Raw genomic sequence first — 469,726 nt, forward strand, 5'->3', positions numbered from 1 at the left:
TGGCTTAATATAGTGCAAAATAATTTCCCTTGCTGGTTGTTAGTGTGCACAGAATAAGACAAGAAAAATGATGATTGCCAGAAAACTAAGTGTTATCATGGACTCAAACCTACATTTTAATAATCACATTAAGGCTATTACTAAATTAGCCTAATATAATCTTAAAACATCACTAAAATAAAGAGTTTCATGTCTAAATAGGCCAGAGGGAAACTGGTGCATGGTTTTGTTTTCAGTAGGTTGGATTGTTGTAATGGTGTCTTTTCTGGTGCCTGTAAAAAAATCAGTGAGGCAGCTGCAGTTTCTCCAAAACGCTGCTACCAGAGTCCTGACCAGCACCAGGAAAATAGATTACATTACACCAGTCCTTAAATCACTGGACTGGCTCCTTGTTTGACAGAGGACAGATTTTAGGACTTTGTTATTGGTCTATAATGTTCTTGGGCCTGTGCTCATATTTCAGAGTATGATCAGATATAAACTATGAAGATGTCTCAAGGTCTCAGAGACCAAACCTAGACAAAGAGAGGCAGCGTTTAGTTTCCGGGCTCCTAAGCTCGGGAACAAACTGCCCGAAAACCTGAGATGTGCAGAAACTATTGGCTCCCTCAAATCAGGACCAAAAACATCTGTTTACTCTTTGATTTAATTAATTTCAAGTCATTGGTAGATTTTACTGCTATTTTCTAGGGTACTGTTTGTCTTTAGTGTAATTTTCTTTATGTTTTTTTCACATCACAGTATCGCCAGATAATAATTCTTGTTCTTATCCAACAATATGAAAAAAACATAGAATTCTGGAATTCTTTTGTAATGTTTTCCACACTTCTTAACATTTTCTAGATGATAAAGGTTTGATAATCTTACTGCAAACGTTTCCTCCAAGTAGAGGGGTCTTTAAAATCAATGAGACTTTAATTGTTATTGATCACCTAAAAAGCATCTTTAACAGCAGTATTACATCTTCTCGCTCACCTTGTATTGTCCCTGTGATGCACTTCAGCAGCTTTGTGCATTGACTATAATTATCTGACAGTGGAAGTGAACTGGTCCTGATGAAGGAGGACTCAGAGGGTAGAACGTAGTTATTTAACCTCCATTATTGCTGCACTTTAGTGACTTCATGAATGCACCAGTTTGGACTATTGTTGACTAATTTTGATCATTTTATGACTGGTGCAGAGTGGATTCAGAGAGATCTGAGGACCTATTTCAGCCAAAACCAACAATAAAAATATTATTAAATACATTTTTTAATAAAACAGCATAAAGAGATTGTTGCTTACTAACAGGATTCTCAAAAATCAAAGGTTTCCACAAATGGAGTTATCTAAATCCACAGGCAGAAGCTCTGTAAGCTCTTCATTCATGTTTTTCTGCTTTTATTACACAGTTTCCTTCTTGAAGAACATGGCATGTGGACCAGCAATCTCAGCAATGTTAAAATCTGCAGACAGGTCATCTGTAGCATCCTGCTGCAGCTCTATCGATGCCCCGGTGCTGAAACTAGACAAACAACAGTTAATATAACCTGCCTTCTGATCAGCAGTTTTTAAAAATAACCTAAACTGTTTTAGGTCATTTGTTTCTTCTCCCATCCATCCATCCATCCATCCATCCATCCATCCATCCATCCATCCATCCATCCATCCATCCATCCATCCATGGATGGAAGGTGGATGGATGCCAGATATAAACCCAAATATTTACCCCCCGTAGCGACATTCTCCGGCTCATTTGCTAAGAATTGTCAGGCAAAATGGATCCACTGCTGGGGTTTCCTACCAATGGGATGTGCCTGGAAAACTTTCAAGGGGAGACATCCAGGAGGCTTTCTCCTCAACTGACTCCTTTCAATGTGAACGAGCAGCATTTCTACTCTGAGCTCCCATCAGATGATGAATGTCCTCATCTTTTCTCCAAGCGTGAGCCCAGCCACCCTAAAGGTTAAGCTTATTACATCTTCTTGTATCCAGGATCACAGGAAGTTAGGGACGGAATGTAGACATCCTTTCTGCTATCACGCATAACCAGGTCACCAAGATACCTGAAATTCTCTGTTTAACCACCTGACCTGTAAGGTACCTTTTCTGGTTGACAACCACAAGCCTTGATTTAAAGGAGGTGACAGCAGCTTCTTATTTGGTTGCAAACCACTATGGTACACGTTGAATTTCAAGAGAACCATATCATCCCCAAAAAGCAGAGATGAGGGGCATCGCATGGTCTAGGGGTAGAACAGGCGCCCCATAGAGACTGTTAGTCCTCAACACAGCTGTCTGGGTATGGATCCCAACCTTGAGACCTTTACTGCACGTCTTCCCCCTTCTCTCCCTGCCTTAACACTAGTGCCAAAAATCCTTAGAAAAAGAGGACCTGGAGGTTCTCAAACCATACGCCTTCCTTTCCATGAGCTCACCTTGAGATCCTGTCCTGTCCACAGATGGACCAGTGACAAGGTGAAACCCTAGTGGAGTTAAATTTACACTAAGAAGAAGTTCTACTTTATTCTGAAAATAAATGTGTACTGCTAGTAAATTAACTGTGAATTGCTTCAATTACAAAGACCCCAAAAGCCCAAGGAAACAATAAAAGGTGACTTGAGACTTTTGGAGTTGTTCAAGCACATTGATCTTTGCTTTTTTTTTTTTTAGAAACTTTGTAAAAGAATGGTGTAGTGGAGAAAATGTTGAAAACTCCCAGAAGAAACTGAAAAACGGAATTTCAATTAACCAGTCATACCAGGACCTGGAAATAACATCCAATCCAACTTAACTGAGCGTCATATTATGGTAGATTCTTGCAGGACAAAATAGCAAATAGGAGCGTGGGAACCGTTTGGCGAGTAGAAAACGTTTAATGACAGCTAAACTTGACAACTTACTCTGAGAAGCAGGGCACAGAGCCTGGAGCAGGCAGACAAACAGCAGAATCCAGCGAAAACAAATGAAAACAGAGACAGGAAAGCAAAATCAGCAGCTGTGGTAAGGAGAATGCAGAGCTGCTGAAGGAAGGAGGCTAATTAACACAGGTGAGCAGAAACACAGAGAAGTCCAGGGAAGTAACAGAAATTGCTAAATGAAACAAGACACAAGCATGAACCATGAACTTGATCTACAATGAATGAACTAAAATTACAGCAACTATAGAGCATAAACAGGGAAGCACAGAGAAACAGACAGTAATGAAACTCAAAACTCAACACCTAACACAGGGATGATACTGGGTTCCAAGTATTCTTTTCAAAGCAAGTGGGACTTGGTAATTGTTCTCCCCAGGAACCAGCCTAAGTACTATTAGTAAAGCAAAACAATAAAACTGTATATGTCTGCCGTTTGTACTTTCAAACACCATAGCAAGATGTTCACTAAATGAGGCTGTAAAGCAATGTGTGTGAAAAATTGTCAGAAGTTGCAGCTCTTTATGGAAAGGCAGCCATATTGAATGTTGAGGTTGGGTTGTTGGGAAACCTTGACTTTTCCTGGGAATTCAGATTTCTACGAATTTTTCTGCTCATCTTTCTGCTCATCTTTCCAAACAAGTACTTCAACTCCTTCCTTCAACTAATCGAGAAGCTCCACTAGATAAGATTTTTGTCTATTTTTTTTATGCTTCCTTGATTGAGAAAACTGAAAAAGTCCTGCGATGCTGTTTTTAAAATGCTTGTCATGATCTTGGTACTAGGAAAAATTGGCATTTATTGAGGTACTTGTTCTAAAAAGTTTGAGAACCATTGCTCCAGATGAATCCAGCATGGTTGATTGAAATAACTGTATTGTTTTCTCAGCGTGCCATCAAGTTCTGCAGAAGCCTGGTAATGACCCACTCATCAAAATCAGGTTTGTGGCGAAAGAGAAAAATCTTGAGAACCAGAGATGGAGACCACAAAAATAAAACTTCTTTCTTCATGCCTTATTTTCTGTTCTTTATGAATAAACAGATGCATAAATTTCATTTCATGTTATTGTGAAATAAGTCATCTGCAGAAAGCAATGCTTGATCAGAAGCATTTTTCTAACTCTCACCATTCCTATCATTTTTACAGTGTGCTGTCGACAACATGCTTGGGTTTGATTCTTCTCACTTTATGTTGCTTGAATGTCTCTGAAACAAGGTTACAGATCAGGGACAGGGAATTTTCTGCTTGGCATGTTGGCTGAAGGAACGTGTTTGACGAAAGGTGGAGGAACACCATAGTCTTGTTTTGTTTCCTCTGCCACTGTAGTTAAGGTTAATATTGTTAGAGGATAAAGTCAAAGAGCCAAATTTGAATTCCTTTCCATCTCAACCAGATGTTGATTGAATTGTACAATTCATAAAAGCATTTTGAAAAAATCTCCAACCTTCTATTTATTAAAAATAAAAATACAATCAATGCAACATGGTGTGTTGAGGAGGGTTTAAATCCATATGTTATGGATAAAAGAAAATTCAAGATTTTCCAAGAGTAACCACAAAGGAAACAAGAATATGTGAATAAAACAAAGAAAACTAAGAGCCTGTGAATGTTTGCCTGTGGGAGCTTGCTGGAGATGAATTTAACATCTCAAGACTCAACATCCAGCGTCCAATGTTCAACAGGCTGCATCCACCGAGATCAAACCTGTCTAGATTACAATCCTGCAGCCAAGCTTTCAACAAACAAAGGAAATGGCACATTACCCCATCACTCTCTCTGAAAAGTGGCACTGGAAGAAAAAAAAAGCCTCTCTTAAGTTATTCAACAAATGCAAGTTTATTTGAAGTATAGACAAGGAAAAATGAGGGGCTTTTTTCTGGGTTTGTACTCCATATGACAGCAATTTGGGAGTATTGTGTGTTTTGGCCCAGGCGTGTGGTCTATGATAGATGACAAGGAAGAAAATCATGAGCCGCTGGCTCAAACACAGACATGCAAATTGCTTTCAGCTGATTGCTGAATTCTGCTTGATATTTATCAAGTGGATTACAGCATGTGTCTTTATTTGCAGACAGGAAACAGCTGATTGATCCCAACATGGGAGGGTGAACTGGGAGCTGAAGGTTTTCCTCCACCAAGTAAAAATGCAATCCAGTGGACGGAAAGCATTGAGAGATTTAATGTTTCCTTTAGCTAATTTTGCTTTAGTACAACAAAAGAGACGCAATCCAGAGATCCAGGCATCTGAAGATCATACAGAAATCCCAGATAGCTCTTGTTTAATCAATGTGCCTTCATTTTTGTGGACATATTGCAAACACTTTCATAAGATCGGGTTACAGCAAATATGGAGCCATATTTGTTATTTGTCCACGTCCACCTGGGGAACTAAGCATGGTTTTGTTCTTTGCAAACAACAGGAACATATCAGCCTCCTCAGTGGCTAAATGCCACAACAGCTTATTGTGATCAGAGTGGAAAATAAATTACAGAACATTAAATTCCACTGAATAGAAACTTTCTTCTTAGATCAAAGATAGGAAATGAAAGAGAAAAAACAAATTTACAGGAAACGTGTTTTGGCATCAGTTCATATAAGTCGGTAGGATCAGCTTCAATACAGCACATGTGGCGGATTGCCATGCTAATGGCCCAATCAAATTACAGCGTTAAATCCAGCAGCAAGAACTGAATAAAATCCATCTATGTTATGTTTCTGCTGGGTAATTCGGAAGTCCTGAGAAGCAATTGAAAAACAAAAACATGAAAAAAAAAATTGCTGAACACATTTCCTTCATGTTTGTGTGTTGCCCTGCGATGGACTGGTGACCTGTCCAGGGTGTACCCCGTGTCTCGCCCGTAGACTGTTGGAGATAGGCACCAGCTTCCCTGCGACCCACTATGGAATAAGCGGTAGAAAATGACTGACTGACTGACATTTCCTTCATCCTCTGTATGACTTATCTGCAAGTGAAAGAAAAGGTTAATCTTGGAACTAAAGGTGCTGCATTGAGCCATGTTTGCATGAATTTGGCCAAGCTGTTTTTTTGGATTTCAAAGTCTCCTTCAGCACAGTGGAACCAGGATTTTGTAAGGCTTGTTTCAGACTGATCTGACAATTATTTGATACAACCTCACCTAAGGAGCAAGATGATTCTTCAAGGTTTGAACATCAAACAAGAAATCATTTATGATTAATTTCAGTTATCAAAACCTAAAAAATAATCTAACAGTAGCTCCAACATCTAAATACTTTTACACAAAGCTGATTGTGGTGTTTGTTAATTTGTTCCAGTTGAGTTTAGTTAAAGTGTGTACCACGTAAACATTAAACATAAAATAGTTAGGCAGCTGTTATATAAAACAGGAATTTCTGTAACTCCTCATACAGTGACTAAAGCTTTAATCATAAAAAACAAACCTCCACCTTCTAATCACAGACATCATTGCCTAAAAACAATGCTTAGATATACAGGGGTTGGACACTGAAACACCTGGTTTTAGACCACAATAATTTATCAGTATGGTGTAGGGCCTCCTTTTGCGGCCAATACAGCGTCAATTTGTCTTGGGAATGACATATACAAGTCCTTCACAGTGGTCAGAGGGATTTTAAGCCATTCTTCTTGCAGGATAGTGGTCAGGTCACTACGTGATACTGGTGGAGGAAAACGTTTCCTGACTCGCTCCTCCCAAACACCCCAAAGTGGCTCAATAATATTTAGATCTGGTGACTGTGCAGGCCATGGGAGATGTTCAACTTCACTTTCATGTTCATCAAATCAATCTTTCACCAGTCTTGCTGTGTGTATTGGTGCATTGTCATCCTGATACACAGCACCGCCTTCAGGATACAATGTTTGAACCATTGGATGCACATGGTCCTCAAGAATGGTTCGGTAGTCCTTGGCAGTGACGCGTCCATCTAGCACAAGTATTGGGCCAAGGGAATGCCATGATATGGCAGCCCAAACCATCACTGATCCACCCCCATGCTTCACTCTGGGCATGCAACAGTGTGGGTGGTGCGCTTCTTTGGGGCTTCTCCACACCGTAACTCTCCCGGATGTGGGGAAAACAGTAAAGGTGGACTCATCAGAGAACAATACATGTTTCACATTGTCCACAGCCCAAGATTTGCGCTCCTTGCACCATTGAAACCGACGTTTGGCATTGGCATGAGTGACCAAAGGTTTGGCTATAACAGCTCGGCCGTGTATATTGACCCTGTGGAGCTCCCGACGGACAGTTCTGGTGGAAACAGGAGAGTTGAGGTGCACATTTAATTCTGCTGTGATTTGTGCAGCGGTGGTTTTATGTTTTTTGGATACAATCCGGGTTAGCACCTGAACATCCCTTTCAGACATCTTCCTTTTGCGTCCACAGTTAATCCTGTTGGATGTGGTTCGTCCTTCTTGGTGGTATGCTGACATTACCCTGGATACTGTGGCTCTTCATACATCACAAAGACTTGCTGTCTTGGTCACAGATGCGCCCGCAAGACGTGCACCAACAATTTGTCCTCTTTTGAACTCTGGTATGTCACCCATAATGTTGTGTACATTTCAATATTTTGAGCAAAACTGTGCTCTTACCCTGCTAATTGAACCTTCACACTCTGCTCTTACTGGTGCAATGTGCAATCAATGAAGACTGGCTACCAGGCTGGTCCAGTTTAGCCATGAAACCTCCCACACTAAAATTACAGGTGTTTCAGTTTCATTGTCCAACCCCTGTAGACTACACATATAAGAAAAAGTAAAGACTTGTTTCCCTGCAGAGGGTGTATCTTATGTTTAGACTTGACAAAAACGGGTTTAAATCAGTGTTGCCAACTTGGCAGCTTTTCACACATTTGTTTGTGGAAAAAAATTTAAAATTGCTGCATTTCTATTGTCTGTTTAGGTCACTAAGGTACAATATATACATAAAACATACAAATGTGGTTAAAACCTTATTAGGGGTTACTTTTCTGTAAACCAAATCAGATTAGACTTAGGATAATAATATTTATAATAATATTGAGATGCTGTTACAAACATATTTATGATGTAATAAGAGTTGCTGTTCATTATGCCTGTGTCTTGTCAGCTTATCTACATACCTAATCCTGTCTTTCTCACTTCCCTTCTCAGTCTTCCTGGGCTTTCCAACCACTCAATCATATCAGTTTTGTTCTGAAGTCCAGCTTTGAATTCTTATTATTTTGTATTTTCTAAAGGATTTTTTTCTGAGTTTGGACTTTGACATCACCAGCTTTTAGCTGGCTCTGCCTGTAGTTCTGTAAAATATCAAAAAGTCACATGACTGTCACATACATGTAGTGACAGTCATGGTTTTCAATTGTTTAATAAATTGTTCTCAATTTAGATAGTATTTTCCTAAATGTTAGAAATATGCTTGAACTAAAATGTTATTAAAACTACAAAACTTCCAGAAAAGGTGGGACTTTTTATTAATATGAGCTACATAACAATAATATTAGACTTACGTTACAAATTCTCTTCTTAGAATTTAGAAAATGTTTAATGCTTTAATAAAATATTTAGCATCATTAGTTGATCTAGTCTTTGAAAGTGACCCAACTCTTTTCTTGAGCCCTAGATGTGTTTGGGTTCTCCGATGAGAGTCAGAGATCAGCTTCTATACCTAATCTGGTAACAAGCTCCAGAAGGGAAATTACTTCCTTCAGACTCACCTGCAGTGACCTGCAGCAATCAGGGCTAAACGGATTCCTAATCATAAAAAAAAAAAGCTCTGTAGGTCAGCAGATGCACAGCCCACCATGGCCCACCCAGCCTCCTCCAACACCTCCTCCCTTGGCAGCCCAGCTCTGAGTGCAAGTGTTCAAGCTGTCACTTTGAATAGGCTCAGCAATGGAATTTAAGCAGGACCCATCGTGTGTTTGGTTTGATGCCGGCTGCAATATCCTGTGGCTCTGCTGATCCCCACGGTTGTGTGGGACTGCAGTCGAGTAGTGTCAGAGAAAGGTGAATGGGGATGGGAATCACCCCGGCGAAAGTTGGAAGGTGGGACAGAAAATGATGCAATGGAAAGCCTTCACGACTCAGCCAAACAAATATGAGCACAGTATTATAGCAGAAGATGCAACAAGTAGCACGGGTGGTTTTGCAGAGATGAAGTTTGTTCTAGTTCATGCTCACAACTGTCAACATGTCAGATGGGGTTTAGAGCAGCTACTCTAAAATTAAGGGGCTCAAGGTTTCTTTGTCAGGTCCTTCAAGGCTGCTGGATATCCCTAAATCTGCATCCATAAGTTGTTAGCAACATCTTCAGCAGTAGGACCACCTCAGCTCTCCATGCGACAGAAGTTTTTACAGCATAAAAGTGTGTTTTTACCATCTGGCCACTTAGTAGTAGGAGATTAAGAAGCAAAACACCCGCAACAAAAATCTTTGTTGCATCTGTGTTCCAGATACAGTTCTGTACCCAACACGTGAGTCCTATGTAGGAGGGGGTTGGAGGATCCCAGGGTGTTTCCAAGACAAAGAACATACATACATACAGTATAATTGATGTACTTCATGCGGGAAAACAAATCACCCCTGCCACACTTATACGCCTGTGAATTATTAAATTGCAAGCAGAAAAGGTCCAAAACTTGCAACCATCTTGTCCATATCTGTGTTTAGAGATGGTTCGTATTTCTGAATTTTCTTGTAGGAGTTATTTAATCTGCTGTTTAGATCAGTAACATTAGTCATGCAGCTTTGCATTTTGGGTGTTTGGATCAGACCACCAGCTGACTCCAGAGGAGGTCTGTCCTCTGTCACCATCGCCTGCAGCTTTAACCAGGTTTAACAAATGATGCTGTAAGGACTCAGCACTGTGTGGCTCTGTCAGAAAGTCCGTCTGAGATAACACACAATTCCTGTGCATCTGTCCCTGCTCTGTCAGTCTGATTGGATGGCTCAACAACTGAACAGGAAGTCTACTAATCTGTAACCTGAACCAGAGGAAGGAAGAAACCAGGAACCAGCCTCCAGTGCTTTTACCCGTCGTATTAATCACCATAGTTGAGCCGAGCCTCATTTTTAGAGGGAAGCATGGCTTAACTAAACATCTTCTCCATAAAATAAATGCTTCAAGGTTACTCCCGGTGCAGGTTTCATTCAGAGGAGCATCTGATTTCAATTATCAAAGATGCTATAGGAAGCAGCAGGCCTGGGCCGGCAGCCTGCGCCAACAACACCATGGCAACGGGTAGAGGAGCCCCGTGCCAAAAGGAGTCGTGCAGGCACTCGTAAGGCAGGAAACGCTGATTTGATAATTAGTTCCTGATGCGTCTCATTCTTTTATATATCAATCATGTCTAAGAAAGACAGTAAAACACAAATACAGTTGGGTCTTTGAAGATAGAGTTGTTGGTTTCCTGAATGCCCAGGAACGAACGGTGTCAGCAAACTGCTTTAATTTAAAAAATCTAATGGGGAAGGTTCCATGGTTCTGAAAAAGAAACAAAAAAGCTTCTGAATTTGATTTTAAAAAAGTCAAAATAGTCCAACAAAGTTTATCTGTGAAGGAAAATGGTTTACTTTGGCTCTGAAACATGCCTACAGCTCTTCGAGCACCATGTTAGAGGGATGTTATCCTGGGATTAATTGGGAAGGCAATATGAGAATTAAAGAGCTGCTTTATTTTGGGTTTTCCTGAATCTAGCACTCAGAAAATTAATGTTTCATATTTCTGTCATGGATTATTTGTGAAACTTATGATTTCCTGGTAAAAAAACAACAAAAAGATTATACATTTATCAAGAAACCTGTGGTGTAAATTGTATTTTAACTGTTAAAACGTCATTTTCGCTTAAAACATTATCAGCCTGCAATCCATTTTTATCCTCCCTGAATATATTTTTTTATTTGTTTTCCCCATGTTGTTTTGTTTTGGATTCTGTGGTTGCTTCTAAGGGTAATCCACTTCCACTATACCCAAAGGTGTCCACATTCTCGGACCAAAGTTGATCTTGTTCCCAGGTCAGACTGGACCCTGCCAGGACTGTCCTTGATCACAGATCCTGTTTGTGTTGTTCATGGACACGACCTCAAGGCTAGAGTCTCATCTTTGTGTTTTGCAGATGATCTGTTGTCAGCATGTTCACGCCATGACCTTAAACATGCTCTGCAGTGGTTTGCAGCAACGTATGAAGCAGACAGGATGAGATCATGCTTCTCAACTAGAAAAAGGTGGACTGCTCTCTCCAGGTTGGGGGTCAGTCTGTCTGTTTATAGTCAGACCTTCATCTACAGTCATGGGATAAGGGACATGACTGAAAGATGTGGATATATTTTGCAGTATACCGTATCCCCTTTGGCCCAGGAACACCTTGGGATCCCCCAGGATGAGCTGGAAAGGGTCACTGGGGAGAGGGATGTCTGGGTTTTCCTTCTGTGACCCAGACTTGGATAAGTGGAGCACAACAAATGGCTGGATCAGAAGAGGCCTTTTTTTGTCCACCAAAAAGAGATATTCTTGTGGAGCTTTTTTGAGATAGTTTAAAGTTCATAATGTGTCCTTTAAGATGTAACAGTGTCAGAGATTACAAACATGCAACATCTTATTTTGATGAAATTGGGACACTATGTCTATGTTTAATTAAGCCCCAACCCCCAGTACTGGGGTAAAAGTTTTACTTTTGTGGATTTTTTTTTTTTTTGTGCTTTTATTACTATAAGTTTCCTTAGTTAAACATAGACATGTGGTTTTCAAAAAATGTTAGAATCTTGGCAAATGCTTATATAAACCATTTCTACAAACACCAAACACAGCTAAAACTACAAGCAGATGACTCAGAAAGTAAACAAACTCCACAAAATAGTGTCTCCACCAAACTCAGACTCAGACCAGAATCACTCGTATTTAATAAACATAATTATTAACATAATGATTATTTAAATACAGTTTGTAATTTCTGAGAAACGCTTGATAAGATGCATGTAACTTCGAGCACAAACGTCATGAAAACCCCTTGGGGATTAATAGAGTAACCTCATCAAAACGAATGCAAACTTTAGGGTTAGTGAATTGAGACTGAACTTCACTAAACAAGAACATTAACAGAAGCAAATCCTGAAATGTGTGCAGACAAAGCTCACACTTGTGTTTGATAGCTTCTTGTTTGGGAGCAATCATGGAACAGAAACTGGGAAACAGGGATTATCTATATATTCTGCCACAAAAATGTATTCTAAATTAATTATGAATTAATAATGGAGGATTTGCTCTTTTTAAAAAAAAAAGAAATTGTCAACTTTCGTAAACATAACATGGACTGTATTTGACTGGCAATTATTTAAATAGTAAACGTTCACGTTTAAGTTTTTATTTGTTTATCAATGCTGCATCTACTGTGCAAATAAGCATCCTGTTTAAGCAGATACTTTTTAGCCACAAAGGCTCAATTTACAACACGGACTCCTGAAAGATCCCTTCAATGAGACGTTGCATAAATTCGCCAGTAGGGGGAAACAAAGTTATTTAATCTGTCCCTCAGCTACCAGTTGACGTGTGCTTGAATTAAGAAATAAAAGGAAATTGTATTATTTACAAGCTATTCGGGTTGCATCTGATTAAATTGTTTTCCCGCAAATTTTAATTCCTAACAGGAGAACAATTTGGCTTATAATACAAGTGTAAAATACTGAATTTAAAAAAACTTGCATTAAGTTGTTAAAATCTATTAAACAGAGGAACTGTAGATGCAGTGTGACCGCCCACTGTTGGTATCTTATAAAGCCAGTTTGACACTTAACAGTCAGCTGGAGGAAAGCAGCCTTCAACCGTTTCTAAGAATAACACTGTCTGGGAAACGACGTCTTCAGACAACTCCAATTTCATTCAAACAACCATGAAAGGTGAGTCCTAAAACTACAAAGAACATCTTTTGGATAAACTGTCAAAGGTACATCAAAATAGCATTAAATTCTTATTTATTTCTCTGTAAATGTTTACAGGGTTTAGTCTCTTTTCCATCTGGGTGGGTATAGTGCTGCTGAGGAGCTCATCCTCAGATGCTGCTGACTCAAGTGCTGGTGAGCAGTTATATTACTGATGTCACATACAGTGCTGTTAAAAAGTACTACACATTTCTTCTCTTTGTGCTTTTTTGTCACACTTAAAAGTTTCAGGTCATCAAACGAATCTTAATATCAGACAAAGGTAAACTGAGTAAATACAAAATACAAATTTTAAAAGATAATTTCATTTGTTAAAGGAGAAAATTAATCCAAACCTAACTGGCCCTATTTGAAAAAAAGGAATTGTCCCCTAAATGTAACGGCTGTGTGTGCCACGCTTGGCAGCAGTAGCTGCCATCAAGCGTTTGCAGTAACCTACAGTGATTCTTTTAGAGTGTTTTGGAGGAATTTTATTTATTGCTTCTCCTCAAAATGTTTTAATTCAACCAGATTGGGCGATTTTTCAGCATGAACGGTCTGTTTAAGGTCATGCCACTCTGTCTCAAATGGACTTTAATTTGGCCATTCCAAAATCTTCTTTTCTGTTTTGGAGCCATAATGGAGCCAGAAGTGGAATTGCTGGTGTGGTTAGGATCATTAACTTACAGCGTAACGCAAGTGTGCTTTAGCTTAAGGTCATGAGCTTATAACCAGAAATTGTCCTTAAAGATTTTCTTACAAAGAGCAGAATATATGGTTTCTTGGCTCTCTGCAATCCAATATGGAGATTTTTTTAAATGGATTTGTATCTTTACTTTGACTTGGCCATTCTAACCTTTGCTGTATATGTACCACCATTATCCTGTTGGACGATGAACCTTCTCTCCAGTTCCAGGCCTTTTGCAGCATCTAACAGGTAGTCTTCTGGGCTTTACTTGTATTTAGCTTTATTCATCTTTGTGTCACTTCTGGCCAGCTTTCATGTACCTGCTGAAGAAAGCATCTCCACATGATGATGCTGCCACCACCATGTTTCACCAAGGAGAAGATGTGTTGCAGTTTTAATTTTAATTTTAATTTTCCTCCACTGTTTTGATTTGTTTTATATAAGGAGTCTTTATCAATTCTGGAGGATGACTAAAAGATAGAGGCACCAAACCAGATTTGTGACCTATGTAGTTAGGGTTGCTCTGACGTCTACATCAGATCAAACAAACAACAACTGCATAAACCCATGGCACAGTACAGGCGAGATTCAGCAGTGCACTTGCAACTCATGAGCAAAGGACAACCTTACGATGAAAACGATCTACAGATTTCAGACAGAGGACAAGTGGCTTGAAAGAGGGATGAAGGAAGCCAACTTTGTCAAAATAGAGAACACTTCGGTACACTTTGCTCTCTGGGTTTTCTTTTTTTTTTCTGCATTATAAGACCAAGTGACCAAGTAAACAACTCACACTAAACAATAGACTCTAATGACCCAGGGGTGTGATGGGCGGGCCGTCAATATGCATCTGACTTAGAATGTATCCAGGAGGAAGGGCCTGCATGTGCTTAAAAACATCAACTTCCAAACTCCAGGTTGCTCAACTGGGAGCTTTCAGAGTTGACAAAGACTCCAGGATAGGTGTTGAAATTATTTCAGAAAACTAAGTGCCTTTGATGTAAGTCTGTTGTAGTCCAAGTGTTTTGCTCCACGAGCCAAAATCACCATGTTGAAAGTACTCAGGGGTCACATTTCTTCTTTTCCAATTAAAAATACAAAAACATTTTTACTGTGAATCACCTGCTTGGTAAAACATTTAAAAGAAAAGAAGTAGAAAGCACAAATTATTGTAGGTCTGAAAAGGGTCTCAGAGCACAGAAAATGAACAGATATGGCAAGACCTGTGGAACATAATAAACAACAAGAAAAAATTTGAAAAACATGAACCCAAAATAAAAAACATATCCAACGCCTCTAGATCATGACATGTAAGCCCAATAAAAACAAAAAGGTTTGTGGTTGTAATATGACAGAAAATGAAAATGTGTGCAACTTGTTTTGAAAGGCACTGTGGCAAACTAAGAGTAGTTTCTTTTTCAAAACATGAGAGCAGTAGCATTGCTTGAGTTTAAAAATGATGCTGATATGGGAAAAAGAAGTTTAAAAGGCACAAATAATGTGGTTAAAATCAGTAGTTACACAGTCTGTATAACACAACATTGTCTTGTTTTTGCAATATAATTTTAGCATTATGACATAATACCAATGCCAGTAAAACTTACCTCAGAAATGTCCACACAACTGTAGACTGCAACAAAACGGGACATGAGACAAAGTACGACATGGAGATATTATTAAAGATACTATTAAAGGCAGGTTTGGACTGAATGTGCAACAGCAGCAAAATAAATACTGCACATGCATAAGCTATATAAATAAATTTAAAGTGTATTTTAACTTTAAAACGTCATACATTTAAATACTTTCTTCTATTAGTAACCTAAACATTATCTAAGCAGCTAACAAGGAAAATGAAACACATATGCAAAGTCACATAATCACACTTAGCATCTGTATGGAGGCAGAGCAGGAAACCCTGATACAGCATGTGTTAAAGATATGTGGAAGTGGTTGAACTGTGTGATTTAGATGTTAGTAGCTGTGTGTATCTATATCCAGTTCCTGTAAAAAATGTCTTAACAGAGAGAGTTTTGTAACCTTTATTTGTCCTGGGTAGTCTGGGTCCTCACTTCCTGAGTGCAATGTCTGGGTTCACGGAGAAGCAAGTGTCAGTATTTCTGTCTAATGCCACATCGGTTAAGAAATTACACATCCAGTGGTGATTGAGCATAACGTTACTACTGTTTAAGCTGAAAACCACAGTCATCATGGGATCTGAGAGTAAAATCATGCAAGAATAACTTGAGGCCTCTGAAAGCAGACGCAAACAGGAAATGAGTGACACGTTGGTCAAGAAGAAGAGTGAAGACCAAACACTTGGCAGCATTAGACTAAACAAGTTCAAATTAATTTGGCTTCTCACCAAAAAAAAACATAAATAAATCAATTCAATTTCAATTCAATTCAGTTTTATTTATATAGCGCCAATTCACAACACATGTTGTCTCAAGGCACTTCACAATAGTCAGGTACATACATTCCTATTAATCCTAATATTTGAACAGTGAAGTCAAAGTTGGTTATTGATTCAAATTGGATAAAAAGTTTTTCTGTCTAAGGAAACCCAGCAAATTGCATCGAGTCAGAGACTTGTAGCATTCCCTCCTCCTGGATGAGCATGTAGAGACAGTTGACAGTCACTGGCGTTGACTTTGCAGCAATCCCTCATTCTGAGCATGCATGTAGCGACAGCGGAGAGGAAAAACTCCCTTTTAACAGGAAGGAACCGCCAGCAGAACCAGGCTCAGTGTGAGCAGCCATCTGCCACGACCGACTGGGGGTTTGAGAGAACAGAGCAGAGACACAAAAAGAACACAGAAGCACTGATTCAGGAGTCCTTTCTATGGGAAGGAAAAGTAAATGTTGATGGATGTAGATCCTTTAGTCGTTTCACCTAGAAAGAAAGAACAGATAAACTCTGAGCCAGTTTTCAAGGTTAGAGTCTGAAAGAGAGCACATAGAGTTAGTCACAGTAAAAGCTCAGTCAATTTCCATGTCTAGGAGAGAGAAAGGGTTAAACACTAAAAGACAGGGCTATGTGGATCATCAGTAGAGGGTGAGCATTAAGTTGTTGCCAGCAGAAGCTCGGACGATGCCCCTCTCCAGAAAGGTGTCACAGGTAGACACAGAGCCAGGCCAGGTGTAGCTTCTAGGAAGAGAAAAGAGAGAACAAGGTTAAAAGCTGAAATAACAGCAAATAATGCAAAATTGCAACGAATAATCAGGAATGCAGAGAGAATAATCAGGGCTGACCTTCCATCCAGGACTTATACCGGTCTAGGGTCAGGAAAAGAGCTGCTAAAATCTCTGCAGACCCCACACACCCTGCACATAAACTGTTCAGAGCTTTACCTTCAGGCCGCTGCTACAGAGCACTGTTCGCTAAAACCAGCCGCCACAGACAGTTTCTTCCCCCGGGCTGTTTCTCTGTTGAACATTCAATAGAGTACAAAACAACAGCATACAGATGTTGCCAATGCACCTTTTTATTATATATGTGTATATTGTACATTGTAAATATGTATATTCTGTAATGCAAAAACAAAACCAAAGAGTAAAGTGTACCGGAGTCAAATTCCTTGTTTGTATGTAAGAACTTGGCAATAAAGCTGATTCTGATTCTGAAAATTGGAGAGTAGTGTGAGAATGTAGCAAAGAGGGTGAAAGTGGTCATTATGTCCTCCAACGGCCTAAGCCTATAGCAGCATAACTGCACAGATAGTTTCAGTTCAGATTATTTAGTTAAATGGCGCTTATTTACAACAATGTCGTCTCAAGGAACCCCACAAAGGGTCCCACTGATGGTCATTGTTATACTAAAAACCACAAGGATTGGGATATCTCTCTCTGTCAGACTGATTATAACCATTGGAAAAGAGAAGGGGTCATACAGGTAGCAGAAATGGAGGGTGTGTTTGCACCTCAACCATAACTGAGTCAGTTTAGGCTAAACCTGACTCCCCCTTACTCCAACCAACAGGGAGGGAGGAAGGCGGAGGAAGAAAATAAGGAAGATAGCTCAGGATAAACTAAGCCACTCTAACTATAAGCTTTATCAAAAAGGAAAGTTTTAAGCCTAGCCTTAAAAGTAGACAGGGTGTCTGCCTCACTGACTAAAACTGGGAGCTGGTTCCACAGGAGAGGAGCTGATAACTAAAGGATCTGCCTCCCATTCTACTTCTAGAGACTCTAGGAACCACCAGTAAACCTGCAGTCTGAGAACGAAGTGCTCTGTTAGGAACATATGGAACAATCAGATCTCTGATGTATGATGGAGCTAGATCATTAAGGGCTTTATATGTGAGAAGGAGAATTTTAAATTCTATTCTGGATTTAACAGGGAGCCAATGAAGGGAAGCTAAAATAGGGGAAATATGATCTCTCGTTTTAATTTTCCTCAATCGAGTAAGTTTTTGTGGCTCCAGATGTTGGACCCCAACATGTTCAATTTCAGTAGAAATTTAGATTTCTTAAATAGCTGTTTCATTATCTCTGATTTATACATTTTTGGTCACTATGCATACACAAAGGGCTGCACTGTGGTGCAGATTGTGTACCATGCTTCACTCAAGGGGAAACTGCTGGGCATAGGCACCAGTCCACTTGCGATTCTGCAAGGATAAGCAGGTATAGACGATGAGTGGATGGACGAAGCTGCAGCTATTATGTGACTCAAAGAGGGCCTTTCATGCATCCTAACTATCCACAAGATGTTTTGTACAAGTATTGTTTAGAAGTTATGGTTAGGTACTCTATGAGGCGTAAAAGTTAACAAGCTAAATATCCACCCAGTAACTACGTTAACATTTGAAGCAATCTGTTTGGTTTACAGGCATACCTTAGTATAATTATTCAATATCTGTGCAAACTGTTGTGTTTTCAGCAAATCCTTGTTGCTACTACCCTTGTCAGAACAGAGGGGTGTGTGTGCGATTTGGTACAGACGACTACAACTGTGACTGCACCCACACAGGCTTCTACGGAGAAAACTGCACCATTCGTAAGAACATAACAGTTTGTGCATCCATTATTTCAAGCACAATTTGATGTTCAGTACCTTCTAATGAAACAGTTCTTATGTTTCATTGTCTACACAGCACATTAAATCTATCTCTAATTGTGCTTTTCTATGTAAAGAGGCATGTTTTATTTTACTCTTCTGTACAGCGGAGTTCTGGACCCGAATTTATGTGATGCTGAAGCCCAGTCCCACAGTGGTTCATTTCCTTCTGACTAATTTCCAGTGGTTCTGGAGCATTGTCAACAACTCTTTCTTGCGAGACACTTTCATGAGAAAAGTGCTGATTGGTAAGTTAAACCATCAAAACCACAAAACTATTCAGTCTTTCAACACACTCAGACAGATGATACTGATAATGTACCTTTTTCCCTTTACTTCAGTTCAATTCTGGTATATTAACTGATGACATATTTTTTAAGACTAAGACTTTTGTTCATTTGTGTTTCAAAATGCTTTGTAAAGGTTTATTTTTTTAAACTTGTTGTGTTTTATGCTGGTATTGTCTCAAAAGCTTATTCCATTCACAAAGATTTTGGATGTTATTAGTTTGGTTTGAATGAGGGCTTTATTCAGCTCAAAATAAGCAGAACTTGTGTTTTTTCTTGAGATTTTAATATAGAGATGTACAGAAAAAACAACAATCTCAACTACTCTCAAACTTACTCAAACATTTGTTGCCTTAAAAGATTTTCTAATGCATTTAAGGGCCAAAAGCAAAACTACTAAGAGGCCTGATTGGCAACCGGTTTTAGTCTCTCATTCTGTCATATACAAACTAACCTTTTTAGGGGTGACATGCTTTAACATTTTTATTTATTTGCTGGCATGTGTTGGACTTAGTTTATTCTGTTGTGTAGTTAGGTTTCTTGAATTCTGAGTTCATATTGGATAGTTTCCTTTTTTATTTTAGTTAGTGTATTCTGTGTTCTCTTTACTTCCTGCTTTATGGTTTCCACATCTCCTGTTGGTTTTGATTCCTTCTCATGTGTAGTTGTGTTCTGTTTGTGTACTGTCTGTGTTTAGTTATCGTTCTGCCATTCATTCTGTTTCATTCTCTCTGTTCTCTGGTTTCTCAATCAGCTGTTCCAGTTGTGCGAAATAGCCTGTTTCTTCTTCCACTGATCAGTTGTTCTTGGTATACGTATATACCCCTTTGGCTCTTCAGTCAATGGTGGTTCATCTGCTCAATTATCTTCCCTCTATGCTCCTGGTTTATTTTGGGATTTATTTAGTTTCACATACTTTAGCTCATGTTTTATGAGTTTAGGACTTGGACTTTGTTTTCGAAGTTTCTGTTTGACTTATTACAAATTCTTATTCTTGCATCCACCTGTGCCTTCCTCATGTCTATATTTGGGTCCTCCACACGTTCATCTTGTGAAAGTAGCAGGATAAATCAGATTGAGTCACTGTTGTCAAGCATTTTGTAATCTGGGTCTATAAATGTGTAACTTCACTTTTTTAAATAATATAAAATCACTGAAGAGATTACCTATCCAATGAGGGAAATCAACTACAGTCAGGTGGAACAACCTAGGAGACCTCATTAAATATCAAGTTCCGTTTTAAAAATGTTCATATATTAATCTCATGTTTGTGGCTCTGGAAAAGAAAGTGATTTAATTATACTTAAACAGCAGAGATTAACCCCCTTTCACTCAACAAAAGTGCATTTCTAGCTGCTTGAGGAAAACATAAATCCATCTGTAAAAAGCTGATGCAGAGCTGGACCCTGCAAGATGACAATGATTCTAAACACTTCAGTAAATCCACGAAGGACTGGCCAAGAATCAAAAATTGCAAAGTCTTGAAATGGGTCGAAGCCCAGATCTTGGTTGCACCGATATGCTGTTTGGTGACTTCAAACTGGATTTACATGCAAGAAACCCCTCAAACATCTCATCTGGAAGTAAGGAGTTTGACAGAGAAACGTAGATGGCTGCAAGAAGCATCTGACAGAAGATATTTTAGCTGAAGTAGGTAAGACTTGCAATAAAGGGGTAAAGTTTCTTAACTTCTTCTTCACCCTCTGATACATGGTAAAATACATGGTGAATTTTAAGAATGTGAGCTGGCCAAATCCAGCAGCATGTTGTAGCAAAGCTCCAGAAAACCATGACACTACCAGCTTAATGCTTTATGCAGCTGGAGTAAGGTGTTATCCTTAAATGCTATTTGGTTTATGCCAGACATGTCTTCAGTTTTGGTGTCCAAATAATTTATAACATATAACAATATTTATATGCTCATCTATTCAAAGAACACTATTATACAAGTCCTGGTCTCTGTCTAGATTGTCTCTTGTCTAGCCTTAATGTTTTTTTCTCATAGAGCAAAGGATTCCATCTTGAAACCCTTTAAGGAATGGTAAACTTGTGCAACCATTTTCTGATTGTGGTATAAACAGTAGCAGGAGCGTGATGTAGGTCCACTGATACAGACGTAACCGATTATAATAAGCAATTACAAGATAAGGAGAGATCTTACTCATCGGGTTAAACCCATACAAACCAGTGGCAGTGTTTCTTAGAAATTTTGACTGCTCACCAAACCTTTACACTGATAAGATTTGTGTTTTACAAGAGCACTTGTGCCTAATGTCTGTGTTTTTCTCTTTCTCTCTCTCTGTTTTTTCTGTATTTTGAAAATTGATGCTAAACGTTGATGCACTCCTGGTTAAACACGCATTAATCAAATGAAGGGCTCATCATCAGGCAGAACTTGAATGCATGCTAAAAGAGTGATTAAACTGATTCTGGTGTGTTGGAGAGGGGATGCATTCAAGGACAGTGGCTCTCAAAAATTGACTCCTGGTCCAAAAACATGCATTGAAAGATTACTGGTCACTTAAATGTGAATTGCCCTTAAGTGTGAGTATGTTCATACATGGTTGCATGTGTGTATGTGTGCTGCCCTGTAGTGCACTGATGAGCTCTCCATGATGTAGCTCATGTTTTACAAACTGATCACTAAAAACAAGCACCACCAACGACGGAGGTATGGCAAATGGATGGATGAAGCACCTAAGGTGTTTAAAATATTTACCTATAAGAGTTGGACACCAGTCTGATTAACATTCAAAACTTAGAGCCTACCTCCAGCATGTAAAACAATAACAAGTGAGCTTAGACCTAGTCAGTCTAACAGGGGTGTCAAACTCCAGTCCTCGAGGGCTGGTGTCCTGCAACTTTTAGATATGTCCCAGGTCCAACACATCTAAATCAAATGGCTAAATTCCCTCCTCAGAATGCAGTCAAGTTCTCCAGAGTCCTGCTAATTACTTAATTATTTCATTCAGGTGTGTTGAAGCAGAGATGCATCTAAAAATTGCAGGACACCAGCCCTTGAGGACTGGAGTTTGACACCAGTGGTCTAACCCAAGTCTGATGTTCTTGAACACACAACCTTGCGGTCCTGAAATTGTAAGACAACTTGTTTCCTGAAATATAACACTAACAAAGTTCAACTCAGTAATCTACATAGGAACAGAGCAATGTTTAATTCTGTAAGTCATCTTCTGCCTTTTGATTTTTCAGTTTTCTTCATTTCAGATGGCACTGTTGTCAAAAAATCTAAAGCCTCAGTTCAGTTAATTTCCTCCAGCATGCTTTCTGAAATGGTAAAACATGAAAATGGTCCGAACAAGGTCTGAAACCTCATATAAACAATAAACTAATCCCTTTTTTGCTACAGCCAGAAATGAACTTATTCCCAGCCCTCCAACCTACAACACGAAGTATGGTTACATCAGCTGGGAGTCGTACTACAACCTCTCTTACTACACCCGACTCCTCCCTCCTATACCCGAAGACTGCCCTTTGCCAATGGGAACCAAAGGTGAGGCCTTAACAACATCGGACGAACTATTTTAGTAATGAGGAGATCTTAAACTGAGTATTTCTTCACAGGTAAACCTGTTCTTCCTGATGCCAAAGAGTTCAGTGAGAGATACTTTAAAAGGAGGGAATTCAGGCCGGATCCTCAGGGAACCAATCTGATGTTTGCCTTCATGGCTCAACACTTCACCCACCAGTTTTTCAAGACAAGTCACAAAGTTAACCCAGGCTTCACCCAGGGTTTAGGACATGGGGTGAGATACATGAGCTGGTTAACTTTCAAGTGTAACCAGATTTTCTGTTAAGCAATGAGAACAATATGCAATTTAAATATGGTTATGGTCAAACTTTGTTGAATTTAATGCCTGACCTATGTTTTTACATAACTAGGTAGATGCAAGCAACATATATGGAGAAGACCTTGAAAGACAGCATCAGCTTCGTCTTCATAAAGATGGAAAGTTAAAATATCAGGTAATAACATACAACGCTGGAAAAAGTATAGTCAGGTTGTTGGCAGTTTCGGATTTAAGACGTCAGTATTTGCAACCAATCAAGTAGCGTTGTACTTGGCTGGAATGAATTTAAATGAAATTATATCCATAGCCCATAGTCTCCTCAGAATCAGCTTAAACAAGTCTTTGTTGATCTTACTGACATATTACTCTTTAAATACAAAGACTGAAGCCTTCAAAATGGAAAGCTGGTACAGAGTCTCATGCTAAAAACAAGGGATTAATGATGTAAAAGCCTGATTGCATGTCTTGTACACAGAAAACAACCTAGTTGTCATGAGTGTTACACACGCAGGTGGTGGGCAGGATGATTTTAAATGTTGATTTATTAAACATTAACAGAAAATGATACAAGACACAAAGGGCAGTTGAGGCAATACACCAGAATATAGCAGACAACATAACAGGTGGATCTAGAAAATGGCTGGCTGAACTAGGAGGTATTTACAATGGGGTAGCAATTAATAACCATAAGGCAGGCGGTTGATTATTAACAGGTTACCAGTAAGGGGAAAGTAGGCAGGTGAACTGGAGAGATTTGGTGGAAATTGACACAAAATGTGTACACATGGAACAGGAAAACATACTAAACAGAGCAACAAAGGATCTAAATGTAAAACTTATGACAAAAACTACAACCAAGTACAAGGGAGACACTGGGGAAGCAATGACAGAGCATAAAGGTAATCTGAAAACAAAATATAAAACATACACTGAGATACACAAAACTGAAAATATAAGTGATACATCATGACACCGATAATGTTCTTCAGGGGAAATACCGATGTCTCCTTTCTGCATAAAATCGTTGTTAATTATAATTTAATGTCTCCACAATGAGCGAGATCCTCTTTCAGATACTGAAGTAAAAAACTGCTTTGTGAAGTTCCCGTAAAATATGAACTCTTCTAGTGAACTTACCCAACACAGCCAACAGATACTAAAGAGAGACTAGAAAATTTCGGAAGAAATTTAGACGGGGCCTGCCTCTTGGTGCGTGCTTCTGGGACCACAAAGTTTCTCTGGCCGTTATTTAAAAATCATTATGTATGCAATAATCACCTTAAAAAATTACTAGTAACTCTGGAAGACTGAGGCTTTTATTTTGAAATTTTCAGTAAGCCTTATTTTAAATGGGCAACACTGGGTGAGCTCCAACATTAGTGTGAAGCCCAGTCCTGAAATGATCTGTGGTTTAAAATGCAAAGGCTTTTATTTTGTAGAGCATGTTTTGTCTTATTTTGAAAGTCCAGCATGGTTGTACTTTCAGGTCTGGGTTAGTTCCATTAGTTAAATAGAACCCGCTTGCTATTTAAAAATCTTTTTCTATGCTCTTGTCAGCTCACAAAATCCATAGTAACTCTGGAAGACTGAGGCTTTTATTTTTAAAGTTTCAGTAAGCCTTATTTTAAAAGGGCCAACATAGTCCCATTTCCAACACTTGATGAGCTTCAAAAATAGTGTGAAGCCCAGTGCTGCAATCATCTATTGTTTAAAGTGTAAAGGCTTTTATTTTGTAGAGCATGTTTTGTCTTATTTTGAAAAATCCAGCTTGGTTGTCCTTTCAGATCTGGGTTATTTCTATTAGTTCTATAGAACCTGCTTGCTATTCCAAAATCATTGTGTATGCCATTATCAGCTTTAAAAAATCAATAATAATTATGGAAGGTTGCGGCTTTTATTTTGAAAGTTTTAGTGCTCTTCTGAAATCATTGTGTATGTTATTATGAGCTTTCAAAAATCATTAGTAAGCATGGAAGGGTGATGAAAGAAATTGCCCTTTAGAGTTAATCACAGTTGTCTGGGTGTTGAAACAGCAGTACATGCACAAAATGGCCGCCATGTAGTTGCCTCCTATGAAGATGGTCAAAGGGTTAGGGGTCGGGTCATGTTTAAGCCATAGAAATGAATGAAAATCAATGGAAGTCAATGAAAGTCCTTAAAAAGATAGATGGATGTGTGTGTGTGTGTGTGTGTGTGTGGTTGGGTGTGTGTGTGTCCCGCTGGAAAAGAGTTAGTGGTAGGGTCATGTTTAAGCCATAGACATGAAGACAATAAAGGGAATTCCTCACAAAGATAGTAATCCATGGATGTGTGTGTGGGTGGGTCTATGTATGCGTGTGTGGGTGGGTGTGTGTCTGAGTGTGAGACACAGAGAGGCAGAAAGAAAGACAGAATCACATCCAGACATATACAGTAGGAGATACACAGAGCTATAAATAGAACAGTGAGGAATGAATCAGCCAATCAGCAAAGAGCGTCAGTGTAACGTGACACCTGCTGTTTCTCACTCACGCAGCACCTCACTCTCTGTCTCCCCTGGTCTAGGCTTTATAACATGGAGGCGCATGCTCCCGAACAACTGGCCATAACTCCATAACCGTAGGGGCGATCGATGTCATTCTTGGACCGTTTTTATCAAAACGGACAGGGGAACATTAATATTCATCCTTTATTTTTGAAAATATAATAATAAAGACATAACACTGGGTGAAAAGAGAGGGAAAATGGAGAAAAAGGCAGAAATTCCTGAACATGCTCCCGAACAAAGTCTAATATCTCGGAATCCGTACATGGTATTTGACATTTTTTTAAATTGTGGGTGACAGCTATCCCTTGTCCCCAATCATGGAGATTTTCATAGCTCTATGTCATTCACAGTATAAAATAGGATTATGGAAATAAAAGGTGTCACTCATGGATTACAGGTCAAGCTCTCATTGAAAATACATGGGAGAAGGCCTACAGAAATCTACTGACTCTTGGCGATCGAGGGGTGTTTGACAGAAACATTTTTTTCCTTAAAAAATCCCCTCTTTCTACGCTGTAGTAACTGCCATCTCCACTGTTAGAGTGTGATTTTCTCGCAAACTGTGTCGCTTGGAGTCTAATTTTAGAGAAACCATAGGAGTTATCAACAAAGCATTTTCATTTCTGAAGAGCCGGCGGATTTTTCTACAAACTGAAAGTCAAACTGTGTTTCTGGGTGAAAGTATGGCGATACAGCAAAGCCTCAAAAACAGTGAATCTTGAGGATTCCTCCGCCCCTGACTCCATTCATTCCTATGGGGGATTTTGGGGGGTGGTTTTTCGTAAATTACGTCGCCATGGTAAGTCAAAACGCCAATAAAAGTAATAGCACACCTCCCGGGACCGAGCCGGACGTTTTGATGTATATATGTATATATTGTGGGGGTGCGCGCTGCGGTTCGGGCCGCATTAAAGTGGATAGGTTTTGACCAGGTGAATAGTAATAGGTGCCTCCCATGCATTGCATGGGAGGCAGTGCATTGCTCCTATGCATTGCTATGGCAGGCCCCAACAAAGAGTATTGTCCGGTTTGGGGCTGGATTACTATCAACTAAATGCTTCTATCATGAGAACGTATTTTGAGAACAAAATTGTTGAGTGATCTAAATGATCTAAATGCTAACTCAATGTTTCTGTGCTTCAGCTGATGAAACAATAACTGATGTTGCTGTGATCATTTTTGGTTTAATTTTGTTGCAGTTTAAGCTCTTTTAAGCTATTGAGGAGAACTAACAACCTGAAAGGCGGTTAAGGAGTTAGTTTTGTTTAGAGTTGGAGGAAAATGATTGAATTGTAATGGCTATTTGAGCAATGAGTAATAATGCTGGAAAACAATGCATTGCATCATACTTTGTAATAATTGCTTCTGTTTGACATAATGCTGTGACATCTCATCCTGAGAAATTAGGTTCAAGGGGGTTATAAAAATTTTCATATCTTGTTACTTGTCGACAATTAGTATTTGAAAATTTGGACTAAAGCTGAATTTTAGATTTCTTAAAAGGATTGTATTACAACTATATTATAGCATTGACAGCCAAACATTATTAGTATTTAAAAAGTTTGGACTAAAACTGTTTTATATCAGTGACCCAGCTTACTTGAATGATCGTACCACAACAGCCTCATACCAGCAACCTCAAGGATTAATATTTTCATTTTTCTTCTAGCACCGGATGAATTCCTTACCATAGAGGACTTAATGAGCTAATTACCTCTGTTAGAAAGATTGAATTAGAACCAGCTCTCACCAGTAAACTCCCAAGGATTATTAGTTTCCTTTGATTTGCTTTTCTGTGTTTGATTTTCTGTATCATTGTAACATTTTTCCTCAGCGCCTTGAGTGCCTTGTTGCTGAAAAGCACTATATGAATAAACTTGACTTGACTTCTCAGAATGATGTGGGACAAAGTCAAGATAACGGTAACAATGTGGTTAAGGACCGAAACTTTTTCACTGGGGGGAGCTGATAATACATTATCTTTACTCATAATTTTGGTTTCAGAGATTTATCTGTAAACCACTTTGCTTGCAGATGTTAACTGATGAAATGCTCAGGAAATCTAACATGGTAAAGAATTTCTTGGTTATTCCTTTGAGAGAGCTTAAAATGACAAAAGCTTCATGACTGACGTTCCACAGCTGATAAATGGGGAGATGTACCCTCCAACAATCTCTGAGGTCCCAGTGCACATGGTGTACCCTGAAGGTTTCCCTGCTGAGCAGCGTCTTGCCATCGGTCAGGAGGTGTTTGGGCTTGTGCCGGGCCTCACCATGTATGCCACCATCTGGCTGAGGGAGCACAACAGAGTGTGTGACATCCTGAAGGGTGAGCATCCGACCTGGAATGATGAGCAGCTGTTCCAAACCACCAGACTCATCATTATTGGTGAGTATGACATGTATATTTGAAAACATTGATTTAACTTTTGATTCTTGTTTATTATCTTCTATTATTGTCTTATTTTGCTTCAAATGTATAATAGAAATGTGTTGGATGATAATAACAAAAAAAAAAAAATGATCCAAAACCAGGTTCAGCAGCTGCTCCTCTAGCAACTGCATGACAACCTTATCCACTCTTGATTTAGAAACTCAACATCAAATTGTTTAATTTGAATCATATTTTGTATAATTCCCCATATTCAACCTCACCATTAATGCGGGAAGCAAAAACCTACCTTTAAATAAACAGCGATGTGAAAAAAAGGTATTGTCTCCTTTTGCGCCTGTTAGGTATTATTTAGTCAACTCAGAGGTAAGAACGATACAGTCAGAGTTACTTGCAGCAAGGGTAGCCCACTTTGCAGTGAAACTACAAAGTTTTTGACACCCTATCTCTTTATTTATATGCACAGTTCAACAGACAGTTCAGACAGGGTGTGTGTATGTGAGACAGAAAGGAGGCTGGTTCACACAGAGATAACAATGATCTCACACACACAGGGAGGAAGGCATAGTGCAGGTGCCTTGCAACACAAAGTTTTTACATGAGTGATAACAAGTTTTTTGCACCCATCCAACAGTCCCTCCTTTTATCACAAGTAAAAACATTTAATATAAAAACGAGTAAGAAAAATACTTTGTATGAGCGAAAACCCACGGACGGTAAACAGATTATATTTTGTGGGAAATACTCATACGGCCCCGCCGCCCTCGGCGACCATTAAAAGTTAAATGTTGATTAATACTTGAAATCATAAAAATAAAAGAATGATACTTGAAATCATAAAAATAAAAGAATAATACTTGAAATCATAAAAATAAAAGAATGATACTTGAAATCATAAAAATAAAAGAATAATACTTGAAATCATAAAAATAAAAGAATAATACTTGAAATCATAAAAATAAAAGAATAATACTTGAAATCATAAAAATAAAAGAATAATACTTGAAATCATAAAAATAAAAGAATAATACTTGAAATCATAAAAATAAAAGAATAATACTTAATGAAAACAGTGAAACATAATAAAGGAATTTAAAAATCTGCCCTGTTTATGTCATCATTGTACTTTTTCTCATTTCACTTAAGCAACAACTTCTTTCGATTTTCTGCTGTAAGGTCATTTTATGAAATACAATGTATGAGTACACTCAGGCTTTTGATGTGATTTATTTACAACATGTCATCATAATCGTCCCCTTCATTTTCGTGCATTTCTACCTAGTTCAGTGTTGCATATGCCACCATGAACAATACCAGAAATTCTGTAGGAATGGATGTGCGTCATGTTCTTCCGTCAGTGTTCTGAGATGGGTCCCGTCTGATGTCCATCTCTTCTGGTTCGGTATCACCTCCTGTGGATCCTGCTTTAGATAGAGAAAGAGTCCTGCTACCAGAATTAAGCTCAGGCTTATCAGTTCTGTCCACATGTTACAGAGAGCCATTTTATAATTGGGTGCAGATCAGCTGTTTTCTTCACCGGTTTGAGACGCTGGGCCATCTTTGAACCCGGACTTCCTCTGCTACCCCGTCGGTTGATCTGGCTCCTGTAACGGCAAAACTGGCTTACAGTGGCTTTTATGGATCCAGGAAGGCCTCTCTGCTATTTTCAGAGCTGTGGGCGTTGTTAGGAGTACTTGAAACGGCCCTTTCCACCGAGGAGTGCTCCAATCCTTCCTGTGGAGTGTCTTAATCAGGACCAGGTCTCCAGGCCTCAGGTCGTTCTGTGGGATAGGAGCAGAGATTATCGGCAGACCACTGGACATTTGTTCTTCTTTTGTCTGCAACATTTTATTCATCCACTCAGCTAATGAAGGTTCCTGTTGTGCTTTCTCTATTTCATTCATGTCAGAGGGCAGAGAAAACGGTCTGCCATGTACTATTTCTTTGAGAATACAAATTCACATCAGCAACTTGGTGTCACGTGATCTCAGGCTCAGAACACAGTGGGTGGAGCCATACAATGATGTACAGTAGGTGGCAAATGGAGTAAGACCAGTTTGATTTGGAGTTATTCTCATCCATAATTTAACCAGGGATAGGCATTCGGGCCATGGCCTCCCTGTTTCTTCCATTGTTTTCCTTAATCTTTAACTGAAACCCTAATGCTCTAGAACTTAGTTATATTAATTTATTTACAAAATGAGTTCAATTATCTGACCTTATAATCTGTGGGATACCATATGTGGGGAAGAAATGTGTCACTAGGTTCATCTATTACAACTAGGCAATATTTCTTCCCCCGTGTTTGCAACAAATTATGCATGATCTGCAAAAATTCTTTGCATAGTCAGAAAAATTTATAGTGTAGCATTAATGCTTTACCAGATGTGACATATTCCCCCCTTGACACGTGGGTCTTCCCAATGTGTCACTGTAGCTGCTGTGTTGTATAAATGTTTTGGGAGGATTGGTTTATCTTCTATCTGATAGATGTCATCTTTTTTCTGTGCTCCTCTCTTTAGCCAGGCCTTTATTTCTGTCTTGGGTGCTGACTGTTGGGCGTCTTTCAGCACGTCTGTGTCTATAAATAGCAGATCTGACATTTTCTCTTTAATAGGTTGAAATGAGTTAGTTCTGTCCCTGATGATGTTTTAAAACCTCTATTTTGCCAAATCTTAGCATGGTGATGTACTGATCCGAAAACGTATTGGCTGTCTGTGTATATAGTAAGTATTTGTCCCTCATGTAATTCACATGCTCTTACTACAGCATATAATTCTACTGTTTGGGCTGAGCATGTATTGAGTAGAGATTTAGCTTCTATTATTCTGTCGATGGTTGTTATTGCATAACCAACTCTATTCTTTCCATATTCATCTTTAGATGCTGAGCCATCTACAAACACAATACATGAATCTGGTAGAAGGGTTTGAGAAATGTCTCTTCTGGGTTTTGTGTCTTCTTCAACTTTTGCTTTATAAGAATGTGGTTTTCCATCTTCTGCAGTAGGTATTAGAGTACTTGGATTTAAAGGGCACATCTTTTTAGAGTTATGTTTGGCTGTGATAATAATAGCGATGTCAGTGTGATATGTCTTGCATGTAGCGTCAGGTGCTTCTCTTAATATTCCTGACTTCAACATATCTTGTATTACTGGCTTAATACCTTCTTCAGCTTCTGGCTTTAAGGGGTATTGGCGGACTGATAGCCTTTTTTCAGATATTAGTTTTAACCTTGTATGGTGGGAACCCCTTTATAAGCCCCACATCAGTTGATGATTGGGACCACAGTTCAGGTGGGACAGCAGCTAGGGCAGGATGCATGTTGCTCTCTTTGCTCTCAGCTAAGCCCTGTATTTGTCCCTCTGCCTCATCTAAATGTGTCCTTGGATGGACTTTGACTATCCACGCCAGAATGAGCTTCCAGATTCCTGTATTAGGATCCACTTTTGACAGTGTCAGTGCTGTTCCTGCAGAGGTTTAAAGCCTCTGTTTTTCCAAATTCTTATTATTCTTTTTTATCATATTTTATAAAGTAAGTCCTTATTACATTTAAAAATGAGATCAATATTTTTGGTAGTTGCTATTATTATAAATAATGCTTGGTTTAGTTCTTATTAAAAATAAAAACTCACTCACTGATGAACACAAAAAATGAAGGGCATATTATATCTTATAATCTTAGTTTGTTTTACCCAGTTTTATAGATACAACATACAGTTTCAGTCAGCTTTGTATTTAGTTCAAGTAACTAAAGTTTGTTTCAATTAACTCAAGTTTTCTCTATTTCAGTCCAGTCCAGTAATTCTGTTAAGGTTCATTTAATCTTATGTTAAGTTTGAGTCTAATTCAATCATTTTGAACCTGACTGGAAAACGTCTAAACGTCTGTTAAAATCTTTTTGTTTTACCATAGAGAACTGACCTAATATTATTATGGTAATGTTGAGGACTCTAATTTTTACATAACATGAAACAGACATTTATTTCACAAAAACAGAAAGTCAAACACAGACATTTGGCCACATGAAAGTTTAAATAACCTGTTTGTAAAAGAATTATGAAACATTGAAGACGGGTCTATGAACTTTCTTATGGTTATCAGTATTTTTAATACAGGTAGAACCTTTGCCATCTTTATATGATTTTTCGAAAAAGATTCTGGAAACCTTATTAAGATATAAGTTTGGCAATGATCATCAGAACATCAGACCTTTATTAGCGCTTTTAAGGTCCCTCAAAGATGCATTACAATGAAATCAGTCATTCCCATTCACACACATTCACACACTACCTACTTATTTCTCTGTCAGAGTCATTTTATTTGCAAAAACATAATTTGACTTCTATTATTCTTAAAATGCACATTGTTTCCTCATAACCCCTTTTGTTTCCACAAGGTCTGTTTTAAACGCTTCAATTCTTTTTTATTCACCAAGAATCAATAAGGTGGTCTTAGTGGGGTCCACCTTAAAGGTGTTGTCTGTTAGGTGTCATGTTATCATTGTCAGGTCAGTGAGGCTCATAGGTCAGTCAGAACCTTGGTCATTTGTTCTGTGCTCATAATGTTTCATAGATCCAGCCTTTGATAAGTCAGCAAAACTTCCACCTATAGGAGAAAAATTGATTGTTAATGAATGAGCTGCATTTCCTAGGAACACCATCTTCCTCCTGGATGAGCATCACCTGTTGAAAAACTTTCATCATTGTTTGTTTCACATATTCAATCAGATCTTTATATTATACCAGTAGGTGAAGTTGTTAGTATCTCATGTAGACTGACATATACTGTTGCATTTGGAGAGGATCTCAGATTAAATAAATTTAGTTAGAGCTTCAATCCAGGTTCATTTTGTGTCTGCAGACTTTAACCAATTTTTCTTTTCTTTTTTTTTTTATACATAAAGAGCAAGATTCAAAACATTTTCAAAAGGCAGATTGTGGCAGAATGTAAACAAAACTGCTTATTGATTGATAAAATAACATTCAAGCACACAATCACCATATTAAAAGGCTCTACTTCTAGAGAATCACTAAACTTCTGAGGTCCGGTTTTGGCCCGCGGACCTTGAGTTTGACACATGCAGGGTAGAGTTACAATTTTTTTTCAGATCTTTCAGCAGAGACAGGTTTCTGCTGTTTGCAGAAGTTTTATCTCTGTTCTCAGGCAGCTGCATCCCTTTGTCAAGGTCGTTTCACAGAGCTGAAATTTAACTTCTCTCAAAGAGGAAAAATCAAGAATGCACACAATCTGAGCCAAATATGGAATTATTTCCCTGTAAAATTAATCTTTTGCATTTTATCATGATATTGTTGGTAGTATAACACCATAGAATGATTTTTAAAGCACCTGTTTCTCACTAATGCTTGCCTACAAAATCTTTTACTCTCAGATTACTTCTTTAACAACATTCTGTTCTCCCTTCTCTAGTCATTGTTCACTGGGTTGTCCAGTTGGACAGTTTCCACATTGTCACCTCCTCTTTTAACTTATTTTACCACATCCTCTAAAACCACCTCTTAGTCTTTATAATTTGGGGCTACCTTGGTATTCTAAACTGGGATGGGTGGCGGTCCGCCCCCCTTTATTTGTTTTCAGTTAAGCTGAAAGTTTTTTCCTGTGCTTTTCTTAAGGCCTCAGTATTATGGCTATGTCAGTTAAAAGCTGCTCTTATTGTTGTTTTTTTAATTAAACTTTTTGTTTTAATCTGTTTATCAACTGTGAGCACTCAGGGACTGAAAAGTCCCCTTTGAAATTATAATCTGGCAAGGTTTTTTTATTGTCTCTTGAATCTTTTGAATGCATAATCTCCAGTTTAAGATCCCCGTGTAGTTTTAGGATTTCAGTGATAATTAAGTTACCTGAAAATCCGTATTTTTATGCCATCGTGTACATATTTCTGTTAAATCAGAGATTTTTCTCTGTTCTTTCCCCATTGTTCTTTGTTATTTTTCTCTTTTTAGTTTTCATTATTTCTAATTTTAGATCCCCTTGTAATTTTAAGACATCCTTTGTATCTAATTTGCCCAAAAACCCATGTTTTTTATTTTTTATTCCATCTATGACAGATCATACCTGCTCCTTTTACATAGTTCTCCATAAACTTTACCTCCCCTTCTAAGTCAATTAGTTTACTTTGTTTCTTCCCCATTATGTTTTATGTTAGTTTAATTGTAGTATAAATGTCCCAGATAAAAGGTCACTGGCATGAGACTTTAAGGAGAGGACATTAACACACCCTTCTACTGCGACTAATTCGCAGCGGTGTTAATTTTCTGGAATGAAATCCGACCTGAATTTCCAAAGTCACCAGTACGTAGTTTTAATCTGGGCAAAAGAAAACACAGGACTATTCTCAATAATCCTCAGTCGTTTTCTTTAATCCCCTTCACGGCGGGATTGTACCAAATTTGTCACTATCCCTTTCACGGTGGAATAAAACCATCCGAATGCAGCGTCCTTACCGGCGACGCACTACCAACGACTTTTAAGTACTTTTCTTCTTTTATTTATATAGCGCTTACTCTATTCCCTCGCAGGGGAATAATCCTCAGTCGTTTTCTTTAATCCCCTTCACGGCGGGATTGTACCAAATTTGTCACTATCCCTTTCACGGTGGAATAAAACCATCCGAATGCAGCGTCCTTACCAGCGACGCACTACCAACGACTGTTAAGTACTTTTCCTATGAACTGTATTTTAAAACTGTCTCACCTCGGAGTTGACTTCTTGGTGACTCTCTGGACCCTGTGAGAGTCACCCCGCGCCGAGGAAGGCAATAACCCACTGGCCAGGTGTGAATTCACACACACCGGGACTTTCAGCCACTCCGGCTAATGGAGGCTGTGCAGCGGTGCTTCACTCAACGTCAGGCTTCCCCCACGGATCCCAGAGTCACTGTTAAAGCAAAGAGAAATAAGGTTATTGAATTAATCCGGCTACGAAGGACCAATAAATGTTAGGTATTATTTAGTCAACTCAGAGGTAAGAACGATACAGTCAGAGTTACTTGCAGCAAGGGTAGCCCACTTTGCAGTGAAACTACAAAGTTTTTGACACCCTATCTCTTTATTTATATGCACAGTTCAACAGACAGTTCAGACAGGGTGTGTGTATGTGAGACAGAAAGGAGGCTGGTTCACACAGAGATAACAATGATCTCACACACACAGGGAGGAAGGCATAGTGCAGGTGCCTTGCAACACAAAGTTTTTACATGAGTGATAACAAGTTTTTTGCACCCATCCAACAGCGCCAATCAAATTATTGGGATTGGATTGTGATCCCTTCTTAAATGTACAAACAATACGGTTTTAAAATAATAATGATGTAAAGTTAACAGACCAATCAAAACTGACAAGCATCTTGACTGGATTTTTATGTTTTTCATTGGCAAATGGACTTATTAGAGATGATTGTTTTTAGCCTTATTCGGTTTGCAAACAGGTCTCTAATGCTTTTGATTGAGCCATGCTTTTTTGCTTCTTAAATGTAATTTTTAATCATTTGTGTAGTCTAACTGTGGCAGTAACTATGAAGAATGGCATGTTAAGTGACCATATGACAACCATAACCGGGAGGGGCTCGGAGTAGAGCCGCTGCTCCTCCACATCGAGAGGAGCCAGTTGAGGTGGCTCGGGCATCTATACCGGATGCCTCCTAGATGCCTTCCTCGGGAGTTGTTCCAGGCACGTCCCACCGGGAGGAGGCCTAGGGGACGACCTAGGACACGCTGGAGGGACTATGTCTCTCGGCTGGCCTGGGAACGCCTTGGGCTCCCCCTGGAGGAACTGGAGGAGGTGTCTGGGGAGAGGGACGTCTGGGCGTCTCTGCTGAGTCTGCTGCCCCCGCGACCCGGTCCCGGATAAGCGGAAGACGACGAGTACGAGTACGAGTACGAGAACTACTGTAGAAAGCACAAAAATCATGTTTAACATCTCACCATGACAGGCTTCCCATAAAAACTTTGAGCAGGTAAATGCTTTACAATTCCTTGTATTTAAATAAAACCGACTTCAGAGTGGATAGTGATCTTTCATACTCCATACTATTTAAAGTTTTGAAGACTAAGGATTTAGTGATTCACTCTGTATGTTTAATGTCTATCTTGTAGATAGGAAGTTGATCTAATGGCACTGAATGGTTTTGAGGATGTTGAATGTACTCCACCTGCTGGTCAGATGATTTTACAAAACCGTTCTTACAGGCCCAGTTTCCCATACAGGGATTAAGCCCCAGTTCTAGATTAAATCACATTTTAAACCAGGACGTATTGAAACAGCTTTCTTAGATATGAATTATAGTAGTTCCAGACTTGTCATAGTCTTGAGTTAAATAATCTTCTGTCTTGAAGGAAGACCAGAGCTGAAGGTCCAAATGAAGACTTAAATTAAACCTGGCCAGAGGCAGGTTTAACTTCAGAGTAAAGGCTGTATGCTTCACTGTGGATGGGCAAAATGAATTATCTTCACTACATCAATGATGCTGGAAGACCACCACCAAGACCAGAAAGACGATTTCTCAGAGACAAAAGTAACCCGCTGAATAAATTTGATGATACAGATTTCCGTGGAAAAAGAAAAGAAGCTGGAAGCCGATCCACAAGTGATCTGTTTGATTTTGTTTGACTACATTTGTATCATTTTGAAAATGGTAAAGATGAAGAGAAAATATGGTCCATTACTGAATCAATTTTGGTTGAATTGTGATTGTAATGGAACATTTTAATTTCATAATGGCACAAGGTCAACAGAGGCACTGTTAGGAAAAACATTGAAGTTTAGCTGCTGCTGCTTCATGTCTCTCTCCATCTCTTTGACTGACAACTCCACTTGAAGGATTTTTATCGTGAATTCATGTTCTCCTTTTAGATATTGCAATTTGTGCTCATGAAACTCTATAGCAAGTTTTTCATGGATAGTCAGCCTTTTCACTCTTGCTGTGCTGCCTGGGGTGGAGATTCTGGCTTCTGTCACAGGTGCAGAGGTCTGATTTTTTTTACTCTGTTCTGGCTCCTCCAACATCTGATTCAAGCTCAGGTCGTCTTTTTCTAGAGAGAATTAAAATACAAGACCTTTTTATTCATAGTGCAAAAGATGGTACTAATTAGCTTAGCTGAGCAGGACAATAAATACACACACACACTGTAACAAAGAGTATTGAAGATTCTCCACCTGAACTGTCCAAATGATCATTATCTAGGATGCCTTCCAAGGGTTTTTGGTTTTCAATCATCCCAGTCAACTATTCTCCCAGGTCATCGGCCTGTGGTCTAACTGGGGGTCCCCCACCTGTCTTGAAACGCTCCCTACGAGCAATGGCTTCTGTTTTCTTCAGCTTTATTTTTATGTTTTTCCACAGCATCTTTACAAGGCAATATATGGCCTCATACATTTCATCATGAGTGATCAGAACAATCAGGATACTGTAAATAATATAATTAAATCTTACCTAAATCTGTTGGAGGGTCCTGCTGGTAAATTTTTCATTGGAGTTATATTCATTTACAATTGCAGTTCATGCGTTTCATTTTTTTATTTCTATGGTTGAATCATAATGTTTGTCCTCAATTATGGGATATTTTGAAATAATTTCCTTTAAAAGCATCATTTCACTTTCACTGAAGTTTTTTGAACGCTTTCTTTTTCCGTTGTCCATGCTTGGTCAGAAGTCAAACTCCTGTTCCATACACATAGACTGATAAAATTTATAATAGGGAAATGCCACCCCAGGTTTTCAGAGCAACCTGACATTTGCACCTTGTGCACATTGTCAATCTGATTCTGCTTCCAACACATGATCTGACTGGTCCTTGATTCCCTTAGTCAGAGACTCTGTAGTCTGAAACGAGTTGATCTGAAGTTAAACATCTCAGAAAGCAATTGGATTAGTGTGGATTAAGTTAGACCAGAGTAGTTTAGTCCTTGTTTTATGTAAGCCCTGACTGTGAAACTGGCCCATAGAGTTTAATTTGTAACACATTTTAAATGCTTTACATAATGAAAAGTTGATAAAAAGTTCAGAGAGCCACAAACTCACTTTAAATAACCTAAAACCAGCTTGAAAAGAGTCTGGATAGACGTTTCATATTCTCAAAAAATGTAATGTTTTTATTAAATATTTTCAATGTGATTTCAATTAACATTTCATTTTGAATCAGTTTAGTTAACCTTCAGGAAGGTTGAACTCTATCCCAGTATTATGGTCTGCAGCTAAGTCCTAAAGTCCTAAAATATTTTATTTCCAGTTCTGAAAGATTTGTCTTTCTTTCAAACACATCTCCCCTCATTAACCTGATGATTATTTTTTACCTGCCCTTTAATTTGGTGCATGACATCAACTAAAAGTACTTTTAATTCCCAGGTGAGATCATCAACATTATAATAGAGGAGTACGTGCAGCACCTGAGCGGCTACTACCTGAAGCTAAAGTATGACCCCTCCCTGCTCTTCGGTGTGCGCTTCCAGTACACTAATCGCATTGCCCTGGAGTTCTCCCATCTCTACCACTGGCACCCACTGATGCCGGACAGCTTCCTCATTGATGGAGATGAAATCCCATATTCCAGGTTTTTGTACAACACCTCCATCCTGATGCATTACGGCGTGGAGAAGCTGGTGGATGCTTTCTCACGACAGCCTGCAGGGCAGGTAGAGATATGACAGCTTATTGCTTTGTGCAAGAATCATGCTGATCATGCATGCAGCTGTTAAGATTTAAAAGACAGTTGTGTGAAATATGTAATAGGTTAATTAGCAAACAAAAAACTGAGGAGTTCCACCTTATTTTGATAATTAATGTTTTGTCTTAAAAATACATTTAAGGTAAAACATTAGGGAAAAATGTGAACGCATTAAAATTTTGTTACACAAATGATTATCTGCTGTGGCTCCCACGAGTCTACACACACATGTTGAAATGCTAGATTTTTGTGACGTAAAGATAGTTAATTAAATCCTTCCCACATGTAATGTAGTAAAGGTTCATTTAAAATTGTAAAATTCAACTGAAAAACAAGAAATAAACAGGTGGAAAGACTCCACTAGATACATGCCGACTTAACTTATACTTTGTTGTACTTTTTGATTCAGTTTCGGGATTCAGTTTTTTGATTTTATGACTTTTACTATGCCTTGATAAATGAATGCATATCAGTCACATTGTGAGGACATGTCTTGTTCACAGCCCTCCTCAGCTGTCAGATTTAGTTCCGGACTCTAGCTAGGCTGTTCCAAAACATTATTTTCCCATCATGAAGCCATTCTTTTATTTATTTGACTGTGTACTTGGACTCTCTCTGATGCTGAAAAAATTAAAACCATTTTTATCTTAAGCTTTTATACAGACTCTTTAAAAACCCTTCTCCAAAGTCTGCACCTTCAATGTTGATTCGAATTTGCAGCTGCCCACGTGGACCAGACAATGCCTTCTAGAGAAGATGTTTTTGGGCGGACAGAGATACACTATTGGGCCACAGTGAAGAGACTTTTGTCTGGAGAAATCAAGATGAAGCTTCCAAACCTAAGAAAAATGTGCCAGCTGTCAAGCAAGGTTGATATAGCAGTGGGACTAGTGACAAATGATCACCTACAATTACATCAACTTCACCTCAAACCAAAGAGCTAGATGGTTGAAACGTGGACATAGTTAGGTTTTCCAACATGTAAATGATCTCTAACACACATTAAAACTGGTGTTGGAATTAATAAAGCAGGCTAACATTAAGCTTTATGAAGTCTTTGAAAGTCCTGTTGAATTGTTCTTTTGTCATTAAACGCTCAGTGTGTGCCACAGTGGTTTCTTTCTTAGGCAAGAGTTTGCATTTTGCTTATCTTGAGTACTTGCTGAATAAGAAAATGAGATTGAGGAACTCACACATGCAGACCACAGGAACGGTATAAACTGCAACATAAGGTGTTTTTAAAACCACCTAGCTGCAGCTTGGTGGTTTTAAAAACATAAAAGTTCAGTTCCTCTTCGAAAGCCCTTGAATTATATTCTGAAAGTATCTTTACTTTCAGTTTATTCTCTCTTTGCAGGGATGATGACTGGGTGCCACACCCCATCAAGCAACAAGGGAGCATAGTTTTCCTTCTTATTCTTAATGAAAAATTCTACATAATGATTTACTGTCTGTCTTTCAGATAGGCGGCGGTCACAACATTCACCAAGCGGTGCTCAAAGTGGCAGAAAAGGTCATCAGAGATTCCAGAGCTGCGCGCCTGCAGCCTTTCAATCAATACAGAAGAACGTTTAACCTGAAGCCCTACTCATCCTTTTATGAATTAACCGGTAAGCTGGTGAAAAATAAACTTATATAGGCCCTGTTTGCTATTTCTTGCACATATGTACAAAGCAAGTTGATGATTGCAAGTATTTTTACGACTTTTGTTGCATGCAACATACAACCCCCTCCATAATTATAGGCTTATAGACCTATTACAGACATTTTAGGCCTACAGGATTATGGGCACATAAGATGTGTAGAAAAACCAAAAATTTAAATTGCTGCTATACTTTTGGAATTTGTTTTATTAAATTAAAATGCTTTCATTGAGAATCAGTGACTCAAAGATGCTTGTCTGTGGTCCTGTCATATTTGAGCTTTGGGTATTAATTAAACATCCTCCTCACTTTGGATGGTGGCAAGATATGCTTAGATCCTTGAGTCTGCTCCAACTGTTTTAAATGTTATCGCTCTGAACATAGTTCACTTCCCTATTACTGAATGGCATGTTCACTTGTCTATCCAGTGTTGAACAGGGGTTGCAAAAAATATTCCTTTGTGTCACATCATATTTAAACCGTAGAGCAACAGAATACTACTTAAAACATATTACATGTTCCTCTACACTCTGAACATTGGTAGTAAAATATCAATTACAAACATGCTTATTTAACATTTATTTAAGAAGTTTGAGTAACATTGGCATCTGTGATTTTGTGATGTGAACTATTTTTTTTTCCATTTAAAGCAGATTTTTCTTCATTTCTTTCTATTGTGTTTAAAATATGTAAGTTGCTATCTCTTATAATCTGTGTCTGATAATTGGCGATCAATTTCTCCTATTTGGGGTTTCATGACTGTGTCAGAAGATCACCTATGAACGGCAATAGCCTAAAAAAATCCCATCAAAGGAGAGCCACTATGGCTTGCTGTGATTCACTGAGGGTGCAGTAAAACTACCCATCTTGTCTGATGTTTGCACTAGTGCCTTCCTCTGCTATTTAATCCGCTGCCCTCTGATAGAAGATATTGTATCACAGCAGTGAATCATGAATAGCTATGATTGGTGCATCACTGCTATTTCATTCTCTGCATTGTCTGCAAACAGGTGATGAAGAAATGGCTCAAGGTTTAGAGGAACTCTATGGAGACATAGAGGCCCTGGAGTTTTATCCCGGCCTCCTGCTGGAGAAAACACGGCCCAAATCCATATTTGGAGAGAGCATGGTGGAGATGGGTGCCCCATTCTCACTGAAAGGCCTGTTTGGAAATCCCATTAACTCCCCCGAGTATTGGAAGCCCAGCACCTTCGGAGGTGAGACAGGCTTCAACATCATCAAAACGTCCACTCTGAAGAAACTGGTCTGTCTGAACACCAAGTGGTGTCCGTACGTTGATTTCCATGTCCCACGAAACAAGGAGGAGGCGAAACAGAGGAACCCATCTACTGAACTTTGATCAACAACCATCTGCTGGAAAAAAAAGTTTATTTTCAATTTAAAGGCATATTCTACTTGACTGAGATGTACCTGAATGTGTTCAGCTGAAAAAAAATGGCTATTGTGATTATGTTATGCTTCTATAGTTTTAGACACAATAAATTGAAAACAACGGATTGTGGTAAACTGCGTACCTCACTTCTTATAGCTTTAAAATAGCTTTTTTTCCTATCTTCCATAAAGACCAGGAACCGTATTCACAAAGAATCCTAAGACTAAAAGTAACTCCTAGTGACGTCATTTAAAGAAAATTTGTAGAATTATCCAAATTCTTTCTAAGATTTTTCTTAGAATTTTACCTCATTAAGATAAAAGTTATTCACAAAGCACCTTAGGCCTTAAGAGAGCTCATAAGGTGAACAAATGTTAAGAGTGCTGTCAAAATAAGGTGAGATCTTTCCATGTATTCCATGCAGCATTCATTAACTGCTCACAGTTTAATCAATAAAAATTAAAATAGGTATCTTTTGTGTAATCCATGCAACAATTATTAAAATACACAGTTGAAGCAGTAAAGAGTGAAACAAGCATATTCTCACATTTTGGGACTGAGAGACTGGAGAGGCCTGTATGGAGTCACATATTAACTGTCTTATCTTTTTCAGAAGTGTAAACAACAAGTGTAATCAAGGAAATGATGTATGATGATGATCTATTTTCTACAAGTATTAAATGAAATGAGTTGATTATCAAGTTAAAACAGATATGATGAGTACTTTTAGTGAGCCTAAGAGTGTCTTAAGCAGAGAAGATGTCGGAAAGAAAGAGAGAATGAATGAACAACAGTGAATTATTAAGAAGCTACCAGCTCGATCAAGCAGGGATCCACTCTCTAAGCAGTCGTGTAAATGAGCTCACAAACATCTATACCAATCATTAATATATAGATAAGAGAAACTTTATCATCCCTTTAGGGGGAAATGAAATACAGGGGTTGGACAATGAAACTGAAACACCTGGTTTTAGACCACAATAATTTATTAGTATGGTGTAGGGCCTCCTTTTGCGGCCAATACAGCATCAATTCGTCTTGGGAATGACATATACAAGTCCTGCACAGTGGTCAGAGGTATTTTAAGCCATTCTTCTTGCAGGATAGTGGCCAGGTCACTATGTGATACTGGTGGAGGAAAACGTTTCCTGACTCGCTCCTCCAAAACACCCCAAAGTGGCTCAATAATATTTAGATCTGGTGACTGTGCAGGCCATGGGAGATGTTCAACTTCACTTTCATGTTCATCAAACCAGTCTTTCACCAGTCTTGCTGTGTGTATTGGTGCATTGTCATCCTGATACACGGTACCGCCTTCGGGATACAATGTTTGAACCATTGGATGCACATGGTCCTCAAGAATGGTCCAGTAGTCCTTGGCAGTGACGTGCCCATCTAGCACAAGTATTGAGCCAAGGGAATGCCATGATATGGCAGCCCAAACCATCACTGATCCACCCCCATGCTTCACTCTGGGCATGCAACAGTGTGGGTGGTACGCTTCTTTGGGGCTTCTCCACACCGTAACTCTCCCGGATGCGGGGAAAACAGTAAAGGTGGACTCATCAGAGAACAATACATGTTTCACATTATCCACAGCCCAAGATTTGCACTCCTTGCACCATTGAAACTGACGTTTGGCATTGGCATGAGTGACCAAAGGTTTGGCTATAGCAGCCCGGCCGTGTATATTGACCCTATGGAGCTCCCGACGGACAGTTCTGGTGGAAACAGGACAGTTGAGGTGCACATTTAATTCTGCCGTGATTTGGGCAGCCGTGGTTTTATGTTTTTTGGATACAATCCGGGTTAGCACCCGAACATCTCTTTCCGACAGCTTCCTCTTGCGTCCACAAGTAATCCTGTTGGATGTGATTCGTCCTTCTTGGTGGTATGCTGACATTACCCTGGATACCGTGGCTCTTGATACATCACAAAGACTTGCTGTCTTGGTCACAGATGCGCCAGCAAGACTTGCACCAACAATTTGTCCTCTTTTGTACTCTGGTATGTCACCCATAATGTGTGCATTTCAATATTTTGAGCAAAACTGTGCTCTTACCCTGGTAATTGAACCTTCACACTCTGCTCTTACTGGTGCAATGTGCAATCAATGAAGACTGGCTACCAGGCTGGTCCAATTTAGCCATGAAACCTCCCTCACTAAAATGACAGGTGTTTCAATTTCATTGTCCAACCCCTGTAGTTTCTGCCAGAGGGCAGGTTAAAGGTGCACCTCTAGTGAGATAATAAAATAATAAAATAAATAATAGAAATAATAATAATAGAAATAATAGTAAAAACAATAGAAAATAATGAATAACAATGACCAAAGAGTTAAAAAATTAACAAACAGCATATTACAGAATCATCTATGTATTTATAGACTATAAAATGCTTTCAACACATTTGGAAAAGATTGAAAAAAGATGAAAAATACTTATGCATAAATACACTCCCTAGACAAGATAAAGTACAATAATCTAAACTCTATATAAACACGGTTTGTTTTCACCATGATCCCGGGACCAAATCTACCTTTCAACACTCCTCTATCCTCCTCCACCAGCTGTGCCAGCAGCAGGTTCTGCTCCTCTGTCCAGTTTGGTTTTCTCCACCTTTTTTTCTCTGTTTTGTTTTGGTCATTTTACCAAATCAAACGTCTTTATATAAGAAGTTGACACAGTAAAATGATGACATGTGAGTGTCCACATTAATGTCAAATAGATGAAGAAATAAAATGGCCAGCATGGCAAGTAAAAAAATAATCGGTCAATAAGTTTAAAATAACTATGAGCATGTAAACATGAGCATGTAAATAAGGTAACACTTGATTTAATTTAGCTAAGTTTCATCATCATGATTTACACATTTCTTCCAGTCTCAATTCTATGTTTGGTTAATTTCTCTCCACTGATTAGTAGGAGTGCATTTGTTTTCTTTTTTTTTCTTTTGCCACAATGACAAAGACTCTGAGAATCTTTGAGTACATGGGCCCAGGTCTGTTGAGCAAATCCTCTCTGCCTTCATTCCTTGGCAGGTCTCTCTCCAGGGGCAGAGTGCTAGACTCTGCCTTTGCCCCAGAATAGGTCCAGGACAGACCATAACTGGTTCAACTTCTTGTTTCCTGTTGCGGTTCCTGTTGTTGCTGTTGGTTTCCTGACCCCCTTCCCAACCGGGGGACAAGAAGTATCTTCTTTCGCTCCTCATTTTCCCCTCTTAAATATTTTTCCTTGACACCACTTATTGGGTTTCCCAGCCTGAGACTCCCCATTGGTTACTCAAGTAACCAGCTGTTCCTCGTCCATGGATAAACAATAGGGCAAAGTAAAAAATGAAAGACTTGCATTTCAAATTAAAAGCATGCACATGCAAACTAGATAAAACACAGAAATATAACAACTACACAGTTTCACCCTGTGATATTTTACTTAGAGGCATCAGAGTAAAGCATATGATTAAAATCATTGAAAATGTTCTAAAGGACAGTGTGTATGAAAACAAATGGTATCTATGTAAACATCTGTGTAATGTAGTACCAGCACATGGTAGCATTGCACCATAAATAGTGTCAGTTGCTGACAGTACAGGTAAGTGATGCTGAACAACAGAGAAATCAAACATTAGGGCATCAGAAGTTATTCGGACATAATAGTTTTCTTTTAATTTACTAACATAAAAACTGTAGACTATATTTTAAATAATTAACTTTTTTAGTTGCAGCTACTTGTCTCAGTTATTTTGGGTGTTAAAATGTACAGGTCCTTCTCAAAAAATTAGCATATTGTGATAAAGTTCATTATTTTCTATAATGTAATGATGAAAATTTAATATTCATATATTTTAGTCCCCGCGACCCACTATGGAATAAGCGGTAGAAAATGACTGACTGACTGACTATATTTTAGATTCATTGCACACTAACTGAAATATTTCAGGTCTTTTATTGTCTTAATACGGATGATTTTGGCATACAGCTCATGAAAACCCAAAATTCCTATCTCACAAAATTAGCATATTTCATCCGACCAATAAAAGAAAAGTGTTTTTAATACAAAAAACTTCAACCTTCAAATAATCATGTACAGTTATGCACTCAATACTTGGTCGGGAATCCTTTGGCAGAAATGACTGCTTCAATGCAGCGTGGCAGGGAGGCAATCAGCCTGTGGCACTGCTGAGGTCTTATGGAGGCCCAGGATGCTTCGATAGCGGCCTTTAGCTCATCCAGAGTGTTGGGTCTTGAGTCTCTCAATGTTCTCTTCACAATATCCCACAGATTCTCTATGGGGTTCAGGTCAGGAGAGTTGGCAGGCCAATTGAGCACAGTGATACCATGGTCAGTAAACCATTTACCAGTGGTTTTGGCACTGTGAGCAGGTGCCAGGTCGTGCTGAAAAATGAAATCTTCATCTCCATAAAGCTTTTCAGCCGATGGAAGCATGAAGTGCTCCAAAATCTCCTGATAGCTAGCTGCATTGACCCTGCCCTTGATAAAACACAGTGGACCAACACCAGCAGCTGACACGGCACCCCAGACCATCACTGACTCTGGGTACTTGACACTGGACTTCTGGCATTTTGGCATTTCCTTCTCCCCAGTCTTCCTCCAGACTCTGGCACCTTGATTTCTGAATGACATGCAGAATTTGCTTTCATCCGAAAAAAGTACTTTGGACCACTGAGCAACAGTCCAGTGCTGCTTCTCTGTAGCCCAGGTCTGGGGAATGTGGCACCTGTAGCCCATTTCCTGCACACGCCTGTGCACGGTGGCTCTGGATGTTTCTACTCCAGACTCAGTCCACTGCTTCCGCAGGTCCCCCAAGGTCTGGAATCGGCCCTTCTCCACAATCTTCCTCAGGGTCCGGTCACCTCTTCTCGTTGTGCAGCGTTTTCTGCCACACTTTTTCCTTCCCACAGACTTCCCACTGAGGTGCCTTGATACAGCACTCTGGGAACAGCCTATTTGTTCAGAAATTTCTTTCTGTGTCTTACCCTCTTGCTTGAGGGTGTCAATAGTGGCCTTCTGGACAGCAGTCAGGTCGGCAGTCTTACCCATGATTGGGGTTTTGAGTGATGAACCAGGCTGGGAGTTTTAAAGGCCTCAGGAATCTTTTGCAGGTGTTTAGAGTTAACTCGTTGATTCAGATGATTAGGTTCATAGCTCGTTTAGAGACCCTTTTAATGATATGCTAATTTTGTGAGATAGGAATTTTGGGTTTTCATGAGCTGTATGCCAAAATCATCCGTATTAAGATAATAAAAGACCTGAAATATTTCAGTTAGTGTGCAATGAATCTAAAATATATGAATGTTAAATTTTCATCATGACATTATGAAAAATAATTAACTTTATCACAATATGCTAATTTTTTGAGAAGGACCTGTATTGCAAACCATTTTTAAGCATTTATATAAATGTTAATGATGTAAATATGAATACCTCTTGATCAAACTGGTCCACAGACTTTTATTTATGCAACATAAACTTTGTGATATAAGCAGACACCTGTTCACCTCATATCAATTTACTCTTTCGTTATATGTGGTTATACTGGCCTCTGCAGGCTGCTGACGCATGTTTGCACCAGTGGACCCTTCAGTCAGAGTGAGATTATTTCTGCTGCTAAATGGCAACAAATGCAAACCTTTTTAGCTTTGTTTATCTTCTTTCCTCTTTTCCAGCTAACACTTGCCTGCCTTCAGCCGCACCAGGAAAACACAGCCAGAATTTATTATTGTTATTTATTTACTTCACTTTTCTATGGGGGCGGCTCAGAACCATAGTAGTTAGCACTGTTACAGTAAGAAGGTCCTGGGTTCGAATCCCAGCCCTGGGACTTTCTGCATCTTCTCCCTGTGCATGCAAGGGTTCTCTCCAGCATCCTCCAGCAGTACAAAAACATCACTTTTAGCTTAATTGGTCTCTTTAAATTGCCCTTTGGAATGAGTGCATGCAAGGTTATCTTTACTGTGTGTCTCTGTAGTGCTCTGTGACGGACTGGTAACCTGTCCAGGGCGTGCACTACCTCTCGCCCGATGGCCGCTGGAGGTAGGCACCAGCCCTCCCACGGTCCTACAATGATAAGCGGGAATAGACAATGGATTGATAGACTTTTGGCAATATACTTTAAAAAAAAAAGACAAAAAGGCAGGATGTTTGGTTCTGTATAATTGTTTCCCTCACTGAGAGCCATACTGGATTTTTAATTCAAAATAATGTGAAACACTTTGTAGTTAAGAAGAAGAGTTACCTGGAACAGATATTTATATTCACAGGATAAAACGGAATATAAATATTTTTTCTTCAGTACCTAATAATAAACAGACTAAACATTGCGTATGATTATTAAAATATTTAAATCAGCTCAAATGGGAGAGAGATTTTGTTCGATTATTTTTAAACCTTCCTCAAATTCATAAACTGACAAAAAGAATGCTATTCCTTTAAACAATTTGGGAACGTCCAGATGATGATGTCAAGGCTCAGTAATCTTCTGACAGGTTCGATTAAATCAACACACCCCTGAGGAGGTGTTTTTATTTCAATACCTTAAACACACTGCTGCTTTGTGTGACTGCAGCAGAGATATTTGGAATAATTGTGGACCACCAAAAGTTTGATTCATTCTAGCATAGAATATCCGGCTGCCTGAAGGTGCCACGTTCATCTATTTAAACAATTATACTTCGGTAAAGACACCGTTGGTAGGTCAGGCTATCATACCATTCAGGAAGGAGGTGACTTCTGTAGCCTTAAGAGGAGCTTGTTTTAGTGCAAAGTGTGCATCTCAACCACAGAACAAAAGCAAAAGACTTTTTCAAGATGCAGGATGAAGCAAGTAAGGGGCATTGACAGTGCAATATTTGCTGTACTGACATGGGCTGAAAGGCAACCCAGTGAGAAAAAAGTAATTTTATTCACCAAAGAACATCTATCTGTTGTACTTTAGTATAAAAAAAAATACTTTATTTTGGTTGACATCACATCTCTGTCTCATGGCATTGCACTTTTACTGTGGTTTAAACTGAGTTCTGTTTGGGTTTATTTGTTTACTATTCATTTAGTTTGTTTTAAATTATTTTATTTTCATCTTTTAATTCTAAGTCTTTAGATTTCTTTAGCCCTTGGTTGACTTGCAGGGACCCTCATCTGCCCCTACATTTACAGTCGGACTCGTACTCCCTGCTACCTCCCATATAGTTCATCCATTGTTTCCTGGTTGTTAACCTGCATTACCACATAACGATGCCCTCATAGCATATTTGCCTAAGTCATATGAGCCAAAATATGACTTAGGCAATTATGCTATGAGGCTAACGATGAGATGCCTTTCACATAAAACATTCAGTCAACACTTTGGGTGAATGTCAGTGTTTATTGACAATGACCCTCGTTTGGTAAACAAAAATATCTTGTAACAGTCAAGTACCTTGTTATAAAGAATGAGATGTAATAACTGTAAGTTTTCTTGGCTGTTTTACTAAACATAAAACATTTCAATTATTTTACTTTATCTATATACAGATATACCATGTAAACAAACATAAAGCTAGGGTGTAACAAAACTGGTTGTATAGGTACACATATTCTAGGAAAGCAACCACAATATTTAAGCCCAACATGCAGAGATGAAAAACAGAAAACAATTTATTTACTCAAAACAACTTTTAACCTTTATATACTGAAACAATGTTTTAATTCAATGACGTGTACTCTGTTTTTATTTTACAATAAATGTTCAGATTCATTTACATCATTTGGTTTATGTTGTGTTCACCACTTGTGATTTATTGCCACACAGTCTGCTATCTAAATTACACTCGCCAACAAGATGTGGTGACAGCAGCCCAGAGATAAATTATTTTAGTATTTTGCCCTTGTACATCAATAAATATAGTTGAGTAGAGAAAATAAAGCACAACATATAAAAATGAACAGAAAACACTGAGGAAAAGTTTACCTAAAGCAAATAAAAAGCCATGTCCGTTCAAGACAAATTTAGTCTAGGTTAGATTTAGAACTAAACTAGAAGTGCAAGAAAGGTTTTACTGTTCTGTGAAAAGATATTTGCCCCCTAATTGATTTCTCAGTTGTTTTGTTTGTTTTTGTGACATTTAATTGTTACAGATCATAAAAAAAAAAAAACAATTAGAATAACATCAGGTAAGAATAATGTCAGTAAGTTTCCATGGATGATTTAATTTATTGGAGTTGAAAAACTATCCACACAAACCTGCCTCTATTTAAAAAAGTAATGACCCTTCAAACGTACTTTGACTAGGCCACTCAAATCTTCTTTTAGGTTATTCAGGAATTCAGGTCGATTTGGTGTTTTGGAACAATTTCCTGCTGCATAAACCAAGTAAACTTTAGCTTAAGACCGCAAACTCATTCCTGGACATTTTGCTGTACACTGTTCTTCTAGAGAGCAAGTTGTCCAGTGTTACAATTTTAATATAGGGGCAATTCACAACAAATAACAAATGTCTAACATGTGAGATGCTGAGGCTGTGGTGGATGGGTGCGCTGTACGAAAAAAATCCAATTTATATACAGAGATATAAAGTCTATTCAATCCAATCATACAGACAGATTCAAAGTCAATTCCAAATCGATATATTGTTCATAATGTTAACATCATCATCTGACTTTGCAACATTCTTCCCTCTTGAACGAGCCTGTGGTGACAGCTGTGATTATCTGTGATGGACCCATACACTACAGTAAAAACAATTTATCACAGTTTATTGATGACTGAACAAGAGGTGCAATTCGATTTCTTACAGGTTGGTTTTGGATACCCTATAGCTTTCAAAATATTTTTTAAGGTAACTCTTTCACAGAACTCTATGTGTTCCAAAAAGACATTCATGCAAAATCTGGAATCAAATTGGATGAAACCCATTTATAACCAACTATATGGGAACTGAAAAAGCTTACAATGACTCAAACTGTCTTGGACTTAAGTTTTTTTTATTTCAAAGTGATCTTGATCAAGAGTTTTTGGCTCATGTTTTTTGTCACATCCTTGCACATGAAGATGACACCATAATGAAAGACAAGGCAAACAAAGAATTTACAGCTGGTGAACAGTATTTATAAGATATATTGTTAAGAAATAGGAAAACTCCTTACATAGGATCTAAAAGAGGCAAAATCTTTCAGATGATCATCCTGTATGTCAAGTCTTCATCTAATAGTTCTGTGGATCATATTGTTGGTGCTGAAACTGTATTTAAATGTCTCAGGATTTGGTATCATTGTGTGTTTTTTTTACATTCTGAAAATTGTAGTTTTGGAATAAAAATGAGAGAAAAAGCAGACAAGGTCCAAAACAAAACCTTAAAAACACTTCAGAAAGCATGAACAACTTTTGATCAAAACCCCTTTAAAAGACTGCAAACAAGTTTGTGTGGTTGTGAGCAAAATAAACATATAACTTACAAGTCAATCTCATACCATCAAATCAAATAAGCAGATTTTTCCATATGAATTAATTATTTACAGTTTTTTAATGATGAAACACATTTGCCCACATTTCATCCTCTCTATGATGCAGATGGTCCTTGGCTGCTTGGTCAAACATTTGTCTCAAGCTACTTACTTTGATGCAACCTGGCAGTTGATCGATCATCGTTCTCTTGGCTGTTGAACAATGGAGGACTGAACAAGGGTGCAGTCACAGAGCCTGAGTTTGAAACAGAGTTGATGTGAGTGCTGGTGCTTAATGCTGTAGAAGCAGAGGCTGTTGGATAGACCTGGACATCAACAGCAATAGATGTGAGGCCCAAAGAGACATGATGAGAGACCAGCAGAGGAGGGCTGACATGTGAGATGCTGAGGCTGTGGTGGATGGGTGCAGCACATGGCTCTGCGCTCTGCAGTGTTAGAGAGGAGTGTAGAGCTTCTTCACGTCTGGAGGGTAGGGATGGGGAAGGGGATGGAGAATGAGAGGGTAAAGAGGATGGAGGAGGAAAGGCATCCTGGGACGGGCTGTGGTTCTGCCCCGTGGTGCTTGTCCAGTCCTCACACTGCGGCTGGATGCTGGGCAGGGACAAACTGCATCTCTTATCCTCCTCTAGGGATGAGTCAATCTGAAAAGGGAGTAAACTGGATGTTTAAATATATATTAACTTAGACAATAAAATGGAAAAAATATCCCAAATGTTTTTTTAGGATTTTGTTTATTTCCAAAGATCACCTGAAAACCAATGGTGAGTAAATTTGTAACATTCATTTCATATGTGTGATTTCAGACCTTTGTGTCAACAATGGGCTCAGGATGAGTCTCCACAGTCACTGAGTAGTGGTCCACAGTGGGGTGGGAGACCTCTTGAATCTCCTCAAAAGTTGGTTCCATCTGCACAGTGACCAGACTGGGCCCTTGAGGTCGGGCCCGTGTATCTGACGTGTTGGGGCTCTGCTCAATCACTGTGACACAGTCATCATCCTCAAAAGCTCTGTACAACACACGCAACGGCTGGTATTTACATGCAGCAAGAATCTCATCACTGCCTTTTATATGTTTTTGTGTTTAGTAGGGTTGTCTGCACCTGTTTTCATAAGTGTGTCCTTCAGCTTGACGATCAGCATGTCTTTTTGGGACACCAAGATTTCTTTGTGCTGCGAAGGATATTTTATTTAGCTTAAAGCAAAAGGTTAACATAAGGTGAAGAAACCTTTTTGCAAAGTATAACTTGCAGATCAGCAAATTAAGCCAAGTTTGCCAATTTGGTAAACTGACAAAATTTACCAACTGACAAAATACTTAATGGTTATATGGGATACTCTCATACAACAAATCTAGAGATTAAAACCTGATAATAAATGTTGAATCTATGGTCTTTGGTCCCACACTGATCTCTTGACATCAAACCACAATGATTTCAATCTGTAGTAAAAGTTAGGAGACCAATCTTGTTGTTCCACTAGTTCTGGAGAAAATTCTTATTTTTCAACCAGTTAGGATACTCAGAATTTAAGACAGTTCCTGACCCGCTCGACCTGGAGGTGTTGGTTCGTTCTTCTGGACCATCGAATAGAAGGTAACAGTTATGAAGATAAAAGCCAGGGATATGCCCACTCCAACCACAATGGGGATGTCGTGTTTCTCAAGCACTGGCAGCCATGATGGTGACTGTTGTGTCCCCCTGGGAGAGAATATAATTTAGATGTCTTACACAAACAGCAGCTTCTGCTAAATTTGCTTCTACATTCATATTTTTGTCCATTCCTTGTAGCTGACTGTGACACCTATTGACATGAAACTTTAATCAGTGATGTGTTCTTGAAAAATGAGGAATACCAAGGAAAGAGATGGTTACTGAAATAAAAGTTAAAAAGCAGCCTAGATCTAAAAAACAAAATGTAACCCCCTTTAGAAGAACTGAGGAATTACTGATCAAGATCATTTTTAAACGATTAAAGGAAAATTTAATTATTTGATAAGAAAACATAAAGAAATTATAAATATTTTCACCGTTAGTTTCACTTACATGGGATCATTGCTGGTCATCGGGGACTGGGAGGTGTTCTTCTTTTTCCAGTCTGTGATCTCTGTGCTGTTGGATGGTTGTTCTCTCTGTGTAGCATTTAGCTGATTCAACCAGTAGACATGACTGGTGTTTTTAGGGTCTGATACTGGCCGGTGCTGTTGAGATGATCCAGGGCTTAACGTTGTGTCTGGGGGTTGATCATCAAACTGGAGTGGTTGAGGCTCGGTGATTAACGGCGATGGAGGTTGCATGTGGGGGATTTCAAGATGAAACTTTGGGAGAAAACTCATTGGTGTGATGGGTTGGCCAGGAAGAATGTGTGAAGTTTGTTGGAAAGATGGTGAATACTGTAAATTAGTTGGCTTGGTTGGAGAAATTTGTGAAGATGCCTCTTTTTTGGAGAGGATGTGTCTTTGGTGGAAAGAATGAGTTTTTAAATTATATGATTCAGCTTCTGAAGTAACTGTCACTAAATCAGAGGGTCTGACTTTATTCTGGGACACAGAACTCTGGGTTGGCCCTGGTGTCTCTGAACCCATCAAATCTCTGAGCATATCGGTTACTTGATTCACTGGAGACTCATTATCTACTTTAAATGGCTCAAATTGATGTGTTGATGTTAATGTCTCACTTTCAGTGGGCTGATAATGAAGACTCAGACCAAAACCTTTATTGGTAGCGACAGTTGTTGAACTATGTGTAACAGGTGGTTGACTAGTGGAAATAAAAAGTGGATCTTTTGTCAGTGGAAGTTGGGATTTGAGATCGCCTGACATAAAGTTTGGATGCGGAGGAGGTGGTAATATGGGCGGCTGCATCTGTGTAACAAACATGTGGGTTGGATGTATCATTTCCTGCAAAATCTGATCAGGCCCTGATTTTGTCTTTTGCTCAGGTATGAATTTTCTGGAAAAAGCCGGAGTTGTGGTAGTGCTGTTGCAGCTGAAACCTAGAAAGTGTTCAGAAAAATGGTTAATGTTTCTTCTTTGTTGATGTGTGAGATATTATTCATTGAGGAAATGTGAACGCTACCTTTATTTAGTCAACAGTTCTTTTGGTTTTCACTGTGCTCAGTAAAATGAAAACTTTATTTTTGATAGAGTGGTTGCAAAAAATCAGGACCATACTGCTAAAAGGTCTTAATATGATCACAAAAAATCTAATTATTATTTAACCATGATTGTTAAAGCCATCTTTTAAGCATTGTTGGTACAATAGTCTCAAAACAGCAATTATCCATCATTGAAATGTCGTGGCTGTCAAGGATGATTGTACCTTTGTTTAATTGGATAAACTGCTCTTAGGTATAAGTGTATGTATGCATGCTTCGTTATGTCTCTGTGTTGCCATCTACAGGTGGAAGGTGTGTGTACTGAGACATACAGGGGTTGGACAATGAAACTGAAACACCTGGTTTTAGACCACAATAATTTATTAGTATGGTGTAGGGCCTCCTTTTGCTGCCAATACAGCGTCAATTCGTCTTGGGAATGACATATACAAGTCCTGCACAGTGGTCAGAGGGATTTTAAGCCATTCTTCTTGCAGGATAGTGGACAGGTCACTACGTGATACTGGTGGAGAAAAACGTTTCCTGACTCGCTCCTCCAAAACACCCCAAAGTGGCTCAATAATATTTAGATCTGGTGACTGTGCAGGCCATGGGAGATGTTCAACTTCACTTTCATGTTCATCAAACCAATCTTTCACCAGTCTTGCAGTGTGTATTGGTGCATTGTCATCCTGATACACATCACCGCCTTCAGGATACAATGTTTGAACCATTGGATGCACATGGTCCTCAAGAATGGTTCGATAGTCCTTGGCGGCGACGCACCTATCTAGCACAAGTATTGGGCCAAGGGAATGCCATGATATGGCCGCCCAAACCATCATTGATCCACCCCAATGCTTCAGTCTGGGCATGCAACAGTCTGGGTGGTACGCTTCTTTGGGGCTTCTCCACACCGTAACTCTCCTGGATGTGGGGAAAACAGTAAAGTTGGACTCATCAGAGAACAATACATGTTTCACATTATCCACAGCCCAAGATTTGCGCTCCTTGCACCATTGAAACCGACGTTTGGCATTGGCATGAGTAACCAAAGGTTTGGCTATAGCAGCCCGGCCGTGTATATTGACCCTGTGGAGCTCCCGAAGGACAGTTCTGGTGGAAACAGGAGAGTTGAGGTGCACATTTAATTCTGCCGTGATTTGGGCAGCCGTGGTTTTATGTTTTTTGGATACAATCCAGGTTAGCACCCTGGCATCCCTTTCAGACAGCTTCCTCTTGCGTCCGCAGTTAATCCTGTTGGATGTGGTTCGTCCTTCTTGGTGGTATGCTGACATTACCCTGGATACCGTGGCTCTTGATACATCACAAAGACTTGCTGTCTTGGTCACAGATGCGCCAGCATGACGTGCACCAACAAGTTGTCCTCTTTTGAACTCTGGTATGTCGCCCATAATGTTGTGTGAATTTCAATATTTTGAGCAAAACTGTGCTCTTACCCTGCTAATTGAACCTTCACACTCTGCTCTTACTGGTGCAATGTGCAATCAATGAAGACTGGCTACCAGGCTGGTCCAATTTAGCCATGAAACCTCCCACACTAAAATGACAGGTGTTTCAGTTTCATTGTCCAACCCCTGTATATTAAAGGTGTAGTTTGCAGTTTGCTTTAGGATGAGAAATTAAATCACTTCCAGAGTAACTTGCTTCCTACTGAGGCTTTTTTATGTGGCAATAGGAGGAGTAAACCATGGACAGTTTATCTCATGGCCAACACAGATGCAAAGGAGATAAACAGCAATGCACTTTTTTTTTCCTCTGGTCATTTTAGAAACACCAGTTAATCCCAAATGACAAATATTTTTGAACAGTGAAAGAAAAGCTTAGAAGCTACAATTTTTTTTTTACAATTTGTTGGGACCCAGCCATGGGTTACAACATGAAAGGCCAGTACGAACTTTTCTGGCACTTTCAAAATAAATCGCATTAACATACTTCCAGCACAGCCAGGAAAAGGGGTAACAGCAGACTTCCTGTGACATCACTGTTCAAATAAAAACCCCGCTTTTGCAACAAACTGACCTCTTCCATGCAGGTCCCCAGAGAAACTGGACGGAGGGACACAGCGCGCTAATGTCTCTTTGCTGGCAAACAGACATAACTCTTCAAACTGGATCCAAGAGTGTCATACGATCACGTGATCATTTGCACTAAGTTAAGTAGGAATGAATTGCTGTTTGTGTATCCGGTATTCATTCATGAACGGGGTAATTAAGGTACAAGGGTTGCTTGATTTTTCTCTCTGAGGTCTACAGAAGCAAACTGTGTTCCAGAGACTTCCCAGCAGAGACCCTGTCTCTACAACGCCGAGCGGAGCAGTCTTTCCTGGTCTGAAGGAAGGACAACGGGACCGCATCACCGTGGTTACAGCAGTAACGTGCAGTTTGGCCGGCCGACAGAACGAGCTGCCCCACAGCTACGGAGGTTAACCCTTTACTCACTGTTGATGCTTCCTTCAACTCCGTCGCCCGGACAACTTTTCCTCAGCATGGTTCACATAAGAGGTTGTGTTTTGGGCAGAGAGTAAGTAGTTTAGAATGAAATAATCTAAACATTTTTCGTTTTATGACGTTTGGTTTTGTTTATGTTGAAAACTCAGCCATTTTAGTGCTAGCAGATTATCTGCTCAGCACACGTGCTCAGTTTGTGTGTACTATGTTTTTTAAATTTTTTTTTTATTTAAGATAAACTTTATTTAAAGGGTGATTTTAAACACAGAAGATCGGCCATAACGCACCCTCCACGCTTATGCACTTTAGCCCTTTTATTAATGGTATTTTAAAGGTATGTGTTTGATTCTGGTGATAAGCTATAAGCTTCTTTTGTTAGCTTCAACCGCTAACAGCTAAGAACACGTGCTCACCTGCTAAAGATCATTTACCCAAAAAAGTTGTTAGTTTTCAATCTAGTAAAATAATATTTCCCTAAATATTGTTTTACTAAACTTGATAACTAAGTAACACAATTAAGCCCGTTTCTCAAAGATTTGGTTCTTATTCAAAATAATATTTAGGGAAATATTATTTTAATAAATAAAGGCAGCTAATTAAACACCGTTGAGAAATGGTCATCCAGAAGGTTGGTTTTATTCAGCAAATCATTCTTTAAAATATAATTTTATTGAAATAATATTTTATCTGATCTTGCATTGTGAATGGTTGTCTAAATGAATACCAATCATTGCCGAAGTTAGTTCCAAGACTAACTTAACTTTACTTCCAGATTCTTCAAGATAATTCTTGATTCTCAAACATAAACATTGCATGGTAATGTTGCATCACTCTTTCGGTCATGATTTTCAACCATCTTTGATCAAATTGTTTATATTTTACATAACCCCTTAGTCTTCCTTATTCTTTAATTCTGCTTAGTAGTTTAGTTGGATTGTTTTAGCAGCAAAGAGTTTGTTGATTGAAGTATTAATATTAAATAATATATTCACAATTACAACGAATTTCTTTTCTTCAATTTATTCACTGCAGATCAACAGAGTTCCTAAAATCTGTCAAAATCATTTATAGAAAACAACTAGGCCGGGGCAGATGAGGTAACAAGAGTCTGAAATGCTGTCCACCAGCTTTGCTTTCAGAAGATTTGAATAATTAAGGTAAAAAAGAAAAAAATCTATCCAAGCTGATGTCTTTAGAACCTTAGAGCAAAATATGAGCAATATTTTATCCCTTTACTGTAAACCTGTAAACGCTCACATAGACAATCAAGCAAAAATTTGTATAAAGTTACTGTTACCTACAGAGCTGATGGGCAGAGTTGTAAAGGTTCATTTGTTTTCTGTAAGTACATACACGTTGTCTTCTGCTGTGCCAGTACATGGTGAGCTGGTTTAAGGTCCTGCTCAGCTGAAGATCTCCTTGGCTGGGAAACAAGATGATCTTCGCTAACATTAGTGCTCTTAAAAATATCAAAACAAAGGATTTCATGAGAGCAAGTTCATTTAATGCTGAAATATCATTACCACAAATGTGCAAATTGAATGAAAGGCCACAGATATCATAGATTGCTGCATGTAATGACGATAAATGATTAAATGATGGACTGTCACCACTTATGAAGCTTTGTTGTTGTGCACACTACTTATCAAAGCACCTGGGCTGAAACAATGCATGGAAAGCAAATAAAAAAAGTCTGCACAATGATTTTCACACAAGCCTGAGGAAAGATTTTCACGACTTCATTACTCACACCAGACAGAACCAGCCTTGTCTGCCTCCCTCTATCAGCTGGGCGATCTTCAGAGTAGCAACAGAAACAGCATAAAAGAAAATCAGCAAACAGAAACTAGAGCAGGTTGGGTTGAAAGCCTCCTTTTGCAAACTAACATATGATGTGTCATTTTAGTTTCTTGAAGATGATTTGTTGACATTTTAGAATGAAAATAAATTCTATATTAACACAGTATACACATGCAGGAATTCTGAAGTGAGACCAAGGAGTGCGGCAAGCTTGTCTCCTATGCTCTCTCCATCTCATCAAACAGCTTTTCTGTATGATTTAGGTCTCGAGACTGAGAGGGTCATGGCAAAAGGTCATCTTTGTGTCTAGTGAAACACTCTTTGAACAACCTTCTGATTAAATGTCATGAAAAACTGAATTTTGTCCAGGTGCCGTATGTAGCACTTCTTTGCAGTCTCAATGTGATTTTTAGTCACACAATAATGAGCTGAGGAGCCTTTGTTAACACACCTGTGACATTGAGGATTGCGCGTCTCTGATGTCGTCCAGCTCTGTTCTCAGCAGTGCAGGTGTACTCTCCCGCATCCGAGTACTGCACGCTGGAAAGGTGCAGTGCTCCATCTTCTGTATAAGTTGTGAATCAAACAGAGCTGGCATGTAATCGCATCTAGGCTGAACGTGAAGATTTTCCTGTGCACATCCAAGTCTTACCATCAACATGTATGTTTTCAGTGTGGCCGACAGGTGACTGCGTCTCTGCTCTGGCCCAGCTATATGTGATGGGAAGAATCCCAACTGCTCTGCAGGGCAAAACCACTGATGCCCCAATGTCACTGTTCACCCTGCTTATATAGGTCACAATAATGGGACTCACTGGGAAAAAGAAAAACAACACAGCGGGCAAAAAACAAGAGATAACTGTATGTACAAAGGGAAGTAATTATATTTTAGCTGACAAAACAAGGCCTTGAACCCAGATGTATTATTAGATTTTAATTATTGATTTGTTATTATTTGCTGTACATGTTTAATTTATCCTATGTACACAAATTAAAAGCAGAATTTTTCAACATTTTTCTGTGAAACGTTATGTTGCTTTAATCAAAGATTAACTTGTTTTAAAGCCTTTTACACATCTTTGGGGTACCAGTAATTGCTTAGGGGGACTGCATCGTGTGTTTTAGTGGGGTTTCATTGCTCTGTTTCTTAAATTAGCCAAGAAAATAAAATTTGACAGTGTTGCATCTTGATTGGTGAATAAAAATAGTTAAATGTACTTAATACCCAGAAAAAGTAAAAAAATTCTCCAGTTTAATGTTTCACAACATCATAAATGAGGACTTGTCTTGGATTCAAGAACATTAGTACATTAGAAATAAATTCATTATATTGTAAATCCAGAAAGTAGGTGTTACCAGCAACTCTCAGCAGGGCGGTCATGTGGCTTTTTCCCAGGATGTTGGAGGCCTCACACACATAGACCGCCTCATCATAGATCCTGGCTGACTGGATGTAAAGAGTAGCATTTCTCTGTCTGAATAAGAGGGACATAGTGTATTGCCTACAAATTTCAAACCAGACTTAATTCCTTTTTTAACCAGCCAGACTTTCTTGTTTTATTTTAAAAGGGGTTATCAGGGGTTCCCCAATCTTTTTGAAGGTATGTTGCTGCTTTTTTACCGACTTTCTGTCCAGTCTTTGTATCAGAGTTTTACAACATGTGTTTTGAAAAAAATGAGGAAAGTAGACAAGCGATACAAATGTATCAAGCAGGAGGGAAAAAATAATTACTTTGATTTTACCCTGAACATTTGGGTTGGACTTTAATGGTAGAAAGGTGCCACAAGTATTTATGATAAGAAGAGTCAGAGCATTCTAATGAGTTTCTTGATATTCTGTTCTCTTACATTAAGATTACAATGACTTTACACAATTTGAGAAAGTCCAAATGATGCTGTCATGGCTTTGTACGCTTCTGGAAAGTCTAATTTGCAATTGTAGATGTATTTTAAGGCAACACCCCAAACCCAGCTTCCTTGTGGAGATGAAATTGTCCAAGATATCCAGAAGAGAATAGTGGACTTCCACAAGTCTGGTTCATCCTTAGGTGTTCTGTTCATCTGTTCAAACAATTATATACATGTATAAACAACATGGGAATGTCCAGTCAACATACTATTTAGGAAAGAGACGGGTTCTGTTTTACAGAGATAAATGTATTTTGCTTTGACGTGCATATCAACTTCAGAACAAAAGACAAAGACTCCATGAAGATGACCTGAAGCGGGTGAGAGGGTGTCATTAACCACAGTGAAATGATCCTGGTACTGACATGGGCTGAAAGGCCACTCTTTTGGACAAGTTTCAATGCTTTGGAGTGGCCCCACACAAAGCCCTGATCTCAATCCCATACAGAATGCATGGGCAGAGCTTAACGTGTGTGTGTGAGCACATGTCTATAAGCCTGAACCTGTTACACAAGTTCTGTTAGGAGGAATGGGACAAAATTCCAGGAAAATATTGAAAGAAGTCTGTGAAACAATCAAAAGGTTTGACCAAAGTCCTACAGATTAAAAGGCACCTCCTTCAAATACAGGGGAATTGTTGTCACATTTCTAAATAAAAAAAAAATATATATATATAGCAAAAGTGGCCTTATTCTGGCCTTTATCAAATATGAATTACTGACCTAAATCAGGACAAATCCTGTCTAATTTACTGTCAGGTAGGAAGAAGGAGAAATTGAGGTATTTTATACAGTTTATGTAAATATTTAGTTTCAACTGTATTTCACCTATCCCAAGTCCTCTACAGCTCATATTTTCTGTTTAACTGTAATGGGTTTTAAATGGAGTTTTGCGTTCAACCATCTGTGGAGAGACAGAAGCAGTAAATCAAGCAGTAAGTAAAACCAACCTAAACCGTCAGTAAGAAAGAAGTAAGAAAGAAATTAGGCATGTTCAGAGCTCTTCAGCTTAATTAACGGCACTTCTATTAATTTTAAGCATTTTCCAAAAATCTAGAGGGATTTTCATTTTGTTTCAGAGTGTTATTACCTCTGACACAATGTAGAGAAGTCTGTGTTTATAAAGTACATCAAAATCTGCTACTTCAACACCAAAGTTTGGAGTGATTTTATAAATAATGTAACTAGAATGAAGCCCATGTGAAAGAATCATTGGTTGACTGAGGAACAATTTTGGAGCTGTTTTAAACCTAAATGAGGTAGGAGGTAAAGATCAGTCATAAGTAGCCTAATATGTAAGAAAATGTGTTTCTAAAATAATTAAGTACCGGATACAAAGTTTGTTAAAAAGCAGCTAAAGTCTAAATAAAAACTGTAAATGAGCTTTAAAAGCCTAGAAAAACAAGAAAGTCGGGTTCTTTGTAAACATTAAATAAAAGAATGAGGCGTTCCTTAAATGAATGAATTACTGCATTTTTAAACAGTGTTACAGGCTAAAATTTTCTTGAAGTGTTTTATTCAATGTACCAACATGGTAACTTACCCCAGTGCAATCCTGCCTCCGGTTTGCTTCGAGTGGCCTCTTTTCATCCAGCTGATAGACGGCAAAGGATGACCTGACACCTCACACTCCAGTACTGCTCGGGCTCCCATAGGAACCGTCAACACCGTGGGCCACAATTTCACTACAGGAGGAGCTGTGGGAAAACCAAAGCCTTCAGAAACCAAACTATTTTTTTTCCACATCAGTATGGGGCACCATTTGCGGGTTTGTGTTAATTTCACACCCAGCACAGTTAGAGTCGCTCTTCTAGACGTGAGGAATCTGTGGAGGTGGGTGTTGGAAGCCCTGCAGAAGTAGCTGCCACCATCATCGTCCTGGATGCTAAGTGAAAAGTAAAATAAAATGAATGTTAAATACAGTAGTTTTAGCTGCACTAGAAAAAAGTCTTTTTTATTATTTCTAAGTTATCTAATTAAATTTGTTTTAAAAGAGAGACCGGTAAAAGAAGAGGTCCCCAGTGGGCAGCACTGTCATGTTTATTGTTGGAGAGAGAAGTTGGTTGTTTTTGAACCAGGACACCTCAGCTTCTGCCTGACTGTGTGGAGGTCTGCAAGTGAGCGTGACATTTTCTCCTTTCCTTACAGCCATGCTTGTAGGCTGCTGCACAAAACTCCAATGCATGTCTGAAAACACAGAATTGCATGCTCACATAAAAGACAGTATTTGTTTTTTAATCATTCTTGGAATATTTCAGGCACGTAAATCCTCAATGAGGACATAGGTCATGGTTGAGAGTTCAAAGTACCAGCTAGGAGTAGGAAGGCTGACTGTGACTTGATAGTCTCCTCCTGGTTTGATGCTTCACAGTGATACAAACCTTCATCCTTCTTTGTCACATTTCTGAAGGAAACAGAAATTAAACTTTAGAATTCAGCAAGTAAATATGTAAAATTCGAGTTCAAATCCTGCAAATTAGTACTCATCCTAATAATATTGAGTTATTTTGCTATAATCTTCACTGTGGTTTACTGTGTGGTAACTACAAGAAATCTACACTCACAAAAATTAGAATCAAAGAACTGTTTGCAAAGCTATAATAGACCAATCTTCAAAATGGGAACAATAAGAAAACCTTCCATTTAAATTAATTAAATAACTGTTGACTGTAATGGGTCATGAAAAGCTTCTAAACTAATTTTGCCCATACCTTTAGATACAGCAATAATAAAATATTTAATGACTGGAACTGCAATAAATAAGGCTGTAAGAGGAACTATGTTTATCTTGCTACTACACACGGAGATGGGGATAGAAAGATGTGTAACAACAAATATTACAAGCACTTTGATGCTTCAGAAGAGTAGCATCCTGGGCCCCCAAGTCACGATTATACCTGTTACATACAACATACATGCTAACACTGCATGCAAGAAGAAAGCCTTTTCTGGCCTACCGTCACAAACATAAATGTATAGAGTTTCCTAAAACTGTTGGGTTTTTAACTGGAGCTGCTTGCTTCAGCCAAATGTGAATAAGATTGACATTTCAGTAAAAAATCCAAAGGTCCTTGATGGAACCTTTTTAGAAATTTGGTTAATTTCTATTTCTTTATATCATTTAAATTATGTTTTTTTTGTTGCAAAATTAGCCATTTCAGTCCAACAACCGTAATCCATAAATGTGCCAAAAGGATTTGTAGCTCAAAATATGTTTTGCTCTGCAACATTAAGACTATAGCCTGTCAGGACCGCAGAAAATGAATGTCCCTGCTGTTCTGTGGAGTGTCTGACCTTAGTATGAGCAGCTGTCCATTGTTCAGGAGGCTGAATGAGGCCGAGCAGCTCGACAGGAGGCAGCCGTCTTTGAACCAGTGCACCATGGGAACAGGGAAGCCACGGACTGTGCATTGCATGGAGACCTCAGTTCCCATAGTAACTGTGATGTTGTCAGGGCCCTGGATGATCTTCAGACTTTGAGGAACCCCTACTGGATAAACTGACCTTGTTACAATTCCTCTTAATTGCACCTCACTGCTGACATAAATCAGTCATTTTGTGTGTTAACTATGAATTGTTAAAGAAGTGACAGTCTATACATTCATGTCATATATAAAAGAGGTTGTTCTCACCTTCCACAGTTAGTTTAGCTGGTTTACTCCTCTTGCTGATTTTCAGTAAAGAGTTGTGTGTGACACAAATATATATCCCATCATCCTCCAATGTTACGTTGAAAAGGTGGAGCGTGCCTGAAGTTTTCTTCTGTTGACCTCCCCCATATTCCCCCTTAACAGGAAAGCATACAAACATAAATCTTAATAAAACAATCAATGAAATAATGCTGATATTACCTTTTTAAAGATTTTTTTCCAAGCTATCAAAAACTTCCGAATTAGGGTTTCTGGATTTAAAACCACTCAAACGAAGCTATTGATATTATCAGATATTTAGGGTTGATTGAGTAAGTAACAGGTGAAGCACACACTGCCAAGCTGCTCTGTGTGATATCGACTCATCTAAATTAATGCAGCTTTTGTTAGTACAGAATGATCCAATGGAAGCACAGATTCCCTTAAACAGATACAAATATAAAGATGAATGAGCTTAAAATTCTTCAGGAAAGCTTTAAACAAAAGAAAAACATTTGGATGCAACAATAAAAAAAATCTGAACAAGGAACAAAGACCATGTTAGAAAACATAAATATTTTTGTCATTCACTTATTATATTTCTTAAGCAGAGAATGCATAAGAAGTAATATATACAAGCCTAAAATAGGAAATGACTTTGTTGTCTGAATTCACTTTGAATAATTGAGTGATGGGTCAGTTCTAGAAATCTTAAAAGTAAAGCAGTATAGATCTAAACAATCATTAGTAAAATCTGCTGGAAAAAAAGGCTTGTGAAGTAATTGGGGGGACATTAAAACTATTAAACTCTTCTATTCAGTCACTGTTTATCAGCAGTTGTTAAACAGACACATACTGAAGCAATTAATAGACATGTGTAAAGTTTATTCTTAGAAATAGAGATTTGTTTTGCAAGAAAAACATGTTTAATGTCTTTCTAAGAGATCAGTTAGGATTTTAATACAAATTTAAAGCTTCATTTCTATTCACATCTTCCTCACCTGAAACTGTCTGCCTCTTGTGACCATCTGTCCATCTTTGAGCCACGTGATGTTTGCTGTAGGTGAACTTTCTCCAGATACACACTGCAAGAAAACCACCTCTCCTTCTTTGATTGTCTGGTCCTGGGGACTAAAGAAAACATCTTCCAAACCTGGAAAGCATTACAAAATGTTAGAGATACTTTGGTTAAATCTATTTTATTCATTAATTCATGCACCATGAAAAATTCTTAACATCTTATACATTTCTTGTGTGTGTAGATAATGTGTGTGTAGATATTGCTAACAATTTTCTGTTTGGTTGAATGGGTATCATGACAATTTAATTTAAAGCTGGTGAAAATGATAAAACAATAAATTTCATCTTTGAAATTACTATGGGTCATGAACTCGACTACCTGTGGAAGAAAGCAGCAAAAACAAAACAATCCATAAAAAAGTCCATAAACTGAATTTTCTGGCAAAGTAACAAATGCTGATGGAGACTACGTATACAACAAGGAGCAAAACCACTGGGTGAATCAATGAGTAAAAGGGAAAACAGGGTATGAACTGAGCCAAAAATCAAATAAGAAACATCTTGCAGAAGATGAACCAATAGTAACAATAAACCACAAATTCATGCACAGTGACACTATGGGCAGTTTTTGTTAAAAAAGAAAACTACAGAGTTTGCTATGTCTGTTTTACAATGCATTCTCAGAGCCATGCCATTTTGGTTAAATTACTAATACAGCAAAAAATATTTCTACAAAAAATATATTTTGTTTTTTCAATAATAATATATGGTGCAAGACGCTCATGATGGTTACTAAAAATGCTTTCAATCATATGCAAAGATTAGGCTTAAAATAATATTATTGGAATATTTTAAAGAAAAGGAAGATATTTCAGTTAAATTTATTACACAAAAATTGCATTCTGTACTCCTCAAATCCAAAATCCAGATTGTTTATAAGTGTAAAAAAAAATTGTACGCATTCCTGCAGATTATTACCAAAGTCAGCTGGTAAATAATGTAAAAGATTAAACAGCAAGACTTACCTAGAGGAGATGCGACTGCCGAGCCAAACAGAATGAGCGAGCAGACCAGGGAAGTCATCTGGGGGGGGGAATAAATGGAGATACAAACCTGCATCCTACTGCAGAGCTCCGTCTGAAGGAAGAAAGCAACATGCAGCTTCATCCATTATGTCAGCCTATAGTGTGCACATAAAAGTGCTTCTCCTTACATATTTTTATGCAAACTTGTGCATATTAGGTGCTGCATAGTGTCTTGTATTTTTCAGATAACCTACACTCTAAAAAAGACTCAAAGCATGCCTGTAAAACATTGGTTTGATGCTGCAGGCAATGACTATAGAATATTTGTCAGTTTATCTCTTTAAATAAGTGAGTTGGCTCTGAACAGAGATCTAGTTTCTGACCAGTGTCCAGTAAATGTATTCAGCAGATGTGTTTAACATAATTCACTCCCCGCCTCTTGTTCTCTTGAGCCCTCCCTTGTTGCTTTGCTTCGTTCCTATTTTGGTTGTGAGTCTGTGTGGCACCATGGCGAGCTCAGCTTTGTCCTCTTTAGTCCCTTGAATGGACATAGCCACTTTATGGAGCTCACACGGTGGCCCTCCACTCAATGAAAGTGACATGAAAAGAGGCTGCACAGCTTTGTACTGTGAAGATCAGTTATTGGCCCCTGCGAGCACAGCTACCCGTCTGATCGTACGTGCTTTCATGATGCTCAGTTTGGGCATCGAAGGGTCTGATCCTTTGTTATTGTTTGAATGTGATACAAAATTCTGTTTTTACACTGGTGAAGTTGCACAGGAAAACTTGAAGAAATGAGGCTCATTTATGAATAACGAGGTAATGAGTGACATGTGGCAAATGAGTTCTATCATGTGAATTTTGCAAGGTTGATCAGATTAGGATTAAACATGGTGCTTTGCAAATATTTTTAATCCATTAACTTTTTTATTTTCTGCTCTGTTAAAACTATACATTTCAGTATATTTTAATGGGAGTTTGTGTGATTGGCCAACACAAAGCAATGCAAAATTGTAAAGTGGAAGAAAAAGATACATGGTATCAAATTATTTTCCAATGAAAATAGAAATGTGTGGTGCACATTTGTATTCAGACCCTCTTAGTCGATACCTTTCAGGACTTCCTTTCACTGCAGTTACAGCTGCAAGTTGTTTTTTTATTGGTGTATGTCTCAGCACATCAGGAGACTGAAATTAGCCCATTTATTATTGCAAAATAGTTCAAGTTCACAGAAACAGCAGTTTTTGAGTCTTCAAACTGTTTTTTTTATTGCATTTGAGTCTGGGCAGTGTGTTCAGGTTTGTTATGCAGCTCAAGTAAACCTCTGTCTCTTTGCCTCTAACTGGTTTTCTTCCAGAATTGTCCAGTGTTTAGCCCTATCCATCTTCCAGACAGTGTGAGCAGCTTCCCTGTCTCTACAAAAGCAAAGCATCCTCACAGCATGATGCTGCAACCACTATGTTTTACAGGGTGGATGGTGTGTTCAAGTTGATGTGCAGTTATTTTTTTTTCTCCAGTGTTTTCCATGTAGGTCAAAAACTTTTTTTTGTCTCATCTGACCAGAACACCTTCTTTGCTAAGTTTATAACCTAACCCTGCTTTACATTTCTCCACCATTTATCCCTGGCACAACTGCAGTATTCCTTGGTCTTTATGATGCTGTTTGTTCACCAATATTCTCTAACAAACCTTACAGAAGAGCTGAATTGATACTCAGATGAACTGGTGCACTATTTTATTATTTAGGGGAGTTCTGAAGGCAATTGGTTACACTGGATTTCATCAAAGTATTGGGGGTTAAACACAAATGTTCACCACACTTTTAACATTTGTATTTGTAAATAATTTAGAAAATCATGTACAGTTTCATTTTCCTTTCAGGTCACACATCTTTATGCTGGTCTATTATATATAAGCCCAATAAAATACACAGAGGTTTGTCATTATAATGTTACAAAATAAATCTGAAAAAGTCTAAAGGGTGTGAATATTTGTATGTTTTATGATTAAACCATTAGTGAGCAGAACAGTAGAACTAATTCCAGGGAAACTAAGTGAGATGAAAACCTGATGAAATGTATCATCCGATTTGGTCCAATTAAAATATTGTTTATGAAGACTGTGTAAGATACACGTCTTGCAGACTGTGTGTAAATTAATATAAGGGACATCGTCAGTTGATATGTAGTAAAACAAACAGGTCCATCCACACCAGAATATGAGGTTCTTCCAGCTGATTTTATCAATCCACAAAGAATCACAAAACAAATCATTTTTATTTTAGAATTGTAGTTTCAGTTTTTGTTTTTTTTATCAATGTTGTTCTCTTCTGCTTAAATACCGTTGTATGTTGTTTGTTCTTACACAGAATCAGGAAATGTTGAAATTTCTCCATAATACTCCAAATAGCATCAGTCTGATAAGCTGTTCAGCTCCATGTTTTTCAAACCATTTCCACCCTTAACCTTTGTGTTGTCTGTCGGGTCAAAAGTGACCCACTACCATGTTTAGCTGTAAAGAAAATACCTTAAACTATCTTTTTCCAACTTGAAATTTTAGGACTTTCCCTAAAGGGACCCCATCATTAGCAATAGTGATACTTTGTTTTTGTTTATGTTTCCATGTTGGCTGTACACCACTAAGGTACAAAGATTGTCTTATGGGTCATTTTTGACCTGTGAATTATAAAAGCATTTTACTGTAACATCTTTAGACAGCAACACGAGAATCCCGTGTGGACATACTTGACCCGGTAAAAGAAAACATTATTCTTGCAGAATTAATATTATGCGGGATTGCTAAGCTAAATGCATGAGTGGATTGCTCCGTGGGTTTCCTGTAGAGCCAGTGGCTGCTCCTACTGACACAATGCTAAGGGCCTGTGGGTGTTTTTATTTGTTTGACTACCAAGGCACAAAGCAGATCACTTACACTGTTTAGCATGTCATTAAAATGGTTATTAGCCTGGCATCTTCTTTCCTTGACTGTTGTATTCACCTTGCAATGGTTTTCACACCCCTGGAAAAGTTTTCACATTTTCTTGCATTCCACCAAGACATTTCAGCATATTATATTCAGACTCCATGTGACAGACCTACACAGCATATTTTACAAATAAAACTTATTTGTACTAGTCTTTTTATCTCTGATACCCCTAAATAAAATCCAGGCTACTATTTGCCTTTAGAAGTCACCCAAATAGTAAACAGAGTCTAGAAGGCATAGTTTAATCACAGTGTAAATACAGCTGTTTTGTGAAGGCCTTATTCAATTCAATTCTAAGGAAACCCAGCAGATTGCATCGAGTCAGTGACTTGCAGCATTCACTCCTCCTGGATGAGCATGTAGAGACAGTGGACAGTCACTGGCGTTGACTTTGCAGCAATCCCTCATACTGAGCATGCATGTAGCGACAGTGGAGAGGAAAAACTACCTTTTAACAGGAAGAAACCTCCAGTAGAACCAGGCTCAGTGTGAGCGGCCATCTGCCACAACCGATTGGGAGAACAGAGCAGAGACACAAAAAGAACAAAGAAGCACTGATCCAGGAGTACTTTCTATGGGAAGGGAAAGTAAATGTTAATGGATGTAGCTCCTTTAGTGGTTTCACCTAGGAAGAAAGAACAGATAAACTCAGATAAACAGATAAACCAGTTTTCAAGGTTAGAGTATGAAAGAGAGCACATGTAATTAGTTACAGTAAAAGCTCCATCAGTAGCAGTATCTAGGAGAGAGAAAGGGTTAAACACTGAAAGGCAGGACCAAGTGTATCATTTGTATAAGGTGAGCATTAAGTTGTGGGCAGCAGAATCTTGGACGATGACCCCCTCCAGAAAGGTCACAGGTAGAGCCAGGCCAGGTGTAGCTTCTAGGAAGAGAAAAGAGAGAACAAAGTTAGAAGCTGAAATAACAGCAAACAATGCAAAATTGGAGAGTAGTGTGAGAATGTACCGAAGAGAGTGACAGTGGTCATTATGTCCTCCAGCAGCCTAAGCCTATAGCAGCATAACTACAGAGATAGCTCAGGATAACCTAAGCCACTCTAATTATAAGCTTTATCAAAATGTTTTAAGCCTAACCTTAAAAGTAGACAGGGTGTCTGCCTCACGGACTAAAACTCTGAGCTGGTTCCACAGGAGAGGAGCCTGATAATAAAGGACCACCCTCCCACTGTACTTCTTGAGACTCTAGGAACCACCAGTAAACCTGCAGTCCGAGAAGGAAGTGCTCTGTTAGGAACATATGGACCAATCAGATCTCTGATGTATGATGGAGCTAGATCATTAAGGGCTTTATATGTGAAAAAGAGAATTTTAAATCTGTTCTGGATTTAACAAGGAGCCAATGAAGGGAAGCTAAAATAGGAGAAATATGATCTCTCTTTTTAATTTTCATCAGAACTCTTGCTGCAGCATTTTGAATCACCTGAAGGCTGTTAACTGCATTTTGTGGACATCCTGATGGTAAAGAATTACAATAGTCCAGCCTTGAAGTAACAAAAGCATGGACTAGTTTCCTGGCGTCACTCCTGGATAGGATATTTCTAATTTTGGCAATGTTCCGGAGGTGAAAGAAGGAAATCCTAGAAACCTGTTTAATATGGGATTTAAAGGACATGTCCTGGTCAAGAATAACACCAAGGTTTTTTACTTTATTACAGAGGTCAATTTAATGCCATCCAGGTTAAGTGATTGACTAAGCAGTTTCTGTTTCAAAGACTCTGGTCCAAAGATGACAACTTCTGTCTTGTCTGAATTTAGAAGCAGAAAATTTAATGTCATCCAAGTTTTTATGTCTTCAAGACATGCTTGTAGTCCATCTAACTGGTTGGGTTCATCAGGATTTATGGATAAGTAAAGCTGAGTGTCATCAGCATAACAGTGAAAATTAATCCTATGCTGCCTGATAATTTTACCTATTGGAAGCATATACACTGCTCAAAAAAATAAAGAGAACACTTAAATAACACAATATAACTCCAAGTAAATCAAACTTCTGTGAAAATCAAACTTTATTTAAAGGGTGATTTTAAACACAGAAGATTGGCCATAATGCGCCATCGGCGCTTATGCATTTTAACCCTTTTATTAACGTTTTTAAAGGTGTGTGTTTGATTCTGGTGCTAAGCTATCAGCCTCCTTTGTTAGCTTCAACTGCTAACATGTAAGGACATGTGCTTGCTGCCAAATAATATTTAACAGAAAGGTTGTGAGTTTCAGGCTAGTAAATAATAGTCCCTAAACATTATTTTACTAAATCTGATAACTAGGTAAACGCCATTAAGCCTCATTTCTCCAGAAAGATTTGGCTCTTTTGCAAAATATTCCCTTAATATTTCTTTAAATATTATTTTAATAAAGGCAGCTAATGAGACCCCGTTGAGAATTAGTCATCCAGAAGGTTGGTTTTATTCAGCAGATCATTCTTTAAAACATTATTTTATTAAAATATTTTATCTGATCTTGCGTTGTGAATGGTGGTCTAAGTTGGTTCCAAGACTAAATTAACTTCATTTCCAGATTCTTCAAGATAATCCTTGGTTCTCAAACAAACATTGCATGGTAATATTGCATCACTCTTTTGGTCATGATTTCCAATCATCTGTGGAAATATAAATGCCTTATCATTAGTAGCTAAAGCTAAGATATATTTGGGATTTGCTGCTTATAGATTGATTATTATTAGGAGTTTTTAGTTATGCTTTTGAGAGTTAGAAAAATCCTTAAACAGTAGCTTCTAGTGTGGTCACACAATGAGCGTTTATTATTCAAGGTTAAAGCTTGCAGGTGTTTTCTGTCTATATTGTGAGAAGCTGGCAGTGTATTGGGGAGGCATGGTACTCCTCTCCCTGAAGATTCCTGAAGATGTGTGAGAAAACTGAGATGGCGCTGCACAACAAATGTAAAATGTATATTTCCTGTAGTATATGTGTGTGTGTTCAATAAAAGAACGGTGCAGGGGAGAAAAAAAGTAGAAGTGTTCCTGACTACACAGCACTCTCCCCGGCCGGGTGAATCAACTTCAACCTCTAGTCCGAGTTTTGTTTTCTTAGACATTTAAGTTTAGTTCTTCTCGCGCAGAATTAAGATGCTTTGACCAAATAAACGAAGGCGCAGGAGTTGTGAAGGACATACTCCAACAACTTGGTGACCCCCGACGTGATTTGGGAAAAGCGAGGACTTTCGGCTAAATCAGAACTTCACCGAAAGACGTCTGACACCGGGTACCCTCCTCACTTCTAACAAGGTAAGGCAGAACCTGTTTAAACGAACTCTGCTCTTTTGGCATTGTCGATAGGCCTAAATTCTTGGTGTCAGATGTCTGAATAACTGAAATGTTCTGCTAAATTTAAAATATGTAGACCAGTGTGTTAAGATAATATAAAAGAGGTCAAGTAAAGTCAAGTGAGAAATGTGTTTCCTGAGTTTGGCAACTCCACATGTATTTTGACGAAAATTCATGATTTAGTGCTGGGTTTGAGGCCCCTAGTTGGGATACTACAAATTCTGGGGTTAGTCCCCTTGAGGGTTGGAGTCCCTCTGAATAGGGTTTGAGGCCCTAGGAAGGTTGTTCATTGTATTCTGGAGTCAGAAAGCTAAGACCGGGCAAAACACAAAGGTTTGAATGCTGTGTTTTATTCGAGTTCTGTCTCAATAAAACCAGATTACAGATGTGGTAAACCTTAAAACACATAGTCAAAGTCCCGTGAAGCTGAGTTACTGTGAACAGGTTGGATGAGCCTGTGAGATCAGTAACAGTTAGAGTGTGAATGTGAGTTATACATAATATTGGTAACAAGACCAGGCTAAGAGAAACTATGAGCTGAATAGGATAAGTCAGCAAGACTAGTCAGAAACTGGAGCGCATTTAGTGCACTCCAATAATAGATAAAAGTGCACAAACATAAAGACACATAAAATAAATGAGCTGTCCTCAGAAGAATAATCTGTGAGACAGACTTGTTAGGAGGAGTGTTTGAAAAATACGGTGTGACTGGAGAGAGGCGCAGCGGTTCGCCAGACTCTCATTGCAGGTGAATGAATGCAGCATTCCTGTATGGAAACCTAACTGGTGTCAACAATGACAGGGCGCTGATTGCTGTTTGGATTGTATGTGGGGAAACTAAGGTGTCTTGAGACGTGTTTATGTCACTCTCAAAATAGTCCAGATACCCGGGACATAGCGTGCCATATTTTCTGGACGGCCTCAGTTGACCAGTGAATGAACAGAGTGAAGTGAAAATACTTTCCTGGGTGCGAATACTTTTGAGAACCGCAGAATCTTCTAGGGTGTGAGTAACTTTGAGGGTGCCAATACTTTCAGGGTGCCAAAACTTTGAGGTTGCCAATACTTTTCAACGTGCCAAAACTTTTCAGGGTGCAAAAACTTTTCAGGGTGTGTGGATTATGGATGGCATGGACCTATGGGAGGGCCTGCGAGACGCCCACCAAGGGGACGAGGTGGTCCATCACGTGGAGGCCAACAGCAGCAACCTTCACTCCAACTGCCAGCCTGGGATGAGCCCAGTCACTAGCCAGACCACCATTGAGGGTCCCCACAGAACCCCCCGGACAGAGGGACTGAGGACCCCTTACTGTCCGTGACGGTGTATGGACAAAGTCTTCCTTTTCTAGTGGACACTGGGGCTACATGCGCAACCATCCAACAAGCCCCTCCTAACACTCTCTCCACAAGGACTACCACTGTCATGGGGTTTTCCAGGGCTAAACAGGTCCTACCTTACACCAAGCCCCTAAGAACTGAAATAGGAGGGCAAATTTTGAACCACAGATACTTAGTGTCCGCAGACACACCAGTAAATTTACTGGGCAGAGACATGTTGATCAAAATGGGCGCAACCATTCTGTGTGGGTCAGACGGACTACAGGTGCATCTTCCTAATGGCACCCAACTTTCATGTAGCAGCAACATGCACTTTTCACATGGACAGTATTTAATCCAGCCCTTGCCCGATCCCATGGCTGACATTTACTGGGTCTTGCTACACCCAGAAACCACGGCATGCAGAGGTGTTCTCTCTTCCTTCCTTCGGTGGAAATCCTGTATCTCCACTCTGGCACCCTATGTTCCTCCCCCTGACCCACCACATGTCACAATGCTTTATGACAGAAATAACTGTGAATGCTACCAGGAAAGCTTTGCTGAAGAGCTGGAGGGTACGACATGGGACATTGTCACCACTGATATTTATGTAGCTCCAGAGGGCGTTGTCGCCTCTGTACAGTTATCAAAAGAACAGGAAGAGTGGTTTAAAATGTGGTCTGATGGCGTTCCCCACGTTTCTTTAGCCCTCCATCCAGGACATGAAGCACGTGAGTTAGGGGGTGTGTTAAAACGCTCCCTCTCCCTACAGGATTGGCATCTCTCTTCCACTCCTAACCTCTCCTATTCACCTTCAGGGAACACTTATCACATTCTTAATCATTCCACAGATGTAGGCACCCTGGAACATGTACAGTTAGACAGACATCGTGGCAGAGAAAAATCAGATCACCCACTGGCAGCTGCAGTTGTACAGATCATGCCCTCCACACTTTGGGCTGAAGGTCCTACGGACGTAGGTCTCATACACTGTACTCCTATTACCTTTCAGCTTGGATTTGGCAGAAAGACCAGGAATTTGGCTGTTTGGATTCGCCTTTGTGAAGCACCAGCAAGACTCTCAAGGCTGACGGAAAATTAAGAGTCAGCCTAACCCAAATAATTATTGTTTTTCTGAATCTGGCTCCCCTGCGCGGCCTTGATGGCTGGTTATCTTCAACTTCTCCTGGAAGTTATGTAAACATGACGCTCTGCTCCCTCTGCCCCCCTCCCTTCCCTGAGGACATCTGTGGACCTGCTCAGAACTTTGTGGCCGGTTGATGAACATTCCAACGAACCATCTTGCCAGTAGAGAAAAAAGGGACAGGAAAATGGAGGATGGCATGTGATTTGAGAGCTATTAATGCAGCACTGTCCACTCCCACTGTCCCAGTTCCAAATCCTTATGTCGCTCTCACTAACCTTAATCCGGAACATGCATGGTTCACATGCATTGACTTGGCCAATGCTTTCTTTTGCCTGCCTTTAGCTGAGGAATGCAGGGACATTTTTGCTTTTACCTATAGATCACATAGGTATCGATACACTCGTTTGCCACAGGGTTTTGCTCTGTCTCCGGGAATCTTTAACCAAGTTCTTAACGACTCTCTACAGGACTGCCCCCTTCCACCACACACCACATTGATTCAATATGTGGATGACATCCTTTTGGCAACGCCAACTGTTTCAGAATGCTTGGAGGCCACGGCTGTGGTCCTCTCACATCTTGCTAAAGCCGGGTACAAGGTCAGCAAAGCCAAACTGCAAACTTGCAGAAAACAGGTTGACTTTTTAGGTAGAGTTATCTCCCAACCGGGCACTGGGATGTCCCCTACTCATCAGTCAGCTGTTCTTTCCCATCCCAAACCTGTTTTTGTGAAATACATTTTTTCCTTCTTGGGTCTCACTGGATACAGTAGATCTTTTGTTCCAGGATACACTGATCTCACTGGTCCACTTAGGGACCTGGTCAAAGAACAGGGCATGAGAAATCTCACTGCCCCACTGGAATGAACTCGAGAAGCTGTGGAAGCTTTTATAGCTTTGAAAACCAGCCTATCCCAAGCTGCACACTTGGCACACCCCGACTACACATTGCCGTTCTATTTAGATGTTTCTGTAACAGCACACACAGCCAATGGCGTGCTGTTTCAGAAAAAAGGGGGAATAAGAACAGTGCTAATGTACATAAGTGTTATGTTGGACAACATGGAACAAAGACATCATGAATGCACCAGACATGCAGCAGGGATGGCTAAAATAATCCAGAAAACAGCCCATGTAGTTATGGGATACTCCCTCCACATTCTCACATCACATGGAGTAGTGGCTTTTGTGAACTCAAAGATATTCACACTATCACCACTGAGACAACAGAGACTGAGCAAGGTGCTGGAAGCTCCCAACATCACATACACACATGAAGGCATAAACATGGCAGACAGAATGACATAAGGAGAACCGCGTGTCTGTGCAGAAAAAGTGGAGTTTAATGAAAAAATCAGACCAGATTTACAAAGCACATACTTAACAGAAGCAAGAAACCTGTATACAGATGGTTGCTGTTTCAGACATGACACAGAAGGACTGAAAGCAGCATATGCAGTTGTGGAAGACACAGGGACAGACTTTGTAACTGTGAAAGCGGAAAGGCTGACAGACACACAATCAGCACAGAAAGCAGAGGTTTTGGCAGTGATTGCGGCCCTAGAATTAGGAGAAGGACAAAAAATAAACATTTACGCAGACTCAGCATATGCCACAGGCGCAGTGCATGTTGAACTGAAGCAATGGTTGAGAACAGGGTTTAGGACAGCAGGACAGAAACCCATCAAGCATGAACAGGAAATGAGAAGGTTGACTGAAGCATTGCTATTACCACAGAAGGTGGCAGTTATCAAGTGCAAAGGACATAACAGCAGCAATACCAGAATATTGTTACATTGATTTTCGGATTGTTGTGTGAACTTCCTTTCCAGACATGCTCCAGTCATCCTGAAAACAAGGTGTCGAAACGCAGCCCCTCTCTGCGTCCAGATGCGTGTCTCAAATATTATGGGTGGTTGGAATTAAACTACACGTATGGGGATACCACCACGTTTCAATTTGACCTGTGCGACGTCATCAAATGCGGGGGCCACCAAATAGCCTGGAGAGGGTATGATGTGTATGTATGCATGGAACAACAGGTGTCTAATGATTGCAGAAAACAAAATCCTGGTAGAACTCTCTGCGGCAGTTGGAGTGATGTGACTGGCTGGTCAGGACCAGGGTGGAACCCCACTGAAGAATATGTCCCTCATGACATCCAAGGAAAGGTTGGTATCCAACGGAATGCGTTAGGATCCACGAAAGAAGGGAAGGGAGTAAATCCTCTCCTTCTCTCTCTAAAAAGTCTTAATCGCCTATACGGGACCCCAAGCAATGACTATCTGACACTAGGGGTTTGGAAATCATGGCCAGATGCACAAGAAATGATCAAAATCAATTGGAAAACGCAAACCATGCAATCCACCCCGGGCACCTCTCCCACACAGTCCTCTGCTGGAAGTAAACCCACTGTGGAACCTCCAACCGACCCGAGAGTAGTTAAAATAGATTATTCCATTTTAAAACCCATAGACATCATTCAAATGGCGACAGGATATACTGAAGATAACCTCTGGATCCAATGGATAGCTCAGACTGCCAAAGAACAAAGTAAATCAGATTGTGTGGCATGCATGGCGGCAAGACCACATTTAACTACCGACCCTGCTCCTCTGTACCCAGAGGACACTTGTGGTTATAATTGCATGCTTAAGCTGACCACCGAGGCATCTCCAGCTAACTGCACCACCTTAGCCAGCATCTTCCCTCCTATCCTTAACAATACCATGCATGGAGTTTGCATGTTCTCCCCGTGCATGCGTGGGTTCTCACCGGGTACTCCGGCTTCCTCCCGCAGTCCAAAGACATGCCTGTTAGGTTAATTGGTAACTCTAAATTGCCCTTAGGTGTATGAATGAGTGTGTGCTTGGTTGTTTGTGTGTTGCCCTGCGATGGACTGGCGACCTGTCCAGGGTCAACCCTGCCTCTCGCCCATAGACTGCTGGAGATAGGCGCCAGCTCCCCCGCGACCCACTATGGAATAAGCGGTAGAAAATGACTGACTGACTGACTAACTGAAATATTTCAGGTCTTTTATTGTCTTAATACGGATGATTTTGGCATACAGCTCATGAAAACCCAAAATCCCTATCTCACAAAATTAGCATATTTCATCCGACCAATAAAAGAAAAGTGTTTTAAATACAAAAAACGTCAACCTTTAAATAATCATGTACAGTTATGCACTCAATACTTGGTCAGGAATCCTTTTGCAGAAATGACTGCTTCAATGCGGCGTGGCATGGAGGCAATCAGCCTGTGGCACTGCTGAGGTCTTATGGAGGCCCAGGATGCATCGATAGCGGCCTTTAGCTTATCCAGAGTGTTGGGTCTTGAGTCTCTCAACGTTCTCTTCACAATATCCCACAGATTCTCTATGGGGTTCAAGTCAGGAGAGTTGGCAGGCTAATTGAGCACAGTGATACCATGGTCAGTAAACCATTTACCAGTGGTTTTGGCACTGTGAGCAGGTGCCAGGTCGTGCTGAAAAATGAAATCTTCATCTCCATAAAGCTTTTCAGCAGATGGAAGCATGAAGTGCTCCAAAATCTCCTGATAGCTAGCTGCATTGACCCTGCCCTTGATAAAACACAGTGGACCAACACCAGCAGCTGACACGGCACCCCAGACCATCACTGACTGTGGGTACTTGACACTGGACTTCTGGCATTTTGGCATTTCCTTCTCCCCAGTCTTCCTCCAGACTCTGGCACCTTGATTTCTGAATGACATGCAGAATTTGCTTTCATCCGAAAAAAGTACTTTGGACCACTGAGCAACAGTCCAGTGCTGCTTCTCTGTAGCCCAGGTCAGGCGCTTCTGCCGCTGTTTCTGGTTCAAAAGTGGCTTGACCTGGGGAATGCGGCACCTGTAGCCCATTTCCTGCACACGCCTGTGCACGGTGGCTCTGGATGTTTCTACTCCAGACTCAGTCCACTGCTTCTGCAGGTCCCCCAAGGTCTGGAATCGGCCCTTCTCCACAATCTTCCTCAGGGTCCGGTCACCTCTTCTCGTTGTGCAGCGTTTTCTGCCACACTTTTTCCTTCCCACAGACTTCCCACTGAGGTGCCTTGATACAGCACTCTGGGAACAGCCTATTCGTTCAGAAATTTCTTTCTCTGTCTTACCCTCTTGCTTGAGGGTGTCAATAGTGGCCTTCTGGACAGCAGTCAGGTCGGCAGTCTTACCCATGATTGGGGTTTTGAGTGATGAACCAGGCTGGGAGTTTTAAAGGCCTCAGGAATCTTTTGCAGGTGTTTAGAGTTAACTCGTTGATTCAGATGATTAGGTTCATAGCTCGTTTAGAGACCCTTTTAATGATATGCTAATTTTGTGAGATAGGAATTTTGGGTTTTCATGAGCTGTATGCCAAAATCATCCGTATTAAGACGATAAAAGACCTGAAATATTTCAGTTAGTGTCCAATGAATCTAAAATATATGAATGTTAAATTTTCATCATGACATTATGGAAAATAATGAACTTCATCACAATATGCTAATATTTTGAGAAGGACCTGTATATCACAATTATTTGGCTTCAATTAAACTATCTATATATATATAATTAAGAGACACGTTTGTGTTTATTTCATGCATGAGTGATTTATCTGTCAAAACAAGGTCAAAGTTCCCCCACCTTCGGTGAAGCGGTTGAATAAACAGTGACATTTTGTGGTTTGTGTTAATAGTTTATCAATTATTAATGATGAATAGCTAATTGTAATTATTAAAGAGCTTTGAGCCCATAATCACAACACCAGAGGACATCTCTGATTTCTATTCGGAAGCAATTTTTGGTTAAGAAATTTATTTGTTCAAAATCTCATTTTAAATTATAATTCTTGATAAATATTAAGTAATCAGTCATAATCCTTACAGACCCCTTGTGAGACCATATGCTGGTGCGGTTGGCCCTGGGTTCCTCCTAATGCAGGACAATGCTAGACCTCATGTGGCTGGAGTGTGTCAGCAGTTCCTGCAAGATGAAGACATTGAAGCTATGGACTGGCCCGCCTGTTCCCCAGACCTGAATCCGATTGAGCACATCTGGGACATCATGTCTCGCTCCATCCACCAACGTCACATTGCACCACAGACTGTCCAGGAGTTGGCGGATGCTTTAGTCCAGGTCTGGGAGGAGATCCCTCAGGAGACCATCCGCCGTCTCATCAGGAGCATGCCCAGGCATTGTAGGGAGGTCATACAGGCACGTGGAGGCCACACACAATACTGAGCCTCATTTTGACTTGTTTTAAGGACATTTCATCAAAGTTGGATCAGCCTGTAGTGTGTTTTTCCACTTTAATGTTGTGTGTGACTCCAAATCCAGGCCTCCATTGGTTAATAAATTTGATTTCCATTGATAATTTTTGTGTGATTTTGGTATCAGCACATTCAACTTTTTACAGAACAAAGTATTCAATGAGAATATTTAATTCATTCATATCTAGGATGTGTTATTTGAGTGTTCTCTGCATTTTCTTGAGCAGTGTATATAGTGAAGAGAATTGGCCCAAGCACTGAACCCTGTGGTACTCCACAATTAACCCTGGAGTTTAAAGATGATTTATCATTTACATGAACAAACTAGAATCTGTCAGACAGATAAGATTTAAAGCAGCCTAGCGCTGTTCCCCTCATCCCTACAGCATATAGGGGCTTATAGGTTTCTTTGAGAACATTAAGTTAAGTTTATATAGCTCTTTTCAGCAACAAGGCGCTGTACATAAGGAAAAACATTACAATGATACAGAAAGTCAAACAACAGAGGTAATAATAAAAAAAAAAGAATAGAATGATGGATAAGAAAATGAAAGGAAAATTGGACTGAAAACTTTACTAATAATGTTTAGATGATATAGTCAAAGGCCACTCTAAAATAAGTTTTTAATCTTGATTTAAAGCAACTTAGGGTTTCAGCATTTTCACAGTTTTCTGGGAGTTTATTCCAGATTAGTGGAGCATAAGAACTAAAAGCTGCTTCTCCATGTTTGGTTCTGGTTCTGGGTAGGCAGAGTAGATTTGAGCGAGATGACCTGAGAGGTCTGGGTGGTTGATACACGGAAAACAAGTCTGTACTGTATTTTGATGCTAAGCCATTCAGTGATTTATAGACTAACAGCAGTATTTTAAAGTCTATTCTCTGAGCTACAGGGAGCCAGTGTAAGGACTTTAGAACCGGGGTGATGTGCTCCACTTTCTTAGTTCTAGTGAGGACGCGGGCAGCAGCGTTCTGGATCAACTGCAGATGTCTGATTGACTTTTTAGGCAGACCTGTGAAGACACCATTGCAGTAATCAATTCTACTAAAGATGAACGCATGAATTAGTTTTTCAAGGTCCTGCTGAGACATTAGTCGTTTAATCCTGGAGGTGTTCTTTAGGTGATAGAAGGCCGACCTTGTTACTACCTTTATGTGCCTCTGAAGGTTCATTAGAGAACAAACAGCAAGATCGGCTTTTCTCCACTAGGGAAAGCTGAACAGAATTGATGGGAAGATTGAAGGATATTAAAAAATTACTGTCCTGGAAGGAAACCTAAAGAGACTTGAGACTTCACCTTCTAGTAGGACAACATCCCTAATCACGCATCATTTCCTACCATGTTTAAGCATTACATGTTGTTAGCTTGACAGATAAAATTAATAACGTGATAAAATCTGGAAAGGTTCAGGATGTATGCAGACTTTTGCAAAGCTCTGTGTAACTTATTTAACAACTTAGCCTCCTGTATTTTAAAGATGAACATAGAGATGCAAGACTTGCACAACCTGTAAGAGTGATCTTGATATGCAGCCTATCTACTGTAACATTTGACTGCTACATGACAATAACCTGGATGCACCATTTCCAAATGTTATTGCCATGTTCAGAACAGTAATTAACTTAACTACATGTCCACAATCTGATACAGTATATGTTCTGTTGTGTTTCCATGTGATTAGAGAAGAATGAGAATCAGCTTTATCGGCCAAGTTTGTGCACACAAACAAGGAACTTGACCCTCGGTTCCACTGCTTTCAATATACAGACATTTCAAATATAAACATATAGATATGGTGAGGAATATTTCTTTCTAGGGAGCTTGATGCTCCTTTAAACTTTCCTTTTTTTACACTTTCAACTATCTTTTACTTTTGTATGTTATTATGATTTTTTTCGGAACATTAATGGAGAGGTTTTAAGGGCTGATTGTAAAACAACCAGTTAATTGAATCTTCATTTTATTTCAAGCACAAATTTGACTGATTATTTACGTGCAGCCATTAGCTTGTTTTGCTTATTTTTTTTTATGTTCAGGATGAACCTTTAAATAACTAAACTGTTAACATGCAGCAGAAATCTCCTTATAAATACTGTATTGTGACATAGAGGGCTTCATTTGCATGAACTGGACAACTGAAAGGCAGCACACCCCAATAATTTTAATTATTATTTTTATCTTTCTCTCTGTTGCTTAGGTTCTGTAAAAATATCTTTACTTACTCTAAACGTGCACATCCCCCACACCTTCTCAAACATACCTTCACATAAACATGCACGTCCCAAAAGCAAACAAACAGAGTGATTCAAAAAAACAAACTGTGATTCCAATCATGAGCAGAGACTTAAGAAGAGCCAAATGTAGAAAATCTGACATGCTATTATTTACCAACAATTTGAAATTTGACCATTATAATAATGAATTTTGATGAGCATTAAAACGTAATAAGGTAAGTCTATAGATATTTTAATTCCATTCAAGCATGTGAACCTAAAACTGATCCCAGATGTTCAAGTTTAAACTTTCAAAATTTTAGCCTAACTTTCACCTATTTAACAAAAATGAGTCCAAATAAGAACAATCACCAAGACAATATTGCATAAATAAACATTACATAGGCACTAATTGTTATTGATTAGAAATAAGGAGAGTATAGAGATCTTAATTAATCCGTCAATAATTGATGGCTGGACTGTGTCCACATAAATGTAGGTTAATGGGGGTTACATTCACAGCAGCATCAGCACTCAGTCCATCCATGAAGGGAACATGGAACAACTTTTAGAAGTGAGAGCATTTAAATTTAACATAAATACAGCTTCAGGAGACAATCTTAGTGAGAGAACTGCTTTCATATTTCTGTTTAAGACTTTCATATAAATCTATTTATTTGTATAATTCTGCCTGCGTTTTTACTGCACTTTTGCCACTAAGTGATATACTAGAAATCTCATACAAGATTTGCTGACATTTAAACACGGTGTGAGAATAGGCTAAAATGTTGAAAAAGTCCAAATTCTAACATTGTACATATAAGATGTTTTAATGCTGCATTGGAGAAGACAAAATACAAACAGAGCTGTCAATTCGCTGGCCTCTGGGTTTCTCACTCACACTGGGCATGTTTGCAGACAGCATGCTACTACGGCCCGATGAAGTCCTTGCACATGTAAATTGGCGGTCTGTTCAGCATAATCAAATGGAAATGAAAGTACAATTGTGCCGATTTATAATCTATGCAGGGAGGACTATTTTGATGAAGAAGGGCCGACATGGCTGGAAAATGTTACATTAATAGTATGACTGCACACAAAGTTAAATGTTTGAAATTTATTGTAAAGATGTAAAGAAAATTAAAGAAAACAGCAACATAAATTTTCCCCAGCCTCGTTGCCTCTTTGTAGAGGGTGTGAATGATTATCTGCTAACAACTGTCAAGTCAGCAGTCTTCCTCGTGATTGTGTCGGAAATAACAGATGCATTCATTGTTTTTAAATTGGTGTTATTTAATAGTCATATTTTCTAAGAAAATGAATTTTGTTTTTTATTGGTTTTTCATTATGCTTTGAGTGTAATACATCTAAGATAGGAGTTTAAACACAGAAAACTCAAACAATGAACACAATGTGGTAATAATAAAAAACAATCTTTGTTGTGTCTGTTGCTGTTGCTTTTTATTCTTCTTCAGGATGAAAATCAGTAATTCCTCCATCAGCCTTTATCATCAAAAACACACTTAAGATGAATGCAACAATGATTTATTACTACTTGTTCTATCACATCTATATCTTTCAAATTAGGTCTTACAGACAAAGTTTTTTTTTTTTATAAGTACATCAAGTTTGCAGTTGTTTTTGCTCAGGCAGATTAAAAAAGTAATATAGGAATAATCTGTGGGATTTGTTACATTACTGTGGGTGATTCATAGCTGAATATTTGTTAATTAAAACCAAAACTGTGAAGCAAGAACAAACACAACATATGTGAAGAGGAGGAGACCTGGAGAGATGAAGATGGGACATGCAGTGTCATGAAGTTCGGTTAAACAAAGAGCCTGCTCCAACATATGATGAGTCTCAGCACTAATGCCTGGAAGATACAGTGTTTTAATGTCAGACTTATATCTGATTTGATTAAAATCGGTTTCAGTAAGACTCATTTTTAGATCTTACCATGTTGGGACCATTCCCTCCAGGCATGCATATATTCAGGATCATATTTTCCCTGAGAAGCTGTTTCAAGGAGACAAAATAAACTCCGCTGAGAAGTTTTCTTTTTGCAATGTACGCTAGCTCTGGAATAACTCCATTCTCACCTTTAGAGTGCTCTGTCAGAAGGTGCTTCAGCTCTCTGAGGGCTCGGGTGAGGTTCTCCAAGCGGTGCTGCAGGTGGAGGTTCTCTTCTTTGAGAGTATGGATGGTGTCCTGCAGCTCATACGCTGAGCTGCATTGTGAAAGCAGAAATATCCACCACACCACTGTAGTGACTTGTAAGATGAACAGCATCTTTGGATCGTTTGATAACTAAATGTCTGTTTGGGGCTACTGATATAATTCGGTTGGTGCCGTCTGCAGCTTCTTAGTACTTCAAAGTCATGTGGAAGCGCTAAAGTTATTCAAGAGCTACCCTGTTTTCTGTTTCTGAGTCAGAATCGATTCACTGCTGGCTAGATAAATAGTCCTGGCCATCCGACCTACTTTAAATGATCAATTTTGCTTCTCAAAGCCAAAAAAAGTGATACAGAGATCATAAAGTGTATTAGCGATTAAATGGGTCTCCGGTGTTACATGACATTAAAGCTTAATGAAATTATAAAAGATCATGGAGTACACAACTTAGAGATAATTAAATAAAAAAATAAATGAGTAAAGTCCAGATGCGACGGTACACCTACATTGTCATGGCCATGAGAAATGGTGGGTGAACCAATATGTAAGACAAATGGGGATGATGGTAGTCACAATGCAAATGAATGTGTCTCAGAAAAAGGATTCTCCTTTCATCCACCTCATTTCATCTGACACCATCCTCAACGCTGGCACCCCCCATGGCTGTGTTCTCAGCCCACTCCTAAACTCATTATACAAATTTCACGATAAAATCTGAGACAACACAGCCCTGGGGGATGGTAACCAACAAGGACAAGGCAGCCTACAGCGAGGACGTCGTCAGATCACAGTGTCAGTATGGCTCCTCAACATCAGCAATATAAAGGAACTTGTCATTGACACAAGGGTACAAAACATGTCAGCTGGACAGAAAAAAGATGGGATAATTGGGGAGTTTTAAGTACCTTGCGAGTAATCTCTCAAGGCATGTGAAACTCCAAGAAACTTTCCGTGGCCTTTCAGGAAAAAAAGGATACCTGCAGAAACTCCTCACTGACCTTTACCAGTGCCGCATAAAAGGTGTCCTGAGTTCTGAATGCAGAGTGAAGTTCTGCAACTGCACCTCATAGGAGAAAAAAAAAATGCTACAGATCCTCAAGAGAGATCATTTGCGCCCCTGCATCACCCCTGTAACATGTCCACTCTACCCGGTTGACTGCACACACCCTGAAAAACATCTTTTTCGCACCTATTGACAGTAAAAATATCTTTAAATTAGATTTAGATACAGAAAGCAATGTGGATCGGGTCGCAAAGATGCTTAAGTAACAAAAGTTGCAAAATAAACTAAAGCTTTGCCAAAGACAGGGCTAAAATAAAGTAAAATATCAAATATCTGAAAACTCAAAAGGAAGCTGTTTCAATGTGGCAACCTTGTTTTTGTGTTTATTACATGAATCTGTTATTAGATCTGTCTGTTGACGTCTTATTTAGTGCCATGTTTTTGATGCCTAAAGATAACTGAACAAACTTAAGAGTGAAGAGTGAGTGAAGGTTTCAAATTTGAGGGTTTATGGGTTGTCGAAACAGTAAAAAAAAACAAAAAAAAAAACAAATGTGTCCGCCCCGGAAGTGGTAGAGGTACTCTCTATTTTATCCGGGTTGAAAGACGAATAGGATGGCGACTCACATGTCGAGATGCAGAACCTGGTGTCGGCTTCAGAGGTAGCAGGTCAACACATTCGCACAGTTGACACTTTTATAGATGAGGCATTTAAACAAAGGGGTAAAAATCACAGCGCTTAACTGTCAGCTGCAGCTTTTAAACGGGTGTTTTCTCTGGTTTCCGAAGATTAGCTGTGGGTTAGCATCGAGCATTAGCCACTATTTTAACAGTTTGTTTGCGTCGGTAAGCAGTAGGGTCAATACTTTAGAGTGATTTCTAAAGCTAATAGGAGTATCTGTTTTTTGTGACTTATATCTGAATGTTTTTAGGGTTTTGTTGCCAAGTCGGTTTATTACAAGCTCCTTTGTGGTCTTTACAAAGGTTTGGATGTTACTCTCCTTATGATGATGGGAGTCCTGACTAAATTAATCCTCGTTTATTAGGTTTTTTGTATTGCTTTGCGGGGATATGCATGTTTTCCTGTTACTGAAAAGTGCAAAAACAGAGTAACATCCAGGAAGTGAATGGGACATGTAGTCTGGAAAAGCGTGGAATTTGAAAGTATGTCCCAGATCTGAATACGAATGAAGAAAGAAGGCATGATGTAAAAATACTTAAATTTCCAGACTTTATTCAACATCCCATTGTCTGAATCAGTCCCTGATTCATCTGTTCGTCTGCACATCCATTGACCTTTCTATCCATCCATGCCTCTACCTATCTATCATTCATCTGCCCCTCCATCCATATAATGGATTCAAAACTCCGGAAATGGGCTGATTTCTACAAAGCCTGTGGATAGTTCTGCATTTAAACGGACAGCCTTTACACTCCACCAAAGGGAATGTTCCTTTTTGTACCTAATTTGGTGCACATCAAGACCAGCTCTGTATATGTAAATGATTCAAATTGCAAAAAGCATCCAACGGGACAAGTGGGGGTTTGTGTCTGGGGTCTGTCAGATAAGTGAGTGGAGAGGAGGATGACAAGTAGATGCTTTAGACAGTATTTCCAGGGCTGTATAGAGATGGATACGGATCATATTTAGGGGTAAAAACAAGTGGTCATATTGTGCAGTTGTTAGGTCTGTTTGCCGTAGTCTTTATGACACTGGCAGGACGACACAACGTGTGTGAGTGCCCTCGCATTCCCACCGGCTCCATCTTTTAATTCAATCCCAACGGGAAATGAAATCATCAGACCTCCGTGACTTCTGTACATCCCATATGTACATCCAAGTCTTGAGCAACCCCTAATAAACTCTGTCTAGTTCAAGACAGGAGTGTACCTATTTCCTTAATTTTGGGAGATCGGTGATCTGCCGATACCTACATGAGAAACCAATCTTATCCACAGATCTTATGCATAGATATTATCAACTTGTCTAACCTCTTGTGCAAGTTTAGCTTTGTTTTAAAATGTGAAAAATGAAATACTAAATGCTTTAAATATTTCATTTATATTTGAGAGCACTACCTCATGCAGTTAAAACAAGTTTGTTTTGCTTCATGGGTATTGTTCAATGTTTTTTTTATAAATATAAAATTAAGATTGAAACTTTCAAGATGTATTGGGACCATATAACACTTGACACTGTCAGTTATAAAAAAAATCGGTATCGGCCACAATCGGAATCTGCAGGTTAGACTTTTTACAGATCGGTGATCGGCCAGAAAAATGCAATCGGTGGGCTCCTAATATTTATTATAGGTTCTTTCTTTTCATTGAATATTAAAAACAATAAGGTTCCAGAACAAAAGCTAACAACTGCAGTATCCTTATCCAATAGATTCTCTGCAGCCATTTTAAGAAGGACATGTGGAACACGTGTTTAGTGCAGTTCCAGGAAAAAAGCTCAACATTCGAACTGCATATGAAAGCAAGGGCAGTTACAGCTACTAAATGAATAAGGAAAGTAATGTTAAGAAAGAAAATAATCGTTCTGTTTAGGATTTCTTCAGGTGTTTTTGTATAAGATATTTTCCTGGAACTGCTAAAACTATTTTTATTTAATCTTTTGCTATATTGTTGTTAAAGGTTTGGAATTGCAGCCTACAGAAAGTACAGCAGTGGTGGAAGATATCCAAACGTCTCGCTCTCGACACCGCTGCCTGGCATCCCAAAACCCGTGTTTGCATCTGAGGATGGCCAGGAAAAATATGAGACCAAGATTACAACTCTAGAAAATGGCCTCAGAGTTGCGTCTCAAAACAAGTTTGGTCAGTTCTGCACGGTTGGAAGTAAGTTGCATTTTCTAGATCTAGAAGTCAGACATAAACACCCGTCTAAACTCATCTGATGTGAATTTGATAAAATGTTGATTTTTTTGCTTTGATTTTTAGTTTTAATAAATTCTGGATCTAGACATGAAGCAAAATATCCCAGTGGAATAGCGCACTTCTTAGAAAAACTTGCCTTTTCTGTAAGTAAACGAAAGGAAAAAGCAAAACATAAAAGTTAAAAGATTCTCAGGTTTTTTAAATGTTTCTTCTTTTTTTTTTAGTCCACAGCACAATATGGCAGTAAAGATGAAATCCTCCTCACACTGGAAAAACATGGGGGCATATGTGACTGCCAGACATCAAGGTATTTAGTCAGACTTGTACCTGATTATTACAAACTGAGCAAGGCCCTTTACTATATCTACCTCTTCCCATGCAGAGACACTACCATGTATGCAGTATCTGCTGAGGTCAAAGGTCTGGACACTGTGGTCAGTCTTCTATCTGATGCTGTTCTTCAGCCTCGCCTGCTGGGTAAGTCCCATGTGACTCCACTGAGAGGAACACGGAGGAGAGCTGTCTGGTAAACTGTTTTTGTTGACACGCAGACGAAGAGGTGGAGATGACCAGAATGGCTCTGCGCTTTGAGTTAGAAGACTTGAACATGAGGCCAGATCCCGAGCCGTTACTCACCGAGATGATCCACGCTGTGAGTGAGAACTCTGTGACCTTTATTGATCCGTTTCAGCTGTCGGGTACGGAGGGGTTTCAGCAGAACTGTTTGTCGATCTGGTTAATTATCAGGAGACAAAAGTACCCACACAAATTTGACAAACATTTTATGGATGTAGTGCTTTTTATTGAATTTTTTCATTAAATTGTATTGTTCCTTCCTTCTTTCCTTTTTTCCTTTCTTTCTTTCTTTCTTTCTTTCTTTCTTTCTTTCTTTCTTTCTTTCTTTCTTTCTTTCTTTCTTTCTTTCTTTCTTTCGAGGAAGAGATACAATACTCCCAACAAATAAGAGAAATCCTGTTTTCCTCTCTTGAAGCAAACACATTTCTCCCTATTTGGAATTAATAGATATATCTGCCACAAATTCAATAATGATAAAACAGAAAGTTCACTCTACGGTTTGCTGGCGGTTTGTAGAGAAATGGGTTGCTACTGGGAAGCAAAGCCAATAAGATGCAATTGTCTTAAAACAAAAACAAAAAAACAACGTGCATGAATACTTAAAGTTTAGCACATTGCATCTTGCATTGATTAATGGTATATTTGTTTTATTTCTTGTGATTTATCTATATCAGCATCACCCACTGTAGTTACTCTCAGACCAGCTGCTGGAGCCGATCTTAAACAAGTCAAAAAAAAAAAATCTATTCCATGTCAATAGATCGTTGTTGTCCTTCTGCACTTTTAGTAATGGCTGCTATGACTGTCTGTTGCTGTGCAGTGAGTTCTTGTTCTTCTGTGTTGGTATTTTAAACACGTCAATAAGAACTTATGCTGCTGGTTTCATTAGCATGAGCTGCGTGAGCTAAGTGGGGCTCGTTTTAAAGCTAAGCTAATTTAATTTACCTGCACTGCAGCCAGAGAGATAAGTGCCTTATAGGGGGTCAGCAAGCACGTTTCTGTCACCATTTCAGTAAATGGTAAAATAAACCATATTTGCTTTAACTGACCCTTTTAACCTGTTTTGATCTTCGAGAGGCTGGGCTGTAAGGCTTCTGTTGTCTCCACTCAAAACACAGGACAACTAATTAGATAAGTTTTGATTATTTCCAGGCAGCCTATCGCGGGAACACAGTCGGACTTCCTCGCTTCTGTCCTGCGGAGAATGTGGACAAGATAGACAAGAATGTGCTTCACAGCTATCTGCTGAACTACTACTGTCCTGAGCGCATGGTGCTGGCAGGCGTGGGCGTCGAGCACGAGCAGCTGGTTGAATGTGCCCGAAAGTATCTGGACGTGAAGCCTGTGTGGGGGACGAGTTCGGCCACTAACGTGGACCTCTCTGTAGCTCAGTACACTGGCGGCATTGTTAAGGTATTTAAACATTTGTGTAACTCAACCTTTTGTTTAGGACGGATGATAATGTTCCTTTTAAACATGCTAGATGGAGAAGGACATGTCTGATGTGAGCCTCGGCCCCACACCGATCCCAGAACTGACCCACATCATGATTGGCTTGGAGAGCTGCTCCTTCCTGGTTGGTGTTTGCAGCACCTTCATGAATCTTAGTCCAGCGTTCTGATACATGGAGACTAAAATAATTCACTCCACAGGAGGATGATTTCATCCCATTCGCTGTGCTAAACATGATGATGGGTGGAGGGGGTTCCTTCTCTGCAGGAGGACCCGGGAAAGGCATGTTCACTCGCTTGTACCTGAACGTCCTCAACAGGTGAGCACCACAAAGACTACGATTGAGGCTAAAATCATAAGCTTTGTTGTTACATTTGTCCTCCGTATCTTTTGCAGGCATCACTGGATGTACAACGCTACCGCTTACCATCACAGCTACGAGGACAGTGGGTTGCTGTGTATCCATGCGAGTGCAGATCCCAGACAGGTTGGTACAGCAGCTTTGGATAATAAAAAAACGTTGTGAGCCACTTTTAGGAGCAGTCCAGGTTTTCAGTATGATTCAGGTTGAGGCCATTCCAGGATGTTATCCTGCTTGCTTCTTTCCTAAATCAGTTTGTGAGTTTATCCTTTTCCTGTTACAACACTAGATCGAGTCACAGCTTTAACAATAGCTGAACAATATCAGGACATGGCACTGCATTTACTATTGCTAAATACTCCGATAAATTTCCTTCTCTCTCTTTTCTATTTTCATGATTATCCAATCACTCTCAATGAGCTTTAACATCTTGGTCACCAAGATCCATTTCAGTTCTAGACACAAAGGTCAGAGAAGGTCCAACCAGCTGGGAACATCTATCATTGGCTCTCAGATATTGATATATTACATCATAGCAGTCATTTGTGGTTTTAATATTGAATTGCAAAGATGATAGTGCTTTCATATATTGTTGTGGTGCAGAATTAACCATCTAGTTGTTGATTTGACCTTGTTCCACAGCTTGATGCTACCACCACCATGCTTGACAGTTGGTATGATTTTCTTAGATTTGTAAGCTTTACAAGCTTTACACCCTAAAACTGTTTTCTTGTAATTGTGGTCAAACAACTTGATCTTTGTGTCCTCTAACCATAAAACATTGATTTACAAGACTGCCAACAGGGGTGCACAATATTCCTATATGAGATATTTTACATATGAAAAATAGTGATTATGACTGCAGACTGTTAGGAGTTGTACAAAGTTTGAAGAAGAGTCTCGACGTGGATTAAAAATCGTCACCTTATGCTCCTGTGGTCCTATGTTGATCTCCAGGTGCGGGAGATGGTGGAAATTATAACCAGAGAGTTTATTCAGATGGGCGGGACTGCAGGAGAGGTAAGGATCCCGACTAAATGGCTTTCTTTTGAAGTGCGAATGAAAACCAAAACCTTTTATATTTTCCTTTCATCCATCAGATGGAGTTGGAGAGAGCCAAGACTCAGCTAAAGTCCATGTTGATGATGAATCTGGAGTCCCGGCCTGTTATTTTTGAAGATGTGGGGCGCCAGGTTCTGTCCACAGGAAAGAGAAAGCTGCCTCATGAGCTCTGTGACCTCATAAGTGAGTTTTTTTAATAAAATTTTTTTTTATAGCAATGCACATAAATACTCTGGGCTAACTTATGCAATAATAACTATTAAAATAATTTCCAGGCAGCGTAACAGCCAGCGACATTACGAGAGTGACCACCAAGATGCTCCGAAGCAAACCTGCAGTGGCAGCACTCGGAGACCTGACAGAGCTGCCTACGTACGAGCACATCCAGGCGGCGCTGTCAAGCAAAGACGGACGTCTGCCTCGCATCTACCGCCTCTTCCGATAGATCCCTTAGGTGTGGCTCAGGCACCTCTGTAAATAAACCCAACTGGAAGATTACACTAGCGTTTCCTCACAGAACTCGGCACAGCTCAGTCTGGGAGAGGACTAATACCTGGTCTCTGACAGGGGAGAGTTTCAAAGAAATTTGTTCTGCTGCACTCAGCTGAGGAATCTGTATTTATTGTCCCTGGGCAGGAAGCCATAAATTACCACGAGTTTGCTTTTAAAGGGCCGGTTTTCCCCCAAAAAACCGGCCCTTTGATAATGATGCTACTTCCCGTAAAACTTACTTGCTGTTTATGAGTGAATGCTACACTGCAGGTCCTCACAGTAAGTCTGTTTTGGTAACAGAAGGTGAATGTTTGACTTTTTATTGTACCTTCAGCTCTATTCTGTTTCAAAGTGAGCAAACTAAAACCGTAATCATGTATTTAAACTCACTTGGACACCTTCAGAGACAAAATGTTTGCATAAATAAAATTACTGTAAATTCTTTCTGTGGAATTATGGTTTTAATCATAGATTCTACATTGATTGAAAGACAGTTTCGATATTTTCTTGTTTTAGTACTGTGTTAAATCCAACAGATCAATTAAAATATTGGTGTGGCAGGAAATTAATGAAAAGACTGATGTGACTCGCTGTTGCTTTACAAATAGATTTATATCCCTTGAACTTTTTCACATTTTGTTGCTTCACAACCGCAAACTTCAATGCGAACTGTGCGACGGACTTGACACCAACTATTCTTTGCTGCGCCATGTTTTTTCAGCTCTTCTGAATGATTTTTATTTGGATTTAGGTCTGGACTTTGATTGGGCCATTGTAAAGCATGAACATGCTTTGATGCAAATCGTTTTATTGAAGTTCTGGCCATACATTTAGGTTGTTGTCCTGCTGGAAGGTGAACCTCCACCATAGTATTCCTTCTATATGACGTTTCCACCATCCATAAAGGCCAGATTTGTGCACAGCATGACTAATAGTGCTGTACACATTTGTCCACCTGAGCTGTGTTTCTCTGCGGCTCCTCCAAATTTACTATGGGCCTCTTGATTGCTTCTATTTCTCCCAGTCATTCAGTTTAGGTGGGCGGCCATGTCTGGTAGGTCTGCAGTTGTGCCATACTGGTTTCATTATTAGATAATAGGTCTGGCACCTGAGCGGGATCTGCAGAACTAGTTTGCTTTTCCAGAAACTGAAAGCAGTCGTTAAAAGCTTGTCTAGTCAATGGTTGTTCCTCCCTAATTTATTCTGTTTTTGTGAAGCATCTTTGAGCTATGAATTAAATCATAATTATCCCTGTATCCCAGATCTCCTAATATTACAGTCTTAATGTTTTAATGCTATTTTAAACCGTGCTTGTGAACGCAATCCTGATCGCTGACGTAAGGAAGATGAGACACAGCTTGTTATTCTGAAACTAATCTGATATTTTATGGTTAAAGCATAATGTTTTCACATTATTTTTCTGTTTTACATTTGAAAGATCCAAAAGGAGACGCTGGAGCTTTAAACTTGGCGCTCACGTTTTGATTGGCTGCTGTTAACCTTGTTCCTGCCTACATCTGGAAGAAAATGGTTGTTTCCTCTGATCCAGCAGCAAACAGGTGGGTGCTAAGTTGGCACCAGTTTTTCGAGGCCAGAGTTTGCTTTGTTGGAATACGTCCATGTTAACTTGTAGCTGTAAATAGTTTGACCTTTTATTCAAGAGACGAACCTTTGCAGGAAAAAAGTAGGGTTGTAGTTTTTTACTGCAGGTCGACTCTAAGCTGTGGCCGGCTAACCGTCCTGCTGTACGTCTCCAAGCACTCTGCATTCTGTGCATCCTCGCACAGTCAGCCTGGTTAACTGGCTTCCTCCACTTAAACCTACTCTTTATTGTCTTTACATTATTGAAGGTTATCCTTTCTGCCATTAAAAATCCAAAAAATCCTGGATCAAAGTGCAAGAAAAAACTTTCCTGGAGTGGGAAAGGCCACAACCGGCCAAGCACAGCCTGTACAATGACTCACTATTGGACACATTAAAGCATATTTTTCTACTTTGTCAATACCCTATGATTCAATAAATACCAACATGAAATAAGCTTTGTATTCTAAAGGTCTATCTTTACAACTGAACAAAATCACACAAAAATCTTATTTTTCATACATTTATTACAGTATGTTACAAATTGGATTACATCAAAAGTTGCAAATTAAGATGGGTCATGTTGACATGATACCACGACCCACAGGCACTTTTTTATATGAGCAGAAAGCTTCTTAAGCTCAAAATGCAAGTTCATATCTGTGCTACATTCAGTACATTGAAAGTTTACAGTATATATGGGATTAGATGAGAGGTAAGGCATTAATTTAGTGTTATGATGAGAACTGGATGGCCTAAATGATGGTAATAGAAGTAACAGGCATCCCATAATTAAAAGGTTCCAACATAGCTTTTACAGAGGTGAGTTCCCTGAAGAAAAGTTCATTAAAATTCTTCCTATAAATAAAAACATCAAATTTCCCTGAAATGGAAACAAGTCGCCCCTTCATTTCTCTTCATCATGCTCTTTAAATTTTACTGACCTCAGCTGAAATGGTACGGCCAAAAGACACCAAACACCAACATTTTCACACCAGTTAGGGTTCAGTGCACGGTTAATCGCAAGGCATTTCATTGTTTATTCAGAAAAATGCAACATTATGGTTCAGGATGCTATCGAAACAGTATTAAGATCAATGCAGAGCGTGAAAGGTTGAATCAGTCCATGTCGAAGCATACGACTGAAGAGTAAGTCACAACGGTCTCTCCACACCCCCAACCCACTCTATCTGTTCCAGTCATGTTTGAGTAAAGAAGGCTAAATAAATAAAGGCCAGACTGCTGATGTCTGCAAACTCTTATCAGTATGACCTTAAGGTCGCTGCGCTCAGTTGTAGTTCAGATCCCAACAGCAAGTTAAGACAACACTGGTTTTCATTTTGGTCCATTTCCTGTGGCACAGGTTCAGTCCCGGCTGGAGAGAGTTCATCGAAATGTTTAGGAGATGGTGCAGATGGTGCTGCTACTCTGGCTCGATATGGCCTCCTTCCTCTTCAGCTCTCTGGCGGTCATCCTCCTCTTGATGCCCTCCAAGTACAAACTTCGGTCGAAAAGTCCTCCACAAAGAGGAATACTGACCAAGACACAAGAAAATATTATAAAGGGAAAAAAACATGGCCTTGGATCTGTAATTACAAGAAAGTTGTATTTTAAAAAAGATCAAAATGTCTAAAGAATATTAGCAAAACAAAAAGAAAATGCAGTTTAATCAAGTATACAGGTCCTTCTCAAAATATTAGCATATTGTGATAAAGTTCATTATTTTCCATAATGTCATGATGAAAATTTAACATTCATATATTTTAGATTCATTGCACACTAACTGAAATATTTCAGGTCTTTTATTGTCTTAATACGGATGATTTTGGCATACAGCTCATGAAAACCCAAAATTCCTATCTCACAAAATTAGCATATTTCATCCGACCAATAAAAGAAAAGTGTTTTTAATACAAAAAACGTCAACCTTCAAATAATCATGTACAGTTATGCACTCAATACTTGGTCGGGAATCCTTTGGCAGAAATGACTGCTTCAATGCGGCGTGGCATGGAGGCAATCAGCCTGTGGCACTGCTGAGGTCTTATGGAGGCCCAGGATGCTTCAATAGCGGCCTTTAGCTCATCCAGAGTGTTGGGTCTTGAGTCTCTCAACGTTCTCTTCACAATATCCCACAGATTCTCTATGGGGTTCAGGTCAGGAGAGTTGGCAGGCCAATTGAGCACAGTGATACCATGGTCAGTAAACCATTTACCAGTGGTTTTGGCACTGTGAGCAGGTGCCAGGTTGTGCTGAAAAATGAAATCTTCATAAATCTTTTCAGCAGATGGAAGCATGAAGTGCTCCAAAATCTCCTGATAGCTAGCTGCATTGACCCTGCCCTTGATAAAACACAGTGGACCAACACCAGCAGCTGACACGGCACCCCAGACCATCACTGACTGTGGGTACTTGACACTGGACTTCTGGCATTTTGGCATTTCCTTCTCCCCAGTCTTCCTCCAGACTCTGGCACCTTGATTTCTGAATGACATGCAGAATTTGCTTTCATCTGAAAATAGTACTTTGGACCACTGAGCAACAGTCCAGTGCTGCTTCTCTGTAGCCCAGGTCAGGCGCTTCTGCCGCTGTTTCTGGTTCAAAAGTGGCTTGACCTGGGGAATGCGGCACCTGTAGCCCATTTCCTGCACACGCCTGTGCACGGTGGCTCTGGATGTTTCTACTCCAGACTCAGTCCACTGCTTCTGCAGGTCCCCCAAGGTCTGGAATCGGACCTTCTCCACAATCTTCCTCAGGGTCCGGTCACCTCTTCTCGTTGTGCAGCGTTTTCTGCCACACTTTTTCCTTCCCACAGACTTCCCACTGAGGTGCCTTGATACAGCACTCTGGGAACAGCCTATTTGTTCAGAAATGTCTTTCTGTGTCTTACCCTCTTGCTTGAGGGTGTCAATAGTGGCCTTCTGGACAGCAGTCAGGTCGGCAGTCTTACCCATGATTGGGGTTTTGAGTGATGAACCAGGCTGGGAGTTTTAAAGGCCTCAGGAATCTTTTGCAGGTGTTTAGAGTTAACTCGTTGATTCAGATGATTAGGTTCATAGCTCGTTTAGAGACCCTTTTAATGATATGCTAATTTTGTGAGATAGGAATTTTGGGTTTTCATGAGCTGTATGCCAAAATCATCCGTATTAAGACAATAAAAGACCTGAAATATTTCAATTAGTGTGCAATGAATCTAAAATATATGAATGTTAAATTTTCATCATTACATTATGGAAAATAATGAACTTTATCACAATATGCTAATATTTTGAGAAGGACCTGTAAACCGTTTGCTTTATTTCTCTTCTGTTTATTTTTGCAGGAACAAGTCTTGTGTATGAACAAACACTACAACATTTATAGCCTGAGCTAATTCACCCCACATCTTACTGTGTCTGCTGTTGAAATTTAGCTGAATTTTACGCAAAATTTTAGCTTATTTTATTTGTGACATACCTCCCAATGTTTTTAATGTTTCGGCAGAAGGAATTTTTAAAAATCGACAGTTCCAAAGTTACTCCATCAACTGACTGAAATAAAGTTTACAGGATGCAGTTCAGTCAAACATTATTCCCACTCCTGGCAGGTTTAGATGTAAAGTAATATTTTAATTTTACCAACATGTTTCTTCTGACCAGAAGTGACCTTAACATTTTGCAGTGGCCCAGCAGATTCCTAATTTGAATCTGATAGAGAATCTGTAGAGGGAGCTAAAGATTAGGGTGATGGCAAGGATGCCTTCCAACAGCAAAGATTCAGAGCTCATTACCAAAGATAAATGGTCAAACATACGAGTGGTAACATGTTAAAAGCTGTTCAGCCATTAGAAGAACTGGCTACACTAAAAGGGAATAAATAAAACATGCATTTTTTTTTTTTTTATAAAATGTGAAAAATGATCAGAAACAAACTTCTTGGTTAAATATAAAACTAATTTCAAATCTAAATCTGCCAGGTGTGTGAATAATTTTGGGCTTCACTGTGTTAAATCTGACAGATACATTCACAGAAACACACAACAATGCTTTAATGGACTCACTTGTCTCTTCCGGGCCTGAGTTTTACTTGAAAGACGCCAATGACGGGTCTGTGGTCTGAGGTCTTGATGCTGGAACAGCTGTTGTATTTCAGCACTCTTATGTCATTAGTCTGCCTGCTCCTGAACAGAACCCTGTCCTGAGAAAACAAGCACGCTAAACCACATGAAGACCTGGAACAAACAGGAGCTGAAAACAGCAAGCTGTTCTGCATCTTCTTACTGTATATGAAGGTGTTCTCTGCTTAGAGGTGCTGTCATAGTTATCACAGCCAATGTCAAATTTATACGTTGGAAAGAAGTGTACTGGTGGCTCTTGGAAACCTTTGAAGATCGAAGCTGTAAGGAATAAATTATTCATTCAGAGATGGTCAACCAGCAACCACATTCTCAGATAAAAAGCAAGCTTCAGCTTTGGTCATACATACCATCCTTCATTTGCTTAGAGAGCTGGTCGTGCTCCAACAGAGGGCTCATATCGCCACCTACTGTTCGCTTCATTATGGTTTCTACATCAGCCCGGTCTTTACTGAGCCGGAAGTTAAAATCACCAAACCAGAAGACCTGATCAAACCTTGTGGTGACGTCAGCTGCGATTAAAAATAGTTTACCACATGAAATCACACTGAGAAATGCTTGAAGAAGAGTTGCATGTGGCAGCAGGTTTGTTTGTTTACATTTTTTAAGCTGATGACTATAGCTGTCATTTTCATTTTTCCTGTACTCTTCTTGTCTCATTTTAAGTCACTTTAAAGTCTTACATGGTGACGAGCGATAAGGGTTGGTGTCTGGAAGGCCTTTGGGAAGAGCTAAAGCCTCGATGATCTTGTTGTAATCGAGTATTCTCTCGTAAACTTTGGAATCTCCAGCTGGAAGAAAAAACAAGTAAGTTAAAAACTATACTGAGATACAGAGCAATACAACAAAAATACTGTAGTTCAGGCCCAATTAAACAGGATACACATTCAAATATTAGACATAATGATTGTCAATAGGTGTTAAAGTTCTTCTTATGAATCTTATTCTACGATTGGTTGTAAAGGTGAGTATTGTGTGACTGTGTCAAACCTTGAATGGAAAGATTTCTTATATTAGAGTGTTTATGTGTTTTAATAAATAGAAGTCATCACATTGTTTTTTTTTTATCTATCTATCAATCAAGTCCTGGGTTCCATGTAAAACTTCATGACTTTTCCAGCTCAGTATTTCGTTCACCGTCATGGCAAATTTAAAACACCAAACGTCACCATGAATTTGTGACAGATTCAACGTAGTTAAGCTTTAAATCTGGATCCAGGAAACAAAGAAAAACTGAAAGAAAGGGAGAACAGAACAGAGGGGAGGGGAGGGAGAATACAAGAAAGGAAGTGAGGGAAAGCACAAGGAAGGACACAATGAAGGGATGAAGGACAAAGAAAATGAGGGAGGGAGGGAAAAAAAGGAAAAGCAGTAAGGGCACAAGGAAGATTGGACACGAGGAAATAAAGAAAGGGAGGAAGAAAGGACAACAGGAGGGAAGGACAGAAAAAAAGGAATCGAGAAACAAAGAATTTTTGCGCTCTCTGAAGCCAAAGTTTGTGTTTTACAAAAAACAGTAAGAATCCATTTTCATTGGCTGCCTAACATGACATACAGCTCATGTTACCCCAAATCTGCCAGTGATTGGCTGATCAGTCCCCCCCTGTTGTGGCAGTTCTGGTGCTGAAAAGCTAAAATGTCCAGAGACTTTGAATTCATGACCACTTTTTACTTTCCCCTCTTAGATTAAAGGTATAAGAACTCAGAACTAATCCATGAACCCCTTTGACTGACCACTCCTAAATATCTGCTCTTAATAAACCGTTTGGAACTTTCCTTCCCTTGTCATAGAAACATGTTTATATTTTACACAATAATAAGCCAATGTTTGTTGGTCAGTTTTTTGGCTTAATATTAGTAAATAAATATTACATTAATAATCAATAAATGATTTGATTTCATTAATTACTAGCTTTCATTGATTCTTTCCATAATTTTTATAAAGTATTGACTAAATTTAATGCCATTCCTAAATAACTTCAAAAAAACCTCGTGCTTCTGTTTTTATGAAGTAAAGAATTGGGACATGATGGCCTATGAGGCTACGTCTTTAATAAACCTTAATATAATTTAACAAAGCTTAATACTTTGGCACAAATATGCCTTCTTAAACCATCTTCATGATGGTGAGAAGTTACTGGCCCTGCAAGCTGTTTTTCTCACCAGCAAAGACATTTACTCACATGTAAAGTGGGATGTTATGAAGAGGAAGGACGTTCCAAAGAAGGTAAAGGTGACGCCCACAGCCCCTTTAGTCTTGATCTGAGAGATGATTCTGGTTGTGACTGTGGCATGTTCCACCTCTGTTGGGGGCAAAAAAAAACAGGAAGAAAAGCTTGCAATTAGAAAGCAACATTTACAAAACAATAACTACACATGTGTAATATCCTGAAATCTTTCACTAGGCTTCTGTAGCTTCACTAAGTTATTGAAAGAATTTCTAAGGTCATTCTGATTTAAACTGAAGATACATAAACTATTAAATATAACCTTATCGCTTACAACAAACTAGTAACTTTCCATTTAGGTTTGCATTTTTCAGCTCTGGCATGTTCCTCCAGTGCTTTTGGACCAGTGTCTTTAATTTCTTCTTACAGTATACAATAAGCTTAATAAAGACAACTAACGAAGGGTTTTAATTAAAAATGTATCATATCTTGCTACACATACAGGGGTTGGACAATTAAACTGAAACACCTGTCATTTTAGTGTGGGAGGTTTCATGGCTAAATTGGACCAGCCTGGTAGCCAGTCTTCATTGATTGCACATTGCACCAGTAAGAGCAGAGTGTGAAGGTTCAATTAGCAGGGTAAGAGCACAGTTTTGCTCAAAATATTGAAATGCACACAACATTAAGGGTGACATACCAGAGTTCAAAAGAGGACAAATTGTTGGTGCACGTCTTGCTGGCGCATCTGTGACCAAGACAGCAAGTCTTTGTGATGTATCAAGAGCCACGGTATCCAGGGTAATGTCAGCATACCACCAAGAAGGACGAACCACATCCAACAAGATTAACTGTGGACGCAAGAGGAAGCTGTCTGAAAGGGATGTTCGGGTGCTAACCCGGATTGTATCCAAAAAACATAAAACCACGGCTGCCCAAATCACGGCAGAATTAAATGTGCACCTCAACTCTCCTGTTTCCACCAGAACTGTCCATCGGGAGCTCCACAGGGTCAATAAACACGGCCGGGCTGCTATAGCCAAACCTTTGGTCACTCATGCCAATGCCAAACATCGGTTTCAATGGTGCAAGGAGCGTAAATCTTGGGCTGTGGTCAATGTGAAACATGTATTGTTCTCTGATGAGTCCACCTTTACTGTTTTCCCCACATCCGGGAGAGTTACGGTGTGGAGAAGCCCCAAAGAAGCGTACCACCCAGACTGTTGCATGCCCAGACTGAAGCATGGGGGTGGATCAGTGATGGTTTGGGCTGCCATATCATGGCATTCCCTTGGCCCAATACTTGTGCTAGATGGGCGCGTCACTGCCAAGGACTACCGAACCATTCTTGAGGACCATGTGCATCCAATGGTTCAAACATTGTATCCTGAAGGTGGTGCCGTGTATCAGGATGACAATGCACCAATACACACAGCAAGACTGGTGAAAGATTGGTTTGATGAACATGAAAGTGAAGTTGAACATCTCCTATGGCCTGCACAGTCACCAGATCTAAATATTATTGAGCCACTTTGGGGTGTTTTGGAGGAGCGAGTCAGGAAACGTTTTCCTCCACCAGTATCACGTAGCGACCTGGCCACTATGCTGCAAGAAGAATGGCTTAAAATACCTCTGACCACTGTGCAGGACTTGTATATGTTATTCCCAAGACGAATTGACGCTGTATTGGCCACAAAAAGAGGCCCTACACCATACTAATAAATTATTGTGGTCTAAAACCAGGTGTTTCAGTTTCATTGTCCAACCCCTGTATATTCTCCTCAACGACAAAGGAGTTTGTAGTTGGCATAAGGCAATGGGAATGATTTAATTTGAATTCCCTAAACAAACTACAAGAACCCAGTTTCACCAGAATTCTTAGCCAGAACTAAAACACAACAACTTAATGCAGGCAGCTGCTTTTCTCAAATATAAAAAGGGGCAGGAGAAGAAACAAAGGTTGAACAAATGTACAAATATGTGACATAATTAAAAGTAATTCAAAGGCTAAAATTAACATTATTAAAACAGTTATTCATTTAATTATCTAGGTTGTCAAATGTGAAAAACTGCTGCCTTCTCGTCTTATATTTCAGTAAATTAACGACAGATTTGTTATAAGAACCTAAACACAAACTTGAAATTAGTCATTTTCATGTATGTAAAATAATCTCTGGTGGTCTCTTGCATTTAGGACTTAAGTTGCCTACATAAACCTATATTTCATGCGTGATAATTAACTCACTTAGACCATATAAACACAAGCAATAGAGCAATATTAGAGGACAGACCTGAGCAGAACCACATGAGGTCTCTCCTAATGAAAACAGTAAGGTAGAGAACACCGTGTGCTGCGGCGTATAGCATAACATAGTGAGGTCCCAGAGTCTCCTGAAGACAAGTCTCCCACTCCCTTCTGCAAGCAAACACGTGCATCCAAATTAATATAACCGGCTTAAAAGTGTGATCAATCATAACAAACTGGACATACCTGTCAGGGCAGCCCTCCTGAACCCCAATGACATAAAAATCTTGTGCAAATTCAGAGTCCGTTGGAAGGAGAAGATCATTCAAGTTTGCTGGAAGGAACTAAGAAAGAAAGAAAGACGTTTGGTTTTAATCCGGTTAACTGACTACATTTAGGGTGTGTGATATCCTGCAGGCTTCATCCTACCTTCTCCCCCTGCATGTTCCATGTGACGACGTAGACACCCACTCTTCTGTCAGGGAAGTGGCGGTCGAGCTCCTCAGCACCAAGCAAGGCACCACTTCCCAGCATGCTGCCCTCCAGGAAACTCCTGTGAGGAAGCAACATCAGATGTTGTTTCAGGTTTCACAGGATTATCCTCCAGAAGGAGGAACAATTTAAATCAGAGACGACGTCTAATGTAAAAATAAACAATCTTCCGAGACAAAACTTCGGCTTTTCTTTAGTAGTCGCTGACAAAGGATAAACCTTGCATTAAGACTGTGGAGTGTGGCCATTTTTTGCCTTTACTCCTGTTTAAAACCAAGCTGAGCAAGCATCTTCTCTGATCCATGCTAATCCCTTTCACACTGTGACACCACTCTTCCTCCTGAAGATGTTAGCACTAATATATCTACAGCCTAAAGTTTACCCGCCAACAGCAACAGAAAACAAAGTTTTGGTATTTTCCAAATGTTCTTTTTTCACCTTGTTGAAAGGCATCAAAGCTGAAGAAAATATTTTACAAGACATTTGAACAACATTGAGTCAGTATTAATGTACTCAGTCATAACTGTTTAAATTAATTCATTTCAATTTATTTACATATATAGCCACAAATCGCAAGAAATAAAAATCTGAGTTCAAAACAATCCAACTAATTTCCATCCAATCCAATCACATAGCCAGATTCAGATCAATTTATATACACTGCAACTGTATCCAAATTATATTACCGTATGATCAAAGTCACGTTCATATAATGGCTGTTGGTACAAAGCTATCCAAGGAACCCAGCCTACTGCACAGAATCATTGGCTCTGCAGAGGTCCCTCATCCTTAGCAAGCATGTCATGACAGAAGCACTCAGTCATCATTCACTTCGGTTATTACATTCACTTTTCCACACTTCAGAGCAGAGTAGTTTTATGTGTCTAAAACCCCTTAAAATATCTCCCAAACAAGCCCCAGCTGTGTTGAAGCTCTATCCGGAAAGCAGAACTGGTTCTAAAGACAGATTGAGTAGCTATAATATATAATAACTAATGTTTATACACTAAAATCAAGTTTTGAAAAAATCTATATTCTGTTGGTTTCTAGTGATGCTAAACTAATCTATACCCTAAAAGCTATCAGCATCTAACAGCCTTCTTACAATGGGAAGAGTAAGGTACACAAATCACCCTTCATTCCCAAGCTGACAATCTGATCCTAGCACTTACATGGTGTCCTAAATCTACTTTACCTGTTTCTTACATCCTGGGGTCTGATGGGGCTTAGAACACTGTAGACGGACTTCATGGAGTTTACAGAGGCGCTGTCCGAACCTATGTTCTCCAGAAGCCGGCTGTCGCTCAGGTTCCTGTGGAGTCTCTCACCATCCTTCTCTTTGACCAGCATGCCATAATCCAAACAATCCCTGTCAATCCTATTAGCTGCCCTTAAAGTGGCTGACACAAAGTTCTTGTCCAGAGTGGGCAGGGGCCCTGTGGGCTGCACTGGAGACAGCCGCATCTTGGAAGATCTCCCCCAATGGTCTTCTGGGACACTCTGCTGGCTGTGCGGCCTCCTTTCGTGCTCCAACAGCATGCTCTTCCTGTCCTGAAAGACTGGGGATCCCGTTGTGAATGCAGAGAGAGGTCTCATGTTGGAGTCCTGCTCATTTCTTGGAGATATTCGGTCTTCTTTAAGAGAGTCTGTGGATGAACCCGTCTCTGCTCTGTCACTCAGGCTCTCCTGGCTGCTTCTCAGCCTCCTGGTCCTCACAGTCTCCTCAGTTGACACATTTGTACCAAACTTGGAAAGTTTGGGAAGTGAGGGGGGACAAGGCAGGTACACAGGAATTTCTCTGTCTGCCTGTCCAGCATCATTGTTCTTCTTAGTAGATTTCACATCAGCTATGGGGGTTTTGGGGGTCCTGCTTTCATCATTACCATAGTCTCCTTTACCAGGAGCTTCAGAGGGGCGGTTGAGCGAACATTCCTCTCCATTCTCAGTCATCCTTTCTTCATGTCTGAAACAAGTTGTGGTGAGCTGGATTAAGCTTTTTCATTGCTGTCAAAACAAATGAGCAATAGAAAATGTCTCAGTAAAAATAGTTGCCCCATGGTCATTCTAGAGGAGCTGCAAAGATTAACAGCTCAGGTAAGAGAATCTATTAGATGTGCACATTGTTGTAAGAAATCAGACATGGAAGAAGGTGATCTGGTCAAAGAAGATCTAAATTCAACTTTTTGGTCTACATGCAAAATACTATGCATGGTGGCTAACAGCATCATGCAACAGAGATGCTTTCCTTCAGCAGGCACAGGGAAGCAACTGAAAGTAGGCAAGGAATAATGCAAGGCAATCTTGTAAGAAAAAATGTTAGAGGCTGCAAAAGAGTTGAGTGTGGGCCAAAAATAAACCTCCTGCAAAATAAGAAACCCGAACATACATCCATAGCTACATTAAAAAAATTTTAATCAGGGGTTTCCTATTCGAGAGCTACTGTTCTGAACTCCTCAGCAGAATTCAAGCAGGGATTTAGTTTATTCTACATACAAATGCCAGCATCTACATTTGGTGGAGTAGTTGCTTTTTAAGGTTCTAATAAATTTAGCCTAAAATGTTATGCCATAGCTGGCACCGTTACAAATGCCACATTTAGTGGTGAAAAACTCAAATGTTAGTTAGTCAGTTAGTTAAGCACAGCCAGCAAAAACCGTTAAGTGATCTAATTTTACGAAAAATATTGTTTCAACACATTTTACATTTATATGGTCTTACTTTCTAACCAGAAAGTCACAAATGGGTAGCAATTCTGCTGTGGGTAGCAAAGCTAGATGCTAACTACTAGCAACATTATATTTTAGCTAGCTGAGCTAAATAACTTTCCAGTCAAATGTTTTTTCAGCCTTATTATTAATACATAGCTACCGTTTGGTTGTGCTGGTTTATTTAAAATAATCGAAAACATGCAAATATACTTTTACCTTCAGTGAACTGTCAACATTGGAGCAGCAATTTTAAAATTAGCTCCGTGGCTTCCCTAGCAACGTTTACAACTCGGATGGCGTTGCCAAGAAGACGGAAGACAACAGACTTGTGATGTGCCACAGCGCCCCCTTCAGCCAGAAAGATAGATTTAAACTATTCTAGCAGCTTGATTTTCTTGGTGAAGTCCTGTTATATCTTACAACCGACGATGAAATCAATGTACAGGGGTTGGACAATGAAACTGAAACACCTGGTTTTAGACCACAATAATATATTAGTATGGTGTAGAGCCTCCTTTTGCGGCCAATACAGCGTCAATTCGTCTTGGGAATGGCATATACAAGTCCTGCACAGTGGTCAGAGGGATTTTAAGCCATTCTTCTTGCAGGATAGTGGCCAGGTCACTACGTGATACTGGTGGAGGAAAACGTTTCCTGACTCGCTCCTCCAAAACACCCCAAAGTGGCTCAATAATATTTAGATCTGGTGACTGTGCAGGCCATAGGAGATGTTCAACTTCACTTTCATGTTCATCAAACCAATCTTTCACCAGTCTTGCTGTGTGTATTGGTGCACCGCCTTCAGCATACAATGTTTGAACCATTGGATGCACATGTTCCTCAAGAATGGTTCGGTAGTCCTTGGCAGTGACGTTCCCATCTAGCACAAGTATTGGGCCAAGGGAATGCCATGATATGGCAGACCAAACCATCACTGATCCACCCCCATGCTTCACTCTGGGCATGCAACAGTCTGGGTGGTACGCTTCTTTGGGGCTTCTCCACACCGTAACTCTCCCGGATGTGGGAAAACAGTAAAGGTGGACTCATCAGAGAACAATACATGTTTCACATTGTCCACAGCCCAAGATTTGCACTCCTTGCACCATTGAAACCGACGTTTGGCATTGGCATGAGTGACCAAAGGTTTGGCTATAGCAGCCCAGCCGTGTTTATTGACCCTGTGGAGCTCCCGATGGACAGTTCTGGTGGAAACAGGAGAGTTGAGGTGCACATTTAATTCTGCCGCGATTTGGGCAGCCGTGGTTTTATGTTTTTTGGATACAATCCGGGTTAGCACCCGAACATCCCTTTCAGACAGCTTCCTCTTGCGTCCACAGTTAATCCTGTTGGATGTGATTCGTCCTTCTTGGTGGTATGCTGACATTACCCTGGATACCGTGGCTCTTGATACATCTCAAAGAGTTGCTGTCTTGGTCACAGATGCGTCAGCAAGACGTGCACCAACAATTTGTCCTCTTTTGAACTCTGGTATGTCACCCATAATATTGTGTGCATTTCAATATTTTGAGCAAAACTGTGCTCTTACCCTGGTAATTGAACCTTCACACTCTGCTCTTACTGGTGCAATGTGCAATCAATGAAGACTGGCTACCAGGCTGGTCCAATTTAGCCATGAAACCTCCCACACTAAAATTACAGGGGTTTCAGTTTCATTGTCCAACCCCTGTAGCACCATCAAAATGAAAAAAGCAAAGCACCAAAACTATGGTCCTATGAACCATGACAACTTTAAATGATGTAATCTGTTTGAAAAGGCAGCAAAAAATAACCCAGTTTTTAACATCAGAACCGTGTAATTAACAAAAGTCATAAAATGTTTTCCCATCTGCCACCAGCCTTGTTAACAAAGCCCGGAAACCACCCTGACACTCTCCCTCCCCCCCCTACCCCCCCCCCCCCCCCCCCCCCCCCCCCTTTTTGTTTTTTGCTGACAGGACACTTGTAACCTGTAACTCTATGCGTTACATTAACGTTCAGCATGGACTCCTGCTTTACTTGCACTGCCATACTTGCACAATTATCACCTGCACTGTTGTATTGCTCTTGCATCTCATACTGCTCTATATTTACTCTCACTCACTTAAAACTGTGCACATATATTTATATTATATTGTAGATATGTTTATACTGTTTAATTTGTACTGTATTGCACCGACTACGCCAAAACAAATTCCTTGTATGTCCAAAAACGTACTTGGCAATAAAGCTTTTCTGATTCTGATTCTGATTCTGATATGCGGTACAGTACAAGTTATTTGAATGAAATTACTACAAATAACAATTACTTTCTGAATTCTGTCTGCTGGTATATTGATAAAGAGGTTATGAAACACTTAAATGGTAAACGTGGTTGCGGTTACTATGCTACATTAAACAATATTAATGTATGTAAACAGTCAGTTTTATAATCAGTTTACACATGTATAAAAATCTGTCTGAAGTATTATTTACTAGGAAATTCTGCCTAATTCTCGCATCAAAATCCATCTAATTAATTATACATCAACAAGGACTGGATTTCTTATTGATCACACTGAGTTAAATTTTCTAATAAATCCAATTAAGTAAAACAAAACAAAAATTAAGAAATATAAAAACAAAACTACTAATACCAATTCTACAACCTACTTCTACTGGGAAAAGGGAAGTTTTTAGAATAGAAAATTAATGCTGAAAATGTCCAAACTGTTGAGATTTATCAGAGGTTCACAGCTCTCTTGGGGGTTTAAAGGTTTAATGGTGAGTTGTTCCAGTGGGTTGCCCATAACTGGACCATTACGTCAGCAGATGCTGACAGGGTAACTCCTTCCAATGCAGCAACATCAACCAAACTCTTGGTCTCTGAATGGTAGAGACTCCCATCTCAGTATTAAAAGCTGTAATTTTCAGCAATAAATCAATGATTCTGTCATACTGATTAAATTTTTTTACACTACAAAAGTAGTGTACTCTACTTGCTACAAACTCTACAGAAAACTGTAACAAACCTTTAACTAATTTCGCCTGCCTGGATGTCCTTGTTCTGAGAGAGAGAAGAAGAAATACAGCTGCAAACTGCAGCATTTACACTGTGTAACTGTCCTATAATCACTTTAAAATCAGACGATGTTTCTAACATTCGCAGATTTCTTAATACATAAAGCCTGCAAGAGGTGTCCTAAAGGAGCATAAACTACACTCGGACGAGCAGTAGCACCTTTCTTAAAAATATTTAGTTTGTCACCATGGAGATGAATTCAGTTCTCATGGGTGTGACTGCCTTCTGTATTGCTAAAAACAATATCCTCATGAATTGGAAAAATAAAAATGTTCTTAGTATTAACCAGTACAGAGACCTTTTGTTGGATTATATTAGTCTGGAGACATCCTTTACCTTCACATGAGATCAATCTTTCTGAATTCCTTTGATTAGCTCCAGCATCTAGTAGGGGTGGGGGACCTTTGGCAATGTTGCTCAAATGGGGGAGTTTCTGGGTTTGGGGTATCTGGGGTGTCCCTGGGTTTGGGTTGCTGGGGGGGTCCGGTGGTGGGGGCTGTGGCCCCAACCAGCAACCAGGGTGGGGCTTTGGTGGCTCTTGTGGGTGACATCTGGTGGCTGCCTGCAATGCTTTTGGAGGGGCCTGTACCGGCACATTTTAGGTTACTGGCCTGGTGGACGTGCTGCTCCTGGTTATGTCTGGGTTGGGCTCGGGGTGAATGTGCCTACGTTACACTGTCTGGGGGTTTACATTTGGGTTGGCCTGCCGTTCTGGGTTGGTTGTGGCTTATTGGACACCTTGGTATTGGTGTCGGGCATGTTTTGTTGTTCTACTGGCCTGGTAGTGCCTGCGATCCGGTGATGGTAGGGGGGTGGGGGACGTCAGGGGCTGGGCACTCTGTTGGTTCTGTGCCGTGGGTCTGGGGGTGTTTAGGGATGTCGGTCAAGTGTCCTTTTTTGCGCTGTGTATTCTTGTTGCACTGGGCAGTGTGCATCAGCAATTGGGGGTAAGGCTTCGTCGGGTTAGTTTGTGCGGTCAGGGGGTCCAGTGTGGGTAAGGGGCTCGGTGGTGTCTGCTCTGTTGCGCTTGTGGATGGAGGCTGGGGTGGCATTGCGCGGGACCCTTGCCTTGCAGTCGCAGCAAGCTGTGTAGGAAGGGGGTGCAGCAGGGGTTGCTTGGAGCAGGGTTGTGTTCTGGAGCTTGCGTTGTATGGCTGTTGGGGAATTCATGTTGGGGTTCATGGGGGGTGGGAGGTTCACGGGGGCTGAGATCAGAATTCATTGGGAGGTTGGGTGTGTTTCGTCCTGGTGGGTTCGCTTGGATGGGGTGGACTCCTCTTTTGTCTGTGGCCCACTCTCTGGACAGGGACAGGGGTCGTTTGGGGCCGGGGTCGGGGCAGGGGGTTGGGTCTGGGCCGGGGTTGTTCGGGCACTGCCAGCACTAGTGTGGACTGGTGGCTCAAGCAGTCTGCCTGTCTCCCCCCTTGAATGAAAGGGATCACCTCCTAAGTCTGAGGGCTGGTAATCCCGGCGGTCCTCCCAGGGTTCCTGTGCTCTGGGGCGCCTTTGGATGTGTGTTGCTCAGATCTCCTCTGTATCTGTCACGGGTCCTAGGGGACAGGCTCCTCACACCTGCTATTGAATATTTTTAAATACACAAGCGCGCTCACACATACACCCACATGTGTTTGGATTCAGGTGTTAACAGATACACAGATATACTCTATATTGAGTTGCTGTTGCCACTAAATACCTCTTGCATTCATTAGTTTTTTATATATCAAGGGGAGCATTATAGTGTTAGCTACAATGCTCCACTTGTGAAAGTAAATCTCTTGGCCTCTTCTTGGCACTCAGCAATTGTGAGTGCTACTTAACCAGACAGAACACATTACAAAAATGACCTTGTTGAAAGAAATTAAATGTATGTCAAAGGCCTGGTGTGTCTATGAACACTACAAATTTAAGAACAGATTATAATTTATTTGCATATTTTGGATTTAGTTTATTTTAAATGTGTGGCAATAATTAGTCCATCAAAATAAATTCTTCAGTCCATTTAGGGTTTTATTTTAGAAATATCTGAGAGTTTCAAGACTCTCTGAGCCAAGTGCCTTGATTTTAGATCACATGTTGTAAAAATATATTATGCCATAATGTAACTTTGGACATGGCAGATAATTAAACATTTCTCTCAAACTTGAAACATAAAAACACATACATTTACAGAAATTTGCAGTTTAAATTATACAGCTACACTATAGAATAATTCATTATTTATTTCTAGGATTTGCATTTAATATTACAGTTTTGTTTTATTTATTTACATATTTTTGTTAATTCAGAATTGTCGGACCATTTCATGGTTTTATCAGTTAAATTTCAATGAAGGGCCCACTTGTTCAACTTACCCACATTAGCAGCAAAATCAGTTTTCTAATTACTAGACATAATATTTTTAATATCAAGCTTTCACTCTATTATTATCATCTTAGATTCTTCTGTCTTTTCTTTTTAATTGTATTACCTTTTAATGGAATCACAAAAACACAGATGCTTAACAACATCCCAAAGGGATTAACTGTGCGAAGCACACTATGCTAGGAAAAACAAATAGAGAGAAAATTGTTGTTGGTGAGTTCACGGTTAATGGACAATGTCAAGTTGTGACCACCGATTGTTAACCCTGTCACCCTTTCTGTGACCCCCCACACAAACGGTGCGTTCACGAGAAAAAGCCACTGAATGGATTTCTGAACTCAATCCAAACCTTCCATATTCTGTGTTTTTCAATGACATTTTTGCTGGCACAGGGAGTTTGGATACAAAAGGGGCTGTCAAGTATAAAAGGAAGGGGTTAAGTGAGGTATGGCACAGTTTGGTGCAAGAGCAAGAACAACAGCAGCTCCACTAGCAGCAAAGGCTAATTGACAATCAAAATGACCTCTACTGGAATGAACATGATGAGCAGGGTAAGTCTGAGTTTCCTTAATGCTTTTTAAGGATTACTGGTTACAAAAGTCTAAAGTTCAAAATTAAAAATGTAGAGGGAGCCCAAAAAGAGCTACAACAAATATTTATTTGTGGTTTAAAAAACAATTTGAGAGGACCTCTGTTTTTCTGGTTCAGATCACCTTCTACGAGGACAGGAACTTCCAGGGTCGCTCTTATGAATGCATGAGCGACTGCCCTGACATGTCCTCATACCTGAGCAGGTGCCACTCCTGCAGGGTGGAGAGAGGCTGCTTTATGGTCTACGACCGCACCAACTACATGGGCAACCAGTATTTCATGCGGAAGGGTGAGTATGCGGACTACATGAGCATGATGGACATGAGCGACTCCATCAGATCCTGCCGCATGATCCCCATGGTAAGACATCCCACACACTTTCATTACCATTACTGTCAGTGACATCTGTGGAAGATTTAGAGCTTCACCTGCTCCTTGTGCTTGCACCACAGTACAGAGGATCCTACAGGATGAGGATGTATGAGAGGGAGAACTTTGGCGGTCAGATGTACGAGCTGATGGATGACTGCGACAATATCATGGACCGTTACCGCATGGCCAACTGCATGTCCTGCAATGTGATGGACGGCCACTGGCTGATGTACGAGCATCCCCATTACAGAGGCAGGATGATGTACATGAGGCCCGGCGAGTACAGGAACTTCATGAACATGGGCTGGAGCGGCATGAGGTTCATGAGCATGAGGCGCATCACTGACTCCTTCTACTAAGCTCTCTTTGCACTGAATAAAGCTGTCATAAACTACACCTGGTGGGTTTGAGTCACTGCTTGTTTCAAAAACACCCCCAGAATGGCTTTATGTCAAAAAACAGAAATGTATTCATTGATCTTGAACTTCTTCAAACTTCATTTCATTACAGTCACAAACTTTAAAGAATTGTATTGGTGATTTGAGGACAAAGCAGAAAAAACTGTGAATTGGAAGGAAATGGAGACCTTACTGAAGTCCCTTCATTCTGATGTTACTAGATAAAATCCAGCATAAACCCACATGCCATCAGACATCACTTAATGTAGCCCAGCTGTGTGTAATGTAATCTCAATTTAAATACATCCATTCTGTCAAGGCCTCACAGGGTTCTTAGAGATCATTCTTGAATAACCGGCCTCACAAAAACCAAGGAACACAGCTGACAAGTCAGAGATAAAGTTGTGGAGCTTGATGGCAGTTGTTGCCGGCGAAGGTGGCACAGCTAGTTATGGGGTTTGTGGGGCAATTGCATAGGGCCAGGTTTGTTGGGATAGCTTTCCTCAGTAAATAACACTTGGTTTTGAAATCTACTTTTGGGATGTATAAAGATTATCTTTGTCTAACATTATAATATAATATAATATAATATAATATAATATAATATAATATAATATAATATAATATAATATAATATAATATAATATAATATAATATAATATAATAATTACTGTGCAGGATAATGAAGTCTAACAACTCAGAGCCATTTCCTTTTTACACACCATGATCCCATTTTCATTTCTATGTCCCAGCAAAACTCAGTGAAATGTCTCAAAAGCTGCTTTTTTAAGAGATGTTGTTCAACAAAATAAACAAGGAATAAATGTAATTCAGATTAGTTCACCAGATTAGTTCACTTTCAAAATATGAAGTTCACAACAAACCTCTTTTGAACCTACATTCTGCAATATTACCGCTAGGGGGAGACCCATCAAAAGTATTGTGAAAAGAATCCTGAGTGGAAAATTCTTATTTTATCACTTGATTTATTACCTCTTTGTCTTCATACCTTATCGTCTCTGAGGTTGGTTTTAAAACCTTTTCCATTGTTTATTGTTCAGTCTGTGATTTGTGGTCTCACTTGAAGTGAGACTGACAATAAAGCAGAGTAAAATCTCAGGCAGGGTTGTCTGGTGATCCATACGTTACCATCATGACACAGACATTATCAGCTTTATCAGCTGTACATTCATACTTTGTAGACAATGTCATCCCAAAAAAAAATCCTTAAGAAAAAACTTCAAATTCCACTGTATCACATGACATTATCATGCATTTAGTCTTAAGTCACTTGCATTTTATTAATAAAAATACCCAAAAACGCTCTTCTTATTGAAGGTAACAAAAACTTTGACAACTTCAAACTGACAGGTTTGTGCTTTGTATATATCGCTGTCAGTGAAAAGCTTGAGATTTGTGTGTACTGTGGCATCATACCTGTGGTTTTAATAGTCTAGAAATAAAAGAATAGGCAAAAGAAGAACTCTGAGACCTATCTGAAAGTCATGTCTTTCAGAGGTAGGGCAAATCTTGCCCTTAACACACAACATGTGAGTTTCATCATATAATATTTTAATTGTTTTGCAGCCTTCTCTTAGTATCCTGAAGTCTGTTCTGAGGTTGAACTTGCCAGATATTGTCATGTTGACAGTTTGTTTGCATGTCTTCCACTTGAAGACTGTTTCCAGTACAGTGCAGTGAAACCTTTTTTAATCCCTTGCATAATTTTGGCTGCTATATTTGTCTTTCTTAAGGCCTGAGCTATTTCTATCTATCACTATGTTGTTCACTCTCACTTCAACAGTCAGGAGGACACCTAACTAAATATCTGAGGTTTAAACAGGGCAAACCTGATGATGTTCCAATGATGTGCATCTGATAGGCCTTTGTGTGATTTTTATCATTTTAAGTGGGCATTTGAGGGTGTGCTAACTTATTCCTCACCAGGAACTGCAATTTTAATCATATTTTACAGATTGTTTTTATTTTGTAGCCTTTGTTTTGTAAGCTGAACAACAGGAAATTGGGAGGAGAGAGAGAGAAGAAGACATGCAGCAAAGATCAATGGGCCAGGATTCGAACACCTGTGACGGCCACGTCGAGGACTGTATCCTCCGTACACAGGTCGCCTGCTCCACCCATTTGTACCCCTATTTTACAGAATATAAGAGGAATTATTTTCAGTTAATATTTATCTATATTCATTACATTTTTCAGCTTTGTAAAAATTCATATTTAATAACTATTTGTCCAGATATATTAGAAAAACACAGGCTTGGTCAGAAAAGTCATTTGTTTGCTTACAGGGTACATATATGAGGAATTAGTTCTGTTAATTCAAACAAAAAACAGACATGTAAAGAATTGGACAGTCAGATCTTTCCATCTCCAGATTAAAATTTAGTTTTCAAGCCAGGGAGTGCTGCTGCTGCTTTCCTGTTATAATAAAACAGCCCGACACTGAGCTGGAGAAGGTTTAGTCTGAATCTAAAGGAAATAGAACTCTTATGTCTGTAGCGTTTGCATATAAACTTCTAGTTTACAGACAAAATAGTGTAATAGTTAATATTATCAAGTTGTCTCAGTTTCTAATTTGGATTTAGTGCCACTCGGTTGTATAAATATTAATGTTGGCCCACCTGAATTTGTTTCTGTGCGTTTGTGGTGCTCTCAGTAAGAAGAACAAAACAATATGCTGCAATCAATTAGTAAACACCCTAAACAATTGTTCAAGAGGAAATAAAAAGCATCTCTTATAAAATATTTTTGCATTTGCATCACAAAGTTAAGAAGGAAGTATGGATTTTGATGAACATACAGATTCATCCACATACAGAGCTCTCCACATTTAGTGCCACCACTAAAATTGCATAGTCTCAGACCGGAAAAGTTAGAAAAATCCTACATTTAAATTGAGTGCATTTATTCCATGGGGAAACAATCCATAATAACGCTTATTAGTGAACTTAACTATGTAAATTTTACTTTTTTTTAAATTGAGCTTTTTATTTAGCAATTCATGACTTATTGTTTCTTTGGGGTAGAACTTTACAACACAGAAGTTCATTTATTTTAGCCACTCTTCCAAATGGGAAAGAGATGTGATATGAGAAAGGCGGATGATTGTTGGCCACAGTAAGTTAGAAGAAGATTCTAAATGTCAACCGTTTGTTTGGGAGCAGGAGAAAGCCTTTTCTATCCTACCGTCACAAATGTAAAGTTTGCTAAATTTCCTAAGTTTACTGTGTGAAGTTTGCTAGATTCCTATTGGGCTTTCACTAGAGCTGTATGCTTTGCTCAGATGAGACTAAGGTTCAACAAACACTGAAAATACGTTTGGTGCAGAACAAAAGCTGAATATTTGGAAAATATCCTCATGCCCAGTTTTAAGTATAGATGAGGGTCTGTGATGCTTTGGGCCTGTTTTTCTTCCAAAGACCATTGGGACCATGTTACAGTGCATAACATCGTGAACACTTAGAAAAAGAAGCTGATTAAACAGCTTCTCAGAATTCAGTCTAGTTCTACAAAGGCCCAGTAAAGAACCATTCATTTGCTTCATGCATATTGAACCAGGAAAACATTTAAAAAACATGCCAGGAACTGGTAGAGTATTGGAATTGGACATGGTTGCTCTATGCTATTTTGAAATGTTACAGAGACAACTAATTGCTATCCTACTGGCAAAAGGAGGCTATAAAAGGAATCACAGCAGGAGTGCCAATAATTGTGGTGACCAATTACTTTCACCAACTAATTTCACTAATTATCTGACTAGCGCTAAATAGTGCTTTTGGGATCTAAATAAAAAAAGACAAGGTTGCAACAAGGTGGATTTATAATAACAATAATTTCTTAAATCTGTACTTTACGTGTTTAAAGGTCAAGGTGCTGCAATATAAAAACAACTAGAAAATAGAGCAAGAACAAAAGCATCAATATCAAAAATGCATTTAAACACTATACAACTTTTTAAAGAGTGAGGTCTTTATTCCATTCTTAAAACTCTCTGTAGTCTGTGGTATCCTGGTGGTCGGAGAGGGTGTTCCACAGGCGAGGAGCAGCAGAGAAGAAGGCCCTTTCGCCCATGTAGTAGAGCGGAGGGACCGTGTTGATTTCTGAGCAGTGAGCTCGTTTCAGTTCAGCAGTGTTCAGAACTTTGAAACCAGCTCTGATTTTTTTCAGACTTGTTTCCAGGGAACAGGACATTCTTGCAATCTTTAAAATACAGTATGTGTTGATCAAGGTTGAGGGTTTCTGGAGGTATTTTACAGTTTTTTTGTTGGATATTTGCTACTTGTTCCCTCATTTTCAGCTTAGTCCTTGCAGCTGACCATGAACGGTAGACGCAGACAAAATTTATAGATCTATAGCAGATGAACAGCATCTAAAAAGTTATTAAGGAACAGGAGTCCTTCAGTGTATTATATATTTTGTATGTCAAGTTTTCAGGTCAGCTGAACAGGATTCATGTTCCAGTGGTTAAATACTATTTTCTGTTTGTCAGCGTTGCTGCTTGTAATAAACTGACTAAAGATCCAATTAATAGTGAGTTTCTTGCTTAGTGTGTGCTAATCGTTGACCAAACATTGAGTTTAGAAGCATTTTTTGATTGGTAAATAACTTGTAGGTCAAAGAGAAGTGTCTTAAGAAACTGCTCATCATATGGACAAAAAAATAACGGTGACAAGGACGTTATTCAAAAGGTTTAGGTTTAGTGCAACTTTTAGGGATCACAGGAGTCTGTCTCCACTTGGAAAAAACACAGCCAAAGACATAAGTGACTTGAATTGTTCAGACATTAAATTATATTATATAGAATTTGAGAGCATAACCTATCTGCATCCTGGTACACATCTTGCAACACTGGGCTCAAACCCCCTTTACCAGTTCTTCAAAGAGCTGTCATAGTTCTAAGTACAATTTGTAAAATGGAAAATCCTGAAAAAGATCTAAGTATAAATCCCTTCATATCTCATATTGTTTTCATGCCTCAAAGGGGGATTTCACAAGCGCAACTTTCTAACGTTCCTTCTCAATCTTTTTCTTCTTTCCTCTTCCTCCAGAGAGCAGCCAATACAGCAGCTGAGCGGGGAATCGATGCCCTGATACAAGATTCAGCCTAATGAGGATCAGAAACATCTTAATAAAGACCCGTAATCCACCACTTAATCCCTCATTACAGAATCTTCTGCATTTTCTGGTCTTGCTCCATACCGCCGCAGTGATGGCGCATTCAGGCCCATTGTTCTGCCTCGCTTCATCTCTCACCCAGGGCTACGACTGCCTTTGTCTCCCCATGGTGTCAGTTATATTTGATCCATTCTCATTAGACTTTCAGACGAGATGAGCAGAAGGGCCTGAAAATAGTGCTTTTGTGTGCACTTCTATGCTATCTCTTGTCTGAAATGGAAAACGAGACATATGTTTAATTAGAAGCGGATGGACTGGGACCGGCCGTCCGACAGCGAGATAGGGAGCGTATTGTGGAGAAGGTGCTGTGACTGATTACTGTTAAAGGACACGCTTCCCAGGCAATGTCTGTGCTGGTAATTATGACTTATGAGAAATCACTCTGAAGTGGGACGGATAAATTAACGTTTAAAGATGGGCCGCAGAAAGATTAACACAGACTGTGTTTAGTTTTGCACGGCATCACGATAAAAGTTTTACTCAAGTTTACAAAAGTTGTTACATCATCTGAAAGTGGGTGATTCAGCCAAGGTTAAACTGTCACACAATTTCTTCATCATTTTCTCCATTTAGATCTTGCTAAAATAGAAATAGCTGCTTCCCATTTGTCTTCTGAGCTCAAAACACAGAAGCTTGATTACTACCTTGTACTCCAGGTTAACCAGTGCTGGTTTTCAATATGGGTGATACGGCTCACTCTCTTTGGCAGCACAACCCTGGGGGGCAGCCTGAGCATTCTGAGTCAATGAAGAGCCTGTGTAAACAGCAATTTTCAAGTCGGACCACAGATTCTCTGTTGGCCTTGAGGTAAACCAATCCATTGTACCTCCAGCTATAGTTTAGTGTTGTTGTCCAGCTGGATGGTACATTTCCACCCCAGTCTCAGTTCTTTTGCAGCCTCTAACAGGTTTCCCCCCAGGATCGGCCTATACTTAGCTCCATCCATCTTCCCATCAACTCTGATCAGCATCCAAACTTTGCTGAAGAAAAGCACCCTCACCGCATGAAACCAGATGCCATCACCATGTTTCATAGCTGGGACAGTGTATTCTGGGTATTAGTCCTCCACCACATAAACTGTTTGTATATATTATTTTCTCCTCAGAACAGAGTACCTTTTTCAACAAGTTTGCTGTGTCCCCCACATGATTTCTGTCTGTTTAGGTGGACAATATATATATATATATATATATATATATATATATATATATATATATATATATATATATATATATATATTCAGTATATATATATATTCTCACCAACTTTCTGTATATCAAATCTGAAAGAATAACAGAATCACAGTTGTGTACCTACAGGGGTTGGACAATGAAACTGAAACACCTGGTTTTAGACTACAATAATTTATTAGTATGGTGTAGGGCCTCCTTTTGTGGCCAATACAGCGTCAATTCGTCTTGGGAATGACATATACAAGTCCTGCACAGTGGTCAGAGGGATTTTAAGGCATTCTTCTTGCAGGATAGTGGCCAGGTCACTACGTGATACTGGTGGAGGAAAACGTTTCCTGACTCGCTCCTCCAAAACACCCCAAAGTGGCTTAATAATATTTAGATCTGGTGACTGTGCAGGCCATGGGAGATGTTCAACTTCACTTTCATGTTCATCAAATCAATCTTTCACCAGTCTTGCTGTGTGTATTGGTGCATTGTCATCCTGATACATGGCACCGTCTTCAGGATACAATGTTTGAACCATTGGATGCACATGGTCCTCAAGAATGGTTCGGTAGTCCTTGACAGTGACGCACCCATCTAGCACAAGTATTGGGCCAAGGGAATGCCATGATATGGCAGCCCAAACCATCACTGATCCACCCCCATGCTTCACTCTGGGCATGCAACAGTCTGGGTGGTACGCTTCTTTGGGGCTTCTCCACACCGTAACTCTCCCAGATGTGGGGAAAACAGTAAAGGTGGACTCATCAGAGAACAATACATGTTTCACATTGTCCACAGCCCAAGATTTGCGCTCCTTGCACCATTGAAACCGACGTTTGGCATTGGCATGATTGACCAAAGGTTTGGCTATAGCAGCCCGGCCGTGTATATTGACCCTGTGGAGCTCCCGACGGACAGTTCTGGTGGAAACAGGGGAGTTGAGGAGCACATTTAATTCTGCCGTGATTTGGGCAGCTGTGGTTTTATGTTTTTTGGATACAATCCGGGTTAGCACCCGAACATCCCTTTCAGACAGCTTCCTCTTGCGTCCACAGTTAATCCTGTTGGATGTGGTTCGTCCTTCTTGGTGGTATGCTGACATTACCCTGGATACCGTGGCTCTTGATACATCACAAAGACTTGCTGTCTTGGTCTCAGATGCACCAGCAAGACGTGCACCAACAATTTGCCCTCTTTTGAACTCTGGTATGTCACCCATAATGTGTGCATTTCAATATTTTGAGCAAAACTGTGCTCTTACCCTGCTAATTGAACCTTCACACTCTGCTCTTACTGGTGCAATGTGCAATCAATGAAGACTGGCTACCAGGCTGATCCAATTTAGTCATGAAACCTCCCACACTAAAATGACAGGTGTTTCAGTTTAATTGTCCAACCCCTGTATATGTAGGTCATAGATGATTGTTTCTTTGTACATTTCTTTTGATTGGGAATGTTATGGCAAACAGTTATGTAAATGCTCATACAGATCCAACTATAAAGCAGTCTGATGATATTAGTTTTGTGGAAGAGTTAAAAAATAAAATGCAAAGAAAATAAGTTCCATTCACAATAACCATATGGAAACAGACAACTGCTAATGAAAAGGGTTGAAACAAACTTATGCGAAGAGGGGTAGATAAATCTCTTTTTCCTTCAGGTGAAGCTGAGAGACAATCTATGATCCAGAGGGTTGGATAATTAGCCCCATGAAGGTGTGGAGTCGGCTGACTTTTATCGCGTACTGCCCCTGCTTTATCGTTACTTGGTGTGCTAAGGTGAGTGGGAGGTGGAGGGGGTTGAAACAAAACAAATAAAACTCATTAAAGGTGCACAAGTGGATACAAATCCCCCCTCTGCAGTGTGCTTAGGCACTGCAGAGGCATCATTAGCTGTGTTGAAAGGAGCCATCGTTATTCTGCCTGGATATGAACACAGATCAAAGTCTACTATAGTTCACTGTCTTTTTACCTGAGGCTGAATTCTCAAAATCAGAGTTCTCTGTTTGGCAGTTTTTCCATTTTTCCTGCCTGATTTTAGCTTGTTTCAAGAAAATTGCTCTACACAGAAAGAGCAAATCTTCAGATTAAGAAAGATTTTACCTTTTTTTTATAATAATGCACCTGTGTTATATTCTGGCACCAAAGAGTTCAGGTAACGTATGGAGTTACAAATTAGCTGGTTGTGCTATTGTGAAATGACAACTTTACCACCAGATTTATTACTCTCTGGTAGCCCTTGCCACAGGGTAATCCACCCATTTTACAGGCTGTAGATATAAATACCGTTACTGCTTCTCAAACACTGATACATTTAATTAAACATTAGAAAATACAGCTCACACCACACATCTTGGACCCCCAAGATCAGGATTTGTAAAAAAAAACTTAAAATAAATGCGCCACAGAAAAATCTAGGAAAAAATTTGTAAGATTTTAATTTGAGCTTATTTATTCAATGTGGAAAAACCACTTTAAAAAATATGTTTTTATTAAAATCACTGGAGCAACATGTTGATACTCCTACTTTCCATTAAAAGAAATGTAATTTAAGATTTCCTGTATTTGTTCATTGATATTTTAAGTTGGACAGAGTGTTTTATTAGTAATCACTTTCTAAATTTCCTCAGCTATAAACGTAATAGGACACAGAGGCACAGCTCTCACAGTAACTCTTTAAAATGTCCTAAATTTATGTTGCACACAGTGAGGAGAATCTTAAGAGATGTAAAAACAATCTCCATAGCTCACTGTTAGAGAACATCAGTAAGGAGTAATCTCTTGGGGTCTCCATAACAGCTATGAGACATCATCTACATTCTAACCAGTGGTCTCGGAGGCAGTGAGGAAAAAGCCTTATGGTGGAAGATCTGTAATGCTGTGGGCCTGTTTTTGTTCCAGAGGTCATGAAAACCTTGCTCATTAACTTTTAGAAATATCAGGAGATTTTAAATTAATACATGGTGAACTCAGAAAGATAATGGTCTTAAACATCAAGTTTTTTGTGGCTGATGAAGAACTAAATACTTTACTCAGTGGGCTGAGCTAAAGAGATGGCAGCTTAGGAGAGGACCCAGAACTCTGGACTATATGGACAGATTGTACCAAGAGGACTGATTAAAGATGCCCCTCTCTGTGTGCTCCAACCTTGTGAGAATTTACAGGACTCTTAAGTGTGTCCTGTAGGGAAAGTACCAACAGGAAGACTTTGCAAATGATTGTGCACCTGGCGATTTTGTTCATTTTGAATTTCTTCCGTCTGAACAAAGGCTGGGATTTTCTAAAGATTAGTTACTTTTATGGTTTGTGCACATCTTAACCAGGGCTATATACAATATGTATGGCCTGTCTTGGTTTCACAACACTTGTAAGTTAGTGAGCTTTTAAACGTATATTTATTCTGTTTTGTTTGGCCAACATTTGAAACATTTTTCAGATTAAACACGGCACTAACAGTTAAGATTGAAAAAAATACAAACTAAAGTGATCCTCAGACTTTTACTCATGTGCCATCATTGGATCTAAGCATACATTTTTATTAGCTAGACAGTAGCTCTTTTGTTCATTAGCATAATGTAGCTCGAGTGTGCCAATGCAGCTGCTACCTAAAAATCCAACATTATTAACATTCTGTTAAGTTTTTTTTGGAAATGGGAATGGTTTAATTCTGGATAATTAAAATACCTGAAACCCAGAAAACACTGACTCGCTGGTTGCTGTGGTATTTCCTTTTCTCTGGATAGCAGATGGGAGGGCGATCCAACAGCGATGCTCAGGCAAACAAAGAAAATAACAAAACCTTTAATCAGTAATTTTGTAAAAAACACGTTTTGTCAGCCTTGATGGGCAGAACCTTCTGGTGGCCTTAGAACATTCAGTCCCATTTTGAACAGCCCTAGCTAGAATTCAAGCCCAGAACTCGTTTTCCAAAAGGTTACATTGTTGACAACTTGCTGACTTGTTATTTTTTGTCACCAACAACCAGAAAAAAACTAAGTTCGGACACATTATAGTTTAGAGGCTGGGGAGACCAGATATGTAGAGAGACTGGTCTCCAAAATCAATTTTACATCAGGTTATAAAAGAGAAACAGCTAGTCGTCAAATGCTTCAACACATTAAGATCTGAAGACATCACTTTCTGCTTTATTTCCCTCACATTTGCATCAGTGAGTCATTGGATCTTCTCCTAATGACTCTGATGTTCTGATATGTCAGATAATAATAATGTGTTTGCTCTAGGCATGATGGTCTTAGTGCTCCCTGACAACATGATCTCTTTTGTGCAAAATCACTACTACTCAGGAAGGCTGTTTACACTATGACAGAAGCAGGTGCAGCAGTTTTCTCCTCAGGGCAACTGAATGCTGTAACTGCTATCAGACAGAGAAACTGAAGGGGAACATGTGCAAACAAATTTGCTCTTCGCTAATTGCATCTCCAGCTAACAGACAGACAGCAGACACACGTTAGAGGCCTCAGGCACTCTAACTGTGCAACAGGCTGAGTGAAGAATCACAGCCCTAAAAACAAATTATAGTATTTAGGGTAATCTTAAAAGGCAGTAAGGGTGCATTTATTTGTTAAAACCTGGTGTTTACACACTCTGTATAAAAAGACAAAACTTCCAGTTTTCTCACACATTGAATCAGACTACATTTTTTCTGTTTTAGGTGGATTAGAATGATTTCAAATTGAAAAATGTACGTACTTCTCCTTGATATTTGACAGCACTGGCTTGTTAACTGTATGACTCCTGTCGAAAGTTTAGTTCATTGGAATTCTGGCTGATTCAGAAGTAATTAAGAAATATTTGCAGACCACAAGGCATCTCTTTTGTAATTCAGGAAGCATTTGAATACATCAATCTAGTTCTTTATGCTGCTTTTGGAGTAATGGCTTCTTCCACGCTGAAGTCAGAAATGGAGTTGTTTCACTTTGGACAATTCTTACCAGCTATAGACAGCATCTTCACAATGCCGTTTGCTTTTATTTTGAGCTTCATACGCACATATTTCTTTAAAGTACGTTAATCTCTTGGATAAGGAGCCTGTTTTCTTCCAGAACGGTACGATGGGTGGACATTCCAATGGCTCTTGAGTGTACTTGCATATAATTTTTTTTTAAAGTTGAGCGTGGCACCTTGGGGTATGTCGAAATTGTAGTCAAGGATGAACCTTGTGGGCCACATTTCTCTTCCTGATATTTGGCTGATTTCTTTTGATTTTTTCATGATACCAGACAAGGAAGCAGAGTGTTTGAGGTGTTACCTTAAAATACCTCCACAGGTGTGCCTCCAATTAACTCAAATGTTGTAAGTTGCCTAGACATTCATCTGGGCCTTCACAAATAGTTTTAAGGCATAGTAATGTTCATGTATGTAAACCTCTGGCTTTGCATGTGTCCTCTCCGGGTACTCCAGCTTCCTCCCACAATCCAAAAACATGACTGTAAGGTTAATTGGTTAATCTAAATTGCTCCTAGGAATTTAGATTATGTTCGAGAATTGCGCCGCTCAAGGTGGCAGCAGGTTGGAGTAGCTCTGTTACTTTTGATTCTGATTTATTCTTTTTTGGGAACTATTCCTCTTGTGGTGGATACAGTTGATTTTTTTTGGATGACTGTCCACTCCAGTGTCGGATGCTGTGCAGCTTGGAGGATTTTTCTTAATACTTTCTATTTTTGGACCTTTGTTATGATGCATTGCCATGGCAACGGGGTTGTTTCTTACAACCGGGAGCAGCTGATTAATATCTCAAAAGCTCAAATAATACTTCAGCTACAACCCCAAATACCTGATGAGTTGAAAAGGAGACGCCGTGGATGCAGAGCAGGAGCTAAGAGAAGAGAGAGAAGGAGGAAGTTCAAACCATCTCTTCCGTCGATTTTGATGGGCAATGTGAGATCATTGGGAAACAAGTTGGATGAACTCCAAGCCCTACAAAGGACCCAGCCAGAGTACCGGACATGCAGTATCATGTGTTTTACTGAGATATGGCTGCAGGATCATATCCCCGACTCCAGCGTCTCTCTGCCGGGCTTTTTAACCATACGAGCAGACAGAGATTTAAAGAGGAGAGGCAAATGTAAAGGAGGTGGACTGGCAGTACTTGTGAACAACAGATGGTGTAATCCAGGACATGTAACTGTGAAGTGTCATCTCTGCAGTCCAGATATTGAACTGTTGGCAGTTTTCGTCCATATTATTTACCCAGAGAGTTCACCAGTGTTATTTTGGCAACAGTTTACGTTCCACCTTCCGCTGTTGCTGACACTGCATGTGATGCCATCAGCTCAGTTGTTGCTAAGCTACAGACACAAAGCTCCAATGCTTTTGTGGCAATTTCTGGTGATTTTAACCATGCTTCACTCTCTGCTACACTTCCAACGTTTCAACAGTTTGTCAGCTGTTCTTCCAGACAAAATAAAACATTGGATTTGTTTTATGCAAATGTCAAGGACTCATACATCTCTACAGCAAGACCTCCTCTAGGCAAATCAGATCACAATCTTGTTTTTCTCTGCTCGAAATATAAGCCCCTTGTTCAGAGGCAACCTGTAATAAAGAGGACTGTGAGAAAACGGTCACAGGAAGCTGAAGAAGCTCTGCAAGGTTGCTTTGAGGCTACAGACTGGGACGCACTGTGCCAGCCACATGGAGAGGACATCAATGCCATGACTGAGTGTGTAACCGACTATATAAACGTCTGTGTGGATAACATCATCCCCACCAGAACCTTGAGATGCTTCCCCAATAACAAACCTTGGATCACCAATGACCTGAAGGACCTGCTTAACAAGAAAAAAAGAGCCTTCAGAGAGGGAGACACAGAATTATTGAGGATTATACAGAAGCAACTTAAAGTCAAGATAAGAGACAGCAAGGAGGTGTACAAGAAGAAGCTGGAGAGCAAGCTCCAGCAAAACAATATCAGAGATGTGTGGACAGGGATGAAGAAGATCACAGGCTTCAAGCAGAAGGATGATCAGACCGATGGAGGTCTGGACAGAGCCAATGAACTGAACACATTCTTCAATAGGTTCAGTTCAGAAACCAGCTTCACATCCTCCTCTCCTGCTCACAGCCAAACAGACATTCCACCCTCCTTTGACCCACAGGACCCACAGCTGTCCAGTAACACCTCACATTTTTTATGTTCCACCTCAGCCCTAGACCCTTCTGCTTCTACATGTTTGCCTTCAACCATATCAGAAGATGCTGATGCTTCCTTTGCTTCCCCCTTCCACCTGTGTGTCTCAAGAAGTCAGGTGAAGATGCGACTGGAGATACTGAATCGGAATAAGGCTGCAGGTCCAGATCATGTCAGCCCTAGAGTCCTGAAGGCCTGTGCAGAGCAGCTCTGTGGGATTCTGCAGCACCTCTTCAACCTTAGCCTGGCCCAGAAGAAGGTTCTGGTGTTGTGGAAGACCTCCTGTCTTGTTCCGGTACCAAAGAAAACTCACCCATCAGTCCTCAATGACTATAGACCTGTTGCCCTGACATCTCACATCATGAAGGTCCTAGAAAGACTCCTGTTGGCCCACCTGAGTAAGCAAACAGTAAACCATCAGGACCCCCTTCAATTTGCTTATCGCTGTGGAGTTGGAGTTAAAGATGCCATCATACACCTGCTTCAACAAACCCACTGTCATGTGGACAAAACCAGCAGCATTATGAGGATCATGTTCTTTGATTTCTCCAGTGCATTTAATACAATCCAACCTGATTTGCTTTGTCAGAAACTCCAGAAGACTCAGGTGGAGGCCTCAACAATCTCCTGGATCAAAGACTACCTGACAAATGGACCACAGTTTGTGAGACTGAAGGGTTGTGAGTCTAACCAGGTAGTCAGCAGCACAGGAGCACCACAGGGGACTGTACTCTCACCATTCCTTTTCACTCTGTACACCTCAGACCTCCAGTACAAGACAGACTCCTGTCATCTGCAGAAATACTCGGATGATTCTGCAGTCGTGGGGTGGATCAGAGAAGGACAAGAAGCTGAGTACAGGAAGGTGGTGGACCGCTTTGTGGCATGGTGTGGAAACAATCATCTCATTTTGAACGTGACTAAAACAAAGGAGATGATTGTAGATTTTAAGAGAAACAGGAATAAGTCAAAAACTATTTCTATCATGGGAGAAGAAGTGGAGGTGGTGGAGGAGCATAAATACCTCGGTGTTCACCTGGACAACAGAATAGAGTGGAGATGCAACTGTGAAGCCATCTACAAGAAGGGACAGAGCAGACTGTACTTCTTGAGGAAGCTTAGGTCCTTCGGTGTTTGCAGCAAGATGCTGCATATCTTCTATAAGTCTGTTGTGGAGAGTGTGATCTCTTCTGCCATCATCTGCTGGGTTAGCAGCATCAGAGCCAGGGACTTAAAAAAGCTCAACAAGCTGATAAAGAAGGCTGGCTCTGTTCTGGGGACTCCTCTGGAACCTCTGGAGATCATTGTGGAAAGACGGATTCTTCATAAAATGAAGAACATTATGGAGAACCCTGAGCATCCTCTTCATGAGACTGTCCTACAACAACAGAGTGTCTTCAGTCAGAGGCTTCTTCAGATCTGCTGTAAGACGGAGCGCTACAGGAGATCCTTCCTGCCCACAGCCATCAGCATCTACAACGGCTCTTTGAGGAAACCTTCATAATATGAGCTATAACAACATTTAATTTCCCTTTGGGATTAATAAAGTATTTTTGAATTGAATTGAATTGAATTGAATGAATGTGTGTGTGCAGGGTTTTGTAGGAGTATAAAAACATAGTAAAATCTGTATAAATATTATGCAATATCTGTTAATTATTTGTACCCTTTGATCATACCTAATTTTGACTCTGCTTAACAGATGTTTCTGCTACAGTCTCACATTAACTCTAACTCTGCTTCCTGTGGCTTACAGCACTACCTCCTCCACTCTTCATAGCCATCGCTGATGACGTCTCAGCTCTTTAGGAGCAATGGTACCATGTGCATCTCCCTCTGTGTCTTTGTTCTCCATCCACAAGTTTGTTCCAGCTAGAGAGAAACAAACACGGCAGTTTGCTCATGTCGTAACTCAAAATGCCTAGGAGGTGGTGAAGAGAGCCAAAAACTATTGGAACGTGTACCACAATCCCTCCCCCAACACAAGCATACCATGCACTAGAGGTTGGTAGAGTCAAGTGGTGACCTCTGATGTGACCTCATAGAATCAACAGGCGAAGCAACTTTGTGAGAATTAAAACGAGGAAAATATTTTTAAAGGAGAATATTATTCCTGCAAATTGATTTGGTACTTTCTTGTTTTACACTTTAATCAGTTCAAGTTGATTTAATTATTAAAATTGCGGATCATGAAAGATGCTTTATCTATAGAAAGACCAGAGGTTAGAATAAGTCCTTCCTGTTGCTAACATGTTATTTCATGAGTATTCATTGTTTCTTTAAACTTGTTTTAAAACCTTTTAAACAGTCAAGGTCTTGTTCATCATAGTTTGACTGAAATATTTGGTATTTCCTCTGCTAAATGCTGGACAGCTAGTGTCTTTATCTTTTGAAACAAAGTTGCTCCTGATAAGGGTTCAATATGTTCTGAAAGAACATATCCTTGTTCTTTGTTTTCTTGCAAACTGACAAAAAACAAAAGGTAGCAACACATCATGCACCTGGCACTTTCCCTTACAGACACCTCACAGGGTACCTTCAGAAATTTCAGCTAACTTTCTTGAAACTTACCGGGTACTTTCCAAAACTTCAGGTTATCTATGCTGTCCTTTCCTGGTTCTTCCAAATACGTACTTTTTTCAATTAACCTACAGATTATTTTCCTAGAACTTGCAGATACCATCTTAGAACCTATATGTTTTGGAAACCTGCAGGTTACTTTCTTAGTCCTCACACTGTACTTTACAAAACTTAAAGGGGACTTATCAGAATCTATAGAGAACTTTTACAGTAATTTCCTTGATCTTAGGGGAACTTCCCTAGATCATATAGATTACTAAGGACAAAATGCTTTTTTTTGGAACATACAGGTACACTTCCAGGAACTCTCATGACTTTTTTTATACCTTGCAGATTACATCCCAAAACTTGTATACAGTACGTAGCAGTTGTATAGTTCTTTTCAATTACCTGGAAAAGAGCGTGTACTTTCTGTAAACTTACAGGACACTTTACAACACACACAGGGTTCTCTCCCTTTACTTTAATGTATTTTCTCTAAACTTAGACAGATAACTCTGAAACATACACGGTACTTCCTGGAACTAATGAGGTACTTCCCAGGACATGTATGATACTTTCCTGGTACTTAGCAAACTGCAAGATACTTTCTCAGAACATTACACAACTTTCTGGAACTTTACAGGGTACCTTCCTCAAACCTATGCGATATTTTATGGTACTCACTTGGTACCCTGTGATAATCACAAGGTACAGGATCCTGGTTTTATCATGTGTTAATGTTAACATCCAGGAGAGGTACAGGCTGTATTATGTAGTGCTGCCAAACATAAATACAGTAACACATGTTTGGTATTTGGAGACTAGATGATAGATTTTCTGTTTATTTTCAGCTTAACTATTCTTAATATATGTTGTCATTATATGTCTCATCTGATCTTGGTCTGTTTGCTGACCTAATAATCTGAGTTGGCCATGGAAAATGTAGTTTGAAACATCCTTTTCCGGGTTGCTGTGGATCAGCTGTGATCTGCAGATGACCAAATCCATGAGACAGGCAGTGAAATAAAAACCTAGAAATAATACATTTTATATGCATGATACTTTATATGCATGATAATAAATTATCTTGGATTGTTTACCTAAGAGACTTAACAGGACATAAATCCAATCAAAAAGCTAAAACAATGCTAAAATATTTCCAAAGAAATAATCAGTTTTTAATTTTAGTACTAAATTAAACTAGTTGACAACAACAAAAATTTCCAAGCTGTTTCTGGCTGTTTAATTCTTCTTCTTTCCATAAATGAGGTTTTGTTCTGGGTTTGTGTTTCCAATTGGCTTAACTCAACTGTGGAGCTAAATTACTTGTGTTGGGAGTGGATTAATCTCTGACCTTTGCCACATTGGCCACTGTTAGTTAAGAACAAACACTTCAAAGACTAGTACGTTTGTTAATTGGGTTTAAAAGTACATAACCAATTATAGCCTTAGCATTTTTTCTATTGAAAAAGAACCTTTTAAACCTGAACAAAAATTTCAACGTAAAATAAGTATTGTGTGCAATTCAGTAACTTGATATAATTACACTTAAAAGTTGCCCTCTAACCACTGACAGCAGACCTTTGACTTTAAGGAGCTTGTTTAATATATTTGTGAAGCGTTGCAGCTAAGCCAAGAAATCCACAGCAAAGCTTGTCGTCTGCAAACCTCAAGCAGTTGCAGTGTGAAGACATTCAGGGGCCTCTGCTGACCCTCAGTGACTTCTGACCTGGGTCCAGAGCCTGACCAGGCCCTTTAATATCACCAACAGATACGATCCATAAGGGGATTTAAAAAGAGAAGCCACTTAGAGGGATTTAATTACAGCTCCGCCCATGCCTGTGTGAGTGGAGAAAACCTTATGAATATCTTGATGAATAGAACAGGTTATCTGAAGCTTTGTTTTAGGAATTTTATAACTATAAATATTAACTGTACATTTTGAGAGTTTATGTGTATAATAAATTAACCTGGAACCTGGTCTCTACCCTTGGTAACACATTATAACCTTATCAGTTTCTGGTGTGAGTCTTATTGTTGACACAGCTGCCACATGGGTGTAAACTAACATGCCCAGGATGCACCTCCCTGCTCCCCAGCTCACCAAAAAAAGAATACAGCAGCTGGAAGATAACTTCTGACTTTCTCTGAGTTGTAAAGGAAAATCTCACAGCTTTTAGGATAAAACATTGGCTTACTGTAAGTACTAAAAACAACAACTGCACATTTTTACAGAGCAGTTCTTTTTACTGATTTCTTTTACACTGACTAAATTAAATTGAGTGTAAATGAATTTATATATGAAAAAGATCTATTGAGCAACATATTCCGTAAGCATATGAATAAAAATAATATCTACATTTGCGATTAACCTTTCAAGTTTGGGATTATTAAAGCAAGTCTTTTCCATTCTATTCTTTTTGACAACATAATATATGATCATCTGTACATTGCACCAGTACTGATTAAACTGTATGTTTTTAATATCTGTGCCTTTAACTGGTTTCCAGTTTTGTCTTTTGGATATAAATTCAAGCCAAAGATATTTTATCCTTTAAAGCCAAGAAGTGTATAGTAAATAAAAAAAAAAACTAAATGTTTTTTGAAAGGTTTTAACAAAAGAACACAAATTCTTTAAACAATCACCTGGATTTCTCAGCTTTTCTTTCTACCATTACATGCATTTATCGAATTCTTCCAACCAAAACAGCCTTACGAAAATATTTGGCACGTTTAAAAATTATTTTCCACTTCTAACACATTCAAAAACTCTTTCAACAACCACATTTCTTCTGATGTGACTTTAATACAGAGCGTGTAAAATCTATTTAGCCACATGCTACCTGTACACAGAGGGCCAGAATGCATGATCAGTGCTATCTTTTGTCACATCAGGCATGTTAGTGGTTTGTTATTTCATGTTATCTCGTGTTTTATAATTACTTTAGGTGGAAGACCTAACCAGAGCTTTCCCCTCTCTTTTCATGCTGTACAGGTCCTTCTCAAAAAATTAGCATATTGTGATAAAGTTAATTATTTTCTATAATGTAATGATAAAAATTTAACATTCATATATTTTAGATTCATTGCACACTAACTGAAATATTTCAGGTCTTTTATTGTCTTAATACGGATGATTGTGGCATACAGCTCATGAAAACCCAAAATTCCTATCTCACAAAATTAGCATATTTCATCCGACCAATAAAAGAAAAGTGTTTTTAATACAAAAAAACGTCAACCTTCAAATAATCATGTACAGTTATGCACTCAATACTTGGTCGGGAATCCTTTTGCAGAAATGACTGCTTCAATGCGGCGTGGCATGGAGGCAATCAGCCTGTGGCACCGAGGTCTTATGGAGGCCCAGGATGCTTCGATAGCGGCCTTTAGCTCATCCAGAGTGTTGGGTCTTGAGTCTCTCAACGTTCTCTTCACAATATCCCACAGATTCTCTATGGGGTTCAGGTCAGGGGAGTTGGCAGGCCAATTGAGCACAGTGATACCATGGTCAGTAAACCATTTACCAGTGGTTTTGGCACTGTGAGCAGGTGCCAGGTCGTGCTGAAAAATGAAATCTTCATCTCCATAAAGCTTTTCAGCAGATGGAAGCATGAAGTGCTCCAAAATCTCCTGATAGCTAGCTGCATTGACCCTGCCCTTGATAAAACACAGTGGACCAACACCAGCAGCTGACACGGCACCCCAGACCATCACTGACTGTGGGTACTTGACACTGGACTTCTGGCATTTTGGCATTTCCTTCTCCCCAGTCTTCCTCCAGACTCTGGCACCTTGATTTCCGAATGACATGCAGAATTTGCTTTCATCCGAAAAAAGTACTTTGGACCACTGAACAACAGTCCAGGGCTGCTTCTCTGTAGCCCAGGACGGGGGAATGCGGCACCTGTAGCCCATTTCCTGCACACGCCTGTGCACGGTGGCTCTGGAAGTTTCTACTCCAGACTCAGTCCACTGCTTCCGCAGGTCCCCCAAGGTCTGGAATCGGCCCTTGTCCACAATCTTCCTCAGGGTCCGGTCACCTCTTCTCATTGTGCAGCGTTTTCTGCCACACTTTTTCCTTCCCACAGACTTCCCACTGAGGTGCCTTGATACAGCACTCTGGGAACAGCCTATTCGTTCAGAAATTTCTTTCTGTGTCTTACCCTCTTGCTTGAGGGTGTCAATAGTGGCCTTCTGGACAGCAGTCAGGTCGGCAGTCTTACCCATGATTGGGGTTTTGAGTGATGAACCAGGCTGGGAGTTTTAAAGGCCTCAGGAATCTTTTGCAGGTGTTTAGAGTTAACTCGTTGATTCAGATGATTAGGTTCATAGCTCGTTTAGAGACCCTTTTAATGATATGCTAATTTTGTGAGATAGGAATTTTGGGTTTTCATGAGCTGTATGCCAAAATCATCCGTATTAAGACAATAAAAGACCTGAAATATTTCAGTTAGTGTGCAATGAATCTAAAATATACGAATGTTAAATTTTCATCATGACATTATAGAAAATAATGAACTTTATCACAATATGCTAATTTTTTGAGAAGGACCTGTATAGTAGACATGTGGGATGTTACTGCTAGGGTAGTATTTGCATTTCTTACTTTGGTAAATGATAATGCAAATCTTTTTTTCAAGAGGGACACTAGTGGCTTAACTGATGTGTGGGTCTTCTCATGTTCTACAGAAAAAGGGGACTTGCTGCACCGGATGTTGCCTTTCCTTCAGATACCGATAAATGCACCTAACCCTAACATTCACCCTGTCCTGCTACAAAACCCAAGTGTAGGTCACAAAAAAATGCCCGGACATTCTGATCCAGGATCTCCTGCCAGGGTGAAGAACAAATGGTTCTGTCAAGGACAGCCAGTTGCCCATGTGAGTTCTTAAGCAGCAAAGCAGCCCCAGACCATCACACTACCTGCAGTGTGCCAACAAATGATGCCTGCAGTGCTTTAAATGCTGTTCTGGGTTCTTTTGTGACCTCCTAGATGAGTCCTCCATGTACTTTTGGAATAATTTTGAAATGTTGGCCACTCCTGGAAAGATTCACCTCTGTTCTATGTTTTCTCCATTTGTTGATAAAGGCTCTAACTGGGCTTCACTTTAGTCAGAAAGCTTTGAAAATGGTTTTGTAACAGTTTCCAGACCGATAGATGTCCATGTGTCACATCTGTTGTTGAATATCTGCGGCTTGGGGCATGATGTGTTGCTTTGATATCATTTAGCCTACTTTGTGTTGGGGTAGTTTTTATCCCATAATGAATGAAATCTTCATTTAAAAACTGCATTTTGTATTAACTTAGGATTTCTTTGTTAGACATTACATGTTTTTGATAACCTGAAATGTGTAGGTGGCGCAGTTGGTAGCACTGCGCCACCAGTTGTTAGTACTGTTGCCTTGCAGCAAGAAGGACCTAGGTTCGGCTCCTGGCGGGGAATCTTTCTGCATACAGTTTGCATGTTCTCCCCATGCATGCGTGGGTTCTCACTGGGTACTCCGGCTTCTTCCCACAATCCAAACACATGCCTGTTAGATTAATTGGTCTCTCTAAATTGCCCTTAGGTGTGTGAATGAGTGTGTTCGTGGTTGTTTGTGTGTTGCCCTGTGATGGACTGGCGACCTGTCCAGGGTGTACCATAGACTGCTGGAGATAGGCACCAGCTTCCATGCGACCCATTATGGAAGAAGTGGTATGGCTGACAGTTTAGGTTTGACAAAAAAGAAAAATAGAAAAAATCTGTACAAGGGGAAAAACATTTTCATGTGGGTTAAAGGATGCAAAAAAGAATGCCCTACAATTGACCATTTTAGACATGGTTGGTAGATACTTATACACTTGTATATCAGCATTTATTAATAAATGATTTGGAGAACTTTATGAATATTAAACCAGTTTTTCCTCTCTGTCTTAATCTCATACTTTTAGTAAAAATCGATGACACTACTGCAGGAAAAAAGTCAGGATATACCTAGCATGATCAGAAGGAGGCAGTAGAGTCATTACTCACTATCTTTAGATTTTTTTTCCAGTTCTAAACATTTGAAACAAACCCTGAAGACTAAACCCAGCCCGACAACTGCTCTGAGACCCTGGCAGGATTTTTCTGTTTGCTCTGGTGTCACAGTTTCAGCAGCAACGGTGAAGCTCTGCTGCTCTGTAGGCAGACTGGCTGAGAGAAAGGCACCCTGGTGGGGACAACTAACCTCTATTTGACCCATTCACCTCCTGCTCAAGCTGCACTCATATATTCAGCCTGGTATGACTTTACTCAGAGACAATGGTATCAGATAGTAGCTCCACAGGGACAAGTGCTCTGAGGTCTATATTTAACACTGTGTTTGTGTTCCAGAGGAGTATAAAGTTGTCTGTATTATCATGTGAAGGTCAGAGGCTGGAGGATGAGTGAATATCCTCCATGCAAAATGTAACAGGTGCTGCAGAAATAGTGTCTCCCCACAGAGGCAAATAGGGAAGAGCTCTCTGTAGTCTGCAGTTCACACGGCTTTAAAAATGTCCATCTGATGCACTCTTTCTCTTATGTATTAATGTGTTTGGTAAATGTTGAATTCTGACATGGAAAAGTATAAATTCACAGTTCCACATGCATCTAGAGTTCATGAGGCAGGTCTGTTAGTCTTAATAACTGACTCGCTAAATCTCAGCTACCCAAAGAAAAATAATAAACAGCTCCCTCCTACAGTCCCAGGTCTTAGGCTTTCTCCTCTTTAGCTAAACCTGTAGGTTTTGTAAAGGATTTACCTGCAAAATTCCACAAATATGAATATGTTCCTTCTTGAAAAAAATCCGGCATTTCCTCAAAGGACAACAGCTGTCCTGATCCGAAATGGTCCGTTTTACAGTAACGCTATCTCAGAGGATCTCAGATTATGTCCTGTTTGTTGACCTGATGCAATCATGCTGAAAGGCTCTGGAGTCGTTTTGCAAAGATCCAGGAAACTATTTTCTAATTAGTTATGCCTCCATCACCTCTTTTTCCTTTTTTCCTCTAATTCCCAGTGACAAAATGGCAGAAAGAGAGCCCGTACTTATCAGTGTGGGACTTTAAACATGGTTATTTACAGATCAGAGACCTCAAAGAAAGACGCCTGCTGTTGTTCAGACCATGAGATGCGGTCCCTCGGCGAAGCGTCGACGGCCTTGCTACTGCGGCCATGTTTGATGGGTGTCGACAGCCACTTAACAAGACTTCAAAGAGGAATGTTGCAGATGTGTGACTGCTCAGAGGCTCCTAATCTGTTCAGAGGAGAGGGCATCCAGTCCGGATCTGTTTCATCCAGCCGCACAGAGGCAGGGCTTTTTTCCGAGAGTCCTGCTGTAATGCGGTGCATTAGTGAGATAAAGGCCTCTCCTCATAGCTGTCTCAGCTGACAGACTCTCGGAAAAACTGATCCCTTCCCTCTCTGCCGCCGTATCTGCTCTACAGGTCTCTGCCTTTGCAGCCTCACACTTTCCTGAGCTCAGTCTTCACTTTTACCCTGAAAACTCTTTAATCATCTGACTCCTTGAGGTTTTGGGTTCATAACACAGTTCACCTCGTTGCAAAGCCTTAGCAAATTTTCAGAGAGTTTCTCAGACACGAGAATTATCAAATATGTGATTCCTCTTTATCTGTTTGGCACCTGAGGACTTTTATTTAGACTTAAAATAAAAAAGAAAGAACCTTTTTGTTTTTAGATTTGAAACCAAATTTTTTTCTCAGTCATAACACAGTTCAGCAGGCAGAGCTGCCTCCCCGACAGAAGAAAAACAGAGCCATATTATGTTATAAAGTGAAACATTTATTGTTCTAATAATATAATCTCACATTTGTACAATATGTTATCACATTATGAGAATATATTGCAATTAGGCGATTATAAATATATAAGTGATAAATATGTAAATAAAATTAAATAGAAGTCCTTTATTTGTTCTACAGAGGGGAAATTTCCAGTACAGCAGTAAAAGGGCAAATAAAAGCACACAGATACATATATCAAACAAAAATGTGTAAAAACAATAATTTAAAGATCTCTATAAAAAAAACACGTTAAAAAAGCTATACATTGTGAAAAAAATAGGACATTTAAATAGGAACATGAACATCCATACTGGTCATTCTACATCATGCAAAATAAGCTATGTACAAGAGTACAAAACACTGTGGTAATATGATAATACATTGTCCAGACATGGAAAAAACCTGAATCATCTTTAGTGGTCAAGATTGTGTGCACAAACAAGGAATTTGATTTTGGTTTCAAGCGCTTACAGCATACAGACATTAAGCATAAATATATAACAGCCTCTGTGGCGGCTGCTTTCTACCAATAGCGCCAACCCAAGGTAAAATAATAAACACTTTTTGTCCAGGATGTGTGGGGTCCGCAGATATGTTAGCTGCCTTTTTCCTGACCCTAGACCTGTGCAAGTCCTGGATGGAGGGAAGGTCAGCCTCAATGATCCTCTCTGCAGATCTGATTGTTTGTTGTAGACTGGATGACCCAAACCATACAGTGATGGATATGCACAGCATCCTCAGTAGACAACGTGTTGTTGAGGATGGTGAGAGGAAGGAGTGGCTACCATCATCTCCACAGTGTTGAGCAGGTTGAGCACTCCAGGTGGTTCGGACCGTACCAGCCGATTCACCTCCTGTCTGTATGCAGACTCATCACTGTCCTGGATCAGCACAATCACCGTGGTGTCATCTGCAAACTTCAGGAGTTTTACAGACATGGCCCCTGAGGTGCAGTCATTTCTATACATGGGTGGGGAAGAACACACCCCTGGTGGTCACTGGTGCAGGTGGTTCTTGTGTAAGAGAAGATTCTCCCCAGTTTCACCTGCTGCTGCCAGTCCTTCAGGAAGCTGGTGATCCACTGACAGGTGGAGGCCGGCACTGTGGGCTGCATGAGCTTCTGGTGGAGGATGTCAGGGTTTATGGTATTGAAGGCCGAGCTGAAGTCCACAAACAGGATCCTGGCATATGTCCCTGGGTGGTTAAGGTGGTGCAGGATGAAGAGTAGTCCTATGTTGACTCTATCATCTGCTAACCTGTTTGCCCAGTAAGCAAATTGCTGTGGGTCCAGCATGGGCCTTGTGATGTCATTCAGATGCTTCAACACCAGTTGTTTGAAGGATTTTATGACCATAGACATCAGCGTGATATGTTTATAGTCATTTCATTCTGTGATGGTGCGTATCTTTGGAATCAGGGTGATGATGAGGCGCTTAAATGGGAGGAAACCTCACGTAGCTCCAGAGACTTGTTAAAGATGTAAATAAAGGTGGAGGTCAGTTGGTCAGCGCCAGCTTTCAGGCAGCAGGGGACTATCAGGTCCTGGAGCGTTCCAGGTCTTCTGACGCTAAAAAAGGATTTGTATATCTTCCTCTGTGATCTTTAGTGCAGGCATGGGTCAAGGGGGAGAGGTGAGGGGGTTGTAGAGTTGTTGGTGGGGGGTGCAGGTAATTATTTTGTGTTGAGGTGGGGCGTGAATGAATTAGAGTTTTGAATGGTTGTTTTTCAAACCTGCAAAAGAAGCTATTGAGGTTGTTAGCCAGTTGGAGGGTAATCACTGTGTGGGGGGGACCGGCTCCTGTAATTAGTGATGTTGTCCAGGCTCTTCCAAACTGCTGTTGGGTCGTTAGCTGAGAAGCTGTTTTTTAGTTTCTCGCTGTAGTTTCTCTTAGCCACCCGGATCTCCTTGGTCAGTTTGTTTCTTGCATGTTTATACAGGCCCTGGTCCCCACTGCTGTAAGCATCTGCTTTGGTCAGACACAGCTTCCTCAAACTTACACATTATGGAAAATCTGTTTCAATATTAATACACATAATATTTAAAATAAAATGCATTCCATCAACTAAAACTTGAAACTTACATTTTTCTAGCAAATGTTATTTTAAAGCACATTTAAATGTGGTTTACACTGTTCAAAGTGCTTAACATCATAACTTAAACATTGTAATAGGCAACAACAAATAAAAGAAGCAGCATGGAAAAATGTAAAATTAAAATCCCACATTAATAAGTAAAAACACTCAAAAACAAGTAAACAGTCACTCTTGGCTCATATGTGTCACTGTTGGGGACTAATTTGTGAATCTCTTCTATAGTAAAGAGCATAAAGTGAGGGATTAGAGACCATCCTGACTTCTGGACAAACTGGGACATGGAGCACAACATCCAGGCCGGAGAGGAGGGGAGGCAGAGATGAAGGGAAGGAGGTTGGGCCCCAGACTTCACATCTGCCGCCACCACTCCCCGGGGACCTTCAGGGCATGGGAACCATGCTCATCCCCACCCCCAATGCTCTTACTGGTCCCTGCACAGGACTGGGACCCCACCACTCCCACTTGTTTCCGTGAATGTGACACTTTTCTGTCTTTGTGTCTTACATTCCTGCTGTAGATCAGCAATATTCTCCATGCGTCAGCCCTTCCCTCAGTCTTATCAGCAACTTATCAAATGTTTGCAAAGTCAGGGCTTTGAATTTAAGGGTAAGCATGTTGTTTCTTTTGTAACTGACCTCATTAAACTAAAGCACTACCTTTTATTTTCAATTCAAATAATACATCTGGATTAAGTTTGACTCAATGAAATCTATGATTACACTATTTAAACCCCAGGGACTAAGAGTTAAAGGTACAGACCAGAAGATAAGAAACTGAAAACAAAGATCCTACTCAGGAAAAAAGTGTTTCCCATTATTTCCACTCCTCCCAGTGCCACTGTGGCTGTTTGTGTCATGGAAAAAAAGCAATTTTTCTCTTGGAAAGCAGTCTACTTTGACAAAACAGCAGTATTTGACTCCATGGGAATGAATACATATATTTTTACCAATTTTCCATTCCAGGAAAGAGTTACAGGCAAACAAGAATGTGAGACCCAAAAACAAAAATAAAACCAATAGATGGAGGTGATTAAAAAGCTTATTAGAAATTATATTTAATAGTTTAATGTAATTCAAGAATGTATAAATGAGTCTATGCATATTTAAATGGATTACATCAAAAATAAACCTTTGCTCATGCCTATGAAGTTCCTTCCTTTGTTCATCTGATGTTGTTAAAAAACAGTGAAACAAACAGCTAGACATGTGGTAACATCGAGCTCAGTAGATGCTGCATAGACTACATGCCTATGTCTGATTCTTATGGCCCTTTTCCAATAGTCCCTACTCAGCGTGGTCTGGTATGGCTCAACTTGCCTTTTAGGCTTTTCCAGCAAGATATCAATAGTTACGTGGAACGGTTACACACAGACTGAGGAGCATTAATACAAGTGTCTAAGGGACTCTTTCAATCTCACTGAGAATAAAATGGTGTTGGATCAGCAGCTTAATCAGAAACAAGTCCTAAGACACAAGATTCCTAAGGTGGACATGGTTTAGATAATTACACATGTCCATAGATAGCTGCTTAAAGTTGTGTGTAATTGTGGAACGATGGCAGCATTGGCACAGCTGGAGGACATCCTCAATGGAAGAAGTCAAAGGAAGTGTGTTTTTTTAGAGATTGTATTGACCTGCTGGCACATGATAATGCATGGCCAGTGCAGATTGCCCAGGGCAACGTTTTTGGACCTCTGCACAGAACTGGCCCCAGCATTAAAGAAGGACAGTAGGAGGAATTGTGTATCGCCGGTGCCAGTTAAAGTTCTCACTACACTGTGGTCCTTTCAACCGGAGCTTTTCAGAGGGAGCTGACTGGCAGGTCTGGTATTTAACAGTCATCCCTGAGCCGGGCCATGCCAGCAAAATAGGACAACGTCATCTGTACAGGTCCTTCTCAACAAATTTGCATATTGTGATAAAGTTCATTATTTTCCATAATGTCATGATGAAAATTTAACATTCATATATTTTAGATTCATTGCACACTAACTGAAATATTTCAGGTCTTTTATTGTCTTAATACGGATGATTTTGGCATACAGCTCATGAAAACCCAAAATTTCTATCTCACAAAATTAGCATATCATTAAAAGGGTCTCTAAACGAGCTATGAACCTAATCATCTGAATCAACAAGTTAACTCTAAACACCTGCAAAAGATTCCTGAGGCCTTTAAAACTCCCAGCCTGGTTCATCACTCAAAACCCCAATCATGGGTAAGACTGCCGACCTGACTGCTGTCCAGAAGGCCACTATTGACACCCTCAAGCAAGAGGGTAAGACACAGAAAGACATTTCTGAACAAATAGGCTGTTCCCAGAGTGCTGTATCAAGGCACCTCAGTGGGAAGTCTGTGGGAAGGAAAAAGTGTGGCAGAAAACGCTGCACAACGAGAAGAGGTGACCGGACCCTGAGGAAGATTGTGGAGAAGGGCCGATTCCAGATCTTGGGGGACCTGCGGAAGCAGTGGACTGAGTCTGGAGTAGAAACATCCAGAGCCACCGTGCACAGGCGTGTGCAGGAAATGGGCTACAGGTGCCGCATTCCCCAGACCTGGGCTACAGAGAAGCAGCACTGGACTGTTGCTCTGTGGTCCAAAGTACTTTTTTCGGATGAAAGCAAATTCTGCATGTCATTCGGAAATCAAAGTGCCAGAGTCTGGAGGAAGACTGGGGAGAAGGAAATGCCAAAATGCCAGAAGTCCAGTGTCAAGTACCCACAGTCAGTGATGGTCTGGGGTGCCGTGTCAGCTGCTGGTGTTGGTCCACTGTGTTTTATCAAGGGCAGGGTCAATGCAGCTAGCTATCAGGAGATTTTGGAGCACTTCATGCTTCCATCTGCTGAAAAGCTTTATGGAGATGAAGATTTCGTTTTTCAGCACGACCTGGCACCTGCTCACAGTGCCAAAACCACTGGTAAATGGTTTACTGACCATGGTATCATTGTGCTCAATTGGCCTGCCAACTCTCCTGACCTGAACCCCATAGAGAATCTGTGGGATATTGTGAAGAGAACGTTGAGAGACTCAAGACCCAACACTCTGGATGAGCTAAAGGCCGCTATCGAAGCATCCTGGGCCTCCATAAGACCTCAGCAGTGCCACAGGTTGATTGCCTCCATGCCACGCCGCATTGAAGCAGTCATTTCTGCCAAAGGATTCCCGACCAAGTATTGAGTGCATAACTGTATATGATTATTTGAAGGTTGACGTTGTTTGTATTAAAAACACTTTTGTTTTATTGGTCGGATGAAATATGCTAATTTTGTGAGATAGGAATTTTGGGTTTTCATGAGCTGTATGCCAAAATCATCAGTATTAAGACAATAAAAGACCTGAAATATTTCAGTTAGTGTGCAATGAATCTAAAATATATGAATGTTAAATTTTCATCATTACATTATAGAAAATAATGAACTTTATCACAATATGCTAATTTTTTGAGAAGGACCTGTATGTTGCTCAGACATATAAAGTTCCTTTAAACTGTGGTTCTCCTTTGCAGCGAGGAGCCGATTTCCAAATGTAATTGGAGCTATAAGGGCTCCATCTTTAAATGCATTTGGTTTTGTGAATAGAAAGCATTTTCATTAATATATGTGCAACCATTTGTGATGTGAAAATGTGTTTCTCAAATGTAGTGGCACGCTGGCCTACTCAACTCATGATTCCTTTATACTGAAATAATAATTATAATCAAGATTGTTATAGTTGTGTTGGGAACAAACTTTAAGCAGGCTTCGTGTGCAATGGCTGGCTTCTTGGTAATTCTTTTTTTAAGCAACGTCTTGAATAATTTTTAAGATTCAATGTACTTCACATTGTGTGTGGTGACAGCCTTCCTAATAGAACTATGGGAGGCATATTAAAGTCATTATAATGATGTGATAGGCGTATACATTACAATGATCAGTATTAAGCTGTGATTGACCAAGTCACTGGGATTTGATGCAGACATGTGGTGGGTGCCTTCTGGGTATCTACACTAATTTGCATATTTATTAATAAGAGGGGACCGGCAGTGCAACATCAAATTCCACACAAATTGGTATGTATAAGAGAAACGTGTGCAGTAACATGTTGCTATGAATCAGAAAAAGGCAGACCCAAGATTCAGCCAGACACAGTACTGAAAGTTTAAAAGGTTTATTCAGCCACAGGAAAACATCACACAGGTAACACTCCTCACAGCTTCCAGGAATCACTGAGGCAGAAAGAGGGATTAGTGACTTGTAGTCTCTCCAGATTTTGCAGAGATCAGAAAAGCCACTAACCTGCTTTTGTCTTGAGTGGAACTTGAAACCCAGAGGGGAAACCTCAGTGGGCGGCAGGCGGTGATCTCCACAGCACAGGTAAGAAGTGACTCCAGGCTGAATAATCCGAGGGCTGGGCTGGCTCAATAATCCAAGGACAGAAACAGGGTCAACGATCGGAACAAGAGGTATCAGGCAAGGGGCAGGCTGAGGCATAAACCAGACGCAGGAAACAAGGTCGACAACCAAAATCCAAATAGTTCAACTGAGAGCAGGCAGAGGCATAAATCCAAAAGGCAAGGCAAGGTCAAGAACAATGATCAGACAGGAAGCAACGCTGGATATCTACTCACACAATGGCTTTTAAAAATCTGGCACCGTCTGCTTGTCAGAGTCAGTATATATCAGGGAAGACACAGGTGTATGGCATGCCACAGATTGCACTGCACTGCAGCAGCCACCAGGTGCATCTAATGTGCTGATTGCAGCCAGGGAGACAGGGTAGAGCAGACGTGCCAGAATCATAACACATGTTTAGCACACTTTTATAGATATCTCCCTTCTGCCAACTTTCAGTATGAGAGCATATGCACTTTTTTATGCATGAGGCCCAGGTGAGCCCAAGAGTTTGCTCTACACTGCAGTTCTCTAACAGTAAGCGTAGATCTTTTTTCTTACCTTCATATAACTCTGTGCAGGCGGGCAAGATAAACATGGGTCTTTCTCCAGGCGTGTTGGAACCAATTCCAGTTCCTTAAAACTTCCTAATAATCTCTCTATCGGTAGATGTAAGAAAGTCTAAGTAAGTAGCCATTTATTTGTTGCCATTTTCTTAAAAAACAAATTACCTTACATTAATGGCATGTTTATTGTCTTTCACATTCTGAAGAGTGGTGAAGAGAAATGGGCCTCACATCATATTTATACCTCATGTAATCTAGAGCTAACGATGTCCCTAGAAGATCTGATCAACCTGAAAAGAAAATTGTTGGGCATCATCCTTTTTTTTAAATTGCAAAGGAAGGACCGATGACTGTATTTCCTCTCCCTACAATAAAGAGTGTATATTTTAAAATCTGTATGTATATTGGTTTTTATACGCTCCACCATTCACTCTTGTTATGAATGTGCTCGTTCTCAGTTACAGTGGGATTACAATCTTACTCATGATTTATATTCATCTGTTACAAACAAAATGAGCATTTGTGCGGCATTGTTTCATTTTCTTGACAGTTTTGACAGCCAAGGTTACCACACCACATTATCTCGTCTCACTTTGCGTGCCTGAAGTAATACAGCACTTAGATCTCTGCCAGCTGCTAACAATGGCATGCTGTTTGCATGAAGACCCCTGTTATGGCTGTGATTGTGCACACATGCATGCGCTGCAGCTGTCAGCAGCATGCACGGCCTCCAGTCAGTGGCCACAAAACAGCAGTCGACTGCTTGCGCGGCTCCCAGTAGCAAGGCTGCCTTCATATGTTCACAGCTAACTGACGTCTGCGGCGATATTAGAACGAAACTTGTTCCAGACTTCACACTTTGGAAAAAATCTGTGTGAATTAAATAGCCTTGATTTGCTTAGTGCAAGACGACAATTTCCTTTCTTACATATCAGAGTGTCCATCATGGAAAAGCAAAATAAGAGGAAGGAAAAGCAGCGAGATATCATCAGGCAGAGAGCAAAAAAGATATGATGGAGGTATTTCCAGGTTTCTTGGAGAAAAAGGAGAAAAGGATTGTTGAATATACTGAGATATTGACTCTCTCAACAGGATTGGCAACTGTTTTATAATCTTCTTCTTTGTTAACAAGGCTTTTTATGTTTTGGAAAGGGGGCAACATTTTCATAAACCATGAGATTGTGACATTTGTATGAGCTGGTTTAAATCTGTGAGTGGATCTGATATCTGAGTATCAGAAAGAGGAGGCAAGCTCTTAAAATAAATACAATTAAGCTATTAATGACACTATATTAACTCTATATACTTTACTCATTTTACAAAGTCGCAGAAAAGGCCCTAAAAAATAAAATTCTTGTCAAACTAAGAATTGACTTGACAATAAAACCCAATTTTGATTCTGGCATTTTCAAAAACCAAACTATCACAATGTTCGATAGGAATTTAAGCTATATTTTTCTCACCTATACAGGAATGTGAAAACGTTTTAAAGCCAGTTTGTTTCTCTAACATCTAATAATTTAGACATTTGAATATTTCACATAATTCATTGTATTGATATCCACTATTCAACCAACTACCAACATCCCCAGCCCTGGCCCTTCAGGCAACTTCACCCCAAGAGCAGACCACAAGATGCTAAAAGAAGTCTCCAAAAACCCTCAAATGTCATCATGGCACCTATAGCCTTTTGCTGCTGCTGATGTGCAATCAGAGAGATATTGCACAAAAAAAAAACAATATTGTTGTTTTAAACTAATTACCTGCACTAATCAAAAATAAATGAAAAGGGGTGAAGAGGAATCAAAAAACATAATTCTCATAAACAAAACAATCATAAAAATGGAATATGACTTTAGAAGTTGCAACATAATATTCATCATCTTTAAGGACTGTCCCTCGCCCTCCATGATATATTTTTCCACAGCAATACCTTTTAATCTGCTCCATATCCATTGTCCGTATGGCAAATGGACTGAATTTATTTAGTGCTTTCCCAATCGCACTGACCACTCAAAGCACTTTACACTTGAGCCACTCGCATTCACTTCATACACCAATACACAGATCGGTAGGCAGCTTGGGTTTAGTGCCTTGCCCAGAGGCACATTGACACAGGACAGGAGGAACCTGGAATTAAACCCACAACTTTCAGATTGCAAGATGACTATTCTTCCCACTGAGCCAGTGTAACCCCATGATATAGCATGATGCTTGGCTACTCTGTTGTTTAATTTTCTTTGTCTGTCCCACATAAAAGCGTCCACGTGGGAATTTAAACACTGCATCTCACCCTGAACACCTTGAACATTTGTAACATGACAAAATGTGAAACGATCTAAGGTGTATGACTACTTTTGCAAGCCACTGTATGCTCTTGCTTTACTCCAAGCTAACAGTCACATTATCCTAATTGTGTCAGCTCAGTTAAAGAAGAAACGTTCTGTGTGATGTTTTTGGACACCTCCCTAATGACTTGGACATGTCTATATGTGCATTAGTTTTGACGTTCCAAATACTATAAATCTAAGAATGAACACTGGTCAGAACAAACAATAGTGTATTATAACCTGATTACATTTTGACAGCATGTGACAGGGAACTCTGCCAAACTCAGACAAGTGCTACCCGTGAAAAAACACATTTTGGCATGCGTAGAAATTCCTGTGTATACCCCTGACAGCGTCAAAGATCTGCTTAGAGAAACTGGAGCATCTGTCAAGTATGTCTTATGTGTCTGAAGTTTAATTTGTTGTGGGTCTACCAGGAAACAGGATACTTTTATAAAATTACAGCTGTTTCTTCCAGGCACTCAGTGGAAGATGTCGGGGATTGCTGCTTTATGATGAGGGGATAATCTTAGATTGTTCACACAGTACATCTCAGTTTTAAGTCTCAGATTCTGTGATTTACTAGATTTCCATGGATAATAATAAGGCAGTCAATATGCCCTCCATGATGTTATAAATTACAATGTTAATTTGAATGAAACTGCTATAATCACCAGAGGTAGAATAATAAACGTTTTTGTTTGACCACTTTATTCTCAACTGATTAGAAACAAAGTAATTGATGTCTATCAGTTTGTAAAGGTTTACAAAAACATTTCTAATGATTTGGGACTCCAGTGAACCACAATGAGAGCCTTTTTCACAAATGGAGAAATCATAGACTACTGGTGAACCTTCTCAGGAGCAGCTACCCTACCAAAATTACTCCTGGAGAGCATAAAAAGCTCCCAAAGACTTTTCGGAAAATATTCTATGGTACATTTTGGAAGATCTCACTCTTTACATCTCGTCTAAAACTACCAGGATTTCAGTAAAAGTACATTGTGCCTACAGTCAAACACGATGGTGGCAGTGTGACGGTCTGGGCTGCTTTGGTGCTTCAGGACCTGGATAACTTGCTATAATTGATGGAACCATGATTTTAAAAAAATCCTGAAGGAGAACGTTTGACAACAGGACAATGGACCAATCATCTGATTGGCTCAAACAAGCAAACATTTAAGGTTTTGGAGTGGCTTAGTCAAAGTTTGAACCCAAGTGTGATTGAGATGCTGTGGCATGACCTTAAACAGAAAGGTGTGGGTCAAAATTCCTCCACATTATCTGAAGCCCTTATTGCCAATTATCATTAATGACTGATGGCAGTTGTAGATAAATATAGGGGGCATTACTTTTTTGCATAGGACTAGGTTAGCTTGGGTATGTTTGTTGTCCTAATATATAAAAATTAACATTTTTAAACTGAATTTTGTATTTATTTAGGTTATCTTTGTCTGAGATTCAGATTTGTTTGATGATCTGAAACCTGTAGGTGTGACAAAATAGCAGAAACAGAATAAATCTGTCAGGTGGCCAATAATTTCTTTCACAGCATCATACATCCATTGTGGCACGCTCTTAGCACATGAATAAAACTCTTGAGCAAAGTCTGGCAGTAAGATATCAGACTCTGAATCTAATAGGGGACAACCAATCCAAGGTGTCGGTTTATCGGAAGACACGTTTGGGGTTCCTTACATTCCTGTTATGGCACCCATTGATGGCATTTAGTCCAAGGCAAGCACATGACATGCTGACAGATGTTAAGCCCGATCTGAGCTCGAACATATCTGACTTGACATAAATCACTGAGGGCTCTCATTGGAGAAATTTAAGCATCCTGTCTGTACTGGAACTCTGAGCTGCCATTAAGGACTAGCCTCTCAGTTGTGTTTTTGGAGAAGATTAACATTCATAGTTTGGCGCTTTTCTTACAGTCACCCTGGTAGCATAATTTTAAAACATAGACAGCATCTTTATTTTATTGCAGAATATGAAAGTTCATTATTTAAGTATCTGGTTTGGAGATTTGAAGATCTTTATTTTTTCAAGGTTTTTGATCAATTAAAAGGAATATTCTTTGAATAAATCATGTTATGGAATTAGGCTTTTTGTTTTGTTCTTTGTTTTTAGAGCCCCCCACTTAATTTGAAGTTCAGCTTTCTTAGGATAGTTTTTCATTCTGTGCTTTCTATTTTTTCATTTTCCTATCATGGTTTCTGCAACCAAAGCTCTGCTATGTCTTTTGCTAGATAATAGTCTTTTCTTTGTGTTATTTCAGTTCACTTAGAAAAAGGAAATTCTTTAGAAATATCTGAAAATGTAAAGAAAAGTGATTTTTCTTTGCTTTTTATAGCAAAACAGATTCGTTCAATTCAATTTAGTTTATTTATATGGCGCCAATTCACAACACATGTCGCCTCAAGGCACTTCACAAAAGTCAGGTACATACATTCCAATTAATCCTAACCATTGAACAGTGCAGTCAGATTCAGTTATTTATTCAAATTGGATAAAACGTTTTTCTATCTAAGGAAACCCAGCAGATTGCATCTAGTCAGTGACTTGCAGCATTCACTCCTCCTGGATGAGCATGTAGAGACAGTGGACAGTCACTGGCGTTGACTTTGCAGCAATCCCTCATACTGAGCATGCACGTAGCGACAGTGGAGAGGAAAAACTCCCTTTTAACAGGAAGAAACCTCCTGCAGAACCAGACTCAGTGTGAGCGGCCATCTGCCACGACCGACTGGCGGTTTGAGAGAACAGAGCAGAGACACAAAGAGAACAAAGAAGCACTGATCTAGGAGTACTTTCTATGGGAAGGAAAAGTAAATATTAATGGATGTAGCTCCTTTAGTCGTTTCACCTAGAAAGAAAGAACAGATAAACTCTGAGCCAATTTTCAAGGTTAGAGTCTGAAAGAGAGCACATAGAGTATGTTACCGTTAAGCTCAGTCAGTAGCCATGTCTAGGAGAGAGAAAGGGTTAAACACTGAAAGACAAGGCCATGTGGGTCATCGTTAATAAGCTATTTAAAATAAGCTATTTAACTTTATGTGAAGGTAACATTCTACAAACATCCCCAGTAGCTTTGGCTCTCTGAATTATTGCTTTGTTGTTCACTGCTGAAATCAACTGTGGCTTCCTTCTGAAAGGCACCAGGCTGCAACCAGGGAACAAATGTTATGCTTTCTGGAGATCTTTGTTTTTACTCTTGAGCACAATCAAGCCTGAAACCTACCTTATCACTTCACAAACCATGACCTCAGTCAGGCTGCGAACACAAAAAGAGCTGAACCAGTAGTAACAGGTTGATATACACACAAACTTTCCCCCATAACTCTTTAGGCCTATTGTTTGACTTGTCTTATTGCAAACCTTGCAAATAAACTCTAAGCAGCCATTTCTGCTCAGGTAATTATTCTAACCTGATTTCAATCCCATTAATAACTTCTGGTACATGTACCTCTTGGTTTTGCCTTATTTTCTTACCAGTTCCAGCTTGTGTGTTTGAGATTTCCTTCAGTTCCTCCTCAATCTATTGTTGGTTTCTTTATTTCTGTAGTTTTGGATTTTCAATTACAAATAAAGCTTTTTTTCCTGCAAAGGTCATATTTTCCTTATGAAGCTGGTGGGTACCTTGTTTTCAGAGTGAGCACTTCACATAGAAAGTTGACCTTTGGTTCAGTGAGTTTCTAATCTATTTTAGGTTTTCATGAAGATGATTATACATAAAAATTAGACTTTTATTTAATTTTGAGATGTAGACCAAGTAGTTTTATCATAAAGGAATCCTAACCCCAAAAATATTCGTTTGTTGAAGCCTGCCTTTTGAAATTCCCTATAAGCACACTCTAAACACTTCAACACAATAATTATAAATCATAAGAAATAAGTCTAAGGAGCATTAAGCAGTACAAGCCAATCAGCCGAGCACAACTTGTAATCAGGGTCAAATCTTTTTCAGAAAATGGACGCAACACCTTGAGAAAGTTTGGTGCTTTCTCTAACTTTACAAATAATGCTTAGCAACATTTGGAAGGTATTGAATATTAAATTGTATGTTATATTGCATATCAAATTTCCCATGAATCATACAACACCTCATTACGGTTGCTTTATATAATAAAGATATGTGATAATGTTTGTTAATGACGATGCGAGATAAATGCTATTAACTATGTCTATTCTGCTTTTGGCTTATTGCCATCACACAAACCAGATAGTGGAAAAAAAACTATTTACTACTGTAAAAAATCTGCATCTAGTTACAGCTGCTGTACTGGAAATGAAAAACTTAGTGGCAGGACAGTGCAGCTTATTAATAACCAAAACATATTAATGCCTCTTAAACTATTTTCTGCTGCACAAAACAACAAGCACCCCAAATAAGGTACTGCAGCCCAACAGAGCATGAATGCATTGTGATTATATAATCCACTAACATTATCCACTTTTCCACTGTGCTGGGAGTCCCGGGATTTCAATACCTGGTATTATCTTTTTACTCGAGTAAAGGGAATTTGTGTGCTTTCTGTTTCCACTGGTCTGAAAGGCCGTGGAAAAGTTTTACCTTATCGCGTATCTGTTTTTGCTAGTGTGTGTTATGTTGAGCTCCGACAGTCTTGTGGCAATTTGGGGGTACATTATTCCGTGTCACCAACTCAAAGTCCAGCTGAATGTCTTCATCAGCAAAAACGCCCATAACAGCCCCTCATCGTCCATCCACCTATCATACACACATGGACAAAATTGTTGGTACACCTCGGTTAATGAAAGAAAAACCCACAATGGTTACAGAAATAACTTGAATCTGACAAAGGTAATAATGAATAGAAATTCTATCAAAATGAACAAATGAAAGTCAGACATTGCTTTTCAAACATGCTTCAACAGAATTATTAAAAAAAATAAACTCATGAAACAGGCCTGGACAAACATGATGGTACCCATGAAAATAATGTGACCAAAGGGACATATGAAATCAAGGTGTGTCCATTAATTAGGTGTCTACATTCTTGTAATCAGTCAGTGGGCCTATATATAGGGCTACAGGTAGTCACTGTGCTGTTTGGTGACATGGTGTATACCACACTCAACATGGACCAGGAGATTATAAATAAAATTATAGACAAGCATGTTAAAGGTAAAGGTTATAAGACCATCTCCAAGCAGCTTCATGTTCTTGTGACTACATTTGCACATATTATTCGGAAATGTATGATCCACAGGACTGTAGCCAACCTCCCTGGATGTGGCTGCAGGAGGAAAATTGATGACAAAACCAAGAGACGGATAATACGAACGGCAACAAAAGAGCCCAGAAAAACTTCTAAAGAGATTAAAGGTGAACTGAGCCAGACTGGAATTTGCCAAACTACATGTTGACAAGCCACAAAGCTTCTGGGAGAATGTCCTACGGACAGATGAGACGAAAATTTGACTTTTTGGCAAGGCACGTCAGCTCTATGTTCGCACACCGAAAAATGAAGCAAATGAAGAAAAGAACACTGTCCCTACTGTGAAACATGGAGGACGCTCTGTTATGTTCTGGGGCTGCTTTGCTGCATCTGGCACAGGGTGCCTTGAATCTGTGCAGGGTATAATGAAATCTCAAGACTATCAAGGGATTCTAGAGAGAAATGTGCTGCCCAGTGTCAGAAAGCTTGGTCTCAGTCACAGGTCATGGGTCTTTCAACAGGATAATGACCCAAAACACGCAGCTAAAAACACCCAAGAATGGCTAAGAAGAAAACATTGGACTATTCTGAAGTGGCCTTCTATGAGCCCTGACCTAAATCCTATTGAGCATCTTTGGAAGGAGCTGAAACATGCTGTCTGAAACATAACCCCGCCCCTCAACTATCCCGAGGTGATTTGGAAGTCGCAGTCCAGGACATTTTATGGAAAGTGTGGACCCAGGAACTTACTCAGGTGAAATTGTATCTAAATGCACGGGGAATTTGAAAACGGGGGCCTATTCATTGCTGGCCAAGCAGCAATGAATAGCTATATTGATATATTGATATAACGCATAGAAATATTGCAATGAAGATAAATTTGTGATATATTGTGCAGCCCTAAATCAGATGGTCATTAAATCTAAAAATGGTTTTCTTTGGTGTTTTTAGTAGTGGTTTTGTATTATAAACTTAGAAAACTCAAAATAAAAGAAAAAGCCAGAAAAGTAAACTTGATATATTCAGCTCAAATGATTCATAAATATAAATTGCAGACTGTCTTTTAACTGGGATGCACGTGTTTCATTTGTAAATCAGTAAAAAGGTGATATATGGTCATTTTAGGAAACCATAACATAAAAATGAGTCATAAAAAACATACTCAAAGATTATTTTTTATTATTAGGACAGAGTCATGATCCACACCTGTTTGTATTTCTGCTAACTGCATCCATCTGTTTTTCCTGTAGTTCCTTTCATCTCATTTGTATTTAAATTCCTGTTTTCTGTCCCTTCGTTGTCGGGTCATCTTTTGTCATCGCTGTTGTTGTCGCTGTTGCTGTCTCCCTGGTTGCTGTGTTTCCACCGTTTCAGCAATCCCTGTGCTGAGCTGAGGCAGTTGGGAGACTGGCTCAGTTCAATCACTAATGAGCATCAGTGGCTGTGACCCTGTCTCCTCTGCTAAATAAAACCCTTACAGTCCGAACCCATCCTCGCCTCACTCCGACCAGCTTTCAGCAATTAGTGAAAGGGCCGAACATAGCTGTGATGAAAGTCCGGGAGCATGTGTGGCCCTCGCTGCCGTCAGTCCGACTATGTCAGAACCAGGCGCCTAGTTGTTCTCGACCGGGGCCATCCGTGCACAGTGAGATCCTTTATACTGAGAGGAGAGCAGACACAGAAGGAGGAGATGACAAGTTCACCCAAATCAGGAGGTCTTCCGCCCTGCAGAGGCCCTCACTGTTATCTGGGCCTGTCTGGGGTTAGAGGGGAGAGCAACAAACATTATACTAAATGGGAAGTTTTCAGACATTTAAGGTGGAGAACATGTTAACAAGTTTATGTCTTGACCACTGTAAAATGCACAAATAAAATCAAATACTGACTATAAAAGGTTAAGTCTGTGAAAACCAGTTTAGTCTGTAGCTGATAAGAACAAAGCATCACCACCAATAAACCTGCAGTATCCTGGTTTCTCTGCCTAGTGTCATTTAAATTACTGTCAATGATGGAAAACCAGTGTGTGAGCGTTAATGAAAGAAGTTGTTCTAGCTTAGAATCAAAAGACTCAGACTCTGCCTCAGAGGAATTTAAGAAACATTCAAAAAATAAAACCTGTTTCTGTGTGAAATTGTTTTGCAAATAAAAATCTTAAAGGTGGAGCATGCATTTGTATCAAGACCACTTGAGTCCATACTTTATGTGACCATCTCTGCTGCAGTTACAGCTGCATGTCTTTTGTGATATATCCCAACTTTGCACATTTTGAGACTAAAAGTTTTGACAGGTTTTCTTAAAATAGCTCAATCTCAAATTAGCTTTACACAGAGACTATGAGTGGATCATGTCCAGCACAGAAACATGCTTTGATCTAAACAATTTCCTTACACCTGGCACTATGTTTAGAGCCACAGACATGTTGGAAGGTGAATCTGGATTTTATTTAGGAGGGTATCAGAAACAAAAGGCAGAAATCAAATGCAAACAGCAACTTTCAGATTTTTATTTGTAAATTTCTTTACCCCTTGGCTACATAATTATCCCCTGCTTTATGTTGACTTTTAACATAAAATCTCAATAAAATACATTGAAGGAAAAAGTCCTAGATAAATGAAATGTTTTGCAAGCTATTGCATATTTAAAAGTGTTCCACCTGCTTCAGATTCTATTACAGAGGTAGTATGATAGATTACGTCATATGAATCATGTTCAAATGCAAATTTTCCTATGCTCATACACACTGAATCTATCGCAGGGAAACTAATCAGTTAACCCAACATACACGTTTTCTGGACTTTGGGAGGAGGGATGGTGAAAACCCACGCATGCACAGGGTAAACATGATAACGTCATGCAGAATGGTTCTGGTTAAGATTCGAACTCAGGACATTCTTACTGCCAGGCATTAGTGCTAACAACAGTATGCATTAATTTTGAAAATCATAAGTGATTGGGACAATTAAATCCTTTTGAGCTTTCCTTCTTCAGTTGAGTGGCATCAAATGGGCAATAAGAACTTTGTTTGCTTGCTGCTGCTTCGAAATATTTTTCGTTTGTTGCTAAACTGACACGTAACAACCAAAACTTTACACATCTGAAGTATTTAATGAAATTCAGTTATGCAAAGTCATTAGGCGTTGGGGCAGTTGAAAGGAAAATCATGAAAATGAAACCATCTGCTAGATTTGATCATCAGCTGTCTTGTGTTGCAGCCAACAGTAGATCACGTACAAAATCCGAGCCTCTTTCAAGTACCACAAAAAGCAGTAGTATAATTTTCTTATGCAGGGTGTTTCACAAACATTACTCCACAAAATAATTCTCACAAACCATGTGTACAGAGAGAAAAAAAGTTATGTGGGTTGGTTGGTTGGTAAACAATAGTCGAAACCCTCAGGTCTTTTTCTGTTATGCTGCAGGAATCACAAAAGGGAAACAGGCTGGGAAGAAACAGGATGGCAGGTGTCACCTCTGAGTACCTGGGCGGGAAGCAAGAAACGTTAACGCCTGCCCTGATGCAGGCAGCCAGAAAAAAAAAAACTCACGCAGCGTCAGCATTTACAAAACAACTGCAAACAGAGCGGGAATGTTCTCAGCGGATGCAGTGTGGGAAACTGATGTCAGGCTTGATAGGAGTTTCTGCAACTCCTGGAGATGTGAAAATATGTGTCAACTATAATCAGTTATTGCACTGATTGACCAATAAAACATTACACTGTTGTACAGGAGTAACTACATCATAATTGTGTGGCAAAAACTGTTTGTTGACTGGACAATCTCTTTACAACAACAGAGTGTTGACTGTTGTGATTTGGTGTTCCATATATTACATCATCACTTTATGTAAAGTATGGTAGTGTAGATCCTAGTTTAAAGGTTTGCCTCCAAAGGCTTTCAGAGAGTCAGAAAAGTCCTGCCAACCACCTTTAAAAACAGCTTAAAGACCATCCATTCATTTTCTATACTTGGTTCTTCTGTACAGGGTCGCGGGGGAGCTGGTGTCTATCTCCATTAGTCTACAGGAGAGAGCTGTGGTACACCCTGGAAAGTTTGTCAGGCCATCGCAGCGTAACGCAGAGACACACAGGACAAACAACCATGCACACACCCATTCGTAAGGGTTTTTATAGATGGCAATTAACCTAACAGTAATGTTTTTGGACTGTGGTAGGAAGCCAGGGTACCCGGAGAGAACCAATGCATGCACGAGGAGAACATGAAAACTCCATGCAGAAAGACCCCTGGCTAGGAGTCAAACCCAGGACCTTCTTCCAGCAAGGCTGTGCCTCTATGCATCCTGCTTAAAGACTTGCTGATTTGTTGGTTTTCTGGGACTTAAATAGAATGAAAAAGTACCTTTTAAGATATATTGTCTCTTGGAAAGTTAACTCTGATCTCATATCATCCAGCTTCTTTACAGTGCAGTATTTTTGGTCCAAATGTACAAATCAGTGGTAGCCAAGGTTAGCTCTAAGTTAATCTAGCATTAATCTAGGTTGCTTTGTTTACACAAAACAAAAAGAAATCCAGCTAGAAGAATAATCATTTGTCTTTTTGGTTAAGCAAGGTGAAAAATAAACCAGACATGACAAACTGAACTTTGTGATTTATTTGTGCCATCCTGAAGTGAATGGCAACTGATGAATTTCATTGAAACAGGCAGTTTGTGTTTGTGTGCCTGTAAGGGTGTCAGAACATGTAAGGTATTCTGTGCAAAAATAAAAGCTGTTTGTTGAAAGAAACTAAAAGATACAAAAAGTGAGAGCAGACTGAGCTCATGGCAGCTGAATCTGAAGGATTTCATAAACAACTTGTCGGAATGTCTTTAGAAATAGGTTTACCTTGCAACAGACAGCTGTCATTTTATTATTACAAAGGTCCAAGTGAAGGTTTTGAAACACCAACTAGAGGATCTTAGATTGTGAGGTGAACTCCAGAAATCAAAATTAAATTTAAAACATGATTTTGGGCAGAAAGGTATATAACCCCTGATCTAATTTGTGCATGAACATGTAAGAAAAAAGACGCCACACTTTCTACATGTTTGTCACTCAATGCTCTTAGGTTTATTTTTATTTTTTTCTCTTCTGTGAGATCCAGTTTTGTTCTACAGAATATCACACTATGTTCTTACTCCATTTTCTTACATAGCTTATTTCTTGTCTGCTTTGAGTGGAGGATCTTACTGTCATTGGTGGTGTTGGCGTTGTCTTCTTATGTCTGCTTCTGAAGTCACTGATTTAATGTTTTTTTCTGATGTGAGATGGAGCCACATGTCACTGGGTCACTGCTGGGTTATAAACTATAATCACTGTGAGAAAGTGTTGACTGGCAGCTGGAGGGACAATAGCTAGATGGGCTGCAGGCTGCAGACTGAATAATAAGATTTATACAGAGATTATGATTATCAGCCCTTTTGTGAGATGGATGGATGGATGGATGGATGGATGGATGGATGGATGGATGGATGGATGGATGGATGGATGGATGGATGGATGGATGGATGGATAAATGGTTGGATTAACAAAGAGATCTGATCTACCTCTGCTCATCCACCTTGTCTTGTACAAAGTCTACATTAACCTTCAGTTTCAGCTTTTATTTAGTAATGACCTCTAAAGTTCATTGTTAGAGAACTACAGCAAGGAGTGCCATCTTGGGGTGACCAAGCGATTTACATGGCAACTGGTTGCTTCAGAGTCATTTTCTGTCCTACCATCACAAACAAGTGTAGAGTTTGTCCATCTCTACTGGGACTATGCCTGGAACCGTGTGCCTCAGTCAAATGGGACAAAACAGCTTTTTGGCAACAAAGACAACAAAGTATGCATCTGTTAACTGTAAGAATGATGGAGGATCTGTCATGCTGTCGGCCCATTTCTCTTCCAAAGGCCATGTGAACCTTGTCAAAGTGCATAGCATTATAAAATATTTGAAATGCAGGTGATTTATTTAACAAATTCTGTTGAGCTCTACCTGCACAACTAAAATAAACCCTCATTTTCTCTTTCAACAGGATAACGATTTAAAACATATGGCCAGAATCGAAGTTCTTCCATAGTCATCTCAGTCCCCAGACATAAATCCTAGCTGTGGGGTCGTGCCTTACATTTCAGGGAGTAAATACTGATGCGACAAAGGAGAGTTTCAAAATTAAGAAATGCAGGAGGTAAAGGATGAGAACTCTCAAACTGAGGCAATGTTGGAAAAATACTTAACACTTCACAATGATGCATTGTTCTGAGTAGTAATTACTCAGTTGAAAAGTAATCTCTGTTTCACAGCTATTAGCCATCATAAGGTGAAATAAAACTCCTCTTTTCTCCTTAATGCTCACACAGCAGATGTTTAAGGATAAACACCACCTGTTTGTATACCCTGTTAGAAAATAAATTTCCCACCATTGTGAGATTGACTTGTTCATGAGAGCCTGTAAGTGAAACTCAGACTGTTTGCAGATTATTGTTTGGTTTTTTTTACCTTTGTTTTCACCTACCTGATAACCCAGTCAGCCGTGCACTACATGGAAGCCTCAAATAGCTGTTTTCTTTTTGAGAGCAGGATTATGTATGCCAATAAACAGCTACCTAGTCTGTAATTTACTTAATAATCTGTCAAATCTCTGGGAGGTGAAAGGGGAAATTCTGAACAAAAGTCAGCCATATCTTTGATCATGTGGACCTATTTGGGAGAACGCAAAAACAAGAAGCTAAGAGCCTTAATTGCAAAAAGCAAACACTGACTTCCTGAAGAATGTGTACGTGCTACATGGGAAAAGGAGTGCAGTGGGGGATTCTGTCATCTACAAAAGGATGAGAAGGCGCTCCCTGTTTTTACACGCCGATGGTGCTTATAATCACATTATAGGTTTTACATCATGATTGAAGTGGAAGGAAGAATTTATTTGTCAAGCTAATTTCGAAAGTTTAAAAAGTAACTTGCTCTGGCTCTGACAAGAACAGCTTGAAACACCTTTGAGTTTAATATATATATATATACAGTATATATATATATATATACTGTATATATATATATATATATATATATATATATATATATATATATATACTACGGGTCAAAAGTTTTAGAACGCCTTTTTCAATTTTTCACAAACTGAAATTATAGATTCTCACCAGACATAACAAACCGGTGAAAGGCGCACATGTAAATTATGTGGTAAACAAAAAGTGTAAAATAACTCTAAACATTTTTATATTTTATATTTTTACAAAATAGACCCCCTTTGCTTTCATGACTGCTTTGGTCTCTTGGCGTTCTCTCCATGAGCTTCATGAGGTGGTCACCTGAAATAGTTTTCCAAAGAGTCTTGAAAGAACTTCCCAGAGATTCATTGAGAGGCACCTAAAGGATAATATTTCAGTCATCACAGCAAAGGGTGTTACTTTAAGGAGTCTAAAATATAACACATTAAAAGTTATTTTACAATTTTTTGTTTGCTACGTAATTGCATATGTGTTGATGCCTTCATTGAGAATCTACGTACAATTTAATTGGTCATAAACATAAAGAAAAGAAAACCATAAAATGAGAAAGGCGTTCTAAAACTTATATAATTTTTCCCCGTGGGTGGCTCAGGTCTTAGCACTGTAGCCTCACAGCAAGACGGGTCCTGGGTTTAAATCTTGCCCAGGGAGTTTTTGTGTGCAGTTCGCTTCTTTTCATTAAAAAGCTATTTTCCAAGTTTGTTTTTGTTTTTTTTATCTACATTTCTTTTTGAATTCATTGTTAAAATCTGTACCACTTCTTTTAAATATGATACTGGTTAAATGTCTAATCGGATGTTTTCCCCATGCTAATGCTTTAACTACACTTTCTGTGCCTAAAATGTGGGTATGAAAAGTTTGTTTCACATTCAGACTGCAAATGATTTATAGTTACACAAACCTCTTAATTTTGACTTCATCTCCAGACTCTTCTGCCCACTTCAGCTACCCAGCTGGCTTTCATGATTTAGCGAAAATGAACCTTGAGTTAAGCATATTTTTTTATTTTCCAAAATAATAAGCTGACTTCTCAAAATAATTCATCTTTTTCTGATCTTCCCATCTCTTTTCTTTATATTAAAACCCCCTTTATGGTGACTAGGGTCATTGTTCAAATCTGTACATGCTCTATCTCTTAGATGCCATCAAAGAAGTCCACATTTAGTTATATAATGTTTCTTTCTCCATCAAAAGCACTAAAATCTCCTTTTGATTGGCTGATCAGTCTCTCATGATGACTGCCTTCCTTCCAAACAGCTGTCTTGTGTTCAAAGAGACACAGACAGAACTCTCAGGGTACTTTTGTTTATGAATGAAGCCAGACCCGACCCATAGCTATTGTAGCTAGTTAAGCTATTGTAAGACTCTTTTTTTTGTTTATTTACATGTTATATGTGTGTTTGAACATTGAATATCTTTTTCCAACGATAAGGAGCCTCCAGACATTCGAAACCCATAGTGAGAGGAGACCAGCCTGCAGTTTTAGAGAGACCTCTGGAAAACCGAAGCCCTGTTAGAGCAGAAAAGTGAACAGGTTCTCCAGGCAAAAGGAAGAGGCTAAGCTAATGGAACCACAAGACCAGCTGTCCAAGTTGGTTCCAGCAAAATAAACATCACCATTTGACTAGTAGGGTATTCAATCAACTTTGGCGCCTGGTGGCCAAGGTTCTGAACAGATTATGCTAGCAACCACAAAACATAGGGTGTCCCTTTTTTCCTTCCTCCCTTTCCCCTTCCCTCTTGGATTAAAGTGATCTTAACACCCCAAATAAAATTCAAAATAATTTTCCATTTTTTCTTCTGACAGATCAAGAGTCGTTTGATAGCCCATTCACTGATTAACCCTTTCTCAAAAAGCTGTGTGTAAAATTAAGTTTGTTTGTAAGCTCTTTAGCCTTGTTTTGCTGATTTATAGAAGACTTGATTCTTGTTTTTTTTTTTAGTTCATGTTAGCATCGATTTTTCCTCAGCATAGACTTTTCCTTTCGATTAAAGTTACTATTTTCCATGTCGGTTTCTTCCCTTTAAAAATATTAATCCTGAGATAATACATAAATCTCCTCTTTTAAATGTCAATTGCTAACTCAAAGCAGAGTCAAGTGATTTATCTTTCAGAGGGGTATTGATAGATTATTAGACTAATGATTTATTTATCTACTTTAATATAGTTTAATACAGCTCATCAGTTCTGGGTTTCCAGTCAGTGTCGATATGGTTGTTGGTAAGATCACAGGATGATTTAAAGACTTCAGCTGTGCTTCTTACCCACTTCAGGTTGCTTGTTTGGAGCATATGAATAATAACGTCCAATATGTTTGGAAAATGGTAATGGTGGTCTAAATGCATTGAAATATATTAAGGATTGAAAAGGTGCCTATGTGCAGTGGCAACTGGTCTTATACCCTCGAACACTCGAACCTTTCATTCAACCAAGAAGAGAAATATCATTGTCTCTGTTGAGAAATGTGTACAGTTTTCTGAGACTCACAGGCGTTTTTTATTCATGTTCCTCCTGGTTTCCTTTGTCTTTGTGTGGCACCGGGTCTTGAGCTCCCACACTGTTCACAGCTACAAACAAAGGTGCTCTAATCCTCACTCTTCTTTCTCACCCATGAGCTGCAATTATGCGATTAGTGTTGCAAACAAACAATGCACACACACAGATTATTGGGGCTTGCAGTAATATAGTCCTAACCCTGAGAAGACATTGAGGCTTTGGATTAAAAAATAAAACTCTCTGAGCATCAAAATCTCATGTAACCAGTTATTTTACAGCAAATGTTTGCCTTAAAAAGCTGTACAGTGGGAAAAAGATGAACACATTTGTTTGTATTTTGCAGAAAAATGTCCCTTGGGAGAGAAAGGAAGAAAGTCTCCCTAAGCCCGGGCGTTGATCTTGAACTGGTTAAATCTATATCAGCTTGTAAGCTGCGTAGGGCCGGTTTTATTCCCATGACCATTTATATTTACCCACAATCCCACAGGGTTTCTGAGTGAGTCTGTCCCAGTTGGAGGGTGATACATAAAGTCCTCATCACCACTGCCCTTCAGTGTAAATTAGTAAATATTACATTAGATACTCTATATTGCTAAAAGTATTTACTTGCTTGCCTTCACACACAAACGTACTTGAGTGACATACAATCCTTAATCCACAGTGTTTAATATGATTTTGGCACAACATTTGCAGCTCTAACTGCATTAATTCTTCAGGGAAGACCTTCCACAAGGTTAAGGAGTGTGTTTATGGGATTTTATTATTTTTACAATTCTATCAGAAGGCCTTTCGTGAGGTCAGACATTAATCTTGGACAAGAAGGCCTGGCTTGAAGTCTCTTCTCAAATTCAAATAGGCCACCTCTCCCTACTATGTGCCATCAACATCCCTGGTCTGTGATGTTTTTTGTGACCTATCCTTTCCACTTTCTTAAAAAAATGAACTGTGAAATATTTAGCAGCGTAGAAAATTTGGCAATTGTACTTGTTGCAGGAGTGGGATGCTATTATGGTCCCTGGAACCTGCTGGAATTCACTGAGCTCGTGAGAGGAACCCCTTCATTTACAAATGTGTGTAGAAGTAGTCTGCATGCCTACTAGGTTCTGGGGTTTGTACACCTGTGTTCTTGGAAGAGACTGGAACACCAGAAATCATTGTTTTGGAGGGATTATCCAATACTTTAGACAATATATTGTATATTTCACAGAGTGGACAACAGAAACTGCTTTATAATAATACCGCAGATATTAAGCTAGAAAAAATTTAAAAAAGGTTGATTAGAAAATAGGTATAAAAACATGATTAGATTGTCTGGCATTATCACATGGTTAAAATAAAAATGATTCTATGCTCATATGTGTAATTTAGAAATTAAATAAGCCAAACCCTGCGTAATTTTAAATGTCAGTATCCAAAAACAGAACAGCTCTTTCACACATCATACATCAGTTTTTAGAAAAATGCCGTTTTTGCCTCGTTGTTGATCAGTGATGCTTAGTATTGGCTTCATGTGTTTTCATTATGTTCCTTTTGAATTGATGTATTAGCACACATGTGGGTATTTATTTCAAGAGTAGGCTCACTTTACAAAACCTCCACAGATTTATCTATTTTCACCCTCCAAAAAGCCAGAAAGTCTTGTCATTTTTTAAAATATGGTGACTTTCTGAGTGTCTTCCGAAATTTGACTTTTCACTAAGATTCCAATGTTTTTTCTTTTGAACATGACAGCAAATTTCTTAAGTATTTACTTAAAAGACATCGAGAAGGAAAAGGACAAAAGATGTATCCCATATAAAAAATTTGTAAATATGATACAGGCCTACATACAGTGGCTTGTAAAAGTATTTATACCCCTTGAACCTTTCAATGTATTGTCACAATACAACCACAAACATAAATATATTTTATTTGAATTTTATGTGAAAGACCAAAACAAAGTGATATACAATTGTGAAGTGAAACAAAAATAATACATGATTTGAAACATTCTTTACAAATAAAAAAACTGAAAGTGTGGTTTGCAAAAGCATTCAGCTCCTTTAGTCTGAGTGCAGCCAATTGCCTTCAGAAGTTGCCTGATGATTGCTAATGACTAAATAGAGTCCACCTGTGTGTAATCTAATCTCAGTACAAATACAGCTGCTCTGTGACGGTCTCAGAGGTTGGTTAAGAGAATATTGGGGAGCAAACAGCTTCATGAAGTCCAAGGGACAAACCGGGCAGGTCAGGGATAAAGTTGTGGAGAAGTTTAAAGCAGGCTTAGGCAACTCACGGAGCACTGTTCAATCCATCATCAGTGTGGTCTTTATGGAAGAGTGGCAAGAAGAAAGCCATTGTTAAAAGAAAACCATAAGAAGTCCTGTTTGCAGTTTGCCAGAAGCCATGTTGGGGACACAGCAAACATGTGGAAGATGTTGCTTTGGTCAGACGAGATCAAAATTTAACTTCTTAGCGAAAATGCAAAACGCTATGTGTGGTGGAGAACTAACATTGCACATCACTCTGGACACACCATCCCCACTGTCAAATATTATGGTTGCAGCATCGTGCTCTGGGGGTGCTTCTTTTCATCAGGGACAGGGAAGGTGGTCAGAGTTGATGGGAAGATGGATGGAGCCAAAAACAGGGCAATCTTGGTAGAAACGTGTTGGAGTCTGTAAAAGACTTGAAAATGGGGTGTAGGTTCACCTTCCAGCAGGACAACGACCTTAAACATAAAGCCAGGGCAACAATGGAATGGTTTAAACAAAACATATTAACATGTTAGAATGGCCCAGTCAAAGTCCAGACCTAAACCCAATCGAGAATCTGTAGCAAGATCTGAACACTGCTGTTCACAAATGCTCTCCATCAAATCTGACTGAACTTAAGCTGTTTTGCAAAGAAGAATAGGCAAAAATTTCAGTCACTGGATGTTCAAGCTGGTAGAGACATATCGTAAAAGACTTGTAGCGGTAATTGCAGCAAAAGGTGGTTCCACAAAGTATTGACTCATGGGAGCTGAATAATTTTGCACAATGCCCTTTTTAGTTTTTTATTAGTAAAAAAAAAAGAAATGATGTATAATTTTCTTTCCACTTCACAATTGTTTAGTACTTTGTGTTGGTCTTTCACATAAAATTCCAATAGAATATATTTATGTTTGTGGTTATAATGTGACAATATGTGGAAACGTTCAAGGGATATGAATACTTTTACAAGCCACTAATCTTCTTTAGCAAGCTTAGAGAAACCACAGACTTTTTTGTAGCAATCAAAAAGCTGTTCAAACACCCATTTGGGTTTCAGTATAAGCCACCTGACCCAAAATCTCTCCCTTTGATGAAAGAAACTCAGTTAGAACAATTAGGAACCACTTCAGGAACCAAGGCACACAGCTATGATGAACTGGAAGATGCTGAAACACCAGAGTCTATATGTACAGTAAAGCTAGTTTTAAAATGTGATGGACTTTAGGGTTGCTGACCAAGAAGCATGACCCTGCTCTAAATGGACTCCTTCAAGCTTAAAAGAATAATACAGCAGCCACTATGAACAATATGAACAACAAATTCAACCTCACTGTAAATCTCACTGTAAATGAATCTTGGAGTCAGTTGGATATTCGAACAGGTCCAGTGATCCCAAACACACATTTAAAATGGTTTTGGAATAGAGAAAGCAGGCTAACATTCAGCTGGAAAGCCCCTTGCATTTCCTAGTAAAAATATGTTGACTGTAAATAAAAGCGGGGTCTGTGTCAGGAAATCAACTAATTGAAACCAACCTTATTGATTCTGCCAAGAGAAGTGGTCGAATTATCCCAGAAAGCTGTGATGGCTGTAAACACTGCTGATGGAGCTGCAACTTGCTGAGATAAAAATGTTATTGGTATGTCTGTATTACCTGTACGCATAATTTGGACTCTGTGTGGATTAGAGACTTTTCACTATAAGTTCAAACGTTGGCACCCAATTTTTGTTTTTAAAATCATTGTTTTTAAATACGTATCACAGGCATTGTATAACAAATTTAAAAACAAAAGAATCAGGTGGAGTTATCTCATTGATATTTTGATTTCCTACAGTGGTTAACTTATCTGTCTTAATCACTCTTATAGGTTGCAAAGGACTACTTGCGAGATTCTTACTGAATCCAGATTCAAATTGAACCTAAAATGCCAGTGTGGTAAACCAAGGAATTTGTTTAATGTTGCCTATTTTTGTGTCTCTCTTCAAATTTTCTGTCTCCTCTCAACCGCAAATATTTGATCAATTCTAGCCCTGACTTGGTACAAAGATCCATACTAAGATTTCCAAAGAAGCAGGTTTCTCACGTTCTACTTTTGCCGCTTGTTTGCTCCATTTCCTCTGTCTATTTAATGCCTCAAAAGTGCATCCAGGACGAAGGCTGGGCTCCTGTAACGACATTGATAGAAAAATGGAAACTGCCATAACCAGAATGAAATGGGCTGTGACTGGGGGAAAGTGACACACCTAGCATTAAAAGTTAGGAGGTGGTTCTTGTACTGCAGGAAGTGAGTCAGTGTAGGAGAATATGATGTCGTTTGGTGACTTCATTGTGTAAATGTTGGCATCACTGAATGTGCTTTTAACTGTCCGATGTAACTCACTTCCATGCTCCCTTCTAAGCAAGGGAACTCAATGAGGCCAGCAGTAATCAAGACTGTATTTTTGCAGATATTTTCAGAAAAGGCTTATTAATGGCAAATGTTTGGCCAGACAAAGAATTGGATGTGAATTGTACTGTCAATGCATCTGCTGCCTGTTTTTCATATTTAACAAGAAGAACAGTGAGTAATAATTGTTTCAAACTTGGGAAAATGCCCTTTGGATCTCTGACACATGAAAGCTGGCTGTGTGAGTGAAATAATCCTGGGGAGAAGGAAGAAAGCAGAGAAAAGTAAAGTAGATCAAAATGGCAGAAGCAGAAACAAAGGACAAAACAGAATATTGAAGAGACGGAGTGCGAATGATGGAGGAAGCAGTGGAGGCAAAGTGGGATTATGCTCCCTTGGGAAAATCCACACAAGGGAAAGGCCACATACTTCCCAAACTCCTTCACACACTGCAATTCTGTCCTAATGTTGTCTAATGTTTTCTTTTCTTTTCTTATGTTGGGAAACCAACATTTTAAGTAACACTTAATCCCCCTGGGATGCCTTTTCATCCTAAAAACACAGCTTCTGATATTACTTTTTCCATTAATCTACAAGGTCCTCCCAAAATAGGATTTTCACATAATGCCTGATACTTCACACAATGCAAACAATAGGATGTTTTCACAGCAGACAGAGCACAGAAAGTTAACACAGGGTGGTATGCAGAAATAGTGATAGCTTTATACTGTAATTATCTAATATTTAGGGAACAACGGGATGGGGTTCCTTGCCTGTAACAGTATATTGGACTAATCAGCAATAAGATAAATGCATTATTTGTAGAAATAAATCTTTGATGTGAAGCTCTGAACTGATTCTTGTGTCAAATGTTTTTGTAGTTTCTAGAGAGGGCTCCTGGATATAAAATAAACTGATCTTCCCAGTGAGCTTTTTTTGTTTTCCATCTCTAAATCTGCAGACAAGTCCACAGAAATAAATGATCCAAATATGTTTTTTTTTTTGCATTCATATCCAACCCCTTTATTTTAACACCCTAAATCAAATCCAAGCAACCAATTGCTTTCAGAGGCCATAATTAGTAAATATAACCATATGAGTGTTACTTAATCTCAGTAAAGATACAAATGTACTGGTGAGGCCTCAGAGGTTTGATAAAGATAATTAAACAAAAACCAAAAACACAACAGACAGGTCCACAGCTCAGATGAGTGTCATGCACACCACAAATCTGATGTCCTTTGTTAATCATATAGTTATTGCACTTAACCATGTTCAGAGGGATATACTCTTGTTTGGTGCGCCATGGCACTTTGACCAATGAGTGATTCCAACATAAAAAGACTCCAGCATTCAAGAAATGAGCCAGTTTTGGATCTCTCTGGTCCTGTTAGATGTTTGGAGTATTTTACTTCTAATGCATAAAAACATGACTTTCCCAGGCTGTTCGTCTGCTTTTTAGGCCTGCCACTTCTTCTTTTGCCCACTTGTCCATTTTTTTCATTATAAATAACAATAACTGTACAACATGCTGTCATAATGGACACAAGAACTGGATAAAAAAGAAGTGACATAAAATAACCAAAATCTAAAAAAAATAAAACACTGAAAAACTTTCAGCAACACAATTTAGTGGCTTCATTAAGGAGAAAAAATATAGGTAAGCAAATAAGCTCTGAGCCAGTTTTCAAGTCTATAGAATGAAAGAAAGCACATACAGTTAGTCACAGTTAAAGCCAACACCTATGTCTAGGAGAGAGACAGGATTAAACACTGAAAGACAGGACCAAGTGTATGATCTGTAGAAGGGGAACATGAAGTTGTTGGCAGCAGCAGCTCAGTTAATGCCCCCCCCAGGAAAGTGTCACAACTAAACACAGATCCATGCCAGGTGTTGCTTCTAGGAAGTGAAACAAACAGAGAGAGAATATCAAGTTAAAAGTTGAAATAACAGAAAATAATACTAAATTGGAGCGTAGTAGGAGAATGTAGGAGAGTGAAGAAAGGTTATCATTATCCAACATCCTAAGTAGACATGGGTGTCTGCCTCACAGACTTAAACTGTGAGCTGGTTCCACAGGAGAGGAGCCTGATATCTTAATGATCTGCCTCTCATTCTACTTCCAGAGACTCTAAAAGCCACCAGTAGCCCAGCAGCCTGAGAATGCAGTACTCTGTTAAGAACATATGGAACAATCAGATCTCTGATGTATGAAAGAGTTTGATTATTAAGGGCTTTATATGTGAGATGGAGAATTCTAATTTCTATTCTGGACAATGTCCTGTTTTCATTTGCGCAGAAAAATGTAAGAATTGGGACAATAATGTACTAATTCCTATTCTAATTCTTGATTTATTAATGACAAAATATTAGTGCTCTCATATTGGAGAAAAAAAAAGAGTTACTATCACAGACAAAAGTTTGAGTTGAGGGACAAAGAGTTTCAACAGCGGGGGTAAAATGGAGCTGGGGCAACAAAACACTGGCAAAACTTTGTCTTTGGGACTCTAATTCAACCCCACTCTGTAAACAAAGGGAGGAAGTGGCGCTGTGTGACTGGTTTGCAGTGACTTCCTGTTTGTGATTATGTGTCCAAAAACAGAACCAGGGACTCTGGACCTCCCACGACTCTCCACTCGAGGCCAGGCAGCCACTGACCCACTGTGTCTGGCTGTCCGCACATTGTGCTCGGTAACCGGGGCACCACAATACTGGGAAGCAGCTGCAGCAAACAGTAACGTGGCAAATGTATGTTGTTGCATGGTATTCAGAAACCAGAGTAACTAGTTTTATGTACATTAACAAAAGAGGCCATTCTAAATGGCATTTTAACATCCTGGCTCAGTCAGTGTGGCTGTTTTATTGTGCTCTTGTTGGATAGAAGACTTTGAGTAGCGTGATTTAGTTTTGTCAGTTGACTTGGTTTCACTTGTACAGCACTTGTCATACATAATGTTAGAGAAAAACTCAAAAATGCAAGGAAAGAAAGGATTAACTCCCACCTACAAGTGAATTAATTGTTTTCAAATGAATAAATTCAACCATTAAATGAAGATATGACTAAACAATGAAAAGGGACAGACAAACTGAGGAAACAGCTGTATTTGTAGGAAGGATAGCTAGCTAACTAACTAATTAACTTACTAACTAAAAACAGAAAACAAGCAGGTATTGACAATGGATGGGTTGATAATTTGTTTTGTATACACAAACTGTGGGAAAAGCCACATAAAAACAGTCAGTAATTATTGTAAGACTGTTTGTCTTCCATACTATAGAAGGTCAGGGCTGACCTGGTGAAATCCAGCCAGTTAATTTGAGTTTTTCCAAACTTTCCCAACAAAACCCATTTGCTTCCAGACTATCTGCTTCCCATAACCTTGCGACTACAGGAAAACAGGAGCCAGGGACCCTCGCCTGTATTTCCTCACATTGGGAAGCATAATTTACAATTCAGCTTTAAAGTCGTTATCAGTCACTAATAAGAACAATACAGCAACACCAGGATACATTAATCCCCTTTTGAAACACTAAGGAAATAATACAACTGCAATACAATGGCCAATTTTCCTTTCCTCAGCTATGTTTTGGGCACCATGCTTATAGGAACTGTCTGTCCTGGATGTGAGGTGGGTTTTGTTAAAGGTATGGCCCTGAACATGACAGGTTTGTTTAGTGGGAAAGAGGAAACTGAAAAAATAAGTTGATCATGTATTTTTTTTACGTTTCTCAAGGTTTTATTTAATTTTTTTTTAGGTAATCTGGCAAAGAGGAAAAGAAAATGTATTCTGCTTTATCACTTTGCACAACATTGCTTCCAGACAAATTTCATGATTTAAAAATCTTTGTTGCACGATGAAGGTTAAAACATGTTAATAGCCTTGCATTAGAAACATTTATGAGTAAAACATTTCCTGAAAGGATTCACCCCTGAAGAGTTTTAAAGGCTTTTGGTTATTGAATCACCACCAGTAAAACACACCACACCAATAATGTCTTTTACCTCATATTTAAGTGCATTGAGCCCAACAAAACAAAAGCAGTCAGATCTAAGGAGTGAAAATCCCTCAGGGATTGGGAAGTGGTGAAGGTTACTCATTTTTTCCAGTCTTAGACTTTTTCACAGGCCAATAAAACTGTGAGTGGTACCAGGACTGTACATTAGAAAAGCTTGATTCAAGTAATTTTATGGAAAATAAACAAACCCACAACACTCCCAATTGGACTATGAACCCTTTGGGATTCTCATAGAACGCTGATGACAAGGACCTAATGATTGACTTTATGCAGTGGATTGCAGTATTCATCCTCCTTTAGATTATCTTTGTTTTGTTGTTTCAAAGGATTTTTGGGGTAGCATTTTTAAGTTTACAAAACTTACTACCACTTTAAAGGTACATATTGTCAAGATATATGATAAAAGCACACAGAAAACATGTGCCAAACTATTCAGCCCCCAAAATAATTTGTGTTTGAGTATGAATAATTTGTGGACCTGCCTTTTGCAGCAAATAATGCAGAAAGTCTGCTAAGTGCCATAAGGTTGGCAGAAGTAGTCACTGAGATGTGTGCCTTCAGTCTGCTGTCTTAGTCTCATATTTCTAGAGGATTCCAACAGGTTTCCCACAATGTTTACTTTACAATTTGAGCCCTCCACCTTTCCTTAGGTTTTGAGCAATTTCCTTTTCCCTTGCAATTATAAATGTTCCCACACCATAATGCTGCCAGCACCTTCCATAAGTTGTTCATCTAACAGCAATGAACTCAACAATGGTGTCTTGTGAGACAGTTATAATAATGTCCACTTATCTTTGTATTCCATGGATTATTAACATTTTGTCTTTGAGTTGTTTTAAAATTACCTAAAACGAACTAGCTGAGTGTTCCACCACTCTGTGGACTTACTTATCTTTCTGCAAACTCATGGAAATATGATATCTTTCTACTACAGATTTTAACTTTAAAATATCCAAACTATCCCTTTAATGGACCAAAAGTTCAATAGTAGTCTTCTCTACACAGCAACTGCCTCTTCCACATTTTGTTCCTGCACCTCCTATTTGCTTCTAGTAAATTAGAAATGGTCTGCCTTATATTTTCTTTATGTAATAACTTTCTTCTGACTATTCTTCCATTCGCCCCATCCTATAGGTGCCCTATGGACAGATAATCATGTATCTGAAGAAGCTCCATCAGCATTGTTTTTGGCCTCTAAGTTGCTTCTCTGGTGAACAGTGTGTTGCCCTTTAAATGTATCCTGCTATACAACTGTCCCTTGGGAACTTAGATGGCATAATCTTTCCATTCTCTAATAAGATATTTAATGATTCTCTACTCTATAGCTAACTCTACAGATGAGGCAGGTATTTTTAGATCAAAATGTTACATATAAAACATCTTACTGACATCTGCTACAGTCTTGTATGCTTACTAGTCATAACCACATTACAGCCATTCTATATATTTTAACCTTTTATTTCTTTCTGAAAAGAATTTCCTGATCTACGGTATACTAAAATGTGTATTTTGTAGCAATGATTGTAGAAACTGTGGTTGTTATTTTTGTATATATTATTGTAGTTGTGCTGATAAAGCTCCATCCCAAATTTTTTTTTCTATATATCACAGAAAAAACGGAAAATAATTAGTTGCTTGTATAAAACCAGACTGTAAAAAATGTTAAATTAAGGTTTTTATTGTTGACTCAAGAAACAGAAAGGTTAGACTGTTCAAGTCAATCGAGTAACATTTATTATTTTAGTTAAATTAGCGTAAAAGAAAATTACTAGATTGGTTGAAAGTAAAGGCATGGAGTAAGCTTTACAGAAGAAAACTGCAGAGCTTCACTAATGTGTTCAGGCCACTGGTTTGCAAGTCAAGAACTTGCAAGTAAATATTAAGTTTTATTTACTTTCCTCTATTTTAAGGCCTGACTTTCTGAAAATTTAACATTCTTTCACAAATAAAGCTCATAAATATCCTAAACAGGAAAACAGACATAGAACAACTACAATCCTAATCTGAAATGGATATCTTTTCAAATGTATTGTTTATTATCCAAGCTGAATGTTTTTTGAGTTTTTAACAGCAATAAAGAAATGTCCTTGCTGTTTCTTTGCTTGGCTTGGACTGTATTTAAGTCTAACTGACTTGCATGGGTGTGAGGTGGGGGAACATGCCCAGATTCGTCCATTATACGTCACATCTGCCGCTGCCATCTGCTAGAAGGTGGCCACCCACGCTCCTCTCAAACAGAGAGCCATTTATGCAAAGCAGTATTAACTTTTTAAACTCTTGGCATTAACAGTGAATTCATGTCTACAGTCAATCCAGCCAGTTTAATTTATGTCTCTGGCAGCTGTCAGGATCCTGGATGTTCAAATGCAACCATGAATCCTCTTGATGAAATGCATGATTGTTTTTTGTGTTAAGTTAAGCACTTTCTGACACTAAACTGTCATGCAAGCGATTTTGGAAGGATGCACTCAGACTGTCATATTTAATAAATTACAGAATTATTAAGAAGTTCATTTTTTTCAGTAACTGGATTCACTAAGCGAAACACATTATATAGATTAATTACACACAGACTGATGTTTTCAGGCCTTTATTTCTGTTATGATGATTTCTGTCTTACAGCTAATGAATATTTTACATTTCTTAGAAGAATAGAATTTTACATTAGACCAATAAAAACATTTTTAATACAGAAATGTGGGCTTAATGTGAAGTATGATTAATATCTGCTTACAGGTTATTTTAAAAATGTACTCTTAATCTGACAAATGAGCCTCATCAGCACACATATTCTAATTTATTAAATATAACTGTACTGTTACTTTTAGCTGTTTGACATAATCAAACCTAGAGTTAAGATCCTATGTGTCTGATAGTAGACTAAACGTATGTTGGTTCCACCAGGATTGGTTGTTTGACTGAATTAAAGAGTTTTGTGTGAGCAGGACTTATCAGCAGTCACCGGCAACTTTCACACAGCACTTTCAAGCTTGACCTGAGATGACATACCCTCACATAGATGTAATAAAAGCGTCAAAGCAGCACTGGGGGTTGAAATTAAAGCACTGCTGTTAGGTCTCTGAACTAATAAGGGAGGAGGTCACAGTGCTGAGTTGGTGAGTAGGGTTGAAGTGTTCCTGTTGTCACTTGCTGGTTCCGTCTTATTTATGTAACCTTACTGCATGTAACCTTCAGTAGAATGCAGTCAGAGCATTTTCAGTTTGGAGAAGTATGGGAAAACGAACAAGCCAAGCCCATTTGTCTGCAAATCTTTTTCCATCAAAAGAGCTTAATGCTTACAAATCTGTTTCACTTTGATTGTGTTGCAATAGACAGCTTCCACTATAAATAACCAAGGAAGTATTTGTAATGTCCTGCCTGTAGCAAACAGTGATTTAGTATGGGATGTTGTGTGGAGTAGTGAAAGAGTGGGTAGCCCATAAGGAAGTTCAGCCATGCAGCGTTTGCCTGCCAACCTTAGAGGTTTTGCTACATGTCTCTCTTCTCTGCCCATTTCCTGCATAAAAAAGTGAAAAAAGCCATTTGTGCCACAAAGCCACAAATGGTGACTTACTATAAAATTCACAATCAAGTTTTTACTGATTAAACATTTTTGAGTTTTGAGTTGTCTTATATCACTGCTTAGGCTTATCATTAGCTTGATTTTTAATGTTGAGACATAAACTTATACTCAAAGCAAAGCCCCCTTTAAAAATCTGAACTATTCCTTTACTTGAATTTGGAGACTGACATATTTAAAAGTGTGAGTTCTTTTAGAAATTCACAGACTTTGATATGATAATTAGAACGTAAATCAAATAGACTTGTGTAGATTTTTTTGGTTTTATTTGCCAGACAGAGTTGATGACTGCAGACCTAAAGCCTAATCTATGAAAGGCAATCACAGGTAAAATCCAAAACATATGAACAGAGTAGTTTGACAGTACCGCTCTCACTTTGCCTCCTGTGATCCAACTTTTGTCAAACAGAAAAATGAGAAATTATGGCTTTGGACAGGCAAGAATCAAAATGCTTCTCACATGATTACATATGGATCAGGATGAGGGCCACAACATCATCAGTCAGATTATGGCGTGCCTCTTTTGATTTCATCCAACACTAAACAGATGCTTGTTTTTTTTCATGGTAATAAAGTGGAACAAGTCCTTCCATCTGTGCTGTACCAGTCGGAGGGAAAGACCTCAACCCCCTGATTAACACAATGAGAAGGAAATCAACACAAATCCTGTTTACTCTCCACATCACAATGTGATGCAATAAACACATTTCCCCCATTTTCCCACAGTAAACAGAAGCACAATAGTGAGATATGTTTGTATAATACAGCTTTTCTAAAGCATGAAAAACTTAGGGGTAAGTTTGAGCGTTATAAATAACAGCAATATTTTAACTGTATTGTGGTGTAGTGTAGCTGTGGTGCCATTAGGTGAGACAATAGTGCACCTTTAAGATGATACTGCAGCAAGTGTCTATAATATTTATAAACAATTTCACTAAATGACCCTGATAAACAGCTGAGCTTGCACTCAGGTCAAACTCAGTGGGAAACTGCAATGTTGAACACATTGCGTGGGATCTCACACCATCTGTCTATTTTTGCTATTATGGTGGAAATATTTTTAAATATATAATTTGTAAAGCTTTAATGTTAAGTACTCATATTAACCAACCAAAGCTGATTATACACCAAACAACAATCTGCATAACAATGATCTGGTATTATGCTTCAGTCTGACTATAACTGTGTTGTTAGTGTGAGTTCCTTCAGTGTGATCTTCATTTTGGTGACTTTCTTTTATTCTCATGTCTTTTAGCGCTCCCTACATGCCTCTCCACATAGAGGTTCAGTCAGGTAAAAATGGAAAATACAAAATACTTAATGTATCAAAAGAAAGTTTCAAATATCAATGTCCAATCTTTTTTTTATTATCCCTGGGAAATAACGTGATTTAATTGCAGGTAAACACCAAAATTACCCTTGTTTAAATTATTAAACAAAAGATTTGTGTGTTCCAACTTAGGGAACAGTTAGGACACCCTACCCCCAAGTAACTACTGCAGCTTGGAAGACTTTAGTGAGACTTTTCATAGCTATCTACCAGTCTCTGACAGCAAGGTAAGTCTGAGGGGTTTGAGTTCTCCTTGTAAGTGTTTTTCCATTCTTCAATAAATCCATTCAAACCTATTCATGCTCTGCTCTGCATTTGAGTCCTTTTAAAAACACAAACATGACAGAAGGAACCAGTCACGTGGACTCAGCAGAGATTTTGTTCTGAAGAGCAGATGGACAATTTAAAGAGATGTTAATATGAGTACATCGACACAGTAGCCCAGCCTTGTTCAACTTTGAAAGGCTTTAGTGCAGCTACGAATTGTAAAATCTTATTGCGAGTGTGGGCTCCCTTTACTCTTTCCTTGGACGAACTGCTGGAAGAAGCTGAGTCGGATCACTATGCAGCATTCGCAGAGATACATGGCAGACCACTTCCGCCTCCAATGCAGTCTTTGTTCTGCTCATCCATCTACACTCCTATCCCTGAGGGTCTGGCTGATAACTGCTCCTTGCTCACCTCAACTTCCTCAGCTCGCCGCAACGTTGGCATAAGCTGACTGCTTCAGCTCCTGCCTCTAAAGGTCTTCCTGACGCTTTAGCCTCTTCCGCTGAGGGTCAGCTTGACACTTCAGCCTTAGTTTTCTCTGAGGGTCATTGTGATGCTGCAGCTTCAGCCACTTCCACTGAGGGCCAGCTAGACGCCTCAGCTTCAGCACCTGCTTCCACTGAGGCCCAGTCAGACACCTTAGCTTCAGCACCTCCTTCCACTGTTTGAGGATGAGCCGCCTCCTGTTCCTGAGTTCTGTGAGCAGTTCGAGGACAAGCCACCTCCTGCTCCCTCCGCGAGGGATTCGAGGACAAACCGTCTCTGTCTCTGTCTCCAGCACCTCGGCAAGGACTCCAACACAGATTATCTGGGCTCCAATGCAGATCATCAGGGTTACAACACAAACCATCTGGGCTCCAACACAGATCTTCTGGGCTCCAACGCAGATCTTCTGGGCTCCATCATGGGTTCCTCTGATGCTCCCCAAGAGTCCTCCGAGAGGTCCAGTACAGTTCTGCAGGACCTTGCCAAGGATTCTGGTGCTCCCAAGAATTGCTCCACTGTGGCTCCAAGGCTCCCGAGCTCTACCATGGCTCTAAGTTACCATTCATCCCTCTCAGTTGACCTCTTTACGGAGTTTGTTGTGGGATCTCTTGGTCTTTTAAGCCGCTGCATGGTCCTCCACGCTCCGCGGCCAGCTTCCTTGCAGCCAACCTCCAGATCAGGTTCCCCAAGGGTCCTCTACACTTCGCGGCAGATCTCGTGCTCTGCTCTGCATTTGAGTCATTTTAAAACACAACCTTAACAGGAACTTCATTTTTTTCTATTACATTTTGCAAAAAAAGAAAAAGTTATTTCCTTAGTTTTTGTGTTTATTCATTTTAGCTGAATTTGTATTAGTCTCTCTGGCAAGTGTTTTATCTGTAACCTCTTGAGAGCCTGACAACATGTCACTCAGATTCTCATCGTACAAATAACATCCTGGCAGCACTGGTAGCACTGTTACCTTGCAGCAAGAAGGTCCTGGGTTTCACTCCCTGCCGGGGGTCTTTCTTCATGAAGTTTGCATGTTCGCCCCATGCATGTGTGGGTTCTCTCCGGGTACTCCAGCTTCCTCCCACTGTTCAAAAACATGACTGTTAGGTTAATTAGTCTCTCTAAATTGCTCTTAGGTGTGAATGAGTGTGTGTGTGCATGGTTGTTTGTCCTGTGTGTGTCTGTGTTGCCCTGCAATGGACTGGTGACCTGTCCAGAGTCCAGGACTTCCCCGCGACCCACTATGGAAGAAGCGGTAGAAAATGACTGACTGACTGACATTTCAGCTATTGTAAAACTTAAACTGCAGATGTAAATCAGAATCAGAGTCAGCTTTATTTGCTGAGTTTGTGAAAACACAAAAAAGGAATTTGATTTTGGTTCCACCTTGCTCTCAAGGTATACATTTAAATATAAATACATAAAAATAATTGTTGAGAAATATTTTTGGTTGGTAAATATTTATGTATACAGTAATATATACAGTGTTTTTAAAAAAGATGAAGACAATGTTGACTTCGTTCTGGGCACTCTGACTGTTAAGTGTTCTTTAGAGCTATAGAACTGGTCTTTATGTCCTGGATGTGTGGGGTCTGCAGAGATTTTGGGTGCCCTTTTCCTGACCCTAGACCTATACAGTCCAGGATGGAGGAACGGTCAGCCCCAAGGATCCTTTCTAGATGCCATGAATGTGTTTTTTAAAGGACTCAAATGCAAAGCAGAGCATGAATCGGTTTGAATTGATTTAATTAAGAATGAAAAAGAAAAAAACTTACAAGGTGAACTCAAACAGCTCTGGAATCACGGAGCAACAAAGGTCTGGAGTTAACAGGCATGGGGCAGGCAAGAAAAAGGGTAGTAACAGGAGGAACCAGTGGAAACAAACACAGAAAACCAGAGAGTATTAATGATTAGGGAAGTGGAGAATGGACCAATGAACTGAGGGAGCTAATCAAGGAGAGAATTAGTTGCAGCTGGTTTGGGAGATAAAAGAGGCGATTGAAGGAGGGTGATTAATGAACACATATTAGCAGGGAGTTCAGGGAGGTAACAGAAAACAGAAATAAATAAAACTATGAGACTACCAAAAATGACATGAACAAGGAGAAAACAAGTTCTATAAGAAAACACAAACTAGAAACATCTAACCAGAAAACAACAGAATGAATCTAATAAACACAGGCAGATTCTGATACTAGGGACCTAATTGGTTGTCGCAAATTAGTACTGTAATTTTAGGGACATCCTAAAATGAAATATTTTCTCTGTAAAATTACATGTTAGTTTAGGAGTAATTTGGATTAGTTTATTACATTCTCCACATTTTAAAGTCAACACAGTCTTATGAATCTTCCTCTTGTCTCCAGAGGTGATCTCTGGAGTCAAGAGGCATGGAGTAGGCATGCTCCAAATTGCTATTAAGACAATGTCTTGCCCACAGCCAAAATTGAATAGATTAAAAATAATCTAAAAGGAAGAAACCATGAAAATCTTATAAAAATAAACTAAGACTTAAAGAAAAAGAAAACTATTAATTGTGGCTTATTGAACACAAGATATCTCCCTTCAAAGACTTTGTTAGTTAATGACTTGATTTGTGACAATCAGTTTGATTAGTCCCAGACCAATTAATAGCTCCAACTCTTTTGAATATTTAATCCTTAGTTTTCCTCATCCAAATTGCAAAGCACTAAAACCACTTCTGTTTGTTGTTTTGTACTGTCCACCAGGTCCTTATTCTCAATGTTTACATCAGTTCCCAGACTTCTTATCTGATTTAGTGTTAAATACAGATAAGGTCATTATAGCTGTGGGTTTTAACATTCATGTTGACACTGAAAGTGATAGCCTAAATATAGCATTTATTGCTATCTTAGGCTCAATTGGCTTTGCTCAAACATTAGCAAACCTACCCACCTTTGTCTTCATTCTCTGGACCTTTTGCTGACATATGGCATTGAGTATAAAGAAACAACAATATTTCCTCACAACCCTGTCCTGTCTGACCATTTTTAATAACCTTTGAGTTTAATTTAACTGAGTACTCCACACCTGAAAGAAAATGTCATTATAGTAGATCATTATCAAACAATGCTGTGATAGTCTTTCAAAAATCTGTTCCATTTTTAATTTCCCCATTATCACAGAAAAACACAGATGAGGGCAATAATTTTGTTTCTTTCCCTTCACAAATTGATTCTCTTGTTCATAGTGTTACTTCCTCACTGTGTGGTGCATTAGACAATGTAACCACCTTGAAAAAGAAGGTAATTATTCATTGGAGGCTGGATTCCTGGTTTAATTCAGCGGTGCTTCCTTTAAAGCACAATGTTAGAAATTTGGAGAGAAAATGGTGCTCTACACACCTAGAGGACTCTTACTTAATCTGGGAAAATAGTCTACTGTTGTATAAAAAGACACCTCGCCAAGCTAGAACAGCTTATTTCTCATCATTAATAGTTGAGAACAAGAATAATCCTAGGTTTCTCTTTAGCACAGTTGCTAAACTTACACAGAGTCATAGCTCTGTTGAGCCATCCATTCCCACAGCTCTCAGCAGTTATGATTTTATGGGATTCTTTTTAAATAAAATTGATTCTATTAAAAATAAAATCATCGGCATACTCCCGAATATGATTACTTCATCCTGACTAAGTGAGACAACATTGGAAGTAACTGTAGAAACTGATCTGTGTTTGGCCTGTTTTGATCCTGTGGCACTTCCTGAGTTATCAAACATATTAGCTTCTTCTAAACCTTCATCTTGTATGTTAGACCCAATCCCATTTGTAGGATTTCATTTTTTATCTCTGGAATATTCCCAAAATTAGAAATATCCTATCCAGTAGTAGAGTAACACTGAAAAACTAGTCCATGCATTAGTTACTTCATGGCTGGACTATTCTAATTCTTTACTATCAGGATGTCCACAAAATGTGGTTAAAGGCATTCAGCTGATCTGAAATGCTGCAGCAAAAGTTCTGATAAAAATTAAAAAGAGAGATCATATTTCCCCTATTTTAGCTTCCCTTCACTGGCTCCTTGTTAAATCCAGAACAGAATTTAAAATTCTCACATATAAATCCCTTAATGATCTAGCTCCATTATACATCAGAGATCTGATTGTTCCATACGTTCCTAACAGAGCACTTCGTCCTCAAACTGCAGGTTTACTGGTGGTTCCTAGAGCCTCTAGAAGTAGAATGGGAGACACATCCTTTAATTATCAGGCTCCTCTCCTGTGGAACCAGCTCCTAGTTTTAGTCCGTGAGGCAGACACCCTGTCTACTTTTAAGGCTTGGCTTAAAACTTTCCTTTTTGCTAAAGCTTATAGTTAGAGTGGCCTAGGTTATCCTGAGCTATCTCTGTAGTTATGCTGATATAGGCTTAGACCGCTGGAGGACTTAATGATCACTTTCACTCTCGCTGTTACATTCTCATACTACTCTCTAATTTTGCGTTATTTGCTGTTATTTCAGTTTTTAACTCTATGTTTTCTCTCAGGTTCTCTAGCTGTCTTTCTCTCCGAGAGGAAGCTTTTTAAGGAGCTCTTATCATTAATGTTGGAGTTTTCCTCTCTACTGTCGCTACATGCATGCTCAGTATAAGAGACTGCTGCAAAGTCGATGCAAACTACTGTCGCTACATGCTCATCCAGGAGGAGTGAATCCTGCAAGTCACTGACTTGATGCAATCTGCTGGGATTCATTAGATAGAAAACCTTTTAACCAATTTGAATAATAAACTGAATCTGATTGCACTGTTTGATAGTTAGGTTTAATTGGAATGTATTTACCTGACTTGAAATCTGTATGATTCGATTGAATTGACTTTGTAAAGTGCCTTGAGACGACATGTTGTGAATTGGCACTATATAAATAAAACTGAATTGAACTGAATATCAGACCGGTGAAGCCCTCACCAGATGACTTCTCTAACAGAATGAAAAGCTACATAACAGTATTATTAGTCTGTTTTGTTTATGACCGTTACCTTTGTGAGACTCCTCAGACTCTGTACACACACTACCTGATGGGAATGTGCTCCTGCTTGTGCTGACTCTGTAAACCTCCTGAGTAAAACTTGTTTTAGACACCGTCAGCATTTATTTATCAGTGTTAAAGATCCTAACTGCTGATAGGTTTTCCCTGCCAAAGCTTCTCCCAGCTTTGGCAGGGTGCATGTGAGAAGGACAGATAAATGTTTTCAAACACAAGATCATACAGGAATGTTACATGGATTCAAATCCAGTCAACATTGTCTTCTGTTTGCATATCTACCTATATAAATTCTGCTTTTCTCTTGTTATGTTAGTATTTTACCTATAAATAATCCACAAGGTTTTAGTAACCAAAGTTTAACTGATAAGTGTTGAATATGTCTGTATTATAATCTAATGAGAGTCATAACAAACTTAATTCTGTTATTTGTAGCAGTTGTCAGTTCCTGGAAGTTGTACGTTATATGCAGAGTAAAATAACTATGTGTAAGCTAAATATAGCTAACATCTCAAGGCCAATGAATAATGACAACCATTGGGACTGATGTTCCACAGGTCTCAGCTGACTCATAATATTTTATAAGGCTACAAAATCAGTTTGATAAGTTAAAAGGTTTTTATGAATATTGCGCAACTATTATCTCCAGACAATCAAGGTAATTTAGAAATTATATTTATATTATATTTAAAATAACCAATAAAGACTGATCAGTATTTCACAGTGCAGGTAACCTAAATATCAAAATTGATATTATTCCAATGCACTGGAATAATAGTGCAAAACTGGAAAATATTTTGAGTAAACTACTTTGTTTGCAGTTGCAACACACTGTTGCAACTGTCCCTTATGACCACAATGGTGAAGATGTGACAAATAAATAACAGCCAACTTAATGAATGCAGTAGAGAATATTTAATATGTCAGGTGTCCAGTTATTTTACACCAAATTGATCTCTAAAGGCTTAATCCAAGTTGCAGGATATGCTACATCTTCTCCCGTTTTTTGTGGGTTTTTTTTCCAGCATGCCACGGGACAAGAAAATGACAACAGACAGGGGTGTCTTTGTTATTAAATCTGTGTTCAGTATTACATTTGTTTCAGTCTTTTTTGGATCTTTTTTGCCATCTCGGGTTTATCCCTATGACAGGGTGTTTCTGTGTAAAACTTCTAATGGATTCTCATAATTTTCTAGAATAACAATATCAGTTTATGCATTTTTTATGTGATGGTATGTAATGATAATGTAATATGATTGTTTATGCAACAGACGTTCTTCAGTTAAATAGTTGAATAAGCCAATAATTTGAAAAAAGTGTGATGAAAAATGTGTTTTATTTGTTAATAAATTGCTGTTGCAACTGTCCCCATATATCCACGTTGCTTGCTTTACATCAGGCTTCTAAATGCTGCACTTGTATGGGTGTGTAGGGGACAGATGTGAGTTTACTATGTTAAAATATTGTCATTCAAATACAAATAGCCTGTGAGAAATTGAGGGAAAAGTAAAAACTGTTGCAACCGTCCCCACTCTCCCGTACATGTAAATAAGAGTAGATTTTAACTTTGATGTAAAATCTGGTAAGATCATGAATGCAAAGATAAATTTCTCCTTTATGCTTTTTACTGCTTTTTGTCATCTTGAATAAGTTGGCAGTTCGGTAGCATCCCGAGGAAAACCGATGTCGACGTTCCACAAGTGTCAGCTAATTAACCATTTACTACGTGGGAAAACCGCTGGGAGACACAGAAAACAAACTCCCTGCTATCTCTTCATCAAGCTGCACAGCTTGTGCCTGTCTGGGGAACAACTGTGTGATTGTTAGCTTGTCGGTGTGGAGGAAAAAACGCCCCTTCACAGCGGAGAGCAGCGGATGGAGACTTTCGTCCCTCAAATCATTTCAACTCGGGACTTGAAGTGACAACGTCTCATTCCCGGAGTCTGCTTCACGGTTTTAACTCCCTCTCTGTGGATCTACTCTTGGGTGAACTGAAAGGGTCTGTTTTTTCCCTGTCAAGGAGGATTCTACTATCGGATCTATGAAAAAACCCACGTGGATTTGTACAATCTTTTTAAACCAGAAGGAATGCATATTTTTTTGCTAGTGAAACTAACTTTCCTGTTGTCGCTGATAGGAGTAACACAAGGTGAGTGTCGGGGAGCTTTCTGTTCATTACCGCCACAAAATAAAAGAAAATGTACTTTTATAAAAACTTGGTGAATCTTAAGGTGTTTTTTTTTTTTTTTTTTACTTTTTTTGTCAACCTATGGAACTTTTTCCAACTTCCTCAACACACGCCTCAAATTCCTTAGTCAGCTGCCAATATTTATTCCTAAAGTTTTCTGAAATGTTTTATATGCTCTATCATAAATAACTCGTCTTTTCCTAAAATAACCTCTCCCGGATTAGTTTGCGCTCTTTTCTCTGCACAGGAAGCTGTTGCAGACTTATCCAGCAACTTTTTCTCTCTGGTGTGTGAATGTAAGCCTCTGCGGTTTGGATTTAGTGCTTTTTTGGAGATCGCACTGTTGTGTTACTTTCTAAATGTTGCATACTTTTCTTTATGCTGTTATGCTGCATATTAGAGCATGCTGATGGCAAACCACTGGCAAGTTAGTGGTAGCAAGAGTCGCAGGTGGACTTCACACTTAAGAGGCTTTACTTGTGTAATTTCTAATTCCTGTGTGAGAAGCACACTCTGCTCTCTTACCTCCAAAGTTTGCTAAAATAAACTTAGTTATTTTAGGATGTTTTGCAGAGTACACACGTGTTAAATTCTTGCTTTTGCAGGTCTAAGATGCTCCATGCCCACAGAGTCATGTTTGAACCAGGGGAGGTGTGAAGCAACTCCAGATGGCAATGGAGAATGCAAGTAAGTGTAACATCTGTTTCTGTCTTCTGAATCTGCAAGTTATGATGAGTGGAATGTGTGATTGTGGAGTCTGAACTGACTCAGAGATTTTGGGGTTTTGCATGTAAAGGAAATGAACCGGTGTGCACTCACACTGCTGGAGCTATTTCTGGGTGGCAAATGGTCAGAGGATGTAGAGCGAAATAAGTGGTGGACCCTGATGAGGCCAGGGGTCACCGTGAGATACTGTGTTTGGGTATGTGTTACTGCCACCACATTCTGTCGTATCTCCAGCCAAACTCTCCGACCCTAAATCTTGTTTTTCTTTTCTTTCACGGAGCGACAGCTGGGTTTGCCAGAAGCTGGGCGACCATTGTTCTGCTTTGCGATTAATTCTGTGTGACTAATCTGGGTGAGGCTTCCCAGAGAGACCCTCAAACCCTGTCCTTTTGCCCCCCCCACACCTTCTCTTGGGAGTTTTGTGCCCTCCTCAAAAGCCCTCAGTGCTCACTCTCTCTGATTGCACAAGACAGATGGCTAGACGTTTTATAACCTATTAAAAAATTAAATAAAGGTTTTTAGTAGTTGTATTTTTTAGGTTTAAGCCTAAACATTCTTCTTGTTTTGCTTTCTAGTTTAAATTTCCACTCTGGTATTAGCGGCAGCAGTCAGGTTCGTTCACTGCCGAATGATTGAGCCGGCCAGGTTAAAGCTTTGGACAGCAACAAGTGGGCAGTCACCCCCCCCCAAATCACCACAACTTAATTTGGCCTGGTCATGTATTCACTCGTTGCCCACACACACACACAAACAACCTCCTCACTGGGCCACAAAGCCATCATTGTGCCCCTGCACTGTCCTACTCCTCAGACGTCTTCAATTATACACGGAGATGGACATTAGGTTGGGTTTGACCAAGCGAGTGATTGCGTATTTCAGTGTTATTCTCTTCTTGTCCTTGTTGTTACTGTGGCAATGGATGGTCAGTAAAAAGTTCAAAGGTTGTCAAAGCCTAGGCAGATTGTCAATGTTTGGATGCTTTGATTATTCTAGCTACAGGTGTTTAAAATAAACCAGCCCTAAAATTCATGATTTTTCCCTTCTACATTTTCTCAGAGACTAATAATTTCCAAGCTAAAGAGTTGTGGATCCTTTTATTTTAAATGGCCCATTAGTGATGCCTTCTGAAGGCAGGGAACTGAGCTGAAGCAGTCTAGACCAGAAATAATATCTTGCAGATTCCAGCAGCACAATGGATGACCCATATCAAAGCAGCTCAGGGCCGAACTTCTTTCTGCCCAGAGATGAAAGATGTCGGGCCGACTTGATGTAGGGCGAAGAAGGATGTTGTTGAGAGATCGCATACCTCCTTTGGCACTGAGTTGATTGCAGAGTGACTTGAACTGGCAATGATTGGGTTGATTTGGTGCTTGAAAACTAAAAGTTCAAGATTTGTGTTTTTTTTTTTTTTTATTGAAGTTAAGTTCTTTTATTATTTTAAAGGTTTACATTTAATCAAATGCAACACTGAAAATGGTGTAAACCAGCTTTAATGTCTTTGTTTTGATTCTAAGGAACCAGACCTATTATAATTTAAAGTTGCTCTAATCAACTTTAAATTATAATAGGTCTGGTTCCTTAGAATCAAAACAAAGACAGCAGCGGCTGTCCGAGTGCATGTTGGACTCCGGCAGGGCTGCCCTTTGTCGCCGGTCCTGTTCATAACTTTTATGGACAGGATTTCTAGACGCAGCCAAGGGCCAGAGGGGGTCTGGTTTGGGGACCAGTGGATTTCGTCTCTTCTTTTTGCGGATGACGTGGTCCTGCTGGCCCCCTCTAGCCAAGACCTACAGCATGCGCTGTGGCGGTTCGCAGCCGAGTGTGAAGCGGCTGGGATGAGGATCAGCTCCTCCAAGTCCGAGGCCATGGTACTCGACCGGAAAAGGGTGGCTTGTCCTCTTCAGGTTGGAGGGGAGTTCCTGCCTCAAGTGGAGGAGTTTAAGTATCTCGGGGTCTTGTTCACGAGTGAGGGAAGAATTGAGCGGGAGATTGACAGACGGATCGGTGCAGCTGCCACAGTAATGGGGGCGCTGTGCCGGTCCATTGTGGTGAAGAGAGAGCTTAGCCGAAAAGCAAAGCTCTCAATTTACTGGTCGGTCTACGTTCCTACCCTCACCTATGGCCATGAACTTTGGGTCATGACCGAAAGAACGAGATCACGGATACAAGCGGCTGAAATGAGCTTCCTCCGTAGGGTGGCCGGGCACTCCCTTAGAGATAGGGTGAGGAGCTCGGCCATCCGGGAGGAGCTCGGAGTAGAGCCGCTGCTCCTCCACATTGAGAGGAGCCAGTTGAGGTGGCTCGGGCATCTATACCGGATGCCTCCTGGACGCCTTCCTCGGGAGGTGTTCCAGGCACGTCCCACCAGGAGGAGGCCCAGGGGACGGCCCAGGACACGCTGGAGGGACTATGTCTCTCGGCTGGCCTGGGAACGCCTTGGGCTCCCCCTGGAGGAGCTGGAGGAGGTGTCTGGAGAGAGGGACGTCTGGGCGTCTCTGCTGAGTCTGCTGCCCCCGCGACCCGGTCCTGGATAAGCGGAAGACGACGAACGAACGAACGAACGAACGAGTTGCTCTAATCAGTATCACTATTTTTTTTTTTTTACGTTTTCTGTTTTTCCAGTTTTATGTCCATTACCTGCACCAGAACATGAAAACATGTTTTTGTGTGAGTTACAAATGACAATCATGAAGGACGAAAGACGAAGTGCCATGCCTAAAAAAGAGACTTGTGTTTAAGAGACAAGAAATAAAAAGACAGCAGACCTGAGAGATGGGTAATCCTTAAAGGGACAGTTAAAGACTAGTTAGGCGATAAGTCTTTGAGCATCTTCATTGTGTATAAATACAGAATAGTTGGTCTTGGAAGCTTAAGCTAACGGCTGGTCTAAGCTGGGCTATTCCAAAGCGGTCTTCTACTATCTTTTAAAGAAAGTTCTACCTCAATGTACTTTTAACACAAGAACAATGCTGGTGGTGCACCGCCATCTGCCTTCATGTCTTGCGTAAAAATCCTGATTGACTTCTCTGTAAAGAGTTGTCTAATCTGAGGGTGATGAAAGTTCATAAAACAGCATTTGCAAAATCAACTATGACATTCTTTGATATTTTATTTTTTCGAAGACCAAATAAATTGGCTTAGCTTCTACAGGTCCTTCTCAAAATATTAGCATATTGTGATAAAGTTCATTATTTTCCATAATGTCATGATGAAAATTTAACATTCATATATTTTAGATTCATTGCACACTAACTGAAATATTTCAGGTCTTTTATTGTCTTAATACGGATGATTTTGGCATACAGCTCATGAAAACCCCAAATTCCTATCTCACAAAATTAGCATATCATTAAAAGGGTCTCTAAACAAGCTATGAACCTAATCATCTGAATCAACAAGTTAACTCTAAACACCTGCAAAAGATTCATGAGGCCTTTAAAACTCCCAGCCTGGTTCATCACTAAAAACCCCAATCATGGGTAAGACTGCCGACCTGACTGCTGTCCAGAAGGCCACTATTGACACCCTCAAGCAAGAGGGTAAGACACAGAAAGAAATTTCTGAACGAATAGGCTGTTCCCAGAGTGCTGTATCAAGGCACCTCAGTGGGAAGTCTGTGGGAAGGAAAAAGTGTGGCAGAAAACGCTGCACAACGAGAAGAGGTGACCGGACCCTGAGGAAGATTGTGGAGAAGGGCCGATTCCAGACCTTGGGGGACCTGCGGAAGCAGTGGACTGAGTCTGGAGTAGAAACATCCAGAGCCACCGTGCACAGGCATGTGCAGGAAATGAGCTACACGTGCCGCATTCCCCAGGTCAAGCCACTTTTGAACCAGAAACAGCGGCAGAAGCGCCTGACCTGGGCTACAGAGAAGCAGCACTGGACTGTTGCTCTGTGGTCCAAAGTACTTTTTTCGGATGAAAGCAAATTCTGCATGTCATTCGGAAATCAAGGTGCCAGAGTCTGGAGGAAGACTGGGGAGAAGGAAATGCCAAAATGCCAGAAGTCCAGTGTCAAGTACCCACAGTCAGTGATGGTCTGGGGTGCCGTGTCAGCTGCTGGTGTTGGTCCACTGTGTTTTATCAAGGGCAGGGTCAATGCAGCTAGCTATCAGGAGGTTTTGGAGCACTTCATGCTTCCATCTGCTGAAAAGCTTTATGGAGATGAAGATTTCATTTTTCAGCACGACCTGGCACCTGCTCACAGTGCCAAAACCACTGGTAAATGGTTTACTGACCATGGTATCACTGTGCTCAGTTGGCCTGCCAACTCTCCTGACCTGAACCCCATAGAGAATCTGTGGGATATTGTGAAGAGAACATTGAGAGACTCAAGACCCAACACTCTGGATGAGCTAAAGGCCGCTATTGAAGCATCCTGGGCCTCCATAAGACCTCAGCAGTGCCACAGGCTGATTGCCTCCATGCCACGCCGCATTGAAGCAGTAATTTCTGCAAAAGGATTCCCGACCAAGTATTGAGTGCATAACTGTACATGATTATTTGAAGGTTGACGTTTTTTGTATTAAAAACACTTTTCTTTTATTGGTCGGATGAAATATGCTAATTTTGTGAGATAGGAATTTTGGGTTTTCATAAGCTGTATGCCAAAATCATCCGTATTAAGACAATAAAATACCTGAAATATTTCAGTTAGTGTGCAATGAATCTAAAATATATGAATGTTAAATTTTCATCATGACATTATGGAAAATAATGAACTTTATCACAATATGCTAATATTTCGAGAAGGACCTGTATCTTATGGACAAACTAATCTGGGCTTTTACAAAATGACAAAGAGTTTTCAACTCCAGCTGAGGTATTAGATGCTTATTTAGCACAACCTCACTTTAAAGAACTATCCCTGTAAGTTGATCGTCTCCTGTTTGCCAAGTTTTTAGCAAATAGCTTTTCAGGAATCATCTTCTTAGTGCTAAAATGTAATTTTCTTTGTCAAACTGTTATATTTATAACTGTTCATAGATTCAGCTGAAAAAACACAATCAAACTGTATCTTTGTGACAGGATGATTCTGCCAAAAGTACCTAAGGATCCAGTTTAAAACATGTTCTTTGTTAAATTGCCTGTTATGTAATGACACAACCCTGGCTATATCCCTAGAGGATTCTAGGAGCCTTTTTATGGCAAGATGAGTCATGAGTCATGAGTCAGAATTAAGTGACAATAAAAAAATTTGTTATGTGGTTAAGGGTGCAATTGCAGCGCAGGGGTGGAGCGCACGACCTATTTACAGAGGCCTTAGTCCTCGAAGCAGCACCGTCAAGGGTTTGAATCCCGGCCTGTAGTCCTTGTACCATGTCTTCCTCCTCTCTATCCACCCCCATTTCCTGTCAGCTCACTTTCAAAACAAAAAATGAGAACGAAATGGCCACTAGTGCTGCAAAAACCATTAAAAAAAGGTAAGATGTTGAAATGACAGTGAGCAAAAGAGCCAGTGTCCAAAGAAAAACGTTATTAAAATCTTAGAAAAAATCAGGCTAACTTTAAGACTTCTGCAAACTACTGTATGTAAATGTAACCAAAGCTAATACTGGAGTTCCTTGTTGACATCATTGTTGAAAGAATCTATTTGCACCTGTCTTTAAAGATGGATAGAAAGTACTGTAAAAAGTCACTAATCTGACTCTAGCTTAACATTTCAGCAAGCTGAAAACATATATAAAGATTTTGAATAATCAAATTAATCTTTAACTAACATAATCAAAACCCCCGTTGCTGCAAGAGTGTTTAGCAGCCACATTGGTTTCTCTTTTTCTTGGCATCTCTAACTTGAGATTTAATGTGTCAAGGAGGGCAGCAGTCATTAAGGGGTTTAAATGGGAGAGATTGAATTTTGCTGCTAAAACCTGTTGGCTTTTTAGGGGTTTCAGCAAGTGATGCCTCAGATAACAATCAGAGCCATTAATTCCTCACTGGTATGTGTCTCTGCTACAGTATTAATTTACCTCTATGAAAGTGAACCCTTGTCCCTTCAGTTCTGAGCATTCTTCAATGGCACCTCTGTTTGCCCCAGTCAGATGAGTCTATCTTAACTCCCCCTCACGTCCTCCACCCCCCACCACTGAACTCCTATTCAGAGTCAGGAAGCAGCCATGGAGTGGCCTGCGGGAAGAAAAGGTGGCGTATCTGATCATATCATCACACAAGCAGAAGCACATAGTACAAGGCCTTTATATGGCCGCTGCCGCCACCAGTGTTAGGTTGCCCTTGGCTGTTGAGCGGGGTTTTCTTGCTGAAAGAAGCGACTTGGTGGTAGAGAACCTCTGCACCATTGATATTTGAGCCTCATAGTTTGGCATATGCCAAGACAAATCATATAAACTTTGATTGCAGTCACTGACAACCTGCATGAGTGTGTGTAAGTGTGTGTGTGTGTGTGTGTGTGTGTGTGTGTGTGTGTGTGTGAGAGAGAAACAAAAGTGCTGTGCGTATTCCAAACCACACTTCCTCTTTTCTATTATTTTCCTCCTGCCAGACCACCTGCTTGTGGGTTGAAGTATAACAATCATGTGGGCCATCCACTCATAAACACAGCACCGTGCTCCTTAATACCCATGATTACTTGTGGTTTTTGCCCATTGAGCTCCACATAAAAAACAGATTGACGATGTCTGCCAGGTGTGCTTTTAGCTTTCAGTCACTCTCACTACCGGACACAGCAAGTCTTTCACTGAATATTTAGGAGAAAGGGATGAGGTGGTCTTGTATGGGAATCCTTTGTAAGTCAATAGTAATTTAGGTTTTACAGGATGGTATCAATCGGGCTTTAATAATATTCTTGACTGGCGACTATAAATAACTGTCAACACAACAAGCACATTGTTTACGTCAAAATGAACCAGGGAACTTTTAGATAGACTATAAGCATATGGTCAAATTATTTAGTTATTATTGGTTTAGCCTTTGTTCAACGTAACTATTGCACATTAGTTAATGGAAGGTAGAACAGGAATTACTGTCTATTCATCCAACCACTTTTAATGCTCACCTCATCCTTGTAGGGTCATAGGTAGGCTGGAGCCCATCTCCAGCAGCCAATGGTTGAGAAGTGGACTAAACCATGAACAAGTCGCCAGGAATTATTTTAAACAAATGAATTGCAATATAATAAAATTGTAAACCAAAACGTATAATTTTTTTAATCATGTTCAAATCTGTTTTTGCTTACACTAATACAGTTATGCAAGATCAAAGGTCAAGTTCTTTATACAATCCTATCATTTATGATATTTATGAATGAACGTCCAAAACTGTTCCTAGGAATAAAAGTACTGCAGCAGTGGGTTTACATTTTTCACGTGTGCTTATTTTGTTTTAAGCTTAGTTCTTATTCTATGATTTTAGGCTCTTGTTGATAAAAACAGTTTGTTATGAAAGAATGTGAAACACGATCAAAGATATATTTCAAGCAGTATCCGAAATGTTCTGGACTGTGGCTGTGAGTGACTCCTTAATATCATCCTCTTTTTTCCCTTACTGTCCTCCTCTTCTTTAACATGTGAATCGTGTTATAGGAGCTTTAATTTGTTTTCCTGTTGGATGTTTTCAACATAATTCTACTGTGGCAAGAAATCATACAGTATGGCATATATGTATACAGTCATATTCAATAAATTAGAATATTACTGAACACACTATATAGATTAATTACACACAGATTGATTTTAAGCCTTTATTTATGTTACCTATGATGATTTTCCACTTACTTTATTAGATATGACTGTATCTTCAATGAGATCTTTCATTTTACATTGCAGAACGTATTACACTGAAGATTTTAAAGTATTCAATTTAATGTGAACAAATTGCACGTGTCAGCTATTTGATTGGTTACATGTTGAAATTGTTGTAAGTTTGGTGTCTGAAGGTCCCAAAAGCAGGCAGACAGGAGGCGGTTGAAGATGCAAAATATGGCAGCTGATAAAAGTTATAAAAGACAGAGTGATGGTAATTTTGCCATTTTATACTTCTTTATACTACTTTATATTTCGTGCCATTTCATACCCCACTTTGTCAGGTGTAAAATTGAGCCATCTGCCACGGGAGGTTTTGTACCAACAGTACATCAGTTTTTACAAGCCAAAAGGGATGTTTCATACTCATTTTGACAACCAACAGTTTTTACTAACTCTATAGTTGACTTATAGTCAACTAGAGGCTTGATTATGTCACTTCAATCTGTCATATTTCATGAGAGCCAACCAAGAGGGGATCGAAATGGAATAATGGTCTAAAACAATGTTTTCAGAAAACATTTATCTCCATAATTCATGAAAACACTTAATCACAAAGAAACATACAGACATCGGTGTGAAATCAATCTTTTTCACTATTAGATTACGCATTACCAGTATTCACAATCAAGAATACCACCACAAAAAAATCTCTAACCTGGGACAGCTGAAATTTGCAGATTGTATTGACTGTGTAAATTGTCCTCACTGTTAAAGTAATTTTAAGTCAAAAACAGATGTGGATAACAGGTAAACTGGCATATAGATATACAACTTTGTGATTATGTGCCAATGTATAAACAAATAAATGGATTTATGTACACAGAAAAAAACAGAATGGAGTCATTTAGCTCAGGCAGGATGTGATGATGGGATTTTTTCTGCAACACGTACACTAACGTCCTGAGGGTTCACCGTCAGTTGCACCTTCAGACTCCCGGAAAGCCTATAAGTGGTTCCCAGCCTCGTGAAGCAGGCTGTGGCAGAAGTCATTAGAGCAACTCAGTCTCTCAAAAAACACTTACTCACATACACATGTTAAGTGCTTGTTCCCTGGGGGTAGCTGGTTCTTTCCCATGGGCTACATCCATATTGCTCCTAAATTCACAGGGTCACTAAAGAAGGCCGCCAGATGTGGGCCGGCCAGGTCAGCTCTCCTGTACAATTACAGAGGAAGGAAAAGAGTGATGAACATAAGGAGAGGGCAAGAGTTGGAGAGTCCTGTAATTTCTGTGGCCAGTTAGGATTCAGCGGTAACTTCTGCTTCAGTTCCACTAAAAACAACAGCCATGGATTTTCCGACAGAATTTGTTCTACTCGATAGGCCAATTTTATCCCAATAGCGTCAATTTGTGTGACTGAAGCCAAATCTCAGTGTACGTTTCAGAGACACGTTTCTCCTCGTGTGGTATTAAAGTTGACACTGTGGTTAGCCACGATACACGCTGCTGGGAAAGCACAAGAGAGGGCAAGAAAAGGGGAGAAAAACAGGGAAGAGAGGCCCCTCTCCCCTTGGGCAAAGCTTTTAAAATAGATCAGACAAGACTAAAAAGGACTTAGCCGAGCCACAGAAGCAAACGGCCAGGAAATGAGAAGTAGTGGGGTGCCGGTGGGGGACGATTGGGATGAAGAGAGGGAAAGTCATAGGTACAAACATGGTCCACTAACCCAGTTTGACTCCCAAATGAAGGCACCAGAGACATCAGAGAAAATGCCTGGTTATTAAATCACAGAAACTAAGATGCAAAGACTTGACTATAGGTAAGCTTTTTAACAGACATGCCACTTGTAGCTTGCTTACTGCAGTTCAAACCAGCATTAACTAAATTAATTTTTTAAGCCATGCCTATTTTTTGCTGACCAGAAATATTTCCAAACAGCCAATTTCTTCTTTCTTGTAAGCCACAGAAAAGTTTAGAAATCTTTGTTCAACCAGCTGACAGGCAGTGCACAGAAAGAAACATTTGAAGGAGGGGCAGTTTTGCATTAATTTCTCACGTCAATCCGGCTCTTTATCTGGCATTTAGTAAAATAAATTGAAATTTTGGGAACAGCATGATTTGTAAAACCTTTGTAAAACCTTGGCATTACTTGATCACTACTTTTTTACAGTTTTGCCAAACTTTTAAGACTAAATTTAAATCTATTAGAAGAATTACAGAACAGGGGTCAGGCACATGTACAGGTCCTTCTCAAAATATTAGCATATTGTGATAAAGTTCATTATTTTCCATAATGTCATGATGAAAATTTAACATTCATATATTTTAGATTCATTGCACACTAACTGAAATATTTCAGGTCTTTTATTGTCTTAATACGGATGATTTTGGCATACAGCTCATGAAAACCCCAAATTCCTATCTCACAAAATTAGCATATCATTAAAAGGGTCTCTAAACGAGCTATGAACCTAATCATCTGAATCAACGAGTTAACTCTAAACACCTGCAAAAGATTCCGGAGGCCTTTAAAACTCCCAGCCTGGTTCATCACTCAAAACCCCAATCATGGGTAAGACTGCCGACCTGACTGCTGTCCAGAAGGCCACTATTGACACCCTCAAGCAAGAGGGTAAGACACAGAAAGAAATTTCTGAACGAATAGGCTGTTCCCAGAGTGCTGTATCAAGGCACCTCAGTGGAAAGTCTGTGGGAAGGAAAAAGTGTGGCAGAAAACGCTGCACAACGAGAAGAGGTGACCGGACCCTGAGGAAGATTGTGGAGAAGGGCCGATTCCAGACCTTGGGGGACCTGCGGAAGCAGTGGACTGAGTCTGGAGTAGAAACATCCAGAGCCACCGTGCACAGACGTGTGCAGGAAATGGGCTACAGGTGCCGCATTCCCCAGGTCAAGCCACTTTTGAACCAGAAACAGCGGCAGAAGCGCCTGACCTGGGCTACAGAGAAGCAGCACTGGACTGTTGCTCAGTGGTCCAAAGTACTTTTTTCGGATGAAAGCAAATTCTGCATGTCATTCGGAAATCAAGGTGCCAGAGTCTGGAGGAAGACTGGGGAGAAGGAAATGCCAAAATGCCAGAAGTCCAGTGTCAAGTACCCACAGTCAGTGATGGTCTGGGGTGCCGTGTCAGCTGCTGGTGTTGGTCCACTGTGTTTTATCACGGGCAGGGTCAATGCAGCTAGCTATCAGGAGATTTTGGAGCACTTCATGCTTCCATCTGCTGAAAAGCTTTATGGAGATGAAGATTTCATTTTTCAGCACTACCTGGCACCTTCTCACAGTGCCAAAACCACTGGTAAATGGTTTACTGACCATGGTATCACTGTGCTCAATTGGTCTGCCAACTCTCCTGACCTGAACCCCATAGAGAATCTGTGGGATATTGTGAAGAGAACGTTGAGAGACTCAAGACCCAACACTCTGAATGAGCTAAAGGCCGCTATCGAAGCATCCTGGGCCTCCATAAGACCTCAGCAGTGCCACAGGCTGATTGCCTCCATGCCACGCCGCATTGAAGCAGTCATTTCTGCCAAAGGATTCCCGACCAAGTATTGAGTGCATAACTGTACATGATTATTTGAAGGTTGACGTTTTTTGTATTAAAAACACTTTTCTTTTATTGGTCGGATGAAATATGCTAATTTTGTGAGATAGGAATTTGGGGTTTTCATGAGCTGTATGCCACAATCATCCGTATTAAGACAATAAAAGACCTGAAATATTTCAGTTAGTGTGCAATGAATCTAAAATATATGAATGTTAAATTTTCATCATTACATTATGGAAAATAATGAACTTTATCACAATATGCTAATATTCTGAGAAGGACCTGTATATGTTTGAGAAAGGCCAAAGGCAAACAGTAAAATAATTGTAACTTGTAGGGTTGAACATTTAAGAAAGGTTCCAGTAAAACAGCTGCCTCCCTGGTTCATGTCTGGTCAGACCCATCCTTTGGCACATTGCATTTCCTGCCAAAATCTGTTCCTCTCAGTTGGATCAATTAATCTGTACATAACATAATATTTTCATATTATAATGAATTAAAATGTAAACTACAGGCCATAATAAATTGGTATTTTTTAATGGTTTTGTGTGCGTGTTCTTCTGCAAGGTTTGCTTAAATCAGAAATGTGTTACTAATTTGTTGTTACAATCAATAGAAATTATTAACAAGTTAAAGTTTTTTTTCCTGTAGTTAATAAAATTTGGGAATATTTACAGTTATTTTTGTTTTGCAAAAAATGTAACCAGACCCTGACTTTGTGTCCCACAGAGCTTTACATGGCATAATTATTGAATTAAATAAATAGACAACCTAATTCACTAAGCCTATTAAAAAGCATCCAAAGTGAGCTGCATGCAGCTGCCTGAATCCATGTAATCTCCCTGGGCTTTTATTTGTGTACAGTGCACATGTGTAGCCCACATATTACATCTCTCCATCTGCGTGTGACCTCAGAAAGATGGCAGATGGCAGGTTGGCCCTGCAGTCAGGAAAACCCCTTTAGAGTGACGCCTGGCTCAGGGTCAAATGTCACCACAACATCTGCTGCAGGCTCAAGCCGCCGCCCCGGCGCTGTCGTGCGTCCCATCCGTGCCACAGACCTGTTGCCACCGGCTACTGCGGAAGCATTTGAAGAAGAGATGAACGAGAAGTCGGTGCGGAGGAGAACAATCACGATTGCCAGGGCAGGGATGACAGAGGAGATAATAACAGTATCGTCCTTACCGCAGAGATAATTCCACTGCTGTCCTGCAGTTACATTATACCTCCCAAACACCTGATATTTGCTCAGCTTCTGATTTGAGCCCTTCTTTTCATGTCTTCTTTATTTACCTTTCCAGTGGCCTGGTTTACCTGCTGCTGTTGACGTTATCGGGCTCTGCAGGCCACCAGATTTCACTTGTTGAAGCAGCTGCTTTGTTCTGTTTGCTTTGAACACAGAAAAGGCTCAATAAAGAAATCTCTGAATATTTTTTATCTTACCCACCTTTTTATACATTCAAGACCTTCTGGAAGCAGTTGATTTTATGCCTGTAAAGACTGTTTTGAGACAAGTGTGTATTTGACAGTGTTTGCCAAGTGAAGGAACAAACTGTTAGCATTCTTTGCCCAGCGTGTGCTATAGTTGACTTACTGTTAGCACCTCAGCTGAAGTGTGATTGCATAGAGCATCCATCAGCGTAAGGGTGCGGGGACTTTCTGTTTGTTTTCTAGGCCTTGTGTGAGACATTGGGCTGTTTTGCAAAGTTTCAAATCCTCTAAGATTTTTATTTTTTCATGGAGGAATGATATGCAGCTGCTTACTAGCCTCTATTGAGGTTAAAAATCAGGCCAAGAGACTCTTTAGAGTAAACATTCCTTCTCAAACAGCTTTCTCTTTGTACTTTTAAGAGTCCAGCCAAGCCTGTTCTAGTTGCCTTTCTTCCAGACTCTTTTGGAAGAAAGTCTCACTGTTAAAAGAGGCGGTTTGACAGGAGTAGACTGAACTGGTTTTGGAGGGAAAGAAGCTGCACAGAGATGAAGGATTGGATGCCAGCAACTGTTTAGATTTTAAGAGAGGAAGTGAAACCAGCAACGCAGGCCAGTTCAGGAACAGAGGACGTTTCACAGAAAGATTTTTCGAGACACTGAGAGGAGAAAGATGTGAGAAATGAGAGAAAAGAGGAGGTGTAACAGCTGAATATGCCTGGCCTGGAGTGAGCTCTGAATGGGAGTGTGTGTGGGGGGGAGGGACCCACTTATGCTCCCTCTTCTTTCTTCTCTTCTCTTGTTCCTCGTTTCACTTGGAAGAACATAGGAAAGAGGGAAGCCATTCAAATGCCGACACTGCAAAGAATGTCCAACTCATGATGTATGTGACGTTCACTGGAGTGTCTCCTAAAGGCAGCTTTGATTCATTCCATATTTGATATAAGAAGAACAACGTAAACATTTTTGAGTTTATAATGATGTTTTTGGGCAGTTCAGCCTTTTCCTGTCCCCATGCTGAGGACATTAGTAGGACAGGATGCCATGGATGAAGGAAGGAGGCTGCAGATATGGGAGACGAAAGGAGGGGGGTTGTGGGGTGGGTGGCTGGCTGGGGCAGCAGCTGCTGTCTCCTCATTAACATGCACACCTGCTCCCTGCAGCCTTTTTCCAGCAAGCTCGTGTGGCGCCTCACAACTCAAGCACTCGCCACCGCGAGGGGTTTAATCAGACTGGCCTCTGTACCACCCTACAAACAGACCCCCCCCAATCAGAGTAGCACACATGCCTCGACTGTTCTTTATGACACTTGATATGTAGAAGAATTTAACATGTTTTAACATCTGAAGTGAAGATGTAAAGATTGTATTAATGAGAGTCTAAGGTCGTTTTAGGTTTCTCATCCCCCTAAAATTGACATGTTACATTTGTGATTCTAAGTTTAAGAAAAACTGCACCAAAATGCAGAAGCAGACTAACTTCTGAAAAACCATATTTTTTTTTCGGTCTTTTTGGTGAGCATGTGTGAATTTCAGCCTTAGTTTACTTTTCTTAGCTGACAGGCGTGGCAGCTCTGTGATCTTCTGCTGCTGTAAGCCCATCTGCTTCAAGGTTCGACGTGTTTGGCTTTCAGAGATGGTATTCTGCATACCATAGTTTTAACAAGGTGTAATTTACCCTAACATTGCCTCTCTATTATCTCAAACATCATTATCCTGTAACATCGCCAGAGCTTTTCCATCTGCTACCTGACTATTTTTTATAAACCAAAATTATTGTTTCAAAATCACATAATTCAGCAGTTTTTGAACAATGCAGACCACTCCGCTAAATTTACATTCTGATGCTCAGTTTGAACTCCAGCAAGTCATCTTTGCCACATCTAGATGCCTTAAATGCATGAAGTTGCTACCATATTATTTGCTGATTTAATTTCTGCGTAATCAATAGCACAGCTGTACCAAATAAAGTGGCTGATCAGTGTATACCTGTTGCACTTTGCTCTATGTTGTGCTGCAGCTCGGACTATAAGAGTAGAATATTTTCTTTCATAGGTTAAGAGATTACCAAGATAAAAGTCAAATTTATTTTAAATCAACTAACAAAATAGTAGATTAGAACTATAAGCGTTTTGTCATTAATTGTTACATTAAAAGCTTTATGTCATGTTCCACACTTGTTTGTGTTTCTGTTAATTACACTAACCTGTTTTTTATGTAGCCTGTTACATCTTAGTTGTATTTAAGTTTCTGTTTTCTGTCCTTTTGTTGTTCAATTCAGTTTATTTCAATTCAGTTTATTTATATAGCGCCAATTCACAACGCATGTTGTCTCAAGGCACTTCACAAATGGTTTGGAATCGTATAGGGTTGTTGGGGAGGTTAAACTACTGAGTGTTAGAGTTTGGACATTTTAGAATGGGCTATGTGTAGGGGTACTAAGTAAAATAATACCCTGAAAAAGTGTGTCCATATATAGCCCACTGGAGGCCATTGTTATACTAAAACCACAAGGATTGGGGGTACCTCTCTCTGTCAGACTGATTATAACCATTGGAAAAGAGAAGGGGTTGCACAGGTAGCAGAAATGGAGGGTGTGTTTGCACTTCAACCATAACTGAGCTGGTTTAGCCTAAACCTGACTCCCCCTTACTCCATCCAACAAGGAGGGAGGAAGGCAGAGGTAAAAATAATTGGAGAGTGTTTTTTCCTGTTGCATTATGTGAAAGGTGGGTAACTTTAAAATGGGCTAAGTCAATTCAGTCGAATCATATAGATTTCAATTCAGGCACATACATTCCAATTAATCCTAATCATTGAACAGTGCAGTCAGATTCAGTTATTTATTCAAACTGGATAAAAAGTTTTTCTATCTAAGGAAACCCAGCAGATTGCATCCAGTCAGTGACTTGTAGCATTCACTCCTCCTGGATGAGCATGTAGAGACAGTGGACAGTCACTGGCGTTGACTTTGCAGCAATCCCTCATACTGAGCATGCATGTAGCGACAGTGGAGAGAAAAAACTCCCTTTTAACAGGAAGAAACCTCCAGCAGAACCAGGCTCAGTGTGAGCGGCCATCTGCCACGACCGACTGGGGGTTTGAGAGAACAGAGCAGAGACACAAAAAGAACACAGAAGCACTGATCCAGGAGTACTTTCTATGGGAAGGAAAAGTAAATGTTAATGGATGTAGCTCCTTTAGTCCTTTCATCTAGGAAGAAAGAACAGATAAACTCTGAGCCAGTTTTCAAGGTTAGAGTCTGAAAGAGAGCACATACAGTTAGTCACAGTAAAAGCTCAGTCAGTAGGAGAGAGACAGGGTTAAATACTGAAAGACAGGGCCAAGTGTATCATCAGTAGAAGGTGAGCATTAAGTTGTTGCCAGCAGAAGCTTGGACGATGCCCCCCTCCATGAAGGTGTCACAGGTAGAGACAGAGTCAGGCCAGGTGTAGCTTCTAGGAAGAGAAAAGAGAGAGAACAAAGTTAGAAGCTGAAATAACAGCAAAAAATGCAAAATTGGAGAGTAGTATGAGAATATAGCGAAGAGAGTGAAAGTGGTCATTATGTCCTCCAGCAGCCTAAGCCTATAGCAGCATAACTACAGAGATAGCTCAGGATAACCTAAGCCACTCTAACTATAAGCTTTATCAAAAAGGAAAGTTTTTAGCCTGGCCTTAAAACACAATATCATGAAGAAAACATCCTGTCCATGCGGCCTTCCCACAAAATCAAAGCCCAAAGTCCCTCTAAAATACCTGACTAAAGACAACGAGGCTGTTAGCCATGAGGGGCTGGCGGGGCCACACCCCCAAACATTCCCAGGGTGTCCAGCACCTTTGTGTGTATACACATTTGTTAGGCTCTTTTTTGCTGTTTCCCTGGTTCCTGTGTTTCCTTTGTGTCTATAATTGTATCATTGTTTTCATTAAAATCCATTCATCCGCAATGTGTCTGCCTATGTTCTGTTGCCACTTTGGTCCTTCAGTGCTTAAAATGTGACAGAAGAACCCAGCCCCAACAAGGAACTCGCAACAGTCGTGTAGGTTGTCCCTCTCTTTGAGGCTTTCAGAAACCAGGCAGAGAAAAACATGCACTGTTCAGAGGACTAGATGGAGGAGTGATCGCCTTTCTAGGGCTCGATGCTGCCCATTCTTCCTCTGGGAAGGCAGCGATACAACTGCTCTCAAACAACGTGCCACACAGGCATTCTCTGAGTCACCTTGCACTTCTATCGCAACAGTCAGCGAAGTCTTGCGCCGGCATGGCCCCAGCAGGTGCCCTGGCTCCATCGTGGGCTTTCTGTGACCGATCGAACCCATTGGGCAGTGCAGTCAGTGACTGACCCAGAGATTTTGTTTGCTGTCTCAGAGCCTACCCAACACCGCCTCAAGGTCCCTGAGCCTACTCCCTACTGCCTGAAAGCACCAGCGCCTGCTCCTCGCTGCTCCCGAGTGACAGAGCCTGCGTCACTCTGCCTCAAAGCGCCAGTGCCCCTCTCCTGGCCTTAAGCTGCTGCTGCTGTCTGTTGCTCTTGCTCTTGAGGTTTCCATCGAGGGTGTCTTGGTGAACCTGCCTCATGTTCCTGTCCCTGAGTTCTCTGACATGGGTTTCCAGGTGGACCTGCCTCATGTTCCTGTCCCTGAGTTCTCTGACATGGGTTTCCAGGTGGACCTGACTCATGTTCCTGTCCCAAAGCTTCTTTGTGCTCCAGAGCTCTTCTGTGGGTTCCAGGCTCCAGAGCTCCTTTGTGCTCAGGAGCTCCTCTGTGGGTCCCAGGCTCCAGAGCTCCTTTGTGCTCACGAGCTCCTCTGTGGGTCCCAGGCTCCAGAGCTCCTTTGTGCTCAGGAGCTCCTCCGTGGGTCCCAGGTTCCAGGACTCCTTTGTACTCCAGAGCTCCCCCACATGGTTCCTTGGCAAGGTTCTCCATGGGTTCTCCATGAACCACCGCCACCTCCCTTCCAGCATTGCCACCGCTGGCCTCTGGGTCATCCTCTGGGTCATTCACCCAAACTTTGGGTTTTGTCCCTCCGAGCCCCCTCCTTGACAATACCCACCCTTGAGGGAGGGGTATTGTCATGATCCACACCTGTTTGTGTTTCTGTTAATTACACTTACCTATTTCGTGTAGTTCGTCACATCTCAGCTGTATTCAAGTTCCTTTTTTCTGTCCCTTTGTTGTTGAGCTCTCTGTTGCTGTATCCCTAGTTCCTGTGTTTCCTTTGTAAAGTTTATAATTTTTTTCAGTAAAATCTATCCAGCCACCATGTGACTGCCAATGTCCTGTTGCCAATTTGGTCGTTCAACCTTACCAAATGTGGCACTTTAAGCTATCTGAAAAAGTAGAGGCACATTTTTATATGGATGACCCAAACTTTTCAGCTGTGTCTTTTAAGCAGTATGCATCTAAATCTATGTTTGCAAGGCATGTCAAAAAGAAAAATTATGTTTGCATCAAACTTGTTTTAATTATTTAGCACTAGAAAGTAGAATAAATGCCGAAAGTATACTTTTGGTTTGTTGTTCTCAGATTACTTTCAGCTCCGTAATTGGCTCTTTGGTGACATTTGACTAAAATTTGGCTTCCCCTTTGATCATATTGTTGACATCAATACTGTGATATAAGGTCCCACTTTTCAATATCTACATAATGACAGGGCACCGCTGGCTGCTACTGTTTATGTTGCACAGAGCCTAGCATGTGATGTTTTCTTTTCCTTGTCACAGTCCGAAGGCTGCGTAATCCCCTGAGAGGGGGAACCTGTGTAAACACACAACTGTCCCCTCAGAGGGGCCACAGTCTATGCCCTATACACACAAAGGTGCTGGACACCCTGGGAATGTTTGGGGACGTGGCCCCGCCAGCCCCTCAGGGCTAACAGCCTCGCTGGCTTTAGTCAGGTATTTTAGAGGGACTTTGGGTTTTGATTTTGTGGGAAGGCCGCATGGACAGGATGTTTTCTTCATGATATTGTGTCTGCAAGTGACTAAACTCGCAACAATATTTGGTGCAAGTTGGTGTTTTATAAATAGATTTAAAAAAGTCAGTAGAAATTTGGATTTGAACATTTCTTATTTTATTTAATTTATGAAATAATTCACTCCTCTTTCTTAATTATTGACAGACATTTTTTCATTGTCTGTTTGATGCTGAAGCAAACCCCTCAGAGGAGGAAAGAATAAGAGCACTGAGGTAGTGGTGTAGTGCTTTGAAGTTGCCATAATGTTGGCTTACAGCTCAAACACGGTGGCAAAGCCTTGTCCTCAGGATGAATGAGTGCTGACAAAGGGTCTAAATGAGCACATTTCATCCCTGAGAGATCCTGGATGGTGCTGAGACAGCTGATTCTCTTCTGTGTCAGCTTTCGAAAAAGAAACATTTAGTAGAAGGTCTGAAATACTGCAGATTTTGGATTGATGTTTGATGTTGTGTTTAAAATGACTGACCTACAGTATGCCGGCAGACCTGCGTTGTTGAAATAAGTACTAAACACTTCCAATGTCACAACTATAGTGGCTGTAAGGCAGGTCTAAGATGGCAGAAAACCGCTGATAACATTGGGCTTTTTGTATCTACTAAAATGTAATTGTGTTCCAGTGTTTCTTATCAAATAGCGAAAACAGTTTAAAATCATGCAAGTGAAAGTCTGATTTCTGCATTGTTTGTATCAACTAGAAGCATTTGCATATAATTATAAGAGCTAAACTGAATGACAATAAGATGCGTGCAACTGTGCAAAGTTGCACGCATCTATTATCCTGCTATGTGTGTGTGGTGCTGCTCACTCCATCTTAAGGTGTGTGGCCTTTTTATTGAGCCGTGTGCATCCTCTGGGGATGAGCCCTCGGCTCCCCTTATTGTCATTGTAAATGTGTGAATGCGTTTCTGTGATCTGAGGCTCCTCTCTCTGTGGCCATTTGTTCGCTGGGGTCCGAGCGACGTTTATGACTCAGACACAACCTGTGAGAAACATCACAGGAGTTTGTTTTCCCCTCCTCTCCCTGTTTTACAGCCTCTTGCACATTGTTCATTGGGGGCGACAGTAGAAAGACGGATGTGCTTTTTAAAGCATAGTTTCTCATGGAAGTGTTGCTGTGAGGTAAAACGGCAAAGCAGGATCTTTTTCTCTCCAGTAGCTGATTTATAAGCACAGTTGCTCACCAAGGAGGGATCTTTGCTTATTTGAGGCGTCTTGATAGGATCAAGTCTTTTTTATGCTAATTGAATGATTAAAACAATTAAAGGAATGTTAGATATTTGCTGACCTAGACAAGTTGAGGAATCAAGGTTTTTGTATTGTGATTTTTTTCCCTTCATGGGTTGATAGTTTGTCTACATTTCAGTAACTTCCTGCCTCTTATCAGACTGAGTAAATTTATCCTACAAACCTTTATAATTCAGTTTGGAAAAGTCATTTGATAGAAAGATATTGTAATACAAAAGCTGTTTATTAATGTGCAGCGATCAGGCTTTTATGAGGCTGATACCGATTTGAATTTAGTTCTGATTTTGACTCCTTTGATTGTCTGCTAAAATGCAAGATTTGTCACATTTGTAGTAATACATGTACAACACAGTCACATTTTTCCTGATCCACCTTTTTATGTAGGCTCTGCAAAATGTGAATCAATGTTATTTGCTAAGGTAGGTGAATATATTATATTATATATTGTATTATTGAAATACAAAGATATGTAGAAAAAAAATGAAATGGAACAAAAAAATGTGAGCCATCTGATTTTACATGACATCAGAAAAATTACTGAATTCTAATTTACAGATTTATAAAGTCTACCCATTTATACAGAATATGGTTTGGTCCAAATGCAGTTGGTTCCAGTCAATTTCAGTCATATAGTCAGATTCAGTTACATCATACCTGAATGAATTCAGTTATAAAACAATATACTCAAATTCAGTTGATCATAAAATGCAAATCAATAAAAAACGTGTTAATCTAAAAAGAAGATTATTCTGATTCTTCGACTACCTGTCCATGGTTTGCCCGACATCTGACCCAATGACCACTGGACATAGGTACCAGCCCACCCACAACAATGCAAGGACAGGTGGGTACAGACAATGGATGGAGGGACTGATGAACAATTGTTTGGCTTTGCAGGAACGATGGTGAATTGCCAACTAAACCTAAAACAAAGTGCATCAAAGAACTTTGCGGGTAACGGTGGCTCAGATGGAAAGGGTTCGTCCTGTAATCGGTGGGTTGCGGGTCTGGTCTCAGTCGTTGTGTCCTTGGGCAAGACTCTTCACCCATCATGCCTACTGTTGGTGGTCAGAGGGCCAGGTGAAGGCAAATGTTTGGCAATGTAGCTTACCACTGTCAGTGTGTGAATGTGTGTATAAATGGGTGGATGACCGATTGTAGTGTAAAGCACTTTGGAGTTCTTGAACTTAACAAAGTGCTATACCAGTGCAGGCTGCACCTGCCATTTACAAAGAACTGTTGCCTCTTTTTTATCTTAGATGCATTTCTGAATAGATAAAACAGACTCACTTCTTGCCCTCCTTACTCTTTAGAAGCTGGAGGAGTGATGGAGTGTGGGAATAGGTATTTAAAGAAAGAATACTTTGGGTTGCATAGTATAACAGTATGGGTTGTATGTTGATTTTGCTAAATTCGTAAAAATGTTTATGTACATTTATTCGTGATATCACAGCGGAAGCAGTTACCAGAGAGCCTTGTTTTCCTCCCTTAGATTGCAGCACACTTTCAGCACGCTCCCCCTCATTATATGAGATCCAAAAAAACTACCTTTATGCTATGTGACACATAGCGCATGTCCTGCTTTGTAAAATGTTTTACTTTTTGTTTTGTTGCTGTTGTGTTCATATATCTGGTAAAATTTACTCCTGTTGTTCTCTTGAAGCTGTTTTATCTTGCATTGCATTTTCTGCATCTAAAATTCTGTCAGACACTTCTAATGATGTTATGTCCCTTAGCATTACCACGTTTTTGAATGGTTGACTTTTTGGTAAAGGTTTTGAGGAGGTATAACTGAGCTGTGATCAGTACTTATAAGGCCACACACACTGCTGTGTCCAGATGCCGAGATGGATACCTAGGGAGCAGGTGCCAGTTTCATGACCCCTGCAACAACATGCCATGCATGAACGGAGGCACATGTCGAGCCGTCTCCAAGGGAAACACGGTGGACTTCAACTGCACCTGCAGAGTGGGCTACATTGATCGCCGCTGCATGACGCCCATCAATATTGCCTGCCTCAGCTCGCCGTGTCGCAACGGAGGCACCTGTGAGCCGGATGGTCTACAAAGGTATAGGTGCCGCTGCCCACCTGGATGGACAGGTATGAGACATGAGCTCTGTTGTGGTTTGAAGTTGTAAGATGCAGATTCTGCACAGCGAAGACTGTATATAAATCTTTTTGCCCTCAGGTAAAGACTGTGCAACAGCCGACCCGTGTGCTTCCAATCCATGTGCTAACGGCGGGCAGTGCTCTTCTGTTGATTCCACCTTCATCTGCGCATGCACCCCATTCTTTTTCGGACAAACCTGCAAACAGGACGTCAACGAGTGCGATGCCAACCCACCACGCTGCAAAAACGGCGGGCTGTGCATCAACGAGGTCGGTGGCTACAGATGCCAGTGTCTTCCAGAGTACACGGGGAAGCACTGCGAGAGTCGTTACCTTCCGTGCAACCCGTCGCCCTGCCTGAATGGAGGCACCTGCATCCAGAAGGGAGAGACCAGCTACGAATGTTCCTGTGTGCCAGGTAACCAGAGACATAGAATTTAAAATGTGCTGATTTTGTTGTCCACTCAAATCTAGTTCTATATCAACGTTTAAAAAACACAGATCAAATATGTTAATTGGTGAAACTAAAAAATATTCATTGAGGATCGATCAAAGTGAAAAGGTAATTTGCAAACTGGCATGTGTGGCTTGTTTCGGGGCTTAATTTCCTAACACAACTAGAAGTGACTAAACTGATCAGGACTCCTTGTTGCCGGTCAGGCAGCGATGTCATCTAAGGCTTGGTTTTTCCGGCTTATGTTGTGTCCTCCGTGTGCACACACACTTGTTTATTTCTGCTTTCGTGTGTGAACCAAGCCAAGCAGGAAGGCACCGGGACCTTATCATGAGGAAATGGCCAAAGGACAACATCCGTTTCACATGGTGGAATGAAGGGAAGCTCAGTCCTGCTCAGTTGTGCACAACACCACGTCACCATCAAGCTTTTTCTTCCTAGTCAGTTCAGACACTGATCCACAATTTTTGGCAACTCTTTATTCCAACTCAAAAGTCACTCCATTCAATTTTATTTAATTCATGGGTCATCAAACCTCAGGTTTTATCATGAGTTTGAGCTGTTATGGTTTAAACTGGGGAAATGAAATTGAATTACATTTAGTTTCATACAATAATTTAATATGCCTCAGAAAATGAAGGAAACAACCTCAGTCAGATGTAAACTGTAAAACCTCCTTGTTTTTTGTCACCTGTAGATGGAAATGCACATCGGTCTGTGTGCTGAGGAGCATAAAATGCATGTGAACCATCTAAGGGGCACTTTTATTCTCACTGAAAAAGAAAACTCTGTTGGATCAGCATATTAAATTCCAAACAATTCAGGTGTGATGATTCATAAGGTGGACAAGGTAGACAATCACACATGTCCATAAATAGCTGCGTAAAGTTGTGCGTCATTATGGAATGATTGCATCTTTGGCACAGCTGGAGGAAATCCCTGATGAAAGAAGTCGGAGGGAATGATTTTTTTCAGAAGTTGTACCAATCGCATATGATGATGCATGTCTTATTAGCCGGTTTAGATTACCCAGGGCAATTATTTTGGAGCTTTGCACGGAACTGGCCCCTGCGTTACAGAGGGAGACCAGGAAGAACCATGTGTTACTGGTGCCAGTTTAAGTTCTCACTACGCTGCAGTCTTTTCAACCGGAGCTGTTTAGAGGGAGCTGACTGACAGGTTGGGTATTTAACAATCATCCCTGAGGCGGGCCATGCCAGTCTTATAGGACAGCCTCATCCCTATGTTGCTCAGATATATAAGGTTCCCCTAAACTGTGGCTCTCATTTTCAGCGTAGAGCCAATTTCTGAGTGTAATCAGAGTTATGGACTGCACTTATATTGCTATAAGGACCCCATCTGTAAGTGGATATACTTTTGTGAATCGAAAGTATTTTCATTCAAAATATGTGGAACCTATTTGTGAGGCACAAATGTTTCTCACAAATGCAATGGCCTCCTCAACTTATGATTCCTTCATACTATAAAAGTAATTATAATTAATCTAATAATAATAGTTGTGTTGGGAACTAATCTCTGTGCACGATAGCTGGCTTCTAGGTGATTTTCTATTTTTTATGTGACATCCTGAATGGTTGTAAATATTTAAAGTACTTCACATAGTGTGTGTGGTGATGGTCTTCCTAATTGAAATATGGGAGGCATATTCATGTCATTATGATGATCAGCATTGAGCTTTGATTGAGCTTAGTGTTGCAGCTAGACAGTGCCATTTGGGTTAGATACACACATTGTAGAACTAAACAGGCACAAGCTGACAAACATTTGATTTTCAGTCACTTTGAGTCGCTGATGTCATTCAAGAACTTGTTGGTTTTCTGTACTACAAATAGTCTCTCTTAGTGTTTTTCCACCGAAAGGAACCTGTTTGGACTGTTACAGCACCGTTGCCATGGTTTTTTGGACATGTGGTGGGTGCCTTCTGGCTATTAATCCTACTTTGCAAGTATTTATGGGTGGAGACCAGCATGCAGCTGCGCAGAATTCATCACAAAGTTCATCACATGCTTATGCATGGATTCATACATCTGAATGTTTTTGTGTGTTGCAAGTTTCAGAATTTCTCCCTACTGCAAACTTTTAGTATGATAGCTGTTTTGTACATGAGACCCCTGGTGCTTTAAGACTAAATGTATCAGTTATAACATAAAGGAAAATTAGCTTTAGTAATTTATTGCTGTTTTTAAATTCAGGGTAAAACTAAGGTGACAAAACTTAAACCTAAGTAATATTTTAGCAGTTAATAAAAATTGTTTTAGGTCTTCATCCTAGAGGTTTGGGCAAATAACCAAATTATTTCTACTGCAATATGACTTTCCACAAATAAAAAACTGCAAGGAAGTGGCAGTTATGCATTGTATTGGTTTTACTTTGCAGGTTATATAACCCAACATACCACTTTGTAGGCCCAGTGGTTGCTTCTTGTGCAACTGTAAAGCAGAGGGGATGTTATTATATGGCACGCTTCCCACAGACCTCAGAAGGGCACAGCTGCCTTCTTTCTAGGGAAGGAAAAGACAGTTGACCACATTTAACTGAACAAAGGTGTAACTGCTGTTATTGTTTCAGACCAGGACAAATGAGAAACAGAATTTGTGAGGTTTGCAGTGCTTAAAATGGCACCATAATGTAAATAAGTTAAAGTTTGTTGTTTTTTTGTCTTGTTCTTTTCAGGATTTTCAGGAAAAAACTGCAACCATAACATTGACGACTGTCCGGGTCACGAATGCCAGAATGGCGGCACATGTGTGGATGGAGTCAACACCTACAACTGCCAGTGTAAACCAGAATTTACAGGTCCGTACAACTATATTTTTTGCATTCAAAGTCAAATTACTTGTGCTGTACAGATAAAATGTAGTTCCAAGAAAGAAACATCTCCAGCTCGTTTCTCCACAGGTCAGTTGTGCCTGGACGATGTTGATGAGTGCCAGCTTATGCCCAATGCATGCCTGAACGGCGGCACGTGCCACAACATATACGGCAGCTACCAGTGCGTGTGTGTGAATGGCTGGACCGGGGACGACTGCAGCGAGAATATCAACGACTGCGCCAGTGCTGCCTGCTACCCGGGATCCACCTGCCACGACCGTGTGGCTTCTTTCTTCTGCGAATGTCCTCATGGCCGAACAGGTGTGTTGGTTTGTTTTATGGGTATTCTCTGCAGTCTACAAGTTATTGTGTGAGGTTTAGTGAACAAGAAATGATAAGCAATTTTAAAAAATGAGTGCTTATTTCTTGACGTTTTTGCATTGCTCCTGCTGTGTTGTTTTATGTTTTTACTGTTATTTTCTGTGAGCCACACAACATACAGTTGTGATGATTAGCACACATTAAACGTAAGTGCTCATATGGGCCGCCTAGCCACAGCCCAAATAAACCAAGGAGGAAGAAATCAGAGTATTTCCTCCTGAACCCTAAACTAATCCTAAAGCCAAAACCGACAAAAAACCAAAACAACAGGTAACTCACATGGTAACAGTTGTTATAGGGATATGTTACACACTGCTCATCTGTAAATGTAATGACACGTGGGAAGCATAACACAGAAATGTGTTGTTTTCGTTGGCATCGGGATACTCTCACTGGAGACTCCAGGGTTCCAATTAGATGACTAATGTTCATCTGTAAAGTGAAAATAATAGAAGTCATTAATGCCGTCCTCTTTAACTGTGCTGCAGGTCTGCTGTGCCAGCTGAAGGACGCATGCATCAGTAACCCGTGTAAAAAGGACTCCAACTGCGACACCAACCCTGTCAACGGAAATCATATCTGTACCTGCCCTTCGGGATATGTTGGTGCTTCCTGTGATAAGGATGTAGATGAATGCTCGCTGGGTAAAAAATCACTCTGCCTAAACTCCAAAAACATTTATCTTCCAGTGACAAAACCTGAGTTACTAACAACATACAAGCTCACGGTCTCCTGTTATTATAGGTATAATGGTACCCCTAATTGCAGCAAATAACATCCTCAGTGCTGCAATCACACAAATGATTTGAGCTTTTTTTTACATTAAACCACTAAAATGATCTAATCTCAAAGACATTTTACTGGCTTTACAATGAAAGAGCTGCCTGTTAGCAATCACCTGAACGAAGTGAAATTAAAGCATCAATGTTTTTGCAGGTTCCAACCCGTGTGAGCATGCTGGGAAGTGCGAAAACACCAAGGGCTCGTTCCAGTGTAAGTGCCAGCGGGGGTACATGGGGACGCGCTGCGAGATGGACATCAACGAGTGCAAGTCGAACCCGTGTAAGAACGAGGCCACCTGCCTGGACCAGATAGGAGACTTCCAATGCATCTGTATGGCAGGTGAGAAGCTAGATCAGGAAAGGTTTACATATAGAAAACTGATAGATACACAGATTTGCTTTTCCAAGGTTTACCAGAATTATGTCTGCTTTCTTTAAAGTGCAAAGAAAATAGTTTTTTTTTTATTTTGTGTCTAAAACTGTAAGATTCTTTATTTACCAGGACAATTAATGAAATGAACTGTGTTGAAGCACACATGAAATATGTGTATTAGTGATGAATAGAAGGACTAATAAAGCTCTGAATTAAAATTAACCTTTGTATTTTGACATGAAATACACTGCTGCTGTTGCATAATAAACATCAAATTTTATCGTTTTTTTATTTCTCTTTGAAAGAGTCCGAAGTTTGTACATTCAAATGAAAACACTCACTGAGACTCTTACTGTTGGTGTTTTGTCACCTAGGAACATGTGCTACAGTGTTAAATTTTATAAGATGCTGAGAAATACTTTGTTATTGGCTTGTATTGCTAATTGTAGTCAACCTGGCCAGTAAAGAATTTAGCAAATTTTAACTGGTTTTATACCTTGCAACTGGAAAACAGTTTAATTGGATGCAACATCATTCTGAGGCCCAACATCTGAGGTTAACTCACCGTAGCACTCCAGTAAAACTACAGTGAAGTTCATCTGGTGCCAACAGGTTTAATCACAGATGTTCCAACCCTTTTAAAAGTAAAATAGAAACATTTCTCCTTTTTTCCCTGGATTTTGAAGTAAAAAACTGATCTGAACAAAGATTGAATGAGACTGCGGTGTAGCAGTAAGTGGCTTTAATGTAATATGACAAGCAGTTAAAAAAGACTACATAAAATTACCTGATTGCCACTCATATGTCTTCATAGTTAATTGGTTTAATATGATTGGTTACCAGTGTGAATAGATCAGTTCTTGGTGATCACCTGACAGACATTCACGTGATTTTATAACAAACGTTTTGGTGGTTTTTGTGTAATACATATTAAACATCTTTCAATAACAAGGACCTTGTTAGCTCCGTATATTAACCCTGTAACTTGGATTATGTACAGCTACAGCTATTTTAAGCTTTTGTATAAGCTAATTATAGTTCTATTTCTATTTCTATTGGCATTTTCATATTAAATACCTATTTAGGTGGAATACTGCTGCATTTTAGAATTTGCTCCTCACTTTGTATCTCTTTCTATCCAATCTGTCTCCCTTCCGGTCCTCACTCGCTAATTGGCCAGGCTACGAGGGCGAGTTCTGCGAGATCGATACGAACGAGTGCGCCAGCAGCCCCTGCCTGAACAACGGCAAGTGCATCGACAAGATCAACGACTTCGTCTGCCAGTGCCCCACAGGTGAGGCTGCCGTACCGCCGCAGAGGGGGAGGAGGGAGGAGATGGGAGAAAGAAGGGCACAGGGTCAGGGGGCACAGGGGTTGATCTCTCTCTCTCTTCGTGTCTCTTCCCTGCTTCCTCTCTTCTGCCCTCAAACACAAACACACACAAACACCTTTCCGGACGGGCACTAATCCCAGCCCTGAGGCAGGCTTACGCAGGCCCGGGCAGCCAAGCAAAACGATGCAGTTGAGGAGGAGAGGTTAAAAAAATCTATAGAGAGAAGCTGGAGGAAGTGTGAAGTTTTTTAAGAAGTTTCTTATTCCTGTCGTCAAGTCTAATGATTGAGCAGAAACTTTGATTGTGATTAGGAATAAAAGAGAACTTAGACCAGGGCTCTCTGGATTTGGTGATGATTAAGATAGCCGGTTTGGTCTCTTCTAAAGACCCTTGATGTGTTATTGCAGCCTTTTTCATAGAATAGCCAATTGAGATACACTATTTGGAGAAAAAACTTTCACAAATGAAAGAATGCAGCAAGTTCATGCAAGCAAAAAAAGAGAAAAAAGGAAGGTGTTTCTGCTTTCAATTCTTTCATTGGGATCGCCAAGGTTGAAGTGATTTTTTTTTTTTTTGGGAGGAGGAAAATAGCAAAATTTGGAAGATCAAAGGCAAGAGGCAAGATTCCTGCTAGTGGGAGAAAAAAAAGAGGAACGACAAAAAAAAAACATCCCAACAAGAAAGCTTTTCATTTAAAAGAAAAGAGCCAAATAAAGAGCTTAACTCCTAAAAAAAACTGTGTTCACTGAGTGAGGGTTATGCAAGGAAGCAGTTCAAACTGGTGGTGGGGAAAGTGTTTTTCTGTGTGGGGGGGGAGCATGTGTTGGGATGCACAGGCTGTTATGCTGAAGTAGAAAGGGTACCACAAGGGGGAAGGATTTTAACCGCCCTGCTTGAGATGTAAATTTGTCCCTGTTGCGAGGCCCAAGGCGAGGTCCCCTTTTCATTCCTGTACATGAAATAGCCATGGAAACCCCGCTGAGAGCCTTTGAAATGCTTCTGGATAAATCCCTCTGGAGTGCTTGTGTGTTTCTGTGCACGCCTGCACCACTCTTTGTGTGTGCGTGCATGTGTATGCATCTGTGGAATAAAATCCTGCACAGAATTGTTGGTTTTTGAAGCCTTCATCTTTTTAGACGTAGTAGATCAAAATTATCCGCACTGTTGCTAAACTGCTAAACATTTGATGCTCATTTTGGCACATTTCCACCTATTTCACTGATATTGTGAGACTGAAAGCTAGAAGAAAAAATATCTCAACATAAACTCTTTTGAGTAATTACTAATATTAGCTTTTATTTATCACATATTTCCTGTGTTCAAAGTGTACTTCTATGAAATTAGCGATGCACTAAATAGTCGATGTGAAATTGGCCAATGTTCCAACTGGTGATCAGTCAGACCTCAAAGAATATCAGAAACTGGGATCAACCAGGATTACCCCTGGCACAAAATTATTAGGTCACGCCAATAAATCAATGAATTCTGGTGTTCCAATCACTTCCATGGCTGTAGGTGTATAAAATTTGGTGTGGAGAAACTTGACTGGCCTGCATAGAGTCCTGACCTCAACCTTCTTGAATACCTTTAGGATGATCTAGAGTCCTCACAGAAAACTTCCAGGAAGGTCTTTCTGCACCAGTTGTCCAATAACAACTGTCCGATGGGAAAAGATGTAGTAGGAAGGCAGGCCTGGGTGATGACGTCACAACAGGTAACTGTGAAGGAGAGTTTGGGAGTAGCTTTTATTGTCTCCCCGCTGGTTGACAGTCTATCAGAGCTGAATCTGAAATCCAGAAGGTAATACGAGAGACAGGCAGGGGTTAGGGAATCAGAGATCTGCTTATTTGTCCAAGGCCTAGGCAAAACTTAGAGGTCCAGGCACAGAAACCAGGTCAAGGTCCAGAGATCAGAAGCTTGGCAGCAGTCAGACAAGGGCTGAGCAAGGCAGGATAGGCCAGGGCACAGAAACAAAGTCGAAATTGGGAGATCAGGCATAAACAAGATGAAAATGCTGGACATCTACTAGCAGGAGCTTTCGATACATAAGCTATATTTTTTTTTATATAATCCCATTTTCCTAATCTAATATAAAATCTAATATCTAATAAATGCTTTATTTATTTTTTTATGTTATGTTATTTTATGTTAATATTTAGTTCATCCTTAATGTCTCCACATCATGTTTCCTTAATTCTTGTTTTAATTTTTCTCTACTCACTCTATATTTTTCACACTGAATTATTATATTTTCTACTGTTTTGAATTTGTTTTGAAACAAATGACGACCTTTAGTCTCCTTCTCCCAAAGCTGCCGCCTTTCAGATTTTACTTGGTTCTTAATAATAGATTTTATATCAGATTTACTAAATGCAATTTCCATTATTGTATATTGTCTAAGAGACTGTTTAGCTAGATAATCCCCTTTAATATCTTTATGTGCAGGTATCCACCTAAGCCTAACTATTTTTTGAGACTGTGTAAGTCTAATTACTGTTTCCTAAATTTCATACACCAACTCGGGACAACTTTTGGATGAGAAAGCTAAGATCTGGCAAGGTGTTTGTGGCTGGAGGGAGCTTAAATAGAGCAGCACACAGGTGACAGGCAGCAGAGCAATAAGCAGGCACAGGTGTGCTCAATCAACTGATTACTGCTTGACAAGTGAGCACACATAGAAACAAATAGACTGAAACATTACAAACACATACATTTGGCAATGTAGTGTAGCTGTCATTCAATGGAACAGAAGGAAATTTTGCCTGTTATAATTAACGTTCCTGTATTGCCCTGCTTCTGATTCTGTAGCATGTTTGATTCGATCTCCAGCTAAGCCAGGGTGCAAATTACCAGTCATGGTTTTGGGCTGTGGGAGAAAGCCGGAGCACCGAGAACGAACCTACACATGCACGGAGAAAACATTATTATAATCAGTGGTGGACACGGCTAACCAAAAAGTTAGCTTCGCTAACCCATATTCCGCTGACTAAAATATTAGCTTCGCTAATGCTAAACAAATAAAAAAAAATTTGCGAAAGCTGACGCTAACTGCTTTGATAACTTGAAGAATAACTGAACTGAACTGAATAAATGCAACTCAAAACTGCCTTCCGCTAGCTGCTGTTGCATCGCTCAATGACGTCTTGTCATGTGCACACGTAGTAAGACAATAATGGGCTTGAGGGACTCTTTGAAACATGCCCACAACAGAAAGGTATAAACTTGGGAATTTTGTTTGCAGACTTAAAGTTGGCAAAACCCAACTAAGCGGAAAATAAGCAGTCTGCTAACAGTTTCCACAGTTAGAAAAAGTACTAATCTGCTAAACAAAAAAATAATTCCACCATTAGCTGTTAGAAGATTACTGGAACTGAGGTCACCACTGATTTTAACATATACTTTACAAAAGGGAGAGAATATTTTAAAATAAATCTGCCCTGACACTTTAAGGGAACCAGAACCACCATACTGTTTGCCTAAGTTTACAGACATGAACCGCAAAAAACAAAGCAAAAAAAAAGAAACATCTTTTAGCACAATGGCAGAATAAATGTTTTCAGATTTATTATAATCAGTAAGCAGAAACTTCATGATCCTTTATTTCAGAAAATATACCTGCTTTTCTAATGTTACCAACGTATCCACTGCACTGCATGAAGGTTTGCTGTCTTTATTGTATCTACATTTTCTTGTGCATTTATTTGTCTGCTTGCAGCTTGCTAAAAAAACAACAAAAAAAGACTCCACAGGGAGTAATCAGCTTGCTGTCCACCACACAAATACTTCCTCTGCGGATTATCGTACTGCACCTGTGGGTTTCTGTGATCATGTGGTTCAGAGAGGGGACCTGAGCCCGATATCTCTTTATCAGACAACATCATCAGACTGTGACTGAGAGGACAATATCTGAGATGACAATAGCTCCAGGAAAAAGGAGGAAGCCTGCTGCTAGATTCTGAATGAACAAGGGGTTTGAAAAGTTTGGTGTCAGAGGCCAACCTGGCTCTTTTCGGAGGCAGGGTGGAGTGGAGGGAGTGGCAGGGAGGGGGTGAGACTAAGACAGGAGAATGCACATTGTGATTGAAAAGTTTTGGGGGACAAAGAAGGCAACGCGCTCAGTTTGTCGCTGTGTTGAGCAGACAGGCTCTCTTTGTCTCTCAGACTTTAGTCAGGAGGCCTCACAACTTTCATTCTTCTCTCATTCTTTCCCTCCCTCCCCCACTTTTAACCGAACTTGTGCCCCTACTCTTTCCTCTCCCTGTTTTCAGTTTTGGTAAAAAGAAGAGAAAAGGATAAGGGAGTGCTTGTAGTGTTGCACAGTTGCTTATTAATATGCAGAGTTTGTAATGTATTGAGTGCTCTTTAGGATGGATCCAGGACTATTTGTAGATTTGGTTTTCAAAATACTAAGAACAAATTAGTCATGTTTACATACACACACACACACACTTCTTCACGAACACAATAACAGCCTCTTGTTTTTTGTTTCCAGGCTTTACTGGGAATCTTTGCCAGATAGACATAGATGAGTGTGCCAGCACACCGTGCAAAAATGGCGCCAAGTGCACAGACGGGCCCAACAAGTACACTTGCGAGTGCACAGAAGGTAAGCAGGCTTTAGCTAAAACTGACATTAGAAAGTTAAAAAGAGCCTAAAATACAACTACAGCAAGTTGATGTAGTTAAATCACTGGTTCAAAAGACAACACTTGTTTCGTTTAGGTTACACAGGAAGGCACTGTGAGGTAGACATCAATGAGTGTTACTCCAACCCGTGCCACTATGGCTCCTGCATCGACGGCCTTGCCTCCTTCAGCTGCAGCTGCAACCCCGGGTTCACCGGCAGGCTGTGTGAGACCAACATTAATGAGTGTCTGAGCCAGCCGTGCAGGAACGGAGGAACCTGCCTGGACCGGGAGAACGCCTACATCTGCAGCTGCCCCAAGGGAACCACAGGTGGGCACTGGTTGCACAATAACAAACAGAAAAGAACAGTTGAAAATCAAAGATGAGCTTGAAAATAAATGAAAAATTAATATCCCTTGCAGGAATCAACTGTGAAGTTAACATTGACGACTGCAAGGGCAATCTGTGTGACTATGGAACCTGCATCGACAAGATCAATGGTTATGAGTGTGTTTGTGAACCTGGCTACACTGGTAAACAAAATAAATATACTAGAAGTGTTACAGTTTTATTACACAATTTATTTGTGCGTGAAATGTTTGAACCTAAAACTTTGTTGATTCCCAACGGAGAGTGGCAGGGTGGTCAGCGCCAAATTAAAAAAATTTGGAGGTGCACAACCAGGCCCTCGTGCAAGAGCGGGGATGGCGCGATTGCTTCACTGTTGGCGCGTGCACCATCACACCCTGTTTAGTGCGTCAAGTATAAACCTAGCTTAAGGCAGGCCTGGAAGCTTTCCACTAAGAACAGAAACACACAAACTCATTAGAGTTTCACTGCATGTGTTTGTCCTTAAAGGCAGAAGTATACAGCAATGTCCCAACTGCAGGCTGCTGAGGTCTGAGATACCTGCAGGGACCGCAGGGATCTTTAGGAGCCATTTTGAAGCGACACGCTGAAGTATATTTCAAGTGTTTGCAGCCAGGTTTAGCCTCGAAAATTGCAATGGTGATGCAGTATCTTGAAATGGTGGTAAAGCTGTACTGTAACAGACACCAGCTGCATGGCACCCGTTTGTGTTGGCAATACTGTGCTGTCATGGCAGCAGGCTGATGGGATGCTGTACAAACTTTCTATTGTATTATGTATACATTGATTTGCAGTCAGAATGAGAGATGCAGCATTGTTATAAACTTTAAGTAGATTTCGATTTGGTTACTTTACCTTACAGTCATGCTGAGTTTTATTTCCTTGAATCTTGTATTTCCTGTTGCAGTAGTTTTTTTTTTTTTGGGTGGGGGTTGCTGTATAATATGTCTTGCGTGTAGGTATGTAAATAAAACAACTGTTTTACAGTACAGGTTTGGAGAGTTGAAGGTACAAACAGAGAAGCATGGTCCTGGTAGAAAGTGGGGGTGACAGATGGCGAGCGAGGAAGCACGCTCCTCTGAGGCTCGCCTGGTGTCACTTTGCAACTCCACCCTGTCCCCAACCTGCTGCTGTTAGAACATGCAAGCTGCCCCCCCATCACAAAGAAAGGACACACACACATACTGGCACACAGAGTCATGGGGGATTTGTGCAGGAGAAAAGATTCCCTGAAAGATTCCTGAAAGTTGAGCTTTTAAAAGCTTGGAAGCTGGTTCCTCAATGGGCTGCCTTTATGTTATGCGTGGCACTGGCCTGAATGGCGTCAACCCTTCAAGTGGCCGACAAAGGCGGACTTCAGATCTCTTATGCTTCTGAAAATTGATACAATAATTGCAGTACCAGCGACATTGTGTGGAGGCCCTGTGTGTGACCTCACTGGTTGCTGTTGTATATTTTAAAATATTTAATCAGAAAGGTCACTAAAAAGGACATCTCTTCTCAAGATTATTTACACTTAGCTTTTTGCATGTTTGCCTTAAGGTTCTTGCTCCATGACATGGATGCTATGTTCTTCCTGACTGTAAATAGGACTTCTTATGGCTTTCTCCTTCTCTTTCATTATGGTCAGATTCCTGGAGTGCATGACTAATTGCTGTCCTGTTGACAGATTCTCAGTAAATTCAGTTAAAGAAGCTGAATACGAATGCACACCACACTTTTGTAAACAATGTATTTTTTACCTTCCACTTCACAATTGCATGTTAATTAGTGTTAGCCTTGCATATAAAATCCCACAAAAAGTTTTTGAAGTTTGTCTTAACATACTAAAACATGAAAAAGTTGAAGAGGTGCATATACGTGTGCAAAGCACTGCGAATATGTAGTGTTGTTTGACTCAGAAATGAAAACAGTGTCCTTTTGGTTTCAGGTACAATGTGTAACATTAACATCAACGAGTGTGCCATCAATCCCTGCCACAACGGTGGTACCTGCATCGACAACATCAACGGTTTCACCTGCGTGTGTCCGGATGGTTACCAGGATCTCACCTGCTTCTCCCAAATCAATGAGTGCCTCAGCAACCCCTGCATCCACGGTCACTGCGAAGACAAAATTAATGGGTAGGGCACTCAACAACAGGCCTAATAACCAAGCATTTTTCTGCACACTTTGACTGAGCCTGCTGCTGTCTTGTTAGCTATAAATGCCTGTGTGACTCTGGCTGGAGCGGCAAAAACTGCGACATCAACAACAACGAGTGTGAATCCAACCCTTGTATGAATGGAGGGACCTGCAAGGACATGACCAGCGGTTACGTTTGCACCTGTCGCATGGGCTTCACGGGTCAGTATCTGTTTGTGTGCTCAGACCGTTGACCTCCGTCTGAACTTAAGAGTGTGTGATTTATTGCCTGTCTTCTCCAACCTCAGGACCAAACTGCCAGACAAACATAAATGAATGTGCCTCCAACCCTTGCCTGAACCAGGGGACCTGCATCGATGATGTCGCAGGGTACAAGTGCAACTGTGTCCTGCCTTACACGGGTATGATATTATTATTGTTATTCAATAATACATCAATCTATTAGCTTGTTATTTGGGAATTTCCTTACTGGGGGCCAATTTCCACCAACTGTGTACTTAAAGCTATTGGCCAAAGAGGAAAAATGTGCTGCTGATGAAATAACTGCCAAGTAAAGTTCAGTCACAATATTTCCTCAGGGCTGAAAGACACCAAGCCTTGGATTCCTCTGTGGTACATGCTGCTCCCAGAAGAGAATTGGGAAATGTTTTAACCAAATCTCTTTTATTTTTTGACCAAACAGATAATGATGAAAATGCTGAGGGCCGGCTGTCTTACATTTGCCCTGTATTTTTTTGGAAACCGCCACAGGACTTTAAATAATAAAAAGCCTCTTGCTTGTGTTGGGGTGGGAACATGGTGCTTGACACATTTCCTGTTTGCCTGCTTCCTGTCTCACAGAAAAGCAAATTGCTTCACAATGGTCGGAAGCTGGAGTTGGCTTCCCCTACGAGCCGCGCGTTGTGGAAACAGATAGAGGCATGTGTCCCCTGGCCTCTGATACTGACAGAGCTTGGATAAAATCCTCTGATAGCACTGATTGAAAGATGACTCTGTGTTCGTTTGGTTTGGGTTATCTCCAAGTTCACGGGTCTTGCATGAGATCACGGAGTGAAGTAACGGTTTCAAAGTCCTGATGCAATTCACTCAAGAATGTGTTTGTGTGTCTTACAGGAGAAAACTGTGAAATCGTGATGGCCCCCTGCAGCTCCAAACCCTGTAAGCATGGAGGAAAATGTCAGGAGTCAGAGGACTATCTAAGCTTCTCATGCATCTGTCCTGAAGGATGGCAAGGTGAGCTCTCAGCATGCAAAGATGTCCTTAAATGATCAGTAGAAAGGTCAGACAGTTCTGCTGAGACTTTTTAATATAAAAATCCCTTTTAAAATATAAAACTTATGTAGCACTGATAAGGCATATAAATAAATTCAGTGTGATTATCTATCAATTTAAAATTAAATTTTAAAAAGCAAGGAGATTTCTGTATATTCCTCAGGTGCTCATCCTGTTTTATTTGGGATGAACACTAAAATGACGACACTTCAGTTGAATTGAAAAGATTATAAGAAAAATCTACAGAATCTAATTAACAATAAAATAATTCTAGATTAATTGTAAAACTAAGATTTAATATCTAATGATTTTATTAGGTGAAAAGCAACACCCAGGCAAACAAATCTAGCATATAAAGACGCTAACTCTGATTTTACAAACTACTTGTTACAGGCTAAAAGGGGACGTGTATGTAAAGTAATGTTTAAAACACTAATGAAACTGATTAAAGTCTAAGATTTATTCTGAGTTTACAGCTCACTCAAAAAGAGTTTATAGAAAGGGGTTTTATCGCCTAAAATTTAGAGTTTTAATACCTAAATTTAATCATAAACGGAAAGGAAAAATGAGGATAAATTCAAATTTCAAAGCTGCCATTTATCCATCAGCTTACAACACCAGAAAGAGATTGCCTACTGTGGTCTGAAATCATGCTGATGGCTTACAAACTGGATCGATTTAGATCACTCCAGGTGTGCAGTTCCCAACGTCCTCTCTCTCAACTTGGCTGACGGGGAAACCTTAGTAAAAACAGCTATTTTTACCAAGGTTTTTACAGCTGTTTTAACAGCGGTTGTTCAGCCCATTCATTGCTTTTCTTTTGGTCAGAAGAACTTTGAAACGTTAAATTTACTCTGTCATGTATATTCTGAGTTTTTAAAGCTGAAAAAGACTCTGGGAATCTGGGAATGAATGCACATATGAACATAAAGACAAAAGTTACAAACACAACTCAACCAATTTGTATGCATTCTTACATACTTAATGATCAAAAGAAAAATTGTCCATCTTATTTCTGAGTTTAGCACTTTCTGGTTTTATTTTTTTGTCCCTTTAAGGCCAAACATGTGAGGTGGACATTAAAGAGTGTGTGAAGAATCCTTGTCGCAATGGAGCAAACTGCCAGAATACTTTGGGCAGCTACCGCTGCGGCTGCAAACCAGGCTTTACTGGACGCAACTGTGAGATCAATATTGACGACTGCAAGCCCAGTAAGCTTATTCTTCCTTTACCTTACATCGATGTTATGTTAATTATGTTATGTTGATGGAGAGTTAAACCTGAGAGTGTAACAATTCTTCCCATAGACCCATGCAGCAATGGAGGGCTTTGTAAGGATGGGGTTAACAGCTTCCTGTGTACCTGCCTGCCCGGATTTCGGGGACCAAAGTGCGAGGAAGACATCAACGAATGTGAGAGCAATCCATGCAAGAATGGAGCCAATTGCACAGACTGTGTGAACAGCTACACCTGCACCTGTCCACCTGGGTTCAGTGGGATCCACTGTGAAAATAACACTCCTGACTGCACAGAGAGGTAGGACACTTTCACAAGCTCAAAAACCGATAAACTGTACAGCTTTGACTTTGATTGGTTGAACAGAAAGGATGTGATGTGATCTGATCTGATCAAGAGGTTAATTTTCTGCAGCAATGTAACTCTCATTTTCTTGTCCACTGCTGCCCCCTGTGGTGGAATATTGTTTTACTTCAAAGCTGCACTTCTGCAGCTGCCCTGCAAACGGGAGTCGGTGATGTTGTATAATTAATGTGGCTGTGAGCCAATAAAAAAATAAGATGGTCTTCTCTCACTTTGTTGAAAAGTAGAAACATAAAGTAGGTCATTACTGTAACAAGATAATTGCGGATTAGTTGTGTTCAATCCTGCCAGCTCAGATTAATGTTTTATTGATTCATGTTGCTTTTTCTAAATAGGTAGAGAATTTTTCTGTGGTTCGAGTTATTTTTTTACAACTCATGGTTTCCCCTCTCAGTTCCTGCTTCAACGGTGGAACCTGTGTGGACGGCATCAACACTTTCACCTGTTTATGTCCACCCGGCTTTACTGGGAGCTACTGCCAACATGATATCAACGAGTGCGACTCCAGACCCTGTCTAAATGGTGGCACCTGTCAGGACAGTTACGGCACATACAAGTGCACCTGCCAACATGGTTACACAGGACTCAGTTGTCAGGTAGGATGAAGAAGAAATATTCAAAATTTGTCATCAGAGCATGATTAATGTGTAGAAATTAGATGAAACGCTTGTTTGTTATTCAGGTAAATGTTAATTTGAAAGGTGATCATATTTTTTGTCAAACATTTCAGACTCTTAGCTGAATTTGTTTATATTTTGTGTCTCAGAACTTGGTTCATTGGTGTGACACATCTCCCTGTAAAAATGGAGGATCTTGCTGGCAGAGAGGGACCACATACAGCTGTGAGTGTGAGACCGGCTGGACGGGCCTTTACTGTGATGTCCCAAGTGTATCCTGTGAGGTTGCAGCCAAACAAAGAGGTAAGAGAGAGAGATAAAACCTTGGTGGTTTCCTGTAAAGTGAGGGTAATGGTGAAAATGGAGAAGGAAGTAAAATTTAAGATAACTCCATATCACCTCCTCTGCTCAGGAGTTGCTGTTTCCCAGCTTTGTCAAAACTCGGGACAGTGCCTGGATGCAGGAAACGTCCACTACTGTCACTGTCAGGTTGGATACACTGGGAGCTACTGCGAGGAGCAGGTGGATGAGTGCACACCGAACCCCTGCCAGAACGGAGCCACCTGCACCGACTTTCTAGGTGGATACTCCTGCAAGGTAACAACCCTAAAAACAAAGCTGCACATCAGTGCTCAAAACTGCTCAGATGTTGCCTCGTTTGCTTGTTCCTGATGGTGTTAAACTTTACAGGGCCCACTGTCATCAGCTTTGGCAGAGGTCTGTTACATTAAATCAAGTGTTTAACTAGAGAAACATTTTAAAACTTGCAGAGATGGTTTAATGAAAATGGTTTGAAAACCTTAGCCTGAGCCATGCCAAAGCTGTTACGCAGTGGTGAATGTGTTGTTCTGCTGGGTCTGAGATATTTAGGGGTATTCATTCATATGGATTGTTGCTGATCCTTGTAAGTATACAGCAGGCATCATCTCAAGACCAAACCTAATAAAGCGGCGAGCTTAGAAATAGAAAGTAAACAGCTCTGTTGAGTTAGTCTTCCCTGGAGAGGAGAATTTGCTGGCCTTGGCAGGATGGATGAAAACAGAAAACAGCCAGGTTAACAAAACCCATCTTTGTTTCATGTCAGACATTGATCAAACTCTCTCCTCTCTTCTCCTTCCTCCTCCCTCTGTCTCTCAGTGCATGCCAGGATACTTGGGGCCCAACTGTTCTGTGGAGATCAATGAGTGTCTCTCCCAACCGTGCCAGAACGGGGGCACCTGCATTGACCTGATCAATACCTACAAATGCTCCTGTCCCCGAGGAACCCAAGGTCAGCAGACCACACACACTCCCCCCACATCCCTCTGCCCCCGCCACCCCCTTCCCTTCTCCACACTTCATTAATTAGGGCTTAACAGCACCCAGAGCAATAAAACTCCCTCCTTCAAGCCTGCTTCCAACTCTTCCTCCACTTGTCAAATTTGCCATTGATTTCTCTCTCAGACATGAAGGGGATTCTGTGTTGTAGGTCAGCTCAAATTGACAGCCGAGCTGGGAGCATCCCAAGGCAGCCAACAGGTTTTTAAAGCTGGCAGAGGCAGCTTATGATTCAACTCAGCCTTTTAGCAAACATGTTTATCAGTTTGTGAGTTACTTTACAAAATTATGACATCTTACTTGTGGCTTTTTGTTATGTACTTTCCGTACTTAAAAGTACTTTATTTTATTGCTTTTTAATAGTTAATAATACCTGCAATGGGCACAGAGGATTCCTATGGCGTCCTTGCAATGAAACACGACACATTCTGCAAATCATTCTTCACTTTAGTGAAATGGGTGAAACCTCTCTTGTATGTTCATTCACATCCCAAGGTGTGCACTGCGAGATCAACATCAACGACTGCAACCCGTCCACCGACCCCATCACCAAAGAGCCGAAGTGCTTCAACAACGGCAGGTGTGTGGACGGGGTGGGAGGCTACCACTGCATCTGCCCTGCGGGATATGTGGGGGAGCGGTGCGAGGGGGACGTCAATGAGTGTCTCTCCAACCCCTGTGACCCGCGAGGAACGCACAGCTGCATCCAGCTTACCAACAACTACCGCTGCGAGTGTCGCACCGGATACACAGGTACACGTTTTGAAAGATTAAACTTTTGTTTTAATTTGCTGTGCATTAGATTCTCTTTTTCTCCTTTTTTATCTTGTTTTTTTTGTAGATTAGACACTACCACTTTCAGTGAACTGGTATTTGCCTTTAGCTAATGGGCTAACCATACAAACCAGAAGAGGAAATAGGATAGTAGTTTTCTAATATAATTTACCATTTTGTTTGTTTGTGTGTGTGACCGATCTCTCTGCAGGCCAGCGTTGCGACCAGGTGTTTAATGGCTGTAAGGGTAATCCTTGCCGTAACGGAGGCACCTGTGCTGTGGCCAGTAACACGCCACATGGTTTCATCTGCAAATGTCCCCCTGTGAGTTGTCAGATATTCACAGTTAATCTCTAGCGATGTATTTATGTTCATCTCTGACTCTAATGTTGACATACAGTATTTAAATTTAAAGGTTACACCAATTGTTGTCACTTTAGATGAACGTTTTCATAGTTGTTACAACTATTAATACGTAGTTCTTTTTTCCTTTGTTGTCACATTGCAGGATCTGGGGCTGATTTTATGTTTTATCTTGGTTTTTAGGTTCTGTCTTGTCTCCCTCCTCAGTTCAAGAGTTCAATCTTTCATAATTTAATAGAAATCAGTTAGTTGCGTAAAGGAAAACTGTTAGTCCAGGCATAACTTTATTATAATTTGCAGTAATGCCTGAAAAATGATGGGTGTTTCTGTTTTAGTTACGAATAGTGAACACACTAATCTTAATCCAGTTATACAGATATCGAAGGTTCTATTTAGTCTTAATTAGGTTTAAAATATCTGCCAGTTTTCAACAGACATAGTGTATGGTTTTGTAAAATCTGTTAAACATAATTCTAATAAAAAAGCAACTTTTAACTGGAAAAAATATCTTACCACTAATTTCTGTCTTTCATAATGAAGGGTTTCACTGGCTCCACCTGTGAGTATGACTCCCATGCTTGTGGCAGCCTCCAGTGTAGCAACGGAGGCACTTGCATCTCTGGCCACAACAGTCCGAAGTGTGTGTGTCTGCCCTCGTTCACCGGGCCTGAGTGTCAGTACCCCACAGACAGCCCCTGCAACTCCAGTCCCTGCTACAATGGGGGCACGTGTGAATACGCTACAGAGGCACCGTTCTACCACTGCGTCTGCCCCACCAACTTTAACGGCCTCCGCTGCCACATCCTGGACTACAGCTTCCGCGGAGGTTTCGGCCAAACCATCCCGCCTCCGACGGACTTGGAGGTGGCCTGCGGCAACCCAGAGTGCGAGGAGCACAAGCATAACAAATACTGCGACGTGCTGTGCAACAACCACGCATGCGGTTGGGATAACGGCGACTGCTCGCTCAACTTCGACGACCCGTGGAAGAACTGCTCAGCTGCACTGCAGTGCTGGCTGTACTTCAACAACGGGAAGTGCGACTCCCAGTGCGACAACGCCGGATGTCTCTACGATGGCTTTGACTGCCAGACGTTGGAAGGACAGTGCAAGTATGCAGCTTTTTATAATTGTACTGATTTAAAAATGCATTTCTTTCTCATTGAAGTTAAAACTAGTGGCTGCTAGCAGCTAAACCTACTACCCAAATTAAATGCTTAACTAATGTTTTTCCTCTAGTCCTCTGTATGACCAGTACTGTAAGGACCACTATGCCGACGGCCACTGTGACCAGGGTTGCAACAATGCTGAATGTGAGTGGGACGGCTTGGACTGTGCCGACAACATGCCTGAGAAGATCGCCGTGGGCCAGTTGGTCCTGGTCGTCCACATCACCCCCGAGCATCTCCTCAACAACTCCTTTGGTTTCCTGCGCGAGCTGAGCCGCGTCCTGAGAACCAACGTGATATTCAGGAAGGACACGAAGGGGGAGATGATGGTCTACCCGTACTATGGGAACGAACACGAGCTGAAGAAGTACAACGTCAAGCGTTCTGTGGATTCCTGGTCTGAGATTCCTGACAAGGTGATGGATGTGATGAAGAGGAGTCTGTATGACGTGGCAGGTGGACGCAGGAGAGCAAGGAGGGAGCTCGATCATTTGCAAATCAAAGGGTAAGAAAACAACTTCTCACTTGAAAGTATAAGCTTTTTAAGGATTTTTAAAAATGATTTTATTTTTGGAGTGTGAAAAGATAGTTTTTTTTATATACTACAGCTTGTTATTCACCCATTCATTTCACTTTTTTAAATTAAATTTGCCCCATTTCCTTTCACACACAACCTATTTTACTTCAAGGATTTAAATTACAAAGACTTCTCTCTATGTTTTCTGTTCTTTCGAAAGCTCCGTTGTCCATTTGGAGATGGACAACCGTCAGTGCTTCCAGCAGTCCAACGAGTGTTTCCAGAGCACTGATGATGCCGCTGCGTTCCTCGGAGCTTTGGAGTCCAGCGGCAAACTGGATGTTCCCTTTACCATTGAAGCTGTCTATAGTGAGTGTGCTTCACAGAAATATGTCCATGCTGATTTTGTCAAACGTGTTACAAGATTGCATCTTTTAGCTTCCTGGTCAGAGAGGCCCTCCACATTTATTGGCTTTGAAAACCTTGAAAGAAATTCAGCTTTTGTAGCAGGAGCATAATTTTATTAAGTGGAAAAGAAAAGAACTTTAGGGTTTTAATCAATCACTTCCTTAATATGACATCACACAGAGGCCTTTTTCTCTAAGGCCACTTATGAAAATGAGAAAGAAAAAAATTACATGAAATTCATGGATAGCAGGAAACGAGGAGAAAATAGCCTCCAGCCTAAATGTGTCCAAATCTACAATCAGAGAAATAATTAGAGATGTTGGAAACAACCAAAACTGTGAAACTCACAGTGAGCACAATTGTAAGGCAGATAAAAAAAAAACTTGGAACGGCTTCAAATCTTCTTTTACTGCAACAAAAGGGGAACTTATTTTAAGGATTTTTCCGTATGTTTATCAGAGATAAGGGTGAATCTGTAAGAATAAATTCTGAAAGACTTTTCTGATACAGTGATAACAAATATTGCTTGTTTTTAATGTCTGTTTGCTGAATACAGATTTAGCATTATGATTTAGCATTGTTTTATTCCAATATAAATATATTCGAATACTTACAGAATGCTGAACTGTACTCTTGCCAAATGATACAGAAGTGTTCACCAAGATTTGAAGATTGAAGATTTAATTGTTGGTGTCTACTACCACCAAAACACATTATTTATTAATTCCTGCTGTAGCTTGAGAGCGATACATAATCCCCAAATTCATTCAAATACAATAGCAAAGTCAGGTTAGATATTGAATCAAAACATGGATTAGGAAACTAGCCTGGCATTGTTACAACATTGTAAATTTGGTTTAAATGTGAAGTAATTATTGGAGTTATTAAAGAATTAAATCATAAATTGGCAATAAAGAAATCAAGAAGTCATAAAGAAATCAACTTCAATAATTTTTGTCTGTGTAAATACAAAGTGACATTAAATCTAGGTTTCTATGCAACATTGTGTTTTAAAAAAATAATAATACAATAATAATAATAAGGGGGAGGGGAATACAACCGCTAAAGTTAAGTTCATCTTCTGCATGCTGAATGTTACCTGATTCTGCTTATATCATATTGAACTGTTTCTGGTTCTTTCTCCTTCATGTTTTACCATGAAAATTAACCTTTTCTGTAAGATTTTGTTGATTTCCTCTGACATGTTCCATATATCTCATTTCAATATCATTTTTAACAGTAAATAAAACGGTTCAAACGCAAGGGTGGCAGGCAACTGGGATTAATAATTACAGAGTTTCAGTAGACATATCTGAAGTACTATTAAATTTATTCTGCAGATCGATTTGTGATGTACCATAAATATGACATGTGAAAAGTAGGGGAAAAAGTTAATGATGCTTAAAGCACAAAACTATTTAGAAAACACGTGTTCATTCATGCTTATGCTCAAACAAAAAGGCTCTGCAAAGGCCTACGGTCGGATCCTCCCCACAGAACTCTTTGATTGTGTATTTGTTATGCAGTGGTAAACAAATGCAATTGTGAATCTTGTGGTTGGAATCAATCAATCTCTTCCTCTGTGCAAATCCAATGGCTTCAGGCTCCAAAATTGTTAATTGCAGCAAATCAACTCACCCCACCCCCCACCCCCACCCCATCCCCCCCATGATAAGGGCGTCTCTGGCTTCCTCTTTCTCAGACATGTACACCTATACGTCCTCTGACAGCGAACTCGCACACATGCGCGCGCACACACGCCGTATCCCACATGGCGAGGGGCTGCTGCAACCTTCACCTCACTGAATGTAATACCAGGACTTAATGTATCTCTGAGGGTTTAGGTTGGGGGAGTTTATCATTTCTAAATCGTTAGTGGAAAAAAAAAAAAGAAGAAGAAGAGGAGGAAAAATTGATCGGGAGTGTGCTAGAAGTTGGGAGTCTTTGTTATCTCGAAAATCCTAATAAATCCTTCGTCTTTACAGCTTAAAGCGCGTGCAGTAATTTGAAGTTCATTAATCCCCTCCCTTTTTTTCTCTTAAAGAAGAAATGGTAAAGTTGTCTCTTGGTACCCTGAGTTGAAAAGGGAGAGAGGAGGTGGTGATGTTCTTTTCTCCCCTATTTTCTATTTTATCACGCCCCATCCCCTTTTTTTCCCTTTCTTTGATGAAAAGTGGTTAACTATTCTGATTATTACTGAATAGATAGTAGAAGCTAGCTTTACAAGCAGTGAGGATTGTCAGTGAGTTTCTGGCTCTGGCTCGGGCTGCCGCCTGCGGTGCGGGAACCGCTGGGTGACGAAGAGCCGGACAATCGGGAACTTCACTCTTCATCCCGTCATGATTATGTCGCCCCCTCTCCTAACAGGCGGTGTTGACCTGGCGTCTTCAGAAGGACTCTACACAATCTATTTGGTCTTAGGCGGCGTCGGGATATTGGCCTTCCTTGGAGTGGGAATGGTGGCAGCCCGAAAGCGCCGCCATGAGCACGGGCGCCTCTGGCTTCCCGAGGGCTTCAAGACCACGGAGACCAGCAAGAAGAAGAGACGGGAGCCTGTTGGAGAGGATTCAGTTGGATTGAAGTGAGTTTCGGTTTGGTTCTTTTACGGAAATGTATTTCTCTGTGGGTCAGATGAACAACTACCTCTGAGGGATAAAATGGATGTAACTGTTGATCGGTCATAGTTGGATGAAGGTGAATTTTACAAGGATCATATGAGACTGAGACAACTTAGGTGATCAGTAATTAACTTGATCTGGTGAAGAGGTGGGATAGGAATTTAATCACTGGCTTTGTATTTTGGCTTCCCTGCAACTTTAATGATGAGTAGCTTAAAAGCAGCGGATTAGATGGATGTTTCCTGAATTTTCTGCATTCACACAGGCCACTAAAAAACACCTCTGATATTTCACTGATGGACGACAACACGAATGAATGGGGAGAGGATGAACCCGCGGATGTGAAACGCTTCAAAGTAAGAAAACAGAAATAAGCCTTAAAAGTATTTCTTTTAGAGATTTTAGGTTTTTTAGGCTACATTTTCCCAAAGAAATCTCCAAGGATGTTAAAAATGCTAATATAAAATTTATATTTTTTAAATCATGTGTCTTTAATAATTTTGCTTCTTTTTTTTAAACTCCTGCTGTCTGCGTTTTTGCAGCTTGATGAGCAGGTTGTGCTGGATCCAGATGACCAGACCGACCACCGCCAGTGGACCCAGCAGCACCTGGACGCCGCCGATCTGCGCATCCCCTCCATTGCTCCCACTCCCCCTCAGGGTGAGATTGAAAATGATTGCATGGATGTCAACGTGCGAGGACCAGGTAATTGGCACACCATGTTTACTGCATATATTTCTTTTAAATGATCGCTGGTCTGTCTGAACCAATCAAAATAAGTTCATTAACAAGCGCATTGCATCTTTTTCTATGGTTGTCTTTGTAAGGTCCAGACTATAAATGTGTGAATATGTCTCCCTCTTACTAACAAAATAATAGAAAAAACATTTGCTATTTTTACCAAATCCTGTGAAACTGTTAAAATTTCAACAGATTTCATTGGTTCAAGAGGTAAAAAAAAATTGAGTAGAAATTTCTAGGCAGAGTTAGATTTTTGTGTTAGATGCCAAGACAAATCATATAAACTTTGATCGCAGTCACTGACAACCTGCATGTGTATGTGTGTGTGGGTGTGTGTGTGTGTGTGTGTGGGTGTGTGTGTGCGTGTGTGTGTGTGTGTTTGGATGGGTAATTGTGCGTGAAGGAGTTACTAAACCCCCATGTCCTCGGGGTAAAGGATCTTCTTCAAAGCAGCCAGCTGGAAGCCAGGCGCCTCGGGGAAAACACTGATTCCTGATCAGATTAAACATTTGACCAGTAATGGGACTCTGTTTTTGTCTGTATTCAACATTATAAAAACCAATGAGTTCATCAAATTGAAAGAAACTGTTTTTTACTTAGTGCCTGAATCCTTGAAGAAAACCTAAGAAAAATCAAAGTGCTCACTTTTTCCCTCTGTCATGGATCGATGCACTTAAATCGACCAAATCTGTGAGATCTTGGGCTTGCTTTTCTTTTGAAGAGGAGAAAACCTATCCAAGTCATCTGACTGAGCTGCCTCTCTCAGTTAGATATTATTGCTTCGTTTTATGGTAGCAGTCTAGCTTCAGCAAGCCTCTATCCCTGAAGCTTTGCTTTCCTTCTGAGGCTCCTCCTGTGCCTCCACCTTGATCAGAATCCATTCTTGAAAGAAAAAGCTATGATGATTCAACCTAGGCAACAGCATCAAATCCACATTCGATTTGTTTGTTGCTTTGTTTTGATCTGCCCTGGGCTTTGAAGTGGAGCAGTTCTGTTTTTTGTTGCACTGACTTGGCCTTTCAGAGTTGTGCTGACTGTACAAATACAAGTTCTTCCTTTCATGTCCTTCTGCTTCCTCTCCCCTCAGATGGATTCACCCCCCTGATGATTGCATCCTGCAGCGGAGGAGGATTAGAAACGGGCAACAGTGAGGAAGAGGAAGACGCTTCTGCCAACGTCATCAACGACTTCATTTACCAGGGCGCTAATCTCCATAACCAGACTGACCGAACTGGTGAGACAGCTCTTCACCTGGCGGCCCGGTACGCCCGCTCAGACGCCGCGAAAAGGCTGCTGGAGGCCAGTGCCGATGCAAACATTCAGGACAACATGGGCAGGACACCTCTGCATGCTGCAGTGGCCGCTGATGCCCAGGGAGTCTTCCAGGTGGGCTCTTTTACACGTAAATGCCTTATTGGTGCTGTTATTGGTTTATCAGTACATTTGTTTTTTAATTTCATTTTTTTTACACATATATTGCAATAATGTAGTATCACAGTATTGTTGCATAAGAGAAACCAAGGAGGCTAAAAAAATACTTAGCCTATGCTGTGTCTCTTTAGATTCTGATAAGGAACCGGGCCACAGACCTGGACGCCCGCATGCATGATGGCACTACACCCCTAATCTTGGCTGCCAGGCTAGCAGTGGAAGGCATGGTGGAGGAGCTTATTAACTGTCACGCAGATGTGAATGCCATTGATGATTTTGGTAAATAAATATTATTTTTGACTAGTACAGCGCCTTGCAATAATATTAATACTTTTATCTTCTACTTTTCAATGTAAGATGTGATTGATCAAGAGAAATTAGTTGTGGAGTTCAGTCCCCTCCACCTTTTCGGCTTTTGCCTCTGCCAGCTTTGCGCATCAAGAGACTAAAATGTTTCCCCATTCAGATTGGATCGACGGCATTTTTGAGCACTAGATGTCTTGCCACAAATTCCCAATTAGGTTTAGGTCTGGGCCATTCTAACATGAACGTGCTTGGATCCAAACCATTATAACTGTGGTGGTATGTTTAGTGTGATTGTCCCGCTAGAAGGTGAATCTCAAGTCTTTTATAGGTTCTAACAGGTTTTCTTCCAGGATTCCCCAATATTTTTTTCCAAATCCAACTTTCCATCAAATGTTCAACTTCCCTGCTGAAACAAAAACATCCACACAGCATGATGTTGCTACTACCATGTTACACAGGGGTGTGTTTTGCATTTAAGCCAACAGATTTGGTTTGGGGGACTACTATAGGTAAATGGTGGCACTGGATTTTATTTCAGGGTATCAGACTAAAGGGGGAATAATCTGGAAAAGTTAATGGGGTTGTGAATACTTTTTCAAGGCACTGTAACAGAGTCAGGATATTATTTTTGGGGCTGTTTGCAGTGCACTTGAAGGTTGACTAACCCCTTTTTTATCTTTTCAGGTAAATCAGCCTTACATTGGGCTGCAGCAGTAAATAATGTGGAGGCTGCCATTGTTCTACTCAAGAATGGTGCCAACAAGGACATGCAGAACAACAAGGTCCAGAAATAATCACACTCCTTCCTTTAGAGTTTGGTGTGAAACAATATTCCTTGAGTGGCTATGATCTTGTTTAACACATTGTCTCCTTCACATTTGCTTCAGGAGGAAACCCCTCTATTCCTTGCTGCCAGAGAAGGAAGCTATGAGACTGCCAAGGTCTTACTGGATCACTTTGCTAACAGAGAAATAACTGACCACATGGATCGGCTCCCCAGAGACATTGCACAGGAGAGAATGCATCATGACATTGTAAGGCTGATGGATGAGTACAACCTGGTACGAAGTCCTCCCATGCACGGAGGATCCCTGAGCACCACATTGTCTCCCCCTCTTTGCTCACCCAGCGGGTTTCTGGGCAGCATGAAGCAGCCTCAGTCTCAAAGTCAAGGCCAGGGGAAGAAAGCCCGCAAGCCCAGTCACAAGGGAATTGGCTGCAAAGATGGCAAAGACATGAAGGTAAAGAAGAAGAACTCTCAGGATGGAAAGTCTGGGAACCTCCTAGACAGCTCGGCAGTCCTGTCGCCAGTAGACTCATTGGAGTCTCCCCATGGATATGTTTCTGATGTGGCCTCACCACCTATGATGACCTCCCCTTTTCAGCAGTCGCCATCTGTATCCCTTAACCATCTGCAGGGAATGTCTGACCCACATTTGGCTGTAAACCACATGGTGATGCCAAACAAGCAGGAGCTAGTTCGAATGCAGTTCGACCCGCTGCCTCCCCGTCTCACTCACCTACCAGTTTCTGGCTCAGGTGGTCAGGGTCCTATGAATGGCCAGTGTGACTGGCTGTCCAGGATGCACAGCAACATGAGCCAAGCAGGCCAGTTCAACCTCATGAGAGGCGCCCCTGGGGGCCAAGGAGGTCTGCACCAAGGTGGTCAGCACGGGATGATCACTACTTCTCTGCACAACGGCCACCCCAACTCCAGCTTGTCACAGATGATGACCTATCAGGGGATGCAAAACACCCGACTGGGCCCTCAGACCCACATGATGCAGCAGCAGGCTCAACAAATGCAGCAGATGCAAAACCTCCAACAGCTTCAGCAACAGCAGCAGCAGAGTATCCAGCTTCAGCACCCGAACTCTAACTCAGCCAACAGCCAGAACTTCATTAGCGGGGACCTCAGTTCCCCAGAGCTCCAGCAGGGCACAGGCAACTCCAGCATACCCATACGTACCATCCTCCCACAGGAGACCCAGATGATGTCCTCCTCCATCAGCCAGTCCATGCCTAGCACCCAGTTCCTCACCCCACCCTCCCAGCACAGTTATTCGGGCCCAGCGGACAACACCCCAAACCATCAGGTCCAGGTGCCTGACCACCCCTTTCTGACCCCGTCCCCCGGGTCCCCTGATCAGTGGTCCAGTTCATCTCCCCATTCCAACATGTCTGACTGGTCAGAGGGCATTTCAAGTCCACCAACAAGCATGCAGTCCCAGGTTGGGCATATATCAGAACAGTTCAAATAGAAAGTTAGTATCTCCACACCCAGATGAGCTGCTGTATATATTTTTTTATTTCGTAAAAAAAAAAAGGCACTCTGTGAAAAAACGAATATGGGCAAAGCTGTAATCAAGATGTAGGACTTTTATAAACGTTTCTACTAACAGCAACATTTGTGCTTCATTCATTTTTTTATTTATTAAGGTTGTATTTATGCTATTGCCTGCATTTTGAAAATAGAGGCAACCGTGGTGTTGGGTCTTACGCAGGACTGGGAAAGTCCTTTACAGCCACTTCTTTCTTATAGATATCATTTTCTGCAGTAAAGTCGCAGCAAACACACTGGGTATTTATTTCCTTGGAGACTCTTAGTCTGTCTTTTTTATATGACTTTTCTCTCCGTTTATACTCCTGTTTATAATAAAATTGTGATTAAAATAGAGCACATTTTAAGTTTCAGTGTTATTTCAGTTTGTTTAAAGGTGTGATGAGATTCCTGTGTATAACAGAAGGCATCTTAAACATAGGAGGTTTTTTTTCACCTTTTTAAGCATCCGGTATATCGTAGTAACACTTTAGAGTTTTGTACATTTTGTTAAATCTGTGACACAGCGTTATGCTGTGCCTTTAAAATTGCATTAATGTGTTCTCTTGTGGTGGGGATGTAATATGTTGTACAGCGTAAGGCCATCTTGGAGATTGGCAGTTAACGCAGGCTTGAGATTTTGTGAGTCCTGTGGTTTTGGAGAATTGGCCCATCGGCCACTATGTTTGTGGTTGTCCAGAGGGAACAGGAAACTTCATTTCCTTCTTCCTCCGTTTAGTTTGAGCCTATGGCTATGTTCCGTCTTCTGTAAATATGCTTTGCATTTCCCTTGTAAGCAAGATTTTGTTTAAGAAATCTTATGTCTTCAGCCTGCATCAAATAGGTCCTGCACTCGTCAAAAGCCTCTAAAATGCAAAACAGATCAGAATATATATTTTCTATTTTTCTGGCCCAAAAGGCAAAAAACAATTTGAACTGTATACAAATGAATGAGATATATTGTTAGGTAACGTTTTCACAAAAATGAAGAAAAAAATACATAAACATTGACGTTTTATAAATTTATATATATTTACTGTTCTGTAACACAAACCCTCACTGAGGCAACTATTTGCAGAAATGTCTTTCTAAAGCACTGCCACCTAAGTTCTCAATTTCTTTCACCTATATATTATGTGAGATGCACTCTGTTTTTAATTTTTTAATTATTTTTTTAATTATTATTATTAGGGAAAATAATATGTTAGGTTGTAGTTGCATTTTTTATTTGTTTGATTCCTCTGTAAAATTATTATTAACAATAAATGTATTTTTCCTGTTTATTTTCATTCTGTAAAAAAAGTTACTTGCTATAATAAAGGACACGTTGGTGTCTTAACCTCTTGAGAACGTCTCTTTTATTCAGTGAAAACTATGATAGAATATTCTACATTAATTTAGTATATTTTACGTAATAGCAATACAATCGACACATCAATCACAGTCCTTTTCACAGGCTGAACCATTCACTCTTTTACTTTGTCTCCATCTAGTGGTTGAATTGATATACATATTACTATTTATGTTTCACAGTGAGTACAGGCTGAATCACTGTCCTCTGACGTTTATGCCTAAAGGGAACTCCTAACCTTTCATGAATTTTGCACCATGTTTGCTGCATTTTTGGCTCGACTCTGCACTAAATACATGTGGCAGATAACAGGCCTTAACTGTAAATGCCCAATACCCTTTATTCGTCAGCCTGAAGCAATTGGTGATAATAATTTTTGAAAACTTATTTCTGCCAACTGGAAACTTACCCAAACTTTATCAACTGGATTTTGGCTTACCAAGGTTTAAATTTTACTTTGGAGTTGGGTTTTTAATGATTTTTTGTGATAATTTAGAACAACATCAAGTAGTGCATAGTTGAGAAATGCAAGGAAATGGATACAAGATTATCTGTCTTAATGGGACTTCTTGTGGCTTTTCTTTAATGATAGCTTTCTTCTTGGCACGCTCCCATAGAGGCCAGATGTGGAGCACAATGCTATTAGTTTTCCAATGATAAATTACAATTATGTTTGGAAACCCCAAACACTGCCTGCATTGTTGGGATTGTTACTTTTACTATTTTCTTCACTATTTGTTCCATTAGAGCATCAATACACATCAATAACTTCTGCAATATGATTAATGCAGTTACTGTGTGCAGTTTAGAGATTAAAATTACACTTCTTTATGTAATTGGTGTCCTTAAGAAGCCTATTTGAAAAGGGGTATATTTTTCCAGAGCAGGATTGTGCTTGTTGTGCTATGATTGGTGTTACATGCAGTCACAGCCGTACAGTTACCTAAAAAAGACTGAAAAAAAAAAAGATATATTGGGGAGCGGTGGTGGTGCAGGAGTACAATGTGCGACCAATATTCAGAGGCTTCAGTACTTGACACAACCGTTGTAGGTTCGACTCCCATCCCAAGGAAACATTGCTGCATCTCTTCCCCCTCTCTCAGCCAGCTTACTGTACAAAAAAATAAAAGATTATGGCCATTGGTTCCACAAAAAAGATACTTGTTTTATCGTCACTTTTATTTTTATCTCAATAGTACCAAAAAATATTGCAATAAAATTATAAGTCCTACCCCTAGTCTCCACCCATTCTCCCACCTGAGCAGGGCAATTTGCAGCTCCTCCAGAGTTAGCATGAGCTTTTTTGCTGCTTCTCTAATTAATGCTTTTCTTGTCCAGCTTGTCAGTTTAGGTGGACGGCCACGTCTTGTTTTGCCGTTGTGTCCTACACTTTCTATTTTCAGATGATAGACTGAACAGTGCTCTGTGAGATGTTCACAGCGTAAGCACTGTTTTATATTCTAACACTGCTTTAAACTTTTTCCACAGCTTTATCCCTGACTTGTCTGTTGTGTTTCTTGGTCTTTGAGATGATGTCTGTTCACTAATGTTCTCTGACAAACCTCTGAGGCCTTCACAGAACATCCATCCCTCCATCCATTGTCTTGCTTTTATCCTAGATCAGGTCACGGGCGTAACATGCCTTTTTCTAGGTATTGCCTATATACATGTCATCATGTTGTACAACGTGGTTGATTTATATTGTTCTTTTGGCTTTTTATATGATTTTAATTGTAAACATTGGTGAAACATAACTTAAAATCTAAAGAAATAAAAGAAAACTAAAAGCTGCATTACACAACACATTATATCATAAATAAATGTTGGTTTACTAAACTTGTTTGACCCGTCTGGCTGCTTCTTTTACTGAATGAGTTCTCATAAATCAAGTTTAAAACCCCATTTGTTTAGAGTTGCTTTTGATTGTTCTATTCAAACTACTATCTAAACAAATTGGTAAAACTTTCTACTGGGGATTTCGGATCAATTAGGATTTTCCACCTTGGAACAGACAGCGTAAAGGACCTCGCTGTCCACAATGAGACGCAGTTCACTGTAAAAGACCTCTTCCCGACAGATCATGGCTGAGCTGGGCTCTCCTGGAAAACTTTTGGAGGAAGGTACAGAGCTTGGGCAGAATGAGCTGCAAGTGGCTCTTAGGTCCATTTAATGAACTACTTCCCTCTTTACTTTTTGTTTAATTCTGTTGTTCTTTTTTTTTTTTTTTTTTTTACTTGCCTTTACCATATGTATTTTGTACTGTTTTTTGACACCGCAATGTCCTTGTATCATCATGTGAAGCAATTTCAATTGTCTTGTTGCTGAAATGCCTTATACCATTGAACCTGCCTTTACATGGGACAAGCTACACAACTCCAACTCCCAGAATGCACAGTACAGTTGCAGTTCACAGTTCACAACGTTACAGTAAAAATAGGATATCCCCTGCCAGTGCCCGTCGTTTATGTGCCAAACGGCAAAACCCAACAACTTGGCGTACCGAGAACGCGTCACTGGTTTTCCGCCACACCGACAACCGGGCCGTGACCCCGAAAAAATGGGTCTGAACTGATAGGTGCCCCCTTCCTTTCTTTCCTGTGTTATCGTCGGATTTACAATCGGCGGCTGGCTGGGTGCTAACGTTAGCACGCTAGCTCTCCGAGAAGAGCAGACACGGCTGTCCGCCGCCACCGTCTCCGGGCTGGTTCTCTCTGCTGCTGCTGCTGCTACTGCAGCTATGTTCGTGCAGGAGGAGAAGATATTTGCCGGTAGAGTGTTGAAAATACACATCTGCACGATGGACGGCACGGAGTGGCTAGAAGAGGTCACGGAAGACACCACTGTTGAAAAACTGAAGGAGAGGTGCTTGAAACATGTAGGTTTTTTTTTAGGGGGGTGGTAGTGGTTGTTTGTGGCTTTCTTGACATTTTTTTTTTTTGTCCTGTCACTTCTCTGCCTGCCATGCCCTCTGTTTAAAGTGTCAGTGTCACTGGCTTTGTATTTATAGTAACTGGGTAGACTCTGCTATTTATAATTTAGCAGGTTGGCTGTCCCTCTTCAGCTAACTAACAGTGTGACTGACCGTTTTTCCTGTCCCCAGTCAGAGAGGCATGCTGCTTCTTACCCTTTCTATTATTATACAGCTCACCCCATCCCTCCTTCTATGGCCTTTAACGTGAAACTACGTTGATGTAATGTACACACTTCTGTCTTAACTTTACTGTAGTACTGTGTATGGTTTTCAAATGCCATCATGTAGTTGCTAAAATCAGATGATTTGTGCTATACAGAAACTTCATTCATTCAGTTATTGAAACTGTTTTAACAGTATTATTATTTTTCTCTTAATCTATAATGTTTTCTTGCATACATTTGGGTCTCAATGTAATTGGTCTAGTTAAAGGCCCGTATAAGATTCTCACTGTGGATTTCAGCAAAACTACTAGTTTCACTGCATTTACACAATGAAATTAAAACCAAATGGTGTACTATAATCAAGTTGGTTTTATTTAAAATAGAAAGGCAACAATTATCCCTACTGCTTCTAACATAAAAAAAAAACACTTATAAAAACAGTTATAACGGTGGTATATATTCAGTGCTGTAAAAACAGTTTTTTTCTGTTTTTTGCTTTTTTGTTATACTTAAATGTTTCAGATAATCAAATTCATTTTTACATCAGACAAAGATAACCTCAGGAACAGCCTGAATCAGTTTTTAATGATTATTTAATTTTATTGAGGGAAAATGTATCCAAACCAACCTTGCCCTATGTGACAAAATAAAAACTTAAAGACTAATGTTTGCGATAACCTGAAATGAGTCTTTTACATCTCTGTGTGGGAATTTTGACCCACTCTTCTTTGCAGAATTCCACATTGGAGGGCTTTTGAGAATGAAAAGCCTATTTAAGGTTAGGTTAAGCCATGCCAAAAACATTCAATTTCTTCAGTGGATTTTTCTTGAACTTACCAAACATTTTCTTTGAGGATTTTCTGTTAGTTAAATGTAATAAAACTTGATTTGTCCGCAATGAGCTATTTAAAGGCACTGTGAATGCAGCACAAACATAAATGCAATCACTATAAACACAACAATTAACATGCGTTGAAAAACTCATCATCAAAACAAAGGAAAACAGACAGGGATTGCCAGAGGACGAGTTGGTATAGTAAAAAAGTAGCAATTATAGAGTAGAATTCATGGATCCAACAATTACAGTTGCAAAGCAACCCCAGACCATCACACTTCTGCCACCATTTTTGACTACTGGCTTAATGTTCTTTTTATGAGAAGCTGTTATTTTTACACCAATTTTATTGGGACACACATCATTCATAAAGTTCCAATTATGTCTCGTCAGCCCACAGCATATTTTTGCAAAAGTCTTGGGGATCATTGGGATCAACTTTGGCAAATGTTTGACAGTGTATTTCCACCTTGGAACTCTCCTGTGGAGGCTATTTTGCCCAGTTTCTCTTATTGTTGAGTCATGAACACTGACCGTAGCTGAGGCAAGTGAGTCCTGCAGTGCTTTAGATTGGTGTTGCATAATACTGGAAAATCATGCTTTTGTTTGATATTGTGATAATGTTATTAACTGCATTTAACCCAAACCTTCCTCACTCTTCTCTCTCTTCCATCATCATGTTGTGACCAGCACTCTAAAATCTATATTAAGTGTTGACATTACTGGCAGTGTAAAGCTACTGAAATAGCTGGGCATATTATCACATGCATGGTCTGAATACATTCATCTTGAATTATGATGGCATAACCAAAAATTAGATCCAAGACGTCCTTCCCTATCACAGTATCGCAGACATTTATTTTGGAGTTTTGTTTGTGTTTTAATATATTGTTCAGCTCAACTTTAGATGTTGTTCTGGGTTCTTTTGTGACCTGGGTGAGTTCAATTTAATTCAGTTCAGTTTATTTATATTGCGCCAATTCACAGCACATGTTGTCTCAAGGCACTTCACAAAGTCAGGTTCATACATTCCAATAAATTCTAATCATTGAACAGTGCAGTCAGATTCAGTTATTTATTCAAATTGGATAAAATGTTTTTCTATCTAAGGAAACCCAGCAGATTGCATCGAGTCAGTGACTTGCAGCAAAGACTGAGAGATGTCATTGACTTTGTTTCTCATCTGTTCTTGAATTTTTTCCGATTGGTGCAGGATTTGTTACTTTTTGAGATCTTTTAGCCTAATTCATGTTGTCAGAAAGGTTCTTTTTAAGTGATTTCTTGATTCTATTGGTCTAGTAGTAATCAAGCTTGAATATGGCTGGCAGAATTGAACTCAGCTTTGCAAAAATTGTGTGTAATCACAGTTGACTCTTGATATACCAAAAGGGCACTGAGGAGTGAGTTGAAACAGGCTGTACATGCAAGAAACTCCTCTAATATCTCACAACTGAAAGGGAGGAGTGGGAAAAACTGACTGATGTCAGAGGCTGGTAGATGGCTACAAGAAGTGTCTCACTGAAGTTATTTCAGCTATTAGGGGATAGTGTGTCCTAACGTTTTCCTCAGTGAGAAAACACATTTAGGTAGATATTCACATAACTGTATGTCTGTCCATTCATCACTTCCTTATCATATGTAGTGTTTTGCAGGTTCCATATTTAAGTCCTGACCACTGTAAAAAATACCTTGTGTAAATACATAAATGTATTTTCAACTCTAAAACTGGATCAGAAGCTCTGGAAATATGAGTCTGGAGAAGCTTGAAGAACTGATATAAAATGTGTGGGAACGTATCCTCATGTAAAGTGGCTACAACCCCAGATTTTTCTGTCTATATCTGATAGGTTTTTTTTTTCCTCTTTTTTTGCAGCACGTGCATGGAAGTCTAGAAGACCCTAAAACACTTACCCATCATAAACTTTTACACGCTGCTACAGAAAGAGTCCTCACCGACACCAAAACCGTTGCAGATGAAAACCTTAAAGACAAAGGTTTGCATTGTTTTGTGCGGCATGTTTTAAATTTAAACAAAGGTGTCGTTACAATGTATGTTTGTCATGGTTTAAAAAAAAAATATGGGTTTTTGGATCATTTATTTTGGCAGATGTTTTGCTGCTCATCAAAAAGAGACCGCCGCCAACTCCTCCCAAGATGGCAGATGTTAGCTCAGATGAAAAGGTATGCTTGGTCATAATTTTATAGGAAATGACCAAAAAAAGGTTTTTATGTTACAAACATTTGTGTCTGATTAAAAACAGAAGAAACAAGATACCAAAGCTCCAGATAAAGATGCTATCCTGAAAGCCACTGCCAGCCTGTCCACCCGGCACACTGAGCGCACTGTTACCCAGCACAACATCAGAGATGTAAGAACATCCAACACGTCACATTTTCCCTGCAGTGGTACTTAAAAATGGATAGCTTTGACCATGTTTGTGTCTTGATGTTTGTGTTATTCCAGTTTCAAACAGAGCTTAGGAAAATCCTGGTTTCTCTTATTGAAGTTGCACAGAAGCTTCTTGCCTTGAACCCTGATGCTGTTGAACTCTTCAAAAAGGCCAACGGTAATGTAGAAAACCGATTTATGATAACGTAAAAGTCATTAAACTGCCTACAAACATTTATGCACTATTCACAAGTTAGGGATATTTCGTTTTCAGGTGAAGTATGGAGAACATAAAAGATTCATTTTACAGTGGTACCATTCGTGACCGTAGGGCATTTAAGTAGAATGACACAAAGAAGTGGATCATTATGAAGTGGAGGGAACATGGCTTTGATTAGTTGATTTAAATTTCCCTTTAATTACAGCCTCAAGTCTATGAGATTTGCCCATGCAGATATTTTGCTCGTTCTTTATGAACTAGCTCAAATTTAGTCCGACTAGATGGACTGCATTGGTGCAGTCTTCCATAAGAGTCAATTGGATTTAGGTCTGGACTTTGACTGACCCAGTCTAACACATGCTCTGATCAAGACCTCTGGGTGGATGTTTGGGGCTGCTCTCCAGTTGAAAGGTTAGTTTACTTAGGTTTACAGCCATGGTAGCTTTGCATACTAGCTATTCTTTCCAGTTTCACATAACGTTTGCTGGATGCACATTGTTCTCTGTATTTATACTTAACTAATATTATATGCAGGTCTTCTGAAGAAAGTTCGTTGCTCTGGATTTTATGTATGGGTGTCAGAATAAAGAGGGTCTATACAAATGCAAGATATGCCTGACAGCTTACTTTTAAATGCAATATGTTTTTTAAACATGTGTATCTTCCACCCGCTTCTTTATTGTGCACTACTTTGTGTTGGTCCATCACATTAATCCCAATATAATTCACTGAACATTGGAGTTTTAATCTGATAAAGTGTGAAATCTTTATGAAGTACGAGTACTTTTGCAAGGCTGCGTATTTCACCTTGTTTTTAAAGTGCATTTCTTCAACGAACATAGGTTTTTAAGAGTGGTCCTTTTCACCAATCCCTGTTTGGTGTGTATCACATTCTGCTGTTAGAATTGACCTGTTTCCACTACAGCCCTTTATTAAATTAGCTTTTAATGTAAACTGCAAATGAAGATCTCGGTTTATGTTTCTGTTCTAAAATGGACACATTTGAGAAATCCGTATAGATGAAAAGTAAACGCTCACACATGGGTCATATTGATGAGAGACGACTTCTTTATTAACAAAAAAATGGTTGTAAGCTGTATTGTTTTTCTTATTTTCTAAATCATGTAAGGATATGTGTTATTGATTAAAACATTTTCTTATGTTCTGAGCTTTTGCAACTTTCTTTAATTCATTGCTTTTTGTTTAAAAGCAATGTTAGATGAAGATGAGGAGGATCGGGTGGATGAAACAGCCCTCCATCAACTCACTGAGATGGGTTTCCCTGAAAGCAGAGCCATCAAAGCGCTTAGACTCTGCCAGTAAGATTATTTTTTATGACATCCTTATCCATTTATTGTTGAATAAATGTTACATTCAAAAATCTTGTTTATGGACGCCTTTTGTACACTGACAGATTCATGCTCTTTCAGTTTTTTGTCTCCTTATTGTGAAATTTTTGTGGAAAACTTAACGTTTTGTTTTTTGACACTCTTTGCTTGTTTTTACGCAGCATGTCGGTGACCCAGGCCATGGAGTGGCTGATCGAACATGTAGATGACCCCACCGTAGATGCACCACTACCGGGTCAGGACTCCTCTGGGGCGTCAGGAGCCGCAGCAGCAACAACGCTGAGCCCCTCAGCTTCAGTCAGCGTTCTTCCCAAACTCTCAAAACAATCGAGCTCAGACGAGTGCAGCCGGCAGGACGAACTCACAGAGATCTTCAAGAGAATACGCAGGAAAAGAGAGTTCAGACCAGATTCGAGGGTAGGTGGTCTTGTCAAATATGTAGATAAAAAATTGTCTTTTGACTGTCCCTGTTCTTAAGGCTTTGCTATGTTTAGTCATTCTGGAAGTTGTTTGTCCAATAATTACACTGTCCTTGATTCTCCAGGCTGTGATTGCATTGATGGAGATGGGCTTTGATGAAAAGGAGGTGATTGATGCTCTCAGAGTGAATAATAACCAACAAGATGCAGCGGTAGGTGTTTACATAAACAGGGGTGTTATTGCAATCAGTGTCCGCTGTTTCGGGGGAGTATGAACGATGTAATTTTACAAGTTCCCATACAAGACAATAACTGTGCTGTTATGTTTGCCCATATTTACATGTTAGATTATCTCCCAGTGAGAAATTAGAGGAGACAGATTCTTACTGATATATTTTTTTTAACACAAAGAAAATCATATAATTATCCCTCAGGCAAATGTGGCTTAGTGGGGCGAGTAGTCTTCTTGCAATCCGAACGTTGTGAATTCAGTTCCAGCTCCCTCCTGCCACATGTTAATGTGCCTCTGGGCAAGGCACTTAAGCTCAAGTTGCCTACCAATCTACATATCAGTGTATGAATGAGTGCGACCGGCTGAATGCGGCTCTGGTGTAAAGTGCTTTGAGTGGTCGATATGACTAAAGAGGTGCTGTATAAATTCAGTCCATTTACCATTTATCCTTGTGGGTGGAAGGCCTCCTTGCCATCACCCTAATGCTTAGCTCCCCCCTACAGATTCTCTAGCAGTTTCAATTCAGTCAGAAGAAACAAGTGGGTACAAGTAAACGATAACTCTAAACCGAAATCTTCCAGGGGTGTGAATATTTTTGGACTTAACTGTATTCCCCAGAGTTATAACTAGATGTAAAACTACCAAATGTTACCTGCTAGTTAAAAATGGCTTGATTATTTGCAGCTGAAAAGCAGTTTTTCTCTTGGTTTTCTGTGTGGAGCGTTGCACATGATGTGTGGTGCAAGTGTGTCATTTGTATTTTTATTTCTTTATTTTATTGTTAGTTGTTCTCCAATTGCAGGTTTTATACAGTGTCTTATGTGAAGCTTTAAGGGTTGCTTCATCCTGAAAATTTGAGTTTAAATTCAGTGTTATTTATTAGGGTTTTTGTTATCTCTTCTGTAAACTGTGGTTATGGATTTTATTCACACATTTTCAAATGAAAAAAGAAGAATTGATTTATATTTTTATTCTACACATTTGTACTTGTTTTGGTGTAAGAACTAGGTTTAGATTTATAGAGAATTGTATTTATTTATTATGTAATTTTGTCATTGAGTTAGTACTGATAAACTGAACTATATGGGGAAAAGAAGTAATGTATATTTTCCAACTCTGTTGCTTGTTAGTTTTAATTTAGTTTAGTTTATCATTTTTTTCTGTTGAAATCAGTTAAGCTGGTCATTACTGATGTGTTTCAGATTAATATAAGGGGCCAAAATGACAACTTGCTTTTCTGTGTTTTTCTGCAGTGCGAGTGGCTGCTGGGAGACAGGAAGCCATCTCCAGAAGATCTAGATAAAGGCATAGACACCAACAGCCCACTGTTTCAAGCGATTCTGGAAAACCCTGTGGTCCAGCTGGGTCTAACGAATCCCAAGACTCTACTAGGTATAATCCCATGTGATGTAGCCAAAGGTCCAGGGCAGTTGGTAAATGTCAACCTCAGATAACCTGAAGCACTGTTTTACAATTGTGCTGTGAAAAGTATCTGAACCCCTAGATTTTCTCCCTTTCTGCTCTTTTATGACACTTCAGATCATTAAATCAGACAAAGAGAAGAGTAAATACAAAATTCAGTTTTCAAATGATGATTTCATTCATTAAAAAATAACTATCAACTCAACTTGGCCTCATGAGAAAAAGTAATTAGCCCTTAAACCTAATATCCCGTTGTTGCCGTCAAGCAATATTCTCTCTGCAATTCTTACACCAGCGTTAACAAGACACACACTTTCCAGAAACATCCACTGCATATTTTCCTGAATTTCTTGATTATCAAGAGCCATATCAAGAGCTCATATTTTTTGGCAAATATGAGACAGGCTGATGTGATGTTCCTTGGTCAGCAGTGGTTTTGATCTTGGAAGTCTAGAATAAATGCTATTTCTCTTTCTAATGGCCTGAACATGAACACCAACCTTAAATGAGACAAAGACGATGTTCTACGTTCATTTATGACCTCCTGGATGAGTTGTCGATACGCTCTTGGAATAGTTTTGGTAGGCCGGTCACTCTGGGGAAGGTTCTACATTATTCCATGTATGCCTCATTTGTTGATAATGGCTCTCACTTTGGGTCACTAAAGTCAGAAAGCCTTAAAAATGGCTGATAAATGTCAGGGACTTTGTTTCCCATCTCTTAGGTTTCTGTAGATCTGGACAAGATGTCTCGCATTTTGAGATATTTTGGCCTATTTCATATTGTCTTAAAGGGTCTGTTTAAGCGATTAATTCATTCTTCAATTCTGGATGTAATCAGACTAGTCAAATTGAACTCTGCTGAACTAAGTTCTGTTAACTCATGATTTAAAATTGGAGAGGAGTTACTGTTTCACATAGGAACAGGTTGGTATGGATAGCTTGTTTTTCTTCATTTAAAGATAGTGCTGGTATTTTTTTAAGTTATTTTTGTCTAATATTGAATTGTGTTTGATTACTGAACCATTTAATTGGAACAAAAAAGGAAAACTAGAAGAAATCTTTAGATTGCAATAGAATTTGAAGTAATGTCGGATCCACAGAAAGTTACCCTTAAGCACATGGTCATATTATGGCATCTGAGTGTACTTTAAGGACCTCTGTGACATTTTAAGCTCTAGCATATCCAGATGTGGGTGGGCGGCCATGTGCCTCGTCAGGTTATGGTCATGGCAGAGTTTGAAAAACTTCTCCTTAGTATGCTTTGTGTTTTTTATGCAGCGTTTGAAGACATGCTGGAGAATCCCCTGAACAGCACCCAGTGGATGAACGACCCCGAGACCGGCCCCGTCATGCTCCAAATATCCAGAATCTTCCAGACCCTCAATCGCACATAGAGCCTCCTGATTACCCTCGTGTGATTGTGGCAGCTTGTGTGTATGTATGATCATACCAGGAAATGTGTGTGTGGATGTGACCCAAATAGAGGTTACTGTTATTTTTTGTTTCTGCCTTGATAGAAAAAGCCAGGGGAGGTAAAGGTTTGAATTAAAATGTTACACTATTTATAACAATAAGTAAAAACGCCTATAGAAAACAAATATTATTACAGTAATAATATAAACTCTATATGTTGTTTTTCTTTCATACTAATGAGAACAATTTACCGATATGACAGACATGATTTATTTTATGTCATTTCTTCACATGGAGAAATGACATCAGGCATCAATTAAATGTTTACACTTTAAAGAAAACAGTTTTTGTATGATTTGCAATATTTAAATATCATTACAGTCTTCTTTAAAATGTTACATTTTATCATTAGCTAAAGCGTGGGGGAGTTCTGTCGCTATGATGTTTGGGTTTCTACTTCAATCGTCGTTTTTCCATCTAAAGAGCAGGTTGTCTGAGCTGAACGGGCTTTCAGATGCAGTTCTGGTTCAGTGGTTTACGTACACTCATCGTTGGCATGAATGTCATAATAATCTTTTCATGATTTCCTTCAATGGTTTTCAACATAAAACTACTGTAATTAAATTGTGTGCCGAGGTTTGAATTAATTGTAGATTTTTCTCTTATCCACATAGGATCTAAATCAAAATTACATGTAAATCTACATATATGCTCACCAATACTTGGTTAAATGGGCATCGACCACATGCCTTTTCTAGTTATACAAGGAGCTTCTGGTGTAAGTCTGGCTAGATCTTTAACCTCTCCTCCTGACGGAACTGGCAGATTTCTTTTGTTTAACTGGATTTATTGGTTCGATTTAGTGGCCCAGCTCAGCTTTTAAGTATATTCCACAAATCTTCAAAAAGGGTTGAGTCGAGGCTTTGGGAAGGCCATTCTGAAAACCTTGATGTAAGCCTGCTTCATTCATTCCAACACCAGTTTTAAAGTGTTTCAACCATCTTGATGCTGATTTTTAAAGTTGAATTTAGAATAATTTAAGGAGAGCCTTCATTATTTCATCCACTTTATGCAATGCACCAGCACAGCTAGCATCGACACAGCCCCTCAACATGATGCAGCCACCACCATGTTTGACAGTACAGTGTGGTTTGGTTTAGATGTGTCCCATTGATTCCTCCAAACATACAAACAGCTCAGCCTTTGTCTTGTCTTACGATACGGTGTTTCTTTAGGAGACATTAGGCTTGTCTAAGTGGGTATCTACAAATATCAGCAGAGGCTTCTTCCTTGATCCGCACCGTCTCAGTTCACACTAATGTAAAACTATATTTACTGTGGTCAGTGAGATACTGGTTCTCCAGCAGTTACTGGTTATGCCTAACTGGTTCCTGGCGTTGCTACTGAAAATCATAAGGGATTTCCTTTAATTTGAGGGTAAAGGTTTGGGTCAGATAGTAAAAACTAGGACACAATTGGGTCTCCTAACAGGATAATGAATCCCAATATTAACATTTGTTTTAGAATAGATAGTTAGCAGGCTAACATAAAGCCTTCCTAAAAGCCCGACCTCAGACATAAGTAAGATTTGTGGACTGTGTTTGAAAGCCAGGTTCAGGCCAAGAAACCAACTGTTTTTAATGAAGTCAGCGTTAAGCCATAAGCTTGTTAATGGCTACAAAAAGCTGAATATTAGTTGGAACGTGTTTATATGTATAGATGATTTTTAAATGTCCAATATTAATAATGACATTCAGGCCAATGATGAGTGAATGTAAACTTCCTACTGGAACTGTGTTACACATTACCTCTCTCCATTCACACCCGTAAATCACTGTAAGTCATGCCTCTCACTTTAAAGAGGAAAACCTGTCTGTGAACATAAAACTTTTTTGCCTTTTTGGAGAGACCTTGTACTCTAAATCGTGTGTCGGTCCTGACTTTACAAGAGTATGTTTTAGTAGACCTGTGTGTTTGTTGTCAATGTGGACTTGAATGTCATTATATCTGCGCTTCTTTAGCACTCGTTCACCTGAACACTGCTCACTGCAGCACAGACGAAGAAGTCAAATCAAGGATTGTGTCCCAACTCAAAAGTCTGGAGTCGGACAGTAAACGAAGCTGAGCCTGATGGAAACGGGGGTTTGCCTTTTAAACCTTTAATTTAAATCTTTGAATGATAACAATGCGTGCTCAGATCATCCTGCTGGGGTACAAGCATCTTTATACACACAAAGACACACAAGCTTTCCAGTTTTTTGTCTGAGAGCAATGAACACTTGAACCAAAATGTTCCTGTATATCATGCCTTGTCACTAGTTCTACCCAGTGGAAGACAAGAATCTGCATTTCTGTGCAATAGTAAAGACTAGAAGAGATGTGTCTGATTAGAGGTTAGAGTGTTTTACAACGTTAGCCTTTGCATTGAGTACTCAAAATCTCCAGCTAAACGTTGGAGCTCTTTGCCTCTTGTAGTTACACTAAAAAACAAAATGGAGGGTGGTGTTTTTTTTGTTGTTTTTTTGCCAAGCTTTTGAGTGTTTTTCTTCTTTATTTAAAATGTAGTGCTGATGTGACTTTCTGCTCAGGGAGGCTTAGATTGTTGTCATGGCAAACCCCTACTCAACCGATTGTTAGTTTGGCATTTACAAATGGCTTTAACAAATCTCTTCAGACCATAACATCAAGACATGCAATATTTAACTAAAATATATTTAAATGTTTTTGGAGAGAAGTGTCTGTTTGAACTGTGTTTTATTACATTATTTATATCTAAGCCAAACTCGTAACTTGGCCTTATTTTTATCGGTTCTAGCAAACCTTGGAAGCTAAGCCTGGAATGTGAAAAGAAAATGCTTCAAATGGTGTTTTTACAAGTCATTATAAAGATGTTCTTATTATGAAACTTGGGGGTCAAGGTGTCATTTTAAGTGGTTTCTGAACAGGGTGGGTTGATGTGTAGAGCTGCATTATAATGTTGAGGATCATACATTGGGAGATGGTGCTCTTAAAGAAAACCTTCCACCATTAAATGCAAAGAGTTTTCAAAACAGTAATCTGGAATTGAAATGAGCAAAGCAACTCTTCTTTGAAGTCAAGAGCTATTTTTCCTCTGTTGTCATGCAAGACTTGTCTCAGATCAGCCTATGCAATCTGTTTATTGTCTGTTCATTCAAACATCCACATGGCTGCAGGCATCTAAATTCCTCTCACACCGAAGTTATTTTGTTTTGTTGTGCTCATTGGATTTTGTTTGGGCTCAGCTTATGTGGCAGTTTTGTTTTGGGAAACGAATTAAAGAATAAAGATCAGTGTGTAGATCATCATAAAGTAAGTACACACCCCTTGAACAACTAACTTAAATGTATTTTATTCTAATTTTATGTGACAGACCAACACAAATGAGTGTATAATTATAAAGTGGAAAAAAAAAAAGGTTACGTGGTTTTCACATTCGTTTTACAATAAAAATCTGGAAATGTGGCCTGCATTTGTATTTAGACTTTCAGAACCAACTTTCTCTGCAATTACATTTCCAAGTCTTTAAGAGTATTACAGCTTTGGAAAACTATGGACAGAAATTTTTGCTCATTTGTTTGTAAAACAGCTCAAATTCAGTCAGATTGGTTAGAGGGTGTCTTTGATCACTAAGTTTTAAGTCTTGTCAGATTCTCATTGGAAATGAAGGCTGGACTTTGACTGGGCCATTTTATTTAGGGCTGTACGATATCAGGTAAAATATAATGTGGTTGTGGTCCTATTACTGACAATTACAATGAGGATATTGATTACAATTAACCAGATTTTTTCTGATTCTCCTCTTTCATTACCATGACATGATGTCCCCACCACTCTGTGAAATTCAGTGTCTTCTCCGCTAAACTTATACATCAGGTGTGGACAGTTCATGACACCTAAAATGTATCCTACTGCATATTGGGTTGTTTATTCTGACCAACCTCCTTGTTACCTGCTGAAGAGAATCATCCCCACAGCATGATCCTGTCACCCCCATGTTTCAAGGTGGGGATGATGATTTAAGGACCATGCAGTTACTTTTCCATCACACATAGTTTTCTACATGTAGGCCAAGGTGTTTGCAGTACTTGTTGTAAACTGCCTCCCAGCTCTTCCATAAAGGCCAGCGTTGTGGAGTGCACTACTAAAAGTTGTCCTGTCAGATTCTCTGGATTTTTAAAAGTATTAAATGCAACTGCATGCATGTCAAAATTATCTGATTTTTATTTGTAAAAAAAAAAAAAAGCATAATTTGTACTTTTTCACAATTACATGCTACTTCGTTTTGTTCTTAAAAAATCCTCCAAAAATGTGTTAGTTGTGGTTATAACATGACAAAAAAGTAAAGTTCAATGGGTCTGGATGCTTTTGCAAGGCACTGTAGTTTGCCCTTGAATTTTTGCTCTATATTATAGGACATTACACTAATATTGGGGAACCCCTTTTTTCCTTTCTTTATGCCTCCCTTCATTGATAGTTCATAAGGCTTACATATTGTTTCTGTTATGACAATAAAAGGTGGTCCAGCATTTAGGTCTAATTACTTGGTGAATTACCAGCAGATATATTAATTTATTAGATGGTAAGAATAAACACTTTACAGGGGAGCTGCTGCCTATCTACAGCAGTCTACGGGCGAGAGGCAAGGTACACCCTGGACAGGTCGCCAGTCCATCGCAGGGCAACACAAAGGACAAACAACCATGCACACTGCCATTTACACCTAAGTTGTAATTCAGAGACCAATTAATCTAATAGTCATGTTTTTGGACTGTGAGAGGAAGCTGGAGTGCTAGGTGGGAACCCACGCATGCAAGACCCCGTCTGGGAGCCGAACCATAGACCTTCTTGCTGCAAGGCAACAGTGCTACCAACTGCACCACCGTGCAGCCCCTTTGACCAGAACATTTATTATAAAATATATCCATGACTTTCTGTTTCACTGGGCTTAAAAATTGATGTGACACAAAGGCCAGTTCACTTTGGTGCATATGGTATGAGAGGCTGGACATGAACCAAAACTGCTCAGAGGAGAAAGAAAATATCCAAAACTACATTTTCACAGCAACCCTTTGATGCTTTGATATTTAAATGCCAGCTGGGTTTTTGGGAGGCATGCTAGGAAAAGCCTTTCCTGTCCTACCATCACAAACACAAACATGCAAAGTTTGCTCAGCTCTGCTGGGACTATATTTCGAACTGTGTGGTTTGTGCAGATGAAACTAAGAATGAGCTTTTTAGCAACAAACCTTCAAGGTGAGTTTGACAAGAAACAAAGGATGAATTTTTGGAAACAAACGTGACCACTAGATCTGCATTATATCAGTATTTAATTATTTCATTACTGTTGATGAAAATTGTGATGACGATGTTGAATATTAGTAACTCATGTTTCCTTGACTTCTGTCTTCTACACTATGACAGTCTTCCCACCACTTTCCATGAGGTTTAAAATATTGGCCAAAAAACAAACTTCAGGTAAGGGCAGTTAAGAGATCACCAACTGGCCAAATATAAATATTTATTTTCAAAATTTGTCTGACATCTGAAGTGCAATATCTTGCCAAATATTGCATCCAAACAGTCCTTTGTGCTTGCAGTATTGAACACACTGACAGTTTCGATGATGACTGTGGTTCAATAAGCTGTGTAGTTCTGATGCCCACATTCAGGTATGGTAGAGGATCTGTGATGCTGGGGGCCTATTGTCTTTCAATGGTCCTGGGATCCCCTTGTAACATGAGAGCGTCCAGCACTCTAGATGTTCTAAAGAAACTGTACAGAGAAAGAGGTATAGTCATACATCTCTCTCTCTCTATGCTCCGGCCTTATGAAATGTTATATGAGAAGATGAATTGCTGTCCTATTTGCAAAAGTGAGTTGTACAAGTTATTAACAGGAGAGGTACCAACTATTGTGAAAAATGATTTTATAATCTCTTTAAATAAATGTACTCAGATTAAAAGTGGGATTTTTCAGGATAAGATTATTCTACTGCAACAAAAGATAATTTTTTTAAAGGTGTTTTGCACATCTTTGGAAGCCAACAAATGTACCCACATATGTAGATATGTAGCAGAGCCATAAATTCAAGGTAAGGATACATGTTTCATCTTTCTTAATTAGATTAAAATGTGTTGTATTTGTATTACTGCTTAAGTGTTTTTTTCTTTTTCAGTCCAAATATAACACAGCTACACACAGCAGAAGAACTGGGTGATTTAAAGTCAAGAATGAACAATGTACATGTCATTACGATATTAAACAATATAATTACAGTCTTTTCTTTCACAGCTTTTAAATTAGGTTTAACCACAGACTGAAATATACATACCACACATACATTTCCCCACTAGGTGTCGCCATTGATTAAACTCATTGGTCCCCTATGAACCCTGGCCAGTGATTTTTTTTAAGTGGACATATTCTTAGGACAGACGCTGACAAAACGTATTTTTAAAATATAATTTCTATTTGTTTTAAAAATATAAACGAAATCAAAACCCATTTACAAAAGTATTCGTGGTTGTCACCGTTTACTGTTGACAGTTTGGAAGGTAATCACGCATGCGCAGCAGTCTCATTTTGAAAGGCAGAGATGAATATTATTTCTATGGGCAGAGCGCGAACACACCGCGGGTTGCGTGTGTGTTCATTCTATTATGAAGCATCTAATACAGAGACAGGTTTTTAAACAGAAGAAAACCTGCACTTGTTATTTTTTTATTTCAATCTAACACTCATCGTATTTTTGTTGCTTCTTTCTGGAGTCTGCCGTGGAGCGGTTGTCACACAGGCCGAGAATCGGATTCTGCTGCTGGGAGGAGACCACACAGACTCACCTCCCTCCCTGCTAGCTTTATTATTAGCTGGCTACGATGCGTGTCTGCCCCTGCTGTATTTTCTTCACAGCAGAACACTTTATAACGAGGCAGGTCTCTGGCTAATTGGTCGTGTAACCCTGCGGGACCTAAAGGGTGATTTGGAAATACGCAGCACCTTTCAAGGTAATGTTCTTTCCAGCTAACGTCATTCATGGTTCCGTGAGGCTGTTGCACTAGCAAGCTAACGGTTAGCTGGCGTTAGTTAGCCGCGATTCATTTGCATGCTCAGTCGCTCTGCGAACCCAATTTAATGGTAATATTCATTTTTAGCTAACAGTTGTTGCTTGCATATTAGGTCTTCGTAACAGGAACACATCATTATTATGTTCTAGTTTATATGGTAGTCACCCTGCTGTTGCAGCCAGACAGTATTAGGCCGTAAATAGTTGCACTGTTGTATAGCAATAACTCAAGGATAACGCTACAGGTTGTAAAACAAGTCTAACTAGTCATTAGTCTAGTCAAATGTTCGTTTTTCTAAGGAAATAAAAACATTAACCCTCAGCAACGAAGTAATGCATCCTAGTAGCAGGTAAAGGTAACCACTTTATTCTAGTCGTCACCGGTTAATTGCTGTTTGCAGAATTTCGGCAAATTTTCTTTAGAAATCGTTTAAATTGTAAAATCAAAAAATACGAAGACATGATTCCTAGAAAACCGACACTCTAAGTAATAAAATATCAACCAGACTTGGACATGACAAATGAAATCTCTTGATTTTTGGAAGCCAGGACACAAGCCTGGAGAATCACTGAAGGGCGTTTACAGGTGCATCCTAGTTACCAAAAATGTCATTGAAAAGTTAGGGAAGACTGCTGACTTGACTCTAACTTTGGTTAAAGGAAAAAATAATTTAGATTCATTGTCACTTAATCACACGTTTACTATTAGATAATATCATTTTGCAGCGGCCTTCCTCAGCTTTGGTTAATAATTTTAAACAATGTAAAATAATTAAAGAATAGTACAATCTTTCTATTGTCAAAGCAGCTATGAAACGTTCCTCTGGCAGATACCAAACTACCCAGCACAAACAAGCTCAAATGTCAACGCAGCAAAATAACCAGCACCTGTCCTTCAGCAACATGTTCAGTTTAATTTTGATACCACATTTTTTTTTTTTTAAGGATGGATGTTGACTTGTGTGCCGGCGGGGACAGTACCAGGAAAAAAACAGAGTTACCTGGCGCCGCAGACGGCACATTGGATGTAGTACCTTTGGAGATGTACGACTCTTCTAGAGCGAAAATAGCTGCAAACCTGCGGTGGCTTTTTGCCAAAGCCTATGGCATTGGTGAGTTGATTCCACTCATCCTGCACAAACTCACAGTACTTTTTTTTGTGTTTGAGATGTACTGGCAGCTGCGTTAGTTCTTTAAAATGTGTATATTCAGTGTTACAGACTTTCCAAGTGGCGTATTTCACACCAGAGAGTTAAAACAAAACCTGACAAATGTGTTGAGAGTCTGCAGCAAATTTTCCTCATCATCACAATAAGTATGGTACTGTTGAAGCTCCACATTCTCAACACACTCATAGTCAGCAGATTGTGTGGTGCTTCAGCAGAAGAAAACATTACACGAAAAGCCAGAAAGAAAGTTGAAGCGCACATATATAATTGTAACACTAATTCCCCCATGGCACTCGGCAGCTGAAACTTCCCACACTGACTCACCTCCTTGCATTCTTGAAGGATGGCCAGTGAGACTGAGGGACAGTCACTAACGCACTGATGCTTGTTGCACTGTGCTCAGTGGATGGAAAATACTCATCTGCACATCAAATCACTCACACTCCCCCTTAAGATTGTATCAGCATTAGTAAGTGACCTTTTATGTAATGTTAGTTTCACCTCAGCCACTGAAAACACTCGATTGGCATCTTGGATTTAAGGGGAATAACAATTAAAACTGATGGACGATAATACTTGAGCAGGGGACACAACGGGCACTAAGGTTCTGATCTGATCCAAAAGTGTGCTTGTAGAGCAGAAAAAGCGGTGTGACATTTCTGCCATCTCTGTAAATCACAGAATCTCCCATCATATCCAGTGCACCATTCCATTGTGTTGCTCATAACCACTTCCGCCCGAGTTTCTGTTGATTGTAGATGTGTGCTGTAATTAATTCTTTGTTTTGTTGTTTTTGAACTGGGCTCGCTCAGGCTGCCTCCTCCTCTTTATCAGTCTTCAAAACTTCTAGCTGAAGATCTGCTCCAAAATGTCCATGGAGAGCACTGAGCAGATATCCAGTCAGCTCTGCGTTAGTTTCTCATTCATGTTTGTCTCTCAGCACCACCACGTTAGTTTTTTTTTTTGGTGCCTTACTTTTTGGTGTTTGGGTCGCGTTGCCCCCCATCTTACCTTCCTGTCTGACAGCTGCCTTATTTTTTGACAGAGTTGAATTTCATAACTTGTTAAAGTTTTGTTAATTGATGTTGTTTTGTGTCTTTTGTTTGACTAAAAAGAAAATGGGTAAGATATGCAGCTGAACATAAATTACAGGTTCTTCTCAAAATATTAGCATATTGTGATAAAGTTCATTATTTTCCATAATGTCATGATGAAAATTTAACATTCATATATTTTAGATTCATTGCACACTAACTGAAATATTTCAGGTCTTTTATTGTCTTAATACGGATGATTTTGGCATACAGCTCATGAAAACCCAAAATTTCTATCTCACAAAATTAGCATATTTCATCCGACCGATAAAAGAAAAGTGTTTTTAATACAAAAAACGTCAACCTTCAAATAATCATGTACAGTTATGCACTAAATACTTGGTCGGGAATCCTTTTGCAGAAATGACTGCTTCAATGCGGCGTGGCATGGAGGCAATCAGCCTGTGGCACTGCTGAGGTCTTATGGAGGCCCAGGATGCTTCGATAGCGGCCTTTAGCTCATCCAGAGTGTTGGGTCTTGAGTCTCTCAACGTTCTCTTCACAATATCCCACAGATTCTCTACGGGGTTCAGGTCAGGAGAGTTGGCAGGCCAATTGAGCACAGTGATACCATGGTCAGTAAACCATTTACCAGTGGTTTTGGCACTGTGAGCAGGTGCCAGGTCGTGCTGAAAAATGAAATCTTCATCTCCATAAAGCTTTTCAGCAGATGGAAGCATGAAGTGCTCCAAAATCTCCTGATAGCTAGCTGCATTGACCCTGCCCTTGATAAAACACAGTGGACCAACACCAGCAGCTGACACGGCACCCCAGACCATCACTGACTTTGGGTACTTGACACTGGACTTCTGGCATTTTGGCATTTCCTTCTCCCCAGTCTTCCTCCAGACTCTGGCACCTTGATTTCCAAATGACATGCAGAATTTGCTTTCATCCGAAAAAAGTACTTTGGACCACTGAGCAACAGTCCAGTGCTGCTTCTCTGTAGCCCAGGTCTGGGGAATGCGGCACCTGTAGCCCATTTCCTGCACACGCCTGTGCACGGTGGCTCTGGATGTTTCTACTCCAGACTCAGTCCACTGCTTCCGCAGGTCCCCCAAGGTCTGGAATCGGCCCTCCTCCACAATCTTCCTCAGGGTCCGGTCACCTCTTCTCGTTGTGCAGCGTTTTCTGCCACACTTTTTCCTTTCCACAGACTTCCCACTGAGGTGCCTTGATACAGCACTGTGGAAACATCCTATTCGTTCAGAAATGTGTTTCTGTGTCTTACCCTCTTGCTTGAGGGTGTCAATAGTGGCCTTCTGGACAGCAGTCAGGTCGGCAGTCTTACCCATGATTGGGGTTTTGAGTGATGAACCAGGCTGGGAGTTTTAAAGGCCTCAGGAATCTTTTGCAGGTGTTTAGAGTTAACTCGTTGATTCAGATGATTAGGTTCATAGCTCGTTTAGAGACCCTTTTAATGATATGCTAATTTTGTGAGATAGGAATTTTGGGTTTTCATGAGCTGTATGCCAAAATCATCCGTATTAAGACAATAAAAGACCTGAAATATTTCAGTTAGTGTGCAATGAATCTAAAATATATGAATGTTAAATTTTCATCATGACATTATGGAAAATAATGAACTTTATCACAATATGCTAATTTTTTGAGAAGGACCTGTACAGTTGCTGTCGTTCACTACTGTGTAAAATTCAGGGAGACAGGGCTCAGCACTGAGTGCTTTTAAGTCTCTCCATAGTGCCAGCTTGTAGGTCTCCAAGCTTCTGCCCTCAGTAAATCTTTCTCCTGCCTTTCCCTTTCTCGCTGGATAAATCACCATATTAAATCTTCACTTTATGAACTGAGGATTGAGCTGGAGAGATGGCGGTCTCTGCTCCTGTCTTAGTTGAACATTGGGTTACGCGTTGATAGATAACCTTAGCCCTGTTTTGCCAGTGTTCTCGTCTGCTTTGTGCTCCTGTTTTTAAAGAAAATGGAATTTGTTGTTTTCAGTCAAGGAATAAATACCGTTGTCATGAGCTACTAGCATGAACACAAGGGAAAACGTTTAAGTTGTGAAAATGACATGTACCCTTTAATTCTTTTCTGGCTTTTATGGGGCTGGTTGAAAACTTCACCATTATGACTATGATAACATAGTCTGTTGATCTATCTTCAAGCTGATTTCTTTACATTTGTGACCGTTTATGGTGAATCTGTTGTAGCTTTTATCTAATCCACCCTATCTGTTATGAAAACGATTTATATAATCTTAAAATCTAGTGTCCTTATATGGAGAACTGGTATATAAATGTAATTATCAGTTGCTGAAATTAATGATGCAAGCTTTACCTTGTTGGAATTTTGTTGGACATTTGTTAAGCACTTTTAATGGAGACTTGTTTACTGACAGGTAACAGTAAACTTTGGGTTTTTGTGGTTTGTTGCTCTGCTAAATGGTAACATGTATTGTTAGACCCCAGACATTTGGACCTTGTGAAATAAGTACGGAACATTAAAGTCCTTTTACGTCTGTCACTGTGTTCGCTGTCCAACCTAAAATGCTTGACAGCATTGCACGCTGTTGTTTTACTAAATGACTGCAAGCAAACATATAGTGCAGTATATGTTGTCATAGTGACGGCGCTTTGTTTGCTATCTGATGCATCAGTTCCTGAATTCAGACTTTGCATGTCTGTTACATCAGCATCTTCTCTGGTCAAGTCATATGTATTCATTACAGGCTCATAGAAGCCTTCATTTGTATTCTGTGGTTTCTTATGGTCATTACACAGATTTCCTAATGTCACAGAAGTATTCACTTTAAAAAGGGGAGTAGCGTTGGAGTTTTTAAGGAAAATGAGGTTTGGATAGAAAGCTGGTTTTTGCTGTGCTTTTGTTCTCAGCCAGACTTCGCTCCAAGGTTCATTAAGGCTTATGCTGGAACTCGCATGCATTTACTTGGTCATGTTGTTGTCTGCCATCATGGGATCTGGGTAATGATACTGTCGGAGATATGGATAATAGTAGCATCCTTCTGCAGACAGAAATGATACACCTCAGCATACTCTGACTGTAGATGATTTTATGTCGCAATAGAAGGAACAGCCCCAAGGCTTTGGAGGCCCAGTGGGAGACAACTCTCAGGTGAAGCTGCAATTATTTTCCTCCCATGGGTACTTAATAAATTAGCCTCATTTTATTGTCACCCTACGGCTCACATGGTGTCTGCTACTACGCAAATACTGCGTAGTTGTTAGCTTGGCTTGTGGTGTTTCCTGCAGATTTGATTCCTTTGCATGCGCCACAGCTGATCCCAGTCTTCGAGACAGCCAGCCAGATGCTGACTCTGGCTGTCAGTGAGATCCAGTCATAGTTGCAGGCATATCATTGGCCCTTCCTCTGCCCTGCTTGTGCAGATTATGGTGTGGCACTGGTTATGGTTGGCTGTTTGTGATGTACAACGTCTTGGCTGTTGTTGCCAGGCTCCATCATCATGCTCCACCCCTCCCCACATAGTACATTTTTTTTGCCTGCTCTGGTTTGCAGGAAGGCGGGCTCAGCTGCCACATGAGATCAATGTCTGGAGAATGAACTCAAGCGGGAAGGTGCACCTCACCAAGACCCCTTTATTTTCTGTCACAATAACTCCCTCTGTCATAATGTGGTGATGCACTCCAGGACTGACACAAACCCATGGGCTAGCAGATGAATCCTGTGTTACAACACTATTGTCATTTCACAGAGTGTAATGGGATAGATAGGACATTATTACTCAGGCCTATGCTGATGATTTACTGAGAATACAGATATAGTAGAGATGTGATGCAAGCTTCGGCAGGTACTGTAATAATGGCTGCATGGTTCATGATGGGGTTGCTCTTTAAATTCATACAGTTTGTTCTTACAACAAATCTTCTGTGCATTAGAGAGTTGCTTCATTAAACCAAGAGCCTTTTAAGTGCTTTTTAAGTTGCGTCTACTAAAACAACACGGTGAGAAGCTGTGAACTGTGCACAAGGAAGGACAGAAGGAAAAACAAACCAGCTTCCAAGAACTTTAGAAATAAGGACAATTTTGCCTTAAAGCAGCAAAGCCTGTCGGCCAGTATACTTTTTACATATTACTTTTTTGTAGTGTTTTTCGTATGATGTTGTAGTTTTGGGACTCAAGAAATGATAATGAGCAATGTCATGCAATTCCAAGAATGAAAAATTGTTATTTATAAAAGTCTAAGAAATATGTAATTCAACACACAGGGGTTATATTTTTCAGGAAACTCCTCTCCTCTGCTGAGTTTGCTCACATAGCTAAAATTTGGCGGTAGTCAAACATTAGCTTGCTCCTCAGTATTTACAGGTCCTTCTCAAAATATTAGCATATTGTGATAAAGTTCATTATTTTCCATAATGTAATGATGAAAATTTAACATTCATATATTTTAGATTCATTGCACACTAACTGAAATATTTCAGGTCTTTTATTGTCTTAATACGGATGATTTTGGCATACAGCTCATGAAAACCCAAAATTCCTATCTCACAAAATTAGCATATTTCATCCGACCAATAAAAGAAAAGTGTTTTTAATACAAAAAACGTCAACTTTCAAATAATCATGTACAGTTATGCACTCAATACTTGGTCGGGAATCCTTTAGCAGAAATGACTGCTTCAATGCGGCGTAGCATGGAGGCAATCAGCCTGTGGCACTGCTGAGGTCTTATGGAGGCCCAGGATGCTTCGATAGCGGCCTTTAGCTCATCCAGAGTGTTGGGTCTTGAGTCTCTCAACGTTCTCTTCACAATATCCCACAGATTCTCTATGGGGTTCAGGTCAGGAGAGTTGGCAGGCCAATTGAGCACAGTGATACCATGGTCAGTAAACCATTTACCAGTGGTTTTGGCACTGTGAGCAGGTGCCAGGTCGTGCTAAAAAATGAAATATTCATCTCCATAAAGCTTTTCAGCAGATGGAAGCATGAAGTGCTCCAAAATCTCCTGATAGCTAGCTGCATTGACCCTGCCCTTGATAAAACACAGTGGACCAACACCAGCAGCTGACACGGCACCCCAGACCATCACTGACTGTGGGTACTTGACACTGGACTTCTGGCATTTTGGCATTTCCTTCTCCCCAGTCTTCCTCCAGACTCTGGCACCTTGATTTCCGAATGACATGCAGAATTTGCTTTCATCCGAAAAAAGTACTTTGGACCACTGAGCAACAGTCCAGTGCTGCTTCTCTGTAGCCCAGGTCTGGGGAATGCGGCACCTGTAGCCCATTTCCTGCACACGCCTGTGCACGGTGGCTCTGGATGTTTCTACTCCAGACTCAGTCCACTGCTTCCGCAGGTCCCCCAAGGTCTGGAATCGGCCCTTCTCCACAATCTTCCTCAGGGTCCGGTCACCTCTTCTCGTTGTGCAGCGTTTTCTGCCCCACTTTTTCCTTCCCACAGACTTCCCACTGAGGTGCCTTGATACAGCACTCTGGGAACAGCCTATTCGTTCAGAAATTTCTTTCTGTGTTTTACCCTCTTGCTTGAGGGTGTCAATAGTGGCCTTCTGGACAGCAGTCAGGTCGGCAGTCTTACCCATGATTGGGGTTTTGAGTGATGAACCAGGCTGGGAGTTTTAAAGGCCTCAGGAATCTTTTGCAGGTGTTTAGAGTTAACTCGTTGATTCAGATGATTAGGTTCATAGCTCGTTTAGAGACCCTTTTAATGATATGCTAATTTTGTGAGATAGGAATTTTGGGTTTTCATGAGCTGTATGCTAAAATCATCCGTATTAAGACAATAAAAGACCTGAAATATTTCAGTTAGTGTGCAATGAATCTAAAATATATGAATGTTAAATTTTCATCATGACATTATGGAAAATAATGAACTTTATCACAATATGCTAATTTTTTGAGAAGGACCTGTATATGCATTGTTGATAATTTGGCGCATAATATTTTTATTTGGGTTTTCAGTAAAACGTGTAGCAAATGTACAGAAAGAGCAATTGCCATGCTTTATTTACTAAGTGCTTTGCTTTGAGCGTTGTGATTCCTGATGACGAGTGTTATTAGCATCTTACTGCGCTGTGCTTTAGTCATTTCTACACACGTCAGTCTGAGGAAGAAATGATCCTTAGCAAAGCAGTGCAGTCTTTCCTTGCTGCTCTGTCACAGTGAACATTTGTGTAAGGCGTTAAAACACTTTAGTTATAAAAGCTGCATTAGATGGGAATATGTCAACTCCCCTTCCCTATGATCAATAAGCAAAGTACTAAAAAACTGGACTTTTAGATTTATTTTTTTTCCTCTATTCCTTAAATGAATCAAAGCTCAGAATTGTTTTTAATTAATACATGCACTAACTGCATGTATTTTGATGCTTCTCTTTAGTTTAATAGGGACATTTGCGTTAATGCATAAATATGATTAATCTTGCAGTTCCTTCAGTGTCTGTTGCATCAGAAACTACTACCTGTGTAAAGCAACCAGCAGCACATTTCTTTTCCCTTTTTAAAAAGAAAAAAAAAAAAATCTAAATTAATGATGGTGTTGGGTTAGACCTCACGGAAAACCTGAAGTCTGTATCGTCCAGGAAAAGCCTGATTGGTGCATCTCTAATTGGTCCCACACTTGTTAGGCTTCATCCACGAATATCAAAAGCCATAAACCCAGGAGATTCCTAAGTGTTGCAGTTTACAGTGGATTTCATTTTATTTATTGGATTCCATGATTTTGTCCGTGTTTTCCAAGCTCTTCTTATCGGCAACATCTCGATCTCAATGCTTCTGCTGATCGTAACAATCTAATACTGTCAAATCATCCACCCCTATGTATAGATGCAGTGTAATGGCTGTTGGATATAATTTTAAACATTGTTTTCGTCTTTCTTACTTTTGCAGCATGTTTTTTTTTTTTTATCTGCCTGCTTGCTCTCCGTTATTTGAAGAGTAGATTGCTGATCAGAAGGTTTCTGCTTACCTTCGCATTGTAGAAACTAGAAACACGTCATGTACACACGTGCAGCTTTCGCTGTGTTAACACATCTCTGGCAGAATTCAAAATAGATTTAGCAGAAACAGGGTTTTATTTCTGCTGCCGCGCCATTTTCTATGGTGCTGGATGTTGGAAGGATTTTGTGCGGGATTGTAGATCTATCAGACATGTGGTTTTACCTTCCAGTGTAAATCAGGTTTGTGCAACTGCTTTGTTCTGTGCCCTTTTAAGGCAGCGGTGTCTGGTTTTGAAAATGACTTCACATACAGAGTATCAGAACTACCTCTACAAGTCACTGTTTTCCTGCCTGTGGCTCCAGTGTTGTTAAGTAAGCGCTGGCAAAGTCTGCACTGTCACCTGAGAAGCCTTGTATTAGCAGGATCAACGGCCCAATCTACTCTTACGGCAATACTCTGACTTGAAGCTGACCCAGAATAAATATTACCGTAGTATGATTTGCTGGAAATGCAGATGCTGCTATATAGGGTGGTTGCCAGGCAACACATTTTCCTACTTCCTTATAAAAAGTGTTATTGTCTTAATCATATGGAACTTGTGTAAATAGTTTAGCATGGTTTTGAATAGAGCCCTGCGCATACCACCTTTAGAGCATCATTCAGTGCCGCATGCGTCACATAACCCCTGATTTTCTCCATTGCAGACCATATTCCAGAAGATCTAAGGGACCCCTTCTACACAGACCAGTATGACCAGGAGCACATCAAGCCACCTGTCATTCGTCTGCTTCTGTCCTGTGAGCTTTACTGCCGTGTGTGTGCTCTCATCCTGAAGACGGAGCAGGCTGCGTCCCTTCAATCCCACCTGTCGGTCATCCAGGCTCTGTCCAGAAAGGGCATTTATGTCATGGAGAGTGATGACATGCCTGTCACAGACGGGGATCTGGCCTGCATTCCTATCAAAATGGTAAGAAAAATTCCTTAAAATTAGGTATTAACACGCAGGGATGTGGAAAGTGTACAGATTTATTCTGTTCCTGGTTTATTTATTTATTTTTTAATCACTGAAATGTTTCAGATCATGAAACAGATTTTAACATCAGACAAAGGCCCTGTTCACACTGCAGGCAACTGTGGCCCAAATCTGATTTTTTTTGGGGGGGGGGTCAAGTGACCAGGTCAGACTTGTAATGGTGCGTTCACACCAAACGCGATTTCTGCAAATTTTTCGCCTCTTTTGTGTGCGCTTCACATTCCGTGTGAACTCCACGTTGGCATTTGGCAACAAGCGGCAACGCTTCGCCGCGTCATCAAATAGGAGGAGCTTCCATCTGCTGCTTGCTGGTTTCAACTGAACATGGCGGACATGGATTTCACGGATAATCACTGTGTTTTACCTGTGGAGAGCCGAAAAACGCCGCCGACATCAATGTCCCTGGGTTCATCAGATTCTTTAGGGACAGGAACAGTTCGGAGATTACCACCACCTACTCCAGGAGCTGCGTCTGGATGACGGTCGATTTCAGCGGTACTTCCGTCTATCCAGGACCCAGTTCGAAGATCTGCTGCCCCGCGTTGGGAGATGAATTGGCCTCCGGGACACCAACTACCGGCGACCGCAGTGAAGCCAGCCCGAAGCCGGACACTCAAGCTCCGCGGAGCCAGCGGCATCCAGCCCACGGCCAATCCGAGTCAGGCACCCAGATTTCGGCTAGCTATTCTATGTTGCTCCCTCTTCTGACGCGCGGTGGTTCACTAGGGACCGTCAATAAGTTTCCGTACCAAACAATCGTGGAAAATCTGAGTGCCTGAATCGGATCAACCGTAAGCTAGATGCCGCTAACTCCGCGGAGCTTGAACATCCAACTTCAAACTAACTTCACTGCGGTTTACCGGCGCTGTATCCCCGCTGCTGAACGCCTGTCCATCTGTCTTTGGTGAGTAAATAAATCTCAGCTCATTAAAAAAACAGCCGATTTTTAATGTCCACATCTCCTAAATATAAGATATTTGTGCCTAAACATAACCAGGCCAGGTCCTTTCTGTACTTGTCTCGGTAAAAGTAATTAGTTGAGTCACACAACTCTGGCTTGCCGCATACCGCCACTATGATCTGGTCCTCCATCTTCACTGAAAACCGCTTCTTCTCCGCTTTGGTCTTTCACCCTACGTCACAGCCACATCCAGTCCCTGATTGGTTGACGCGACGCGAATTTAGGAAAAAGTTCAGATTTTTCAACTCGTCCATCGCGCCGCTCCCGCTTCGCTTGCTGCACCCTCCGCGTCCTTCGTACCGCGCCGCGCCGCTCCTGAACGCGCCTCTACATAGGGATAACATGTAAATTGGCCGCTCCTTTTGCAGAAATCGCGTTTGGTGTGAACGCACCATTAGAACAAGTGTGAACGCTCATATCTGGGCCGTATCTGACTTTTTCAAGTCACATTTGAGCCAAATTCATATGTGGTCCTGAATCGAACTTGTATCTGATCTTTCAAATGTGACTTCATTGGGAACGACCAAGGCGGATTACGTGACTTTGACGTCACTTTTTGACTTATTCATCACAATTTTGCGCCACCCAGCAGAAAATGGTAGCAGTTAGCAAAACAGTCTGGGGTCTAGAATAGAACTGCACAGTGGAGAGACGTTAGAGCTTGTTTATAAACGGAGATAAAATTTTATTCAAGCCTAATTGAAGGGCTCATAGGTCTGGATGTGGGACGTAGTTTGTTTTGTAAAATTCGTATTCAACCTGTCAAACAGAGGACTTTAAAATGCTATCGAGGTTACCGAGCATGTGATGATCTGCCCCTGCTGCAGGCCAATACACTGGATTGCATCAAGTCTTCTGCCTGTGAAGTTGAGAGGAGAGGCGCTGACATATATGATTAAAAGTTGCCCTCTTCATGATAAAGTTCTGAATGAACTCAGTCTCTGTAAAGTTGCCTGCCCCACCATAGCTGGCTGTGTCTCCACATCCAAACAGTTTGTTGTGCTGAATTGGCAGTCAGATCTCCCTAAAACGAAACAATAAAGAGTTTCGCTCTCCTTTTATTCATGTGTTTCCCACACAGCACCCGCTGAAAATACATGGCTTCTGTTGTGCACTTAAACCATTACACCTATTTCTCCGTGTTTACTGTTGTCAAGCGCAGCGCTTGACGACGCACTTATTGTTCCTATGCGCATGCGGGTCAGTTTGGAGCCGCAACATTTTCAAAGTAATGTGAGCAACCACACAATAAAATCCGATTCCTGAAGAAATTGGATTTGAGCATTAAGACCTGCAGTGTGAACGTAGCCTTAGATAACTTGGGTATAAAAAACGAGTTTCAAATCAGAATATTATTCATTAAGAACAAAGCTATCCAAACCAACCTGGCGCTTTGTGAAAAGTAATCACTCCCTAAGCAAAATAACTGCTTGTGCAACACGTCAAAAAACACTCTCATGCGTCCAGGTCCTTGAGGCAGACCATCACACTACCGCCACCATGTTTGACTGTTCTTTTTCTGGAATGCTGTTATTTTTACATTGGATGGTACATCTTCCAAAAAGTTCCTCACAGTCCACAAAATACAGGTCCTTCTCAAAATATTAGCATATTGTGATAAAGTTCATTATTTTCCATGATGTCATGATGAAAATTTAACATTCATATATTTTAGATTCATTGCACACTAACTGAAATATTTCAGGTCTTTTATTGTCTTAATACGGATGATTGTGGCATACAGCTCATGAAAACCCAAAATTCCTATCTCACAAAATTAGCATATTTCATCCGACCAATAAAAGAAAAGTGTTTTTAATACAAAAAACGTCAACCTTCAAATAATCATGTACAGTTATGCACTCAATACTTGGTCGGGAATCCTTTGGCAGAAATGACTGCTTCAATGCGGCGTGGCATGGAGGCAATCAGCCTGTGGCACTGCTGAGGTCTTATGGAGGCCCAGGATGCTTCGATAGCGGCCTTTAGCTCATCCAGAGTGTTGGGTCTTGAGTCTCTCAACGTTCTCTTCACAATATCCCACAGATTCTCTATGGGGTTCAGGTCAGGAGAGTTGGCAGGCCAATTGAGCACAGTGATACCATGGTCAGTAAACCATTTACCAGTGGTTTTGGCACTGTGAGCAGGTGCCAGGTCGTGCTAAAAAATGAAATCTTCATCTCCATAAAGCTTTTCAGAAGATGGAAGCATGAAGTGCTACAAAATCTCCTGATAGCTAGCTGCATTGACCCTGCCCTTGATAAAACACAGTGGACCAACACCAGCAGCTGACACGGCACCCCAGACCATCACTGACTGTGTGTACTTGACACTGGTCTCTGGCATTTTGGCATTTCCTTCTCCCCAGTCTTCCTCCAGACTCTGGCACTTTGATTTCCGAATGACATGCAGAATTTGCTTTCATCCGAAAAAAGTACTTTGGACCACTGAGCAACAGTCCAGTGCTGCTTCTCTGTAGCCCAGGTCTGGGGAATGCGGCACCTGTAGCCCATTTCCTGCACACGCCTGTGCACGGTGGCTCTGGATGTTTCTACTCCAGACTCAGTCCACTGCTTCCGCAGGTCCCCCAAGGTCTGGAATCGGCCCTTCTCCACAATCTTCCTCAGGGTCCGGTCACCTCTTCTCGTTGTGCAGCGTTTTCTGCCACACTTTTTCCTTCCCACAGACTTCCCACTGAGGTGTCTTGATACAGCACTCTGGGAACAGCCTATTCGTTCAGAAATGTCTTTCTGTGTCTTACCCTCTTGCTTGAGGGTGTCAATAGTGGCCTTCTGGATAGCAGTCAGGTCGGCAGTCTTACCCATGATTGGAGTTTTGAGTGATGAACCAGGCTGGGAGTTTTAAAGGCCTCAGGAATCTTTTGCAGGTGTTTAGAGTTAACTCGTTGATTCAGATGATTAGGTTCATAGCTCGTTTAGAGACCCTTTTAATGATATGCTAATTTTGTGAGATAGGAATTTTGGGTTTTCATGAGCTGTATGCCAAAATCATCCGTATTAAGACAATAAAAGACCTGAAATATTTCAGTTAGTGTGCAATGAATCTAAAATATATGAATGTTAAATTTTCATCATGACATTATGGAAAATAATGAACTTTATCACAAATGCTAATATTTTGAGAAGGACCTGTATTATCTTAGAACTAATTTTAGTAGGCTGGCAACTGTTAGGAAGACTCATTATGTTTCATGTTTTCTCCCTTTGCAGATAATGTCTCTCACTGTGGTTCAGTCTAGAAATGGTTCCAAAGCCTTGGGCTTTGGAACCATTTCTAGACTGATTGATGTCGACAACTTTGTTTCATATCATTTCTTTAGATTAGGGCTTAAAGTGTTGCTGTTTAAGATCATCTAGCCTCCTTCATGTTTAGGGCCACCTTACTTTCAATAGCTCCCCCTCCCCCTCAAATTAAAACCAATAACGCCAGAAATCTGTAAAGTTGGAAAAACTTTTTTACAAGTGTGTGTGTGTGTGTGTGTGTGTGTGTGTGTGTGTGTGTGTGTGTGTGTGTGTGTGTGTGTGTGTGTGTGTGTGTGTGTGTGTGTCTGTGTGTGTGTGTGTGTGTCTGTGTGTGTGTGTGTGTGTGTGTGTGTGTGTGTGTGTGTGTGTGTCACATTTATCCAACAGCAGTATTTAAGGAATGTTATTGGAGGAACTTTGTGGTGCTTTGATTTCTTTAGCTCTTCCTGCATCCGATTGTTATAATTATATAGTCTAAAACCAGTGGAAGTACTGTTCTCCTGAACCAGGTGTTTGATCACGCTCAGCCAGGAATTTGGAAGTAATGAGATATTTGGAATCTGTGTTACCTTTTGTAAAGAACTCTGTATGGACATGAAAGCTCATAGTCATGATTGCTCATAAAATCAACATAATGTGCTTTGCATAAAAGAGTTGTGGACACAGTTTGCTGCTCGACTTGTTGGAACAGGCTCCAAATGATTTGGCTGCACACTTATCTTTTCCATTCAAATACGGATCTGGGATTTGACTGTATGGCAGCTGTATAAAGACTCCCATTCAGAGTTAGGGCTGTGATTGCCTGTGTGGTATCTCATCAGTCTGTGTTTTTTAGTCTGTCCTGACTTATTCAGAACTGTGGTGCCCAGTTAGCAAGGCAACTGCCATATCTTACATGCATAAAAAAAACTTTTTCCCTGTAACAGCATTCGTCTTCAGTCTTTGAACTAGTTCTTATTTTGCTTAGACTTTCTATGGGTAGCCTGATCTTTTTAAATTATTGTCTCTATTTAGAGTGAATTTGTTTGGACCGTACAGGGTGCAGAGAGGTTAAAACGGCATCCCTTTGGTGGGGTGGTGAGAAAAGCAAGTTAGGATCATTAGACAGCATTTTATTAATGATGTAATAATTGTTTTGTGGGTTCAGACTGTAGTTAGGTCTGATTGAGAGTTATTCTACATATTGGCTGTGTTCAATCATATTTTGAAACCCTAAATGCAGCGTTGTATTGATGATCTTAGGGAACAAACTGTGGAAAAATAGTTAAAACAGTAAAGTTAAGTAAAGCTTGCACTTGTCATCACCTATGGTTGATTGTTTTCAAAGGATTGTTTTTTTTCCTTACATGATATGAGTTTCTTTAATGATATTGCATTAACTAATGCCAAAAATATTCTGAATTAACTTTTTTGAAATGCTTTCACATTGCGAATGTGCGTGAAATTGTAGGAATAAGAAGAGCAGTACCAGTACCCTCTTCTGGTGCCCTTCTGGTTGTTTCCCACCAAGGAACTAAGCACCTGTGGCAAACATCGTGTTACAGCTGCAGTTTGCGCTGACGGTCGCCGTAGGAGCAAAGGATGTCGGTGTGAAATCCATATTTAATTGAAGCTGGTTTCATGCGTAGTCTGTTTTGCCACCGTTTCGTGTGGACAGGGCCTGTCCACACCAAAAAGATCACACCAAGAAGCTTTGTCGATACTCCCAAACCCGGCTTCATGTGGACGGGGTCTCAGAACCTAATAAAATGGTGAGCTCATGGTAGCATTTGTAATACTTATCTCCTTGGTTACAGACATTTTTACAAAGTGCCCGCTCTCTTTATCTCATCATAACTGATCCTCTAATCACATTTGAATTTTAGTGTATTCCAATAAAGAGTCTCTAGGTTTTATTTTGCTGTCCTAACTTCAAAAGATCCCCCTTTTCAATTTCCAGCTCAGTATATTGTCCACTGATTTTCAGCCTAAATGTTCAACAGTGTAATCTTTTTCCTGTTGCCTTGCTGTATACCACATCACATTAGATCCTAACAATGCGTAACCGTGAGATTCTGGCTTTCTGACTCTCTGCAGGACTTCACACAAGACAGGATGAACACAAACCAGTCACTCAGTCTCCTCCACTATTCCTTTTGCTTTTGTAACAATGGTAACTAGCAGCGGCTTGGAGCAGGCCTCGCCTCTACTGGCTGCTGAGTAGACGATGTGCGTCTGCTTTTCCTGCTACTGGCCTGGCAAAATAATCCTCACTAGCCTGTGTGTAAGCAGCCAGACACAAAGTCTAGCTAGGAGATGGAAAATTATGAGATTATCTCTGATAGACCGCTGTAGCCCTCCTCCCGGTTTGCTGAATTGACAGGATGTTTCCATGGCAACCCGTCGCCCTACTATTTCTAAAGCCTCTGTGTGGATGAAGGCATCGCTGTACTTGCACACAGTCCCTCTGCATCTTGACTGTATTGCTCTGGGGAAAAAAGCTGGGGCCTGTAAAGCCTTGAAGGGAGCCGCCCTCTTGGGTCATCGTGGTTTGTGTGAGCGTGTGCACAAAGTCTGCCAGTATGCACACACTGGGCCTGGGGAAACCTGCTCCCAGTTGGGCTCCTTCCTGAACAAAAGAAAGCTCATTATTTCTTGTTCTTTTTTTTATTTTTGTGCTCTTAATTTCATGTGTTAAATTGGATGTTTTTATCCCAAACTTAAATTAATGTATTGAATGTTTATGTTTTAAAATATGCTATTTAAAAATTCTGATAACCAACAACCTCTGTTTTGGTGGTTTTTAAAAAGGGGCATCAGTTGCAGATTTCTAGGTTTCTTTATATAAACATACTAAATATATAACCTTTTTTCTAACATCTACCTTAAAACATTTGTGACTGTTCTTGTTTTTTTATTTTTACAGTAAAAAAATTAATAAAACAAAAACTCCAAAACAGGACCCTTGTTGTCTTTTTAAATAATAGTCTCCACGTTATTAAATACAGGTATTCGCACTTAAAGTGACAGTCTGCTATGAAAATTAATACAAATAATAAGAATTTATAATACACAAACTAAAAAGTATGTCAATATGCTCTCAACACTTGTTTGGGGCTCCTTTTGCATTCATTCTGAGCGGCATGGAGGTGATCAGGTGTTCCGGATTGTTGGGTCTAGTGTCTCGTCCTCTCCGTATATTTCCATAGGACTCAGATCATAATCAAGCACAGTGGTCATTAAGCTAGGTACCCTTGGCAGATGCCAACGTCTGCTGGAAATGATAAAGCATCTCCATAAAGCTTGTCAGCAAAGGGAAGTGCTTTACAGCTTCCTGGTAGGCAGCTGGACTCACTTTGGACTTGATAAAACACAACGGACCAACACCCAGCAGATAGCTCCCCAAATCATGACTAACAAACTTCCCACTGGACCTCAAGCTACCTGAATTATGTACCTCTCCACTGTTTCTCCAGACTCTTAGGTTATGATTTACAAACGAAATGTCAAATTCACTTTGATCTGGTAAAAGAACCCTGGACCACAGAGCAGCAGTGCAGTCCCTTGTCCTCCTTGGGCCTGGTGAAACCCTTCTGATGTTGCCTCTTGTTCATAATTGGCTTAGCACAAGGAATGTGACAATTGTAGACCTTCTCCTGGGGTGTGGGGTGGAGGGGTATAGACTCATCAGATAAAAATTAGGTCCATACTAAGATTTAAATTGTAAAAATCTCTTATTACTTAAGAAACAGGAAAATGTTAGTCATGATCATAGATAAACTTGTATGCAAATAAACAGAACTTAAGCAAAACTTTGACATTCACAAGCTTTGGGTTTCATGACGTTTTCATTTTATCTGTCTCCAACATCATTGTTTGTTAGCAGGTTGTTTTCTGTTGTTTCTCTCCGTGTAGCTGGTGCTGTAGAGAAAGCTCTGAATAACTCTCGTTTGCTGTTAACAAGGTTAATCTCTGTTCACTTCCATAAGCAATTGGATTAGACCCGGAGCAGGTTTCATTAGTTGCTGACAGAAACAATAGTGTGTGTTTTATAGATTTGTTCTGTAATAGTTTTGAGTGACGTGGTTTTCTGGGGTGCTGTGTAATAAGCGTTAAAGATTGATGTCAATATGTTTTTCCTGTTTGGTTTAGGGACTGATACCATTTGTCTGCTGTTAAATCCCGCTCTGGCTGAGGAAAAAAAGAGTTTCGACTGGGCTCAGGTGTCAAGCCGCTGTTCAGTAGGGACACCCTTTCCTGGCCTTTGTAATTGCGTCACAATGTAAAGAGCTGGGTCATGAATATACATTTTGTGAACTGAATAAAAAGTTTCAGCTCTCATTAAAATGCATGTTGTTAAGGAGTCTTACGCTTATCCTCATTCCAGCATTTGTTAATCCGACACGTCGCTGGCTGTGAAGTCAGTACAGCCGTCCACCATCAGTCACTAATTAGAACATTTACTTACTTGTTACTAATTAGTGTCTAGAACATTACAATGAAAGGAATTTTGCTCGAGTCTACCTCATTTTAGACTGAAAAGTTAAAGGTCTTAAGACTGAAAAATATTTTTTGGGTGTTGATCGTGTCTAGAGGTCTTCCCAATCACAAGCTAGGATCAATATTTGGTAGGATATTATATTTTAAGTGCCTTACCAGGAATATTTCTGTGTAGTGGATGGTCTCACGACCCTTCATTCATATTTTCATGTGCTGAGATGCTAAATCGCTCAAAGCGTGGTGCGGATTCCGTGATGAAGGAAAAGAGTCAGGAAATAGGTAATAGATATATTCAGCAATGGTATCTCGGAAACTTTTTTTCCTTATGTTGTGCACCCCTAATCCAAACCCTCCTATTACTATAATGATATTTGGCAGGCCATATCCTGTGTCACGACGTTCTATGTCTACTTTTGGCTAATTTCCTCTTGCAGTGTTGCTGTCTTTGGAGATGAGAAGGTAAAAAAATCTTAACATAATTGAATTCTCCTGTTTTTCTCTCTTACAGAGTGCACACATTTCAATGATCGATGCTCTTATGGTGGCATACACAGTTGAGATGATCAGCATTGAGAAAGTCGTGGCTTCTGTCAAGCGCTTTTCTACCTTCAGTGCCTCTAAGGAGCTGCCCTTTGACCTTGAGGATGCCATGGTCTTCTGGATCAACAAGGTTTTGACTGACTTAAGTAGAAACACAGCAGGACATTGAAATTACGTTATTACCTGTTAGCTCTGAAGCACAGCTTCTTGTGATAGTGGGCTACTGTTGCAAGCAGCATGTAACATAAAAAAAACTGAAAGTGACAGGTCCACTTTACATGAACTGAAGACTGCGAACGATAGAAGTGGCACCTAGACACTTTTTGATGCATGCTAGCTTCTTTTAACTTTAATAAATGCCAATTTCTATTTAGTTTGGTCTTAAACGTATACTTGGTGTTCAACGTATTACTATAACAGATCAAAATCGGCCAGATTTCACTTGATTGGCTTAATTTTTCTTATTTTGAGGTGCATCAAAACCTAACTCCCACTAGTTTTGTTTTTTTATACTTTGAAACCTAAATGGTGATTATCTTTTAATTCCTTCATGTTCTGTTGGAATCCAACCTACAAAAACCTGCAGCACATTTCTATCACTTTTGAGTTAAAGTCAAACTAAACTCATTGCTGCCCCTCTAATAACTGGTTGGTTAGATTTTAATCATCTTTTCCTGAGACTTGGCTAATCTGACAATAGATTGTATCTCGGTAACCTGATGATCTGAGGTTTGTGAGTATTGTAAACACAACCTGAAAACGTGTCATCATTATCAGTGGAAACCTATTGGAGCATGAATTTCTCAGGAAGACTGCAGTTCTGCATGTGGATGGCTGTAAACAGTGTTGGTGAAGCACTGCTTCCCCCTCCTGAGGTGCCGGACGGTTTGCCAGAATCGCTTCGAGGCCAACCGTTAGTCCTTCTCCATGGCCTCACCGAACTCCTCCCAGACACTGTGTTTTGCCTCTGTCACAGCCCGGGCCGCGGCACGCTTGGCCTTTACGGTACCAGTCAGCCGCCTCAGGAGTCCCACAAGCCAACCACAGCTGATAGGACTCCTTCTTCAGCTTGACAGCGTCCCTTACTGCCAGTGTCCACCGCCAGGTTTGGGGATTGCCACCGCGACAGGCACCACAGACCTTACGGCCGCAGCTACGGGCAGCAGAATCGACAATAGATGTGGAGAACATGGTCCACTCGGACTCGTATGTCTCCAACATCCCCCGGAATCTGGTCAAAGCTCTCCCGAAGGTGGGAGTTGAATACATCCCACTGGGGTAAACCCCAACACGAAACGGCTGAGCTGGGGGGCAACAAGCCAACCCACCGCCTCTCCCCGTGGGCCACTCCAGAGTAGAAGAGAGTCCAGCCCCTCTCGAGGAGATGGGTTCCAGAGTCCACCCCCCCCCCCCCCCCCCCCAGTGAGGTGACATTCACATCCCTAGGGCCAGCCTAAGCATCGGGGGATCAGTCCGCCGAGGACTCCACCATCATCTGCCGCCCAATCCTCCTTGCACTGGTCCCTCACGGTTCCCCCTGCGGGTGGTGGGCCCACTGGGGGACGGCCTCGCGTCTCTTGTTCGGGCTTGGCCCGGCCGGGTCCTGCGAGGAGCAACCCAGCCTCTGGGCGCTCTCCGACGAGTCCCGACCCCAGGCCTGGCTCCAGGGTGGGACCCTGGCTCCGCCATACCGGGCAACGTCACGGGCCTCGATGTTTTGGTCCTCATGAGGGTGTCTTGAACCGCTCTTTGTCTGACCCGTCACCTAGACCCTGTTTGCCATGGGAGACCCTACCAGGGGCATTTAAGCCCCAGACAACATAGCCTCTAGGATCATTCGAGCACTCAAACCTCTCCACCACGTTAAGGTGGCGGTTCAAGGAGGGGCCTCAAGTGGAGGAGTTCAAGTATCTTGGGGTCTTGTTCACGAGTCAGGAAAAAATGGAGTGGGAGATCGACAGAGGGATTGGTGTGGCTACCACAGTAATGGGGGCACTGTGCCGGTCCGTTGAAGAAAGAGCTGAGCCAAAAAGCAAAGCTCTCGATTTGCTGGTTGGTCTACGTTCCTACCCTCACCTATGGCCATGAACTTTGAGTCATTACCGAAAGAATGAGATCCCGGATACAGGCGGCTGAAATGAACTTCCTCTTTAGGGTGGCCGGGCACTCCCTTAGAGATAGGGTGAGGAGCTCGGCCATCCGGGAGGGGCTCCACATCGAGAGAAGCCAGTTGAGGTGGTATTGGATGCCTCCTGGATGCCTTCCTCGGGAGGTGTTCCAGGCACGTCCCACCGGGAGGAGCCCCAGGGGACGGCCCAGGACACCCTGGAGGGACTATGTCTCTCGGCTGGCCTGGGAACACCTTGGGCTCCCCCCGGAGGAGCTGGAGGAGGTGTCTAGGGAGAGGGATGTCTGGGTGTCTCTGCTGCCCCCGCGATCCGGTCCTGGATAAAGCAGAAGACTACGAGTTTCCTCTCCAGCTTCCTCCTGTAATCCTCCTTAGCTCTTCTGATCTTCACCTTCAAGCACCCCTGTGTTTCTCTGACATGATCCCTGTTGCCATCTATGAAATAGTAGGGATGACAGAGTCAACACAGGAATTGATGTAGTGTGTGATGCACTCAGTGAGCTCATCAATGTCCTCCTTATTCGGCTCACAGAGAGCCTGCCAGTCGGTGGCCTCAAAACATCTCTGCAGTGTCTCTGCGACCTCCTTTGACCACCTCCTCACTGTCCTTGTGGTTACAGGTTTGCTCTTCACCAGAGGGACATAACAAGGGCTAAGGTGCACCAGGTTATGATCAGACCGGCCCAGTGGGGGGAGGGGAGAGGAACTGTATGCATCTTTTACATTAGCACACAGCAAGTCCAGAGTCCTCTCCTGTACGTCGGGGCAGTTCACATACTGGGTGAAGTTGGGCAGTGTTTTGCCCATGGCGACATGATTGAAATCACCCGAGATAGCCATGAATGCAGTCAGGTATCCAGTCTGCAAGCGAGCTACAGCGGAGTGGATGACGTTACAGGCCACCGTTGGGTTAGCAGAGGGAGGAATGTAAACAATCACCACAATAACATGGGAATATTCACAAGTCAGGTAAAACGGGCAAAGACCAACCGCCAGCAGTTCAACATCCGGGCATCAGAGTCGCTCCTTGACCGTTATATGAGCAGGATTGCGCCAACGGTTGTTTGCTAGAATGGCAAGCCCCCCCTCCTTTTTGCTTATTTTGGTGCAATTCCTGTCAGCTCGAACAGTCCGGTAGCACTTGTTGGGAGTATGATTATTGATTGAATAATCTTGATCAATAATTATAATTACAAATCATAATCTGACAAAATCAATTTCTTAACCATAAATCCTCATTTACGAATCGAGACCAGAGAGGTTTCTGGTGTTGTAATTGTGGCTCAACGCCTCTGACAATTACAACCGTTAAATTCTCCGTAATAGTTAATAACTATTGCCGGAGATGTCACTGTTTAATTGACCGTTTCTGCCGAAACGTGTGGAACTTGAACCTTATTTTGACTGACACATCACTTTTTGCACACAATGAAACACCAAACGCTCTCTCTTTATCTATGTGAATATTTATTAATTGTCACCTACTCAACATGCAAAATTCTACACACACAGGGGTAAACACATCTAAATAAGCAAAATCAACAAACGGTAGTGGGTATGTATCGAGTCAACCAGCAGTTTATGGCACAACAGAGGAAAGGAGAGGATATGAAAAGGGGGGTGTGGTGATGACTGGTGGGGGGTTGGAGCGCAGCTTAGAGTGTCTTTTATGATCTTCTGATCATAAAACTTCCCCCCTTTACTCCTGAACACAAAGGATTGATAACTTTTGGCGGCAAGCTAGCACAGTGAGATTGAAGACAAAGGTAAAATGGAGAATTTTACCATGAGGTCGTTTTAACAGTCCAGTTTTGCAACGCACCCGCGTTCAGATAGTAAACACAAACAGCTCTAGGAACACGGCGGATCCCGATATTACATAACACATCAAAGTTTCAACAAGCAAGGTTACATGCACATATTATTCAGAACACATGAGATCCTAACCAGCGATTCTGATCGCTTCTACAACCTCTGACCCTGCCCAGGCCTTCTAATAAAGAAATAAAAAAGAAATGGGTTTTACTTGTGCCGTCTTCTTCCTGAGCGAGGGAATTCGAGCGAGGACACGTGGGGTTGAGTTAATTGTGCGTCCACAATTAACTTCAGGGGAACGGTCAGTCTTTGTCCTTCGGTCTTCTTGACAAAAAGGAAAAATATGATCTGACCATCAAAGTCGACTTGGAAATGAAACACGGTAGCGGTTCGTCTCTCCGAAACTCCGTGTCTCCAGTTACGTGTTAACTCACGTCTTCGATCGGCAAAAGTGAAATCTCTGGCCTTCTTATTCCAAAAACTTCAGTTATGAATAGTTCGTTGTCCAACGAGAGAGAATGAATGAAACTCTTCACAGAGTTCTTCTCTTAAAGTGGCGCTCTTCAATCACCAGGTCGTTCCAGCGGAAGGCAGCTTTTCAAACATGAGCGCCTCCTATATAGCATCCTGTGACGTCAGACTGGGGACGCCCAGTCATATCAGTCGCAATGCTCGATGGGATATGTAGGAGCGGGCTGTCCTGGGTACAAAATGGCCGATGCCATTGGAGGGGCACAGTGACGTCCAGCAACGGGCAGATAATCCAATACTCAGCAAACAAGTGGTCAAACACACTCAATGGAGACATTGGCATCAGGAATGTCAAGATGCAGCCATGTCTCTGTAAAACACATTAAGCTACACTTCCGGTACTCCCTCTGGCTCCTGGCCAGGGCCGTTAATTCCTCCATCTTGTTAGCCATTGATCTCACGTTGCCCATGGAGACGGATGGGAGAGACGGCTTAAATCTCCTCTTCTGCATAAGCCTCTGTTGTTTCTTCCTTATTGCTCTCCTCCGCTGTTTGTTTCCTCCTCTGCAACCACGATGTGTCCTTCTCCAGTTCTCTTCAGGGATTGCTTTGGGTCTGGACACCATGCCTGCTGGCTTCAGCGCAATCAGCAGATCCCTCATGCAAACAATGTGGCCAAGTTGTTGTGCCCGGCTGAGTAAAAAAAATATTTCCACAGCAAAGAAAAAGATGAAGACTCTCTTAATCAACATTGTTAAAAATGAACTTCTTGTAAAGTGCAAAAGAAATGTATGTAAAAAAAGAAGTTATAAAAAAAAAAAAGTAAAAACAGGAGCAGGTGTAACCGCAACAGGCTGCATACACATTGGCGCATGCGCACAATTCATGCCACCCTCCCTTATTTTCTCTTAAAACAAAAGCTTGAAAGTACTTTGGCTGGCACAGTTTTTGCTGGGAAGGAAAGCTTGGTATTCCACCCCCTGACCTAGGAGAAGGCGTGTAGGACAATTTGTCCAGTCTTTACAGTGTAGATACGTAGCAATCATGAAGCTGTTTGATCATGTATGACAGATTTAAAGTCTCTTGATGCTTTGTGGCAAATTCAAACGTTCTGTGGTTATATGCTTTCCTACTGTGTTTATAGACATTAAAATGTGATTTCTGTGGCAGGTGAACATGAAAATGAGAGAGATGACGGAAAGGGAGCACAAAGTCAAGCATCACCCCCTGGAGTCCCCCAGCCACCAGAAGGTAAAGCCATTCAGTGTGACTTCCCATTTCTGTACAGTCAAAATAACTTAATTAAAATGGAAATGTTCTTAAATTCACATCAAGATGTTTAAAATAAAGTCTTGTTTCAAGAAAACAGCAGCTACCTTTGTTTGGTGTGGGAATGTATCTTTGTAATGGCAGTTTGCAGACATCAGATCCTCGTTCTTCTTTCTTTACTCTGGCAGCAGATCTGATCCGTTTGCTTGTAACCTCTGACTTTTTAATCTCTGCTCCTGTTCCTCATTTGTCCCTCCTTCCCCTCTTGTCCCTGCAAACTGGATAGTCTCCCTCCAAATGGTATTGGAAGCTAGTCCCTGTAAGTTGGATGGCAGCCCCCCCCCCCCCACACCCATTTATACCCCCTGATTCCTCTTTGCACGCATAGTTTTGTGTTCATGTGTGCGCACTCTCTACCATTGCTCATTCAGTGCTGCTGTTTGTGGCCAGTGCATCACCAATGGGGGAGAAAGAAGACTTCTTTTCCATTGTGGCAAATTTGTCAAACAGGTGTATGGTATTCCAGTGCTCTAAAGATACTTTCGTTGCTATGCATTGTTTGCTACTTAATGCCCAGCTCAACTAGGCCGTGTGGATTCTCTGTGTAAGTGTATGTGGTTATTTGCTTGTCCAGTCAGAGTAAAGAGCAAATCCATGCCCACACCTCTCCTCTGCTTTGCAGACCCATCCTTGGCATCCCCCTCTCACTGATCTGCTTTGTCATTCTTCCACCAGTCTCTCTCTCTTCTGCTTTCTCACACTAAATAAAATGTGCCCACAGCTTCCTCTGACAGTAACTCTGCTTTGTGTATGTGTCAGCCTGATGCCATGCCCGAGCAGGCCCACTGCATGCTGGAGCCACAGGATCTCTCCGAAGTGGTACAGTGTTCTGCTCTAGTCAGGGGTAGATGTACTTACAGTTATAGTGCTATAAAAAGTACTTTCTCCCTTACAGATTTCTTCTATTATTGGTTTTATGTGACTACATTTCTCACATTTCAAACCAATTTAAAAATCAGACAAAAATAATCTGAATAAATACAAAAAGCAGTTTTTAGATGATTTGTTTATCAAGAAGATGTCCAAAACAGTCTGGCCATACATTAAAAAGTAATTGCTCCCTAAACGTAATAACGGCTACCATCAAGTGTTTGTAATAACTGGCAATGAGTCTTTACATCACTGCAGAGGAATTTTGGTCCTTTGTTTTTAGCTGTGGTGTTTTATTTCATATACACTGGAGGGTTTTAAAGACGGCCGGCTTGTTTAAGGCCTTCAGTGCTTTAGATGTTCCGGGTTCCTCCTGGATAAGTCCATGATGTGCTCTTGGATTAATTTTGGTAGGGCTGTTGCTATTGAGAGGGTTCACCACTGTCCCACGTTCTCTCAATTTTTGGGGTTACTTTTCAAAAAGGATTGTGGTTGGTTTGGATTATTTCTTTTCCCTTAATAAGTTAAGTCATCATTAAAAAACTGCATTTTGTATTTATTTGGGTCATGTTTTTGATCTGAAATGTTTTCCAAATCAGCAAAAATCTGTAACCAGGCAAATAGTTTCTCACAGCACTGTATGTAGAGCCTTTAGTCTGGTTGTTAGGTGCTCTAAGTGTAAGTAGTTGCCTATAGTTTTATTAAAATTGCCCAGAAAAGACATAGATGTTGTACATGTTGGTTAATGCTTTAATTTATTTGTGGTTCTTTAAGTAGAGATTTTTCTCGTGTTTGGTCACGAATTTGAGAGGCTTTTAGAATAGTCCTTTTTTCTTTAGACTTTATGTTCTCATAGCCTTGTCTTTCAAGTGTTATATTATTTGCATTATTAATGGGTTTAATACGAATGAATGTGTCGTGGTTTTGACACATGGTTTAGAGGAAAGCGCCTGATAAGCTGAGGTTCACAGTGAGAGTTGGAAGGACAGTAACGGCAGATGAGAAACGGAGGAAAAATATGGATTTATTTCAATTAATCTCGCCATCACAATATTGAGCAAAAATATGACCATTTCTTGCTAATATCCTGCAGCACTATAGAGTGACCTCTTGGTTATGTTTCTTCATGCTGAAGTTATTTCCAAGCTAGATGGTGCACTGCTAATGTTTGGTATGTGGTTGTGCAAAACAAATACTTCGAACGTCACAACCACAAACTTTAGTGTGTTCTGAATTTATGGAAAAGGGCAACATTAAGGAGTGCATAATGGTGAAGTGAAATGACAACAGTGTGTGGATTTCAACATTTTTCATAAATAAACATCGGAAAAGTGTGGCTTATGTTTTTATTTAGCCTCCCTGAGTCAGTCCTTTTGTAGAATCACCTTCTGCTACATGAGTGGGAGTGTTTTTGTGGCATCTCTAACAGCTGGATGACGATGGTGTTTTGAGGGTGACGAACAACAGTGATGGTATTTTGTTTGTAGGCCACAAAGCTCTGTTTTGCTCTTATCTGACCTGAACACCTTCTTCCACATTTGCTGGATTTGTACTAAAATTAAATTACAAAGTGGGGGTCCCCATTTAGTAATCATCTAACCCCTGGGGGCAGTTGGTTATGTCGCATTTTGTTTGGGGGCGCAGCACCTTTTAAATGATTTGTATTGTAAAAATTTCAAAATCCATTTGTTCTTTTCATCCATCCTTAAAGTTGTGCACTACAGAGTGTTGGTCTATCGATATTGAGGTTTGTGGTCATAACATGGAACAGTATAAATGTCTAAAAGTTGTAGTGAAGTGTTCAGTCTAAAGGAATTAACATTTTTAATTCAGTGGAATCTGTAATCTTTATTATCTCAGCTTGCTGTTTCATTTGTGTTTTTGTTTAAGTCCCACGAATTAAACACAAAATCAGCCTTTTATTCTTAGGTTTTTAGTGTTTACAACAATTTGGATGATTGACTTTCAGTGCTGAACATGCTCGCTTTGTCTAATTGGGCCAGTGAGTAGCCCAGTTTCCATCCCAGTCAGGTGGTTCATGCATCATAGTTTAACTGGACTTCATCTCTGGCCGTGTGCTTATCAACACCAGAGAGAGGCTGACCCTCTACTCTGTGTGATTCATGCTACAGCTCTAACACCATCACCTCCATCGCCTCACAGTTAACCAAGTCTTCAGGGTTCTCCCTAACATGGTCGATTACTTGACGTTTTCCATCAGCAGTATCGTGATTTTAAAACACAATAAACCATCTGATCAGCTGAAATGTTTCTTAAGTTATAAAATAAATATATCTTGCTTGCAAAGTCCTGGGGGGAACCTTGACCCACTGCCTTCATTAGTTGGCCTTGAGCATTAACTGAAGGAGAACCTTCCGAGGTTAATGTGTTTTGAATAATGAATTTCAATTTTATTATTAACTGGAAAAAGTGATTTATAGCTGTGGTACTGGTTGTCACCATAGGGATGTTTCATGATGTCACTTGCTGCTGTTCTTATCCTCATGAAACCATGATTATTTTCCCCCACCTGCTGGTTAGGTCCGGTATCGTCGAGAGCATGCATCGGGTCGCCAGCTGCCCTTCTTCCCACTGCTGGAAGACCTCATGAGGGACGTTTGTGACGGAGCTGCACTGCTCACCGTGGTCCATTATTATTGCCCTGATATCATGAAGCTGGAGGGTAAGATGTTCATTCAAACGCCTTTACACTCCCAGGAACACGGCCACGATCTGTAATAACATCTTACTAATTATCAGTTGCCCACAAGGAATTTGTTTCTGTAAGTAGCACCAGACTTCCTCTGCACACGCTGAATGTAGCGTCTGTGTGTGATATTATTTTCGTTAGGCACACATGCCCAGCAGTTCCTGTCCTCTCGGCGTGACATTTATAGCGGTCAGATCACTGAGCTGTATCCTGGTCTGACCTGTTCTGTCTGTCTGATCAGATATTTGCCTGAAGGAAGTACCTTCCATTGCTGATAGTCTGTACAACATCCAGCTGCTGAGAGAATTTGCCAGTGAATATCTGAATAAAAGCTGCTATCTGACAATGGAGGACATGCTTTACTCACCGCTGGTTCTCAAGGTATGAAATCTGACAGATTTTTTTTTTTTTTTCAATGGAAATCAAAGTACTCACCTTGTATTGCTGCTTTTAAATGTCACCGATTCTCTCCATTCAGGCGTTTGTGACATGCTTCTCACTCTTTCTGCAGCACAATGTTATGGTGTTCATTGCTGAACTGTTCTGGTGGTTTGAGACTGTCAAGCCAGAGTTCGTCCAACCCAGAGACCTTCAAGAGTTTAAAGATGGTAAGCATCACTTTGAACAAAACTCATGTATCACCAGTCTGAATGATGAGTCTCTTCCACTCTTTAAAAGCTGTCTTCTGAAGAGAATAAAACAAATTAATTAAATGCAGGGGTCCAGCTCTTCTAAACAGTAACACATGTCGTTGTTCACATTCAGATGATGTAATCTGAAGGTAAAAGGAGACCATTTTCCTCCTGTTTTATTTAGCTCGAGCCATAGCTCATCCCAAGAGTGCCCGCCCATCAGTGCCCATCTCCAACGCCACCAAGCGCAGCTTTCTGACTAGTCCTGGCGTGGCAGATAACCAGAGCAGCCCTGAAGTCTGTAACAGGTACTTCCTGCACCCTGAAGGCTCTGATCCTCTGTAAGTCTTTTCTTGTCTTTTTTACATTCCCTTCATCTCTTTACCAGCAGCAGTAATTCAAACATGTATACATGTGGCGTCTCATGTAATTCTGTCATAAATTAGATTGTCTAAACTCATTCTGACTTTTCTCTGTTGTTCCCTGAGATATAATGTGAAGCATTAGATGATCTTAAAATAAACAGTTTTCTCTTTGGTTTTTGTACACTGGAGGTTTTTTAGAAAGTTCTCACAGCATTTGTTTCGCTTGCTCTTAGTAAGGGGGGTCCAACTTTCAGTCCCTCTCATCCACTGCTCCCTCTTAGGCAGAGACAACAAAAGCAGCAAGATGACGACAGCGGAGGTAAATATAATTCTTCACATCTCCTGGGAAAAAAGTTTGGGTTCATTTTCTAGTCGCACTTCCTTTTTATTTTTCCTCCTTAGGTGTGAGAAACCGTTCAAACTCCCTTACTCAGATGGATGGACAACAGCTCCGAGGCTCTGCTGTTGCGTGGCCTGACAAAAGGCAAAGGTACATGGGAGAAAAAAATGCACTTTTTTTTTTTTTTCAAAGTTGTATTTACAGTACTACAACTACAAACCTGCAAATACATGACTGTCCTTCTCAACCATGGCTGTCCACAATGCAACCCAGGGGCCCTTAAACTAATTTAGTGATACATGTGGCCCTGTGAGAATGGGCCGCTTGATTTCAGATGGAAGCATTTCAAAACAACATGTAAGGGAAGATTTTCACTGAAAAGTTAAAATCTTCTTGAAATGGAAAATGTTGGGTGTGGCACATATTCTTTGACCTGTCTTGGGGTTTTTCTTTCATTTTAATGTCAGTAAACAGAACCACAAACATATAGCAGCTTTTTTTAATGCAGAGTATTTGATAAACTTGTCAAAACACAGCAAGTTTTCAAATAAAATGATCCATTTCCTATTCTTGTTGCTAAGAATGGAGTGAAAATAATGCTTTACACCAAACACCACGAAAAAAAAAACAAAGAATGAATTTATTTGTATGCATTTCTTTTAAAAACGCAAACCTGTGATATCCGTTTTATGATTTAGATCTTAAATGAATTTCAGATCCCTTTCCTACAAAGATTGGACTACGTTCTGTTTCATTAAAAGGTTGCATGTTTAGCTTATTGGTGAACTGGTAAAAAATAAATAAATTGTTTTGCATTTAAAAAAAAAAAATCAAATTGCTACAACCCATGAGTAAGTTGAACTTGATTATTTTGTCTGGCATTACAAAATCTGGACTCCACTGTCCTAAACCGACAGGCCCAGCAAGGAAAGCGTTAATCAGAGAAGCGGCCAGAAGGCCCACAGTATATCTGAAGGAGCTGCAGACATCCACAGGTCAGGTTAGAGAATATGTTGACAGATAGTTATTAGTCCCGTACTCCACAAACCTTTATGGGCTGCCTTTTACCGAAATATGTGCAAGAATAAAGATTTGTTGAGAATTGTGAAACATGGTGGTGGCAACATCATGCTGTGGGAATGCTTTTCTTTAGCAGAGACAGGGAAACACCTCAGATTTAATGAGGAGCGAACTTGTTAGACCAACAATAATAATATCCATGATATAAAATTCAAAAAATAGATTTGTTTAATGCAACAAAATAGGGAAAAAGTCCACCTGGTTTGAATACTTGCAGGCAAGCTAATTGTTAGATTGTAAATATAAACTGTACATCATAATAACACATTGTCTTTCTTTCAGACCACTGTCCACACTCAGCCCCTTCATGCTGCATTCAGGCACCGACAGTGACGCAGACATAGCTTCTGGTGATAGCGTGAGTCTGGCTCGCTCAATTAGTAAAGACAGTCTGGCATCCAACGTCATCAACGTCACTCCGAAGCATCAGACTGCTGTCCACCAGTCGTCGCTTGCTGCCATGCGAAGAGTCAACGGCCACAACTTGCTGAGTAATGTCAACATGGAGGAAGAAACTTTGGCAGTAGCGAGGACCGATGCTTCCGTTATCCCAAAACGAGTCGATGGGACACGTGTGTGTGCCGCAGTCGGACCTAAACCTTCCTCCGACTCCAAACCTGCTTCAGATGGCTTTTACCTTGAACCACTCATGCCTGCTGTTCTGAAAACGGCCAAAGAGAAGTCCGTATGCCTGAACAAAGAGGAGGAGAGTGGTGAGGTAGCTCGATCAGCAGGTAGGGGCTCTTTACGCCATGGAGATGGATCTTCAGCCGCCGTTCGCAGAAAAGCTCCCTCTGATCTCAAACAAACTTTCACCCTTCCGGGCGAGGAGGAAAACTTGTCTGAGGAGCCACAGCAGTCGGATTTCAGACCAGTCATCACAAGCAACGTAACCTATTCCTCCAGAGAGCCAGCTGAAGGTTTCTACCTTCATGTAGATTCTGAGGAACCAATGTGTGTTCATGGCACAGAGGCTGAGCTAGAAGACCTGGACGAGGAGGAAGAAGATTTGGATGAAGCTCTGACCACTAAAGACTCAAACCATCCAAGGAAAGCTTACAGTGAAGCAGATGAAGAAGAATCAGCTAAGCTCCAAGAGGACATGAATGTCAAAGAGCATGAAGACAAGGACTTTAATGGCGGTAGTGGCCGCTCTAGCCCCTGTCTCAGCACACACTCCCAAGCTAGCAGCATGGCTAGCGGCAGCGTGCGCATGACTTCCTTCGCTGAGCGGAAAGCCCAACAGCAGCGCTTTGGCAGCAACCACGATCTACGCTCCAGTGCTTCCAGCTCCCAACGAACCACTCCAGATGGATCAGAGAGCAGCGGGCCCCTGTCGTCTTCTTGGAGACTGAAGAGAGATCAGAGCCCCTCTTCCCCCTTAGGAGGATGCACTCGTCCGGGTGACGGCGGTACAAACGTACTGGCCTCTGAAATCGTTCAGCTCCGAATGCAGCTGGAGGAGAAGCGGCGAGCCATCGAGCACCAGAAGAAGAAGATGGAAGTGCTGGCAGCGAGGCAGAGGCAGAAGCTGGGCAAAGCAGCATTTTTGCACATTGTTAAGAAAGGCGGAGGAAGGAGTGACACATTACCCAGCTCACTTAAAGCAGACATCTATAAAGAAGAGCTCAATGGGGAGAAAGGACCTTTAAGTAAAGATGATATGTGTGTTGACACCCTAAGGGGGGAGAAAGAAGGGGAGGAGACCGGCCCGCCGGGTGCCTTAGAAGCAGACAAGAAGGGAAACGGTGGAAGCTTTTATCTAGATGAAGAACTGGACCTTAATGAGTGCAGCCGCTCCATCGAGCTGCTGAATGACGCCATCGGCAGCATCCAGCAGCAGATGATGCAGCTATCACTGCAGCAGGAGATGCTGATGAAACAGAATGTACAATCCCCACCTGGTGCAGCTCCAGCTCCTCATGCAGGAGATAAAAATGGTGACTCTAAGACAGGAGGAGGCTTTCACTTTGTGGAGCACCTCTCTGGAACCAGCAGCGCTCCAACCAGGAAACCTCCCAAGCTGAGCTCAGGCCGGAGCTCCAGATCCAAGCCCTCTGAGTTAAAGATAGCTAAGGAGCAGAGCCGACAGGCATCCAGGACCCTCACCCCCTCCCAAGGTGGGTCAGAGACACTACCAAACCCACGGCAGTTGGCAGGGGGCAGGTCCCCCAGAGCCGAACAGCCCGGCAGCCCCAGAAACCCCATAGCTGCAGAGATAATGGACAGACCAGGATCTGGGCACATCAGAAGCGCCACCTTCCGCCTTCATGATGAAGCAAACATGCGCCTGCCGACCCGCGTTGATCTTATGTCTGTTTCTGCTCCAGAACCAGAGTGCCTGTCCAGCACACAGATAGAGCGCGAGCTCGGTTCTTCAGAGAAAGACTACGACCTATTAGAAGAGTCGCAGCGAAGCAAAACCAACCTTATCGAGGTGGATCTGTCTGAACTGAAGGCCCCCGAGGAAGAGGAGGGTGCTGAGGACAAAACAGCAGAGGATGATGATGGAGAGCAGAAGTCGGTCATGGGCTTCTTCTTTAAGGTAAGGCAGAAAATCTTTCTCTCATTTCAGTTTTGTTTTTTTCTGATCATGATTTCATGAGCTGAAGTGATATTTACTTATTAAACTGAGGCAGCTTCATAACGATTCTGTTTGATCCTTTTTTGACCCTTTTCTGCTCTGCCAGCACATTTCCTTTGGGATAGAAATCATAGATGCCACTCCAGAACTGACTTTGTTGTTCTTAAGCCACTCCGTAACTGATTGGACAAAGTTCTAGAGAACTTTCCTGTTAATACTTGACAGTTTAGAAGTCTAAAGAGTTGAGTCAGGAGACGTAAAGACCTTTTGAAAAGACAAATGTGCATTATCTCTGTAAACCGCCATAATGTTGTGTTTTGATCATGAAAGAAATCGTTCATTTTATCTTTACAGTGAAGTTGGATTTGAATTCTTTGGAATAAAACCATGTTGTATAACCCTTTTCCATGTCCTAGGATGAGCAGAAGGCTGAGGATGAACTTGCTAAGAAGAGGGCAGCATTCCTGCTGAAACAACAGAAGAAAGCTGAGGAGGCTCGTATTCGTAAACAACAACTAGAAGTAGAGTCGGAACTGAAACGAGATGAAGCAAGGTAAATGATTGCACCAGCGCAGAAATGTTATCGTCCCACAAAGTCCTAAAATGTATGTTTCATTTGAACCAGGCGAAAGGCAGAGGAAGACCGCTTGCGTAAGGAGGAGGAGAAGACTCGACGGGAGCTGATAAAGCAGGAGTATCTGCGGAGGAAGCAGCAAGAGATGTTAGAGGAGCAAGGCCTGGTGAAGCCCAAAACGCCCAAACCGAAGCAGAAACACAAACACAAGGGGGTTATCAGAGAGGAATCTTCCAGCGATCATTTCTCTAAGTGCCCTTCCACATGTGAGACTCTTAAATCATAACTTCTCTTCGTGTCGGGGCGTTTCAAATTCACAGATTTCCTATTTATTTGCTTTGTTTTAGTAAATACTAAAGTTACATTAGCAAGATTTACTGGCTATGGCTGTGTTTAACAAAAACTGAGTTTTATTCAACGTTCTTTGTTGCTTGTAGCTGACAACCTGAGTAACGCCCAGTCAGGCTCCAATCTGTCTCTGGCCTCTGCAGCTACAAACGAAGCCGACAGCGTCAACTCTGGAGGCGCTGGCTCTCAGCGGTAAATTACACACTCATTACATTTGTAATTGTAAGCTTGATAATTGTGATTCTGTTTAATGAATTACGACATCCTGTAATCTTTTGTTGTTGTTGCTGCTGCTGCTGTGTCCAGCTGTGACTCTGTGGAGTCGTTTCCAGGCAGTCGTAACAACAGCCGAGCTGCAGAGAGAGACTGGGACAACGGCTCCACCGCATCTTCCATCACTTCCATGGCTGAATACACAGGTGAGAACGCAGATCAGTTCATTCATGAGTTTTCAGTAGTCATTGAGATATCAATAGACCTGCATTTGTTTCTTTATGTGTAAAATTGAGGTAATTTAAACTTTGTTCAGCTTCATTGATGGTTTTTATTTATTTTTTTGCCATTTTCAGAACTTAAAACTTAGGAATGTGCGAATTTCATATTTAATTTGAATCTGACTCATTACTGTTTGTCTTGTTCAGTTGTATTAAAACAGGATTCATCTTTTGTTCTTTCTTTAGGCCCTAAACTCTTCAAGGAGCCCAGTGCCAAGTCAAATAAGCCAATCATTCATAATGCAATCTCCCACTGCTGCCTGGCAGGCAAAGTCAACGAGCCCCAGAAGAACCAGATCCTGGAGGTCAATTCTCTAGCTGAACTAGACCAACATATGGAAATGCATGAACTTGCTTTGTTTACCTGTTTATGCAAAGTATTCTGATGAGTGCTCTCCTTGCCCGGCCTGTCTTTGCTTGTTCTACTCTGAGTTGGTCGGTCACTTAAGATCGCTATAAAATTTATGGTTGAAATGCGATGAAGTGCAAAGGTTGAAGGGTTTTGAATATTGCAATGCACAGTACCAAACAAGGATTATGTGTGTCTAGAATAGCAACACTAATATGCTCTTTTAGGTTTAACCAGGTCTGAGAGAGGTGATAGGGTCACATGAACTAGAAGTTGAGGGATGTTTCTTTCTCGACTTTCTGAGATAAGGGGTTATTATCTGATCCACTCCTCTGAAGTTATTTGCCATTAATTTGAACAAAATGCTTTAGTTGAATTTTTGAGGGTTGACAAATGTAAAAAGTTTTGTTAAGCAACATTTTTTATAAAAAAAAAAAAAGAAATTTCTAGTAAGATTTTTTTGGTTTCTCTCTCTTCGGTGTTTGGAATTATTGGACTCAGAATTCAAATGTAGCTCGGCGGTGTTTTCATGAATTGTGTTTTCCTTCTGCTCCGTCACCAGGAGCTGGAGAAGTGTGAATCCAACCACCTGATGATCCTGTTTCGTGATGGCGGCTGCCAGTTCCGGGCGCTCTACTCGTACTTCCCCGACACCGAGGAGATCCACAAGCTGACAGGCACCGGACCTAAGAGCATCAGCAAGAAGATGATCGATAAGCTGTACAAGTACAGCTCGGATCGCAAACAGTTTACCGTCATCCCTGCCAAGACTGTGTCAGTTAGCGTGGACGCTCTGACTATCCACAACCACCTGTGGCAGGCCAAGAGAAGTGCTGTGCCAAAGAAAACTGGGAAATAGCAGACTGGTTTTAGATCCATTTTTAACGACATCATCTTATCTCCATCTGGCTTGTTTCTTAGCAGAACTGCAGTGAAGCTCACCCCCCAGCATGGTCTGGAAATCTACTTGTGAGACTTCACATGTAGGCAACATGTGGAGGTCTGGTGAATCCTCTCCTCGTCCCTGTGATATCGGTGTGATTGGTTCAGGTTCATTTTAGTTATTTTGAAGCAAGCATGTGGCATTGTTTCTCTAATATGTGGAGAACATCCATTTTTACATGAAATATTTATTGGTTCAGCACTGTCATGGTTGACAGCTGGGCTGCAGCACTAAAACCCTTCCTTCTCCATTGGATAGATTCAGGCATGAAGGTGGAGAGATGTTTGTTTTACCCGTTTAGGACCATCGGACTCTCAACACAAACGATCTGTTCCTGTGTTGAATGTCGAAACCGTCGAATCAGGCTGGCATCGCCGACCTCTGCCTCAGCAGTGGTCTCCAGAAATTTGCTGCTCAGAACTGTCTTCTTCTCTTCGTCAGGAGGATGGAATCCCCTCGGGTCTCCCTCAGACGTCCGTTTGCCTTTTTTCACGCATTGTGGTACTATCGTCTACTTATTCCGCCGCTTTTTAAACTAGACTCTGATCGTGTAGCACCGGGTGTGTGTGTGTGTGTCGCTAAAAACAAAGGGAAAAAAGAACAGCAATGGTCATTTTAAGTTCCTTTTATTTGTTGGACGGTCCCTTTTTCTTCCCCCTTCAGGATGTTAAGAAAAGGGGGATTGACTGGCCTTGGTACAACAATAATGCTCCTTGTTTTTTGCTTCATTTTAGCTTTTTCAAAATCATTTTTATCAAAGGGATTTGGTTCGTCTTTACGCAGATGTTATGTGTTTTCATCATAACGGGGAATTCTCTGATGTTTAGAGATTAGTTGTTATTTTTTTCTCTCCACCCGGCACCCTTAAATTATTCTGTACAAAGGTGCACTCATGAATACCTGTCGACGGCTTCTTTTCATGCAATGTAACCCCTCCTCTTCCTCCCCTCTGAGTATTTATGTGCCGTCTTTATTCACACGAGCGGAGGACACTCTCGTTGTGAAGGGTGCTTCCCGCTCAGTTCGAGTGACAGTATTTGATATCCTCACGCTGGGGAGGAGGGGTTGTGGCTCAGCTGTGTACCAACATTAAAGAACATTCCTCTAAGGTGTTGACAAGCACCGCCACATCGTCTCTCTTTTTCACTGTCTTTGCGAAACTTCAAAGTGCTTCTTCTTATTGTTAAATAAACCATTCGTTGGCCTCGAACAACCAGAAGTGTCGCACAAGCACTTTATTTTCTGTTTGGTTGCAGAGTGTCTTTTTGAACGGGCATGAAGACGACCAACTAATTCGTAACACTGCTGTTTGTGTAAAAAAATCAAACACTAGAGGGTTAATACTGACGACCGCAGCTGAAGGGCCTCCACTGAAACGTTACTACTGCTGTCCCTCCAAAAGCAACTCCGTACTTGATGAATCGTTTGCTGCATTTTGATGTCTGTTTTTTTGGGGGGGGGGGGGGGGCTTAATTGGTGGAATGTGGTCTTTAAATGTATGAAAGTATATTTTTATGTTATAACTAAATGATTGTATTGGCATTTGATCACCATTTTTTGTTACACTAGTGTACTTTTCATCCATGTTTTATTTTATCCTTGATCCCATGTTATCTATTTATTTTAAAATGGAAGCACTGAAACAATAAATTTCCAAGTGAATAAAAGTCACTTTTTTTATTTCAGTTTTTTTCTTTGATTTGTCCATCACCGTTACTGTTTTTGTGTTGCTGGCACTACACTGACTCCTTTTCACTCTTTCACTATAGTTTTGTCATGCCACTGCATCTTTTCACTGGAATGTTTGTCAGTAGACTGAAACTGTGGGGCTTTTAAGAACTAAAACAAGACAAAATCAATAAAAAAGTTTCTAAAGCTGTTAAAACACACCTTCCTGGAAGGGTGACCTCCCCTGGTGCAAACTGCCGCTTACTCTACCAACCAACTGGAACCGCGGCTTTAACGCCAGCTCTCATAACCATGGTGAGACATGATCCTCCTTGGCAACCAGTCCTGGTTGTTCAGGTGATGGCAAGACCATCAAACTCTGCAAACTGTCCCTCCAGAGTGAAACACCTGAGATCTACGTTCTATCAGCTGAGAATGAAGGGTAAGTGATCAGATTTGTTGCCCCAGCTGCGTTTAAATTTCAAATGTGCAATTTTAATGTGATTGATGCTTTACATTCCTCCAGATATAGTCAGTCTCGCTCTGTTGCTGGGAAGTGCTCGCCTTGGCCGACCCTGTCAAAAAGTGGATTCAGTTTTGTTGTGCCAGGACGCTCTAACAAGTGAGAACTTTGACTTTTAAACTTTAAAACGAGAGTATATGCAGACTGGCCTCAAATTAAACAAGGACAATTTTATCCAAAAACAATTACTTTTGTTAGTTACTCTTTTTCAAAAAATTGGTATGAACTTTGTGACACTGACCTGCCTGATTGGTCAGAAGGGTTCATTCTTGCTCTTAAACACTGTTTTTTGTGATTGGGTCATTGTGAAGGGTTTTTGCCGTTCTGCAGAATAAATTTATTTTTATCAGATTCTCTGCTTCAAAAATCTTCAGGTGTCTCATAAACATATTTTACCAAAAAAAAAAGATGATAGATAGATAGATAGATAGATAGATACGTGATTTGACAAATTTCTTTAACATGCAAAGACAAAACTGATTGCACACTGTCCTTCTTTAAAAAGCTACAACAGAAAAGCTAGCTTGTAGAACCACCTTTAGCAACAATAGCATTTGTGTTTGACATTTCTGAGTCTCACATCAGTGTGGATGGACACTGACCCACAACATTCCTTCAGTTCAGCCTAAAGGGGTTTTGTAAAGTTTGAGCTCAAAATAATATGCGCAAATCTAACTGAATTTTTCAGAGAATTGACACACACTATCTAAATGATCATTATGTTAATAATGATGTTTTTCAAATGGGAGTGATAATTCTGGTGTTCTTTTGCTGCTGGCTGAGTAAAACCAGGGTGGATTGCGACAACATGTGTTTTTGGAATCTGTGAGCTCTCTGCTTACAGCAGACATGCTGGTTGTGTGTGTAGAAGCCGTGTGGTGAACAGCTGAGTCCGAGTTTTGCAGTTACATCATTTTGTGGAGTTTGTTTATTTTCTGATTCAACTGCCTTTAGTTTTATCTGTTTTTGGTGTTTGTAGAAATTATTTTATATCAGCTTTTAGCCAAGATTCTACTATTTCTGTCAATACCCGATATGTTTATGTTTAACTAATGGAACTTGCAGTAAAGAACATAGAAGAAAACAAGAGTTAAATTTTGCCCCCGGTACTGGGGGTTGGGCTTAAAAGGTTAAGGTTTACAACCTTGTGTTTCTGCACAGCACTTTCATGTTGGTCCATCCAGAGTAGCTAAGTCGGGTTCAGGTTTGGACATTTGGCCATAACAACCCCTTTTTTGTTGTTTTTTTTTTTTTCTTTTTCAGCCATTTTGTTTTACATCTGCTGCTATGTTTGGGATCATTGTCCGCTGCTCAGCCCAAACTTCAATTGTCGGATGGATGACTTCCTATTTGAATCAAAAATACTCAATTAAAATAAAGAAGACTGCAAGGTGCCCTGCAAAACATGCCCAAATCATCAGCCCTCCACCACCGTGCTAAACAGTTGGCATGATTTGTCTGTGACAGAGTGCTTGCTGACCAATCGTTTCTACCGTGGTCTCATCTGTTTACTCAAGTAGTGCTTTCTATGTGGCATTCCTTCTTTACTGAGTCTGAGACGAATATCTTGGGTTTTTTGTAATTGCACAGTCCAACCCTGGAGAGATTTTGCTGCAATGTTTGATCCTGGGGAAGATCGGCAGCTGTCTCATCGTTCTCACTTTAGAATGATGAACTTCAAATTGTTTTGAGGCGACTCTCTAAGCCTTCCCATACAGATGTGCAGCTACAGCTGCTTCTCAAAGGTCATTGCTGATGTCTTTTCTTCTTGGCTCCAGACCAGACAGATGTGAAAATCCCTGCATTTACACTGCTGGTTGCACCTTCTGATGATCAATTCATTGATTGTTTTGATTTGCAGCTTCTTCTTTCCCTCCTAAGTCCAATAGAAGCTCCAAGGGTGTACTTAGTTTATCAAACACAGCTTCTCCGTTTAGACACCAGTTTGGAATCTGTTGTGTGGGAAACTTGTGGTTTGATTTAAATGATTTTAGAGCCTGATAAAGACCCGACTATTTTTATGATGCATCGATACATAAAACTCTAGAACTGAATAAGAATGTTCTTATGTTACCCGAAAGGTTATTTTACCTAATATAAATTGTATGTTACAGATTTATAAAGCAAATAGGACAAACTTACATCATTGCTTGTGAGTTAATTAAATTGCTTTTCTTTCTACTTAGATTTCATCCATGGCTGTACCACCATGTTTGTGAGTTTAAGGAATGTTGGAGAAATCAACTCCACGGTTCTGCAGAGTGAAAACCTCTCCTCCATCACCAGGTTCGAAAGCAAAAACTCAGGAATCACAGGAATCGCTGAAAATGCCTTCAGCTCACTTTCAAATCTGAAGGTTCTCATCTTAGACGATAACAGGTTGTCCAACATTAACCAGAACTGGTTCAGAAACCCTGCTGCCATCAGTGAGCTGGTGCTCTCTTTCAATCGGATGGAAGATTTAAACGAGTCGAATCTGAAGGGACTCACAAACCTCAAGAAGCTCAAGCTGAATGGGAATAGGATCCAAACCATCCATCCCGATAGCTTCAGCTCCCAGAGCATGTTGACTGATCTGGATTTGTCTGAGAACAGGTTGATGAGGCTCTCCCCGCACATCTTCTCGTCTTTAAAGTCTTTAATGTTCATCAGACTTTACGGGAACCCCTGGAACTGCTCTTGTGATGCCCAGGACTTTGTTGAATCTCTCAAAGGTTTGTGAGGTGCATGAGAATCCAGGAGCTCCATGTTTTCAGAACATTTAGGTTAAAGCATCTTTGTCCTCAGAAATGAATACATCTCTACTGGTCAATCTGATGAGTGTGACATGCGAGACTCCTCCACATCTGAAAGGTCTACCAGTGATAAACGTGTCTGCGTGTTCGACGCCTCCACCACCAGGAACGCCCTCTAGGAATCGCACTACTCTAACCAGTATTTCTGTTGTTTAGTTTTACTTTTTTTGGTTGTGATTCAATAGTAAACCTTAGATACTTAAAAAGAATCACTTTATATGAATAATTAGTGTTCATGTCTCTTCGCACTGCAGCCAAAACCCCAACAACCCGCCCAATGCAACCATCTGCAAAGACAAAAACGACTTTCCAGCCCAAACCCACCAACCCACCTGGAACAACCTCTGCTCACACGGGTACATGTGGTTTTTGTTTTAATGTTCTAAACCTGAAGTTACTGCAGCTTCATCTCACACTTCAGCAACAGTTTCCTCTTCAGACACTTCTGTGAGAACCAAGCAGCCGGATGCTCCAGCATTATTTCCATCCACTTGTACATCTGTGTTACTATCTCACTTTTGAACGTAAAATCTTTAACATTATGCAGCAAATGTTTTCTAATTTTTCTACCTGATATATGCAGAAGACTCATATTTGACTTTAGGAGCTGATACTTTTAGGTTCTTTTTTTTTTTACCAGCAGAATAAAATGAAATGGAAAGATTGAAATGATTCAGTTTAGAATACGAGGTTTTGATTAAAACTCATTTTGGCTGTGATGATGGTTTAAACTCTTTAAATTTTACATACATACCCGTTTGGCTCATACAAAATGGAGATCACGAAATAAGCACTACAAATATAAACAAATAGTTCCTGAATAGTAAAAGTTTTCAGAACTTGGTTCAGGCACATTTTGCATGAATTACTGCCTCTGTGTCGTGGTATGGAGGCGATGACCTAATGGTTCTGTTGAGTTGTTCAGGATGTCCAAGTTGCTTTTAATGGCGGCTTTCGGCGTGTCTGCATTATTAGTCTTGGTGTCTCTCATCTTTGTCTTGACAATACCCCATAGATTCTCTGAGCTTTAGATCAGGCCAGTTTGCTGGCCAGTCAAGCACAGATATACTACGGTCATTAAAGCAGGTATTGGTACTTTTAGCAGTGTGGACAGGAGAGCAGAGGAAAGCAATAAGTTTCCTGGTAGACAGCTGTGCTGACCTTGGAGTTGTTCAAACACAGTAGACTAACACTAGCACATGAAATGGCTTCCCAAATCTGCTTCCACCGAATGTGGAAGTATCTCAAGCATCTTGGACTCGGGCTTCCAGCACTTCCTCCAGGCTCTGGGACCTTCATTTCCAAATAAAATGCAAAATGTACTTTCATCTCCAAATATGACTTTGAACCATTGAGCCCAGTCCATTCTCTCCTTTGCCCAGGTAAGACTTCTGTTGTCTGTGGATCAGGAGGGGTTTAACGGACGGCAGGTGACAGTTGTAGCCCAGGTCCTGGATACGTCTGTGTGTGGTGGCTCTTGTAGCATCTGTCCACAGTTTCTTGAATGGACTTTGCATCACAATTTTCTCAAGGTTGCAGTTAGATTCCTGCCCCATGACTCGGCCACAACATAACATTTTTTGTTTTCAAAATATTTTGCAATATCCCAATTTTCCAAGAATCAGAATTTTGGGTTCTCGTTCGCAGCAAGCTATGATCATCAAAGTTAATGGAAATCAACCATTGAAATATATAATTTGTTTAATAAATTGACAGGTGCATCTCAAAACATTAGTTATTGAAAAATCCATTTATTTCAGTAACTCAGTTGTTTAGGTGAAAGAGATTTTATAGATTTATTACACCCAGCTGGTTTTCAAGCCTTTCTTTAATTATGACAATTTTCCACTTGCAGTTAATAAAAACGTGACATTTAAAATTAGAATATTACATCAGACCAATAAAATAAGACATTTTTAAAACAGAAATGTGGGCTTATTGAAAAGTTTAATACCAGCCTAAAAGTAATTTTATTCTAACAAACGAGCCAATCACAACACAAATTCCAATTTACTGAGATGTAAGCATTTTACTTTTTGAATGAAATATGAACTCTACAATTTTCAAATTCATCGAAATACATTCGTACTTTAATGTTTTGTGACTCTCTTCTGATTGGTTCTGATACTGGTGAAACAGAAATTGCACACAGTCCCATAGAGTTGTCCTGAAATACCTGTTTTGTCCAGCAGGTGGAGCCAGTGGACCATGTAATTGCAGTTGTCTAACAATTGATAAAATATAGATTTTGTAGAGGCTTTATAGAACTTAAAATCAATTAATCCAATTATTCTAAAATCCAGGAAAGATTTTATGCATTTTTTGGGTTTTTAGTTTTTTTTTAAATCTTTTGTTGTCAACAGGACATTATGTGACATCATCATCCTCAGCCATCTACCCCACATCCACCAAGAGATCTGTAACTACACCTACAGGAGGAGATGGTGTGTGGGATTCTTTTGAATCATTCTCTGATATGTAAAACCCAAAGTGTTAATCTGCATTTCCTTCTCCACCCTCAGGTCCAACTACAACCTCAAACACAAACGTCTGCACTCTAATCGCAGTTATTGGTATGCCTACTGTTTTCCTTCAGCATTTCAGTTCCTTTGGATTGAAAAATGTATTCTGTTACATTATTGCTCTGCTCTTGTGCAGCGGTCCTCTGCCTGCTGCTGCTGCTTGTTGTGTGTTTCGTGGCAGTGATGCACAGAAGGAATCGCAGCAACAAAGCTGTGAGGCCTGGATGTCCAACAGAAGAAGTGAGGTATGAAGGAGACAGGATACCGGGTCAGGATCAGTCAAGATTGGGATGCTCTGGACACAGATGCCCAGTGGAGGCTTGGAGAAGATCCTTCACTGGCATCAGAGCAAAGTCAGCAAACGCGATCATCCTCTCATCTCCTTTCTGTGTGTCTGAGAAAGACAAGGTTACTTCCCAAACTGAGATAGAAGTTCCTTCAGAAAACTCTGCGAACGAGGACCTAGTATCTGAAACTGGAGCAGAAATGGGAGAAGGATGTCATCTGGAAACCTTCACAACCATAGACTCGGTGGAAGAGTGTGTGAGACAAGAAGGTGACACTGGAAGCCTCTATAAAAATCAGGAATGTGCTCACGTCAACACTGATGTTATACCTTACCTAAGTATTGGCACCAAGCAGAACAAACCCAGTCCTGATAAAGACTCTGCAGAAAATGCAGCTTTGTGTTCACAGAAAGGTAAATTCATGAGGAGGATCTCCACCTGGCCTCCTACTGCATCTCAGTGGCAGGCAAGATGCAAAAGAAAAGAGGAAGAGGGGGAGGAAGTTCATGAGTTTGCTGTTTGGAGTGTAACCATGGAGCTCTCAGAAGATGTGAAGATCATGATGGACCATCTCAGCAGCTCTAATCAGTGTGAAATGGAGAAGGAAACAGACCTGAATCTGAGACTTTCAGACAGCTTTAAACCACCTGGGTCTCCTGTCAGTGTTTTGGAGGAAGAAGGAATGATCCTGGATCCAGGTTCTGTGAGACAGGCTCGTATCCAGGTCAGCGCCAATGAAGAGCTGAAGTCTGAGAAACATCCTGCACCGAAGAACAGCAGCAAGGCAGATGTGAGGAAGGACCAGAAGCGGTCTGTGACCATCAGACAGAGGGCAGAAAACAGAGCCGCTCCTGGGTCAAAAGCGCCCTCTGGTGGCGCTTCTCCAGATGATGAAACTCTGCTTTCAGGAAATGAATACGCCTTCATGGACCTGCTTCATGAAGTGGTTCAGAACAACGGCCGCTGGACAAGAGAGAGGTGGAAACAGATTCACCTTAACAAGCAGCGGCGATGAAAACAAACTAGTTTGTGCTCTTTTTAATCACTCTTTAAATGAAGATTTTTTCTGTTGCTGGGGCCAGGTTCTCAAGTGAAACTGAAATATTATTCATTAACTGAAATAAATCTGCTGATTACGTTTCCATTTTAAAATCCTTTTCCGCTCAGTAAAACAATCTTTCTGATCCTTGCTCATGTTGTTAGTTCTTTTTGTCAGATGTTTTATGGTATAACAAAATTTAATAAAATATTTAAAAAATGTAGGTTTTTATCGAGTTTATGCAATGCATCAATATTTACACGCCAATCATTAGTTTTCTTTTTTCTTTCTCATACTTTATATCAGCTTCAGGGTTAAATCCTGACTTGGGTGTGTGTGTCATTACTTTACCAGTGCTTGGATGTTGTCACAATTTATAGGTATTGCTTTTTGAGATAGAATGGAGATCTGGACAGTGTGTTGGCCATGGACCCAAACTTTTGATCTTCTTGGTCTGGCAACGTTGTTCTTGCAGGATACAGTATTATAATTCGTGTGTTGCTTTTTCAGTATTTTTTTTAGCCTGCACATTTTTTTTTTTTACCCTAAGTTCCCTGCTGCCATTTCTAAGCAAGCTCTGCACTGGTGGAAACATGATCATTCAGCTGATTCTGTTTTATGAGACAGTCCTGGACTGTGTTGTTCACAGTGAAGCTTTCGTCAGAGACTAGCCGTTTTGATGCATATCGATGATGATGTAACATTCAGCACAGAAAAATGATAACTGACCGCCGGCTGAGGGATGTTCCCACCAGGTGCGAGTCTATGGTTCATTCAAGTACAAACTTTTTCACGCCCAGCTGCTGAGTGGAGCTCACCCGGTCTCTCTGATTATAATTTATGCTGGCACTGAACAATCGGTTCCTTATAGCGTTTTTTTTCTTCAGGCATTTAGGAATCAGTGAGACCCAGGGCTCAACGGGCTGCGCCTACACCCAAAGGATGCAGGATGTAGTCTATGTCTCACTGGGTCCGTCCGGACCACAAACATCAAGCCTTCTGCTCTCAGAACAACTTCAAACTCGGCCTTCGGCATGCGTAAGCGCTCAGAGGTGCCCTGCGCAACTGAACAGAAAGGATAAATAAATTAAACACATTTGCATCTTCTCCTCTTAGACTTTGATCTTGGCGGTGGTCCCCCGGGGTTCCCGGGCTTTGGATGTCTGTGGTTCCGATTATCTCTCTGTCCGCCTCGGTTCCTGGGAGGCAGGTCTGTGGCTCCTCACGCCCGCTATTGAATATTCTTATGGAGACGCCTTATATACACAAGCGCGGTTGCCACAGGTGTTTACAGATATATGGATATGCTCCATATTAAGCTGCGGTTGCTACTAAATACATGCGTTTGTTGTTTGTCTCTGTGGTTTTTTCTTCTTTCTCTCTTTCTGCAGGTGTAGAAGCAGTCTATCCGTTCAATCTATTCTTATCTCCTCCTCCCCCTTTTACCTTTTGCCCCACCTCTCTCCCTTTCTTTCTCCATTTTTTTCCCTTTCGTTTCCGTCCTCGTGTTCATTGCATTTGAAATAACCCCAAAGCAGTTCATAATGAAATTTTTTCAGACAATTCTGGGTGCTACTCTGCCGGACAGGACGCGTTAAAAAATCCTTCACAACAATCATCATTTTGGTTGTGGTTGCACTTTAGTTTCTCAAATGCTGGAAACAAAAGTGAAAAATCTTATTGGCAGAAAATGTCAACCTTTATTCACCATGGAATATGGAAAACAAAAACTGTACATTTCTGTATTTAATGAACTTTCAAACTGAGGTATGTTTCATACCACCCCTTTTCGGCAGGTACTTCCCTGGCAAACTTTTCAAATATACGGTGAAGTCAGCCTCATTTTGTCATAATTCTGCTGAGTGAAAGAAAAGTTTAGCAGTTAAACATTGATCTTTAAAAGTACAACATGAAATAATTCCTTTAATTGAAGAAAATGAATCCTTTAAGTAAAAAGACCCTCAACATTCACTGTTGTCAGCGTGTTACTCCAGCTTGTGGCAGACAAGAAAGCCCTGCAGAAGGTCTGAGGGGAGCTGAGAAGGTTTGGGCTCTCAGCATTATCAGTCTCCTCACACTCTTTCCATTAAATGGCTGCCATCAAGCAGAGTTAACATTAAAAATAGAACCACCAGACTGCAACATAGCTTTCTGTTAATACGCTTAAGATTATATACTGTGCATTAGTTGACTTATTTTGATTTAGTTTTTACACTAATCTCTTAAAGACCATAGAGAAACTCATTTTGCCATATGCTATTGACATCAGTAGACTGATTTAATTTGAAATAAATGGAAGTGATGCATCCAAACTGCTTGTGAATATATTTACGCGGTTTCAGATCAAATAAAACCATGTTCCAGTCAGTGTATTTGGCTGCATGCAGTGTTTATTTGTCCGTATCTGTATGTGCACTTCTCATAAGAAATTGTACAAAATGGATCATCCTTTTTTTTTTTTTTTTTTTTTGACAATGATTCAAAAACAAAGTGGAGGTAAACATAATACGTTGGCTTCTGATAACATCTAGACAACATGCACATTCCATTCATATGAATAGAGTCTCAAATAATGGCTCCAACTTGCAAGCAGTTGATTCTGTTATGGGTTTTTAATCTAGCAACAGGAGACTGCGCTAAATGCCCTGCTAAGTGTAGGAAATATTTTGTTCTTGGCAAGCTTTTTATATCAAAACATGCTTTTAAGAGATAACATGCCCCATGTGTTGGTTAAGTCCTGACATCAGAAGACATCCAGTGAAGTCCTGCAGGACTGTTAGGGTTTGTAGTAAGGATTCTGGAAGGTGTTACGAGTAGATTGGCAGACTGGTTGCATCCTCCATTGCAGTTGCTCACTCTTTCACTGCACCGCTCTTCTAGCCTGTAAACTGTCACTTCTTACTCTGTGAAACAAGATTTCTGGACCACGAAATAAATCAAAGCAATCCCTCCTTTCTCACTTTAGGATCATTTGAGATGAGAAATAAGACCACAACATTCAAAATGTAAAATGTGCAAACATCTGCAGGGTAAGTCATGCTGACGGATGCATTGTGGGTCTTTGCACTGCAGATAAATATTTTCCATGTTTTACAGATTCAAATTAAAGGGTCATGCTGTTATGCTCCACACATTGCTACAGAGCTTAGTGCAAAAATAGTTTAAGTCCTTTTTACTTTTCATGGTAACAAAACCACGTATATAGTTCATATTTACAGTGAGTAAACCCAAGACACAGATAAAAAGGATAATGGATCAGGAATAAATACTGAAACTGTGGTGTGCACAAAGTGAGGCTTTAACAATTTAAACCACAGCACCTAGTTTTCGAAATAAATTATACTTGATTATGTTTGTGAATACCTGTGCAAAATATACTGCTGTGCAGAACTTTAAAATGTGCTAGCCATTTGCAATCAAACAGATGTTATAGCTAACATATTTTGGTCAAATCAGGTTTTAAGTAAAAAAAAAAAAAAACAGGCTAACAAAAAAAATGTTTAAAACCTATGATACATCACAGATACATTTGTAATGATCGTTTTGCATGAATTACAGTGATGGGGAAAGCACTAGCCCCCTTTCAGATTTGCTTTATTTTAGCTTTTTGTCACACTTTAATGTTCAAATAAATTTTTATATCAGAAAAAGATAACCTAAGTGATTACTACATGAAGTTTTTAAATGCTTAAAGCCAACCTGGCCCTATGAAAAAACTTTAACATTTGTTTAATTTCACTAACCTGGTTCCTGCTTGACTTGTAGAACTTTAAATAGTACCTGTCCGACAACAGGAAGTAGGCTAAAAGATCTTAAAAAGCGACACAGAATGCCCCCATCTAACAAAATTCCAGCTAATCACTGTGAGAGCCATTATCCGCAAATGAACGAAACATGAAGCAGAACCTCAATAATTTGTAAACAAACCAGAACAACATCTAAAGCACTGCAGTACTTGCCTCAGCTAAGGTCGGTGTTCATGATTCAGTAGTAAGAAAGAACCTGAACAAATCGTCATCCATGAGAAAGTTCTAATGGAAAAACCACTGCCGACCAAAAAAACCCACAAATTCCTGCCTCAAATTTGCCAAAAACATCTTGATTATTCCCAACCCTTTAGGAAAGTATTCTGTGACCTGGCAAAAAAAGGTGAAACATTTTGGAAGTTAATCGTCCTGTTTCAACTGTCATGTGACTAACACAAAAAGAACATCAAACAAACAAACGTAGTGGAGGTAGTGTGACGGTTTGTGCTGCTATGCTTTCTCTCAGGACCTGGACGACCTGCTGTAACTGAAGGACCCATGAAATCTGCTTGCTACCTGAAAATCCTGAAGGATTACGTATGGCCATCGGTTTGTGTCCTTAAGCTCTGGTGTTCTTGGTTTATGCAGCAAGACAATGATTCAAAGAAAATAAGTGAGTCAGCCTCTGAATAGCTGAAAAATAAAGAAATAAAAGGTTTTTTTGAGAGAGCTAGTTGAAACCTGGACTTAAATAGAGATGCTGTGGCATGATTGGCCTACAGGCTGTCATTCTGATTGAAAATCCTGTAATGTGGCTGAATAAAAATGAAACAACATTGGCCAAAAATTCATACACAGTGATGTAAAAGACTTGTTTCCAGGTACTGCAAATGCTTGATGGCAGTCGATGCCTCCAAGTGGTATAACCAGTTGACAGGTAGGGGACAATTATTTTTTTCACAGAGGACCAGGTTGTTTTTTTCCCCCATTTTTTCCCCCTTAAAAAGTGAAATCATCATTTTGCATTTACTCAGGTTAGCTGTCATCTGACGGGAGAAATACTTCCATAGTACAGTATGTGGTAAACACAAAGCCACAGCCAGAACAATTAGCTTAGCACAAATGCTACAAATAAAATAAAAAGACTAACAATGGACACTCTTAAACCTATTTTCCAGCAGCTAAATACCATCTTACAAGTGATTGACTGTTAAATTACTCTTTCAGGAAGTTATTTTGCTAGAAGAAAATATTACAGCTATTAGCGCTAAATAGCTAAACCGTCATGGTAAGCTAATATTAAGCTAATTTCAGAACCACATTCATGAGGCAGAAACTGTCTCTTAACATGTCCCTTCAGGTACCTTGAGGGACCAAACGTATACTTTCGGCTTATATGTTGCTTTTTTTTTCAGTCTGCTTAAAGCACTGTTGTAAGAAACTGAGCCAGGATTTGCTTTTTATTTTTAAAATATCCTATATCCTTTTGATTGCAAGGTGTGTAGAACAACAGCTATGCATTTTGCATTCACTCTTTACCTTCAGTAACGATTTGGTCCCATTTACTTCCATTATAACCACATATTTGTGATGCACTGTAATCCTGACATTTTATAATACTTTCCCAACAAGCACCAAAATAATCTAAGCCTCTACTTTCAAAATACAGGGAAAACTGGTTTTAGGTGTGATGACCCCTCTTAAATGATTACAAGCATCGTTGCTTCATCACATATAGTTTCAATAGGGGACATCGTTGTCTTACCTTTCAAAATGCATGGCAAAAAATATTTAACAGGACAAAAATATTCTTTGTATGTTGGGAATAATGCAGTATAAAAGAGAGGTGTGAATGTGGTTTAGAAAATATTTTGCATGTTTATGTGTGTATATGTGTGTGTAATTTGAAGAATCAAAAGCCATGTTGGCTTTGTTTATGTTTTCTTTATCAAGAGAGAGACTCCTCTCTCCAAAGGATGTGTGGCATAGCAAGATTATGCAGGTGCATCTTCTGTGAGAATAGTTTGCAGCCTGCAGTTTGCAGACATTTCCCTAAGATACTAATGCAGCTAATTCCACACTTCACAAACCTGTGGGTTTATGAATGAACCACAGCAAGGGCCTTCCAGAAAGAGTAGACACAGTGTCTCCACTTTCTAGAAGGTCCTGTCTACAACCAGTGTGCCAAGTGTGGAGCACATGCATGCAAAACGCACCTTACTGTAATCTGTGATTTATGCTTTAGGTCGTGAAAATAAAAAGCTTAATATATGGGGTTTAGTCTGAAGCATTAGAATTAAATATAACATTTTTATTACACTTTTATAAGAGGTACTGTTTTAGGATATAAGGATAAAAAGTGTATGTTCAATATAAAGGCGCCTCAAGGGTTAAAAATGCAGGATTTCCTTAATCTTCAAACATGATATGGACTGAGAAACAAAACGGAAAGTAAAAATTAATTACATAAAAATTTCTAATTCAAGTTTAAGATTGTGTAGAAGTTTTCTTAACATCCAACTCAAATTTAATATAAATTCAGCTGTTAACACTAGATTCAAACTGCAGCTATTATTATGATCAACAGTTAGTTGATTTCAGTAAATGTATATTGAATGATAAATTAGCATCCTTAAAAATACATATTTTCATAACTATATGAGCTTTCTTCTGTAAGTTTACTTTTTGCACGACAGCAGCAGATGTTGCAGTCAGGTCTAAAAACGGTCTAAAAACACTGGTGTCACAAAATAAATACAAAATGGCACAATAATAGCATAATTTACAAATAAATAGAGTAAACAACATGGCACATAATGTGGAGTAGGCATGGTTTCTAACAAGAAAGAAAATAATTTTTTAACAACAGACAAAATTAAAGAGAAATGCTAACTCGGCTAGTAAAGGTTCAACTTCTGCAATCACATATAATAATAAAAAAAAATTACTTTGTAAATAAAAACTGCCTGATAAAGTGTACAAGAATAATTAAATCGTCACAATAAAAGAAGAAAACTGCACATGCACTGTAATTTCGTGGTAAATGCCTTTTAAAATGTAGAAAATCTAAAAATTTTACAATTCTCTTTAAAAGCAAAACATGATGTTTAAGTTGTGGATGCGAATGAGTTTCAGTTTTTGAATATAGGCAGAAACAGGCGGAGAGACCTGATTAGTGGCACAAGGTCATCTTCCCTCCTGTGCAAAACATGGACTCAAATGATCTGATTTGATCTATCTGCACAGAAACCTGCTTTAACCATCTCATTACGTCTAATAACACTGCTGATCCCTGCACTCAGACTGGGTAGAGGAAGGTGCTTTTAGGCCCTACTTTACAGAGTGTTTGTGAGGGGACTGTGTGTTGATAAGGTTGGTGGTTGTGATGACTAGGCACTCTTCATGCATCCTGCTTTGGCAGCTCCATGGTAAACAGGTCTCTTAGGGCCATCTTTTAGGATGTGGTTAAACTCTGGTGTAAAGTTGAGAGACACATAATGCACATTCACTATGAACATCTCATCACTGCCCGTGTCAGGCCTTCATCTGTGCAAGGTATATGAGTTCTATTGGGAGCTCATGAAACCGAGGACCAAAAGCATTCAAAGGTGAGTCTCATTTCTTGTCTCTGTGCCAAAGTCCTGTTGGTTCCTGGTGTTTGGAGCCTGTCCCATCTGTGAGTCCTCTGGCACGTGTGCCAGTGGATCTGAGCGAATAATGTACCTGTGAGGACAAAATCCGTAAAATTCTTAATCTGTTCGATCCTGAGAAGCTTAGTATTATGCAACCTCATGTTTCTTGACTTCTGTTTACTTGCCACAGCTGTTGAATAACATTAAAAAAGGAAATACTCTTTGGTAGAGGTGCACAGAAAAATTAGCTGGTAACCAGAATCAGTAGATTTCCAGCTTGACCAGTGTCCAGCTGGTTGGAAACTCAAAAATGTGATCTTTTTCAATTTAATAAACACATAACACAGAATCACTACCAGGTTGAGCTAACAATAACACTTTCCAGAGGTTATTACTGAATTAAAAAGACTATTAAGCAAAGTTCATTAAGGCTGTGATGGACTTTTAGCAGATAACAGGAAGGCTGAGCAAAATAAAAGTTGTTCTGTTTTATTCTATTGAGCTTTGAATCTCTGTCATGGAACACACTGAATTTAAAAATGTTGGCAGCCTTTAGAAAATCTCACATGTCCAATTAAGTTTGAAAAACCCACAGACTGGTGTACCAATTTTTTCACATGACTATAGCTTATCTAATAATTTCTAAACGGAAATTAAATTAAACTAGAAAATCAAGGTTATTCTGTTTAGTTTGTGTGGAAAACAAAACATACTGTTATTCTGAATTTCTGATATTTATTAAACAATATGTTTTTACAATTCTGCATCAGATGCATGAAACATTTAAGAAAATATTTGAGCCAAGATGAAGTAGCAGTTAGTGAGTCAGATATTCTGCATGGTGCATGGTTGTCGCACACATTTCAGTGTACAATTACAGCGCCTTGCAAAAGTATTCACCTCCCTTGACTTTTTACCTATTTGGCTACATTCCAACCTGTAATTTAAATGTTTTTAATCCTACTTTATATGATGGATCTGCACAAAATAGTCTAAGTTGGTGAAGTGAATTGAGAAACAATATAGAAAAAAAAGAATAAAAAACAAAAAAAGAAAAGACTAAAAATTGGCATGTGCATATGTCTGTCCCCTTTACTGTGAAGATCCTAAAAGGTTCTGGTGGAACCAATTACCTTCAAAAGTCACATATTGAGTGGAATAAAGTCCACCTGTGTGGAATCTAAGTGTCACATAATCTGTCGGTTTAAACATGCCTTTTCTGAAAGGCCCCAGAGGCTGCAACACAACTAAACCAGAGGCATCCCACCCTGAAGACCAAGGAGCTCTCCAAACAAGTCAGGGATAAAGTTGTTGAGAATTACAAGTCAGTTTGGGGTTATAAAAAATGATCAAAATCTTTGATGCTCCCACGGAGCACCATCAGATCCCTCATCTTCACATTGGAAGCACATTTATGCAGGCTAAAGTTTTTTAAGCATGTTCTGTAAAATGAATGGTGCAAACAGTCAATCCATTTTAATTCCAGGTAACAAAACATGAAAAACGCCAAGGGGGTTAATACTTTTACAAGTCAATGTAAGTATATGTTTGTCCAAAAGGGATTGCACCAAAACTAATATCGGTGTTCGGCTGATTTATACATTAATGTTTGCCTCTTTGTTAAAACATAAAAGGTGCTAGATCAAGATACATCATTAGCCTCACATGAGCAGATCATTGATCAATATAACTACAGACTAAAACCACATGAAAATGTAAGTAACAGTAATATTTTAATTGAACAACAACAACAATTGAACAACATTGAAAATAACTGTAGAACTTGATTTGTGTTTGGACTGTTTTGATCCTGTGAAGCTTCCTGAGTTATCAGAAATATTAGCTTAATCTAAACCTTCAACTTGTATGTTAGACCCAATCCCAACCAAATTATTTAAGGAAGTGTTCCCTCTGATTACCAGCCCCATTTTAGATTTGATTAATCTATCCTTAGTAAATGGATATGTACCACAGGCTTTTAAGTTAGCTGTAATTAAACCTTTACTTAAGAAACCTTCGCTTGATCGAGATGACTTAATAAATTACAGACCTATATCCAATCTTCCATTCTTATCTAAAATTCTTGAGAAAATTGTTGCTAATCAAATGTGTGAGCATTTATACAACAATGACCTGTTTGAAGAGTTTCAGTCAGGTTTCAGAGCTCATCATAGCACTAAAACAGCTCTGCTGAAAGTCACTAATGATATTCTTATGGCCTCAGATAATGGACTTGTGTCTGTTCTGGTTCTGTTAGATCTCAGTGCTGCATTTGATACAGTCGATCACAATATTCTCTTAGAAAGGCTGGAATATGCTGTAGGGATCAGGGGAACAGCGCTAGGCTGGTTTAAATCTTACCTGTCTGACAGATTCTAGTTTGTTCATGTAAATGACAAATCATCTTTAAACTCCAGGGTTAATTGTGGAGTACCACAGGGTTCAGTACTTGGGCCAATTCTCTTTACTATATATATGCTTCCAATAGGTCAAATTATCAGGCAGCATGGGATAAATTTTCATTGTTACGCTGATGATACTCAGCTTTACTTATCCATAAATCCTGATGAGCCCAACCAGTTAGATAGACTACAAGCATGTCTTGAAGACATAAAAATTCGGATGACTTTAATTTTTTTGCTTCTAAATGCAGACAAGACAGAAGTTGTTGTCTTTGGACCGGAGTCTTTAAAAAAGAAATTGCTTAGTCAATCACTTAACCTGGATGGCATTAAATTGACCTCTGGTAATAAAGTAAAAAAAACCTTGGTGTTATTTTTGACCAGAACATGTCATTTAAATCCTATATTAAACAGGTTTCTAGGATTTCCTTCTTTCATCTCCGGAACATTGCCAAAATTAGAAATATCCTATCCAGGAGTGACGCTGAAAAACTAGTCCATGCATTTGTTACTTCAAGGCTGGACTATTGTAATTCTTTACTATCAGGATGTCCACAAAATGCAGTTAACAGCCTTCAGCTGATTCAAAATGCTGCAGCAAGAGTTCTGATGAAAATTAAAAAGATAGATCATATTTCTCCTATTTTAGCTTCCCTTCATTGGCTCCTTGTTAAATCCAGAACAGATTTAAAATTCTCTTTTTCACATATAAAGCCCTTAATGATCTAGCTCCATCATACATCAGAGATCTGATTGTTCCATACGTTCCTAACAGAGTCTTTCTCAGACTGCAGGTTTACTGGTGGTTCCTAGAGCCTCTAGAAGTAGAATGGGAGACACATCCTTTAATTATCAGGCTCCTCTCCTGTGGAACCAGCTCCCAGTTTTGGTCCATGAGGCAGACACCCTGTCTACTTTTAAGGCTAGGCTTAAAACTTTCCCTTTTGATAAAGCTTATAGTTAGAGTGGCTTAGGTTATCCTGAGCTATCTTCCTTATATTTTTCCTCCGCCTTCCTCCCTCCCTGTTGGTTGGAGTAAGGGCGAGTCAGGTTTAGCCTAAACCGACTCAGTTATGGTTGAGGTGCAAACACACCCTCCATTTCTGCTACCTGTATGACCCCTTCTCTTTTCCAATTGTTATAATCAGTCTGACAGAGAAAGGTATCCCGATCCTTGTGGTTTTTGTATAACAATGGCCATCAGTGGGCTCTAGATGGACAAACTATACCAGTTTATTATTTTACTTAGTGCCCCTACACGTGGCCCATTCTGGGGTGGCCAGGCTCTGGCACTGGGTGGTTTGGTCTGGCCTCCCCGCCGGCCCCGACATTGTTGTAAATAAGCGTTATGTAAATAAATAAACTGAAACTATCTGTGTAGTTATGCTGCTATAGGCTTAGGCCTCTTCGCTACATTCTCACACTACTCTCCAATGCTGCATTATTTGCTGTTATTTCAGTTTTTAACTTTATGTTCTCTCTCTTTTCTCTTCCTAGAAGCTACACCCGGCTTGACTCTGTGTCTACCTGTGACACCTTTCTGGAGAGGGGCATCATCCAAGCTTCTGCTGGCAACAACTTAATGCTCACCTTCTACAGATGACCCACATGGCCCTGTATTTCAGTGTTTAACCCTTTCTCTCTCCTAGACATAGCAATTGACTGAGCTTTTACTGTAACTAATTATATGTGCTCTCTTTTAGACTCTATCCTTGAAAATTGGCTCAGAGTTTATCTGTTCTTTCTTTCTAGGTGAAACGACTAAAGGAGCTACATCCATTAACATTTACTTTTCCTTCCCATAGAAAGTACTCCTGGATCAGTGCTTCTTTGTTCTCTTTGTGTCTCTGCTCTGTTCTCTCAAACCCCCAGTCGGTCGTGGCAGATGGCCGCTCACACTGATCCTGGTTCTGCTGGAGGTTTCTTCCTGTTAAAAGGGAGTTTTTCCTCTCCACTGTCGCTACATGCATGCTCAGTATGAGGGATTGCTGCAAAGTCAACACCAGTGACTGTCCACTGTCTCTACATGCTCATCCAGGAGGAGTGAATGCTGCAAGTCACTGACTGGATGCAATCTGCTGGGTTTCTTTAGATAGAAAAACATTTTATCCAGTTTGAATAAATAACTGAATCTGACTGCACTGTTCAATGATTAGGATTAATTGGAATGTATGTACCTGACTTTTGTGAAGTGCCTTGAGACGACGTGTTGTGAATTGGCGCAATATAAATAAACTGAACTGAATTGAATTGAAAACCCGGTCTTACACGATGTCGTTGAGCTCAAGCATGGTGTCGGGAGGAGGATTGATGAGGACGTAGGACAGCGTGTTATGGTGGTCGTTCATCTCATCTGTAAAAAGAGGCAGAGGAGACCCTTAGAGCCGCTCTAGAGCCCTCCCTCATCCTCCTCCATTAGACCGTTAATCAGCCAAAAAAATTGGGCTTCTAAACTCATGACATTCCCCTGTTTTTAAAATCTGATTTCAGAGTAAAGGTTTGTAACCACTGCTAAGGAGAAAACATAATTTGAGTTTAACATTTAGAATGCATAAATATTGGATTTACGTTTTACTGTTTTATTATATTTCGTGATTTGAATAAAGCCAAACTGAAACTGTCTTTCACTGTTATCAGCATTTCAATTTAGTGAATACTGATACACATACATAATCTATAAACCCTGGACAACTTTTAAAAAGAAAATGAACAGGAAATTTTACATCTATTAAATAAATTCATAATTGGTTCACATAACAATAGAAAAGTTTGGATTCTGAGCTCAATTGGGTGTTTTTTCTTCAGCTATTTTTTTTTTTCAACCTCCAGTGAAATCTATCAACAACAACAATTACTTATGCTTGACTGTGGCAAACTCAGTAAGATAAAGGTTATCTAACCTGACACAGCTCTGCCTAAACAAGAACGGTCCAAAATGTACAAATAAACCTTCAAAGCTTGTGGTTATGAAACCTTGACATTTTCCGCATTATTAAACTTAATCAGAATGTTAAACAACTCTTTAAGCATTTAGAAAACTAACTTAAATAAAGGAGATTAAATATATTTATGAGGAAAGCGATTCAACATAACAAATCTGAGTGGTAAAACTATTCATGAGTTCTGAGATTAGAGACTTTATTTCGGCTCTCATAAAGTGAAGAGTTAAATCTGAATGCTAAAGATAAGTTGTTCTAAAAAAACTACCAATAAAGTTTTTGTTTTTTTAAATGGCTAACCATAGATCAGTAGGGATGAGTTGGAATTTTCTATTAGTGAACTTGTCAATAAGTAAAGACATTTACCTGCATTTACTGACAATAAAGAAAGATACCAAATATGTACTTTTACCTATCAGTGATATGTAATATTCATATTCTTAACAACCAAATTGCAATCATATGCTTTGCCATCATATAATTGTTTGATCTATCCCTTAAATAATGTGATATTGTACACTATCTAAATGTTTTATTATTACTATTTTAAGCAATTGAGTTTCCTCTATAAACATTCTTGATACTTGAAAATATTTTATGTTTAATTTTACAGCTTAATGAGACAAAAGTTATTTAATTAATAATCAATAAGAGGAAAGTGATTTAAACTTTCCCAGAAGAATGTACCTATATCAGTCTGTGTTGTGTTCAGGTGTGCTTGTGTTAAGTGCTTTCTGGCTGTGGTTCCTAATGCACTTTGTGATGGACGGAGGAAGGGAAAGGAGGGCGCATGTGTCTCCATCACCCACCTGCTTGTGGCCCTTTACAAAGCCAGGCGGTTTGGGAAAGAGAGAAGGGCTAACCGTTACTGACAGGCCACTCTGTGGAACAAGGGGAGGCCCACATGCTGCCCGCTGACCCGAACAGAACCACCATGCGCAGCTTCAAAATGGTGCCAACATGCAGACAGCGTCCGCAACAAATATAACCCCTCCATTGCATTCCCTTCACGTCCTGCACATACCACAGTAGAGCTGCAGGCTGGCAGGACCATGCCACAGGACAGCACACTCAGCTTCCCCAGTTCCCCACCCAGCCCTGAGGTGACGTGTGACAAACCCACAGACACAGAAGACATGCTCCAGCATCCGTCAGAGCAGACCAAACGCAGAGCGACTCCAACCAAACTGAGAGTGAAGCAGAACACATTGGGAGTGTGAGAGTGGAACAGGTCAAACTTCTGGCTCATCGGCTCAAAGTTTACTCTCCTCACTGACATTATGGTTTGTACAGTATCTCCTCTAATACACACTTTATAACACAACCCTTGGAGTGTTAGATAAGGATTATACCATGGCCACAGGTTTGTTACTGACAGGTGGAGGAAATGTATTGATCCAATAATGAAGGATGCTAGCTAATGTTTTAATTTGAGGTTGTTCATTTAAAAAAGAGCTGTGTTCAGTGATGATGGATTTCTAATGTATGTACTGTCAGTTCATGCAGTGACAATTAGCACAGAGTAAACCTGTTCTTATCTGTGAAAAGAACTGGGTGCCAGTGTGGAACCTGCCAATTCTGTTCTCTGGCAAATGCCAATGAACTCCACAATGCCAGACTGTGAGCACATGGCCTCCTAGAGATTGTCGGGCCCTCAGGTCCCCCTAATGAAGTCTGTTTCTAATGGTTTGGTCATTCACACCAGTGCCTGCTGGAAGTCACCTTTGTAGGGCTCTGGTAGCACTCATCCTGTTCCTTCTTGCACAAAGGAGCAGATACCAGTCCTCCTGATGGGTTAAGGACCTCGGACAGTCCTGTCCAGCTCTTCCAGAGTAACTGCCTGACTCCTGGAAACCTCTCCATGCTCTTGAGACTGTGCTGAGAGACACAGCAATGGCAATGGCAGGTATTGATGTGCCATCCTGGTGGAGTTGGACTGCCTTTGCAGCCTCTGTAGGGTCTAGCCATCGCCTCATGCTACCAGTAGTGACACTGATCCTGATAAAAAAAAACAACCTCTGAAAGCAAAAAAAAAAAAAAAAAACTACGAGGAGGAAGAAATGTCTGTGGCCTCCACCTGCAAAACCATTTCTGTTTTTGGGGTCATTTCAAAGTTACACCTTTAGTGCACCTGTTGTTAATTTCGTGAATACCCAAACAGCAGACACTGATTAACAGGGGGATAATGACCATGGTATAAAGCAACAATACACTCTAAGGTCCACTGATGTTTGGAAAGAAATAGACAAGCTAGAGATAAAGGGGTCCTACTGTGCAGAATGCTCTTTACTTCTCTACAATCAGAAGAAACTTGTATTCTGAGTCTAACCTTCCATCTACAGACATAATGCACTCCACTCCACTCTTTAAGCCATACTCTGATGCCCTGCAGGACTCTAGCCATTTGGGACGTCACCTCACATGGACACAATGCAGCAAAGACCAGATAGACAGAGAGACAGGAAGAGAGAGACAGGAAAGTGAGTGGTTCGCTGCTGATCTACCACTCCTTCTGGCAGGAAACACATAGAAAGAAACACCCACACACCCACACTCACACCCATGCAGTGAAGTTGCAGTACTGTGATCAACCAGCTAACCTGACGGCCTTGTCCCCTCTGTATACGGCTGCTCTGAAATAGCCTGCAACTCTAAGCAACAGCATTCACTGTTAACTTCAAGGTTTTAATTCAAAGCATTAATCTTTATTGGATGCTAGCGAAAGGACAAATTCCTTTCTCCGTAAGCACTCATTTTGTAAAAATGGGTTATGAATAACATAGATTACCTTGCAAATATCCTAGATTCACTCGATTCATGACATCACTCGCAGTGAGATTAGAAACATCCTCTACAAGCCAAGAGAAGGGAGACAGAGAAAGAAGGAGAAAAACATAAAGAAATAAAAAGATCAGGTGGGCAGTGAAAGCCTTTGAAACCTTTTTTGTGACACGTGAGAGCAAAGCAAAGAGGCCAAGCATTGCTGTGTGCACAGAAACACCTCCAGATGATTTTTTTTGTATGTTATCATCCTGCAGCAAAAGTTTAAGGCCAGGTTTTTGTGATTTTGAGGAAATAACACAGATAAATCATTTGAGAACTTTTCCCACCTTTATTATGACAATTCAACTAAAAAACAAAACATCTTTCAGAGGGGAAAAACGTAAAAAAATAGGAAAGCTGCAATAACCTTAAATGAGAACTTTGTTGAAGCACTTTCTGATTAAATTCCCACAATCAGTCGTGTGTGAGTACACATAAGTAGTACATCCAAGTAGGATTTTCCTGAAATTTCCATTCTTTAGCTAAAGCCATAGTTTGATATAGTTTAAGAAAATATGGAACAAGGGATGACGATCCTAAAACTAGATGCTTCTGCATAATTGATAAAAAGACTAGAGGGAAACTGGCCGGATATGTAATCTCCATATGTCTGGACTAAGGAGTAGAGTTGCAAGACAGACACCTTTTTCCCAAACAAATCATCTAGCCCTGGCTAAAATCTCCCAAAGCCTTTTGAAAAATGTGTCATGGTCCGATGAAACCAGACTTTGACTTTGGGCCACAATTTCAAATGATGTTTGGCACAGGGGCTGCATGGTGGCGCAGATGGTAGCACTGTTGCCTGGCAACAGAAACTTCATTAAGTTTCGGGGTGCTGAGATGGTGACGGAAGAATAATTTTATAATTACCTATGTTTATTTATCCATATATATTCTTTAAATAGGAAAATAGGGGGGTATAAAATACTTTGAGTGGTAGCTGTGCTTAGAGTGTCATTGTAAAGCCTGATGGTTTTGGTCTGGCACTCTCCTGTTGCAACAGTGAATACATATTTCATCTTACTATATAACCAACTGGTTGTTTCACAAGATTATTTAAAGGTTTAATTTCCACCACACAGACTAAGAAAACTGCTGTAAATAAATCAAAGGGTATTTCAACGGAGTATTAGTTTGAGGATGTTCACACCCATGCAACCAGGTTGATTTAGCTTTTTTATTTTAAAATGTTTTTTCCTCTTACATGTTTATTTATTTGCTTTTTATTTGAAATGTACAGGACACATGTCAAATTAAGGATGGGAAAGTTTTTAAATGATTTATCAGGGTTTAACCTGGCATTTCAAAAGGGTGTGTAGACTTTTTTTAATGTATCATATCCACATTAAACACAAAGGCTTACAGGTGCAATACATCTAGATTGTGATTCTGTGTTTGTTTTTAAGCATTAGGCAGAGAGAAGAAAATGCATAAAACTGAGCAGAAGAGAATGCAGGCCAAATGCAACTGATTTAAGGTGTAATGCATCCGGATAACCATGCTTCATAAAGCTCATGTTCACATGTTGGTATGATTATATGTGTGAATTATGGCTCCATGAATGTTAATGAGGCTTACCAAGGAAATGAGATTTTCTGAAGGATCATGGTACTTAGTGAAATTAAATATATTCACGATGGAGAGAAGTGGATGAGGTAAAATAGCCAGAGTACAAACTGGAGTTTTAAACACAGCTAATCTCACAACAGAATAATTTAACTGGTTGAGTTGAGCCTCAGTGGGCAAAATATTAATTCTGACCTTAAAAAAGTTTCTAACTTTTCCAGTTTTAGTTTTATTGTAATATTATTATCAAATAAACCAGTGGACATGGTGGTTTGATGAAAGTGGTCATGACCCTTTCCCCATCTAATAATCACCTTAAATAGTACTAAGAAAGACATGGATGCCTTTTGATTTCAACAGTATTGACAAATGGTTTTAAATGGCTCCCCTCAAGGCTTTATGTCACATTTTTCATAAAGAAAATAAAAATGTACAAACCATATGAGCTTCAAACTGTGACGGACTACCGTAATCCTTCCAAAATATTGGCTAAAATCAACTAAACCAAGTTCACTTTGCAGAGTGAAGGTCCTTAGTCAAAATCAAGGCTTATGAAAAATTACCCCAGGGTTTTTCCACCAAAATGAATCCAGTGCCAAACAAAGATGGGGTTTGAATCAGATCTTAACAGGTTCTGTGAAAGATCTAGTTTGGTTTTGCACATTCAGAGAGCCAGCTTTCATCAGTGTTGACATCTCTTCCAGTTAACAGTTTGAACCTCTCTCTGTTGTATTCTGAATTTTTGTGGATAATCGCAATGGAGGAAGACAGTCTAATTACACAAATCATGTTATTCATCTCAGTATTCCTGCAAACAGACATCCTAATATCACCTGCAAAGTTTTTTAATGTTGTTTTTAACAACAGTTAGTGTTTGTGAACGCTCATACAGTCCTCACTAGCTGATGTCTGGTAAACATGAACCAGCAGCTGTGTAAATAGGAATTACACACATTTCATGCAGGATGTATCGAAACAACCTGGTGATATTAAAACACCAACAATGCTTTTATTAACGGATTTCCGCTGCAAGCAGTGGCTGTTGGCACAGCTCTAGGTGGCATATTGACCCTGATACCCCTGTGACAAGCCATACCAAAACAAACAGCTGAAAAATGTGAAAAAGCTTGCAACAGTGAAACAGAAAGAACTGATGATAAAGCTGCTATCCCACTGCTTCCTATCTTTGCATGTATGCTGTTGTATAAAAAAGCATTGGTCTAAACATGAAGAATTTAAGAGGATTTAATGGAAAATGATGTCCTGTCATGTTTTTTATTATGCATGTCACTTTCCAAGCTAGGGGCTGCACAGTGGCGCAGTTGGTAGCACTGTTGCCTTGCAGCAAGAAGGTCCTGGGTTCTGCTAGGAGTTTGTATGTTATGTATGCATACGTGGGTTCTTACCGGGTACTACGGCTTCCTCCCACAGTCCAAAGACATGCCTGTTGGGTTAAATGGTCTCTCTAAATTGCCCTTAGGTGTGTGAATGAGTGTGTGCGTGGTTGTTTGTGTGTTGCCCTGCAATGGACTGGCAACCTGTCCAGGGTGTACCCCGCCTTCCGCCCATAGACTGCTGGAGATAGGCACCAGCTTCCCCGCGACCCAGTATGGGAGAAGCGGTATAGTAAATGACTGACTGACTGACTTTCCAAGCTAGTCTGAATAGTGCATGTGTACTGGAATCAAGTGTTTAGAATTCAGTGTTCTACTGCGTCAGGATGGGACAAATTACTTTTCCTTCAATGTCCCTATCTCATTCTATTTTTGCTTTCACCTCAAGTGATCAGAAAGTAGGTTAAGCTGTCGGTTTTACTTTCAGTTTCAAACATCCAGCCTGCATTGTGTCTTCCTACGCCACTGAAACAGATGGGCAATAGTGTGAAGGGGTATAGGCAAGTACTACCACCAGTTAAGCACTGTAATCAGTTTGGTGGGAACAAACCCCATTGAGGTGTTTTACAAACGAAAAATAAGATAAAAGTTGAGTCTGTGGGCTAAAATTAGTCAGGCTGATTAATGCATATAAAAGGGTACTGTAGTCAGTTGATCTGTGTAAGGTTTGCTCACTGAGTATACATCCAATCAACTATATTATGTCTGCTTCCAAACTGCAATTTAAAATATAAATGCTTACTGAACCACAACTCCAATCTGCAACTCCGGGCTAAGAGATTTTTTTTTTTTATTAACAGAATAAAGTGGTCATATTACAAGAATAAAGTCAGAATTTTACAAGAATTAATTTATTCTGGTAATATGACTTTATTCTGGTAATATTATGAGTTTATTCTCATAATGTTAGCTTACAAGTTTATATTGGTAATTGTACAACTTTATTCTGGTAATATTACGGCTTTCTCCTCATAATGTTACAACTTTATTCTCATAATATTATACTACAACTTTATTCTGGTAATATTCTGAATTTCTATGTAGTAATATTATGACTATTCTCCACAAAAAAAAAAAAAAAAAAAAAAAAATCTCTTGGCCTGACCACTCCACTGTAGGCAACAAACATTCACAGTTGCATTAATAATTTTTGGACTCATTGTGAGTAAATGATTATCACATTCAGATGGGGGAAAGATAAAAATAAATACTTGTCAACAACTTTGTAGACATTAAGTTATACATTGTTAAATTTTGTTAGAACTCCACTCCTTAAGTGAATTTTAGCATTAGGCATCTTGATGTTTCACTCACCATATCCCACAGTTAAGATTCCCAGATGTTTCATCCGGTTCTTGACCAGCTCAGACAACTCCTGCCTCTCAGAGCGCTGATACAGATTGAGTCTCTGCTGCGAAATGCGCTCTGCTCTGCTCGCTGGCTTGGCGTTCTTTCTGCTCAGCCGTCGAGCCCACTGCATGCTCTTTTTCCTCAGCAGCGGATGCTCTGATTGGTCACTCGTGGTGGAGTTTCTGTGGGCTGTCTTCTCTTTCCAAGACTCTCCACGGTCTCGTTGTTCCTCCCCATGCTCTGCATTGATGGACACCTGAGACTACAATAACAGGGTAAAGAGGAAAAACCTTTTTATTTGACTTTGAAAGCAACAAGCATTTCTCTTTAATAGATTTTAGGCATCAATATCACATCTTTTTGTCTGTCTTGACTTGTACAAACCAAGTGGATAATCAGAACAGAGACTTACCTTTGCATTACTGTCCTTCCTCTGAAAGAGAAAGCCAAGAGAACATCCAAACAAAGAAAGATGCAATCAAAGATGAAGCATTCAAAGCAAACTAAATAATTTAAAGCTTCAAGATTAAATAGTAAATATGGAATGTTTACTATCTAAAATTGATTTTGCACAGCAGGAAATTAACCTTTGCAATTTAATACAAAGTTTGTCAGTTGACTGCTGGTCATTTCACCCATTCACTCATTTGTATTTTGGTAGTTTTGGTCATTTGTACCTGATTTTTCCAGGGAACCCTAACCCACCAGGGGGACGTTTCACACCCACTCTGACAGCTGAAGATTTAAGTAATTTTCTATGTTTTACTCATAGCCATAGTCAATGTGACTTTGATAAAAAAATATCTACTGGCAAGGAGGTCACTGTGAGTCATTTTAATTTCATCGGGGGTCATCTGTCATAATAATAAGTTTTCCTAAAAGGATATAGGATCAAATTAAACTACTTTGACAACATGTTTAAAGTACTTGAAAAGAAAAACTCATTTGAATTATTTGGCAGGAACGGACAAAATCAGTAGGATGGAAATTAAATCTTATTTACATTTTTTATGTGACATATCCTGCACATAGAACCAATTTATTTGAATGAAACAAAATGAAATAAACTATGACTGTCAAATAAAGTACAAAAAGAAGTTAACCAGCCAAAAAGTTAATTTCCTTTTTCTGTTTTGTAATAGTTGCTGTCAGCTGCAACATTCCCTTATTACAACAACGACTGAAGCAAACAAACTAAGGAAACCAATTTAAAGAGGAGTGAAATAAAAGAAGAGGGGAATGCATGATAAAAGATTATATATATATATATATTATATATATATATATATATATATATATATATATATATATATACATATATATATATACACACACACAAAATGTGTGTGTATATATATATATATATATATATATATACACACACACAAAATGTGTGTGTGTGTGTTAATTGTTACTCTCATCTCTGGCCCCCTCGAGAACTTTCTCTCTCAGCAAAGGTCAAACTAATTAAAACATCAATACTTTACTTTACTGTAGGCTGTCTGTATAAGGGAGAAATTATATATATTATATATATATATATATATATATATATATATATATATATATATATATATATATATATAAAAATTAGTACAGACCAAAGGTTTGGACACACCTTCTCATTCAAAGAGTTTACTTTATTTTCATGACTATGAATATTGTAGCTTCACACTGAAGGCATCAAAACTATGAATTAACACACGTGGAATTATATACTGAACAAAAAAGTGTGAAACAACTGAAAATATGTCTTATATTCTAGGTTCTTCAAAGTAGTCACCTTTTGCTTTGATTACTGCTCCGCACACTCTTGGCATTCTGTTGATGAGCTTCAAGAGGTAGTCACCTGAAATGGTTTTCCAACAGTCTTGAAGGAGTTCCCAGAGATGCTTAGCACTTGTTGGCCCTTTGCCTTCATTTTGCGGTCCAGCTCACCCCAAACCATCTCGATTGGGTTCAGGTCTGGTGACTGTGGAGGCCAGGTCATCTGGCGCAGCACCCCATCACTCTACTTCTTGGTGAAATAGCCCTTACACAGCCTGGAGGTGTGTTTGGGGTCATTGTCCTGTTGAAAAACTAAGTGATGGTCCAACTAAATGCAAACCGGATGGAATAGCATGCCGCTGCAAGATGTTGTGGTAGCCATGCTGGTTCTGTATGCCTTCAATTTTGAATAAATCCCCAACAGTGTCACAAGCAAAGCACCCTCACACCATCACACCTCCTCCTCCATGCTTCATGGTGGGAACCAGGCATGTAGAGTCCATCCGTTCACCTCTTCTGCGCCACACAAAGACACGGTGGTTGGAACCAAAGATCTGAAACTTGGACTCATCAGACCAAAGCACAGATTTCCACTGGTCTAATGTCCATTCCTTGTGTTCTTTAGCCCAAACAAGTCTCTTCTGCTTGTTGCCTGTCCTCAGCAGTGGTTTCCTAGCAGCTATTTTACCATGAAGGCCTGATTCACACAGTCTCCTCTTAACAGTTGTTCTAGAGATGTGTCTGCTGCTAGAACTCTGTGTGGCATTGACCTGTTCTCTAATCTGAGCTGCTGTTAACCTGCGATTTCTGAGGCTGGTGACTCGGATGAACTTATCATCCGCAGCAGAGGTGACTCTTGGTCTTCCTTTCCTGGGGCGGTCCTCATGTGAGCCAGTTTCTTTGTAGCACTTGATGGTTTTTGCAACTGCACTCGGGGACACTTTCAAAGTTTTCCCAATTGTTCGGACTGACTGACCTTCATTTCTTAAAGTAATGATGGCCACTCGTTTTTCTTTACTTAGCTGCTTTTTTCTTGCCATAATACAAATTCTAACAGTCTATTCAGTAGGACTATCAGCTGTGTACTGTATCCACCTCCTGCACAACACAACTGATGGTCCCAACCCCATTTATAAGGCTTGAAATCCCACTTATTAAACCTGACAGGGCACAACTGTGAAGTGAAAACCATTTCAGGTGACTACCTCTTGAAGCTCATCAACAGAATGCCAAGAGTGTGCGGAGCAGTAATCAAAGCAAAAGGTGGCTACTTTGAAGAACCTAGAATATAAGACATATTTTCAGTTGTTTCACACTTTTTGTTCAGTATATAATTCCACATGTGTTAATTCATAGTTTTGATGCCTTCAGTGTGAAGCTACAATATTCATAGTCATGAAAATAAAGACAACTCTTTGAATGAGAAGGTGTGTCCAAACCTTTGGTCTGTACTGTAAATATAATTTCAATTGTTAAAGAACTGCCATGCATCAAACAATGATAAACCATTTTCTGATGCATAACTTTTCATCTTCAGTTTCCGTCTTTTCTTTTGAACAAATAAGTTATTGTTCTCCGCATTGTGGTCAAGTTTTGATTTCATTTAAATTAAAAATTTGACATTTTGGTGGTTTTATTTTGTTTTATTTTTTATTTAAGTCTGTAGATGGTAAGTGATTTATTGTTCGTCCTGTCCTAATGCAAGCGGCCTTTTTTTGTCTGTGCACCACCTGTGTAAAATCTCCCAGTTCATTAAATTGAACGCATCGATCTCCTTCGCAACCCCTCTGTTTTGGAGGTAAGCACGCATGCGCTCTCGTGTAACGTATGTGAAATCTCTGGTCATAAGCGGTGTTTTCGAGCTACACTGTGTTGTCGTAATTCAGCAAAATAACATGAAACACAACTAGTTTCTCTCTCTTTGCTTTTAACTGGGGTATTTAGCAGCGAGCAGACAGACATTAAACGTAGCGGTGCTCGTTTTAAAGGCTGGCCGTTCATAAAAGCCTCGAGCTCCGAGGGGAGAGAAGCAAAGCAAGAGCATTGAGACTCCAGCATAGCAGAACAGTTCAGAAACTATTTGGAATGAGGGGAAAATAACTATATTTATAAACAGATTAAGTCGTGTTTTAGACTGTCTATTGGTAGCGGATCTGATGTTCTTTGTGTGCTCGTGAATTTTTGCAGCCGTAACTGGTTCTGGATGACTGCTTCATAGCAGACCCGTTCTTCCCGGTACTGTGTACTGGCGCAGAATCTTTTAGGGGTACGCAGTACCGGACCGTACCGGCTCACTTTCACCCCTGGTCCTGCGACCGGTAACCTCAGCTCCTGTGGGTTTTTTTTTTTATTGTTTTTTTTTTCTTTTTTTTTTTTTTTTCTCTTTGATAACAAGTATTTTAAAAGAGTATTTTTAAATTAGGATTTAATAAATTGACTTTGTAAATTTGGATCTTGTCTCAGTTGAACAAGTGTTGTTATAAACGAACCTGTGCGTCTTTTTCTAACACGAAGGTAATATTCTCTGGGTAAAATTCCCAGAGTGGCGTTGTTCAGTTTTTTATCCTTGGGTTTGGGGTTATAGTACCTAATATCGACACAAAAGGTTATAATGAAACCATCAGCAATAAAGACTAATGATAAACCAAATCAGGACTTCTCCTGGTGCCTTGGTTCAACTGTAAAGTAAACATGCTATCTAAATAAAACTCCCTGATTTAAAAATAAGATGGAAAATTAAAGCCCGATTTGATGCACTGATGGAGACCTGATATGAGGCAAGATAACAAACTTTACTTGCCTCTAACGTTGAGAACATGTGTGACTCAGTGCGGTAGATGCCGATGGGAATCTCAGCACTGGAAGAACAGAATTTCTGGAAGAGCCGGCCGTAAGTCCTGATCCACAAGTCTTCTTCTGTGATCTTCATCTGAGGAGGAAGAACAAATGATCAAGTTCTTACAGTGCACACGTCTATCTACTCAGACTCTAACGTTTTCTTACGTACAACACACAGGTAGCCAGAGCCGGGTGTTGTGTCCAGGCCAAGAAGAAGCCGTGTAATACCGATCATGTAGTCCTTAACAAACGACTGTCAACAGAGAAAAAATAAAACGCCTGTATGATAATTTACCAGGCACTAAATTAATTCCTGAGGCAATACAGCAGGACAAACTAGACTCTTCAAAAGACCCAACGATGCCTCAGGTCTGTAAGTATTTCTATCTTTGCTATAAAGAACCAAAGTTCAAACCTAGAGGTGTTATCCCACCTGGTACAACAGTGTGTCGAGCATGCTGATACTGAACACCCTGCCGGCAGCAAACGGCAGCCGGAACATGAAGGCCAAGTTGGAGCCCTTATCTCGCTCAATCTGAAAAAAGTTGGGAAACCATTTCAAATTAGAAACGTGAGATTTTTTCTGCTTACTCAACAACTCTTTTTTTTTTGCACAAGCGCCTATGTTTAAGAGAGAATATATTGGCATGTTTTGAGACAACTTTAGTGAAGACAACTGAAATGGGTAGGTAACACTTTTAATACCTTTTATTTGAAATGACAAAAAAACAAATGAACAAAATGTAAAAACAGAATAAAACAATTTTGAAATGCAGGGTCAGACATTAAAGGCCAAATGTTTGCAAACAAGGCCAAAACAGGTCAGAGATTTGGAAGCAACTTTAAGCTTCTATTCACAATGCAATTTTTTAAAAACGAGTAAGACTTTCACGGATGTACTTACTGTATATTCAGACTTTTCTTTCATTGATATGCACCCTTTTCCACAATTGACCTTCAGGCATACCTTGATGTTAAGAGACCTTTGTTGAATACATGTTAAAAGAAAAGAGGGGTCGGTTTTAGGAAAGATTTGCAAGAGTCCCGCCTTCAGTGCAAAACTAAATAAAGAAATCATGGTTTGCATATCATAAACACGCATCATTCTTCCGCTCCAACCACTTTTCGTCAAACAGTAAGCAAAGATCTTGATCCAGTTCCCAGTAATCCCAATTTATCTTCAGAGTACTTACCTGTCCTCCTTTCCCGTACAGTGCTGTGCCTCCAGTCCCGGTTCCAGTTCAACATGCACTACCTGTCAAAATAAACTTGTTAAACTTTTCTCCTGCCCCCTGAGTGTCATTCTGCATTTGGGTCAAATCAGTAAAAAAAACTATGACAGAACACTCAGGCCAATCTGACCCAGCAGAGACACTTAGGAGGACTTTAGGTGAACACAGCCTCCAGACCCAACCACATGGATCCACACTTCATACCCTCATGGAACAACAACGACATTCAAACCAACAGCTAGATCAAATGGCTTCACTCCTTCAACACGCCCTAAACATCCTGTCATCCCAAACACCAGAGAGAGCTATCGAGTCACCAGTTTCTCCTCCGGTCTCACAACAACTTCTGTACTCCCGTGACGTCACCTCCCCTAATCTGAAAAAATTCTCCGGTGAGAACTGTAGTTGTGGAGAATTTTTGTTACGGTGTTCATTGGTGTTTAATCGTTCCCCACAGTCTTTCCCCCTTGATGACGCAAAAATAGCATTCATCTTAGGTTTATTAACTGGAAAGAGCAAGATTTACAGACTGTAATCAATTTAGTTGTTCTTTTGATGAATTTATCCAAGAGTTTAAAGAAACTTTCTTGTTGGATTTAGACCAAACAAGTGTGGCCCGTCGCCTGATGGCGCTGAAACCGGGAAATAGACCTGTGTCTGAATTTTCTATTGAATTTTGTATCTTAGCAGCAGCTTCCAGCTGGAACTCCTGTGCCCTTAAGTCATCCTTTTTCCAGTCCCTAGATGAGTCTCTGAAAGGTCAGTTAGCTCTGGTTGATGAGCCCAAAACTGTGAATGAATATATCACCCTGGCCACTCGGATGGATAATCGAATGAGAAAAAGAAAGCATTCAAGAAGAGAACAAGTGGTTGATAGATCCTGTCCATCTGTCCCATCACAATCACCACGCCCCCAGATGAGTGTGAATTCCCCTGAACCCGAATCCATGCAGTTAGGGCGCACTCGGTGATCACCTGAAGAAAAACAGCGGCGCAGGCAGTCTAACCAGTGCTTATATTGTGGATCATCAGATCATTTTGTGATAGCCTGCCCAGTTCGACAAAAAGAGAGGGTCCGCCACCTTTAAAGGGGGAGATTTTGGACCAAAAAATAAACAGGAAGACCCCTAGATTGACCTTGCCAGCAACTCTTCAACTCAACCAAGAAAAATTAAATCTATCTGCGCTCATAGACTCCGGGTGTGAACAAAACCTAATCAATCAGTCCCTAGTACAACAAGCTGAAATAGCCATAGAACCCCTGGATCCACCCCATCAAGTCCTCGCACTTGATGGAAAAACACTCCACCGAATTACCCATCGCACTCTACCTGTTGACTTAATCATATCTGGAAACCACCATGAAGAAATAAAATTTTTTGTCTTCCCCATTTCTCGAAGCTCTCTGGTTCTAGGTTTTCCTTGGCTGCACAAACACAACCCCCATCTAAACTGGTCAGAAGGTCGGATCGAGTCATGGTTCACTAAGTGTTTTTATCTGTTTGTTTACAGTCAGCTGCCTCACTCATCTCCACCTCGGTCGATTCAGTTGAGACTGAGCCATCAGATCTGTCACAGGTTCCTGAAGAATACCTGGATTTAAAACAGGTATTCAGTCAATCAAGAGCCACATCACTTCCACCCCATCGTCCTTACGATTGAACAAAAGACCTTCTTCCTGGGGAACCACTTCCATCCAGTTGTCTATACAATATTTCACGTCCAGAAAGATAAGCCATGGAAAGATACAGCTCAGAATCACTAGCTGCAGGAATCATCCGTCAGTCTTCCTCTCCGTTAGGGGCTGGGTTTTTCTTCGTAGGTAAGAAGGATGGTTCACTTCGTCCCTGTATAGACTACAAAGCACTTAATCAGATCACTGTTATCATCCGCATTTGAACCAGTCCAAGATGCTACAATATTCACCAAACTAGATCTCTGCAACACCTACCACCTGGTCTGGATACGTCAAGGAGATGAATGGAAGACAGCTTTTAAGACCCCCCTTGGCCATTTCGAGTACCAGGTAATGCCATTTGGTCTCAGCAGTGCTCCAACAGTTTTCCAAGCCTTTGTAAACGACGTGTTAAGAGACTTTTTACACATCTTTGTTTTCGTGTATCTTCATGATATCCTCATTTACTCCAAAGACATCACTGAACACCAACGTCACGTCCGCTTAGTCCTCCAACGCCTCCTAGAGAACAGACTTTTCGTTAAAGCAGAGAAATGCGAGTTCCACAAGCCATCAGTCACCTTCCTGGGCTTCAAATTAGAGGGTGGGCAGGTTTGCTCCAATCCAGAAAATATCAAGGCAGTACTCAAATGGCCCACTCCAGATTCTCGCGAACAGCTTCAGCTTTTTCTCGGATTTGCAACTTCAGCCTGGTCGCAGCTCTCCTAACTGCCCTTACCTCTACCAAACAACAATTCAAGTGGACTTCAGAAGCCGACACAGCCTTTTCCCGTCTCAAGGAAAGCTTCTCCCAGGCACCCATTCTAGTGCACCCAGATTCCGCTAAACAGTTCACCTTAGAGGTAGACGCCTCAGACACAGGCCGTATTATCACAATGTTCAGATTTGGATGGCAAGCTTCACCCATGTGCTTTTTTCTCCCGCAAACTGTCTCATGCGGAGCGAAACTGTGGTGTAGGAGACCGTAAACTCCTAGCCATTAAGCTGGCTTTGGAGGAGTGGCGCCACTGGCTGGAGGGTGCAGTTCACCCAGTGCTGGTATGGACCGACCACAAAAATCTTGCTCATATCCAATCAGCCAAACATTTAAACTCCCGTCAGGCTTGTTGGTCTATGTTCTTCTCCCAGTTTAATCTTTCTATTTCATACAGACCTGGAGATAAAATGTGAAACCCGATGCCTTGTCCCGCCAGTACTCACCAGATGACTCAGGTAAACAACCAACCACCATGCTTCCCCCCAGTTGCACAGTTGGTTCCCTAACTTGGGAAATTAAGAGCATTGTGACCCAAGCCCAACAATCGGAACCTGATCCCGGAACTGGTCCACCCAACTGCACGTATGTCCCTTCAATAGTCCGTTCTAAACTCATCCACTGGTTTCATGCATCCAAATTTTCTGCTCATCCAGGCACTAGTCAGTGCCAGTGATTGTCCACTGTCTCTACATGCTCATCCGGGAGGAGTGAATGCTGCAAGTCACTGACTGGACAGACAAACTTTTTATCCAATTTGAATAAATAACTGAATCTGACTGCACTGTTCAATGGTTAGGATTAATTGGAATGTTTGTACCTGACTGTTGTGAAGTGCCTTGAGACGACATGTGCTGTGAATTGGCGCTATATAAATAAAACTGAATTGAATTGAATAGTCGAACCATTGCCCTCATCTCTTGGAGGTCTGTACATAAAGATGTGAAAGAGTATGTCAAAGCCTGTTCTGTTTGTGCACGTAACAAATCCACTAACCCCCAGCTGGCTTGCTCCAACCCCTCAGCATCCCAAAAAGACCTTGTTCCCACATCGCGTTGAATTTTCTCACCGGACTCCCTAGAAGTATGGAAACAGTTTTGTACAGCGCTGGATGCCAAGGTATCTCTCACGTCAGGTTACCGCCCACAAACCAGTGATCAAACCGAACGCATGAATAAGGAACTCGAGTCAACCCTCAGATGCCTTACATCCGTTAACCCTTCAGATTGGAACAAATATACCTTGGGTGGAATATGGTCACAATTCTCACATCTCCTCTGCTACAGGACTTTCACCTTTTGAAATCTCTCTAGGTTACCAGCCCCCTCTGTTTCCTGCCGATGAAAAGGACATTGCAGTCACTTCTGTAAATCATCACATCCGCCGTTGTAAACAGGTCTGGCAAACAACCATCCGACCACTCCACCGCACTGCCCAGCAAAACAAGGTATACGCAGACAGAAAACGTTCACCAGCTCCTCAGTATCTACCCGGGCAGACTGTTTGGCTATCCTCCAGAGACATTCCCTTGAAATCCATGTCCAGAAAATTGTCACCCAGATTCATTGGCCCTTACCAAATTGAGTCCATAGTCAGTCCCACCTCAGTCCGTCTCCATCTCCCTGCCAGCCTCTGCATTCATCCAACCTTTCATGTCTCCCAGTTGAAACATGTCCTCACCAGCACTTTGTGCCCTCCAGCTGAGCCCCCTGCACCCGCCCGGGACTTCCAGGGGCATCCTATCTACACGGTCCGCCGGACTGGGACTCCCATCGGCGGGGTAGGGGCTGGCAATACCTTGTCGATTGGGAGGGCTACGGTCCGGAGGACCGTACTTGGGTTCCCAGGTCGTTCATTTGCGACCCTTCTTTAATCACTGATTATCTTGCTTCTCTGCCTTCTTCCTCTTCTTGGCCGCCAGGAGGCGACCGTTGAGGGGGGTTGATGTCGGAGTCTGAGAGTTTTCAGGTATTGATTTTTGCCTGCTGCTAACACTTACTCACCACTAGATGCCGCCAAGATCCTCCGGTGTGGAGGGTAGCAGGTGTTCCTGATTTCCATCAACCTGGAGGAGTATAAGAAGGTGGAGCTTTCAGCACTCCAGTGCCTGAGTGTTAACCTCTGTGGTAACTCCTAATGGCCAAGCTATGAGATGTCAGTCTAAAGTTAAATTCATAGTATCTTACCTTTCATGTGCTCCTTCCTAGGAAACGTCCTGGTCTCAAGTCCCTGCGACCTTCAGCTCTGACTCTAAGTCCTCGGTTTGGACCTTGCCTCAGCTTAAGAACTCTAGCCTCAGAAGAAACCCATTTTGGATCAAACTCCGGCTGACAGCTCGAAACCTACATCACCATGCAAGCGAACCCTGCTCACCCACCACCAATTACTTCACCGAATCCTCACCAGATCAGTAAAATTGATCTGGATAATTCAACTGCCAAATACTCACCCAAAGCCTCAGCAGAGTACTCACCATCTTCCTGGATAAACTCACCGTTTCTGCAGCAGCGTCTATTCGGTCCTCCCAGGGTCCGCATCATTCTTCCACTCCAACCACCTTTCATCAAACAGTAAGCAAAGATCTTGATCCAGTTCCCAGGTATCCCCATTTTGTCTTCAGAGTACGTACCTGTCCTCCTTTCCCGTACAGTGCTGTGTTCCAGTCCCGGTTCCAGTTCAATATCCACTACCTGTCAAAATAAACTAAACAAGTTAAACTTTTCTCCTGCCTCCTGAGTGTCATTCTGCATGTGGGTCAAATCAATTACTTTTAGTCAAACAACACACAGACTTTAATGGTTGATGAAAAATACTAATGTTAAGGTGGTTCCAATGTAAAAAGAATTTAATAATGCCACATGAATACCTGTTTAACCTGTAATACATCTGCTGACCATGTAGCAGCATGGTAGACAGATTTGTCACTATCAAACAGAAACAGAAAAGGACAGTCTAAGTTAAATCTCTGTCTTGGAACACCTACCTTCTCCAGTTTGGACAGGGCGAGTGAGTAGCAGTCCTTTGCTCTGAACTGCATGAACCTCATGTTGGACGGGTGTGTGAGCTCTGTGATGATGCTGAGACTGGGGAACAATCTGAGTGAGAAAGGAACAAAAAGAAGGGCTTTTATGTGAGAGGAATAATAGATTGTGCCAGAAAAAGCCCTTTCAGGACTATGATAAATGCTTTCATTTCTTTTTACTACATAGAATAGCACTTTCACAGCTTCAGTGACTGAACTTGGTCTGTAAAATTAGCTCATTTTCTGTTTCTAAACATTTAAACACTCCATTTGTTACCTGAACATTGTCTGGACGTTGACAATGGTCTTGGCATCTGCCATGTAGTCTTCTTTGGCACTCATGGTGCTCTCCTTGTCCACAACCACCAAGTTATCGGCATAGATTATACCACACCGCAGCAGGTTGTCCAAACTGGCGCATTTGAGAAACAAGTGTTTAGGAAATCTATTATTTAATCATACATTATCTGCAGAGGAAAAGTAACTAGTACCTACTTTATTATTGTTATTGCTATTAACATTATTATTTTTATTATTTTGTAAGAAACAGATAACACATTATTCAGTTTATGATCTAACATTAGGTAGTGAAAGCCTGCTCTGTTGGTTACCATAACTGGAAACTTTCTTATGTCTTCACGTGCGCCAAAACATGATTATAACACATAGCTGCCACTTTAAAACTGTTTATTTAGTGAGAATAAGTGACATCCTGTTTGCATGGCAAACAACAGCCAAACTAACACTTGTTTCTAAACTAGGCGTAAAGTAAGGTGTTTTCTGATACTGGGCATGGGCCGGTTACTGGATTCAAGGTACACCAAGGTTTTAACCCTATAAAGCCTGATACAAGAAAAAAAATGCTATTTTAAATCATTATATACACATTTTGTTTCAAACATCTGTGGTAATACAGTGGTACCAAGAAACATTGCTAGAGAAAGTATCAGAATGACCAGAGTTTTCTTCAGCTGCATGACGTATAAAGCAGCAGCATGTTGCTTCCCACTACTGCTGTCCTACATATTTTGCATGTGATTGTAATTGCAATAATCAAGACCGATGGTATTTTAGCAGCAATTTAACAAATTATTGTTTTTCTGTTTCAAATAAAAAGGGATTATCATGTTATACTTCAGATCACTTACTTATCAATAGTTCCAGTCATGAAGTAAACCATTGGAAAGCAGCAAATGGCCTCTAAGAAGTGGTTGTCTGGTCTGCAGGAAAACAGAAATAGGAAAGAAATAACCAAAACTCTCAAATTTGCTTGTTGATGTGGAATGGGAACCTTTGCTTGTACTTCCCTCAAAATATGAGTGATCAATCAATATTTAAATGTGCAAAGTAGTGAGGGTATTCTCTAGTCTGCTTATAGAAATTAATCAAGGGCTACACACAGCCAGAGCTGTCCTGGCTCCACATTTGTGAGATTTTTCTGTTTCAATACAAATGTGGCAAAAGTGACAGAAAATGTAAACAGAAAAAGGACAAATCCCAAATATATGAACATGGATGGACGGGTGCTATTCTAGCTAATTTCTAACTGGTTGCAAATTGACATGTCATTAGGTGTAGTCATTAGTTCCTAATGTGATTATGAAACTTCCGCTTGTTCTGCATCTTTGTACGAGAAAAAAACAGTCACGCATCAGGCTGGAACAGAGCTTGAACAGAGTCTTACTGGTTGTCCAGTAGCAGCACTATTGGGTTGAGCTCCTTTCTGGGCCGATAATAAGCTCGCAGTGGAACTATGAAGTTGTAGAGTCCATTTCCTGCCATCTCTGCAGAAACTATAATCAGCTTATTCTTGAAACCATAGGCCTTAGCATCCTCGGAGCTATTATGTGTGCAGGCCTGCGTGGAGACAGAGTTCAGTATGAAGTCGTCAGGCTTTTAGCTGAGGAATCCCCTTACCTATATTATGTGTAATACCTGAAAAAGAAATAAAGAAAACAATTGCAATTTCACCTTATCGAAGCGAAGGCAGCAGAATGGAGCTTTTTGTGGTAGGAGGTGGCAAAGAGTTGGAGAGCTGCCAATGTATGGTGAGTTTGGAGGGTAGCCCTTCACAAATCTAATGAAGAGGAAATAAATAAACTTAGAAGTGCTAACATGGAAACGTGCTGAAACACTATGTCAATACAGTGCCTTGTAAAAGTATCCATACTAATCTTTGGCACATTTTGACACATAAACACTAACAACTTCTATGTGATATACATATGACACAAAATAGTGCATAATTGTCATATGACAGAAAAAGTATTAAGGATTTCTATTTTTTCATAAATAAAAATCAGAACATTGTGGTGTGCATTTGTATTCAGCCCCCTTGAATCAATAATTAATTAAACCTTTACACAGATTCTTAGTTTGGCTTATGTCAGATTTTTTCCTGGGCCAGTTTAAAATATAATTACGCTATGGGTTAAACCAGTGCATTGTGACTTGCTGTATTAAGTGTTGTCGTCTTACTGGAAGGTGAACCTTCGACACTTTCTCAATTTTTTTGCACCCTCTAAAAGGTTTTCTTCAAGGATTGTCCTGTATTTAGCTCAAATTCTCCTCCCACCAACTCTGACGAGCCTCTTTGTCCCTTCTGAGAGAAAACCCCACAGCATGATGCTGCCATGTTTCAGAGGGGATAGTTTTCTGCCACACATAGCATTTTGGTTGTTGGTAAAAACACAAAATTTTCTAACCAGAGCACCTTGTTCCACCTGTTTGCAGCATCCTATGGTGATCATCTTTAAATCGAAGTTCCTTAAACAATTCTTTCCACTCATCCATAAAAGCCAGGTTTATGGAGTGCACTATCCCAGATGGCACAGGATTTATTTAGCGAGCTCAGAATACAGAAAGCTGACAACAAATGCAAGTCACGGATTTTTATTTGTAAAGACAGTTTGAAAGCCATGTATCCCAATAATAATAATAATAATACTTTGAGATTTATGGTTGTAATGTGGCAAAATGTGTAAATGCTCTAGGCTTATATGTAGATTTGCAAGACATTGTTTCAGCTTTGCATTAAAAATCAGTCAACCAAATGTGTGGGTGAACACTTAGGATGAGTGACTTACAATGAAGCAATTCTCTCACTAATTGGTCACATGAATATTTACATACACCTCCCCACTTTCTTTACATTGACTAAACCTCAAGTCTATGATTGCTCTAATTTTCCAGTAAAATTTCACATGCCTCTTACGATTCAACTTAAACTCTTTTTATTCAGCTTGAACAGAAAAGGATTTTTATGAAATCAGGTGTATGATTCCAAAGAAAAATAAATCTATCAAATTAAATAACTGCTCTCAGAAGAAAGCTTCAGGTTCCCAGTCTGTTATCAGATTCTGCTGCAGCTTTAATCATTTTACTGATGTGTTCGAGACAACAAGAATATTAAGACAGAATAACTTGTCTCGTTTTTTGCCTTGTTCTAAATCACATTAAAGTGTCAACTTGATTTGTTTCCTTTATTTGTGATATTTTAGATGCAATTACCCCAATCAGTGGAACCCTCTTTGCCAGAATGAGACGCCAGCTGAAATATAGATGCAGTTGCCATTTGATCGCCACATGATGGCACTGTGGTACCTTGAGATCTCTGAACTTTTATCTTTAAAAAATAAACTTTTAAAGGAGAAAAAGACAAGTTCAACACCAGCTCTGTGCCTCTGCAGTAGGAAAGGCTCAGAAGACCATGCTATGTCCATCTTTAAGAGACCTGCTGATGTTAGGGTCAGTCTAACAAGTTCTGTTTGGGATTGACAACTGATACCTCTGTGCATTTGAGTCCCTATCATAGTTTTTTAAGTCTAAGAATCTAAGATTATCAAATTTTTTCTTTTCTTTAAAATGTTGCAGTGTTGGGGTCTGTGTAGCATCAGCATCACAAGAAGAAAACAGTCATGATATTAATCACTGCAATTAATCACTGCTTTTTACAGCATCAATGACACACCGCCTGTTGAAATTCATCCATTTCTCCTTTGACACTCACCAAGGGATGATGAAGAGGAAGAAAGGTGAGATCAATCAATTTCGAAGCACAGAAGGCAACAACCCCCCAAATACCTACCACTCAGAAAAGCTGGAGCTTTTTCATATATTTAAACACATGCCATGCCACTTACTCCGACCCCACGGAGCCCTCATCGTCTGATTGGTTGGTCTCGTCCTCCGATTGGTCGCTAAGGAGGTCACAGGGCAAAATAGCGGAGGAGTCAGCAATTTCCAGGACGGGTGCAATGCTTGGCCTTCGACTTCCAGCTCCATTTTCGGTGGGTATGGCTAGTTTTCCACTTTCCTCAGGAGGATCGGGGTGCTGGAGATCTATCGCTACAGTGCCTGAAAATTACACGGGTGGCTTTTTGAGAAGTGAAGCAGCGTTGCTGGCTATGTAGACATTAAACAATGCACAACACTTTAACAGCACTTTGCAAATAAGGCCGATTTCCATTTGTAAATTTCTGACACTGCATTTTTAATTTGTTTACTTTGCAGAACATATTTGTGGAAAATTTATGGTGTAAAAAAAGATGCAACATGCATGAACTTACCATATGAAGTGGCCTGATCAACTTTCACAGGTCAAAAAAACAAAAACAGGCACATTACCATAAAGTCAGCCGATAAAGTAAAGGAAAGCATGTCAGTAAAAAAATCATGCAAAAGCTTTAACAAAGCAGCCACCATTCAGGAATGTACAAATTGCAGTTTAGATTAAAACATAGCATCCATTTCCTCTTCTTACATGCCAACCTTCTCAGACACCAATTCTAAGATAGCTATTCAAACCTGCATCCCACTGATTATTTAGGTTAAAATGTGTCCCGTCTGTGGTTTTTAGTCTTACCCATGCTGGCTATGATGCTGTGCACAGGCAGCCGAGAGGGAGCATCATAGAGGCTGGTGACGGGGAGACCCTTCCCATGTTTTTCCTCCTGTTTGAAGATGAAGGCTGAGTTTTCCTCCTTAGTGATGTTGATGTAGTAGCAGGTGTCGGTAGCAGCCATGATATGACGTGGTCCGGGATTCAGGAGAATGCTCTTGTTGTCCTCCCTCTTCACCCCGATCAAACACACCCCATACCTGCAGGCCAATTCAAAATGGAACTCAGTTATTCTGTCCCATAGATGTTAATACATAAACCAAAATTTGCCAGTGGATGATTTACTAACTTCTTGTGCGCATGAAAGGAGGCATAGGTAAAGCTCTTTCCATCATACTCTCCAAAGAACTTGCTATCACCTAAATGGATGTGGTAGACCTCGTTCCCAGAGCAGCGTCCATATGTCCTCTGCCACTGTTCTGGAGATGTCTGCCCTTCCCTGGAAAAGGAGAACTTTACTATTTACTGTTTTATTAACAGCAACATTTCATATCAGACTTGTTTTAATATATGACTATAAATACATTTTAGACTACATGGTCATGAATGTCAAATTCTTCTTGGGCTTTCAACTGATTTGCACTAATCTTCTTTGAGTTATTATATGATAGAATTTACCGATCAAATGTTTGAGAACGCCTTTCTCATTTAATGGTTTTCTTTATGCTTATGACTACACTGCTCAAAAAAATAAAGAGAGCACTTAAACAACACAATATAACTCCAAGTAAATCAAACTTCTGTGAAATCAAACTGTCCACTTAGGAAGCAACACTGATTGACAATCAATTTCACATCCTGTTGTGCAAATGGAATAGACAACAGGGGGAAATCTTTGGCGATAAGCAAGACACACTCAATAAAGGAGTGGTTCTGCAGGTGGGGACCACAGACCACTTCTCAGTACCTATGCTTTCTGGCTGATGTTTTGGTCACTTTTGAATGTTGGTGGTGCTTTCGCACTCGTGGTAGCATGAGACGGACTCTACAACCCACACAAGTGGCTCAGGTAGTGCAGCTCATCCAGGATGGCACATCAATGCGAGCTGTGGTAAGAAGGTTTGTTGTGTCTGTCAGCGTAGTGTCCAGAGCCTGGAGGCGCTACCAGGAGACAGGCCAGTACACCAGGAGATGTGGAGGAGTCCGTAGGAGGGCAACAACCCAGCAATAGGACCGCTACCTCTGCCTTTGTGCAAGGAGGAACAGGAGGAGCACTGCCAGAGCCCTACAAAACGACCTCCAGCAGGCCACAAATGTGCATGTGTCTGCACAAACGGTTAGAAACCGACTCCATGAGGATGGTATGAGGGCCCGACGTCCACAAATGGACACCGTGCAGGACGCTTGGCATTTGTCAGAGAACACCAGGATTGGCAAATCCGTCACTGGCATCCTGTGCTCTTCACAGATGAAAGCAGATTCACACTGAGCACATGTGACAGACGTGACAGAGTCTGGAGACACCGTGGAGAGCGATCTGCTGCCTGCAACATCCTTCAGCATGACCGGTTTGGCAGTGGGTCAGTAATGGTGTGGGGTGGCATTTCTTTGGAGGGTCGCATGGCCCTTGATGTGCTCGCCAGAGGTAGCCTGACTGCCATTAGGTACCAAGATGAGATCCTCAGACCCCTTGTGAGACCGTATGCTGGTGCGGTTGGTCCTGGGTTCCTCCTAATGCAGGACAATGCTAGATCTCATGTGGCTGGAGTGTGTCAGCAGTTCCTGCAAGATGAAGACATTGAAGCTATGGACTGGCCCGCCTGTTCCCCAGACCTGAATCCGATTGAGCACATCTGGGACATCATGTCTCGCTCTATCCACCAACGTCATGTTGCACCACAGACTGTCCAGGAGTTGGTGGATGCTTTAGTCCAGGTCTGGGAGGAGATCCCTCCGAAGACCATCCGCCGTCTCATCAGGAGCATGTCCAGGCGTTGTAGGGAGGTCATACAGACACGTGGAGGCCACACACAATACTGATCCTCATTTTGACTTGTTTTAAGGACATTACATCAAAGTTGGATCAGCCTCGAGTGTGTTTTTCCACTTTAATTTTGTGTGTGACTCCAAATCCAATTGATCAATTGATTTCCATTGATGATTTTTGTGTGATTTTGTTGTCAGCACATTCAACTTTGTACAGAACAAAGTATTCAATGAGAATAATTCATTCATTCAGATCTAGGATGTGTTATTTGAGTGTTCCCTTCATTTTTTTGAGCAGTGTATTTACATTGTACATAGATTCTCACTGAAGGCATCAAAACTATGAATGAGCACATATGGAATTATGTAGCAAATGAAAAATTGTAAAAGAACTTTGGATATGTTTTACTGGAAAAGCATTTTAGGTGACCACCTCATAAAGCTCATGGAGAGAATGCCAAGAGAGCAAAGCAGTAATCAAAGCAAAGCAATTTTGAAGAATCTAAAACATAAAAAAAATGTTCACACATTTTATTTACTATATAATTCCATATGTGTTCATTCACAGTTTTGTCGCCTTTGGTGAGAATCTACAATGTAAATAGTTATGAAAATAAAGAGACCCTTTAAGTGAAAAAGTGTATCTAAAAGTTTTGACCGGTAGTATACAATGATTTAAAAAAAACATGAATTAGGTGCTCATTTAATCAGATTCAAGTTGGGATTCTGGCAGGGTCACTACAAAATGTTCATATTGGTTGGGTTCCTTGCAGAGACCTGGCTTTTTAACATAGTCCATACAATGGAACATAGAGACAACTCCAAAAAATGTATATTTACCTATTTTTCTCAGTTCAAAACCAATCTGAATGATTTGGATCAATGCTCTAACTACTGACTGCAAAACAGTAACATAGCATGATGCTACCACCACCATGCATCACAATTGGTACAGCACCTAGTCTGACCTGTACTTAGAAGAATGATTAGAAGTATGTTTGGAGGTGTCAAGGTGAGACTTTATTCTGTCAGACTAATAAGTACTGTCAAATACACCCTTTTTGAACAGCTGCAGTCATGATCACCAAGGACAATTTAAAAGGCCTTGGCCATGTGACCTTAAGACATTCTGAACCACAATCAGAATCAGGTTATTCAGGCAAGATTGTGTGCAGAAACAAGGAATCTGACTTCAGTTTCAGGTGCCGATAGCATACAGACATTTAGCATAAATATATACTTCTTAAATAAATGTATACTTACTTATTCTCAGAAAATCCACAATCAAATCTACTTTGTGCACATGATTCTTACTGTATGAATGGTTCAAAAAAATCATTGGAAACCCAAATTTGTTATAACATCTGTACCCCTGATGAGTGAATGTAGACTCCTTACCACAACTGTACCTTGTGCATAAATCAGATCACATAATAAAACCATATAATCATTAATTGTTTATCTAAATTGGACTGAAAAATCATTGTAACTGAAAGAAATAAACTGTCAGCCTCTTCGCACTCAGTTTTCCTCAACTTCCTAGTGTCTAGTTACAATGATAATCATATGAAAGAAAGTTTTGAGGTGATTGTTTTCAGATATGTATGCTGTAACTTTCAATGATTTTTATAGTGTTTAAATTACCACCTGTGGCTGAGATACAGACTTTGAGCTATTATCACCTTCATAGGCAGAAGCATGTGTGAGTTCCCATAATAAACACAGATCAGGGGCCTCATGTACAAAAGACTGCACAGTTTTCATACTAAAAGTTTGCGGTAGGGAGAAATTCCGAAACTTGCGGTGCACAAAAAAATTCAGATGTATGAAACTGTCCGTAGATACGTCACTGTAGCCTTTATACATCCCAATTTGCAGTGGATTTGACATAGCTGCAAGTGGCACTTGGACCTCCCCGTCCCCGCCTCTAAATACATATGCAAAGAAGTATAAATAGCCGGAAGTCACCCATCACATGTCCAAATAACCATGGCAACGGCGCTGTGACAGTCAAAGAACCGGTTCCTTAGAGACTGTGTCTGCTAACCATGAGGGAGTTTTGTAGTGAATTACAGCAAACTAACAACTTCTTGAATGACATCGGCGACTCAAACCTGACTTGAAATAAAAAGGTTGTCGGCTCAAACCTGTTAAGTTCTACAGTGTCTGCATCAAATCCAGATGGCACTCTAGCTGCTGCACTAAGCTCAATTACAGCTTAATGCTGATCAATCGAATGACGTGAATATTCCTCCCATATTTCTGTTAGGAAGACCATCACCACACACTTTACGTGAAGTACTTTAAAATCATTCAAGACGCCACATAAAAAATAGGAAATCACCTAGAGTCTGCTTGAAGTGTGTTCCCAACACTTATTATAGTATAAAGGAATCATGAGTTGGGGAGGCAAACATGCCATTGCATTAGTGAGACACATTAGCACATCATAAATAGGTTGCTCATATATTGAATGAAAATGCCTTCTATTCATAAATTTATTTTCACTTACAGATGGGGCCCTTATAGCAGTATGAGTCCAGTCTGTAGCTCTGATTACATTCAGAAATCGTCTCTTCACTGCAATTCCCCTGAAAAGCTCCAGTAAAAAGGATCACAGCATATTGAGAACTGGAACTGGCACCTTAGACGCACGGTTCCTTCTAGTTTCCCGCTGTGACACTGAGGCCAGCTCCATGCAGAACTCCAAAATAATTGCCCTAGGCAATTTACACCGGTCGATAAGCCATGTTTCATCATGTGCCAGCAGGTCAGTATCTCTGAATAAGTCTTAAGTCTTCCGTCCTCCTTGTGCCAAAGCTACTCTGGTATCACTCCACATCTATGCACAACTTTACGCAGCTATTTACACGTGTGATTGTCTACAACTTGTCCACCGTAGGAATCATCAAACCTGACTTGTTAGGAATTAATCTGCTTTCTTTTTCTGTGAGAAGAAAAGTGCTCCTTGAATGATTCACATGCATTTTATGCTCCTCAGTGCACAGACCGATGAGCAATTACATCCACAGGTGACAAAAACGGAGTAAGTTTTACAGTGTACATCCGACTGAGGTTGTTTCAATCATTTTCTGAGGTGTGTTACATTATTGTATGAGGCTAAATGTGGTCTGGTTTAAACTATAGAAGCTCAAACTCATGACAAAAGCACAAGGTTTGATGCTCCATGAAAGAAATAAAGCTGAATGTAGTCATATTTCAGTGGATTTAGGTGAGTTTTAGTTCTCTGTAGTTTATTATTGTCAATTGAAAAAGTTTGTGTGGCTTCCACACATTTCCGCAGCAGGTAAAAAGATTGCGTGGTTTTGCGCACACTTTCACGCAACGTTTTACATTTTAGTACATGCCGAGCTATGCATAAAACATTGCGCCACAAGATTTTTGTACATGAGGTCCCTGGTGTGTTTCAGAATTGGCAAGGGCAGCTGATCAGAATAATGAAATACACAGGCAGATTCACAATCTATAAGAAGAAACAGGGTAACATTCAGTGAAATGGTCTCTGCTGTGCCGACAAAGCACCCTTCAGTCTGGACCAGGAACAGTCCTGGTAGCTATAAATACACTTCCACAGAAGAAAATCTCTTTGATTCAACTATCAAGTCAAGTTAAATCTGTTCACGTGAATAATGACCAGAAGGTGAGTACAAGAAAAGAACAGGGCCATAATGACATCTTCCATTTCTTTTGGAGAACAGAACCAAGGCCTGAAGCTCAGCATTTGATTGCTATTGATTGTTCTGGACTCAGTGGTGATCCCAGCTGCATGGAGGAAAACCTTGAAAGATAATGGGACAAAAATGTCGTTGAGTCCAAACATCAACTTAATTTAAGCAATATCTTTAAAAGGTAGCAAATGAATAAGTGAATACATTTAGCCACTGAAATGATAATTACAATGTTGCATGTGTTAGAGACAAAATTAAAATGAGACAGCCTCATTCATACATGCTCTCTTCATTCTTGCAACCTTCCTAAAAATATTCATACTACAAAATCAGTTTTCCAGATATTTAATGATTGTGTCTATAGGCTGTACGGTGGCACAGTTGGTGGCACTTTTGCCTGGCAGCAAGATGTTCCTGGGACCAAATTCCAGTCTGGGGTCTTCCTGCATGGAGTTTGCATGTTGTCCATTCACATGGGTGGGTTCTCTCTGGGTACTCCGGCTTTCTCACACAATCCAAAAACATGACAGTAAGGTTAATTGGTTACTCTAAATCCCCCTTTGGTGTGTGTGCTGGAGATAAGAACCCTGAAGACAAGGTTAACCACAGGTTAGCCACAGTTAACCTCGAAAGCAGTATATATCAGTGAATCTCAGCAAGCGAGAACTTCCATTACCTTTTAGGTTGTATGCAGACATGCTTGTAGAATCAGTTCTGGTGTTTCAATAATATAATCTAGTTAATTAGTCAGGCTACCTGCTTGTGTGGAACTTGCTTAAAGGGCATACAGCATCAAAATATAAACCCAGAAAACCTTAAAATCCTAGAACTATGAAAAATAAATAAATCACAATTGGGCTTTCTATTGTTTTTTTAAGAAAGTGAATTTAAAATGAGCTTTTCAGAAGAAGAGCTATTTAAGTCACACCCATTAACACAGGAAGATGACATAAAGCGTCTAACAGCACTTACTGGAAATCTCTCTTTTCTATGATGGCTGCATATTGGCAACACAGGAAAACTATGGAGTGAGCTTTTTGTCGCAGAGATCATCTGTGCAGAAGACGGGGGTGAACATTGTGGAAGTATATTTTTTGCTTCAGTTTTAGGTAATAATTGAAATCTCGTTTCCTGAAAGTTAGGTTTTTTTTCTGATTTTAAGCCCCTCAGGTAGTTTGTAATCACTGCCGCTGTTCTTCCTGCCACACAGAGGGTTACTTGATGAGTAAGCAATGACATCAAGTGCATGAGCCAAAGATGTGTTGGAGCCAGACTTCTAACAGGTCTCAATGGTATTGCACTTAAAATACTAAATATCAGGCAAATTGCAGCACCTCTCCCCAACATCTGTCTCAATCGATGCTGAGATCCAACAAAAACAACAAAACCAAACCTACCAACAAATCTTCCAAACTAGGTTCTGAATGTAAACACAAAGCCTAAATTTTAGTTCAGCTCTGTATTTGCTTACTTAAAAATGAATACAAATATGAATAAAAAAATTGCAAACACTTGCTAATTTAAATTGACACATTCCTTTGAAGAGTTAGTCATATTCAGTAGATAAACAGTTGCCTGGCTTTTCTTAAGCGAAAAAAAAAAAAAACATCCACAGGCTAGCTCCTATAAAAATCAGTAAATCAGGATGCTACATGTTTGTTTCCTCTGTTCAAAAACCTCTTGTGTTGAATGTGCTGTTTTCACTGTGTCTGCCATGCCAGACTGTGCATATTCAATTTAACTCTACAGGGTACAAATAGACCTTTCAATTGACATGAAGTGCATTTGAGTAATTGATTTCATGTAAAACTACTCCTCTACAATATGACAATCAAAATTTTATTCTGCCGAAGCTGGGTGCCAATATTTGTAACTTGTGAACATTGTTTATAATTACAAACAACTGAAGTGGTGTTCACTCACTGTCCTCTGGAGGTGTGAACCAACAGAGTCACTAAAGTGGACGTGGCTGGACACACGCAGTTGAGGGCCAGCATGGCGAACTTGAACTCCTCTTCACAGACAACATGATCTGTTGAAATGTATTCATTTACAATAATTTCTAAATCTGACCAAAATTGCTCTGTACTTTTGAAGGCATTTAATTTTTTGCACTTACCAGCAAATTTTACGTGAAACTTATTTTCGGGTTTGAGAATTTGGACATACAGAGGGCACTTGGGAGCGAAATCCTTTGCAGCCCAAGCCCTTAAAATAGTCTGATGATCCTATGGGAGAAACATCTGGTTTAGTTGTTCATCTCATTATTTATGACATTTTAAAAAGCCTGTATAGACAACTCAGGATGCAATCTAAATATCTTAAAGTTCCTTGGCAAAATGAAAAGGAAGTATAACATGAAGGAAAACAACCCCATTAAAACTGTTCATACATTAGAGGGTTAATATTAGGAGCCTCTTTTCTGGACTTACAGCAGCAGTTCGATCAACTTCATTCCTGCTGCTCAGGATGAAGCACGCCTCAGCATTGTCCATCCTAAATAAATCAGAGACAGACAATGATGATCTGGCTGGGTCCAGTGCAGTGAAGGCAGGGATTTAGCCAAATATAAAATTTTATATTTAGGCAAATTGATGTTCATTTTGGATGAATGCTAATGTTCTCAGACAAAAGCTCTAAAATTCAAAAGCCCAGAGCTGGGATGAAAAATAATCTTTAGATAGATGGCACTGAACTGTAAAAGTTGCGGAAAATGAGAGGTCTGTTTACAAAACTCCAGAGTGAAATGGGCCCACAAAATCAGGCAGGGTAGTATGTATACATCCAGGAAATGATGTTGGATTACATCTAATAAATATTAAGTGCACAACCCTACATTTCTAACTTTAGTCTTTAATATTTTTATGTTGATTATGCAATTTGACAGGAAAAAGGGTGGAGAGACAAGGGGAAGACATGCACAAAACCCAGGAATCGAACCGAGGACACCAACATCATGGACTGTAGCCTCTGTGCATGGTGTCCCTGCTTTACCAACAGAAACACACAACTGTGAAGCAATTTTACCCCAACATATAAAAAAATTATGACTCAGTTGTAGAAAGATATTAAACAATATGTGGCTACAATACTTTGCAGCAATTGATTTACTGATACAGGGAAAACTTGTAGGTGATAAAAATTCTAAAACACTTATTCCTGTTAATGCCTCTAGCCTTTGCTCTGTGCAGATAATAATTGTAGAGTAAAATCCCATTACACTGATGTGCAAGCAGAGGGCAGCCAAAAGGACTTGTAGCTAACGTACCCTGTAACTGCATCTTTTTGGCTTTGCGTTGCACCACTTTGATTTTACACTGTGTGAAGGCTATAACTCACTTGGCCCTCATCAGGTCCTGGTCTTTAAGGGCAGATCCTTGCAGGTAGATTACCCTCTGAGACCACAGAGGGATCTGCAGAATGCGTCGAACCTGAATATCTATTTCTGTCGGGCACAGGATCACCACATAGTAGTCCTGTAAAGCACGCAGGCAATGTTTCGTTTTTGAGATTTCATCACATTGAAGGTTTATGAGACATTCAAAGGCAAAATCTTCCTTATAACGTGACACGCACTATGTACAATCTAGCTAAAACTAACAAATGTGTTTGCAGAAAAATGTAAGAAATAGAAAAGCTGCCATTACCTGGTTGCACAAGTGTGGACAGAGCTACACTGCTACGTTGTTAAGACAGATTTTTGTTAAATTTCTGCGTTCAGTCTTCTTGAGTTTACACCTGGCATCAGAAAGAGCAACTCGCACAATTCTGTAATAAAGTTTTGCTGCGCTAGTAGGATTTCCCTGACATGCATCCTTAAGCTAAAGCCACATTCTGCAGAAAGAGTAACAAAGGATCTAAAGGATCCCACTGTACAAAGGTCAGGGGAAGGACACCAAAAAATGCATTATATCTACACACCAAGGTTATAGTGGAGACAGGCATCACTAATTTGAAATCTGGGGGACATCGGTGACATCACAAAAACTGTATTTATCTCAAACAATGTTGAAGAAATAAAATAAAAACTTGTCAAAGAGGCTGCAAGACGTTGACAGTAACACTCAAGGTGCTGCTTTTTGGCAAGTACCCGTTATGCTCCAATTGTGACAACAATCCCATGTAGTGTCCTTATGTTTGAACTAAGGAGTAGGGTTGCAAGACAGGTTTTTGTGAGAAAAAAAAAGTCTGTTGAAACCTTGGAAGAAATCAAATTTAAATTTTTGGTCTGTAATTAAAAAGGTAACATTTAAAACAAACAAACAGATACCACCAACATGCATCACCCAAAGTGCATCTTATGCACCGTGAAACATGGTGTTGGGTGCATTATGCTGTGGGGTACTTTTCTTCATCTGAAACTAGTGTTTACATCATGGCCAATTAAATTACCAGTCAGTCTTGATCCAAAACCTTTGGGTGTCTGAGAAAAAGCTGCAGATGAACAGAAAATTCAAGTTTGGAATGGCTAGCCAAAGAACAAAACGAAATCCAACAGAAACTCTATGAGGTCACCTGAAAAAAGGTTGTAAAGAACAGATCTCCTCACAGTCTGACAGATTTAGAGAACTTTTGTGGGTTAGAATGGACAAATATTGCCAAATCAAGATATTATAGGGTTGACAGACTTTTACTAAAGGAGACTCACTGGGGAAATTCAATCAAAAGGGGTTTCAAGAAAGTCTTGCTTGAGGCTGTGCACACTTATCCCACCAGGTTTTCAAAAAACAGGCATTTGGACCAGTATGCGCTGCCCGAGTGCAGGCCAGTAACCGTTTAATTTTTATATCCACACAGAAGAGGATAAAAAACAGAACAATTATTCCCATTTGCAAATAACATCAACAGTTAAAGCTTACTTCTCATGTCTCATTTGGAGATACTTCAATATTGAAATTATTTCTTTTAAGGACACTGAATATCCTACGATTATTCCATTTGAAAATAGCAGAAAATATAGCAAAAAATACTTCTACTTAAAGTGAGTACATGTATGCTAGATGACTGGTTGGTGGTTCAAACCCTGGCTTTCTCTGAGTTACGCTGCAATGTCTTTAAAAGGTGCACATAACAGAAAAAACACTCTAAAAACACTGTCTGCTGTACCTGCAGCCTAGGATGAGCATAAAACTCATTGAGAAAATCCATCAGCAGGTCAATCTTGAGCGAGCTGACACATAACACAACATGTTTCTCAGTCTGCGCCCGGTGACGGCTGTAGTTCCCTCCAAGCTTCTGGCTCTCCATCCACAAGTATGCCAGTTCTTCAAACTGACATGGTGAAATAGAAACAAGGGTTAAAAATAGTGCAAGAGGAATTGATTTCTTTTTTGGGCACCAAACTTTGAAAAAAAAAAAATCTCCTACAATTACTGTAGTTTTACATGAACAACATTTCATCGGGAAATGTGAAGCAGTGGAGTTTTTCCGAGTTGACATAATTGCCGGATTCATAATACAGCATGTATAAACTGGCCTCTAATTAGACCGACATTTTGACTGAGATGCACAAGCTCCTCCAGTATCCAAAAGTCAGAAAATGTAAGCTCCTCATTAGTTTTTGATTTGCTGTCAAGCCACATCAGCAGCAAAAAGTGTCCTGTTAATATTTGATTACAACCTCATACAAAGGACATCTATGCAAGCAGGAATTTCAAATTCTAGGTGAAAGTTTCTATGAAGTTTGCTTGTTTAATCATGTGGTACATACCTGCAGTGGAAGGACTACCAGTGCCACACAGATGAGAATAACCACCAGTAACTGTGAGGGCCAGATCTGTGGAGTAACATCCCCATAGCCCACAGTGGAGAAGGTGACGATGCAGAAATAAAAGGAGTCAAACAGGGACAAGTTTTTCCCGGCCCTCTCAAGGTGCTGAATTCCACAAGCTCTGCAGATAGAAAGAATGCATTATTCACATCCCACCAATGTCCTTCAAGTAAGGATGATTAAAATGAAAACTCATGATAACGCATGGTTAGGGGGGTTAAGGTTTTAGTTTGAAGACCACAAACATTTTCAGTCATTCTGTTCCTACATTTTAAAGCTATTTTGCCAGACAAAGTGGCAGTGACCAGAGTTTTCTCTGACTGCATAGCGTAGTGCTGCCCTTCCCCTACCTGTTTCTGTGGGCTCGGTCAGCTAGCTGAATCAAGGCTCCTACTTTTTTGAACCCTTGGTTAAAAAATGCCAAATTTGGCTGTTTGGAAGTTTTTCTGGTTTCATAAAGAAACAACAACAAATAAATGGTTCATATAACATAATTCCAATGAAATAAACAGCGCTATTTCATCACCGCTTGAAAGAATTGTGGCTAAACTGTTTCTAATAAGACCAACTACATCATGTTACGCTTTGTTTTAAAAGTGTAAACCAAATCCTACAGTGAAACTGTTTTATTTTTACCCAAGTCTATCATACTGAGAGTCTCATATTAGCTCATATCTAAGGTAAAACATGTCTCACAGGACAAAATGCCTTAGGATTACAATTTAGCTCTCAATTCAATCAAGACCAAAGGGCACCAAAGTCAATGCAGTGTCGGCTCCTGCTCAGTATCTCACTTTGAAGTGACAACATTGATTGTTCCTTCAGTAATCTCCTTCGGTGTTTGTGCTAATTCATTCATTTGTTTGTTGTTTTTTTCTCAGAGAGACTGAAGATTTAATCAAACCCTGAGACACGGGAAGTTGTCTGACTAGATGGGTGGTGGTCATGGTTCAGGAGGAGTCACCTCTGGTTAAAACAAATTGGTGCTATAAAAGTCCAAATCAATATCACAGAGTGAAGAATAGGTGTGCAACTGAGCATCCATCAGTTTTATTTGGTTAGATGTAAACCTGTCACAAGAGTTACAAGGCATGATGTTCAATGTCAGGAAAATCACTGGAAAGTTTCTAATTAATTTTTCTATCTTTAACTTTATTCTTACATTCAATTTTACCATTTAGTATTGGGCTGAGTTCAAGATATATTTACAGTAATGATGTTTTATTCTTACTTGAATAAGACAATACATTAAACTGAGCTGTTCTGAACTCCAAAATATGAATATAAAGGTGTGCTTACCACTTTAAATCATATTGATCACTGGTATAACATGCCATAGACAATTTAAAATGTGAACTCTGAATTTATGTTATCTTTGTTTGGAAATAATAATAATATCCTGTTTACTGCAGTTATTTTCTGTCTCACAATGTGGTGCCACCTTTGGTCCTAAAATAAATAATTAATTATCATCAGTATAGTAAAAAATAAACGTAATGAACTTTTTCCTCTTAAATATTAGGTTGCATAGAGCTGTTATTTAAAAGGATCTTGTAGAAAAAAATGGAATATCTTGTGCTATAGGTTAAAGAAATGTGCTGTAATTCTTTTAGTTGGGTTGTAATTATAACCTGAATGATTTTAGTGTATTTGTATATTTTTTGGGAACATTGAGCTGTTTTAGATAAATTATTGTTTTATGTATTTTATTATTAGGACAGTTAAATTCTGAATTCAGCTAGAAAGTAATCTGTCTTAAAAAATATTTTTATTTATAACTAATTGAAAAGAAGTGAAAAAAATTTAAATTGGCAGGTCAAAGCCTTTCTAATTGTCAGTCAGTCATTTTCTACCGCTTATTCCATAGTGGGGCGTGGAGGAAGCTATCCTCGAAAATCTGCCAGAAATCTCGTAAGCGGTGCAGCTCTAAAAAATTTAAACAACAGTAATTAGCTTCTTATCTTTAGATTTGCACCTTAATAAATCCGATTGTTTTTTACTTGGTTGACTACAACAGAAGTTATCTGATTAATCATTTTAGGTGCATTCGAAGGTTCATATTTTGCTGCATTTTACAGGATGTATTTCAGGAAATGTACGTCCTGCAGAAAAAAACTATGCACATCTGGCCTCACCACTTTTACCACAACCGGAAATTCGACATCATGCTTTGAGGTGTTTAAAAAACACATGTTGACTCACCCAGTGAACACCAGACAGAGTAAGGTGCAGATGAGGATGAACACTTGGTTGAACATTGCGGAGTGTGTCCTCTGGATGGCACGGTGGAAATCATTCTGGGTGCAGAAGAGAAGATTATAGTATACATATTTTCTCCTGTGCACATTCACTATATCATTAACTAGGAAACAGAATATAGGATTTTTCACTGGACTAAAAATAAAAATATCTGTACAACATTAACAAAAGAACAGAAATTGGGAAAAGCGCAAGAAAACAGTAATTCTGAAATGTAAATCTCATAGAAGACTATTTTAGTCTGCAATTCTTTCTTTTTACAGTCACTCAGAAAATGGTCACTATTTGTAGTCTCACATACAGACCTATTCAATACAATATAATATTACTGAAAAGGTAATCTATTTCAGTAACTCAATCACCAATTCAAACACATTATATTTATTATTTAGAATGATGTTTTCAACCCTTTATTTCTGTTAATTATGATGATTTTCCACTTGTACCGTATGAAAACACAACATTTAAGAGAAATGTATTGCTTCAGACCAGTAAAAAACACTTTTACTACAAAATGTGGGCCTAAAGAAAAGTATGGTTAATATCTGCTTAAAGGTTGTCCTTTTCAAAAGGTACTTTTAATCTGATAAAAAAGCCTCATCAGAACCCCTGGTCTATTTTATTAAAAATGACTGTAGTGTGCTGTGTTTTTAGAATAAAGGCTAACTGTGTAGTTTCCTAAACATTTCATGTCATATTTAACACAACTAACCTGCATTTAAACCCGACAAATATGCAAACTATACTGTTGCTTGTACTTTAGTATACTGTCCATCTTCATATGAACCAGCTAATGAGTGGTTCTCAGTTGCACCTTGTTAGCATGTTCTGCCTGCCACCTCCTCCCTGCTGGCCCCAGGTTTTACCATCTGCTGACTACAGCTTTGGCATGAAGCTCTCATCCTGAATCACAGAGATAGCACATATTACACTGGCTATATATGGTCTAACTCCTTTAAAGGTCTTCAAGTGGTTACTTTGCTTCTGTCAAAGTAAGACTGATCCAACATCTTTACAATTCTGTGCATTGTTTCCTTTTTAGCTGCATACCTTTGTTTTATATGCATAATCCAAATGAGGTAAAAATAAAGGCTTCAGCTGCAGAAAAAAACTTGATCATTTTTAGGCAACCGTGACCGCATCCTTTCTCACACATCAGCCAACTCAATCTGAATAAATCACTGGTTTTAAATTTAAAGGCCAAATAATTACACAGCAGACTAATTTATCAAAGAACCCAGTGTTACTGATAACATTGTTACATGAATGCTGACAGTATTAGTGCCTTTAATTAGTATCTTGTGGACAGATTAGATGTATTTACAATTCCAGAGATAGCAACTAGCCGAAAAGGAAGGTATAAGGCCATCATTAAATTATGTTCAGTGACAGTGTTTCAAAATCAACAGCCTCTACAGCTGAAGGCATTAATCAGCTTCAATACAACTACAGGGAGGGTAGTGGTCCATCAAAACCTGCGAAGTACAAACTGTATAAACTGAAGATTGTATAAGTATCCAGCGACTGATGCAACACATTCTAAATGAAGTTTGGACAGGGAAAATGTAGATCTAGTGTGGTAATAAAAAGAACAAAAGGTTATTTCAAAGAGGTATTGTCATCATTGGAAGGCATAAAAGCATCCATGAAAAGCTGAATCTTTGAAGTGTCATATTTAGTTTTTCATTGAATGGGCAAGATTTTGATTTAATTGTAAAGCAATGTTTACCGAAGAAAGACTGGAAGGGGTTTAAATATTTATTCTTCTACAGTGCATAATATACAGTGTTTAAATGATAATGTGTAAAACATATGCAATCTCCAGTCCCTTAGATGCCGCAACATAAAGAGAAATACCTAACCCTAACCCTAAACTGACATAACTAAAGGGATTTACTTTGGCAAACCTTATTAACTACAAAAAAGAGTTTATATACAAATATCAAAAATTATTTGTCAAAACAAGACACCTTGAGTTAGCTTTTTGGACCAGGAGGGATCTGGGAGGCGCCACAATACCGAAAAACAATTCCAGACCTCTATTGAACGAATTGGATATGGCACACTTTGGGAAAATGACATACAGGAGAATCCAGAACTTTATGGGTTATGAGTCCAAAAGCCAAACTCCGTGGTGTCCTTGGCTAATGTCCCTTACAGGTACATTTCAGTAAATTGGAAAATTATTGAAAAAGTAATTTTTTTTCAGTGAGTTAATTCAACAACTAATGGTACATTTCATGTATTTATTTCTGTTAATTTTTGTGTAATTATTGCTTCCAACTATAGAAATTCCCAGTTTTCTAGAAAGTTTTAATATTATACAAGACCAATAAAAGTGAGTCTTAATACAGAAATGTCAGCTTATCGAAAACCATGAGCAACAATGTCGCTGAAAGGTGGCTTCGAATGTGTTTGTGGGAAAAATAAAAGTAAATAGCACTGTTAATCACTTTGTATCTTCGATGACAGAATGACCTAAAAGAAAACAATGTCAAAAGTCAAAATATCTTAAACTCAGGAATACTTAAGGTAACAAAACATGAACAATCATGTTTTCATACTGTCTGCAACATGTTTTTCTGTTTATCTTTCTGCTAACACCTTTCATAGTTATAAAATAGTAGTTTATACAGCTAATAGGTACAGAATCTTGTTCTGGAAACAGGACTTACGATCATGTTCTCCAGTGCACCTTTGGCAAGCCAGCAGTTAAGAAATACAGGGACAAATATGTTTCTTAATGGAGCCCAGAAGATCTAAAATGAGAGAGAAGTAGACAAACAGAAGGGTTAAACATATTTTGGTTCAGCCATATTCTCTGCACAGACTGCAGGGGATCAGAAATAAACAAATACAAGCTTAGCAATATGAATTAATATTGTTCAGTCAGGGATGTGATATACAAAGATTAATTTATAACATTCAAAAGTAAAACAAAGAAAAGAAAAACTGTCTTTGATAAGACTTGAAACTGACAAGAGTTTATTGGCATCCCTTATTGTTGATTTTATATTTAACATGTCAGACTTTACTTTTACCTGGTTAAGCCGAATATTTCATTTTAATAAAGAAATTAAAATGGAATTGACAAAACAACCTTTTGTAGCAGTTACTACCAACAAGCAATCTCTGTACTTCACAGTGAGGCATCTGCTTCTGCCAGCAGGTATTTGTCTCACTCTTACTTAACAAGTAAGGGTGGCATCTTCACATTGATTTTCAGATCCTTCCATATATGTCACATAATATTAAGGTCTGGACTCATGAAGGTCCATGAAGGAATAATTCAATGTGTTTTTTTCTCAGTTATAATTGAGTGATTTAATTGTTTTTGGTCATTAACTTGTTGGAGGACCCATACCCTGCGACTAAAGTTCAGCTTCCCGACACTGGGAAGTATGTTTCACCGCGAGATATCTTAGCAGATCTGAAACTTCATTGTGGACAGATTTAGGGTTCCCTGTGTCAGAAGGAGGAAATCAGCTCTAATACAAATCAGGGTCCCCATATGTTTTATAGTGGGTATAATACTCTCTTCATTGGATGTGACTTTCCAAAAAGCTTTAGTTGTGTCTCCTCAGTCTAAAGGATATTCTCCCAGAACCATAATGGGTTGTATACTGAAGGCTGGCTTTTCTGTGGATCCCTCCTGTGTCTTCTTCTTTATGGTTCAGAATGAGACTTATGGTCTGATCTAAAATTGATGTACATTGACTTTGGATGGGTTTGGAATGTATTCTTCTGCCTTTTGCTACCAATCGCACCATCTGTCTGCTCAAACTAGGATAGCTTTCATTCTTGTGTCCACATCCAGGAGGTTAGCTAGACTTCCAAGAACTGTAAACATTTAAATAAAATAGACGGCTGCTGTTACAGCCAGGGACATAAAGCTGCTTGAAGATAATCTTGTAGCCTTAATATTTAACAGATATCTCCAATTGTATTTTTGAGCTTCTCACGCAGCTCTCGACTTTGTTCTCTCCGGTGCATGTACAGTGTAATGTCCACAATGCCAAACTAAGCAGTAGTGTGTTTGTTCCATTTAGGCTACGTTGCTGTCGAAATGCTTGAAGGAATCTGTGATACAAATTGAAGTAATTTTTGTGAAACATGACTAAAATGCAGGGATTAAAAGTATCTTTAAAAGCCCCAACAAATATATTCATATGAGTTTAGCATATCTTTGTAAATGAACAACAAATTGTTTCCTTTTACTGTTTCATATCTTTCCTCTATCAGATGCTAAAGGTTTAGATGTATATAATAGACAATTACTTTTAAATAAATCACTTTTTGTTGCCAGTAAAGGTTCCAACAAATGTTTCTGAGTACAGCATTGTTTTGCTAACATTAGAATAACCATTCATTTGGAAATTTGAAAACATACACACACACACACGCACACACACACACACACACACACACACACACACACACACACACACACACACGCACACACACACACACACACACACACACACACACACACACACACACACACACACACACACAATGTTTTGCAGAATAAATAAAATGGAGGAAATTTAGATGAAGCACTCACTGTGATTATAAATGGTACTGTATTAATCATCTCCAATATGAAGGATATCTGGAAGATCTGCTCCCAAATGTTCCCCTAGAATGGAAATATATAGGAAATGACTGAATATAAAGGTTGGATAGTAAGTAGATTGTTTTTGGGGAAAAAAATAATAAATACTGAAGCAATAATAAAATAGGTAAGCTGTTACAGTATATTGTACAACAAGAGAAAGAATAATAGATTGTTCCTCCATCAAAATATATTTCAAGATATATACAAGTTTGTTTTTTTCCTGTTAATACATCTATGATTTAACTTGTTTTAAATTTAAAGGCCAACTCGCATGTTAATATCATGCGAGTTATGTATAATTAAAATCACTCTGAATAAGCAAAATTACAAATGTATTTAAGCAGCAGAGGTATAGAAACTGTTAATTTAACATTATAAGTAAGCATTTAGATCCAACATTACATGAAAATACATCCAATTTATCACCAGCTAAGAACAGCACAATATTTTGGAGCCGGTCCATAAAAACTAAAATGCTCCCTAATCCACAAACAACCCAGTGAGGCAAGAAAAATATGACATGGTTGGAAATAAAAGGATTAACAAGTATTACACACAGAGGTTTCACCGGATCCCCTCCGGGGAAGGAGTTTAAACCAATTGTCTAACATGTTTACCATCCGCAGAGCAGAGTGAAGCTGTCAGGAAGCTTTTTTAACAAAGTTCTGAACGTAAATCGACTTTTTTGTAGAGTGCCACAGTATTCATACCCCTTGAACTTGTTCATATTTTGTAATCTTACAACTACAAATTTCAGTTTATTTCATTAGGATTAATGAGCTAGACCAACATAAAGTAGTGCATAATGTTTAAATGGAAAGAATTACCTAAATAAAAACAAATCTGTATGTATGTATGAGTTTGGCGTGAATTTGTATTCAGTCCCCAAGAGTTTATACGTTGCAGAACCACCTTTCTTTTGAGGTATGCATCGACCAGCTTAGCTCATCTAGATAATTTATTTTGCTAATTCTTCTTTGCAAAATTGCCTAAGCTGATTCAGACTGATCTAAACAAATTTATTGTAGCTCTGGCTGTGTGTTTAGGTTTGTTGTGCTGCTGGAAGTTGGACTTCTGCCCTCATTCTCAAATCTAAAGTCTTTGCAACCTAAAAGGTCTTCGTTCGGGATTGCCCTGTATCCATCTTCCAGTTAACTCTGAGCAGCCTTCCTACCCCTACTGAAGAAAAGCATCTCCACAGCATGATGCTCCCTGTACCATCTTTTACCGTGGGGAGGGTGTATATGTGTCAAAAGTTACATTTTGCTTCAGTCTTGCAGCACCTTCTTCCAAAGTTTTGCTGTGTTCCCTATATGGCTTATGGCAAACTGTGAATAGGAATTCTTAAGACTTTCTTTCAGCAATGGCTTTCTTCTTACCATACTTCCATGAAGGCCAAATTTGTGAACAACACGATCATTTGTTCAATATTGCTGTCTAATAAACCAACTAATTGGGCAACTTCTGAAGCCAGTTGGTTGCACTGGATTTTATTTTGGGGTATTATTAGTAAATGGGTCTAAATACAAAGGTATGCCACACTTTTCAGGTGTCTATCTGTAAAAAGTTGTGAAGACTATGCAATATTTTGCCTCTACTTCCAAATTATGTTCTTCCTTTTTTCTAAACGGTTCTGTATTCTAATAACAACCAAATCTGAAGCTCTAAAGCTTCTACTTTGCAAGCACCTGTAATCCTAAACTTCATATGACACATGCAGTGACTGACACTTTTCAAAAGGCACTAGATTTACAGAATTGCACTTTTATGTCACTTGCAAGGTAAACACATACTTTATAATTCAGTTTCTTCAAAGCAGTTTAACCTGCTTTAAAATTAAAATACATTAAATCAGATGCAAATGCATTGCAGATGTTTTTGCCTGATGAACTTAACTGAACAGGAAGTTTTCCGTCCACAAAACAGAACAAAAAGGTTCCAGACAGGAATCCAATCAAAAAGCTGTAAGGTAATACAGCAGATAAAAAAGAAAAAAATTGTGCAGCAAAGCAGTCCCTTACCTTGTAGCTGAGATATGTGATAAGCATAGTCTCCAAGAAACTGATTAAGGCCACTGTCACCTGCAGCACAGAAGAGAAGGAGATGAATGAAGCTCGCATATGCTGACTCATCTCTTCTGGCTTTCACTGAGGAAATACGGCATGCAATGTATGTGTCTAATAAATGACACTCAGGGTTTAGGGTTGAATTACACAATGTGATTCAGCTCAAGGACCGCAATTTGATTTACGCCTACGTTCACAGCATTGGAAACAGCTTCACCTGTATTGCCCACACAGGCTCCCGTCTGGTCACCCAGAAAATAAGGCTCCTGCAAAAACCAAAAGAGCATGAAGTTTTCTTTTAAAGTTCATTGCAACTGAAATTTAAATGAACACAAAGAGCTGAATAAATGACATTTTGCCATAAGCATACCATTTGATTCCCGGTGCCTCTGCAGTATTCAGTGTACTGTTGTTTCGGCATGTTGTACTGCAAAAAAAAAGTACATAAAATATCAGTAAAGGAAAGACAAAACAAGATTAAAGTAGGAGTGTTGCCTGGTGAGTCGTAACGAATAAAGTCAGGAGCAGGTGCATTTAGGGGAAAATCCACCGTATTTATGTATATTTATGAAAATATTTAAACAATATTTAAACAGTTAAACAGTTGCACCCGGAAAATAAGGGCTGAAAGAAGCTGGAGGTAATTCTGGCACAATAGCAGATGTTGAGCAACTCAAATTAGAAAAAAAACAGATCAGGAATCTAATCCTTTCTTCTAGAGTGGGCTGTCAGACATTTTTGAAAATAAATTTATTTTTATTGAATTTACTAAATTGTGCTTTTCACTCTGCAAAAATGAATCTATATTGTATACGAGTGTGCTTCCTGAATTAAATTACACAAAGAAATCAACTTCTCTATGAGTTTGGTTTACATTAAACCCACAAAACAAAGTATCATCATGTCTGCAAATCAAATAACAAATTTCTGTCATGATTGGTGGGTGTTTTGTGGGTACTTATAATTTCTTGATAGGTTTTGAATCATGCTTCTGTTATTTATCTGGTATTGCTTTAGTTTTTGTCTTCTAGTTCATGTTTTGTAATATTAGCTTTTTGGATTGTGTTTCTGTTGATGCTTTAATTTCATAGTTTACTAGTTGTGTTTCTATTAGTTTGTATTCAAGAGTCTCTGTTCTGCTCCAGCCACATTTTGTTCTCTCCTGTCTGTTTTCAATCATCTTCATTCGGTTCACCTGCACCTAGCATTCAGTCTCCTCGTTTCACCTGGTTCTTGCTCCATATATACACATTTGTTCTGTTCATTCCTCACGGAAACATTTTGTATCACCATCTCTGTTCATGTCTTGTCCTTTTGATCATGCCAAGCATGTCTTGCCAGCCTGCCCATGTCTGTTTTTGCCGTCACCTTCTGTAGTAAATTTTGTTTATTAAATCTTTTCACTTACCATCATGCTGCCTGCTCCTCTGCAATCTGGGGTCCTCTGCTACACAAACCGTGACAGAATGTTTCCGCCTAAATTGGATTTCGCGGACGGTAAGCAGGAGAGCGCCAGGGATCGCTGGGTTCAGCAGCAAATGGAGGAGGCGGTGAGCGGAGCAGCCCACGCCAGGTCTCCAGAGCTCTGCTGCTGCGGAGCAGCCCATGCCAGGTCTCCAGAGTTCTGCTGCTGCAGCTCTGCCCTCGCCATGTCTGCAGAACAAAGCGGCAGCTCAGTCCATGTCATGTCTCCAGAGCGCCACCATTGTGCGCCCAAGTCGGAAGACGGACGCCTCGGCTCAAGTCATCAGGGGTCTGGCCGATGCCTCTGCCCCTGCTCGAGCCACTGAGGGTCTGGCCGACGCCTCAGCCCCTGCTCGAGCCACTGAGGGTCTGGCAGACGCCTCAGCTCCTGCTCACACCACTGAGGGTCCCGACGACGCCTCAGCTCCTGCCCACGCCACTGAGGATCTCGGCGATGCCTCAGCTCCTTCCCACGCCACTGAGGGTCTCGGTGACGCCTCAGCTCCTGCGTAGGCCACTGTGGGTCGACGTGACGCCTCAGCTTCTGCGCAGGCCACTGAGGATCTCGGCGATGCCTCAGCTCCTTCCCACGCCACTGAGGGTCTCGGTGACGCCTCAGCTCCTGCGTAGGCCACCGTGGGTCAACGCGACGCCTCAGCTCCTGCCCACGCCACTGAGGATCTCGGCGATGCCTCAGCTCCTTCCCACGCCACTGAGGGTCTCGGTGACGCCTCAGCTCCTGCGTAGGCCACTGTGGGTCGACGCAACGCCTCAGCTTCTGCGCAGGCCACTGAGGGTCAACGCGACCCCTGAGCTTCTGCTCCTGGTCTGAAAGCCTTCCAGGGGCTCAGTGAGAGACTGGTCCTCGCCCTAGTTCCTGAACCCTGCGATGAAGAGTTTGAGGATGAACCACCGTCTGAGCCTATTCCTGAGCGGTTCATGGACGAACCGTCACCTGACCCTGTTCCTGAGCAGTTCAAGGAGAGATTAGTCTTCATCCTGGCTTTTGATGATGGGTTCGAGGATGAACTGCCCCCTGACCGAGGAGAAATTAGTCCTCATCTTGACCTCTGAATCCGGTAACGAAGGGTTTGAGAACGAACCGGCACTTGATCCTGCTCCTGTCTCCGAGGGTCCTAAAGACTCTGCATCTGCCTCCGAGGGTACCGTCGGCGCTGCATCTGCCTCAGAGGGTCCCGTCGGCTCTGTTCCTGTCTCCAAGGTTCTGCCGGGCACCGTGAAATCCAAGCCCGACTCCAAGCCTCCGGAGTTCCATCGAATTCCTGGAGGGTCCTCTATGCTCCATGGTTGACCTCCAGACCAAGGGTCCTCTACTCTGCTCGGCCAACCTCCTGACCGTCAGTTCCTTTGTCGCCGGCCTCCTACACTCCTGTTCAGTCACCGCAGGTTTCCTGACCAACCTGCAGGTTCACGCCGACGCCGGCCACCATGGTCTCTACATCTCTGCGTGACATGGAGGTAATCAGCCCGTGGTGTTAAAGAAGCTCAGGTTGCTTTGATAGCGGCCTTCAGGTCATCTGCATTGTTGGGTCTGGTGTCTCTCATCTACCAAATCCCCATATATTTTCTCAGAGGTTCAGGTTAGGCCAGTTTACTGGACAGGTGCCAAGTCCTGTTAGAAAATGGCATTAGCATTTCCATAAAGCTTGTCAGCAGAAAGAAGGAAGAAGTGCTCTAGAATTTCTTGATAAATGGCTGCATTGACTGGATTTCGGAAAACACTGTGGAGAAACACCAGCAGAAGACATGGCACACCAAATCACCGCTGACTGTGGAAACCTCACACTGGACTTCAAGCAACATGGATTCTGTGGCTTTTCACTCTCTCTCCAGATGCTGGGACCTTGATTTCCAAGTGAAATGCAAACTTTACTTTCATCTGAAAAGAGGACTTTGGACCACTGAGTAACAGTCCAGGTCTTTTTTCTTCTTAGCCCAGGTAAGACGTTTGTAGCCCATGTGTAGGATTCATCTTCAGCAATGACCTTTTGTGATTTACCCTCCTTGTAGAGGGTGTTAATGACTGTCTAATGGACATCTGTCAAGTCAGCACTCTTCCCCATGATTTTGTGGCCTACTGACCCAGACTGAGAGATCATTTAGAGGCTCACGAAGCCTTTGCAGGTGCTTAGCTGATTAGGTTGTGATACCATGAGTTTCTAATATTAACCTTTTCCCAATATTCAAATCTTCCGAGACAGTAAATTTTGGGTTTTCATTATCTGTGAGCCAGTATCCTAAAAAAAGGACATGAAATAAAGGCATGAAATATTTCACTCTTTGTGTAATGAATCTAAATGATATATGAGTTTCACTTTCTGAAATGAGGGACAAAAAATATTAAACTGTTTCACTATATTCTATGTTTTTTAGATGTACCTGTATATTGTTTTCTTAAACTGAGAAAAATGTATATGTTGTGCAGGAACAGCTGATTGCGAACCTCACCATTGGTAACCGTTATTTTCTGTGGGGATATCCAGGCTGACTCTCAGAATGTAGAGGGCACAGGTGAGAATCTTCAGTGCGAAGTTGAACAAACGAATTCTTAGGCCTGTGGAGAAGTAAAAACAAACATCTAGTACTGATTTATATAGTGGCCTACATTTACATTGAACAGACCTTGTGGTGGTCCTAGCTGTTTTTATACTTATACTTAACTGCCTTATACTTCACTAGTGTCAGACATGAAGATGGATAAAAAGCTGTTAACATTGATTCATTTCTGATTCTTGTAACATAATTCCAGAATGAGATAGCAATAATAAAATAATTACAAATTTATTTTAATATAATTCAGTTGAATTTTACAGACAGATTCAAAGACAAGTACTTGCATTTCAATTTGATACTGGTCATCAAACAATGCAGTCAAGTTCAGTTTATTATTTAAATCGATTAAAAGAAAGTCTTGTATCTTAAGAAAACCAAGCTGATGAATCGAGTCCCTGATTTGTAGTCTTCACTCCTCCCGGACGAGGAGGGACAGTAGACAGTCATTGAATTGAGTCATTAAGTTTGCATTGATCCCTCATACTGAAATTCCAACCTTTAACTTGAGAACATTATTTCAGTAGTGAAAAAAAATACCATTATCAGAAATAATTGTTTTAATTCCTTTAAAATAGAAATATATACTATCTTTTTTTTAAGTTGATCACTTTTCAAGTTGAGCAACAATTGTGCCACTGGTAACAATTATTCATGTGATTTTGACCCCCAATGACTAAACATACTGCAATTAAAAGAATTAAATTATGCTGTTACAATAAAAACTGATTTTATTCTACTTATATTTACCATAGATTCCTATAAATATAAATGGCACTGTTTTTGCATACAATACAATAGGGCAAAAAACAATTTTTCAGGGAAAGAGGTTTTTTGCGTTCTTTGCCTACAGCTCTGGAAATGGGTTTGAGAATAACACATATACAGGTCCTTCTCAAAATATTAGCATATTGTGATAAAGTTCATTATTTTCCATAATGTCATGATGAAAATTTAACATTCATATATTTTAGATTCATTGCACACTAACTGAAAAATTTCAGGTCTTTCATTGTCTTAATACGGATGATTTTGGCATACAGCTCATGAAAACCCAAAATTCCTATCTCACAAAATTAGCATATCATTAAAAGGGTCTCTAAACGAGCTATGAACCTAATCATCTGAATCAACGAGTTAACTCTAAACACCTGCAAAAGATTCCTGAGGCCTTTAAAACTCCCAGCCTGGTTCATCACTCAAAACCCCAATCATGGGTAAGACTGCCGACCTGACTGCTGTCCAGAAGGCCACTATTGACACCCTCAAGCAAGAGGGTAAGACACAGAAAGAAATTTCTGAACGAATTGGCTGTTCCCAGAGTGCTGTATCAAGGCACCTCAGTGGGAAGTCTGTGGGAAGGAAAAAGTGTGGCAGAAAACGCTGCACAACGAGAAGAGGTGACCGGACCCTGAGGAAGATTGTGGAGAAGGGCCGATTCCAGACCTTGGGGGACCTGCGGAAGCAGTGGACTGAGTCTGGAGTAGAAACATCCAGAGCCACCGTGCACAGGCGTGTGCAGGAAATGGCTACAGGTGCCGCATTCCCCAGGTCAAGCCACTTTTGAACCAGAAACAGCGGCAGAAGCGCCTGACCTGGGCTACAGAGAAGCAGCACTGGACTGTTGCTCAGTGGTCCAAAGTACTTTTTTCGGATGAAAGCAAATTCTGCATGTCATTCGGAAATCAAGGTGCCAGAGTCTGGAGGAAGACTGTGGAGAAGGAAATGCCAAAATGCCAGAAGTCCAGTGTCAAGTACCCACAGTCAGTGATGGTCTGGGGTGCCGTGTCAGCTGCTGGTGTTGGTCCACTGTGTTTTATCAAGGGCAGGGTCAATGCAGCTAGCTATCAGGAGATTTTGGAGCACTTCATGCTTCCATCTGCTGAAAAGCTTTATGGAGATGAAGATTTCATTTTTCAGCACGACCTGGCACCTGCTCACAGTGTCAAAACCACTGGTAAATGGTTTACTGACCATGGTATCACTGTGCTCAATTGGCCTGCCAACTCTCCTGACCTGAACCCCATAGAGAATCTGTGGGATATTGTGAAGAGAACGTTGAGAGACTCAAGACCCAACACTCTGGATTAGCTAAAGGCCGCTATCGAAGCATCCTGGGCCTCCATAAGACCTCAGCAGTGCCACAGGCTGATTGCCTCCATGCCACGCCGCATTGAAGCAGTCATTTCTGCAAAAGGATTCCCGACCAAGTATTGAGTGCATAACTGTACATGATTATTTGAAGGTTGACGTTTTTTGTATTAAAAACACTTTTCTTTTATTGGTCGGATGAAATATGCTAATTTTGTGAGATAGGAATTTTGGGTTTTCATGAGCTGTATGCCAAAATCATCCATATTAAGACAATAAAAGACCTGAAATATTTCAGTTAGTGTGCAATGAATCTAAAATATATGAATGTTAAATTTTCATCATGACATTATGGAAAATAATGAACTTTATCACAATATGCTAATATTTTGAGAAGGACCAGTATTCTTTAAAATGCCTATATTTTACAATGTCAGAATTTTCAGTTTGAATAAGCCCCGATATACAGTCTTTTAATAAATACAAACAAAACCACAATTGTGTGGTGTGCTTAAAGCTGAAACCGAAACCTGCTGCACATTTGCAAGTTGTCTGTGGGTTGGTGCCAGCTGTAATAACAGATTTAAATCAACCTCAGCTATGGCTACTGAATCTGTTCTGACAAACGATGACTACATCAATGTTAAAACAGTAGTGACATCCTAGTTTTATCCGATGTTTTAGCAAACTTTGGTGGCTTAAAGAGGATGGAAAATTGGGAAAAAGTTAACAGAGCCAGCAATGAAGATATGTTAATCTGCTGGAGGCATCCCATTGTGCACATTTTCACAGCTAGATGCAACTAAGCAAGTTGCAGAGATAAGACACCAAACGGCTGGTGCGTGGTTGCTTTAACGGAAACTGGGGCAGTTTCATTACTCTAATGTACAGCAACTCTGCTTCCTCTCAGTAAATGAACCCCTTTTTCTGTATGTCAACCCCCATAATGCACAGTCAAAACAACAAATAAACATTCTAGCAAATACTAATACCCTAAGTGAAACAGTAACTTGATCAGCTTCACTGACTTCAATTTCCTTTTGATGCTGTTATTTGCTCATTTAGCTCAGAGCATATCATGCACCACTGATCATCCAAATAATACTACAAGATAAGAGGAGAGGGACTGATGCTTTCTGTTCTCTGTACTTACTTGACCTTTGGTTTTTGATGAAGAAGAGCTTCAGCCTCTCCTTGAAGGTGTTTTCATTCACGTAGAACTCTACCTGCACCCTATGGGAGGAGAAACAATTAAATCTCAATTTAAACATGCACAGCCAAGCCCGTGGACTCCATGTGTAAACACAAACACTAGGACAACAAAGTTTTTAACATTTACATGTGTATGAGGATTTATAAAGATTCCCTGACTTTACCATTTATTAAATGTTACATTTGACAATAGCTGTGATGCTGTCAATCTCATATGTATGTAAGCTGTTTGAGTACAGAGTATCTGCAACCTCATACAACATACAGGGTTTTATTGGCTGTAGTATACTGTGCATTTCTAATACTTGAACAGTTAGTGCATGGTGTTTGTTAAAAAATAAAAACTGTATAGAGAAGATCACTAAAGGCTAATGATCTGGGATGAAGGAAAATGCAGCTGGCAAATAGTTTCCAGTTATTCGGACAGTGAGGAAAAGTCCTATACTTGCAGTAATCTATTTTATCATGAGGATTTATACAGAACATTATATTAAATAACTACAGCACTGATGCATTTTCCTACTTGTGACCATCCATCCATCCATCCATCCATCCATCCATCAGATGTCATAACCAACTCAGCTGAATGCTTGTGTTGATCTCTTGGATAACAACATAGATTAATTGCAGTTGCTAGCAGACTCGCTACATGTAGCGACTGTGCTTTTGTTTTTGACTGACTCCACAGCATCTTCTCTGGCTATGTAGTCCCGGAATAAAAATGTATGGTTTTCATCTATTTCTAGAGATGGGAATTTTTGACATTTTGGCTCATAATGAGCTGAAATACAAAAATGATTGATGTGTTTTGGATTTTTATGTTTTTGTCTACTTTTGTATTGTGGTGAACAAAGTACAAATTACAGTATGTTAACTGAGAATTTGACTCCAGGGGTAGCATAATACCCAAGTTTAAAAATAAAACAAATTCATTGGAACGTATTATAATTGTTCTAAGTTTCTGAGATTAGCAGACCTTAAAATATATTACTTAGACCTCGTACGTTTATTTTTAACACAAAGAATACATATCACTTTATACAACAAGCTCGCCATCTAGTTTTGTTTGATCAATTTTTTGTCATGGCAAGAAAAAATGTCAGTAACATTTATGATTGAATCATTAAAGATGCAATCCAAACATAATGAGAGTGTCATTTTGAATAGTTTCTAGAAAACAAAAAAATGCAACAGAGCCAGTAAGTCTAAGCCTTTGTAACATCTACAATTAGAACATGTATGACTACGGTGCATGAATGGATCTAATGGATGCTACAGCATAAATATTGACCAGTTTTGCCACACTCTAATAACAGTGTACTTACCTTGATGTATATGTTTAATCTAAAGACACGAAGCATATTGAGTTTAAAGTAAGGTCATGGTTTTAGATTGTTATACTGAAACAATATTTCAGCCAGTGCGGCTCATGCATACAGCTGCAAACAGGGTTCAATTATACCAATTTGTTCTTAAAAAATGTATGAATTGATTTACAACACAACTGTACTACCTAAAATATATTTACAGCATCACTGTTTTTCAAATCTAGACTATTGTCTGGACATAAATAATTGAGGACTCAAGAGCCCTTCTGTTACTAAGCAGTAAGAAAAGTGTGCAGTTAAAATCTGTAATAAAAAGCTTTCTCTAAGTCGCATGAAAATGAAAGAGAGATTCAAATCTACATATTTTAAAAAACGTAGGTGCGGGGGATCTTAACCGATCACTTGAAGAGCACTGATGGCGTAACTACAGAACAGTGGGCAGGTTAGATAATTGCAGGTAATGAGCCAGCCCTATTGTTCATTTCTTTAAGGGAGTGACCTTGTTGTCACTAATGAGCACAAAGGGTAAGTAATAATAGTCACAAAGGGGCTTATTGGAGCCATCTACATTGTATGAGGGGATGAATACAGGGTAGAAAAAAAGACAGTGGAGTTGAGCATCAAGCAACCAGCTAATTATTATGGGAGGTGCCCAGCATAATTGTGAACAGAGAATATATGTACAAGAATTAATGGGATGTGATACAGGTCCTTCTCAAAAAATTAGCATATTGTGATAAAGTTCATTATTTTCCATAATGTCATGATGAAAATTTAACATTCATATATTTTAGATTCATTGCACACTAACTGAAATATTTCAGGTCTTTTATTGTCTTAATACGGATGATTTTGGCATACAGCTCATGAAAACCCAAAATTCCTATCTCACAAAATTAGCATATCATTAAAGGGGTCTCTAAACGAGCTATGAACCTAATCATCTGAATCAACGAGTTAACTCTAAACACCTGCAAAAGATTCCTGAGGCCTTTAAAACTCCCAGCCTGGTTCATCACTCAAAACCCCAATCATGGGTAAGACTGCCGACCTGACTGCTGTCCAGAAGGCCACTATTGACACCCTCAAGCAAGAGGGTAAGACACAGAAAGAAATATCTGAACGAATAGGCTGTTCCCAGAGTGCTGTATCAAGGCACCTCAGTGGGAAGTCTGTGGGAAGGAAAAAGTGTGGCAGAAAACGCTGCACAACGAGAAGAGGTGACCGGACCCTGAGGAAGATTGTGGAGAAGGGCCGATTCCAGACCTTGGGGGACCTGCGGAAGCAGTGGACTGAGTCTGGAGTAGAAACATCCAGAGCCACCGTGCACAGGTGTGTGCAGGAAATGGGCTACAGGTGCCGCATTCCCCAGGTCAAGCCACTTTTGAACCAGAAACAGCGGCAGAAGCGCCTGACCTGGGCTACAGAGAAGCAGCAGTTGCTCAGTGGTCCAATGTACTTTTTTCGTATGAAAGCAAATTCTGCATGTCATTCGGAAATCAAGGTGCCAGAGTCTGGAGGAAGACTGGGGAGAAGGAAATGCCAAAATGCCAGAAGTCCAGTGTCAAGTACCCACAGTCAGTGATGGTCTGGGGTGCCGTGTCAGCTGCTGGTGTTGGTCCACTGTGTTTTATCAAGGGCAGGGTCAATGCAGCTAGCTATCAGGAGATTTTGACCAAGTATTGAGTGCATAACTGTACATGATTATTTGAAGGTTGACGTTTTTTGTATTAAAAACACTTTTCTTTTATTGGTCGGATGAAATATGCTAATTTTGTGAGATAGGAATTTTGGGTTTTCATGAGCTGTATGCCACAATCATCCGTATTAAGACAATAAAATACCTGAAATATTTCAGTTAGTGTGCAATGAATCTAAAATATATGAATGTTAAATTTTCATCATGACATTATGGAAAATAATGAACTTAATCACAATATGCCAATTTTTTGAGAAGGACCTGTACATTTACCAGCTTTCCCCCTCTTCCTCTTTCAGCTTTATTACCATAGGGACTGCAGGAAATGTCCATGTCTCTGTTATGCTCTTTCAGCATGAGGAATTAGAGAGGCATGCAGAAAACAGCAAGTTTTATGTAGAAAAAACCTCCAACTCCAATTTCTATGAATTCTGTAAATGTAAACAAATTTATATCAAGCATTGTGTCCACCAAAATTATTGTTTCTGTCAGCCTAGGAAGCAGGAAAATAATTAATGACAGGGGTTAAATTTACCCTGCCTACAGAAACCTGACACAAACAAAAACTATGGTTCAACTAATTCTCATGGCCTTGTTTGGAGTACTGTTGTGCATGTTGTGATGGTTCAAAAAATAAATGTATTTACACACTGAAGTAAACACTTGGAGTTCATAATGATAGAATTCCGAGTAACATTATTTGTGTCACAACCCTTCATTTTTCCTTTATATAAAATCAATCCATTATTATAAGGGAACAATGCCACAATTCTATAATTGTTCTTTTATACGTGGGTTCCTGTGCACTACCTAAGAGTAGTTAGTACCTGAGCTGCAGCAGACAGCAGTCAGATTGATTCCAGATTTGAGAAGCGGGGATACTTTTTCATGAGGGGTCATGCTGAGAGCTGCTCTTAAAAGCTAAGTTCACACAATGGGATTTTTATTTTTACAAAGAGAAAATGATTGTTAGTGAAAGAATCAGATGGAATATTATTTACTTGATGTTGAATTGGTGTTCTAACAATGTTCAGCATGACAGAATCACGACAACCAATTTAGTCTTCTAACAACCAAAGATGACCTATGATAAACATCAAGCAGTGTCAGACGTTTTGTTTGATACTGCAAGCATTGTCTTTTTGCCCTCTTTATTTCCAGTCATAAGCTCTTGCCCGACCTTCCTTTGACCATACTTGCTTCTGTCTTTTCAGAATCAGAATCTAAAAACAGGAGTGTTCATCCAGTGCTCTCTTTCCAACAAATGGTTGAACTGCTATATCTGTCGACTGCTTGTTAAACGATCCTGATGCAGTAGCGAGAAGCTTGTCATTGGGTCTTACATCTTACAATGTGAGGTGGGTTACTAACTACTAAGTTTTTCTAAATGTTCTGTATATATTTAAAGTTGCACAGTTGCTGGCCATAACAACATAAACTCAAACATTTTGGAAATGTTTATTTTGCAAAGAAATAAATATTCCCCAGAATAATGTTTGTGTTGTTTTTTTTTCCTGCTCCATCCTTTCAACCCCAAGTTGGTCGCAGCAGATGGTGGCTCCTACTGTGTCTGGATTTGCTGGAGGTTTTTTCCTGTTAAAAAAGAAGGAGTTCATTTTGTATTCTCCCTACATGCTTGCTCATGATCAGGAATTGCTTCCTTAATATCCTAAGCACTTGGCCACATTTTTCTGTTAATTTTCTAACCATTGACATTATACGATTGACTATCTTTGACCACATTGTAGTGTTATGTAGATTTGACTATATATAATTGTATCTGAATTTATTTATTTGATTGGATTTTATTTAAAAAAATTTAATTAAATAAAAAATTGTTAGTATACACTCAAGTGACTGGATTATACTGTATATTTCTTTTTAGTAGGATATGGATTAAACCTGTTTGTCTTGTAAAATGCAGTGATATGTTTTATTTTTTGACACTTTTTGGATAACCTGAATTGAAAACCTTCTCAGCAACTCAAGCAAATGCTGTGTTAGGTATATTCACACCTTGTCTCTCCCTAACGTTTTAACATTGTCTGTGGTGAAAATGTATTACTGCACGCTTTATGGTTGCTAAATAACGACAGAGTATTAGGGCCAGGCTAAGAGATTTTGTTTTGTGCTAAAAGATTAAGAATGTCCTTATTTGTAAAACCGATACTAAAGTATAACCTCCCAAGATGCTCATCATTCCTCTTTTTAACTAATGGAAGATTGCACTTTTTGTAAGAATTGTCATAAAAATTACGACTTTATTTTTGTAAAATCTAATTTTATTCTCGTAATATTACAACTTTGTTCTCGTAATAAAGAAAAATAAAAAAATCTCTTAGCCTGCCGCTAATACTCTGCTGTACTAAATGCTGTTGGAAATCAGCAAAAAACTTGTTGATGAAACATAATGCATAACATTGTATTAATATGGGTTTATTAGTTGAATGACACCTTGAATTTCAATAATGCCTTAGTTACCAATTCTTTGTAGATGTAGAGTATTTAAAGACATATTTTAAGTCATGTTAGGCTAGTTGAAAGACTTTTGTGGAGCTCTTTGAGGTGCATGTGAGTAGGGACTATTTTATAGTTATACAATCTGAGTTACTCACAGTTTTTTGCCACAATATTTGGAAAGACTGCAATAAGAGCCATTAAATACATTTATGTTCATGCGAAATTGGGTTGTAATAAGTTTAAAGAGTCCTAATTTCCAATTTGGCAAAAAAAATTAGGTTCAACAATTTTGGCTAACAATTTCTGGAAAAACAGGCTTCTCTATTGATATCAGATCTCGCATAATGCACAAATTTGAAATCCGGCATTAATACAAATTCACATTTAGAGGACGGAACTAAAAGGAAACAGGTCGCATTCAAACAGACAGACCCCAGCGTGGGTGTGTTTGTTCACATAATAGCCACTAGAACACAAACAATAACAAAAGACCACAGTGCCTTTTATAGTGTTTACAAGTACTGCACTTCTTAATAAGGCAAAAAATATTATCAGATGACTGCCCGCTGCTGAAGAACCAGAGCAATACCATTTATGTACCCACGGTCTTTTCTGCAGCAAATCTAAAATTCTGCCAACGATCACTTGCCATGTAGCGACACACACCACGCTGTCAAATATAAACAGGAGCTGGGTGCACATTTAAGAAGTCAGACAGCATCTGCAGCAGGCTGAACAAACACCCACTTTACTTCCCTAAATTGTAACAATGCCACCAAGCATGGTTACGGACGTTTACACAGAGTTGTAATATATGCATCATAAGACATTGTGCCATCATTTTACAAGTCTACATGGTATGTGGAGCTTCATATTAATTAAGAAGCCATTAAAATGACTGATTACAGTTGTTCATTCAAATACGCAGATCTCAGGGGTTGTAAATGCACACACAAATACAAAAGAAATACATTCTACAGTTAATGGAACCTTGCCTTATACAACCATTTAGCTTTTGTAACTAAGAATTAAACTACCTGTTAATCTCAGCCTAAAGATCGGTGTTCAATGCATTGCAGGAAAATATTCACAGCTACCAGGTGACAGCTGTCACAGTCAAATTCAGATGAGCAGTAGCATTAGTTACTCATCACTTAAGGGTTATGTTATAATGGATAATAGGTCCCTGAGTAGAAGCAGAGGCATATTTTTTATTTTTTTAACCATGTCCTGTCAGGCAGAGTAGCATTCAGAATTGTTGTCTGAGTGCCGAGAAGAAGCCCGACAGATTTACTTTCACAAGTGGAACATTACAGCTAACGCTTTAAAGCTCTGCTTGATATTTATTAGAGAAACTTTATTAGAAACTGCTTTGCGATTATTTCAATTGTTACGGACACAGAGACAGAAACGAAAAGGAAAAAATAAGAATCACGAAAGAGAGAGGTGGGGCAAAAAGGAAAAAGTTAGAAAAGGAGAAAAGAATGAAGGAGAGAAAGAAGGATGAAGAGATTACAAGATAACACCCTGATTGCTTTTACATCTGCAGAAACATATAATAGCATTGTTACCAAAACGTGTACGGTACTTATGAATGCAAGATGTATTTAGTGGTAACTGCGGCTCAATATAGAACTTTTGTGTATCTGTTAACACTTGAATCTAAGTGTCAGCGTGCTTGTGTACACAAAGTGTCTCCATAAAAGTATGCAATAGCGAGTGTGAGGAGCCACAGACCTGGCCCCCTGGACCTGAGACAGAAATGGAGGAGATCTGGGCCACAGACATCCAAAGGCCCCCCAGAGCAATGGATGCCCAAGAGAACCATCGCCGGGACTACCACAACCCCCCAGAGAAGAGCAGGGGAGAGTCCCAGGGGAACCACCCAGCAGCCACAATGCAGAAGCCCCAGGGAGCTGCAGTGATGAGCCCACAGGTCCTGCTCGCAGCCGTCTACGCCCGAGCAGATCCAGCCATGGACTTAGAGACCAGAGACCCCGGGACACATCTCTCCCCAAGCAGAGGCCCGACAGAGCCCAACCCCTGGCAAGCAGCCACCAGGACTTGCCGGCACACACCAAAGCACCCAGCCCCGGACACAGAGAACCACAAGTTCACCAGCGGGCAGAGACACCAGCCACTGGCAGGGAGTATGGCCGGGAGGATAAACTGATCCAGGAGAGGGAGCAGCTCAAGACCCAACCGGATACAAAAACAGGCACGCACAGTCACACATTCCCACCCTCATGTGTACACATAAAAACACTCACACCAACATGAAAACACACAACAATGGATGATGTACACTCACTCACACTCCCCATACATACTCTATACTACCAGGTCCAGGTGCCAATACCCTATAGGGGCAACCAGCACCCGGACCCAGGAGGTGGTCCCCTTTCCTGGTAGAGACAGGCAGACCACCCCAGCTCCGGCCCAGACTAGTGCCGGCACCAGCCAAACCCGAGTGACCCCGGCCCGGCGCCCGGTCCCCAACAACCCCCATCCCCATCCGACCCCCACTCCAGTCTCCACACACAGGTTCAACAGGGCAGACACCACTGAGCACTATGCCCACAACGGACCCCCAGAAGCACGTTTTAAGCTAGGGGTTTAAGCATTTTATTTTGCACATTTATTTGCAGAAACATTAAGCTTATTCACTTTGCTTAAACAGCTAAATTGCCAAAAACACTGACATGAGATGTTTCCAGCACACGAAATAAAAATTTAATAATAGACGGTGTAGTGAATTTCCCTTCAGCTGGAAGTTTGTCTGTCATATGGCATGTTGAGGTCTCATTAATTGAGACATACGTCTGATATGTTATTCTTCTACCTAAAGGTCTACATATAGTAAATATTTATTATACGTTCGGAGTCTGTTAGAGAGTAACTAAATAGAAACACCTATACACTACTTGTAAGAAACTATGAGTGACTATGGGTAAAATTATATGAAAGCAAACTATATAAAGAAATGACACGTGAAACTTGCAATGCAATTTTTGATCAAACAGGTGGTTTGACAAAAGCAAGTAACTATATGACACCATTTTTGCAATGGGATGCAGCTTGTAAAACCAAAACCTGAATATAATTTATTTTAAATTATTTTTATCAGGTTAGCCCAGATACTGTACCTCTCTCACAAAACAAACAGCTGTAAATAGAAAGTATTTTTCTATTCACCACCATCACCAGCCTGACCTAAAAGCTTCAAGGATCCAAAAATATCGTGCTTCAGTATGAATTCTGAAAGCAGTGGCATCTTTCTTATGTATTTCTTTTATTCCTTTGAGGAGCTAAAACATTTTATAATGAGCTGAGGTGTGAAGCCCAATAGTCATTATTGTGCAAAAATAGTTGAACAGGCCTCAGGACAAAGGTGGGCTAAAATGACCTGCAGAAATGTATATTAAATCTACAATTCACATGAGTCAGTGCAAATGAAATCAATCAGTTTAAGAAATGCTATAGGAAGTCGGAAGGCTGACATGGTTAAAGTAAATGAAATATGAAAGAGCATGAAAGGGGCTGTTAAAAGAGCATGGCTCCAACTGTTTTTGACAGCAGAATTTCTGGTTGATTTAGGATTTCATCAGCACAAAGTTAAGGACCAATGAAACACGAAGTCTTTAAAAGAATATTTTCCTTATTCACTGAAAAGAATGCTGTCAAAGCAGTTGTATGAGTAAATCTTTTATTTAATGTAAGATTTGTCAAATACTTATATGCAATCCCTTGAAATTAATACTCAGTTAAAAAAAACATTGGGGAAACTTGAATGCACACAGAGAAATAATAACCAATAATAATAATAATAATAATAACCAATGAAAGAATTTTGCATATGAGTTCACCAAAACTCCAAAAGTTCATTCATTATAGTGTGGATCTTATCCACACTATAAGAATAATAACAATGCTTCAAGTGCTATTATGTATATATTCTCCATTTTAATGCTTTGGAACTAATTTCCAAATTTTTAAACCCAAACTACTGTAATTATAAACAAGAATAAGCAAAAACTTACATGTGATTTTTTTTACAGACAAAGGAAGGTTAATATTAAAGATTCAGATGAAATTATTTTTATGAGCCATCAAAATAATGTGTGTCATTTTTTTTACAAGGACCATAAATTGAGAGAAAAAAGGCTTTTGTGAGAATTTCATTAGAACATATTTCTAAAAGGTCATCCTTTGTATTCATATAAGGAAACACAACGTACAAGTTGTAGGTTTGCCTTCGGCCCCCTTTTCACTGAACTGAGAATGCACCATGACATTGCAAATCAGCCAGAAGGTGGATGGTCTTTGCAGAGTCTTGGAAAGATTCTGTGGAGTGCATCAAGAAAGCAGTGAAGTCTCCATTACATGAGATGGAAGATAGTGTTTTGAGTGTTTTGAGCAAGTAAGAAAACTTATGTGGTGAGGAATGATTGGTGATTGTTCATTTCCGGGTGGCAGCAAATCCTGGTCTTGGATGCTTCATTAAGGGAACATGATAGCAGAAATGGTAACTTATCTATTATGTGTGGTCCAGGTATACCTGCATGGTTTGGTCGTCAGAGAATTTAAAGCTAGAATCCTACCAAAGCTACAACCTAATCATGCATATGGCAGGCAGTCAGCGCTCAAAGTAAGAAGCTGTAACACGCTCTACTTACAACCAAGACTCTTATCAAGCAACTACACACAATTCACTCTCCATACCAACAAACACAGTGATCAGGCTCATTTAAAGTTGAGATTGGTATTGTCACAGTGTGTGTTTTTGGTTCTGTATTTGTTTACGTTAAGTCAAGTGTTTTGCTGTTCTAGTATGATTAGTCTTTTAGTTCCCATTTCTGGTGTTGTATTTTCTAGGTTCTGTTCTGTTAATTTTGTGGTCTCTGTGTGTGGTTTTGATTCTGTAATTATTTACGTTTAGTCAGGTGTTTTTCTGTTACTAGTTTGGTTAGTCCTTGAGTCCTCGATTCTGGGTTTTGTTTCCTAGGTTCGGTTCTGTTGACTGTGTTATTTATTGTATTATTAGATCTGTTATTCTCCCTGTGTTCTCGTCCCTTGGGTTTGTTTACTGTTTGTTTTGTCAGGCTCCTCATGTTCTCGTTTATCCCTATCTGGTTCACTGGCCCCTCTGTCTTGCTGCACGCCCTTTGCACACCTGTGCCTGTTTTCCCTGATTACCTGGCCTATTGTTTCATGTTCACCTTCGTCTGTATTTAAGTTTGTCTTTGTCTTTTGTTCCACGTGGTGTCGTTAGTCCTCTTTAGTCTGTCAGTTCAATTCAATTCAGTTTTATTTATATAGCGCCAATTCACACCACATGTTGTCTCAAAGCACTTCACAACAGTTAGGTACATACATTCCAATTAATCCTAATAATTGAACAGTGCAGTCGGAGTTAGCTTTTTATTCAAATTGGATAAAAAGTTTTTCTATCTAAGGAAACCCAGCAGATTGCATCCAGTCAGTGACTTGCAGCATTCCCTCCTCCCGGATGAGCATGTAGAGACAGCGGACAGTCACTGGCGTTGACTTTGCAGCAATCCCTCATACTGAGCATGCATGTAGCGACAGTGGAGAGGAAAAACTCCTTTTTAACAGGAAGAAACCTCCAGCAGAACCAGGCTCAGTGTGAGCGGCCATCTGCCACGACCGACTGGGGGTTTGAGAGAAAGAACAGAGCAGAGACAGAAAGAGAACAAAGAAGCACTGATTCAGGAGTACTTTCTATGGGAAGGAAAAGTAAATGTTAATGGATATAGCTCCTTTAGTCGTTTCACCTAGAAAGAAAGAACAGATAAACTCTGAGCCAGTTTTCAAGGTCAGAGTCTGAATGAAGCACATAGAGTTAGTCACAGTAGAAGCTCAGTCAATTGCCATGTCTAGGAGAGAGAAAGGGTTAAACACTAAAAGACAGGGCTATGTGGATCATCGGTAGAGGGTGAGTATTAAGTTGTTGCCAGCAGAAGCTCGGACGATTCCCCTCTCCAGAAAGGTGTCACAGGTAGACAGAGCCAGGCCAGGTGTAGCTTCTAGAAAGAAAATAGAGAAAACAAGGTTAAAAGCTGAAATAACAGCAAATAATGCAAAATTGGAGAGTAGTGTGAGAATGTAGTGAAGAGGGTGAAAGTGGTCGTTATGTCCTCCAGCAGCCTAAGCCTATAGCAGCAAAACTGCAGAGATAGTTTCAGTTCAGATTATTTAGTTAAACGGTGCTTATTTACAACAATGTCGTCTCAAGGAACCCCACAAAGGGTCCCACTGATGGCCATTGTTATACTAAAAACAACAAGGATTGGGATACCTCTCTGTCAGATTGATCACAACCATCGGAAAAAAGAAGGGGTCACACAGGTAGCAGAAATGGAGGGTGTGTTTGCACCTCAACCATAACTGAGTCGGTTTAGGCTAAACCTGACTCGCCCTTACTCCATCCAACAAGGAGGGAGGAAGGTGGAGGTAAAAAAAAAGGCTTCCTCCCTGATAAACTAAGCCACTCTAACTATAAGCTTTATCAAAAAGGAAAGTTTTAAGCCTAGCCTTAAAAGTAGACAGGTGTCTGCCTCACAGACTAAAGCTGGGAGCTGGTTCCACAGGAGAGAAGCTTGATAACTAAAGGATCTGCCTCCCATTCTACTTCTAGAAACTCTAGGAACCACCAGTAAACCTGCAGTCTGAGAACAAAGTGCTCAGTTAGGAATATATGGAACAATCAGATCTCTGATGTATGATGGAGCTAGATCATTAAGAGCTTTATATGTGAGGAGGAGAATTTTAAATTATATTCTGGATTTAACAGGGAGCCAATGAAGGGAAGCTAAAATAGGAGAAATATGATCTCTCTTTTTAATTTTCATCAGAACTCTTGCTGCAGCATTTTGAATCAGCTGAAGGCTTTTAACTGCATTTGGTGGACATCCTGATAGTAAAGAATTACAATAGTCCAGCCTTGAAGTAACAAATGCATGGACTAGTTTTTCAGCGTCACTCCTGGATAGGATATTTCTAATTTTGGCAATGTTCTGGAGGTGAAAGAAGGAAATCCTAGAAACCTGTTTAATATAGGATTTAAATGACATGTCCTGGTAAAAATAACACCAAGGTTTTTTACTTTATTATCAGAGGTCAATTTAATGCCATCCAGGTTAAGTGATTGACTAAGCAATTTCTTTTTTAAAGACTCCGGTCCAAAGACGACAACTTCTGTCTTGTCTGAATTTAGAAGCAAAACATTTTAAGTCATCCAAGTTTTTATATCTTCAAGACATGCTTGTAGTCTATCTAACTGGTTGGGCTCATCAGGAGTTATGGATATGTAAAGCTGAGTATCATCAGCGTAACAGTGAAAATTTATCCTATGCTGCCGGATAATTTGACCTATTGGAAGCATATATATAGTAAAGAGAATTGGCCCAAGTACTGAACCCTGTGGTACTCCACAATTAACCCTGGAGTTTAAAGATGATTTATCATTTACACGAACAAACTGGAATCTGTCAGACAGATAAGATTTAAACCAGCCTAGCGCTGTTCCCCTGATCCCTACAGCATATTCCAGCCTTTCTAAGAGAATATTATGGTCGACTGTATCAAATGCAGCACTGAGATCTAACAGAACCAGAACAGACACAAGTCCATTATCTGAGGCCATAAGAATCTCATTAGTGACTTTCAGCAGAGCTGTTTCAGTGCTATGATGAGCTCTGAAACCTGACTGAAACTCTTCAAATAGGTCATTGCTGTGTAAATGCTCACACATTTGATTAGCAACTATTTTCTCAAGAATTTTAGATAAGAATGGAAGATTGGATATAGGTCTGTAATTTTTCAAGTCATCTCGATCAAGCGAAGGTTTCTTAAGTAAAGGTTTAATTACAGCTAAAAGCCTGTGGTACATATCCATTTACTAAAGATAGATTAATCATATCTAAAATGGGGCTGGTAATCAGAGGGAACACTTCCTTAAATAATTTGGTTGGGATTGGGTCTAACATACAAGTTAAAGGTTTAGATGAAGCTAATATTTCTGATAACTCAGGAAGCTTCACAGGATCAAAACAGTCCAAACACAAATCAGGTTCTGCAGTAATTTCCAATGTTGTCTCACTTGCTGAGGATGAAGTGATCATCTTTGGGAGTATGTCAAAGATTTTCTTTTTAATAGAATCAATTTTATTTAAGAAGAATCCCATAAAGTTATGGCTGCTAAGAGCTAAGGGAATGGATGGCTCAACAGAGTTATGACGCTGTGTAAGTTTAGCAACTGTACTAAAGAGAAACCTAGGATTATTCTTGTTCTCTTCTATTAACGATGAGAAATAAGCTGTTCTAGCTTGGCGAAGTGTCTTTTTATACAACAGTAGGCTATTTTTCCAGATTAAGTAGGAATCCTCTAGGTGTGTAGAGCGCCATTTTCTCTCCAATTTTCTAACATTGTGCTTTAAAGTACGCAGCTCTGAATTAAACCAAGGAGCTAGCCTCCTATTAATGATTACCTTCTTTTTCAAGGGGGCTGCATTGTCTAATGCATCATACAATGATGAAGAAACACTATGAACAAAATAATCAATGTTTAGGTGTGTGCTGTGATCCAGAAACCAGGACTGTTTGTAATTGAACTCTGTTACCTGGATCTCTTGTTAAGCCCGCTTCATGAAACTGCCACCTTTTGCTTTGATTACTGCTCTGCACACTCTTGGCATTCTGTTGCTGAGCTTCAAGAGGTAGTCACCTGAAATTGTTTTCACTTCACAGGTGTGCCCTGTCAGGTTCAATAAGTGGGATTTCAGCCTTATAAATGGGGTTGGGACCATCAGTTGTGTTGTGCAGGAGGTGGATACAGTACACAGCTGATAGTCCTACTGAATAGACTGTTAGAATTTGTATTATGGCAAGAAAAAAGCAGCTAAGTAAAGAAAAACGAGTGGCCATCATTACTTTAAGAAATGAAGGTCAGTCAGTCCGAACAATTGGGAAAACTTTGAAAGTGTCCCCAAGTGCAGTCGCAAAAACCATCAAAGAAACTGGCTCACATGAGGAGCGTCCCAGGAAAGGAAGACCAAGAGTCACCTCTGCTGCGGACGATAAGTTCATCCAAGTCACCAGCCTCAAAAATTGCAGGTTAACAGCAGCTCAGGTTAGAGAACAGGGCAACACTTCACAGAGTTCTAGCAGCAGACACATCTCTAGAACAACTGTTAAGAGCAAACTGTGTGAATCAGGCCTTCATGGCAAAATAGCTGCTAGGAAACCACTGCTGAGGACAGGCAACAAGCAGAAGAGACTTGTTTGGGCTAAAGAACACAAGGAATGGACATTAGACCAGTGGAAATCTGTGCTTTGGTCTGATGAGTCCAGGTTTGAGATCTTTGGTTCCAACCACCGTGTCTTTGTGCAGCGCAGAGGAGATGAACGGATGGACTCTACATGCCTGGTTCCCACTGTGTAGCATGGAGGAGGAGGTGTGATGGTGTGGGGGTGCTTTGCTGGTGACACTGTTGGGGATTTATTAAAAATTGAAGGCATACTGAACCAGCATGGCTACTACAGCATCTTGCAGCGGCATGCTATTCCATCCAGTTTGCGTTTAGTTGGACCATCATTTATTTTTCAACAGGACAATGACCCCAAACACATCTCCAGGCTGCGTAAGGGCTATTTGACCAAGAAGGAGAGTGATGGGGTGCTGCGCCAGATGACCTGGCCTCCACAGTCACCGGACCTGAACCCAATCGAGATGGTTTGGGGTGAGCTGGACTGCAGAGTGAATGCAAAAGGGCCAACAAGTGCTAAGCATCTCTGGGAACTCCTTCAAGACTGTTGGAAACCATTTTAGGTGACTATCTCTTGAAGCTCATCAACAGAATGCCAAGAGTGTGCGGAGCAGTAATCAAAGCAAAAGGTGGCTACTTTGAAGAACCTAGAATATAAGACATAATTTCAGCTATTTCACACTTTTTTGCTCAGTTTATAATTCCACGTGTCAATTCATAGTTTTGATGCCTTCAGCGTGAAGCTACAATATTCAGTCATGAAAATAAAGACAACTCTTTGAATGAGAAGGTGTGTCCAAACTTTTGGTCTGTACTGTACACCACAAACGTGTCCACTTTGGAAAGCCTTGAAATATATTGCTTTATTTTTCTCCAAAAACCCTGCTTACATGTGGATAGGAGGTGAAAACACTTCAGAAAGTATCTGTTTTGCAAAATATTTGCCTTGAGGAGGTCACAGCCTCTGTTATAATAGCTTATATGGTAAAAGTAATAGTTTGTTGACATTTTTGGAACTGAGAAAAAATCTCTCTGACACCTAAAGGATGAGTTTTTGGATAAGTAGTAGAATCCCCCGTAGCTGTGACATTTTTCTATGCTTCTGATTGGTTGATCAGGACCTCAAGAGGACTCCTCCCCCAGGAAGTGCGGCTTCAGCAAGTGAGTTCAGAGACTCAGGCCCAGTCCCAATTCCCACACTACACCCTATGCCCCTCTATGATGGGTGTACTTTGTATAAGTGCATGTAAGGGTTGAAGTGCGCAGGTTACAAGCGTGCTAAATTGGAGAATTGGGACAGTAGAGGTTACGTCATCGACTTGCACCTCTGCACCATAACTGCAACATCAAAAAGGGCGGGAACCAGCGCTGTTTCCACAGTCTTGCTGCTAAAAAAACTATTTAAAACTGCAACAAGCAATTATTTTGAGGAGAAGAAAGTGCAGGAAGCGACGGAGGTTTATACAACAGACTCTCGCCGTGTCAGTGTTTGTTTGAAAGGTAACTTTAGTGTTCTGGCCTACTGACTGCCCAGACTCACTCTGAACCCAGTGGTATCTTACAATGTTGAGCCTGGAAAACCAGTACAAAAATATATTTGTCGGCTTGCTGTCTAAAGTTTATGCAGTTCTTATTATTCTGATTTGATGGCTGGTTACGTTGACGGTTGTGATTGGTTTTTGCCCAGAACATCATCTGCAGCAGTGAATTGTGGGTAATATACCTCGGCGAAGTCCGCTTCGATGCGAGCTTCGCCGAAGGGCGGATGTGGGGCACATATGCTGCGGGCTAAGGACCACTCTGGAGAATTGGGACACACTACGCACTCGAACCCATCAACCGGAACGTGCAATTCAGGGACACGAGGGTGGAAGTGCGGGTATTGGGACAGGGCCTCAGACTGAACCTTCAAATCCATGTCCGACCAGGTCAGAGAGGTCAAAATTTATCGGGTTATTTTGAATTTTTTTTTTTACAGGTTTTACTGGTGGTATAGCTCAATTACAATTCCAGTTAATCATTATTGCATAGATATCAATAAGAACATAAATAATAAAGGTAGTTCTTGAAGCTATTCGTGATTTGCTGATATTCACTGTTTCTTCTAATAATCTTTAGTTGCTGGCCAATTTCAAATTCTAAATTAGTCAAACTGATTAGAAAACATCTAAATGGTTTCCATATTATCTATCTTTACCACTTCATAAATTCAATAAATCCCTATCCACTACTTGGTTTTGCCAAAAAAGTTAATCAAGTAATGCCGTCGCATACAAATCTGACAATGCAGATCTGAGAAGACTCCTTTCCTTAATGTGGTTTATATCATGCAGAAGCGAAACCACTTTTACAGTTATAAGACTGATGATACAACTCACAAACAGTAACCACTATAACAGCAACAATTGATGTTCCAATATTGTCTGTATACTATACATTGCATATTTGTCGACTTACTGGTATACTCAAATACACCTTCACAACACAGCTGAGCAGAACCCATTTATTTTATACTCCATATAAACATAATAGCTGTGTGTCTCACACATTCATAATAGATTGTGACATTTCCAAAAGTGATTGCAATAAAAATCGACAATCCAGCTAACAGTGTAGATAGAACTAGACTAGCTGTACGTCTTCCCTAAAGGTTTTACATCTCTGCTGACATGAATGATATTTGAAATCCAGGTGTAAAAAGATTAGCGTGCACATTCAGTCAATACACAAAGAGAGTGCAAATAGACACTCAAGCTACCTTTTCACCTTTTATTGTAAAGTAATATCTTAGAAATTCTACTTTGTGATCCAAAACATTACCAGCATGACTGGTGAAAAGGTAGCAAGATATGGGAAATTTCCATAATTAGTGCAAAATCTGTCATTTTTATCAATAATGCGAAATAATTCACATATGATACATCCAAAACCCAACTTGAACTGTGCAACATATACGTTTTGGTGCAGTCCAGTTCTCACTGCAGACATGCCATGCAAGCATGATGCATCCAGAAACTTACTGGGCATTGGTTGAGTCCATACTGTACTCCTCTTGATACCTGGACGTAGCACACATGGACACAGATAGGCACATGTTAGGTTGGGTCTGAGAAAGCAGGCGAGGGAAGAACAGTGTAAAAAGGTAGGAGAAAAGACCACTCTGGATTCCACGTCAGTTTGTTTGCATGTACTTACAATGAGGAAAAACAAAACAAATCCATAACCTTCTCTAAAGCAGTTAGTGCAGCAAAAGGAAATTGGTATTGCTTTTGGAATATAAGCAGATTTATAAAATGATAAAAAGAAAGAAAGTGTATTCTACTTAAATTCTGTAAGTTGAACTTTAATTTGCTCTGTTCATTCAATTTCTGCTACCAATACCTATCCAGCAAGGTTTTACTAAGATCAGTTTTCACGAACCAGTAAAAAGTATGTATATTTGGTTAAAATTCTTTTTATCTGAGGTTGACCTGAAATATTTGTCAGAGCTCAAGGCTCGTGTATGCAAAACAATTCAACTTTTAGTAAGATAAATACTTCAGCGACCAAAGGAATGGATATGCAAACCACAGGATATCAGTAAACACTGCCCCTCGATCACTCTCAGATTGTTCATGTTAAAATGAAGGTGGATAAATAAAAAATGTGTAACAATGAGGGAACTTATCAAAATGTGAAAGACATTCACCTTCTTCGAGTAAAAGACAGATTAATAAAAATCCCGATGGAAACAGGAAAATAGAATAATTACACTGTTTAATTAGACCCAGAAAAAATTAGATGGTCAGTTAGATTTCGGCTTATAGAAACCAGTCAAAATTCAGCAGTACGATAAGTAAATAAGATAGTCTGCAAAGCTGTGCTGGTAATTTTTGTATATTTTTTGTATTTTAAAACACTGAGTATGGCCTGAGAATATAATCAATTGCCTCGATGTTGAGGTCAATCCAATTTCAGATTAAATGAATTTGGATTTACATTCCCTGGAGGGCTGTAAATCATTGTCAACAGTGCAAAGACTTAAAAGGATATGATATTATATATTCGGCAGTTGATATCGTTAAAATAGGTCTAAATCAGCATCTGTAAATCCTGCACCAGACAGTGCCATGTCTGAAATCAAACAACTGGGTGATTTAACACCCTCACATAAGGATAGCCTCAGGACTTTAGGTGTCATTTTTGATCAAGCCCTCTCCTTGGAGCATCATTTAAAACAAAAGACCCGGTGTAAAGACCTGTTTTTCTCATTTGAGGAACATCTCCAAACTTAGATCCATGGGTTCCCTGAGTAAACCTGAGATGATAATACATGATTCTTTCTCTACACGACGGGATTATTGTGATGGTCTGTTTACCTGTTTTAATGAAAAGGGGCTTGCCGATCTTCAGGTCGTCCAAAACTCTGCTGCAAGATTACTAACTCGCAGCAGAAAACAGAATAACCCATATAACACCAGTTGCTGCAGTGGCTGCCTATCAGATCCGAGATTTCATTTTAAAATTCTAGTTTTAACTTTCAGAGCTCATTCATACACCTAAGGGCAATTTAGAGTGACCAATTAACCTAACAGGCATGTCTTTGGACTGTGGGAGGAAGCTAGAGTACCCAGTGAGAACCCATGCATGCACAGGGAGAACATGCAAACTCCATGCAGAAAGACCCCTGGTCGGGAATCGAACCCAGGACCTTCTTGCTGCAAGGCAACAGTACTACCAACTGCACCATCGTGCAGCCCAGTGTATGAATGAGTGTACTGTACACTGTTTATTCTGTTGTGAAGCACTTTGTGACATCCTGTCTGTGAAAACGGGCTATAAAAATTTTTTTTTCTTACTTACTTACTTAAATGGAGTGTCCATGACATCTAGGTTGAGTGTGGTCAAAAGGGAGGACACTATCTTGGTAATTTCGTCAAAAATGTTTTACCTTTCAACATCAGTGATTATTTTAAATATACTGTGTGGAAAGATTTCACAGAAGTCAAAAGGCTTTCAGTGGAAAGCCCTTTAAAGGATTTATGTCAATAATGTCTTTGTAATGTAGGTGCCCTCTTAAGCAAACAGATCAGGTTTGTTTAAATGAAAATTCTAATATTTCAACAAAACAAGTCAAACATTGTTCATGGTTCAAAAATATAAAATAGCAAACAAGGTAGAAAAAGAGGTATATTTGAGAAATATTTACTCATTTTTAAACTGATAATGAAACACTTTATTTATGTTAGTACAGGACTGACTTTACCACTGTGTTGCTTTAAAAGGATGTGAAATCTTTGCTGTTGGGTGGTGAACTACACCATAAAGAACTTTCACAAAGTCAAAACAGATGACTACGAGGGATTACTTTAGTACACAGTAACAGAAAATTCACCTTTTTGTATGTTTTTGGCCCTTCTATCTGGATTTAATCGTCTGGTAACCAATGTGACTGAAAGAAAAGCAATCAGGAGGTGATAACTTTGCCTATGCCTGGATATTACGTAGCAACAAGTGCATTAGCTCCTATTTTCTGATTCATCTGTTCATTTGTAGTTATTTGACAGCACTCTGATGAGCAATAAAGCTGCTAACAGCTTAGGTACTTCAGTTGTAAAGAGAAACAGATGCATCTTTTAGCTCTGCTAGCTTTCAGCAACAATAATCAACATGCAAAAAGAGTTGATAACTGATATATTTTTACTGAATAAATAAACATACTGCAAATAAAGTGTTATATTCTGCAGCAACTATAATTAAGAAAAAATATATACTTGGAAGAGGTAAAATGATCCTTACTTAGCTGCACTCCTGAGACAGCAAGTGCAAAAGGACCGTATGTTTTCAAAGTATGCCTTCAACTACTTTTACTGATAACTGCCTTAGGGGTTGACGTGTTCGGAAGAGAATTGAAGACAGCCCAAATTCTTCATATGACAAGTTCAGCCACAGAAATGTAATCTCTTTGACATTGGAAATACTGGCATTTCCAATACAGACTGAGAAAAAAAAAAAAAAGTTAGGTTTTGTGCCAATATAATTTTATCCATACAAGTTAGTAGCAAAATTATATGTTCTTGTAAATATTTCAGTACACACACAGTATTTCTTTAAATATTGCTTCTCTTCTGTAGCAAAGAAAGGACTTGCTGTAATTTTTATGTCTGTACTGGAATATGGGGTGTTGTATACATGTATGCTACCTCTTAATGTCTGCATATGTTTGAGTCAGTCGATCAGGACACTAGGATTTATAGCCCTTTCAAAAAGCTCTTAATCACCACTGTTGTTTATACAGGAAGGTAGGCTGGCTGCCCCATCCATCAGGATAAATCACTGATACATCATGATTTACAGAGCAATTCTTAAAATCCATCCTACATACCCCCTGAGCTATATCAACCAAAAAACGTTGGGAGTATTTGGAGTCTCTTCACTTTGAGAAACTCTAGCTTGTCACTTTCACAAGGGTCTGAACTGAACTGCGGAAGAAGTATTTTCATTTGCTATGAAGCAATTATGCTATGATATTAACGATATGCTGTTCCATCTCCCTCAAATCAGCTGCAGAATATCTTAAATCCATGACATACTGTCTCTGAACACTTTTCCAAGGGTTTTTAAGTTACTAGGAAACAAGTACTTCTAGTTGTAGATGCTTTTATAAATTATGCTCTCTTTTTGATTGAATATTGTATCTAAAATACTTTCTGTGTTGCTGTCTTGTCCAGGACCCTCTTGATAGGGTTCAATTGGACCATTTTAATCCTGGTTGATGTTTCCTGGTTAAATAAAGGTTAAATGAAAAATATCAATCATAAACTAGTATCAAGGTTTTAAAAATGTATGGCTTCAAAACCTGACCTGTCCTTTAACTTTTAGATGCATCCCTGCTCCAAAACATCTGAATTAAATGGCTGTCCTCAGCATGTCATCAAATTCTGCAGAGGCCTGTTAATAAACCATTCATTTGATTCAGGTGTGTTTGAACAGGGATCAGTCTAAAAGGGGAAGGACAATGGTTCTTTATGACAAGGGTTGCAGCATAGAATATAGTGCTCCTCCACCTGTTGCTTTGCACTGCTGATCAGCTACCTGAAAAAAGGCTAATACACATTTTACATGCTTAAAAGCAAAACAAGCCATGGTGTGCGACCCATCCCTCTTATTAAGGTAACACTATTTTAACACTACAAGGGGCATGTCTGCTCAGCAGCCAACAGCAGTCTTTCTTCCCAAGCAAATAGCTGATTAATTAATCAACCAATACCACATTCTTTGACGCCAAATTTTACTCTAAAAAGAAGAGAAAGGAAAAATGGCATAATATTTAGTTCAACACGCACATCATCGTGAATACTGCTACTAAATATTTGGTTTATTTTGCTAAAGTATATGTATGAAAATGAAAATAGCAAAATCATCAGTCAACAAATCTAAATCAATTTAATTGATGACATTATTCAAAGTAAAGTAATATCTCTAGCCAAGACCTACAGCATGCGCTGTGGCGGTTCGCAGCCGAGTGTGAAGCGGCTGGGATGAGGATCAGCTCCTCCAAGTCCGAGGCCATGGTACTCGACCGGAAAAGGGTGGCTTGTCCTCTTCAGGTTGGAGGGGAGTTCCTGCCTCAAGTGGAGGAGTTTAAGTATCTCGGGGTCTTGTTCACGAGTGAGGGAAGAATGGAGCGGGAGATCGACAGACGGATCGGTGCAGCTGCCACAGTAATGGGGGCACTGTGCCGGTCCATTGTGGTGAAGAGAGAGCTGAGCCGAAAAGCAAAGCTCTCAATTTACTGGTCGGTCTACGTTCCTACCCTCACCTATGGCCATGAACTTTGGGTCATGACCGAAAGAACGAGATCCCGGATACAAGCGGCTGAAATGAGCTTCCTCCGTAGGGTGGCCGGGCACTCCCTTAGAGATAGGGTGAGGAGCTCGGCCATCCGGGAGGGGCTCGGAGTAGAGCCGCTGCTCCTCCACATCGAGAGGAGCCAGTTGAGGTGGCTCGGGCATCTATACCGGATGCCTCCCACCGGGAGGAGGCCCAGGGGACGGCCCAGGACACGCTGGAGGGACTATGTCTCTCGGCTGGCCTGGGAACGCCTTGGGCTCCCCCTGGAGGAACTGGAGGAGGTGTCTGGAGAGAGGGACGTCTGGGCGTCTCTGCTGAGTCTGCTGCCCCCGCGACCCGGTCCTGGATAAGCGGAAGACGACGAACGAACGAAGTAATATCTTACAGGCTTTTTGCAATAGTGGGAAAAAAATATATATATATATTTTGTTTTAAATATTGGCAATTTGATAAAATTGTTAAATTTTTTTTCAATCTTTGTAAACACATGGTGAAACCTCTGTACTTTTACTTTATCATTCCATGAGAATCTAACACCGGTCCATTTTTATTTAATTACTCAACTTAACATTACTTTACTGACAGAAAGCATGTGGTGCATATTCGAGGGTGACACGGGAGTGGATTTTCTCTCTTCTCCCATCCAGTTCCCACGGAAAAATGTATTGTCCCGTCCCAATCCCAGGCCAGCATAACAAAAAAAATCCTGTCCCTTCCCACTCCTGGTAAATTGACTCCCACTCCCATCCCGCTCCCATTTAGAACGACTCCCACTCCTGTGCCACTCCCATTTTTGTTTTCTTCATTTAGTCTTTTGGCAATTTCTTTCTTTGAAGGACCAGTTAGGTCCCTGTTTTTAGCTGTAGTAAAGGCCAGTTAAAGTAAAAAGAATAATAATGAAGAAATAATAAAATATCAAACAAGGAAACAGACCATGCCTATCTTAGCTGAATAAACAAAATGTACATAGTTGTATTTTACTTCATTTATTAAGTGATTGTTTCATTTGAACAATGACATCACTTTTATGTTTCAAGTTGCTGAAAAGAAAGAAAAATGCATCTAGTAAGAGAACTGTACTTGTTGAACAAAAGGACAAAAAGGCATTATCTTCATAATTTAGAAACTGTACCTCAATGGTTCACAGCCCTGGTCCTCAGGGACCCCTTCCCTGCAAGTTTTAGATGTTTGTCTGCTCCAGAACACCTGATTCAAATTCTGACATGACCTCCTATACAGGCATCAAGAATGGAAGGTCAAACTGGACAAAATTAATACAATAAAATCATCATTAAATAAATAAATGTTGTGAATGTCCCATAAGTGAAGTAAATATAACATGAAAGAAATGTAACATTAAATGTGCCATTAAATTCAAGGTACCATTTATTTATTTAATACATCATTAGAAACAATAAATGTACCATTATATCATGAAATGGACTATTATGCAATTAAATCTGCCACTGAATAATTAAGTATAATTTTAAAGACGACATGACGTAATTAGTGGTACACTTAATATTTAATGATGTATTAACATAAATTGTACATTTAATGTTTTTTTCTGTTTCACAATGTATTTATTTAATATCTTCCCTTGATGAAGCCTTACTACGGAGCCCGCGAGGAGACATGTGGGAATTTTTTTCTTTTGCGTCCCCACGCAATAGTCTTTGCGTTATTTTGCAATACTTTGTGGAATAGTTTCCAAACCAGATAACTGCAAAAATGGAACAAACACTACACCCGTTTTTGAGATTTATTGAGTTTTATTTTGAAAACGGCCTTAAATAAAATAATCTTCAATCAGACTTAAAGACAGTTATTATCCACATGCTGTCAAACTACTGAACTCTGCACAATAATACTGCATGACACTTTATTTGCTTATTGCTGCTGCATGATGTGTATTTTATTTTATTTTTTGCACGCCATTAGTGCTTTTGTTTTTATCGTGATTTGAACGGTTCTTCTTATCCTAAGCATTTAATCACATTGTTGACTGCGTGTTAACCTGCATATGACAAATAAACCATATCAATGCCATATCAGTGTTGTTTGTTTTGTGAGCAGTTTGTCATCTGTGCTGCTGTTCCAAAATGCACAGCTTTCTCAAGGCAATTAACAACTTTTGCGTTCGCTCGCAAAAGTATTGCGCGGGGACGCAAAAGAAAAAAAAATCCACAATGTCCCCTCGCGGGCTTCCGTACCTTACCTCTTAAATCTTTAGTGCACATGCGAGCAATTTTGTTGCTCAGATGAGACTTGACACGTGATGGTACTTTTCGTTTGACGAATGAAAAGATGATTCAATCCAGAATTTGCCTTACAGGTGTCCCTTAATCACTGGTGAACTTGATTACGACTAAACACGTTTTACAAGCAGCATACTGCGTGTTAACACCGCTGCTTCAATAGACAAGTCCTTACTTCTGACTTTACGTTGCAAATCCAATTTTACCACGTCCAGTTCTCCACCTGCGTTTGCTCCCTCCATTCTGAAGCAGGTGGAAAACATCGATCAGAAGCACTGTTGGCTTGTGGGTCGTGTAGTTCGTTTGACTTGCATTATAGTATAGGCTTCTTGGAAAAAAACTACACAATGGCGGCGTCGATCCAAGTTTTTTTTTTTCTTAAAGTTTATAACAAAGCCTCAGTTTTACATTTCCAAAGACAATTGATCCTAGTTTGTTTTCCCTCCTATTGGTTAGCTCCCGCTCCCGTCTGCTCCCGTTCATGTTTTATCCTGTACCGTCCCAATCACTTGATCTTTACTAATGCTGTTTCCCATCCCACGGGATTCCCGAAAATTGTCAGCCTCTAGTGCATATGTGAGAGAGATGGATAGTAGTGCCCATACATTGTTAAAAATAATTATTGAAAAATGATTAATTATACATAGATGTGTGCCCAGGGGTGAAAGTGAGCCGGTACGGTCCGGTACTACGTACCACTAAAATATTCTGTGCCGGTACGCAGTACCGGGAAGAGGGAAGAACCCGACTGCCTGCTAGGAAGCCGTCATCCAGAACCAGTTACGGCTGCAAAAATTCACGAGCACACAAAGAAGATCAGATCTGCTACCAATAGACAGTCTAAAACACGACTTAATCTGTTTATAAATATAGTTATTTTCCCCTCATTCCAAATAGTTTCTGAACTGTTCTGCTATGCTGGAGTCTCAATGCTCTTGCTTTGCTTCTCCCCTCGGAGCTCGAGGTTTTTGTGAACGGCCAGCCTTTAAAACGAGCACCGCTACGTTTAATGTCTGTCTGCTCGCTGCTAAATATCCCAGTTAAAAGGAAAGGGAGAGTAACTAGCTGTGTTTCATGTTATTTTGCTGAATTACAGCAACACAGTACAACTCAAAAACACCGCTTACGACCGGTTTTCACATACAGTACATGAGAGCGCATGCGCACTTACCTCCGAAACAGAACGGTTACCAAGGAAATTGGTGCGTTCGATTTAATGAACTGGGAGATTTTACACAGGTGGTGCACAGGCATAAAGAACCACCGCTTGCATTAGGACAGGACGAACAATAAATCACTTAGCATCTACAGACTTTTAACTAAAATCGAGAAAACAACCGAACTGTCAAATTTCTTAGTTAGTCATTTTCTACCGCTTATTCCATAGTGGGTCACGGGGGAGCTGGTGCCTATCTCCAGCAGTCTATGGGCGAGAGGCAGGGTACACCCTGGGCAGGTCGCCATTGCAGGGCAACACACAAACAACCATGCACACACTCATTCATACACCTAAGGGCAATTTAGAGTGACCAATTAACCTAACAGGCATGTCTTTGGACTGTGGGAGGAAGCCGGAGTATCCGGTGAGAACCCACGCATGCACGGGGAGAACATGCAATCTCCATGCAGAAAGACCCCCGGTCAGGAATCGAACCCAAGACCTTCTTGCTGCAAGGCAACAGTGCTACCAACTGCACCACCATGCAGCCCTCAAATTTTTTATTTAAATGAAATCAAAACTTGACCACAACGCAGAGAACAATAACTTCTTTGTTCAAAAGAAAAGATGGAAACTGAAGATGAAAAGTTATGCATCAGAAAATTGTTTATTATTGTTACATACATGGCAGTTCTTTAACAATTGATATATATATTACATTGTCAAATTATTCTAATTTTTGCCTTATACAGACAGCCTACAGTAAAGTAAAATATTGATACATTTTAATTAGTTTGAGTTTGGACTTTGCTGAGAGAGAGAGAGAGAGAGAGAGAGATCTCGAAGGGGCCACAGATGAGAGTAACAATTACAACACCACACATTATATATATATATATATATATATATATATATATGTATGTATACCCCCAGTGCCTCCCCAGCCCCCCCTCTAGCTCCGTCCCTAAGTACCGGCAAGAATTGAAAACTACTTTCACCCCTGTGTATGCCTGAGAAACTTTTTTGTTTTTTTCTATTTGTTTTGTTTTCGTCTGACCTGAGAGACTTTATTCTCAATGTTTATTAAACATTTATGACAGATGGCATGCAATTTACAGCAAGGTGTTTATTAAACCCCTTCACTGAGTTTTGGGTGTTCAAATCAAATGTAGCTAATTGTTGCATGAAAGGGCAATAAATAAACATGAAGATAAACAAGAAGAGGACCTGTGCTGTCTTTGCTCTAAAAAAGGAGTAACAATGAACAGTGTTTTATGAACACATTGTAATCGAGCAAGGAGGGAATTTAGAGAGGAAATTAACAAATAAATAGTAGACAAACTGTTACACAAAAATCTGTTGCTTTTTAAATGGTGGAAAAATTATACAACGGGGTTGAATGATGATAAAATTGAAAAACAGCACAAATAAAATACAAAACAGCTGAGACTGTAAAAAGCTTAACAAATAGATACAATTCAGCTGTATCCTTTCTTTTACATCCCTATGAGCTGGAGTATTTCATTCCCATCCATCCCTTAACTACCTAACAGCTGTTTAAGGCTTATATGGAAACACATTCTCTTCCAGCTTGGCAGACAAATGAAGATGCATAACCTGAGGCAGTTTGTCCTTTACAATTTAAGAATAAGGTCTAGTTAATGTTTCACACTTATACACATTTATAAAACATCCTCAACATAAAGTACTCTGAAAATAAATGCTTCAAAGCTCATTTAGTGGGATAATAAAAACATTTGAAGAAGTGGAAAAATCATGGAACAAAAAAATGTTAAAGGCAATTTAAATTCTGGAAAGAACTAAAATAGGTTAAATCAGTGTCTTGAAGCATTTGGTCTGAATACTTTACTTACTAAAGCAGAGTTTTATAGTAGAGTTAGGTTTAAAAATGTTGTTTTGTAGACCACAATTTTCTACACTCTCCTTTTACCAATAATTTCAACATTTAAATCAATGAAAACCTCAAAATATTAGTACCAAACGGCAAAACACAGTAGCAAGTCCGCACAGTGTAAGTCAGTAACTCAAATCTTAAAATTACAAAAAAATGTACTTGTGCATCAGCACCATTTGCTGGAGGGCCAAACTTGTAGCATTCTTGAACAACGGTCTTGGGCCACACAAAATCTTTCCAAGGGACCCACAGGCAACGCTTTGGACACCCCAGTGTTATATTGATTAGGGCTGCATGATATCAGGAAAATACCAAATTGCAAGGCTCTTTTAGAAAATGGTGATGTTAATGTTAAGGATAATTAATCTGTTTACTCTTTTCTTTATTTGTGAGAGCAAATAGGGAGAGATGACATATATCTCCTCCTCCACCAAAAATAATCTGTCCGTTCAAAACACTTTTGCCATACAATTAAGAAAAAACTCTTCAACTTTCAGGAAAGCAACAACACAGTACATGGCATGGCTACAACTGATAGCTCTAAGAGAGCCAGCAGCCAGACCATCAAAATGATGGCATTGTTTGTGAGCATAAAGTTTAAAAAATGTTTTACCGTAGTCTTTCCTATAAATGCATTCTTTGTCACTAAAAACATTTTGATGATTACCTGCCCACCAATACATTTTTTCTCAATGTCCAAACAAACTGAACAAAGGAGTGTTTTGACTGCAGCTGTAATCTAATTGTGTATTAATATATGGATTTATCCTAACAACCACATATATTGTATGAGCTTAAAGTGGTCAGGCATAGACTCTGCAAGTCTATTGATAGACTTATTTAGTTTGAATGGTCGGTCAGAAAGCTTTCTCTAAAGTTTTTACAGCTACATTATTGTTGTTTAACAGCGATATATAATTGTATATCAAAGCTAAAAGAACAATAGCTTTTGTTGAAAGGTGTTGGGACCCAGCTATACAGGTCCTTCTCAAAAAATTAGCATATTGTGATAAAGTTCATTATTTTCCATAATGTCATGATGAAAATTTAACATTCATATATTTTAGATTCATTGCACACTAACTGACATATTTCAGGTCTTTTATTGTCTTAATACAGATGATTTTGGCATACAGCTCATGAAAACACAAAATTCCTATCTCACAAAATTAGCATATCATTAAAAGTGTCTCTAAATGAGCTATGAACCTAATCATCTGAATCAACGAGTTAACTCTAAACACCTGCAAAAGATTCCTGAGGCCTTTAAAACTCCCAGCCTGGTTCATCACTCAAAACCCCAATCATGGGTAAGACTGCCGACGTGACTGCTGTCCAGAAGGCCACTATTGACACCCTCAAGCAAGAGGGTAAGACACAGAAAGAAATTTCTGAACAAATAGGCTGTTCCTAGAGTGCTGTATCAAGGCACCTCAGTGGGAAGTCTGTGGGAAGGAAAAAGTGTGGCAGAAAACGCTGCACAACGAGAAGAGGTGACCGGACCCTGAGGAAAATTGTGGAGAAGGGCCGATTCCAGACCTTGGGGGACCTGCGGAAGCAGTGGACTGAGTCTGGAGTAGAAACATCCAGAGCCACCGTGCACAGGCGTGTGCAGGAAATGGGCTACAGGTGCCGCATTCCCCAGACCTGGGCTACAGAGAAGCAGCACTGGACTGTTGCTCAGTGGTCCAAAGTACTTTTTTCGGATGAAAGCAAATTCTGCATGTCATTCGGAAATCAAGGTGCCAGAGTCTGGAGGAAGACTGGGGAGAAGGAAATGCCAAAATGCCAGAAGTCCAGTGTCAAGTACCCACAGTCAGTGATGGTCTGGGGTGCCGTGTCAGCTGCTGGTGTTGGTCCACTGTGTTTTATCAAGGGCAGGGTCAATGCAACTAGCTATCAGATTTTGGACCACTTCATGCTTCCATCTGCTGAAAAGCTTTATGGAGATGAAGATTTCATTTTTCAGCACGACCTGGCACCTGCTCACAGTGCCAAAACCACTGGTAAATGGTTTACTGACCATGGTATCACTGTGCTCAATTGGCCTGCCAACTCTCCTGACCTGAACCCCATAGAGAATCTGTGGGATATTGTGAAGAGAACGTTGAGAGACTCAAGACCCAACACTCTGGATGAGCTAAAGGCCGCTATCGAAGCATCCTGGGCCTCCATAAGACCTCAGCAGTGCCACAGGCTGATCGCCTCCATGCCACGCCGCATTGAAGCAGTCATTTCTGCAAAAGGATTCCCGACCAAGTATTGAGTGCATAACTGTACATGATTATTTGAAGGTTGACGTTTTTTGTATTAAAAACACTTTTCTTTTATTGGTCGGATGAAATATGCTAATTTTGTGAGATAGGAATTTTGGGTTTTCATGAGCTGTATGCCAAAATCATCCGTATTAAGACAATAAAAGACCTGAAATATTTCAGTTAGTGTGCAATGAATCTAAAATATATGAATATTAAATTTTCATCATTACATTATAGAAAATAATGAACTTTATCACAATATGCTAATTTTTTGAGAAGGACCTGTACAACATTAAAGGCCAGTAAGAACTTTTCTGGAACTTTCAAAATAAATCACATTAACCTACTTCCAACACAGCCAGGAACAGGGGTAACAGCGGACTTCCCGTGACGTCACTGTTCAAATAAAAACCCCGCTTTTGCAACAGACAGACCTCTTCCATAAAAGTCCCCAGAGGAACTGGACGGAGGGACACAGCGCGCTAATGTCTCTTTGCTGGCAAACAGACATAACTCTTCAAACTGGATCCAAGTTAAGTAGGAATTAATTGCTGTTTGTGTATCTGGTATTCATTCATGAACCGGGGTAATTAAGGTACAAGCGTAGCTTGACTTTTTTCTCTGAGGTCTACAGAACCAAACTGTGTTCCAGAGAGTTCCCAGCAGAGACCCTGTCTCTAGAACGCAGAGTGCAGTGGTTTTCCCAGTCTGAAGGAAGGACAAAGGTCCTGCAACACAGCACGCCGCTCTACGTGCAGTTCAGCCCGGCCCGGCAGAACGAGCCACCCCTTTCCCACAGCTACGGAGGTTAGCTTCAAGTTAACCCTTTGTTCACTGTGGATGATTTCCTCAACTTCGTCACAACACAATCACAACACTTTTGTGTTGATAAATGGGACCCTCAGCTGCTTCCATTCAGTGTTATGTTTACAGAACCACTGCACACCTTGCAAATAAAAAGTATAAAGTCAATTGAGAGCAGTCTTTGTTCGTGAATCTTGTCTTTTCATTTTTTTGTATGAGGTTTATAATCTCTGCATTGAACTAAAATGTCATGGACTCTGATTTTATTAGTGGTGGTGGGGTGCTGGTTTGCCAGATCTGCTCTCAGTTAGCAATTGCCCTTTCCATTTCTTTATCCTTACTGAACAGATCAACCATGTAATAACTGCCCAAAACTCACATTTGAGCTGGAAACTTTGCTATTATTAATTTGGATTTGGTTGGCCACTGAATTGTGCCATGAGGCATGAGGACATAACCTAATCGCTCTTTGGTAACTTTGTGTTACATGCTCAGCTACCTTGTCCTTGCGTTCTTTCTTTTCATGAAAGTATTCAGTTAGTAGTAAAAGAGGGCTCATAAAAATTGTATAGCTTATAATATATTTTGTATTGCTTATAATATGAGCCTAATGTTTGATTTCTATACAGATAACACCTTCTGTGACTCTCTAACCAGCTGAACACAAATCCCACACTGATCACATTACACAACCTAGAAAGCTCTCAAACTCCAGACAAAGTCCAACCAGTCTGTTTGGAATAAATCTGGATTAATTTAGATATTAACAAAACTCCTTTGGAATTACAGACATACTGTCATTAAAAACAAAAATAATAATACAGAGACAAACAGTATTAATTCTCCTAAGTCCCTGCCATCAACTAGAATCCTGACCATAACAGTGGTTTAAGCTGGGTTTCCTAGACAACCAGCCAGATGATACATTAGGTTTTAAAGCACAAGTCATTCAAAGATAATGTGTTTAAGATTAGAATACAAACACATTTATGCATGGCCAATATCATTCAGTTTCAGAGCTGACTAAGAATCAATCTGTTCTGCTCCTATTGTTCAGAGTGGCTGCTGATGGATTCACTGGTTTTAAGAAAATAGAATTTGATCAGAAACAGGTAATCACTTATCACTACAATCACCGACATCACAGCAGCAACACCAAATCTAATTTTCACCAGTGTTATCCTTGCACAGCATTTTTAAATTTATTACTGCTAATATTATTCATCGTCAAATAGAGTTAATTCATCTGTTATATATCTCAATGCTTTTCTTTCCAAGTTCACCATCACCACTTCCATTAATGTCATTATCACTGCAAGTGTTATTAGTATTTACACTCTTGATAGTTTTTGAAACATTGATCCCCTTTAAAGCTTCATCGTTTATATATTATAACTGTTGGTGGTATAACTGCATTCATGTGTTTTTTGGTAAGAATTTATAAAACGCTGTATTATTTCCCAGTGAATAACTGTGCATTAATGTGTTGCTCAGGCTTACATTCATTATTAGCAGTGACACAGAATCAAAGTCAGCAGTTCAGAAAAGTCAGCTAAATGCAATTTGTGCTGCCAATAACTTTCTTTCATTTAATACCAACATTAAAACAATTACAAGTAAAATTCCAAAAATTAAAACATTGGGCAAAAGTTAAATTTTTTTTTTTTCAATTTTCTAAGACCCAGAATTTGGGGTTTTCTTTATCTGCAAACCATAATAATCAAAATTACAAAAATCAAAGCTTTGCAATATTTCACTCTATAATCTATGAATATGATTTTTACTCTCTGAAATGAGTGACGATATTCAAATTGTTTTGTATTTCTAATTATACTGGTGTTTTTCTGTATTATGAGTTAACTAGGAAAAAATTAAATAAAAAGGGAGACCTGAATATTTGCCAGCTTAAGCTTCAAACCCTGATTCAAATTGTTCCTGCCTTTTCTTTAGAGCCAGTTGACCTAGATGTTTAGAACATTAGATAGTTCTGCTAATTCTAACTAACTGTGACATCGGTCCAGCCCTGCCATTCACAATAAAGGATCTAAACAAGTGATATTTGCCACAGGGTGGAAGAAGAGAATGGCATATTCATTCAACTTTCAAGAGAGCTCTGTCTTTAGCTGAATAAGAAACATTTATTTTTATTTAGATTTTTTTAACCACAAATAACAGTCAAAATGTAGCTTTCCAATAAGGGATGTGTCAATAAGCATTTAAAATTATTTAAACAAATCATTGACAAAACAGGCATTTTTACTGAAATGTGCTTAGGTATTTAATAGTACAAATAAATAAGATTTAAAAGCTAAATATGTACATGTAAATATTGATGCACCACCAGCATATGTTGCTGTGCAGAGCAGCCTTTTTGCAGCACTGTCAGAAATACCAAGTCCTTCCATTTTCAGCTAAAGTAACCTCAGATAACCTGAACATACCAGAGATCTGAAGGATGAATCTCAATAGCTCTGTCTGACAACGGATACAAAGTCCCTCGGTTGGTACACAGTCAGCCTACCCACATGTACCACATCTAATTTGTTTACCAAATGGAGGAAGACTACAAGCAGATTTTCTGAATTCGGCACGTTAAAATACACCATGCCTTTAGAGAATGTCTAAACATTAAGGCATGTCACCATGATCTCCTGTGGTTTGCATCATTTTATCCCTCATTCTGAATGTACTTTATTAGAATGTGTCCAAAAACAAGTTAAATGAAGCAGTGTACTAAAATATAGTTGACCCAAAAAGAGCATTTGAATTCATAAAACTGTGATGGGGAATGCAGCATCCACTGAATTATGTAAGCGCTATACCGCAGCCATTAAATCACAGTGATGCTGTGAGGATAATTACTGACAAGGGTTTGCAATAATAAAGATCTGGACTTTAAAACTGCTGTAAAAGTTGCGCAACTCTAATCACCTACGAGGTAAATTAGTCAATAACAAACGCAGCGTAATTCGATGACACATTCCTATAGTTTCCTATGGAAAACACAGATATACAATTGAAAACCAGTCAGCAAGAATTACGAATTATTACGAAATATGTTCTGAGGACTTGAGGAGCAATTCGCACGCAGCGTCATGTTATTTCGTGGATGCTGCATGAGAACCATCGATATGCACAGAGAAACATGCGCCTGTGGTTCTGAAATGCGGCTGCTACCTTTGGCCGACATCGCTCCCAAAAGAGCCCATGCTCCGGAGAGGGTTGGAGGGGTTGACCCAGGTGGGCTCGGGTGGTGTCTGCACGTCGGTCTTGACGTCTGGGTCGATGTCCGAATGCGAAGGTGTCAGTTTAGCGCCTGCCATGCTTGCGCAGCGTTACCTCCAGCAGTACGACTCCTCCTCCTGGTGTCAGAACAGGCTCTGCATCCCGGTCTCACTGACGGCGCACGGAGACGGAGGGGGAACGTCTCCCTCCCTGCTGCATCAGAGTCTTCTGATACACAGAGGGAAAATTAGCAATTCTTGGTTGGGGAGTCTTCTTCCATTCCTGATGGAGATAAGAGCGCCCTGTGCAGCTCACATTCACATGTCGTCACGATCCAACGTCAAGCGCTCGAGCAACCTGACGGGCTTTCCCACGAGTTACATAACCGATCGCAAAGTTGATGATTGGGTATTCCTCTGATCTGACCAATAAATTATTCCTCAACATTATGTCTTAGCGTATAACATCATATCTAGTTGTTCTTCTTAAAAAATGCAAAAGAATAAACACAAAGAAACCAATGCAGCCTTTCCTATGAATCCAACTTCACAGCCCAGTCAGGAGTAATGAGAAACTGCACAATCAAATGAGCAGGTGGCCCTGCTAAACGCTCCACGGCATGATCCTGCTGGTTTGCATAGAAGTACGGATCACAGGCTGTGCAAACATCATCATCATACAAATAGAAAGCCTGGAGAAACGCAAATGAAACATATTTAAATTGTATATAATTTCAATTAAATTACATTTAATTTATACTTTCCCTCATGAGCCCATGATACTTTTAAACATATAGTAAAAGGCATGCATTTAAAATCATGTTGAAGCTAAGAGGTAAAGAAGTATATATGCAATTATGTAGCAAACAGAGTGTTGTAACATAACTCAAAACATCTTTTATATTTTAGATTTTTCAAAATATCCCCCTTTCTATTACTGTGCTGTATACTCCTGAGCATGAGATAGTCACCCGAAGTCGTTTTGCCCCACTTTGGGCCCCCTAGTACCAACTCAGCATTGTCTTAAATGCCACAGCCCAGATCCTTCCCTTTATGACCATCTGCTGATGCTGATATATCCAGCAGAATAATGCCACATGTCTTACAGCCTGAATCATCTTAAAAATGGTTCCTTAAATATGGACAATGAGTTTACTGTACTCCATTGGCATTCACACTCATTGGATCTCTTGTCATGAGTGTTTGAGGTAAGACCAAAGTACAGAGGAGAACTCCAGGAAACATGGTAAATGAAGGTAAGATTGTGTTTTAATTTTTGCCCAACGGAATCCAGACAGCTGGGTTACATGACCAGGACACCAGACCAGACACGTCAGCAAATCATGGAAGACATGACTCACAGAACTCAACACAACAAGGGAACAATGTCGAACAATGAAAACGAAGGAGCCTAAATACAAACTGAGAGAACAGGGAGGACCAATGAACAGAGGGACAGAGTCATCATGGAGAACAAGGAACAGTTGTGGGTCAGATTACTGGGAGACAGAGGGAGTGAAACCAATTAACAAGTCAAGACACAGAACTAAGGGTAAACAGAGAACCTGACCAGGTATAAATGAACCAAAACTCAAACTAAGACACAAACAGATCCTGACATCTGTAGCCAAAAGGATATCTTTGGGATGTGCATCAAACAACCAGCAACAAAGATGCAGCAACTGCATGATGCTATAATAACAAAATGGATTAAAATTTTGAGGAATGTTTCTGACACCTTGTTGAATCTATGCAGTGAAGAATTAAGGCAGTTCTGAAGGCAACACAGGGTGGGTCCTAAAGACAAGTTTATTCTTTGGCTTCTTCAGCACAACCGATTATTTTTGTAGAACCATATTCACCTTTAAAGTTGAATACAAATGTTGGTTTCCAAGCTTGTGCATGAACATGTAGCAATTCTTAACTCCTTTGAACTTTTATGATGCAGGTCTAAACTGGTTTCACAATAACTGCAAGTACATGCAGTTTTATATTTTTCGCCAGAAATACTTGACATTTTAAGTTAATGTAGGCATTATAAACTGTTTCACTACAGTCCTGGAAGGAAAATATTTTAATGGAGTACTGATGAAACAGAGCACTTCAAATTTTCCTTGTACATAAAAAATACACATGGCTTTTCATGTAAATCTAACTTAGTGGAGTGTGAACTCTTTATTATTTTTAATTTTCATAGTTTTATGCAGACAGCTTTGCAGGAAGATGAACAACAGTTCTAGGTCTGCAGTTTCCCTAAAGCTCCCAGTGATCCTCTCCACCCTGTTGTCCTGCCATCATCTACTCCACTGTCTACGCTTCTTCTACTTTATATAAATATCTGCTTATGATTGGACAGTCAAGGTATAAATTCCCTGTACTTCAGGACTAATTGTACGTTTTAGTTTTACATGAGAAGGTAAGTACGCAGAATAATCACAAAGAGATTTGTCTTGGCCAGCTAGAGTTACCACTGCAGGTTAACACTCAGGCACTGGAGTGTTGGCAGCGTTGGGTTCTTACTCCTCTCCTGATGAGGCTGATGGAGAACACGTGTGACTCAGCTCCTACCGTGCGTTTGGTGCCATCTAGAGGTTGGATGGGGTTCGTAGCAGGCAAAAACAGGTGAACAGAAAAACTCCCAGAACTCCAACATCATCATCTGCTTTCATTTAACAGTTGAAAAAAAAGTATTAATTACCAAATAGTTTTTTAAAGAGAATAAAGGAGTGATGACATTCGCTGGACTGAAGTTTTACTGCAGCTTTCTTCAAAACTTCCATATGTCATTAGCAATGGAAACAGAACACACCCAAATCCCCACGATTCCTTTGATTCGCTGTAAAACAAATCCTGGGGCTTTAAATCCCAGAACTTTTGGTGGAAAACAGGCTAATGCTTTTATTTTTGTATTCCTTTGTATTCTAATTTCAACCAATCAGTCTTTCTTGTAATCTGTTCAGGTAGACCTTTAGCCACTTTGTTGTTAAATGGTCACAACATAATGTTGAAATCTGATCGTAAATTTCACTGGTGCACAGAAGATATTCTTGGGCATGTGGCCAATTAAAACAGGTCTGGTGATGCCTATGGGTGAGTGTGAGTGACAAAGACAACTGATTTACTGTAATTAGATATAGAGTACATTACTGATCTAATTTTCCTCACCGTGACTGAAATAAGGGCAAAGAGTAAAGTTAAACTAATTGTTTTTTTGTTTTGGAGGTCAATATTAGTCTGCTCTTATCAATCAGGAATACAATAGAGACGTTGCTTAAGTGATTTGCTCCTCAGCATACATGGTTTGTGTTTAAACAGTTGAAAAAGCAGAACAAATATTAAACTTTCAAGCTTTGATTTAAGGAAATGCAAACAATTTACATGACAATTTTTTTTGATATCTCCTATTTTTAATCATGAGCTCTCTGCCATGCTGATGATCTAGAGCTTGCTTGATGTTTCTTCTCTATAATGTTTGTTCCTAATAATGTTGGATCTACTGCACAGGCAGAACCTCCATAACTAATGCATTTAGGAAGCACATGGTACACAGAACATTCAGTGGAGATGATATTTTGAGTTCAGCTTCCAGGAAACATATTAACCCATCTGGAAATGTTGGGATACAAAAGATGGGACTGTGATTATTTAATTCCTAGTTAGATGTGGGCGTCTGAAAAATGTACCAGCTGATGCAGCAAACATAAATGAGATCTTTCTGTGAGCCATTTCTTATCCTTGAAAAAGATTGGTGTTTCATAATATATAATATTATGTTTCCTTGACTGAAATTACATTGCCATCTTCTAAAATCCTAGTTTTCATAACAGTATTATAACAGGGCTGATTTTTGTATATATATCTATATATATATCTATATATATATAGATATATATATACTCACCGGCCACTTTATTAGGTACACCTTGCTAGTACCGGGTTGGACCCCCTTTTGCCTTCAGAACTGCCTTAATCCTTTGTGGCATAGATTCAATAAGGTACTGGAAAAATTTCCTCAGAGAGTTTGGTCCATATTGACATGATACCATCACAAAGATGCTGCAGATTTGTCAGCTGCACATCCATGATGCGAATCTCCCGTTCCACCACATCCCAAAGGTGCTCTATTGGATTGAGATCTGGTGACTGTGGAGGCCATTTGAGTTCAGTGGACTTATTGTCATGTTCAAGAAACCAGTCTGAGATGATTCGTGCTTTATGACATGGCGCGTTATGCTGCTGGAAGGTACCATCCGAAGATGGGTACACTGTGGTCATAAAGGGATAGTAATGGCTAGCAACAATACTCAGGTAGGTGTTGTTGTGACTATGAATCTGAATATATTATTTAATATTTAATATTGATACTTTAATGTTTTATCAAATAATATTTCGGTCTGTTAAGGGTTGTCCTGTGAATGCCAGCCCAGTAAGGCGGTGGTATTAGGACAAAATTGAAAAGGGTGAGCCAAGCTCTGACATTATTGAACAGCAAAACTCTGCACACACATGGAAGGAATTCACACATATGTCGGGCCACGGTGATGCGGCCTCTGTTGTCTTCCTTCCAGACTGGGAAACCGCTCCACTAGGCGCCGTAGAGACAGCGTCTCTGCAGGGAATTCTCTGCAAACAGTTTGCTTCTATAGATCTCAGAGAGAAAAGTCAAGCAACGCTTGTACTTTAATCACCCCATTCATGAATAAATGTACCGGGTACACAAACAGTGATTCATTCGTACTTAACTTGTGCATATGCGTCATCTTATGACACCCTTGGATCCATTTTGAAGAGTTATGTCTGTTTGCCAGTGTCTCTCTGTCCAGGCCCTAGGGTGACCTGCGTAGAAGAGATCGGTTCCTTGCGGTCCCCCCCCCCCCCCTCCCAAGTCGGTTATTGCAATTTATTGTGAAAGTTCCAGAAAAGTCTGTACCGCATCTTAATGTTTTAATCCATGGTTGTGGGTCCCAACAGTGTTGACATGATGCTCAATTGGTGCTAAGGGGCACAAAGTGTGCCAAGAAAATATCCCCCACACCATTACATCACCACCACCAGCCTGAACCATTGATACAAGGCAGGATGGATCCATGCTTTCATGTTGTTGATGCCAAATTCTGACCCTACCCTCCGAATGTCGCAGCAGAAATCGAGACGCATAAGACGAGGCGAAGTTTTTCCAATCTTCTATTGTCCAATTTTGGTGAGCCTGTATCATTGTAGCCTCAGTTTCCTGTTCTTAGATTACAGGAGTGGCACCTGGTGTGGTCCTCTGCTGCTGCAGCCTATCCACCTCAAGGTTCGACGTGTTGTGCGTTCAGAGATGCTCTTCTGCATGCCTTGGTTGTTACGAGTGGTTATTTGAGTTGCCTTTCTATAAGCTTGAACCAATCTGGCCATTCTCCTCTGACCTCTGGCATCAACAAGGCATTTGCGCCCACAGAACTGCTGCTCACTGGATATTTTCTCTTTTTCCTGACCATTCTCTGTAAACCCTGGAGATGGTAGTGCATGAAAATCAAAGTAGATCAGCATTTTCTGAAATACTCAGACCAGCATACCACGTTCAAAGTCACTTCAATCACCTTTCTTTCCCATTCTGATGCTTGATTTGAACTGCAGCAGATCGTCTTGACCATGTCTACATGCCTAAATGCATTGAGTTGCTGCCATGTGATTGGCTGATTAGAAATTAGCATTAACGAGGAGTTGGACAGGTGTACCTAATAAAGTGACCGGTGAGCGTATATATATCTATTTATATATATGTATTATATCTATCTATCTATCTATCTATCTATCTATCTATCTATCTATCTATCTATCTATCTATCTATCTATCTATCTATCTATCTATCTATCTATCTATCTATCTATCTATCTATCTATCTATCTATCTATCTATCTATCTATCTATCTATCTATCTATCTATCTATCTATCTATCTATCTATCTATCTATCTATCTATCTATCTATCTATCTATCTATCTATCTATCTATCTATCTATCTATCTATCTATCTATCTATCTATCTATCTATCTATCTATCTATCTATCTATCTATCTATCTATCTATCTATCTATCTATCTATCTATCTATCTATCTATCTATCTATCTATCTATCTATCTATCTATCTATCTATCTATCTATCTATCTATCTATCTATCTATCTATCTATCTATCTATCTATCTATCTATCTATCTATCTATACACTACTCTAAATGCGAGATACATATGGTTCCACATAGGTGAGTCGGGCCAGGAAAAGCCCACTCTGTCATGGCATTATAAAAGTAAAAATGTTGAATTTGCTAAGATGAGGCTATGATTGAGCTGTCAATAAACACTCCAGGTGTGTCTGATGTGACACAAATGTTCTATATAATGAAAATCACCTTATTCCCGCCGTTATGTATGATGGAGGATTTGTGATGCTTAATTCTCAATTAATTTTAATTATTTATACAGCACCAAATCACAGCAGAATATTGTCTTAAACCACTTTATAAGGAAACAGATCCCTTTAATTTACAGAAACATATTGTCAATTCAATCAAATCATACAGAGAGATTAAAATTCAAATCTAAGCATTTCAGCTTGTTCCTTCATACAAAATAGTGCAGTCAAGTTGAGTTTATAATGCCAAATGGTGAAAAAGGTTTGCTATCTCAGGTAATCCAGCTGATTTCTACATGTAAATTTACAGCCAGGGTGTCCAAAGTGCAGCCTGGGGGCCTTTTGCAGCCCCTGGACAGATTTAGTGGGGCCCCCAACTCGGAATTAAAGAATTATACAAATTTTGCCTGACAGGACAGGTATTTGATGCAGATGAAGAAATGTTATTTTTAATTAGGCAAAAATTATTACAGAAAAATGTCAATATTTTTACAACAAAGTGTCAGCTTCAACACAAAGTATTCGTCTTTTAACTCATTTGGTCACAAAACGTGTGGGCAAATCAATACAGAAATTAACACAAAACCAAACCTCTTCCATGACCATCTCAGTCCCAAAACCTAAATCATGCAAAAACCATGGGGAGCGCTGAGGAGAAGAGAGAGCAAAAAGAAATGGTCAGAGACCCCTCACCCTGTACTAGCTTGTGAAAGTTTACAGACGGTTGAGCTGCCCTGCTGGCAAAACAGGGCTGTACAATCTATTGACAAGTATGTCTATACTTACACTATTTGTGATTTTCTTAAAAACAATTGTTTTGGATTTTTACACATTGAAAAACAAATGAAAGGTTGGAATTTTTCAAAAGCATCAAATACATCGATTTTCAAGTACAGAATTTTCTCACTGTAATTTCTCAAATCAAACTCTAAAAGGCTGAGCTAACTAAAGAAAGCAAATTAAATATAAAATAAATAAAGAATGAACAGCAAAATAAATTCATAAAAACATGTAATCCTAAAACGTTAATCAGGAGCACAAATGAATACAGAGGAACAGATTGGACAACAGAGACACTGTGTGGTGAAGGGAAAAACTACAAATGGTGTCATAACAGAGCGAGAAGGAAAAAATTAAACAGTCAGTGCTTGTTTCATGTGTCGTACAGCTAATGACAGATGGCAGCATAGCTCAAAGTTTGATTTCTATCAGGTTACACTGCACTATACTTGAACAAGCTTCTCAGACCTTTTCTTCCTTGTCAGGCTCAGCTAAAATGTACAGCCAAATTTATAAAATGAACAATCTAATGAAGAATAGAAGAAGCAGAGAAAAACACGTCGAATGCAGATACAAGGGAGGGTTAAGATAAATCAAACAAACTGTCTCACACTCACATATGATATTTTTGTATGTTAAATCAGACCCAAGGTAAATCCAGACAGAGATGTTAAATGCAGGGATATCAGAGATCATCTCTGTAATGCCTGGCAGAGTAACTTCATGAATTCTGCAAGATCATAACTACCCTCTGATATGATGGCACAAAAAATAGACAGACGTTTGTGGGAGCTATGATGTCTCATAGTTGCCAAAGATCTGACATTATTAAGTATACCGTGAAGTATAAAATGCTGGAAATGACTGTGATTTAAACACAATATAGTATAGTCATCAGTTACTGTAAAATACGAGCATTTTATCTATATATTGTTACATATTATAAATAAAGGGAAAAAATGTCATTTCATTTTTGTCTCAAACTGGTGAACCTTATTTTTTTTCTCATTAAGACCAGTAATGGTTGAAGATGATCGAGTAGCTAGTAATCCTAGCATTCAGCAACCACTGGGCACGCCTTAGCTCGTGCTTCATTCCTCTGTCAAAACATATTAGGGTGGTGAGCTGATGCTACTGTGGGCGAGCTTTCTGCCTGAGCACAGTGTTGCACAGAGAGGAGGAAGTCTAGCTAATGACACTGGCAGGCTTACTCATATACGCACAATGTTACGTTATTGCTTGCCCTTGACTGCTGGAGATTTCTTTTTCTGCAGAGATACTGTTACGCATAATAAACCTTCAACTGTTTTTATTAACATTATAGTAAAAATAAAAGGTTTTCAAGAGCTTCTTTTTCCCCTCATTCTGATCCTTTAACTTTTCACACAAAAGCAAGACAGTGAGTCTCCAAGAACATATGTAAGATGTTTTTCTAAATGATTTTCTGAAATTTAATAATCACATTAATTTAGCACATCAAGTCACCCTGTCTTATGATCGTACATTTGACAGTCTGGAAGTCTTGCGTATTTCATTACACCGATAAAATCTTACCAAACCCTGGAATTTCAGGTGGTAACTGGCTGTTTCTGTCGTTCTGAGTGTAGAGATCGAATGATTTGAGTACCTCGATCACTAATATTATTGAGGCAAATTACCTGCCTTGAGGCTTCGTTAAAATCTGTTTAACTATTCAGCGCACTGTGTTCCCGCCGGGTGGCGTTTGGTGTTGCACAACACCCTCCTTTCCAAAAATGGTAGCCTAGGCTGCTGATATGAAGATGCCAAGAACAGTTATCCGCTGTGGAGGGAGATGGCAAGGGGCAAAAAAAGAAGCACCAAGAAAATGACTAAGAGAGTCAAAAGTACGGGATCACTTTAAGCTAAACTTGTGTACTGTAAAACTGAATTAACATTCAATAATACCACTTTATCAATGCTGCAACACCTGAGCAGGAAACATACACTCCTGCGACTAAGTCGTCTATATTCAACTCGCACTTCGAAAGCACACCAGAAACAAGAAAAGAACATTCAATTTTACATAAACAACAAATGTCTGCAGAACAAGACCACTTGTGTGCACAAGGAAACTGAGAGAGGTTTCATGTATAAAAGTGTGTATTATGTCTGAATTTAAGTTTCCTGTTTACCTTTTTGATATTGATCAAACTAGGTCAGTAGTACTGGTCAAAAGTTTTGGGAAGCTCCAAATTGTTTTATCTTATTTTTGTAATGAATGGATGTTTTGCAAATACAATGCATCGTCAGTAGTAAACTACTCATTCTCTGGTATAGATCTGATCATGTTGCATTCTTGGTCCAATAAACAATACACACCAACAAAAAATGTAAATATTCTTCCACCATGCTCCATTATAAAGTCAAGAATCTCCATGCCTAACACCTATTTACATACATATTTTATTGAAGGGTCTACATAATACATACATACATTTTGTATTGTTTTATGGACTAATCTTTTATTTCTTAATTTTAGTAGTTTCATATATTTTTTTGTATTATTTTGCTTTTCAAAAAACTGTCTATTTCAGTTTAGATCAGTTGAGTTTCTTTATTGTCTCTTTTATTATATACATACAGCAAGAACCTCCATGGACCATGGTGCTCAGTAAATGTTTAAAAAAAAGTACACACACACCAGGTCATGTTATCTTTAATGTGGACCCCTAAGAATTTGTCTTATGTCATAGCTTTGCCTATTCAGCAATTGAAGCTCCACTTGTTTTTGAAAAAAAAGTTGTATGAATAAATTGTACCGAATTAAATCACAGTTGAGACAATTAACTAGTTGCCTAAAAGTAAATCCTTGTGTAACAGCGCCATCTAATAAAAAAGTTTGAAAAACGGCTCCAATGAACACAAACTAAACCCTTAAATCTAACAGGACTTGCGCTTTTGGATTTTATTTCAGTGACTATTTTATATCACCACACACTGGGCTGACAGTAATGGTAACATTTTGTGCTACCTTCATTGTTCGGATAAAGACATTTCTAGAAACTGTTTATAAGGAAACTTTTAGTAAGGATAAATGTAAAGATTGTTTCAGAAAATCTCTTCATGTGGGCAAGGTCTAAAAACCCAGAAATTGATGTGTACCAAATTATGAATACATTGAAAGAATCTTGTGCTGGTGGGACACCAAAAATGTCTCACTAGCCCAGCGGCCCCAGCCCTCCTGAATCTAGTTCTACTAGATGGCATAATAATGGCAACATTATGAAAACATTTACATCAGAATTATGCTGCTTTCTTATGAAGTGTCTATCAAACTACTTGGCAGCATTTTGATGCAATTAAAATTAATGTCTTCTTTTTCCATTTTTTTTTTTTCAATTAACCCATCTGTCGTTGGTACAGTTAAAAACAGACAAAAACACACATTCGCACACATTGATAGGAGCAACAGGAGCAGCACTGAGCTAAAAAAATAATACTTAATATTTAGATGCAGCAGATGTATTTACTCTGTAAGTTGCAGGCCAAAACATCTATTAACCAACAGAAAACTCACCTAACATTTTAACTTGGATATTGTTGTGATTATACCTGGTTGTGATGAGCAGAGGTGGGTATAGTAGCCAAAATTGCTGCTCAGGTAACTCAAGTTTTAACTCAAGCAGAAGTAAAAAGCAGTTACCTAAAGATTTACTAATGTAAACAGCAATATTTTCTTCGCTCAGATTCAGGCACCAGCGCAGGCTAGCCCAGCCCAGGTTCAGGTGCTGGGGCAGTCTGTCTGTCTTCCCCCGGAGGGAAGGAGACCACCTCCTGGGTCCGGGGGCTGGTTGTCCCTATGGAGTATCGGCACCTGGACCTGGGAGTATAGAGTGTGTATGGGGAGTGTGAGTGAGTGTACGACGTCCATTGTTGTTTGTCTTTACATTGAGTGTGTGGGTGTGAGTGTTTTTATGTGTATGCATGAGGGTGGTAATGTGTGATTGTGACTGTGTGTGCCTGTTTTTTGTGTCAGGTTGGGTCTTCGGCTGCTCCCTCTCCTGGTGGTTGGTGTCTCTGCCCGCTGGTGTATTTATGGCTCTCGGTGTCCGGCGCTGGGTGCTTTGCTGTGTGCCGGCACACTCCCGGTGGCTGCTTGCCAGGGCCTGGACCCCTGGGCTCTGTTGGGCCTCTGCTTGGGGACTGATATGTCCCGGGGTCTTGGGTCTCTGGGTCCATGGCTAGATCTGCTTGGGCGTAGACGGCTGCCGACCGGGCCCGTGGGCTTGTCGCTGCAGCTCACTGGGGCTTCTGCAATATGGCTGCTGGGTGGTTCCCCTGGAACACTCCCCTGCTCTTCTCTGGGGGGGTTGCGGTAGTCCCGGCGGTGGTTCTCCTGGGGTTCTTGTGCTCTGGGGGGCCTTTGGATGTCTATGGCTCAGATCTCATCCTTATCTGTCCCAGGTCCAGAAGGGCAGGTCTGTGGCTCTTCACACTCGCTATTGCATATTTTTATAGAGAAACCTTGTATACACAAGCACGCTCACACTCAGACCCACACTCAGGTGTTTAGATTCAGGTTTCAGATACACAAATGTTCTATATTGAGCCGCATTTACCACTAAATATATCTTGCATTCATAAGTACCATGCACTTTTTGGTAAAAAAGCTGTTAATATGAATGTTTCTGCAGGTGTAGAAGCAAGCAGGGCTTTATCTTGTAATCTCTTCATCCTTTTTTCCTCCATTCCTTTCTCCTCTTTTCTCTCCCTTTTCCTTTTTGCCCCGCCTCTCTCTTTCATGCTTCTTATTTGTTTTCTTTTTGTTTCTGTCTCTGTATCCGTAACAATTAAAATAATCCCAAAGCAGTTTCTACTAAAGTTTCTCTTATAAATATCAAGCGGAGTTTTAAATCGTTAGCTGTAATGCTCCACTTGTGAAAATAAATCTGTTGGGCTTTTTCTTGGCACTCAGACAACAACTCTGAGTGCTACTCTGAAGGACACGGTTAAAAATAAATAAATGGGATGCGTCTGCATTACGTTAACTTATATTGCAGAATTTCTAGCAGGCAGAAAATGAATTAAAATTTTATCAAGACAGTTCACATGAGTCCAACCAACGTTTATAATGTTATGCTTAAAATAGACCAAAGTTGTAAACAATAAGGACAATTGCTTTAAAAAGATAACAGAAAATATGCTACAGTTATTAAACTGCAACTGTGCTTTAATGTAAAAGATGAAAAACACATCCTATGACTGACAGGCAGCTGAGCTATAAGTATAAAAGACTGCCACTGGGCATTTTTCTAAACTAATGCTGCAAATCCATAATCAGCAAAGCAGAATGTGACAGAGATTATGACACAATTCCCTAATTGCTCTGGCCATTAAAAAAGAAAGCAGGCCAGGGATGTGAGATTGTTTCAAAATTACTTAAAAACTGCAAACAGAAGACAGTCAAGAGTTGCAACTGATTTGTATTCTATATCATTAGAAAGAATAACAAATAATTGCTGTTTGCAGAATACATAGATTTCTTCCAGCTAGTATCCACTAGTGTATGCTTACAAAAAGCCACAATACCAGAATTATATCCAATCTATCCATTTAAATTTTGACACTGGTATTAACTATGTTGGCAAGACAAAGCATAGGAGTTAAATGTTAAGTACATCAGAGATTTCCAGCCAAGCAGAGTAATGGCCCCGAATAGAAGCTAATTCTATAGGGCACATTAATTCAGATTTTTCTTCTCCCCAGATGATTCTCCCTTTGTGTTCTACCATTAATTAACCTTTCCAGGTGTGTTATTCCCTTGGGACAGTGCCCTGAGCCACTGTAATTTTAAGATGATTTCACATGTAGACCACTGTTTGTAACAAACTGCCTTAGATCACTGTTAAACAGCTTGGTTATGTTGCCAACAACAGACTTAAATCCTTATGCAATTTCCAACATAATCTAAAAAAAAAAACCATAATATGAACATGTTTGGGGTTACTGCAGTATCATCAATAACCCTTACACTAACAACATGTTTGAGACTCAGCCATTAGGCTGCTGATGAGAAGACGTTTCGAGGACTTTAAGTGTCACCCACCCACTCTGTGCTGATGGTGGTGACTAATACCACCTATGGTCTGAACTCCAAGCTCTAGTAGCTCAGTAGAAACAAGAAAGTAACCAGGAACAGATCACATTCATAGATAGATTAGATAGATAGATAGATAGATAGATAGATAGATAGATAGATAGATAGATAGATAGATAGATAGATAGATAGATAGATAGATAGATAGATAGATAGATAGATAGATAGATAGATAGATAGATAGATAGATAGATAGATAGATAGATAGATAGATAGATAGATAGATAGATAGATAGATAGATAGATAGATAGATAGATAGATAGATAGATAGATAGATAGATAGATAGATAGATAGATAGATAGATAGATAGATAGATAGATGCACACATTTATACATATTTAACAGTACATAATATTTTATAACCAGTTACTGGCTGTTCTAAGATGGTAATGATGGCTAGCTTGCTACTGCTCCTTCCGATTATCTGTCCTCCTGTTACCTTTCCTCTCCCCGGGTGGCGAGTTGCACATGTGAGCATAGCCTGCAACAAATCAGGTAGGTTCTCAGTTTTCACAAAGCGTGACATTATTTATAACTTTCTGTACCTATTAAATCTGGTCTTCTGTCCTTATGTTCTCTTATCTGTAAGCAACATAATCCTAGCCTTCCTATGGGTTTTTGGGCTACTGCTGCTCCTCAGTTCTTTGTTTGGCTCTGTTCGGAGTCTTATCAGCCTCATAAACACACTGAGGTGGTAATAATACAGGCATTAAATCCTAGTAGTCCCCTCTGCAACATAATTGGTGCAAACAAACAGCTGCTGCCATCAGTGCATGACTATTGTCTTAGGAAATTGTATTTGTTTTTATGACTTTGGATAACAGTATATGACTGAGCCAACCAGTTCCCTTTTCTTGTAACAGTAGTTTTTTGGATTTATGATATCATTAGAACTGGGTTGCTTCAAAAACATTACACTTACATCACATACTACTTTTTGCTTCCTGTAAGATATATTGACTGATTTCTATTTTAAAGATCCAAAAATCCAAAGGAACTGCAAAAGAGACAGATTAATGTCTGACAGTAAATGTTACTTGTCAGCAGCTGCTGCATTAGTGTTTCGTTTTCCTTTCAAGTGCCACATTTTGACACTCGAGATGCTATAAAGAGTTGATTAACTGACCAATTAAAAATGCTTACTCTGTTTACATAGCTTTAGGCAGCACCCTGCCTTGATTAGATAAGAAAACCCCCAGGATTGTAATAGATATGCAGAGGAAACATGTTTGTCATGCATGTATGCGAATACAGGTGCATCTCAATAAAAGGCCACAGATTGCCTTTAAGTCACACTACAGGGAAGCAGTAATTCATGCAAAAAAGAGCCGCAGACAATTATTAAGGTGTACACTGTACAGTGCACAGACATATTTAGTAGTAGGCCGATTGTTCTGTATTAAAAATACTTTTTTTCTGTTTTGTAATATTCTAATTTTCTGAGAAACATAATCTTTGGTTTTAATTAGCTATAAGCCAAAATCATCAAAACTACCAGAGGAAACAGATTGCCTCCCTTTCATGAATGTCAGTGAGAAATAAACTTGCATAAACAAGCTTAGACACCGAGTCACACATTCATAGGTGTGCACACTATTGTGTCCACATTTTGAATCCACATGTCTGTACACATGTACAGACAATACTTCCTCTCACACACACCGACGCTTTGACACACCAATTGCTTGTCAGACACACATCTTCTGCTTGATTGCTCGTCTTCAGCCCCCACACAGTCAAGTTGTCATTACAGCCCTCTGACACCCAACCCTTATATTAATGACAATCTAGGAGGGAGATTTAATACACACACACACACACACACACACACACACACACACACACACACACACAAACACACACACACAAACACACAAACACACACACACACACACACATTCAGAAGGTACTCTCATTTCCACATTGGAGAAACAGAGGCAGCAGTACAAGAAGTCACTGATTCCACCATCAGGAGCTGGAGGAGTTTTACCTTGAGTAATGAGCAAAAATTCCAGTGGCAAGATGTGGTCATAGAGGCTTATCCAAAGCCACATGCAGCTGTATTTGATAAAAGTGGCTCTATGAAGTACTGACTTTAGGGGGGTGAACAGTTAGGCACACTGAAGTTTTCAGTTATTTTGGCCTATTTGTTGTTTGCTTCATAATAATAAAAAAAAATAATACAACAAGAAAGTAGTAGGTATATTCTGTAAATTAAATGGGGTGGGGGGTGAGCTGGAGCACGAATGGACAAAGAGACAGCTGACTGAGAAAGATTTCTAATATAAGTTACTTTTTCAATGGAGTAATGAAGACACTTTGCGCAGTCTCTGTCTAATGAGAGAGGTGGGTTATTTGGTCAACCCAAGTTCAATGGAACAGTTTCTCAATCAAAGCCAGGGGTCTCTGGGTAGTACTTATGATTTCTCAAAGAATCATCATTATAGCAATATCTTGGATACAGCTCGTGGCGTGGCGATAGCGCATGCAACACATATACAGATTCTTTGAAGCTGCTGTACGGGCTATGGAAACCTATGCTGCATGTCTTGCCCCTCTCTCCAACCCACTTACTGTCTGCCAACTTTGAAAAAGTAACAAAAAAAAAGGGCAATAAAACAATTTCATAATAAATGTAACAAACAAATTCCACTCAAAGAATAATAAAACCAACAATAAATATTTTCCATCAGTTACTCAAGCATTTAGATTTATGAATGTACAGATATACTGAAAGAAAAGGAACTTACTCCAGACTGGATATCATTTAGGAGTGACTGGGCCTGTACTTAGGACTTCACCCTAAAAAAGGGACGATGATTACTAAAGGATAAACTAGCAATTTAGTTACAGATACCTTCTTACTTTCCAGTTCTTCTGAAGGCTCCCTATGATACAAACGTTTGCAGCTCAATTCAAGTATTTATAGTATTTGATGTGTTCCATAGAGATACTTTTTTTTTTTTTTTTTTAATATAGCTTATATTAGGAACTGCTCTGCTGTGGCACAGGTGGATCAGGCCAGCAGTGCACTAATAGCAGAGTTGGGGATTCAATCTTCAGCTCTTCCACATGCTGAAATATAATTTAACAAGAAACCGTTTCTCCTGAGGGCAACATAAGAGATTGCAATTCTTCTCTTCACCAACGTTATGAGTGTGTGTGAGAAGGATATTACTGAGTAATATTATTAAGAGGTTTGGTCAATGGTCAAGTAGAAGACTGATTCACAAGTCACAATAATTTTTTAACAGCTTTGGACATAGAGTTTCAGTCCAAAAATAATGTTCATTTTGCTTTTTTGTGTAAATGACATTTTAATTCCTCACATCCACAAATACAGTGCCTAGAAAAAGTACAGCCCCCCTCCTTCAAATGTTTTACATTTTGTCATGTCAGAACCACAACATTCAATGCATTTGAATTGTTATGTTATATAACAACACATACTTCATATATAATTTTGTGCATATAAAAATATTTAAACAGCAAAAGAGAAATGCTTCCCGTTAGGCCAGGGGTTGTTTACTTTCTTAGAACCAGCTTAGACCTCTGCTTCAGGTTCCGTCAGCTTTCTCGGCTGCGTTTCTCTTGGATGGAAAGGTGTCATCAGCAGTGGCTTCCATGGTTGCTGTTTGACCAAGGGAGATTATTTACGGCCTGGAAGGCTGTTTGATGGGTGACCGTTCACTCTTTTTTAAAATTTAGATCCATATTGTGAGCAATTCAAAAAACTATCTTGCTGAAACATTAAAGAATATTTCCGAGAATAAAAACAATGCAACTGAATTTTAAGGCTTGGTAAATGCAATTGTGCAAAACATGTTGTGTGTCGACTGTTGGGACCCAGCCATGGATTTCAACATTAAACTCCGGTATGAACTCTTCTGGAACTTTTCAAAATAAAGTGCATTAACCTTCTTTCGGCACAACCAGGAAACTGGATAACTGCGGACTTCCTGTGATGCCACTGCCCAAATAAAAGCACAGCTGTTGCTACATCCGCTCTCTTCCACACGGCCTTTGAGAGGGACCGGATAGGGGAGACAAGCGAGCTGATGTCTCTTTGCTGGCAAACAGACATAAACTCTTCAACTGGATCCAAGGATGTCATGCGATCATCGATCATATGCAAAAATAAGTACGAATGAAATACTGTCTTTGTATCTGGTATTTTCATTCATGAACGGGGAAATTAAGGTGTAAGAATTGCTTACTTTCTCTCTGAGGCCTGCAGAAGCAAACTGTCCCAGAGAAGTTCCCTACAGAGTCACGGTCTCTATGAAGCCGAGCGGAGCGGTCTCCCTGTCTGGAAGGAAGACAGCAGAGACCCCATCACCGTGGTTACGGCAACGTGCAGTGTGGTTAGCGGACAGAACGAGCTGTCTTTCATCCACAGCCACTTTCATCCACAGCCACGGAGGTTAGCTAGAAGTTAACCGTTTGTTCACAGACCGGCCGACAGAACAGCCGCCACTCCCCACAGCTAAGGAGGTTAGCTGTAGCTAACCGTTTAAAGACTGTGGACGTTTCTTCAAACTTCTCCGCCTTGGACAATGTTCCTCACCACAGTTCATGAGGTTAAGTGTTTGGACAGAATAATATAGAAAGATTTAGATTGAAATGACCTAAACGTTTTTCATTTTATAAAGTTTGGTTTTGTTTGTGTTGAACTGAGCTATCTTGGTGCTAGCAGACTATCTGCAGCACACGTGCTCAGGTTGTATTCTTTGTATGTTTTTAAAGTTAAGACACACTTTATTAATGGATGATTTTAAACAGAAGATTGATCATAACGCACCGTCGGCGCTTATGCATTTGAACCCTTTTATTGACGGTATTTTTAAAGGTGTGTGTTTTGATTCTGGTGCTAAGCTATCATCCTCCTTTGTTAGCTTAACTGCTAACAGCTAAGGACATGTGCTTGATGCTAAATAATAGTTACCCAGAAAGGTTTAATTTTCAATCCAGTAAATAATGTGTCCCTAACATTATTTTACTAAATTTGATAACTAAGTAAACCCCATTAAGTCTCATTTCTCCAGAAAGATTTGTCTCTTTCCAAAATATTCCCTTAATATTTCTTCAAATATTATTTCAATAAATAAAGGCAGCTAATGAGACACCGTTGAGAATTAGTCATCTAGAAGTTTGATTTTATTCAGCAGATCAATCTTAAAACATTATTTTATTAAAATAATATTTTATCTGATCTTGCATTGTGAATGGTTGTCTAAAGGTATGCTGATTATTGCCTAAGTTGGTTCCAAGACTAACTTAACTTCACTTCCAGATTCTTCAAGATAATTCTTGGTTCTCAAACATAAATAACATTGCATGGTAATGTTGCATCACTCTTTTGGTCATGATTTCCAATCATATTTAATCAACTTGTTTATATTGTACATAGCCCATTAGTCTTCACTATTCTTTAATTCTACTTGGTAGTTAGTTGTATTGTTTTGGCAATAAATTCTTGTATTTTAAGAAATTGTGTGAATTCATTCCATGTATGTTTTGCTGTTCAATAATGTCAGAGCTTGGCTCACACCTTTCTATTTTGTCCTAATACCATCGCCTTACTGGGCTGGTATTCACAGGACAACCCTTAACAGACCGAAATATTATTTGATAAAATATAAATATTAAACATTAAATAATAGTCTCAGATTCATAATCCCAACACGACTGATCAGTCCATCATTGGCATCTGTTGGCTCTCCCCACCATCTTTTAAACTCACACAAAGGTTATACCCAAAGTGATGTCATCTGCCATGGGGAGGATTAGTACACATGTGATGGAGAGCAACTGTTAGTCCAAGGCCAAAAGAAGAAAAAGTTATTCTTTCAAACCTGTTTGTTTACTCTTTTAGGACTAGAGTCTTCTGAGACATCACAGCTTGAGGCAGAGTGATCGAGGTATACAACGTGCATTGAAATTTTCTTTGCTGGGAAAAAGGGCAAATTTGCCTTCTGTTTACAACACCTGGGCAAAAAACATGTTCATTAAATTTAAAGAGCATTTATTCGACATTGCATTTAAAATTCACAAAATATAAACATGTTATCATAGCAGCTTCATAATCATGACATCTGGGCAATCTAAATATCATAGTCTGTTGAATAGATCATTAGGTTGATTTTATGTCACCTGAACAATATTTTAACATTCTAGGTCTGAAAAGTTAATTGTATAGATCTGTTTATGCATAAGTATGTTCAAGTTCAGTTTTTGTGCATTTCTTCAAACTACAATCAGGCACTAGTTAGTGTTGATCAACCACATAAAGTCCTAATAAAATACATTGGATTTTGTGGTTGTAACTTTCTGCACATAAAATAAACCATTAAGTCTACCCTCCTTCACCTTTCTTGGGGTTAAATCAAGAAGCTGCTCATGTTAGATGGACAAGGAGACAAAAGTTGCTCACTTTATTATGATCAAAAGGAGCCACAACGAAGATCCTTAAGCAACGCAATCAAATCCCATGGGTAAGGCTGGGTTTCAACTACTATGCAGTACTGCCGCGGCACTGGTGCCACAGCAGGTTAAACACGCGACCCATGTATCTACGTACACCTCGACGAAGGCTGTCGTAGGATAAAATCCTGGCATGTCACCCTTCACCCGCTCTCACCACTCCTGTCTCCACTCCATTTCCTGTCAACCTATTTTCCAAAAAAATTAAAAAAGGGCACTGGTGCCTAAAAAGTACCTAATAAGAACATTAACAATAAACTAAGCAGTAATTACCAACTAAATGAGCACATCCTCCTCAAAACTGATAAAAGAACCAGATGAAGGTCCTAAAATAATGATAGTGATAGAGCATATAAACATACAAGCAGGGATCTACCAGCTAATTGTGGAACATGAATACATACACAGCAAAGCAATACAACTTGCAAATGTTTTATTAATAACACCACAAACACCCACAATTTAAAAGTACAGTTTTCAAGTGAACGACACCCCCACTGTCTGGATCATGGGTCCTGTGCAATTAGATTCGACCTCTTTACAGGCAAAGCACAAACGTTCTGGGCACATATAAATCACCTTCACCTCAGCTTGGTAGAAGGGATCCCAAAAGACAGCTAGCTGGCAGAGCCTTACTGCTAACACTAATTATCTCTGCACACAAAGACTTAGCTGGCCACTGGCAGTAGGGGACATGCTCTGCTGCTGTGCCTTCTTCAGAATTGGTTGTATAAAAGAAAATACATACAGGATCAAGTTGAGCCTCAGTGGCTAAAGCTAAGGGGTAGAATAGAGGATAATATCATAGCTCCTTGCTTTTTCAGAGGGTTAAACTTCAAAATCCTATTGCAAAGTGAGTTTCAGGATTCAAGACCCAAGAGATGTATTGTTATAGTCAAAGAGACAATGCTGGTTTTGTCATTATAATGACATTTTTACTTTGGTGTTCCTTATAGCATATCTTGCTTACCATCAAAGTATAAAGCTAAGCTTGAAAAGAGGGTGAAGATATACAGGGGTTGGACAATGAAACTGAAACACCTGTAATTTTAGTGTGGGAGGTTTCATGGCTAAATTGGACCAGCCTCGGAGCCAGTCTTCATTGATTGAACATTGCACCAGTAAGAGCAGAGTGTGAAGGTTCAATTAGCAGGGTAAGAGCACAGTTTTGTTCAAAATATTGAAATGCACACAACATTATGGGCGACATACCAGAGTTCAAAAGAGGACAAATTGTTGGTGCACGTCTTGCTGGCGCATCTGTGACCAAGACAGCAAGTCTTTGTGATGTATCAAGAGCCACAATATCCAGGGTAATGTCAGCATACCACCAAGAAGGACGAACCACATCCAACAGGATTAACTGTGGATGCAAGAGGAAGCTGTCTGAAAGGGATGTTCGGATGCTAACCCGGATTGTATCCAAAAAACATAAAACCACAGCTGCCCAAATCATGGCACAATTAAATGTGCACCTCAACTCTCCTGTTTCCACCAGAACTGTCCATCCGGAGCTCCACAGGGTCAATAAACACGGCCGGACTGCTATAGCCAAACCTTTGGTTACTCATGCCAATGCCAAACGTCGGTTTCAATGGTGCAAGGAGCACAAATCTTGGGCTGTGGACAATGTGAAACATGTATTGTTCTCTGATGAGTCCACCTTTACTGTTTTCCCCACAGTGTGGAGTGTGGAAAAGCCCCAAAGAAGCGTACTACCCAGACTGTTGCATGCCCAGAGTGAAGCATGGGGGTGGGTGGATCAGTGATGGTTTGGGCTGCAATATCATGGCATTCCCTTGGCCCAATACTTGTGCTAGATGGGCGCGTCACTGCCAAGGACTACCGAACCATTCTTGAGGACCATGTGCATCCAATGGTTCAAACATTGTATCCTGAAGGCGGTGACGTGTATCAGGATGACAGTGCACCAATACACACATCAAGACTGGTGAAAGATTGGTTTGATGAACATGAAAGTGAAGTTGAACATCTTCCATGGCTTGCACAATCACCAGATCTAAATATTATTGAGCCTCTTTGGGGTGTTTTGGAGGAGCGAGTCAGGAAAAGTTTTCCTCCACCAGTATCACGTAGTGACCTGGCCACTATCCTGCAAGAAGAATGGCTTAAAATCCCTCTGACCACTGTCCAGGACTTGTATATGTCATTCCCAAGACAAATTGACGCTGTATTGGCCGCAAAAGGAGGCCCTACACCATACTAATAAATTATTGTGGTCTAAAACCAGGTCTTTCAGTTTCGTTGTCCAACCCCTGTACATCACAGTTCACCGTGGTCTGGACTCAAAGAGCTGCGTCGAGGACTGAAGCCTCCGTATATGGGTTGAGCGCTCTATCGTACAGCAGTTTCCTTTTTATAATGCATTCGTATTTTTTTATCTGTGCATAGCACAAGTTGTTATTAAAAACTTTTTTTAGCAAAAAAATACCATGAAGGAAGAAGAAGCAATGGCAGAAGAAAAACACTTGACCTGTTTCATGCTTATGTTGGGTGTGTTGCAATAACAAGGCTGATCATTAGCTTGTTTTGGATTCTGCACTACTTTCTGCTGTTTTTACAAACTAATTGGTTATCATGGAAATGAGGAACTTCATTTTAGGTTGAGTTGAAATGATGGTGAAAATTTAGGGAGCTTTTACACAGGCCTAAACAAGTTCACAACGCTGGTTCTAAATTGTGACCAGATGCTAATTCGTAATAGATTGCAACTCCACTGTGTGGACAATACGAAGATTGATGTATTATACTGTTCTTTGTCATATAGAATTAAACTACAATTCTGAGAAGGAGCAAAAAAGACAGCTTCTTCATTGCTTGTTTACATAGAAATCTCAGTGACACAAAACTGACAAAAACAACACAAACTACCAAGACGGTCCATTATGACAAGTGCTACTGGGCCAGAGGACACATCTAAAGAGGCTCTACAGTCAGTCTATCCAATAATAACATGTACTGTTTGATATAAAGAGAACCCATGGTTTTACCTCTCATCCAAATAGACTGATTCAATGTCTGTCTCTGAACATGACAGTGCTGATGCAGTCCACTCCCCATTCCTATTGAGTTTAGGGACTGACACAGAAGAATAGTCAATGCAGCAGCACAGAACATGCTACTGACTGTACTTCCACTCATGAGACATCCTGTTGCTCTTAAAGCCTTCTTCTGAGATCGATAGGTTAACATGAAGTCCCAACGGGCTAACTTTAACTGAAAGTTTCATCACAGACAGCAACAGTGATAAACTGGTTTCAGACTGTTGATGTTTTCCATTAGAACATTGCCTTGAGCTGTTAGCTCTGTAGCAATACAATTATCACATTCTATGAGCAAATTAAAGTAAAACTTTAATTTAATACATATAGACATATGTGGACACCTGCATACACTCAACCGTGCATTTGTTGGTAGCCAAGCAACAAGCTCTAATTACCCTTTGCAACTAAAAAGAGATCAGCAAAAATTGGAACCAACTGAAGGAAGCATCCATATGAACAAAACAATCACATTTTTTTAATTACATGTACAATATGTCACAGAGCATGACTGCAAAAGGCAGTTCAAATAAGTACCTGATTTATTTCTATGCAATTATATGTAGAAACTGTTGAATTTTCCACATTCAGTTCAAGCCTTTTATTACCTTTTTCAACATTAAACAGAAAACTGGCATGCACCACTGGAGAGACTATACCTGCCAACAGAGAAATCACTAGACCTATAGGGAAAGCAAAAGGACCATTTGTGGGGGAGGGGTGGTCAAATGTTATGCCGTTCTAGATGTTACATGCAGACAAGGCCTTGCACTGATACAAAACATACTGGCAACAATTTACAGCAGGAAGCCCCAGAGACACTGGGAGAGTGAACACAAGTAATAAAAAAGGCATGAGAATGGCAGTGCTGGTAAACAGAATTGTATATTTACTTATACATATTCTGACTCAAACTGAAATCTGATCATATTTATTTTTCATTCATACAAGATGCAGCTCAGAAAGTCTTATATAAATCACAGAAGCGAAAGGAAAACGTCTTTATTGCAACATGGCTTCCGAGCATAAACAAACAAAGCAAACCTGATGTTCAGCATTAACTTTAGCTTTCTGTCAGATGTACTTGTTGATAAAATTATGCACTGTTTGCAGATGTCACAAACAGAAACTAAAGATGCACCATGAAATCTGTAGGTGGAATTGGACAATTTTATGCTTTACCCGCCCTGATAGATGATTTGTCCATTGAAAACTAATAATCCAATCTTTTTCAGATAAGCGAAAACACCATAAATAACCTCTAACCAAGTTGTGCTAACAATAACATTTCTAAGGGTGGAAGTTGTTACTGACAGGAGAACACCCCTTTGTAATATCAGTGATGTGTTTAACAATGAAGTCAAATGAACCACTGAAGCTGTTAGAAAGTTGTGGAATGGAAACTGTATTTTTTACTAATTCAGACTGTCACAACAAGGAATTTGACATTGCACATAACAGATAGAAAGTCCTCTGTGGTATCATGTTGAAAAGTTCAATTTGGGTGACAAATCTTTTGTCACGAAAAATAGTGTCAGTCTTTTGAAAATTTCAGTGTCTACTTCACAGGGAGTACACACAAAGACTGATGTTTACAGTTAGTGATGCAAATCATGCTAACCTCCTAATTCTGCTGATCACTAATAAACGATGCAAAATGACAAGTTAAATGTTAATTATGCTGTCTTTGTTTTATTATAATAATGAAATCCTGCTTAAGTGCAGAGCTGTGTCATACTGACTGCTCTCTCTCACATAAAGTGTGACATAACATTTTCTTCTAATAAAAAAAATTAATGATGAACCACAGAAAGGCTCCTGTATAGTTACAACAAATGAATGAATGATTTAACAATCTAACACAAAATAACAAATCACAGATATTAAATTGAACACAGCTGTAATTTTTCAATGGTTCATGTAGATAAAAATATATTTTCATATGGTGCACTTCTACCTTTTCATGTGTGCAGGAAGAGAGAAAAGAAGTAAATGAGATATGGTGAAACGCTTTTAAATTAATTGTCATTTGTACCTCTGATTTTGCTGTGTTTATAGATTTTCAGAGATGTAGAAAGCAATCTCCTAACTTCGGACTGTTTTTAAGAAATCAAGGTTTTAATCAATTGTTAACATTTTATTGTTAAGAAAAGTTAAAAAAAAATTTTTGGTTTCACTGTTCCTCTCACACAAACACAGGGCTGTTCTCACTGGTCCTCAAGGCAACACTGTTTCATGATTACTTCACACCAAACTACCAGATTGAAGCACAGGGTTATTAAGTATAAAACATGTAGAAATAGAAGTTTAGTGGAAGTACCAAAACAATAACCCAGTGAAGCAGTGCTCTTCTTTTTCCTCTCTGGAACCCAGTATAACATTGACTGCTGATCCTTCAGTAAGATTGTTTCAATTCAACACCATGGAGAGCTCCTTCAGTACTCAGCAGTGGATCAGGCTAATTCTTTCTGCCATGGGTCATAAACAGCATCTGTTGTTCTGATTCTCCAACACCAGCAATACCTGAAGATCCTCAGTCTTAGGAGACTCCCAGAGTCCCCAGCACTCTATCAACTGTAGCACTTAATAGCCAACAGGCAATATGTGTTTTTGCTCTAAAAACGTAACATTAAAAAGAAAAAAACATCCAGAAACTAGCCATTGTCAGACTTTTTCACCTTTTTTTCATCTAAGCCTATTCACAGTATGGCTTTGTTTCAGTGATAGGTTGTATAGAAACAGCATTCCTGGTGGTTTATTCACTGTCTTTCAGGTACAAAAGGGTTTAAAAATGTGAAAACATATTTAAACAAGGTCCAATAAATAATTCAAAATGTTATTTCTATGCTGTCGTTTTATAATTATTGAGTCTAATGCAGCCTCAAGCTTTGAATAGAAGTAAGACATTTATTCAGTAAAACCTCTTATGGATCTGTTTACTCGTGACTTTTTAATTTAACTACACATAAATCCAAAAGCTAAGGTCCTGCCAGCATTTCTAAAGGGTTATAAGAAAAACTCATCACGAAAAATGTAGCGAAACAGTAAATAAAAAAAGAAAGTCCAACTTGTAGCGTAGTTTGCCTCACTTAATATATTCTTCATAAGAGAGTAGAACACACACTGTATATAGGTCACTGTATTTGTATCATATAGAACAATAAATGTGTGGCTTTCTTGCTACCTGTCATCATTTTGAAATGTCTGATCCCCCAACAGCAGGTCTCTGAAGCGGTAGCGAGGTGGAAGAGAAGGCACCTCTGAATCCACATCTGCCATCTCAAGAGATGAGATATCCAGAATAACACCAGAGTTGCTGCTGCTGTTTTTCTGCAGGGTCTCAGAGGAGGACCTGAACAACAAGAAGCAGAACAGCATCTGTTCATCAACATGTCTGCTTTTTCAGTGCAACTGTGACATTTAGCACAATTGTTTTAAACTAAAAGCATATGTGCCAGTAATATGCTAGTGGTTGGAGAATGCGAGGATATATTATAATAATTATAATTTCCATTTGTAAATTATTAGAATAAGTTGTAGAAGTTAGTAAAGGTCTCTAACGTGTAAGCTACATTTTTGTTTTACCCTTTTCAGTCTGTTTTAAACATCAAAAAGACTGAGACCATGATTATTGCTTCTCCAGAATATGCAAAATCAGTCGGGCTCTTGCTTCTTTTGTTCATTAAAATCTTGCCGTAATATTCAACAGCATCTGACAGGTTTCTTCCAAGGTTGCCCTGTTTTAACTACATCAATGTTGTGTTTTTTTCTCTTCCTTCTTTGTAGACGGGCAGGTTTGTGTCGCTGGAGATGTGGTGTTGGGGTTGAGGAGTACCGCGGAGGGGTTGCAGCGCATATGGTGGGGGTCCCTTTTTGGATGTGTGGTTACTGCCATTTGGATGAGCTGGGCGGTGAAGGTGGAACTGAGCTTGTTAGTAGCTCTCCCTGGGTTGGCGTTGCAGTGGCGGTGAGGTTGCGCATTTGTGGAGGAATGGTGGGGGCCGCCTGCTGGGGACTGTTTGGCAGGTCAGTTTATCCTGTTTTGGTGTGGGGTCAGGGGGATCCATGGTCGGTACGGGGCTCTGTGGTGTCTGCTCTGTTGCGCCCGTATGTGGTAACTTTGGTAGCATCGAACCGGGCTGTTGCCTTGCCATCGCAGCGCGCTATGTAGTGGGTGGTGGTATATGGCATTAGGTGCTTGGAGTGGGCGGGGGCTATGTGAGGAGCTTGCACTGTGTGAATGTCTCTTCATCAGCTTTTCGGGGGTGGAGGTCTCTTGTGGGGGTGTGCCCCTGTGGAGAAGAGATTCATGGCATATGTGTTCGAGTACTCGTGTTTGGTATTTGTGTCCTGATTGGGGGTGGCCCTGTCGGGATATTCATGTTGGAGTTCATGGGGTTGAGACTGGAATTCATTGGGAGTTGAGACAGTATCATCCTGGGGCGACCCAGGTGGGCCGGCTCATTTGGACTGGTTTATACCTTTTTTTTGTTGTGGTCGTTGGGAGCCGAGTCAGGGTGGGGTATCAGGCTGGGGTTATTTGGGTTCAGGCATTGCCCATCTCTAGTCTGGGTTGGTGGCTCGGGTGGTCTGCCTGTCTACACCTTAAAATGAAGGGGACTACCTCCTGGGTCTGGGGGCTGGTTGCACCTCTGGGGTATCGGTACCTGGACCTGGGAGTATAGAGTTTGTATGGGGAGTGCAAGTAAGTGTACAGCATCCATTATTGTGTATCATTATGTTGGGTGTGTTTGTATGTGTAGACATTAGCATGGGAACGTGTGATTGTGACTGTTTGTGCCTGTCTTTCTGTCAGGTTGTTCTGTCTTGGGCTGTCCCCTCTCCAGGATCATCTTAGCCCCCCCATCAAATGAGGGGTCTATTTGCTCCAATGACACTTCCTGCTGGTGGTTGGTGTCTGTGACCGCCGGTGCGTTGGTGGTTCTTGGTGTCCAGGGCTGGGTGCTTGGGTGTGTGCCAGGTTAGAAAAGGCCAGTTAACAGATTTTCCCTTCTTAGCTGTCGATCTCTGCAGCTCCTCTAATGTTATTGTCTTGGTAGGTTGTCAGTTGTGCCATACTCTTTCCATTTTTAAATAATGAATTGAACAGTGCTCTGTGAGATGTTTAACACTTTGGGTATTATTTAATAACCAAACTCTGCCGTACGCTTCAATATTACTTGTCTGGTGTGTTCTTTGGTTTTTGTGATGCTGTTGGTTCACTGATGTTCTCTAACAAACCTCTGAGATCTTTGCAAAACAGCTGTATTTAAACAGAAATTAAATTACACAAAGGAGGACATTTTTACTATTTCGGTGAATTCTAAAAGCACATAGTTGCACTGAAGTTTATTTTGAGAAAACAGAGGAAAGAGGCTGAATACAAATGTGGCATTATATTTCCATTTCACAATTATGCAGTACTTTACGTTTTATGTGATAAAACAATCCCATAAAATGTGAATAATATTGAAGCTTTTTTGTTACTATGTAACATGACATTATGTGAAAGAGTTCAGTGGGTTTGAATGCTTTTCCAAGACTATTACAATGTTATATTACAAAACGGAAAAAAAGAACAGTTAAAATGAATCACACTAAGGTTAAAATAATTTGTTTCTGTTGGATGTTTCTGAAGAATATGTTGTAAATACTCTCTGGGCTTGCACAATGAATAAATACAAAACAACAGAGATTGAAACAATTTAACATATTAATAGTAAAGCATGAATATTTCAAAACAGCACAAACATTTCCCTACCATTAAAGTGGACCTGTTATACAGTTTATTAACAGAAATACAGAAAACACAGGATGTGCTTTTATGTGTCTGTATACGGTCTTGGCTTCAAAATAGTCATCTTTGTATGTATATGTGTCCCTAGCATGTCACAGTGTCAAATGTTGGGAAATGCTTCAGGAAATTACCTGTCGCTATGGGAACTTGATGATTGCCGTTGAGGGCTCATGATTGCCCCTAGTGGGAGGGATTGGAGTGAAAAAATGAGAGAAACAGGAGGGAGAAACATGAGCAGAAGGATTTAAAGAACAGCATATCCAATATATAAATGCAAACTCTGTCACGTAGAACATTCAGTATTTAGACAGCCTCATATTTGCTGAGCCTTTTTTTTATTATTGTTTATGTATTATTTATATTCCATGCTAAATCATTAAGTAAACAGTAAGTGGATAATTCAGATCTATGTACTATATGCGTTTGTGTTCCTGTGTGGTCATCAGAATACAGTGTGGGCAGCCTTGAGTGGGCTAATAGCATTATACATGCTCTCCCTTATGAGTGTTGGCAAAGACCCTGACAAACACTGACAGAGAAAGGGGAGAGGAAAGACGGTAAATATGTGTGTTGTTTTGGAAAAACTAAAAAAAAACAATAAGTGAGCACAAGAAAAATTAACTTAATGCTAAAATCTCCCCTTTCTTCAGGGGGAAAAAACAGTAAATTCTTTAGGGACGTGTATAATGGATGAAACAAAATAAACACTGCAACAATGAACAGAACCTCTCCTTTAAGTTTCCACTTAACGAAGAGAATGGGATGAATTGATGTGACAGAAAGCCTTTTTCTAACAATTTTCATATTGTTCTGGACTTTGAGAGCATAAACATTTGACTTGAAAACATTTCTAGTAGTGTTTTTTATCTGCATGCTACTAATACCATAAAAGAGTACAATGCTGAAATTCCAATTTGAACTTCCAAGTGGAAATGTTTTGAGAACCACTGCTTTAAAGACGTTTGTAATGTCTGATGTCTGTATTCTGTTTTTAAAAATACAAAAAGACATTTTTAATACTTTATTTGGCATGTAAACTACAAATTCTGAACAATCCTGATTTAAACTTCTCTAAAGACCAAGAAAGCTCTTAAATTGCACCTTTTTTTTAAATGTGTGTGAATTTGTTAATAGCTTCTCAATCAGTAACACAAAAAACAAAATACTAAAGGCTAAAATGATAAACTCAACAGACCTTTTCATAATCAGCTTCAGATTTTGTATTTTGTACTTATACTGGCCTAGAAAATGTCAAAAGCAAAATCCACACTTTGTCCAGACTGTTTATGAACGAATAGGAGCCCTGAGTACCAAATAAATTTCTAAAAACAAACTGATTTAATTTTCAGGCTGAAAAATATAATAAATTAATATTTATGGTGTCATGCATTAAACTCTGCTCCAGCCATATATTTGGCCACTTGGATGGACTTTTTCTGTTCTTTATGTCCACAACAAATATAAATCTTAGTAATGACGATTAAAAAGCTTGGAGAAATTCATGGGGACATGGTGATATTTTAAAAAAACGACGCTTCCACAATCACTGCATGAGCAGCTGTGTTTTTGAGGTTATTCAGGTGAGACAGTTATTTGTAAAAAGGGAGTGCTGACACTCAATCTCATCATAATAGGGATGCTGCTCAGAATGGGGGGTTTACACATGACGTCGCGATCGCCATCTTGGGTGGCAGCTGCAGCCTGTTTTTGTTATTTTAGCATGATCAGTGGAGCCAAACTCCGGACCATTCAATTTAACTATTGGGAGAACTTTCTTATTTGTGGGTTGTGCTGCGCGTGGTGGCCAAGACCAATGTTCAGTCTATCATCTGCCTGCTGTGATAGAAAATCAGTGTGAGAAAACAAAAACACAATGCACTACCTCGACTACTGTGGCTGAATCAGATATCTAGGACGGATTTGGACCGCTTGAACCTCACCCACGCCCGAGTGTGCAGTGCACATTTTGTGACAGGTAAATAAATAATGTTTGTCTACATTTATTGTCATAATATTCTGGAAAGTAGTTTGCCAAGACTATGAGCTGGGTGGCAACACTCTGCACTGCGACCCGACACTCAGCACTGTGACCTACTTCAGTGAGCTGTGCTCTCACGCCTTCAAGTTAGATGTAGGCTGCACTTTACCTTTACTGTTATACTGTAAATGTATAAACTAATAATATACCTATTATGTAATTATCCTATAAAAGGCAACATTGAACTTATTATGCATTACTGCCAATGTTGTGGCTATGAAAAAATAGTTGTGCAGCCAATCATCCGGATTTGCGAAAACAAACCAATGGATATATGGGTCCACCTTGTTGATGATCGCAATTTTCTTGACGTACATGGCCTAATCAGGAGGCTGTAACAACTCTAGATACTTATCCATGGTCAAAAAAGCATGCAATGTTGTGAAATGTGTGAAGAGATATGAAGACAGTTATCCACCACAACAGTGAATTACTTTTAAATCCTTTTAAATTCCTGGGTAGTGTGCCTGTCTGTTAAGTCTTCAAGCTACCGCTCTCAGACAACATTTACTTAGAATTCCTCCTCCTAACCGGATAAATTGTTATAAAACGTTTCACTTTATGAACTCTATTTCAAGATATCAATACTTTTCTCTTAGATAGACATTGTGTTATGCATAGATTCCTTCTCTTTATGAAATTTGGCCGCATTCTGGGCTCAACTCTCCAGGCTTTTTTTTTTACTTTTAAACTTTTTTACATATTTCTTGATTTTGACCATGAAAATGAATATGACAGTGAAATACAAGCTTGAACAGAACTGAAAAAGAAAAGCTAAAAAAATTATAATATATTAGCCTTTAAGGAAATATTCCACGCCTTACTTTAGCTATTCTGTGGAAAACACGTGATTTTATAACCTCTACATATAAACATCAACAATAGAGTATACTTAATGTAATACCTGCTTACCTAGGCAATGTTATGGCACACGTCAATTAATGCAAAGACAAAAGCACAAAACATGCTTACATCCAGGACGTTCTAAAAGTAACTTTATTTACCTAAATGCATCCCCGTTTCTGGCCGAGGTCCCATCATCCTAAACACAGGTTTGGTTTAGTTAACCTGGTTAAATATACACCACTGCGTCTGTTTTCCATCAACAAATCCCAGCAAATGTTCTGCCATCTCTGAAAAGTGACAGTTACATGATGGTTGAGGTTGGGGTAGGGAAGCCAGCTTCGGAGCGCAGTCCAGCGGAGTTACCTTAAAAGATTGGGGTTCCTTCACATCTACAGTTAATCCTTGTCGCTGCAGAAACACGTCCTGGTTCGCTTCTGTCAGTAGTTTCACCCAGTTACCTACAGGCCCACAAGGTGCATTAAAAGGCTTGTTTTTAGTTGAAAAATTAATCCCAGCACTCAACGCTGATTGGCTAACGCTCCGCCTAAAGGGTAGTAATTTACCAGAATATATGACCGTTAAATTAAATATCAATACGCGAGCCGGCAGAACACCGCCGCTGTCAATATTTGGCCGTTGCTTTGCTACTGTTGACGAACTACATTACCTAGCGGAGGCATGGTACGCGTTAACCTAACGCCATTCTTAGTCCACATGCCGGTAAAAACTTGATTTTCTTGTTGCCTTCTTGTTTTTAGTTAGCTGACACTCTCAGTGTGAGCATTTTCAGCCGCGCTTGCATAACAACGCTTGGTCTAAAAAAGCAGCTGCAGGCTGAGCCGCATCTTGGGGCTTTCTCCGCTGGAGTCATCTGCCATGTTGTATCTGCATCTAAAATTAGGATATAATGTAAGCGGATTGTCCTCCCGGTTTTCATGCCTCCCTGTCAGCATCAGTATTTTTTCCTCCCTTCAACAGTCAAAGCGAAGGTAAGACTGCTTATTTCTCAACCTGAAGTCACCCGCTGGATTCTCGCCATCTACTGGACAACCTTGACATGGTGCGTTATCTGCTGAGGAAATTCGTGCGTTTCATTTTGCGATGGATCCTCTCATTAGAAGGCTTTTAATGTTTGTTGCTGTAAATATCTCGATTTTTGGATTAAAAAACTGCTTCCTTCTGTTCCTGTACCAGAGTGAAATATCAGTGCTGATCCATAAAATGGATCGCATTAATTCACATGATGCCCACATCAGTCCGTCATCTGGTGGAAAAGATGAAAAGTGCAACTACGGTTCTGACTAAAGAAATATCCCTGCTTAAACATTTAAAACCATATTTTATTAAAAACATTCCCAAAACAAAAGCAATGCACAAGTTATGAGTTAGTATTTAATTGATCTGATAGTTACAAAGCCTCTGGCAACTTCTGTTTATAAACGCGACAACACATACTTAGAAGTAATTTCTCTCAAAACATACCTGAAACAGCTGTGTCCTCTGCTACATTTCTCAAATTAGCCCCCCTCAAGTGAAAGAAAATATTCATTTTGTGCGCACAGGAAGGGCGAGTGGGAGAAGCCAATGCCTTCCTTGTGTTCAGCCCATTATCCTCCAAGGGGAAAGAGCTCTGAGCGTCATCGTGTTAAAGCCCACACAACCACTCATGCTTTCACTCAGTCGCATATATCACCGAGGATCTGGATTCCCACAGACTCCTGGATAACCTTTTGATCCGTCTGATTTTAGTACGTCACAGCCAATCAGTGGATGTTTATACAGTTAAGTCATGAAATGTAACTGAGTAATTTGTTTCCTGCGTGCTGCGGATGGTTTTCTTAAAGGATTACTATTCTCAACCTGAAAATGATTTTGGAGGTTTTGTGGGTTTCCTCATTCACTTAACCTTGTTGCTTCTGTTTGTACCTCTTCAAAGCTCAAAGTCTACGGTGAAGCAATATGATGTTTCTCATTAGCTCTTTGAAAATACTGTTTTTTTCTTTTGTTAATGTTATCAGTGGTTATCATTATAAAAGTACAGAAACAGAATGGTTTTCTTGTGGCTCATTTGCCACACTAACAAGAAATGATCGAGGACATAACAAGGCATTCAACACAAAAAAGAGTTTCTGCTGCATGGTATGGGGACAATAAAGTCTCCTTTTTACACCAAAGAAAACAAAATTAATGTAAATGTTGAGGATATGAGTTGCATAAAATATTAAGAGTCTGATTCACTATGGGCTTCTGTTACATTGAAATGTATTCATACACCTTAAAACTTTTCCACATTTTTTTTTTCAGGGGTAAAATGAGCTGAATACATATGCAAGCCACACTTTTCAGATTTGTATTTGTAAAAAAAATAATAAATAAACAGATAAAATTGGTCTTCCAATTCACATTAATGTTGTACTTTGTGCTATATCTCAAAAACGTTTAACACATGGAAATATGTGGTTTTTGTGTGACAAAATGAGAAAAAGTTGAAGGAGGATTCATACTTCCCCAGTAAGAGCTACCTAAACCCTTTATGAAGTAAACAAACCAAAAGACAACACCTGAACCCTGCATTAACTGAAGCAGGGGAAAATTGTTCAAAGAAAATAAAAGTTCACCCCACAGTTTTTTGAGCTATTCAAAAATGTATAATATTTACAGAAAACTAAAAAATACAACAATTTCACAGAAACACTTGTTTGATTGTAAAGTACCAATAGGCTTTCTTTTTTGTTATACCAGCTTTTAAAGGTGATAAATATCTTGTATGTTGTAAACTGTAATGATCTTAAACACTTGGGCATTCTTTGCCAGAACAATAATCTAAACTATATACATCAATGTTTCTGTCAATCAATCAACTAATTTAAATGCGGACATACTGCCCCAAGACAGAAATATGACATTTGGTGGCCAGTTTGTGAATTAAAAAGATATGCAATATTTGGGTAATTCCTGTTGAGTAGGCACAATCCTTTAGTGAATCAGGTTGGTATTATGCTTGTTGCTTTTCTGATGTGTTTCTAATACCTTGATAACTACCAAACATAAGCATAAAAATTAATGTTTTCATATTTAATCAACATTAAACACTTTTATTAAAAAAAACTCACATTTTTTGTTGTTGTGCGTAAGCCAGAATTATTCAAGATCTACATTTAAACACTTTCACTTACAAAGTTGACCCATTTTTGGTGAAAATTGATTTTAAATCCGTTTTACACCAGAGCAACTTCATAATCAGGTTCCATTTTGTGAGCTAAATAGTACTAAACAACAATAATTTTAATGGTAACCCGGTAGCTATAGTGTGCTTTCATTTAGTTTTTTTCATTTGCAGTCATCCCCAGTTATCAGCTTTGACTAATGCAGCTTTTGGAGCGAACCCTTCAGTTAAGCAGTCTTTTTGCTGTTTTGTTTTCATTATAGTGTCTCCTGCAACCTGTATCCATTAAGCTAATAATCTCCAACATGTTTTCCCTGTTCACATTATATCAGCATTGTTGAGTTTCAACACAGCACAGTCACTCTCCCACCTGGATGTTTTCTCTTCATGCTCCCATAGTGTCTAAAAACAGGTTGAGAGGGAAACAGGCTCAGTCAGTGAAGCACTCAGATTCAGGGTGCTGCCCAGAGGCATATATTGTATATGTATAGGGGCATTACATGAGCATGGTGGATGAATCACATTGTAATTATAGGCATTAGTTTGGTTACAAGCAACGTTCTGTGTTTATTTAAAGCATATTTTTTGCAGGCTCTGCACCTAATGCAGTTGTACATTACATAAACATCCTCATAAATGTGCCAACTAGGTATACAATGCAATATATGTGCCATTCGGGTTCATTTATCATGTTTATGTTTTCTAACTCTTGGTCATTTATTCATGATGCACTATAATATCACATATAATAAACCATATACTTTGTGTGGTGCTTGATCTATTATGGTACATATTTTATTTTCGTAGTTTATGTAGTTTCAAATTGCTTTTATGTAAGTTGTTTCCCTTGTGGTGCAAAATTGGATGACACAATTATGATTTAGACAGGGTCATATTTTTTTTTTACGTAACTTCAGACAAGACCATTGTGTGCTTATTGTGTGACCGGAAAAGTTATCTTTGAGGAAAAAATTCACAAATCCAAATGTGATGGTTTTGTAGCTGTAAACTTGTATTGTTTTTAGATTTGTGGATTCATATCCACCAATAGTCAGCATTTCAGTGCTAATGACTGCAAGGATACTTGAGACAAAATACAGATGGAGATTCAAATTTTCAAGAAACAAACTAATTTTATACAGGTTTTGTATCAGTAAAAAGAAATACATTTCCATGGTTAGAGGTATGGTTCTTTAATAAAATGCAGGAACACACTGAAAACCAATGAGTAAGCTTTAAGGAATTACTGAGTTATGTTTGAATGTCTGCAATATGCTCTCAGCAGCAGACCAGGAAGTAATCTGAAGCAGAAAACAATGAGGTTAGCGCAGCTCAGGGGAATAGTATGCAAATGGCTTTGTTTTTTGAAGAGCTTTAGATTCAGGAGTGGCTGAGGGAGGTGGCAAGCAAATAGCTTTTGTGTGAGATATCCAGTTTGTCTACCTTCAATGGGCTTGCTGATTTCTATTAATGGTTTGGGGGTAAGGTGGGCAAGCAGGTGAGTGTGGTAAATAAGATGGAGAAATAGGACCCTGTCGCCTGGGGTAAGTTCACAATTACAGTTAAAGATTCATACCCCTGGCCAACTTAGCTTAAGTTTTTTCTGGTTTACAGTGATTCTCACTACAAACATGAGCTCAAAAAAGTTTAAATGCATTCTCTAATGGATAAAATTTGTCCTGACATGCCTTGTTTGGAATTATGACTTTTCTTTTAACCCTCTGACTTTATGTAAAATTATCAGACCAACAAAAAAAGAATTTTAGTCAGAGCTCCAAAAGCAATGGACAGCGTCAGAGAAAATGTTTGGAATATTAGAGATAGTAAAGCTTTTCTAGATAACTCTTTCAGTAAAACCTTTAATCTTGCTGAAAAAAATAAAAAAAAAGTTTGCTTTGGAGTCTGATAGATTTTTAAATAGACTTAAACTTTTAATAAAGTGCCATCCGTGGGGTAATTTTTATACATTAATAAACAATTTGAATCTCCAAATGTTTACATTCTAACATGCAAATAGTACATGTAATTTCTTTAGACAGATATGTTTCAAGTATAGTCTTCTACTCTGTTACTTATCAAGTGTCCACTTAACATCATATTAGTTGTCTTACCATAAATGTCCCAGGCATACAATGCAACCACTTGGTAGGATCAACTTGTTAAGACTTTGTTCTGTTCCACTGGAGATCTTTCAAAAAGCAGAATGGTATCAAAGGAGAATACATCTAACATTATACATACGCTACGACTAACTTACCTAACAGAAAGGTACAGAAAGGTTCAACATATACACAAAAAGTGACAACATTGACCAAAAAGAAGTTTAACACTGTTAAAAGCATGGGTCATGAACTTAATGGGACACAAAATGAGTTGTGGGAATTTTACAGACGTACGTTTCTCACAGACTGAAATAGTCCCAAATAGTAGCACAACACAGCCATTGCTTTTTCTTGGCAAGGTCAGAAGGTTATAAAGTGTGTGTGTGGGAGTGCAGTCTGACATACATGTGTTTGTTTGCTGGAGGGAGGGAGTAAAAATTCAAGCTTGGATTTCAGTGTTACCTAAAAAATGCTTAATGGAAAAAATCTATCAATGAAAGTGTTAAAGACCTTAATATATTGCGTTTCAGCCCTTGCGTCATAGTAAAATGTGTCGTAGCTGTTGATGTTGCGTTTTAATCTCACTGAGTAATTATTCAAACAGTGTACTTTTTCCTGTGTCTTTGTATGATGTCGAAATTTTGTTACATTGACAAAAATCATGTTTGGCACTCTGAACAGAGACACACTCTTTGTGATTTTTCATATCCCCCAGTGGCCACATTTGGTTTGGACAAATCTTCAGAAATGACAGTCTGTTTTTTTGTGCATGGCTTTGTTGTAATTATGAATATGAATATAATATTTAGTATTTAATATTAATACTTTAATATTTTATTAATTCATACTTTGGTCTGTTAAGGGTTGTCCTGTGAATACCAGCCCAATAAGGCGATGGTATTAGGACAAAATTCAAAGGAATGAGCCAAGCTCTGGCATTATTGAACAGCATAAACTCTGTACACACACAGAATGAATTCACACAATTTCCTAAAATACAAGAATTTATTAACAAAAATAAGTCAACTCAAAGTCAAACATATTTCAATCAACAAACTCTTTACTATGCTAAAACAATCCAACTAATCTACCAAGCAGAATTAAAGAATAAGGAAGACTAATGGGCTATGTACGATATAAACAAGTTGATCAAAGATGGTTGAAAACCATGACCAAAAAAGTGATGCAACATTACCATGCAATGTTTATGTTTGAGAACCAAGGATTATCTTGAAGAACCTGGAAGTGAAGTTAAGTTAGTCTTGGAACTAACTTAGGCAATAATTGGTAAACCTTTAGACAACCATTCACAATGCAAGATCAGATAAAACATTATTTTAATAAAATAACATTTTAAAGATTGATTTGCTGAATAAAACCAACCTTCTGGATGACTAATTCTCAACGGTGTTTAATTAACTGCTTTTAGTCAGTAAAATATTATTTAAGGAAATATTATTTTGAATAAGAACCAAACGTTTTGGATAAATGGGTCTTAATAGTGTTTAATTAGTTATCAAGTTTAGTAAAATATTATTTAGGGAAATATTATTTCCTAGATTGGAAACTAACAACCTTTCTGGGTAAATGATCTTCAGCTGACTCATAAAAGTGGACGAGCACGTGTTGGTGCTAACCAAGAAGCTTATAGCTTGACATCTGAATCAAATACATACCTTTAAACTTCCACTAATAAAAAGGTTGAAATACATAAGCATGGACGGTGTGTTATGGTCGATTTTCTGTGTTTAAAAACCACTCTTTAAATGAAGTTTGTCTTCATTTTAAAAACACAACACAGAACAAATCCTTAGCTAAGTCTGCCAGCACTTACTATACCTGGGTTTCTCAACACAAACATACACAAACGTCATTAAATGAACATTATTTAAATTATTTAACTCTAAACTGATCTTCTCTGCCCAAACACTACCGCTTACGTGAACCGTGCTAAAGCGAAGTTGTCCTGGGCGTTGAGGAAAACATCCACGTTTGGGTAAACAAAGGGTTAGCTTGCAGCTACATCCGTAGCTGTGGAGAAGGGCTTTTAGCTGGCCTGGCCGAACCGTACAACAAAGGCACGTTCGGCTCCTTGAGTGGCCGCGGTGCGGCAGGGTTGCTCTCGCTATCTGGACGTGCACGCAGGAGGGCGTGCGATGCGGTCCCGGTCTTCTTTTCCAGATAGGGTTGCCAACTCCTTGATAAATAAATAAGGGACACGTCCTGGTAGGGCTATCCAACTCCACTGTCTGCACTTCTAGCGGCCTGGTGATTTTTTTCACCCTTTTTCTTTGTGTGAAATGACTTTGGAAACATTGGACTCGAACCCGAGTTTAATTCGATGCATGTTTTGACTGATACAAATATCCATGGAAAAACAATTATACAGCAATTTATAAAATATTTTATTCTTTTTGCAAAATAAAATTACTAGACAAAAACAAATATCCTTCTTAAATAAATAAACCACTATTGAAAATACCTCCGTCCTGCTTAACTTAAAACAATATAAAAAAGCATAACAGTATAATGCAAAACATTTTCGTAATAGTGCATTTAGTGCAAACAAAAAGTCTGTAGAAAAGTTGTAAACATAAACACTTGTGCCTTAAAGGCCATGACTGTACAGGTGTAGTGAAAAAAATATTGAACTAGTGAACTAAAAACTGCAGTGCTGAATTATGTGGAAACAACCTATTTTTTCCATTTATATTTCATTTGAGCTCTTGCTGCTGCAAGGAGTTGTTTGCTTTTCAGGACTACCGAGTAAAACTTTGAGCAGGACGTTTCATTAATTAGACTGACAATTAGCTCACTTCTCATTAATTCAGTAGAACATTTGTTCCTCACATCAGTCCACTTATTTTTCATGATGGAGAAAATATTTTCCACAAACCCACTAGAAGAAGGGATGCTGAGGACAAAGGGTACAATAGCCTGGATGTTGGGGATGTCAGCTGCCTGAAGAACTTGCATCCACCTCTCTGCTGTTCCACTGGACTGACACTTCGCCTTTTCCCGAGAGACTGTAGTGAGGCACTCTAGTAGGCAGTTTGCAGGAACACATTCCTCATAAAGCTCATCCATGGGCTATCTATCTATCTATCTATCTATCTATCTATCTATCTATCTATCTATCTATCTATCTATCTATCTATCTATCTATCTATCTATCTATCTATCTATCTATCTATCTATCTATCTATCTATCTATCTATCTATCTATCTATCTGCTGAACAAGCACAGGCCTTTTTGGTCACGTAAGCGGCGAGGAGACGCTGGGGAAACCGTATCTGATGGGAAAACGCGAATCAACGTAACACCTGTATCTATCCTTAGCAACGGTACCTGCTGGCCAATGAGATGAGTCGAAATATTCTGTCAGCTCATTGGTCACAGAGCAGGATATGGCTGGTAATGAATTTACCGTAATGTTAAATATAAAGCACCCCATCATTTATTAATTCTATTGACATTTTAGTGAAGATTTTTGATCCACCTAATAATACGGGACTACGTGCGTCCCGTTTCAGCTCAATACGGGATGCGTACTTTTTATTCTAAATACGGGACGATTCCGTTTTTCAAGGGACGGTTGGCAACTCTATTTCCAGACCATGGGGGAAAACCGCTTCAATTAGGGTTGCTTCTGGAGGCCTCAGAAGAAAAGTCAAGTCACGCTTGTCTCAATACACCCTTTATATGAATGAATGCCGTATACTCAAACAGCAAATCATTACTTAACTTCGTTGCATGTGATCATAGTTACTTTTGGATTCAAGTTGAAGAGTCATGTACTCTTGCCAGCAAGGAGACATACACACGCGTGCCTCCCCTGTCTGGTTCCCGTTGGGATCCGCATGCAAAGAGATCTGTTTGTTGGAACGCGGGTTTTGTTTTTTCAAACACAATGTGTTGGACGTCGAAGCTCTCCTACTATTCCTGGATGTGCTGGAAGTAGGTTAAGGGGATTTATTTTTAAAGTTCCAGAAACGTTCTTACTGGCCTTTAATGTTGTAACCCATAGCTGGGTCCCAACACCTTTCAAAATTGTGTTAAAATGTACATTTTGTTACAATATACATAATTTTGAGGATTCAGACAGTCTGGATTTTAATCTGTTTTTCATCTGTTGCAATCACGACGATAGGTAGAGAAACCACAGCTGGACACTTTGCCCTTGCACAATGTCCATGCCTTCTTTAAAAGAACAGTAGAGGGTGTGATCTAAATGGGAGTCAATACAACTTTGGAGTTGTTTAGCTTTCTGTCCATCTAAAGCAATTACATGGAAACCCACGTTGGAGAAAGCAATATTTCTGCTATGTATCAAAACTTTGCCTAGTGATGATGGAAAAAGAATGTAAATGCCCCTCAGAGAATAACTGCCAGGAGAAATGTGCTAAAACAATATTTTTGTTAAGAACAACATACTCATTCTTAATGCTGGAGAGTTATGGAAACTGGGTAAGCTCCCTAAAGACATTTCAGAAAACAGCAAGAAGTGAAATTTATTGGTAAAAGATTTTTGTTTTCATGAATATAACATATATACTCTAAAATCCCATTTGCCAAGATTTTTGGCAGTTCATTGCTACCTTCGTATTTTTGCCTTAAAACTGACCTCTACTGTACAATGACACACACAGCAAGGATTAGATTTTTCATACACCAACTCTATTACATCACAGCTGAAGACAATGAAAACCATTGGTCCTATTAATATCATTGCAATTTGGTCTCTAGAGTTTTCACAGAGAGTTGTGAGTGGAGATCTTTGCAGAAATGACAAACACATAAATGTGAAAGGCATTTAGACAAATTCTTAACAGTCGCCACCTCTACTTTAATAATGAATATTTCTCAAGTTGTTGAATACTAAGTTTATTTTTCCCAACTTTCAGCAACTCTGGAGAGTTACATCTTAGGTAACCTAAGAAAAGGAAAAAACAAAGGGGTACAAGACACAACTAATTAACACAACTAACTTCAATTAAGTCAACATCTGTCAAAGCTTAGATCTTGAGTCCAAAGTATCACTAGCTCAATATGTGGACATGTCTTTAGGAAAAATTGTGGTTATACTGTTGTTTGAGACTTGCCTGATAACATTGAGCATAACTGAGGGGGTTTCTGTTAATCGTAAGATTGAGAGTTCTTAATCCTTTTTAGCATGTTTTTGTTTCCGTGTAACATGTAAAAAGTTTGCAATTAGATTGTTTTTGATGTTATGTTGTATTTCTGGTATTTGTATTATACACATGCACAATTGAACATCTTTTAAACTTTATTTCTCATATTTCATAAAAAGTCAAGGATGTTCTATTTAATCCACTGACTGTCAAAATGTTGTTTTTGACCAAACAAATGTCCCATAACTCACATGAAGAAAAGGCTCAAGTAAAATATAATTTAGTACATTTTGACCTGATACAATACAATTTCTTTACCTGAAGCTATAAATGCAATGCATCATTTATAGATATGCTTAGGTCCCATAGAGGAAAATATAAAAGGATTTGCCAAGCGTTTTCACAAAAAAATGTTGGTGAATTGGGACCCACTTGGAATAAACACTCAGCCAAACATTTTGGCAGTTAAGCAATTATGTTTTAGTTTTCATGCTGAGTATTTAAATTGCTTTTTTACTGTACATATATGACCTACATTTATATCAAATAATTTATTTCAAGTTCAAACTACCTCAGTAGGGCTGCACAGTTGGTACTGGGTTCAACTCCCAGCCTGGGGTCTTTCTGCATGGAGTTTGAATGTTCTCCCCGTGCATTCCTCCCACAGTCCAAAAACATGACTGTTAGGTTATGTGGTTTCTCTAAATTGTCCTTAGGCATGAATGAGTATGTGCATGGTTGTTTGTCCTGTGTTTGTCTGTTGCCCTGCGATGGACTGGCAACCTGTCCAGGGTGTATCCCGCCTCAGACTGCTGGAGATAGGCACCAGTTTCCCCGCAACCCACTTTGGAGCAAGTGGTAGAAAATGACTGACTTCGTACAAAATCATCAGGTAGTTTGTTTTCAGTACAGTCATATCATGAACGCAACGCAATAACGCTATGGATTAGAAAATCTAAAATTGTTCTATTAGTCTAACCAGCTGTTACACAAACTGAGCAGATGTGGTTTAAATTATGGCTGTTTCTGCTATTAGTGATTAACTTGAAACTTCTAGAGGGTTTAAATTATTGTAACAAAGCCTTTAGGATGTCCAATAGAATCTTTTGCCACCAGTGCAGAGCTCGTTCAAAACTAGCAGCATGCAATGGTTGAAGTAGTGCAGGACCCAAATCCAGGCAGGAGGTTAGTAAAAATCTTATAAACAGTGTAGATCAATAAAACAAACTGGGTCCAAAAATGTACATAATGGCAACACAGGACTACAAGGACCACTGGAGGGACTGAGGACACAAGAGAATCTGGCAAAAAAAACAAAAACAAAAAGGGACAGAGAAAGCATATGTACACAGAAACACAGAGACAAGTTGTCCTCAAAACCCTCAGCAGATGCAAGAATGTGCTGCTGGTACACCTTAATCTTTTTCCCATGGAAGAATAAAGGATGTTTCCATTCTTTTCTAAAGAAATGAAAAGTTCAGTTTAAATCACCAAATGTGCAACGGAGCGGGATGATGAACTGGGGTACTAACATAGAAACCATGAAAACATTACAAAGAAGCACAGGGGAAAACACTGAGCAAAATGGACACAGTATCATATGGTCTTTTTCTGCTCTGACCCACATGCAGAATAACACTCAGGAGATCAAACAGAAAGTTTAAATGTTTTATTAACCACCAGAGGGATGAGAGTTGCAAGGTCTGAGAGAGCAACACGGGTGTTGTTTTCTGGGGAGATAGATCCTTCCAGAGTTGGTCACTTGTACGTAGATCCCTTGGATTTCTGATCCAGGCTTGTGTGAGAAGTCTGGGGTGATGGCGTGGAGCTCAGGTGTGGAGGTACTTGCAAGGTTTGTTGGAGGGTGGACAGGGTTTGCTTATAGCTGCCAACTAGAACTTATTCCAGAGGAGGTAACTGGAGACTTGAATCTTATCCAGAAGCCAGAGGTTACTCTTTAAGAAGAGTCTGGAATTCACCTGAGTGGGAGGACACTAGAATTACTCAGATACTCAAAAGAACAGGAAAGCAAAAACTAGCACTTACCATGGTGGTTAATATTCAGGCATAGTGCTGGCAGCTTCCATCCTAAATACACCTCCAGGCAATTAGTCAATGTGAAACACCTATCCACTCTGCACCTGTGAGCTCCAACACCATTTAGTGACCAAGCAGAGTAGATAGCAGGCAAACACAAACAGCAAAACTCAGACCCTGAAACACAGGCAAACATGAATAAATTCAGCTTTACAAGTATGATGTCTGTATGAAGTATGGACAATAGAAAACCAGATCAATACCCTGATTGAATATCAAACCAACTTGCTTGAAGTTACATGGAAAAAGGGGTAAACAACACAAGGTTGACTCTTGAGGTAAGAGTAAGAAATTGGCTAAAAGGTCAGACTAATCAGTACCAACATTTTTAGCTCTCACGGCGGTCTCAATAATTGGACATGGTTCTGTCTATGCTTCATTTGGACTATAACGTTTTGCAATCTCTTGCCTGTTAAGGTCTTGTTCAAAGCCCTTGTTATTAGCATTCAACACAGGTCAAATTTCACTAAAACCTTTTTGATGTTGCAGTGTGAAACATTTCATGACCTGATCTATCAGAGAAAGTTTGTGGAATAACTGTCAGTCTGTGGCTCTAGAGGACCAAAGTGCAGACAAACACTGGGCAGCAGCAGGTTGAGAGAAGGCTTCTTTAATCAAAAAGGTTTTAAGGGCTTTACATAAATAGTTTCCCAAAAACTTACATGAGTCAAGCCAAAACATACAAGAGTCTTCTGAGGGAAAACATAGCACCACCAGAACTCAACCAGGGGTGTAGAACAGAGGAACCAGCAGAGAATAAACAGAATAACCAGGAATATAAGCAGGCAGAGGAGGAGAGTGGACCAATGAGAGGAAAGCTAAAGTAATCAGAGGAGAAGTGGCAACAGGTGCGAGAACTGGCTTTGAAGACTGAGGGAATGGATGGTTACTATGGTGACTGGACTGGGAGACACAGGGACACTGGAGAAACTAGACTATAAAATAAACCAAAGGTAAAACTAGATCAAAAGATAAACAACACAAACTCACAAGGAGGAGCAGGGAAGCGAAAACCAAATACACCCAACAATCTAAAGCACCAACAAGAACGTAAAGGGAAGTGACCAATAATTATTACAACTGCCAAGAGGAACTAAACACATAGAACTATACAAACATAAGGAATCAGGGAGGACAAATAATCTAAAGGGAAACAAACCTGTGGGTAAATAGTACCTGAAGGGGATCTAAGGACAAGAGGAGGAACAGGTAAAAGAAACTAATAAACTAGAAGAATGCAGCAAGAACAAATAACTTAACAGTAAACAAGCACAGAAACACTAAGTGAGGAATAAAACTAGAAAACCCAAAAAAGCAAAGAGAACTGTACAACTACTACTAATAATAACAATAACCAGGGGAGAAAACCATTCTAATAAATAAATGAGAAAACAACCACCAAGGGAACTATGGGCGAAGGGAGAAAGAACTACTAAAACTAGGAGGCAGAAGAGAGAGCAAAACTAACATCAGGATAACAAAAGGAATAAAAAAACATAACCCAATAACCCAAAGAAATAGAAACACCTAACTGAAAAAGTAAACAAAACACAAAACCAAAACAAAGTCCAAAATGGTAGATGCTGACAATAACACATCAGAGCCAAAATTAGTTTAGAGTTTACTGGTAGTTCATAGTTCATCTCTGTTTCAGAATTACTGCTTCCAACCTCTCATTTTTAATGGTTTGATGCAATGAAAAATTAATATGAAATTAACAAATAAAAATATTCTCCTCCAGCAACAGTCTCTTATCAAGTCCGTAACAGATGTTCACATTCAACGTCAACATAAAAGTCTTGGAGCAGTGTGAAAGAATATGTGAAGTTATTCCACAGTGTGACATTTTAGGATGCTAAATGGAAAATAAAGTCAACATGTGCAGTTTGTTGGTGACAGATATCAACTGCCTCTCTCTTCTCAGCTCATACTTGATAGATGTAAGTGTGATAATAGCAGATTAGCAGACAAATTACTCAAGAAAAAAACATTTTGAAACTGTCATTGGTAGGTGTGGAGCCTGTAGAACAGCTTTAATGTTGTCTTGCAGAGAAGTCCAATCCTCTCTGCTCCCCTGCACTCTTCATGGGAGTGTTTTTATGGTTTTTTCCATAGATCTCCAAGGGACTGTCATTTATTGTGTTGCCTCTCAATCAAGCTTTTAAACATTCAGCCCAATGCAGCCCTCCCTTTCACAAATATTACGACAAAAAACCAAACATTAATTATTTAGAGAGGATCCTCTTTAGCACATGTGCTGTCGGGTACAGATTGGAGCAATTACTGTAAAAGATGTCAACAGCACTCTCCTGATAGTAGAGCACAAAAACCGCACTACCCTGCATTAATGGGTCTTGTCAGAGGGTGAGCAGATATGTGCATTTAATGAGCATTGCGCTACATTTTCAGCTTTTGCACCCATTGTACATGCATCTGTCTTGGGGATGTGGTATTGAGCCAGCTGAATCATCGTTATGCAGTCATAAGTTGCAAAATACAAGGTGCAATAACCAAGAAGGCATGGATTTTGCCAGTAAATCTATATCTTTGGATCATGCTTTTTCTTCCTTATGTGAACTTTACCTTGATATCAAGCCAAGGCAGGTTTATATAGCACATTTCAGCAACAAGACAGTTCAAAGTACTTTACATGATGAAAAAAGTACACTGCAGTGACAAAACCATTTAAAAAGTACATTGCAGTGGCACGAAAAATGAAAGTAAAGAATAAACTGTATATAAAAGTTGGACCACAGACTGAAATGAATGATGTTTCAGTTAATAGTTTAAATAGAACAGTCAAAAGCAACTCTAAACATATAGGGAAAACCTCGATTTAAAAAAACTCAAGGATTCAGCATTTTTGCAGTTTTCTGGACGTTTGTTCCAGATTAGTGGAACATAAGAACTGAATGCTGCTTCTCTATGTTTGGTTCTGATGCTAGGGATGTAGAGTCAGCTTGAACCAGAAGACCAGAAGAAGGAATTTGAAGTATTTTAAAGCAGTCCCTAGGGACATGCATCAATGCATTGGCAAAACATCGCTTCCAAGATTAAAAATGCTTTTTCTACAATAAAAATACAACTTTAGGGCATGAGTTACAGTGGTTTTGGGTTCAAGCCATTACCATTTACACTGACTCTTTGAATAGTCTTGGAAAATATGAGTTACAACAAATGTGGTGGAAATTAAACCTTTAAATAATCTTGTGAGACAAACAGTTGGTTATACTAAGATGAATTATCTACTGTAATCTACTTAATGGTCCTTGTCTTCTATAGGGGAACACAGTCATTCAATGATTTCTAATTATTGTGTTGTTCCACTGTTTCGGAACCAAACCTCAAAAGCCCTGTGCTTATTCTTCCTTCTAAGTTACTTAACTCTTCTAAATATTTTGCCTTTAGTTGTGATTTATTACATTTAGTTTTTTGAAATGAAAGAGTCATGAGTGAGACATAAAAAAAAACATGTGGCTCATTAATCAATCGGCACCATTTAATGTGTAGCATTGCAAACAATTTCCAGAGTAAACTTGCAGGATATTGACAGATGGAGAAATATTGTAACAAAAAGAGTTCAAAGTCTTACTTCAGGATCTTCAATGTAAAACAGTATAGGCAAGGATTGCATTTTCAATCAGAAATTACTTTGATTGTTGCAAAACATTTAATAAAAGAGGTTGTAAATGGGTTACAAATAACATACTCTTCAAGCTGCTTGGTTAGAAAGCATCCACTCCCTGTGCAGAGATAGTTTTGCACTGACCTAAACCATCTGATAAGAAAATAAATAAAAGATAAAAGAGAATTAAAATCAGTAAAGTCTAAAAAAACACCGTCATGTTAATGTCAGTTTAAATAGATATCTCTAAGCTTTGATAAAATACAGACTAACAATGTTAAAATAATACCGGCCTTATTGTTTTTGATAACTCCTGCTGTGGTGCAGCACCTGACTTACAAACATCCCTTCTTTGTGAAGAATCTTTAGGGAGAATTTTCCTGATTGATGTGCAAAGAGATAAAGGGTGCCTTTGTTCTCTTAAATCAGCATATGGACTGGTTTTGGTTCCATTAGACCTGCACTTTGACATTCAGAATACAGTGGAGATATTTTGAAATGGTTACTAAAAAGTAATGTACTGCATCAAATACAGAGTTTTACTAATATTTGGGACTTTAAGGTTGTTCCACAGGTGTCAACATTTGCTTTAAAACTTCAAATTAGTGAAATATTCTTTGTGCAAACACTCCAAATTAATTTCTTCTGTCTTTGTAAAACCTCAAATATTATCTGCCCCGATGTTTGCTCAGGGTCTGCTGTAAAAATGTCCCTAAGCAGCACTTTAGTGTAAGTCAGGCCTTTTGCATCCTTATCAGCTGCCCCTGGCTGTCTCGTAAATAATGACTCTTACAGCTTTATCCTCTAAAGTGAGAAAATGTAAAAAGCCTTCCCCTTGGCAACACTAAGCATAACCTGACAACTATCCTGAGTGATTCATCCACTATTCCTGCTGTTTAAAAAACAAGACATGTTGGAAAGAGACATCTAAGACATTTCTCTCGACAACTTCAATACCAAAGAAATTGTTCTCTTCTCCCTATGAAAACTACGTAAGCACATTTCTATATAGCAAGCACTGAAGTTGCTATCATTGCTTTAAATTCTCTCTGTATCATAGTACTGTAATTACAGATGGTAATATGATTTTCCAAGTAACCAGATTAAAATTAAAATGCTGTGATAATGCTGACCATTTAAAAAACATAAAAAAAAAAAATGCTTTCATGTCTCATTTGTACTTTACCCCAAACTTCATAGCTCTGATAAATCACTTTAATGGCATAAAACTATACCGATAAAAAATTTGGCAAGCCTGGACTAAAACCATGTGCATTTTTTTCATTCCTGTGGCATCACTGGTGAGTGTTTCAGGTAAGTAACTATGTTTGAACAATAGTACACAAACTATTAGTGACTCACATAATAAAACAAATATTAAAATTGGAAGTCCAATTAATCAATAAGCCTTTGACCATGCTATGCATTTTTTATGAAATTATCCAAGTTAACCACAGCATTATTTGCTGATTCCAGAGGATTTAAGTGGGAAAACTTCAAGCAGGTGCTGCTAATTAAATGCACTAGATGAACAGCAGATGCAACAATCTACGTAAAAGCAGTTTTGGCATTTTGGTGGTCTGTAGAATAGAGGCAGGAGTTAACACTACCAAGACAGAAGCACATTAGCAATGACTTTAAAGAAACAATTGCAGCTGCTCATGAAACTCGGAATTATTACAAGGCTTTTGCAAACAATCAGATCTCACAAGTGTAAAAGATTTAGGGCAGTTTCCAATCTTAAGTGTAAATCCTAGAAAACTCATTTCAAGGTAAAACTCTGCAATGCTCAGAAAATGTTCACGTTGATGGAGGTAGGATTAAAAAGACTGCAGAAGTATTGTTTGTTTGGAAAGGTTGCCAGGAGAAAGCCAAAATGAATATGACAGAAGGACTTGTTGCATGTAAATGAACTGCAAGCCCTAAGGAAGATTGGGCTTGGAAAGGGGCTGCATAGTATGGTGCTGTGACAGCGGTTGCCTGCTCTCGCAGCTAGTGTTTGTTGGATTGTTTGGTCTTGGACTTGCTTGGTTGATTATGGATGCACAGCTTTTGGAGCTATGACGACTTCTAGATGGGATGGATTGTTTTTAAGGCAGAGACCATTGTTGGGCCCAGGCTGGTGCCATTAGAGGAGGTGTTGAGAGACAGAATGTCAGGGAAGATCAGACCCAATATGAACAATGTCTCTCAATCCCTTTACAGTACAGTAAATGGCCTAAGCCTAAAATCACTGCTGCTCTGATGTATTAAAGAGCGTTATAACACGTCTTTTCTGCCTGAAGCTGTCACACTTTTAAACCTATATGTAGCCTTCAGAACCATATGCCATAACTGATGTGTGTGTCTCCTAGACTTTTATTGGTTTATATTGTTGTGTTTTATTCAATTCAGTTCAATTCAGTTTTATTTATATAGTGCCAATTCACAACACATGTTGTCTCAAGGCACTTCACAACAGTCAGGTACATACATTCCAATTAATCCTAACCATTGAACAGTGCAGTCAAAGTTAGTTATTTATTCAAATTGGATACAAAGCTTTTCTATCTAAGGAAACCCAGCAGATTGCATCCAGTCAGTGACTTGTAGCAGTCACTCCTCCTGGATGAGCATGTAGAGACCGTGGACAGTCATTGGCATTGACTTTGCAGCAATCCCTCATACTGAGCATGCATGTAGTGACAGTGGAGAGGAAAAACTCCCTTTTAACAGGAAGAAACCTCCAGCAGAACCAGGCTCAGTGTGAGCGGTCATCTGCCACGACCGACTGGGGGTTTGAGAGAACACAGCAGAGACACAAAAAGAACAAAGAAGCACTGATCCAGGAGTACTTTCTATGGGAAGGAAAAGTAAATGTTTGTGGATGTAGCTCCTTTAGTCGTTTCATCTAGAAAGAAAGAACAGATAAACTTTGAGCCAGTTTTCAAGGTTAGAGTCTGAAAGAGAGCACATATAATTATTTACAGTAAAAGCTCAGTCAATTGCTATATCTAGGAGAGAGAAAGGGTTAAACACTGAAATACAGTGAGCATTAAATTGTTGCCAGCAGAAGCTTGGACAATGCCCCTCTTGAGAAAGGTGTCACAGGTAGACATAGAGTCAGGCCAGGTGCAGCTTCTAGGAAGAGAAAAGACAGAGAACATAAAGTTAAAAACTGAAATAACAGCAAATAATGCAAAATTGGAGAGTAGTGTGAGAATGTAGTGAAGAGAGTGAAAGTGGTCATTATGTCCTCCAGCAGCCTAAGCCTATAGCAGCATAACTACAGAGATAGTTTCAGTTTCAGTTTATTTATTTATATAGCGCTTATTTACAACAATGTCGTCTCAAGGCACCCCACAAAGGGTCTGGAACGGCGCGGGGCCGCCGGGGAGGCCAGACCAAACCACAGAGAGCCCGGCCACCCCGGAACGGGCCACGTGTAGGGGTACTCAGTAAAATAATAAACTGGTAAAGTTTGTCCATCTAGAGCCCACTGATGGCCATTGTTATACTAAAAACCACAAGGATCGGGATACCTTTCTCTGTCAAACTGATTATAATCATTGGAAAAGAGAAGGGGTCATACAGGTAGCAGAAATGGAGGGTGTGTTAGCACCTCAACCATAACTGAGCCGGTTTAGGCTAAACCTGACACCCCCTTACTCCAACCAACAGGGAGGGAGGAAGGTGGAGGTAAAAAAAATAAGGAAGATAGCCTAAGCCACTTTAACTATAAACTTTATCAAAAAGGTAAGTTTTAAGCCTAGCCTTAAAAGTAGACAGGGTGTCTGCCTCACGGACCAAAACCGGGAGCTGGTTCCACAGGAGAGAAGCTTGATAACTAAAGGATCTGCCTCCCATTCTACTTCTAGAGACTCTAGGAACCACCAGAAAACCTGCTGTCTGAGAACGAAGTGCCCTGTTAGGAATATATGGAACCATCAGATCTCTGATGTATGATGTAGCTAGATCATTAAGGGCTTTATATGTGAGGAGGAGAATTTTAAATTCTATTCTGGATTTAACAGGGAGCCAATGAAGGGAAGCCAAATTAGGAGAAATATGATTTCTCTTTTTAATTTTCATCAGAACTCTTGCTGCAGCATTTTGAATCAGCTGAAGGCTTTTAACTGCATTTTGTGGACATCCTGATAGTAAAGAATTACAATAGTCCAGCCTTGAAGTAACAAATGCATGGACTAGTTTTTCAGCGTCACTCCTGGATAGGAAATTTCTAATTTTGGCAATGTTCTGGAGATGAAAGAAGGACATCCTAGAAACCTGTTTAATATAGGATTTAAATGACATGTCCTGGTAAAAATAACACCAAAGTTTTTTACTTTATTACCAGAGGTCAATTTAATGCCATACAGGTTAAGTGATTGACTAAGCAATTTCTTTTTTAAAGACTCCGGTCCAAAGACAACAACTTCTGTCTTGTCTGAATTTAAAAGCAAAACATTTAAAGTCATCCAAATTTTTATGTCTTCAAGACGTACTTGTAGTCTATCTAACTGGTTGGGCTCATCAGGATTTATAAATAAGTAAAGCTGAGTATCATCAGCGTAACAGTGAAACTTTTTTCTATGCTGCCTGATAATTTTACCTATTGGAAGCATATATATAGTAAAGAGTATTGGCCCAAGTACTGAACCCTGTGGTACTCCACAATTAACCGTGGAGTTTAAAGATGATTTATCATTTACACGAACAAACTGGAATCTTTCAGACAAATAAGAGTTAAACCAGCCTAGCGCTGTTCCCCTGATCCCTACAGCATGTTCCAGCCTTTTTAAGAGAATATTATGGTCGACTGTATCAAATGCAGCACTGAGATCTAACAGAACCAGAACAGACACAAGTCCATTATCTGAGGCCATAAGAATATCATTAGTGACTTTCAGCAGAGCTGTTTCAGTGCTATGATGAGCTCTGAAACCTGACTGAAACTCTTCAAACAGGTCATTGCTGTGTAAATGCTCACACATTTGATTAGCAACTATTTTCTCAAGAATTTTAGATAAGAATGGAAGATTGGATATAGGTCTGTAATTTTTCAAGTCATCTCGATCAAGCGAAGGTTTCTTAAGTAAAGGTTTATTACAGCTAACTTAAAAGCCTGTGGTACATATCCATTTACTAAGGATAGGTTAATCATACCTAAAATGGGGCTGGTAATCAGAGGGAACACTTCCTTAAATAATTTGGTTGGGATTGGGTCTAACATACAAGTTGAAGGTTTAGATGAAGCTAATATTTCTGATAACTCAGGAAGCTTCACAGGATCAAAACAGTCCAAACACAAATCAGGTTCTGCAGTTATTTCCAATGTTGTCTCACTTGCTGAGGAAGAAGTGATCATCTTTGGGAGTATGTCAAAGATTTTATTTTTAATAGAATCAATTTTATTTAAGAAGAATCCCATAAAGTCATGACTGCTGAGAGCTAAGGGAATGGATGGCTCAACAGAGCTATGACTCTGTGTAAGTTTAGCAACTGTACTAAAGAGAAATCTAGGATTATTCTTGTTCTCTTCTATTAATGATGAGAAATAAGCTGTTCTAGCTTGGCGAAGTGTCTTTTTATACAACAGTAGGCTATTTTTCCAGATTAAGTAGGAATCCTCTAGGTGTGTAGAGCGCCATTTTCTCTCCAGTTTTCTAACATTGTGCTTTAAAGTATGCAGCTCTGAATTAAACCAAGGAGCTAGTCTCCTGTGAATAATTACCTTCTTTTTCAAGGGGGCTGCATTTTCTAATGCATCACGCAATGATGAAGAAACACTATGAACAAGAGAATCAATTTGTGAAGGGGCAGAAACAGAATTATTGCCGGCCGCCTGAACTCTTGCCCTCCTTCCAAGGACCCCTCCGTCCGCCTTGGTCAAGTTGTTTTGTTTTTGGTTTTTTATGCTTTCAGTGCATAAAAACATCTTCTTGTTGATGCAGATTTTCCAAATTAGTTCCTGAGACGACAGAGGTATAATTATTCACATTAGTAGTTGAGGTTTTTTTGCATGTGTCCGTATTTTACAGATTTCAGACCGTCTCACTTGGTTGACAGCTTTCATTTCATCACTTTGTGATCTTAGTGGCAGCATCCACCAGCCTGGGGATCCCTAAGATGTTCAGCTGTAAAATTCAAAATTTACAGAAGGTTAAAGTTTTAATAAAGCCACGGGGGTTTAAAGATGGGACTTCATAGGAAGTGTCTTTGATCCTTCTTGAACCCTTTGGAGAAAGATGTTTTATAGATCTTTCAGAGCAGAGGAAACAAAACACACAAATTGCAGGTGAAGAAATCCCAAGTATTTAAATAGCAGGACTTTTGGAATAAGCTTTTGGAAAAAAACAACACTGTCATTCTTTCTGACTCTTCTCAACCATTTCATGGACTGACAAGTTTAAATGGTGCCAATTCACAGCTTTTTCATCTTAGAACCTAATCATATGTAAAAGTAAATTTATTTTTGTTTAGCAGGCTTGAAAGGCATACATTTTTACAAAATATGTATTTTTAATTAACTTTGGTTCACATGTGAGAAGTATTTAATTACCTGTAAACTGATGAGAAAAATCTTGTTATCCCTTGTTTATTGACCATCAGTAGTAATTATCAACAAATCTCATCTTGTTTATTGTTACAGTGTTTAGTTCACTCACATCTCCCAAGTTTATTATCAGCCTCACATAATGTTAGCCTGATTGCTGACTAAGACAAACCTCTGTGGTAAATGTGTTTTTTTGTATTGACTGAACAACCCCTCTGCAGTACCAACACATATAAAAACTGACAGTCTAGACCATTTATTGGTGCTGTCAGTGATTCAACAGTATCCACAATATTATTGTATAACCATCCCACACAGACTCCTAGAATAGATATGTCTGCCTATACTGGAAAATCCATCTATTTTGAGAACAAACACGAACTTCAGTCTTGAAAACAAATGGAAGCTAAGTCAGCTGGTGGGCAGCAATGACCCCACATGTCAGACACGATGTGAAAGGGTTGAGATCAACTTCACATGCTGCTTTCAGTTGGTAAAAAGTGCTGAAATTGATACTGTAGCTAAATTTAAGTGGAAATGAGATTGAGATGATCTCATGGATACGGCTCTAATAATCAAAGTTAACAGCTGTTCTGCTTCATTTGAGTTCACAAGGCTAAATGATCCAGTAACTTTGTGTATCCTGCTGTGTGTCTGATGCATGTATTTATTTTAATGTTTCTGTTTTCATTTTCCCTGAAAGTACTCCTCTATTCCCATTTGTGTATATTTACATAGGGTGCCCTCAGCATCTACAGTGCTGACCACATTTACTGACATTTCTTGTGAATATATGGAACAATTTATGCATGTATGTATTTATTTATATGAAATCTATAAAAAATAAATGTATTTTCTATTGCAGCAGAAATGTCTCACACTGAAAATGTAGAAAACATCAGCCTCTCTCCTCAGTGGAAAAAAGGGATTATTTTCAACAAAATCATAAGTGGCACAGTTGTTAAAATAATTGTAGCTACGGTATTAGTTTAATTTAAACTTTACTTTCTAAGGAGAACAATGTTTTGAGGAACACTGAATTTGTCATTTTATAACTTTCTGTTTCCCTCTGGTACAAATATAAAGCAACACAGAGGGCAAAGTCTTTTAGCCTCTGGCCAGGGTGTCAAAGGACCCATATTGATGTTGCAACCACTGACAGAGAAAAGGATAGTAAAGGAGGTTAAAATCTCCCAAGCAAACTGTTAGCGATCTGCAGCATCTTCAGATTACCAGGTCTCCATAACAACTATTAAATGCTACCTACATGCCAATTGCTTATTAGGGATGATGCCAGGAAAAAGCCTTATCTGTCCTATCATCACAAACTTAAAGATATGCCATAAGGAGAAAGGCATAGGGAGCCAAAGACTGCGCTTTTCAGCTATGAACACGGCGTCTGAGTTTAGCATTAACCAAACCATGAATGTGGAAAAGCAACCCTTGCTCACTGCTAAGTTTAGTGGAAGATCTGTGATGTTGTGGTCCTGTTTCTCTTCCAAAGGCCCTGGGAACCTTGTTAGAGGGCAAGGCATTGTCAAGTCTATAGAATGGCACAAAGACATTTTAAATCAAAATCTGGTGATGTCTGCCAGTCTCTGTGTCTTTCAGTAGGATAATGATTCAAAACATATGGCACGTAATACAGAACTGGTTCACCAGACTCAGTCTTCTTCCATGTCCATCTCAGAGGAGCGATCAAAGATTTGTATCTCTGTATGCTTGAACCTTATGGGGGTTTTATTGTTAGGTTATGATAAGATGTAGCACTGTGTTATTGGCATTATTGACAGCAGGGGTTCAAGAAAATTGCCACCAATTATTTTGCTAACATAAAGTTATTTCATAACATGGGACTTTTCCCATTTGAATAAAAATTAAAAGTAGATTTTTTTCAAATATATTTACGCATAAGATTATGCTTCTGCAATAATAGCTGAATTTTTAGTGGATTTTAGTGAATCTTTCCTAGAGTTTGTTCGTGAATCTTTCCTAGAAGTGCCACTAAGGGTGGCTGATGCATAACCAGTTTAAGCCAGACAGTATGGCTGTAGACCTACTTCACAGCAGACATTTTGACTTTAAAAAACAGGACAAGCGCAGGTGCACACATATATTCCAAAGGGACCCTGCTCACAGAATCCTTTTTTGAAAGTAAGAAACAAGAGTGAACTGAAAAAAATAAATAAACCACAATAAACAAGAGTAAACTGGCATGCAAATCATATTTACCAGAATTGGCTAGAAGGGTTACAAAGCAATGACTTGCATTGTAAGGCACGAGCAATTTGTTGTCTATCTTTATAACAAACCCAATCTGTCTCCCTGATCTCAATATAAGTCTTGACCAGCTTGGATGCTCACAACCACCACTCACCTGATGTCAGTTAATGAAATACATTAATAGGTGGCACATCCCCATCTATCAAGTATTTTACCAGTCCTGTTCAACATTCTGAACATTTAAAACCATTCAGCAGATACTGTTTGTTTCAAGCTAACAGCTAGGTACACTATACTAACAACTAACACTGCTCTGTTAAGAAAGAAAAACACCCAATAATCGCAGTTCTGACATAAAAGGTCATCCATTGTATGAGTAGACTGAGGATGACATGAACATTGACTTTATTTTTAATCTTTTTTTTTATTTCTTTGCTGTGTTGCCTTTTGAGATCTATCAGCCTACTTTGTATTGTCAGACAGGTTCTTTTAAATAATTTCCTGACTTAAAAAGTCTGGTAGTAGTCAAGGCTGGGACTGACTTATGGCAGTTATATTTTTCTATAGAGCCAGGTGTGTTTAAGAAGCTTTTATGGCACTGTTGAAAAAATTCTAAAACATTTTAATAATATAGTGCTTTACTGTTCTTTATACATCTATGGCTTTCAAAGTCTAATTTTATATAATGCAGGCTTTTCAAACATGCTTTCCTCACCTTCCTACCTTACCTAATCATAACTCACATAATCCACATGTGGATTTCAATGTCTATTATTAAAAATTAAGAAATGATTATTATGGCTGTAATTGCAAAGTGTCGGTAATTCAGCAGCAAGGAGCCAGCAAAAAAGCCTGTTCACAGATGAGCGTGGGCAGATAAAATGCTCCAAACCAGAAGCATGGGTTCGATGGTGTATTCCTGAAGCACAAGGGATTAGTATTAAGATTCATATCTTTATTGAATTCTCAGACATGCCTCTGAAGAGCCTTATACATCCAGCCCACACACCACTGGAAACCTGCATAGCACTCTGAGGAAGCTGACTTCACACAGGGGTGTAATTTGAGTGCAGGGTCTCTTGTTGATTTATTTAACACTGTTATATAAGCATGTCATCAAATTATAACACTGTTTGATTAAGCAAGGAAATCCTTTCTGATGAGCTTTTCCCTTAATTTTATTCAAATAAAAAATAGAAACAAAAATAACATTTGAAAGGTTATTAGTGTCATTTTACAACATTGCTGACAGGAATTTTGTCTGTTCAGCTGTTGACTTGATGAATCACATTTGGACTAAGGCTATAAAACTGGAGAGGTAATTGAAAAGTATAGAAACTACAGGTACAACATAATAAAAATGTAAAATCATTAAAAAGGATTTTTCTTTCAGTAATTGGATTAAAAAGTAAAACTATGTTAATTTTGAAGATTTTGGTATATAACCCATAAAAACTCAACATTCAGAAAATTAGATTACATAAAAGCAATAAAAAATATTTTTTATACAGAAAAGTTGGACGACTGAAAAACACTTCCATGTAAAGTACAATAATGGCAATCAATTGTTGGAGGGTCTCCTTGTGTTTGACTTGCTGCATCATTGTAGCATAGCTTGGGGGCATCTGTGGCTCTGCCGAAGTGTTAAGGAAGTCTGGGTTGCTAGCAGCCCACAGCTTGTCTGCATTGTTAACTCGGTGGTCTGGAACCCTTTAAGGGCTCTAAACTTTCCTCGGAGATGGCTGCACTGACTTTGGACTTCGTAAAAATAGTGGATCACCAGCATCACCCTTGCACCTGTCTACTGGAAAGCCGGAAGAAAAAGATCATGGTCATTTTTCTACTGTCTTGAAACCTGCTTCGTTGTCCGTAGTTGTATCTGCAGCAGAATCTAATACGCAAAACATTTGAGGAGTGGTAAAACAAATAAAAAAATGTATAAAATACAAATTCTTAGACTGAAGAGAGATGTATTCTGATGCAAAAATTCAATAAACTACAGGTGACACTCTGCATAAGCTGAAAAGGAGAATAATTTCACATCCTTACGATCCCTCCATGCTACACATGCTTAAAAACCCTTCACTGTGGCTGAATTAAAGCAATTCTGCAGTGGAGACTGGGCCAAAATTCCACATCTGTGTAAAAAAACAGACGTTCCTTATTTAAGGATGAAGGAAGCAGTTGTGCATACTTTGATTAAACGGTATATTACATTTGGAAAAACAAAGTGAGAACAATGAAAGGCTGCCCAACTAAAATGATCTCAAAAGCTTTAAACTGGAAACCAAAACCACAAAGATGTGGATGAAAACAGAAAGCTACCATCACAGTCCATTGAAGAATAGTCAAAATTTCAAAGTTTCTCAAATAATCAGGTCCACGGTAATCAAAGGTTTGTACCTGCCATACCTACTATAGGTGATGAAAAGCCATGAACACCATAAAAAACTCAGGATGTAATTTTATTATAAATAAATATTGGACAACATTGAGAGTTTATTCAATTCAATTCAGTTTTATTTATATAGCACCAATTCATAACACGTCGTCTCAAGGCACTTTGCAAAGTTGATTTGATCGAATCATACAGATTTAAAGTCAGGTACATACATTCCAATTAATCCTAACTATTGAACAGTGCAGTCACATTCAGTTTACTATTCAAATTGGTTAAAAAAATGTTCTATCTAATGAAACCCAGCAGATTTCATCAAGTCAGTGACTTGCAGCATTCACTCCTCCTGGATGAGCATGTAGAGACAGTGGACAATCACTTGCATTGACTTTGCAGCAATCCCTCATACTGAAAATGCATGAAGCGACAGTGGAGAGGAAAACTCCCTTTTAACAGGAATAAAACACTAGCAAAACCAGGCTCAGTGTGAGCGGCCATCTGCCACGACTGACTGGGGGTTTGAAAGAACAGAGCAGAGACACAAAGAGAACAAAGAAGCACTGATCTAGGAGTACGTTCTATGGGAAGTAAACGCTAATGGTGGTAGCTCCTTTAGTGGCTTCATCTAGGAGAGAAATCAGATGCACTCTAAGCTAGTTTTCAAGTCTTGAGTATGAAAGAGAGCACATACAGTTAGTCACAGTAGAAGCTCAGCCAATAGCTATGACTAGGAGAGACAGGGTTAAACATTGAAAAGAAAAACAGAGAGAGAGCATAGAGTTAAAAGCTGTAATGACAGCAAATAATGCACAATTAGAAAGTAGTATGATAACGTAGCGGAGAGAGTGAAAGTGGTCATTATGACCTCCAACAGCCTACGTCTATAGCAGCATAACTACAGAGATAGCTCAGGATAAACTAAGCCACTCTAACTATAAGCTTTATTAAAAAGGAAAGTTTTAAGCCTGGCCTTAAAGGTAGACAGGGTGTCTGCCTCACGGACTAAAACTGAGAGCTGGTTCCACAGGAGAGGAACTTGATAACTAAAAGATCTGCCTCCCATTCTACTTCTAGAGACTAGGAACCACCAGTAAACCTGCAGTCTGAGAACGAAGTGCCCTGTTAGGAATATATGGAACCATCAGATCTCTGATGTATGATGGAGCTAAATCATTAAGGGCTTTATATGTGAGGAGGATTTTAAGTTCTTCTCTGGATTTAACAGGGAGCCAATGAAGGGAAGCTAAATTAGGAGAAATATGATCTCTGTTTTTAATTTTAATCAGAACTTTTGCTGCAGCATTTTGAATCAGCTGAAGGCTTTTAACTGCATTTGGTGGACATCCTGATAGTAAAGAATTACAATAGTCCAGCCTTGAAGTAACAAATGCATGGACTAGTTTTTCAGCGTCACTCCTTGATAGGATATTTCTACTTTTGGCAATGTTCCAGAGGTGAAAGAAGGACATCCTAGAAACCTGTTTAATATGAGATTTAAATAACGTGTCCTGGTCAAAAATAATGCCAAGGTTTTTACTTTATTACCAGAGATCAACTTAATGCCATCCACATTAAATAATGATTAAGCAGTTTCTTTTTCAAAGACTCTGGTCCAAAGACGACAACCTCTGTCTTGTCTGAGTTTAGAAGCAGAAAATTTATCCAAGTGACACCAAATAGTCATCCAAGTTTTTATGTCTTCAAGACATGCTTGTAGTCTATCTAACTGGTTGGGCTCATCAGGATTCATGGATAAATAAAGCTGAGTATCATCAGCGTAACAGTGAAAATGTATCCTATGCTGCCTGATAATTTTACCTATTGGAAGCATATATATAGTAAAGAGAATTGGCCCAAGTACTGAACCATGTGGTACTCCACAATTAACCCTGGAGTTTAAAGATGATTTATCATTTACATGAACAAACTGGAATCTGTCAGACAAATATGATTTAAACCAGCCTAGCGCTGTTCCCCTGATCCCTACAGCATATTCCAGCCTTTCAGGAAGACTATTATGATTGATTGTATCAAATGCAGCACTGAGATCTAACAGAACCAGTACAGACACAAGTCCATTATCTGAGGCCATAAAAATGTCATTAGTGACTTTCAGCAGAGCTGTTTCAGTGCTATGATGAGCTCTGAAGCCTGACTGAAACCTGAAACTCTTCAAACAGGTCATTGCTGTGTGAATGCTCACACATTTGATTAGCAACTATTTTCTGAAGAATTTTAGATAAAAACGGAAGATGGGATATAGATGTGTAATTTAGTAAATTAGCTTGATCAAGCGAAGGCTTTTTAAGTAAAGGTTTAATTACAGCTCCTCTAAACGGCCTATGGTACATATCCATTTACTAAGGATAGATTAATCATATCTAAAATGGGGCTGGTAATCAGAGGGAACACTTCCTTAAATAATGTGGTTGGGATTGGGTCTAACATACAAGTTGAAGGTTTAGATGAAGCTAATATTTCTGATAACTCAGGAAGCTTCACAGGATCAAAACAGTCCAAACACAGATCAGGTTCTACAGTTACTTCAAATGTTGTCTCACTTGTTGAGGATGAAGTGATCATCTTCGGGAGTGTGTCAAAGATTTTATTTTTAATAGAATCAATTTTATTTAAAAAGAATCCCATAAAGTCATTAATGCTGAGAGCTGGGGGAGTGGATGGCTCAACAGAGCTATGACTCTGTGTAAGTTTAGCAACTGTACTAAAGAGAAACCTAGGATTATTCTTATTCCCTTCAATTAATGATAAGAAAAAAACTGTTCTAGCTTGGCGAGGTGTCTTTTTATACAACAGTAGACTATTTTTCCAGATTAAGTAGAAGTCCTCTAGGTGTGTAGAGCACCATTTTCTCTCCAATTTTCTAACACTGTGCTTTAAAGGAAGCAGCTCTGAATAATGATTACCTTCTTTTTCAAGGGGGTTACATTGTCTAATGCATCACACAGTGAGGAAGTAACACTGTGAACAAGATAATCAATTTGTGAAGAGGAAGAAACTAAATTATTGCCCTCCACTGTGCTTTTCAGTGATAATGAGGAAATTAAAAGTGGAACAGATTCTTTAAAGGTTGTTACAGCATCGCCTGATAATGATCTACAATAATGAAATGTTCTTTCAGGTGTGGAGTACTCAGTTAAATTAAACTCAAAGCTTATTAAAAATGATCAGACAGGACAGGGTTATGAGAAGATGTTGTTATTTCTTTACACTTAATGCCATATCAGCACAAGGTCCAGAGAATGAAGACAAAGGTGGGTAGGTTTGGTTATGTTTGAGCAAAGCCAATTAAGTCTAAGAAAGCATTAAAGGCTATATTTAGGCTATCACTCTTAGTGTCAACATGAATGTTAAAATCCCCCGCTATAATGACCTTATCTGTATGTAACACTAAATCAGATAAGATGTCTGAGAACTGATCTAAACATTAAGAATAAGGACCTGGTGGATGGTACAAAACAACAAAAAGAAGTGGTTTTAGTGCTTTGCAATTTGGATGAGGAAAACTAAGGATTAAATATTCAGAAGAGTTATTATAATTTCTTTTTCTTAAAGCTGAGCTTTCACAGGTTGCCTGCTCCATGTCCCTGTCAAGGAGGTGGCAGCTTGCCACATGGCGCTACTGGTCTCTATCTGGGACCTTCTCCAGCACCCCTGCTGCTCCTCACAGATGGACCAGGCCATGCACCATGTCACCAATTCTATCTGTTAAGTCAAAATCCGATCAGGCATGGGGGATAGAGGGATGGGTCATATTAGTGCCATGGTTTTCAAACTGTTGTTCTTGTGGACTCCCTGTAAAAAACACCTTTTACCTTTAAATAAACCTCATATAATGAAAGGGGTTAGATGTTCTGTAGCTTTAAAAAAAAAACGCTGCACCCTTTCAAGATTTTTCTATAGTTTCACAAGGAGGCAAGATGAACAAATTCTGTACATTCTGACAATCCTTGCCTATTTACTGGCTAATATATTGCCCCCTGTTTGTGAGATGTAAGGAAAAAGCCAGTAAAAATAAATTAGATCCATTTTAATGGGCGACTTCATCAACATATAGGTGTCATGCTAAAGCATAGCAAGCTTCCTTTTCCACATCTTTCTTACCTTCATACTCAAATCTATTTTTCTCAATAATAACGTGACCTAAAAAAGTGTTCAAGATGAATTCAGCAGATATTTGGTGACAAGAGAAACAGATTTGCTGTCTGTCATGTAAGGCAATGTAAAACTAAATCTCTCTCAAAACAAAGATTTGAGAACAGAATATATATGAAAGAATGCAGACGTTTTGATTGCAAGCACTACTATGTTTGAGTACAAGCAGAACTAAATCCTGCTCTCAAATTGAAAATATGTGCTCTTGAATTTTGGCAGTAAGTTTTCCCCATAGCGAAGATACTGACTTAATGTACAATATAATTTAATCAGTATCATTAATAACGTAATTTTAATAAAATGATTATTTTTAAATGTGCTGGAGATATTTGAGAAAAATTATAGGAAAAAATATGGAAGAAACACTAAAATTTCCTTTGAAATATGCAATATTAAATTGATGCACCATTTCTATCTTCTAAAAAAATTAAATGCACAATTTATCAGTTAATGAGTTGACCTTCATATGTTTTACAACTAGTATGTGTTGGTAACTATAATTGCCCAAAATACCCATTGTCTCAAGTGCTCAGGCTGAGTGTGGTTGTACTCTTGAAGAGCGATGTACTGATTATAAAAGGAATCCTTTGGCTAGTTGTTAACAAGTACGTTCACATCAGTGTTTCACACATCAATTATAATTCTGAGACTGATGACAGAAGTGGTGTGTACTAAAACGTTCAGAACTCTACTCATTATATTTTGGTTCAAATAGTTTTTTAACAGCATGAAGAGATGAGGCAGCAGTTCACACAGAGGAAGTTAATTAGCGCCAGAGGAACAACATCCTACCAGGAGCCTTTCAAAGAGCTGCCAGCACACTTTCTCTCAACGTGTGAGAGAAGATGACTCAAACTGTGGTGCTGTGACAACCCAATGGTCTTCTTCTGCCCTCATGTGGTCAAACACTGTAACAACACTATTAAAGTTAAGATCTGGCAGCTGATTCTGTAAAACAGGAAAAACTTTTCTGTGATTTGATTTGATATAATTTCTTATATTTAAACAACATGATAAGAAGAAAATCCAATTTAAATGCAGAAAATCACATGGCATAAAATGAACTCCCAGCCACTGCTTTACATACATGACATGGTGAATGACCCAGTTTTTTTTTATGTAGACAAGGACTGAATAGCTTAGCAGTATTATGATTGACAACTGGTTTTATATTTGGTGTTTTTCTGCTGCTGTTTTCTGCCACCTAAAGTATTAGTAAAAACCAATTGCTGAATAACAGTAACAATGCTGTGCATATTTATTGACACTGAAATATAAAATAAAAAAATCTAACATTTAATTTAATTAATTTAGGTACTCAGTGTAAGAAAATCCTACATTAAATAATCACAGGTGGCACAAGTATTAGAACCTCTTCTGTTAATAGTTTGAAAAAAATGAACCCTTCGGCCAATAGGACAGAACAGAATTTGACTGTGACATTTGTCAAGGTTGAAGTATTCAAACAGAGGGATCCTTGACCATTTCTCATGCGCAAACAGGTTTAATGGTCCCTGGTCCTCTTCAATGATCTCTTCTCTTATGGTCACCTCAAAGCTTTTCTATAAAATTAGTCTTGGGATTGAAATGACCGTGGAAGTCAATTGGTTTTGTGTCTGATGAACCCATTTGTGTACCTTTGTGTGATCATGTTTTCAATCCTTATCCGTGATGATACAGTTTATTTGTAGAGGCTAATAAGTGTGCATTTAAAAGAACTGATGATATCATGCAGTCTAACATGGTTCCCAGGTAAGAGAAACAGGTCCACGGTATCCTATATTTATATTTTGTTTTACTTCAGACCTACTTTGAGTGATTGTTGCCAAAAAGAATGATCTTAATCTTATCTGGCCAAAGTAAAGGCTCCACTTAAAGTCCCGTTTGAAATGAGCAAACCTCATATGTTTTTGTTTGGATTGGTAGGACTGAAAAGGTTTTCTTTTACTGCATCACTCCTAAACAATCTGCCGGCAGACTGCTTTATTCTGATTGTTGTTGTAAACACTTGGTTCCTCCGAATGTTCAAAACAGCAATTAGAGACCAGATACATGTGACCTGGTAGTGTCGCTCATTAATAAAGTTAATAGTGAGCTTTGAAAAAATATTTTTCCTTCCATTACCTTTCTTGCCATCGGCCATCATTGGCCATCTTTCAGGCCAGTGACCAATGGCTGTGTTACGTCCTCTTTATACAACAGAAACAGAAAATCATAAATTACAATTTATTTATTTACTACCAATTTCGTTGAAATTAAGTATAAAGGTAATAAATGTTTGTTACTATTATTTTTAAGGGGTTGTTAGGGGAACTAGTAATCGTACCACCAGTGATTTTCTTAAAAACAGTTATTCATTTAGCTGGGATTTGTTTTTCCTAGTATATAAATGAACTCAGATTAAAAATTGGAATTTTTACAGTGTGAGATTATGCTACTACAAAGATGAATTTATTTAAAGGCTTTTTACACCCCTTTACCAATGAGCATGGTACATAACATGACAGTGTTTGTATCTGATGCAACTTGCTTATTTACACAGAATATTTTAACATTGTGTTGATCAAATGGATGCCTTCCTCGGGAGGTGTTCCAGTCACGTCCCACTGGGAGGAGGCCCAGGGGACGGCCCAGGGCATGCTGGAGGGACTATGTCTCTCGGCTGGCCTGGAGACGCCTTGGGCTTCATCCGGAGGAGCTGGAGGAGGTGTCTAGGGAGAGGGACGTCTGGGTGTCTCTGCTGAGTCTGCTGCCCCCGTCACCCAGTCCCAGATAAAGCTGACGAGTACGAGTACGAGTTGATTAAATCAAGTAAAAGTCATGTTTGCTTTGTAAAACAGAGAAGAGTAATAAACGTCTTTGTTGTTGCTAAATAATGCCATATTGTTTTCTCTTTCAGTCTGAAGCAGAATATAAAACAGGTTTCTTGGCATCATTTAAATGAGAACTGTGATGTAATCTGGAGTTGAACTCTGTTCATGTCCATCAGTGTTGAATATTTCCTTCCCATTTTCATATAAACACATATCTTGAAAGCTTTTTAAAGTTTTGTCTAACAAAGATGGTTTTACTTAAAACAATTCATCGTCTTAGGTGATGCCCTGCTCACACACTGAGACCCAGCCATGCCTGGGTGCTGGCTGCATTGAAACAACTGACTGCAGATTTACTCACTCCTCTGGGTTAAAACTGAAGGGCACTTCAGTCCTGGTAATGAGCCAGAGGAAGTAATGACCTTTCACTCTTCCCCCTCACATTTGTCCTGCCCGTTCAGAGAAATGAACTGCAAGTTTCTGGTCTCAGTTCTTCTTTTCTGAACTTTAGACCAGAAATCAAGCAAGGGTTTATTATTGTGGCTGTTGGCTTATCAAAAGATAAACAGGGTACAACTTAAGTGCATGTTTATGATATGGAAGACTTGCTATTTGGCACCCCCAACAATCTCCTTAAAATTAATGTATCCAAAGCATGTTTTTAATTAAAATGTACATTTTTTAGCTGATTAGATTGTTGAGGAACTGTTAATTAGAACCCAATGACATTCTGGAGTGTAAATATGACGTTACATAGAGGCTCATTTCTTTTACTTACAGGCAATAAGGCTGGACAAAAACCTACAATTATCATGTCACCATGCAGATTAAGCAAGAATAAAATAGAATAAAATTAAATCTACATGTCAACCATTTATTTGGGAGTTACACCAGTAAAAAAGCCTTTTCTCTCCCAACTTCAAAAATGGAAACATGTAGAGCACTGGTTTTGAAATTGTCTGCCATGTGAGCTATAAATGCCAAGTGGAAAATACTTGTGGGCCAAAAAACCCCAACTTTTAATAAACGAAAAATACACAATTATTTTATTCCAAGTTTTGTTTATTTTTAACTGGTCAACAATAAACTAACACAATAATTTAATGAAACAAGCAAAGCCATTTGTAGATAAATCAGTGCAGTAGCAAAACATTAAAGAAGGGTTTCACACCTTGTTAAAAGAAAGCAGTACAATTATCAAAATTGTTTTGGTTGATTATTTAATTTTTCTTGGTCTGGACATATTTTTGGTCTTTTTCCAGCAACAGCAATGGGACATTGACCCCTTTTTTTTTTTTTTTACAAATGCTTGCTACATTTAGCCACATCTCATGAAATCCTGGCCCAAGTCTGCTTTCGGGCAATAGTCGGTGGATGTCTGTGGTCATGTTTATAATGGAATTAAAATGAAAGTGAAAAAAGACAAATAAAACATAGTCCAAAAATGAGAAAAATTATGTCTCTAGGATTTTCCATTTTAATAAGATATTGCTTTGTCAGTAAAAAATATTGCCTTGAAAAGTTTTAAAACGTATTATTGGCCACAACTGCCTCTACTGGTGTGACAGATTTGGATAATTTTACATTGCAATCAAGGTCTACTCAAAATCAGGGCTTCTCTGAGGGCATCAAATTTCCCACAGGCACTGAACTACAGGGTCTTTAACAGGAACCTTGTACTTTTGGCCAGGTGAGGTTCTGACATCAGCCTTCTTGGCAACAAACACTCCAGTTTGAATAAAATCAAAAGATGGATATGTGGAAAAGCACCTCATGCCCACTATTAGGTATAGTGAAGGATCTGTGATGCTGTGGACCAGTTTCTCCTCTAAAAGACCCCTGAAAACCTTCCTTGAGTGCACTTTTTGAAATACCAAGACATTTCAGAAACGAAGATGTAATTGATCTTTCACAAGGATAATGATCCAAAACATTTGGAGACAGAAATAGTTCACCAGACACAAAATCTGCCATCTTCCTTGGTCATCTCAGTCCCCTGACATAAATCCTATATAAACCCTTTGGGCTGAGCTGAGAAGAAAATAGCATTAGTGAGGATCTATCTAGAGAGGTTGAGTAAGGATGAAAGTCATGCACCCTTTTAACTGTTTGCTCCAACCTTGTGAATTGTTATAGGAAACTAAATGCTTGTCTCCTGGCAAAAGCTTCTACTAAATATCATATTTTGTTGACAGTAATTAGTTCCTATCCTTGGATTTTGTTACCTAGTGAATAAACTTCCTTTTCTTAATTTTTGAGTGGGAGATGATGCTACTGCAACAAAAGATGAATTTATTTAAAGGCATTTTAACATCTTGACAAGGGATGACAACATGTCCCTAGCACAGTATCTAAACGTAAATGGCTGAAATGTATACTTTAGTATAAAAAATGAAAAGAAATCCTGCTTACCTGGTTTATTTACGCAATGTGGTACATATATACTATACTAAAGAGTAGGATGATGTGATCTTGAGCTCCTCTTTATTCATGCTTTAGGCTTCTGATGCTCAGTATAAGTTATTATTACAGATAAGAGTAGGAAAATTAAAAATACTAAAATGCTGTCGTGAACAGTGGAACACAGGATGACTGTTAAGTGATTAAACCTGCCCCTATTAGCAGATAATTACATAAGCTGCCTGTGAAACGCTTTGATCACTTCGAGGTTCTCACTGCTGTCTTTCATTCTTATTTCCTTGTCGCTAATTGATGACATTTACAAACCCCGACCCTCAAAGATGCAGAGCTGTGAAAAACAACAAATCGCAGCTCCTGCAAATCTCAGCTCACATAATGCGCCACCATCCAGGATTCTCCCGGGCAGAGGTGTGTGACGAGCCTGTAACAAACTGACACATTTCATCAGTGAACATGGCAGAGAGCAAACGTTGTGCTGCCAAGCCAAATACACTCAGACCCCCTATCAGTTTATGAATGTAATGAATCCTGCAGGCAGGCTGAGAGCATGGCCTCAAGAGGCTTTTTGAATGTGCCACGGCGCATAAGAAACTGCATGGAGCCTGTAAGCGCTTGGCGTGCCAGGCTTTTCACTGAGACAGCTGCGGTATATAGTACAGAGTAGAACAATTCAGGCAGCTCACAGAGGAGACATCTTAGAAAAGAACAGGTTTTTCTGATGAAGGGTTGAAAAATGGCTATTATATAAATACAATATGATGCCAGGAAAACCTATTGTGGACCACACATGCCGGTGGTCTAACTGCACAATACTAAACCCTTGTATTTGTAATGTTCTTTAGGTTTCAATTTTAGCTGTAGAAAGAAAATATGATCTTGGGCAATATTTTAGAGCTATCAGAGGATCTTGTAAAGTTTTTCCTCTGGCCTTTGCCTCATTTGGAAACCACGTCTAGACTGTTGGTCAAGGTACTCTGGTATTCACATGGAAAGTTCTTCTGGAAAGTGTACAAAACGTTATTCTCAGCAGCCACAAAATAACCACAAATGAGGATACAAAGAAACCTCAGCAAAATTATAAACACAACTCATCTAAAGGAATACAAATACATTAAATGACAAAGAACTGTGACAAAAATAACAAAACCTCAAATTAATACAATAGGAAAGGAATTGCAGAGCAAAAAAGAAAATTCAGTAAAAGATAGCTTTTATAGTGATCAACAGTAGAGGTGTCAAAACCAGGAATACAGGGCCATCAAAAGTGGCTGTAGTGACATAATGACATATGGTGACACGTGGGATTCAGCAGCACAACTTAACCTAACCCAGGAGAAGGTTTCAGTACAATGGAAGACATTCTGCCCTATTCCAGTACCTAGGAGATCTAATCCTTAAGCCATTATTGGCTATAGAAATGTTGCCCTAATGCCACACATCAACACAAGCAGACTGCAATTTGTGAGACTGAAGGGTTGTGTGTCAGACCAGATGGGCAGCAGAATAGGAGCACAACAGGGCACTGTACTGTCACCATTCATTTTCAGTCTGTACACCTCGGCTCCTATCACCTGCAGAAATACTCGGATAACTCTGCGGTAGTCGAGTATATCAGAGATTGACATGAGCCTGAGTAGAAAGAGCTGGTGGCATTATGTCAGAACAATCATCTAATTTTGAATGTGTATAAAACAAAGGGGATAATGGTAGGCTTATTGAGAAGAAGACATATGTCAAACATTATGTCCATCATGGAGAAGAAGTGGGGTATAAATACCTTGATGCTCACAGGTTTAACAGACTGGACTGGAATACCACAGTGATTCTGTTAACATGAAGGAACTATAGAGACTGGACAAAGAAGGTTGTTTTATAAAATGAACAATATTATGTAAAACCCTGAGCATCCTCTTCCCAATACAGTAATCCAATAAGAGTGTCTTCAGTCAGGGGCTTCTTCAGCTCCCCTGCAAGACAAACCACTAAAAGACAACGTCTGTTTGAAGAAACTTGGCGATAAAACAACTAATTTCTATTCTGGAATAATAAAGTGTTACTGAACTCAACTGAATAACACCTGTCCAGGACGCATACTGCCGTCTGCAGATTGCCTGCTAGAGACAAGCACCAGTTCCCCATGACCCTGCAAGGTAATGCGGGTATAGAGAGATGGACTGATGGATGGATGGAGGAATCATGAATAGTACCATGAAGACATCATTAATATATAAAAATAATAATAATTTAAACAACATTGTTAACGTCCTTTCAAGAAATGCTTGAAATTGCATGTACATAAGGGACAATACGCCCTTTTCAAATCAAGTTTAATTTTCTCGTTCATAGAATTCTTGATCCATCCATACAAAACCACCATCACTCAAAATTTGACATGAAACCTTGAATTTTTACATATAAACGTTTAAAGGACAAATGCTGAAACAGAAATTGCACAAGAATCTAAGTCTTTTAATTTAAAATATTGCTACACAGGAATATTTACTGGACCAGAGAGAATGAATATTAGCTTTTTTAAATGTTACACTTCTGGAAGTAAAATGCCCTGAAAAACTAAAGAAATGCGACTGAAGAGTGATGAAGAGTTATCAGGTAAAATTAAAGGTTCATAAGAAACCAGTGTCAGGAAGACAGCGTCTCAGTCCCAAAGGTAGACACTGCTCAGGTGTCACCGGCTGGCTGTGGAAGGAGAGCAGAGAACAGGAGATCAGCAGCTGCGCAGGTATCAGATCACACATTCGGCTCCTTACTCGGACAAGGTGACAGGTAAGGCTTCTATGCAGTGTGGGTTTAACCGAAAAGCAATTAAGCAGTTAAGAAAGGATTCAAATTTTTACAGTCTTTGGTTGTTTGTTTGTATAGTACTTACTGCTGTTTTCTACTTTTAAGTAAAGAATCTTAACATTTTTGAGGTCAGAGAAGGTCAGGGGTTTAAAATGAACAATAGCCTAAATGTGTCTTATTTTAAAAGGCAGTCTGTTCCACACATAAACCGTGCTGCTGCAGAAAAGGCTCCATCACCTCTGCTTTAAAACCAGGATTTAGGAATTTACTGGAGCAATTGATTTGTTGACCTTGCCTGGAGTGTAATACAGTGTGACATTTTCTATCTGCAATAGAAGCTGAATTTATTTTAAGGCTTCATACACATCTTTACCATGGATTGCCAATAATAATAAATTGCACTGTAAATACATTCATGCCTGTTGTCTCCTTTGCCAGAATCCCTCGGTCCATTGGATGACAAGGCAGTGGATGTAGTTATTAGGTTTCACGTACCACATCACACTGTCAGGCTACAAAAGGAACAATGGAGGCTTGTTAGTGAGCAGTAGAAAAAAACAAAACAAAGATCAGTCATCTCAATATATCCTTCCTGTGGAGTTTTTGTTTTTCCTTTAACACATTGGGTACCACAGAGCTGCTATTGTGCCTGAGCTACAGGATCACAGTGGCCCCATAGATCAGGTGAGAAGAAGAAGAAGACTAAATCCATTTTCACCCTCAAACACTAATCTTGTGACTTCACCTAATTCTGTCCGAGTGAGTTATTTTCTACATCCTACTCTGACCAGGAAGATGTATTCTATTCTCTGTTGCTTCAGTATTCCTAAAGCATAACAGATAACCTCTTTGATATTAAGCAGCACCTTGGAGTGCAGATCAGCACGGTACTACCAACAAAAGGCTAATTACTAATTTCAAATCCTTTAAATATCAACACTGCTTCACTAATATACATGAGCAAACATAAATTTTTTTTTTTTCATTTTATGTTTTTGTAGCTCTAAAAAAACATTTGTTGCACTAAAAAATTACTTATTTTCAATGACGACAATGCATTTTTAGGCAATTATTATATTCCTTTAATTTCCTTTTTCAGAATGTTTTTAATGCCTTTTGTAGCTAAATCCTTAAACTCTATTTTAAATAATATTTTTTCTGAATGTTAGGTATCTATTAAAATACCTTTTTCCACAGTTTTTTTTAAATAAAACTAATGGATAATATTATGTCAGCTTACTCATGTTCCCCTGTGTTCTCTTTAATGAATATTTTTTTTTACTAAAAGTTTTATCTATATCTGATTAATAACAAAACTCAAAGGTCTAATCCAGTTTTGCCGATAAATACCATGCTTTAAAAAAGTATTTGTCTCCTCATCAAATTAATTTTAATATCACACAAGGATATCCTGGATAAATACATACAGTAGTTTTGAAGTGACAAATGTGAAAGGTAATTACAGTCTGAACCTAATGACTGATTAATTCTCTCTTGGTGTCAAAAACTGCAATCAATCATTTGTGATAACTGGCAACAAGCCTTTTATATTGCTGTGAAGGAGTTTTGTTGTAATTGTGCCTCGCTGGAGTGTTATTAAGCATTATCGAACTGCTCAAGGTACATCCACATCATTTCCGGTAAGAGGAGGTTTTTTCCTTTAATAACAAAAATCATAATTTTTTTTATTTACTTTCGTATAAGACATTGTTTGTCGATCTGAAACATTTAGTGTGACAAACAAAAACATGACGAAGAAATCTGTAAGGGAGCAAATACATTTTCACAACACAGTATATACAGGTGCTGTTCATAAAATTAGGATATCAAGAAATGTTTTATTTATTTCAGTAATTCCATTCAAAAAGTGAAACTTGTATATTATATTTATAGATTATACCCCTTTTGCCTCAACTGCGGCGTGGCATGGAGTCGATCAGTCTGTGGCACTGCTATGAGAGCCCAGTTTGCTCTGATAGTGGCCTTCAGCTCTTCTCAATTGTTGGGTCTGGTGTACTGCATCTTTCTCTTCACAATACCCCATAGATCTTCTATGGGGTTAAGGTCAGGCAAATTTGCTGGCCAATTAAGAGCAGAGATACCATGGTCCTTAAACCAGGTACTGGTAGCTTTGGCACTATGTGCACATGCCAACTCCTGTTGGAAAATGAAATCTGCATCTCCATAAAGTTGGTCAGCAGCAGGAAGCATGAAGTGCTCTAAAACTTCATGGTAGACAGCTGTGTTGACCTTGGATTTCAGAAACACAGTGGACCAACACCAGCAGATGACATGGCACCCCAAACCATCACTGACTGTGGAAACTTTAGACTGGACCTCAAGCAACGGGGATTCTGTGCCTCTCCTCTCTTCCTCCAGACTCTGGGACCTTGATTCCCAAAGGAAGTGCAAAATTATAGTTAAATAGCTGATTAGAATGTGGCACCAGGTGTCTTCAATATTATACCTTGTCACAATATTCTAATTTTCTGATATACTGAATTTGGGGTTTTTCATTAGTTGTCAATTATAATCATCAAAATTAAAAGAAATAAACATATAAAATATATCAGTTTGTGTGTAATGAATGAAAAGCTTAACGTTTTGAATGGAATTACTGCAATAAATAAATGTATTCATGATATTCTAATTTTATGACTGGCACCTGTAGTTTAAATAATTTTAGAGTCA

General features: G+C 39.7%; 10 protein-coding genes and 3 long non-coding RNA genes across 41 annotated transcripts; 7 read left to right on the forward strand and 6 right to left on the reverse strand.

Annotated features, from left to right (window-relative positions):
- Positions 1-12,672: 12,672 nt before the first annotated feature.
- On the forward strand, positions 12,673-41,399 carry ptgs1 (prostaglandin-endoperoxide synthase 1). Of its 2 annotated transcripts, XM_047381823.1 has the most exons (12): positions 12,673-12,774; positions 12,874-12,951; positions 13,706-13,732; positions 18,369-18,485; positions 18,653-18,793; positions 22,200-22,343; positions 22,415-22,596; positions 22,733-22,816; positions 27,310-27,556; positions 37,921-38,207; positions 39,702-39,849; positions 40,893-41,399. In XM_047381823.1, exons 1-12 carry the CDS (start codon positions 12,768-12,770, stop codon positions 41,240-41,242), a joined length of 1,812 nt encoding a protein of 603 aa, XP_047237779.1. In that variant the 5' UTR covers positions 12,673-12,767; the 3' UTR covers positions 41,243-41,399. The 2 variants fall into 2 exon arrangements, with proteins under 2 accessions (XP_047237779.1, XP_047237780.1); XM_047381824.1 differs by lacking the exon at positions 13,706-13,732.
- A 7,241-nt stretch (positions 41,400-48,640) lies between these two features.
- LOC124877245 (myosin light chain kinase, smooth muscle) lies at positions 48,641-66,006 on the reverse strand. Of its 2 annotated transcripts, none has more exons than XM_047380320.1 (18): positions 65,678-66,006; positions 64,634-64,785; positions 63,636-63,789; positions 63,298-63,490; positions 62,313-62,407; positions 62,004-62,190; positions 61,791-61,888; positions 61,547-61,700; positions 59,453-59,571; positions 58,749-58,910; positions 58,548-58,661; positions 58,047-58,093; positions 57,650-57,755; positions 52,775-53,723; positions 52,275-52,429; positions 51,833-51,902; positions 51,538-51,739; positions 48,641-51,373 (listed from the first exon to the last, which is right to left on the reverse strand). In XM_047380320.1, the coding sequence occupies exons 1-18, from the start codon at positions 65,817-65,819 to the stop codon at positions 50,876-50,878; spliced, it is 3,597 nt and encodes a 1,198-aa protein (XP_047236276.1). In that variant the 5' UTR covers positions 65,820-66,006; the 3' UTR covers positions 48,641-50,875. The 2 variants fall into 2 exon arrangements, with proteins under 2 accessions (XP_047236276.1, XP_047236275.1); XM_047380319.1 differs by having other exon boundaries at positions 63,298-63,493.
- Positions 66,007-83,434: 17,428 nt separating this feature from the next.
- LOC124877962 lies at positions 83,435-86,420 on the reverse strand. 3 transcript variants are annotated; one of them, XR_007040635.1, is made up of 5 exons: positions 85,711-86,420; positions 84,986-85,137; positions 84,008-84,135; positions 83,865-83,924; positions 83,435-83,781 (listed from the first exon to the last, which is right to left on the reverse strand). It is a non-coding gene; the product is annotated as an uncharacterized LOC124877962 (long non-coding RNA). The 3 variants fall into 3 exon arrangements; XR_007040634.1 differs by having other exon boundaries at positions 84,986-85,143; XR_007040633.1 differs by lacking the exon at positions 84,986-85,137.
- pmpca (peptidase, mitochondrial processing subunit alpha) lies at positions 85,614-92,352 on the forward strand. Its single transcript, XM_047381629.1, has 13 exons — positions 85,614-85,745; positions 87,724-87,926; positions 88,029-88,108; positions 88,190-88,272; positions 88,348-88,442; positions 88,517-88,617; positions 89,694-89,954; positions 90,025-90,117; positions 90,194-90,312; positions 90,390-90,480; positions 91,312-91,374; positions 91,455-91,599; positions 91,692-92,352. Exons 1-13 carry the CDS (start codon positions 85,699-85,701, stop codon positions 91,859-91,861), a joined length of 1,551 nt encoding a protein of 516 aa, XP_047237585.1. The 5' UTR covers positions 85,614-85,698; the 3' UTR covers positions 91,862-92,352.
- A 1,646-nt stretch (positions 92,353-93,998) lies between these two features.
- Positions 93,999-105,552, reverse strand: inpp5e (inositol polyphosphate-5-phosphatase E). Of its 3 annotated transcripts, none has more exons than XM_047381628.1 (11): positions 105,433-105,552; positions 103,704-104,512; positions 102,446-102,569; positions 102,263-102,360; positions 102,063-102,187; positions 99,787-99,906; positions 98,287-98,394; positions 97,954-98,115; positions 97,749-97,864; positions 97,529-97,665; positions 93,999-95,023 (listed from the first exon to the last, which is right to left on the reverse strand). In XM_047381628.1, the coding sequence occupies exons 2-11, from the start codon at positions 104,456-104,458 to the stop codon at positions 94,888-94,890; spliced, it is 1,881 nt and encodes a 626-aa protein (XP_047237584.1). In that variant the 5' UTR covers positions 104,459-104,512; positions 105,433-105,552; the 3' UTR covers positions 93,999-94,887. The 3 variants fall into 3 exon arrangements, with proteins under 3 accessions (XP_047237584.1, XP_047237581.1, XP_047237582.1); XM_047381625.1 differs by having other exon boundaries at positions 93,999-95,075; XM_047381626.1 differs by having other exon boundaries at positions 93,999-95,075; positions 103,704-104,471; positions 105,433-105,539.
- A 5,503-nt stretch (positions 105,553-111,055) lies between these two features.
- LOC124878123 (gamma-crystallin M2-like) lies at positions 111,056-111,997 on the forward strand. The gene is made up of 3 exons (XM_047381938.1): positions 111,056-111,189; positions 111,347-111,589; positions 111,682-111,997. The coding sequence occupies exons 1-3, from the start codon at positions 111,157-111,159 to the stop codon at positions 111,958-111,960; spliced, it is 555 nt and encodes a 184-aa protein (XP_047237894.1). The 5' UTR covers positions 111,056-111,156; the 3' UTR covers positions 111,961-111,997.
- Positions 111,998-151,600: 39,603 nt separating this feature from the next.
- On the reverse strand, positions 151,601-164,318 carry LOC124878626. The gene is made up of 3 exons (XR_007040832.1): positions 164,258-164,318; positions 163,709-163,792; positions 151,601-152,195 (listed from the first exon to the last, which is right to left on the reverse strand). It is a non-coding gene; the product is annotated as an uncharacterized LOC124878626 (long non-coding RNA).
- A 16,814-nt stretch (positions 164,319-181,132) lies between these two features.
- On the forward strand, positions 181,133-234,267 carry LOC124877947 (neurogenic locus notch homolog protein 1-like). Its single transcript, XM_047381604.1, has 34 exons — positions 181,133-181,381; positions 182,026-182,107; positions 203,902-204,164; positions 204,253-204,591; positions 207,322-207,444; positions 207,547-207,780; positions 208,329-208,484; positions 208,777-208,962; positions 210,176-210,289; positions 214,821-214,934; positions 215,051-215,284; positions 215,377-215,487; positions 217,254-217,446; positions 217,524-217,669; positions 217,756-217,869; positions 218,582-218,701; positions 219,799-219,951; positions 220,048-220,276; positions 220,734-220,935; positions 221,106-221,259; positions 221,369-221,553; positions 222,094-222,226; positions 222,769-223,026; positions 223,259-223,371; positions 223,951-224,522; positions 224,650-225,084; positions 225,317-225,465; positions 227,872-228,085; positions 228,388-228,478; positions 228,665-228,827; positions 229,951-230,249; positions 230,426-230,573; positions 231,285-231,382; positions 231,488-234,267. Exons 1-34 carry the CDS (start codon positions 181,321-181,323, stop codon positions 232,859-232,861), a joined length of 7,560 nt encoding a protein of 2,519 aa, XP_047237560.1. The 5' UTR covers positions 181,133-181,320; the 3' UTR covers positions 232,862-234,267.
- A 2,404-nt stretch (positions 234,268-236,671) lies between these two features.
- On the forward strand, positions 236,672-248,421 carry ubac1 (UBA domain containing 1). The gene is made up of 10 exons (XM_047380925.1): positions 236,672-237,146; positions 240,115-240,235; positions 240,349-240,422; positions 240,503-240,610; positions 240,706-240,808; positions 242,061-242,169; positions 242,361-242,616; positions 242,744-242,830; positions 244,104-244,242; positions 245,553-248,421. Exons 1-10 carry the CDS (start codon positions 237,009-237,011, stop codon positions 245,666-245,668), a joined length of 1,251 nt encoding a protein of 416 aa, XP_047236881.1. The 5' UTR covers positions 236,672-237,008; the 3' UTR covers positions 245,669-248,421.
- A 3,881-nt stretch (positions 248,422-252,302) lies between these two features.
- On the forward strand, positions 252,303-290,908 carry camsap1b (calmodulin regulated spectrin-associated protein 1b). Of its 5 annotated transcripts, none has more exons than XM_047380897.1 (19): positions 252,303-252,712; positions 253,717-253,883; positions 262,634-262,896; positions 272,174-272,335; positions 277,790-277,870; positions 278,175-278,207; positions 281,360-281,501; positions 281,770-281,909; positions 282,040-282,136; positions 282,345-282,501; positions 282,759-282,844; positions 282,928-283,015; positions 284,228-286,490; positions 286,946-287,082; positions 287,155-287,369; positions 287,541-287,643; positions 287,758-287,870; positions 288,132-288,250; positions 288,857-290,908. In XM_047380897.1, exons 2-19 carry the CDS (start codon positions 253,718-253,720, stop codon positions 289,151-289,153), a joined length of 4,662 nt encoding a protein of 1,553 aa, XP_047236853.1. In that variant the 5' UTR covers positions 252,303-252,712; position 253,717; the 3' UTR covers positions 289,154-290,908. The 5 variants fall into 5 exon arrangements, with proteins under 5 accessions (XP_047236853.1, XP_047236856.1, XP_047236854.1 ...); XM_047380900.1 differs by having other exon boundaries at positions 282,807-282,844; XM_047380898.1 differs by having other exon boundaries at positions 282,345-282,468.
- Positions 290,909-291,053: 145 nt separating this feature from the next.
- On the forward strand, positions 291,054-302,169 carry LOC124877595. The gene is made up of 8 exons (XM_047380924.1): positions 291,054-291,347; positions 291,432-291,527; positions 293,615-294,142; positions 294,216-294,362; positions 294,478-294,579; positions 296,587-296,667; positions 296,746-296,796; positions 296,882-302,169. The coding sequence occupies exons 1-8, from the start codon at positions 291,218-291,220 to the stop codon at positions 298,045-298,047; spliced, it is 2,301 nt and encodes a 766-aa protein (XP_047236880.1). The 5' UTR covers positions 291,054-291,217; the 3' UTR covers positions 298,048-302,169.
- On the reverse strand, positions 300,442-429,132 carry kcnt1b (potassium sodium-activated channel subfamily T member 1b). Of its 19 annotated transcripts, XM_047380909.1 has the most exons (38): positions 427,911-428,751; positions 427,706-427,834; positions 424,795-424,843; positions 422,051-422,218; positions 379,593-379,631; positions 361,740-361,819; positions 358,394-358,499; positions 354,831-354,887; positions 354,678-354,726; positions 354,416-354,475; positions 352,341-352,415; positions 350,452-350,535; positions 347,720-347,814; positions 345,458-345,638; positions 344,854-345,018; positions 343,087-343,223; positions 342,180-342,243; positions 341,867-341,975; positions 341,671-341,779; positions 334,422-334,571; positions 334,097-334,332; positions 333,801-333,821; positions 333,375-333,588; positions 331,204-331,309; positions 330,917-331,089; positions 330,381-330,452; positions 329,510-329,644; positions 329,194-329,305; positions 322,962-323,063; positions 322,698-322,781; positions 322,491-322,619; positions 318,336-318,356; positions 317,888-318,185; positions 313,579-313,641; positions 313,391-313,441; positions 311,600-311,611; positions 310,120-310,204; positions 300,442-305,540 (listed from the first exon to the last, which is right to left on the reverse strand). In XM_047380909.1, exons 2-38 carry the CDS (start codon positions 427,740-427,742, stop codon positions 305,420-305,422), a joined length of 3,849 nt encoding a protein of 1,282 aa, XP_047236865.1. In that variant the 5' UTR covers positions 427,743-427,834; positions 427,911-428,751; the 3' UTR covers positions 300,442-305,419. The 19 variants fall into 19 exon arrangements, with proteins under 19 accessions (XP_047236865.1, XP_047236859.1, XP_047236864.1 ...); XM_047380903.1 differs by lacking the exons at positions 427,706-427,834; positions 427,911-428,751 and adding an exon at positions 429,030-429,131; XM_047380908.1 differs by having other exon boundaries at positions 427,706-428,751.
- A 10,470-nt stretch (positions 429,133-439,602) lies between these two features.
- LOC124877145 lies at positions 439,603-440,840 on the reverse strand. The gene is made up of 3 exons (XR_007040451.1): positions 440,708-440,840; positions 439,995-440,162; positions 439,603-439,927 (listed from the first exon to the last, which is right to left on the reverse strand). It is a non-coding gene; the product is annotated as an uncharacterized LOC124877145 (long non-coding RNA).
- Between the last annotated feature and the right edge of the window lie 28,886 nt (positions 440,841-469,726).

The sequence above is a fragment of the Girardinichthys multiradiatus genome, chromosome 12, assembly GCF_021462225.1.
Source record: "Girardinichthys multiradiatus isolate DD_20200921_A chromosome 12, DD_fGirMul_XY1, whole genome shotgun sequence".
NCBI classification, from domain to species: Eukaryota; Metazoa; Chordata; class Actinopteri; order Cyprinodontiformes; family Goodeidae; genus Girardinichthys; species Girardinichthys multiradiatus.

Bases quoted from the DNA above. Each gene is read 5' to 3' on its own strand.
- ptgs1 (XM_047381823.1), top strand. The intron at 22,344-22,414 runs GTGAGGCCTTAA...ATTTCTTCACAG, and splicing joins TTTGCCAATGGGAACCAAAG to GTAAACCTGTTCTTCCTGAT. The intron at 39,850-40,892 runs GTAAGCTGGTGA...GTCTGCAAACAG, and splicing joins ATCCTTTTATGAATTAACCG to GTGATGAAGAAATGGCTCAA.
- ubac1 (XM_047380925.1), top strand. From the start codon at position 237,009: ATGTTCGTGCAGGAGGAGAAGATATTTGCCGGTAGAGTGTTGAAAATA. The intron at 240,423-240,502 runs GTATGCTTGGTC...GATTAAAAACAG, and splicing joins ATGTTAGCTCAGATGAAAAG to AAGAAACAAGATACCAAAGC. The intron at 240,809-242,060 runs GTAATGTAGAAA...TTTGTTTAAAAG, and splicing joins ACTCTTCAAAAAGGCCAACG to CAATGTTAGATGAAGATGAG.
- LOC124877595 (XM_047380924.1), top strand. From the start codon at position 291,218: ATGGTGAGACATGATCCTCCTTGGCAACCAGTCCTGGTTGTTCAGGTG. The intron at 291,348-291,431 runs GTAAGTGATCAG...ACATTCCTCCAG, and splicing joins CTATCAGCTGAGAATGAAGG to ATATAGTCAGTCTCGCTCTG. The intron at 291,528-293,614 runs GTGAGAACTTTG...CTTTCTACTTAG, and splicing joins GTGCCAGGACGCTCTAACAA to ATTTCATCCATGGCTGTACC.
- inpp5e (XM_047381625.1), bottom strand. From the start codon at position 104,458: ATGACTGAGAATGGAGAGGAATGTTCGCTCAACCGCCCCTCTGAAGCT. The intron at 98,395-99,786 runs GTGAGTAAATGT...TTTTTCTTCCAG, and splicing joins CATAACATCCCACTTTACAT to CTGGAGATTCCAAAGTTTAC. The intron at 98,116-98,286 runs GTAAGACTTTAA...TTTTAATCGCAG, and splicing joins CCCTTATCGCTCGTCACCAT to CTGACGTCACCACAAGGTTT.
- LOC124877947 (XM_047381604.1), top strand. From the start codon at position 181,321: ATGCATATTTTTTTGCTAGTGAAACTAACTTTCCTGTTGTCGCTGATA. The intron at 207,445-207,546 runs GTCCGTACAACT...GTTTCTCCACAG, and splicing joins GTGTAAACCAGAATTTACAG to GTCAGTTGTGCCTGGACGAT. The intron at 215,285-215,376 runs GTGGGCACTGGT...TATCCCTTGCAG, and splicing joins CTGCCCCAAGGGAACCACAG to GAATCAACTGTGAAGTTAAC.
- kcnt1b (XM_047380903.1), bottom strand. From the start codon at position 429,096: ATGAATATTTTCTTTCACTTGAGGGGGGCTAATTTGAGAAATGTAGCA. The intron at 379,632-422,050 runs GTAGCAAGAAAG...TGCTACGTCCAG, and splicing joins ACATTTCAAAATGATGACAG to GTATCAAGAGGAGTACAGTA. The intron at 347,815-350,451 runs GTAAGTCCTGTT...TTCTGCACCCAG, and splicing joins GTGCACTGGAGAACATGATC to AATGATTTCCACCGTGCCAT.
- camsap1b (XM_047380897.1), top strand. From the start codon at position 253,718: ATGGATGTTGACTTGTGTGCCGGCGGGGACAGTACCAGGAAAAAAACA. The intron at 262,897-272,173 runs GTAAGAAAAATT...TCTCTCTTACAG, and splicing joins CCTGCATTCCTATCAAAATG to AGTGCACACATTTCAATGAT. The intron at 278,208-281,359 runs GTAAGTTGGATG...CCTGCTGGTTAG, and splicing joins GGTATTGGAAGCTAGTCCCT to GTCCGGTATCGTCGAGAGCA.
- LOC124877245 (XM_047380319.1), bottom strand. From the start codon at position 65,819: ATGAAGCTGCATGTTGCTTTCTTCCTTCAGACGGAGCTCTGCAGTAGG. The intron at 62,408-63,297 runs GTCAGACACTCC...TGTTTCCTTCAG, and splicing joins GGACAGCTGCTCATACTAAG to AAATGTGACAAAGAAGGATG. The intron at 61,889-62,003 runs GTCTCTCTTTTA...CTTTTCACTTAG, and splicing joins GGGGACCTCTTCTTTTACCG to CATCCAGGACGATGATGGTG.
- pmpca (XM_047381629.1), top strand. From the start codon at position 85,699: ATGGCGACTCACATGTCGAGATGCAGAACCTGGTGTCGGCTTCAGAG. The intron at 88,109-88,189 runs GTAAGTAAACGA...TTTTTTTTTTAG, and splicing joins TAGAAAAACTTGCCTTTTCT to TCCACAGCACAATATGGCAG. The intron at 88,618-89,693 runs GTGAGTGAGAAC...GATTATTTCCAG, and splicing joins TCACCGAGATGATCCACGCT to GCAGCCTATCGCGGGAACAC.
- LOC124878123 (XM_047381938.1), top strand. From the start codon at position 111,157: ATGACCTCTACTGGAATGAACATGATGAGCAGG. The intron at 111,190-111,346 runs GTAAGTCTGAGT...TTTCTGGTTCAG, and splicing joins GAATGAACATGATGAGCAGG to ATCACCTTCTACGAGGACAG. The intron at 111,590-111,681 runs GTAAGACATCCC...CTTGCACCACAG, and splicing joins CCTGCCGCATGATCCCCATG to TACAGAGGATCCTACAGGAT.